The sequence below is a fragment of the Panthera leo genome, chromosome B3 (genome assembly GCF_018350215.1).
Source record: "Panthera leo isolate Ple1 chromosome B3, P.leo_Ple1_pat1.1, whole genome shotgun sequence".
In the NCBI taxonomy this organism is placed as follows: domain Eukaryota; kingdom Metazoa; phylum Chordata; class Mammalia; order Carnivora; family Felidae; genus Panthera; species Panthera leo.
The window spans coordinates 114,082,774-114,638,033 of record NC_056684.1 but is presented as its reverse complement, the minus strand read 5'-3'; the positions used below and the strand labels follow the sequence as shown (position 1 = coordinate 114,638,033).

Here is a 555,260-nt window from a genome sequence, read left to right as displayed (position 1 = left end):
CCACGTTCTCTGTCGTGTGCCACCAGGCCTTTGCCACGAAGGTCCTCCTGCCCCGAGAACCGTTCCCAACGCTTCACGGCTCATTCTGCTCCACCTGTGAGTTCAGCGCAGGCCTCGTCTCCCCCTGGCTGTTGTCCCAAAGCCTCCCTCTGGGTTCCTCGCCCCCCGTTCTCTCAGCCTCCCAGTACCCACCTCGTTCTTGGCAACCGTGTTCCCTTGTCTGAATCCCTCTCTGAATCACACGCTCTTTAAGGACCGGGAGCCATCCCTCCTCCCTTTTGAACACTCGGCACTCGTGAGGGCCCCCGTCTGTAGGAAGGGTTCACTTGACGCTGCTGAATGAAGAGGTAAGGCTCAGCTTACATCCCGTTCCACCTTCTGGAGAATATAGGATCTATGCCCTCCTACACATGACAGCCCTTGAAGTCTGACAGTGGCTATCAAGTTCTGCCCCCGAGAACGTTCCAGACGAAGGCAAACATCCAGTTCCTTCGACACCTCCTCACATGCCCTGGCTTTCCATCCTGTCTCCACTGGGCTCCCTCCTCTCATGGCTCTTGTATTTGTCAGGATCCCTCTATAAATAAGGCAGTCAGAACGGGACACACGTTGTCCCTCATGTTCTGACCCAAATTTACAAACTGGGGAAGCAATGGCTAACATCGTAACAGAAATCAGTAGCTGAGCCAGAAGTGGGATCCAGATGTTCTGGTCCCCCATCCGTCACACAGTACCTTACTAACATTAGCTGGTCGTGGATTAGGAACCCAAACCCAGTTAACTTCCCACCTGTACACTCAGCCCCATGCACTGACTCCTCACCTCTTTGCTGACTCCCAAACCCTCACCTCGGTGTGAGCAAGGGCAGAGCTGCAAGTAAGGCCAGCAGCTGGTCCTGCCACCGATTAGGGAGACAGCTGGTGCCAGGGAAATGGGGGGCGGGGGGGGACCACAGATTAGAAAGAAAGTGCCTCCTTGGCACACCGATTCATTTAACAACACGTTATCTACTGAGAACCTAGCTTCCTGGAGCTTGTATTTTGGCAGGGAAGGACACAGTAAGGATATATATTATAAAGCAGATTAAGAGATGACCAGTGCTACAGGAAAGGAAATAATAGAATAGGGTAAAAAGTACTGGGACACGGTGGGCAGATTAGTTTTAAGCAGGGTGGTCACAAGAGGCCTAACTGAAGGAGGCTTTAGACCCAGACTGGAAGGACGCGAGAGAGCTGGGGAAAGGGCATTTTAGACATAGGGACGGGACACAAGGTTGCTTATTTCTGACATTATAAAAACTACACTGTAGGATGCTGCCCTAGCTTGTGAAGAACTAGAAATGAATTTACAAATTGCACTTCCATTAAAATCTCTATTTCCAGGGCCAGTTGGTCTCAGCCTCTGTATTCTCATAGAGCAGCTCTGCCCTTTGAAATGAACCCACTGCGATTGAGATCTGTTGCCTGCTTCTCTTTTCTGGGAGCAGGCAGCTACCTTCCTAAGTAATATTTACTAACAACCATGGCAAAGCAAAAATAAAAGTCAATGAATTAGTATGTCTGGGGGCACCTGGTGTATTGAGTCCTTCATCTCCCTTCCCCCTTTCCTTAAGGATATCATATAGTGGGCACATCTTTCTCTGGCCTTCAAAGATTTTCATTACCTTTTCTGATGTTCAGATGTGGGTCAAGTCTAGCCATCAAACAGAGAAGCAAACTGCCAAGAGAGGAAGTAATGAGCCACTCACATAAGGTATGCACTAATAAAAATTTAATATCATAAAACAAATCAGAAAACAGCAAAAAAAAAAAATTTTTTTTTTTAACCATTCACAATTAACGTGGAAAGAGACAAAATTATAAGGCAGCCATCCATGGAATGATTTCATGTTTACAAAGGATCCAGAAAAGGGGACATTTAAAATCACTCTTCAGGCTACTGAACCAGGGGAACTGCAGTTTTATCCCATGAGACTTCCAACTTGCTAGAAGATGCTATCAGAAAAAAGACCAAAGCCAAGTTCCTTGTGTTTAGGCTGAGCATATCTAGAGAATTCCCAATGGTTGTCTCCTTTCCTACAAGTCACAAATTTCCCTCAAGTCTCCTGAGGCGATCGATCTAGATGTCTCAGCTACAAAGGGGGCTACATCGTTGGCTTTAAGTTCATGGCATCTCCCAACAGTGCTCTCGGGATCATTCTGTTTTGACCAGAAATCTTCGACGGTTCCCCTGTAGATCACCTTGCGCTGCAGTGGTTTTAGAAGAATCTGGTCATTATTCTCAATCTCCCAAGGGGCCCAGGAGCCATGTAGGCAAGAACATTCTCTGGGGGCTTGTGCTGTTGGCAGACAGCTCCCGTGTTTAGTACCTGGCTACCATGTGTCTGAAGGGCATAATATACTCCGATGTGGGGGTGTCCTCCTAGCTCTAATCCTCCAACAAGAGAAACACCAGGAAGTGACCCTTAGAAGTAGGCTGGTAAGAAACACACTTCCATGGTCTCCTCTTTACAAAGAACTGACCCCTCCAAATGACCACCTCTCTCCGTTTTCTAATAATTCATTATACAGGAACACGGCTGACTCGGCTGTTTTGAATAAGGAAGTAAAAAGGTAATGGGGGGAAGAGAGAACACAGAGCCTCTGCAGGTGGTACCGTTTCCAACTCACTACACTCCGGTGCAGGAAAGCCACCAGACCTGGAACATCACCGCTTCGGGGAAATGGGGACTGATATGCAATTCACTGGGAAACAAGTGAGGGGAATGGATCAGTAGTGTTTTTCAATTTAATTTGCCATTTAAGAGTGCATCTGGAATCTGAATAAATTGATCCCTACCAAGGAAATGGAGTCAAATTGCAATTAAGATTAGCTTTGGTTATGAGGAAGGAAGGACCATGCTTTTCATCAACTGCATCTCTCTGGTAGCCAATAATTCCATCTGTAATCATGGCAGCAGCTTAAGTATTGCCAACGTTTTCAAATGTGTGAGAGCGTTAAGGTATCTACATCTAAAGCAGGAGGCAGTTTTAAACAAGAGGAAAACAGAACTGAAGTGTGCCAGTAAGCGACCACTGCTGTGGCCTCTTCTGGGACACTGCCCACCACGAGCAAGTTCTTCCCCCGGTGAAGAAGGCCTCTGCCATGCTGCTTGGTCCCCTGCTGCCTGAAGATGCATTTGAGCCCTGTAAGGTTAGTATGGCTATTTCTGCCTGCTGACCAGGAGACACAGGAGTAGTTCCTGAGGCAGCAGCTTTAAAATCTGGGGAAGCCCATAGCTTCTGAGAGCTGATAGGCCTTGAAAGGTTTGCTTGTTACTGTGAGGTCCAGAGGGGAAGGCAAATTTGGAAGTCTGATGGTTCGATCCTTGCCAGAGTTCAAGGCCCCACCTACCCAGCAAGCTATTCTAGCCACATTTTTAGTGATGGCAGGGCACTGCTGCAAGAGGCTTTGGCCAGCAGAACGAATTTCTCATCATTTCTCATACAACAGTATGGCAGAGAGTGCTGCCATCCAAACCAGGCCAGACACTAAAATGTACTATTTATTTAACAAAGTAAATGTCCAGGGAGAATCAAGGCAACCATGACATCTTGAAGGACCACATGAAGCCCCAAGACTCTTCATAAGTCAGAGTTGCTATCAGGAAAAGTCACTCAGACTTTCCATGCTGTACCTTCTGCTGGTTTTAAGCGCATATGCAATGGCTGCAGCCACTATACGAAACCGCCTCCTATTTATGCTACTTTGGTCTACAGCCAGCAGGGGGCTCTCGAGGTCTATTTCCATAGCTGCTGACCCATTGACAAATCTAGGAAGGAAATAAAGAAATTACAGGCATGCTGGCATATACGTCATATAAAACATTTTACGGACTCCTAAACCCACTGCCCTGAAGAACACGGTCTTGGTTCCCTCTTTCTATAATGTGTTTTTGAAATGGTACAGAAAATCAAAATAAATTAATGACACAGTATTATACACTGAGTTGATAACACAAAGTTTTACAGGGACTTTGGCAAACACGGAAAAATCATCCTAGTTTGTTAAACGCTTTTACTATCTCAATTGTTTAAATTACCAGAATATTAGTGACCGCATCATCTCACGTATGAGGAAGTGACATTTTAGGGGCTTAGCAGAGTTGCATTTGACACAAAAGTGACTTCATTGAAGGGAATAAAGTAAAGAGACAATGTCATCTTCATCATCACCGTTCAAGAAGTGGTTGTCCTGATGAGAGTTCAATTCACACAAATCCTAACGTCGCTGTCAGCAGTGAGCAGCACATTAGAGGGAGGGGGTGCTGGAGGGGAAAGTCAGGAGGAAAGCACGGAAAAGATGAAGAGACAAGAGACAAGAGACATGATTTCAATAAGCTTTAAATCAAGAGGCAAACAGTTCCCACTTGTGATACATCGTGACCGTCTTCATTGCTGCAGGTGCTTATGTGACGCTGACCTAGCACTTCCCACGGGACACCGAGTATTCTGCCGGAGGGACTGCCGGTCTGCTAAGATAAATACTTAAAAAGAAAAAAAAAAAAAGGGACAACATAGGTTTTGGTAATCTCAATTTTAAAAAGATTACTACAAAGATGTCAGTCACTATCCAAATTCACTTAAAATGAATACCCCTCAATTTCAAAAGGTACTTTGGGATCTGACTGCTCTTGAAGGAATGGCTGGGGGGCGGGGGCCCTGAACCTACCAGAACTTGGCTCCTCTGTATGAATGCATTATAGGCAGGTATGCTGCAAAAGAGAACTTAAGAAGAAATACTAGTCACCTCCTCCGATGCTAGTCCATCTCTGTGGCTCCATTTGATGGAAGGGCGGGCCCTCTTTAAAGAGGCAGATGTGAAAGGAGGTGTTAAGTCTCTCCAGACACCCCCTTTTCAATGGACAGCTCTCGAGTAAAAAGTCAGCTTTTAAGGTGTCTTGCCGTCATTTTCCTGACTCTTGCCCCAGGTAGATGACAATTCTCTTTAGCATCTAAGACAGTGGACATTATGACCTTGATCAAGGCATGTGGCAGAGATGCTAAAGCACCAGTCTTACACGGTGAGAACCATGTTAAAAATCAATGGATAAAGTAAGCGGCGGAGCCTCTAAACTAACAAAGAGATTTAGCTTAATTACAGAACACTGTACTTTCGTAATTACTATTTCATCGTGAGTATGAAGTTCTTCACTTTTCCTTAAAATGAAATTCCATCTTCCCTGAGAATAGGGGTTAAGAGAAACATCAAAACTCAAAACGCCAAGGGCCCTTTAAAAAACAACACAACGGAATGTCCACATCCAGCCGCGGTGTGTCGTTTCTCGTCTAAAAGCTTTCCGTTACTCCAGGTTTTAATCTCACCTCCCTCCGGACTCTAGGAACACAGGTGGAGATGGGCAAGGTGAGACAAGACACCAAGGAAGTGAGCAGCTGTCACGCGCTGGCTGTTCTCACCGGATGCTGGACAGCCACGGACTGAGGCTGGAACCTGACGTTTAATGCTGGTGTCCTACTGACAGGATGAGTGGGATGAGGCAACCAAGAACCAGGGCTGCCACCTCCAGGCGGCTGAGGCCCCTCCCGCCAGTGGGGTCGGGTTTGTGACTGTGCCCCATTCCGCCCACCTCCGGGAGGACATGTACTGTGGCAACATAAAGAAATGTCCCGGCAGAGAAAAGCATGGCCACTCCAGTGGCATTGACCTCTGAAAGGGCTTCTTTACTGCTCTGTGAATTGAGAGAAACAGAAAGAGACAGAGAGACAGAGAGAGAAAGAGAGAGAGAGAGAGAGAGAGAGGAGAAGAAGGAGAAGAACAATTAAAATTCAGAGTCAGGAAGAAGTTCCAATTAAAAAAACACTCTATTCACAACTGGTGCACTATGGGACACTGGGGACATCTTGAGATCAGAGCAATTTTGTGATTGATGAGAAGCTTCCAAATAAGGGTTTAAGACTATTGATACTGTACACAATTGCTTCTTCAAGCAAACATCAAGTCTGGATGAACAGGTCTGGCACGTATTATTCTTACAATGGAATCAACGGCATTATTAATGCAGATATTAAATTTCGTACATTCACTCATTTATTCTACTAATAGTTAACAAACATCCCCTATACACCAGGCTCCAGGCCAGCTGTTGAGATACAGTGGTAATCAACATCGAGCACCTGCCCTCAGAGGCTAGAAACATCTTATAAGCTAATCTTGACACAATTAATTTCAACTTTTTCTATTAAAAAAGTGGACCCATGGACTACAACAATTAAAAATTTAAGAAAGGAGCACGCCATAATGTAACATGTAACCCCATGCCTCCAGAATTACACCTTTCTGTCTAAAGTTCTAAAGTCTTTGATCGATGATCAATGAAGTCATATATAGGGTAATACTTAAAAGGAACTATATACTGACTGAAAGAAGAAAAGCCTCTTCAAACGATCAGAGAGGGTTTTTATGACACCTCATTTGTTAGCAATCCAGACCAACAAACTTGATTAACATGAACTTAACCATGTTTTGACCACCTCGTTTCTCATATGTTCCTTTTAATATAGTTTTCTTGGGGGGTGCCTGGGTGGCTCAGTCGGTTGAGCGTCCGGCTTTGGCTCAGGTCATGATCTCGTGGTCGGTGAGTTCGAGCCCATGTCAGGCTCTGTGTCTCCCTCTCTGTCTGCCCCTCCCCCACTCCTGCTCTCGCTCTCTGTCAACAATAAATAAACATTAAAAAAGAATTTAATATAAGTTTTGCGGTATCAGCTATGAACTGAGTGACACTCAGAAGAATCAGTGACCTTCAGAGAGAGTATGGGAAAGCAGTTCCATGAACGAGCCCTAAGTCAGTCTGGTGCTAAGATTCTCCTCCTGTCACCTGCCAGCTGACACTGAAATACAACAGGTCAATGAGACCCGCAGCCCCAGTGGACGGAACTGGAAGACAGGGAAAGGTCCAACTTGAACAGCAGGGGAAGAATACCCAGGCTCAGAACTGACAAGCGACAGACACATTACTTCAAGTCTGACGTTATGTTCAGCGCAATGATAACTGGATATTTAGTATGCGGTGATATGAGAATATAGACATCTCTGCTCATCCCCTATTCTCCTCAAAGCTGCCATTTGCTTGTCCCTCACTCTTCACGTGCCTGCTTAAACATTAAATATGTACCGTGGCTTATTATACATCTGTCAAATAAAATTAGTGGGTCTGGTTAGGCTTAAGTTACGTTATTTGAAAGATCATGTATATGTGCAAATGTTTTCGGAATTGAAGGGGAAGACATTTTCAAATTAAATGAACAGGAAGATGTAAATTTATGAAGGGAATGCCTTGGAATTGAGATGTTTACCTTGTACTGGTTTTTACTCGTAATTTCATTTTTATTTATCATTTTATTTTTGAGACAGAGAGCGAGCAGGGGAGGGGCAGAGAGAGGGGGAGAGAGAGAGAATCCCAAGCAGGCTCCGCATGGTTAGCGAGGAGCCTGACCTGGGGCTTGAACTCACTAACCGTGAGATCGTGACCTGAGCCGAAGTTGGATGCTCAACCAACTGAGGCACCCAGGAGCCCCAATTTCATTTTTAGTTTGAGAGAGTAACTTAACTGAGAAACTCAACATAAAAGACCATAGATTCTGGTAGATCACAAAAAAATTGGATATGTCTAGATAAACTAGAAATGAATAAGACGTACCTTACTTAGTCCTAAGTATGTCACCATGGCCATGACTGGTGCTGCAAGCGCAAACACCAGTAAATGTTTTCTGATTCGATTCCGTTCTAGGCCAGCGTGCATTAAGAAGGAAACCAGCCCAAAAGCAGCTGGTGCCTGGAAAAAAAAAATTAGTCCTAAATACTCTTAAAGTATGGATTGCTTCTATATTATGAAGTATATGTCATTGGACTGAATTCTCACCGAAAAAAAGAGGCATGGTACCAAGACTGAACTCTGCCTTTTAGGAACTAATGTTCTAAGCTAAGAAAATATCCTATGCGTGTGTGTGTGTGTGTGTGTGTGTGTGTGTGTGTGTGTGTGTGTGTTTTAGATAGTAGGAAGAGAGAAATAGTCAAGAAAAGAGTATAAAAAAACAAGAATATTTACCAACAAAAATTATTATAAAATACAGAAATCTGTAGAGAATTTAATAATTTGTGTATAGGACCATAAAAAAAAATCCCTTCCATCTAGTCAACTGTCTCAAACGAAGGGCAATTATGAAAATAGCTAAAAATATTTCCCCATTCCAGGAAAATGTTAATGACCAAAGAGAAATTTTAATTGTGAATATATTCAATATCAAATCTTTCACTAGGATTCCCCTTACCTTATGTAGCATTATTGCCACAAACACAATCAATTGGACGCTAGTCTGGGAAGTAGAGGCTGCCGCTCCTAAGGCAACACCGTCGGCTAAATTTGGAAAAAACGAAACATAAAACATTATAAATACAACAACAACAGCATCTATACTAGTGTCCTAGTCTTATATGAGTTTTAGAGTCAGGTAGACCTGCATTTGATTCTGGGAAGGTTCTCTGACCTTTCTCAACCTTAGTCTTCTCATCTCTAAAATGGGTTCACTGAAGTATGTGTTCTTTGGGTTTTCATGAGGGTTAAATGAGATAACATTTGTAAGCTGCTTAGCACCTGGCCCCAAATATTCAATGTATCAGCTGTTATTAGAAAAGTATGTTGCCAGAAAGTATATAAAGTATGTAAGTATATAAAGTATATATAAAGTATCATAAGGTATAATCCACTGATTAATCAAACTGTAATAGCAGAAATAGCAAAGATTATAAAGAAAGCAACTCTGCATCTTGTAGATGAAAAAACACAACATAAGAACACTACAACTTTACAGAGATGATTTATACGTCAAAAGTAAACACTGGCTGGCTGGCTGGCTAAAGTTTTGTCACATAGGCATGTTCTGTTAGAAAGGTCCAAGTAATAGCATGCCACATTTCACATGCCTTTGTCCTTCCCAGAATCCCACTACTGGGACTGGTCTTTGGTGATCATTCTAAGGCATGCCCAATTAGCAATGCTGAGCCTTCTGCATTCTACGGCCCACCTCTGCCTCAACTGGCACTTTAGGTATACACTGAGCAAGAGGGCTATTCAGTATAAAAGTGTCAAAACTCTTTTCCAGATGAGGTTCTAGGGCAGAGGTCAGCAAATTTTTTTCTTAAAGGGCCAACGAGGAAATATTTCAGGTTTTGCAAGCCATTTGCTCTCTTGCAGCACTCTGCCATTACTGTGCAAAGAGCCACAGGTAAGATGTAAACAAGTGGGCATGGTTGTGTTCCCAAAAAGACTATTTACAGGCACTAAACTTTATTTTTTTTAATTTTTTTATTTTTTTGGATTTTATTTTTTTTTTCAATACAGGCACTAAACTTTAAACTTCATGTAATTTTCAGGTGCCACAAAATATTTTCAACCATTAAACAATATAAAAACCATTCTTAGCTCGCAAAACCCTGACACTGAGTACGCCAGGGTTTATACTTGGGTTGGAGAACTTCATCACGAGACCCTCTCCCTGAAGGCCAGCCCAAGAGCTTTCATGGGGGTGGTCCCTGGGATGTAAACACTAAACTCCCCATGGTGCACCAGAAGAGAAAGGGCTCTCTTTGCAGTCCCGCCCTACCTGCAGCATGGACGACCAGACCCAGCGTGGTGGTGATTTTGGAATTGCTGGGCCTTGCTGTTTCTGGATCTGAAGTAAAAATAAGCGAGTCAGTCATTAAGCAATGTGAAATAGAAACTGTTAGAACACTGTCCTGGAGGTGGAAGAATTCTTTGAAAGCTCTTAAAGTAGATTGTTTTCCTCCTGTCTTTCCTCACGACTGGCTTCAAACACTTAGAAGTTTCTCCTGTCCTGAAAGAAGTGGGCAGGAGGGAACTCTTCATCTGCCCCAGCCTTCCCTGAACAGACAATATGTAACCCCTAACTGCCTCAGCTGCCTTGCACCCCTGAGCGCTCCGGCTCTCCCTGGAAAGTACTCTGTGGCCTCTCCTCACTTCTCTCCAGACCAACTGAATTGTCACTGCCTACCTGCTCCTCTCCCCGGCCTCCTGAAACTTTAGCTTTATTCCAAGACCAAAATGTCTATCATGCTTGCCCTTCTCCACTTAATCGCCATCATCCTAACCTAAACTTTCATCAACTTGAACCTGACTTAGCAACAGGCTCCCAGCTGGTCTCCCCTAGCTCTCATTTCTCCCTCATCTGATTCATCTTACACATCCTTGTCGGAATGCTCATCTCTGAATCACCACCCTTCTGGCGTGCCAGTTAACTAGCTAAGAATCTGCTGCTTATCAAACTCAGTCCAAACTGCTCCATTCATAGGTTCTTAAGCTCTTTATTAACTGGTGTCATCTTATTTCTCACTATTCAGTCCAGTTAAACCAGCTTCCTTAACACCTTCTAACAAAACATTCTCATTCTCCCTTCCTCAAATCTCTCGTCTTTAATTCTTGGCATGTGCATAACTTCTCAGCTCCTCAGTCCAAAACATAGCCATTGTTCAAAGTCAATTCTAGGACTACTTCCCTTAAGAAAGAATTAAAGATCAATTCCAGCTCAAAAGGCTCCCCTTGCCTAGAAACCAAGAGCTCTAAGTGCACATACTACTTCAGTTTCTTCTATATCACCACCTGAGATACGCAAAACTGTTTTCACTCAGATAGGTCTGATGTCCCCAGACTGACTGTAAACTGCACAGAAGTGAATTTTCCACTTCTCTCCATTCCCTTTTCACATGTCTTACAGAATGTCGCACAGCAATGGAAACCCAATAGCTGCTTAATAAATCCTTACTAGAGAGGGAAGAAAAACATTTCTCTGTATGAATGTTACTGCTATAATAGGAAATATACCAGCAAGTCAATAATGTCCAAACAATGTAAAGTTAAAGATGAGGACATCAAAATGCCAGATGAAATGACAGATGGACATTGGCCAAATAAATTCCAAGGGATTTAATCTTCTGGGGGAACCCAGCACATAGGAAGAATGGTTTACAGTGGGAAAAAACACATACAAGTAAAGTAACATGTTATCTTTTTACTAAAAATAAAATTATCTTCTAATTAAAATACCACAAGGAAGGGAAGCTAAAGCCCCAGTTGGTCTGAGACAACAAATATTTCAATATCGCCCCAAAATGTGAAGAATATCATATTATACTGTGTGACAAGTTTGCTTTGACTTTTCTAGTTATAAACAGCATCTTAAATAAAAATTAGAGGCTTTACAATTAAAACGCAGTTTTTATAAATCTATAGGAAAAGACTGCTTTAGCATAAATTTAATAAATGAATTTTTACTGAGATTTAACAATACATAAAACCCTGCAGATAATTGGTAAAACCAGATTACTAGATACATGAAAGCCAGCAAAAACAGTGACTTCAAAGATAAAACAGGAAGAAGAATAAAGGAACACATGCTATTTTTAATTCTTTGTATAGTATCATAGGGCACTAGTGGGCCTTTAAGTGCATTTAAAATCGAAACTGACAAGAATCGCAAAAATGTCACCGAGGCCACTGTGGGCAACTATGTAACGTAGATGGAATCAGATCCCATCCAACCAGAGGGTGTTTCTCATTTGCTATTTGGTAAAAAAGCACACAAATAAAAGCATTTACTTCTAAATCAACTTCCCAATACATATAAGACCATTAAAAAAAAGTGCATGGAAAAATACTGAAAAGAAACAGTAAATGCAAGATTAACAAATGAAACAAAAAATATCCTTGGACTAAAAAGGCTAAATTCAATTCCATGAATTTTGAAAAAAAACCTTTTATTTGGAAATAATTTCAAATCTTCAGAAAGTTTTGACATGTTAAAAAAAAACACTCACACACTCCTTTCTCAGAACGACCTACTGTCTAACATTTTGCCCCATTTGCTTCATTATTTGTGTTCATGTTCTTTTTCTATCCATACTACACACACACACACACACACACACACACACACACACACACACACAACTTGTTTTCTGTACCATTTCAAAGTAAGTTGCATACATCGTAACTCTTTATCCCTAGATATTTCAAAGTATATTTCCTTAAGAGAAAGGACATTTTCTCATATAATCACAGCACAGTTATCAACTTCAGTAAATCTAATATTGATACTTTTTTCTAATCTCTCTTGCATATTCTAATTTGTTAGCTGTCCAGGAAGGTCTTTCAGAGCATTTTTCCCTCCCAGGAAGGATCCAGTCTGGGATCATATATGCACTTACTTGTTTCTCTGTAGTTCCCTTTAATCTGAACCATTTTCTCTGCCTTTGACTTTTGCGACATTGGTATCTTTGAAGAATACACGTCCCTTCCCTCAGCCTTTCTTGTTTTTTAACAGACTGATCCTTCCTTTTTGGGTTTGTCTGATGTGTCCTTAGAGTATGTATTCTGAATACAGGCTGAATATGCACGCTGAATACTCTACAGATGCTGCCTCTCAGGATGTCACATCTAGACGCACAGAATGTACATCTGCTGCTTACTAGTGGAGTGAATTTTGGATTATATCCTGGACACTGTGAACGTTATCTTGTGGACACTCTGAATTCTATTATATTCTTCCAAAGAGTGTTGCTTTTGTGTTGTGCTTTAAGTAACTTGGTTTAGCTCAAACTGCAAAGTCTGTCTTCTGGGCAGCTGCTCAAATCCTGGTTTAGTTCTCTCATCTTTAGCTGAGTCTGCCCACAAAAGAATGGTTCAGGGCCTTGCCAGACTTGGGTAGAATTTATACATAAAATGTGGGGTTGTACCTTCCAGTGGCTGTAGTTACCCTGAACTCTGTCCTCTGGTTCCTTAGGCCTGAGAGACTGAGTTTTCTATCAGTTTTAGCTACCTCACTGGGCACTGACTGCTTAAAAGCAGTAAAAATAGGAACTCACCCTGTTCCACGGGTTGACTCCCCTCCAGAATTTTCCTGCTTTGGGTCACTCTCCAGTGTCTTTAGGTAGTTTTTAAAAAATATATGCCCAGAGTTTATAATTATCTGTAAGGAGGATGGTCTGATGGGAACTTATTTGCCCACATTGAAAACAGATGCCAGTGACATTAGTGTTAACCATCTGGTCAAGGTATTATTGGATTTCTTCGTTTAGTTACTTCTTTTTCCTTTGCAACTAATAAGCAAATCAAAATTCATCTCCTAGATGCAATATTCTTTGGTGATTCTGGCCTGAGCCAGTTTTTACTATGAGGATTGCAAAAATGATTTTCTAATGCCAGCACCCTTTCCACATTTACAAGTTGGCCTTTAGCAACCTACTGTAAACAAGCATCTTCCCTTCTCCTTCTCTCTCTCTCATGTGGATGTGCTCACTGATCCTCATGTTTTCAATGGTTTATACTTCGTTACTATTCTTAATTATATTGGAGCTCAAATTGTCCTATATCTGGCCAGTGGGAGCCCCTTCAAGCTGGCTCTATATTCCGTGACAAATTTCCATTTTCTTCCTTCCTATTTTTTTTTATTTTTATTTTTTTATGAGCACTAGATGTTCCAAGCTCATTTTGTACTTACCCTGCCCCTGTCCTGGAATCAGCCATTTCTCTGAAGAGCCCTGGTATGCTCATTGCTAGTGAGGTGTCTTTACTTCTAGGCCCTCTCTGCAGACAGAGCTAAGACATACATACATGTATACATAAACACACACGTATATATGTACACATATACACACATATACACATATACATTTTAGAAATCATGAGTCCAATAGCTCCAATTCCAGTCCATCCCTACAGAGGTTCTTTCTGGCCTTCCCCCATTTCATATTTGTATGTCCCCTCTTCCACAGTGAGAACTCTGGTTCCACCAACATCAACACACTTACTCATTTGCTCAATCCTAGAATACACCTAAAATAGTTTCAGAATTGTTTTCACCTATGCCATTACAAAAAGCAAAGCCTAATAAAGAGTTCAGTAATTGTTTAATGCTTCTTCCCCCAACTCCATCCCAAACTAAAAATAGTCAAACATTACATTCATAAGTCACTTAAATTCGTTTGTTTTAAACCCCTTCAGTGTGATTGTTATTCATCCGAATTACAGTTCATCTGCTTTAGTTAGCTTCCCCTATCCTTGTTAATTTCATTTTATTTTTTGAATATAGGAAATATCAACATGTTTCCAAAAGTCAAAGCTATATTAAACAGGCCTGCCCAGGGAAGTGTCATGCCCTCCTGAAACTCTTCTACCCTATCCTACCCTGCACCCACTTCTTACACGTAACTAACCGTTGTCTAACTGGTCTTGTTTTATTCCCCCTTCTTTCTTACACAAAATGTAGTATATGATGGAAACTAATTTACATTTCAGCTTTTTTCCCCCCACTTAACAGTATCTCCTAGAAACCTCTCCCTATCAATTCACAGAGATCGGATTCCTCACTCTCTTTCACAGTTACCTAGAACTCCATTATATGCACACATCACACTTCATTCAACCAATTTCCGTGACTGGACATTTAAGTGGTATTACAGTGGTAAATAATGTTGTACTAAATAATCTTGTGCATGTGTATTTTCATAGTGGAGCTATATTATCAGGAGCAATTCCTACAAATAGGACTTTGGGGTTGAAGGGTAAATACAAGTGCAGTTTTGTTACATATTGCCAAGCTCTCCTCTGCAGGGGCTGTACAATTTTGCATTCCCACAGCAATAGACGAGAGTGTGTTTCACCGGAACTCTGATAACAGAGTGTATTGTCAAGCTGTTGAAGTTTTGCCTGACAGGTAAGAAATGACATCTTGGCAGAGTTTTGATTTGCATTCTTAAGTGAAATTGAACATCTTTTCATATGTTTAAGGACCATTTTAATAACTTTTTATGAACTATCTGTTCATGTCTTTTGCCTGCTTTTCCACTGATTTTTTTGTAGGCCAAGGATTCTTAACCTGGGGCCCACATAGAAGAACACAGGTAGAATGTAGGGGATGCCTGTGACCTTAACGTGGAAACAACCCCGCATTTTAATTTTTACTAACCTCTAACTGAAATCTATTATTTCCTTTAATTGTGAACATAGACAATATGCTACAAGATCAGCACTACCTATATACTCTATTGCCAATAGTAATCAGATAATTTCATGTTATTTTACAGTTGTAAATATCTTCATATTCTTGCTTTCACTCATCACTATTTTAAATTTAAGGGCTTATAATGCCTCCACATTGCATGATTACAGTCTTCTTGTCTGTAGATGCTCATGTGGCAAAGCTGGGCAACTCTCCGGTGACTCTTCACCTACAGTCATTCAGGCAACTAAACAGCAAAAGTCATGGGATCTCTCACTGGGGACCAAGATATCTATGCTGCTCTCAAACGTTCCTATCTGCAAAGTTCTCTGTCAGTGTATTTGAAAAGAGATATTTATAAATTCCTATATCACCAAACCCCAAGAGTTTGATGCAACTCTTCCAAATTTATTTTTGTCATGGATCAGAATTTTTTTTTATTTAATACAAACCATATCAAAGATGCTGACCTAGCCAAAGATGAATTCATTGATCTTAAGACAAAAAAGTTACTTGGCTGGCTTGTTGGTGGAGCATGTGATTCTTGATCTTGGGGACGTGAGTTCAAGCTCCATGCTAGGGGTAGAGTTTACTTTAAAAAATAAATTAAAAAATTATTTTAAAAATTTATTTAAAAAGTTACTGTATCTGGAGTTAAATTTAAAGTCTTAGAGAACTGTAGTTGAGAGAAGTTTAGCTTTCTTTGGAAAGCAAGCTATGAATGTGTTTAAGTATATCTGTAAGAAAATATCTTTGTGAATCAGGGTTCTCTATACTAGTAACCATTAAAACAGAAAACCAAATCAACTGAATGTTCAACATGACACTCTGTTGCCGTGTTAAAGCCCATCTCACAATTTAAGATTTTTAGCGAGCTAAGCAACAAAAGCTGTCATGCTGATGTCCTAAAAAATAAAATTTAACTCCACCTTGCATATGATTTAAATATATTATATCTTGTTAATTAATGCATCAATAAAGAAGATACACATTACTATATCATACATTTGTTTTTAACGTTTTAGAACTATATTTCAATATAACTGGGCTTTCTCTGCAATTCTATGCATTATGCTTTACACATTTAAAAGGTCCACAGGCTTCAGAATGCCTAAGGGCTCCACGGCACAAAAAAAGTTAAGAATTTCTGTGCTAGACTCTCAATGAGACAGTTTTAAGATTAATAACCCACTGAGCACTCCCTTGTGCCATGTCACAACTCACTAGCTCCCCCAACTGAATAAAAATGTTCACCAGAACCCAAGAAAGACAAGAGTTTTCAGCACTAAATAAGCCCATTGGTACATACTGAATTGTTTAATCATCTGTGACTTTCTAAACTGCAAATTTATTGCACTGCCCATAAAGCGTTGGGGCCACTTACCATCAGTAGAATGCACATGGGAGCTGCCAATCTGGTCTACGAGCAACATGAAAACGAAGCCCAGAACGAGGGAAACGCCAATGTAGGCATGCAGCTGTGTATGGTCATGGCTGTGCTCATGTTCATGGACAACTGGTATTTCTGCTTTGTCTGATGCAATAACATTCTGTGTCTCACTCGCTTGGTGGTGCTTACCTAGAGTAGAATGAACCATAAAGAGAAAAGGTTGTCCCCCTTGAAACATTTTCACATAGAAGCTTCCATTCCTCTGCATTTCAAGCCCTACTTACTTTACTGCAAACACATCTACTTCCTGTATCGTAATCCAGCCAATCATAAACTCCTTTTGGCATGTAGACCTTTTAACTGCCCATTATTCTCGAAACCTAGGAAGTGGAAGCAAATCACCAAGCAAGAAAGCAGTCATATTCCCAAGTGATATTGTCCTCTTTCCTGGGTGAGAAATTCCTGCCAATATCATCAGAAACTACAGTGAGTTTTACTCTGATGAAAACAGGTGAATGAAGAGCAGTAATAACGAAAATAATTTTAACCAAGTGGATCTGGTTTCACACCTAGGTTGATCTAGAAATTGCAAATGAAGAGTAAACTGAGTATAAAAATTGTGTAAGTTTTATGAAAATATATTTATAAGATATAAATATAATATTTTCTAAAATATAAAATAATATATTCATAAAAAAATATCAGGAGGCAATCACTAACTAGAAACCAAAAGGGCGGAGCAATTTACGAGGCACATCCTTCAGTCTAAATTCAGTTCTAGAAATACAACTGCTGAGATACTCCATATTACAGGAAGTGGCACTTGGACAGGTAATACTTCCTAGTTTATATTCAAATATGACACTCAAAGTGTAAATGCTTCAAGGCCAGAATCCTGATCTTTGCTGTGTTTCATGTTAACACATTAGACATTCTTCATTCATACTTGGATTAAGCATTTTTACCTTTGATCAAAGAAATTACTCGTTGTAATTTTTAGATCCTTGTAATATTTTAGATTCTGCCTTCTTTTTTAAAGTTTATCTATTTGAAAGACAGCGAGTGCGTGAGTGCGCACATGAGTGGCGGAGGGGCAGAGAGACAGGGAGAGAGAGAGAATCCCAAGCAGGCTCGGCACTGTAAACGCAGAGCCTGATGTGGGGCTTGAACTCACAAACCATGAGATCATGATTTGAGTCAAAGTTGGATGCTTAACCGACTGAGCCACCCCTGTGTCCCTGCCTTAATTCTTTATTTAGAAAAAAAAATTTTTTTTTAATGTTTTTATTTATTTTTGAGACAGAGAGAGACACAACATGAACACGGGAGGGGCAGAGAGACAGGGAGACACAGAATCTGAAGCAGGCTCCAGGCTCTGAGCTGTCAGCACAGAGCCCGACGCGGGGCTCGAACTCACAGACTGTGAGATCACGACCCGAGCTGAAGTTGGACGCCCAACTGACTGAGCCACCCATGCATATCCCTGCCTTAATTCTTTAAAAGATATTTTTGAGGGGCACAAAAAAACCCACCTATATATCCATCTAATTCCTGAAGGATTTTTTTTTTTTTTTGGTTTTCATAGCTGTTTTCTTTGTTTAACCTTTTAAAAAATGTGATAAAATATACGTAATGTAAAATTTACTTACCATTTTAACCGTTTTTTAACGTTTATTTTGAGAGAGCGTGAGTGTGGGGGAGGGGCAGAGAGACACAGAGGGAGAGAGAGAATCTCAAGCAGGCTCCTTGCTGTCTGCACAGTGCCCAAGGCAGGGCTCGACCCCTTGAACCATGAGATCATGACTTGAGCCAAAATCCAGGGTAGGACACTTAACCGCTTGAGCCACCCAGGTGCCCCTTAACCATTTTTAAGCCATTTGCAGCATTAAGTACATTCACACTGCTCTGCAACCATCACGATCATCTATCTCCAGAAATTTTCATCATCCCACGGTAATTTTTTAAGCTGGAGATTTTTTTCTAACACTGATTTTGCCCACTTGTTTTAAATTAAACGTCTAAATCTCTCTAAAAAAAAAAATAAAATAAAATCTCTCTAAAAAGCAACAACAACAACAACTTTACTGAGATATAATTTACATACAATAAGACACATGGGTTTTCGCAAGTGCCAAAACTCTAGTAACTACCACCAGGACAAGATACCAAATATTTAAAAATCCCAGGAAAGTTCTCTTATGCTACTCTGAAGTCAGTATATCACTCCTGATCCCAAGCAAGCACTGATACGCTTTTGTCCCGAGAGGTTTTTTGTTTTTTTTTTCCACCTATTCCAGGATTTCGTATACATGCAACCATACAAGATGTACTCTTTTGGGTAAGGATTCTTTTGCTTAGCATGATGTTTTGAGATTTACCTATGCTTTGCATGTATCACATGCGATTTGTTTACCCATATACCTATTGACGGACATTTGGGTTATTTCCAATTTTGGTCTACTATAAATGAAGCTGCTATAAGCATTCAGGTACCAGTCTTTCTGTGGATACACGTTTTTTTTTCCCTTGGGTACATACACAGGCTTGGAATTGATGGGTTGTGTGTAGGTTTAACTATGAAAAACTGTCCGTTTTCCAGTTTCTAGTGGCTGTACCATCTTCCATGCCCAACAGCAGTGTAGGAGTGTTAGGTGCTCTGTGCCACTGGCAACATTTGCTATTGTGAGGCTTTAAAACTTCAACCGTTTTTACGTACATGATCATGTCATCGTCACAAAGTTTTGCTTCTTTCCAATCTTTATGCCTTTTCTTTCTTTCCCTGGCCTTACTGTGGGCTAGGATCTGGCTAGAAGCCCCAAATACGATGTTAAATAATGGCTGGGAGGACACGGCCTTGCTTTGTTCTAAACTTTAGGTGTCTTAGCTGTAGGATTTTCAAATATGCCCTTTCTCACTAAGGAAATCCTTTCCTAGTCTGCTGTGATTTTTTTTTTTTTTCACGAAGGAGAGTTTAATTTTGACGGGGCGCCTGGGTGGCTCAGTCGGTTAGGCGTCCGACTTCAGCTCAGGTCATGATCTCGCGGTCCGTGAGTTCGAGCCCCGCATCGGGCTCTGTGCTGACCACTCAGAGCCTGGAGCCTGCTTCCAATTCTGTGTCTCCCTCTCTCTCTGACCCTCTCCCATTCACGCTCTGTCTCTGTCTCAAAAATAAATAAACGTTAATTTTGTCAAAGGCTTTTCTGTACCTGTTAAGGATGATCAAATGGTTTTTCTACTTTATTTTGTTAATATAATAATTGAAACCGGTTTCTGGATATTACTCTAAACCCTGCTTTGCATTCTTGGGATAAACTCCACCTGGTTAAGACATGTTATCCTTTTTGTATATTGCTGGATTCAGTTTACTACCATTTGGTAAAAGACTATTGCGTGTACATGCATGAGGGATACATTCATGAGTGATTGTTGTCCTGTAACATCTCTGAATCTCACTGGTTGTGTCATCTTCAAAAATGAGATGGAATGTTCTTCCAAGACACGGAAAAGTTCTACTTCGGCCAATACATTTCCATTTTATTGATTTAAACAAGGTCTTTGACTATCAATTGTTATTCTGATATTAATGTTAAGTCGTATTTTTAAATGACTAAGTTGAGGTTTATGATGGTTTTTAGACTTTTAAGACCATGACCCATAGTAAAAAATAAATTTTTTTTTATTTAAAAAAAAATTTTTTTTTTAACGTTTATTTATTTTTGAGACAGAGAGAGACACAGCATGAACGGGGGAGGGGCAGAGAGAGAGGGAGACACAGAATCTGCAACAGGCTCCAGGCTCTGAGCCGTCAGCCCAGAGCCCGACGCGGGGCTCGAACTCACGGACCGTGAGATCGTGACCTGAGCTGAAGTCGGACGCTTAACCAACTGAGCCACCCAGGCGCCCCAAAAATAAATTTTATTTACATGAAAAACTAACTACAAAGTTTCACAAAACAGCGAAGCTTCAACTGGTTAACAACGCACTCTTCCATTTCTTTGTCTTTCCCTCCCTCTTTCTTTGTCCCTCCACCAGGTTTTTATTTTATTTTTAAATTTATTTCTTTTGAGAGAGAGAGAATGAGCAGGGGAGGGGCAGAAAGAGATGTGGGCAGAGGATCCAAAGTGGGCTCTGTGCTGACAGCAGTGAGCCTGATGCGGGTCTCAAACTCACGAACCGAACCGTGAGATCATGACCCGAGCAGAAGTCAGATGTTTAACCCACTGAGTTACCCAGGTGCCCCCAGGCTCTTTTTAAATCCTGGTTACAAGTCCAACTCGCTGAATGTATTTGAAGACTCACTTAGTTGCTACTTTTAGTTTGAAAGCACTACTGGAGGTGGAGAGACTCAGGGGAGAAATGGATGATTTTGGAATAAGGAGCATTTTCTAGAAATCAGAAGCCTGAGCTGCAGTGGTCAACTAAAGAGAGCTGAACGTCAAACAGGCCTAGGAGAAAAAGGTGGGCAGGCTGTGTAAGAACCACTCAGTTCCTTACACAAACAAACTTGTTAGCAGTAAGGGTTTTAAGCTAAAGAAGTGACTGAAAATTCAGAGAGGAAAAATAATTAAGTTTGAGAAGCAGTCTAAGACTCTTGAATTAGTAATGGTGGACAATTAAAATGTAGCCTCATGGTACCATGACTGTATTAAGTTTGTGAAAATCACTGAGCCATACACTGCCCATATGTGTATAACATACTTTTTTGTAAGCGATACTTCAATAAAAACGAAAAAATTCAAAATGCAGTACTCTGAGGCCAATACTGAGATGGTTGCCCTCATCATTTTTCAAGTAGGTCTTCTTTGCAAGCTGAGAGACTAGTTTTGCATGGCCTCGAGAATATGAACTAAATCATCTTAAAAAAAAAAAAAAGCTACGTAGCGACTATTTACAATACTATCTAGAAAGATGCTATTGGCGAGGATCTGAATGATTACACTTTCATAAGGTGCCCACTTAACACCTAACTGGGCTCTCCTCTCTGCCTCTGCCTGTACTCTGCACACATTAGTGAATCCAGGGGCTCTCCATTCTGCCTCTCTTGGATAATCCCTTGTCTTTGGAGACTCAGCTCATCATCTCCTCCTCCTTGAGATTTTATGTCCTCTTCTCTTCATTCATACATAGCACACTAGGCATCTCTCTACCACAGGTCCTACCTCACGATACCAGAATTCAGACATCAGCAAACTATAGTACAGGGCTGGTGCCTATTTTTGTAAATACAAATCGCACTGGAACATAGCCAGGCTCATCTGTTCATAGATTATCTATGGCTGTTTTCATGCTATGACACCAGGGTTAAGTAACTGCAACAGAAATCATGTGGCCCACAAAGCCTGAAATATTTATTAGTTGGCCCTTTACAGAAAAAGTAAGCTAACCCTTGCTGTCATTGATTGTTATTCATTTTCTATTGGCTGTGAATTCTTGAAGGCTGGGGCTATATCTTAGATCTCTGAACTGCTAAAAATCAATAGAAGGCCAAAAATCTAGCAAATACTCAACAAACAAGTGCTGAAGGCAAAAAATGGCCTTCAATTCTATATTTTTTTAATGTGGCATTTCATTTCAAAAGTTATGGCAATTAGGGGAGCCTGGGTGGCTTAGTCGGTTGAGCATCCGGCTTCAGCTCAGGTCATGATCTCACAGTCTGTGAGTTCGAGCCCCGTGTCAGGCTCTGTGCTCACAGCTCAGAGCCAGGAGTCTACTTCGGATTCTGTGTCTCCCTCTCGCTGACCCTCCCCCACTCATGCTCTGTCTCTCTCTGTCTCAGAAATAAATAAACATTAAACAAAAAATTAAAAAAAAACAAAAGTTATGGCAATTAATAACTTCTTAGATAAAAAGATTGAAAATTTTTTTTTAAGATCTATTCATTTTTTTTGAGAGACAAAGAAAGAGCACAAGCAGGGGAGGGGCAGAGAGGAAAACACAGAATCCGAAGCAGGCTCCAGGCTCTGAGCTGTCAACACAGAGCCCGACCCAGGGTTCGAATTCATGGATCACAAGATCATGACCTGAGCCAAAGTCAGCCACTTAACCGACTAAACCACCCAGGCGCTCCTAGATAAAAATATTTTTTAATGGAAATAAAATATAATCTTCTAGTCTGAAGATAATTATGCACGTGTCTTTATAAATCCAGCTGTAATAGGTTAAGAGATAAATACACTAAATTAGGTTACAGGTTGTGCCAAGAGTTTGGGTATAGTCATACTATTATTTGTGAACAGTTGCATAATAATTTTTAAAGGCAATTACTTTTGGGGTGTCCATAGCCCTGAAATGTCAAGCCTAATTACAATGTTCAAAGGATAGCCAACATCATTTTATTTTATGAGGTATAACTATATCAGAATTTTAAAACTTAGGTGAGTATAAGACCCTTCATTATCTTATTCCAACAATGTTTTTAAAAAAATGAAATATAATTAACATACAATGTTATATTAACTTAGTGCTCACCATGGTAAGACAGTTACCATCTGTCAATGTTATTACAATATTATTGACTAAATTCCCTATGCCATACTTTTCATCCCTGTGACTTATTTTATGACTGGAAACTTGTACCTCTAAATCCCCTTTACCTATTTCACCCATCACCCCAGTCACTTTCCGGCTGGCAACTACTAGTTTGTTCTTTGCATTTAAGAGTCTGTTTGGGTTCTTTCGGGGGTTGGGCGGGGGGGAGGGGGCAGCACCTGGGTGGCTTAGTTGGTTGAGCATTTGACTCAAGTTCAGCTTAGGTCACGATCCCAGAGTCATGGGATTGAGTCCCACCATCAGGCTCTGTGCTGAGTGTGGAGTGTGCTTAAGATTCTCTCTCCCTCTTTCCCTCTTCTCTGCTTGCACTCTCTAAAAATAAGAAGTTTTTTTTTGGTTTGTTTTTTAGATTCTACATATAAATGAAATCATGTTGTATTGTCTTTCTGTCTGATATAGTTCACTTAGTAGAATACCCTCCAGATCCATCCACATTGTTGCAAATGGCAAAATCTTATTCTTTTGTATGGCTGAGTAATATTCCATCACACACACACACACACACACACAAACACACACACACACACACACAATCTTTTTTATCCATTCATCTATCAATAGACACTTGGGTTGTTTCCATATCTTGGCTATTGTAAATAATGCTGCAAAAACCATAACGGTGCATGTATCTTTTTGATTTAGTTTTCTTTAGGTCAATAACCAGTAGTGGAATTACTAGATCATATAGTATTCCTATTTTTAATTTTTCAAGTAACCTCCATACTGTTTTCCACAGTGGCTGCACCAATTTACATTCCTACCAACAGTATACGAGGGCTCCTTTTTCTCCACATCCTCACCAACATTGTCTTTTGATTATCTTTTTGATTCTAGCCATTTTGACAAGTGTAAGGTGCCAACAATGCTTTCTTAAAATAATTTTGGAACTTTTCTTTTGTTACTGCTTAAGAGTCAAGTTTATGAATCCTAATAAAACTGTCTTTATAGTTATCACCTGTTTTTGATATAAAATAGTAGTGAATAAATTGATCAGCTATCTTATTGTGCAGATTGGCATTGAATACATTTTGTATTTCCCCAAACCAAAACAACTTTCAAGGAAAATCTTGCTGCCACTGATGATACTCATCTAAACGTGCCACACACTCTGGAAGTAAATTAGAGAAAGATTTCCAACATTTTTTGAGCAATCACTTTTATAAGCACCTAATTTCATGGTTATAATTTTGAAGGGGTTAATACTTATTTTGATGTAAAAATTTAGCAAATAAGTAAAATATCAGCAACATATAGTAAATATTGCTTGAAATAAATGTGCTATTGATTGAGCTTCTCATAAAAGATCTGAATGCTTATCATTCACGTGGAATTTAGCTTTATATAAAAACATGAAATACTTATTGGAATATATACAATGGTAGGCATTATTGGTTTTATTTGCAAACATTAACCAAAAAACAACCTTTTTCATAAACCCTTTTCAAAGTGAATGATAATCACCTTATTGGTACATACACAAATTAGTAATGGAATCCAGATACTGAATATCAATACACTCATTCTTCCTTCTACTCTGGACATGAAACTGAACCTAACAAAAACTGGGATCTCAAAATAGTTTAATTTTAACTTAATTAAAATATATTAAGTTGTATCTATATGTTATTCATGAATGAGCTTTCAGGTTAGTATGTCTGATTACTCAGGACACCGGCTGGTAATTGATTAGCCTGAGACTTGTTCCACATCATACTCCTTGCTGCAAAGTACGCAAACCAATGGTGTTATCCCTGCATGTTGCACATCAGACACATATTTCTCATGCCACTAAGAAAGTGTTCTGCAAATCATTATGGGCTTCTTCCTCTAGATATTTATATAGGAATCTTTCCAGTAAGTTCCATCTGTATGATTTGTAGCCTGTAGCCGTCCTTTGTCACAGACATTCATTGCATTAAAGGTAACAGAATCAATTCACCCTTTAAGGAGATTCGTTGAAGCTCCTTCTTCAGATTAATATGTACTTCTACAAAAGAAACAAATTTTCAGGTAATCTGGCTTTTTTTTTTTTTTTTTGAAGTGATCTCCAGTTTTCATTTTGGCCTTTGTTGTTTTTAATTTCCTAACATTTACTCATGCCTTGCAATATTTATAGATCTCTATTATATAGTTTTTTATTTCTGGCAAAGACAAATAGTTATTACACCTGATGTGTTTTCAGTAATAAGGGCAGAATAGCTTCTGCTTATTGGTGACATGTTCTGTTTCTCATGTAAAAGAGAAAACTCGATCACAATCAAATGTATAAAGCTGACGCTTTAAAGGGATGTTAGTTAACGTATCTTTGGTCAAAATATTACTGTGCTTTTAAAAGGAAAAAAATCTCTTTTTATAAGAACTCTTCAGCAGATAAACGCTGCAATGGTGATTTTAAATTCCTCGCGACGTACCCCATGTAGCACAGCATCATCATTAAGAGGGTAGGCCTAATTTTTTCCCGTGCTGATAGTGCTCTTGCAAACATGGTGAACATTCCCAAAACACGCTGGACTTGCTGCAAGAGGTGCGGCAGGCACTAACCCCACAAAGTGACACAGTACAAGAAAGGCAAAGGTTCTCTTTACGCCCAGGGCAAGTGGCATGATGACAGGAAGCAGAGCGGCTATGGTGGGCAGACTAAGCCGATTTTCTGGAAAAAGGGTAAAAGTACAAAGAAGCTTGTGCAGAGGCTTGGATGTGTTGAGTCCAACTGCAGATCTAAGAAAATGCTGGCTGTTAAGAGGGGCAAGCATTCCGAACTGGGAGGCGATTCCAAGAGAAAGGGCCACGTGGTCCAGTTCTAAGCTTCATATTTTGTTATATTATGAAGAGAATCAAATCATGAGGTTACATTCGCTTCATTTGGTTGCAATTAGCCTTTTAAGAGGAAAGTAAACTAGTGCCATCAGTTAAATTCTCCCTGTGGGGAAATTTATGCTAAAAAAAAAAGTGTAGGGTTCAGAGTAAAGACTGTGTTCAAATCCTGATCCTGACACTTACTGGCTGAGTACCTTGGACAAGTCGTTCAATTCCCTTGTGGCTTAATGTCCTCGTTTGCAAAACAGTATCTGTCTCAGAGGGTTGTTGTGATAATTAGACAATATATCTGAAGAGCTTCACATTAACACCTGGCATATGCTAAGTGCTCAGTAAATATCCAGGAACATAGGTATATATCAAATGGAATTTGGGAGATTCATTTTTAAACATCTTATGTTACATAGTTGACCTGAATATTGGTCAGAAACAATAGGAGTAATAAAACAATGTGGGGGGCAGGGAGGGAGAAAAAGTAGAGATCAGATACTTTAGCAGAAAGACTAAGAAGTAGAAGAGACAGATACCAGTCCACAATCATCCATGTTTCAGAATCCTGAGGATAAAGTTTAAGAGTTTTAAAGAGACAGAACAAGAGTTAATTAAATATAACAGATTTACCTTCCTTTTATTTAAACTTAGAGCAAAATGACAAAACCATAAGATGATTGTATTTCTCTAAAAAATCTGATATGTGGCATTCACTGACAAATTAGTAAAATAATCTACATTGAGCCATTTCTGGTAACAGTTCCGATGACTATCCTAACAGTTATGAATAATGTATCAGGTTTATATTTAGGTTTTTGACCCCATAGCCTGCCTTCCTCAATGTACCAATTCTCATGTTCCAAAAAATTACGGTGGCTTCAAATCTAGCCCCACAGTAAGCAAGCACTGAAGTCCTCCATAAACCATCTTCTTAAAACTTGTTTCTGTAGAAAGACAGTCTTCTCATACGAATGCTGATCTAATTCCAGTGATTTTAGAGCTATAATTATAGAAAAATATGTGAGAGATTCCTTTTTACATTAATTAGTTTTAATAATGCTTATTAAAGTACCCTGGCACTTGGTTAACACAGTACACTGAGCTCTGAAAAAATATCTGTTAATTATCATAATTATAAGGTCCACAGAAGAACTAAACTATAGGCTGTGGTAAACATGTACACAAACTCCTTTCTTGAAGTTGGGAGAAAAGTTGATTTGATCTACAAAAAGAAAAAGAGGAAAAGGGTGGGGGAAGAAAATGATAAAGTAGCAGAAAATAAAGCAATGTGAGCAAGCTCACCAGAGTGCAGAGACATGTGGGAAATTTGGAGATTAAAAGTTTGAAGTTAGTATGATGGTTAAGCTACTTCAAGAAATGTTCACAGAATCGGGTATTAATATTTTACTTTTTAAAAAGAATGATGGGGGTGGCACCTGGGTGATTCAGTCGGTTAAGCGTCTGACTTCGGCTCAGGTCATGATCTCACACTTCGTGAGTTCGAGTCCCGCATTGGGCTCTGGGCTGACACCTCGGAGCCTGGGGCCTGCCTGCTTGGGGATTCTGTGCCTCCTTCTCTCTCTGCCCCTCCCCCACTCATGCTCTGTCTCTGTCTCATAAATACACTAAAATAAAAATTTTTAAAAAATGACAGGGACTTCTGGAGCTGGCTAAGACAGAGTAAACCTATTATAGCCTCAGTTACACAATGATTACTACAAAAATGGAACAAAACACACAAAGAACAACTACCTAAGGACTAACAAATGTAAACAATAGCAAGAGGAGAGAGGGCAGCAAAAACTTCAAAAGAAACCTTGTCTTTCTGGCCAGAGGACCAGGGAAAGGGGCTGCTGAGAGGTGTTGGTACGGAGGGAAACCACCCCTCGTTTTTCTTTCCCAGCCCTACCTTGAAGGTGGTCCCAGTTGCAGAACGGCATGGCAGCAAGCCAGGTAGTTACAAGCCCCAGAAAAACCACATCTTTCTGGCAGGAGTGGTCTGAAGAGCATGGGGGGGGCGGGAGATTTGGCTATTCTGTTCTCTCTTTTCTCCTGCCACTTTGGCCTGAAGGTGTCCCAAGTTACACAGAAGTGTGCAGTGACAGCAGAGGCAGCTAAAACTCCTAGAAAAACTCCATCTTTCTGGCCAGAGAATGAAGTAAATGGGCCCCTGGAAGCCAGGGAGTGTGAGAGGAATCTGGGAGAGGAAAGAGCTAAGAAGGGTTCCCTTCACAGTGTGTATAAAGGCACAAGTCCCAGACTCACCCCTGAGCTCTGCAGGGATGGGACATACCCAAAGCAGCATTACAAAGGCTTTGAAAACTGAACTAAAATTAAAACCATCACCCGAAAAGGCACCACTGGTTTCACAGTCTGAAACCAACCAGGCTAAGTGACTGCTAAAACAAAAGAATTACATATTCTCTAGAGGATTTTGAAAGGACTCAAAGTCCCAAAATATATTATTAAAAATGTCTAGAATACAACCCAAACTTGTTTGACATACAAAGAAACAGAAAAATTTCACCAATTATGAAGGGAAAAAACAATCAACCCAACTCCAAGACAACTCAGATACTGGAATACTCAAGACTTTAAAGCAGCTATTATAACTACACTTTCATCGGTAAAGGTAAAAAAACACTTCAAATGAATGAATGTCATTTGAAGAAATAGAAACTATAAAAAGAAACCAAGTAGAAATCTTAAAACTGACAAATATAATATTTGAAACAGTACGTTCACTGGATGGCTCAACAGAAGAGTGGTGATCACAAAGGAAAGAATCAGTACCCTTGATTACAATGGCAGAATTCAATAGTATCAATAGAGACCACATGACTCACAAAGTCTGAAATATTTACTGTCTGACCCATTACAGAAAAAGTTTGCTGACCCCTGGTCTAAATACACCAATTAGAAGACAGACAAATTGTCAAATCAGATTTTAAAAAATATAATTCAAATATATGCTCTTTACAATAAATCCAATTTAAAAATAGTGAATGATATACGTTAAAAGTAAAAGGATGGGCGCCTGGGTGGCTCAGTCGGTTGAGCGTCCGACTTCAGCTCAGGTCACGATCTCACGGTCCGTGAGTTCGAGCCCCGCGTCGGGCTCTGGGCTGACGGCTCAGAGCCTGGAGCCTGCTTCCGATTCTGTGTCTCCCTCTAACTCTGCCCCTCCCCCGTTCATGCTCTGTCTCTCTCTGTCCCAAAAATAAATAAACGTTAAAAAAATTAAAAGTAAAAGGATGAAAAAAGATATACCATGTAAACACTACTCAAAAGGAACCTGGCTGGAGTGGCTTTGTTAATATCAAATAAAGCAGACTTGAGAACAAGAAACATTTATCAGGAATAAATAGGGACATAATAATGAAAAAAGGTCAACTCACCAATAAGACCTAGAAATCCTAAATGTGTAGTAGGTACCTGACCAAAAAGCTTTAATATGTATAAGGCAAAACAGAAATCAACAAAATATAAAGCAGAAAAAAAATGAAATCAAACATGGTTCTTTGGGGCAAAAAAATTTAATGAAGACATTAGAAAAAAAGGTTACTATGAACAACTATGAGTAATTTTTAAAAAATTCTTTAATGTTTATTTATTTTTGACAGAGAGAGAGAGAGAGAGAGAGACAGAGCATGAGTGGGGAGGAGGGGCAGAGAGAGGGAGACACAGAATCCGAAGCAGGCTCAGGCTCCAAGCTGTCAGCACAGAGCCCGATGAGGGGCTCGAACCCACGGACCGCGAGATCATGACCTGAGCCGAAGTCGGACGCTCAACCGACACAGCCACCCAGACGCCCCTGACTAATTCTTTAACTTAGAAAAAATGGGTAATTTGAATGGTCTTATGTCTATTAAATAAACTGAATTCATAGCTAAAAACCTTCCAAAGTAGAAAACTCTAGGCCTAGATAGTATCACTGGTAAATTCTAGCAAACATTTAAGAAAGAAATATTTTTTGCTTTTTTACAGACTTCCAAAATGCAGAAGAGGCAACACTTTCCAACCCTAAGAGACCAGCGTTACTCTGACAACAAAACCATACAAAGACATTTTAAGAAAGAAAAACCACAGGCCAATCGTCCTCCTGAACAAAGATACAGATACCCTCAACAAGATATCAGCAGATTGAATCCAGTGATGATAATCTACTAACAATCAAGGGGGGTGGTATACACAAGTCTAGTTCAACATTTGAATATCACTGTAATTCACAACATTAAGAGACTAGATAAACACTTGCAACAAACTAGGAATAAAAGGAGAAACTTCCTTCCTTTTTTTTTTTTTTTAACATTTATTCATTTTTTGAGAGACAGCACAAACGGGAGAGGGGCAGAGAGAGAGGGAGACACAGAATCTGGAGCAGGCTCCAGGCTCTGAGCTGTTGCACAGAGACCGACATGGGGCTCTAACTCACGAACTGTGAGATCATGACCTGACCCAAAGTGGGGCGCTCAACCGAGCCACCCAGGTGCCCCAAAAGGAGAAACTTTCTTAACTTGAAAAGGAAGTCTTTAAAAAAACCTATAGCTAACACTATACTTTTTAAAAAAAATTTTTTTAGTATTTTTTTTTTTATTTTTGAGACAGAGAGAGACAGAGCATAAGCAGGGGAGGGGCAGAGAGAGGGGGAGGCACAGAATCTGAAGTGGGCTCCAGGATCTGAGCAGTCAGCACAGAGCCTGACGCAGGGCTCAAACTCACGGAGTGTGAGATCATGGCCTGAGCTGAAGTCGGACGCTCAACTGACGGAGCCACCCAGGTGCCCCAAGCTATCACTATACTTAATGGTGAAAGACTGAATGAGAATAAGGCAAGGCTGACTACTTTCATTCCTAGTAAACCTCATACTAGATAGTCTAGCCAGTGCAATAAGAAAAGGAAAAAAAAAATTTAAAAGACTATTGGAAAGATAAACATTAAAGTGTTTCTGGAAAGGAAAACAATAAACTGTCTCTATTCATAGACGATGCGATTGTTTAGCAAATCCCAAAGAATCTACAAAAAAACTCCTATAACAAGTTAGGTTTAGCAAATTTCTATATACTAGAATACTGGAAATCAAAATATTTTTATGGTACCATTTACAATCATACTAAAAACATGAATTATTGAGGTATAAATCTAACAAAATACCTGCAGATCTGTATGCTAAAAACCACAATACTGGGGGTACCTGGCTGGCTCGTTGGCGGAGCATGCAACTCTTGATCTCAGGGCTTTGAGTTCGAGCTCCATGCTGGGTGTAGAGATTACTTATAAAACAAACAACCAACCCCCCCCCCCCCCAAAAAAAAACCCCAAAACAAAAACAAAAAACAAAAAAAACATACAAAACAGGGGCACCTGCGTGGCTCTGTTGGCTAAGTGTCCGACTTCAGCTCGGGTCGTGATCTCAGTTCAAGCCCCGCATCGGGCTCTGTGCTGACAACCTGGAGCCTGCTTCGAGTTCTGTGTCTCCCTCTCTCTCTGAACCTCCCCCACTCACACTCTGCTTCTCTCTCTCTCTCTCTCATTCTCTCAAAAATAAATAAACATTAAAAAAAAATAAAATAAATAAAACAAAAACGGGCACCTGGGTGGCTCAGTTGGTTAAGCGGCCGACTTCAGCTCAGGTCATGATCTTGCGGTTTGGGAATATGAGCCCCGCATCAGGCTCTGTGCTGACAGCTCGGAGCCTGGAGTCTGTTTTGGATTCTGTGTCTCCCTCTCTCTCTGCCCCTACCCTGCTCACACTATCTCTCTCTCTCTCTCTCTCTCTCAAAAATGAATAAAATGTTTAAAAAAATAAAAAAAAAACAAAAACAAAAAACTGTAACACTGATGAAAGAAATCAAAGGCCTAAAAAAATATGGAGATCTATACTGCATTCACGAATTGGAAAATACAGTATTTTTAAGATGTCAACTCTCCCCAAATTAAGCTTAGATTCAACTCAGAGTCTCACCATATTTTGTAGATACTGACAAGCTGATTCTAAAATTATTTAGAAAGGCAAAGGAACTAGTTTAACCAAAACAATTCTGAAAAATAAGAACAAAGTTAGAAGGACTCCACTATCTGATGTCAAGATTTGCTATAAAGTTATAGTCATCAAGACAATGCTGTATTGGCAAAGGAAAGACATGTAGATCAACTGAACAGAATAGAGAGTACAAAAATAGACCAACACAAGTGCGGTCAATTGATTTTTGACAAAGCTGCAAAGACAATTCAATAGAGAAGGAATAATCTTTTCAACAAATGGTGTTGGAACTACTGGACATCCATCCATATCCAAAAAAATAAACCTTCACACCATATTCAGAATTAACTCAAAATGGATCATGGATCTAAGTGTAAAACCTAAAATTATAAAACTTCTAGAAGAAAACCAAAGAGAAAATCTTTGTGAACTTGGGTTTAGCAAAGGGATTTTAGATATGACTCCAAAGCATAATTCATGAAAGAAGGAATTGATAAATTGGGCTTCATCAAAATTAGAAACTACTCTGTGAATGATACTGTTAACAGAATGAAAAAATAAGCCAATGAGTAGGAGAAAATATTTGCAGATCACCTATCTGATAAAAGACTTGTATCCAGAGAATGCCTGGTAGCTCAGTCAGTAGAACATGTGACTCTTTCATCTTGGGGTCGTGAGTTTGAGCCCCACATTGGGCCTAGGGCTTACTTAAAAAAGCAAAAAACAAAAAAATAACAACTTGTGTTTAGAATATATAAAGAACTCTCAAAAATCAATAATAAGAAAATTAATTAATTAATTTGAGACACACAGAAAGAGAGAGAGAGAAAGAGACAGTATGAGCAGGTAGAGGGGCAGAGAGAGAGAGAAAAGAATCTTAAGCAGGCTCCAAGCTCAGTGCAGGGCCCAAAGCATGGCTCGATCCCATGATCCTGGGATCATGACCTGAGCCAAAATCAAGAGTCTTAGACACTCAACTGACTGAGCTACCCAGGCACCCCAGAAAACACAATTTAAAAAATAGGCAAAAATTTGAATCATAAAGAACACATAATAAAGATAAGCAGATGAAAAAGTGTTTAACATCATTAGCCATTGGGGCATCCAATTCACAAACTACTAAGGGTGTGTTCAATGTCAAAGATGTCAGAAGAGAAGTTTTAAGAATTCTTCTCAGGGTAGAATTGTATGGCAAATATGAACTATGTTCAGGAAAAAAAACCCCACTAGGCTTCTCCTTTCAACTCTCCACGTCAACAACATCTCTCAAAGAAGGCCCTCTTCTCTCTCTCTCACCCTCAAGAATATCTTCATAAAGTGCATGTACTCCTTCAGGCACGATGACCGCCAGCGCAGTTCCACAGAGAAGACCAGCACCCAGAACAGTCACCAGCTTTAGTCGCTCCTGGAAAGAAAACATAAGAAACTGTTGAAAAGAGGGGTGCCTGGCTGGCTCAGTCAGTTAAGCGTCCGACTTTGGGTCAGGTCATGATCTCGTGGCTCATGGGTTTGAGCCCCCATCGGGCTCTGTGCTGACAGCTCAGAGCCTGGAGCCTGCTTTGGATTCTGTGTCTCTCCCTCTCTCTGCTCTTCTCCCACTTATGCTCTGTCTCTCTCTGTCTCTCAAAAATTAAATAAAAAAAAACAAAATAAAAACCCCCACTATGATTCTATTCATGGATATAGAAACTCATGATGTACTGCCATGAGGAAAAAGCTGATGGCAGACAATATGCAACGATAATCTCCTATTTGTAATGCAAGTATACATAAGTAGAGTTAAGTATAAATTAAACATTAACAAATTTTTGACTTTATACTTTATAAACATAATATGTAACATACAATTTGTAAAACGTATTCATAATTGAGCTGCAACGAACACGTAGTACGATGAAAAAAATGTGCTTAATTAATTCAGTACTAAAATGTTCTATGGATATGACTCAAATACCAAAAGCTGTAGATATTTAATGTATACAACTTGATGTGTATGGAGATACGCATATACCTGTGAAACCATCATCACAATCAATGCCATAAATGATCTACGGTTTTAATCCAACCTAATCTCGATTTTTTTCTTTCCACCCAGTTTTCTTTGAGAGATTGCCTCCCAACATACAAGATATGTAAGATTACATTTCAAAGTGTCTTGAAGCAGTGGTGTGCCCTATATGGCTTCCTGGAGTCTTAGCAGTATGAAAAATGATTTAAAAAACTAAAAGGGGGTAGTATGTATGTTGTTCATGAAAATGTTTTAATAATTAGTGGTGTGTCATGTACATGCTTCACTTTTCTGTTTTAGTTTCCTTTATGAGGTGAAGAAAAATAACCATCTGTATTATCTCTGTTCTCCTACTAAACCTGTGACTCTGAGGTTAGGGGGACAAACATATGCACGTACAGACGTATACATACTGTGTCTGTGGGAAAATGGGTTCTTAGTTGAAAGGCTGGTTGAAGCATTAAGGCTCCTTCCTTGTTTGGGAGGAAGGAAGGAATCTACATCTCGTTGTGTCTCCAGTGAAAACGGGGAAACTACAGTTGCAATGTCAGCACCAGCTAATACCTGCTATGTAGCAAGAGGGGAAACCCCCTGCTTCCCAGCACACAGGCCAGGTGGGTCCTTCATACATTCAGGATGGCCGTTATTAGCTACTTATAGATACAGCATTCTGAATGCATCCAGTAGTAGGGGGCACTGGCTTGGGAGGCAGAAAATGGCCCCATGTCCAAACTGGTTCATAATTCAGTACCTCAGCTTTTCTTCTGTAAAATAAGAACAGTTGTACATGTCTTATATAGGAGGCAACAGGAGAAAGTGACTGAAGCATTTTGGAAAAATGACACCAAACAACTGGTGTTACTATTTTAATATTTAATACTGAGCTATTCTAAGAGTTTTTGTCTTTTACAAGTTACTAAGCTCATCAAAGCACTGTTAATCACAGCATTCATTTGAGACAAACTGTCAGAGCACAGAGAACACAAGACAGAAAAACAGCTCTATTCTGTGTAGAAGGGGACATGGTATGTGAGTCAGTCTTCTCATTTTCTCCAACAAATTCTTAAAAGTCACCTTTGTTTTTTAAAAAAGGTTCATGAATGTAAAGTTTTACTTCTAAGGAAGGACAAGAATAATGGTAAACTGAACTGCACTGAGCACACCATTTCATTTTAGGGACTTGCTTTCAGAACTCCACGAATCAAACTAGCGAATACATTGCTTGGGGAAGAAAACTGTCCTGTCAGCATCTTGACGTTGACCATGGTTGACTCTGGGAAATGGAAATGAAAGACGCCCCTGTAGTGCAAATTAAGGGAAGATGAGAAGAAATGAAACTGATGTACTTAAAAGAGCTGATCGCCCTCAAGAATTACTTGGGTGGCAGCTCACATCATACATAAAAATTGATTCCTGATGGATTATACCTTAATATAAAATCTAGCACTCAGAAACTTTTAGAAGGAAGAATATCTGTGCAGTTTTGGTGTTGGCAAAATTTTCTTATCAAGGACACAAAAAAATTCCACATCAGAACTTAAAACATTTGCTGACCCACTAAGAAAATGAACAGACAAGCTATATACAGGAAGAAAATAGCTACAATACATACACCTGTAACAGACGCTGTGGGAACACTGTCCACATCAACCTCCTTCAGGTTGGAGACACCTGTTCCCCTAGCCACGGGGAGTGTTGCAGTCTGATGAGACAGCTGAGTCCCTGTGAGGACCTGACCTTGGGCCAAAGAGTACTGACGAACCCCTCCCAGGGCAGTCCATATCCCATGACGAGTCCACTGGGTTGTATGGAGGGAGGTACAGAGCCAGGTCTCCTTGTCTCCATTCAGGAAGTCTCTGAAGGGCCATCCAGCTTCAGAGCCTGCTGCAAGGTGAGCTGAGGCCTCTAATATAACCGAATAACAGTTCAACTTCTCCATCTGCTTAATCCTGCTCGTTCTTCCCCAGGTGTTATTCCCCACAGTATTCCCCAATAAACTTCCTGTGTGCAAATCTCCTCCTCAGAGTCTGTTTTCTGGGGAACCCAACCTAAGATACTGATAAAGAACTTCCACAACTCAGTAACAGGCAAAAGCAAACAAAAAAACCCACACAACAAAAAATGGGTAAAACACTGAACAGCCACTTCACCAAAGATATAGGGATGTCCAATAAGCCCATGAAAGAGTACTCAACATCTTTAGTCACCAGGAAAATGCAAATCTAAATTACAAGATACCTCTTTCCAGCCACTAAAATGGCTCAAATTAAAGGCTGACAAACCTAAGTAATGGCAAAGACACAGAGCAACTGGAAGACTCACGTGTTGCTGGTGGGTCCATAAAATGGTACAACCACTTTGGAAAACCATTAGTCTCATATCAAGTTAAACCAACAATTTCACTTTGGGTATTTTCCAGGAGACATAACAATGTTCACAAAAAAACCTGTGCAAGAATGTTCATAGACGCTTTCTCAATACTAGGCACAATCTGGATCAGATGTCCATCGATAGGGGAATGTATAAACTAACTGTGATATATTCATACGATGGAACTCAGTAACAAAAAGGAATAAACTACCGCTACATACAGCAACCTGAATGAATTTCAAAAACATGTCCTGATGTTTGAATGAAAGAAGCCTTACACAAGAGTTACTTACTGAGCCTATTTATATGAAATTCAAAAGCAGGCCAAACTAAGCCTTGGCAAAAGAAATCACAACAGTGGTTGCCCCTAGCAGATGGGGGTTACTGGGAAAATACAGTGGCAGGAGGGATTAACTAGAAAATGGCACCAGGTTATTTCTTTTTTAGGATGATGGAAAGGTTCTAAATCTTGACTGGAATGTTAGGTACATTTGTTCACATTTGCCAAAATTCATCGAACTATTAAGATTGGTACCTTTTACTCTACAAAATTACAGATCTATAAAAATTACCTAGGTAGTAATTTACTCAGCCAGGATCCTTGAAAGGATTCATTTTAGAACCATTCAATTTTAACAAAGCTTCTTCATGGCAACTCTCTGAAACCAAACTCAGAGTCTATGTGGGATACTAAAAGGCATTTCCAAATTTTTTTCTTTTTCTTTTTTTTGAAATTTATTTATTTTGAGACAGAGACAGCAGGGAGGGGCAGAGAGAGAGGGAGGGAGGGAGGGAGGGAGGGAGAGAGAGAGGGGGAGAGAGAGAGAGAGAGAGAGAGAGAGAGAGAAGGAATCCCAAGCAGGCTCCTCACTGCCAGTGCAGAGCCAGACATGGGGCTGGGACTCACAAAACTGTGAGATCATGACCTAGGCGAAAACCAAGAGTTGGACACTCAACTGACTAAGCCACCCAGGCACGTCCCCAAAATTTTTTCTTAAACAATTCATCTGTCATTCAAACATTTCTTAAAAATCATTCATCACAATTTTATGTCAATGACTGCATGGAAAACCCAGTAGTATTCACAATTCTGGACCAATCCACAAATTTACTAGGCATTTACCAAGTGCTTTAAAATATTCTACATTGGCTCATATGAAGTACTACATTGAGACAAGTTATAAAAAGCAGGAGCAGAGGTGAGTTCTTGAGGCTCGCATACTACAAAATTAAGACGCAGGTGAAATTTAAGATAACTGAGGGATACATGCCATCCAGAAGAACTTAGATATCTATGGGCATGAAGAAAAAGACCTTCAAATCAATAAAGTAAACAAAGAATTCTCCTAAAATGTTGCCTTTTAAATTTTAACCTATTTAAAATAATCTAATGCGGGCCGCCTGGGTGGCTCAGTTGGTTAAGCCTCTGACTCTTGATTTTAGCTCTGGTCATGATCTCACATTTTCTTGAGTTTGAGCCCATGTCTGGCTGTTTGCTGGCAGTTCAGAGCTTGCCTAAGATTCTCTCTCTTCCCTACTCTCTCTGCCCCTCCCCAACCTGTGCTTTCTCTGTCTCTCAAAATAAACAAACTTTAAAAAAATAAAATAATCTTGGGAATGCAAGCTGGTGCAGCCATTCTGGAAAACAGTATGGAGGTTCCTCAAAAAACTAAAAATAGAACTACCCTATGACCCAGCAATTGCACCACTAGGCATTTATCCATGGGATACAGGTGTGCTGTTTCATAGGGACACATGCACCCCCACGTTTATAGCAGCACTATCAACAATAGCCAAAGTATGGAAAGAGCCCAAATGTCCAATGATGGATGAATGGATAAAGAAGATGTGGTATGTGTGTACACACACACACACACACACACACACACACACAGTGGAGTATTACTCAGCAATCAAAAAGAATGAAATCTTGCCATTTGCAACTACGTAGATGGAACTGGAGGGTATTATGCTAAGTGAAATTTGTCAGAGAAAGATAAAAATCATATGACTTCACTCATGAGGATTTTAAGAGACAAAACAGATGAACATAAGGGAAGGGAAACAAAAATAATATAAAAACATGGAGGGGGACAACACAGAAGAGACTCATAAATATGGAGAACAAACTGAGGGTTACTGGAGGGGTTGTGGGAGGGGGGATGAGCTAAATGGGTAAGGGGCACTAAGGAATCTACTCCTGAAAACACTGTTGCACTATATGCTAACCCTAATTTGGATGTAAATTTTACATTTTTTTTTTTAACGTTTATTTATTTTTGAGACAGAGAGAGACAGAGCATGAATGGGGGAGGGTCAGAGAGAGAGAGACACAGAATCTGAAACAGGCTCCAGGCTCTGAGCTGTCAGCACAGAGCCCGACGCGAGGCTCGAACTCACGGACCGCGAGATCATGACCTGAGCCGAAGTCGGACGCCTAACCGACTGAGCCACCCAGGCGTCCCTGGATGTAAATTTAAAAAAATAAAACATAAAAGTAAAAAATAAATAAATAAAATAATCTAATATTTTTAGATATTCTTCTCTCCAAGGTGAAATTACCCATAATTCCATTCACTTATTTCTATGGACAATATATATATATATTTTTAATGTTTATTTATTTTGAGAGAGAGAAGAAATGAGAAGGGGGGGGAGGGAGGGAGGGAAAGAGAGAGAGATAGAGAGAGAATCCCAAGCAGGCTCCACACTCCGTGAGATCATGACCTGAGCCAATATCAAGAGTCACTTAACCAATTGAGCCATCCAGGCACCCCTATATGGACCATATTTCTAAATATATTGCAATAGATTTTGTAAGAATGTCCCAAAGGCCCTAGTAAGCTTGAAAACACTTGCATTTCCATGTGCAGCAAAATGTCATTACAAGAAATCATGGTAAGTCTTTAAAGCACATAGTCATGAAATTACATCTCTTTTTTAATCACGTATGAACAATTAAACGCTCAGCTGGAAGAATATGAAAAGGAACTTGGTCCAAATCTTTAGAAAGACACAACAAAAATTGTTTATTTTTATTTTATTAATCTTTAGGTGCATACTTTAAAAAGAGGGATACTAGCTACCAAAGTTATTGACATAGAATCCAAGTTTAAGAACTCAAAGAAAATGTAAAAAATGATCCTCTCTTGATACACAGATGAAGAACCAAAGGCCAAAGGTGAGAAATAATTTGCTCAAGATCACACGGCTAGGGCTAGTTAGTGGCAGGAGCATGATTAGATTTGACAATGCACACTGTTGCCCTGTACATTCGAAGACAATGTCCACCACATGGCACAACACATACAGTCTGGGAGAGCCTGTGTGGCTCAGTCTGTTGAGCATCAGACTCTTGATTTGGGCTCAGGTCATGATCTCACGGTTCATGAGATTGAGTCCCGAGTTGAGCTCTGCGTTGACAACATGGAGGCTCCCTGGGATTCTTTCTCTCCCTCTCTCTCTCTGCCCCTCCCATGTGTGTGCGTATGTGTGTGTGTTCTCTCTCTCCTTCAAAATAAATATGTAAAAAAAAAACCCATACAACCCATTATCTGAAAAAAGATAACATGCAATTGTACAACCTCTTTAAACAGTATGAGCTGGAAGAATCCCTCAGCAACATCAAGAGGAAAACCAAAATTATAGTTATATTTGTTCTCTATTGACAGTTTCTAAAGGTCCAGGGCAAAGTAAGAGGAGGACAACGTAGCAAGCTTTTCCTAAGGTTTTATTTCTTCAATGTAGAGGACTATTCTTTCTTCTGAGATTATGCCCTACCTACTTTTTGGTCTTAAAATGTCCTTTCTTTTAAAAAACCATCTGGTGACAATAGTTTTTGTTTTTTAGTGTCTCCGCTTGGCAAAATTAAAAACAAGCAATCTTGTGTCAATCTTCCCTAAATTCAAAAGTATTACCAGCCTGGGGCTCAATTAGTTAAGTGTCCAACTCTCGATTTTGGCTCAGGTCATGATCTCACAGTTTCATGAGATCAAGCCCTGCATCAGGCTCTGTGCCAAAATGGCGGAGCCTGATTGGGATTCTCCCTTTCTCTCTTTCCCTCAAAATAAATAAATAAAAACTTAAAAAATATATATATTACTGGACCATGAAACCCAAAAGCCTGGAAAACCCTGACTTGCGGTGTAAACATGAGGTCTGTATTATAATACATAAGCAAATTTAGAAACAAAGAATTTGAGAAATTGTGAGAAGAGATCAAGGTAAACATGAGTAAAGTCAACTAGTTTTATAGTACTTTCTTAGAGGAAAGACCAAGCAAGCTAAAATAACTGCATTATGTTTTAGTTCCTTTTGAAATTAAGTAAAGCACATTTACCAAATGAAGTTAAACATCCACTGAGTACTATGTTTGTCCTTCCCTCCCAAAATTGTAAGTTCTATGAGAGAAGGGATTTTTGTTTTTAATTTACTGCTCAACGTTCAGCAGTTTAGAGGACAGAATCTGGCATATACCAGATTCTCTCTAAAAAGTTATTGGAAGAATGAATTAAATGCCTGGCACCATGCAAAGCACTAGGGACTGGTACCCCCCATGTCACTGGCTCTAATATCAACATATACACAAATGCAGTGGAGCTTCATCAGGCCTGGGAAATAGGCCTAACATATTCCTTACAAGTATAACCATGTCAAGAATTTTCAGTGGTTAGCTGCTTTAGAATTTATGCTTCGGCTCAAAGGGTATTCAAGTACATATAATAAAGAACCATAACAGGATTCCATTAAAGCGAACGTGAGGTAATGTTGTCATTTGTCTCATTAATACAACTACCGAAATGACACTTATTTTTTTTTCCCCAAGGAGCTCAAAACCTTGTTTAGTCACCATTTCAATCTTCAACCAGGCAATACAGAGATTATTTACCCTCCACAACTTTTATGAGCTTGATAAATGTCTGCTAACCTTCTCAGGGTGACTAATACTACAGAGGTAACACTTCTGATGAAAAAAAGAACCAGTAGTCAATCACTGCCACTGGTTATAGTTTCCAGTTTTATTTTTTACTAATTTCTTAACTACCTAAACTATTTTAGATGCAATCTGATTTATTTCAAGCACTAGAGATGTGGCTCCATGTTATCTGTATAGCTGTTATTTTTTCACAGAGCTTCACAACTTGAGATTCAATCTCAAAATTGTATATATGTCAAAGTTAAAATGCCAACAGGTTCTCTCCTTTGCTTTTGGTAAATCACTGTTAGGATGTACTTAAATGAAGAACTACAAATTCCAAGTGTGGTTCAAGATAAAAAGAGAGTGCCCAAAGTAATAATTTCTGTCAGAGAAATGACGTATTTGCTCGAGAGGCAGGAACCATGCAATGCCATTGGCTTTACGTTATTTCATTTTACAGTTTCACAGCTGCAGCCTGACTGAGCCAAAGGACTGACCAGATGTATTAATTAAAACAGCTTGTATTGAATGCCATTAACTATCAGTGTAAAGCTTGGAAGTCAGTTTAATTTTCTCGGCAGACACCAACATAGTTAAATGGTTTTTCTTCACTGCTCATAGAAACAGTCAAATTATTTGGTTTGATGAAATATAAGCCACTAATTTAAAGCTTTTAGCATTTAAAAGTTCATTTCAATGCCCCTTGTACCATGCTCATTTTAGTACTGACAGCATCAACTATAGTCTCCGAAAAAATTCAAGATGTGTCACTTATTATAAGACTACTCCCTTCAAAGCTCTAGGCACTGCAGCAATGAAATATCCCAAGTGCAAAGTACTACTGTTCAAGCAACAAAGGCCATCTTTATATTCTTACACACAAACCTACTTCAAGGAGGGACTTCCTTTAACTTTACGATATTCACTTTAACTGCTATATTACCTGCTTTTAATTGTCAGTAACAGATGACGAAGAAAACTTAAATATGAACTTTGTCCTTCAAGTCCTTACAGCCGAGACTAGACGCCCAAAGGTTTCCTGCTTCTAAGTTGCCGCAGCGTGACCCTGAGCAAGTTCAGTGTCCTCCTCTGTTAGAAGCGCACATGGCACTGCCAGTATCACCACGTAGGTGCATGACATCAGCTCACTCAGCACAGAGGACCGTGGGCACTTATCTCCAACATCATTAGCAGCATGCATAAAGGGCTCCTAGGCCCCTCCTTCGCAAGAATAAGAACTCAAAACCCGGATACTTGGGTAAAAATTCAAGCAAACGAGGCTCCAAATCTGCCATTTTCCCAGTGGCATACAGGCTTCCCCTGTCCTAATTCATTTGACATAGAGGTAAGAACAAGCAATACTTTATTAATGCCGCTTCCTCCAACCTTGGAAGACAGGACTAATTTGTTTTTCTTTTTGAGCAGTCTTTTCAAACATAAAATAACTAAACATAAACGGAAATCCCGTAAGACTGTTCAGTGTGACTACAAAAACAAACACAAACCAAAACCTGTTGGGAAAGAACCTGGGAAAACACCAGAACCTGGCGATATATGTATTATTAATAGATAAGAAGTTCAGTTGACCTGAGAAAAAGTAAATAAAGATACATTTTTCTCTATTAAATTAGCAAAGTTTTAAAACTTAACAATAAAAATATTCAATGTTTGTGAGAATACAGTGTCATTTGCATTTGTTGGAAAAAAATGCATTAAAAAACCTGGTAATACAGATTGAGAACCTTAAGAACATTTATGCCCTTTGATCCTGTCATTCTACTTCTGAGGAAATACTCTGAACTATGTTCATAGCATTAGACACAAAAATGTTTATTCCACACTATTACCATGGCAAAATTTTGAGAACAAATTAAATATATAAGAATTTCTATGCAGGGGCGCCTGGGTGGCTTAGTCGGTTAAGCGTCCAACTTCGGCTTGGCTCATGATTTCATGGTTCGTGGATTTGAGCTCGGCATCGGGCTCTGTGCTGACAGCTCAGAGCCTGAAGCCTGTTTCAGATTCTGTGTCTCCCTCTCTCTCTGCCCCTCCACCACCTGTGCTCTGTCTCTCTCTGCCTCTCAAAAATGAATAAACGTTGAAAAAAATTAAAAAAAAAATCTATGCATAAAATAACTGAACGTAATGAAAACATTAAAAAATGCCTAGAACACAATTTTAGTAATAGAATGCTTATGTTATACTACCAGGTAAAAGAAGGGAGAATGCAAAATTATACATAAACCACATAATTAACCACGTTAAAAATGTAGACAAGTAGAAAAAAAAGAATGGAAAGAAATAAAAAATGTTACTAGTGATTCTCATTGGACAACGTGATAATAGATGATTTTATTTTCCTTTTACAGATTATCATATTTTCTAAATTTTCACAGACAGCCTACATTATATAGCCATTCTTTTCAAGGAAAGAATTTTTGTTCATTTATTTAGCGGCTATATAAATAGCCCCTTTGAACTTTGTAAAATCAGTATGAGCTTAGTTTCCTCACCTATAAAGAGGACAAAAATTCTTCCCTTTCAAGGTTACTATTAAAATCAACACAGAACTTAACACATAAACTTACACTGTAGCTATTATTACTATTATTGCACTGTGGTCAGATTAGAAAGCACAATGCCCTCAATGTGAACAGGGAGATGTTTTCTCCTTTATTAAATGGTTCCAAAGGACTGCACTTTGATGTTTTGTAATAGTTCAAAGTGTTTTCCAGTCTCCCCCTCTGGTTATTGTGTTACAATGTGTCTCCTCTCCTTGCTTCCCCCACACCTCCTAGTCTGCTACTTCTAGTTTTCCAAGAGCTTAGAAATCAGTCCAGCCCAGAAGTTCTAGACTGGCAACTCACAAACATGGGCTGTTTGGCCCACACAGTGATGTAACAATATTTGATTCGGTAGCCAAAATGTAAAATTCAGAAAATTTCATGAAAAATCCTGACTTCCAGCTTCTCAAGAGGAGGAAGATTTGGTGACACCAAGGCAGGGGTCGTCAAATGGCCCAAGTTCTTCAGATGACCACAGTTTCCACTACTCCCTAATGACTTCCAGACACTGACACTGAAGGTCAGCTACCTCACATCATGGCACTTGAACTGCCTTATCTTCCTCCAGGCCTGATTCACTGTTCAGTCTTAGTAGTTATTCGATTTTTATGACCCATTACACAGTTGTATTAGTCAGGGTCCAATCAAGAAAGAAAAATCATAATTTGAACAGAGAAAGCTTAAAACTGGGGATGGAATAATGAGAAATGAGCTAATAAACGAGACCTCTAAAGAATGTAAGAATAGCAGATAAAAGGAGGAGTGTCTACTGTAAGACTGAGGTAAGGGTGGTCAAAGAGGTCCCATGTGGACTGAAATCCAAACCCTGCTGGAAGGGGCATGGCTGGGGCTCAGTGAAGAGAGGTTAAAGATTCTGGGACCAATTTTGGGGTGTGTGTGTGTGTGTGTTGGGGGGTGAGGGGTTCCCCACATCAAGCAATGCTGGGGCACAGCTGGGTGTCCCACAATCCAACTTAGTTCTAACATTATCTGCTGGAGACATCAGCTCCCACAGGTTAAGGGTTCAGTCCTACAAGACTGCCCCTCACCTTCATGAAAGAGGACTTCAATTACCTCCATTCTAACTTTCTAACTGATCAAGTTCTTCTTTCCAGGTTATCTCTTAACTCAGACAAAAGACCCTGAGGGCCAAACATCCCCTGAAGGGAACTGAAACCACCCCCTTTGAAACTACCCCCTTGAGAGCAATAAAGGGCTGCCTAGAGCCAGCAAGACCCTGTATAACTGACCCCAAGGCAATGACTGACCTGATTATCCTGCATCTACCCATCAGGCCTTGCCCGACATTTTCCTATAGAAACCTGAAAGTATTTTTGGCCCTTTGGAGACAGTTTTGAGATGCCAGTGCACTGTCTTCCCAGCGCTGGCCTCGCTGAAATAAATTCTTGTTTTACCACCTCTCATCTCTCTGCCTTTGGGTTTGGTCAGTGGCCAGTGGCCAAACGGGGTGCTCTTGCACCCCTGCGCCCTGGCTACATTCAGACACTGGTGCAAGTCCAGGTTTGTCAGCTGTGTCTGACTGGCTATAAACTGGAGGTCCCAATGATCCCCTCTCCTTGGATTTGGTTAACCTGAGACAGCAGCTCACAGAACTCAAAGAAACATTTTACTTACTAGATTAACCAGTTACTTGTAAAAAGACAGAACTCAGACATAGCCAGATGGAAGAGATACACAGGGCAAGGTATGGGGAAAGGGCGATGAGCTTCCATGCCCTCCCCAGGCGTAAAACTCTTCCAGCACCTCCATGTGTCAATAGACCTAGAAGCTCTCTGAACCCTGTCTTTTTGGGGTTTTATGGAGGCTTCATTACCTAGGCAAGATTGATCAAATCATTGGCCACTGGCAGTTGATCTTACCTCCAGCCCCTCTCTCTTCCCAGCTGGGAATGAAGGTTCCAACCTTCCAATCCCTCAGTTGGTTGGTTCCCCTGGCAACCAGCCTCCAACCCTACGTTAACCATGGGCGTTCTAAAAATCATCTCATTCACAGCCAGAAGATACCTTTATGGCTCTCATCACTTGGGAAATTCCAAGGGTTTTAAGAGCTTTGTGCCAGAAACAGGAAGACCAAATATATACTGATTATAAGTCACAATATTACAGGCAGAGAAGTTTCTGTGGTGCTACACTGGTGGAACTTGCTGGAAATCTGCACTCTTGGCTGTTGGGGAAAGCTGTTTATGGGAAAGTGTCTTACTGGAGAGGCTCTCCTGCAACACTGCCAAGGGGAAGTGCTGCCAGTGAGAACTGCTGGGTGCTGGGTGCCGGAGAAGTATGTGCTCAGCGGGAGTCTGGGTCTTGAAAACCTGCCTGCAGGAGCTGGGCCCTGGAGAAGCCTTCCAGAGGCCTGAGAAGTCAAACATATGCACTGCGAGGAGCCTGCAGGGGAAGCTGGGCAGCCTGGCCTATAAGAATTGTTGCCAGAATAGTTGCCTAGGAGCCTGCTGGGCAAGCATGGACCAAGAAGGAAAAGCCATTCCTCTTAAATTTCTCTCCAGTATCCCCTATTGACAAAGTACGATGTTGTGCCAGCTGGCAAAGGAAAGATATTTAAAGGGCCCAGATCCATTTCTGCAGAGTGGTCAACGGAGAGTGAATTTGGAGCTGAGAGGCAGTAAATTGATAACTGGCATACTAACCCACTAGAATTACAAAAAATGATACACAGAAGTGACAGCCAGGGACAGTCAGTCTACCTATTTAGCTAATCAGAGACTTTTCTGATCCTTTAGACTAATGAGGTTTCCGGATGGACAATTTCTATATAACAGAGGTGCTACCAATATTCTCCTTCATCTCTATCATAATAGCCAATATTTTTTAAGTACTATGTTAAGCATGTTCTACTATAATTGCTTTACATATACTAATTCATTTAGTCCTCACAACAATCCTATGAGATAGATACTCATCTTACAAAAGAGTCATAAAATGTCCAAGTAATTTGCCCAGGCTCACAACAGCCAGCAAATGGCAGAGTCACTATCTGAATCTAGTAATTTAGCTCCAGAATCTGTACTCTTAAACATTATGCTCAACTGCTTCAACACAAAACCTATTTCATTGTTTCTTTCTTTCTTTTTTTTTTTTTTTGCTTTTAGCATCCATCTTGATTCCCCAATTTGCCTTTGTCAAATGCATGAAGAATTAATGAAAGGAATATGTAAGGTGTAGAAGCTAGGGTATATTTTTTGGTTACTAGAAAACTGACCCCCAGTGACATACAGGGCTTGCAACAGATACTTAGATGTAATTATCCAGTAGTTAACCCCAAGGCCTCATCACTTAAAAATCCATATAACTGGGGCAGAAGAATTTCCAGACCAACTGCTACCTAGTTCTATTTTATTTCAATAAAATTAGACATTCAATACTAGTATTTGAGGCAGACTGAGACTTCCACAATTCCATCAGGTTTTAAGAAATACCTGTACTACATTTAGCATTACTACTTATTACCTGGGATTTCAAACTGAACTACAGAGGATCTTAAATCTTGTTATCATTCAACAAAGTTGCACATCTAAATTCTTCAATAACAGGAAGGGTTAAGATTATCACATACAGAGGCATTCTGAATTCATTTTAGGTCTTCTTCCCTCAAAAACGATGCAAATTCTTTTTTTTTTTTTTTTTAACGTTTATTTCTTTTTGAGACAGAGAGAGACAGAGCATGAACGGGGGAGGGGCAGAGAGAGAGGGAGACACAGAATAGGAAGCAGGCTCCAGGCTCTGAGCCATCAGCCCAGAGCCCGACGCGGGGCTCAAACTCACGGACCGCGAGATCGTGACCTGAGCTGAAGTCGGACGCTTAACCGACTGAGCCACCCAGGCGCCTCCGATGCGAATTCTTGAATATCACAATTTACAATTGACTTGATTACGAAGTATGAAATTAATTTTGGACAGTTCAAAATGGGAACTGCTTCAGATTCTAAGTTGGCAGGTGTCAATTTAAGGGCATTTAGGATATATTCCGCTCTTTCTTAAAGGTTTCAATGCTATTTGAAGGTGGTTTACCTCTGTAGTTTCAATTCTGCTACACTGACAAAGCACAAGGCAGGAGATGTACTGTGGAAGGTAGAATGTCCGTGATGTGAAAGATATTCCTAACTTGGGGATATCTCCTAATGGAGGTAAAGTTAGTGGTGTTATGATGTTCCTAATTTGGGGAGCTAAGGTGCCAATCTAGACCCATGGTCTTTCATTCCTTCTTTACAGTGTTCTTCAGAAAAGGAAATATCTAACGGTCAAGTGCTTTGGACTGGCAGTCAAACTGACTTAGTTTCAAATCCCACCTCTACCAGTGTCTACCACACTCTCCAAGCCTTGAGTATGCACATTTGTAAAGTGAGGTATACCAGTACCTATCTGTCTCCTCTTGGAGATTAAATAAGATACCGCGTATCGGTGCCTGGCACTTCACAGAAGGAGCTCAATAAGCATTAACTATTATTAATATTATTAAACAGATAAGTTTCAATAGCACTTATCCACATAATATCCTAGGGAAAAGAAAGCTTTTCAGGAAAATATTGGACCAGATTTTATCTAGTTTTTATTTGATCCAAACATTTTTATCAAGCAAAGACACTTATGAAACAATAATCTTCTAAGACATAATTGTTTTCCAGGTATGGGTAGAGAGAAAGCAAAGTGTAAACTGTTTGAATTTAGAAATGAAATTCCAAACAGGCATCACATTTATTGTATTACCTGAAGAGAATAAAACGTTAATATACTAGACAATGCAAAAGCCTCTAAAAATACCACTTTGTCACATCTATTTCAAAAAGAACCAATTGTCAGAAAAGCATGCTGAACAAATTTATTCCTTAGACACAAATGTCTGTTTTGTTGGTGACTCAAAGTCCCAAAGATACTTATCATGAATGAGTTATGATAATTAGACATAAAACTTTTAAACACACGAAAAATAAAACAAAGCTTAAAATGAGAACTAATGAAGAAAAAAAAGGCAAATACTAAGAAAAATACTATAAGGCAGGCAGACTAGAGAAGGCTTGGTCTCTCCAAATGGAACATTCATGGTGAATAGGAATGCCAATCCCCAAACAAGACCTTTCAGATTCCAAACAAAAACGCTGAGAAGTTTCTGTAACTGGAGAATGGGATGGAGGAATTCTATTAGGAGTCTGTTTCAAAATAAAGTCTTAAAAATTATAACTTAAGGGGCTCCTGGGTGGCTCAGTTGGTTAAGCATCCGACTCTTGGTTTCGGCTCAGGTCATGATCTCACAGTTCAGGAGTTCGAATCCTGTGCTGGGCCCTGCGCTGACAGTGTGGAGCCTGCCTGGGATTCTCTCTCTCCCTCTCTCCTTGCCCCTCCCCTCCTCTCTCTTTCTCTCTCAAAATAAATAAACTTTAGAAAAAATTATAATTTAGAACAAATTTCTAAAAATGAAAACCTTGAAGAAGTTTTCATAATCTAAGGAGTATAATCCTCAACATTTTCTAAAGTTCTTATTATGGCCTAGAATACAGCCTCGCCCTTATATTAATGCATTACATCCTCACAACAGTCCTATAAGGTCATTTAAAAGGAAAGATCTGGCTGTTAAAAGAGCTTGTTCAAAAAGCGACACTGATTTTGAACTACACTACCTGTCCCAGACAGTTCCCGGGGCTTGAGCGCATTACTGGTCATCTTGAATCCCTTACTGAAGTGAGAGCAGCACTACTTTCAGCTGCATACCTATGGGTTTATACGATTTTAACACAGGAAGAAGATGGCATTATAACCCAAACCGGTCTGCAAAAGAGAAGTGTGAAACTGAGACAAAGCCTTCAGCACACTGTATATGATAGAAACATTACAATTATATAAGTAATCGTATGCCTCTTCAATATGATTACACTGCATTTGGGCTTGTAGTTCATATGCCTTTTTTTCCATTTCATTTTTTTAGTGTTTAATTTTTATAAATATATTGGTCTGCAATAGAATGGAAATTAAACAAGACCAAAAACTAGTCATCTACCAGATAGCTGGAGGAGCACTGCCTTAGAGCTCTGGTGCGAACAGCTTGCTCTCTGTTACCAGCTCTGTGGCAAAGAGGAGACGTGCTCAGGTAAGTAACAATCCTCAGATAACCCATCTAACATCTCACTTCGGTCATGGCTGTTAACTTCATTCATCAGTCAGAGCACTTGCTAAGCTGGGTTAATTCCAGGTAACGTTAAGTTGTAGGCTCTTCACCTACTTACGTAGCGTTTTCCTTTAGAGCCAAAGAAAACTGCTCGTTACCAACTGAATCTAACATCGTAAGATAGTACTAACCTAGTGGTTCCAACTCCTTTACCAGACGGGATTTCATTTGTGTAAGGCATGCTCTGGCGTTCTTTACAACTTTAGTTTTTCTCCTTCCCATATGCTGAAGAACAGAGCATCTTCAGCATCAGTTGCTCATAAGTATTTTCAAGAATCAGAGATTTTGGGGCACCTGGCTGGCTCAGTGAGTTGAGCATCCAACTTCCGCTCAGGTCATGAGAATGTGACTTGTGGGTTCGAGCCCCACATCGGGCTCTGCGCTGACAGCTCAGAGTCTGGAGCCTGCTTCAGATTCTGTGTCTCCCTCTCTCTCTGCCCCTCCCCCGCTCGTGCTCTGTCTCTCTTTCTCTCTCTCAAAAATAAGTAAACATTAAAAAAAAAAAGGAATCAGAGATTTTCCTTTCCTTCATTTTAGAAATCACTTAGACATAAAGGAAGCAAGAAAGAAGTTAGAAAAGCATCAAGAAAGTTGGTCTGGGGGCAAGGAATGCCGAAGACAGTGATGGATCACTGTCACATAAAGCCGGATGGTCAGATACAGCAGGTAGGCACCACTGCTGCAGCAATTTTCAGGTTACTTAATTTTAACTCATTTCTAAACACTAATTTTGCCATAATTAATGGGTTTTTGAACTTTTATTCCTGTCTGAGAAATTCTAAGGGGAAAATACTGTATTGAATAAAAGCAGCAGCTAGATTAAGAACATGAATAAAAAGCATATGTTTCCATATAGATGAAAGTGAACTGTAAAATAAATTAGATTGGTCTTTTTATTTATAATAATGCTAGTCTCTAAAAAAAGCCAGATTTCCTTAAAAAGTAAAGTTGTTCAGGGGCTCCTGGGTGGCTTAGTTTGTTAAGTGTCTGACTCTTGATTTCGGCTCAGGTCATGATCTCACAGTTCGTGGGTTTGAGCCCCCACGTCCGACTCTGCGCTGGCATCACGGAACCAGGTTGGGATTCTCTCTCTCTCTCTCCCTCTCTCTCTGCCCCTCCCCTGCTCATGCTGTCTGTCTCTCTCAAAATAAATAAATTAACTTAAAAAAATTTTTTAAAGGAAAGTTGTTTAGCCAGTATAGAAGCTTAGGAACTATTTTCTAAAGGTAGAAACTGCTTCCCAGCCTCCATGAATGAAGTTTGGTTTTTACACATTTATCATCTCACTAGTTTCATGATACATCAATACATAATAGTATAATCTGTCTAGAAAAAATGCTTAATTTCTAGAAGATAAAAAACATCAGTTGAATTCTAACATGTCTAAGTTATATATAATTTTCATTTTTATTCTACGAGCTCAAAATGGACTGTGCCTGCTGTAATAATAAAAGAATATCATGAATGTGATTTATAGCATTTTAAGGCCTACAGCTGGAAAAGACCACTTGACCATCAATTCAGATAGCCATAAATGACATGTCATACTAATTATCTTTATTAATGGCTTGGTTAATTACACCACTCATGTACACATTTCCTTTCAGTGAAAAAGAAGATAGCAGATCGCATATTGCAAAAACCACTCAAAATGGTTCAAGAAGATACTGAAACTGGAAAAGTTCTCAGCACTTTATACAAATAAAGTTTCATTAATCTCTTATTTGAAGACATTATAATTTTTGATAAATGCTACCTCAGTTAAGTTTTTAAATACATACGCCAACTTAAATCTCACAAATATTAGCCCTCATAAGGCCAGTTCAACTCTAATGCAGTTAATAGAAAATATGGTTCAAGGCAGAATAAAGCAGGCTTACAAAGTACTGGACAGCAGGTGGCCCAAATGAGTGAAGCAGGCTTCACAGCCAAAGACCTTAACAATCTACCACTGCTCAGCTCTAGCCAACTACTGCCTTGAGGGAATACAGACAAAAAAAAAAAAAAAAAAAAAAAAGCAATAACAACCTTAAATACTGTGCTAACCTAACAAATTAAGTCTGTGGGTTAGGTTTGGTCTATCAGTTTGCTCTCTCACGAAGCTCTTTCAGGACTGGCGGTGAAACTGGGCCTATTTTACTGCTGAACCCCCAAATACTCATGAAATCCTGTTCCTTCCAAGTGTAATGGGTTTTCTCCCCTAGATGTCTGAGCACTGTGCATGCTGTGAGCTCTTTATGAGGAACTTATCTGCATTTTTAACTGAACAATGCTTCCACCTTTCTTCCCCACTCATTAATGTTTGTGCAAATAAGGACAAATGTACAAATTAACCAAAATGTCAAAACATATTAACAAAAATTTCATTTCTAAGTAAAGATCTGAAACAACTTCAAATATGCATTCCAATGCTCTCTTTCTTTAAAAGGAAATGTGAGTTAAGAACAATCTAGTTTTCTTATCTTCATTCGTTAGCATGAATTCATTTTTGTATTAACAAAAAACTAATTCAAAAAACCAGAAAATTTTGGATTCTAATCCAAAAAAATTACCTCTCCCCCCAAAAAACTATGCTTCATTTCCTCAAAAAGATAAAGTATATTGATTTCAATGCATACAGACAAATAATATTCCCCATTTATGTTCCTTGATAGCAATCTGGAAACTTGATTCCTTGGAACCTCTGGGAATCCAAAGAATGTTATGGTACCTCTTTCCAGGAAAGTGTGCAGAGAGTCCTAAATTTTTGTATGCAATTTCACAAGGTTCAGAGTACCCCAGGATCTTCAGTGGATCCACCCACCCCAAGTTAAGGGCTCTAGTGCCTAAAATGAGGTTTGTTTCTATTATGAAATGTTATGCATCTTTTTTTTTTTTTTTTTAATGTTTAGTTTTGAGAGAGAGAGTGATAATGAGGAGGGGCAGAGAGGGAGACAGAATCTGAAGCAGGCTCCAGGCTCTGAGCTGTCAGCACAGAGCCCAACGCGGGGCTCCAACCCACCAACAGTGAGACGATGACCTGAGTCGAAGTCAGACGCTTAAGCGACTGAGCCACCCAGGGGCCCCATGAAATGTTATGCATCTTTTAAAAAGATAGTCTTTCCTACGAAGATCTTTAGCTCTGAGCTTAATTGAGGAAACCGCTTCCCTTTACAACTGTCAGTACTTCCTAGCAGCCATCCTGACAACTGACAGAAAATTGAGAATTTCTTACCTCGGAGAAATTAACAGCCAAGGGCACGATTCCAGCCACGTAACATCCCACCAACATAGCCAGAGACAGCAGACTAATGGAGATGAAATCATCCATTCTGTCCTCCTTTATTTACCCACCGCCACCAGACTACAAATTTTCAGAGGCTTCAAAGGGTGCTTAGGTTCTTAAACGCGTGTGGTGATTCCAAGACAAGTGGACTTTCCAGTTTTTTCGTCCTCCTCACCAACAGATGTGTTCACGAAACCCTTCTCTGGAACGCACCTGAAAACAGTCCCTTTTTGCTGATATTAGCACCAGAGAGAACTTTCAGCAATCTCAGGTCCCGATCCCTGTTTTCAGACGCCAGTCACTGGATTCCCTAGCGTTAACAGTTAAAGGTATGCAAAGGGCGATTTCTTCAATCGTCGGAATGGTGGCACAATGGACCCACTCCCTCCACAACGTCCCAGGTGGCAGCAGGAAAAGGAGGAAAACCCAAGCAAACTTGTTCGTCCTCCCGGCTCCCCTACCTCCTTGGGGCGGTTCTCGCCAGCCTGGGACCAGCCCACCAGTCCCGGCAAACTCTCCTCCGAGTCTAGAATGGGGAAAGAGTCCTGCAGGTCTCTACCGATGGGCTTAGGGGTTCAGCAGCGAAGGTGATACAAAGCTGTCTCTGCCCTATTCCCGATACTGCCCATATTACTCCACTCCGCTGGGCCTTGACCCAGAGCCACCGATACTACAGCTGCCATGGCCGCCAAGTGGCACATCTTCATTACATCCACTTCCGGATTGCTTCACCGCCCCCTCCTTTAGAAGAGTACTTCCGGGTTACAACCGACCTATGGCCCAGGAGTCTTACGCTACCGCCATTTTTGAATAGGGCCATTGAAAGATATCTGGAGTCACAGTCTATATCGGTGATCACTCTAGGCGCCTGTCCAATAACAAGAGTACGGAAGACAGCGTCTTGAAAAGAAATGATTATTTTTCAAGTTCTGCAGCAATTCCCTGCGCACCCCATCGCCCTTATCCAAGATGGCTGTGACAGAGTCAGTATCCACTCTAGCTGCCGGAAATGTGTGCGCCTCTATGGCCCAAAATGCTCTTTCGCGGTGCGTTTCTGACGACTTCCGGCGGCTCCTCTCGCGGGGATTGGCTGTTGGCGGCTTTGCAGCTAAGCTCGTGTGCGGCGGCAGTGTCGGCAGCGGCTGCAGCGAGAGAGTTTGGCGCGATGGTGAGAAAGGCCCCCGCGGCTCCCCGATCCCCCGGCCTCTGGGGCGATCCCAGCCCTGTACATCTTCTCCTCGTCTCATCCAGAGCGAGCGTGCAGCTCCACGGCCCTCCTGGTCGTGGTTCGACCTTTCCCCTTCCCGCCGCGGAGAGGCAGGGCCTGGCACTAGGCCCCGGAGCCCGGGTCCGCCCTGCGTTTGCGCGCCCGCCTGTAGGCTCCGGCGAGGCGTGCGGTGTGGAGGATGCACTTTCTCCCAATTGCTGCTTGATAGAGGCAGGCGTGGACATGCTGCTCTGTCCCACCGGACTCTCTGGCCGAGTGCAGGAACAATGGCCGAGGGATGTATGACAAACCAGTTCCCAAAGCTGACAGATGCAGCGTTCTGCACCCAGCGTGTGGGCCGGGAGGGGTCGTCTTTGCTTTGTAATGTGCTTCTCGGCTATTTCCTTTTGTTTTTCTGTGCTCTGTCTTTAAGTACACATAGAACGTTTTTTCTCTTTTCCAAGATTCCAGATGCCCGATTTGGCGTTTCTCGCAGCCCTCAATCCTGTACTTACTCGTAATTTACTACTCATAATCTCTTGGGACTGAAGGCTGAAAAAGATAGGCTCAGCTGGGGGTCTAATCAGGGTGGTAGTGGAGTAAGTGGGTATTTTGATTGTGTTTTATATTTTATTCCACCAAAAAGGAGATGCTCCTAGGGATTATGAGGAATCATGGTTACTTCCACACTTCAGCTTTCGTTTTCTGATTGCTGCAGTTACTGTTAACAAGTTATGGAGCTGTGGTTAACAGCTTTTTAAGGTTGTACTTTTTTAAATTGAGATGTTTTAGTGTTTGATTCCACATAGTTTCCCAGAGAGGACTAGGAATTAGAAGACCGGGTTTCCAGTTCTTGTTTTGTCATACTATCAATGTGACCTTAGATCTTTTACTCTGAGTTTTCATTCTTTGCTTTTTAAGTCACTACTTGGTATTGTGTTCAAATACTTAGATTAAAATCCGAGAAAGTAACAGCAGTTAATATCAACAACCCATTCTCTGTTGGGCAGATATCAGTGATAATTCCTTATCAGTCCAAGTAGCATTAAAAATTAGAATTTGTATATGAATCAAACAATTATTGGTTCAACAATCTTAAATACTTTTGCTTTATCAAGGATACAAGTTTCAGCTTTGGATTTTTTGGGGGGTTCGTTTGGGAGGAGCATTTGAAGCTAATGAGCAAATCGTACATAATATTTCTGTAGCAGGAGAATGATTCTTAAGAGTTCATGTGTGTGAGACTTTTAAAAAGTTAGTAAGGCCGGGGGCGCCTGGGTGACTCAGTCCGTTAAGCATCCAATTTTGGCTCAGGTCATGATCTCACAGTTCATTAGTTCGAGACCCCACATTGGGCTCTCTGCTGTCAGCATAAATCCTGTTTTGGACCCTCTGTCCCCCCTTTCTCTCTGCCCTTCCCCTGCACACATTCTCTCTTTAAAATGAATAAACATTTAAAAAGTTAATAAGGCCAGATTATTCATTAAAGTGATTCACCTGTGCTTGGTAATTAGAATAAGGATTTTATTAAGGTAATTCTGCATAATTTTTACTGATTTAGGTTTTATAATCTTATTTTTCTATTGTGGCAAGTTTGAATATATATATGTATATATATTTGTTTTTATGTGCTTATATTTTGCATATATATTTATCTTTGTTTTTTAATAACACAAAAGGGCTTCGAAAATAGCTCCAGTAAAAAGAATGTGACTAAAACTGATTTGGGAAGTTTTATGATCTTGAACTGTTGACAGGAAGGCACTACCGCTTAAAAATAATACCCATTTTGCCTGTTTTATTAAGAGGGCATGAGCAGGGGAGAGGGGCAGAGGGAGAGAGAGAGAATCTTAAGCAGGCCCCACGCCCAACGCAGAGCCATACAGGGGTCTCAATCCCACAACCCTGGGATCATGACCTGAGCTAAAATCAGGAGTTGGACACTCAACCAACTAAGCCACTCAGGGGCCCCAAATAATACCTGTTTTGACTACAGCTTTGTAAATGTAGTTTTTTGTTCTTAGTAGTTTTTAATCCTTGTCTTTGGGTAGTAAGTATTGAAAATAGTGAGATTTGTCAGAGGTTCATTTTAAGATGTAAGAGGTAACATACTGAGTAGCCGTTTCCATATTTTTATTCTCTTAAGTAAATTAGTCATTTAATTTGCATTAGAGTAAGAACAAAATTAATGTAGTAGCCATTAGTATGGCTAATGTACCGAGCAGGTGCTACTGCAGGAATGCTAATGTGGTTTCTATAAAATTATTTTCTTCTCAACATGTGGCCCATTGAAACTACTTTTTTTGAGTAGGTGGCTTACAAAAACTTCTGTGTAACAAATAATCTAATAAACTGCTTTCTCTGGTTTATAATCCCTATTTAACAAAGGCCTTGACTGTTATGGTCATTATAGGTCAGAATTACCCTTCATTTCTTGTCACCAAGTTCTATTTTTATCTGAAATCCTCAAACTTTTCATAAGAATGAGTTCTTTTTTTTTTTTTTTTTTTTAATTTTTTTTAACGTTTATTTATTTTTGAGACAGAGAGAGACAGAGCATGAATGGGGGAGGGTCAGAGAGAGAGAGGGAGACACAGAATCTGAAACAGGCTCCGGGCTCTGAGCTGTCAGCACAGAGCCCGACGTGCGGCTCGAACCCACGGACCGCGAGATCATGACCTGAGCCGAAGTCGGCCGCCTAACCGACTGAGCCACCCAGGCGCCCCAAGAATGAGTTCTTGATGGAGAGGGAGGATTATGAGCAATTCCTTTACCTTTTTTTTTTTTTTAAGTTATTTCTTTTAAGAGAGAGAACCAGCAAGGGAGGGGCAGAGAGAGAGAGGGGTACAGAGGATCCAAAGCAGGCTTTGCGCTATCAGCACAGAGCCGGATGTGGGGCTTAAACTCACGAATCATGAGATCATGACCTGAGTTGAAGTCGGATGCTTAACCGACTGAGCCACCCAGGCACCCCCCTTTGCTTTTTTTATTTTTAATGATGTTTTTCTTTTCCTTTTTTTCAAATGTTTATTTATTTATTTTGAGAGAGCTCACGTGTATGCAAGTGCAAGGGGAGGGGCAGAGAGAATCCCCAGCAGGCTCTGCACTGTCAGCCCTAAGCTCCACTCGACTTGGGACTTGATCTCACCAACTATGAGATCTTGACCCAAGCCAAAATCAGAAGTCCAGTGTTAACTGACTGAGCCACCCAGGCACCCCCCTCCTTTGCTGTGTATGTAGTGTTCAGAGTACTGGTTTTTGGGTTTGTTTTGTTTTGTTTTCTTTTGTTTTTTTGGTTTTTTTTGGGGGGGGGGGTGCCTATCCAGAAACTCTAGGCCTTGTCTATTTCGGTGTTGATTGTTAAAAATTATCATTTCAAAACATTTTGGGGGGCCTGTCATAAAGTATTTTTGCGACCCAAAAATAATAGTACAGCAGAGGAGAAGGTTGTCATTATTTTGCCCAGGAGGAGACAGGGGGTTCCAGTACTACTGGTATTTAGTGGGAATAGGCCAGGAATGCTGCTGAACATCCTGTGGTACACAGGACTACTTCCACAAGAAGGACCCTTCCAGCCCAAGCTGTAATAGCACAGAAACTGAAATAGACCCACTAACGAAAACATGTCCCCTCAGTGAGCATGCGGTGGAAGATGTTAAGTCTATTTGCTATTCTTCAGGCATATTCACATTTGTCACAGTGTGATCATCTATTTTGTGTGATCCTAGTGGTTAAAAATACAGGATTTTGAGATAGCATAGGCTTTTAAGGTGAGTCACCTACTGGGTGAATAGTTCAGTGGTTTCTCTAGGGTAACGTTAACTATATATATTAATTTTGTGCTGCCAGTTTGTCTTCTGCCTTCACGTTGGAGTCTAAGCCACAGATAAGATGTAACTCCACTGTTGTGCTGAGATTGGAAAAAGAACATAGATCGATACAGTGCTTGCAATCACTAATAGTGTTTCACTTTTTCTCTCCTTTTATCAGCCCACATCTGATATTTTATTAAGGAACTTAATAGGGCTAAAGATAGAAAGTGACCAGTGGAGATAGAAAACCTAAGTGATCTAGTTGGGAAGAAAGATAGGAAAGAAAAAACTACTGTTTTTTCCCACTATTCACCCAGTAGGTGTACAGGGTAGCTTATGCTGAATGCTTACAGGCAGTAAGTACAACAGGAGTTCAAGAAAGCAGCTATTAAGGACTGAGAGACTGAAGAGACCTTACAGAGAAGCCGTCCATCTTCTTTTTTTTTTTTTTTTTTTTTTTTAATGTTTATTTCTGAGACAGACATAGCATGAGTGGGGGAGGGGCAGAGAGAGAGGGAGACACAGAATCAGAAGCAGGCTCCAGGCTCTGAGCTGTCAGCACAGAGCCTGATATGGGGTGCAACCCATGAATTGTGAGATCATGACCTGAGCCGAGGTCGGTCGCTCCACCGACTGAGCCACCCAGGCGCCCCAAAGCTGTCCATCTTCTGACGCTGCACTTGTATAAAGGCAGAAATGTAGGAAGAGCACCCTAATTAATAGTGGGTTTCTTTAAAAATTTTATTAATAGTGTTTTAATAACCATTTGTGTCATGACTGAGGGTTTTATATCATACTATGAATTTCTCAAATATGAGTTAGAAACTTATGTTGATATCACTTTTTCCCCTGTAGTCTCACACCATTTTGCTGGTACAGCCTACCAAGAGGCCAGAAGGCAGAACTTACGCTGACTATGAATCTGTGAATGAGTGCATGGAAGGTGAGTTTAAACACTAGTCAAGAGTTTGCTTGTTTTTTCCTGACATTCACTGTAGACCGTGTCTCATTTAGGAACTGGGCTTATTTTTCCTCCACATTTCTTGAGTTACTAATTTGAACGGGGAAGGAAGATATTAAGGACCATATTTGTTGAAAGTTGAAACACTGATTATACGTATTGTCTTTCTGCTGCAAATATTATTTTACCTTTTTTTTATCCAGCTCATCATTACAATGAATGACTTTCTGAAGCCTCCCATTTTTATGTTGATGTTCTTTGTTATGTTAGGTAAATATCTTACAGGTATTCTTTAAGTATTCTGGTTAAACTCCAGCACTATAGCGGTAAGGCAGGCTCTAGGGATGCCTTCAGAACCTATTAGTCCGCTCATTGAACAGATAAACATTAAAAGCTGTTGAGGTTTGGTTACAGTCCATCATTGTGTTAGAAAATAAAAATTATCTCAGAGAATAAAGGCAAATGGAACCAAATAAGTATAATTTATTGTGCATTTGATAAATTGGCACCACCCTGAAGGGAATAGTGAGTGTGTCTTTACTCCATAAACCTTTAGGTGAGAGCCCATAGATCGGATCGTCACAAATTGGATTCATCCTTACATTTAATCATTACATCAAGTAAGCCAGGTGTGGACATTCCGAGCCCTTTTGCAAATTGTCCATTCTTCACTTCTTCCTGTAACACACTGTTTTTGCTGCTGGGCATGTCCCCGAATTTGTTGATTATCCAGAGCTAACTGGATTAGACTTAAAATCTGTCCATTTAAAGCCAACAGTGGGTAGATCTGGGGGGGAAAGCTACTGGTAATAATTAGAGACAGCTTCTAGATAGTTGGCACCAGGCCTTCCTGATTGCAGGTTCTCTTAATTTTAAAAGAAGAGGAGGCTCTTGTTCTTCCCCCTCTTTAGGACCCTTCCTCTTCTGACCATGGTAAACTTTGTGCACATGCTGCCTTAGCACATTATTGCTTTACCTTATATTATCATGTTTGGTCTTTGATTCTGCGGTACTCTGCCAATCTTTGCTGATATTAGTGAAGCCTATTTTTTTAATTTAATACATTTTACTTATTTTTTTAATTTAAATTTTTTTATGTATTTTTTAATGTTTATTTTTGAGAGAGACAGAGACAGAGTGCAAGCAGGGGAAGGGCAGAGAGAGAGGGAGACACGGAATCTGAAGCAGGCTCCAGGTTCCGAGCTGTCAGCACAGAGCCCAACATGGGGCTAGAACTCATGAACCAGAAGATTATAACCTGAGCTGAGGTCGGACACTTAACCAACTGAGCCACTCAGTCGCCCCAATACACTTTATTTTTAGGAGCACTTTAAGGTTTACAGAAAAATTCAGTGGAAAATACAGAGTTCCTATGTACTGCTATAGGAGTTCCATATACTCCTGTGTTCCTATGTACCCCTCACCTCCACAGTTTCCCCCATTAATAACACCTTGCATTTGGAGTTGTATGTTTGGTAAGGTTGGTGAACCCGTTATTGATACACTGGTACATTATTGTTACTAACTAAAGTCGGCTATGAACTAAAGTCCATTATTAAAATTATTAACTGAAGCTTATATTAGGTTTGTTCTTGATGTTGTACAGTTCTGTGGCTTTTACTAAATGCATAGCATCATGTACCCATCGTTACAATATCCTACAGAATCATTTTCGCTTAACCCCAAAACCCCTGTGCTCCACCTGTTCATCCCTCCCCACTTCACCCTTTGCACTCTGGCAGCTGTTGGTCTTCCTGCTGCATCCATAGTTTTGTCTTTTCCAGAATGTCATAGAGTTGGAATCATTACCGTACGTAGCCCTTTCAGACTGGTTTGTTTCACTTAGTATGCATTTAAGGTTCTTCCATTTCTTTTTAAATTAATAGATTTAATTTTTTTTAAGAGTAGTTGTAGGTTTACAGGCAAACGGACTTGAAAGTACAGGAATTCTAGCACACCCCTTCTTCCCTTACCCCCTCCTCCCTGTTTCCTCTGTTACTTACATATCCTGTATTAATGTGATACGTTTGTTAAAATTGTAGAACCAATGCTGATACATTATTATTATTATTGAATAAAGGCCATATTTTCCATTCGTGTTGAGTCTTTGCTTTGGACATTTTTTGGGGTTTTGGCTTACGTACAATGACATGTATCCACCATTTACTGTCCTAAAAATCTCTGGTGCTTTATCTTTTTCTCCCCCCAAAACCTCTGGCAACCACTCATCTTTTTAATGTTTCTGTAGTTTCACCTTTTCTAAGATGTCAGCTAGTTGGAATTAAACAGTATATAGCTTTTTCAGACTGGCTCTTTCAAAAAAAACAATGTGCTTTTAAGGTTCTTCCATGTCTTTTCATGGCCTGATAGCTCAGTTCTTTTTATTGCTGAATAATCCATTGTTTGGATATACCACAGTTTGGTTATCCATTTGGCTAGGGAAGGGCATCAAATTGCTTCCAGGTATTGGCAGTTATGATAAAGCTGCTGCAAACACTCGTGCAGGTTTCTGTGTGGACTCGAGTTTTCAAGCCCTTTGGGTAAACAGTGAGGAATGTGATTATTGGATCATATGGTAAGACTGTTTCGCTTTGTGAGAAGCTGACAAACGGTCTTCAGATGTGGCTTTACCATTTCACATTCTCACCAGCAATGAATGAGGATTCCTGTTCCACGTCCTTCACAGCATTTGGTGTTGTCAGTGTTTTGGATTTTTGTCATTCTCATAGGTATATACCAACACGTCTTGTTTTAATTTGTAGTTTTCTAATGACATGATGTTGAGTATCTTGATAATGCTTATTTGCCATTTGTATATCTTCCTTGGTAAGGTATCTGTTCAGATCTCTTGCCCACGTTTTAATTGAGGTGTTTGGGTGTGTTTTTTGTTTCATTGTTGAGTTTTAGTATTGACTTCTTTGCGTATTTTTTGGATGACGGTATTTTATCAGATCTGTGTTTTGCAAAGATTTTCTCCCTGTCTGTGGCTTGTCTTTTCACTTTCTTGATAGTGCCCTTTGAAGCACAAAAGATTTAAATTTTGATAAACTCTAATTTATATATGTTTTTCTTCTGTTGTTCTTGGTCTTGTCATATCCGAGAACTGATCGCTTTATTCAAAGTCATGAAGATTTGTGCCTATAATTTCTTCCAAGCGTGTTATAGTTTGGGCTCTTACATTTAGGTCTCTGGGCCATTTTGAATATTTGTATAGGGTGTGAAGTCTAAGCCCCACTTTATTCTTTTGCATGTGACTATCCAGTTGTGCTAGCACCATTTGTTGAAAAGACTATTCTTTCTTCATCAAGTTGTCTTTGTGGACCCTCTTTTCTATTCCATTGATCTGTATGCCTATACATAAGCAATACCACACTGTCTTTGTTACTGTAGTTTCATAGTGAGTTTTGGAATTGGTAAGTGTGAGTCTTCCAACTTTGTTATTTTGCAAGATTCTTTGGGTTATTCTGGGTCTCTTGCATTTCTGTATCAAACGTTAGGATCAGCTTGCCAATTTCTGCAACAATAGGTTGGATTTTGATAGGGATTGCACTGAATTTATAGATTATTGTGGGAAGCATTACCATCTTAATGTTAAGTCTCCTGATCCATGAACACGAGATCTTCCATTTATTTAAGTCTTTACTTTCAGTGACATTGTAGTTTTCAGTGTATGTCGTATGCTTTTTTAATTACATTTATTCCTAAGAATTTTACTTTTTGTTGCTGTTTTCGTAAGTTCGTGGAGCTGTTTTCTTAATTTCATTTTCAGCTCATTTATTGTTAGGGTATAGAAATACAGTTGAATTTTATATATTAATCTTCTATCCTGCAATTTTGCTGCACTCATTTATTATTAGTTCTAATGGTTTTGTGTGTGTGTGGTTTCCTTAGGATATTCTGTATATAAGATCATGTCATCTGTGAAGAGACATAGTTGCACTTTTTTTTTTTCCAGTCTGAGTTCCTGCTATTTCTGTTTCTTGTCAGATCACTTTGGCTAGAATCTCCAATATGATGTTGAATACAAATGACAAGAGTAGGTACTCTAGTGTTCCTAATCTGAGTGGGAAAGCATCCAGTCTTTCACCATTAAGTATGATGGTGGAAGTGGGTCAGTGCCTTTTTAAGATAAATGGTGAATTTCTTTCCCTGGTTATTTCCTTTGCACTTTTCATCTTTCTGTTCAGTAACTCGTGAGTGATATTCTTTGATCACAGTGTGTGTACCAGAACCAATCAAAAGCCCTAATTCGGATATAATTTAGCTTTTTAATAGATACCGTATATGCACTTTGAAATACATATAGAAAGGGGCACCCAGGTGTCTCGTTGGTTAGTGTCTGACTTCGGCTCAGGTCATGATCTCGCGGTCTGTGGGTTCGAGCCCCGCATCGGGCTCTGTGCTGACAGTTCGGAGCCTACAGCCTACTTCCGATTCTGTCTCCCTCTCTCTCTGTCCCTCCCTGGTCTCTCTCTCTCTCTCTCTCTCTCTCTCTCTAAAATAAATGGACATTAAAAAAATTTTTTTCTTTAATTTTTTTTTTAATGTTTATTTATTTTTGAGACAGAGCATGAATGGGGGAGGGTCAAACTCACTGACCGTGAGATCATGACCTGAGCCGAAGTCGGACGCTTAACCGACTGAGCCACCCAGGCGCCCAAGAAAAAATTTTTTTAAAGGTGCTCTTACAATAATCTCTTCCTTGGTGCCAGTTTTGTTTTTGTTCTTGCATTGTATCAAAATTGGAAAGCAGACCCACAGTGTCATCACTTGTTTGAACTTTTCTGTGACAGGTCTTTAAAGTTCTTTTAGATCTAGTGGCTTGAAGTAATCATTTTATTGTTAAGGCATAATATACTTAACATTCTGGCAAATGTATGAAATTTAAAGAAATCCACTAGTGACAAAAATTAAAAGTGGTCAACTTACTGTCCTTTTCCCAGCCCAACTTTGTAAAAATAAAATATTACGGTATTGCTATATATTTGCTACTCATGCCTAAAGTTTATACAACTGTAAGATCTTGGTTTTCCTCTCTCTTAGGCGTTTGTAAAATGTATGAAGAACATCTGAAGAGAATGAATCCCAACAGCCCCTCTATCACATATGATATCAGTCAGTTGTTTGATTTTATCGATGATCTGGCAGACCTCAGCTGTCTTGTGTAAGTATCGGCCACCATATCTCTTAAGTTGTATCTTTCTGTTGTTTATCCATTTGTTTGATTTTGGTATTGGGAGCTCACTGTGTGCCTGACTTTGATCTTTGCATTTTGACTACTGTGTAGTAATATTTCATCTACGTATGGCTTGTAAGTTAAGTTGGTAACATAGAGCTAATGGCACAGGAAAAGTTAATAGTTTTGCTAATTGGTGGCCATCAATATGCAGAGAGAATGCTGAAGAAGAAGTTCAAAGTCCTTCAAAGTGCTTCTTTGTTTCTTGAACCAAATAGTCTTTTTTTAGTTTGTTTGTTTTTTCCCTTAAAGTCTTTGTCCTAAAGCAGTTGGCTTTGGCTAAGATGATGCTGTTTTCATGACAAAGGAAAATGAGAGTACCTTATAATAAGATCATCTTCAGTCATCAGGTGCTTGAATATTAATTACATGCCAGATACTGTGCTAGAAGTAAATACGCTCTTGAAAAATATATAGGTCTTATTCACAGGGACTTCCTGGGATTCCTGGATTACCACTGGGGCCAGGCCAGGACTTGCTGTCTCACCAAAGATTCCTGTGGAAAATTCGCATTTCCTTGGAACATTTGAGTTTTATTTTGCTTCCTGAAAACAGTCCAGTGATTCAGGTCTGGTCTTTAGTGAAATGTATTAATAAGAAAGTTTTATTGTAACTATTTCAATATAAAAAGCTCATATAAGAGGCCAACAGGGCTGTAGGTATTCTTCTGTGTTGGCTTGTATTATCTATAGTTAATTTGCTTATAGTAGGACATACAGAAAAAGCAACACATAATCATTTAACAAACGTTGGTTGAGTGCTGACTGTATACCGTGCTTGTTCTAGGCATTGGGAATTGAGCAGTAAATAGAGATGGAAAGGATGCCTGTGAAGCTACAGAGGCGTGAGGGGGAGAGCACAGGACATGAAATTGCAGGGGCAGGAGGGTGGTGATGTCCTAGGAGCCAACTTGAAAGTATTTCATATCACTAATAGGCCAAATTCATGAGGACTGAGAATTGACCCCTGGTTCAGCAGTGGGAGTCTTTGATGACTTCCAAAGCAGTTCTGGAAGAGAGACAGGAGTGAAATCTTCACAGGTTTCAGGGAGTTGAAGGTAATGGGAAGCATAAAAGGCAGCCAACACAAATAACTTTTTTGGAGAATTTAGCTTGATAGGAAAGCAGAGAAATGGGATTATAGCTGGAAGAAGAAGTTTTTTTTTTTTAATTTTGTTTTTTTAAAGGGGGGAGAAATAATGGTAAGTTTGCAGGCTGTTGGGATGATCTAGTAGAGGGGGAGAAATTGATGGCTTTAGATAGGATATCAGACATTTCATTAAATAGAGTAGGGAGGGCAGGCAGATGTGGAGAGCTTGGGGAAATTACTATGGTTGTTTTAGTTATCTCAGGAAAACAGGAAGGAATCATTTGAAATTAAGGATGAGGGGGAAGATGTTGGAGGTTTGTGAAAAGAGGTGCAAAATAATCTAGGAGGGTGAAGGGATTAGGGCAAGTTGTGATTTCTGAGGTACCTGATAATGAATTTAAGATGGAATTATTAGTCATTATGGTGTTGGGTTTTTTCCTAGTCAATCTTAGCCTGGGTGGATTACAGGTGAGGCTCTACAGGTAGAGAATCAGCAAAGATTTTGCTATAAGTTTAGGGTGTATGTAAGGAAGTATCCTGCAAGAGACTGAATGACTGTGAAACATAAGTGGGGGTTGGGGTGGGGTGGAGACAGAGGTAGGATCTGTTATAGGTCCCAGTGGGGTCACGGAGTTGTTGAAGTTGGGGTATTGGGAAGTAGTGCAAGAATGAGATGCTTGAATTTGGGAGACTGAAGGTGCTGGAAAGCTATCTGGCCAAGGGAGGGTGGGAGATGAGCTCCGGGAAGAGAGGAGTTCAAGGAACTGAGAGACCCCGATGTTGGCAGAATCATTTACTGGATGAAATCACCAATAATGTATACATTTACTTTGTAGACTTTGAGAGCAGGGAGGTTTGTTTTTGTTCACTGCTGTAGCCCCAGTGCCTTGAATAGTATTTGGCACATAGTTGGTACTGAGTAAATATCGGTTGTACAAATGCACATCACCCTTATAATATGATTTGAGGTGTAGCTTTTTTAAATTATTGGTAATCTTCCTTTTTTCCCATTTACATTTACAGAGCTTCCCATTTACAGAGCTATCTCTGGAATTGATAGGATGGTCTCAATAAAAGTGAAAGAATCTAATGTGACTTCTCTCATGCTGAAGTTGTCTTACGTTTTGAGAAATCGTAAGGTTTTTATCTGATGAAAATATGGTGTTTTTAATACAGTTTTGTTCCAGGTGTGTTTGTTTTGGGACATTTTCACACTTGAGCTTGAACACTAGATGTTTCAGTTGGAACTTAAAGATTTTAATAGAGTTCACATGCGTGCCCTCACCTTGTTCTTCAAATGAACTACTGATTTTATTTTAAAAATGAATAGCTGTCTTATTTTATAACAACTACTTGTTGAGACATCAGGTACCTAATGCTGATGCTTTGGGATGTGGCACACATTCTCAGCAGATGGGGAGTTACTTAAAGCCAAGGATCATGTTTTACTCCCCTCAGGGGATTGTGGGTTAAGAGCTAGCTGGAGTTTTAGAACTAGACACAGCTGAGTTTGAACCCTGGCTCTGTCATTAGCTAGCCCCCCGCCGCACCTCACCCAGGCAGATGAGCTTAATATTGCTAATCCTCAGTTTGCTTGTTTGTAAAATTTAGAGAAATCTACCCACAGGACTACTTGAGGGGATCTAATACTTGCTTAGCACGGTGGTATTGAGTATATAGCAGAAACTCCATTTTTAACTAGCTTGACCAAGTCAGGGCAGGGTTTTATTTTATGTTTCAATGAGTAGATGAATTCTTTAAAATTAGCTAAGAGTAAAATGATATGAGCTTCAAATTCCACATGGGAGTTAAACTATACTGTTAACTTAAAGAGGTGTTATGTTGGGTTTTTTGACTGTAAACTGTAGCTATTTAGGATTCGATCTCTAATGAAACTTTTTTGGTCTCTGAAAACTTACAAAAAAAATTTTGTTTAATGTGTATTTATTTTTGAGAGACAAAGAGACAGAGTGTGAGCAGGGGAGGGGCAGAGAGAGGGAGATACAGAATCTGAAGCAGGCTCCAGGCTCTAGCCTGTCACCACAGAGCCCGACTTGGGCTCTCGAGCTCATGACCTGAGCGGAAGTCGCATGCTTAACAGACTGAACCACCCAGGCGCCCCTCTGAAAACTCTGAGTCAACTTTAGGTTTTAAAACCATTTTGCCCATATGACTTTGTTATTTGAATATTCAGGAGAAATAAGGTGTTTTTCCAAAGAGGTCACCTATTGCCATGGTGCTTCCAATGGTAGCACATCCTGCTCCTTTCCTTAATCAGGGTTGTGACTTGGGCTGTTACTCCTCAGACCAGGAATTGAGTCCATTTTTGTAAATTGTCATGAGCTTATTGCTTCTATCAAATTTACATGGCAGCGACATAGGACTTTTTCTGATTTTTCTTGTTTAAACCATATAGGAGGAAATGAGCAATAAATAAGTTGATACTTTGTGACATAATTAAACCCTGGACAAACTGACTGCATTAATAGTAAAATTTAGGCCTGGAGGCTTGGTACTTCATATATTTGAAATCAGAATACAAATTTCTTCACAGTTCGGAGAGTGGTTAGGATTTTTTAAATAAGCTTTTTAAGTTTAAAATAATGGCCTTTTCAATATACAGGCTTTCCTTGTTTGCCTAAAGACAAAGGGACATCTTTTCATCCTCAGTTTTGGAATGCAGACTTACTACTCCTAATTAAGGAGACAACCTGGTATCAGTGAGGACGCTGGCTAATTTCACTGCTCAGACCCACAGCTTCTGTTCTTGGATAAACCTGCATTCATAGAACATAACACAGAAGATTCATCTGTACCAAGAGCTAGGGATTTTGTTAATGAATTTAACAGCTAATTGTCTGATTTCAAGTGCCAGTAAACAGCTGTCAACTCACAACTTGCCACAAAAAAAGGCATTATTATTTCTTCAGTTGAAAAATGGCGTGCAAGTTGATGGATTCCTAAATGTTCACAAACCAAAGTCATCTTGCTGGGGGAGATGGTTTAAATAAGTCCCACCTGGGTATAGTTCTGAAAAATTCGATTCCTTTTTTAGTTCTTTCCCAGTGTTGATGTAAATATTGTAGTCTGTTGTACCATACCCGAATTAGACTAGATTAACCCTTATTTAATTAGGAAGCATGAATAAAGAATAATCAAAGAAAATTGTTTAATTTTTTTTTAATATTTCTCGTAACAAAAGGACATTAATAAAAATGAAAAATGTCCTTTTTTTTTTTAAACGTTTTATTAAGGTAGAAGGTTTATACATTTTTAATAAACCAGATTCTGACCTTACTATCCAGGGGAAGAATATACTGGTATAAAACATTCTGACTTTGGAGTTTGTCTCTCTTGCTAAAAGTTGGAGCATAGGTTTCTAACTTAGTGTTTTCGTAGTGAGGAGGACTCCTGTCCAAGAGTGTTTTAAGCTTCTACTACTTGCCCAAGTCACTTAACTAATAAGTTGCTTGTTCTTTGCTTTTTCCTTATTAAAAAAAGGGGGGGAGGTGATAGTATCTACTCAGGGGTTGTAATTAAGATTGAGTGAGTTGATTCAAATAAGTACTTAAAGTAATACCCAGCAGTTGGTAACTTCTTAATCGTTATTATCACTTGTATTTGTATATAATTTTTTGCTGAGAAGTTAAAAAATGAAACTTCTGGCTCAAATAAAACAATAATTGGTAAATTAGATAGTTTGTTTTTCTAAAGTATCCCTAAGGTTTGTTTTGTTGTTGTTGTTGGGTTTTTGTTGTTTTTTAGGCAAACTCCATCTTTGCCTCTCTGGAATTCCTTATAGTGTTTCTACCACGTGACGCACATGGCTTTGAAATGCTGAAGTGCTTTGTTTTTGTCCAATCTGTGGTTCCTTATTGTCTGCTTTTTTTATGCCCAGGCCTTAGTTTTTTAGCCCCAAAAATGATTGTATTGCTTACCCAGCTAGATTTCAGTGGTAGGTCACCTGGAATGTTTGTACTATTGGAGTCTTCTAAGGATACACCTCTAGTGATTGTCTATTAAGCGATACCTTGGCCTCAGAAACCCTGGCGTCCCACTGGAGTTTCTTCGCTAATGCCGATCCTTGCACTCCTGGCTGATAAGAAGCTCATTCACCTTCTAATAATTCTCCACCAGCCTCTAGTGTGATTTATTTTAAGAAGCAAATCCTGAAATATAGGTTAAAAGATTTTCCTCTCTTAATCCTTTACAAAGATTTTCAAAGTTTTTTTAGTTAATTGTAACGTATATAGCAAATCTCAAGTTTGTACCAGTGTTTGGTTTTTGTCTTATTTAATCACTAAAGAAACAATAAACCTTGTAACTCTATAGGAGAAAGAACACAGTTTCTGGTCATACTGTGTCAAGAAGTAGATGTGTAACACAGCAAGCATTTAACTTAAGATTTCTAGACCTTGGTTTCTTTTTTCTGCTAGAAGATTGCACTAGGTGGTCTAACGTTCCTATCGCTTAAAATTCAGCATAATGTAAGCAGCTCTTTTATGTTTTCATTAAGTTCATGTATAAACATATACATGAGCTTAAACATATACATGGCACACCTGTGCCATCATTGGGCAATTATAATTTGGGGTTTTAAAAACACGACGATAATTGACCATTGTAACTTTGCTTATTACTTTTCTGTTCCTCAGTTACCGAGCTGATACCCAGACATACCAGCCATATAACAAAGACTGGATTAAAGAGAAGATCTATGTGCTCCTTCGTCGGCAGGCCCAGCAGGCCGGGAAATAGTTGAATTGGAAGCAGTAGGGGGATAGGGGTGGGCTTGGAACACAGGTGTGTACAGCGTGCTGTAGTGGAAGTTTTGTATTATAGGAACCCTGTTTCCATTTTGGTATACTCTAGCCAGGATTGAATGTATTAGATGAAATGTGAGGATCTTGTTCAATCTGAAACCCCCATTGCCCCCTTTCCCCCCCCTTTTTTTTTTACTTAAACATTTTTATGATAATTTAGATGGAAGTTGTTTGTCAGTTAATGTTGGTTCCAATCCTTCAAAGTGTTCATATCTTCTTTATAACATTCACTATACTAACCCTTCTTCAGGTTGGGGTGGGGGGGGTGGTGACAGTTTAGTTAAATGTCCTACAGATAAAGTCTTAGTGAAAAATGAATAAATGTTCTTTAGCTATATTTTCCCCTTGAGTGATTGTTTTTTTGGCGGGGGGGTGGGGGGTGGTGGAGGGTCTCTGAACAATTGCATTTTCTTGCAAAGCATTATCGGTCTCAGAGCCGGTAGGCTGCCACGCAGAGAATTTGAAGAAAGCTTATGTGTGTGTTGAATACATTTCACTGTGGTTTATATGAAGCTAACAAGCTTTTACCTCATTTTTCCATTCTTGTAAGTTGAACCTCAATTGCAACTCCAAGGTTTGTACTTGACATTGCTGCAAACATGATGAAAGATTTCCTGGTGACATAGCTTGTCTGCAGCAGCTGCCAGGTTAATTCCTTAGTTTTGGTCACGTACTCTCTGGGAGGATCTTGGAGAGACCACAGTAAAGGACAAGATAATTTTGTTTTTAATGAACTATGATCACATTGTGACTCAAACATATGCTGTTCTGTACCTCCAGTCATCAAGTCCGTGTACATTCCCCGATTCTGCTATCTTCATACTTCACCGATAGCCAATATCTTGACACATTCTAAGATTGGCAGTCTTTTGGGAGGCTTTGTGACTGGCCTTCCCCATGTCCCCACTCCTACTTCTACATTAGAGCCTTAAATATTTTTCTTACTTTATGCAGAACCAGATTCTGAATTAGTAGTTCTGTGTGCTCACTTTTTCTGTAGAATAATGATTCTATTAGTGAAGTATCATCACTGTATCAAAGGATTATTAAAATTAGGGTGCCTTACCAACTTATGTATAGCTATGGTTAATGTTTTACTGTGAATCAGCCAGATATTAAAATGAAAATGTTCTCACTGAAAAAGGAACAGATCCAAAAGTGAGTCCAATTGTCCTGTTTTTCATTTGGGCCTATCCTGCTGCTAGTATAGTTTTATTTTTGTAACAGGTGTGATCTTGGCTTCCTTTTTTGAAAAAATTCTCTAGAGCACATTTGGGAGGAATGGGACCCCTTGCTACTCAAAGACAATACAGTTTCTGGTATTGGGCTTAAAGAGGAAAATACGATTTTCCTAAGGAATGTGGAAGACATCCGGGTCCTAGATGTTGGATAATGAGAGCAAAGAGGAAGAGATCAGTATTTTGGATGATACTTTATAAGGCTTAAGGAAGAGTAGGACTGGAATAAATGTGGAGAAATACACATTTAACTATGTCCAGCATTACACAGAAAAGGAGCAGAGGGAGACTTTCATTGTTGAGGTGAAGTCTTCGATAAAACCTTCAGCGGTTTGGCCAAGCTACAGCCACTGTTCCCCTGTTGTTCAAGGGTTGGAGTATTGATTGTGTGGCCTTTCCCCAACCACAAGTAAAACAGGTTTGATTTCTGTTCATACAGGGATCGTTTATACTGCTACCTAAAAGTGAAACCTGCACCGGACCAATTACAAAGTTCCCGATTCTCTAATGTACCTTATTTTATATACCTGAGCATTTCTAAAATATTTCTTGACAATGCTACTTCTCTCAGCATTCGATCTAAGAAGTTGTAGGAGCGTAAAGGAAGATTTTAACTGTTTGACTTCACTTGTGCTTCTCTGGTTTAAAATATTTATAGCAACTCATTAAATGCCTTGGGCATTATTTGGACAAGATACATATCTTACTCCTATTGTTTGGGGTGGGAAAATATTATTACCTTTGTTCAGATACATTTAGAAGAAAGGCCATTAATTTATGTGTTAGTGTAAAGCTCCTAGCAATAGCACTTAGGCATAGCATTTACGGCTAAGGAAACATTTTTACATAGATCTTATTTAATCATCATGGCAGCCCTTTGAGGTTGGAGATAATTGTTCCTCTATTAATGGCAAAAAAATAGGTTCAGATTGTTCAAATCCTTCACCCAGGTCACACGGCATAACCACAAAGATTTTGCTAGGTGTAAAAGACATGGTCTTAACCTCAGATCTTGAGGGAAGTAGGAAGCCCCCACAAAATGAATAGCTGTGAGCTAAATAATGGATCTCTGACACTTTTCAAAGGGAGCTTTTGCGATTCGAGTATTTAGATTCACAAGACCTGAATAAGGTCCCATTTGTCACCAGTTGAATCAAAAGCATACAGGACAGGGCGCCTGCGTGGCTCAGTTGGTTGCATGTCCGAGACTCTTGATTTTGGCTCAGGTCGTGATCCCAGCTTTGTGGGTTCGAGCCCTGCGCCTGGCTCCACACTGAGTGTGGGGCCTGCTTAAGAATGTGTCCACCATATTTTTCCTAACCCAAGGTCAAATTTGTCCATGGAGCAGAAGTTTTGCTAATTCTTTATCCATAGGTATTTAAGAAGTGTGAGATGGCACACCTAGCTGGCTTTCATGCAGAAGCTAACACTTGAGCTGGGCCTCGAGAAACGGCTGAGCTTGGAAAATAGGACAACAGGACAGAAGTGATAACAAGGTAGTAAAGCACTGTAACGTTTGAAGAACAGCAAGGAAGCCATGGCCGGGGTAGGTAAAGTGCGTATTTAGGTGAGCAGTGGTATAAAGGCCGGGAAAGCTAGTAGTCGAACCCCTTGAACATAAAGCTGCAGACTTGAACTTCGTAGGCTTTTGTGAATAATCTTTAAAGATTTTTAAGGCAAACCTGTCAAAGCTGCATTAGGAGGATTAAATCCACTGCTCTGTGTAGACTAGATTGGAGAACTGGAGACTATAATGTCCCAGAAGCCAAGTCAAGAGAATTTTTCAGTGAGACAGGTAAGATGAGGAATTATAAAAAGGCTTGGGTTTGGAATTCAGGAAATTTTTTCAGGAGTGTAACGCGAAGACAAAAACCACTTGCAGATAAAAAGTACAGGAAATGACGAAGCATAGGCAAGAAAGGCAAAGTCCACTGGAAACTCGAAAGAAGAAAGTGGTAATACGGAATGAGGAGTTGGAAGGACACATGTTTTTTTTTTTTTTAAATACAGGTAATTTGTTCATGTATATAAGTAGAGGAAGGATCTAAGATTTAAAAAATTTATCATAATACATCCATAATCGTAGGTCACAAGCACAATATCAAAAGGCTAACCATGAAAATAATGTAACATTGTATGGCGATTATACTTGGAAAAAAAAAAACAGCCAAGCTCTAGGCTACACAGAAAGGCAAGTGAGGGATGGGCCAAGAGATGAGGGGCTGAGAGACTGAAATCATGAAGACATTTGGGAGAGAAGTTACAAGAGGCTAGATGATAGTCCGAGGGGAATTTCAATGATAGAAACTTGGAAGGGACTAATTTCTCGGTGATTCATTTTCCTGTCTCCTCCACTACTTAATTCTACCTGGAAGCCTGATCTAAGAAAGATATTTGCCCTTGGAAGACAATAGTAGTCCTTTCAGCTACATTTAGAGATCCCGTGTCAACTTACCTGGCACACTCTTTTTTTACAATCACATGCTTTAACTAGGTATTCGATTTGAGGCATACTGTGCAGAGCTTGGTTTAAAAGTCTCTTCTGTGCCAAAGGTAATTTTCTTTATGCTTTCCAAGAGAGTGGGGAGAAGGCTAATGAGGACTGATTAGATCACTTAACTGAGACAGGCCCTCTGTCCTTGTCAACAGATGTTTGAATTTAAAGTCTCTAGACTGGAAGAGAAATGGGATAGAGCATGATTTTTCCCTTGGAAGCCTGAGGGAGGAGGGGTTGCCATGGTAACGCTAACTCACTCACTTACTGGCGTTAGTTGTGGACTATCTACTCAGTTCCAGGACCCCCCCAGGCCTGGCCAATTACAGTGGCTCTCTAGTCTGAGAAAAAGAGTATGTTTGAGTCTTGCTCCAGGGTGAACAATTTGAAGAGCATCTAACAATGCTGGGGCCCTTCTTCCCAGTGGCCCTGGCCCTTCCAGAGACTGCTTTGTCCTTGACACTGACAGCGGGCCCAGATGTGTGTTGGAAGCATGGTTACCCACTTTCTTCCACCCACCATGCAACTCCAGGAAGGATTACTGTAATGCCCTTCCAGTTATTAAGCAAGTCCCAGTAGGAGGTTGCAGTTGTAGTGAGGGAGGGGGGTTAGCCTCATACTCCCTTCAGAGGAGTGTTAAAAAGGATTCAAAAGTACGGGTACCGAAAGGCCATTTGAGTGCATGTGCTCATTCATATGAAGTCCCGACGCAGCTCTTCGGGATCTCCAAAGGTGGGAAGTCTTCATACTCCAGTGATTGGGTGGCATCTCCGAGCCAGGTCCTCTCTGCCTCTGTTCAAGTACTTGGATGGAGAAATTACACTTTCCCTTCATGCAAAAGGCTAATGGTAACTACTTGCTAGAGTATTTGAATCCCGTGTGACCTGTTACGTGAACAGTGACCATCTCTAACATATCCCAGCAATCCCTGCAACTGAACAACCTAGATACTGGGATTGTACGGTTTGTATGAAGGATTCTGTATCACCCTTTCAGTGGACCACCCAACAGTAAGTCGGTGTCGGTGCTCAACATGGAGCACGCTGTCCTGAGAGTCCGTGGATAGGGAAGGATCACTCATTCCCCCCAAGGACAGCCTCCTCACCCCGCCCCGGGCTCTGACAGCACCCCCCATCTGGCCACCTTCTGTATGGGCATCTCTCCCCACTTAGCCCAACTTCCCGCTCCATGCCACCCCTCACGGGCCCTTCTCCTGCTTCTCCATAAAGATGGTTTCACGTGGTAAACATTTACGTGGCCATATGATAGAAATGCTACCCCAATAGCAGTTGTGCTGTTCATCGCATTTCCAGTGTTTATCTTACTCCTTAGGACAAATGTAAAGCTTTGTAACTGTTACTACAAAACCATTAAACTCCTAAGAATATTGTGCATGTATATATGTGTGTATATGTGTATATGTGTGTGTGTATATGTATATATGTATACGTATATGTTACACTTTAATAAAGTTTATTCTAAAGAAATATTTAATACTGTTATTAGAACAACCAAAAAACAAACAAACAAACAAACAACCAGAAAGACGTCTAAGAAAAGTCATGTTACCATAATCATCCCTGTACCTCTCTAGAGGCCTGGGACTCCGTGACAGTCCAGCCCCCAGCTGATCAGACAAAGATTCTTCCAACACCTGCTGGCTTTCTAACGGGCTGTCCTGTAACACTGGGAAATATCAGAAGACCTGATAAGAATGCGAGGGGTTGCTGTTTTCTTTCCCTTCTCTATTAAGCCTTTTCAAGAAATGTTTTAAAATTACTAACGTTGCAGGGCGCCTTGACTGGCTCAGGCGGTGGAGCATGGGACTCTTGATCTCGGGTCATGAGTTCGAGCCCCCGTGTTGGATGTAGAGATCACTTTAAAAAAAAATAAAATCTTTACAAACAAAAAATGAAATTACTAAAGTTGCCAAGCACATCAGTGGTGATCCAAGTGTGGGCATAACCGTGTCTCACCTTGATCCCATGCCTTTTTCATTGTCTTGCATTTGACGTGTTGTTCCTGTTAGAAATCAGGGTTGAAAACGAAGGGCGTGCGGGAACCTCCCATCACCGGTGTAGATTCCATCAGCATTAAGGAATTATTATGAGGTTTTTTGGTTATCTTTTAGAGCCTGTACTGAACTATTGTCAGATAAAATGACATCATATCTGTGATTTGTTTCAGAATAATCCAGTACGAGTAATGGAGATGAAACAAACGAGGTCGGTCATACATTGATAATTGTTGAAGCTGGGTGGTGGGTATTCATCTCCTGGCTTTTTTACATGCTTGAAATTTTCCACAATGAAAAGTTTAAAAAAAAAAAAAAAGATTGAGAGTGTAATGACAATCCTGTCTTGACGACTGCATAGCTATGGTGTTGCAGCCAGTCTGGTCGTCTCTGGGGCTGGCGACGAGCACCTGTCCCTTGCGCCTGTACCGCACCGTGCCTCGTGTTCTCTGCCCCATCCAGCCCGGAACCCTGCCCGGCTCCCACACATCACGAGCCCGGAAGAGGAAACGCCACATTCTCAAGGCAGGACATATTTGGGTCACAAATGAAGCCTCGCTCTACAACCTGGCCACTCGGGCGGGAGGAACTTGCACGGAAACCGAGCTAGTGTGCTGTGTCAGGCTGGTATTCTGGGAGCCCGAGAGCAGCAGCGGATGTTTGGAGCCACTGAAGCTGCCTTTCTGACACATGCTAATGAGCTGCGTTCCGGGATGTAAACAGAGTCAGCACTTCAAACTGAATTCTGGTAGAATTTAACAACCTTTGCTTAACCATCTCCCTAGTTTGCTTCTGACCGGACACAGCGCGCCAGTCTGAAAGGAGGCATTCCCACCTCTGACAGCTTTACAACGACAGTTTTTAAAAAGCTGCCAACTCACGCCCAGCCTCAGTGTGGGTAATTGCACTTGGCACGTCGTTCCTGTTAGAGGAAAGCAAATGTGTTTTCTGAATACCCAATTTCAAGCTTCTCGGCCCCTCTCCGTAATCTTCCTCAGTCTGGTTGGGAGGTGAGCTGTCATACAGGGGGACCATGTGCTAGGAGTCAGAAGGACTCGTTAGGCTGACACTTGAGAGCTGATTTTGTCATGCTAACTTCAGTCCCTTCCTAAGTGAGGACCACCAGTCTCCGAGGAGACTGTGATCATTGCCTGTTTGCAAAATTAGGTCTTTCTCTACAGAGTAAATATGCTTCGAGTGTGGGTAATTGTATCAGTTGGTTACGTGGTCAGAGCGAAGGAGGCCCACACATGAATGTCCCTCCTGTAGATGGGTTAACTTTTCTGTTCCATAAGAGCAGACACTCATCTTGAAAACACAGGCCAGTTCCAGAGGGAACTCGTCACCCCTCCCCACTGACCCCATCCAAAACAGCCCTTCCCATCTTAAACAGGGCTGCCAACCAGCCATTGCACGGGCAGCAATAGAGGGGGTGTGGCTTATTGGGTCATATGTCAAACTGCAGGAGAAGCCAGAACACAGATGAATCTCCGGGTCAAACAAAACCAGAAACATGGGCAGTCAGGAATGCCTACCAGTTCTGGTCTCTGTCCCCCTTTATGTGTCAGCTCCGTTTGTCCCAAAGATCAGCTTCTTCCACTTAGTGGGCAACACGGCTGTCTGCAGAGTCTTTAAACCAGTTTAGACTCATCTCTCTGGCTCTTTTTTTAAAAAAATTTTTAAAGCTTATTTATTTGAGAGAGAGAAAAGAGTGAGTATAGCATACACAAGCGAAAGAAGGGCAGAGAGAGGGAAAGAGAATCCCAAGCAGGCTCCACACTGCCAACACAGAGCCCTATGTGGGGCTCGAACTTACAAACTGCGAGATCAAGAGTCAACGCCTAACCGACTGAGCCACCCACGCACCCCATAACCAGTAGTTTTTTAATGGTTATCGCGTGCCAGACCTAATGGCAAGTTCCGGGACAAAGCAGACATGTTTCTACCCAGAACCCTGACTCAGAGCCAGCTTCATAGGCATACAACCTATGCACTTAAAAGTTGTACAGGGCCCAGGGCTTTGAGGGACCCACTCTGCCGTTGTCATTTTTGAAATTCTTAATAATTTATGAATTAGGTGACCCATATTTTCATTTTACACTGAACCCTGCAAATTACATAGCCAGCCCTACCCTGGCGATAACTCCAGAAAGCTCCCCAGCTCTCTCAGAGCTGAAAACAGTTCAAGGACAAGCCAGTAACCCCTGCACACTGTCAATAATTTTAACAGGACTGTCTAATATATTTAAAGAGATGTAAAGAGTAAGTGATTTACAGAGATAGTTAGTTTAAGAATATAATTCTAGGAGGGGTGCTTCGGTGCCTCAGTGGGTTGAGCGTCCGACTTTGGCTCAGGTCATGATCTCACAGCTGGTGAGTTCGAGCCCCGGGTCGGGCTCTGTGCTGATGGCTCGGAGCCTGGAGCCTGCTTCGGATTCTGTGTCTCCCTCTCTCTCTGCCCCATCCCTGCTTGTGCTCGCTCTCGCTCTCTCTCTCAAAAATAAATAAACATAAAAAAAAAAAAAGAACATAATTCTAGGAGCCAGACATCTTGTGAGTCCAGGCCCTGCCATTTCCTGGCTATGGGATCTTGAGCAACTCATAACATTTCCTGACCTCGATTCCCTTGTTATAAATGGAGATAATAGTGACCAACCCCCAGAGTTGGCTTGAGGATTAAAATACTTAAAACCCGGGGCACCTGGGTGGCTCAGTCGGTTGAGCGTCCGACTTCGGTTCAGGTCATGGTCTCGCGGTCTGTGAGTTCGAGCCCCGCATCAGGCTCTGTGCTGGCAGCTCAGAGCCTGGAGCCTGCTTTCGATTCTGTGTCTCCCTCTCTCTCTGCCCCTCCCCTGCTCATGCTCTGTCTCTCTCTCTGTCAAAAATAAATAAACATCAAAAAAAATTTTTTTTAAATACTTAAAACCCTTAGGTCAAGTTTTGAGCATCCTGAAAGCGGGTCCAATTGCTCAACCACCTGTTCCCTTCTTCGTGCTCCCTTCCTTTGGCTTCCTCCACTCTCCCTCCACGCTCCTGGGGTGGAAGATCTGGGTCAATGTGAGTGGCTCTAAGTGAGGAGAATATTGAGGAGAAAAACCAAGGAATTATGGCCTTCAGGGAAGCAATAACGTCTTACCTAAAAATTGTTTGAGCAAAGACTTTGTTGATGTTAGCAATTTGTATGCAAATAAAGACTCCTGCATCCTGAGCCAAGACCTGACCCTGGACAAACGCTGCAAGGCCACAGCTTAGTACACAGAGAAGCCTTCGTCCTTTCTGCTGCCAGTTTAAACTAAAACTTCAGATCATCCCAAAGCTGTAGTTGTCGCTGCCTTAGCCTTGGACACATTCATTAGTATGTAAGGCAGTTTTCTCACCAGGCAGGTGCCTCTCCCTCTGTATTTGCTGCATCATCTCTGCTGTCTCCCCTTGTTCTCACATGCATTGTTTAATCAGGCACTGATTTGGCATTAACTTGCAAATGCTGGGTCTCCTGGGCCTGATGAAAAGGAATTTTCCCTGGTCAGACCTCATCTGATTGCTTAAAAACCCAAATCAACAGCCAGGTTAGAAGAGAAAGCTGAGAGGCACCTGGGTGGTTCAGTCAGTTAAGCGCCCAACTCTTGATTTCTGCTCAGGTCGTGATCTCATGGTTTGTGGGTTCAAGCCTCGAGTGGGGTGCTGTGCTGACAGTGTGGAGCCTGCTTGGGTTTCTCTCTCTCCCTCTGCCCTGCTCCCCGGCTCATGTTCTCTCTCTCTCTCAAAATAAATAAACATTTGGGGCGCCTGGGTGGCTTGGTCGGTTAAGCGTCCGACTTCGGCTCAGGTCATGATCTCACGGTCCGTGGGTTCGAGCCCAGCGTCGGGCTCTGTGCTGACAGCTCAGAGCCTGGAGCCTGTTTCGGATTCTGTGTCTCCCTCTCTCTCTGCCCCTCCCCTGTTCATGCTCTGTCTTAAAAAATAAACAAACGTTTAAAAAATTAAAAAAAAAATAAACATTAAAAAAGTCTGTGTTCCAAGACCAGACATTCTCAGAACTGAGGGAGAATAGCAGTTTTTTTACACTCCTTTATTCCCTTGACACACATCTTTGTGCCAGGCATTGTCCGAGGTGCTGTGGACATGTCTTTTTCTTCATGCAGTTTGCAATCTACTGGGAGCATAGAAAAGTACAGGCAACTCCAATACAACCCTGATACACAGTAGAAGGGGAAAGAATGGGCACTCGGGGAACCCCTAGGACTAGGGATGGAGGTGGAGAATCTCAGGGATGCTCTCGGGCATTCTTGCCCATAAATTACATCCATTGGTCCATCTCTCAGCTCCATGCCTGCCAGTCTCCTCTGTCCACAAAGTTAATGAGCCTAACATGTATCTATCTTGAACACATGCCCCCCTTGGGAGTCCTGGGGACCTTGAGCTAGGGCTGGGACTAAGGTTGGAGTCAAGGGCTTCCCAGGGAGACTCAGTTGCCCCACACAGAGCTCCATTCATTCATTCATTCATTCACTCACTCATTCATTCACTCACAAACACTCTTGATCCCATTCTCTGTGTGAAGGTCTGATGGTCCAGCTGCGACAAGACAAACAGCCCCTCAAAGAGTCTGGGCCCTCCTCTGGCCAACCCCTCCACAAATGTCAGCCCGTTCAGATTTTACAGCATCCCTAAGAAGTAGGCGGTATTATCCCCGCTTTGCCAGTGAGAGGACTGAGGTTTAGAGGGGTCAAGTAACTTGCCACATGCCGCCCAGGTACTAAGAGAAACAGCCAGGCTTCAGCTCTAGGCTTGGCTCCACAGCCCGTGCTCTTTGTGCCCTGCCAGGCAGAGTGAAGCCTGGGCCGAGAAGGGGCCGCCCAACCATGCCTTCCTCTGTGTCACTGATAAGTATCTCTGGGGCCTTCTCAACGGTGTGGCTTGGGCATCGCCCCTCAGGCCTTCTGAGAGAGGCAAGGCCGCATCCTGTGTGTCCTCCCGCAGACAGAGGCTCCTGGCCTAGGACAGTCATCTCCTCTGCTCCCTGGGGCAGGCCCAGTGAACCCTACTCCATATCAGGGGCGGGGTGGAGGGATGCAGATGAGAGAGGGACCCCAGACGGAGCTACGCTTCCTGCCTCAGCCTCCCTCCCGGCTCCCGTCCTGGCTTACCCCAGGAGTCTGAAGGTTTTCAAAGCCTTCTTGTAACATCAAGTCCCCTGCTGGATATACTACTCTTGGTTCTCAAAAGGAAAAGCAAGTGCCACCAAAAAAGTTTTCATAGGCTTTTTTCATCAGCAGGAACAAGGCGGGACCCTGGACGCCGTACCTCTTCTTTCCTAGGCAGCTTCCCACCCCCTTGGGTCCCCCTGACTGAGCTCTGATGGCTGGAGCATGTCCTTAGCATCTGGAAAACCCTCAGCCTGGGGGTCTAGTAGCTCTGGCCTGTCCCAGGGGCAGAGACACTCCCCGTTTCCAGGCTGCTGCACATGCTTTCCCATCTACAAGGCACATTTTCTCATCTGATCTTTCCCTATGTCACTCCCATTTCTCAGAGGAGGACACTGAGGCTCAGGAAGCCTAAGTGGCTTGCCAGAGGTCACCCAGTACAGAATCGTTGGGCCAGGGCTGGAGCAAGGCTCTTACTGCAAGGCTAGAGCTCTCCTCCTCCACCCCTGCCGGCACACAGTAAACCAGCCCGCAAATAACTGGCATGGACACATTTGGTTATGATACATTTAAAATAAGCCCAGCAGCTTGATGAACATGCAAAGACCCAGGCTTCTGGTTCACACTGAGAGTGAACCCCTGGGCTCCACGAAGCATCCTCAAATCCCCGCCGTAGGTGGACAAAGCCAGAGCGGCAGGTCTGCAGAAGATTCCACCCGAACAAGCACAAGGCGAGCTGTTGAGGAAAAATAATGCCTTTGGAAAACACTAGCCCTGGCCGGCATTCAGGGAGAAAGCAGACCACACAGCAAAGCAGCCCTCTGCCTGTGAGGCCAGATCATTCAGAGGGTCTCACCCTCCGGAGCTCCAGAGAAGACAGCTGGCACCGGGCAGAGCCATCGGCAAGTGCTTCTGTCACCGTGATGTGGACCGTCTTGTTCTCCGGTCTACTGAGTCCCGGTGCTCCCCATTTCCTGCCCCGTGGCTTGGGGCTCGTGGCCTCTCAGCCTTTTCTACATCTGTAGATGATGAGTCAACCCCGGCCACCCCTCCCTCTCAGGCTTCTATGAATCAGCTATGAAGCAATGTTGGCTGGCGGGGGACAAGTTTGGGGCCTTGGACTGAGACTGAGAGCTTTGCATGGGGCCTCAGTTTCCTTATGTGCAAGATGGGGAAAGAACAATGCAAAAGTGTTGGCGTCGGGGGCGCCTGGGTGGCTGAGACTCTTGATTTGCGCTCAGGTCACGACCTCACAGTTTGTGAGATCGAGCCCCGTGTCAGGCTCTGCGCTGACAGCACAGAGCCTGCTTGGGATTCCCTGTCTCCCTCTCTCTCTGCCCCTCCCCCCATGTTCTCCTTCTCTCTCTCTCAACATAAATCAACATTATTTATTTGTCGTGTTGGTAGGAGGATATGAAGTCATATGTGAAGGGTGATAAAGGGCAGTGTAGAATATGGACCCTGGTTCAAACTTCATGATTTTCTCTTCTTTAAAAAAATTGTGTTTTAGTGTTTATTTTTGAGAGAGAGAGAGAGAGACAGACAGACAGAGCATGAGCAGGGGAGGGGCAGAGACAGAGAGAGACAGGGAATCCCAAACAGGCTCTGTGCTCTCAGCGCAGAGCCTGACACGGGGCGCGATCTCACAAACTGTGAGGTCGTGACCCGAGCTGAAGTCGGCCGCCTAACCGGCTGAGCCGCCCAGGCCCTGCAGACTTTGTGATTTTACATCCTGGCTCTACCCCTAATGGCTGGGTGATCTTGGGCAAGCGTGTTAACCTCTCTGGGTCCCAGTTTCCTAGTTTGTAAATGGAGCGATAATGAAAACACCTACCTGACAGAGTTCCTGCGAGGATTCAAGAAGCTAAAATGTGCGAAGCTCGGTGACTGGCGACTAAGTGGTAGGATTGGCTATGAATGTCATCAGTCAGATGATCCGTAGGAAGGACTTGGCCGCATAACTCACGGCGAAATGCAGGACTGTCCCGCAGGCTGCGGGGTACAGTACTGATTCCTTGATTAATGAGACTTCTAGGCTGAGAGCTCTTCTATAACCATGTCAGCCATCTGTGGCTGGTGTTGGGGAAGAAACTCATCAATCACATAGAGCGAGGTTGGCATGTGGCATCTGGCTCAGCAGCAAACCTTGGCTCAGTCTCATACCCACCCAGCCTCTGCCCCAGAGAGACCCGTCACAGCCCAGGGCTCTGCGGGAGGCAGCCTGCCTAGCAGAGAGAACACGGCCCGCAGCCCAAGCATCGGCTCTCCGAGCCAACTGTGCCAGGCGGTGACTCATGCCCTCCGGTCAGGGGACCAGGACCCATCCCAGTCACCGAACCAGTGACTCTCAAACTTGAGTGAGCATCAGAACCCTCTGGGGGCCGGTTACACTCCGGGCAAGTGCGTGAGGGCAAGCGCTGAGCCCCGCCGCAGAAGGTCTGAGTGGGGCCCGAGAGTTTGCATTTCTAGTAGGTTCCCAGACGCGTCTGGTCCGTGGGACCACTCAACTTACACTTCTCTGGGACTGAGTTTAAACCTTGCTATGTGTCCTTGGGCAAGTTTCTTCTCCTGACTGAGCCACCCCTATCCCTCATCCATGAAGTGGGCAAACCAGAACCTACCTCACGAGAGGTGTTGGGGAGCCATGAAAGAATGCACATTTGGCATCTCAAGCTCAGGGCACCCGGGAAATGATCCATGTCAGCCCTCGGCATTACCAACGCATTGCTATTGAGGGCTTAGAGACAACGAAACATAAAAATGACAATTTGAAAATACAAGTAGGAAGGGTGGAGTTGTGAAGATATTGAGCTTTTAGGGACAAGTGAGAGGAAAAATGAACAAATATGGACTGAGTGCTTTCCGTATGCAATGTCCTATTTCCTAAAGGTAGAAATGCCTTGTCACTAAAACAAAACAAAACAGAACAAAACAAAGCAAAGCAAAACAAAATAAAAAACAGCCCCGCTGGAATCTGTGAGCTCATTCATTGGGCAAGCCAGACTTTACTGGATTCGGAGAGCCAGGCTCTGTGCTGCGGCTATGGGGAGCAGACACGGGTCCTGTTATCCAAGAGCCACAGCCCACGGCAAAGAGGGGACAAAGAAGGACGAGAGAAGACAAGTCCTTGTCGCAGCACATGGAGGAAGGTGGCCAGCATGGCTGGAGAGGAACATTCAAGACATTGAAGAGACAGGTGGGAAAGGTGCCCTCAGACACATCGGTGACCCAGGGACGTTTGCTCGTGGAAGTGGCATCTGTCTGGAAAAATGGGTAGCAGTGACCCATGGAGACAACAAGGTAGAGAGTGGAAGGAACAGCAAGCACAGTCAAGAGAGGGCAGAAAGAAACTTCAAGAAATGACATAGGTGAGTGTGGCTGGATCCCAGGGTGAAGGACACGGGGTGGGAGCTGAGGTTGGCCTGGTGGTCTGGTGCCTGGCAATGGACAGCCTTGACCATTGGTGGTTTGCAGGACTCTCTGAGCCCATTGTCTGTTCTCTGGGGGAGGTGCTCAGCACATCATCGTGGGCTCGGTCATGTTCACGGTGAATACACCGCAGGTGTGAGAAACTGCATGATCCATGAGAGGCATCCCCGAAGAGCTCAGGCTCGTCCTGAGTCTCCCCTGCATGGCCTCTCCTCCCCAGGCCTCCAGTTCTCCTTTCTGCTTCAGAGGGCTGCAGACTTCAGGTGCATTTGTATCACCTAGGCCACTGGGCACACACAGAAATTCGGAGTCCGCAGGTCTGGGTCAGAGCCCGGGAACCGACATGCTTACGAGGCACCTCGAGTGATTCCAGCAGGTGATCTGGGCCAAACTTTGAGAGACACTTATTTGAAAGGCAATCTGTTGAAAGACAGGCTTGGGTTTCAGGGGGTTTGGGTGGATCAGAGATAACCTGAACCGAGGAGGAAGGAGAAAACAAGTCTTTCTGGAACACCTCCTGGTCATTTGTGTTCATTCTTGCCAGATGAGAGTCATTAAAATTTTCAGGCCATCTATTTCCCCATCCTTTCTTCTGCCCTCACCAAATAAAGGAAAGTGAGCCCTGGAGGAATGGCCAGTAGCTTAAGAAGCAAAGGGTTTGTCTGTTGGGGTTAAACCGCTGCCATAGCTCCCTTCTAAAATCCTTCTATGATTATGGGCTGGCCTGCATCACTACGATGCTGTGCGCACTGGGGTAACAAGTCTGGGCCACTCACCACTTCCTGCCGAGCTACGAGCTGGGCTGGCGTGGCTAGGGTCTGCCAGGCCTCATCCAGCCCGTTGCCCAGCCGAGGCAGGAATGGTCCAGAGTGCATCGGGACTCCCTGGCCCGAAGGCCACAGCGAGAGGCCCCTCCTTGCTGCTCCCATAGTTCCCTGGGGCTTTTATGATGGCCTGTGTGGCCATGTCCCCTGCTAGAATATTTCTGTTTTTTTTTACGTTTGTGTCCCCACCCCTGGCAAAGTGCCTGGCATGTAGCAGGCACCCCGAAAGGCACTGCTTATTAGTAGTAGCACTCACACACGTTTACTAAGCTTTTAGAAAGATGCTTTGCACTCGTGAGGTAGATCAGTCCTTGCAAAACCCCTCCAGTGCTAGGAGTACCCCCAACTTCCACGTGAGGAAACTGAGGCTGAGAGATGAAGTAAGGGACTCAGGACCACATGACCAGTAAGTGGCAGAGCAGGGACAGACTGGCTGACAGGAGCCTGAGGCCCACACTCCTATTTTCTTTGTAATATAGAGGGATCGAGTCCCACAACAGAGGGCTGTCTTCAGATGGCTTTGGAGGCTCCATCCTGCTTGGTGACCTCATAGCCCAGCTGCGGGCCCAGGAGAGGGCGGCCCCGGCCTGCCACACCTGAGGTCTTTGCTAAGTGCCCACCAGTGAAGACCTTTTAAGATGAGAAGCTGCCTGTCCTGCCCCTCACCTTCTGGAGGAAATGGACTCAACCACTATAGGGGACATATAGCAATACCAGGGACACTGGGGACATTGTCGGGAATGAAGTTGTGGGTATCATGACCTGTAGCTTTTCCTTACCTGTTCCCTCGAACCCCATTTGGTGCTGGAAGATTCTCCACAGGCGTGGGGCTGCCAGACCCCTTGGAAGACAGGTATTGCCCACGTTATTTCTCCCAACTGCGGATGGAGAGACACCTCCTGAGGGACGCAGGACAGAGCCTCTGTGAAAACTGAAGCCAAGGGGCGCCTGGGTGGCTCAGGCGGTTAAGCTTCTGACTTCAGCTCAGCTCATGATCTCACAGTTTGGGAGTTCAAGCCCCGCATTGGGCTCTGTGCTGACAGCTCAGAGCCTGGAGTCTGCTTCAGATTCTGTGTCTCCCTCTCTCTGCCCCTCCCCTGCTTATGCTTTCTCTCTCAAAAATAAACATTAAAAAAAAGAAAGAAAAGAAAAGAAGAGAAAACTGAAGCCAAGTCACAGAGGCTCAGGGATGGAGGAACCCCTCCTTGCTGAACAAATGGGAGGCTGGCCTCACAGCCATGTCCCTCCTGCCCTCCCCACTTGTGTGCTCTTCGAGACTCTTCTGCTGGGTTCTGTAAGGTCCGTTGTTGCTAAGGGCCAACCTGAGAGCTTTTGCTCACCCCTCCAAGAGCTGGCTAAAGGCTACCAGTCTTACTTTCCAGAAAAAAAAAGAAAAAAAAAAATGGTCAGAGAAACTGGGCCTCCAGAGAGGTAGGTTTGGAGGAGGGCAAGAAAGCACGACTCAGGAGAAGCAGCACCAGAGCCCTTTGAGGCTGGGAAGGAGAACAGACGGAAGGTGGAATGCTGGCCCAGCCTGGCCAGGAGAGAGGCCGGAGAAGGCAGTGGGCAGTGGGATGCGCTCCTTGAGAGGATGGACAGATAGACAGACTTCTGCTGTGAATTGTGCCCTGTGCCCAGTTAGCCCAGGCTGGACTCTGCAGCCACACTCACCAGCCAGGGCTTTGCTCCGGGCCCGTCAGGCATGGCGGTCCGCAGTTCTGGGGGGCCCCGGATGAGCAGCCCCGAGGTGAAGTGGGTGTGGGAGCAGAAATGGCTGTGTGCCAGACAGGTTTAGTTGCACACTGGCCTGACCACCACAGCTCATCTATGCAATGAAGCGGCGTTTCTTTTTACCTGGGTAGGTTCGGCTTCTGTGATCAGAAGCGGTGGGGGCTTTCTATTGGTTTCCATGGAAACATTAGGCCAAGCATCTGCCATCAGATCAACAAGGCTAGGCTGGTAGGGCTCTTTCTGGAATTCTTTTGCTGTGCCTACCTCGGGAGATGACCTGCCTGCACTTTACCGCTGCCTTCTTATGTCGTAGGGGTGGGGAAGAGCAGTTCTGAGGGGCTGGGGCTATCACCCAGGGAAGGAGAGAGGGTTGGTAAAAGGCAAGAATTTGGAAAAAACCCCTTGGTTTCCACTCCAAAGCCCCACATAGGGCCCCAAGGAGGGCCCACGAGGTCACAGGAACCTGGCCTCTGGTGCCAGCCTGCTCCAGAAGCAGGGCCACCTGCCAGCTCCCCTGGAACAGCCAGTCTGTCATCCAGGACTCCTTGGGGTACCAGGGGGCACGTAGTCTGAGAAGCAAGCTGTCAGGCACAGGAGGGGGTTAGACCCCAGTGTGTTTCATCTTGGCAGAATGGACGCCTCAACTTCCCCTCCATGAGGCAGGGGAGGGCAGCTCTGGCATCAGAAAGGAAGGCACCGGTGCACGTGTACGTGTGAGAAGTGGTTTTATTCCAGATGTGTGGTTCATAAAGACAAGGCCCTCGGGGACAGCTAGTGGCACATGCTTTGGTCAAGAGGAGGAAAAGCAAAACCAGAACAGGGCTGAGTCCCACAAAGGACGGCTGACAAGTGCAGCCTGACCACAGGGAAGGAACGGCTTCTCAGGGGCTTCCCTGAGCGGCAGTCCTCTTACATTCAACAAGGGAAGCCGTGCCCCCCTCCCCAAAGGTTCTCGCTGCCTGTGGGGCGGACTCACACGACAGAGATGGGGGTGGATGAAACATAGTGGCAGAGGACGGAAGATAGTGGCCCTGGGGGCCAAGGGCCCCTTGCTGGGGCACAGAAGCACTGCTTAAGAGGGCCCGGTAAGAGCCAGGAGGTGAGAGGAAGCCACTGAGAACCCCCCACCGTGGGGCTGCTGGCCGGAGGACAGCAAGGAAGAGGACACTAGCAGTTTAGGCACGCCAGGGAGGGAGAAGGGACACGGCAGCTCAGCTGGATGGTCGTGCCAATCCAGAGCAGAAGTTCAGATCCTTTGGGGATCGGGTACCTCTGTAAGAAGCTGGGGAAATCCACGGACCCTCTCCCCAGGAAAATGCATATATGCACGCACATGCACTATTTGGGGGACAATTTCAGAGGATTCCTAGGCCCTCTGGAATCCATGAATTCTCTAGGGGGCCGAGGCTGATTTGCTTTGGGAGGAGGGATTCCCAGGGGTCCTTGTACCACTGGTCTTTTGCTGAAGATCACGCTGCCTGAGCCAGTGGGGTTGGGCAAGAAGAGATGGGGAATAGCAGAAGCCCTTCTGAGACTAGGCCGTGGCCCAGTGGCTGTGAGAAGGGGGCTCTCTACACAAACAGGAGCTGCCAGCCGGCCTCCCAGCCCACTGCGGGGACTGACCCTCTCAGGCCTCCCTCTTGCAGTGGGGAGGGGCGGGGATGAGGCTTAGGCTGTACGACTTCCTCCCTAATGTCTTAGGGAATGTTTAGCTCCAGAAGGGAGGTCCTGCTCATCCCAGCCACCTCAATGCCATGATACAGTATTTACAGAGGCAAAGGCTTTTGAGAAGGCAGGGGTCAAAAGGTCTGAATAAAGATGGGGCTGCTCAGCGGTGCGGGGCGGCCGCCTGTCCCTACAGGGTCATCACCATGGACCCAGGCAGAGGGGACAGGGCATCAGCTGGTCTTAAGGTCCAAGAAAGAGGTCTTGGCCTGGCGCACGGCCAACCAGAAGTGGGATCTGTTTAATAAACTGTGTCCCAAGGCTGCCCCTGAACAGCCCCCTGCAGCCTCTTGTGCAGAGCGTGAAGACCAGAGTGCAGGGCACGGTGCCCGGGGACTGGTACAGCATGGGAGGAAGGATGGGCTGTCGGGAGGAGAGTCACTCTTTTGGTGCTTCGCTGCTTTTCCATCCATGTCCTTCTGCAAATGACCCATCATCCTCTGCTCCAGATCCCATCCCTCCCGCACTCAACCCAGCACCTGCCTGGGACAGGCCACTGAGCTTCTCACCTCCTCCCTGTTCTCTCCCTGCCTTCAGGCTGCCCCCTCCCCGCCCTCCCCATCCACACCGCCCACATTCGCCTCTCACGCTGACCCCACAGGCGGGCCCTGTGACCCAGCAGGGGCCCTGCGTGGGCTTCTGTCCTTGTTCTCCCCAGCCAACAGGCAAGGGCCCCCAAAACACGGTCCGGAACCCCAGGAGGGCGAAGGGAGGGAACAGAGGGCCAGGGGGCCTGCCCAGTCTCTGCCCAGCAGCAGTCCTGCATCCTGACCGTCTCCTCTTCCGGGGCGAGGCCGGGACAGCAGCCAGGGCGTCGGGGCCTGCTCCCCCGTGGCCCCCCCGGAACAAGCTTTGGAGAAACGTGTGTTGTGGCAGGGGGTGTTTGCTGATGATTCCGGCAGAAATGCGAGGAGATGGGAACGGCCTGCTTTACACTCCCCCACCCTAACCCGCTTCCAGTCCCAAAGTCTCATGCAAAAGGTACAGGAGGCCCCAGGCTACCGTCATGTGTGGGGCAACAGCTGCCACTGCTGGGCCGGGGCGTCGGCCTGGCACTTGCTGGTCACAAGCTGGGCGGGCTTGGCCTCCAGGCAGAGGCCGCTGACCGAGTGCTGGATGAAAGAGGCTTTTCTCCTCCATCTCTGGGGGGGGAAGGAGGATGACGAAAACACAATGATTAAAAATAGTAACAATGCTCAGAACTCCATTTCACATGTATGTAAGTGGCCTGAATATACCTAGGACACACCCTCCTCATTTGAAGCGGACTGTCCCCTACCCAAGAGCTCCCTGACCCCGCATGCCTCCTTAACCCCCTCCCCTTCTGATGCACTCTTGCCTCATTCAGCAGTCTAGATCAGAGGCCCACGGGCTGAATGAATCAAACCCAGGGATGTATTTTGTTTGGCCTGCATAGTGTTTAAGCTTTGGCTTGGTCGTCACATGAAACTCTGTGTTTCCAGCTTCCCTTTAGATGTGGGCCCAGTTTCTCATGTGGCATCAGGCGGTTGGGGCTGAGCGGCTGCCCCCTGCTGCAGCTGGGACTCTTGCTGTCCACTGACCAAGGTCCTGCCCGGTCCCTATGTTCTCCTCCAGCACAGCCTGCCCCTCCCTGTTGGCGTTTGAGTCTGTGGGGCCTGGCCTGGTGCATCTTTTGCTTCTTCAAACAAGATTTCTTCTCCCTGTGGCTCTAAGGGTCTGACCTGGCCTGTAACTGTGCGGTGGGTGACCGACACCCTTGAGTGGGAACCGGCCACCATCTCTGCAGTGATGACTCAGTGAGCCCAGCAGGATGGTAGGAGGCCTGGGGTCCCCATCCCAGTGCCCACCCTGTGCCTCCCTTTCCCCAGGCTTCACAAAGGGGAAAAGAGGTGTTCCTGTGGAACATCTGGAGGTGCCTGGGAGGAGGATGGTGTGTCCTTTGGAACAATCAGGAGAAGGGGAGAGAGGCTGGCCCAGGCTTCAAGGGGGTAGGGAATGCTCGCCCACACATGGAGCCCCCAGGGCTCTGAAGGGTGAGGTCACACACTCAGCTGGAGTGCCAGCAGAAGGCCTGAGCCGTACCCAGCTACAGGGCCGGGTCTAGGGCTGCAGGGGCTGAGGTGGGCAGAGAAGGGAACTGACTTGGGAGGTGGACCGGGGGCGGGGGGGCAGGGGGAGTTGCGGGCTGCAGACTCCCCTTCGGAATGTATGCCTGTGGGGTGCCCACGCGGCCCCAGCAGTGAGGGGTCCCTGGCCTGAAAGTTGGGGCAGTGGGTAGGACAAGGCCTTGGTCCCTCTGGAACTCCCAGCATCGGTTGCTTTGTACCCCTCTAGTCCCTGACCTCCTGGAAGGGGCTGGCCACACTCGCCCCTACTGGGCAAAGGATATCCTTTGGCACAGGTAGGCACCTAGCACAGTGTTTACAAAGGATGAATGTGCGCATGAAGGAATGAATCACCCATCACTGGAGGTGGTCCTCAAACTGCAGGATTCTCACTTCTTACCCATGCTGTCATCGGGCAGTTACAGGGTCTTTCCAACTCTCTTGGCCACTCAGCCCTGGGCACTCTCCCATCTCTTCAGCCTCTGTTCTTACAGGTGCCTTGCAAGGCAGGCAGGGAGGAGACAGAGGCTCAGAGAGGTAAGGGGTGGTCGGGCTGGGGTCTGCCAATGCCATCATACTGGCTCCAATATATAGGGCCTCTTAGATACATGATACCCAAGTGGCCTTGGAGGCCAAAAGGGGAGCAAGGAGGGAGGCCTAGTTTTGAGAAGGCACCAGCAGTGGGAGACCTGCTCATCCTGTCCTCTTGGAGGAGAGGCCCCAGTGGCCCAGGGCACTGCTGGGGGCCTGGCAGGACTTGTAGGAGCAGAGTGAATGGGGCCAAGAGAAATTCCCACAAGCCCCTGGGGCTGGGTCAGCATGGAGGGGAAAGGATGCTTCAGCTCCAGAGAAATATTCAGCTGCCCCGGGAGCTACTTCCTAGCTCGGCCTCAGCAAGGAGGAATGGGAGTGGGCTCAAAGCCTGATCCTCAGAAAGGTCTGAGACTCCCAGTGAAGGAGAGCCTGAGGGCCTCTCTCCCTGCGGGGCAGGGGCAGAGGGCGGGCAGCCTGAGGGGGCAGGACAAACTACATCTGCCAATCAGAAACTCCTCAGAAGTATCCCTCGGGCTCAGCAAGCAGATCATGGCACACAATTCACACGCGTGTGCATGCACACACACACACGCACTCACATACACCCAGAGGCTGGAGGAGAGGATCTGGCTGCTTTTCCAGAATGGAATAGCAAACTGCCAGTCATCCCTAAAGAAAGAGCTGACCCAGGCAAACAGGAAAAAGGTGGGAGGAAGCCCTGCAGGCCAAGTCAGAGAGCTAGGCGCTCTCCTCGTCCCTGAACTGTGCCGCTGGCTGGCCAGGGTCAGGCACAGAGAGGGAGAGGGGAGGCGGTTGGTGGGCAGAGAAAGGGCCGGAGCAGGCCACCAGCCTTTGTGTCCCATTCCTCGGGCAGAGGGGCACCCTCTCAGCCAGGAAGGGAGCCGGCTGTCACTGGCTGCTGTGTATTCTGAGCAAGTGATGTCATCTCTCTGAACATCGGTTTCTTCCTCAACAGGTGGGCCTGGCCTGTCTCCCAGGATTAATGGAAACAGGGTGGGTGAGTGTTTGACAAATGGAAAAAGCAGTGCTCCTGTGAGCCTGTCATGCCTGGAAATCAGTGTATCTGGATCTCAGTTTCCCAACAGCCACAATCAAGAAATATTTATTGAAGGGCACCTGGGTGACTCAGTCGGTTGAGTGTCTGACTCTTGATTTCGGCTCAGGTCATGATCTCGCTGTCATGAGATAGAGCCCAGCATGGGGCTCCATGCCAACAGCACAGAGCCTGCTTGGGATCCTCACTCCCTCTCTCTCTGCCCCTCCCCTGCTTGCACTCTCTTTTTCTCTGAAGGAGAAGGAGAAGGAGAAGGAGAAGGAGAAGGAGAAGGAGAAGGAGAAGGAGAAGAAAAAGAAAGAAAGAAAGAAAGAGAAGAAAAGAAAAGAAAGGAAAAGAAAAGACAGGAAAGGAAGTAGTTATCGAGCATCTACTGTGTTTTGGGTTAAGATTGTGGGCTTAGGGGTCACACTGACTGGGTTTGAATCCTGGCTCCACCCCTTCCCAGCTGTGTTTCATCTGACACATGTCCCTTAAATTCAGTGAGCCTCAGTGTAACTCACCTGTAAGATGTGGATAGTACTAGGGCCCAAGTCCCTGGGCTGCATGAGGATTAGATGAGATAATCTATAAAACTCCTAGCATGGGCTCTTGGTAAAAGCCAACACGAGTTTGACTGTGGTGCTTGTCAGGGGCTAGGGATAGTGTTGTAGGGACACAAGACAGACAGTCCCTGCCCTCATGGAGCTCACAGGCTGGCAGGATTGGCATTTAACAGACATTTACTTGAAGAAGTGTTTCCCGGTGAGTAAAACAAGAGATTTGACCTAGATATTGACTTACAGTGACTCTTACTTTGGAGGGCTTACTTGAGTCTATCTGTTTCAACCCAAGGCTCCCCTGCTAGGAGCTGCCACCCCCTTGCGTGTCCCCTGGGGGTGAGGAGGCTTACCTGCCTGCCTTCTCTTGGGTTGCACACCTGCAGAACGACGAGGGACCCCGGGGTGATGGAGGTGGAGGTGGCAGTCAGGCACTTCCCCTGCTGCTGGATGAGATGGTCACTGAACAGCCACGCCTACAAGGCAGGGACATCAAAGGCCAAGTCAAAATGCTCAGTGATGGATGGATAGATGGGTAGATTGGTAATAAAACAAATATACTGTGTATTTTGGTAGAATTTTCTACAAATAATAGGAGTGCACGGTATTCACCGTATAATTCTTTCAACTTTTCTGTATGTTTAAAAAATTTCATAATAAAGTATTAGGGGGAGCTTAGCTGGAATGGCCAGAATAGCAATCAAGGATGTACCAAGGGATGCTGGGGGGATAGGGAGAAAGACAGGACATGGGGCCAGGGCAGCCGGGGGGTTTCCATGACCTGCACTAGTCTTGACATAGGTGCACCCGCACTTGTAGGTGGCACATGCATGCACACACAGGAGTCCGGGATGCCCTGCTGCCCATCATACATGCTGGCCATGGCTGCATCCCGGGGGAGAACTGGGTGCTGCTGGGTAGCATTTCTCCCTCAGCAAGGAAAAAGCGGGTGGTTCACAGAGGGCAACTGTGCGAAGTGTAGGAAAGGGGACGGGAATGTGGCAGAAGCAGAGCCAAGGAGCCGTGTGAGGGGATAACGTGCATGGTCCCCTGTGGAGGGAGCAAGCAGAGAGAAAATGAGCAGGAGCAGAGGGAAGCCCCACACCCCACTCCTGGATGATGACCATGGCTCTTTTCCCTGTCCTGGTCTGGACCTCAAGGCCCTAAGCAGCTTACCTGCGGTGCTGGGGGGTTCTTGGCGGACCCTCTGCAGATCCCCATTCCAAGCAGGAAGTTCCCGGCTGAGTCTTGGCCCTGGGATTCTAAGCAATTAACCCCTTGCTTAATGATGCCAGGGAGCACTTCCTTCACTGGGACTCTGAGAGAAAAGCGAATGGTCAGGCTTGTCCTCTGCCCCCTCCAGGCTCGCTCATCCTTCAACCAGAGGGCAGCGCTTGGTCAGCTCCCCAGGCACCAAGGTCTGGCCTCAGTCTCACGGGAAGGGGCCCTGGGGAGCAGCCCTCGTCAGCAGGGGCAGGAGGGCAGGGGACAGGGAAAGAGCAGGGATGCCGCTGGGAAGATTGAGCCTCGCCCACTGGGTCTGAGCAGCTCTGGGAGCCCCAGAGGCCACGCCTTGGGAGGACCCTCGGGAGAGAGCTCAGATCAGAAACCCAGGGCTCCCCAGTCCAGAAAGAAGAAAGTGTGGGGAGAAGCTAGGGTCTAAATGTAGACTCAAAAGGCCATCTCAAAATGACAGGGAAGAAGTCACTTTGGAGAGGCAAATTTAACACCCACAAATATAAAAATGCATTCGATCTCACTAACGATCAAGGAAATACGTATTCGAGAGTTACCAGTATTTGTTTACCATATATATGTGCATAAAATATAATGTGTGATAAATATGTATTATTTCAACATATCGATTTATATAAAACGTATTATATACCCACAATTATATCAACACCAATCAATATCAATCCCCAGTGTTGGCAATTGCTGCGGGATTGGATCTCCTCACACCCTGTGGGCGAGAGCATAAATTAGCCCAATGGTTCTGCAGGGCAATGCGGCATGATGTACCTAAAGCCTTAAAAATGTGCAAACACAGATAAAGGGGGTGAAGAGGTATGAACTACCAGTTGTAAAGTAAGTCAGAGAGAAGAAAAGTACAGCATATAGAGAATAGAGTCAATAATACAATAATACTGTAATAACGTTGTATGGTGGCCGGTGTGGTGACCACACTTATGGGGAGCACAGCATAATGTACACAGAATTATCGACTCACTGTGTTGTACACCTGAAATGAATACAACATTGTATGCCAACTGTACTCCAATAATAAAAAACACCCCCAAAATAATGTGCATACCTTTGACCTAACGATCCCAATCCTCATCCTGGGAATTTATTACACTGCCGCAATAATTACGGATGTTTGCAGAGATTAAATTTAAAAGACATCCATCTCTGAGTGATTGCTTATACTGAAAACATAGATATCCCCCAGTAGGGACGGGCTAAATAAATTCTGATTCATCTGTAGTAATGAAAACCCGGTAGCCATTAAAAATGACTGAATGAGTATCTGATAACATGGAAAAATGTTTATAACATACTGTTAAGTAAAACAGGCATAGTTCAAAATATTGTATTATTGAAATATTGCTATGCCCAGGAAAATATGCTTATACACACATTATACACACACACACACACACACACACACACACACACACACACAAATGACACATCGTCTAACTCTGTGGATTATAAACCTAAGGAGACTGCTGGCCCCAGCTGATGCAGGCTTATATTCCTGGGTTCGGAATGTCATACCCTCTTGGATTGTGGCCCCAGAGGGTTAGGGGAACCAGGAGGGCTTAGAGTCTGGCCTAATCTTAACCACCTCTTGTTACTTCTGTCCGAAGAGAACCCGGGTGGGCAGCGGAGGGGGGCATCATAACACTTCCGGCATTCTTTGTTGTGGACACTTGCAGGATCTTGACCAAACCAAGTCTCCCTTCCTCAGGGCTGGCTGGAAGCTCCCAGAACCCCCAAACTGTGACTTACTCCCTCGGTGCGTCAGGAAGACACCTTCGCTTTCTCTCGCACGCCCCTGGCAGGAGCATCCACCTCCTCGAGGCCCCTCTTGAGAGTCTGCATAATTCTAGACCACAGGTTGAAAACCACTGAACCCCAAGCTGAATCTGGCCCCAAACATGTTCTGTCTGACCTGTATAGTATGGTTATTGTTGCTGTTAATTAGTTGGCAATATTAAAACCCTGAGGGTTACACAAAGAAATCTGAATCCAGCTTCTCTTGAGAAAATAGGAAGATCAGGCCACACTGAGCTCGCCTTCCAGAAAGGTGCCACTTCACGGTGCTAGGTAGGAGCTGCCGCATGGCAGGGGGTGGGGTTGCATCCCAGTTTGCCACAGTCCCTACAACTCCCTAGTGTCTCATTGCTGCCCACCTGATTGAATCACCCATAGAATCAGTGTAGGATTTGAACTTGCAACCCCTGCCAGGTGCAAGGGCGTTGAGATGCAAAGACCCCACTGGAGCTGTGCTAAGGAATGGGACATGTGCAGGGCGATCCGCTTTCAGAGCTGAGGTGGGCACCGCCGTGCATGGCAATGGCCCCGGCACAAAGGAGAAAACCAGGAGCACGGGCAACACTCTCCAAAGCTGATGCGGCTCCTGTGTGTGTGTGTGTGTGTGTGTGTGTGTGTGGTAACAGCCCTGGAGCAGCTGGGATGGCCACCTTCACCATTCAGCACCCTTCCTCGGCTCCCTGGCCGAGCCAGGCTCAGCTACGTCAGCATCCGCTTCCCTTTCTGTAGGTCTCCTCCCAGCTGGGCTGCCATTAGCCCTTAAGATGCCCTTGCAGAAATAGCAAAAGGCGTCCCTTCCTCAAGACATTTTCTTTCCATCTGTTAGAAAACTGTCATAATATACTGGTTTTGTTGGAAGACTTTTGCCACCATCTGCCAGGAAGTGTTGTGATAAATGTACAATCTCTACTGTGTGACTGGCACCCTTGCAAACGCGGTGTGCACAGTTGTACAACTCCTCCTGACCATCCTAATAAGAGTCATAAATTAGCAATTGCTGAGGCCCGCTGCAGAGCTCGGATCCGAGAGGGGCCAGGCAGGGCTGTGCTGGGATTACAGGCGGGCCTAGGAAAGCACAGGCCGCTGCCCTCGGCCTCCTCAGTCTCCTTGGTCTCCCCACTGACCATCTGCAAGTGTGGCAACCATGAGGGTCCCCTGCTTGGAGGAACGTTGGTATCCCTGGGCGTACACATGGCCTTCCAAACCAACCCGAGGCGCTCCTGGCCCCTCAGCCTGAGAACCGAGGCAGGACGCGAACAGCGGACCGAGGGTGAGTAACCTGGACAGGAAGGAGGCGCGCAGTTTCTATCTGACCAATGAAACTACTTTTTAAAACGTCCCCGCAGTGCCAGAACAAACAGATGACTCATGCTCCTCATTTAACATGGCTGGTTTCAGCCTCTCTCCTGTCTTGTGATGGATCCAGCTTTCTGAGTGTTAGAAAATCCTTCTTCCTCCTGCTCCTCCGGGGATGACATGGGAGAATGTGTGTGGGGACGGGGCGTGGGGAGGAAAGGCACGTTCCGGCTCCTCCCCGATGCATCCCATGGGCTTCCCAGCTCCTGCGCGAGGCCTAGAGCCCGTGGCTCCAGCCCAGTGTGGTCTGAACCCTGACAGGAGGTAAAGGGACGACTGTGCTTTTTCCCTCAGAAATGATACGTCTGGGTGAAACTTTCCCCTTAAGAGTGGCCACTGGAAAAAGCGGTTCATTTATTATACTTTTAGAAATTAATGTTCTTCCCTTCACAGCCATCGTCGGGCGAGCTGGGTTTTCTAGGCCACCGACCCTTTGCAAGGATGCTGCTGTTGCTCAAATTGTTTTGAAATTCTTTTAAATCTGCTCCCAGAATCAGTTCATCCTTTTTTTTTAAATTTTTAATGTTTATTTTTGAGAGAGAGAGACAGAGTGTGAGCTGGGGGGGGGGGGGGGGGTGGGCAGAGAGAGAGACGGAGACACAGAATCTGAAGCAGGGTCCAGGCTCTGAGCTGTCAGCACAGAGCCCGACACGGGGCTCGAACTCATAAACCGCGAGATCATGACTGGAGCCAAAGTCGGACCTTAACCAACTGAGCCACCCAGGCGCCCCAGAATCAGTTCGTTCTTGACACTTGATTCAGTCCTTGTCATGCTCTGTGTGGGACCCAGGATCCATTATCTGGGGTAATTGCCTTATTCACTGCACTTGGCGACACCTAATATAGCTGTTTTCCAAAAATCAAATCTGCACTCAAGGAACAACAACTTGCCTTTTTCAAGGACATGCAGGCTCTGAGGGGTGGAGTGTTCTGGAAAGCAAAGCAGCATCCTTGGGAGAAAGCTGGCAGTAATGGAATAACCTGTTCCCTAAGGTGACAGTTATATAGAAGGGAGAATGCTAATTTCCAAGTTATTACTATTGAGGCTTATTAACCATGCAATTTATTCAGTTAAAAATATTTATCGAGCTGAGTGTCAGTTTTGTGACAGACACTGTCCTAGTGGCTGGAGCTAAAGCAGTGAACAAGCAGATGCACACCTCTACCCTCATGGAGCTTACTGTCACATGTGGGGAGGTGATGACAAAATTAACCAGCCACACAGGCGCTGGATGGTGATGAGGGTGAACTAGGCAGGGGATGCTGGGGGGAGGGGGCGGTCTGCAAACAGAGACTGTTTCGGGGAGGTGTCCCTCAGAAGGGGACATTGGAGTCAAGACCTGAAGGAGGTGAGGACATGAGCCATGTGGATGCAGTTAAGCTGCTGAAAAGGATTTTGCAAAGAGAAAAAAGGAATCCTCACTGCCCCACCCCTGCCTTACAGCTTCACCCACAGTCCGGGAGCTCAGCTCGTGCACACACACACACACACACACACACACTCAGATGCCCTAGGGCTCCAGCGGGGACGCCATTTGCATTCTCCCTTGAGTCTATCAGAGCAAACATTTGCCAGTGTTTTGTCAGTCTTTACGGTTGTAGTCTTAATGGATGCATAGTATTTGTTTAGACCCAGGAATTGGGACTCAGTAAACCAATCCCCTATTATTAGCTGTCTCTCGATTTTTCACAGCAGCAGAGAAGCCTACAACCGAACATCTGCTTGTCAATAGTTTTTTTTTTTTTTTTTTTTTTTGCTTTGGTTGTTCTTATTTCCTTAGGATAAACTCCCAGAAGGGAGGGAACAGAGTCGAAGGGGATGAATCTTTATTTCTGTGGCTTTTGCTACGTAATGCAGAGTTGTTTTCCTATGGGGACAAAGCCCATCTCTGGCGCTATGACCCAGTCTCTTAAAAGTTTGGCTCCTACCACATCTCACTTTTAACTCCTAGTGGTGTCCTTCCTATTCACCCAGAGCCTTCGTGTGAAGATACACACTGACAACTAGAAAGAGCCAGACTGCCCGCGATGAGGAGATCTCAGGGTGCGGGTCCCCCAAGCTAGCTGCTGGCCCCACCCAGGCTGGGTGTACCAGCTGAGGGCTATACTCACGTGAGCTCTGGGTAGACGTTATCCAGGTACCAGCGGAAGGACTTACAGTTCATCTTCTTCCTCTGCTCGATCCGTGTAGCTACACTGAAACAGTAAGAAAGGCTCAGGCTTTGGCAAGGGGGCCCAGGGAGGAAGCCCCAGGAGGCCAGCCCCCTCTGTCCGCCTACCCCCAGGCTGGGTAGGACCAGCGGCTGTCCAAGCCTGCCCTCCAGCCATAAATCATTCTGCAACCTGCAAGGTCACTCCAAGTATCCTGGCGATTCCTCATTTCTTTCCTCAAATTCCCACTCACTTTGCAGGATCAGGGCAGCCCACGGAGGGTCCTGCTTTACCCTGGCTTCTCACTCCTCGACACCTCAGCACTCCCTAGTCCTTTGGGTTTTTTTTTTAAGTTTATTAATGTATTTACTTTGAGAGAGTGCATGAGCAGGGAAGGGGCAGAGAGAGAGAGAGAAGGAGAGAGAATCCCGGCTCAGAGAGAGAATCTAACAGCTCTGAGCCTGATGCAGGACTCGATCTCATGAACTGTGAGATCATGACCCAAGGCGAGATCAAGAATCAGATGCCTAAGTGACTGAGCCACCCAGGTGCCCCCTCCCTAGTCCTTATTTTCACAGAGAGCAGAGCCTCAGTGAACTCCAAGCTTTCCTTTCCTGCATTCCAGTTTTAGCAGAAAGGGTCAAATAAGACAAGTACGCTTTAAACATCTTTGGGGAATTTTGGCAAATAAGAACCCTCCGATGTGCCCATGGATCCACAGTTTGATCTCCCCAGCTTCCTCAGCTTCACTGACCAGAATGGCCACTGATAGATGACCTTCACTGCCTCTCCGAGCCTCGGTTTCTTCTCTGGTAAACTGGGGACATGACTACCTATCTCGGAAGGTTTTCGGAGAATCAAATGAATTAAGAGGGCATAAGAGCCTACCACAGGGTAGTTAGTCAGTAAACGTCAGTTTGCCACTAACAGAAATAGTGACATAGCTTTTCTTTTTTAAAGGGCTAGGTATGCGTAAACAGAGGCGAGAAGATTCAGTGATGATTGCTAATGTTTTCAGTCTTCTGACCACAACCTTAAGTAAGAAATAAATACATCTTATACTGTGATCGAGTATTCCCATGTGCAAATACGGCTAAACACACACACACACACATATAACTGAAATAAATTTCACCGAACAATACTTAGCCTTAACTGCAATCAAGTGCTATTTTCTAGTCTGCTCTGCACTAATCTATAGTGTTCTAGGTCTATCATTTTTTTTTAAATGACTGTCACGACCCACGAAATCAATTTTATAACCAATCTACATTTTGAAAATGCTTAACTAGACCGGTAGTCACACGAGTCCAGGACAGGAAAACAGGCTAACGGCAGGGGGTGGCGGCAAAACCCCAAGTGTTTTCCGCAGACAGCCGGGCAGGGCACTAAGTACTCCCACAGATGTCCTTTTTCCTGCAGGCAGCTTGTGAACGGGCAGCTCTTCGTAAGCGAGCCCTCTCTGCTTATTTCTCCCCAAGAGGCTGCATGCCCCTCAAGAACCCAGTCCTATCTCACATCGCATATCCTACCATATCCCCCGACTCCCAAGAGCCCAGTGGGGAGGGGCTCAGTTGCCGAGGAGACAGTGAGTTCTTCCCTGGCGTCCACGGTTTGTGTTTTGCTATGGCTGTGCTAACGTGGGCGGAGGGAGGCAAACGGGGCTGGTCAAGGGGGCCCACCTGCCAAAGGCCTTTCCGATGGCCGAGGGCCGGGCCTCATAGTAATACTGCTTGTATTCATCCATCCACACCTCTGCAGTGCGCTTGGTATTCCTAAAAGGGGAGGAAGGAACAAAACGAAGTCACCAGGGGTGGTCACAGAGTTAGGATCAAGAGCAGCTCTGCGCAGCACAGGGTGTTGAGGACCTCAGGAGTGTGCGTGAAATAATACTGATGGTATAAATGACTATGTAATCTGTCAACGTCAATCAGCTCATGTCTGTATGCTCCCTGACACTCCACTTGAGGCATCTGTTCTGCCAAAATACCTACATGGGGGCAAAAGGACATGTACCAAATATTTGTTTAGTAAGACATGGGTGGCAACCTAAACGCCCACCAATAGGAGCATAATGACCCCTACTTCTCCAGGATGGAGTATGTTCCATGGAAGGATGTCTAGAATTTAGTGTGAGCAGCAGGAAAGCACGTTGCAGAAAGAACACACAGCTTGACCCTATTTACGTAAAACACAAAGCTGTGGTATGTGTGCTTCCCTCCACCTAAAGTACGTGCATGAAAATGAGTCAAAGGGCCGAAATGAGAGACCAGAAATCTATACACAGTAGTTACTTCGAGAGAGCCAAGGGGGATAGGAGTCAGACTGGGTAAAAGGGACTTTTGCTTTTTTCTCCACATGTGACGTAAAGAGTAAAAGCACGTGTGTGGACAGATATGTATATATAATATCTTGCGTTTTACGGTGAACACGTGTTACTTTTATCATTATAGAGACAACGCAAAAAGGGGTGGGGGAGAAGCACACCGAAATATTAAGCCATTCGGTTAGCTAGACTGGGGAGCCACTGCTACAAACAAGGGAGCACGGGCCTGACAAGCCAAAAAACTGTCCTCAAAGGGGGTGCTCATGACACTCGTCCTCACCTCCCCTTCCACCCCCTCCAGGAGAGCGGGCGATGGCTGGTCTCTAGGACCTTGCCCACTCCCCCTCAAGACCAAGCACATCCTGGGGCTGGGGACATGGGTGGGCAGATGCTGACCAAGTCAGGGTCAGGACATGGCATCCATGACCAGAACTTGGGGCCCAGTGAGTGGGGGGCAGCTCCCAGGTAGGCATTGGGTCAGTTTTCCAATATACTCCAGGGCAAAGAGAGTCAAGACAAGGGAGGTCTGGCGTCCACACTCGGTTTCTTCCTTCCACCCTTGAAAGTACCTGGAATCCCAGAATTGGAGGGAACAGATGGGGAAACTGAGGCCCAGAGAGGTGGGGTGGCTGCCCAGAGTCACACGAGTAACTGACTGGGCTGGGGTCTAGAAGCCAGGTGTCTTAGCTCCTAGCCTGGTGCCCTTTGCACTGTGACCTACCTGATGTAGGTGAGGGCATTGCCCTCAGGGAAGTTGTAGGGGTGCCGTTTCCTGAAGACGTGGCCCACCCGGCTGCAGGGCACGATCTCCAAGCTGCCACCGCACATCCACACCCTGAAGGAGAGCTCTGCAGGAAATGGCAGCCGTCAGGAGGGAACAGCCCCTGGCAGGTCCCCACTGAGTGAAGGCCGGGAGGAGCTAGCCTCCCTTGCCTTTGGTGTCTCTTTGAAGGCCTGTGCTGGGCTCAGGGTTCCTGGGGCCATTTACATGGGGTATGCCCAATCTTGAACATGTTCCTGACCGCTCGCTCCGTGCATGTACATACCCCCGCCCCCCAGCACACACACGCCCCCTCCACACACACCCCCACTACCCACACCACACACACACATACCCTCCATATACACCCCTTTGACCCACATTCCCCCCTCCACACACACCGCAAACACACACCCTCCACACACGTCCCCTCCATACCTACCACACATACACACCCTCCCTACATGCTCCCCATACACACTGCCCGTATCTGAGCCCTAGGAGAGGAAAGGTTTTTTGTTTTGTTTTATTTTTTTGAGACAGAGAGAGAGAGAGAGAGAGAGACAGAATCCTAAGCAGGCTCCACATTCAGGGCAAAGCCCAACGCAGGGCTCAATCCCATGACCCCGGGATCATGACCCAAGCTGAAATCAAGACTTGGAGGCTCAACGGACTGAGCCACCCAGGTGCCCAGGTGGGAAAGCTTTGAAGGAACACCAAGACCATGAGCAGAAGGAAAACCGAATCAAATGCGGCATCATTTCCAGCCTCTGACTACAAAGCCCCATCCAGACATTGCTAAGGAAGAATGCATTTGCTCGTCAGTCAGTCCTAAACACCCATGAGGCTGGGAAACCCACCACCAATCAGGCCACGGGCCACTCTTTCTGGCCCCGGACCTCCCTCTTGGCGCAGGTGGTCTCCATGCACAGGCTACCACTGGCCCTCTTGAGACACACTTCTGTTTGACAGTGGTTGGGATGCTGAATGAGCTTCTGCAGGTGACTGTGGTCCCTCTTAGTGCTGGGAGATGCAAGAAGGTGGCCATTCTGCTTCCCGGAAGGGAACAGCACAAGCTGCCTGCTCTATTCTCAAATTTTTTTTTTTTTAACATTTATTTTAGTTTCAAGAGACACAGAGAGACAGAGTGTGAATGGGGGAGGGGCAGAGAGAGAGGGAGATACAGAATCGGAAGCAGGCTCCAGGCTCTGAGCTGTCAGCACAGTGAGATCATGACCTGAGCTGAAGTCGGACGCTTAACCGACTGAGCCACTCAGGAGCCCCTGCCTACTCTACTCTACACTCAACAGTCGTCACTTCTGGCAAGGACCCATCCTGGCAGCTTGCTGGACCTCACATCATCTCTTCTGATTACTCTTTCATATTAACCCTGCAGATGGGCACCCAGTGACATTAAAACACCTCTTTCCTGTCCCAGAAAATGCATAATCCCTTTTTGTTTGTTTGTTTTTAATTGAAAAAAAGGAAGACCGTTTTCTCATGAGCTCTAGCCTTGGTCCATCTCCCACTCCCCAGTTGGCCATACAGACACTGGTCCTGGCCAGGTCTGGGGCTTCTCACCTGGCACAGATGGTCAGGGCCCAAACCCCCTCACTGCGACTAACACCCACCTCTGGCTAGACTGTGTGCAGCAGGCAGCTTCCAGACACAGGCCAAGGGCGAGGACTGGACATGTGGCATATCCGGACCCATGCTCATGGTCGGGTATGCTAATGGGCTTCCCAGGTAGGCTTGCAGACTGCCGGGCTTGTGTCCCTTCCCGGGATGAGCTTTGCAACTGGTTCAACGACTGAGATTTAGAACTAGGGGCAGACCTGGGGGACAGAACAGTTACTTTCTAGTTCCATTTCTGCCAGACTAGCTTGGTTAGGCTAGTTAAGTCACTTCATCCCACCAGGCCATACTGTCCATGCTGTTATTGTCATTATCCACAAGGCGGTAACGAACAGTAAGCATCACCCATTTACTGAGCACTTGCTATGTGCCATGCCAGGTCTAATTCTCACAGCAAGCAGATGAAGCTAGTATTATTATCCCCATGGGCTTTTTGTTTGTTTTACTTTTGTAAATTTATTTATTCTTTTTAAGTAGGCTCCATACCCAACGTGGGGCTTGAACTCATGACCCTGAGATCCAGAGTCACACGCTCTACCAACTGAGCCATCTAGGCACCCCTATCCCCATGTTCCTAATCAGGACTGGGAAGCTCAAACATCTTAACCTCTCCAAGATCACCCAAACACTCTGCTGCAGAATTACAATGTCAAGTTCACATTTTGTCCAGCAAGCTGCACTGTTTGAACCAGATTCTTTCGTTCATTCAGTAAAATTTTATTGGGAACCTGTTTATTATGTGTTGTATGCTGTTCTAGAATCCTTACACTGATGGGTAGGAGACAGGGACTCACTAAAATAAGAAAGAAAACGACAAGTAGACCAGAAAATGAATAAAATACGTAGTCTATCTGGCGGTAGTAAGTACAATGGAGACAAAGGAAGCAGGTGGGGCTGAAGAAGGGGGAGCTGTTGGGGGGGGGGGCTACAGTATTAATTAGACTGACTGGGAAGTTATCACTCAGAAGGGGACATTTGAGCTAAGTCCTGAAGGAGGTGAGGAAGCCAGTCGTGTGGCTTTTAGGGGACAAGCATTCCAGGCAGAGGGACCAGCAAGGGAAAAGAAGTAGAGGCTAGGGTAGGCGGCAAGTCCCAGGCGTGGCAAGTTGCAGGTGGTGGGAAAGAGGCCTAGCGGGGCTAGCTGCTGGAGTGGAGTGAGGCCGGGTGAGAGAGGCAGGAGATGTGGGCAGAGCTGGTAGTGTGCTGTGGGGGAAGGACCCAAGGCACGAGGACTTTGGGTTTTGCTGTCAGTGTTGAGGGAGTCCTTGCAGGGTCGCGAGCAGAGGAGCAGGGGACTGGCTTGATGGGACTGTCTTTTAAAAGGATCTCTAACTGAGAATACACTGAGGGTTGATGGGGGGGTGGGAGGGAGGGAGAGTGGGTGATGGGCACTGAGGAGGACACCTGTTGGGATGAGCACTGGGTGTTATATGGAAACCAATTTGACAATAAATTTCATATTAAAAAAAAAAGAAAAAAATAATGAAAGGCTCTCTAATGGGAATCCCAAGGTTTTCATGTTTGTCGCCTGCCCTTACGGTGGCCTCTGGGCTCTGAGTTTGGCTCTCTGAGGGGACGCGGGAATGAGTCTCAGTTTGGACATTTCCCTTCCTTCAACAAAGGAATAAAACGAAAGGCCCAAACCCACCAGCGGCAGGCCTCTCCTGGCTCAAAACTGCTCCCAGCAGCTGAACATCTGAGCACCATGGCTAGCCTAGAAATTTCTTTGAATTTCTTCTAAGAAACAAAACCCTTCCCAGAAACACTCTGTGGTTCACATTTCAAGTTCCCCAACCACTGAGCCCTTGCCTCAGGCAGAGTTTGAAGTTAGCTATTTGATCAGTCACTTGTTTCTCTGTCAATCACCAGCCTTAAAAAAAAGAAAAGAAAAAAAAGACAAAAGAAAAAGGCTCCTGGATGCAGGAAAGACCATTAGTTTCCTAGTCCTCAGAATCTTTGCAGGAAACTGGCTTTGCCAAAGCTCCCAGGAACACACAGGAGGCCACCTGAGCCAAAAACATGTGCAAAGGAGGTCAGAACGGAAGGGTCAACACACCCTAGTTCCCAGAATTTACTCCTCTAAAGGCCTGTCTGGAAACGGTTTCCAAGAGTAAGTTACAAAGGGGAGAACATTCCACGCCTGTTTCCACTCTAGTTGGTTTTGAGTTGGGATCAGGCCTGTTGTAAGCCCCGCTGCTCATCCGTGTCCTGACCAGGGAGAGCGAAGGAAGACCCCCTCCTCACCTCTCAGAAACCCAGCATTTGCTTTGATCACACCTCACAACATTTCAAGGGCTCTGGTAGAGGCACTCCATACCCCCGTCAGACGTGGAGCATCCTGACTGAAATCTGGAAGGCGGCGTCCACCTCAGTTTTCCCACCTGGCAAATGGGTGCAATACCACCAGCCATATTTACTTTGCAAGAAACCCGGTCAGGATGAAGAAGGAAACAGAGGGCTCTGCAAAGGACTGGGTCACCACAGGAGCAAGAACCGGAAACCCCTGAGCACTCACTCCCCATCCTTTGCCCCACTCCCTGCCGCGTGGGCCGCACCACCAGGCTCCCATCTTGTGGGCTGGCAGGGTCGGTCAGAGCGAGGAGAGGGGAGAGTGAGGGTGGGTGTTCATCCCCCCACACCCTCTACCTCGGTGCTGTGGGCTGGCTACAGGTGCCCCGAGACCACAGCTCCTGTCAGAGGGCACTCCCTCCCCGACTTTCAGACCTAGGGTGGCTACACTTCACAGCAGCCACCAGCCCAGCCCAGGACTGTCCCTGTGGCTGTCTGTATCTTGCCTGCGCTGTGTGAACTGGCTCTTTAGTAACCCCCCTTGAATTACCCATGTTGGGTGTTCCATCTGTACCGGGCCTTTATCTAACTGAACCTCATGGGTGACCTGGGGGTTTGCTGGGCTCCTGCCTTTCCTGCTGGAGCGAGAGGGCTCCCATGGCCCCGAAAGTAATGATAATGGCTGCCAGCACCGCGCCATATATTTTTTTAATCTTTTTTTTACATTTCTTTATTTTTGAGAGAGAGACAGAGTACGAGTGTGGGAGGGGCAGAGAGAGAAAGAGACACAGAATCCGAAGCAGGCTCCAGCCTCTGAGCTGCCAGCACCGAGCCCGATGCAGGGCTCGAACCCACGGACCGCGAGATCATGACCTGAGCCAAAGTCCGTTGCTCAACCGACTGAGCCACCCAGGCGCCCCCACGCCAAACATTTTTAACTCATCTCTCATTTAGTATTCATACCGGCCTCTTGAGGAAACAGACTTAGGGAGGCTTTAACTTGTCCAGGGCCAAACAGCTCGCAGGAAGTAGGGCCAGTATTTGTACCCAGGCCATCTGACCCCATTACTTACATTTGACCACCAAAGTCCACTCTGCCCCCGCCCGGCTCTTCTGGAAGAGAAGCTGCTGTATGTTTAAGCTGCAGTCCAGGCTACAAGTCTGTATGTTCTTTCACACACGTCTAGCCATGCGGCCACAGTCTCCCCCTGACCACCTAAATCTCTCTGGCTGCTAGCTGTGTGGCTCTGGACAAATTACTTAACCTCTCTCTCAGTTTCTTTATCAGTAAAATGGAGATAAAATAGTACTTACCTCAGATTGTTGTGAGGTGGTGAGGATGAAACACATTAATACATGTTTAGAACAAGGCCTTGGGCATAGAAAGTGCTCGAGCGGGTTATCTATTGTTATTATTGCTATTGTTATTTTCCAACTTACCGAAATTCTCTCCCCCCAGATGTCCATCTGGGCATCATACTTTCCCAAATGGTTAAACCAGGACTTGTCGATCACGAAGATTCCCCCAGCTATGACGGGCGTCCTAGGAGCAAGGAGAGGAGAGAGGCAATGCATGAGCTGGAGAAGCTGGGAGCCCTTCTAGATGGTTCCAGAACCCCGGGCCATTTGCCCCGCAATCACCTGCTTGCAGAGTCACAGGGGCAGGATATCTGGCCAGCTCCCTGGCCTCTGTCCTCTCTGTCCCTGGGACCCAGAACCGAGTCAGCACTTAGGTCGTGCACCCGCAGGAGCACCAGCAACTAAACGGCCCCCCAGCAGCCTCCCAGGCCCTCAACCCAGGGAAGGATGGGGTCTCTGCAGAGCCCAAAGCTGCACTGACCTTATGGGCTTGGTGGGGTCGGTCCTGGCAATCTTCTGCTCAAGAGGGATCTGCTCCCACTTGAAATGCAGGCTCCAGTCAAATCCTAAGGGACAGAGCAGGGTGAGGACAGAGCTCTGGGCAGAGCCCGCTGGCGGTGGCTGCTCCCTCGCTTTGCCAGCCCTTGGTGTCTCCCTTGATCAGAGCCCAGCTCATAGAGGGCCTTGGGCAATTCATGCAGTCGTTCCTTCACTCAGAATGAGACAGGCCCCTGTCCTCATTGAGTTTCAATCTACTAGGAAAGACAGAGACTACAAAGATAAATTAATAAAAGCATAATCTGCTAGTCGAAGGGGAAAGTGCTAAAAAGAAAAGTAAAAAAAAAAAAAAAAAAAAAAAGAAAGAAAGGTATCCATGCTATTCTAGTAAGGGTAGTCAGGAAAGACTCCCTAATGTCACATTTGACCTGAACGAAGGACTGATTCATGGAGATATCTGGGGAAAGGGAATTCTAGCTGGGGGAACAGCAAATGCAAAGGCCCCACGGTGGTTTTCCTAAAGGAGAAATGCCTGGCTCCCTTCAGACTTCCACTCAACTCCCAAGATCTAAGGAACTGCTGTATCCATTTTTTGGAACTCTGGGCCCCAAATAGGAAAACCACTCTGCCCACTAGCTCCTAGCAACAGATTGTCTAGTGCAGCTTGTCCGATAGAACTGTCTGCAATGATGGTCATGTTCTGTATCTGCACTGTTTAATATGGTAAGCAGTCGCCACACGTGGTTACCGAGCTCTGGAAATGTGGCTAGTGCAACTTAGGAAGTAAATTTGAATTTTACCTAATTTTAATTAATTTAAGTTTAGGTAGCCAAATATGGCTATTCTATTGAACAGCACCGCTCTGAAGTCTAGACCAGAGCTGTCCAAAGGAAATAAGATGCAAGCCAGAAATGCAAGCCACATACGTAATTGAAATTTTTCTAGTAGCCGTATTCAAAAGTAAGAACATATGAAATTGATTTGCATAATATATTTAGTGCGATATATCCAATGTTTTCATTTCAAGATGTAATCAATACACAAAATCACTGAGGAGATACTAAAACAATTTTTTTCATGTTTATTTATTTTTGAGAGAGAGAGACAGACAGACAGACAGACGGCAAGCAGAGGAGGGGCAGAGATGGAGGGAGACAGAATCCGAAGCAGGCTCCAGGCTCCAAGCTGTCAGCACAGAGCCCGATGTGGGGCTCGAACCCATGAACCGCGAGATAATGACCTGGGCCGGCGTTGGATCAGTCATTTAATGGGCTGAGCCACCCAGGCGCCCCGTGAGGAGATGTTTTACATTCTTTCGTACTAAGACTTTGAAACTTGGTGTGTATTTTACACTTACAGCACATCTCAATTCAAACTGGCCACATTTGAAGAGCTCAATAGCCAAATGGAGCTAATAGCTACCGTATTAGACAGCCCGTGTCCACACCACCTCCAACTATACGTATTAGAAGTCATGCAAGGTTGGGGCGCCTGGGTGGCTCAGTCGGTTAAGCGTCCGACTTCGGCTCAGGTCGTGATCTCTCAGTCTGTGAGTTCGAGCCCCGCATCGGGCTCTGTGCTGGCAGCTCAGAGCGTGGAGCCTGTTTCAGATTCTGTGTCTCCCTCTCTCTGACCCTCCCCCATTCATGCTCTGTCTCTCTCTGTCTCAAAAATAAATAAAGGTTAAAAAAAAAATTAAAAAAAAAAAAGAATTCATGCAAGGTTGAGGACTCCCCTCCTCCCCCCAAGACACTGTCATAATCATGCCTTCTGCCAGGACCTGTGGCCATGGTCCCGGGGCTGGCAGCATTGGGGAAGGATGTGTCAGTGTTTGCAGGGAGAGAAAGACAAAAGACTAGCTTGGAGCTATCACTGACTGTGCCAGAGGGCTTTGTCCCCAACCTCGGGGCTCTACACTATCCCTTTCCATGTTCTGGAGGTAAGGGGGTGGAGTGAGACGCTCCTGCACACCAGGAGGAAGAGCACCAAACCCAGGGCTTTAGGTTGCCCTCACCTGCCTCTTTCAAGCCTGCGGCCCCTCCCCCCAGGGGGCCAGACCCACCTCCGCGAAGATCCGCAGATGCAGCGAGGTAGGCAAAATTGTCCAGACTGATGACATCAATGATGGGGCTCACCACACGCGTGTGGTCCTAGGCAAGGAACGAGAGATGGCGTGAGGCCAGGGACTCCGCGAAGAAAGGCCCAGCCGCCTGCTCTTCAAGGCGTGGGGCACCCAGCCCTTCCTGCAGGACATGTCAGGGTCCTGGAAGCCTGTCCTGCAGCACCACATCCAGGCTCCCGGAAGGTCCACCTGGGTTCCCTGGGCACAGTGCTCTCCCAGCCTCTTCTCACACCAGGTTGAGCCCTGCTGGGATCTCACCTCCTCAATGAAGCCCTGCCTGATTGCTGCAGGCTGGGGATTTCTTCCTCTGTTGAGCTGTTCTCACAATTACAGTCCAGACAATTCCTGGGGCACTGAGCCACTGACGTGGCTCTTCTGTTGCTGGTTTGAACTGTGGTTCTATTAACTGTCATCCACCTTTGTACATGTTTGCGTTGAGTCTTCCCAATCGGACCACCAGCAGCTTGAGGGCAGGGACTCTGCGGTCCTTGTGCAACGGGGTGTCACTCTCTTATGACACATCCACTTCAAGGAACCCTTCATCCCCCAAGACACAAATCCACCTCCATTGGTGGGTAATGTTAATTTTATCCAAGTTTTTTTTTTGGGGGGGGGATAATGGTGTTGGTGGATCATGTCATATACCCTGTGCAAAATTATCAACTGCCATCAGCCTTCTCTTCTCTCTCTCTCCGTGGAGGGACACAGAACAGAGTCTCTTCTCTCCACGCATTCTGCGTGGACCCTCAAAATCCTCTTGTCCGCAACTTGGAACCCAGCTCTGCCCCTCAGTTCACATCCCATCTCAGGACCACAAGAGCCTGGGAGACGGCGGAGCATGGGAGACCACTCATGGTTTCTCACAGAGCCCTGCGGGGGCCTCGCCATCTCCTTTTTAAAGACCTTTTTGTCCTGAGATCTAATTCCCATTTTTATAACAATTTTATTAGCCATAATTGACATGTGATAAAATTCACCATTTTAAAGTATACAATTTGGTGGCTTATAATATATTCACAACATTGTGCACCCATCGCCCCTATCTAATTCCAGAACATTTTCATCACCCCGACAAGAGCCCCTGTACCTGTTAACGGTCACTTCCCAACCACCTCTCCCCTCCCTGACAACCGCTAATCTCCTTTCTATTTCTGTGGCTTTGTTTCATTCTAGACACTTCGTATCAGTGGAATCGTATAATACGTGGCCTTTTGTGACCTGCTTCGCTCACTTAGGGAAATGTTTTTATCCTTATTGTGGCATGTATCAGGACTTCATTCTTTTTTATGGCTAATATCCTATTGTATGGCTGCCTCACATTTGTTTGCCCATTCATCAGTTGGCAGACTTTGGGCTGTTTCCACAGTTTGGCTACTCTGAATAATACTGCTCTGAACACTCCTGTACAAGTTTTTGTGTGGAGTATGTTTTCATTTCTCTTGGGTATACACCCAGCAGCTGCAAGGGTCACGTGGTAACTCCATGTTTAAACTTTTGAGGAACTGCCAGACTGTTTTCCAAAGTGGCTGCACCATTCTACGTCCTCACCAGCAATGAGTGAAAAGGCTCCTACTTCTCCACATCCTCGTCAGCACTTGTTACTGTCCATCCTTTGGTTACAGCCATCCTGTACGTATCAAGTGGTATCTGACTGGGGTTTTGACTTGCATTTCCCTCAAGGCTTAATGTTAAGCATCTTTTCTTTTCTTTTTTCTTTTCTTTTCTTTTTAGCATCTTTTCATGTGCTTGTTGGCCATTTGTATCTGCCTTGAAGAAATGTCCATTCAAATCTTTTGCCCATTTTTAAGTTGGGTGGTCTTTTTATGGTTGATCTGTAATCACCTCATCCTATCCTCCATTTCTCCTACCCTTGCCCTTCTAGCATAAAACTGGCATGTAGTAAGGGCCCCCTGCCCTCATCTCTCCTTGAGGACACCATCCCCCTCTCCTTCCTTCTCAGGCTTCCCAGCCTTGACCTGAAAATACCCCCTGCCCCAGCACAGGACCTGCCTCCCCCAGGAGGAAAACAACACCATTAGGAATAAGAGCTTTATAGCTCACCCAAGCTCTCATCCAAATGAATTCTCACAACAACCTCGTGAGACAAATATTACAATTACCCCCATTTTCAGAGGAGAAAGCTCCATAACATGGAGTCACTCCGGAGGGGGCAGACTCTTTAGGCCCCTACTCTGCCTGTCCAACTTCAAAGACTATTCACACGCCCTCATGCCAAGAACATGGTGGGCACATGCCAAGGGACAGAGATCCTGTAGGGACAGACAGACTCACCTCCTTTACCCGTTGCAGCATAGGCTGTAGCCACTCGGTATTCACTTCACAGTGGCTGTCCAGAAAGGTGAGGACAGCAGCTGTGGCCACATCTGCCCCACGGACTCGGGACCGGATCAGCCCTGCAATGGGAATGGACAGGGATTGGTAACTGGGACTGGGCCGATTTGCTTTCCCCCCGTCCCTCAAAAGTCTCAGGGCTCTGCACCCTTCAGGGGTCAAGGCTTCCTCTGAGTTACTGTGATTGAGGTTTACTTTGTATTTGTTTATTTCCTTCCTCACTCTCCTTTCTCTCATCTACCTGTCAACCATCATTACTCAAGGTCATTCTCTGAGCACCCTCGATGTCTCAGACACTGTTCGGGACTCTGGGAACACACTGATACAGTCAGTTCAGTAAATGCCAAGTGCAATAAAGTGCGTTTGAGTATCCAAAGAAAAACCAGAAACCAAAACCCTTTCCCCACCTAACCCCGGGGACCTCAGGGCAGTCCCCTTCAGTTGCACCATCATGTGTGACATGGCTAGAATCTTCTAGACTAAGACAGGCTGGAGTTGGTATGGCAGCCCCTTCATTCACCTTAAGCATGTTATTTAACCTCCCTGAGCCTTGGTTGTCTTATCTAGAAGTTTCAGAGAGATTGATCCCTGCCCGTCTGGAAGAGTGCTTGGTGCCTGGGATGCCTACACATGCTAGATTCTGCTCTGCTTCTATCCCGCCCCCGACAGTCTTGCCAATGGTTCACCAACTGTCAGAGAGTGGCCTTGCTTCTGGCAGCTCCCTGGCCAGGGCTGGGGACTGACCTGGTCAGGAGAGAAAGGGCCCGGCTGGTCCTGCCGACAGAGCAGCCACTGGTGCCCTGTGAGCTGTGAAGACGGAAGGGCCTTGCTCTAAGAGCTCCGATTGGAGGGGTTTCCCTGGCCACACCTCTGCCCTGTACTCTGCCCCTGTCCATCTGATTATCCATAATATGTGCAAATATCCATCTGTCCCTTCCTTCCATCCCACAGGAAGCTAGAAAGCGCTTCATCAAAAGTTGACACCTGTGTTGGGCAAATCCCTCAGGAAACAATATATTCCTAGGCCTAAAGGTACCTACAACCCTGTGCTTGCTAGAAGTCTCTCTCTGGCCTCTTCCACGCCAGTTAGAAGGTCTCCTTCTAGTCTGACAGTTCTTTCTTAATCACACCTCTCACCTCTCTCTCTCTCTAACCTTTAGTGGCTCCCTCCTACCTGCCTTATCAAGTCCAAATGCCTTTCTCTGGCTTCCAAGGTCCTCTACCATCTATCCTCACCCCACCACTTCCCCTGCTGACCAGGCCCAGATTCTCCCTGGCAGGGAGGAGGTAAGGGAGGTTAAGGGTGGGGTCCCTCCTCCAGGTTGGAATTCTGGCTCCTCTACCCATTACCCTGGGTGCATTCCTAAACCTCCTTAAGCCCCATTTTCTTATGTGCAAAACAATGGGCTGTTATGTGGAGTGAATGCGAGAACGTGAACGCAGGCAGGCAACGTGGTTGTCTGCTGCGGGGAGGACTCAGGAAAAGGGCTGTTAGTATCCCATGTGTACCTGTGCCAGACCAATGTCGGTGCCTGCAGTGTCCTCGAGCCCGGACTCCCCCGCCCGTTCCCGCTCTCCTGTCTCACAACGTCCTCACCCAGTCAAGGCCCACTCCCCGGTCCCTCCCCTGTCCTGCGGTCTCCATTCTACCCCCACATAATCATGGCCAGCCTGTCCCTGCGGTAGATTCGGACTCCTTGGCCTTACAATAAGCTCTCCAAGGGCAGGGACCACATTTTATACTTCAGAAGAAGTATAAAGTGCCTCCTAGAGTGCCATGTACAATCCTGTGCTGTGGATGATGCTCCAAAACTCTTCTTGATTGGAAATGAGGTTACATCTGCTTGATAGTGCCCTTTGATTTTCTCAAAGCATTTCCACATGGCCTATCCCATTTAATCCTTACAGTAGCCATGCAAGGCAGAAAGGGTACTATTATTGACTCCATTTCTCAGAAGAGACAACCGAGGCAGCCAGAAGTAGAGCAACTCGCCTACAGTCATGCCGTGGCTGTGGAAAGAAGCATCTTTCCACAGACCTTGCTCCTGGCCACCCGGAATGCGGCAGGCGCGTGCTGGCTTACCGTGACATGGCTCCAAAAGGGAGTGGGGAGGGGCGGAGGTCTAGGCCAAAACAGGTCTGCGGTGACACCTCGGGTTCAAGAACTTACCTTCCCGCCGATCGTTGCGTAGGCACTTGACCTTGGGGATCCTGGTCAGGAGCAGACAGTCTTCAGCTGAAGGTGAGGAGAAGGAAGCAAGCTCATTCAGACAGGGGCATCAGGCCCTAAGGGGTTCGGTCGCCCCTGAAACTGCCCAGAAGGTGTCCCATGGCGAGCCCAGGGAAGGGGCTGGGGCTGGGGAGGCACGCAGGAGCACGGTCATCTCTAATGGCCAAAGGATTGCCCTGTGCCCCCCTCCCAGGCCAGACGAAGGAATGCCTGTACTAATGGGATTGCCCCCAGGGGGCGCCAGAGAGCACTAGTAGGGCGCGAGGCCAACACCAGCATAGCCACATTGAAGGGACAATCCTCAGCATATGGATGTTGTAATAACAAAGGAGGCTACTGGTGTTGTTTCAGTTGTTAAAAAGGTCATCTCTGGGGTGTCCCATCCAAAAACACCACCACTCTGGGATGCCTGGCTGGCTCAGTTGGAAGAGCGTGGAGTCTTCCTCTCGGGGTGGTGAGTTTGAGCCCCACTTTGGGTGTAGAGATGACTTAAATAAATAAATAAATAAATGAATACAGAACAAAACAAAACACCACTCTTTCCCCTCCTTTGGCACCTGGGAGCAGAGTCAGGGAGGGCACCCAGAAAAGACTGAAGATCTGCCTGTGAGGTCCAGGATGACCTCCGGAGAGTTGGCCTCCACATTCTGGGGGAAGGAGGGTTTGGAGGGATGCGAAAAACAGAAAGTGGAAACTTACGATCTGAACTGAAGTCATCCACTAAAATGATCTCCTGGATCAGGCCGGCTGGAGTTCGGTTCAGGACACTAGAAGGATGGGGACAGAGGATCCTGGATTCAGGGCCACCTTCCATTTACCTCTCTTTGCCACAGAGCTCCCCCACCACCCAGCTCAAGGGCCAGCACACTGGCCACCAGCAGCTGCTTGCAAACCTCCTGGGCCCTGAGCAGCGGCTGAGGAACAATGTGTTCTCCGGGCTTTTCCGGAGACCCAGCCTCCCCTGCACCTGCGGGGACCTGTGCCGGACAGGTGATGGTAACTGCTCCAGTGTAGACAAGACCTGTAGCTGCCCTGGCTGCTTAGGCTTAACAAGCCCTTCCCCGGGGGCAATACACAGCTGGACCCCGAACCGCCTGCCTAGAAGGCTAGCGAGTCTCCTGGCCCGATGGGTTAGCAGGGGTGTTCCCAGGGAAGCCCTTTCCCGCTTTCCTTCCCACGGTCCTTCTTCCTCCACTCCCTGGTAAAAGAAACCCATGCTTCCTTAATCCCTGGAATACCACTGGGCATTCCTTTCCACATCCTGTTCTCATTAAAGAAATGGGGTAAGTAGGAGTTGTACTGGACCACAGGACCAAGTTTAGGAGGACAGAGGGGCACCTCCCTCTGAATCGTTGACACCACCTACTGGCCTGCCACCCATCCACCTGAGGCTTCATGTCCATCCCTGCCTCCCTCGGCCCCTGACCCTAGAATTTTTGCCCTTGTCCTGGGGACCTGACATTGTGTTTGTGTATCCCAATATCAGTTGGATTTCTGGGGTCTCCCAGCCCCAGCCTCTCAGAAGGAGTGGACTCCCCCTCCCAGTGGCCGCAGTCTTCATGCTGCCTGGCCCAGCACCTTGTCCCAGTGTGCCCCCCTGCCCCCGTGCCCCCCTGCCAGGGGCTTGGCAGCGCTCCCTGAGGCCTCGGGGAGCAGCACTACTGAGATGAGGGTCCCAAGGGGTGGCTTACCTCTTCACCGTGCGCAGGAGGGTGGAGCGGGCCTCATTGTGGAAGGTGATGATGACGCTGGTGGCTGGCAGGTCGGCGGAGTAGGCCACAGAGGGACAACTGAGAATGGAGCACAGAGGTCAGAGGGCACTGTGAGAGCCTCCTCAGGGCAGGCTTGAGGCTTCTCTCTGTCCAGCCTGCTGCCCCCTGGAATACCACTGCGGGATCGGGAAGGCCAGCCAAAACCAGGGTGCGAGCCTGCCCCTCCACGGTGTGCCCCTCTGTGCCCACACAGCCCACCCTGGAGCCACAGGTTGGGGCACCTTCCCAGGCCCAGTCACCTTTGCCAAAGACCTAGGAGTGAAGCGTTTAGGAGGGCTCTGGCCCACCATGTGCAGGTACCGTTCCAGGCCCCAGCCTGGGGCCAGCAGACAGAACTCCCCGCCCGATAGAGACAGAGACATGGGGGACAGGAGGCAACAGCCTCTGTTTTGTGCCTGGAACCTGTCGCTTCTTTCTCCTGGCTCATGACATTTGTAGGATCTGGAGAGGAATCACCCCCATTCTGCCCGCATGTGACTCCCGCTACTTACTGCCCAATACTGACAGCAGGCCGGTGACACCCGGCAGGGGAGCAGCCTCCCTCCTCCCAAGCCCTGGACCTCTGGAGCAAACAGAAGCCTCTGAGAAGACACCACAAGCAGCTCCTGCCACCCCGCTCCCTCCCCGCACAGCTCTGGGCTCGCCTTCTCCCACATTTTTAGGCATTGGCTTCCCCCTCCTCAGGAAAAGGAATTAAAACAATCCATTCCTGCCAGCCTTCATCCCTGTTGCTACTGCGAATGCTTTTCTTCGTGTTCCTGGGGCCGGTGGGAAGGCAGTTGGTTTTCATGGCAATCTTCTTCTTTATTACAATTGCTCTCTGACTATTTCGGCAGTGACTGTTTTTTTATTCCAGCATTCATTCCACTGACAGCAGCTTATAGTCGAATTCCCAGGCCCATTTCCTGCCCTGCCGGAGCGGACTGGGTCAGGCAGGCAGGAGTTCCACCAGCCTGGGACCCCCCTGGGAGGAATCCTGTGAGGCTTTAAAATAATTCTCCTTGAGAAGCAATGCAGGGAGTAGGAGGGGTGGAGGGGTAGGGAGACTCACCCTTGCCCCCCTGAGAAGCCAGACTTTCCAAGTGCATCCTCCCAGAGGCATGTGGATTTGGGGTTGGGGGTGGGCTTGGCCTGCTGAGCTGGGGAGTGTTGGAAGAAGTAGCCACCTCCTGGGTGCCCAGCTCAGCCCCCCCCCCCCCCCCCCCCCGGCACTGACCTCTAGGGGGCCAGGTCTCTCACTGTGAACCCTAACTATCCTGTGCCCAGGAAGCAGAGACCCTGGATAGTGATGCCCATTCTTCACCTGAAAGTGGCGAACCTCCCCATACCCCATATGGGGGGGTGAACTTGACCCCCTCCCCACCCGCCCCCTCCAACCCTCTCCACTCTGCATTTCTCTGGGATTTATAACTATGAGGATGGGGATTAATCTGGCTCCCAGGAACCAAGAGCCTCTGAAGAGGTTTGTTCCATGCCTACGTTTTGAGCTTGGGGCTGGTGGGGTTTTCTTTGTGATGCTAGTAGGTCTGCCCTGCCTGGTCTCTCTGCTCCCCTTGAGGAAGATGGAGGCTGGGCTAGGAACTAGCCTGACAGTTTGGAGTCCAGCAGAAGCTGCAGTCTGGAGGGCTAGGAGAAGAGCGTGGCTCACCAGTGTGCAAAAGCCAGCACCTTGGCTGCTCCCCTTACACACATGTGCGCTCATATGCACACACACCCAATCCACCTCGGGCTTCTGGGAGGGCGGGCAGCAGCCCTGGGGCAGGAGGGGAGGCTGACCTCACCAACCCACCCCTGCCTTGGATTTGAAGAGTCTCATTTTAAAACACGCGTCGTCCCAAGAGGAACTCCTCCTTTAAGTTCTTCAGTGAACACCTGAGAAGGTGGGGGTTGGGGGCTTGGTGGGAGGGAGGACAGAGGTGATCCAGGCTAACCCTGGGTCAGTTCAGAGATTCGGGTCTGCAGAACCTCTAGGCCTTGGGGTCTAGGTTGGCCATGGTCAGGGCTGCCAAGGAAGGTCTCCAAGTGGAGCCGTGTGGACATGGCCTCGTAGACCCCACAGTGCACCAGGACCAAGAAAGAGCTTCTGAGACCTGAGCTGGCCCCTGGACCTGGGTGGGGGTCTCCCCAAGTAGCAGGATTATTGTCCTATTTGGCAGCGTGAGTTTCTGGAGGCTGGCAGCGCTGGGATTCCAGGACAGCGAGGACAGTTTGGGCCCCGCCCCCCAACTCAACATCCATCTCACTCTGACAGGCTGCAAGCCCACTGGATTTCAGGCGCATCTCCATGACCGACAAGGAAGGTGCTAGAAGCCTGTCCCCTTCTGCACCCTTACTTCATACACCTTTTGTGCTGTGGAGCAGCCGCTTCAGAAGGAAAAGCAACGTTGGCCCGCGTCATCCTCACCTACCCTCAAATCAGGACCAGCCTGGCCCTAGGTACACAGCTAGGTCCAGCCCAGCCCATGATGGTCACTCAAAACAGCAGGCCCGTGAGTGGTCAGCTCCAACAGGCCCTTGCTGACCTGTCTGCACGGAGTACAGAGGAAGCCCCCAAACCAGCCTGGGTCGGCAAGGAGCCTTGCCCAGAGGAGAGGACACTGAGGGGTGTCGTGAAGGTGCGGGTGGTGGGGGCAGGGGTTCCGGTGGAGGAAACAGCCCGTGTGCATAGACAGGGAGGGGGGCAGGAGGGTATCAGACTGCAGGAGCATTAAGTGCTAGGGGGAAAGGAGAAGAGGCTGGGGGTCAGCAGGGGTGGCTTGCACTTCGGGCGGAGGGGCTCAGACTGTTCCCATAGGTGAGGGCGGGAAGAGGGCGCTGGAGGTGGTGACTATAATCTAGACAGGACACGTCAAGGACCTGAACCAAGGAGGGGGGCTTGATGACTTCCCCAAGGTCGGTCACTCACACCGGGTGGAATCAGAGCGAGAATCATCATGGAAGGCATCCTTGGTCTGCTCTGGGGCCTCTCCCACCTACCATACTGACAGAACCAAGAGCAAGGCTGGGAAGCTTTTCTGGGAAATGCTTCCACTGCTGTGGAAGCCGGGGCAGCAGAGCGGGCAGAGGAGAAGGGAAGGGATGTCGATGGGGCAGCGCACAGAACTGCACTGTTTGCACAGTGTGGGCACGGTTGGTGGCACCTCTCCACCTCAGGCACCACCAGCAGGCTCGGCCACCCCCTCAGTCCTCCCTGCGGCCCCCAGGCAGGTCCCTCTCACTGGGACGCTGGACTGAGGTCCTGAAGGGCTTCCCCGGCCCCGGCTGAGTTTTCTTGGCCTTCTCAGGCCCTCAGGAGGTCAGTGAAACAGAAGAGTCAGGGAAACAACTGAGGGTGAGGGTTTGAGAGTCTCAGTAACTAGACTGGGTTTCTGAGTCTCCTGAGTGTCTGAGGGAATCTTTCACATTCCTTTTTTTTTTTTAATTTTTTTAAATGTGTATTTATTTTTGCGAGAGAGAGACACAGAGTGCGAGCGGGGGAGGGGGAGAGAGAGAGGGAGACACAGAATCTGAAGCAGGCTCCAGGCTCTGAGCTGTCAGCACAGAGCCTGATGTGGGGCTTGAACTCATGAGCCATGAGATCATGACCTGAGCTGAAGTGGGGCACTTAACCGACTGAGCCACCCAGGTGCCCAAAATCTTTCTCATTTCTTAAATCCACGTGACCAAAAGGAAGCAAGCTAAGTGGCATTGGCCCTTCCCTCCACGTTTCTTTCTCCATTGGCACAATGGAGGCCATACCTGTAATGGCGGGTGTCCCGGATGGGCCGGTCGGGGCTCAGTTTGTCACTTTCTAGCTGGTTGAAGGCATGCTGCCTGTAAGGGTCCTCTCCAGCCTTCAGCTGTTTGGCTGCCAGGTACACCTTCTCATCAAAGCCTCTGGAGGGTGTTCCTGTCACCTGAGACAAAGGTCAGCATCAGAGAGGTCCCGGGCAGGAGTAAAAAGCAGCCACTGTGTGCAAAGTACTTACTAGTAGGCAGGAGCTAACTGCCTTATTTGTGCCTTATCCCAACTCTGTGAGCAGGAGATCGTTATTTCCCCCACTGTACAGATAAGGAAACTGAGGCTCAAGAAGTTAAAAAATAGTACCCTCATGTGTACAGGGAGCATACGGGAACTCTCTGTACTTTTTCTCAATTTTGTGTACCTACAACTGCTCTAGGAAGAAAAAGAAATCTATTTTTTTTTTTCCTAAACCCAAGGTCAGTGTTAGTAAGTCACAGGTTCTGGATTCAAACTGGTTGTTCTGACCCTGAAGGTCATTCTCTTCACCAGTGCTCTTTGCAGGATTTGGAGAAGGCGACTCCCAAGATGAGGGGTCCTGAGGGGACCACCAAACAAGCTGGAGGTTGTCAAGCAGCCTGCGGCCTCCTATGGATGAACTTGGGCCTGACACCGGCTCGGCATGTAGGAAGTGCCTAATCGGTGAAACGCCCAGAGCTCGGACAAGCTGCTGCACAGAGAACTACCTGTGAGGACCATCAGGCCCCTCCAGGCTCGTGCCAGAGCTGCTAGAAGGCAAACGCAGACAATGATGCATATTCTCGGGGACTTGTGCGGTGCTGCTGGAGTAGCCCTGTGTCAGAGCTGCTGGCTCACAGGTGCTAAGAGCTGGGGAGTGATGGATGACAGATGCCATGGCCCAGCCTCTCTCCTCTTAGCCACACCCCACTCTGTGGTCCCAAAGTCCCCCCACGAAAGACCTGGGGGAAGGACACATCTGAGATGAATGGATAGATAGATGGATCCTGACATCTCATTATTTGAACCAAGCTGCTGGCCGGATGTTTCCCAGCGTGCTTTGAAATATCACCAACCGTGAGGCATCCCAACTACAACCCTTCTGCCTGACCGGCAGCCTGGGCGGGAGCTGTGGGCCCCCAGAGGCAGCAGGAAGGTGGGTAAGGATCGCCCATACATAGACCCTCTGCATGAGGACCCCGTCACAGGTCTAGCTCTAGAGGGATGGTCCCTGGAAGGCGGCCGGACCTGGGGAAGAGGAGAGCGAGGTGTTGGGTGATTCTGGAGCACATCCACAGTGGCCCGGGGCCTCCGTGTCCCCCTGGGAGCCTAGCCCCCAGCCTCATGACACAGGAGTGCAGAAGGCTCCAGGAGTATCTCCATCAAAGCTGCCGCCCTGTAGGGTTCCAGCCTCCAGCTGCATCCTGTCCTGGGAGCCAGTCCCTGAGCCCCCTAAGGGCAGAGCCAGTGAGGGAGGTTTCCTCGTGTCCATTGGGCCCAGCCCCACGCTACGCACACATGCTCAGGATGGTGACCACAGCTGTGCCACTGCGGTATTCGGAGTTGGCGCCATGCCAGGGACTGGACAGATGTGGCCCAGCCCCCCTGGACTGGAAATCCATTTCAGGAAAGACGGAAGGAGGGAGGGAGAGGGCAGGGGAGACTGTTCTGACTTGAGTCTTGGATTGCTAGAAGGATGTCCAACTTTGAGAGTGAACACAAGAGCTCCTCTGGGTCCTTCCCACCTGGGAGAAGGTGGGGTGCTAACTCTGCCTCCCCCCACCCTCCTCCCGCATCCCTCCCAGCACAGGTCAGAGAAATGGAAAGCAGCCTCCAGTTGATGGCTGAGGCAAAATAAAAGAAGAAGTGCAGAAAGCTCCCGAAGGGAGAGGATGATGCTTTATTATCCTGCAAGTCAACTGTGGGAAATAACCGTGTTTATTTATTTAGGACTTCTGGCCACTCTGCGGGCTCAGGAAACCTCTGAGCCCTCATCCCACACTCACCCATCGCCCAATAAACATTGATTAAGAGTGGCCCATCTACCAGGCACTGGGACACCCCTCTGCAAGTTCCAAGGCCCATCTGATCATTCATTCATTTAAGAACGCTTGACTTCACTCACTCCTTCATCCAGCCACCCATTCATTCAGCAGAGCGCCACTGAGCACTCCCGTGTGCCAGAAGGAAGAGGTGCTTCCCCCATCCCCAGCCAGCTGCCTTCCTGCCTTAAAGGGCTTAGTCCCTTCAGGGCCTCAAAACTAAGCTAGACACCCTCAAAGATGTCCAGAAATGCCTGCTGCTGCCTCAGCAGATCCATAGCCTCTGCTCCTCCAACTGTCCTCCATGGTTAGACCCTTCACTTGTGAGCCACCTTGTGAAGAGGGGTGCCGTGGAAACACAGTTCCTGCTCCCTCCCAGAGGTCTTAGCTCTGCTTTCACGTTGACCCAGCATCACTGGGGCTGGGAGCTGAAACATTAGTTGGCCCTGAGTCAGCCGAAGTGGAGGAGACACTGAGGAAGGGTAGGATGTGACCTCTGCGGGGCTTTAATTTCCTCTATCCAGCGCCTCCCTGGCCTTACCCGGCAGGCACCACCCAGAACTCTTCTACCTGGTATCTAACCCCCCGTTTACACGCCCACACCCACAGCTCATTTCCTGTGGCCTTGTTCTTTGATCTTGAGACTTGCAGACCTTTGAATGTCCCATGGGTATCTCTAACCCAACACCTCAAAACAAATTCCTCACTGATCACCAAAGCTGCTGCTTCTCCTGCGTTGCTTTTTGCAGAGGGGGGCAGGGCGAACCCCCTGGTCCTCCAGGCAACACATCCAGGGGTCATCCCCGATGTGCCCCTCCCCTTGATGCTCCACAGCCTGACTGAGACCCCTGCCCTGCGCATCCACAGTGGTGTCCTATGGGCGTACCGCTAGTGCTAAATCAACAAATATTTCCTGAAAGTCTAGTACGTGCAGACACTGTGGAAGAGGCTGGGAAGATAGAAATCAACAAAAAGCAGTATGGACCCCAGAAAAGAAATCTAGGAGTCCAGATCACCCCTCCTTGCTCCCCACCCCATGCCAGACATGGCCATGGAAGATCATGAAGAGATATCCCCACCCTCAATCAGATCACGGGTAGCTGGAGAATGGGCCAAGGAACTTCATCCCATCCCAAGCCTAGCTGGAACAGTCCAGAGATGGCGCATGCATCACGGATTGGTGACCAGTGAATGCTATTCCCCTTCTCCCCTCTTCTAAAGGGGAAGTGTGTAGCTGTTCTCCTGTTTTCCCACCCACACTGCTTACTAAGCACGTTGGCGAGGGGTAAATGCATCCTTTGGCTCTAGGCTTCAGGACTATGAGGAGCTATATCTGGATCAGCCCGAGAGACCCAAGATCCTGGGCTTGGAGCCAGTTGGAGCCTCTGGATGGGAGGCGTACTGCTGCCCTTTCTGGAGGGGACGAAGGCACTTGGAGCTCTTTGTGCAATTCCTGCATCACGTGACACTGATGTCCGTGCTTTCCTTCTCTTTCCTTTCCACTAGATGGTGAGCTCCCCACCTTTGGGCTCCCAGCACCTCGCACGTGGTAGGCACTGAGCGGATGTCTGCTGAATAAAGGAACGAATGAATGAGCAAAGGAATGAATACCTAAATATTGTCCCTGTCTCAAGTATAATCAACAGGGGAGAAAAACACAGAGAACAAATGGGATTCCTTGACGCATCCTGTGACCTCCAGTGGCTTTCGCTCTCCCCCCAGGCACAGTGGCCCAGGACGCTGTGTGAGTGGGGGCCCAGTTAACACCGGACTCGGGTTCTGCCGTTGCTGCCTCCCGGGCTCTGTTCTGGTCACACTAGCCTCATGTTCTTTGAGCCTTCCCCTCAGCCCCTCCGTTCCTTCTGGAAGGCTCTTCCAGGTCTCTGCATGGCTCCCTCCTTGACCCTTCTGCAGGGCTCTGCTCAAACTTTGCTTCTCCGGTGAGCCTTCCCCAACCACTACCGGTAACACTATGACCTCAGTGCCACGCTCACACCCCCTAACCTCCCTCCTTGTTCTATATTTCCTTATGGCACTTAGTGTCATCTGGTGTTCTACGTGTGTATTCTGTTTATTTTATCTTCTTGACGGCTTCTTCCCACGAGAATAGAAGCTTCACAAGGGCAGGGGCCATCTGTTTTGTTTAGTGCTGGACCCCAAAGCCCAGAACAGTGCCTGTGTGAAGGTAGGCTTCAAGATCAATGGCTAATGAACGCATGAGCAATGAGCTGTCATGACCTCACTCGTCCCCTTCCCCCTCCCACACACATGTACTTGGCTAACACATTACTTGGAGCTGAGATGGACCAAAGTGGGTGGCAGGGTAGTTTCTGCTTGCCTTGGGGATCTCCTTCCCACTCCTATCTCCTGGCTGAGCTGTTAATCACTGTCCTCCTGCCCCACCAACACCTCAATCTCCACCACGGGGATGGGCACAAGGCCCAGGCGAGTGCACTCCCGGACACAGGGATGGACGAAGGAATCGTCACTCGACTCAATCTGGGCCAATCAGAATCCATCCTGGAACTTTTTTTTTTTTCAGTTTATTTATTTATTTAGAGAGAAAAAAATGTACACACACACACACATGCAAGTGCAGGGGAGGGGCAGAGAGAGAGAGAGAGAGTGAGAGAATCCCCAGCAGGTTCCGCATTGTCAGCACAGAGATGCACGCAGGAAGGACTTCTCACCGACCATGAGATCGTGACCTAAGCTGAAATCAAGAGTCAGAGTCTTAACTGACTGGCCACCCAGGTGCCCCCATTCTGAGAACTTTCTGTAAGATGAGCTCTTATGGTGCCTGGGTGGGTGGTCCAGTTGATTGGGTGTCCGACTTTTGATTTTGGCTCAGGTCATGGTCTTTCATGGGATCGAGCCCCATGCTGGGCTCTGCACTGGCAGCATGGAGCCTGCTTGGGATTCTTTTTCTCCCTCTTTCTCTGCCCCTCCCTTGCTTGCACGTGTGCATGTGTGCTCTCTTTCTCTCAAATAAATAAACATTAAAATACATACATACATACATACATGCATTCATACAATAGGCAGGTTTAAAATAAAAAGATGAGCTCTTTTCGTCATCACTGCTAAGCTTGGGAGGCAAAGTCTTCTTGCCTACCACATGAAGAAATTTTGTCTGGAGAAGGAAGCCAAGAAGAAACAATCAGAGCCAAGAGACAGAAAGAAAGCTCTATAGTGATGTTGTTTGGGGTTCCTGGGACTAGTCATATCTGATTCAAATTCATCTTGGGTTTGGGGTTTTTTTTTTGGTATCTGTCTATATCTATCTGCCTATCTACCTTCTTACCTACCTACCTACCTGTCTATCTACTACCTATCTGTCCCTTTGTGTGTGTGTGTGTGTGTGTGTGTGTGTGTGTGTGTGCTTAAACTAGTTTGAGTTGACTGTCCTTCTCTAATAACCAAAAATCCAGAGATGTCAGTCCCTCAGTCATTTTGATGGATAGAAAACCATTCTCCAAAAGTAAGAAACAAATCAAAAACCAAAACCAAAAAACGAGCCACCAATGGCAATGACACAGTTTGGTGGCAGCCATCCATTCCAAGACATCAGGCTGGTCCCTGGAATCTGGCCGAGTGACTTGAGCCCAGAGTCAGGAGGGGTAAGCCCAGCCTTCCCCAGCAGGCAGGGCTGTGGTCAGGCTTTGGGGTAGGGGGTAGGGGTTCCATCTGGACAATAACTTAAGAGCCCCCTGGAGTTGCCCGGGTGAGGAAGGAGGGTTGGGAGATGGTGAGTGACGGCCTCCTGGGCCTCCCACAGCCCTCCAGCCTCCTCCAACAGCTCTTGGCTGACGTTTAGACGGTGGCCTCCTCCCCAGTCTGTCCTTTTGGGAAGTGCCCAACCCAGCACTTCCACGTCCAACAAGGTCAACCACATCTGAAATTGTTTAAGCTGAAATAATGAGTCTGCTCTATAAAATGGGAAGAATGATTTCTCATTTTGGAGAGTTTTATTTTCAGTCCATCACTTCAATTAAACTTTGAATCCTGCCTGACCTGCTTCAGGTTTTTTTCCAGCTAGATTTGCTTACTTCTTCTTGACTGCTAAATTTAGGAAACAAACAGCAAAGGGGGAGGTTGAAAATAAGAAAGGAAAATATTTTCCACATCATTTTTAGCAAAAAACAGTTCAACCCCAAATCCCCAGGCCTTGTAAACTTTCTTTTAAAGCACACATGTACCCCTAGATTGAAGATTTGAACAACTCAAACTCCTTTTAAATAACTGCTGTCTAATTTCCTTTTACTGCCAGTAAAACAGGTACCTGCTGGGCTTGCCTTTCACTAAATTTCAGTGAAACTGCAAATAAAAAGCCTCTGGTTCTATATTATGGATGGCTCCTGACTTTTTGTCTGAGTCTGCTCTAAACCCAAAACACCTGGCGAACAAACTGTGCTCCCAACCACTCCCCACTCCCCTGGGAACAAAATCTCATCTGATGCTGTGTCCTAAGTTGAAAGACTGCCATTCATCAGGAGGGCTGGGAAACCAAACACATGATTCACCAGCTCTGAGTGCAAGGTGTCAGGCTCCCAAATGAAAAGGCGGGTCCCACAGGGCCTCCCTCCCGGCAAACCCAAGCCGCTAGGTTCTGGGGAAGCAGCCAACCCCCACTTGGCCCTATCCAACCAGACAAGATGCTGGGGTGGCACAGGGCCGGGGACCTCAGCCTGGGCACAGGGAAACTCGCCTAGGGTGTTCAGGGTCCCTCAGGGGCCTGCTCCAGACACGTCCCCATTTCAGTTTTCACATGACCTCGAAGGCAGTTACATAAGGGTTACCAGCCTGGCCTTGGAAATCTGAGGGCTCTGGGCTAGGATGCCAGTGTTGACTGCTGTCTGGCCTTGGGAAGTCACTTCCTGAGCCTGCTTCTTCACCTGGAAAATGGGGATTATGGTGAGAATTAAAGGAGATGATGTAGATAATGTGCTTAGCACAGTCTCTGGCACATACATTGTAATTATTCATTATTATTAGCTCACCTGCCTTTTTACCAGTCGTTGTCAATCTTGGCTGCACATTAGAATCAGAAGAATCAGAAGATTTAAAAAGTCCCGATGCCCAGGCCCTACCCGAGACCAATTAAATCAGACACTCTGGAGGTGGGAGCCTGGCATCAGGAGTTCTTAAAGCTCTCCAGGTGTTCCAAGGTGCTAGCAAGGCTCAGACGCCGCTTTATATCGAGGCAGGATGGAACCAGCGCTAGTCATGGGCTGGTGAAATCACAGGACGGAGGACTAGGAGGGACTTGGAGGTCATCCCCCCTGACCCTCTTTCCAAGGAGCCTCATCATGGGTCTGGGTTTTGGCCTCCGTTTGTACTGTTTCACCATCAGCAGAGCCAACTGGATCTCAGCTGGAACCTTCACTGTTACTATAGAAACTACCACCTTGAAACACATGCCCACATGCCCTGGAGGCTCTAGTTCAATTACATGCCAAGGACCACAGGGTAAGGGCCGCCTGGGAAGCCCACCTTGGGCTTCCACTTAGATTTCCCGTCACAACCTGACTTTTCCAAGGGCGCTGATGACCGCGCAGTTTGACGGCACCCGCGGTCTCACCAAGAAAGAAGGGGAGTGCATTCCCCAGATGGTCTCTGTTCAGGTTCAGGGAGATTCCAGGTCCAACCAAGCTCCCTGGGTCCCCTTTCCCACTCTCTGCTTGGCCCAGAGGTCATCTAGGGATGGAGGGACTCTGAGGGTGGGCAATGCTAGGGACGCCTGGTGGGATAGCTCCGTTCCCAGCTGCTTACCCGTTTACTCGGCTTGAGTAGAGCATTCCTGGGTCTGTGAAGGGTCCCAGAACCCTGCCTTACTGTCCCCAGCCACCGCCCCCCCCCAAGTCTGTTGCAGCTGCTGCAGAGTAAGAACGATTAGGTCTCCGCTGCAGTAATGAGCTGATGCCAACAGCTCCCTGAGGGCCTACTATGAGCTGGATGCTATACTAGGTGCTTATTTCCAGCTTCAAGTCGTCCTGCCGAGTGGGTGCTCCTCTGATCCTGATTTTACAGAAATGGAAACCGAGGCCCAGAGAGATAAAATAACACGCCAGCGTCACACAGCTGCTGAGCGGCTGGGCTGGGACTGGAACTGAGGCTGTCTGGCTGCGGAGCCTAAGCACAAAGCTTTCTCTATGCGTCTTCAGACTACTCCCGGGTGCAGATGTGCTTGGCGGCCCCTTCCAGTACTGAGTCCCTCAACTCCCAAACAAGCTGGCCTCTGGTGCCCGGAACACAACCAGGCCCTGACAAGTGCAGGCTGGAGGCTGCCTCCCCGCTGGGCTCAGGGTTCAGAGCCTCAGCTCACGGCTCAGATGGGGACTTGCCCAGTGCTGTCATCTGTTGGCCTGACACAGGCATGGAAACACTTCTCTGCTTTGGCTAGAAAGGACATGGAAAAAATGAAAAGTGTAAGAGTTTGTGTTACTCAGACCAAAACAGCACATAACTAAATTTCCTTGGGTCAGTCCTGGCCCTCCTCAGTCTTTCCGGCCAGGCATGTCCTCAAGGCCCCAGTGAACTTCAGCAGCTGTCACAGCAAAGGGGGACAAAGCCGATTCCTGTTCAGGTTCTTGTCTGCTTGACCATACCAAGCCCCCAAACGACACAGCTCTGCGACTGAGGAAGGAAGGGAGCAGAACGAATGGCCAAGACAGGGCCACCTCAGGGCTCCCGGGCCCCCACAAACACACTCCTGGCCAACATATGGTGCAGATCACACAAGTGTAATGTGTCAGTGTTTGTGAGTTACCATTGCACTTCTGGTGTTTCATATTCAGAAACCATTGAACTTGAACCTGTCAGATATTAACTAGAAAAATAAAAGCAATAATGGGCCATATAATACACGGAACACATCCAGTATGACTATTTCAAGAGGGTCAACGGCCTCCTGCCTCACCCACTGAGGCTCAAAGCGAGGCCAGGTTCAAGTCCAACCCATTAGAACTCAGCAAGGCCCTGATCATGGGCCGGTGCCTCAGTTTACAACACTTTTTGGAACAAAAAACCGAATTAGAGTAGTGAACTGGCACAGTACATTATTGACACTGTAGATCAAGTTTAGAGGTACATTACCTGTGCTTCATATATACTCTAATTAATAGAATTAAATAACTAGGTTATACCCACCAGTAGGAGAGAGCATTATAAAGGCAGACTTTTATTTATTTTTTTATATTTTAGTTAGTTGACCTACAGTGCATAATTGGTTTCAGAAGTAGAATTCGGTGACTCATCATTTGCACACAACACCCAGTGCTCAGCACAACAAGTGTCGTCTTTCATACCCATCCTCCATCTAGCCCATCCCCCACCCACCTCCCTCCATCAACCCTCAGTTTATTCTCTATCATTAAGAGTCTCTTGTGGTTTGTTTCCCTGTCTTCTCTCCACCCCCCTCTTCCTATATGTTCATCTGTTTTGTTTCTTAAATTCCACCTATGATGAAATCGTATGATATTCGTCTTTCTCTGACTGACTTATTTTGCTTAGCATAGTACACTCTAGCTCTGTCCAAGTGGTTGCAAATGGCAAGATTTCATTCTTTCTGATGGCTGAGTAATAGTCCATGTATTCTACATCTTCTTTACACATTTCGTCAGTCAGTGAGTATTTGGGCCGTCTCCGTAGCTTGGCTATTGTTGGTAGTGCTGCTATAAACATGGGGGTGCATGCGTCCTTTCCAATCTGCATTTTTGTATCCTTTGGGTAAATACCTAATAGTGTAATTGCTGGATGGTACGGTAGTTCTACACAAAGGCGGACTTTAAAAATCAAATTAAGCAAAAAGAAAAAGGAGGGAAAGGGGAACTGGGACAAAAAGCACGTGTGACTTTCTTTAAGGGCACTCCATTGCTGGGGCAAGTACATGTCTCCACAGCAGCACCGTGCGCCTAGATGGGCACCTCCCCCACAGCCCAGCATTCTACCCAGGTGCAATATACAACGTGGCCAAAAAATCTGGAAACGGGGATAATCCTAAAAATTTTTAATGGATAGAGTTCTTTTTTTTTTTTTTTTTTTTTAATTTTTTTTTTCAACGTTTTTTATTTATTTTTGGGACAGAGAGAGACAGAGCATGAACGGGGGAGGGGCAGAGAGAGTGGGAGACACAGAATCGGAAACAGGCTCCAGGCTCCGAGCCACCAGCCCAGAGCCTGACGCGGGGCTCGAACTCACGGACGGCGAGATCGTGACCTGGCTGAAGTCGGACGCTTAACCGACTGCGCCACCCAGGCGCCCCTGGATAGAGTTCTTTTGATTAGTTCTGCTAGGATATGCTAAAGCTGCAGCTCTGATTTCAAGCAGAAATCAGAGACACAAATAATCTGATCGTGGCTGAGATCAATAGAAATGTAGTGTTATGCACCTCATTCATTGCAGTTTCGCACAGTGCACCAAACCATACGTTGTTAATGAGCTACAACACAATGACCATGTCATGCATTGTAATGTAATCTAAATAAACCACTTAGTATATATGTCCGTCCATGTTTTTCCTTGACGGCCACCCTGTGGTTAAACAGAACCTTAAAGGGAAGATGTGGCTCATTCTTGAAAAAGGCTCAGTGATACAGAGGTATAACTCCTCCCTGACTTAATCTATAAATTCAGTGAAATCCTGTGTGTTGGCAGCGGGGGGGGGGGGGGGGGGGGGGGGAAGGGGAGGAAGATTCAACCAGAAGAATTTAAACATGAGTGATCAGGAAAAATCTGAAGAAAAGAAAAATGAAGATAGGGAAATAAGCCTACCAGATATTAAGACATATGAAAGACTGCAGACTTTATATAGCAAGATACTATTGGTATAAAGCCAAACAAATCAATAAAAGAAAACAGAGAGGTTAAAAATAGAACCAAGTACATATGGAAGGTTGGCACAAGATACAGTTGCATTTCCAATGGGAGGGAGAAGGGAGAGATATGCTATTCTGTGAATGATGTTAGGAAAAGTGACCAGACGATATGGAAACAAATAAAACTGAGTTCATTTCTTAAATCAAAATAAATTCTAGGCGGCTCAAAATTTAAATTTAAATCTTTTTTTTTTAAGTTTATTTATCTATTTTGAGAGAGACAGAGACAGTGTGAGTGGGGGAGGGGCAGAGAATCCCAAGCAGGCTCTGCACTGTCAGCTCAGAGACAGACACACAGACACGGGGCTCGAAATCACAAAATGGTGAGATCACGACCTGAGCTGAAACCAAGAGTCGGACGCTTAACCAACTGACCCACCCAGGAGTCCTAAAATTTAAATTTAAAAAGGAAATTAAAAAGTATGCAGAAAAAGTTAGTTACTTTTTGTTCCCATTGTTCTTGTTTTTTGCAATCTTGGATATAAAATCCAAATGTCACCAAAAAAGACCAAAAACTACATAAAGACTTAGGATTCTTATAAGTCTAAAAATACCCCAAAGTCAAGATACAAACATCGTGCTGGGGAAAAAATATTAGCCAAATATAGGCAAAACAAGTAACTAATTCCTTCAAAATGCTGGGCGCCTGGGCGGCTCAGTTGGTTAAGTGTCTGACTCTTGATTTCGGCTCAGGTCATGATCTCATGGCTTTGTGCGTTCGAGCCGCACGTCGGGCTCTGTGCTGGCAGTGCAGAGCCTGCTTGGGAGTCTCTCTCCCTCTCTAGCTGCCCTTCCCCCACTTGTGCTGTCTCTGTCTCTCTCAAAATACATAAATAAACTTAAAAAAATTTTTTAAAAACCCAAAATGCAAGGAGCTCTTACAAATCAAGAAGAAAGAACCAATAATTCAACAGAAATGTAGACACAAAGGATACGAACAAGTAGTTCATAGAAATGTGAAACAAAATGACCAATAAGAAATGAAAGATGTTCAGCTTCATTGATTATTAAATAAATGCAGATTAAAGTAAGATACAATTTCTTACTGATTTGGCAAACTCAGGAATAATATGTATAATGCTCAGTATTTTGAAAGTTTGAAGAAATAGGAGGCCTTATATGTCAGTAGATTATAAATTAGTATGACCAAGACTGTTCAACAACATCATTTTAATTTTTTTTAACACTTACTTATTTTTGAGAGAGAAAAAGAGACAGAGTGTGAGCAAGGAAGGGGCAGAGAGAGAGGGAGACACAGAATCCCAAGCAGGCTCCAGGCTTCGAGCTGTCAGCACAGAGCTCGACACGGGGCTCAAACCCACAAACTGTGAGGTCATGACCTGAGCTAAAGTTGGACACTTAACCGACTGAGGCACCCAGGCGCCCCACAATTTTAAATTCTACCGCATTTTAAATACTACCTCTCAACTCAATAGAAGTTCCATTTGTAGGTTAACATAAACCTGGCTTTCCTGAGACAGTCGCAGTATATACCTGTGTTCTCAGGAGCCCCTGTGAATTAGAATTTGTCTTTGTTTAGGTAAGAGATTATATGATCCCTAAATTATAGCTTATCATTACAGTAGAGTTCTAAATAAATGTTAGAAGGAATAAGTTATGTATGTCTATTATGATTCATTTTGTACAAACAGTTCATAATACATGCATATGTAAATACACAGATATACCCGGAAAAATACACGGCAAGCTGGTAAACAGTGGTCACCTCCAGAAAGTGGCACAGGTGGGGCGCCTGGGTGGCTCAGTCGGTTAAGTGTCTGACTTCGGCTTAGGTCATGATCTCACGGTCCGTGGGTTCGAGCCCCGTGTCAGGCTCTGTGCTGACAGCTCAGAGCCTGGAGCCTGCTTCGGATTCTGTGTCTCCCTGTCTCTCTGCCCTCTCCCGCTCGTGCTCTGTCTCTGTCTCTCTCTCTCAAAATTAAATAAACATTAAAAAAAAAAAGTGGCACAGGGGTAGGCTGGAAGACAGAAGAGTTTTACCTTTTCTTTTATACAAGCCTGTTTTCTTTTTTATAAATAAGTATTATTTTACAATAATATTCTTTAAAAGTTTTTTTCTTTAACATTTATTTTTGAGAGATAGAGAGACACAGAGTGTGAGCAGGGGAGGGGTAGAGAGAGGGGGGAGACACAGAATCTGAAGTAGGTTCCAGGCTCTGAGCTGTCAGCACAGGGCCCGACGCGGGGCTCGAACTCACAAACTGCGAGATCATGACCTGAGCAGAAGTCGGTCGTTTCATCAACTGAGCCACCCAGGCGCCCCAACAATAAATTTCTTTTTAAAAACATGTGCCTTAATACTTTTCTATCTAAGATAAAAGAATTGAGCTAAATGATTGTCATCCTCAACATCATCATCTCCCAGATGAATCTCAGATATGAATAAATAGATGAAAAGTAAGCCCTTCCTCATCTGTAACATTTAGGGGCAGAAGTACCAGCCAGGAACGGGTTACTCCTGTTGGAGAGGAGGGGAAGAGAAGTTATGGGAAAGAAAAATAATTTTCCCTCTACCTTTCTGAGTTCTTAGCTGAGACTCCTACACTAAAAGACAGATAAAGGGTCTGGGACCCAATTCCAATATGGCAGGGTTTCCCCCACACCACTAACAAGTGATTCTCAGACACCTACTGGGTGTCTTACAGTTCAACACAATTCTGACATTGTCTACCTAGAGAGAGGCTCAGATCCCACAGGTCGGGGGCTCAGTCCCCCAGACTGTCCACCACTTCAGATGCCAGCCACAAGCCCAGGCTTGTCACTTGTGCTTCTGACAAACTGGCTAAAAACCCATGACCCCCTCCTAGGGTTCAATTAATATGCAAGAGCCACTCAGAGCTTACTCCATGATGGGGTTATTACAGAGGCTACTGAAGGATATGAATCAACAATCAGATGAAGAGATTCAGTAGGCAAAATCCGGAACAAAGGAGCTTCTGTTCTAGTGGAACTTGGGTGGCACATGAAGGCATTCGGTTCCCTAACCGGGCAGCTCTCCAGACCCCCTCCTTTTGGCTTTTCTGGAGGCCTCATATTACATAGGTATGATTGATTAAATCACTGGTCATTGGCAATTGATTCAAATTTCAGCCCTTTCTCCCCTCCCTGGAAATCAGGGGATGGGACTGAAAGGTCCACCCCTCTATTCACAGGTCAAAATATTCACTCCCCTGGCAACCAGCGCCGCCCCGCCCCCCCCCCCCCCCCCCCCCCCCCCCCCCCCCCCCCCCCCCCCCCCCCCCCCCCCCGTCCCAAAGTCACCTCATTAACATAACAGAGGACACGAGACCCAATATTATAATAAAAAATGCTCCAATTGCTCTTATCACTCAGGAAATTCCAAGGGTTTGAGGGCTATGAGCCAGGCACCATGGATTAAGACCAAAGCTGCATTTTTTATAAATAGCAACAGGTCAACAAGAGAAAAACAGTTTATTAACATGCATACATGGAAGATGCCCAAGGAAAAATGAGTAACTCCCCAAGGCGCTTAGAATTCAGGATTATACACCATCTTAATAGGGAAAGGGGGTGGGGACGTGGATCTCTTAGGGGAAAGTAAAGGGCTTTTAGGAAGATGAATGGTCCCTTAGAAGAACAGATGGGAGGTATGATGGTTTGTGACAGTTTGTCTGGATGTGGTATTGACTTCTAGTCTCCTCTCCCATGATAACAGTCCATCTTCCTTGGTTGTTGAAACTCACGGGAAGGGGATTTATGACCAGTGAGTTCCTGAAACCATTACTATACTGTACGTTAACTGACTTGGATTCAAATACAAGTTAAATAAATAAATAATAAATAAGACCAACAAGTTCCTTTGTTATGCCCAGAATTCGAGATCCCCAAAGACCACTAGGGAGCCGAGTCCGATGCAAAAGCAAAAGAGCCTTTATTCGAGCTAGCTCGAGCTCAATCCCCTACCTGCACCGACGCAGCGGTGAGATACCGGGGAGAGAGAGCGAGTTTCAAAAGGACAAAGGTTTTATTGGGGCCTAGGGGCAGTTGGTGAGGTAATGGCTATGGCCTCAGCGGATTGACTGGGGAAGGGTCCTGGGGAAGGGTCCGAGTCCTGTTAGGCAGGTGAGGGGGGCGTTACTCAAGGGGAGGAGGTGTGGTCAAGGTGAAGGACACAGAACAAGATGGAGTCGGCCGCGTAGGCCTGTCCTTTCACCTTTTTGGAGGATCTGTGTTTAGGCAGATGATGGAGGTTCAGAGAAAGCCTCTCCCTGCATTTGCTGGTTTTCAAATGCCCACAGCTCAAAATAATCAATATACCAAAGTGGCATATTTTGAGGTGGCGCTTTGTGCTACCCTTCAAAGTGGAGGCGGAGGGGAGCAGTATAGGGCCGCTGAGTCCTGGAGTGTGTGGGTGGGTGTTGTGGCAGGTGAATTCAACATTCAGGGAATGCTGGGAGGCCCAGCTTGATGGCTCCCGATTCTTCCCCAAAGCACAAGCCTCGCAGTTGAAAATGGGGTGTGGGGGGAGGGGGAGTAAGAAGCCAGGAAGCCAAGCGCTGGTCCAGGGCCATTCACCTCACCTGTACTCTAGGCACCGCCCACAGAATACTCTGAAGGGGTTGGTACTCAGGTATTTCCTCTGCCATTTTATCCACTTTTCACTTTTTTAAAAAAACGTTTTTGTAAAGTGCTTTGGATGGAGTGCTTAACTTAGTAACTTGGTTGAAAAGGGGCGGGCAGGCCAAGGGGAGCCGAAAAGTGCTGTCAGTCAAGTCCCTCAGGCTAGCCCACAAGCCATTCTTGAGGCCTGAGGTAACCTCTGCAAACAGCAGTTTCCAAGGCTGCAGAAAGGAGGTAATGATGCTTACCGCCCAGGGGTTGTGAGTGCATTTAAATAATCATGGCACCACATCCACCGGGGATGACTGCGTAAAAGGAGGGGGGTTGAAACAGGTGAGCGAAAGAGGGAGGAAAAAAAAGAGGCAAACCAAGAAATAGACTCTTAGCTACAGAAAACGAACTGATGGTCGCCAGAGGGGAGGAGTGGGTATGGGTGAAATAGGTGACGGGGATGAAGGAGGGCACTTGTTGTGATGAGCAGCGGGTGTCGTGTGGAGGTGTTGAATCACTATGTTGTACACCAGAAACTAATATCACACTGTATGTTAGCTGGAATTTAAATAAAAACTTAAAAAGAAAAGGTTCAACGATTTTTTTAAGAAGGAGGGGGTTTTGAGCAAAAGGCTCTCTGAGGCCCCTTCCCTCTTGAACATTAAATGATCTGTAACATCCATCTACTCACCCCATCATTCTTCCCTATGTCTATTGCAGATCCTGGGCACCCCTAAAGAGCCAAGAGCTTCTTTGTACGTGACCTATAGCTGTTCTCAACACACAGTAGGTGCTCAGGAGATGTCTGTCACATCAAGAAGGGGTGTACATGGTGCCCCAGAGCTGCAGGAGTGCTCAGCAGCTCTGAGTGGCATAAAAGTGTTTCTTCCTTGAGCTCTGCACAGGAGGTAAGAAGGCACAGGCTCCCCAGGATGGGGAAGCTGCAGGAAGAGGGTTAACCTGGAGCCCCACCAGTGGCTCCTGCCAAGTGCATGAGCTAGGCAGATGGGCACGCTAGCTCTGGGGCCAGGAGGGACAGAAATGTGTGTTTTATTGCAGTTGAAGAGTCCTCTGTGGGGAATGACATTGTTGTGGGTTAATGGTAGATAGTGCTTTTCTTCTTGACTAATATCTTTGAATATTACATTAAATTGTTTTTAAGCCACCAGAATGGTTATTAAATCGGTACCCTTTTGGAAAACAGTCTGGCGGTACATTTCTAGTGCTATATCCTTTGGCGCACAGCCTTTTCTGGTTTATTCTATCCATTATCTTCCCCGAGCCATGGCAGGGTGCCAGTTGGGCCCCAAATCTCCCATATATCCAGAAGGTTTAAATTTAACCTTTGGAAAGAGGGAATAACTTGTGTAAATATGTCTTCTCATCCAGGATTCCTATTTTAATCACTTAATTAGTCATAGACAAATTTTAGGCACAAAGATGTTCACAACAGGCTTATTTATAAGAATGAAAACTAGAAACAATCTAAATGTCAGCATCAGCGAAAAGAGTAAGTAAATTATGTCCCATCAATTGAAAAGAATATTTAGCAGCCATTTAGAATAATTGTTCGAGTCTGTGGGGAAATGAGTGTAACTCTCATGCTTTATTAGAGGGAATATAAACTGGTATAAATCTTCTAGGGGTAAACTTACCAGTATGTATCAAGGGGCTGAAAATGATGTATACATATGATTCAATTTTAGGAATCTGTCCTAAGGAAATTATTAAAATAGGCTCCATTTATAATAGCAAAAGATTGTGGAGAAAAAAAAAAAAACACCCTAGACTTCCGGGAACAGAGAATTGGTTCAATAACTCCTTGTATAGTCCTTCCATAGAGCACATTGCGATTATTTAAAACGATGGTAGAAATGTATTTTCTCTAACCATACAAAGCTAAGTGAAAAAAAAGCAAGCTACAAATTAATATGTGCATTGTGACTCCATTTTTGTTTTTCTGGATGTTCTAATCTGTCTTGATGAATAATTATTACCTGTGAGATCAAGAAAAAATAGCGTCAACAGTCCTCGCTCTGAAAGCTCTGTAGCGGCACAGAAAAATGCTCGCATGGTAATGGGGAGGAAGGGGCAGGATATAAATCGTATACGCTGGGTGGCTGCAGCTTTGTGAAAATTATGGAGCTTGACCAGAAAGGCATACCTAAGAATGGACACAGTGATCTATTAGGATGGGGAGATTATGGATGATTTTTCTATCCTTTCGATCATTACTATGTTTATGAAATTTTTATTTGTTAAGCGGAAAAAACCCTCCTTTGAGAAGTTTTCCTCTGTAGCCTTTCCCCTCCTTGGAATGGCTGTCTTTATGGAATGCAAGCCTGCTAACTAAAAATAATGCCTTAAAACAGGCCTCGTTCATTACAGCTTACTTTTACTTCTCCTGGGTCAAGTCTGTCACGGTGACCCCTTCTCCTTTTATGGCCTGCACATCGCTACCCTATTTCTTACTGCACTTTTTTAAAAAGTTTATTTATTTTTTCTGAGAGAGCGCCTGCACGCATGCAAGTGGGGGAGGGGCAGAGAAGAGAGAAAGGCAGAGAGAGAGGGAGAAGAGAGCATCCCAAGCAAGCTCCCCACTGTCGACATGGAGCCCGATGTGGGGCTCAAACTTAGGAACCACGAGATCACGACCTGAGCCAAAACCAAGAGCCGGATGCTTAATCGACTGAGCTACCCAGGCACCCCTACCCCATTTCTTATCAGCCCCGACTCCTGACCCCAAGCACCTAGATGCCGTTGGACTAACCAGGCCCTTCTGGCTATCCTGGACCCCAAGGATCAAACTTGCCCCCCTTGAAGCTTACTGCCTCAGGGTCTGGACAGGGCAGAACAACACCTAACACTAATCATCAATAATGGGTTGATGCATATTTAACTCCTCCAGAAACAGGTGCTTGCATGCAGGGCTCTTGAGAATATATTCCTTGGTGGAAAACAACAGGGCAAATGTGTCAAAAGCCTTTAGGGGCGCCTGCGTGGCTCAGTTGGCTGAGCATCTAACTCTTGACTTCGGCTCAAGTCATAATCCCAGGTCGTGGGATCGAGCCCAGTGTTGAGATTCTGTCTGTCTGTCTGTCTGTCTCTCTGCCCCTCTCCCCCACTTGCACTCTCTATAAAAAGATAAAAAATAAAATAAATAAAAAGCCTTTAGACTGTTTACCACTTTTGGTCTAGCAATTCTGATTCTAGGATGTTATAAAATAAGTCTATGAAGATGTGGGTACAAAGATATACTGCTCAGTAATTTTTAGCTAGCAAAACATTGGAAATGATCTAAATGTCCAACAATGGGAGCTTGGTCAGATAAACTAGGGCACATAAAGTTGCCATGTAAAATACAGGTGCTTAGTGAAATTAGAATTCCAGATAAACAATGAATAAGCTGTTTAGTGTAAGTATGTCCCAAATATTACATGGGATATACTTATTCTAAAAAAGTATTCATTGTTTCTCTGATAATCAAATTGGAATATAATTACATTAAAAGTGTTATTCCATGTTTAGGGGCGCTTCGTGGCTTTGTTGGTTAAGTGTCTGACTTTGGCTCAGGTCATGATCTTGTGGTTGGTGATTTCGAGCCCCACACCGGGCTCTGTGCTGAGAGCTCAGAGCCTGAAGCCTGCTTCAGAGTCTGTGTCTCCCTCTCTCTCTCTCTCTCCCTCACTTTCTCTCTGTCTCTCTCTCTCTCAAAACATAAAATAAATATCAAAAAAATTTTTTAATTATTCAATGTTTATCTGCAATTCTAGTTTACCTGGATGTCTTGTATTTTTATTTGCTAAATCCAGCCATGGCCACACTGCACATACATATGATACAATACTAGGTAGCCATTAAAACTCATTTTAAAAGCAGTGGCTTTCAAATGGTTTCTTCTCTCCCTGTGTTTTAGCTAGAACTTCTCATCTTTTATTTCATATTTTGGACCTCTGCATAAGATTTGGTTTGAAAGTAAGTGTTCTATTATGAAGAGAAGTTTGAAAAACACTTTTAGAAAACTAACAACAGGTGACAGTGCTCATAAAATAAGTAGAAAGAATCATGTTAAAAATTGTTGTGATTCTAAGTTTGCATACACACACACACACATACGTGGAGAGAGAGAATGAAAGACAGATAGAGAGCAGACATTCTGGAAGAATCTTAAAAAAAAAAAAAGTGGCATTGGGATTATAAATGAATTTTAGAAGACTCCCTGAAGAGTTTCTCAGATGTTCTACGATGAATTAAATGCATTTACATTTTGAAAAAAATTTCTATTAGAAGTATCTATCTTCTCAGATAACATTAATGCTTTAAATGTCATTGAGCCTCTGTATCTGTGATTCTTAAATATGGGACTTATGAACCCTTTGGGGATGTAATGAAAGCTCTGTATCCTAGTCTCGGAAGGTATATTCACACAAAGCTTTGCATACAGTTCCCCCTCCCATCCCTTCTTGTTAAGACCCTTCCCTCGATTTCTAGAATGCCATTCCTTTACCCTGCTTGCCTATAAAGCTACTTAACCCTGTCTTCCTGGTGGTGGTTCTTTTTGGGGAGGAGGGGAGTGGTCACACATCTGTCCTGAGACCCTGTTAAGAGCTAAGGACTCTCCTCAGAAAATAAAGCACACATAGACCCACGTGCTGCTGTGGGCAGCTTCAGACTTGCACAAACTCCCTGAGGTCCATTCTTGGACTCCAGGTTCAGAACTCCTAGTGCAATCCCAAGCCTTTGGCACTCACTGAAGGCCTGACTTGGCTAATTCCCTTTAGGGACAAACTGGTTAAATATAGATTTTTTTTAAAAAAGAGACAAAGCCAGGGATCGAATCTAGCTCAGCACTCCCAGGGCACTGCCACACAGCAAGCACTTCTAAAGCAATGGGGCAGGAGGGGGGTGGGGTGGGAGGGAGGAGGGTGGGGTGGGGTGGGGAGGGGGATGGAGGGGGATGTGATGCAGAGAAAGAATCGCTGAAATGTCTCATCTCATGTGACGCAGAGAAAGAAAGCATTAGAGCTGGCGGGGGTCCCGCGGACAGGGAGAAGAACTAGAAGGGAATCCAGAGTCGGTGCCTCTTACCTGTGTGATCTGGGCCTTCGGGATGGCTGAAGGGGCAGGGAGGAGGCAGCGGAGAAAGGAGTATTGTGTCGGCTCTGGGTCTGCTGCCCACTCCCTTTAGTAGCTCTCCTAAGCAGCTGCACAGTGAACCAGCCCCAACTACGCGCTCCCCCAAGAACCAAGCAGGGGCCAACGACAAGGTGGGGAGACAAGGTGGGGAGACAGCTGGGAGCCCAGGAGGACAGCCCCAAGGGGGGGTGCCACGGGCAATCCGGATGGAGCTAGTGCCGCGTTAAATGCGCACGCCCTCCTTCCTAGCAACTCTGCCTCTTGGCATCTCTTAACAACGAACGAACAAAACTTACCTACATACCCCAAAACACTGGTCTTGGGTATTTTTGCAGCATGTCAGGCAGCACAAAGTTATCTCCGAGCCACTATTGGTGTTAAACCAAGACGGAATCACCAAACCCGATGAACATAATATGAATTTGCATCTCTTTTCCGAGGGAAAGCACAACAATATTCTGCAGAGGGGAAGTTCCAAGCTCAGGCTGAAGCTGCCTTTACCTTTTTCACTGCTCTCCTATGTGATCGAGGGATCACAAGGCCGGGAGGTGCCAACGACAGCCCCATACGGCGACAGGACCATGGGCTTCCAAACACATGTAGGGCCGACACAGATGCCGTTCCCAGTGGGGATACCAGTCACCTTTGCTTTCATCTTGACAACAAAATTGGAAAGTTCCTCTGGAAGAACAAACATCTGAAGAGGGCGCTGACCTCTCTCTCCCAGCCCCTCCCCCCAAAAAGAAAGCAAACAACAACAAAGACAACAACAGAAGAGACTTGCCTCACCAGTTATTAAACCTAACCTAAAGCCTCTGTAATCACAACGATATGGTGCTGGCTGAAGAAAAAACAAAAAGATCAGAGGAACAGGATATAATCCAGAAATAATATATACAAGAACTCAGTATATGACAAATCGGCATTCTAATTCAGTGACGAAAAGATAGTTTGGCATAATTAGTGTTGGCATAACTGGCTAATCATATGGAAGAAAACAAAATTAGTCCCTAGTTCACAACAGATACTGAAACAAATTCCAGATGAATTTAAAATATACATATGAAAAAAATATTGTAAGAAAATTCAGTAGAATAACCGAACATGAAGAGAGATCCTTTTTAAAAAAAAAAAAAAAAATGTTTATTTTTGAGAGACAGAGTGTGTACATGCGTGCACTAGTGGGGGGAAAGCAGAGAAAAGGAGACAGAGGATCCAAACCGGGCTCAGGGCTGACAGCAGAGAGCCCGACGTGGGGCTCAAACCCATGACCCGTGAGATCATTACCTGAGCCGAAGTCGGACGTTCAACCGACTGAGTCACCCAGGCGCTCCAAGTGTGTTTAAATGTAAAACATACAGGGCACCTGGGTGGCTCAGTCAGTTGAGCGTCTGACTTCGGCTCAGGTCATGATCTCACAGTTTGTGGGTTCGAGCCCCATGTCGGGCTCCGGGCTGACAGCTCAGACCCTGGAGCCTGTTTGGATTCTGTGTCTCCCTCTCTCTCTGCTCCTCCCCCACTTGCACTCTGTCTCTCTCTCAAAAATAAATAAATATTTTACAAATTTAAAAAAAGAAATAAAACATATAGAGCTTTGAGCAGTAATCCCAGTGTGGGAGCTTTACACAACACAAAGAAAGCTTGAGTATATAAAGTCGTACGTATGACTGTCTCTTCTAGCATGCGTATTATGTTGGCAAAGCCTTGAAACGCCCTGAGTGTCCATTAGTGGGGGCCCATTAAACAAACTGTGGTAAGGCCGTCCTCTAGAATGAGGTAGACCTAAGCACCCTGTCTTGGAGAGATGTCTCCAGTATTTTAAGGGGAAAGGGACACTGGATGGATCATTTATAAGGGTGAGAGTCCATTTTCTGTGTGTAAGGAGAGAGCCAGGGAGAGAGAGCTAGCTGTGTGTATGTGTGTGTGTGTGTGTGTGTGTGTGTGTGTGTGCATTTCTGTGATCACAGGGAAAAGAAAATTGCACGGCAGGCTGTTAATGTTTAGCTCGGGTAGATGGTATTGGAGTGGGGTGGGGAGAAGGGGCAGAAGGACAGTGTTCACTTTTCCTTTAGATAGCTCTGTATTATTGCATTTGCTAAAACAGGCATGTGTAGCTTTTGTGATTTTTAAAAATCGAATAATCTTTTTTAAAGAAAGAACATGGGCTTTCCTTCTTGGTTCTGCCATTCATGAGCTGTCTGGCCTGATGTCTTCACTGTAAAATGGGGACAATGCCTGCCACGCGGCCCTTGTTCCCCTTCAGGGATCTGCCAAGCTCCAGTCCTTCCTGAGTTGTCTGGCTGGGCCAAGGCTAGGGGCACGGCCACAGCCCTAACACTGAGCACTGAGCACTGAGCACTGCTAGCTGGCCTTCTCAGGTACTGACCAACCAATGTCCTTGGCCTCTGCCATTGGCCAGTCATTCCTTCCTTCTCCTGTCTGGGCAGGACCCTACCCCAGGGACTCCACCTTAGACCAGTGCCCCTCCTCCGCCTCCAACTCCCATCACCCATTAAAAGCCCCGTCTTCAGCCCTCCTCCTGTGGGCCCCAAACTGATGCCCAGCACTTCAAAAGTCTGGAGAAACCCAGGAGGTCACGTCTAAAGCCAGCCTATTCTACTCTCCCTCCAGCCTTAGGGTGGATGCTGTGAAAATTCTGCAGATGCTTCAATGGCTGTCCCCCAAACCTACACTCGAAGCGTCTCCTGCACGCTTTAAACATCACCCTGGGCTCTGACTAGCAAAGGCAAGAATGGCTTTCCAAGAGACCACAGACTGCCACCCGGCCCCTGGGGAACAGCAACTCTGGAGGTGGCCCTGGCAGCCATGGCAGCAGCCAACAGCTGTGGTTCCAGCAACATCAAGGGTGAGAACGGTTTCATCCCAGTCCTGACCTCGTCAGGGTTTCCAGTTCTGGGTGTGGCTGCTTGCAGGAGTGTGTGGGTGCACTTGTGTGTGTGTGCACGGGCCCGCGTGTGGGTAGTGCCGATGTGCTTACATCTGCACACGGGTACAAGCTTTTGTGTGGACAGGGCCATGCTCGTGAGTATGGAGCATATATGCGTGTGTGTGACACACACACGTACACTTTACATATAAAAGTTCTTCAGAAAGGCAGAGGGGTTCATGCCCGAAGGTTAGAGATCTGCCTATTTGGTCACTGATTTTTTTTTTCTTCAAATTCCAGGACCATCTGTGCCGCGTGGCTCCCTCAGGTGCGCACGCTGTATGCTGAGAGGGGGCACTAGGGGACTTGGGAAAAGAGAGGTCTGGCTCTCTGGATCCTCATCCCTTCATCTTGTCTCTGGGGCTGCTTGAATTCTTTCACCAACAGAGAACAGCTCTGTCAGATCCTGAAACGCAGCAGCTTTGGTGTATTAGGAGCAGATAGGGACAGAATCCGAGGGGGGCCTCCCTAGCAGCACCTTCCACCACCCCCACCCCGAGCCTGACGGCCGCCAGCCCAGGGGGCTGTGAGTCATAGCACCTGGAGAAAATGCAGGAAAGGAAAGAAAGATGGAGGGGGTGTGCTCCGGGCCTAGGTGGTGGGAAAGCAGAATCTGTTCCTCTGTCCTCATTTTCAGTGCCCACATCTACTGGAGAAAGGGGTCAAGGATATGAGGTAATCCATCCAGGGAAACACAAAGACATGAGGTAACCACAGTGCTTCTTGCTTTTGTTCAAATATTTGGGAGATCAGACATTATTTTTCTTGTTTTGGTTTTTAAGTTTATTTATTTATTTTTGAGAGAGAGAGAAAGAGAGAACACAAGTGGGGAAGGGGCAGAGAGAGAGAGGGAGACACAGAATCCGAAGCAGGCTCCAGGCTCTGAGCCATCAGCATGGAAGCCGACGCGGGGCTCGGACTCAAGAACCATGAGATCATGACCTGAGCCAAAGTCAGAGGCTTAACTGACGGAGCCACCCAGGTGCACCTGGATATTACTTTTCTAATGATCAAGAAGCAGGTACAAATTTCTCATGCATCTTTGAGTGAAACAAGAGACTGCCACAGCTTTGTATGGCCTCCAGCCCTGGCCCAGACCTCCGGAGGGACACGTTTCCTCTCAGCAGGGTGAGGACAGGCCCAGGGAGCCCTGCAGTGGGCATTCCAGGGGGCCTCTGAGGGACCTGGCCCTGGAGTTTACCCAGCATGCTCTGCTGGAGCTCTATAGAGCAGCAGGAGGGTAGGGTGCTGGGAGGCAACCAGACTGAGTCGGATCCCAGCTCCTCATGGTGGGCAAGCTGGATAACTTCATCCAGCCTCCACCTCTGCACCTGCAGAATGGAGACGATGACACAACCTCCTCCGCGAGGGCTTTAGTGAGCTAATTCCTGCACAGCACTGTGTCTGGCACTCCCCAGATCCCAGCACTGTGGGCTGAAGCCTTTCGTGCAACAGCATCACAGGTCACCTGGTGCCTCTGTGTTCTTACAGGTGTTCATCCCGAGGCAAATCTCCGGCTTAGAGCCTGTTTCCTGGGATCCTAGTCTAGGTGAGATCCCTCAGGGAGCAAGTGAAGACTGAACAAACCAGAGGACCAAGCCTTAAGCTCTTGGGCCCTCCAAGGTTCCAGGGTCAGGGAAGAGGAAGCCCCAGCACAGACAAGGAGAAGGAACAGCTGGTGAGTCTGGTCTCCCTGAAGCCAAGAGTGACAGGAGACTGGAGAGTGACTCACAGTGTCAAAAGTGGCTGATAGAAAAGAAAGACGAGGACCAGGAATTAAGGATGGCATCTAGTCACTTGGAGGTCACTGGTGACCTTGACAAGAGCATTTTAGAGGAACGGTAGGGCCAAAACCCTGGCTGGAGTGCATCAAGGAGGAATGGAAGGAGAGAAGGCATGCAGCAAGCCTGGACAGCTTTTGGCAGGAGTTTTGCTATTTTAACAGCAGCACAGGGCCACTGTGCCCAAGCCAAAATGGGTCCCTGGGGGGGTGGGGGGGACATCTGCCCTATCCACCTCATTCGCAACCTCGTGCAGACTTTTCAATGCTTTGTCCAGATTTTCCGGCTGTTCTCAGCGGGAGGGCTGCTCTCATACATCATAGCTGGGAGCAGAAGTGCAAGGCCTTGGCCTTGGGTGATGTCTAGAGCTGGGTGTCGGGACACAGGATGCACCTCTGGGCTGGCACCTCCTCAGTCACAGCCCCTGCGTGCAGCCCAGTACCACAGAAGGCACCCAATAAAGCCTCTAGCAGATGCCCACGGGGGCCCCAAATTTGGTTTATTACATCGTCTTCTGCCACAAGGACCACTTACTCACAACAGCTGTTGCCATGGCAACCAAGCAACTAGCCTGCTGTTCCGGTTAACAGCCATGGGCCTCCCGCTGGCTATTTGGCTTAGCAAACTCAGGGCAAGATACCCCCAAAGTGCTGGAGAGGGTGGAACATGGTGGGGGGACGTGGGAAGTGAGAGAGGGGAACCGGAGGGTGTTCATGAAGGGCAGAGGTCAGTGCTTTTACCATTGTCCCGTGATTCTCCACCAACAGGTTGGGGCTGGGACAGTTATAAACTGACTGGTGCCGGAGGGGTCGCCACATCTTTTTGTGATGTAGGCCACTCTTCTAGCAACAGTGCCCCACTCCCTCTACTCCCTTTCTGCAGGCTAAAGGAGCAGAGAGGGACAGAGAGGGTCCACACGCAGCCAGAAAATCCTGCAAATGCAGAAGGGCGCTGACCCTGAGGCAGCCCTGCCCCCAAACACAGTGGGCCTTCTGGAGGTGGTGTTGGTGGGCCCCAAGCTTGCTCTCGAGGGGCGGTAACCCCTGGGCCCTCCTGAGAGAGCAGTGTCAAAAGCAGCTGATAGAAGAGGAAGATGAGGACCAGGAATTAAGGATCGCATCTGGTCACTTGGAGGCCTCTCTCTTCCTGAGAGAGGGGCTAGTTTCTTTGAACCAGGCCTGAGTGTCTTTCGTATGACGTATAGTTTAGTGGCCAGGACTTCTGAAGTCACACGGATGAGAATTCAAGCCTTAGCTCCTTTCGCTTGCTACCTGTTTAACATCAGGCAGCTTACTTAACCTCTCTGAGCCTCCGTTTCTTCAGCGGTAAAATGGGGTGAGCGCAGTACCAAGGTTGCTAAATTATTTCATGGGCTGGTTGAGATCGAGCGCATAAAGTGTGCAGCACACAGCCACTGGCCCCCAGCAAGCTCACCGTGAGCGGGGCGTATTCTCAGCAGTGTTGCAATTGTTATCATCACGATGGTAATTATGCTGATTTGCAGCCCTAGAGGTTGAGGACCAGAGTGAGAGACATAAAGGAACTGAGAAAGACAAAAGCAAACCTCAGCATAGTGTACACGTTAGGTCCCATTTTTGTTTAAAGTTTTAAAAATTTATTTATTTCGGGAGAGAGTGCGCGAGTGGGGGAGGGGCAGAGAGAGAGGGAGAGAGAGAGAATCCCAAGCAGGTTCCGCACCGTCAGGGCAGAGCCGTCACGAGCCCCACACCCACAAACCGTGAGATCCTGGGTCGCTTAACTGACTGAGCCACCCAGGCTCCCCATACCATTTTTGTTTAAAAAGAAATGTTAACAATGGATACCTCTGGGTGATGGCACTACGTTATTTTTCTTGGGGCTTTCTGTTTTTTCCAAGTTTTCTGAACTAAACAGGTATGGCTTCTGTATTAGAAAAAACACTGTTTTAAAAGGTTAGAGATGAGCATTAAAAATGAGCTACAGACTAAACCATGGAAGGGTGTACTTTAAGCGGGTAAATTGGATAGTATGTGAATTATGTCGCCAAAGAGCTGTTCACAAAAATGCTTTAAAAAATGACCCAAGGTGGGCAGGGAATAACCCATTCAAAGACTCTGAACATAAAAATGCATAAACTAAAGCGAAATAAGAAGAGAAAGAAAGAAAGAGGGAGAGAAAATGAGGCGAGATCTGGACTATTCTGCAAAAGTTAAAAAGTCCTAACTGTTGGCGAGAAAATGGAGACTCAAGTGCCTGCACATATTGCTGGTGTGGGTGTAACTTGGTACCGTTGCCAATGAGGGCAAATCAATGAAAATTACAAATGCTATGAATGCATATGTTCTGACCCGGCAACTCCTTCTTAGGAAATTTATCTTACAGACATGCTGGTATAAGTGAGAAATGATGTAGGTACAAGTTTAAGAACCATGGCATTGGCTGTAGACGACCAGAAACAGCCCAAATGTCCAGAGTGGGTGGCAGGCTGAATAAGGTACCTCTACACCATGGAATAACAGAAGCTCTAAAAAAAAAAAAAAAAAAAAAAGGTAAGGAAATTATCTTCTGATATGAAAAGACTTCTAAACTATATTATTAAGTGAACAAAATCAAGGTGCAAAACAGTATAATAATATATGCTACCTTTTGTGTGAAAAGTGGGCAAAGACTATATATTCATATCTTCTTATATACGCCTTCTGGTAAAATATATGAAAATAACAGTAGTTGGAAGGCGCTGAGTGAAAACTGAGCAGATGGGGGATAGAAGTTTCCAGAGTGAAACTTTTCACTGTATATCTTTTATACTCTTCAAATCTTATGAATACATTACCTATTCAAAATTAAATAAAAACTCATTTGCCTAAAGGAAGAAATTAAAGACTGACTGAGATGATAGGGTGTCTGAGAAGGGTCTAGATGAAAGAATAATGGCGGATGTTAATGCTCCTGCTGAAGCTGGTTGATGGGTCTGTCGTGGCTCACTGCATGGTTGACATTTTTCACAATAAGTTATTAAACTTTAAAAGGTTTTCGTAATAGTTAAAAGGTAGAATTAATCTAAATGTCCATCAACCAGAGAACGAATAAACAAAATATGGTCTATCCATACTATGAAATACTACTCATCAATAAAAAGAAACAACCTACTAATATCAACTGCTATGTGAAAGCACCTCAAAAGCATCCTGGGAAGCGAAAGAAGCCAGACACATGACCACCTGTTGGAGGATTCCATTTATATGCGATGCCCAAATGAGGCAAACCCATAGAGACAAAGAGTAGATTAGTGGTTGCCCCAGTCTGGGGTGGGGCTGGGACTGCAAATAGGCAGGAGGGATCTTTTGGGGGATCATACAAATGTACTAAACTTGTGTATAGTGATGGCTGCACAACTCTATAAATTTAGTAAAAGTCATTGAAATATACTTTAAGTGAGTCAATTTTATGGTATGCAAATTATACCTCAGTAAAGTGGGTTTTGGAATTAAAAAGAATTTTTTTTGAATATTTTATTTTTAAGCAATCTCTACATCCAACATGGGACTCAAACTCTCAACCCCAAGATCAAGAGTTGCACACTCTAGGGGTGACTGGGTGGCTCAGTCGGTTAAGCGTCCGACTTTGGCTCAGGTCTGATCTCACCGTTCATGAGTTCAACGCCCGCTGATAGCTCAGAGCCTGGAGCTCATTTCGGATTCTGTGTCTCCCTCTCTCTGCCCCTCCCCTACTCACAGTCTGTCTCTCTCTCTCTCTCTCAAAAATAAATAAAGCATTAAAAAACAAAAAACAGTTGCATGCTCTACTTAGCTAACAAGGTGCCCCAGTAAAGTGTGTGTGTGTGTGTGTGTGTGTGTGTGTGTGTTTAAAGGAAAGGAATTGGGGCCACTAAGAGGTGGTAGTGGTTAAGTGTATGGGTCCTGGCATCAGACTCATTGGATTAAAATGTCAGCTCTCCCAGTTTAGCTAGGCAAACTACTTGCCTTCCAACGTCCTCATCTGTAAAATGGTCTGCAGTAACCGAGGCTTACTAGAATGTCAGGCACTCTTCCAAGTGCTTTACATTGTTAACCCATTTAAGCCTCACAACTCTCCTGTGGTGACCATTTTACAAATGAGGAAACTGGGGGCACCTGGGTGGCTCAGTCGGTTAAGCATCAGACTTCAGCTCATGATCTCACGGTCTGTGAGTTCGAGTCCCATGTCAGGCTCTGTGCTGACAGCTCAGAGCCTGGAGCCTGCTTCAGATTCTGTGTCTCCCTCTCTCTCTGCCCCTCCCTCACTCACACTCTGTCTCTATCTCGAAAGTAAATAAACGATAAAAAAAAAAAAAGATTTAAAAAAAAACAAACGAGGAAACTGGGCACAGAGAGGTTAAGTGACTTGCCCATGGTCACACAGGTCATATGATTAGCAAGAAGCGGGGCAGGTAGCCTGATTTTAAGGGCAAGGTGCTTAACCACGTACTGAACTCACAACAACACCACCTAACTCAGGTTAGTATGAGAACTAAATAAAAATAATTAACACAGAATGCTTGATCTAAAGTAAGTACTCAATAAATGCTGGCCAAGGAAGAAACCACTGTCTAATTGATTCAAATGGCTTGGGGTTGTCCAGTTGTATTTTGAAATGTTTATGCAGTAAACAGCCAAACCTGTTTAAGAAATTGTCTGAAAGGAAAGTGCTATACCCTACAGAGTAGCCATAAAGAAATCCTTTTTCTATCTGGTTTAAATTTTTTTTTTTAACGTTTATTTATTTTTGAGATAGAGAGAGACAGAGCATGAACAGGGGAGGGGCAGAGAGAGAGGGAGACACAGAATCTGAAACGGGCTCCAGGCTCTGAGCTGTCAGCACAGAGCCCGCCGTGGGGCTCGAACTCACGGACTGTGAGATCATGACCTGAGCCAAAGTCGGACGCTTAACCGACTGAGCCACCCAGGCGCCCCTTTTTTCTATCTGGTTTAGACATTAAGGGGTGGAGGCAGCAGAAAGGAGTCAGTGCAATCCCTCTTGTGTACCTCAGTGTCTGTTTCTCTGCAAGGCAGTGGAACAGTGTGCTGGCGAGTTTAGAGCAAAGACTTTGGGGCAAGACAGAATGGGGTTTGATCCTGGCTCCTCTACTGATTAGCCATCTGACCCGTGACAAGACACTTAATTTCTGTTGTCTCAGCTTCCTCATCTGCAGAACGGGTTAGGGAAAAAAAGTACCAGCTTGGGGGTTGTGAGGACTACAATACGTGTACAGGGATCAACATAGGTTCGTAGCGTGTACTTAGTGCTTAACGAATGGAGGGGATGTCTTCTAAATTTCTTGTCACCTGCAGGTACATTTCTCTTGCAGATTGTTAGGAAAGCATTGCTCTTCGTAAAGGAAGATTACCCACTTATGCCTCCCAGCGCTGGGATCCGACTCTCCACATTGGGTCAAGGCCGCCCAGTGGGCCAACCCTGTCCTCAGGCTGGAGGGGCCTAGGAACTGCAGCCGTTGTTGTCCCCAGGAGGCATCTGTCAGCCTCCCCACAGGGTGCCTGCCAACCAAACAGGTGAGGGGAAGCTGGCGTCTAGACAGTAAGGACAAAGGATGAGAGGGATTGAAGTAGATCTGTGAGTTTGGAAAAAGAAATCTTGTTATGGGTGGGATGGAGTAATTCTCCACCTCCCCAGAGAGCAGAGAGAGCGTGGCTGGGTCCAGGCAGGGGCAGGAGCCTGGGAGGGTTAGGCATAAAGGACATCATGTGGGCCACAAGACCAGCGAAGGTGTGGAGGAGGCCCCACCTTCGTGTCTTCAGGGGATGAATGAGGAGGAGTCAGATATGCTCCCCCGGGCTCGGGGATGGTGCTCCCACTCCCCACCCCGCATGCCTTGGCTTTCGTCTCTTCTCCCAGGAGGAGCAGGGCCCAGCACCCGCAACACCATCAAGCAGCTGACCCACCTTTTCCCCTCCGTCCCAGGACAGAGGTCATCGTGGGAAATACAGAGGTAACCTGGCACACAGGCTAAGAGCACTAACTTAAGAAGGAGACAACCCGGTAGGGAGTCCCAGCTCTGTCCCTGACTAGCTGTGTAGCCTTGGGCAAGTTACTTAACCGCTCGGTGCCCCGCTACCTACCGCACAGGGATGTTGGGAGAAGAAAATGACACTGTGTGTGTAAAATGCTTAGCACGGTGCTGGGCACAGAGTGAATGCTCCACAAAACGCAGCTGTTATGAAGCTAGTGTGGAGGCTGAGACAAAGCCACCAACAGGTCCCCTTCCACCACCACCCCCCCCACCCCGGGGTTCCTGCCTAAAAGAGGAACCCATCGGGACACCACCTGCTCTGTGCCTAGGAGGGACATCCAAACTGAACCTTCCCTAGGTAGCAGTGCCTGTGGCATTACACCCACTGCCGGCCTTGGGGAACCCACTACAGTAACGACTGTGGTTCCTTATGCTTTTATGGCACCGGCCAGTTTGTAAAGTAACTTCATGTGACTGTCTCATTTGATAAGCCTTTGTGTATTATCATAATAGTGATTTTACGGATTTAAAAATAGAGAGATTCAAGAGGAGCTCCACAGCTAGTGAAGAGAGCCCAAAACCCAGAGCATCAAGCTCCTGTCCCACACCATTCTGGGCCTTCTTGGCAGAGGCCAGGGTTTGGCCCCAGCAGTCAGCAAACACAGGCCTGGCAGGCTGGGGTCAAGGTCCGGGCTTGGTATATGCCTGTGGAAAGAGCGGTCCCTTCCACTGCCCTGGCCATAAAGAACAGGACAGGTGTGGGGTGCCTGGGTGGCTCAGTCAGTTAAGCATCTGACTTCCGCTCAGGTCATGATCTCACGGTTCATGAGTTCGAGCCCCGCTTCAGGCTCTGTGCTGACAGCTCAGAGCCTGGAGCCTGTTTCAGATTCTGTGTCTCTGTCTTTCTCTGCCCTTCTCCCACTCACGCTCTGTCTCTCTCTGTCTCTCTGTCTCTGTCTCTCTCTCAAAAATAAATAAATAAACATTAAAAAACTAAAAATAAATAAATAAAAAGAACAGGACAGGTAGATCAGGCCCTGGTCCCACCAAGCTATATCTGCGCCAACCCAGCTGTCTGTGCTGCTGATCTACCTGGAGTCACCCGGTGTAGAAACGTGGGACAGTTAGAGTTGAGTCCCCCGTGAGTCTTTGGAGACAAACTTCAAACATTTCTATGTAAAATTAGAAAATATTAAGTATAACGAAAAACCAAAAGCCCGTCCTTCCAAAAAGAATCTCCCTTATCCCTTAACCGTAAGGGAAAGAGCATTGAAGTTGAGAATTTAAACATGAGAAGAGGGTCACCGAGCCCCAGTGGGTCTGGAAGACCTCCAACCCCGCCTCTCCTGCCCTGTGGGTTGTAGTTCCCACCTCCTCTGAGAATCATAGGTGGCCAGGGAGCTCCCTGTGTCCTGGGAAGGCTTTGGGAAGCCTTCCCACGTGACGCTTGCTTCCTCTGACCCCATTTAACTGTCATCAATAATGGAACTGAGATGGGGGGTTTTGGCATTTAATTCTTTCCAGACAGGGCTGAAATAGCATTTCCATTCGCCACCCTCATTTCCAAGGGCTGGTAATTTTCTGAGACCATTACCATTTGGGCTGCTGTTTCGTTCCCCAGCCCAGAGGTGCAGTGCACAGGGAATTTTCCTCAGCAGGTCTGAGTGCTGGAAAGTGCTCTTGGGAATCACATTCTTAATGTGACTCTTTCAGTCACTTTCCACCATAGCATCTTGGGGTCAATGAGAACCTTAGTCTTTTTGTAACCTTTTTATTTGCTTCTGTCAGTTTCAAATCATCCACAGTGAAACCAAAAGGAAAAAAATCCACGCTCATGTTTTGTCTTAGCTCCTCTGGGGAGACACCAAAGACAGATGATTGTGGAGTCCACCCCTGCCGAGCTGATCCCAGCACAGGCCGCCTGGGTTCCTTGCTGATGTCCTGGGACAGTTTCCTCTTCCCCCACCTTCCTGTTTGCCTCCAAGGCCATCCGAAATGTTGGTTTCCTGAGGCAAAGCGTCCTTCTCCTGGGAGGACTGGGTGCAATAAAACAGCTGCCTCCCAAGAACCTTGCAAAGATCGAGCGAGATGGGGTGGGTCAAAGTATGAACTTGAGAGCACCTGCAGCTGTGAGTTCTGACAATAAAGATGCACATATGTGCATGCAACAGTAATTAGCACTGTGGCACGTCTCTCACTTTTAAGAATGTGACATATTACATCATTGACACTGACCAACAAAGCATATGGTCAATTGAGTTAATTCACAAAAATAGCTCAGAACAATTTCCACACTGGGCATGGAAGACAGTCTCTGTTTGGGGAGGCCAGTATCCACTTCCCCTTTTGAAGAGGTCTCTGGTTTCCTTGTAAGGAATTGCTTCTTGTCTCTGAGCGCAACCTCACTGGGAGGGTAAATCCAAGGGTCTTTTCCCCTCCCCTCTCCAATATCACCACGGAAACCCAAGGGGTCCTTGCAGGCTCTTTTGGAGACATCCCACTTCTTCCTGCCAAAGGGTAACCACAGGACCTAAGCCCCACAACGATATAATTGTAGTGTGAGTCTTCTAGCAGGGTGAAGCCTTCAGAGGTTTTGACCACCTGCTATGGCTGGTTCCCAGCCTTCCAGGTATCTTAGCAATACATCCCCCATGACTTAAGTCTGTCACGCTTACCACCAGAGACTCCAAAACGGCGCTCTCATCAAAGCAATGACTTCCACACGGGCTCAGACACTCTCAGCCTCTCCCAGGCCTCCAGCACCTCAGCATCCCTCAGAGGCCCCAAAGGAAAAGTAATTAAAGACCCCTGTCCACTGGCCAAGAAGAAAGCCCATGTCAACATCAGACCCAGCCACGAGCCTGAGTCACCCATGCATTCTTTCACTCTCTAGGTGTTGACTTTTCCAGACCCTGGGATGAGTTTTTAAGTTTCTGATGCTGTAGAGACTGACTGTCTTCCAATCCATAAGTTCTGTGTTGGTGGAAACCCACTGGAAACTTCTGGTCCTGGAGGATGTAGCCTGTGAAAGGCCTACGAATCTCATCATGTCTGGGTAATTCCTGGGGCCACACTCACTGGGCCAGGCTAGGAGTTCATTAAATGCAGAAGTAATGGAGGCAGTGCCGCTGGCCCTGCTGGGCCTTGGGGACACTCTGGTGCCAGGGTTACTGGCAGGATGCCGTGGTCTCAAGGGCCTGACATGTTAGTGTGGGTTGGGTTTGGTAGAATCTCTGCTGAATCCATTCACCAGCAATTGCCTCAGAGGTTTCTCTGCAGCTGGCTGTCAACCCGTTCCAACTGCCTTCTGGTTTGGCCTAATGCAGAACAACTGTCCTGTGGCTTTCTAAAGAGGCAGCCTGGTGTAGTGGGAAGAGTTGTGGCCACAGGCTGGGAGGCCTGGGTCCCAGCCCTCGTCTACCCAAACAAGCTGTGTGACTTTAAACAGGGGACCCTCTTCGTTTCCTCCCCTGTAAATCACATCACTAGGTGGCCTTCCAGGTCATTCCCTCAGATCCTCCTACTGACCCTTCTTCCAGTCCCTGCTGGAAAACAGGGTGCCAGGACTTGGGAGGGGCAGTGGCAGATACTTCGGCTAGTTTGCTTTGGACTCGCAGGGTCACTAATTCCAAGGAACATGTTGGTTTCTTAGCACCAGAGTCTTTCAGGACTCAGGAAGCTTCAGGGACAATTCAGAGCTCCGCGTACTATGGAAGGCTTTGTCTGAGTCCTCAGAATTATTTACTCAATACCCAGGCAAGGATTAAGTGGAGACTTTTCTACTGGATTTGGGCCCTGCAGTTAGGAGATTTGGTTAGCACCTCTCACTCAGAGGCAGTCGCATCATTTCCAAGCTGTGGCTTCGCCTCAGACCCGAGCACAAGAGGCAGGGTGGTCCAGGAGAAAGAACTGTGGAGGCAGGAGAAGGGGGTCTGTGTTGGCTCTGCTGCGCGGCAGATTGCTGTTTGCCTTCGGGCAAGTCACTTAACCTCTCTGCATCATTTTCCTCAACAGCAAAATGAAAGAACTGAACTTGATTTTATTCATTTATTACGTATTCCCTGCAGCATTTGACATAGGAACGCAAAAAATCCAGAGTCGCTGAGAGAGGGAGTGGGTAGCCCTCCCACTCCCAGTGAGGGACCCCAGGCCACCAGAACAGCTGTCATTGTATTGAATTTCTAGCCACACCAAAAGGGAAGCACTAGGAGCTGCTTAGTCGTCACTGTTTGCTAAAAGAAAGCTTACCCATCAGTCAGCAGAGAGACGCCTCTTTCCTGCGCTGAATTCTACTACTCACCCATCCTTGCATGTAACCAGTAAACATTTACTGAGCAGCTGGGAGAGCTCACTGTGCTGGGCCTCCAAAAGTAACCAGACCGGAGGCCCTGGAGACAGGGAGGATTTTATCTCGGGGACTCTCACACAATGGAAATACGGCAATGATGTCAACAGTGATGGCACAAAAGATGCTCACCGTAAAACTGAGGGTGTGGCACAGAGCTGTAATGCCAACAGGGAGCAAGATCCCCAATCACCTCCAGGGATGTCCCTTTTCAGGGACTTGGCTTGATGTGGGCCTGGTCTGGAAAACCGGGAGTGGTGGGTGACTCACACATGTCCTAGGGACTCTCTCAATTAGCAACTCCTCTCAGCTTCTGACAGGAGTGAGGTGCTGGTTAAGTGATGCTGAGCCTTCTGTAGCAGGCCTGGGGCACGAGTGCCCTGGAAGAAGAGCAAATTGTGTTGAGATGCCAGGCAGGGCCTGGTTGCTCATGCTCCTTTCCTTTCTCTATTAAAGCTTTTACATCTGGGGCGCCTGGGTGGCTCAGTCGGTTCAGTGTCTGACTCTTGATTTCAGGACACGATCCCAGCATCCCGGGATCGAGCCAGGCTCCGCGTTGCTGAGTGTGGAGCCTGCTTAAAGATTCTCTCTTTCTCCCCCTCCCCCACTCATGCTCTCTTTCTCTTTCTGTCTCTAAAATAAATAAATAATGGGGCGCCTGGGTTACTCAGTCGGTTAAGCGTCCGACTTCAGCTCAGGTCACGATCTCACGGTCCGTGAGTTCGAGCCCCTCATCAGGCTCTGGGCTGATGGCTCAGAGCCTGGAGCCTGTTTCAGATTCTGTGTCTCCCTCTCTCTCTGCCCCTCCCCCGTTCATGTTCTGTCTCTCTCTGTCTCAAAAATAAATAAGCGTTTAATAAATAAATAAATAAAATAAATAAGACTCTACAGTTCATCATAAAAATTTTTAGACGTGGGGCACCTGGGTGGTTCATTCAGTTAAGCGTCCAACTCTTGACTTCATTTCAGGCCATGATCTCATGGTTCGTGAGCTCCTGCCCTGGTTCAGTGAGTTCCTACACTGTCTGTGCTGACAGTGTAGAACCTGCTTGAGATTCTCTCTCTCTCTCTCTCTCTCTTTCTCTCTCTCTCTCTCTTCCCCTTCCCTGCTTGTGCTTTCTCTCTCTCTCAAAATAAATAAACATTAAAAAAAATTTTTAAACGTCCCAAAAAGCTGAAAAAATTGTATAGTGAACACTCACACACCCACCAACTGGTTTCCACCATCAGCATTTTGCTAGATTAGCTTCATCATATATCTGTCCTTCCATCCAGCCTTTCATCTGTCAATCAGTCCATCTTCATGGTTTGGTGAATTCAAAGGAAGCTGTACACTTCAGTATATTTCAGCCCTAAATACTTCCAGCATGCATATCATTCGCTAGAGTTCACATTTGTGTAAGGTTGTGTGTGTGTGTGGATGTAAAATCTTAAGAATAGCTTTAAGTGAATTTTGATAAATGCATACACCTGTGTAATCCACATCTCTACCAAGAAACAGAACATCAGTATCACTCCAGAGAGTTCCTTTGTCCACCCCCTTAAAAAAATTTTTTTTTAACATTTATTCATTTTTCGAGAGACAGAGCGTGAGTGGGGAAGGGGCAGAGAGAGAGCGAGACACAGAATCCAAAGCAGGCTCCAGGCTCTGAACTGAGAGCACAGAGCCCAACGCAGGTCTCGAACTCACGAACCATGACCTCATGACCTGAGCCGAAGCTGGATGCTTAACCAACTGAGCCACCCAGGCACCCCTGTCCACCCCTTTCTAAAGGACTCTGCCTTCTCTCCACTCCATCCCCGTATCCCCTACTGCCTTAATCTGTGTGTTCTGTGCCCTGGGAATCTGAGCTCTTTGATGACGCCATTTGCCCAGGGTGGGCACCTGACCCAAATGCAGTCCACCTGGGTGTTAACTAGTGACCTTTAACCTCTGTGGCCAGGTTTGGCAGGACGACCTGGGCCAATCAGAGTCTCTCTCAGGAGGTGGGAAACTGAGGCTACCTTGGCTGGGCAAAGACATGGAGCTTAAGGTAGATCTGGGGCTGGAGTCACAATGGTCATGAGCCACATGCCAGCAGAAGTACAGAGAAGGCAGGGCTAGTGAGGAACACGGGGTTGTACCCAGGAGACACAGACCCTCCGTGTAAAGGACAACATAGTCCCTAAGGGAGGGACCAGAGGGAAGGCCTCAGTTTTCCTTCTGGGTCTCTCTGTGCAACTACAACAGAACCCCTGAAAGAGGAATGCAAATGATGATACATTAAAATGGTTTGTTTTGAAAATGAGGGATCTTGGGGTGCCCGGGCGGCTCAATCCGTTGAGCATCCAACTTCGGCTCAGGTCACGATCTTGTGGTTCGTGAGTTCGAGGCTCGTGTCGGGCTCTGTGCTGACAGCTCAGAGCCTGGAGCCCGCTTCAGATTCTGTGTCTCCCTCTCTCTCTGCCCCTCCCCTGCTCCCACTCTGTCTCTGTCTCTCAAAAAATGAATAAACGTTAAAAAAAAATTAAAAAAAAAAAAAGAAATGAGGGATCTTTCTTACATGACAGCCATTCTATTTCTGTGTGGCATGGGCTGTAGGTATGACCTAAATGTCCCTAAAAATGATAACAACAATAGTAAATGATGGCAGGATAATAAGTGATAATAAAGCCAAATCCAACAGGACAGGTTTTAATGTGTAATCCCATCTGATCGTCACATCAATCTTTTTTTTTTTTTTTTTTGAGAGAGAGGGAGATAGCACAAGTGAGAGAGGGGCAGAGGGAGACAGAGAGAGAGAGAATCCCAAGCAGGCTCCCTGCTGTCAGCACAGAGCCTGATGCAGGGCTCCAACTCCCGAACCACGAGATCATGACCTGAGCCAAAGTCAGATGCTTAACCGACTGAGCCATCCAGGCGCCCCTCAAAGCAGTATTCTTCAAGTAGAGGCACTCTGCTTTCACTGTCCCCATTTTGTGGTTGAGGAAACAGATACAGGACGAACACATAATTTGCCCAAGTTCGCTGTAAGCTGTGAAAGCAGAGCTCCCCACCGCCTAGGAGCCGACCCAGGGCTGGGCCTCCCTCGGTTATGCCCATCGTGTGTCACTGTGCCTGCCAGAACAGCACTGCCACTCCACCCCAACCCCAAGACACCTGTGTTTATCTGTCCGTGCTGATGGTTACAGGCCCGGGGACCCCTTGACGCTGGATGGTGACAGGACAGCAACACTGCTAGCATCAAAGAGGCCACTCTGCCCCCTGTTCCCTGTGGCTGAACAGCAGGCACCCCTTCCTGGAGGAACCACAGCAGGTGTTTGGGGTGGAAGATAAGAAAGAGGTGCGGGGTCTCCAGGGCCCCTGCCAGCTCTGAGAAGTCAGGATGATTCTAGTCCCAGGAAAAGGCCACAGAGATTGTTCAGCAGGGCAAGAGTGAGCACCCCAAGGCAGGAACCCATTTTTCCAAAGCAGGAGCGGCAACACGGCTGAGCTGAATCCTTCTTAGGTATGTCCTTCTCTGGCATTTATCCAGGCCCCTGTGATCACCCATTCCCACACCTGGAGGACACAGGCCAGGATGTCTTGTTCACCTTTGATTCCTTGGCACCCTGCACAATTGGTGACACATAGTAGGTGCTTAATGAATATATCTTAAATGAATGAAGACATGACATGGGGAAGCCGAGAAAGCAAAGGGATAATAATAACAAAAGTAAGGTGGCATTCTAAGAGAACACTCACAGTGAGTAATCAAATCCTCATAACCACCCTGTGAGGCAGGTACTGAGGCTCAGACAGGTTAAGTAACTTGCCCAAGATCACACAGCTTGTAAGCAGTGGAGCTAGATTTGAACCCTGGCAGAGTCCGTGGTCTTAGCTCCTGTGATTCCCATCACCCTATCTTTCCTCCCCTGGAAAAGCTTCCTGGCATATTACGCCGAGTTCCTCACCTGCCTGAGGCCAAGTGTGAACCTAGCAAACTCGCTGACGTCCTGGCAACCCAGACACGTGTGGTGCAGCCCACAAGGGCCATGTCGTGAGCAAAGAAACAGCAGCCATCCCCAAAATGGTCAGCCTCCCTCCAAGTCCGTCAACATTTGCTGCCTATCTGTTAGGTGCCAGTCACCGGCACAACAAGGTAGACATGTTCTTGGCTCTCCAGGAGCCCCGGAGGAATGACATTAGTGATCCGTCATTGGTGATGTGACTACTCTGTGCCACAAGCCATGTGTATGGTAGGGCTCTTTTAATGTGGCTTTCAGGACTAGTGATGCCCACTGCACAGACGAAGACACAGAGGCTCGAGAGGTCGGGTCACTTGTCCCGTGGTAACTATACATACTGACAGCCATCTAGTGTAGGGAGGTGCACCCCACATCGTCCCTCCTCTCATGGGCTGCACGGGCCAGGGGAGGAGGTGAGATGGAGAACAGCAAAGAGCAAGGTCATCTCCAGGACTGGCAACTGTGTGGAAGGCAATGACACAAGGTAAAGGGCTGGAGAGGGCTGGAGAGAGGAGCCGGCCATGGTCAGCTTGGGAGCGGGGGGGCCCCGGACAGAGGGACAGCCTGCGGGCCTGGGGCAGGACAGCTTGATGCGCCCACGGAAAGACAGGAGGGCAGTGTGGCTGGGGCACAGCAAACAGAGGGAACCAAAGAGACCAGTAAAGTGGGGGTGTCAAACCTGGCCCGATTGTGTGCTCCGATGCACAGCAGGCAGGGTGCAAGGGAACCTCGTAGAATTCATCTCTAGAGGACAAGGGCGGTCGGGGGTTCCAAGGCCCTCTAGAGGGTATAAAACCTCACCCTGCAGCTTGAGCTGTCCACATGTGAAGAAAAAACAAATCGGCTAGGGCAGACATCATCTTTGTCAATTCTGACACCTCTCAGAGGTCCTTTGGGGCAAACCCCAACACCTAACTTATGAAAAGGTATAGTCCAAATACTTGGTCTTTGAAGTGCTCGTTGTATGCGAGCAGTCACCGGCGGGAAGTAATTTCAGAATGAATATCGTTTTTCCAATGACCATCGTAGTGGTGTGGGGTTTGGACAGGCTCAGCTCCTACCCAGGACCCCCACGCCTGGGCAGAGGACTGTATCTGGAGTGAAGGGAGACTATGTCGGTCCTCAGGCATGAAAAACACCAGGTGTCGCAAACGCCACAGGCCAGTGTCCTGGGAGAAGAGACAGCGATGTCAGTGTTCCTAAGCAAGCCACGTCTCTGCCGAGTCCCATGAGCACGTGCAGCCCAGGGGGATGGAGGGCTGGGTTGGTGTCATGACCACACAGCCCCGTTGGCTGGCAACAAAGGAGAGGGATTTCCACCGCCAGAGCTCACAAAAGGTTGAAAAACTGGGAGGGCAGACAAGCCGGGCGCTGGGGTCCACTGGCTTTGGAACTGCCCCGTTTCCTCTCATACTTCTCCTCCCGCCCACTCCAGGGAGCCAAGCAGGTGCCCTCAGGGCAGCCTCAAAAACCTGACCAGGTCTGTACCTGAAACGGATTTCTGGATTTCCCTCTCCTTAGATGAGCCCAGCGCCTGCTTCTTATCCCAGCACTGTGACTGTTTGGCTGAAAACATCAATAAGTCACTCACTCTCAGAGCCTCAGTTTCTTCATCTGTCAAATGGAGATGTCAACAGTCCGTGGCTCACAGAGTTAAATCCAAGGTCTTCCAGGCCCTGTAGGCTCAATCATCACAGAGTCCCTGAGTGCTCACCGTGGAGCAGACACTGCAGAGGTCAGGTACAAATGATGACCCTGTCCCCTGGCGTGCAAGGAACAGCTAAAGAAAAGCAATCTAGAGCGCAGCTGGGCTGAGACATAGCAGCAGCTGTCCCTGCACTCAGGGAGTAGGGTCGGCCTGTGGCGAACACTCCCAGTTTTGTTTTTTTTTAATGTCTATTTATTTACTTTTGATTTTTTTATTTTTTGAGAGACAGAGAGAGAGATGCACAGGGGAGGGGCAGAGGGACACGGAGAGAGAGAATCCAAAGCAGGCTCTGCACTGTCATAAGATCATGACCTGAGCGAGCTGAGATCAAGAGTTGGACGCTTAACTGATGGAGCCACCCAGGCGCCCCTAACACTCCCAGTTTTTTATTTGTCATGAGCTGCCCAAGCTGGTATTTCCTCCTGAACTTGGGTGACCGAAATTGGATCTGTCTGCCCCTTTCTTTTCTTAAGAGTCATGACTGTCACTTGCAACTTTCGCAACCGATTGTTGTGAAGCTGGGGGGTGGGGTGGGGCTCCCGAAGGCTGTATCCTCAGCTTCTACCCCAAGAGGAGGGAAGGGAAGGGTAGGGATGGTGAGGCTTCTCCCAGGACTGATGGGAGCCAGGCCATCTCGGAGAGCCTGTACAGCCCAGAGATAAAGTCTTTGGCCCCTGGGATCGGCGCCTGGGTTCGAATGTGTTCTACCTCCCCTCACCTCCCCTCCAGCTGTGGGATGTTGGGCAAGTTACTCAACCTCCAGGAGCCTCATCCAGGCAACCAGGGTTCACTAGGGGCAGGCACTGGGCCAGGTGCCTCGGTTAAGCCTCCGACTTGGGCTCAGGTCATGACCTCACGGGTCACGGGTTCCAGCCCCATAGCGGGCTCCGTGCTGACAGCTTGGAGCCCGGAGCCTGTTTGGGATTCTGTGTCTCTCTGTCTCTCTGCCCCTCCCCCACTCACGCTCTCTCAAAAATAAGTAAATAAACATTTAAAAAAAATAAAAAATAAATTAAAAAAAATAATAAGACTAGGAAAACAGTATGGTCGTTCCTCAAAATATTAAAAATGGAATGACCCTATGGCCCAGCAATTCTATTTCAGGGAATATACCCAAAAGAATTGAAAGCAGGGTCTCAAACAGATATTTGTACACCCGTGTTCATAGCTGCATTGTTCACAATAGCTAAATGTTGGAAGCAACCCAAGCGTCCGTCCATGAATGAACTGATAAACACAATGTGGTCTAGGCATACAATGGACTATTATCTAGCCTCAAAAGGGGAGGGAATTCTGACACCTGCTACCACACGGATGAACCTTGAGGCCATCAGGCTAAGCGAAGCAAGCCAGTCACAAAAAGACAAGTACTGTATGATCCCACTTCTGTGAGGCACCTAGAATAGATACATTCAGAGAGACAGGAAGTAGAATGGCGGGGACGAAAAAGTTCTGGAGATGGATGGTGGGGGTAAGCTGCACAACAGTGTGAGGGTTAATGCTACTTAATGGCACTGTGTACCATTAAAATAGTTAATAAAGGGGTGCCTCGGTAGCTCAGTTGGTTGAGCATCCCACTCTTGATTTCGGCTCAGGTCATGATCTCAGGGTTCGTGGGATCGAGCCCCGTGTCAGGCTCTGAGTTGACAGTGCAGAGCCTGCTTGGGATTCTCTCTCTCCCTCTCTTTCTGCCCCTCCCAATGCTCGTGCACTCTCACACCCTCTCAAAATACATAAACTTTTAAAAAAAAAGCATTAGTAAAAAAATAGTTAATGCGGTAAAATTCGTGTTATGTATATTTTGCCATGATTAAAAATAAGACAACAAGAAGAAATCAACATTAGGCATCAATGTCACGATTGACGTTACACAGGAAGGTAGCACCCCTGGAAGTGTGAACGGACCGTCGCAGGCTGGCCTTCCTGCAGTCAGCGTGGCTTGGGAACAAGCGGACATGGGGCTCAGGGCAGGATCCCCGTGTCTTCCCCGTTGCCACCCGTTCTTGGCCCAGCAGGATCCCCAGCTGCCACCCGTTCTTGGCCCAGTCCTCCTCCCATACTAACAGAATGACTTGGAGCTGGGCCTCCCACACTGCATCTTGGCTCAGGCCACACCTCCTGCCTGATGTCCCTTTTGCTTCCTGTGCCACCAGCATGTGCTCGTATTAACGACTTCAGGCCACATTATCATCCCTCCAGTGCACAAGGCAAAGACTTCACTGTACCCAGGAAGGACGTGCCCTGCGACGGCACCCTCCACCTTCCCCAACGCTGGCGGGCTCCCTGACACGCCCAAGCAGCTCGAGCACAGGGACCGGGTCTTACTCACCCTGGCATCCCAGCTGTTAGCTTAGCACCTGTCACGTGCTGGACGACAAATGTTTTCTGAGAGGAGATAAACATAATACTTATTGAGCACACTTATTCTGGACGCCGTTCTGAGTGGTTCACAGGCCTCACTCACCATGACAATTCCTTGAGGGAAACACTAGTGCTATCCTGGGCCAGGAGCAGGGGGAACGACTGAGGCACTCATGTTGGGTGCAAAATGTAAGGGGGCACCAAACAAACTCAGGAATCGAGACAGATTTTTTTTTTTTAAAGTAATGTCTACACCCAATGTGGGGCATGAACTCACAATCCCAAGATCGAGAGTTGCAGGCTGTACTGACTGAGCCAGTCAGGTGCCCCAAAATAGATATTTTAAAGACATATTCTGAAAAATCAAAATTAATGCAAAGTATCCAGAATGAACAGAAACTAACATCTGAGATACAGACAGATCTGGCCCTGACTTACACCATTCATTCCACTCACCTCTCCCTAATCCCAGCCCTATCCGATTCTGTCTTTATTGGAATTTTTGATACTGTGTTCAACAATTCCATTGCCAGGATTTATCTAAGTAATTAAGACTATGTGTAAAGATGCACCTACAAAGGGTTCATTGTTGTGTTGTTTATGAAAATGAAAAACTGGGGGCGCCTGGGTGGCTCAGTTGGTTGAGCATCCGACTTCAGCTCAGGTCACGATCTCGCGGTTCATGAGTTTGAGCCCCGCGTCAGGCTCTGGGCTGATGGCTCAGAGCCTGGAGCCTGCTTCTGATTCTGTGTCTCCCTCTCTCTCTGCCCCTCCCCCGTTCATGCTGTGTCTCTCTCTGTCTCAAAAATAAATAAACGTTAAAAAAAAAGAAAAGAAAAGAAAAACTGGAAAACATATTTAGTTGAACACTATGAAACTTCCAATAGTGACCATTTTTGACCCAAAAACAACCCGATTTCATATTATCCTATGCAATCTAATCTTCAGAGTCCATGAACTGTGATGGTATATATAATCTATGGAATATTCACCCATCGAAAATCTAGGCAGCCATTAAAAAATATTTGGAAGACGATGACATAGAAAGGTGTTCATGATACAGTGTTAAAAGAACCAGTTACAGGGCGCCTGGGTGGCTCAGTCGGTGGGGCGTCCGACTTCGGCTCAGGTCATGATGTCACAGCTCATGAGTTCGAGCCCCAAGTCGGGCTCTGTGCCGACAGCTCAGAGCCTGGAGCCTGCTTCGGATTCTGTGTCTCCCTCTCTCTCTCTGCCCCTAACCCACTCACATTCTGTCTCTGTCTCTCTCAAAAATAAATAAACATTAAAAAAAAAAAAAGAACCAGTTACAAAACAGCATAAAATGCATGATTTTATTTTCAAAAATCCACCAAAAAAGATCTGAATTGATTATTCACCAAGATGTTAATAATGGTACGATTTGGGGTGATTTTCATCTCCTTTTCAATTTCCTGTCTTTTGTATATTAACCACGTACTATGTCTAAAGGGAAAAAAAAGAATAATGAAGAAAAACCTCATACCTTTGGTCTCATACCTTTCTATCAAAAGACTTTTCCAATCCCTTCAGCCCTGACAGAGGGTGAGAAACACCCATTTTACTAGTCATGTCCTTTCACAGATGGAACTTCCAGGCTCTGGCTCTCAGTCCTCCTGGCCTGGGCTCCTGGCACCTGACCCTTCTTTTCCTCCGGCCCTTGCACCCTCAACACTCGGGCTTTGTTGGAGAACGTGCTGTCTCCACCACCGCCGCCTTCACTGCCAGCCCCTCCTCGGCTGATCTTCAGGTACAGAAGACACGCCTGAGCACAGAGGATTGAGAATCACTTTGCTGTCCTCCAGGCAAGTGAAAACAGCACTGCATGGGTGACAGGCTTTCTGGGGGCCTGGAGAGGGGCAGAAATCTTGCCTTCAGTCTTCCACTACCCTCCTCCATCTTTTTAAAAAAATGTTTATTGGGGTGCCTGGGTGGCTCAGTCGGTTAAGCGTCTGACTTCGGCTCAGGTCATGATCTCATGGTCCGTGAGTTCGAGCCCCGCGTCGGGCTCTGTGCTGACAGCTCAGAGCCTGGAGCTTGCTTCAGATTCTGTGTCTCCCTCTCTCTCTGACCCTCCCCTGTTCATGCTCTGTCTCTCTCTGTCTCAAAAATAAATAAACATTTAAAAAAATTAAATAAATAAATAAATGTTTATTTATTTATTTTGAGAGAGAGAGAGAGAGAGAGAGAGCACGTGTGGGAGGGCTGAGCCACCCAGGCAGCCCTCTTCTCCTTCTTCATGCAGCTGAGACTCATCGACTTTGGGGGACCAGCTGTTTCTTTCCTTTCCTTTTAAAATGTTTTTAGATTCAAGGTTTGTTTGGTGTTTTTTTTTTTCAATTCCAGAAAGTACAAAGACTAGGAATCACCTGCCCTGCTACCAGAATTAACAACTTGTTAACATTTTGTCAGATTGGCTGCAAGCCTCTCTTTTCAAAAAACAACCGAAATAAAATGTTGCCAATAAAGTCAAACTCCCTGTTGGTCCCCTCCTCCGTCTCTCTCCAGGAACACTCAACTGCTCTAAGTGTGCTGTGTATCCTCTTTGGTCGGTTGTTACACTTTGAGATACACACGCACACATACACACATACATCCAGGAACAATAGGCACAACTATATTCTTCGAATTTGCACAACTGCATCCTACAGAATCGTCTGCAATCCCCCTCTAACATCATGGTTTTAAACACCATTTGTGCAGATACACATTGATCTAGTTCATTTATTTTACTACTCCCAGGTACTCCATTCCAGGTGGGTGGGCCTGATCCCTCCGCATGGAACTCTCTAGGGCGCAGGTAACACGAAGGCTTCCCTTGACCTCAGAAGTTCCGTTAATTTGGAGATCCTGAGCCAAGTGCAGGGAATCTCCCCAGCCCATACCTTTTGGTCCAGCCAACCCTCCAAACCTTGCCCCAGCCCTTTGATCTTCCCCCCAGCGCTGGCAGGTGCTGAGAGGGCCCTGCTCCTCTCCCTTGTCTGACCTGTGAATGTTTCTTGGCTTTCTCGGGTTCCCCATCCTGACTTCGAGAAATACGGGAATTAAGATCCCTCACAAAGTCTGTTTTCCCTCGTAAGCCGTCCCATCGTGAGGTGGGCGTCCTGAGAGGTTGTGCGTCTCCCCAGGCTTTGGTGCCAGGCAACCCTGGGTGAATCCTGGCTCTGTTGGCAGATAACCTGCCCTCTCTGAGTCAGGTTCCCTACCTGTAAAAGGGGGGTTGTAACACTCGGGCCACCAGCCTGCTGTGACGGATGAAGGGAAAAGTATATGAAACCCAACTGGCAGGTTTCTGGCACACGCCAGGCGGTCAAAAGTGCTTCCGCCCTTGCCGAAGCCTCCCGTTCAGACCTCCTGTCTCTTCTCAAACCAGCAGCCACAGCGGTCTCTCAAAATGTAAGTCAGACCACATCACTTCTTTGCTTGTGTGACTTCCCAGGTGAGGTCAGGAAGTCTCTGCCATATCCACCTTGGTCTCCTGGATTGCTTGCCACAGGGGGAGCCAGCCACCATACCGTGAAAACACTCAAGCAGACATGGGGAGACCCCCATACGGAGAAGAACCAAGGCCTCCTGCCTACGGCCAGCACCAGCCGGCCAGCCACGGGAGAGAGCCACCCTCGCTCCCCTGGATGACAGTGGCTGACATCTGGTTACAACCTCACCGAGAAACCCCGAGCCAGGCCACTTCCAAATACCTGACCCACAGAAACAACGGGAGAGAACAAACGATTATTGTTGTTTTCGGCCAATAGGTCTTAGGGTGATTTGATATGCAGCATTAATTAGTAACATACAAATGAACAAATGATGAGAACTTACAGTGTCATTACTAACTCGTGTACTAACACTCGTATAGCACGTACTATGTGCAAGGCATGATTCTACACACTTTATGGGGATTAACTCATTTAACCTTCAGAGCAAGCAGTCATATGAATGGCTCCATTTTACATATGAGAAAACTGAGGCACGGCATGTTTCAATAACTTGCTAGTAAGGGGCAGAGCTGGAACATGAACGCTGACACTCTGGCTCCAGTGGCTATGCCCCTGGCCTCTCTCCAGCTGCGTCCTGAGCAAAGCCACAACCAGGAATGTGGCACCAAGAAGCAGGAAAGGTTCCAAAGTTCACAGAGCCCACTGTGAAGGGAGGGAAGATGGAGAGGAAAAGGAAAAGAGCCAACCCTCTTCTCTTCCCTCAGACCCTCCAGGTTTCTACCCTGCTCCTTGGGTTTACAGCCCTGTCTCTTTGCTGCCAGTAGACTGGTCCCAGACCAGAGCCAACCCAGCTCTACCGAGTAAGTGAAAAAGTGCCACTGAACGTTTGCACAGTGGTTTAAAGCTCTTGTCCCATCCCCTTGGTTAGGCTTCTGCTCCACCGAGATGACCAGCTTCCCCTCCGTACATCTCCTGACACAGTGCAAGCCTCCTCCCTGCTTCTTCAAAGTGGCCAACTTGTTAAAACATATCAGGTCTTGAAAGTGGGGGGGGAGGGGGGGGGTGGAATTCTCAAAGAAGACAACTTCATCAGGGCAGGATCACTCTATACAAAGCCCGTGTTCTACAGTCCCAGCCCGTGCCCTTTACAGACGTGGCTAATCGATCACCTCTTTCCCGCTCAGTCTGCACACAGCTTGGGAATCCTTCTCACCACAGTGCTGCAGGCTGCCACTTCCACAGGTTCTGGGCTGCCAGTAGAGCTGAGACCTATTTATCATTCTGGCTCTAACAGGATAAAGACGAAACACCAAAAGCAACAGACCGGAACTAATCCCTCTACTTTCCAAGGGAGTAAAAGGCTCCCTGCATCTACAGCTCCTGCCCCTCCTACCCCTCCTACCCCAAAACCCATTTTCATCACAGCGAGAGCTTAGAAGGGATTTTGAAAAGAGAAGAGGCTGCAAGAAAATATTGACCTTGGTTTTAATGATGGTGTGAGGACAAAGGCCCACGCTGGGAGGTGTCCCATGCCCGTAGACGATGGTGTGTTAGGAACCAACGCCTCAGCAGCAGCTGGACTGGAGAGGACTTACCCCAAAGTCAAGGTAAACTGGGAATGTAGCCATATTCTTTACTTTATATAAAACCTTCTGCCTACAACCTTGTAGCCCTTTGGAGAGGGGTCACGAACACACATAAGGACCAGCACAGCCCAAAGAAATGGAATGCAAGCCACATAAGGAATTTCCAAATTTCTAGTAGCCACATTCAAAAAGTAAAAAGAAACAGGCAAAATTAATTTCAGTAATGTATTTTATTTAGCCCAATACGTCCAAGTATTACCATTTCAAAACACAGTCAATATTTTCAAATATTTGTGAGATATTTTCATCGTTTTTCTCTTGTACTAAGTCTTTGAAACGCAGTGTGCATTTTACATTTACAGCACGCTTCAATTTAGACACGAAATTTTCACCAGAAATACCTGATTTGTATTGAGACTTCATAAAGCTTACAGCTGAAAACGCAGATTCCACACACAGAGTGTTCTTTTAAACACTCCCAACAGTTTAGCAAGAGTTGCAATGAGTGTCTGCTTTTAAATTTCAATCAGTTAAATTGAAACTAAACAAAAAGCCCAGCTCCTCCTGTTGCACTGGCCACACTTCAAGCGCTCGTGGCACGTGTGGCTGGTGGCCACGTATCGGTCACTGCCCGTCTGGACCTTGCAGGGCTCTCCCTGGGCCGTGGGCCGGTGCCATCCTCCACCAGAGCCCCTGTGATGACGCTCAGGGTACCTGTTGGCCCGGCTCTTCAGAACTGTCACCTCACAACCGGTTTCTCTCTCTGACCAGGCCCAGGCCCTTTCTAACCCTCTCTGCGTGGTTTGCCCCCTGACTTGGTCAAGTCAGCCTTCAGCTCACCTGGGCTCCGTGCTTTGCAGTTCTCGGGCCAGCCCACCCAGGCATGGTTCAGGGACCCTGCTGGACTGGAAGGGCTGAGTGAGTGATGCTTCATACTCTGCTATGCAGACAAACCCCCCAAAAAAACCAAAAAACAAAAAAACAAGGGTTGGCAACATTGGGGAGCACCCAGGGGCAAGACATTTTCTCTCCATGTTTTGGGAGAAGGCCCCTGCCATTTTCGTGCCCCCACAAGGTGGCACCAAGGCTATAATAACACATTACCATGGGCAGCTTCTGCTCTCTACCTGGCAAATGCCTTTTGGCTGATGCCTCCAAAAAGCCCTCCATCACCTTCCCTGATCCATGCAGTGTGTGTTCTCTGTCCCTTGATTCCCTTTCTCCCTCTCGCCTCGGGTTGGTGAACTATCTGGGGGCTGTGGCTCATTCCTATTAATTCACTCCTCCAAGGCACCCACACCACCACAGACATCACTAACCGATCACTCTGTTCTGTCTCCGGAGCCTCAGGCAGGGTTCTTCTACCTCAAGCCCTGGGATAATGCCCCCCACCTCCCCCACTCCCCTCAGCCTCTTCCAGTCCCACCCCCCAGTGAGGAATTTCACATGGAGGGGGAAAGATTTGGCTTCTAAGCCAAGAATCTGGTCACAGACTTGTGAGACGCCAGAAGCTACCCCCCCACCCCCGCCCCCAAACTGACTGCATTCTTGGCAACACGGGTCCCCTCTGGCTGTGGCCTCCCGGGGCCAGACCCCCGTGAAATGAAAGGCCTTGAAATGTCAGAAGTACTCCCCAACAGTTGGTTGAAAGAAGCTAAAAGCCAGGGCTGCTGTGAGAAGATAAAGGGATGAAAATGTGAACTCTGAAAAGCAGCATCTAAAAGGGCATGACTGACAGCGGTCTGGAATTGAGCGCGTGTGACCTGAACCACAAAGAGAAAGCAGCGGCAGCTTTCCGGGGACACACGAAGCCATGTGGTCCCCGTCACCGGGGCACGGGCGAGCCACCTGAACAGCAGTGGGCACGGTCTCAGGCAGGCCCCGGCACAGCCATCTTGCTCCTGAAGGCAGCCCCTTTCAATCCACTGCCTGCCTGAAAAAAAGCTGTGCAGGGTCCTCCATCCTGCCAGGCCTCCGGTGCCCACCTCCCACCTCCGTGCCCGGGGGGAAGGGCCTGGATGCTTCTGCCTTCGGGGCTCTGTTGTACAGAAGGGGAACCTGCCGACTGAGGGCGGAAAGGGAACCGCTTGCACAGAAGGACAAGACTTCCAAGTTCCTGCATTGCCAGAAGACTTCCTTTCCAGAGTCCCAAATGCACCTGAGGAGGACGCGATGAACCCAGCAACAACAAAGGGGGACTTGATCAGGGACCACCGTATAGAGGAATTCTCCTTCCCACACAGAACTCTCTCTCTGGAGGCAGAGCCCTCCCCCACTCTGCTTCCCTCCAGTATTTCAACAAGGGCCCCATTATCTTTTGTCTTTTAAATCTCTTCAGGCACCAGCACCCTCCATTCCCCCTCACATAAGACACACACACACACAAACACACACACACACACACACAAGTACCTCACTGATCTCACATTATAAAGAAATGAAGCGTTCCAGCCGAAGAGTATCTTAGGTTTACCTCTTTAAGAATCAACACTTCCTATTACATTTGATCATATTTCTGGAAAACGTTCTGAACTGACTGACGGTCCGCTGACGTACCAAGCCCGTACACTGAATGTAATTTATCACTTCCTGATGACTCAGGGACATGTTTCTGAGCCCTCTTCACCACGGCCCACAGGCCTAACGATCTGGACTTTCACCTCGGGTCACTCTTACCCTTGCTGAGTCTGCCCCAGCCAAGCGCACCGGGCACACGCCCTGTGGACATTGTGCCCTGGGCCTTGGCTGTCTGGAACAGTCTCCCCCAGATGCCTGTCTGGTTCACCCTTTCCATTCACAGGCAGCTCAAACGCCATTTAATCGGAGAGGCCTTTCCTGGCCCCCCTTCTCTCATCTTTCTGTCCCCTCTTGTGGCTTTATTTGATTTTCATGGGACTCGCCCCCACCTAATGCACTGTGTATTTATCTGTTTGTGGTCTGTCTCTCCCACTAGGATGCATGGTCCTCAAGAGCAGGGCTTTTAACCTGTTCTGTGATCTCCGGGGCCTGGAACAGTCCGGGCACATAGTAAGCGCTCAGGAAATAACTGTCAAGCGAAGGAACAAATGATGCCGTCAGCACTGAGGACCAGTGTGTGCTTGTTGGGGGAGGGGGTTGCTCCAATCTCCCACGCCCCTTCCTGGTTGGTCCTTTGCTGCCAACTGTCACCTCTCAGTGCAGTGGCAGACTCCTAGCAATTCTCTCATCCTGCTGCTTCTAATCTGCTGTATTTGTAACCCAGGAAAAGCGGAAGGTTGTGGGAGAAGGCCAACCTCCCGAACTCCTTAAACTGATTTTTATCGCCAACAATGATCATTTCCAGGCTGCGGCCTCAGGGCAATTCCACGTCCGTCTTCGGAGTCACGTCCAAGGGCGCTTGACTATTAATTCTCTGCTCAGGGCTCTCTGTGGCTTCCTTCTGATCTTCCCAGATTGTTGAGATGTCTGAAGTCCACCCACTGGACACTCCTACATAGGTGTCTGTGAGCATCCCCAGACACGCTCACAAATACCTCAGACTTCCGATTTAGCAGAAGGAGAGCCGTGTAGCTCCGTCCGACAGTGTTTTAAGAGAAGAGAACGGGGGGGGGGGGGGGGGGGGGGGGAGGTCTGGTTTATTCGTTGTGAGAAGTTAAAGGTTTCACACTCTTTTGCACACAAGTGGTCTGGGTTTTTGTACACCTCAGCCCCCAGCCTTACTCTCCTTCATCTAAGCACCATCAGACCTTGAGCCCTGGCTTGGGGCCACCTCGCTGGTGCAGAAGTGGGTCAACAAAGTCAAAGATGGTTTCAGTTGGGAGGCACCTCGGAGATGCCATAGTTCAACCCTCATCCGACAGATGAGGAACTAAGGCTCGGAGAGCGCAAGTGACTCGCCTGAGAAAACACAGCCCCTCGGGAGCAGGGCTAGATGCGGGTCGCTTGGTTGTCATTCTACATCCTCTCCCCATCGCCTCACACCTTGATCCCTGGCAGCCAACATCTGTCTCCATCCTGGGCCACTCTGTCCTGCTCAGTCCTGGCCCTGCTAAGGCCCATAATGGCAAGTCTCACACTCAGCATGTTAAGAGATGCCACCCACCTTTGAGCTCGGCGACAATGTTGTGCCTGATGTACCCTGAGCCACACCTCGCTTCATGGAATGGCAGGAAAGAGGCACCCGTGCCCTTGAGCTACACTTGAAGCTCTTCCTGATGGGTCCAGGAAAGTAGAAAGGCTACATCTGAGGCACTCTTGCCCTAATGTCTCCCCAAAGGTGGCCTGAGCCTTATCCTGCCTAAGAAGTATAACCGAAAAGTTTCTTCCATTTGCTCCTCTGTTTCAAAATACCCCAGCCTGCCATGCCTACGTGTTCTGATATGTTCACAGAAGTCCTCCGGGGTGGCCTCACTGTCTCTAGGCAGATACTGTTACAGGGTGTAGCTGAAATTCAGGGTGTGGGGGACACAGGCAGGCCTGGGCTTCAGGCAGGCAGGAAACCTTGGTGGGGGCCTCTTTCTGAGGAGCAGAAAAGACACTACAGAGGAGCGTTTCCTACTTGACAGCTTTGCCTCTGACCAACCTCTCCCTCCCGGCTTGGCGGCTTCAAAGGAACAGGGAGGGGACAACACAGCGGCAGTTATGGGTCCTTTAGTCATCCTCCTCCTTGGCCTCCGTGTGCTCAGCCAGCCCTGCTTCCCAGGGCGCCAGGTCTCTTGTGGCGCACTAATTGGAGCCTATTTCGAACCCGGTTACGGTTGCGGAACTGCCTGACATCTTAGGAGATAGGCTAGACAACAAGACTTTTCTCACCCCTTCACAACTGCCGCGGGAAGGAAGCGCTGACCAGTTGAAGAGGGGTGTGGTCAGCCTTTGGACTATTCCAATGATGGCGGTTCAGTGACAAAGTCTTCCTTCTTCTCTCCCCCTGCAACTTCTACCCACTGGCCCCAGTTCCATTCCTCGATACGCTTGTGTCTCGTGCCTTTTCTGTTGGCTCAACACTAAGCACTGATGGGAGATTCAGAAGTGCGAGACATGCTTAAGATGTTTACTTTCATTGAGGGGTCCACAGTGATTTTATTCAGCCCCTGAATACTTTTTAAAATAATTATCCTGATGGGCTTTGTCATTATAATGTTAATAGATGTTTATTATAAAAAATGTAGAAAAAGCCAAAAGACAGATGGGGGGATTACTCATACTCCTACTTGCCTACCGCTAACATTTTGTTCTATATGGTTTTTGCATTCTTCCTCCAACAAATATTTAAGGAGTAAACACAATGCATAGTGCTGACCTAGGTGCTCCTGGGAAGACACACTGATGGATGCATCAGACTTGAATCTTGCCCTAAGGGGAAAGAAGATACAGCATGAGCCTCAGAAGCAGACACACCTAGGGTTTGGTGGTTTTTTTTTTTTTTTTAGGTTTATGTTTATTTATTTATTTTTGAGAGAGCATGAGGGAGGGGCAGAGAGAGAGGGAGAGAGAGAGAATCCCAAGGAGGCTCCCCGCTGTCAGCACAGAGCCCGATGCGGGGCTTGAACTCACGAACTGTGAGATCATGACCTGAGCCGAAATCAAGACTCAGAAGCTTAACTGAATGAGCCACACAGGCACCCCTAGAAACACCTAGGTTTTTTTTTTTTAATTTTTAAACATTTTTTATTTATTTTTGAGAGAGAGAGAGACAGCATGAGCAGGGGAAGGGCACAGAGAGAGAGAGAGAGAGAGAGAGAGAGAGGAAGACACAGAATCTGAAGCAAGCTCCGGGCCCTGAAGTGTCAGTACAGGGCCCAACACAGGGCTCGAACCCACGAACCATGAGATCATGACCTGAGCCGAAGTCAGATGCTTAATTAACCAACTGAGCCGCCCAGGTGCCCCTAGAAACACCTAATTTTAAAGGCACTTCATAGTTGCCTGATCATCGGTAAGTAAGCCTCAGTTTACTCATATGTTAAGTGGACCTGATAACAGCACCCACTTATTAGGTTGTTGAGGGGAGTCAGAAAAGTTAAAGTTTGGGAGACATCTAACACAGTGTCAAAGTGTCCAATGAATGGAGCGTCTAGAAATATCATACGGAGGTAAGGGGCATTACAGAGGCCAGTCGGGTACAGATCGAAGACCACAAGTGTCCGTTTAGAGGAGAGAGATCAAGCCCCTGGAAACTGTTTCCAGAGCTAGTCGCACACCATCTGCGAGTGTACCAAATTGTCTGATTCAGTGAACGGAACCGCTGCCCAAGTGTGATCATCATTGACATCATCTGCTCTCCGCTCCTTTCAGAAGCCCTCAGTTTCCTGTCTACTTAGCCTCCTTGTGTCTTTGCCCTCCGGTCACAGGGAAGGTTTCAGGTCTCCTCCAGAAGCCGGCAGGGGATAAATCTTCAATCTTCTAACTGTAATGAACTGCTCGGATACAGGCTCACCTCTGACCCCAGGGCGGTTTCCTCCATTACTGCAAGACAGTTCCCTGGGCAATTCAGCCCTGCCTTGCCTATCAGTGCCCCTCCATGTCTACTTAAATGGCATTTCCAGACCTCAGGGCTTCGTCTGCTCACAGAGCTGATAAACCACCAGAGAAGGAAGCCAGGCCCGATGCCTGGAGCAGCCAGTGGGGGCACTACTGATACCACACAGAAACATAGGGCCCACGAGGAGAGTGAGCAGCTCCCTACTACAAATCCTGGGACCTCAGGCCTCCCAGGGAGGTGACCCTTGGGCTGTCAGGCCCTTACCAGTCTTGGTGCCTCTATGCTGTCCCCAAGTCCTATGAGCAGGTCTCAACATGACCCAGGATGGGACCCCCGGGGCAGGAAACCAGGCCCTTCCAATCTGAACATTTTGGCAAAGGGAATTGTGGGTATTTGTGCATCTCCCTCCTCAACCTCTTCCTTGTGTGTGGCACCTAGATGAATGAAATATAAAATCCTTTTCTGTGATTTAGGCAAACCGTATTCCCAAAGTTCCAAAATGCACACATTATAAATAAAATATAAACTCCTCCAGATCTGACTGAAGCCTCTGCTCTCAGAGAACGGCACCAGAACGGCCATCATATGTGTCCCCTCCCGCTAGGTAAGCAGGGATCCCTGCGAGGCCTCAGGGTTACCGCGGGACCTCCTCCGGACAGGGGCATGTCCGTCCACAAGCAAGAAACCTCACAACACGCATCAGGAAAATTCCCTTAAAGCCATTCATCTGCTTCTAGAAATGAGGCTCTCATCAGCTTATCCAAGGATCAACAAACCTTACGAATCATTTAACCCCAATTTAACAGAAAATAATCAAGGTCCAGAGGTAGAAGGACTTTGTCCACGGTCATCAGCAGTATTCCAAGCGTAGGATGAGAAACTCCAGTTTAAGAAAACTCTTGCCTAAAACTTCCAGGGTTCCAAACAGGACATGTCGCAAATGAGTACCCCTACCCTGAAAATATTCATAACGGACAGCCTTTAAAAAGTATGTCTGTAAAGTGACATTCCGTGAAACACCTTAGCATCCTACCCAGGCTTCTTGGAGAACTGGCATATGGAACACCTAGGTGCCAAGTCAATCACAAACGTTCTTCCTGACCGTGAGGTCTGAAGACTGAAGGCCAGCCGTGTCTGCTCCACCGCCTGCTTTTCAGCTGCCGCCCAATGCCAGCCTGCATCAATGCAGATTCGAGTGGATTTCCTCAAATCCACTGCCTTGCCCATAAAACACAGCATGAAGAAATCACAAACCCAGCCACATCGCAAGCAGCCACTGAGGGATGGAGTCGGTATCTCCCTATAGTTTTACACATTCCATTACCAATTTTTCACATCACAATTTGTGACACATGGGCTGACAGCAGGACAGAATATTAAAAATCAGGACCTCCTGGAGAAATCCGGGCCATACGGTTGCCATGCCGACACCCCACAATGCCAAACAGCGCCTCCAAGGTCCAGAAACAACTTGGCTGGCTTCGAATAGCCCAGGCGTTGTAAAGGCAGAACTACCCCCTGGCCCAGGCTGTTATGCAGACCCTCCCTTTCCCAGCTCTGCTCTCTGTTCCCCAGGGGAGTGATGATGACGTTTGTCTGAATTTTCTCAGCCTCTGTCGGCAGGGCTGGCCACATCATCCGCTAAGAATTTGAAAATCCACATGCAGCATCCTGGCCCAAGTACACAGAGACATGTTTTGGAATGGCAGAAAGACCTGTGAGAGGTTCACCACAGTGTTTGGGGGGGGTGGTGGAGAGTAATCCTCAGCTGCACCTGCCCCTTTCAGGCTGGACATAGGGTTCATAGACGAACACGCATTCCCCCATCTCCTTAGGTATAGTCAGATTGGAGCTCGGGACAAAATATTGGCGGGGGGGGGGGGGGGTGTGAGGCTTGGCTGCTCCCAGAGATGGGCAGAAATCCTGCTTGATTTGCCTAACAAGTACTTAAATCTTGCTGTGTGCATCGATGCCGGGATGTAAGAAGCTTCCAGCATAGTCCCTGCATGATGGCATATATGACTAAGAACCCCCCTGGAGTGAAACAGCTTGGAAGGTAGGAAGAAAATGCAAGGCTGTGTCCAGGGAGGTGTGTGACTGGGGACCAAGGCCTACGAAACGGACACCCAGGGCTAAAATGTAAGAGCAGAGAGGTAGCTGGCCATGCCTGTAGGTGGCCAGAGAACTGTCTGTGGCTCACTCCCGGGAAACCCCCATTCTCCCTCTCTTCTTGCACCCCTACTCCCTGGATCCCTGGGATCTACCTGATAACCCTTCACACTTGAAACTTAGCTTCCAGTTCACTGCCCTTTCCTAATCTGCAGCAAAACAAACCCCAAGAGAACAAGGAGAGGGCCAGCGGGGATATTCACTGGAGCCCCCCATGACCTCCAATTTCCACCCCTCAAAACAAGTGCCATGTGCCCCCAGCAGAGCCCGGCACACCATTCCAGGGCTCTCAGTCTGAGCGGCCTTCCCGGCTGATCTCAGAAGGCAAGGAGGAGTGGGGAGAGGTCCAAGAGCAAGGTCAGGATTCTGAAGTGGAGACAAAGGTGAGAAGACCCAGCCTCAGGCTCTATTCCAGCAGCAGGTTCTTCCCTTCGGTTCCCCCTCCTCTCCCTTCTTCCCTCCTCCTCCCCCTGCCAAGTCAGACCCTCCCCCTCCAGCTCAGACCCTCCTCCCAACACACCACCATAGGGAAGGACAGAACATCCGGCCAGCCTGCTTCTCCCCTGGTGCTCCAAGCCCACCTACCCTGAGACCAGGGCTGGCCCTCCCCGGGTGTGAGAACGGGGCAGCTTATGTGGGTCAGTGCTGTGCAAACTCCCTGCAGGTCTGGGGCCACTACGATTTGTTCACTTCCCACTCCAGCCTGTCAGTCTGCCCAGATCCCAACACTCTGGGGTCTTTACACTGGAGGCTTTATCCTCATCAGCCTTTCGGCCCAAACATCCTCAAGTCCTTCGGAAACAGTTCTCAGTGACAGGGACCCTCAGCCTAGAAGGGAACCCTCCACCTAATCAGACTCACCCCCAGAGAGTTCAACCCGACAGGGATCTGGGAATTGAGGGCGGGGGCTGGAAAACCCATAAACCCCAAGGTCTCCTCAGGCAACGCTGGGAATATGGTTCCTTTGCAGGAGATTTTTACTTCTTCCCGGGTGGGTAACAAGACACGGCATCTGGGGCAGGATGGGAATATGAGAACACTTCCACACTAACACCCGCCTCCACCATATTCCTGGGGCTCAGCTGCCTTTGCACAAATATCCCAGATTCTAGTCCACGCAAGCCTTCGCCCTCCTGAACCTGCACCTCCCGGAGGAGTTCCACACCCCTCCCTCCCCAGGCCCAGATATTTCTCATCAGAAAGTCCACCCACCCTCAGCCCCGCACTTTGCTCTCCCTCCCCCGGCTCCTCTTCTGGCCAAGCTGCCCCAGCCCAGCCGCTCGTCCCGGGGGTCGTCCAAGTCTCTCGCCCACCACCGGCCCGGTCGGAAGAACGCGGCCCGCCCGACGGAGCCTCTCCGCGGGTCCCAGAGCCTCCCGCCTCAACAGGTGCCCCTGCCACACCGAGCTGTCACCCGGGGCCCGGGCGGAGGCGGCGACAGGCACGCCCCCTGCAGGGCGGCGGGGGCTCCGCACGCCTTAGCCTAAGTCCCCCGAGCGCCTAGGGCCCCGGCAGCGCCGCGGAGGCCCCCGCCGCGCTCCGCCACCTTTGTTTCCCTGCTCGCTCTGATGTCGCGGGGCTGACCTAGAGAGAGGGGCTCTTCCAGCCCTAGAGCACACGCTGCCAGCAAACGCATCGTGATGGACCCTCGTGTTGGGGTGAGGGGCGCGTACAGAGACCTTTCCCGGACCCTGAGAACGCCGCGGGTGTTAGTGGGGAGTCCTCCGTGCCAAAGAAGCAAGTTTCAAGTTGATCCGTTGTTGAAAAGAGGGCGCAAAGCCCCCTGCGCCCCTAGACACCCTGCCTTACCCAGCGCCCCCACCCCACGTCCTTTGCCCCCAGGAGACTGGAGAGGGGGTGCGCACGGCCACCTACGCGCTCAGCCACACGAGGTTCCCGCTGCCGGCTCTCTGCGAGCACGGTCCAGTCGCCTTTCTGGGGCGGGCGAGGTGCGGACAGCCCCCGACCCCTGGCCCCCGGCTCCGGCGGCGCAGTGCCGAGAGAGCCACGTTCCCAGTCGCGCGCGCACACCGGGCCCACCAAACTTGCAGCACTTTCTCCCAGCCCCCACCCGCTGTCACCCTCCCTCCATCCGTGCGCCCCGGCCCCGCTGGCCCGACAGAGGTTGCCATAACAACGGGCAGGAATGCTCCAACAGATACAAAGCCGGCAGGGCGCGGCGGGCACGCCGCCCCCGGCCCCGCGCCCTCTGCAGCCGCGCGGGGCTAAGGACGCGCGCCGCGGCTCCCCGGCCGGTCGCCCGGCGCGCAGGGCGTACTCACAATGAGCGGGATGGTGCGGTCCTCGCGGAGCTGCTCTGGCCTCCCTCCGGCCCTCTGAGCGCCCCGGCCGCCGGAGGATGCTGCGTGGGCTCGGTTGTCCTGCCATAAGTAGTAGAAAGTGCCCAGGATCCAGGCTACGGTCAGGATGGCGATGGCATTGGCGCGGATCTTCCTCATGGTGGGCGGGCGGGCGCCCCGAGTGGGGGGCCCGGCCGGCTTGCTCTCGGGGCCGGGGTGAGGGCGCTCGCAGCCCCAGCTGTTTGTTTTCGCTCGCGCCTGGCTGCTCAGTCCTGCAGAGCAGAAAAGGGAGAGAGGTGGGGGGTGGGGGGTGATAGGGAGAGACAGGAGCGCGGAGCGATCCTCACGGTCCTAATGCCCTTCAGCCCCGAGCGCGCGCGTCCCCCGGGCGCCCATTCATTGGCGCGCAGAGCCCGCCCCGCGCTCCAGTCCCCGCCGGCTGCCCCGGCCGCGGCGCACCGGCAGGGGAGCGCGGCGGGTGCGAAGCGGCGCAAGAGCGAGGCCCGGCGAGCCAGACGCCCGCGGTGGAATGGCGACGGGCCAGAGACAGACTCCGCTCCCACCGCTCAGCGCCCGAGCGCCCGGCGGCTGCCCCCGCGCGGCCTTGGTCGGTCCCGCCTACCTCCACCCACCCCCCGCCCGAGCGGCCCTGAGTCACCGGCTGGAGATGCGCGACCCCGGCCCGGGCCCGCGCCGCGAAGCTGCGGTTCTGGGCTGCGCTCCGAACTGCGCTCTGGCGCGGGGCTTAAGGTGTGTTCGGCGAGGCCTTGGGAAGGGATGGCTGGGCGGGAGGAGAGTGGAGTTTGCACGGGAATCCTCCGCAGCCTGGGATTCCGAGCCGCGCGAGGGCCGACCCCGAGGAGGGATTGGAAGCTGGTGCGCTTGACATTCGAGGAGAGCGAAGGGGACTCGACTCTGCTTCACAGCCAGCGAAAGAGGAATGGGGGTACAACCCCTCCACATCTTCCATTGGCCTGGGGCTCCTAGCTTTCATAAGGCTTCCCTCCAGACCTTCCCCTGTCCCCTGGGCAACCGTGAGATATCATTTACCACTATTTCACCAGGAAGAAAGGAGGCCAGAGAGGCTGGAAGATTGGCCAGAGGCCACGCGACTAATTAGTGGTCAGAGCCCAGTCTAGAAGCTGTCTCTCCGTTTGCACTTTCCACGAAGTGCAAACACCGTGGTGAGACACGGACACAGACATCACTGAGATTTTGCCCCAGGCCTGGAGGCATGGAGAATCCCGGGTGGAATGCTCTTGTCCTCCAGAACAGAAGGAAAGGTGGGCTAGCAGATCAGCACAGTGTCGGGCACAGAGCAGACTCGCAGTGAATAGATGTTGCCTAAACCAAGCAGGGATCACGGAGGAAGAAATATTGTATTCCAAGGGGGGTCTTAGAGAAGGCTTTTCATAGAAGTTGGATAAACTTTTGAATAAATTCTGAAGAGGGAGGGCAGGGGGAGGGCAGGGCGAGGTATTAGATTCATGAACAGCCAGAGCAAAGGTCCAAAGGATGGCAGTCCTTGATGCATTCAAGGACAAGAGCTGCTTGGTATTGCTGGGGCCAGGATGCTGGAAAGGGCCTGGTGGGAGTCAACTTTGGGCAGGCTGGGCGCTTGAATGCCACGGTCAGAGTTAGCAGGGGGTTTAGTTCTTGCCGATGCTACTGGACACTGGCTCCCACATAGGGTCCTGACCCACTTAAGGTCCTGGCCTCTAAATGAAGCTGCCTTAGGAAAGGGGAGGTCAGACAGCTCATGCCTTCCCCCAACCACCCCCCATCAGCACCACTCATTTTCCCCTGTTTCTCCAGTGTGCGGGACTGAACCCTGCATGTAATAGATGCTTAGTGCATTTCTGTTGGAATGAAGTAAAATGAAGAAAGAAAACCCTAATTAGTTTTTTGCTGCAGAAAGATCATCGTTGCGACTGCAGTGCCCGCCTCCTGACTCAGAAAACTAACCACGAGGACACATACACAAGTCCAAAAATGGCCCTACCAAGAATATGACCCTGGAAAGAGAATGTACAAAGAGAGTCCCACAAAGAGTAGCAGGGAGTCTGAGGCCCAAGCCATGCAGCAGTCAGGGACAACAGGAGGTGGGTGTGAAGGGGCCACTGGCCCTGGAGCAGTGGGCCAGCCTTGCTGTCAGGTGTCTCTCACCTGGGGAGTTTAATTAGGTTGCAGTAGGGGCCAGGATCCATTTCCACAGATAATGCCATAGCATTATCCACTGCCAAGCCCTAGCCTGGTTTCCACGGGAGCCATGGGGTTGACCCGGTAGTCATGTCCTCTGTGGGAAGCCAGGAAAAGTTTGTTGCTTAAGGGTCAGGCCCACGGGCATCTCCAAACAACAAGAAAACATAAGGAAACTGCCCTTCTGGTGTCTCCACTTCCACACAGGCTCTCAGGTCAACCAGGTGGAAAGACTTGGGCAATGGCCCTCTGCTGCCATAGGCTGCCTCCCTCAGCCCAGCCTGGCCTATGCATGTCTAGTTGCCTTTGGTCTTGAGAAAACCAGGTGAGAGGATGTGGGATCCAAAGACCTCGCACCAACCCCTAGTGAGAAGCTCCAAACTCACGCCTAGGCCTGGGGAATGAAGCTAGAACCCAGAATCAGGCAGACGAGGTTTCTGATGGCTCTAGAAGGAGGGCTGTATGAGGAGAGGGAGCCAAGGAGGATGCAGAATTTGGCAGGATTTCTACATGTCTCACCTCTTCCTCTCCAGGGGTCAGTGGTGAGGATGCTACACCTCTGAAGCAATTGTCACTTGTAGCTCTGTCCCAAAAAGAAGGCTGTTTCCCTGCCCCCCGCCCCCGCTCCACCCACCACCAGGAAAACCCCATAGAGACATCGCCTCTCTGGATGATGTTAGACTTCAGAGCCAGCCCTTCCTTAGATGGACATAATAAACTTCCCACGGTGGTGGGGCGGGTGGGGTGGGGGATAGGGAGGCGGGTCACGACCATGCTCATTTGGCCAACAGAAATTTGACATAGGCGGAGGCTAAGTGATGGGCCGGAAGCCACAGCACAGTGGGAAGAGCCGGGAGCTAGCACCTGTCACCTCAGCTACAGCCCGTGGTCTTTCTTCCAGATCTGGATCCTAAATAGGTGCGGGCCGAGGCTTAGCCCTCCACGAGATGGATTTCAGTGTTCAGAGATAAGAGTAAGCATTGTTTCCTCTCTGGTCCTAGGAGTGGATTCCAGCAGAACCCTAGGATCAAAGCAACACCTAGGAGACTTGGTGTTGCCCAACATGCACTGAACTTGGAAAACAAGAGTGATAATGATAGCTGCAGTTCACTGGGTACCCACCAGGTGCCTGCCCCTCACACACGTGATCTCTGGAGCACTCACAACCAGCATGCCGGGACTTGGTGACACTCTCGATTGCCAAAGGGCCATACAGCAGGTAAGAGGTGGGGCTGGGTTTGAGTCCATTCTCCATGCTACTGCCTGGGTCCCAGTACAGGGCTTCTGAGCACACTGGGCAGTCTGTAGGGTGGTCAGAAGCTCTGGACGCAGGGACCTTACTTCCCCGCTGGGGCCTCCATTTTCTCCTCCGGAAAAGGAGGCGTGCGGGGAGATGACCTCTGAGGTCCCTCTAACTGTGCCCTTTTTGGACTTCTGGTTCCTTGGACAGTTTCTCCCTTGTGGCATTACTCTCCGGCATGGTCCCCGTCTCTTTGAAAGCGGGCAAAGCCAGCACTCAGGTAAGCTGGGAGAGCCGTGTGCCCCTGGCGCTCCCAGAGGCCCCAGGGAACTCTGCCCGTGTACATTTGATGTCGGGGTGGATAACAGAGGGGGGGAAAGGGAGTAGAGTTCAGGTGAGAGCCTAGCTCTGGAGTCGGACAACCTGCATTCAAATGCTGGTTCTGTCACATATTAGGAGAGTGGCTTGGGCAAACTCTTAACCCAGCCCACCGCCCCCCCCCCCCACCTTAGGCACTGCTGCTGGCTGCTGGGGCGAGGGGCTCGTGCAGGAGATTGCTCAGCAGGGCTACGAAGAACAGACCCCAGAGAGGCCGAACAACGATGACCGTCCTGCCCCACCAGTGCGTGCCTGCCCACCCCTTCCGAGCCTGTGCTGAGCGGCCTGGAGAGGCCGAGTGCAGGGCCCCAGCTGCATCCATTCTCGCCAGCATACCCAGTATCCTTGAGAGTCAGTGGGCTTAGAAGCCTCTTGCCCTGTCTGCAGCTGCAGCGGGGACTCAGACAGTGGGTGAGGGAGACTGGTTAGACCCCGTGTCTGCTCTAAGCAGGAAAGGAGGCAGAGACAGGGGACAGAACGTGTGTGACCACGCAACAGGCACAGTGCCGAAGCCCGATCGCAGAAAACTCACAATGACCCCACGAGGAAGGCGGGACCCTCTTCAGGCCGGTGCCTTCGGAGGTCACCCAGCAATCAGTGGCACATGTGCTCCCCACTGCCAGCTGGCCACACTCAAGGCACCGCTGTACCTGAGGGAATGTTATTTCTAAGTCTCCATAAACCATCAAGGAGAGGACCTGGCTGTTTGAGAGGAACTCCATCATCATTCTCCTGTTTGGCTTTTCACTGTGTTTTCTGCCACTGGACTGTAAGCTGCATGAGAGCAGGAGTCCTCGTCCTGTTCACCATGGTCTCCCCAGCCCTTGGAACAGCGCTTGGCACATAGCCGCACGTACACGCTCATTAAGTACGGGTTGATGGGAGGGAAGGACGTAGTAGCTGGATGCAGCCTGCAGTTCTCTCTTGAGTCCGGCACCTGAGAGACGATGCAGGACTAGAGCCCAGAGAAAGGAAGCGACTTGGCTGGGGTCAGTGCGGGCCAGCGGAGTGAGTAACCTGGGCTGCCCAACAGGGCTTCCTCAGGAGTGCTGCCCCACCCTGCAATCATGGTGACGGGGGCCGAACGCTGCTGCGCTGGGATGGAGGGGTGAGAGGTCCTCTGTGGTTCCATCAGAAGCTGGGAGGAGTGACCCTGGTTCTGGGGGTTAACTGCAGGAACTCCAAATATTATTACTGATCATGGAATGAGCCAGCTGTTGCATTTGGGAATAATAAGATTGCAGAGGCTGAGCGCTAATTAGAAATGTGTCAGATGCTTTTTCTTAACAGCAAGGAATTTCTACAAAGGAGAGATGCATAAGTAAAGCCAGTTGGTCAGCAGAATTGGTCCCGGAGGCAGAGCCCTTTCCAAGGCTTCCCTGACCTTCCCCATCTCTTATCACGTTCTCCTTCAGTCCTTCTCTCTCTGCACGGCTTCCGGGGAGATGAGTGGCAAAGGTCCTCAGAGCAGAACAGATGGCCCCAAATGCCAGGGCAGTCTTTGTCACATGCCCGTCTCTCACCCTTGAATGGGAATTCCTCTGAGCAGAGCCTGGCAGCCTTCTTTTGTGTCACCAGTTTCTAGCACAGTATTTGGGCATCACGGCAGCACTCCCTGAATATTTGTGCAGTGAGCGAAGGAGTGAATAAATACCTAGGGTGGCCGGCTGCTGCTACTCCCCCTTCTGTCGCACGAAAATGCAATAAGCCTGTTTACCCACTGCGGGGGGCGCGGGGGTGTTCCCAGGCCCTTCCTTTCCTGCTTGAGGGCTCACCATGCCAGGCAATTCTACGTTCCAGGGATACAAAAATGAACAAAAGCTGATCACAGCTTCCAAGGAGCCCAGTAACTGACCATGGGGAGATACACATAGATTGTCACAAGACTATATAATGGAACTCTATAGAAGCACAAAGGGGGTTTCTTCAAGTAAGAAGTCATCTGAGAGCTGTGTTCAAGGACAGGCAGGTAGGCAAGAGGTGGAAGAGCATTCTGGGAAGAGGAAGAGGCAAACAAAGGGCGCTAAGATGTGCAAGTGAATGGCAGCACAGGAAACGGTGAGGGGGTTGGGTGTACGGGGGAGGGGGTGGTGATGGCAGTGAGGTTAGAGGGGTAGGCGTTGACCAGTTAACAGATGTCTTCCAGGTCTTTATAGGAAATTTGAACTTACTCTGGTAAGCTGTGGGGAACCATCCAAGATTCTAAAACAGGGAGTGACATGATCAGGTATACATTTTAGTGAGGAGGCTGGAGCCTAGTGGCACGGGGTCACAATGATACTGCAATAGTCCAGGCAAGCAGTGCTGTGGGCCTGGACTAGGGCAGAAACCCTGGAGGAGAGACTCAAAGGATTTGGAGATCAGCTAGAAGTGGGGATAGAGAAAGAAATTAAGAACAGCATGTACATTTCTAGCGTAGGAGCCAAGTGCTTTGGTGTAAGGTAACCAACCATTAACTGAAATGGGCAGTGTGGGAGGAGCAGATTTGGGAGGTATGTTCAACTGAACTTGATTTCTCTGTGGTCTGTCCAGAAAGGCAGCCGTAAATCCAGGTCTGGTGCTTAGAAAGAAGAGTGAAAGAAGCTGGTCACGTAGAGAGGAGAAAACCAGAAACACAACTGGGGCATTGCTGGGTGGCTGCCCATGTGCCCGGCACCTAGGCATAGGAGAGGACCATGTGCGTGAGATTAGGACTTCTGGATCCCTCGGGTGAAAATGATGCCACGGAGAACTGGCAGTTTTTTCTGCTTCCGTTGGATGCCCTGTTTCAAGACCCTGGGCCCAAGCTCTTGGGAATGCTCATTTCTTTTTCAAGAACCCCATCACCTGGTGGATATTAGGATGGACCCCTAGACTTAGGGCTGGAGCAAAATTTGGCTCAGAGATTACGCAGTAAGACCAGAGAGAATTTGAAGTGAAAAAAGCCCTGCTCCTGGAGCTTCTTTAGTCTAATTGTGCCTGTAGTTGATATCTCCATTTTCCCTGGGAAACTGGGGGTGGGGGGGAGTGGGGGGTGGAAATTAAGGGAATGTTCCTGGGATTGGTACATATTTTGAAGCTCTCAGCAAGGCTGAAAATATCCATCGATATATTTTGAAGTGTAATTTCCACTCCCTTACCAGCCAAAATAATTGAACAGGAAGAAAAAGCTGTTAATGCAGGAGGCGTGTAACATCAGATCCACATTGCCTGGAAATTTACCATTTCAAAGCAATTGAGGGTTTTTACTGCCAGTGTTTACAGTCATACATGTCCCCTCTCTCTGAAGCCATCAAAAGGCCCATTAATCTGGCTTGGACACTGAAATCGTTCACGATGTCTGGAGCGAATGTCAAAGCAGAGAGTATTTTTAAAAATTATGCTGCCCTTTTGTCAGCATATACATCTTGGGGCGTCTCTTCCTGGGAGGCGGGGGTAAACAGTAGGACTATCCGTGCTCACGGATCCAGTGGTGCCAGAGCGCCATAGTGGCATGGCCAGGCACACTTCCACACGCTCCTTGGCGTTTCTGACCTGGGGTCCATGCACGGGCTGTCCTCTTATTCGACTCTGGGTGGGTAGGCCTCCCTCTTGCCCAACAAAAAGTGCCTGCCTCTGCCTCTGCCTCCAGCCACGAGGCTGGAGGTCCTCCCATGAGGTCCGAGGGATGCAGGTTCCTCAGTAGAGGAGCCAGATCACGCTGCCCCTCACAGCCTCTGCCCAGCTCAGCGGGACAGACAACAGACAGTAGACTTTGCAGACTTTTGTTTTCTGTCTGCTGCCAATGCCTGTGTGTGTGTGTGTGTGTGTGTGTGTACACGTGCACGCACATATGCGTGCTATTTTTCAGTGTGAAATTTGACTTCGGGGTTTTCCCGGAAATGACTGATTTCTTTCCCTGTATTTGTGTCCAATAGAGGAAGTTTCTAAATCCGTGCCCCACCATTTGTCTTTCATTTCGGAATCCGTATCTTTCCAGAGGCCACTACCTAAAAAGTGCCATTAGCTCACTTGGTGACCCTGGAGAAGTCACTTTCTGGGCCTCTTCTCATGTTTGAAGTGAGGCTTTGGTACAAAGGGTCTTGGAAGGTCCTTTCTAGTGCTAGCATTTTAAGACTCTATTATTATTTTTTAATGTGTATGTACTTTTGAGAGAGACAGAGCATGAGTGGGGGAGGGGTAGAGAGAAAGGGAGACAGAGAATCTGAAGCAGGCTCCAGGCTCTGAGCGAGACCATGACCTGAGCCGAAGTCAGATGCTTACCCGACTGAGCCACCCAGGCGCCCCAGTTATTTGAATATTTTAAACCATTCCTGCCCCAGCAAGAATTATTGGCAATAAACCGAGATACAATTTTCTTTATTATCGTTTAGTCCCTCCACACACATTACATACATATACATCCAGTTTCAAATGTTCCATTGGATCAAAAATCTAAAAACTACTAGATTAACAGCAGACCTAAAAAGAAGTTAGAAGAATGTGCAAGAAATTGGTACATCCAGGATGCCCGAAGAGGGAACTTCAGAACAGAAGTGGGAGACTTTTCATCACACGTTCTTTTGTATCTTTTGAATTTTTTGCCACATGCATTTATTACCTCTTCAGTTTTAACATTTTTTTTTAAAGCAAGAGTCTTCCTTTCTCTTTCTTCTACCACAGGCCTCTTTGCAGCTTAGTTCCTGGGCGTAGAGGAGACCATGACGGACCGGCGTCATGCCCTGGAAGAGCCACCCCTCAGCCCAGGCCCTGCCCAACACCAAGTCCCAGCCCTCCAGCTGGGTTGGCCGACAGCCCTGCCCCCCCCTGGCTGCCCCATGCTCATAGAAGGGTTCTGTGGGTGCGCACCACAGCTGGCTGCCCTTGCTGCCGCCACTCTGGCTGGGCTGTCGGGCTGGTATAGGGACTCCATTCAAGGGGTTCCAGTAAGGGGCTGGCTCTCATGGCTCCAGCAGCCTGATGCGCAAAGGGGCCCAAGAGTCCAGTAAATGGGGAAGTACAAGAATCCAGCTTTAAATTCTCCAGCTCTTGCCATTCCCTTTCAAAGACAGACTGCTTTTTGTTTTGTTTTCTGCCGATATAACATGAGGGCAGGAACATGAAAGGAAAAAGAACAAAAGGACCAGAGATGCACAGGGAGAAGGGTCTTTAAGGCTCCCCTTTCTCCTGGCCCCACCCTCATGCTGCTGGCCTCTGTTTGGCAGAGCTGGCCTCTCTCACTGGTCTCGCTCCCCTGGTTTTCTCCCCTAGTGTAGCTCCTGCTCAGCTTTCCCTTGTGACGTCTAGCTACCACCCGGCCTTCTTCTTCTATCTCCTGTTCTTATCACCTTCGATGGGTGCAGGCCGTCACTCCTGTGTCCCCTACCTCCCCTCTTCTGACTTACCTATTTCACTGCCACGCTGCCCAGCAACGGCCACCATCTTTGAGGTCCACTACCCAGACTGGCGGTGTCACCTGCCCCGTAACTGGGATTGCTCAAGGTAGGCTCCTCCACCGTCCATTCAAAATCCCTGCACCCGACTTCTCTCTGGGGTCAACGAAGCCCTGGTGAGGGCAGACTGTCAGCCAGCAGGCCACGGGAAGGTGCAGGCAAGGGGACAATGGAGAAGCCATGGCAGAGTCAGACAAGAGCAGCAGATGGAGACGTGCACTTGACAGAGTGGACACAAGAGATGAAAAGATACAGAGTATGAGGAAAAACAGCTTCAGGGAAGGAAAAAGCAGAGAGCGAAAACCAATAAAAGTGTAATGAATACCAAAACCAGACAGGCCTGAAAAGAAACCACCAGGAGAACTGTGAGAAGAATCAGGTCAGAGAGGAGGAGCAGGAGGGCTGGGAGGGGGCAGTATGTGAGGGGCAGGAGGCAGGAGGAATGGTGCAACAGAAATCTCTCGGGAAGGCTCGTTCACCTCCCAAGCTGTTGGGCTTATTGGCTGCAGCGAGCAGAATCTATTTAAGACACAGCAGGCATTTTGCCTCGGTCTGTTTCCCTGTCCAGGAAAGGCTGGAGCCAAAGGCTCCGGGAACCATTCCGGCATTAGGACCCTGCATGACGACAGAGCTGAGACCATGGGATCCTTGCCCCCTCTGGGAATCAGCCCCCTCTCCCCTGACACGAGCTGCCAGGCCCCCTAAACGCACAGCATATTGATCCATGTCCCAAAGGCTGCTTGTGTGCTCCGCTTCCACTGGGAAAGTCTCAATGACTTCCTTCATTCTGTCTTCAAGCTTGTCAGAAAGCAGATGCGGCTCAACTGTGACAGCTGCTCTAAAGGGCTGCTCCCAGGGAGCTCCCTGACCAGTGGGAACAGTTGCAATGGGGACTGAAGAGGCCTTGGGTGATCGGATAGCAGCAAGACAAAGAAGAGAGCACCAAAGGATGTCAAAGATAAAATGGCCCCAGGGAAACCATATGGGACTTGAATTGGAAAACACCAACAGCCTCGCTCCTTTCCCTGGACTGTGTATCTTTGGGAAGCTCTAATCCGGGGAAGACCTGACTTCTCATCCACTTGCCACAGAGGAATACAAAATAAGGCTGGGAGCTAAAACTGGCTAAGGAAAGCCATCCATCCATCAAGCTTTAGTTTCTCTCCAATTGAGAGGGTTGGGAACGAGAAGTCTTCCCTCCCTGGCTCTTGCGCCCGTAAATTGTGTAAAATACTGTTCCAGGCTGAATATAAGTTCTCTGCTCTGCATGACATTTATATTCTTGAAAAATTTAGTGTACAAATCAAGTCAAATTTTGCCTGCCAGAGAAGCTGGCTTTTCAAAATGAATCTGAGTCAATCCTATGTTTAAAGAGAAGAATGGCTTGTGAAGGTGAATAATTACCCCAGTTCATGTTTGTAACCTTAGAATTATCAATGTCTGATTTGGGTGGCTGTGGGGTGGGGGTGACTGTCTAGAGATCCACCTATAGTCTGCTTGTAGGTTGCGATTAAACATTACTTTCAAACAAACAAAAAACACGTAGATAAACGTGTTTCAGGAGCCACTGCTAAAGAAATACAAATTTAAAAAAAATTGATTATGGAGAATTTCAAATATGTATTTTAAAAGAAGCAAGCCTAATATTAAAAAACCCAGCTCCAACAATCATCAACTCATGGGCAATCCGGTGAGAAACTTGGACTTCTGAGCCAGATGGCAGATACAGAGAATGAACTTAACAGGACAGGACAAACAGGATTAGTCATCCTGAAGCTGTAGGTCCAAGTTTCTGTATAAATGCCCTACATCAGAGCCTAGAGTATAAAGAGAAGGCAGAGAAACATATTCTTGGTTAACAACCAAAGGAGAGAGCTGGGACTTAAAACACACCCCCCCCCCCCCGCACCCCGCTCCAGCCTCCACCCTCAGGCTGAACAGGTACAGTGGTTACCTTCACGGAGGGAAAGGATGATGGAGAGATTCCCTTTTCATTACACATTAAAAAAAAAATGTTTTTTGTACTATGTGCACATATCACCTATTTTCAAAAGTAACTTGTACAAAACAAGTATCGTGAAGCTTTACAGTAACCACATCAAGTAGATGTGACAACAAACTGCCCAGACTCAGATGCCAAGTCTTTATCCCATTTTGACCTGGATTTGCTGTCTTATGGTAATTTGCTCAGGTAGATGAATGCACAACCTTCCAATCCCAGGCTGTACATCGTCAGAATAGATGTTCCATGTGATACAAGAAACCCCAGTCCTGAGAGCTGGAGTAACTGGACTTGGGGGAGGGGTTGGGGGGGGGCGGGCGACAGGAGTCGCAGTCCGGGAACCTCAGGGGCTGGCACCGGCGCTGAGCCCAAAGCCCTGGGTGGGACCCTGGCCCAGACTCGCACCCCATGCCCCACCTGCTCATCAGCACCCCGATCCACATGGAGGTGGGCCCCACTATGGTGGGCAACGAGCACTGTGATCCAGAGTTGATCTGGGGGCCTCAAAGAAAAGCATCTTGGGAAACAACTTTTGTGAGTACTTCATCAATGACCCTCCTCACACAGCCCTGGACAAGCTGGAATGCAAAGGCTCCCATGTGCTGAGCATAACAGAGGTGGGCCAGACACTGATGTGGTGTCTGCACACCAAGTGACTCACACTGAGGAGGAGATGGGGCTCTCCTTTTTTGAGTGGTTTCCAATCCCGAGTCCCCCGTTCACTCGTTGCCTGGCTCCTCTCTTCCCAACTCATCCCTTTCCTTAGCCCAGCACCACTGAGCAGTGAACGGCCTTTTCTGAAACTTGCCTCAGCCAGCGGGAGAAGGCAGGGCCCTTGCCCTGGTGCTTCCAGCTGCCCCTCCAGCTTCAGGCCTGGCCGAGGGCCCTAGAGGAGATCATGTTCTGTGGGCAGGCTGAGGGGCCCACAAGAGCCAGGCTGTCCCTGGCCAGGAACAGGGAGTCCCCAAGCAACATGGCCCCAAGTCTGGGCAGGATGGTCCTGCTTAGCTAATTCAAGCCAGTAAAGGGCTGTGATGAGTGGTTGCTCAACAAAAGAAAAGGAGAAAGAAAGGAAGTTGGAAGGGAGGGGAAGAGAAAGAAGGGAATGGAAGGGATGGGACAGGGAGGGGAGGGAATAGAGGGGAGGCGAAGGGAAGGGAGGGGAGGGTTACAAGGGTGCATACAATTTGTCATAATTCACGAGCTCTACTCCTAAGATTTGTATTTTATTGTATGTTCATTATGCTGCACTTCAATAAAGTATTATTAACAACAACAAAACCCCGTAGCCCTTGTGAACAAATGAGTCAAAGAATCACCATTTGGGGGTTTATTGAGTTGGTGGTTCAGAGAAAACTGTTGTTTTGAGAAGACAACATGATGTAGACCTTTTGTAAAAACTCGTTCTTTGGAAACCATCACTACAGCATGTGCTTTTGGTTAAGCATTCCAGGGCTGAAACGCAACTCTATGCTAAAATGCCGAGAGGATGAGGCACAATCTTGGCCAAGGTCAAGCTCTGCTGATGGTTTGAGAGGGGGACGGCAGCCAACTGCTCTGCACTTGTATAACATTTAAAAAAGAAAAACGAACCCCAAGCCATCTCCTGCTCCTTTTCCAAGCCAACATTAGTCCTGCTCATTGTATCCAAGCACTCAGAGGAAGCTGTATGTGGCTACAGCTCAGGCCAACCAAACCCTAGGGCCAGACATACATACTTTGGTTAAAAAAAAAGACTAAGAACTCTTAAATACAGAGAACAAACCGAGGGTTGCTGGAGGGGTGTTGGGTGGGGGTGGGCTGGGCAAGGGGCATTGAGGAGGGCACTTGTTGGGATGAGCACTGGGTGTTATATGTAGGTGATGAGACACTAGATTCTACTCCCGAAATCATTATTGCACTATATGCTAACTAACTTGGATGTAAATTTAAAAAATAAGTAAATAAAATATTGAAAGAAATAAAATAAAATAAGATAAAATAAAATAAAATAAAATAAAATAAAATAAAATAAAATAACATAAAAGCAAACAAATGAAGCTGGCAGACTGGGACTCTAGTTGGCTCTGTGGGATATAACAAAAGATGTCAGAATTTTAGATAAAGTTAGGGCTCGTCAGGGCAGAGAAATATACTTTTGCCTCCCATCTGGTTGCTTTTTCCAGAACTACAACAGCAAAATAACCCTAATTTGGTAGAAACATGGGGGTTCATGTCTATATCTGGGTGATTATTGTAAAAAGAGCAAGTCTAGCATATTTGGTCCAAATCTGTGCTACACAAAGAAAAGCCAATATATCAACACCCTCTTTGGGACTGAAACTAAGCACTAAGGATGAACTGGGAAATATATTTTCTGCCAGGTCATAGGGAACGAATATATATAGAGAGAAATGTCTTCCAGAAGCTTATTAAATATAAACTTCATATTTTGCAGATGTCTGTCTTGCTGATGGCCAGGCAGAGGTAAGAGGGACAAAGTCCAAGGCAAGTCAGGGTTATACAAGATTCAGGCCCCAGAAACTTTGCAGTCTCCCCGTGAGTTGATCATGTCTTAGGACGTACAGAAGGATAACAATGTGTTAACATTTTGGATCCCTCAAATTTTCTTAGGCAGTCATGACAACATAAAAAAAGAGAGAATATTTTTAACTTATTGGTTTAATGTTTGCCTTTTAAAGTACTTAATTCTATTCAATCCTCTACAGTATAGCCTTAATTTCTCCTATCCTTAAAATGAGAAGCACTAGCTCCTTTTTTCTCACTATCTTTCCATCTACGATACCTGACAAAGTTGCCTCGTTTCCATTCTGTGCTTATCTCTTATTAAACTTTACAGCACTAGCAATGCGACTGAAGATAAAGCTTTCTCTTCTTTCTTTATTGTTAAATAGTGAACTAAGTAGAAATGTGAGTTCCCTAAGGCTGCACACAGCACATCTCTGGTGAGAAACGTATTTCAGCTCCAGGGGGGAGCACCAGATGGAGGAAGCGGGCTTCTCTTTAGTCAGTGAGGCCAGGAGGACACGGCATAGCATCCTGCTTTCCTCATCCCACCCCCCCACCCCCTTTCCATGCACAGTCTCCATTTCCAGAGCTAGGGGCAAGATGAGGGTGTGCAACGAAGGAGAAGGTACACAGCTCCCAAGGGAAAGTACCACATAAGAAACGGGGGATGTGTTACAGGATGCTACAGTGAGGAGGGTCCTTACAGCACATACAATTTCAATTTCTAACTTTATTGGCAAAGAAAGGAGTCCAGAAAAGTCCAGCGATTAGTCCAAAGATACATGGCTAATGGCCAGAACCCAACCCCAGGTCACCAGCCCACTCTTCTGATCCTGCCAACGCACGACAGAACTGAGTATGGGGAAAAGCAAAAGAGAAAGTTAAGTCCATGGGATACACCCCCATCAACCCACTAACCAAATAAACATACTTCTTTTAAATCTGGCCATGTCTTAATCTCCCATTTCTTTTCAGCTGTTAGCTTACTAAGCTCAAATGTCTGGTTCTTATCCAGGACTTAATGGATACTCTGGTGGCCTGAATAGTCAGAATCACAACTCTGCCCCAGCATGTTGAAGCCTGAAAAGGAAGATCTTTGGGAAGCTAGAATAGAATATAACTAGCCTCTCTAACTCAGGAATATTCTGGACCACACATCATGCTTATAATAATGCTGACTTCAAACTCAGCAACTTTTGGAGCTTATGCAGGCAGAAAGGCAACAGACTTCCCATTTCGCAAGAGGAAAATGGAAGAACGAGTAATGAATAAGGAAGTCAGAAGGAAGGCAAATGCTCTGAGTTCAGTCTGGAGGGTAGGAGATTAACTACTTCCATTCAGAGCAGAGAATGACCTTTTAAGGCAGCGTGCACTACATTAGAAGAGGATACAACCCAGGATAGGTGAACTAGGTCCTCTGACATTCCCTATTCCGATGCAAAGGAAGTCAGTTCTTGACTATCCCCCAAATGATTACCCACTTGGTCCAGTAACCCACCGTATCTAGGGTCCTCCAACAACAGTGGGCCACAGACAGAGCCAGTTAGATGGAAATAACAGTCTAATGTGCTTCTCACCCTCCCAAATAACATCCTGGCATTAAAGCAAGGGCCTTGGTGCCTCAAGCAAAGGGGGTGACTAACACATCTCCTAGCAGGCTGGCAGGATAGGTAATTTGAACAAGTAAGCTATCCGGCTGTATATAAGCCCTGCTCCATCACCTGACGTGAAACCGCTGCAGGACTGGGGACAAGCAGAAGGTATGAGGCTCCAGCACGAGGAGACAATGTGGTGAATACATACAGTGTATCACAGAATTCCAAAGCAAAAGTATTCAGGGGACTATGCATTATGTGTATGTTATTTGGACCAAGAGTTCAATCATAACAAGGTCATTCTTACATCCTCTTTCAGCTTATTTCATCCAAGAAAGACTGATTCTCACTGTATTCCCAAAGGATTAGGTACTCTAAAAATGGCCACTACTCAACAGAAAAGACAAAAGATCAGAAAGAAGGATCCTTTTAAAATATGTAATAATCAGTAAACTAGCGTACCGAGAAACTATCTTCTTTAAAAGTAAAAAATGATACCTCTCATGAGGATGAGACATAATGAAGGAAAAAAAAAGAGGAAAGGATAAATGAATGAATGAAAAACTCAGAGAGGTAAAGTAAACCAAGAACTTGAATTACAGTCAGATGTTAGGGCTCCAAACGAACAGGTAGTAAAGGATGCTGAACAAAAGCTCTTTCTGCCTGCTGGGTTCCTAAGAGTCTAAAATGAGGGATTAAAACGGCTTTATTTCAACAGAACACATTTTGTCATCGGATCTCCATCCGTGATGTGGATAGAATAAGTAACTTACGGCTACACGCTTAAAAAGCAACAAATCCCTAAGTATTGGACCTTGTTCACTTTAGGAGAGCAAATCTCCGATTGCTTGTGTTTCACACACACAAAAAAAGAACTGTAAATTTTATTTTACCTTTTTTATTTTAAAATAAATAGCGTTTCCAAAAAATATTGACTGTAAGGGGAAATGAGTCAGTAAAGGATGGGAGACAAAGGGGAAGCAGAGAAAAGGCTCTGAGCCTAGAAATACAACCATCACGGCACACTCACAGAGGCCCTGCCCCTGCCATGACCCTGTCCTCTCACTACTGCTCTCATGGAAGCACAGCAAGTGCCCTGGGACATGAGCTAGAGGGTCAGAGAGAAGCAGTCCCTTGATATATACTCCTAAAAGGTGGTATCTATTGATCCTCAGTCCAGCAATGTGAGCCCTTGCCTCCCCATCCAATTTCTAGGATTCTATCCTAAGGAAAGTATCAAAGGTATGGTCAAAGGTTTATACAAAAGACAGCTCATCCCAGTATCTCTGCCATTAACAAAGGATCTCAAACAACCATAATTTTCAACAGTGAGGGAATGGACAAATAAAGTAAGGTAGAGCCACCAGGAATCTTTCACAGGAAATTAATTTCTTGTGATGCCATGTTAAGTGAGAGGGAAAAAACACGATGCCAAGCTGTATATACATATAACTCTGAATTTTGTTTTATCGTTTGCATTTTTAACTAGTGAAAGGAAAGTCATGGACATACCAGCAAAGGTCAGCTCTATTCTAGACGGAGGGAAGATGCGTGATTTTTACTCCTTCTTTAGACTCAGCTCTAACGAACATACACTACTTTTCTATCAGCAAAAACCAATAAATATTTGTTCTATAATATGTCTACCATAAGATATCTCATTTGAGATCACAACCATCTTAGGCAAAGTCTGCTGCAGTCCAAGGCTGACTCAGAGAACAAAGAGTCAGATCTACACTGTAACCTGTGAGAAGGAGCAGAAATCCCGTGTGCCGGGCTAGCTGCTCCCTCTAGGCTGGCTGCCCACGCAGGAAGGTCTGCTGGCAAGATCGATTCCTTCTTCCCACAGCAACCGCTGCACCTAAATGACCTCGTATGTGTTTCTCTCCTCTTGGCATGAGGATCCCAGGAAAAGAGAATGAAAGCGCCCTCCTCCCTGTTTCAGAAGAAGAAGTTTTTCTGGTAAACCTATCAAAATGACCCCAAATCAGCTACACAAATTTGGAAACCTAAGTCATCAGTTATGTTCAGGAACTGTGTATAAAAGCCCTATTTCTCAAGAACGAATATAAAACAAAATCTATGAGTGCCACCTTGTGGCAAGACTGCCTGCTCTGCCGACCACCCCTCAGTCTCTGTGGTTCTCCACCCCCTGGGACTACCGAGCATGGGGTGCAGCCACTGCCACGCATGCCCCATAATAACCCATCATAACCGCACCGAACATCCCGTCCCCAAGGTACTGTTCATTTTCAAGGATTTCCAGTTGAGATCCCAGGAATGCCTGTCTGAGGACAAGGGGAATGCAGGGGCAGAGGAGCAAAATGCAAGATGTGTTCACTCGTTTGCAGACCGTTCGGGGATGGGCTGCGGCCGCACTGTATGTGGTGCGTCTGGGCACACACTGGGCACACCCTGCCCCCACACGGCAGGGACCTGAAGGGCAAATATCCCCTCCCCCAAGAATAGTTACCAATTCTATAAAGCTGTGAAGAAAAAAGGTTTACATTTACCATCAGTGAGCTTTGTGCTTAGAAGAGGTTTTATTTATCAGTGTTAGAACAACCATCACCAACTCGGGCACGATTTCAAAACAGCTCCTGTTGGATTCTGGCCATAAAATTCTTTTTCAAATTTCTAAGATCTTGTAAGGTAAAAAAGTTTTCCTAAAACTTTAGAAAAAATACTAATCACTACTAAAACTTTATTTCATGCTCAAAGTGGTGGCCTCACATAAAAAGATGAAACGCCACCGTTTTGAACATCTGAACGTATTAACTGAGTCCCAGGCATGAGGGGAGGTGGACAAATCCTCACAAGGCAACCTGACCAAAGGACTCCAGGAGAGAATTAAGTGCTTAAAAGAGGTCAGTGTTACAAATCTGATGGAACACAGAACACGGAAGGGGCCTGACACTGATTCTGACAGAAGATAATCTTCCTCTCAGAAAGGGATTAAGCTAAAAACCTTGCACTTCTGGACAAGAGGACTACAACAAACAGACAACAAACAGCATGAAAGGGAAAGCTGAGCAGGTATCAAAGTTCTCTTGAGAGGTGGTTGCTTATGCTTCTCTCTGCCCCAGCCAGCTTCAAGGCCTACTTCCAGAAAAGGATTTCCTCCAGTGTTCGGGTGGAAGCATATGGCAGGAAGTCGCTGCTGTGGTCCTGGACGTGGAAACGGGAGCATTCTCAAGTATGGAAATAAACCAAAGTGACCTAGATGGGATGGATCTCAACCAGGTGAGTCGTGGGAGAGCATAAAGCCAAGGAATTTATCACGAAGATGTGCTTGAACTGGGAAAAACAAATCTGACCCTCCAACCTCTGGAAGAACGTTTTCTCCCCTCCTAACCCGATGAGATTAAAATCCTTGACTGCCCCTGTTTGAGAAAAACCAACATACTGCACAGGGAAGAGATGTATTAAAAACCTGAGCAACTTGACAAGTCGCTTCAGGGAAGAATCCTTCATTTGCTGTCCATACAAGGAAAGCAAAAGAAAGAAAGTAAAATAAAGGCCAAGGCCCTTTGGTCCACAAAAATAAAATAAGAGGGAGGGAAAAAGAATTCTCACCCTGCCCGACTAAAATTCAAACCCGTAAGCTCCCCTGGAAGCAACAGCCTTGCTCCACCAGAAGCATCCTGGGATCAGCGTGGGTTAGCATTCTGACTTGCGACACTAGGCTCTGACAATGAATGACATGGGAAGAGGTGACTTTCCCACCTTGGCTCAGCTTCCCAGCTGTCCTAACCTGGGAGGAAAGCGGCTATCACGACAGCTTGATGGGAAGGTCTTCCCCATATTTCCGGAGCAGCTTCTGATGGTTATGGTCCACGGACCACTGCTGGGGCAGGTGCTTGGGCTGCATGGAGTCCAGGAAATGCTGACGCCAGCGGCTCTCCAGCTGCATGAGGGAGCGCAGCCCGCCCTGGCTGTGGCACTGCACCACCTTCAGCCCGTGAGGAATGTAGTTTTCATTGGAAATCCTGGCAAGACACAAAGTACAAGGGTCTGAGGAAAACAAGCACAGGATGGTCTCACAGACGGCTCCAAATGCTGCGGGCCAAGGGGCTTCAGCAAGGGCACGTGAGGAGGTGGCTGGGCTTCTAAAGCATTGGTTACTTTAATGTTTTTAAAAACATCTTCCCTATACCTGCCTTTTTAAAGAAGTGGTTTGGACATATTGCACACAATCCAACAGAAGGTATTATAGGGGCTGAGCTACATTTGTGGGGAGGCCCCTCCCTGCACGAGGCTCAGCCCCCACTACAGGGCCCTAGTGTCTGACTGACGACGAGTAAAGAATGTTGGTCTTTTATTAACTCCACGGTTACTCGCCTTTCTTTTAAATGATTCATTCTGGGGGCGCCTGGGCAGCTCAGTCGGTTAAGCGTCCAACTTCAGCTCAGGTCACGAACTCTTGGTCCGTGAGCTGGAGCCCCGCGTCGGGCCCTGTGCTGACAGCTCAGAGCCTGGAGCCTGCTTCACATTCTGTATCTCCCTCTCTCTCTCTGCCCTTCCCCTGCTCGTGCTCTGTCTCTTTCTCTCTCTCTCTCTCTCTCAAAAAATAAACATCAAAAAAAAAAAATCTTAATTATTCATTCTGAACCATACATCACCCCACATGCTCCAAGTTTTCATAACACTGTAATACCTGAATGTTAAATGCAAGGTGGTACATTTCTCTAGTGTTTTCTTTCTCACAGAAAGAACACCAAACCATACGGCATAGGCAATACAGTCACTGGTGTTGTGATAGCGTTCTATGGTCACAGATGGTAGCTACCCTTGTGATGAGAACAGCATAACGTATAAACTTGTTGAATCACTGTGGTACACCTGAAACGAATGTAATGTTGTGTGGCCCTGTGTCAACTACACTTCAATTAAAAAAAAAAAAAAAAAAAAAGATGGAGGTGTTTGGCTGGCTGAGTGGGTGGAACACGCAGCCCTTCATCTTGGAGTTATAAGTTTGAGCCCCACGTTGGATGTACAGATTACTTCAAAATAAAATCCTGGGGCACCTGGCTGGCTTAGTCGGTTGAGCATCCAACTTCGGCTCAGGTCGTGATCTCACGGTTTGTGAGTTCGAGCCCCACGTCAGGCTTTCTGGTTTCAGTGCAGGGCCTGATTCGGATCCTCTGTCCCCCTCTCTCCGCACCTCCCCACTCACGCTCTCTCTCAAAAATAAATAAGCATGCATTCATGCATAAATAAATAAATAAATAAATAAATAAATAAAATCTTAGGGGCATCTGGGTGGCTCAGTTGGTTAAACATTTTACTCTTGATTTCGGCTCAAATCATGATCTCACAGTTTATGGGACTGAGCCCCACGCCGGGCTCTGTGTGCAAATAGCATGGAGCGAGCCTGCCTGGGATTCCTTCTTCCTCTCCCTGGCTCATGCTGTTTTCTCTCTCAGAATAAATAAACACATTTTAAAAAAATAAAATAAAATCTTAAAAAAAAAAAAAAAAGAATGCCAAACCACATCCATGAGAGACCTGTTTCAGTCCCATGAAATATTCAGTTGTGCAGCTGGTGCTGTTTAATGGGAAAATGAATCCCTGCCTCCTTCCTAAGCACGGAGGCCTTAAAAACTGTTCTGTTGCCATGCGAACAGTGTGTTCACCTCCTGTGAGGAAAGGCTAATTTTCTCAAGGAAGCTGGTACCCCATGGACTCAGTTCCCCTCCACGCATGCACGCCCCACTCTCAAGACCCCCTCCCCATCCTAGCAGTGCTGGTGCCCTCCGGGGGTCTGCAGACACTATTGCTTAGCTCACCAGAGTGCCACTAACTAGCCTATCTTTCCCCAAACAGCTCTTCTTCCCAGTCCCAGACATCCAAGTCCAGCATCCTTCTATCCAAGTCAGCAGGTGATTTGTTAGAAAGGTCTGTGGTGAAAGGGGAAGTTCGCCTGTTTTAGCAAATGCATCTGGGAACCGGTTAAAGGAACCCGTCCCCTTAATTTCTCATAGGACCCTGGCAAGTTATTTGACTTTACCTCAGGGCAGCTAACATAAAGCTGGGAAAATAACATCTGCTTTACAGACTCACAAGGTAGCTATAAGAATACAACTCAGTAATGTTTTATTAACTTTGAAAGATTTAAAAAATGCAAGATACAAGGTGAGCAGTTACCAGTAAGAAATCTAAATCCTATTTCATAGCTTTGTTATAAGAACTAATTAAGGCAATTTATAGAAAGTTTATTAGCTGGGTTAAACAGATTAAGATATCTAGAAATATTTGTTTGATACTTGCTGCTATATTTAAGATTTTTTGGTAACAAAACTCTATAGGCAAACATCATCGCCTTCTGTTTGGTGAACTTATCAGCTCGATTATTTCAATCCCTGACTGGAAAGGAGACAGTTGGTAAGCAAAACTACAGCAGGTGATGCAGAATTTTTTTCACCTCAGGAACGCACCCGTTCATTTCTTAGGACCATAAGCTTCTCATTTGGGAACACCGAGTTAAGTCCTGTAAGTTCAACCATGTATTTGTGGGGAAGGAGGGAGCAAAGAAGGAAGGGAAAAGGAGAAAAGTAACTTAAATGGTTAGAGCCAATATTCCATTCAATGGGCCAGTACCCTGAGTCCAGGTGAGACAGCAAACATGAAGCCCCTGGTCTCAGTTCCCACCTATCTGGATACGGTGAGAGACAAAAAAAACCCACACACACCGTACTCGTGGGCAACTTCAGAGACTTGAGGGTATTTTTTGAGTATGGTTTTCATCTTCTGTGCTGACTTTAGGATTTCCTTCTGCATAGAATCTCTAAGGCACAACTCCACCGCACTTGAACTCACCTGCTAATCATGAAAATGACCGGACATATATGACCTTAAAAGGAAGGGTTAATGACAGAAGACAAGTCTCCTATGGAAAGGCAATTCTCAAACAGATTGTACTATCCCAGTTCTGTGGTATTTTAAGCCATTACACACGTAACGGGATGACACAGGCTATGCACGCCCCCCACCTGGCAAGCAACCTCACCGAGTGGTCAGGGTCAGTGCTCTGGGTCACTCCTCCACCCTTTCTGTACCTGGTCTCCAGGCTGGCAGCCTCTTGAAGCATCTCATCCGTGATTGTGTCTGTGTCGTAAAACTCTCTGAGGGCTCGCAGCAGCTCCTCCTTCCGACGAGCAGGCAGGCTCTCCGCGTTGAGCAGGGCCCTGGCCCCAGAACGTACCTGCCGGCGCTCAGGGTCTTCTAGCAGCCGCAGACCCTCCTCAGAGCCAATGGGGGCCTGGAACTCCCTGGCCAGCTGCTGCTTCAGGTGGTTGTCGTAGTAGTTAGAGACGGCGTGGCAGGAGGTACAGAGCAGCAGCACATCGTGGGAGTTGTGGTCTTTCATCTCAATGGGGAAGTGCTTCCGGTACTCGTGTGGAATCACGTTCTTCCTGCCAAGCCCACCCAGAAGGCAGCGCTCATTAGCAGATGACACGGAACACATGTGGAGCTAGCAGGCGGGCTACTGGAGTCTCATCTGGGCCTAAACATGACTGAGAAGCCTTGGGCACCACAATCCAACAGAGATTACATACAGGCAGTACGACCTATTCCACTCTCGGCCTGCCTAGCTACCCGTGCCTTAGTTTCCTCTCTCCTAGAAGTAGGTTCATACCACCTGCCCTCAAGAGCCAGCAGAGGGCCAATGGCAGAGGGAGGCTAATAACCACCTTTGCCATGATTGTATTCCCAGAAGGAAGAGTATCAGAGAAATGAAAAAAAAAAATACTAATGGCCTTTAATATCTAGAAAATAACTCTCAAAGCATGTAGCAGGCAACCTCTACTTCTGAAATTCTGGAAGCCTGGTGACCGAAAAAAACCAATTTCCTCTATCTGAGAAATCCCTCACTCAGACTATTTCCATGGTTCATCAAGGCCCAGCAGTGTTTTCTAAGGAGAACTAAGCTCTCAGGAAAAACTCTTAAGAGCAACAATTATTTGTCTTACTTTGTAAGAAGAGAACGTAGGAAAGTGAATTATTCCACAGAAGCCAGGGAGAAAACCCAAAGTGTGCCTTCAGGTCATCCAAATACAGGCACACCTCATGTCATTGTGTTCTGCAGATTTTACATTTTTTACACATTGAAAGTTTGTGGCAACCCTGCATCAAGCAAGTCTACTGGCCCCATTTTTCCAATAGCATTTTTTCACTTCCTGTCTCTGTGTCATATTTTAGTAATTCTTGCAACATTTCGAACTGTTTCATTATTATTATATTCGTTATGCTAATCTGTGATAAGTGAGCACAGGTGTCACTACAGTAATTGTTTTGGGGACACCATGAACCATGCCCATATAAGACCGTGAAAACAATAAATAAATGTTATGTGTGTTCTGACTGCTCCACCAGCTGGCCATTGCACTGTCTCTCTCTCCCTTTCCTGGGGCCTCCCTGTTTCTTGGGATGCAATGATATTGATATCAGGCCAGTTAATAACCCTACAATGGCCTATTAGTGTTCAAGTGAAAGAAAGACTTGCACGTCTCCCACTTTAAATCAAAAGCTAGAAGTGATTACATTGAGTGAGGAAGGCATGTGGAAAGCCGACACAGGCCAAAAGCTATGCCTCTGGAACCAGTTAACCGACTTGTGAATGCCTAGGAAAAGTTCTCGAAGGAAATTAAAAGTGCTGCTCCAGTGAACACATAAATGGGATGCAAGTGAAACAGCCTTACTGCTGACATAGAGAGAGGTTAGTGGTCTGGACAGAAGATCAAACTAACCTCAATGTTATCTTAAACCAAAGCCTAATCCAGAGCAAGGTCCTAATCCTCTCCAATTCTGTGAAGGCTGAGAGGTGAGGAAGCTGCAGAAGAAAAGTCTGAAGCCAGCAGAGGTCGGTTCATGAAGTTTAAGGAAAGAAGCCATCTCCACAACATGAAAGTGCAAGGTGAGACAGCAAGTGCATATGTAGAAGCTGCAGCAAGTTCTCCAGAAGATCCAGCTAAGATGATTCATGAAGGTGGCTCCACTAACCAACAGATTTTCAATGTGGATGAAACAGCCTTTTATTGGAAGAAGATGCCATCCAGGGCTTTCATAGCTAGAGAGAAGTCAGCACCTGGTTACAAAGCCTCAAAAGAGGGGTGCCTGCGTGGCTCAGATGGTTAAGCATCCAACTTCGGATCGGGTCACGATCTCACAGTTCGTGGGTTCGAGCCCCGTGTCGGGCTCTGTGCTGACAGCTAGATCAGAGCCTGGAGCCTGTCTTTGGATTCTGTCTCCTTCTCTCTCTCTGTCCCTCCCGTGCTTTCTCTCTCTTCTCTCTCTCTCAAAAATAAATAAAAAACGTTAAAAAAAATTTTTTTTAAAGCTTCAAAAGACAGGCTGACTCTCTTGTTAAGGGCTAATGCAGCTGGTGACTTTCACTCGAAGCCAATGCTCATGGACCATTCTAAAAACCCTAGGGCCCTTCAGAATGATGCTAAATCTACTCTGCCTGTGCTCTCTAAATGGAAAAACAAAGTGTGGATGACAGCCTATCTGTTTACAACATGGTTTACTGAATATTTTAAGCCCACTGTTGAGACTACTGCTCAGAAAAAAAAAATTTCCTTTCAACATTTTACTCTTCATTGACAGTATATCTGGCCACCCAAGAACTCTGATGGAGATACACAAGATTAATATTGTTTTCATGTCTGCTAGCACATCTATTCTGCAGCCCATGGGCAAAAGAAGTCACTGCAGATGTGGTAGAAATAGCAACAGAACTAGAATCAGAAGTGGAGCCTGAAGATGGGACTGAATTGCTGTGATCTCAGGATAAAACTTTAACTGATGAGTTGCTTCTTATCGATGAGCAAGGAAAGTGGTTTCTTGAGATGGAATCTATTCCTGGTGAGGATGCTGTGAAGATTGTTGAAATGACAGCAAAGGATTTAGAATATTATGTCAACTTAGTTGATGAAACAGTGCAGGATTTGAAAGGACTGACTCCAATTTGGAAAGAAGTTCTACTGTGAGTAAAATGCTATCAAACACCATCACATGCTACAGAGAAAATATTTGTGAAAGAAGAACCCATCAGTGCAGCAAACTTCATTGTCATTTTATTTTAAGAAACTGTCAGGGCGCCTGGGTGGCTCAGTCAGTTAAGCAACCAACTTCAGCTCAGGTCATGATCTTGTGGTCCATGGGTTTGAGCCCCGTGTCGGGCTCTTGCTAACTGCTCAGAGCCTGGAGCCTACTTCATATTCTGTGTCTCCCTCTCTCTCTCTCTGCCCCCTCCCCCCACCACTCAAGCTCCGTCTCTCTCTCTCTCTCAAAATAATAAACATTAAAAAATTTTTAAATTTAACAAAAAAAAGAAATGGCCACAGCCACCCTAACCTTCAGCAGCCACCACCCTGATTAGTTAGCAGCCATCAACATCGAGGCAAGACCCTCCTCCAGCAAAGAATTACAACTCACTGAGAGCTCAGAAGATGGTTAGCATTTTTTAGCAATAAAGTATTCTATGTATGTATGTATATAACCTCTATACCCAATGTGGGGCTCGAACTCATGACTCCAAGATCAAGAGTCACATGCTCTACTTACTGAGCCAGTAAGGCACCCCAGCAATAAAGTATTTTTTAACATATTTTTTAATGTTTATTTCTTTATTTTGAGAGAGAGAGAGACAGAGAGAGAAAGCATGCAAGTGGAGGAGGGACAGAGAGAGAGAGAGAGAGAGAGAGAGAGAGAGAATCCCAAGCAGGCTCCATACTGTCAGTGCAGAGCCCAACGTGGGGCTCGAACTCACAAACCGTGAGATTATGGCCTGAGCTGAAATCAAGAGTCAGATACTTAACCAACTGAGTCACCCAAGTGCCTGTGAAGTATTTTTAAATTAAAATATATACACTGTTGTTTTAGACATAATGTTACTGCACTATAGTGCAGTGTAAATGTAATTTTTACATGCACTGGAAATCAAAAATTCATTTGACTCATTCACTTTAAGATTTTTTTAAAATTTTTTTAATGTTTATTTTTTTTAGAGAGAGACAGAGACAGAGCGTGAGTGGGGGAGAGGCAGAGAGAGAGGGAGACATAGAATCCGAAGCAGGCTCCAGGCTCTGAGCTGTCATGTCAGCACAGAGGCTCAATGTGGGGCTCAAACTCATGGACTGCGAGATCATGACCTGAGCTAGTCAGACACTTAACTGACTGAGCCACTCAGACACCCCTAAGATTTTATTTTAAAGTAATCTGTACACCCAGCGTGGGGCTTGAGCTCACAACCCCGAGATCAAGAGTGGCATACTCCACTGACTGAGACAGCCAGGCGCTCCTGCCTCACTTTATTGTGGTGTTCGCTTTATTATGATGGTCTGGAGCCAGAGTTGCAATATATCTGAGGTATGCCTGTATTCCACGAATAGTACCAAGGTGCAGCTTGTGAGCCACTCAAGGAAGGATTATAAGAACACACAGAGAAAGGCAGCTTCAGAAGGAAATGGTCTCTGATCTTTCTATTAGCAAAAGGGAATCACTCTCTTCATGGCAAACTGTCACTGAGAAAGAGGGTTACGTTCCGGAAACCAAGAACTGGTCTCAGGATAGGTGGGGGACACTATAGCAAGGCCACACAGAGTTCAGAAGCTCTCAGGAAAACTGGGATGACCGCCATGGACAAGTCTTTCAGCCAAAGTGGACAGATTCAACCAAGGCCCCCGAGGGTTCCATATGTGGCTACAAAGGCAAATTCCATCAGAGGCAGAGAATCTGGGTGGCCAGACCCCACACTCACCGAATGTACGAGTCCTTCTTGCCACATACTACACACAGGTTCTCTTTAACCATCAAGTAATAGTCTCCTGGAGATTCGGGTCTTCCCGCAGGTTCAAACTGTAGCTTGACCACAAAAGGCTCTTCGCTCACCAGCTCTTAGGAAAAAGAAAAAGGGTGAGTGTTTGCCTACCTCTCCCTCAGGAAGGAAGCCCCACCTGAATTGTTCTCTGCTGTATCCACCAGAGATCACGATTATAACTGAAGACGTATAGGTCTAAGGTCATATTAGGATCAGTGACAAAGCTAGATTAACTTCTCCTTATGTTAGTTCTTCAACTGTCTAAAAATTATAAAGTGAAAGAAGGGAGACAGGAGAAAAAGACACACAAATAGATAAAAAGATGGCTCCAAACGTCCTTGAAGGAAAGGAAAAATAAAATTACCCCTAGAGCACCTCTACTATCCTACCATACAACCTTCTCTCCAGACCCAAGATGAGACCTCATGCCTTTTGCTGGAGGCTGGGCCTGAGTCTCTAAGCAGACAGAAATCACAACTGAACAGCCACGTCTCACTTGTCTCAAGTTCTTTCTGCCTTCTTCTATCCCCCCCTGCCCCGTGTCCCTCTCCCCACTCCTGCCAGGACACACATGCACCTAAATGTAGATGAAATAGGACAGGTGAGTCTCAAACCTCCAATGCCTTTGTCCAGGTACCACTGAGCTTTCCTTCGGTCACAAGTGCAGAGGGGCTGTCCATCAGGAGCATGCAGGAAGCAGTTATCATAGAGGGGTGATTTTCTGCAGGGAAGGCAGAGATTAATCTAAGACTGAAAGCTAACCATGGGTCAAGGTATCAGTTGCCTTCCCATGCTGTCTTCTGAGTGACCCCAGCTACTCTCGATACTGGGGTCAAACATTACGTTTATGGGAAAAAACAAGTAGGGCAAAAAATCATGTCTGTTCCTCCATCTGCATGGGGCTAGGAACTAAAAATGAGTTCATTTAGCTAGTCTTTATATTTATGGACAGGAAGTAAGTTGGGTAGTATTTACACAGCTCTGTTGTGAAAGTGAACGGGAGCAAGCACCAAGAAACTGCTCTACAGAGTAATCACTGGGTTAAACAAAGTAAATTAAAATTAAAGAATTTCAGGCTGAAGTAATGAGGGCCACAGGAGTTTATTTCTGGCTCAAACGCAATACTTGCTTCAATTTAATCATCCAGTTCCTAAAGGCACTCTGCTACAGGGACCAAGCTTCCACTCCAAAGTACTTATTAGTCATCTTTCTGCAATAGAGGCATAAGTCGTACAGAGAAACTCTTACTGGTTAGAGAATAATATTGGCTTAGAGCTGGATGCCATTCTAAATAATCAAATACCAAATGAACAGGAAATCAGATGATGCATTTCTTCTGCAATGTAGAAGGCAATTCATGTTATTCATTTTCGCAGCTATCCCGAGCAAGGAAGGAGTAATAATTATACCCTCATTTATAACTGGAGAAGTTACAAGTCTAAGGTCATATGAGGATCAGTGACAAAGCTCGGTTAAGTTCTCCCTATTTCTACTCCAACTGTCTAAAACTTAAAAAGCAAAAGAAGGGGGAAAGGAGGAAAATACACAAATAGATCAAAAAACAGCTCCAAATGTCCTTGAAGGAAAGGAAAAATAAAATTAACCCCTACAGCACCTCTGCTGTCCTAGCATACAACCTTGTCCCCAGACCCAAGATGAGGCATCGTGCCTTTTGCTGCAGGCTGGGCCTCTGAGTCTCAGCAGACAGGGTACAGCTCAGTTACCTGGCCGAGTAGCCCACCCCCAGGGGCTTTCTTTTGTGCTTCCTGGGGTCTCTCCCCTGGTGGTTGCCTGGCATCACTCCATCCATCTTAGACTTCTTATTTTTGGGCTTCTGCTGGGCTTCTGCTGCTTCCCCATTAACTTCTTCCCCCAATCGGCTCACTCCTTTGCTTCGGAACGGGATGTCTACCACATCCCGGCATTTCTCCAAGACTTCCCTCCAGCTCATGTGGTCATCGTTCTCATCTAGAGTTGAATTCCTAGAGAAACGGTATCCAAGAAGATGGAGAAAGAGAGCCACTGAAATCTGGGCATCCCTGGCAGCATATATTACCTGAAGAGAAAAGTCAGAGATCAGTGGAATCTGGAAGGCAAAGCAAAGAAAGCAATTTCCAACTCAATCACAAAGATGCAGACAACTTTTAGGATTCTAATTCAAGATGTATGATGTACTTCTCAACAACCTTTTATTATGAGACATTTCATACTATACAACAGTAAATCGAATAGTATAATGAATCTTCATGTTTCTTTCCTGTCTCTGTTTTTAACTAAAATAGCTAAAATAGTGCCTTACTCTAAAGGCTCAACAATCCTATTCAATATATAAATTAGTGAAGTTTCTTTCTATCTGCTACCAAACCTGATGGACAGATTTTTGTCAAGTTTAGGTGAGGCCAGTTACCACAAGTTTGACAACCAGAACACGAAATTCACTTTGGAGGTGGTCATCCTCTAGAACACCTGAAAGCAAGATTCATTAAGAGGCCTATGTGACTGTCAATCAGAAACAACCTGCCATTATTAATAAGATGTGGGAAACAAATTGGTTTCAAGCATGGGCCTCAAATCAAAAGTCAAAAGGGCCCATTTCTGGAATTTATTTATTTAAAAATGGTAAGTCATTCTCCCAAGCCACTGGTGACAGGAAGGCTGATCATAAATAAAAGTAGTCAAATCTATAATCAATAGCTTTTCCCAACAAAGGGTGTGAAGACTTTAAAATTCCTTTAATTTACCTTTAATAACCAAGCCTGGTAAATAATACTACTAGGAAGGATTTGTTATGCTTTTAGAATAAAACAATTTGGGTAAAATTTTCCACCTAGACTCAACAATCTACACATCTATCAGCAGGATCAGCAGGCTGTTTCTCAAAGGAAAGGAGTGTGCTTCAATGTGAAGAGCTTAAAGTGCTTTTTAACACTGTTTTCAAATGATAAGAAAACCCAAGCACTTTCATCAAATGGTGTTAAGACAATTGGATGGCCACATGTAAAAGAATAAAGTTGGATCCAAACAAAAATTATAAGCCTAAATGTAAGAGCTAAAACCTAAGACTTTTAGAAGAAAACGTAGGGGTAAATGTTCATGACCTTGGGTTAGGCAATGATTTCTTGGCTATGACACCAGAAGTATATGTGATAAAAGAAAAAATAGATACCTAGACCTCATCAGTATTAAAACCTTTTGTGCTTCAAACAACTCCACCAAGTAAGTGAAAAGATGACCTGAAGAACGGAGGCAAATATTTACACATTACGTCTCTAATAAGGGACTAGTCTCCAAAATATATAAAGAACTCTTAAAAGCCAACAATATAAAGACAAACAACTCGATCAAAATACGAGCAAAGGATTTAAATAGATATTTCTGTAATATATATTCTACAATATATAATTTCCATAACATATTTTTAAATAGCCAATAAGCACATGGAAAGATGCTCAGCCTCATTAGTCACTAGGGAAATGTAAATCAAAACCACAACGAAATACCATTTCATTCCTACTAGGATGGCTCTAACCAAAAAGATAGGCAATAACAAGCGTTGGTGAGGATGCAGAAAATTAGAACCTTCATACATTGCTAATTGGAATATAAAATGATGTAGTTACTTTGTAAAACAGTCTGGCAGTTCCTCAGTGACACATAAAGTTCATGACCCAGCAATTACACTTCTAGGTATATACCCAAGAGAAGTAAAAACATACATGTGTCCACACAAAATTTTATGCCCAAATATTCATAGTGGCATTTTTCATAATAGCCAAAAAATGAAAGCAATGCACCAACTGATGAATGTATAAACCAAATGTACTATATATCCATACAATATTGTTTAGAATAAAAAGAAATGAAGTACCAATAAACGTTACAATGTGAATGACCCACGACAACATGGTAAGTTAAGCCCACAAAAGATCATATATTATATGATTCCATTGATATGAAATGTCCAAAACAGACAAATCTATAGAGACAAGAGGTAGATCAATGGCTGCCTAGTGCTAGGGTGGGAGTGAGCATAGGGTGGGAAGTGACTTGCTAATGGATATGGAGTTTCTCTTTGGGGTGATAAAAATGTTCTTTTTTTTTTTTAAGTATTTTTTTTTAATGTTTTTTGTTTATTTGGAGAGAGAGGGTGCAAGATGGGGAGGGGCAGAGAGAGTGGGAGAGAAAGAGAATCCCAAGCAGGCTCCAGGCTGTCAGCACAGAACCCGACAAGGGTCTCAATCTCACAAACCGTGAGATCATGACCTGAGCCTAAATCAAGAGACAGACACTCAACCGGCTGAGCCACTCAGGCACCCCAAAAATCTTCTAAAATTAGATTGTGGTGATGGTTGTACCACTCTGTAAAAATACTAAAGTCCATTGATTTGTATACTTTTTTTTTAAGTCGGCTCCATGCCCAATGTGGGGCTTGAACTCACATCTCTGAGATCAAGAGTAACATGCTCTACGGACTAAGCCAGCCAGGCACCTCATTTTGTGTACTTTAAATGGCTGAATTTTGCTGTATGTTAGTTATACCTTAAAATTGTTAAGGAAGGAAGGAAGGAAGGAAGGAAGGAAGGAAGGAAGGAAGGAACCAAGGCACAAAGAAGTGACTTACTCAGGGTCACAGAAAGTCAGAAACAGCTGCAAAAAACAAATTCAGATAGTATGACTCCCAAAACTCTCTCTCAGGAAGGATGTTAACCTTAAGGTATCAGCTGTGCTAAAGCTTTTCTATAACAACATTTTGGAAGGGTGAACAAGCAGTGACTGACTCAGCAAACAAGAGAAGGCTAAAACCTAGGCCTAAAGGAAGCCAAAAATCCAAGAATTAAGTTAATTTGAGCCACAGAACATAAGCATAAGGAATGGGAAGCACCAGGAATCTGGGAAAGCAAGGGTACAAGCAGGGGTGAGAACAATAGGATAAGGTGAAAGTCTCCAAAAAGAACACTTAGAACCAGAGGCACCGGGGTGGCTCAGTCAGTTAGGCGTCCAACTCTTGATTTCATCTCAGGTCATGATCTCACAGTTGGTGAGTTCAAGCCCTGAACTGGGCTCTGCACTGATGGCACGGAACCCACTTGGGATTCTGTCTCCCTCTCTCTCTCTGCCCCTCCCCTGCTTGCTCTCTATCTCTTTCTCAAAATAAACAAAAATAAACTTGAAAAAAAAAAACAACAAACCCTAGATCTTCTCCTTTACACCACAGGGCTGGCAACTACTCCTTCTCTAACCCCCCAAAGAGTAAAAGTTTAAGTCATATAATGGGCTAACTCCCAGAGGATCTGGATCCAGTAACAACAGGTCTGGTGAAGGGTGGGGGCAAAGTGTCATCTGAAAAAGGGATTATGGGAAAGTTTACATAATGACTGGTAAAACTACCAGCACCTTTTCCCACTCAGCTACCAGAATATAAGCAGAGGGGCTTACACCCCTTTGGCAGAAGACTAGATGGTTCATTTCTGGAGACACTGAGTAGCCTGAGAAAGAAGAGTTCCAGTTACTGACATGTGACTATAATCTGTAGGTACTGATAATAAAGCCCACTGGCCCAAAAGCGCTGGCCATATTTGCTGTGTTCTCAATCCATTTTTTTTTAATTCAAATTTAAGGGGCACCTGGGTGGCTCAGTCGGTTAAGAATCTGACTTTGGCTCAGGTCATGATCTCACAGTTTGTGGGCTCAAGCACCACATCGGGCTCTGTGCTGACCGCTTGGAGCCTGGAGCCTGCTTCAGATTCTCTGTTCCCCTCTCTCTCTGCCCCTCCACCCCACTTGTGCTCTGTTTCTCTGTCAAAAATAAACAAACATTAAACATTTTTTAAATTAAAATTTAAATATCATTTTCTGTATTTTCTAAAATCTCATTAAGCATTATGTTCATAATTAGAACAAAAAATAAACACTGTTTAAATAAAGCATGAATAAGAAACTTTGGAAATTCTGAATTCTCACAATAAGGATCACAAATCTGGTTTCAAATTTGATAGCAATTAACTTTTTCTCCCCAACTTTTTATTTTTAAGATTTTCAAGCTCACAGAGAAGTTAAATAATAATGCCACCTGACATTCATAATTGTCAAGATTTGCTTTATCTCTTTATGATATGGACACCACACACTTTTTTTTTTTCTTTTTGGCTGAACACATTGCAACACTAAGTTGCAGCTATTATAGTCCTTCATCTCTAAATACATTAGTGTGTACTTCTTAAGAAGAAGAACATTCTTCTACATAATCATACTATTAGCACACCCAAGAACTTTAACAGTGGCAAAATACAATAATATACAGTTCTAACGTCTCCAATTGTTCCGAAAATGTCTTTTACAGATGGTCCAAGATTCAGGATTTTTAACAGACTTGCAGAATGGTACAACCATTCACCATAATCAACGTTGGAACACTTTCATCACCTCAAAAAGAAATCTTTGACCCACTGGCAGTCATCCTCCACTTCTCCCAGCCCTAGGCAACCTATTAATTTATTTTCTGTCTCTATAGATTTGTATATTCTGAAATATTTCACAAAAATGGAGTCATGCAAAATGTGTTTGCAATTAGCTTCTTTCAGTAGCATAATGTTTTCGAGACTCATCCCTGTCATAGTATGTATCATTTTTAGTACTGAGTAATACTCCATTGTAAGGGTATGCCATATTTTATTTATGCATTCATCAGCTGATGTGCCCAATCAGCTTTTTAATGTGTCCTTAACTATGAATGGACAGACAAGGATCTAAACATTTAAGAAAAATCTTTAATGCGAAGTTCAAAGACCAAATCAAACATTTCAAATAAGGAACTCAGAGGAGAACAAAGCAATACAGGAAGCAGAAGAAAACCTCAGAAATCTTTAATACTCTAAGATAACAGAAGATACTACATCCATTAAACAAAAACAAAGTTATTTTAAACGTGAATATTCAGAGGAGGCCAAGAATCTCTTGTCACTTAACATTATGATAGGAATTATTAAAAATTCAATAGAAATGTTAGAAGACAAATTTGAGAAAATTTCCTAGAAGATAAAACAAAAAATACAGATAGAAAAATCAGAGAGAAAATATTTTTCTTAGGATGTAGGCTGATCAATTCAAGGATCCAATATCCAAATAATATGAGTTCTAGAAACAGAAGGGAGGGATGTTTTCAAAGAAATATTATGAAAATAATTCCCTGAACTAAAAGACACGAACTTCCAGATTGAAAGGATCCACTGAATTCTAATGCTATAATGAGAAATAGCCCACACTAATTAGTATCATCATGAATTTTAATAACTAAGAATAAAGTAAAGATTTTCCAGAAAGAAAAACAAGTGACGTACTCAGCATCAATACTGGAAGCTATAAGACAGGGAAGAGTACCTTCAAATTTTTGAAGGAAAATGATTTTCACCCTAAATGCTGTACTCTGCCAAACCATCAGTTAATAGAGGGAAGCCAGTATCTTTTCAGACACACAAGGCATCATAAATTAACTTCCCATGCTCCCTTTCTTAAAGTACCCCAGATAAGAAAGGGAAAAGACATGGAGTTCGGAAGACAGAAGATCTACTACAGAAGAAAGCTGAAGGGAATCCCCAGGATGATGGTAAATGCAGATTCCAGGGTCAGAGCTAGGCAGCAGGGCTCCTGAAAGGAGCAGGGTGACAAAGGGCTCTAGAAGGGATGGCTCCAAGGGAAAGCGAGAGGAATAAGTCACCTCCTGTGTCTGAACCACTGGAGAAAAGATGGACGGTCCCGTTAAAAGTCTGGGGCTGAAAGAGTTAACAGGTATATAGAAAACAAAGCAAACAGAAGTACAATTATTAGTCCTAGGAAAGCAAAAAGTTGTGTAAGGAAAAACTTAATTGCAGCTTACTATGTGGCTCAGCTATAAATAATACCAATATAAGTAGATATGAATCTGATAAAAATGATGATTTACCTACATTGGGACGATGGAAAAGGAACTCAGTATTTGTCTGGGGACAGAGGAAACACATGAGTACTAAATCATGTCTTCCACAGTAAGAAGTCAAAGACAATATAAAAATAAGAAAGAATAATATATGTACATAATTTAAAAATATAATAGTAATTACCAGAAATAAATGAAATCGGTTGCCACTGAGGGGAGGAAGACGGGGAACTACTAATTCTTATATAATAAGTCTTATAACACTTTGTTTTTCTAATTACATTTGTATTCATCATTTTAAAAATTACATTTTCTAAAAGGCCTGCCATATAGTAAATGCTCAAAAAAATAAAACAGAATAGGCACTCTTATTCTGCTACTTAAGTACTATTTATATACTATAGAACAGTTACCTTCAATGAGTCTATTTTAAAGTATTTCCACCCAATACTTACATTTGAAGATTACAATTTTAAAAACAACTATACGTCATAAGCAATGGCTCTTCCATTCTTCAACTACTCTGATAAGAAGTACCTGGTTGTCAGGGGACCTGGGTGGCTCAGTCACTTAAGCGTCCAGCTCTTGATCTTGGCTCAGGTCATGTTGTCACCATTCATGAGATCAAGCCCCACGTCAGGCTCTGTGCTGACAGCATGGAGCTGCTTGGGATTCTCTCTCCCTCTCTCTGCCCCTCCCCTGCTCACTCACTTGTGCTCTCTCTCTCAAAATAAATAAACTAAAAAACTTAAAACAAACAAACAAACAAAAGAAGTACCTGGTCCTCAGTAAGATTCTCGGCATCCCAGTTGCTGCAGCGAAGCAGGAGGGACTTGTCAAGTGGAAAGTTCAAAACTGTCTCGGCAAGTGATTTCAGGCTAAGCCCATTACAGAGCAAATTGTTTCTACAAGGAAATAAGTAAAGTCATGCATCAAAAATGGGCAAAAGAAGAACAGGCAAGTCAAAAAAGACATATAAATGGCCAAAAACAGATGGTAGATACTCAATCTTACTAGACATCAAACAAAATAAAAATTATATACAATTTGTTTATCATATTGCAAAGATTAAAAAAAATATATATAACTACTATTGATGGAGTAGTCTGATCTAAAATTCATGAACTGTCCATTTTTACAATCTTTATGGAAAATAGTTTGGCAATAAATAACTATCAAAGTTTTGACCATAAAAACCCTCTGATTCCGGAATTCCACTTCTAGGAATTTATCCTAAGAATAAATGTACATAAAATGATCTTCACTGCAGCACTATTTATAGTAGTAAATAATTGGAAAAAACCTAAATGCCCATCAACCAAAGATTAGTTAAATATCTATATGGAATTAAATTCCATATAGCTATTTAAAAAAAGATTGTAGTGGGAGGCGCCTGGGTGGCTCAGTCGATTAAACGTCCAACTCTTGATTTCAGCTCAGGTCATGATCTCACTGTTCGGGAGTCTGAGCCCCACATTGGGCCTGCGCTGGCACTACAGAGCCTGCTTGGGATTCTCTCTCTTCTCTCTCTCTCTCTGCCCCTCCCCTGCTCATTTTCTCTCTCTCAAAATAAATAGACCTAAAAAAAAAAAAAGGATGTGTATCTATATTGATGTGAAAAGATGTCCATGACAGGGGCACCTGGGTGGCTTATTCGGTTGAGCCCTCATCAGGCTCACTGCTGTCAGCATGGAGCTTGCTTTGGATCCTCTGTTCCCTCTCTTTCTGTCTTTCCTCTGCTCACGCTCCCTCTCTCTCTCAAAAATAAATAAACTAAATCATTAAAAAAAAAAAAAAAAAAAAAAAAGAATGGGGCCCCTGGGTGGCTCAGGAGGTTAAGCGTCCGACTTCAGCTCAGGTCATGATCTCACACTTCTTGAGTTCGAGCCCCACATTGGGCTCTATGCTGACAGCTCAGAGCCTGGAGCCTACTTTGGTTTCTGTGTCTCCCTCGCTCCCTGCCCTTCCCCCACTCATGCTCTGTCTCTCTTTCTGTCTCTCAAAAATGAATAAACATTAAAAAAAAAAAAAGATGTCAATGACATATTAAGTAAAAAGAGACTGTGGGAGAAAATATGTTGTGGTTCATGTTAATATACATACCACATAACAGGTGTGTGTGTGATTCTAGGTAAGAGACAGGGCACAAAGGGGTAACTAGAAAGATATCAATCATATGTTAGTGATATTTTCTCTGGGTATGGGATTTATGGTGATTATATACCTTCTTTCTATTTTTCTGTATTTGAATTGGCTAGTGTTCACGTAATTACTTTTCAAAGTTGAAAAAATGATAATGCTATTTTCACTGAGCAGATGAAAGTACAAAAAAAACCAAATAACCTTTCAGTCCTTCAAACACTTTCTGATTAAAATAGCTGCAGGATGGTGGAAAAAATCAATTTGTTCAAGGATTGGAGATTCTAAACAAGAAATAAATGTGAAGTTAAGAACACACTGGTCTACACAAGCGGAGCTGACATCCTGGCTACCAAGTGAGAGACTAGAAGTTTTAGAGCAGGAAGCTTGGCGGTGGGGGTTCACGCTACGGTTACAGTTACGGTTACGACACATGCAGGACTCCCTCAGGTACTGGAGGAAATGAAACCATTACGATGATGAAGAAAAGAAAGCCTTTCCCTACAAAAACAAGCAGTAATTGACAGATTTCATTACTCCCCAAAAGCAGCACTGATTAAAAAGCAAAAACAGGTCCAGACATACCGAGGGAAAATACATAATGTCTTCATTCAATTAGTGAAAATTAAGGATTTGGGGGTGACATGAACCTCTCTTTTGTTTTACTAGAAATTATAAAAGTAATGAATACTTATTATTAAAAGTTCAGACAATAGAGAAGCCTAATGGGTGAAAAGTGAAAGCCTACACCCCACACTTCCTCTCCTTAGGAATAATGACCCTTCACAGTGTGCTGTGGCCCCTCCAGACTGTTTCTGTGCACCAATAGATAAACAGATTGTCAGGCGGAGGAGGAGATACAGTTTTTTGGTATTTGTTTTGGTTTTTGCTGTGAAACTTGCTCTATTAATGTATCAGAGACTTCCATCCACGATAATAAGTACAAATGTACTTATTTCATTCGTTTTGATAGCCGTGTAATTTTTCAAGCACGGATATTCCACAATTCCTGAGATCATTACCCTCACTGATGGACAGTACTTAATTTTTAAGCTACTTAATTCCACTTAGGTCATTAGTCTTTTTTAAATGTCCTGTTTGGAAAGGTTTCACATTTCTTGAAGATGAATTAGAAACAAGATGCTACCTTGCCAATTCAAAATTTCACTACGAAAGATTCCCAAGTCTTTACATACAACAATTTATCTTTATAATAAATTATCTTTGGTTAACATAAAATACAAAATATAAAGAAGAGTAAGAAGAAAAGAAGACAGCATTACCAAAAAAAAAAAAAAAGAAATGTGCTCCTCCCAAAGTCAACTGAAAATAACAACTACTTATGGCAAACATCAGGAGCAAACTAATGGTGCAAAGTAGAATCCTTGCACTACAATGTGAAATTTCTTAAACTATGATGTCAAAAACTTTTAATTTTACTACTAACATGTTTAATAATAAAATAATAATTTTTAAATTTTAATAAAATTCCATTAAAAACTGCAAGGCCTGATAAATACTTCATTCTTATCTCCAGAGGAGTTCATGGTAATACTCAGTTTGGGCCAAGTTCGCATCTTGACGTGGCCATTCTGCGCTGAGTCAAACAGAGAATTTGGTGCCCCTCTAATTTCTAAGTATCAGAGAGGACTGTAATCACACAGAAAAGATCTGGAAGGACAAGCCAATCGGACGATAGCACTGAAGACGGCAGCGATGACGATGGACAGTAATGGCTGAAATTTCCACAGCACTGTCTCTGTGTGAAACACTATTTCTAGATTCTTCACATAGTTTCACTCATGTAACCGTCACACCAATCCTGGGAGGAGGGAACATAGGTCATCATTGCTGCAAAAGAGGGAAGTGAAGAACAGCAAGGCTCGGTAACTTGCCCGAGGCCACGCAGCTGCTAAGCTGCTAGCACACAGCCCGCTCCAGGGTCAACTCTTCGCTACTAGGGGCACCTGGGTGGTTCAGTTAAGTGTCAGACTTCCACTCAAGCCATGATCTCTTGGTTCGTGGGTTTGAGATCTGAGTCGGCCTCTGCATTGTCAGCATGGAGTCTGCTTCAGATCCTGACTCCCTGCCTCCCTCTCTCCCTCCCCACTTCCCCTGCTTGTGTGCTCTTTCTCTCTCTCTCTCTCTCAAAAATAAACATTAAAAAAAAATTTTAATAAAAATTTATTTTTAAAAATTTATTTAAAAAACAACAACAACAACAAAAAACTCTTAGCTACTATACCCACCGCGTCTCACAGCAGAGAGTAACAGTGGGCACCTCTGGGGAGGCAGTGCCCAGGGAGGAAGGCCCGGTGAATGGTGGCTTTTGCTGTTACACTCCAAATACTTCTACAGATTTACAATTTTTTACAGTAAATACTTTAATGTATTTCTTGAAAAAAATCACAAGTCTTATTTACATAAGCCAAAATACTAAACTAAAATTTCATTTTATGCTGAAAAATTATGATAAAAAGAGATTTTAATCAGTCCTTCTCTTAGTTTATCAAATCCTCCAAACTTTAATGTCAGTGTCATCTGAGGCAAGGAGAGAGGCTGCTTCACTCCACATTACTGAAATGAGGACCTGTAATTATACATGAGAAGGTAATTCCGACTCCCTGAGAAAAACGTTAGGATAGAATTTCTGTAAGAACTGTAAGAATTTCTTACAAGAATTACTGTAAGAAATTCTGTAAGTATTTCTTACAAGAATTACTGTAAGAAATTCTGTAAGTATTTCTTACAAGAATTACTGTAAGAAATTCTGTAAGTATTTCTTACGAGAATTACTGTAAGAAATTCTGTAAGTATTTCTTACGAGAATTACTGTAAGAAATTCTGTAAGAATTTCTGTAAGAATTCCAAGGAAAAGGGAAATCTCTCCTCCTCCCAGTAAAGGATTAGGTCTACCAAATTTTTTGGCCTAAAGCAGGGTTTGCAAACTCAAATGCTTATTAGGATGAGTTGGGGTTACAAAGGGAGAGGTGGGACTCCTGCAAATTGAACAGAACATGCGCCTCTGAAGAGGCCAACTGCTCCCCAGCAATTGTCACCATGTAGAACCATTTGACCTCCCATAGTCAAACCATCTGATCTTTCAAAAGCAGTCCAAAATACAGACTTTTACATTAAATCTTCTGGATTTACACAAAAAATCCCCAAATATATCATACGGGAAAAAAACAAAAACAAAACCTGCGGTCCTAGTTTAGCTGGTGGGGCCATCAGTTTACAACCTGTAGCTTATGGTGGGCACCTCATCGATGTTTCATCTGAAAAAACCAACCGTGACAACTGCAGTCTTCTCAGAAGTTGGAATTCTTCCTCACAAATTTATATGCAACTCAGAAGCCTCTAGGCTTCTAAAAAATGTTAGATGCTTCATTAGCGTTTTCAGTAATCTACAAATCTTGCTAAAGTATTTGCCCCGCAGATACAGGAATCGAAGCACTCATACAAACCATACCTCTGCCTCATGGCTAGGTACCGGAGGTCCAGGCACCCCTTAACAACGAGGCCATAGTCCTGCAGCAGCTTGCTGGCATCTTCTGAAGATCCTACTCCAACTTTTAAAATACTGCCATCTGCCAAAATATCCAATAATGTTTTTGGTAGTGTTTTTCCGCCACGGATCAACTTTGGCAAGCGAACTAAGACACAGAAGCCACTCGAGGAGGCCATTTGAAGGAGTGACAGGGGACTGGCTTTGCCTTCCGAATTCACCTGCAAGAGGAAAACAGGGCCACAGTTCATACCCTACCACCGCACCAAGTACAACATGAAACTGGCAAGAAAAAGTCTAAGAAGTAATTCCTTAACGTCCCAAGGGAAGTGGCTGGCCAAATTTTGGTTCAAATCGAAGGATGAGCTGATGCCAGCAAGCACAATGGACTTTGTGAAGCAGCAGCCTAAACGAAGGTTACTGAGGGCCCCAAATGTGAGCCTGAAATGTGAGCAGTCCATAAATGGTGACACAGAGGAGTGGTGGCTAAGTCACGTGAAACATACTGGCTTTAAAAGTCTAAGTGAAAAAAGTCTAAGAGGTAGAGCGCCAAATGATAAACACCCTTTTCGTTACCCAGACTCTCCAACACGCACGCTAGCAACTCTGCTCATTTACCTTATCGTTACTGCCTCAAGATCCAGTTTTTGAAAAGAGGTAGGAAATACAGTACCAGAAGTAAGCGGTACCTGCCAGTATAACAAATCCTGGTAGCCCAAGGTGCTTTCTCAGCATTTTATGATCACAAATGATGTTCACTAAGAAAAAAAAAAAATGCATACTGAGCCTGAGCTAGGATCCTTATATCTTAAGAGATGGAAATAACTTTTTATATTAAATGATCTAGTTTTAATCTTTTTGAGGTAACAGATAGTTACTTCAAAGTTGGAGAAAAGAGCTGACAGCTAAGAAGTCATTCCTAGAAAAATTTACATGCAAAATTCACATTAATGAAAAGTCCTCTAAAGCTATCCACTGAACCCAGGTTAAACATCCAATAAATTCCAATCCTTCTCATTTTTCGGGACAGGGAATTTAGGACCTACAGGTGTAGCAGTTTGCCTGAACGAGGAGGGATAATGACAAAGTTAGGACTAGAACCCAAATTCCCAAATCCGGAAGGGCAGTTCTCAACCAAGATTCATTTGCACCCCCCCCCTCCCACATCCCAGGGGCATCTGACGATGTCTGGAGAAATTTTGGGTTGTCACAACTTGGAGAGCCGGTGCACAAGTATCTAACAGGTAGGGGCCAGAATGCTACCAAATATCCTACAAGGTACCAGATAGCCTCTCACGACAACCAGTCATCCGCCCAAAATATTCACAGCGGGGAACGCTTCTCTGGGCAATGCAGTTCTCTCACTGCTATGTATCAGAGGGCTAGGCATTGTACCAGGTGCCCCCGTGGATATGAAGTTATGTAACAGATGGAACCTGCCTTAGGGATCAGAGCCTTATTAGTAGGGTACAATCCACACAAATTGCATGGTAAATACCAAAGGAGTGACTCAAAGTGTTACAAGTAATCAGAGGTAGGACATTTCAGAGTTGAGGTTACCAAAACCACAGAAAGGAAATAGTTAAGATCACAGAGCTTCTGTTAAAAACAAAATCCAGAGAGCCCTTGTCTTTGACTTCCACTTCACTAAGTAAAATCATGGCCCAACTCACAAAATCTTAGGATCTCCTTCCTCAGGCAGTGCTTTATCAATGAGGGTTATTTCCATATCCTCAAACAAAGCACGCCAGTTTGATTTCTAAGGTGTCTATTTCTTAGGGCTTAGCCAAGGTCAAAAAAGACCTACAAGAAACTTGACTACTGGTTCCTGTTCTATAACAATTCATCCAGATGTGGCTTTTTATCAGTGAAGAATTCCCTTCCTCCATATACCAACTCTCCAAGAAAAAGCTATACATCTCTTCTTCTAATATTTAGCACTGTTAATGTGACATAACACTCACTGCAAATTCCTAAGGCTGGATCTCTGTACATCTTTTGAGTAGTGTTCCATTGTCTAAAATACTTTAAATAAATAACTAGATAGTAAGTTGTCTTTTTAATACTGTTTCGGGATTGTGCTTAAAATCCAATGGATCACATACAGTTTTTCCACTAGGAATTCAAATGCTTATGATTCAAATAGGTACCCAATTTATGTGGAATGTGTCACTGGACGAATAATGCTTTTAGCAGAGTCAATTTGGCTTAAAGAATAAGACATCTAATCTAGTCTTTATTTCTCATATTCCCCCCTTTTGCTTCCTAGTAACTTTTTGCCTTGACATCACTGACTACTTATGGAAAACAATGGAATCCTTGGCTTACCAACATTATATTTAATAAAACAACAAAAAAAGACACATTTAAATTTCATTAGCATTATTTAATCCAGTGTTCTTTAGATTAGTCAACTCATAAAAATGTCTGTGACATACATAACATATATATACATATGCATTTATACATTATAAACATGTAGTACTATACTAATATGTCACAGATAATATTAAACATACACAAAAGTAAAAACTTTTAATGAATGATGCCATGAAGCATCAAAGTTTGGACAAAATTTTTGTATGGAAACTTTTTCTGTATTCCAGTGATTCACTTAGAGAGCACTGGTTTAAAGAGTCTCTTTCCTGAGGGCCAGTGGATAATCTATTTGGGCTTCAGGATTCTTAAAAGTCCAGAGCTGTACAACTTTCTGGAAAAGCCCACAATTCTTCAAATGACCCCATGGTGGCAGCAGAGAGTAAAGAATGATCTGGGACCATCTTCTGGGCTTGAACAGATTAATAAGCATTCTTAGTCTGTGGAGTTTATGTTTCAGTTAAATTTAGACCATGGCTTTGAGATAAGAATGAGCTTATCCTGTTTAAGTGACATAATAAAGGCTTAATGAGGCTAGAAAGTAACAATAGGAGGATAAAAAAAAAAAAAAAATAGGGTGGGAAGAGAATAGGAGACAAATCAGAGATGCTGAGAGAGGCCAGAGCATGTAAGTCCCTAAGTAAACGTAAGTAATTAAGATATCTCGGTTTTACTGAAAGCAATGAAATGGTTTTAAGCAGAGGACTGACATGATCTGATTTTCATTTTTAGAAGTTCACTTTGGTTACCATACGGGGTGCGGGGACCGTAGGTGCACAAGAGTCCAAGCTGGGAGGCAACTCAGGAGGGTACCACAAAGGTCTACAGAAGAGACCCTTGAAGCTTAGGCTAGGGAGGAAGCAGAGGAGAGGCAGAGAAGTACATGGATGCAACATCTATTCTGGAGACAGCACTAGGAAGTATTACCAGAAAAGGGTTAATAGTAAAGAAAAGGATGTAGACCTCCAGCAGGCTTGAAGCCTGGGCCTGTAGAACAAAGCTCTTTGGAAAACGACCTTCACTTCATTCAATCTTTAGTGCGCCATCGCACTACTTGTATCCATCGAGCGACGACATCTGTAGCTAGAGACTCTAGAAAACATCAGGCAGGAGCCAGGGGCCAGAAAGATATTTAACATGTCCATCCCCACCTTCCCAAGAGAAAGGCATCTTTTGGCTTCTCAAACATGGCAGAAACCTCATTTTGTAGATGTGATTTACATATAATTATATATTACCATGAGTAATTCAGGGGGATCTGGAAACCCATACCTCTATCTGGTAGAATGCTATGTTATTTCCACAACCATTTCTATGAATTTCTACATATGTTGCCACTGAAGAAACTGAGCATACCATAATTGCCTGTTTGTGTCTGATTTTCAAGCTTATCATTTCTGTTGGTCGGCCCTTAGTGGGGAGAATGTCTCCCTGACTTTCATCTTAAAGGTAGAGAAGACTAAGGATAATACTGGTTTGGGAAGAAAACTCAAAAGTTCTGTTGGGAACATGGTAAGTTTGAGATGACTATTAGCCTTTGAAGGGAAGATGCCAAGTAGACAGGTGGACATAAAAGGCTAGAGTTCTAATTTTAAGAGTCATCAGCATGTCAATGGTATTTAAAGCTATAAGGCAGACGAGATCACTTAAGAAAAGAATGTTGATTAGAGGACATAAATTTGTGGTCCATGGACACATCTGTTGATCCCCAGACATGTTTAATATTACCATTATTTTGGTTTCCACACATTTAAAAACTTGTACCAAATTTTAAAAATTAGTAAAATTCACACTATTAAAAAGTCTGTTTTAAAAAAATCTCTTTAGGGGCGCCTGGCTGGTTCGGTGGGTTAAGCGTCTGACTTCAGCTCAGGTCATGATCTCATGGTTCATGGGTTCAAGCCCCACATTGGGCTCTGTGCTGACAGCTCAGAGCCTGGATGGAGCCTGCTTCGGATTCTGTGTCTCCCTCTTTCTCTGCCCCTCCCCTGCTTGCACTCTCTCTCTCAAAAATAAATATACATTTGGCACAAAAACAGACACTCAGATCAATGAAACAGAATAGAGAACCCAGAAATGGACCCACAAGCAGATGGCCAACTCATCTTTGACAAAGCAGGAAAGAATATCCAGTGGAATAAAGACAGTCTCTTCAGCAAGTGGTGCTGGGAAAACTGGACGGCGACCTGCAGGAAAATGAACCTGCACCACTTTCTTACACCATACACAAAAATAAACTCAAAATGGATCAAAGACCTAAACGTAAGACAGGAAGCCATCAAAATCCTCGAGGAGAAAGCAGGCAAAAACTTCTTTGACCTCAGCCGCAGCAACTTCTTACTCAACACGTCTCTGGAGGCAAGGGAAACAAAAGCAAAAATGAACTATTGGGATCTCATCAAAATAAAAAGCTTCTGCACAGCGAGGGAAACAATCAGCAAAACTAAAAGGCAACCGATGGAATGGGAGAAGATATCTGCAAACAACATATCGGATAAAGGGTTAGTATCCAACATCTATAAAGAACTTACCAAACTCAACACCCAAAAAACAAATAATCCAGTAAAGAAATGGGCAAAAGACATGAATAGGCACTTCTCCAAAGACATCCAGATGGCCAGCCAACATATGAAAAAATGCTCAACATCACTCATCATCAGGGAACTACAAATCAAAACCACAATGAGATACCACCTCACACCTGTCAGAATGACTAACATTAACAACTCAGGCAACAACAGATGTTGGCAAGGATGCGGAGAAAGAGAATCTCTTTTGCACTGCTGGTGGGAATGCAAGCTGGTACAGCCACTCTGGAAAACAGTATGGAGGTTCCTCAAAAAATTAAAAATAGAATTACCCTACGACCCAGCAACTGCACTACTAGGTATTTATCCAAAGGATATAGGTGTGCTGTTTCGAAGGGGCACATGCACCCCCATGTTTATAGCGGCACTATCAACAATAGCCAAAACATGGAAAGAGCCCAAATGTCCATCAATGGATGAATGGATAAAGAAGATGTGGTACATATATATAAGGGAGTATTACTCGGCAATCAAAAAGAATGAAATCTTGCCATTTGCAACTACGTAGATGGAACTAGAGGGTATTATGCTAAGCGAAATTAGTCAGAGAAAGATAAATATTATATGACTTCACTCATATGAGGACTTTAAGACACAGAACAGATGAACATAAGAGAAGGGAAGCAAAAATAATATAAAAACAGGGAGGGGGACAAAACATAAGAGACTCTTAAATACGGAGAACAGAGGGTTACTGGAGGGGTTGTGGGAGGGGGGATGAGCTAAATGGGTAAGGGGGAATCAAGGAATCTACCCCTGAAATCACTGTTGCACTATATGCTAACTAACTTGGATGTAAATTTTTAAAAATAATAATAAATAAAAATAAATAAAATAAAATTTTAAAAAAAAAAGAAGGAAAAGAGGAAAGAACGATATTGATAGGAGACAGAAAAGTATGAAGACACAAAAGCCAAGAAGAATGTCTTATGCAAGAACTGTGCAGGTGCTTTTGACAGCTGGAATAACACTGGATTATTAAATAAGTGTCCACTGGATTCGAAAACAAGAAAGCCATCAACTTGATCAGTTTCAGTGGAGTAGTATAGTAGGAAGTCAGATTAAAGTAGTTTGAGGAGGGGCGCCTGGGTGGCGCAGTCGGTTAAGCGTCCGACTTCAGCCAGGTCACGATCTCGCGGTCCATGAGTTCGAGCCCCGCGTCAGGCTCTGGGCTGATGGCTCGGAGCCTGGAGCCTGTTTCCGATTCTGTGTCTCCCTCTCTCTCTGCCCCTCCCCCATTCATGCTCTGTCTCTCTCTGTCCCAAAAATAAATAAAAAACGTTGAAAAAAAAAATTAAAAAAAAAAATAATAAAGTAGTTTGAGGAATAAATGGAGAACAAATTATACCCAAGCGAGTAGAAGAAAAAAATGAGAGAAAGAGCAGAAATCAATGAAATAAAACACAAACATACAATAAAGAAGATCAACAAAGTGAGAAGTTGATTCTTTGAAAAGACTAATAAAATTGATAAGCTCACAGAAGGAGTAATCAAGAAAAAAGAGAGAAGCATAAATAAGTGATGTCAAGAAGGAAAAAGAAGCCAACTCTACATATCCTTCTTATTGGGGAAAAAAAACCTGAAGATATTATAAACATGTTTATGCTCATAATTTTAAAATTTGAAAGCAGATTCTGATGAAAAATATAATTTATCAAAACAGACATGAAGACGGGGCACGTGGCTAGCTCAGTTGGAAAGCATGCCACTCTGGATCTCAGGGTTGTGAGTTCAAGTCCCGTGTTGGATGTGGAGATTACTTACTTAATAAATAAATAAACAATTTTTTTTTAAAGACACGAAGAAATAGAAAATTTGAAGAGCCCCAAAACTATTAAAAATGATATCCATAATTCAAACACTTCCCTTAAAAAAAAATAACTGCAGATGGCTTTACCAGTAGATCCTAATCAAATATTTAAGGAAAAAAGAATGACAATCTTTTTTTTTTTTTTTTTTTTTTGAGAGAAAGAGAGAGAGCATGCATGCAAGCAGGGGATGGGGAGAAGCAGAGAGAATTTTTATTTATTTATTTTATTTTATTTTATTTAAAATTTTTTTTAATGTTTATTTATTTTTGAGACAGAGAGAGACAGAGCATGAATGGGGGGAGGGTCAGAGAGAGAGGGAGACACAGAATCGAAAGCAGGCTCCAGGCTCTGGGCTGTCAGCACAGAGCCCGACGCGGGGCTCAAACTCATGAACCATGAGATCATGACCTGAGCCGAAGTCGGACACTTAACCGACTGAGCCACTCAGGCGCCCCGCAGAGAGAATTTTTAGCAGGTTCCATGCTCATCATGGAACCCAACAAAGGGCTTGGTCTCACCACTGTGAGATCACAACCTGAGCTGAAATCAAGTCAGACGCTTAACTGACTGAGCCACTTAGGTGCCCAAAAAAGAATGAAATCATATAGAAACTCTTCCAGAGAACACAACATTAACTTGTTGTGTGAGGCCAATATAACTTTTACTCAAAATCAGACAGGGTCATTTCTAGAAAAGAAAATTACAAGCCAATATCACTCTCATGAACATAGTTTTAAAAAAATCCTCTAAAATGCATTAGCAAAATGAATTCAGCAATGTATAAAAAGAATAAAGACATCAGGACCAACCTGGATTTACTCCAGAAATTAAAACACCAATGTATTTCACCACAAAAACAGAATAAAGGAGAAAAACTACATAGTCATCTCAAGAAATACAGAAAAGTACTTGATAAAATTCAACAACTGTTCATAATGAAGAGAAAAAAACAACTCTTAACAAACCAAGAATAGAATTCAATGTATTTAATCTGGTAAAGGGATCTACAGACAAACATCGGCATTGCCGAACATGGCACATATCGTATTCAACGTGAAAATGTTGAAAGCTGTCATTTTTAAAAATTTATTTATTTAGTCTTTTAATTTTTTTTAATGTTTACTTATTTTTGAAAGAGAAAGAGCAAGTGTGGGGGACCGCCAGAGAGAGAGGGGGACAAAGGATTCAAAGCAGGTTCTGTGCAGACAACAGGGAGCCTGATGCAGGGCTCGAACTCACAAACCGTGAGATCATGACCTGAGCCGAAGTCGGATGCTTAACTGACTGAGCCACTTAGGCACCTCTGAAAGCTGTCATTTTGGGATAGGGAATGAGTCAGGGATGCCTACTGTCACCACTTCTACTGGGCACTTACACTGTGATCCTAGTCAGTACAGTAAGGTAAGAAAAGAAACAAAAGGTGTAAGGACTGGAAAGAAAGAAAATGGTCACTTCTCAAATGGTATAAGAGTGTACACAAAAATCCAAAAGAATCTACAAGTAATTTGAATTAATGAGTTTAGTAAGGGTCCTTAATAGAAGAGAAATATATAAAAATCAACTGCATTTCCATATACTAGAAACACAAAAAAATTTTAAAGATTTCATTTATAACAGAATTTTTAAAATCACAGAAAACTACCGATTTTTAAGAGAAATTAGAGATCTAAATAAATATTCCTAGGTTATAAAACTCAATATTCTAAGAAGTTAATTCCCCACAGATTGATCTACTGAGGCCAATACAATCTCAATCAAAATATCAAGAATTTTTTTTGTAGAACCTGAAAAGCAGGTTTTAAAATGTATAAGGAAATGCAAAGGACTAAGATGAAGACATTCTGGAAAAAGAACAAGATAGCAAGTATCACTGTCCTAGGTATCGGGAGTCATGATAAAACAACAGTAACTAAGATAGTTTGTGATCACTGGTGCAAGAATAGGAAAACAGACTATTAGAGAGCCCATAAACAGATCTATTCATACAGATAATATGTTCTGAGGTAAAGAGGCATTGCTGAGCAGTGAGGAAAGGTTTATCTTTTCAATTTATGGTACTAGGTAGGACAAGTGGATATCCATATGAGGGAAAAATAAAACTTGACCCTACCTCGCAGCCCCACCCCCACACACAATGAATTTCAGGTGAATCATAAATCTAAATGTGCGAGATTAATGCCATAAAACTCCAAGAAAATAATACAGGAAATATCTTTATGCATAGGAATAGGATAAGACTTCTTAAACTGTACCATACAGATCTTCTGATCATCAAAAGATAGTATTAAAAAGAATGTAAAGGCGGGGTGCTTGGCTGGCTCGGTTGGTAGAGCATGCAACTCTTGATCATGGGGTGATGAGTTCGAGCCCCATGCTGGGTGTGGAGACTACTTAAAAATACATTCTTAAGGGGTGCCTAGGTGGCTCAGTTGGTTGAGCTCCCGGCTTCAGCTCAGGTCACGATCTCACGGTTTGTGAGTTCGAGCCCCGCAGTAGGCTTCCTGCAGTCAGCGCAGAGTCCACTTCAGATCCTCTGTCCCCCTCTCTCTCTACCCCTCCCCCGCTCACACTCTCTCACAAATAAAAATTAAAAAAAAAAAAAATTTTTAAATACAATCTTTTTTTTTTTTTTTTTTTTTTTTTTCAACATTTATTTTTGGGACAGAGAGAGACAGAGCATGAACGGGGGAGGGGCAGAGAGAGAGGGAGACACAGAATTGGAAACAGGCTCCAGGCTCTGAGCCATCAGCCCAGAGCCCGACGCGGGGCTCGAACTCACGGACCGAGAGATCGTGACCTGGCTGAAGTCGGACGCCCAACCGACTGCGCCACCCAGGCGCCCCATTTTTAAATACAATCTTAAAAAAATAATAATGTGAAGGCAATTTACAGAATGGGAGAAAACATTCGAGGTATAAATTTAACTCACAAAGGATTCATACCCAGAATATAAAAAGAACTCCTATAATAGATCAGTAAGAAAAAGACAAATCAAAGAAAAAGGGGCAAGAGACTTGCCACTTAGAGATATCTAAATGATCAATAAAATGTAAAAAGATGCTCAATCAAAAAATAAAATAAATTAAATAAATTAAAACTTTATAGTACAGCAAAGGAAATTATCAACAAAACTAAACGGCAACCTACTGAATGGGAAAAGATATTTGCAAATGACATATCTGATAAAGGGTTAGATTCTAAGATACATCAAGAACTTACAAACTCAGCACCCAAAACACAAATAATCCAATTTAAAAATGGGCAGAAGATACGAATAGACATTTTTTACACATAGCCAACAGACACATGAAAAGATGATCAATGTCACTCATCATTAGGGGAATGCAAACCAAAACTACAATGAGATACCATCTCACACCCATCAGAATGCTAAAATCAACAACACAAGAGACAACAGACACGGTGGCTTGTGGAGAAAGGGGATGTGGAGAAAGGGGAACCCTCTTGCACTGTGGATGAGAATGCAAACCAATGCAGCCACTCTGGAAAACAGTATGGAGGTCCTCAAAAAAGTTAAAAATAGAACTACCCTATAATCCAGCAACTGCAGTACACAAAGAATACAAAAATACTAATTCAAAGGGATATATGCACCCCAATGTTTATAGCAGCATTATCTACAATAACCAAATTATGGAATCAGCCCAAGTGCCCATCAACTGATGAATGGAAAAAGAAGACGTGGGGGTGCCTGGGTGGCACAGTCAGGTAAGTGTCAGACTCTTGATTTTGGCTCAGGTCATGATCTTACAGTTCGTGGGATGGAGCCCCATGTCAGGCTCTGGGCTAACAGCACAGAGCCTGCTTGCCATTCTCTCTCTCCATCTCTCTCCTGCTCCTCCCTGACTTGTGCATGCATGCACTCTCTCTAAAAATAAAGAGACATTAAAAAATGGCGTAGTAAAAAAGTAAATAATCTGACAGTCCCAAATAAATAAAAATAAAAATATGGCAGTACCAAAAAATAAACAAAAATTAAAAATAAAAATCTGACAGTACCAACTGTTGACAAGATACAGACAAAGACAGGCTTGGTGGGAGGTTAAATCAGTATAACCACTTCTGAAAACAGCCAAACAATGGCTACACTCATACAATACTGACCGGAGGGTATATTAGTTAAAACCTCCTTGGCAAACAGTTTGGTATTATCCATGTAAGTTAAACATACACACAATTCTATGATGTAGGACTCCACTCCTAGATACATATGCCCAATAATATTGTGTCCATAAATTTACTGCAACATTATTTGTAAGAGCTCCAAACCACAAACTCAAATGCCCATCAATATTAGAATGGATGAAGTGAATCATGATATATTTATACAAGGGATTACTATATGGCAAAGAGTCACAGTCACACACACCATAGATAAATCTCACAATGTTGAGCAAAAGAAGTCAGACACAAAAGAATACATATTCTACAGTTTCACATATATTAAATTTAAAAAGCAGGCAAATCTAAATTACAGTGCCTAGGGATGCATGCATAAGTAGTAAAAGTACAAAGAAAAACAAGAACGTAAATACTATAAAATCAGGATAATGATAAACTGTTGGGGGACAATGATTATAAGCGGAGCTTCTGGGGTACTAGCAATCTTCTATTTCCTGACCTAGTTTCTAGTTACACAGCTGTTCTCTTTAGATAAATCATTTAGCTATTTTCGGTTCAGGCACTTTTCTTGATGTGTTTTATTTCACAATAAAAAGGTTAAAAAAAAAAAGACTTCAGGGGCAAGTAAAACAGATTAGACAAAACTAAATAAAGAAAAAGGGGACTGTAAAAGGGATCTAAAGAAACCGCGCAGAATGAATCCATAGAGACTACAATATGTTAAATATAAAAGAGATTACCAGATATGTAGGATAACATAAAAAGGTGAGAATAGAGCTGATCAAATTACAGCAAGAAAGAAGCAAGAGGAGGGAGAAGATGAGAAAGAAAAGAGGGGGGGTGGAGGTGGAAGGAAGAACAAACAGGGTAAAGACAATCTGCAAAGAGAATTCAAAAATTGATAAAAGAGGGGCGCCTGGGTGGCTCAGGCGGTTGAGTGTCTGACTCTCAATTTCAGAGGTGAATCTCACTGTTCGTGGGTTCGAACCTCGTGTCGGGCTACACACTGATGGCATGGAGCCTGCTTGGGATCCTCTCTCCCTCTCCTTCTGTCCCTCCCCTACTCACACACATATTCTCTGTCTTTCTCAAAAATAAATAAATAAGCTTTAAAAAAAAGAAAGAAAATGCAATGACTTCTTTAAAAAATACTACTAATAAAATAAAAATTGATAGAAGATATCAATCCTCATTTCTACCTATCTCTCAGAATCCCATGTTGGTAATACAGAAAGAACACTTAGCCTCATCATACTGAATCTTCAGGACCACAAACTCAAAGTGTAGATCTTAAAAGGAGCTACAGAAAGTTAGATTACCTACAGAGAATCAACACTTAGACTGATAGTCATTTTAAACAGCAACAACAGAAGCCAGAAGACAATGGAATACTGTCTTGAAAATGATGATAAATTGCCATGCTAGAATTTTGTATCCAGTAAAATACCTTTCTTTCAAGCTTAAGAGCAAACTAAAGACACTTTCAAAACAAGAACAATGACAACTAGTTTAATGAGCTTTGAAGACATAAACTTCTAAGAATGACCTTAAAGAAAATGATCCTAAGGAAAAAATGAGCAAAGAAAAAGGTAAACATTTTGGTAAATCCAAACAAATACTCACTGTATTAGACAAGAACAAAAATGTCAACTATACAAGCACACAAAAGTGAATAAAAGAGAAAGGGAGGGGCACCTGAGTGGCTCAGTCGGTTAAGCATCCGACTTCGGCTCACATCATGATCTCACAGTTGGTGAGTTTGAGTCCCGCATCGGGCTCTGTGCTGATGGCTCAGAGCCTGGAGCCTGCTTCAGATTCTGTGTCTCCCTCTCTCTCTGCCCCTCCCCCACTCATGCTCTGTTTCCCTCTCTGTCAAAAATAAACAAACATTTAAAACAAAAATTTTTTTAAAAAGAGAAAGGGAAATGGAAGAATGGCGACACCAAGGAAGAATCATTTTCTTCATAAAGCTTTTCTGTGGCAGCAAACAGGGAAATGCAATCACACCTGAAGATGTGGCATCCAGCATGAATTCAATACTTATCCAAAGCCAAAATGAAGTGGGTTTTGGGTTATCTGCCACTTTAACTTATCCACATCTCTGCTACAGTAATTAAACATTATTAAATCAACCGCTGTTACTAACCACTCACTTCAGACTACCCTGCGGCTGCAGTTATACTTCATTTAGTTAGAAAATCAAGGCGCTTGGCAAAAGTGAATGTTCCTAATCTACTACAGCTCACTGTTTAGTGATGTTTTCTTCTATTATTGTTGGACTATTTCTAAAATGATAGAATTTCGTACACAGAATCGACCAGAGGTGTCCAATGCTGTCCTGATGACCCATGCTCACTGGCAGAAACAACTATTGTTGCTCATACGATGAAATCCCTTGAGCAGGCGTAAGGTCTTGGGTGACTACTACACCCTTCTGGACGCTGTCAAGTGTTCTCGTTCGTGGTCATCCCTGGCATCTGGCTGACCTCTTACCAAATCTGGGACCCAATTTAGTGGCAGCTATTCTGCTTAGGGCCTCTTCTGATTACACTTCCTGGCCGTAGGCCATATTCTACACATCCAAAAGACATATGTCGGATAAGACATACATCAACAAGGAATGATAACTATGATTTATTTATAGTTATGTAATATCTTCTGTTTCAAGGAGATTAAAGTTCACTCCGTGAATCAGAATGACAGAGGAACAGACGCACCCTGTGATCCTCATCACAACTATGTAACGACTCTCCCCAAAGAAGACCTATTAGAAAAACGAACCAGATGGTTAGGAAAGCCCTGGGCTCAAACGGCGATTACCTTTTTATGCCTCCCATCTCCTATCTGTAAAGTGAAGGTAACAACAGAATCTTCCCACACGGGATTTACTGTGGAAATTAAATGAGATGCTGCAAACAAACAGCAAAGTACCTGGCTGAGAGCAAACAGTATTTCAGATTTTAATGTTATCTCTTTAAATGCTACTTTGTGTAATAATTCCCATTTAAATAGACTTCCTTAACTAACTTCTCCATGGCATCCTTATGAAAATACTATTTAAAATATTAATAGTAGCTAATATTTAATGAGTACTTACTATATGTGAAAATCATGCTGAACCCTTTATAGGGCTTATCTATTTGACTCCTTTGAAAAGCCCTGGGAGGGAGCTACCATTACAGCCCTACGACAAACAAGTTCATGAGCCTCTGAGAAGGTAAGTAGCTTGTCTGAGTTCACAGAATAAGCGGTCAAAATGGGACTCGGACAGATCTGTCTCACTCCAGAACCCATGATTTTAAGCACTCTCCTCTCCTGACGAGAGAAGCAGCTTCTCCGTCTGCTAAATTCTATTTATGAGCTAGTTGAGAACAAGCTAATTCTCCTTTAGTCTTATCCTCTACTTGACTATTCAAGGTCCCTAGTTAGAAAAGCAGAAAAGATTTACATGGTTTATTTTTGCTTTTTAACTTACCCACTCACAGTCAATTCCAAGTACTGGGAGATCTTCTAACTCACTCCTAAGCAATGGCTCGATGTGGTCCCACTCTGCCTCGTGAGACACAGTCACCACCTTTGCTTCGAGAATCTTCTCCTCCCATGAGGCTCTGGGGGCACCGCAGTGCAGCTGGTCGTCTGCTGGAGGGGGCTGCTCCCTCCTGCCTGGGGCTTGCTGCTGCCTCCGCCGTTGCCAGGGGTCAAGGCTCGCTTTGCTCCTCCGGCACCGGATGCCCTTCCACAGGACAAACCCCCCGACAGCCACACCGACAAGGGTGGTCACTGTCAAAGCCGTTAAGTATTTAGACATCTTCAACTTTTTTGCGGCTTAGGAAAGCATATCAGTAATCCCACAATCTGCAAAACAAATGGCAACAATATATTTATATACAGAATTTGAACCTATATGGAAACATGTTTTCCCCTAAAAAGTGCTCCACTTATAATCCATGTGTCCACAAACTAAACAACAACAACAAAAAAAAAAAAAAAAGAAAGAAAGAAAGAAAGAAAAAGCTACAAATTTCCACATGGAAAAAGTGATATTTAACTTTTTCACTTTTGTACTTTCTCGGTCTTCATTCTCAGCCAAGAAAACGCCCCTGCATTCTACCAGCTGCCCAGGACTCCCTCAATCAGGCATTAACAGGGTGTCTGAACATATATATACATGTATGGAATTTGAAAAATTAAAATTAATTATAATCCTCCTACCCTTAGGTAACCAGTTATCAGTGTGATGTTCAATTATTTCACGCAATTAAATAAATAATAAGAACGGCAGATCATTTCAGTCAGGGAAACTCCACATAACAGTCTCTCTTCCATTTCTCCTATAGCACACGGTTTTCTCCATCTACCTTTTGTTTTCCTATTTTTGACAGAGAAATGGACATACAGCGCTGTTTCTGTACTACTTACATAACAACAGTAAATGTGTAACAATAAATGGTAAGTGGCTGTTAGCCTCAGTCACACAGAGCGATCATGAGGCAGACACCGTTCGGCACAAAGTAATTGATCCCATTTGGGAAGCAGGCCCGGTGTAGTCATATAATGCCATTATGCAAGGGAAGTCAGGTATCTAAATTTTATGTGAAATGTCACTATTTTTAAGTGTCAGCAACAAATTCACTGTGCCACCCAAACAAAAACACTCTGGGCTCCGTGCCACCCACCTGTGGATTCTGGCCTACAATCTATATTGCCCAAAGACACAGTGACCTGCTAGACGCTGCCTACACTTTTCTATGGCCGAGAGTTTCCCACTGAAGGTGTACTATTTTTATCATTTTTCAAAGCTTCAATAATTTTTTTAAGTTTATTTATTCATTTTGGCAGGGGAGGGGCAGAGAGAGAGGGACAGGGAGAGAATCCCAAGCAGGTTCTGTGCTGTCAGCACAGAACCCAACATGGGGCTCGAACACACGAACCACAAGATCATGCCAAGATCAAGAGTTGGATGCCTAACTGACTGAACCACCCAGGCACTCCAATAACAATTATTTTTTAAATAATTTAATAGTTACAACAACCCTGGGCTATAATCATGTAGGGCATGGATTAACCGGGGGGGGGGGGGGGGGATAAAAAATGAAATCACACAATTATTACACTGCTAATGAAAACAAGAAAATAGCTGTGTAATTTTTAAAATATTTACTTTATTGCAGAAGTACTAAGTGCTAAGTACTCATGTACTTTCTCCAGTACTTTTACTGAAGGCTTAATGAGATTCAAGAATTTGCACAAATTTCTAGTTAAAATAATCTGAAAAGACGTTTTAAAAAAAAAAACTCTTCCCTTCCCGACTTTAAACAATACAAAATGCTGGAGAAAACATCAAAAATATAAATGTTTAATACAGAGTTAAACTCAAAAGAAAGAGAAATCATCAGCTGCCAGAAATGGAAACAGGGAACCCACAGTGGGTGGGAGATATGTGGGGGTGGGGGGAGGGCACAGACCAGAACTCATAGCAGCCTCAGTGCTGGGCTTTATTGCCAGTCCATGGCCAGAAGTCTAGGCCACAGGCCCAGGGCACAGCTGGGACCCGGGAAGTGCTGCCTTGTCCATGAACAGGAAACTGAAAGGGTTCAACTACCATGGTCCAGGCAAGCACCTGCCCAAGGCTGAGAGTATGAACAGAACTCCTCATGAGGAGGCAGACTCTCAGGCCTGCACTGTGAGGCAGTAGAGGGCCCAAATTCACATTATCCTCACAAAAGGAAACTCTAAGTTTTAAAGAAACTAGTTTTAAAGAAACTAAAACTAAGGGGCGCCTAGGTGGCTCAGTCGGTTAAGCGTCCAACTTTGGCTGAGGTCATGATCTCACGGTTCGTGAGTTCAAGCCCCATGTCAGGCTCTGTGCTGACAGCTCAGGGCCTGGAGCCTGCTTCGGATTCCGTGTCTCCCTCTCGGCCCCTCTTCCACTCGCCCCGTGTCTCTCTCTCTGTCTCTCAAGAATAAACAAATGTTAAAAAAATTGAAAACCAAAGAAACTAAAGCGAAAATGGTTAGAAATTGTGAATTCGGTTGGAATGTGTGTGTGTGTGTGTGTGTGTGTGTGTGTGTTTCTACCACCCAGGAAACATGCAGTACTTCCAACAACAGCAGTCCCTAGAAGAGTACTCACAAATGAATCAAAACAAAACAAAAATTTTAAAACACCCTACAGCCAATAAAAATATTTCACATAAGAATCAAACAAAAACATCCATATCTGAAATCTGAAAGGAACTTAAATAACACTCAGTGAAATTAAGGAAAATAAAATCTAAAACATGAACAGGAGACAACATAAAGTAGAAATTCTACATACAAAAAAATACTTGCTAAAATTGTTTAAAAGTTCAATACTCAATAGACAGGTTAAATAGTAGATCAGACAGAGAGAGTTAGTGAATTGAAGATAAATCTGAGGAACTCACCCAGAATGTAGCACAGAGAGAAAGATGTAGAAAACATAGCAGAGACATGGGGGACAGATTGAGAATCTCGACATCCATGTAATGAAGAGTTGAGATGGAGGTCATCAGATTTAGTACAGTCCTCTGAGTCCCAAGCTGCATAAATTAAATCTATCCACAGAAAGACTTGTATAAGTATGTTCATAACAGCTTCATTCATAACAGCCAAACCCTAGAAAAAGTCCAGTTGGTACACCCATACAATGGAATACTACTTGGCAATAACAAAAAGAAATGAATTACTGATACATGCATGAATCTCAACATTAGGCTGAGTGAAAGAAGCCAGATACAAAAGAGTTACTGTATGGTTCTATTTATACAAAGTTCCAGAACAACTAAAATTAATCTATGGTAGAAAAAGATCTGAACACTAGCTGCCTCTGGGGGGTAGGGTGAGTTACAGGGAAGAGACAGAGACATTTAAGCTGAACACTGAGTATCAAAAAAAAAAAAAAAAAAAAAAAGCCAGTCAGGAAAAATTCTAGGGAAGAGCATTTCAGGCAAGAGAGAACTTTCCAGAATTGTGTAACATTCCATGTCTTGATGGGGGCTTGGGTTACCCAGGTGTACATATTTGTCAAATTTTTTTTTTTCCTGTTGGCCTGCCTGATAATTGTTGATTTATTCATTGTCTATCTTTCCCACCAGACTGTAAACCCCATGAAAACAGGGACCTTACCTGGCTTCTTCAATATTACATATATATGCACACCCACACCCATATATATATATACTTACTATATAGTATATACTATATATTTACTATATATAGTATATATATTATACTATATATAATACTACATGTATATGTATATCCAACAATTGCCACAGAGATGATAACAATAAATATTCATCGAATGAATACAACTCAATTCCAGGTATTGTATTTTATGATAAATGTCTCTATTTCAATCATCATATTACAAAAATCTGTTTATTCCAGTGAAAAAAAGTATTTTTCCCCTTACTGAGTGAGCCTTGGTGCCACAGAGAAGCATTATGGTTCAATACTGGGCTAGAAGTGAGAAAAATCAAATCTTGTGTTATAAGCGGAATGTTTGCGCCCCTCTAAAATCCCTATGTTGAAACTCACCCCCCCCGCCCCCCCAGTGTGGCGGTACTAGGAGATGGAGCCTCTGGAAGCTGATGAGAATGCGGTGAGGTCATGAGGCTGAAGCCCCCGTGGATGGTGTTAGTACCCTATGAAAGCTTGCTTCTCTCTGATCTCTGCCAGTGTGAGAAGTGGAGAGTCTGCCTATTGGAGGAGGGCTCTTACCAGGACTGACCAGGCCGGCATCCTGATCCTGGACTTCCAGGCTCCAGAACTGTGAGAAATAAATTTCTGTTTTTTATAATTCACCCGGACTGTGGTATTCTAGTTTTGCAGCCCAAACAGACTAAGATACCTCTCTAAGGGCACGCTCTGGTATCCAAAGCTTTCAGTGCCTCAACATTTCCCCTGACTGAAACAATCTGCTGCTTTTATTTTTTTAAAACTGGACACAGTAATTGAACATCAAATTAATGACAGTAGTTACCGAAGGGTAGTAGGCTTATGAATAACTTTGGTTTTTCAAATTCTATGCAAGTATGTATATTTATTCATAATGAGAAAAATACTTTTTTTAATTCATGATTTTCAGAGATAGGCTGTGTAAATATCCCACTCAACACTTAAGACGTGATTATATTCCTGAAATAAATCACATTTTAATGAATGAAACAAATATGTTAACATATTCAGGGAGCAGCTTCAGGTAGGGGGTAAGGAGATGGGCCCTAGAGTCAAATACCTTGGGTTCGAACACAGCCCCTGCCACTTGCTAGCTATAGAACTTGGGCAATTCCCCAAACTTCCTCTCTAAGTGTCAGCTGAACTTCTCTAAGTCTCAATTTCCTCATTGGCAAAATGGGAAAGATAGTCTCTACAACACAGGATTGGCTAGGACATTAGGGTTCAATAAATGTCAGTTCTTACTAGATACCACAGAACTCCTATTAAAGGAAATCAACGAATTATAGAGTTAAAATTTAGAAGGCAAATTAAGCTCTTGCACAAGTCAAGAATCCTTTCCGTGCTAGTCTTAACAGATCTTGACCTGGTCTCTACCTGAATACTTCTAGGAACAGAGTTCAATACCTTAAGGGGAGTTTTTGTTGAAAGTCCTTGTATTTTGCAAAAATTCCCTACTTAGAAATTGCTCTCTTTGATGTTCAGTCCAGCCTCTTCAGTGACGACAGTGTTTACTCCCTCCTCAGAGCTTGTGAAATACGTGAAGACAGCTCTTAGGACTCCCCTTAGAACATTCTTCTTAATCTAAGCAGCCTTCCAGTGACCTGGGAAGGTCATCGTTGTGGGCAGATACCTCTGAACACCTCCAAGTTTGTCAATGGATCTCTTAAAATGTGGCACCCAGGTCAGTACTCAGTACTTGAGATAGGGTCCAATTGGTGTGAATGACACTGGTACTATTACTTCCTAGTGTCTGGGCCCTATATTTTATGGATGCTGTACCAAATGATTTGTTTTTGAGTACAAGAAACCCAATGGCGGGTCACATAAAGCTTGTGGTTAATTAAAATTCACGGATACCAAAACGAGTTCCCCACTTCATATATTTATGATTTATATTTTGCACTGAAATCCAAAACTTTACATTTCTTTCAAATTTCATCATTTGTTTCAGCCAAATTTCCAAATGTTTCATCTTCTGAGACCAATCTGCATCCTGATTGTGCATTCCCTCTCGACTTAAACATCATTTTGCATAGATAAGTGAATTTTTGTTTTCAAAGAAAATAACATCTTCTCACGTGTTTATACTCATTTTTTTCATTTTCTTTTGCATTTCACACTATCTCCGTATTTCATGACATTAAAATAAGGTGACATTAAAGTAGAAAAAGCTTTACAAAATATTACTGATTTGCTTCCATTGAGAAGGACCCCCTCAGATATGAAGTTCCCAGGCATATGGTAAGATTCCCGACTTATTCTTTGTCATGTGTGGCCCACGTAAAAGAAAGGCCTCACAGGGAAATTGGAAGGAGCAAGCAGGAGGGAACTCTTGACAGCATTCAAAAAACGTATAAAACCATTTTTACACGGAGAGGTTTTGTGCAGGTTTTTTCCCGGCCAAAGGATTCGTTCAGCAAACGTGTATGTAGCACTTTCAGGAAGCCACACATTGCGCCAGACTCTAGGTAAAAAGAGTTAAAAGGCACCGTCTGCTTCCAGAAATGCAGGATTCAGAAAAGGAGACATTCACGTGGTAAGCAAGTTGCCATGCAGTGAGAGAGCACCAACAACAGAAGCACACACAGCACGGGGATGGCCAAAAGGAAGGAGTGCGGGTATTACCAACAGAAACACTCGCTGGGAGAGAGGGCATCTGAGATTGGTGCTGGTGTTAAAAATGAGCACACACTGCCCAGGTGCACACACAGCAGACAGGCACTCCGGGCAGGGGGCCCAGCGTGTGCAAGGACACGGAAGGCACAGGGCAGCACAGTATAGGTGAAAAGGTTCAAGCAAATTTAACACGTACTGTTAGTGTAAAATACAGAATTGTGAAGGCTCAGTACAAAAAAAGTAAAAGTATGTTATTGACAATTTTCACACCGAGTTTTTAAGGTGGACCTTTTTTATTTTAGTAAAATATACTTAACACAAAATTTACTATTTTAACCATTTTTGAAGCGTATGACTCAGGGGCATTAACTACATTTCACAGGGTTGAGCAGCATCACTACTATTCATTTCTAGAACTTCTTCATCGTCCCAAACACAATCTCTGTACACATTAAACAACAACTTCCCATTCCATCTCTCCCACCCCTAGGAACTTCTATTATAATTTCTATTTATATGACTTCTACATTGCTTTTTCATATGTATGCTGAAATAACAGTTGGACGTACTAGGTTAAATAAAACATGTTATTAAATTAAGTTTGCTTTATTTCTTTTTACATTTTGAATGTGGCTACTAGAAAACTTTATTTATGGGGCTCATATTATATTTGGGCAGTGCTGTGCCAGAGCATAATGTACATATAAGGAAACAGAGACAGATGATGCTGGAATGAGTAGATACAGGTTGAGTCATGAGGGCCCTAAAATTACCTTACAAGATAAAACCTCATGGGTAATGGAGAGCCAGTAACAGACTTATAAGGGGAGTGTCAGCATCAGACTCATATTTCAAAGAACACCATGGTGGCTGTCAGTACTAGACTGGAAAAGAGTAAGGCAAGAGACAGGAAGACCTCTGGGAGACTCAACAGTGATCTGGGAAGGGAAGAAGATCCAAATCAGTGCAGAAGAAGGCAGAACGAAAAAGGGCCATGGTGGGGGTGGGGGGTGGCACCTGGCTGGCTCAGTCACGTGAAGAGCATACGACTCTTGATCTCGGGGCCATGAGTTCAAGCCTCACACTAGAGGTAGAGCTTACATTAAAAAGAAAAAGAAAAAGAGAAAGAAAGAAAGAAAAAAAAAAGAAAAGGAACCATGTATCCTAACAGAATGGCCGCATTAGTATCACCTACATAAGGAGAAAAGTCATAAATTTTACAACTTATCATTTTGAAAGTTTGATGAATGTAAAATCAATAGCTTTCCAAACCCACTATAAGAATATAAAGAAAAATTCACTCATAATAACAACATACACCTTTTAAAAACAACACACAAAACAACCATACACACACACACACACACACACACACACACACACACAAAACCCTAGGCATAAACTCAAAAGAAATGTGCAAGATTGATATGAAGAAAAATAGAAAACTTTACTGAAGATATAGAAGACTGGAGGAGCAGAGATATATTATAGTAGCTATCATATGCAGAGCATGTATCGTGTGCTAAGTACCACATATTATACACAATCAAGTATACATTGCTCATGTAATCCTTTCATCAACTTTCTGCAAAAAGTACTATAACTACTTTTTTTCATAAGGAGAAGATTGTTTCACAGAAATATTCAAAATAACATATAAATGCAATGCCAACCTAATTTTTAAAAACTCTTTAAAAAATGAATTGACCATCAAGAGAATGAAAAGACAACCCTAGGATGGGAGAAAATATTTGCAAAGCATATATCTGGCAAAAGCATGTATCTCAAATATATAAAGAACTCTTACAATTCAATAATAAAAAAGACAAATCGGTTAAAAACAGGCAAGGATCTGAACAGACATTTCTTCAAAGAAGACATACATATGGACAATAAGCACTTGAAAAGCTATTGTGGAAATACAAATCAAAACTACAATGAGATACCACTTCACACCCACTAGAATGGCTCTAATCAAAAAGACAGATAATAAGTGCTAGCAATAATATGGGAGAAATTAGAATGCTCGCACATTGCTGGTAGGAATATAAAATGGTGCAGCTGCTTTGAAAAACAGTCTGGCAGTTCCTCAAATGGTTAAACATAGGTAGGGATGCTTGGGGCACCTGGGTGGCTCAGTCAATTAAGCATCCGACTTCAGCTCAGGTCATGATCTCACGGTTCGTGGGTTTGAGCCCCGTGTCAGGCTCTGTGCTGACAGCTCAGAGCCTGGAGCCTGCTTTGGATTCTGTGTCTCCCTCTCTCTGCTCCTCCCCCACTCATGCTCTCTCTGTCTCTCTCTCTCTCTCTCTCTCCTTCAAAAATAAATAACAATATTAAAAAAAAATAGGGATGCCATATGATCCAGCAATTCCACTGCTAGGTATATACCCAAGAAGAATGAAAACATACTTAAGGGCATTATTCATAATAGCCAAAAAGTGGTAACAGTGTATATGTCCTTCAGCTGATGTGGATAAATAAAATATACCATATCCATAATGTTATGGGTTGAATTGTGCCCCTGAAAAAGATATGTTGACGTCCCAGGGGTACCCGTGAATGTGACTTTATTGAAAATTAGGTCTTTGCATACATAATCAAGTTAAAACGAGGTCATACTGGAGTAGTGCGGGCCTTTAATCCAATAGGACTGGTGTCCTTAAATGGAGAAGAGACACAGAAACAGGCTCCCACAGAGAGATTTAGCATGTAAAGACAGACGCTCAGGGAAGAAGACCATGTGAAGACAGAAGCAGGCCAAGGAATGCCAAGGATTGCCAGCAACTACCAGAAGCTAAGAAGAGGCAAGAAAGGATTCTCCCCCTGAGCCTCAGAGACAGTAGCCTTCCTTACACCTTGGTTTTGGACTTTCTAGCCTCCAGAACTGTGAGAGAATACATTTGTGTTAGTTTAAGCTACCCAGTTTGTGTTACTTTGTTACTGTAGCCCTAGGAAACAAGCACACCATAGGATGGAATTCTATTCAGGGGTAAAAAAAAAATGATGAGTACTGATACATTCCACAACATGGATGAGACTTGAAAACATTATGCTGAGTGAAAGAAGCCTGTCACAAGATACCACAAATTGTATGATTCCATTTATACAAAATATTCAGATCTATAAAGGCAGAAAGATTAGTGGTTGCCTAGGGCTCGGGTACTGGGGAATGAAATGGGGAATGACTGCTAACTGGCACAGGTTTCTTTTTGGGGTGACGAAAATGTTCCAAAATCAGATTGTGGTGATGGCTGCACAACTGTGAACACAGACACACACAAAAAAACCAAAACCCACTGAAGTGTATACTTTAAACAATGAGTTATATAAATTACATCTCAATAAAGCCATTTAAAAAAAACTTGACAAGCTAATTCTTTTTTTTTCAACGTTTTTTTTTTTTTTTTTTTTTTTATTTGTGGGACAGAGAGAGACAGAGCATGAACGGGGGAGGGACAGAGAGAGAGGGAGACACAGAATCGGAAACAGGCTCCAGGCTCTGAGCCATCAGCCCAGAGCCTGACGCGGGGCTCGAACTCACGGACCGTGAGATCGTGACCTGGCTGAAGTCGGACGCTTAACCGACTGCGCCACCCAGGCGCCCCGTTGACAAGCTAATTCTAAAAGTCAGGAAAAGAAATTCTAAGATTAGCCCCACAAATGTTTTTTAAATGAGTATGTGAGCTGAAAAAGTATATGAGTTTCAATAAAATGACAGTAATAATAGAAGGGAGTGTTTATCCCACTAGATATCAAAATATGTATTGAACATAGGATACTGTGGAATTGGTCCTGCAAAACAGAAAACCAGGTCACAGAGCAGAAGGGAGTCCAGAAACAGACTGTGGGTGTGAGAAAGTAGTAAATGATAAACGTGACATTTTAGATTAATGGGTCAAGGACAGATTTAATATTCAGAGTGATACTGTTGGGAAAATGATAATTATGCACTCACCATTCACACACACACACATACACACTGGATGTGTGTGAGGAATTAAAGAAAAACTCAAACATACAAGAATTTATAGGAGATATACTCATAAGAGGAAAACCTAGGGGCACCTGGGTGGCCCAGTCAGTTGAGCATCTGACTTCAGCTTAGGTCATGATCTCATGGTTCACGAGTTGAAGCTCCGCATTGGGTTCTGAGCTGACAGCTCAGAGCCTGGAACCTGCTTCGGATTCTGTGTCTCCCTCTCTCTCTGCCTCTCCCCCGCTTGCACTCTGTCTCTCACAAAAATAAACATTAAAAAAAAAAGAGAGAGAGAAAGAGAGAGAGAAAACCCTGTTGTGCCTTAGGGTAAAACAGGGCTCTTCAACCTCAATACCATTGACATTTTAGTCCAGGTTATGGAGGGCTTTCCTGTGTATTGTAAGATGTTTAGCAGCATCTGTAGTTTCCGCTCAGTAGATGACCCTCGTTAGACAACCAAAAAATGTCTCCTCGCATTGCCAAATGGTCCCTGGAAGGCAAAATATCTCCCACTGGAGAACCACTCAGGTAGGGAATGAGAGCCACAAAATACAAAATACACATAGTGAAAGACAGATACGTTCAAATGTCTATGGTTCGACAAAGGTGCCATATAGTTAAAAGGCAAGAATCAACATTAAAAAAGCACTAAGTTAGGAATAAATACTTAAAACAGATACAAATGACAAAAGATTGATATCCAGAATACATAAAACTCTACCATATATTTAAAAAAAAACAAAACAATAAAAACGAGGCATTTCTCAAAAGAGGAAATGCAAATAGCCAACAATCATGAAAAGGTTCCCAGTCTCACTGGTAACTAGGTAAGTACAAATTAAAACACCAATTAGAATCATTTTTCACCCACTAGATGGGCAAAAATGAAAAAGATTGATAGCATCACATGTTTAAAAGAGCCAGGGAAACAGACATCATTATACACTGGTGGTGGGCAGTTTAGCCTTAGATGTCCACACCCTCCCACCCAGCAACTCAATCTGCAGGTTTGAAATGTTCACATGGGCACACAGACACATTTGGAAGGATGTTCTCTGCCTCACTGCGTCTAACTGTAAACAATCTATGGAAACTCTCATACTGTGAAATCTTAATATACCATGGAATTTACAGAGCAAGTAGAATAAGGTAGGTCTCTCTACAAATGGACAAATAAAAAGTTCCAAGGCCCATTTTTAAGTATAAAAAATCAAGTTGCTGAATAGGTACAATATGCTGTATTTGTAAAGTATGTCAGTAAAAATTTAACATGAAATCTTACATGCATGTAACTTATATGAACAAACACTTGTCAATAAATGTAAAGAAAGAGAAAAACACACACACATCCCAAACTGGTAACAGTTCTTACTTTAGGGCTAAGAAATTAAAGAAGATGGAGATGGAAAGAGATCAAATACCCATTTTAAATTTCTTACATGATTTTTTTTTTTTAGGACCGTATGCATGGACTGCAACTAAAATAAATATAAAAGAATAAATACATTTTTTAAAACTAACTGAACTTGACCAAAACCAATCATTACTTCCCCCAATAAACTGCTTGTCTCCCGCACTTCCTAATTCTGATAATTAACAAAATCTTCCCGGGAGGTTCCTTCTAACCATGTAATACAATTTTTAAAATACGGTAAAAGTAATGTAATGTTTTCAAGGCATGGGCACCTAAGAGAGTTTGCGTCCAATCAGTATATCAAAAGCTTAGAAAGGGCTGGGTTTGCTTTTCTTTTAACGAGCAAGGATCAACTGTGCACTAACCACTAGGGTTCTAGTTTTGATCCCAGCGATGCGAGAAAAGAGGTGGCTCCCAGCAAGGCCCAGAGCAGCGGGTGTGGTCTGGGAGGAAAGGGGTGGTAACAGCAGAGGCGGGGGCAGGTCCCCACGAACCTCGGGGAGAAACTGTCACTGTGGCCGCGTGGAACACGCAGCGGCGCCCAAGGAGTTGCCAGGTGCTGTGGGCGGTGCCTCCTTTTGAGCTGACTGGGTCTAGAAACCATGAAGGTTTGGTACGTGCTCCTAAAGAGAGAAGAAGGGAGTTCGAGAGGGCGCGTGGGTGGCCGCGGCCCGGGACGAGAGCCCTCGTCGCACACCTGGGTGCTGAACCGCCGCGGGGCAGGGGAGCGAGGAGGCCGCGCCGGGTAGGGGAAGAAGGAAGGGCTGGGCCAAGTCGCTTGGGGACGGCGGGGTCCGCGCAATAAGTCGCCCCCGCAGACAGTGACATCGCCGGCTCCACAACCCTTCCCCTCAATCGGCACTGGAAACCCCCTCCTTCCCTCGCAGAGGCGGGTGAAAGGCCTCGCGGGTCCCTGATTCTCACTCACCTGCGACCGGGACCCAAACCGAACACCTGCGGCACCTCACGCTGAAGAGCTGGAACCCTCCACCGCCACCTGCGCGCACCCACCCGGATCCACTAGGGCCGAAGCCACTTCCGGTCCTGAGACGGGCTGGGAGGATGTAATCCCAGCCGGTGTGTACAAACGGGCGACGCCATATTGTACGGAAGCTGCCAGGGCAGCTGTGCCCGCCCCAGTTTCTCCAGTGCTGAACAAAGGATCTGTTAAAATTGGAAAGGCTTATCGTCTCTTCAGAAAAGGGTATTTGTGTTTTTGTTTCTGGGGTGGTATTTTTGTTTGTTTTGATTTGGGTTTTGAAAGGAGTGGCCTCTGGAACCCTCTCAAATGCAATATGGAACATCTAATTGTTATTACTAATTAGCTCCAGTAATGCTACTCTACTGCTCTAATTTTCTTAACTGTTAAATGATAAAGGTAAATAAGACAGACACTTGTTTAAATAATGTATTCCTGAGTAGCAGTGCATTTTATACCATTGCCATTACAATAATTATGCCATCTTGTATAACAATAACCACAATACCTTATGTTTATATTTAAAATCATTCATTCAACCGGTCTTTATCAGCAACTATTATATGTGAAGAAGCTAACGTGTGCTCTGTGTTGTTATTTTGTCATAGAATGTGTAACGGAAGGAGAAATGCGATGTGCATAAACAATGTAAAGTACAATAATAGATGCCATTGTTGACTGTGTACATGCACTGTGCTAGAAACTTTGCAAATTGTTTCATGTATTTTATCTCATTTAATCCTCACAACAACCTCCTGAAACAGTACTATTATCAGTGACATTTTACATAAAATGGAGAAAGGTTAAATAAATTTCTCAAGGTAGCAGCAAGTAAGCATTGGAGCTGTGAATCAAACCTCGGTATATCTTCTTACAAAGCATGTTGCCCTCATTCTCTAGATTATATTGCCTCCTGTAAAGGAAAAGAAGTTCTAAGTTCCTTTAGGTAAGTACCCATAAGGGGGAAATCTATGGCAGATGTAGAGGATTAACTCCCTGCATTTTAATCTGCTCCATCCAGAAACATCTAAAATAACAAACAGAAAAGTTAAAAGGAAATGCAAATTAAAACCACAATGAGAGACCATACCCACCAGAAAGACTAAAATGAAAAAGACACAAAATGCCAAGGATTGACAAGGTTGTGGAGCAACCAGAGCTCTCATATGCTTCTGAGGGTAAATAAATGGGTACCATCACTTTGTTAAACTGTTTGGCAGGATCAACTAAAGCTGAATATATGCATAGCCTCTGTCCCAACAGTTTCACTCCTAGGTATAAGCCCAACAAAAATGTGTACATATGTTCACTGAACGGACATATACAAAAAAACCCATACTCATGTTGGCAACAGCCCTACACTGGAAACTACCCAAATATCCATGCTGTTAGAAGTCAACGTAGAGTAATGACTCTGGAAGAGAGCATGAGGAGGCTCATGAAGTGCTGATAACATTCTGTTTCTTAATCTGAGTGCTGGTTTACGTGTGTGTTTAGGTTACATATTTGTGGACACTTTCCTGGATGCATATACACTTCAATAAAAAGGTTTTGTTTTTTTTTTTAAATGAAAGTAAAGGAGTGAAAAGTTTATAAACCGAAAGAAGAAAAAGAATAGGAATGGAGAGGGGCGCCTGGGTGGCTCAGTTGGTTAAGCATCCGACTTTGGCTCAGGTCATGATCTCGTAGCTCATGAGTTCGAGCCCCACATCAGGCTCTGTGCTGACAGCTCAGAGCCTGGAGCCTCCTTCAGATTCTGTGTCTCCCTCTCCCTCTGCTCCAACCCACTTGCATTCTGTCTCTGTCTCTCTCAAAAATAAATAAACATTAAAAAAATTTTTTTTAAATAAGAATAGGAATGGAGATAATAGCAGACAAACAAATCTCAGTGTAATTTTATAAGACATAAATTTGATTGAAATGACAGAATATTGACATGTGAGGGATCCCATTGAGGAGGAGCAGAATACATGACACCAACATATGCCATTTTGACATGTGGATTATTTTGAACTAAAGGCAATTAAGACCCAACAGATTTAAGGAAAAGTTTTACCTGTCTTTTAACTACATAAAGAATTTAGAATGGGGGTCTGGCTCAGAAAGAGACTTATTACCAGAGATAACTTTTAATAACTTTTAATGTACAGCAGGGCAAATATCTAATTACCAAATACCTGCTCTTCTTATTGTCCTGGGAGTTCCCCTCCTCCCATTTGAATCCCTAGGCCTATTTTATTCTATTCTATTCTATTCTATTCTATTCTATTCTTTAACTTAAGATGGCATTTAAGCCTCAATTGCCTGACTTGTCCTTGGGTCTCATTCTTTTTTTTTTTTTTTTCAACGTTTTTTATTTTATTTTTGGGACAGAGAGAGACAGAGCATGAACGGGGGAGGGGCAGAGAGAGAGGGAGACACAGAATCGGAAACAGGCTCCAGGCTCCGAGCCATCAGCCCAGAGCCTGACACGGGGCTCGAACTCACGGACCGCGAGATGGTGACCTGGCTGAAGTCGGACGCTTAACCGACTGCGCCACCCAGGCGCCCCTATAGGACTCTCAATTTGTTTTCTTCTGTTAATCTGTCTTATGTCAATTTAATTAATAGACCAGCTAGAAGAATCTAGAAGGGTAGAGGAAAAAATTTTCCTCCCCTACACCATAATAAATTGTCTGGGTCCTACATTGAAGTTCCAACCCAACAAGCCCCATCTGTGCATAAAGGATTCCCAGTCAGCTTTTTAGTACCTCATTCTTTGTCTTAGTCTGTGTGGACTATTGTAACACAATGCCATTGACTAGGTGGCTTATAAACAATAGGAATTTAGGGGTGCCTGGGTGGCTTAGTCTGTTAAGCGTCCAACTTCAGCTCAGGTCATGATCTCACCATTCAGGAGTTTGAGCCCTGTGTCAGGTTCTATGCTGACAGCTCAGAGCCTGAAGCCTGCTTCGGATTCTCTGTCTTCCTTTCTCTCTGCCCCTCCCCTGCTCATGCTTTGTCTCTCAAAAATAAATAAACATTGAAAAAAAAAACAAATTTATTTCTCATAGTTTTGGGGCAGGGAAGTCCATGATCAAGGTGCTGACAGATTTTTTTTTTGTCTGGTGAGTGCCTGCCACCTAGTTTATAGACTGCTGTCTTTTCATTGTGCCCTCACTTGGCCAAGAGATAAGGAGCTCTTGTGGGCCTCTTTTATAAGTCGCTAATCTCATTCATGAGGTTCCACTCTCATGACCTAATCACCTCCCAAAGTCCCCACCTCCTGATATCATTATACTGGAAGTTAGTTTTCAACATATGGATCTTGAGAAGACACAAAACATTCAGTCAATAACATCTACATAGGTAAATGTATCCAAGAATCACCAGTCATTGCTGGAGTATCTCCAACACCATTAATTAACAGTTTATAAGGAACACGTATAGAACTCTGCATCCAGCATTTTGAGAACACAAATACTTTTAAAACTTATCAGGAAGGGGATGGGCTAAATGGGTGATGCCATTAAGGAGGGCACTTGTTGGGATGAGCACTGGGTGTCATATGTAAGTGACAAATCACTGGGTTCTACTCCTGAAACTAATAGGACATTGTTAACTAACTTGAATTTAAATAAAGTAATTAAAAAAAAATAAAGGACAATGAAGCAGCAACAAAAAAGCAAATAAACAAACAAAACAAAACTTACAAAGAATACTTAAGAAAATTAACTTTTATTTAGGCCATTGAGCAATTTACTACAAATTGCATAAAATTGCTATCATACAGATCTCATTCTCTGATCTTAGTACAATTAAGCTAGAAGTCAATAACAAAATTATTTTTAAAACTCTATATATTTGAAGATTTAAAAAAATCTTAATAACTGAAAGATCAAAGAAAAAATCCCAGTGGAAATAAAGTTATAATAATAGATTTGAGAGGTAATAAAAATACTATATATGAAAATTTATAGGATGCAGGCAAATTAATAACCTTATATGCTTTTACACTCTAAAATAAGAAAAACTAAAAATTAAAGATATAAGTGATCATCCTAATACAGTAGAAGAAACAAAAAACATAAATCCAAAATAGTAGGAAGGAAGAAGATAAAGATCAGAGAATAAATTAATAAAATAGAAAAAGATGTGATAGATGAACAAAAGAACTAAAGTTAGATATTTGAAAAGACTAATAAAACAAGTTCCTGTGAGATTGATCTAGATAAAAGAGAAGTAGCAACAAATAAATAATGTTTATTTAAGGGGGGGATATAAAATAAGCAGAGATTTAAGAAACTGCAAAATATGATGAACAACTTTATGCCAAAAAAATGATTAGACAAGAGAATGAAAAGATAGGCCACAGATTGAGAGGATACATCTGCAAACACTTATCTAATAAAAGACTATTATCCAGAATATACAAGGAAATTTTGAAACTCAACAACCCAATTAAAAAGTAACCAAAAGTGGGGCTCCTGGATGGCTCAGTTGGTTAAGTGTCCCACTTCAGCTCAGGTCATGGTCTCATAGTTTGTGAGTTTGAGCCCCATATCAGGTGAGCTCGACCCCTTCAGGATTCTCTCTCTCCCTCTCTCTCTGCCCCTCACTCACCCTTGTGCGTGCTCTCTCTCTCTCAAAAATAAAAAATAAAAAAATTAAGTGATCAAAAGATTTGAATAGATACCTCACTGAATAAGATATAGGCTATCCAAATAAGCAGATGAAAAGATGTTCAACATTATATGTTACTAGGAAATTGTAAATTAAAACAACAATTAGAGGGGCGCCTGGGTAGATCAATCAGTTGAGCATCAGACTCATGATTTCCGCTCAGGTCATCATCCCAAGGTCATGGGATCAAGTCCCACATCAGGCTCTGTGTTGAGATTAATATTCTCTCTCTCTCTCCCTCTGCCCCTCTTCCTCTCTCTCCCTCTCCCTCTGCCCCTCTTCCTCTCTGTCTCTCTCTGTCTCTCTCAACAATGACAATTAGATAACATCATCTCATTGAATGGCTAAATCATTTTAGAATGGCTAAAATTCAAACACTGATAACACCAAATGGTGATGAGGATATGGAGCAACAGGAACTTTCATTCATTACTGGTGGGAATGCAAAATGGTGCAGCCACTTCTAAAGATATTTTGTCAGTTTTTTACAAAGCTAAATATAGTTTTACTATATGATCCAGAAATCATGCTCCTAGGTTTTTGCTCAAATGAGTGAAAACTTAAGTCCACACAGAAACCTACACACAAATGTTTATAGCAGCTTTAGTCATAAATTGAAGGCAACCAAGACGTTCTTCGATAGGTGAACGTATAACCAAACTGTGGCACATCCATACAGTGGGATGTTATTCAGCAATAAAAAGAAATGAGCCATCAAGCCACAAAAAGACATAGAGGAATCTTAAGTGCATATTGCTAAGTGAATGAGGCCAGTCTGAGAAGGGTACATACTGTATGTTTCCAACTATATGACATTATAAAAAAGGCAAAACTGTGGCAACAGTAAAAAGATCAGTGGTTGCTAGGCGTTCCTGGGGAGGAAAGGAGGGGTACATAGGTGGAGCACAGAGGATTTTTTAGTGCAGTGAAACTATTCTGTATGATACTGTAATGGGGGATACATGACATTATGGATGTATCAAAACCCATATAGAATTGTGCAACACAAAGGGAAAACACTAAAATAAACTATATTCTTTAGTTGGTAATAATTTATCAATATTGGTTAGTCAGTTGAAACAAATGTACCACACCAGTGCAAAATTTAATAGTAGGGGGAACTGTATGTGTATGTGTGTATTGGGGTGAGGGGAGTAGTGTATGGGAACACTCTAGTTTCTGTTCAAATTTTCTGTAAACCTAAAACTGTCCTAGAAATAAAGTCAATTCATTTTAGAATATTGTTCCATGAGCTGCTTGATTTAGAATATTGTGCCATGAGCTGCATTTCTAAAAATGCTTTATTCATTTATTCATTGATTTTGAGGACAACTTAATTCCAAACCCTGGGATGTCATAGACAGAAAATTCAAGAGGAACGATGGCAGGAAATGCCAGTGGCCTCCCCAATATCTCCATTCTCCCCTCTGCCTAGTAGCAAAAGTCAGGGGGCATTTAAAAAATACATTTAAGCTTTCTGCCTGTGGACACTGCTGAGGAAGCATCATTAAAGTCTCCCCTCCCACCACTATCATGTCTTAAGTCAGAGTCTCTCAAAGAGCCTGAACATCTACCGAAGCTTTTCATCGGAGGTTTGAGCTTTGAAACAACCGGTTAGAGTCTGAGGAGCCATTTTGAGCAATGGGGAATGCTTACGGACTGTGTGGTTATGAGAGATCCAAACACCAAGCACTCCAGAGGTGTTTGGGTTCGTCATGTATGCCACTGTGGAAGAGGTGGATGCAGCCATGAGTGCAAGGCCACACAAGGTAGATGGAAGAGTTGTGGAACCAAAGAGGGCTGTCTCCAGAGAAGATTCTCAAAGACCTGGTGCCCACTTAACTGTGAAAAAGATTTTTGTTGGTGGCATTGAAGAAGACAGTGAAGAACATCATCCAAGAGGGGCGCCTGGGTGGCTCAGTTGGTTGGGCGTCCGACTGCAGCTCAGGGCATGATCTCACAGTTTGTGAGTTCGAGCCTTGTGTTGGGCTCTGTACTCACAGCTCAGAGCCTGAAGCCTGCTTCAGATTCTGTGTCTCCCTCTCTCTGTCCCTCCCCAACTCATGCTCTGTCTCTCTCTGTCTCTCAAAAATAAGTAAATGTTAAAAAAAAAATTTAAGAACATCATCCAAGAGATTAGTTTGAACAGTATGGGAAAATTGGAGTGACTGAAATCATGACTAACTGAGGCAGTGGCAAAAAGAGAGGTTTGCTTTTATAACATTTGATGACCATGACTCTATAGACAAGATTGTCATTCAAAAATACCATACTGTGAATGGTCACAATTGTGAAGTCAGGAGAACTCTGTCTAAGAAAGAGATGGCTAGTGCTTCATCCAGCCAAAGAGGTCAAAGTGGCTCTGGAAACTTTGGTGGTGGTCGTGGAGGTGGTTTTGGTGGGAATAACTTTGGTCATGGAGGAAGCTTCAGTGGGTGAGGTAGCTTTGGTGGCAATCAAAGGGGTAGTGGATATGGTGGCAGTGGGGATGGCTATAACAGATTTGGTAACGATGGAAGCAACTTCGGAGGTGGTGAAAGCTATAATGATTTTGGCAATTACAACAATCAATCTTCAAATTTTGGACCCATGAAAGAAGGAAATTTTGGAGGCAGAAGCCCTGGCCCCTATGGTGGTGGAGGCCAGTACTTTGTCAAACCATGAAACCAAGGTGGCTACGGTGGTTCCAGCAGCAGTAGCTATGGCAGTGGCAGAAGGTTTTAATTAAGGCCAGGAAACAAAGCTTAGCAGGAGAGCCAGAGAAGTGACAGGGAAGCTACAGGTTATAACAGATTTGTGAACCCAGCCAAGCATAGTGGTGGCAAGGCCTAACTGCTACAAAGAAGACATGTTTTAGACAATACTCATGTGTATGGGCAAAAAACTCAAGACTGTATTTGTGACTAATTGTATAACAGGTTATTTTAGTTTCTGTTCTATGGAAAGTGTAAAGCATTCCAACAAACGGTTTTAACGTAGATTGTTTTTTTGTGCCCATGCTATTGATTGCTAAATGTAATAGTCTCATCATGATGTTGAATAAATGTGTCTTAAAAAATTTTTTTTAAATTGCATTTAAAAATGCACTTAAATTGCATTTCCCCAAAATTTCTTTTCTGTCTTCATTGGTAATGGATATGGCCATGTGATTAAGTTCTGGCCAGTAAGGTCTAAACAAAAGTTTTTGCACTAGACTCTCAGTAGTTTTTTGTTTTTTGTTTTTTTTTAGTGTTTATTTATTTTTGAGAGAGAGCGTGAGCAGGGTAGGTGGAGAGAAAGGGGGACAGAGGACTTGTAGCAGGCTCCCCGTTGACAACCTATGTGGTGTGGTGCTCAAACCCACGAGCCACAAGATCATGACCTGAGCTGAGATCAGACACTCAATCGACTGAGCCACCCAGGTGCCCCTAGACTTTTAGTAGTTCTTAAAAAGGGGACAGACAACTGTCACAGGCCTTTTTGTTGTTAGCCTTCCACTTATTTCTTGCTAAGACTAGGACTTGATAGCTGGGGCTCCAACAGCTCTCTGCCACCACAGTGGCACTTTGAAGATGGAAGCCAGGTGCCCAGGAGGGTGGAGTGGAGAGAGAGAAGAAACCTGGATCCCTGATGCCTTCTGTGGTTTCCATATTAACCCTGAACTACCTACCTCTAGACTTCTTTTACATTAGAAAATAAACTAATTTTTACCAAAAAAATTTTAATGTTTATTTTTTGAGAGAGAGCGAGAGCGAGCATGAGTGAGGGAGGGGCAGAGAGAGAGAGGGAGACACAGAATCCGAAGCAGGCTCCAGCCTCCGAGTTGTCAGCACAGAGCCCCACACAGGGCTGGAACTCATCAACTGTGAGATCATGACCTGAGCCCAAGTCAGACATTTAACCCACTGAGCCACCCAGGTGCCCCAAAAAATAAACTAATTTTTTAAGCCACTACAGTGAAGTCTTTGTTACCAGCAATGAAACCCAATCCCTAACTGATACATGAAATGAAAGGTATTAATACTGAATGCATACCACACAAGTTGACTAAAACTGAGTCGGTAGAACATGCAGCTCTTGATCTTGGGGTTGTGAGTTTGAGCCCCACATTGGATGTAGAGATTACTTAAAAATAACATCTTAAAAACAAACAAACAAACAAACAAACAAACAAACAAAAACCCTGTTGAATACAGGGCCCAGGCTTGAAGATACACAATAAAGGTGAAAACAAAACACCTTTATTGGATTTGTTTAGTGTGTTGGAGATAAAGGTCAAAGCTTAGAGGAACCACTAAAGAGGCTCTTTCTGAAAATCCTATTTCCTTCCATCAAAATTCTATCTATCCTTTCTGTCCACTGATCCCTTCTATAAACTTTTGTAATATTATTAGGTACTATACAGATTATAAAAATATGTAGCTATGCATTCAAGAAGCTTACAAGCTAGTTGGAAAGACAAAAAGACAATTTGTTATCAAATGAGAAAAGGTATCCTTTTTTTGGTGGTTTAGAGATATATGGAACTTTTTTCTCTCTTCTAAAGAGCTAGACTGAAACTACTTCTTGGAAAAGAAGAAATTCATGAAGGCCCTTTAAAATAAGGGTAAGACTGGGGCACCTGGTGTATCAGTCAGTTAAGCATCCAACTCTTTTTTTATTATTATTATTTTAATGCTCATTTATTTTTGAGAGAGAGAGAACAGAGCGCAAGTGGGAGAGGGGCAGAGAGAGAGGGAGACACAGAATCTGAAGCAGGCTCCAGACTCTGAGCCTGTCAGCACAGAGCCCGAAGCAGGGCTCAAACTCACGAACCATGAGATCGAACCATGAGATTGTGACCTGAGCTGAAGTCAGATGCTTAACTGACTGAGCCACCAAGGCATCCCTAAGTGTCCAACTCTTGATTTTGGCTCAGGTGATGATCTCACAATTTGTGAGATACCACCCCAAGCTGTCACCACAGAGCCTGCTTGGGATTCTCTTTTCTCCCTCTCTCTGTCTGCACCCCTCCTTGTGCTCGGGCTCTCTCTCTCTCAAAATAAATAAATATATTTTTTAAATGAAATAAAATGAAATGAGGGTGAGACTCTCACTGCCATGGGAAAAGTTCACCTAACAATAGGGGTTCAAAGGCTGGTGAATCAGCATTCCTTTTGTTTTATAGTGAGTGGTGCTCATGGAGGTTGAGCTGAACTGCTTCCTAGGGTAAAAGGGTGAGGAATTAGAAAATTCAGGGAGCAATCAGAGATAACGGGAGGAATCAGCAAGGCTCCCAGCTTCCTGGGAGAAAGAGAAAGACATCTCAGAGGAGAGACTTTGAGGGAGAAAGAAACGTTTAGAGCATTTGGGGAGTTGAGTTTAAGTTCTTTGGTGTGGGATGTGTACACATAATGTAACCTCATCCTCTATCTCTCATAGGTAAGGCTCAGGAAAGCCAATTGTGTATCATCCTCTAATGTTTTAGTTCCAGTAGATTCTTTGGAGGACTTTGAATGGGTGTTGAATTTTGTATCCATGTTTGCAAGAAGAAAAGCAAATGTTATGTGTGGGCCTTCTGAAGCTGGAGGGTAAAAGTGGATTCCTGACATCTAAGTCAGAAACACAGACACAGACACACACACAGACACACACACACACACATACACACACACACACACACACACACAAACACACACACAAAGAGAATGCCAGTTTAAGATGATGGAGTAAGCCACATGTAACTCTACTTCCTACTGAAATCTCTCTTTGAAAACAAGGGGCGCCCAGGTGGCTCAGTCGGTTAAGTGTCCAACTTCAGCTCAAGTCATGATCTCATGGTTCATGGGTTCAAGCCCCGCATCGGGCTCTGTGCTGACAGCTCAGAGCCTGGAGCCTGCTTCGGATTCTGTGTCTCCCTCTCTCTCTCTCTGCCCCTCCCCAGCTCGTGCTCTCTCTTTCTCTCAAAAATAAATAAATATTAAAAATTTTTAAAAAATAAAAAAATAAGTAAAAACAGGGAAAAAACGTAACTTCAAGGTAAAAAAGATATAGAAAAAGCAGACGACCAAAATGAGAGTAAACCTAGCAGAGAGTCAGCCACCATCACTCGCAATTGGCAAAGACTCAAAAACAGACAGACAAGTGGGAAACTTTTATAATGAAAACAGGGGCAGCTTCAGATATGGTTGGTGGCCATTGTAATGGGGAAACTGGAGATGGGCTGACTAGAAGCCAGGCTTCTTATGTGATTGGTTTGGCTTTCTCTGGTTGGTCCTGTGTTGGAAGTAGGAGCAAAATATAAAGAAGCAGACCCATCAACAAGCTCTAACCATTCTGGGCTGTTTGACTCAGAAGCTGTGGTTTGGCTTCCCAGGCTGGTGGTTGCTGTAGAAGTCATGGGTCAGAGTTCTACTGTCATATGAGACCTGGCTATTTTCTGTTTGTATAGTCAGTCTCTTAGAGAACAGGAGATAAAATCACTAACATTTTGGAAGCTGGAAAGCAGACGGATAGTGGGAACTGACTTAGCAGACTCTTCTTCATCTATCAAAGGACAGGCCAAAAGCAAGCCTGGTTTGCCCTACAAAACCACCAAAAGCCTCAAGAATTGGAAGCACCAGGTACCTCAAGACGCAGGGGTAAAGTTGGGACGAAAAGCAGAATAACTGGTTAAAAGTCTATTTCAGAAGCAGTTGGACCACCTGATTTCCTTCCTAGCTGCCAACCCTGCAGAAGGTTTAGGATTGATTCCCTGGAGACAATAAAGTAGAAGATACCTTGTCTAGTTAAGAATAAGGGTGCCATACTAGGGAACCTGGGAACTAGGGAACCTGGGTGGCACAGTCAGTTGAGCATCCGGCTCGTGATTTGAGCTCAGGTCATGACCTCCTGGTTCATGAGATCAAGCCCCACATCAGGCTCTGCACTGACAGTGTGGAACCTGCTTGGGATTCTCTGTCTCCCTCTCTCTCTCTCTCTGCCCCTACCCTGCTTGCTCTTTTCCTCAAAATAAAAAGATAAACTTAAAAAAAATTAACAACAACAAAAAGAATGGGGTGTCATACTAAAAACATGAGGATTCAGTGAAAATTACTTACTTTCATACTTTCAAGATTCCTGCCTCACTTTCCCACATCAGCAACCAACGTTAGAAGCCAAGTGTATATGAAAAATTTTCAGATAATTTTGTTATGAGCATACATTAAACTTTCTTTAGTATCTTACAACAACGAAGAAGGCCAATAGTAGGATACTTCTAAATGGGCGAAAAGATTATCGGGAAATAGAAAACTGCATTGTTCTAAGCATACCCTTCCCACTTACCAGATTCTATGGGGTTTCTGCCTTCTTTAGTTTTTGAGCTGTTTTACACTGCTGAAGAGATATATGTTAATTTGTAGAAAGCTGATAATAATGCAAATAATTATTGTCTTTAGATGTGCAAATAAATGCTGTTAGGTGAAGCTTCTATTGACAACCCCACTCCCCCACACCTCTTAATAAGCCAGCTTTGTGTATATTGAGAAAATGTATGTCAACGTTTTTGATAGGCTTAGATATTTGGTCTTTGGGTTTTCCTTTGAACTGATTGTAACATCTTTTCCAGATCCTTCATTAAATAATGAGTTAAGTCAAATCTTTGACATGTATTTATTTCATATCTGCATCTGATTCATAATTTTCTTTTCTTTTCTTTTCTTTTCTTTTTTTTTTTTTTTACTATTATCCTTTAAGAAGTCCAATTCAGTGGGAATGCAAACTGATGCAGCCACTCTGGAAAACCATATGGAGGTTCCTCAAAAAATTAAAAATAGAACTACCCTATGACCCAGATATTGCACTACTAGGTATTTATCCAAAGGATACAGGTATGCTGTTTCGAAGGTGCACACACACCCCAATGTTTATAGAAATGCTATCGACAATAGCCAAAGTATGAAAAGAGCCCAAATGTCCATTGGTGGATGAATGGATAAAGAAGATGTGGTGTATATATATAATGGAATATTATTCGGCATTTAGAAAGAATGAAATCTTGCCATTTGCAACAACATGGATGGAACTAGAGTGTATTATGGAAATTAGTCACAGAATGACTTCACTCATATGTGGAATTTAAGATACAAAACAGATGAACAAAAGGGAAGAAAAGCAAAAATAATATAAAAACAGGGAGGGGACAAAACATAAGAGAACAAACTGAGGGTTGCTGGAGGGTTGTGGGTGGGGGATGGGCTAAATGGGCAAGGGGCATTGAGGAGGACACTTGTTGGGATAAGCACTGGGTGTTATATGTAGGGGATGAGTCACTGGATTCTACTTCTGAAATCATTATTGCACTATATGCTAACTAACTTGGATGTAAATTTAAAAAAATAATAAAAATATAAATAAATATAGAAAAGAAAGAAAGAAAGAAAAAGAAAGAAAGAAAGAAAGAAAGAGAAAGAAAGAAAGAAAGAAAGAAAGAAAGAAAGAAAGAAAGAAAGAAAGAAAGAAAAAAAGAATCCAGTTCAGGGATGCCTGGGTAGCTCAGTCAGTTAAGCGTCCAACTTCAGCTCAGGTCATGATCGCACGGTTTGTGAGTTCGAGCTCTGCGTTGGGCTCTGTACTGACAGCTCAGAACCTGGAGCCTGTTTCAGATTCTGAGTCTCCCGCTCTCTCTGCCCCTCCCCTGCTCACACTCTGTCTCTGTCAAAAAATAAATAAACATTAAAAAAAAAGAGAAGTCCAATTCAAAGATTTATTTTTGGTAGGGATATTTGGGAGGAAAAGAGATTGGTTAGAAAAATCATTTTAGGGATGGTTGGCTGTTTCCAGTCCATGGAGCATGCAACTCTTGATCTCTGGGTTGTGAGTTCAAGCCCCACACTGGGTGTAGAGATTACTTAAAAATAAAATCTTTCGAAAGAAAGAAAGAAAGAAAGAAAGAAAGAAGGAAGAGAGAAAGAGAGAAGGAAGGAAAGAAAGAAAAAGAAAAATAGAAAAAATCACTTTAGATTAGTTACAAGAAAAAAAAGAATATTTGGTGAAATTCACTACACTCTGAACTGAAAGGTGACTGGGTGCATAACTGGCTTCTTGGAAGTTTTAATCCCTTTAGTTTTTTTAGGATTTTGTGTAGGCATTTTATCAGAAATTCTCATTTCTCCCTCGAAGGCAGATGTAAATTATAACCTGAAAAAAATGCATTCTGGTTCTAGTTTGAATTTTTTTTTCTTTTACACAATAATGATTTCTGAATCTCCAGTCAAAAGCTGTCTCTAAATACCTACTCCCAGTGCTACTCAAAGCAATGAAAAAGGGACCTTGCTCCAAAATGTAAATCACCATACTGTTTCCTTCACTGAAAAATTCTTCCTACAAAACTGTGCTTGCTGACATAGATACTTCACATTCTGGAACAAACTTTTATCTTATTGAGGACTGATAAAAGCCAATTGCGGAGTACCTAGCTGGCTCAGTCATAGAGCATGTGACTCTTGATCTCAGAGTCATGAGTTCCAGCTCCACATTGGGAGTAGAGTCTACTTTAAAAATAAATAAAAATGCATTTAAAAAACCCCCCAAATTGCAGAAAGTGAAATGTTTTCCAGCTTTAAAAAGGAATTAAATTATAATACGTGCTACAACAGGAGTGAACCTTGAAGGTATTTATGCTGAGTGAAATAAGCCAGGCACAAAAGGACAAATAATGCATGATACCACTTACATGAGGTTGCTAGAAGAGTCAAATTCATAGAGACTAGAGTGGAATAGTGGTGACCAGGAGCTGGGGGGAGAGAGGAATGGGAAGTTACTGTTTATTGGGCACGGAGTTTCAGTTTGGGATGATGGAAAAAATCTGGAGATGGATGGTGGTAATAGTTACAAAACAATGTAAATATACTTAATGCCATGGAATTGTACATTAAAAAATGGTTAAAATGGTAAATTTTAAATTATATATGTATATGTATATATATATATATATATATATTTTTTTTTTTACCACAGTTGTAAAATGATTAAAGTGATAGATTTTAAGTTATACATACTTTACTGCAATTTTTTTTGTTTACATTACAGACCAGCTAGTCCAAAGACCACACTTTGAATTGTACTATATTAGACTCCAGGCTTCTCAAACTAAATTTATCAACCCCAGCAGATCTTTTCACATGCCGCAAACTAGTTCCTTTCTAACTCTCAACTCCACATTTATTCTACCTTTCTCCACTATTCATTCAGTTACGAACACTAGAAATCGGTGAAATGTCCTAGACTCCTGCCTCCCCTTCATCTTTTTGTATATAATTTGAGCAATGATTGTCTAACTGTACTGATAATAAAGAAGCTGTTCCTCAGCTTCAAGCCGTTTATGCGTAGTTTTGTGGTGCTGAGGCTGGGTCTTTGCGTTTCACACTTTTCCTTCACCAGCCTGGCTCTCTGTTATCTCCTGCCAATAGTCAATAGTGGGAGATGAGAGGCAGGAAGAAGGAAGAAGGGACTGCTGCTCCTTCCTGTTCGCTTTTTGTTTCTATCCAGTCACATGCCAGCACCAGTCCTGGACTCCTTTCCATACTCCCAGAACTAGCCTTATCACATTCCTCAGAGGGACCAGTACCAGCTAGGCAGCAACCCCCTCAGAGGTCTGAGTCACGAAGAGGCCCACCGCTAAGCTACTGAGCTACCAGTATAAGTCAGGTAGCGTGTTTTTAAGGTCTGGGTTCCAGCTCCCGAGGGCCCCTCCTTCAAGTGTTTAATCCCAACGATCCCAACCTTGACTCTTTATTTCCCCATCTACTTCTTGCAGTTACTACTTCTTAGTCCCACTTTCTCTTTTCAATTCTCCAATGCCTAGGATATCTCCAATAACTGTTTATATGAATTTTCTTAGTTAAGGTAACTGCTGTAGTTTGTTGAACACTGACTAATACAGGAAATGGTCCCAAGAATAGTTCTAGGAGGCTGACTTTCAGCTATAGGATTTGGGGTTGATTTGTTTATATCCTCAAATTCAAATGCAATGTTGAGCAAGTTGTCAGTGGGAAATGGGATGTAGTGGCATCATAAATGATCAACTTATCACCTTTAGTCATTTGTGTTGGAGTGCCCACTAAAGCAAACGCTTTGAAGCCACGTATGACTGTTTGATGGTAATGTAGACAGTAACAACTCTATGTTGGGAGTGGCTTCATTTGCTCCCCACAAAGAACTCATATAAGAAATGGAAAAGGTCAAGTCATTAAACATTCAGTTCAAGAGACAGAGAAAGCTTCTTTGGCAGTCCTAAAGAATCCCTTATTTTTTATATTTACAATCTAATATTGCTGAAAATCATAGAATTTAATTGTGCAGATTTCAGAATTACAACATAAGTTGATTTCATAGCCATGCCAGAACTCTCTAGTGAAAGACAAGGCAATGATGGGGAAGGGGATGACACTGAAACTGGAATGATGACATCTGGGTTGGTGCCCAAAAAGTGACTTTACACTGAAGAAACCTGACAAAACTACCTCAGCCACATTATCAAGGCTATAAGTCATATGTATGGACTGCCTAAAAAAACTAGGACTGCCATAACAAAATGCCATAGACTGGGTGGCTTCAAGAACAGAAATTTATTTCTCATAGTTCTAGAGGCTGAGAAATCCCAGACCAAGGTGATGGCTAATTCTGTTTCTGTTGAAAACTCTTTTCCTAGCTTGTAGATGGCCCATTTCTCACTATGTCCTCAGGTGATGGACAGAGGGAGACCTCTGGTGTCTCTTGTATAAGGACACTAATCCTATTGGGTCAAGGCCCCACCCTTACTACTTCATTTAATCTTAATTACAGCCTAAAGGCCCTATCTCCAAATAGGGTCAAATTGGGGCCTAGGGCTCAACATATGAATTTGTGGAGCTAAGGAAGGACACAATCCAGTTCATAGCAATATCCTTGATATAATTTGATTAAAATGGCACTCTGTGGCCTTCCTCCCAAAACACATAGCCCCAGGCTTTTTTGCTTCTGTCCCTCATCTCTCTCTCTCTTTTTTAAGAATCTCTACACCTAACTGTGGGTCTTGAACTCATGACCTTGAGATCAAGAGTCAGATGTCCTACCAACTAAGCCAGCCAGGCAACCCCAGTCTAATCATGAGATAAACATCAGACAAATCCCTATTGAGTGACATTCTACAAAATACTTGATTAGTACTCTTCAAAACTGTCAAGGTCATCAAAGACAAGGAAAAGTCCCAGCCAAGAGGAACCTAAGGAGACATGTCAACTAAATGTAAAGTGGTATCCCTGATAAGATCCTAGAACACAAAAAGGATTATCAGGTAAAAGTTAAAGTAATCTAAATGAAGTATGGACTTCAATTAATAACAATGTAATGATATAGGTTCATTAAGTATACAAAGGTACCATACTAAGATAAGATGTTAATAATAGGGGAAGTTGAGTGGGGGATATATGGGAACTCTTTATTCTTCTTCACAAGTTTTTTATAAATCTAAAATATTCTAAAATAAAAAGCTTATTTAACAGGTAAAAATAAAAAAAAATGTAGGCACAATTATCATAAGGAGTAGCAGAAATGAAATGGTGTTCAGAAAATTTTGATATGTAAGAATCTTTGGCAGTGGGTGATTGATCCTGGTGTCCTAAGTTAAATGGATAGCTTAATAAAATGTTATTGGAATTACCCACTTATGGTATTTCTAGTAAGACCCTGTGCTGGACCAGACATAAACTCTGGACAAAACACACCATAAAAACACCTCCCTGAAGGCACTGGAGAGTGAACAAAAGCAGGTAGATTCTGACAGGGAGTCAACACTTACAAGTAATGACATGAAGTGAATTTTCTTTTATAGTCTTTAACCTGACAATCCAACCAGGTAGAAAACCATCAAAGACATATAAGAACTGAACAACACAATTAACTACTTTGTCCTAATTGACATTAATAGAACCCAATGCCCAACAACTATACACATTCTTTTCAAGGGCAAATGACATATTCACCAGGATAGACTATATGTGAAGCCAAAGAACAAGTACTGATAAATTTTTAAACATTGACAATTTAAAAGACAGTTTCTCTGACACTGGGATTAGTTATAAATAACAAGATTCTAAGAAAACTAAAAATATTTGGAAATCAGTATACATACTTCTAAATAATCCACAAGTCAAAAAATCAAGAGAAATTAGAAGATATTTTTAGGGGTGCCTGGGTGGCTTAGTCGGTTAAGCGTCTGACTTAGACTCAGGTCATGATCTCACAGTTGGTGAATTTGAGCCCCATGTGGGGCTCTGTGCTGACAGCTCAGAGCCTGGAGCCTGCTTCAGATTCTGTGTCTCCCTCTCTCTCTGCCCCTCCCCCATGCATACTCTGTCTTTTTCTCTCTCTCAAAAATGAATTAGCATTAAAAAAATAAAAAAAAAATTTTAAAGATGATATTTTTAAATGGATGTTAATGAAAACATTTTGATATTTGTGGGATACAGATAAAGCAGTGCTTCCAGGGAAATTTATAGCTTTAAATGTTTATATATTAAAAAAAGATCTAAAATCGACAATCTACATTTTCACCTTAAGGAATTAGAAAATAAGAGCAAATTAAGCCCAATGGAAATAGAAGGAAATAATCAAGATAAAAGCAGAAATCAACAAAATAGAAAACAGACAAAAATAGCAATAAACAATGCAAACAAAAGCTTGCTTTTTTGAATTAATAAAACCCACAAGCCTCCAGTCAGAATGATCAAGAAAAGATAAAAACTATTTGAGGAACTGAAAGTTGATTTAACATTTGAAAATCAACCAATGTAAGTTACCTGCGTCATGCCTGGTTTTCAGATACTTCTGCACCCAATAGGAGATACTGCTGTAGCATTACAACCCTCAACTGGAAAATCCTCGAAAGATAGTGGTGAAGCAAAATCCTCTCAGTGGGTAGATCTCCAAAAAATACATTTGGTTGTCCACTCTATCTGGATGGTGAACTGGCCAGAAGAACAGATATATACTGATTAATTAACTGGTAGTTGCTAATGATTTCATTGCATGCTTAGGAGACTTGGAGAGAATAGAGGCCTTTGAAGATAATTAGAAAGAAGGTGTGGGGAAGAGGTATGTGAATGGACCTTTCCAATGGGCAAGCTGTAACGATATTTGAGTTCAATAAAAATGCTCACAAAAGGTCATCTATTGCAGGGGAGGCTCTCAATCAGATGGACAAGAGGACACATAGTATAGATGTCACTCTACCTTTTTTCAGACACAGCAGTGTTTGTTCAAGGAGCTCAAGTACAACCTGGCCATGTTACAGGGATAAAGACTATGCATGGATTCAACAACATCAGCTTCCCCTCAATAAGTCTGACCTAGCTAAGCCCCCAGGAAGCCTCACATACTTGCAATAAAGACTTAGGCTAGACCCTCAGTATGACATTCCCTGGGGCAGCAGTCAGCCAATTAGTAACAAATTGATTACACTGGACTCCTTATATCACAGAGGTAACAGCAATCTGTCCTTACTGAAATAAATGTATATTATGGGTATGGATTGTGTCTTCCCTGCTCATATGGTACTTCGGCCAGCACCACCATCATCCATGGATTTAAACAGAATGCCGTATTTACTATAATGGTGTTTTATACGGCATTGCTTCTAATCAGGAAACACATTTCACCAAAAAAGAAGCATGGTAATGGGCTCTTGTCTATGGAATTCATTGATCTTTCCCACATACCCCATTATCCAGAAGCAGCTAGTCTGATGTAATGTTCGAACAACCTAGTGATGGCTTGGTTTCAACGCCAATGCCAGTGCGGAGAGGACATCTTGAAAGATTGGGATTATCTTCCAAAATTAACACATCTTTCAGTGTATAATGCTGTCTCTTCTATAGCCAGAATGAACAGATCCACAAATCAAAGGTGGGAAATAGAAGTGGCTTTTCCCATTCTTACACCTAATAATCTACTTCCAGAATTTTTACTTCCCATTTCTTCAACTTTGAGTTCTGTTGGTTTGGAAGCCTTAGTTCCAACAGGGAAATGCTTCTACCACAAACACAATAATAGTTCCATTGAATGGGAAGTTGAGGTGTCATTTAGCCATTTTGGGCTCTCCATGCCATGGGACCAACAGCCAAAAATGGATTACTCACTGAGTGAGATGACTGATCCTAAATACCAAGGGGGAACTGGGTCTCTGCTACATAATAGGGACAGTTTCCCAAGAGTTTCTCTGAAATCCAGGGGATTTTCTTTTTTTTTTTTAATTTTTTTTAACGTTTATTTATTTTTTGACACAGAGAGAGACAGAGCATGAACGGGAGAGGGTCAGAGAGAGGGAGACACAGAATCTGAAACAGGCTCCAGGCTCTGAGCTGTCAGCACAGAGCCCGACGCAGGGCTTGAACTCACGGACCACAAGATCATGACCTGAGCCGAAGTCGGCTGCTTAACCGACTGAGCCACCCAGGTGTCCCTCCAGGGGATTTTCTGAGCACTTCCACATCTAATAGGAAAGACTGATGGGAAATTAAAGCAGTCAGAAAAAAGTAGGACCCTGAGAGAGATTCAGGAATGAAAGTTTGGTTCACCCCACCAGATAAAAATCCAAAGGTTCTAGTGGAGGGCAAAGGAAATAATCAATGGATAGTGGAAGACAACAGTTACAAATGTCAACTAGGACCTGTGACCACTTACATAAATGAGCACAATAACAGCAATGCCTATTTTCTTGTAACTTTTTCTGTGTGTACATAAAAAGAATCTCTCTCCTGATTCCTCTTGTTTTATATAAGGATTGCTGGTTGCTGTTAACTTTACAATTTAGTCTTTTGGTTTAATATATTCAGATAGGACCTTGACTGAATGTGAGTAGTACTTAACATCACTTATATATGTATACTGTTAACTATAACTGAATGGCAAACATTCTCCTGACCAGGACATTTGTAGATGCTTTTTCCTCTTCTTTGAATGTTCTTCTCCTATATATCTATAAAGGCTTCTCTTTCACCTTCTTTTAATCTTTTAATCTTTTTTAATCTCTTTCACCTTCTTTTAATCAATGTCACTTTTCCCAGATATGCTTTCTCTGACCACTCTATTTAAAACTCAAAGTACTTGGGATGCCTGAGTGGCTCAGTTGGTTCAGTGTCCAACTTTGGCTCAGGTCATGATCTCACAGTTCGTGAGTTTGAGCCCTAAGTCAGGCTCTGTGGTGACACCTTGGAGCCTGGAGCCTGGAGCCTGCTTCAGATTCTGTGTGTGTGTCTCTCTCTGCCATTCCCCCACTTGCGCTCTGTTTCTCTCTCTGTCTCAAAAATAAACAACAAAAAAAAATTTAAACTCAAAGTACTTAGCACCATCTAAAATATTATATATTTTACTTGTTTACCTCACTGACTTTCTGTTTCCCACTCCAGCTTGTTAACTGCTATATCTTTAGTGCATAGAACAGTGTAGACACTCAAGAAATATTTGTTGACTATGGAACATTGTTATGTAGTTTAAAATAGTGAAGTAGATCTAGAAATACTAAATAAGCTATTATTTATAGTGTCCTTTCAGAAATAAAGGAAGAGCATAAATGTGGATTTTAGCTTATTACCTAAGTTAAATTTTTTTTTTTTCCATTTTTTCAGTGTTGGGAGACACTTGGACATGGTTTCCAACTTAGGGGAAAAGGCCAGTAGCATTGGAATAGATTAATACATAGGAAAAAGCAGATAATTGATGGAACAAGGTCCATGAGGAGATAACATGAGATGATTGCAGAGCACAGTGAAAGCACTGTGCTTGGATAAGAGGAGTTTTGTGATAAGGAGCCTTAAAATTAAAGGAGTTCTCAACTGACGGCCTCCATGATCCTCATAAATGGAGGATAGAGGTCAAGGCTAAGGGCAAGGGTTTGGGGAATGTGATTAATTTGTGAGGGTTTAAGAAAGGTATTATGGTTATATTAACAAAATTATTTTATTTAATCCTCACATCAACCCCCATGAGGTATTATCTCCACTTTACAATATTATTCTATTTTATAAATGTAAAAACAGAAGGCCTGTGATTATGTATTACGCACAGGACTGCATAGCTGATGAATGATGGAGCCATTTCAGTAAACTCTAACCCAGGCTTCTCTTGACTTCAGTTTACTGCAGCCTGTCTAGGCCTCATGTTCCTCAGCAATAATGTGGAAATGGTCCCAAGCTACCCCATCCTCTAAAGTAATTGTCCCCAGAGTGGAGTAGGATGGGCACATCCAGGGTGTACATGATGGTCCATCAGAATGTTAAAAGAAAATGTTAGATTTCTATTCACATTTTAAATCTAAAAAAAAAATTTAAGAAATTCAGGTTTGCTACTATTCAATATACAGATGGACACTGGTATCCTTATTTGGATGCCAGCTGGTTGTGAGTCATTTTGGAATCTTGAGGGAGAGATAGGAGTTCCACAGTGCAGATGGACTGATAGTGGTGCTCGCTCATCTTACATTTTTTGTGCTTATGAGATGACATCAGTGTGTTCATTTTTGTAGAAACAAGACTTAAATAGCAGAATCTTTATAATACAGTGGTCTATGATGGAACGGGGACTGATGACAAAGGTATTTGGCTTCACTCAGAGATTTGCTAGGCATTTCTGGTCAAAGTATTAAAATAGTTGTCAGAACCTATAAATAACTGACTTTTCTTTTACAAAAAGAAACATTCTGGGGCGCCTGGGTGGCTCAGTTGGTTGAGCGTCCGACTCTTGATTTTGGCTCAGGTTGTGATCCCAGGGTTGTGGGACTGAGCTCCGAGTGAGTCTCTGTGCTGAGCACGGAGCCTGCTTGGGATTCCCTCTCTCCATCTGTCCCCGTCCCCTGCTCCTGCTCTCTCTTTCTCTCTCTAGCTGAAAAAACCAACCAACCAACCAACCAACCAACCAACCAACCAAACAAACAAACAAACAGACATTCAAATTTTGCTGACTTTTTCAACAAGGTGGCTGTGAGTAGTATGCTATTTTATAAATACAAAAAAAAACCCATGTTTTGAAACTGTTCCTTCAAGCTAAAGTCCATAGTGTAATGAATGAGAAAACAATTGCTTTTTGAAAGCTACTATAAATATTTTGAAAAGTGATATTAAGAAGCGTTTTGGTGGGTTTTTTTGCCAAAAAATATAGAAAAAAATTATTATTATTTTTAAGTAAGCTCTATGCCCAATATAGGGTGTAAACTCAGGACCCCAAGATCAAGAGTCACATGTTCTATGGACTGAGCCACCCAGGTGTCTTGTTGGAAGTATGTCACTTATAAAAATGCTCATATTTGCACACATAAATCTTTGGAAATACTTTTTTACTGTGTTTAAGAATCTTCCAAATAAAATAGAGATCCAGTGGATTTTAAATATATTTAGTAAAAATATAACATCTTCTGATCAATTTGCAAATGCAGCTGATTGATATCCTGGAAAATAAAAACTAACTAGCTGGACTTGAATAAAATTGAATGGGACTTAAAAATTAGTTTCATGTTTCAGGTACTTGGGTGGCTCAGTTGGTTAGGTGTCTGACTCTAGGTTTTGGTTCAGGTCACGATTTCAAGGTTCGTGGGTTCCAGCCCTGCATCAGGCTCTGTGTTGACTGTGCAGAGCCTGCTTGGGATTCTCTCTCTCTCTCTGTCTCTCCCTGCCCCTCCCCTACTCACCCTCTCCCTCTCTCAAAATAAATAAACATTAAAAAAATTTTTTTACTTTCATGTTTAAGTCCAGCTAAATATTTTTCCCATGTTTGAGTAAGTCCAGCTAAATATTTTTCCATTTGGATCCTTTATATCTTTGTGAGTTTCATTTCCATTAAAATCAAGTAATAGATAATAGGTACAAACTTTGAAAATATTATTATAGTATATTAAACCATCATTTCAAAAATGAATTAAAATAAAATTGTGTTTACTTTAAAAACAAGGTCGTGGAAGCAAAAAGGTAATAAACAGTTTTATATTTTAAAATATTATGTTTCTTTCATCTTCATCTTATCCTTTAATTTTTAAATTTTAAAACATTTTTATGATTTAAAAATGTCCACGACAAATTAGGGCATTATTACACTCATACAATGTATTGATAATGTGGGTTCATGTTATAACATGTTGAGAGTTTGTGATAATAAAAAATTTGGAGATCATTTATTCACGTACCAGGTTTTTCAAGCTGAGCACTACTGACAATTTGGGCTGGAAAATTCTTTTTGTGGGGACTTTCCTGTACATTGTAAGTTATTTAACAGCATCCCTGGCTTCAACCTACTAAATACCAAATACCAATAGTACTCCCCGCACAATCGGTTGTGACAATCTAAAACTCCCCCAGACAGTGACAAGAGTCCCCTTAGGGTAGGGTTGTCAGATTTAGCAAAACAAAACAAAACAAAACAAAAGCAAAAACCAAAACAAAAGGAGGTACTTATTTTTTTATCCTATTCTCTATTTTTTGGAAATCCAAATTTAACTGGGTTCCTGTGTTTTATGCAACAACCCTAAGGGAAGAGGGCAAACCCACTCTTGCATTGGGAACCACAGGTGGCAAGTCTTATTATGTCTATGTTACTCTACATCCTTGCCTCTTTCCCAACCTCATCCTACCTTCCAAACCCTTCCACTATGCTCTCCAGAACTCATTATCCATAACCTGCAAAAGTCCCTGTGTTGTCAAGCTTTCTCTTCCATTTATCTTTATTAAAATCCGACTGACTCTCAGTCAGTCAGATATTCCTGTTGCCCCACCCAAATGGTGCTGTTTATAGACAGAATTTGATATAAGCAAAAACTATAACCGGTGTTTCCAATGGAAAACTATGCATTCTTCAGGTTATCTGATTCTAGCCTTTTATTGCTTAAAATATGTTTATTTATTTCTGAGAGAGAGAGAGAGAGACAACACAAATTTGGGAGGGGCAGAGAGAGAGGGAGACAACAGAATCTAAAGCAGACTCCAGGGTCTGAGCTGTCAGCATAGAGTCCAACTTGGGGGTCGAACCCACTAACCACAAGATCATGACCTGAGCTGAAGTCAGACACTTAACTGACTGAGCCATCCAGGTGCCCCTAGCTTTTTGTTGCTTTTGAGGTATTTTACAACTCTGTAAACTGTAGAGAACTAATAGTAATGCATAATAATTCTTGTCTATAGACATGAAATAAATTCTGTCCAGTGGAAATTCAATGGACTAGCCTCCTCCAATATGGGTAGAAGTCAATTTTGCTTTCTTTTCAAGTTCATTTCAATTTTCCTGACCTATAAATGTGGATTCACCTTTGGACATCTCACTGGTTAACTTGTTAATAGTGGTTAAAACCTTTAACACATTTCATTTTATATCTGTATAAGTCATGATTTTAATTTTTTTTAAAGATTTCTTTTCTTTTGAGAGGGAGAGAGAGAGAGAGAGAGAGAGAGAGAGAGAGAGAACACACTTGAGCAGAGGAGAGGGGCAGAGGGAGAAAGAGAGAATCCCAAGAAGGCTCTATCCTCAGGGCAGAACCCAACTTGGGGCTTGATCCTATGACTCTGGGTCATGACCTGAGCTGAAATCCAGAATCAGACACTCAACTGACTGAGCCACCTAGGTATCCCATGATTTTAATTTTTTTACAGTTTTTAAAAGTTTTCCTTTAACAGAGGTGGGATTGTTGTTGTTTTGCTTCTTATTGCTATATTCTGGCTATTATTCTTACACTTTGCTTAAAAAGAAAAAGAACAGCCAGCTTCTCTGAGGCCCATGCCACTCACCTGCTTAATTCTTTTTCTCTTCTCCTTATCTGCTGTATTCATGTAACTCCCCCTTCAGTCAAGCAAAGACTTTGGCCAATTATTTCCCTCTACCATAAGCCCTGCCATTATCCTGGGTGACTTCAACAATCAACAAGATGATCTGTCCACTAGGGTCCTGGCCACTCATTTCTTTGATCTCAATATCCTTTTCCTTGACTTCATAGGAGTCACCTACTCCTTCCATCACCCTTTGGACCCTGTCACCATAACTGTGTCAGTTTCAGAATCACTAATTCAAACATCTTCTTTACAATCTCTTCTCCTTCCAAATTGTGTGTTAACTACTCCTACAGCTTTTTTCAACCTCATTGACACCTTCATTCATTGACCCTCATCAGCTTTCTTTCAATTCCTTTCTTGTTCTCCCTCCTTCACTTTTTTTATTAAAAAAAATTTTTTAACATTTATTTATTATTGAGAGACAGAGTGTGAACAGGGGAGGGGCAGAGAGAGAGGGAGACACAGAATCCGAAGCAGGCTCCAGGCTCTGAGTTGTCAGCACAGAGCCTGACATGGGGCTTGAACTCACAAACCTCAAGATCATGACCTGAGCCGAAGTCAGATGCTTAACCGACTGAGCCACCCAGGTGCCCCTCCCTCCTTCACTTTTAAAGTTTATTTATTTGAGAGAGAGAGAGAGAGAGAGAGAGAGAGAGAGACCTGTGGGGGCTGGGCTGGAACCCATGAACCGTGAGATCATGACCTGAACAGAAATCAAGAGTCAGATGCTCAATTGATTGAGCCACTCAGACGTCCCTCTTATTCTCCCACCTGATCTAGGTTAGATTCCATGATCTATAATTTCACTGTTTTGTCAACCTAAACAACCCTAAACTCCATTGTTCCTCTTTTTTTTTTTTCTTTTTTCACTTCATCTACCTGGAAAATCCCAAACCTAAATGAACTGTTTTCTTTATGGCCCTGGTTATGGGCAGTTTGTATACTGCTTATTGGTTCCAGAGAATGTCCAAATGAGCCCTAAACATCATTCAGGTTGGGTCATCTTGCTCTCCTGTTTTCTGTTAATTCAATCATTTCCTCTCTCATCAAACTTTGGTTCCCCCCTTCTTGCCCTATATTCTCAGATGACCATCTTCCTTGACAGAAAAAAGTAGAAACTATCACATGGGCACTACCCATCTTCTTCCTATAATCTTATAAACCTACCTTCACCTGTACCCATCCTGTCTTCTCTCTCTCCTACATCAGTGAAGGAGCAGTCCTTCCTTCTAACTAGGGCCAAATTCTTTTCCTGTGCTTTGTATCTCTTCTGCTCTGCTTCCTCAGAACTCCTCCCTGTAGACTGCACAGTCTGGTTTCATCTGTGTATCTTTTTCAATTTTTCCCTCTGAACAGGGTCCTTCTCAATGTTTTTTAAACATTCTCAACCTTTTTTTTTCTTTTTTTCATTAAAAAACAAAGGGGGCGCCTGGGTGGCTCAGTTGGTTGGGCGTCGGACTTCAGCTCAGGTCATGATCTCACTGCTTCTGGGTAGAAGCCCTGCATTGAGCTCTGTGCTGACAGCTCAGAGCCTGGAGTCTGCTTGAGATTCTGTCTCTCCCTCTCTCTCTGCCTCTCCCCAACTTGCACTCTGTCTGTCTCAAAAATAAATAAACACTTAAAACAACAACGACGACAACAACAACAACAACAACAACAAAACCTTCCTGGATCCTAATTTCCTTCCTAATTACTCATCTAACTGCCTCCATTTTCCTTCCTTCCACTCACTGTTCAGCCATTTGGTTCCCACATTATCATACCCCTGAAGGAGCTCTGATTGAGATCCTGTGTGTCTCACTAGTGAAGCATTGGTGTCAACAAATCCAACATTTTTCAGTCATCTTGTTGACTTTTCACCAACAATTGACACAACCGATCATTCTCTCCTTGAAATGCTGTTTTGTCCCAGGTTCCATAACAATACTCCTCCACTTTTTTTTTTTTTTTATACTTCTGGCTAGTATATCCTCCTTGCAAGTATATCCTCCTCTACCCAGGCATTAAACCCAAACGTCTCAATACTAAGCCTTCTCTCTTCTTCCCACTTGGTATCACTCCTGAATATTCTTGTCCATGCCTAAGACTTTACCACCACCTCCACGTCAACAACTCCAGCCTTGATCGTGCATTTGAGCTCAGGCTACTATCAATTTTTATTGGAAGTCTCAGAGGTACCTCAAATTCAATATGTATGTAACTGAACTCATGGTTTCCCCCTCAAAACAGCTTTTTCCAGGGGTTCTAAATACCTAGGCATTTCCCTAATGTCTTGCCTCTCATCCCCCACTCTCTCGAATCCATCACCAGATTCTTTTTATATTAAATCCGTCTACTTCTCTCCAACTCCACTTTTAGTAGTCTTGTCTAAGCTACCATATTTTCTCCCCTGTATTACTGTAAAACTTCTTAATCATCTACTTCAATCCACTCCCAATCCTTTCTTCTTACAGCAGTCAAAGTAATCTTATAAAATGCATGTTTGATCATATAAGCCCCCTGTTAAAGAGCCTTCAGTGACTTTTAAAGACTGAAGTCTTTAATAGGGCCAGGTCCTTGCAGAATCTAGCAGCTATCTAACTTCACCCTCACCTGATACCATGTCCCCATCCCACCTTCAGTCACACGGGCCTTCTAGGTTTCTCCACACACACAGCCTTTGCATGTGCTGTAACCTTTGCTTGGAGCACCTCCCTCCCCCAACCATCCACTTGGTCTCATTCACACCTACCTGTCCTTTAGATTACATCTCTCTTTAATGTCTCTGATAGGATTCCCTCTTTTAATCTCTCACTGCCATCATGATCATAGCTAATACTCAGTCATGTTTAATACAAATTGGACACTGATCTAAGGGCTCTACCAATAAGAATTTATTTATCATAACAACTCCATTGAATGCACGTGGAAACTGAGGCATCACATACTTTCATGTACCACAACTGTTATTTTCCTTACATGCAAAATAGAACAATAGTACTTTCTTCCCAGGGTGGTTGAGAAAATTAAATGAGTCTGTAAAAGACTCAGAACAGTGCCAGCCACATAATAAATGTCCAGTAGATGTTAGCAATTGTTATTGTTGTAATCTTACATTTACTGCCTGATTATCCGATTAGACTGTTTCTGTCCTGTAAGTACTTTGAACATTGGTTCTTCTTTTTTGATATTATATTCTTTATGCCTACCCAGGGCAGTGGCACACAGTGAATGTTCAATGAACATTTCTCGAATGAATGAATAATTAATTCATGTCCAACTGCACAGGATTGTTAGAAGGCTAAAAGAAATGTGCGTTAGGTACTTTTAAAAACTACATAGGGACATAGAGATGTTAAACATTTAAAGGGTAAACTGTGATGCTAATGTAAGCATGACCAGAATCTTAGGAGGGAAAAAAAAAAAAACCAAACTAATATGGGTTATATTTATCAGAGAAGGGATTCATAGATGTATAGAATTTGGATGGATGAAGTGGACCTCAAGATATGTAAAGGATTGTCGAGAGTACGTGGAGGTATATAGGGAAGTAGTTGGTATGTGATGAACAGTAACAGGAAATCTAGTTACAGATTTGGTTGAGACATATCACAGAGGGACTTCACAGGCAGATAAAGGAGTCTGGACCTGGCATGAAAGAGAAAAGGGAGAGTCTTGAGCAGGAGCATTTCAGGAAGATTCCTTCATCCAACTACTAGTAAGCCAGGAACTCTTCTTCATGCTGTAGATTCAATGGTGACCCAAACAAACTTTGGATGGTGAAGGGATTTGACCAGGTGATTTCTGAGATCCCATAAGTTTTATCATTTTGTGATTTGAATAATAATTATCTCCCAGCAAACTCATCACCAGCTCCAACTTAAATGGGATCTGTAGTTAAGAACGTTAATTATGTTCATGTAGTTTATTCAGAAGGAAGGGGGAAACATTTCATAAACACACGCTGTGGTCAGTTCATTTTCCAGCAGCCTGTCTTTGATTACCACTGAATCCATAAAGGCAATTTAAATTTGACTTCTGTACCAGAGAATCTCCTTTTTTCTCCTTGGGCATACTTTACTTTGGGGAAGGGGAATTGCCCAATTTTATTTTCCAAATGGTATTTGAACACTAAAAATGCTCAGTAAACATTATAAATCCATGGGACCATCTCTGGAAAAGAAATCTTGGCTATATGACCACATACCTATTGCAATACACAATAACTATTTTCAACAGTTTCTCATACCACTCACTAGGGGCTATTCATATGGAAGCCTAAAATTAAAAATAATTAAAAATAAAAGTAAAAGCAGCTGGCTCATGATGATTTTGTCAAGGAAACTTCAAATATACAAAACGCAGATGGTTAGTATAGAATATCACAGAAAATGTCACTGAATAATCCTGGCCATTGAGAATTTCTGTGCACTTTCACTCCATAAAGTTTATTTCAAACTAGACTTCATTCACCATAAAGAATTATGCACGGCAAACTTGAACCAAACATCTGGAAAGTAAGTTGGAATATGATTTGAAAATTCTAATAACAAGTAATATTCTAACTTTACTGAATTCAATTACTACACAGCCTGGGAATTCATTTCAAGACCTGTGAAAAATCCCCCCTTTAAAAAAAGAATTAGAAATCAATGAACAGAAGGAAATTTGGGAAATTTGCAAATATGTGGAAAATAAACACTCTCAAATAACCAGTGTGTCATGGAGGAAATTATAAGGGAAATTAGCAAACACCTTAAGATGAATGAAAATAGACAACATACAAAAATGTACAGGATGCAGTTAAAATAGTGCTTAAAGAGAAATGAAAGAAATAGGGGTGCCTGGGTGGCTCAGTCGGTTGAGCATCCGACTTCGGCTCAGGTCATGATCTCTGCATCAGACTCTGTGCTGACAGCTCAGAGCATGGAGCCTGCTTTGGATTCTGTGTCTCCCTCTCTCTCTGCCCCTCCCCTGCTCGCACCCTGTCTGTCTCTCTGTCCCTCAAAAATAAATATTAAAAAAAAAGAGAAATGAAAAGCTGTAAACATCTATATCAAAAAGATCTCAAATATGTAACAGGCTTCCAACTTAAAAAATTAGAAAAAGACTAAACCCAAAGCAAGCAGAAGGAAGTAAATTATAAAGACCACAGAAAAAATAAATGAAAAAGAGAAGAAAAACAATAAACAAAACCAAATGTTGGTTCTTTGAAAATATCAACAAAATTGACAAGTCTTTATCTAGAGCAAGAAAAAAAAAAGAGATGGAAAATCCAAATTACTAGAATTAAGAATGAAAGAGCTGATATTACTACCAACAGAAAGAAAAAAATTATAAGGGAGTATTATCAAAATGCCAACAACTTGAATAACCTAGGTGAATTCCTTGAAGCACACAAACTACCAAAACTGAATCAAAAAGAAACAGAACATCTGAATAAAACTGTAACACGTGAAGACATTAAAGCAGTAATCAAAACCTTCCCACAAAGAAAAGCCTAGGTGAGGTGATGTCCCTAGTAAATTCTACCAAAAGTTTATTTAAAAAAAAAAAAAAGCTTTATCTTCTTTTTTTTTTTTTAAGTAAACTCTACCCCCCAACGTGGGCTTAAACTCATGACCCTGAGAGCAAGAGTCCCATGCTCTACTGACTAAGCTGGCCAGGTGCACCACTACCAAATGTTTCAAAAAGGTTAATGCTAATCCTTCACAGACTCTTCCCACAAATAGAGAATGGACTTCCTGGCTCCTTTTATGAGGCCCTGATCCCAAACCAGACAAAGATATCCTAAGAAAACCAAAGACCAGGGCCACCTGGGTGGTTTTGTAGGTTAAGTGTCCGACTTTTGATTTTGGCTCAGGTCATGATGTCACAGTTGTGAGATCAAGCCCGCTGCTATCACTGTGGCCACTAAGGGCTCTGAGCTGGGCCTGGAACCAGCTTAATATTCTCTTGGGGTGCCTGGGTGGCTCAGCTGACTCCGGCTCAGGTCATGATCTCATGGCTTGTGAGTTCAAGCCCCACGTCAGGCTCTGTGCTGACAGCTCAGAGCCTGGAGCCTACTTCAGATTCTATGTCTCCCTCTCTCTCTGCCCCTCCCCTGCTCCTGCACTCTCTCTCTCTCTCTCAAAAATAAATAAAAACATTAAAAACGTTTAAAAAAAAAGATTCTCTCTCTCCTACTCCCTCTGCCCTTCCCCCAGCTTGCTAGCACACACACCCTTTATCTTAAAAAAAAAAAAAAAATACTAGCAAGGTGAATCCAGCAATGAATATAAAGGATTAAATATGATGACCAAATAGGGAATGGAAGATTGGTTTAACAAAATCAATCAACATAATGTAGCAAAGGACAAAACCATATGATCATCTCAATGAACAAAGAAAAAGCATTTGACAAAATCTAACACCCTTTCATGACAAAAAAACATTCTACAATTTGGAATAAAAAGGAACTCCTGCAACCTGATAAGGGAATCACGTGATACCTACAGCTAACATAGTATTATTTGGGGGTGACTAAAAGATGAAATCTTTCGCCCTAATATCAGGAGTAAGACAAGATGTCCATTATTACTACTTCTATTCAACATTGTATAGAGGTTCTGGCCAAGTCAGTTGGGTAAGAAAAAGAAATAAAAGGCATCTGGATTTCTAGGAGTCTATAAGATGATCTTGTATACAAAAAATTTGAGAAACATACACAAAACTTTAGAGCTAATAAATTGGTTAAGCAGGTTTGAATGATACAAGGTCAATATATAAAAACCTATTGCATTTCTAATTTTTTTTTACATTTTTATTTATTTTTGAGAGAGAGAGAGAGAGAGAGAGAGAGAGAGAGACAGCACACATGTGGGGGAGGGGCAAAGAGAGAATGAGACACAGAATTCAAAACAGGCTCTAGTCTCTGAGCTGTCAGCACAGAGCCCCACCTGGGGCTCAGGCTCAGAAACCATGAAATCATGACCTGAACTGAAGTCAGACGCTTAACCGACTGAGCCACCCAGGCATCCCTTGCATTTCTGTACACTAGCAATTTGATGAGGCAAGAACAGTCTTTTTAGAAAAATGGTGGTAGGACAACTGGATGTTCGCATGCCAAAGAACAAACGTAGACCCTGACCTCACACTGTATGAACAAAAATGAACTTAAAATGGATCATAGACTTAAATGTAAGAACAAAAACTATAAAACAATATCCTCTGATTCTATACATCTTGTTGGAGGAATTTGTATTTAAATAGATTTTTTTTTCAAAATGAAAATTGACTGCTGTCTATTTGAAATGACCAATAAATAACATCCTTTAAAATTTGAAAGTCAAATTATATGTATAGTTAAGACGTTGATCTTTGTCTGAGTTAATATCTCTTATCTATGAGTAGCAGTTTATCTTACTTTAGAGTTGAGAATGTTTTTTAAATGGTTACTTATTTAGAGAGAGCATGCATGTACGTGCGTGTGAATGGCCGGGGGGGGGGGGGGGGGGGGGGGGCGGAGCTGAAGGAGAGAGAGAGAGCAAGAGAGAGTGAGAGGGAATACCAAGCAGGCTCCACTCTCAGTGCAGAGCCCGGCCCTGGGCTTGATCTCAGGAACCATGAGATCATGACCTGAGCCAAAATTAAGAGTTGGACGCTTAACCAACTGAGCCACCCTGATGCCCCTAGAATTAAAAATGTTTTAAGTGAAACATTTCTGAGGATGGTAGATTCCATATGTAGCTCTTTTTTTTTTTTAATTTTTTTTTCAACGTTTTTATTTATTTTTGGGACAGAGAGAGACAGAGCATGAACAGGGGAGGGGCAGAGAGAGAGGGAGACACAGAATCGGAAACAGGCTCCAGGCTCCGAGCCATCAGCCCAGAGCCTGACGCGGGGCTCGAACTCACGGACCGCGAGATCGTGACCTGGCTGAAGTCGGACGCTTAACCGACTGCGCCACCCAGGCGCCCCATATGTAGCTCTTAATATGCTAAAATTTAGTAAATGTGTGAGAAGGGTCTTAGTATTTTCTTAGTTGTTTTTTTTTAACAATTTCTTTTTTAAAATTTTTTTACATAATCTCTACACCCAATGTGGGGCTTGAACTTAACCCCAAGATCAAGAGTTGTATGCTCCACTCATTGAGCCATCCAGATTACCCCTAAACAATTTCTGATGTTTGAGCATTTCCTTAGCATCTAGTCAGTTTTTAAAGATTCTTTACTCCTTCTTCAGTGATAATCAGGACCAAACAAAATAGAAATCAAAGAACAAATGAATTTCTGGGAACTCCATGTTTGATCAATATTCAACCCATGGTGGATGGAGCAAAGGGTAAGGGTTCCCATGTTAAGTAATTCCCATATCTAGATTTTTTCAGAATGAATTTTCAAAACAGCATTTTTCTAGAATGAAATTCAAAACAGTGTCAATATACAGGCGGTTCTGAGCCTAAGTAAGAAAAATAAGAATTTTTCACTATTCTTCCTTTTTCACTGCATATTCTATGCAGTGGTTAGATTATTCAAAAGTCCAATTTCATTTGCTATTTTTGAGCTAAGTACACTGGACTTTTCACAATGAATGCCTATATCAGAAAGGCCAAGCTCCTATGGTCACTGAAGTTGATTAAATGTTATATAGTTACGTACGATATTATTAGTTTGCAATAAATGACAAAAGAGACTATGTTAAATTCTTAATAAAAGCAAATAGATATCGTGGGGCTTGATCTTTTGAAGCTGGGCTGTATTATAGGTAGAGCTGCCACATTTAACAAAAGATACAGGATGCTCCAATTCTATTTGAATTTCAGATAAACAATGAATAATTTAGTATAAGTGTATCCTAAAAATTGCATAGGAAAAACATATGCTAAGAAAATATTCATTGTTTATCTGAATTCATATTGAACTGGGCATCCTGCATTTTATCCGGCAACCCCAATTATGGGAAAAGAGGGAGAGAGATTTTATGCATTCTCCTTACAAAAGGCTGCCCAGACTAGCAGTAGGAAATAAACAGACTGAGTGGTCCTACATTTCTGTCCTGGTTGGTCACTGAACAGTTAAGGAAGTTTCTAGCAAAGTCCTAGAATTGGGCTGGCTTGTGATCAGATTCTGGTCTATTTTTAGGCTGTGGTAAATGGGACAGTTATTCCAGGGATTGGGGAAAAGCAAGTCACATTTAAAGTTGTGGAGAGGAGATATATGCCTAAGAGGGGAGAGGAGAGTGTGTCATATATCGCCACAGTAAAGGCCACTTCAACCACATCATTACTGTGTCCATCTTCTCCATCCCAAGCAAATAAGGTAGGTATAAGTGATGTCTCATTAATCTGGAAGGTGCCAGATGACTCCTGCTTTTGAAACTGTGGATTGAGTATGCCAGGCAAAGGAACAGTGAGATGGGAAACTGGCCTTGAAATCATCTCCACTGCAATGAAGCATAGATATCTTAAACTCAATCCTTCCAAAACTGAAGTCATTACCTTCCCCTCCAGATTCTTCCTCACTCCCTAAGTTCATTCAAATATTCAATAAATATTCAAGTGGCCACTAAGTGCCAGCACGTGCTGGCTCTGGACACACACGGGTAAGCAGACAGACATGGTTCCTGCTCTCAGCTTACAGCAGAGTTGGGGATGCTCTGCTAAAATCACACAAATACGTGTTTAATTACGTTATGATATTGCTATGAAGAAAAGGTATTGGGTGCTAAAAAATCATTAATCAAGCTGGTATACATACTGTTACTGATCTTTATGGGGCTACTATAATGCATAAACACTATGAAGCATCCGGAGAACAAAACTTTTTAAAACAGAAAGCACTACACATTGTCCTGTTTAGGAAAATCATATTCCATTAGAACCATGATTTCTGAGATCTGGTGAATTTCTAAGTTCAGCAACATTTGTTAAAACGTTGACCTTTAACTTACTCGCATATTTGTTATTGGTATAATTACTTATTGCAAAAAATAGAAGTAGGTGATTTTGCTTGATGGGGTGTCGGTCCACCTTTCATGGCTGCGTGCGCTCAACTGCCCATGCGCTATCTCTGATACAGAGGATGGAATTCCTGCTAAATTGGAAGGGCGAAAAGGACACCTGCCTATTTTAGTAGCTCACCATGGTTTATTTTAACGACAGGGGATAGGTTCTAGGAAAAGTACAATACACTGACAGGGGGATTTTACTGTATCTGGTAGAATTCCAAAGCACTTAACACTCAGTCTCCTCACTGGGGTCAACGCGCGGAGGGAGGCTCCCCACCTGCTGAAGTGCAGCTACTTCTGGCCTGGAACGTAGCTGCTGGTTAACAGCTGTACAGCCTCAGAGCTCTACGCTCAAGACCTCGAAGAGGAGCTCACTGCACCCAATTAAATAACGGATGTTGCTATTTTCGAATAATGCTTCTTGCATCTTGCGAATGTACCTGGAACTCATGGACAGTACTTTGTGTCTCAGAGCTTCTCAACTCAGTTTGGGCAATTTTCGCCCCATGTATTAGGACCCGCCCCCTTTTCCCATATACCGCTCTATTATTATCTATTATTATATCTACCAGACCGATAGCCTTTTTACTGAATGGCTGAGGGAAGGGAGAACTGCACTGGGGTGGAGGTGGGGGTGGGCAGTGTTAAAAATTTACTTGGTGGGGGAGGGACGGGTGCGCTCACAAAACCCCCAAGCGGCCTTACCCCAAGTGTCCAGTCCTAACTCCTGGTTCCCTTCCCTTGGACAGGGTTCGGGCGGCCCCAGGATGAGACGAACCGAGGGAGGGCGACCAGAGCCTATCCTCCACCCGTCTGCCACTCCGGGCTGCATTTTCCCCACCGGAAAAAAAGAGCGGGCAGCCGACCTCGTCCCGGAGCCGGGCCCGCCGGCGGCGAAGGAGTGCGGGCCACCGGGGGAGGAAGGCGAGCCCGCAGCCCCGCGGCCGCTCCGTTTGTTACGCGCCCTCAACTTCACAGAGTGCGGCCGCTCAGGGGGCGCAGCGCGGGGAGGAGCTGGGGCGGGAAAGCCGCGCCGCCGCCCGCGGTCTCCAGGCCAGCCGCCCGCGTTCTTCCGGCCAGCAGCCCGCGGCGGGGGAGGGGCAGCCGCCACCCGCGTTCTCCCGGCACCGGCCGCCGGCGGAAGGGCCGCGCGGCGCGGAAGCGCGGCCGCAGCTGAGGATCAGCTGCTGGAGGAGGCGGAGAAGGAGAGGGAGGAGCCTAGGGGGGGAAAGGGAGGGAGGGGACCCTCTGGAAGCCGCGAACGCCACCGAGTGTCTGCACACCTCGCTCCGTCTGCCATGGCTGGTTAAAGAACCATCCGGATCGCAGCGCGGGGGGAGGGCTGGGTGGGGGGAGAGCGGCGGCCGCGCGTGAGGCCGAGGGAGGGGCGGCGGCGCGAGCGGCGGCGGCGGCGGTTCCAGCATGAAGAGGAGAGCTGGCCTGGGGGGCAGCATGAGGTCAGTGGTGGGCTTCTTGTCCCAGCGGGGCTTGCATGGGGACCCCCTGCTCACTCAGGACTTTCAGAGGAGACGCCTGCGGGGCTGCAGAAACCTCTACAAGAAGGACCTCCTCGGCCACTTCGGCTGTGTCAATGCCATTGAATTCTCCAACAATGGAGGCCAGTGGCTGGTCTCAGGTAAATCAACCCCCTTCCCCGCCCCGCGCCTCCCGGCCCCTCTCCACCCTCCCCTTTCGCTCTCCCTCGCTACCCTCCTTCTGCCCTCCGTCCCCACCCCCTCCCTCCTCAACCCCCCTTCTGCGGTGGGAAGGTTTGGTGTCAAATTCAAACCCTTGCAGGGGGAGGGTGGGGAGGGAGAGGATGTCTTCTGTAAAAAAGACCTAAAATGGTTGACAGGTCCTTAATTCGCTTTATCCCAAGTGTAAAGTGGTCTCTCCTGATGACTGCCCTGGAAGCGTGGGTCGGGGAGGGGGCGAGACTACCGCCTGACAAAGTTTGATGGGAAACTCTTCCTCGGTGTACTTTAAAAGGTGCGGGGGGCATTTTGGGGATTCGGAGGGGGAGGAGGCCGAGGCGCGCCGGAGGCCAGGGGGAGCTCGAGTCCCCAGCGCCGGCGTCCGGGAGAAGGGGCCTGGGGGCCAGGGGGCCGGGCGGTGACAGGGCTGGCCGCCCAGGGGTCGCGGGCCGCGACCCGGGGGCTGGCTGGGTGAGCGAGGAGAGGAGCCGGGCGGGCGGGTGGCTGTTGGCCGCCCCCTCGACGCCCTGAGGGGCCCGGCCCCGTCTCCCTCCGCTGTGGTGGCCTCTTCCGCGTCGTGTTTTTCTTATGGTGTGGGCAGTGCCAAGGACTCTGGAGGCTGAGGGGCACCCGTCTGAACTTGAATGCGCAACTTGGGAGGCTGGGGGTGGTGGGTGGGCGACCCTGGGAGACTTGTTGGCTGCAGCCCCGCGCCCGCACCCCCTTTGCCCGCGGCTACCGTTGCAGGTGGTCTCCGCACCTCCTCCCTCCCGCCCAGCTGGGCTGGGCTGCGCTGCCCCCGGGCTCCCCCTCCGGTGTGGGGAAAGTGGCGAAATCGAGGCCGGGGCTCCGGCCGGGCGGTGTAGGCCTCGCTCTCCCGGGGCTCCTAGCGACAGGCAGCTGAATCGATAGCCTATTGCTCCCGGGGAGGCCCGGGCCGGGCGGGCCGCGGCGACAGCTGCCCCGGGGGAGGCGCGCCTGCTGCCCGCGGGGGAGTTCGCCGCCGCCGCCCTCCTCCGGGGGGTCTCGGGGCCTAGGCGGGCGAGTGGGGATGGGTCCGCTGCGGGGGGCGGGGGGGGGGGCCTCCCCGAAAACGGGCGAAGACGGCGGATCTGGCGTTCCGCTCGCCTTCTCCCCTACTCCGTCCCTTTTCCTGCATTGAGAGGGAGGAAGCGGGAGCCCCGCGCTGGACGTGGCGCTTCGCTTCACCCAGGCCGGTCCCCGAATGGTTTTCTAATTTACGTCAGTGGGCAGCTGGCCAGAAACTTCTGGGATCATAGCAAAGCATCCGTCGTCTAAGCGAGTAACAGTCGGAAGTGACACAGGCGTGCAGTCCAATTTAGGGGTAGCAGAGAGAAGACTCGTGTGATCATTTTCGCGATAAACCTTCCGGGGTTTCTCCAGAACTGACTTGACTTTTCCACCCCAGATCGTTTTCTCTTTGACTAGGTAGAGTTTAACCTTAGATCATCCCTTGAAGAAACCTGATATTCCACTTCAAGGCATACCCCAAACAAAAGCTTCCTTCCCCGATACTGCCAAAAATTCCAAGGGCAAAAGTGGGGAAGATCTCTAAAGAGCTCACAGGGTTGTTTTTTTTTTTCCTCCTGTATTCGTTATATTCTAGTCCCCTTTCCAGACTGATGTTTTCCAACAGAGATGTTCCCAGACACAAGTAAACTCTCCCTCCTGGGTGAGGGAATTTTGGGGGTACTCTTTTATAGGCCCAACTAATCATGGTAATTAAGTCGTGAGTACAGTCCTACGTTGCCCAGCTTAACACTGTTAAAAAATAAGATTTATTAAGATATAATTCACATGCTATCAATTCACACATTTTAACACTTTTTTAAAAACACCAAAATGTTGCCTCCATTCTCAAGGAGTTATCCTTGTGCAGGACCTTCCCCTATGTCTTAAATGAACCCTATTTTCTCTAGTCTTGGCCAGTTTGTTTCCCTTATCTTAATTTTAGTATGTAGAAGAGGAGAGTCCTTCCCACAGAGCAGGCTATGGCAAACCTCCTGATTTAGGCATTTATTTCCTTATTTTTCTAGGCCTGAGTTGCCCATCTCCATCAGTGCTTTCTGGGTTTCAGTCTTCTTTGCCCCTTACTCCTCCTCCTTCCCCTCACACTTCCTCTAGCTCAGTCCTTCCTGTTTCCTTTTTATCTGCTCTTGTCCTCCTTCCTAGTCCTTGCAGCAGGCTCCCCACTACCCACCCCCCTCCAAGTTTAGCTCTGATACACTTAGTTTTCCTTATTTATTTCCTAAACATAGAGTTTTGGTTAAAAGCCTTTTTAGCTATTCACCTTCCATTATCAGTACAATTTATGCTAACAGAAAATTCCTCCTGTTTGCTTCAGATTAGGAAGCCCCCCTCTGGGAGTCATAAATACACCTTAACTTGTTAAAGCTAATTAAATATTGTTCTGGGAAGTCCTTCAATAATCTTCGATTTAAAACTATTTAAAGTGTCATGTTTACATTTTCTCTTATCTATCATGTCCTTCAGTTAACACCTGAGGGGAGGGGCTCTTAGTGTTTTTGAGGCTAATGCTATCTATCCCTAATGTTTCACAATAATGTGGTAGGTAGGAGGCCAGACTTTGGGATGGTAATGAGATTACCTTTATGCATTTTGTCCTTGTTCTTGTATCTTGGATTGGTTAAAGCTTTTAGAAAGTGGTGATTAAAATGATAGTGTATTCATAGTTTGTTCACTGTTTTCATTTCCTAATTGTTTGGGCAGGCTCACGTTTCTTGTAACTGACACATACTGTTTGGTAGAATTAACTTAGATCTAGGGTAAACATATTTGTATGATTCCTATGGCCTTATAAAATGCTATTTGTTAAGGATACATTCATTGCTATTTTGTTCCTACAGCTAGCCCTTTTTCCAGGGCACAATGATGCCAGCAGATATTAAGAGTAAACCAGAGAGGGGCGCCTGGGTGGCGCAGTCGGTTGGGCGTCCGACTTCAGCCAGGTCACGATCTCGCGGTCCGTGAGTTCGAGCCCCGCGTCAGGCTCTGGGCTGATGGCTCGGAGCCTGGAGCCTGTTTCCGATTCTGTGTCTCCCTCTCTCTCTGCCCCTCCCCCGTTCATGCTCTGTCTCTCTCTGTCCCAAAAATAAATAAAAAATGTTGAAAAAAAAATTTAAAAAAGAGTAAACCAGAGAATATCAGGAAGGAGAAAAGATGGTCTGTTGGGAAGTGTGACTGTGACAGCAACAAGTGGGAGGATGGTTTTTTGCTGTTTTAGAACATTAAAGTACTTTTCACCTAAAAAGTAGTTTTCTTTGTTGTTGATCAGAGAAAGGCGTGAACTGTGATATCATGTAAGGCAGTGTAGTGTAGCATACACATGGTTGAAATCACTGCTGTGTCACTTAATGTGTGACCTAAGCCTCTCTGAGTCTGTTTCCTGGTGTATGCAGTGGGAATACCAGCATTTACCTGAAGGGCTTTTGTGAGAACTATATTAGGTAAAGTTTAGTTGGGTGCTAAACAGAGTGCCAGGCCTCTCAGAGAAAATGTGAGTTTGTTTTCTTTCTGTTTTGGATTTAGGAACTTTTGGTATCGTTATTAGCTGACACTTGTTCTTAGACTATTGTTAATGGACATGTGCAAATGGGGCAGACGGGATAGTGTTGTGACTTTGGTATGGAATGAGAAGGCACAGTGTATGTTGAAGTACTACTTCTAAGAGATCCTACCAACATCAAGGAAGTTACACTGAAACACATATTTAGGGGGTATCCTGCCTGGGTTTACCCTTTAAGTCTTTGGTTGCATCTAATAATACTATTTTCCCTGAATTGATATTTAAGGCATTGGAAGCTTTAGAACTAGCAGATTAATAGCCCATTAGTATGAAGTTTTGAGTTTCAGTGAGAGATTATGATCTCTTTCTTAACGCTTATGACTAAATACATGTAGGAAAAGCGCCTTCAGAAGCTTTTCAAATAGCATCAGCAACTGTACTGTTTTGAAGTGTTCAGTAGGAATTGTGAATGGAAAGGCATTTAATTATATTTACTTGGTCATAATATTTATAACTGAGATAACTGTTTAGTCCTATTTCATTTCACATAGGTCTCTGATTTTATTATCATAGGTTAGGTAGAGATGAATAGCATGAATTCTGGAATCAGGCTGCCTGGGGATGAATATCAATTCAACTACTTGCTAACCTTTGATAAGTCACTTAGTCTGTTTCCTCAGCTATACAGTAAGGGCAGTAATACCCCACAGGGTTGTGGTGAGGATTAAATGAAATAACACTTGTAAAGTTCTTAGCACAGAGGCCTAGCCCATGCTTTTGGTCTGGTTGCCACTGCTGCAACTCACAAAAAGCTTGAACCTCACAAAAAGCTTTTGGGAGATTGACACTTTCAGTATCTAACATTTATTGCACAAAGCACTGTACAATGTGAAAAATTGAGAAAGATCTCAATGAGATGCACTGTTAAAAATGCTATGTAAAGAAGCTTAACCCCAGTATTGTCATCAAAGCGTGTTTTTAAGCATCAAATAATAGCTGTGATAATAACCATATGCTTAATTTGAACCTATTACTTCGATCATTTCCTTATTCCCAGTCCCAGTTCCCTGTTATGTCAATTTTCTGGAATCAGTTTTTTGTAAATAAATTCATCTAAGAGCATGTTATCTACAGGTAAGGTGTTTGGCTTTAACCAGTGGAATAAAGTCTAACTTTATTAGAACTTCTCAGGTGTTTAATTAGAATTAATTTGTTGGTCCAGTGGTTAGTTTATCAGGGGAAATATGACCAGTGATAGGCCTGAAAAAGCTTTCAGAGTACGTACACATTTTGATAAGATGAATAGGGAATCAATTCTTGGATGTTCTTCCAGGCTTTTCTGTTTACTGATAATCCATTGCTGTGAAGGAGTTATATTTTATTCTTTGGTCTATTAATTAGTTCAACAAATAGTTTTTGAGTGCATAGTTTATAACGCAGAAGCAATGAAAACAGAGATGATGAATTGGGTATAAACCATGCTCTCAAGCTTGCACTTTAGGAACATTTGCTTATTGTTTGTAACAGTGCATGGCTCTTTTAAAAAATCTTCTCTGCTTTATGATACTTTAATTGATACTTGACTTTTCTATGTTTTACAGTACTTACTATAGCAAATAATTCTCTTGCTTATGAACTTTAGTGGGAAAGAGAGAAGGATCATAGAGATGGCCTTGGAGGACATTGCAATGATAAATTATAGAGATTGTGTCATAAGTATAAAGTAACATGGATATTTATAGATGCACGTTATTTTTCCCACTTGTTCTTTAGTCTGCTAATTGATATCTATCAAAGATTGGCAGATTTAGAATTATGCCCAGGTTTGTCACTTCTGCTTGAAAATAACCTATTGGCGGGGGGGCGGGGGTCGGGCCTGGGTGGCTCAGTTGGTTAAGCATCCAACTTTGGCTCGGGTCATGATCTCGTGGTTTGTGAGTTCAAGCCCTGCATCAGGCTCGGTGCTGACAGCTCAGAGCCTGGAGCCTGCTTCAGATTGTGTCTCCTTCTCTCTCTGCCCCTCCCCTACTTGTGCTCTGTCTCTCTCCCTCTCTCTCAAAAATAAATAAATATTAAAAAAATAAAGTAACCTAGTGAGGTCTAACTAATGACCACCAGTCTTATGAGACATTATCACAGCAGAAAGTTGTCTTCGTCTTCTGTATTGTTTGAAGGATCATCATTAACTTGACTTATGCCAACGTGTTTTTGATGACTAAGAGTTCCTAAAAAGAGCAGTAGCCCTCAGTGATGTGTCCTGGCGACCACACGTTATGTACTCATTCACTGATTATTGATAGCTTTCATTGTACAGTTGGAATCATTTAGATCAGGGAAACTTTATTGACCAGTAAAGCTTGAAACATGGATGGATGCTGCTTTCTGAATTACAAGTTAAAAAGTGCATTTATCTTCTTATGCATTGAGACAGATGAAGAGCGCTTCCATTGTTAATAAACAGCACTTAATTTTAATCTTTTTTTTCTCATGGTTTCTCATGGTTCTCATGCTTTTCTTACTGTTTTAGTCTGAATTTAGATACCCAGGAGTAGAATTAAAGCCTTTTAAGGTTAAAGGAACTAAAATCCTAATTCAAATGAAGATTATGTAGGTTAAGAAGGAATTGATTCTGTTTTCAATTTTTGGTACCCCACATAAGTATTGTCTCTTAGAGATAAAGAACTGAATGTTAATCTGTTAGGATTAACCCTTAGATTATTGTGAGAATGTGAAATTACATTTCTTTTTTATTGGATTTTTTTCTTTAAAATTTTGATTTTAATTTACAAGGGTTAGGTTACTATTTACCCCTGTGGGTATATAGGCTGATTTTAGGCGATCTTTGAATAAATATTTACATTTTAATGGTGCATTTATTTTTATATATGGAAAAGTTAACCAGCATGTATAAAACATTTTTAACGAATTTATTGCTTAAAGTGAGGTTAAATTTTAAAAAGTCAATTTAAAGAAAAATAATGGTGAATGTGTTACATGGATATGGCAAAAATCAAAAGGTGATCAAGAGGGACCGAAGCTTGAGAAATATTACATTAGGTAGTCTTTTTTGTATCTTCTTTCTTCCTCATTGAATCAGAGAGAAGGAAAGATCTTCATTTTATGGAAAAGGAAGTGGGGAAGTAGAAAGAGGACTTGCCCAGAACTGCCTTGTTAGTCTTGGGCAGTCAGCATGCCAAGTAGGGCTCATTGCTCCCAGGCATGTGCTATTTCTAAGTTGCCTTTTTATATTTTTCTTTCCATTTTCTTCTTATAGGGTAGTTCACCTTTTCTGGATCTCTTCTAAAAATTGAAAACTGAAAAATTAGTAATTTCTGAGCACATGTGCAACCCTTGTTGCTCCTCTTAGGTGATAAATTTTATTTCTGTGTTTTGCTGTGAATAAAGTTAACTTGTTCCATACAGGCATCTTATGTTTATTCATTAAAAATATTTAATGTGAACGTACTATATATGCCTCGTTAATCTTAATAACTACAGAATAATTTTTTTTTAACCTTCATTTAGCTTATAATGTGTGCCAGGCCCTTTGTTAAGCACTTTATATGTCTTATTTTAAGCCACTTGGAAAATAGCCAGTGTTACCTATAGCCTAGAAAAGACACAGGCATTTGAAGGTTTTGTATTAATCATCATAACTAAGTGTTAAAGAATCAAAAAGGGACATTGATAAATGACTGCAGAGTGTTCTGTAATGCAGAGAACAGGTAGGGCATTAGTGGAAAAATAGATACTAGAATTCATTATTTCTGGTTAAAATGAAGTGAAATAGAATTCTAAGGATGAAAAAGATTTTTATTACGTTGGCCTATTACCTTGGTCTTTGTAGAAAATTTGGTTCCAATAGCTGCTTCCCAAGTTTTTGTTCTTTTCATTGTTAATACTTATTAGTCACCACGTAAGCTTCCTAAAACTTAACCCTCATTATCCCACATCTGCTGCTGATCCCTCAAAAATCTGCAGTGCTCCCCAGTGTCCACCAAATTAAATAGGATATCTCACCTGACATTCAACCGAGACTGCTGTTCATAAAGATAAATGTTTAACAATAAGTAGCTAATTTTTGAGCATGTCATTCATTTATCAAATATTATTTGGGGGTGTTTCATATGTCAGGCACATTTATATACATGACCACATCTAATACTTAAAAGAATCTTTCCTAAGGTAGGGTTAGTGCTGTTATCCTTATTTTACATATGAAGAAACGGCCTTAGAGAAGTTAAGTAACCATGAAGGTTCCTACAGTTTGTGGTGGAGCTGGATTTCTAGCCTGAGTCTGCTGGAACGCTGGGACGTACTAACTGCCCTGAAATTTTTAGAATGTTTTGTACATTTTAAAAGGATCTGACTTCCCCAACATTTTCTTCTCTTGGTGCTATCATTCCGATACTTTGCTAACTGCTTTTTTCCCCCTTTCTGTGTAAATGAAGGGAGGGGAGTATAGCTGTGGGGATGGATCAGTGGGCTTTGAGCCAATAAGCACAGTTCTGGTCACAGCTACAGTACTCGCCCCTTAAGCAGATCTCTCTTGGTGCTGGAAATCACTTCACCTGGATTTTGGTCTTGGCAGTCATCTAAAATCTTCTTCCTCACACTTTGCGTGTTCTATGCTTGCTTACATAAACCATGTAACTTCACACTGGGTTAAACTCCCCTGCTTTAGTGAGGTAGAATTAGGAGTGGGTATACTCAGGTTACCAGTTTGGTTCCTCTTCTGCATAAGACCAACTAAAGGTACAGACAACATACATGTCTTTACTGAGCCTGTAATTTGAGTTTGATGTCTGCAGAAAGCATGTGGATTGGGTACATTTGCCTGATTTCAGCCAAAAGAAATAGGTGTCTCCTCACTAGGGAATAGATGAATAATGATAAAGTGCTTTTTGGAAGAAGGTTTAAACAATGTAACATGGGCTTAATTGCCCAGAGAGCACTGGTAAGTCATTTGGAAGTGCTTTTCCACAGACACATAATATCATAAAGGGAGATATGACTCCTAGACCAGATAATAAGCCTGTTTTATCCTAAATGAACTTGAATTATAGTGTTCATGCAAGTAAAGTTAAATCTGTCACCAGCAACTTCATTCTGCTTCTGTGAAAAAGAAGGCATTTCATTTCCAAGGTTATTCATGGATTAGGTGAACAAGGAGGGTTAGATTCCACTTGCTTGCCACATCAGTTATCCTAAGTCAGGGATTTAGGGAAAGACTTGACAACAGCAGTTTGTCACTTTAGTTATCTGCTCTTCCCATGCCTTCAGGGTCACATTTTCATTGCCACCTTATTCATTGTACTTTGCAGTATTGATATCCAAGATTCTATCACCTACCTCTCAGGATGCAGAGTTGATATGCATTGGAGGTCAAGTCCATGTACTCTGAGTATTACTTTCTTATGGCCAATTTTTAAAATAAAGGTTATATTCCGGAGGACTGGGGCATGTAGGAATCAATGAGAAAATGGCATCTGAGGAAATTGACAGGGTTGTAACAAATCCTAGTAGCAGAGATGTTGGTGGAAAGACTGATTCCCATCTTCCCTGTTGCTTCTACTTGGTTCCTACCCCTTGATACAGTGAGGTAAGATTACCTTATATGGTCGATAAGGTAACTCTGTAGGTGCCCTGCCTACCTGGCTGCCTGCTGGGGTCCTTTATAACTAAGGTGACCACATATCCTGGTTTACTTGGGACCATCCCAATGTCCCCATTGTCCCAGTACAATTATGAGCCCTCCTTTCATTCCTAAAAATGTCCTAGTTTGAATGATAAGTTATATGTCCACCTACTCATAATCATAAATTGTTGTGTACTCAAGTAAAACCAAAGCCCTACTCTCTTAGCTTTTCTCATTTACCATTGAATGCCTCTGGTGAGAACACCTCCAAGCCTCTATTCTGTCAGGTCTTTCAGGTGCCACTTTTAGGGTACTGGATTGAGCCTGAGAGGCAGAGTGGTTGATAGTCATTTGTCCCCTCCTTGTCTTCTTATTAGAAGTGGGTGGGGGCAAGCTAACATTAAGAACATGCTATGTCCAGAGGCTAGTAAGTTATCCCTTCCTTACTATATACCTCCTCTTAGAGTTCTTTTTCTGCTGTTCACTTGTATATTCTTCAAAGCCCCCTTTTAAAAAAGTCTTCCTATGGGTTGTTTTTTGCAGTTGATTTTGAGCAAAGATGTTCTGAGGAATGATTCCCTGCTGAGTTGAGATTTTTTTTTTCCACTTTATCCAAAAGTGGGTGTGATACTGATATTAAACAATTAAACAGGCTTAGTTTTATGGAGTATCTGTCTAGCACCAGAATACATCTGGAGTAAAAGTTGGCCCCTCAAGTGTATAGATTGGCCCTGAGAAAAGTTTTCAGGAATTGTAGTTTCTCAGGTATATGGCCAGTTGGCTCTAGAATGTCTTTCATGTTGTGAAATGACCTCAATAGGGAAGTTTAAAAGATCTGGGTTAGAGTCCAGATTTCACCATTGTCACTGTGATCTTATGCTACTAATATATTATCTCTGTAGAATCATAGAATTTTATTGCTGGAAAAGACTAATGGTCATCTAAATGAAGCCGTTAATTTTACATATAGGGACACAGAGGAGCAAAGAGGTAAAGTGATTTGCCCAGTAGTTTACAACTAGTAAGTAGTACAGTCAGGATTAAAATCTGAATCTGGGTCTTCTGATCTGGTCTCTCAGTAGGGAAAGTCATGAGGTTCTGCATTTATGAAGGACTTTACTCAAGTAAAGTGTTAAACTCTTTAAGTGGCTTCTTCTGCCACTACATTCCATCTGCAGTTTCATTGTCCCTGAACATGGTTGGTCTGATTAAGTTGGAGTGCTCATTATTTTCAAGATGAGTCAGTAGAAATTTTCCAGGTTGGAGGCAGACCGTCACTCTGGCTGAATCTCCAGTTTTAATTCCTTTTTTTTTTTTTTTTTTTTAATGTTTTATTTATTTATTTTTGAGAGAACGCAAGCAGAGAAGGGGCGGGGGTGGGGGGTGGGGAACATGATCCCAAGGGGGCTCTGTGCTGACAGCCTCCAGCCCAAGGCAGTGCTGAAACTCATGAACCATGATATCATGACTTGAGCCGAAGTCCAACCCTCAACCAACTGAGCCACCCAAGCGCCCCTCTCCAGTTTTAATTCTTAGCCTGCCCATACTTTCTTACTTTGGAAAGTCTATTTCCTTCCAAGAACATTACTCAGGAGGAGGAATTTTCTGCAAATTCAGGTGCCTGTCAAAATCTTGTTACACAACTTCTCTCATTCTGAATTTCCATTCAAGTCTTATATCTAAATTTCAGTTGTATCTTTTGTGTTATTTCATAAAGCAAGTACTAATTGGAGCCTCTGAGGATTGTTGTTTTTCTTTCTTTTTTTTTTTTAATAGGTGTCTGACCCATGTTTGATGGTTTATTGCAGATAACACTAGCTGCCATAGATGGCTGAAGCATGTGTTTTTGCCTTAGACATACTGGCAAGAAGTAACTGAAATTTGCATATTTGGCAACCAGTTTCAAGCAGCCCTTGAGTCTCAGGGTTGATATCTGTTTATACCTGCTTGTGGGTGGGTATTGTGTGCCTTCCTAAAAGGACTAAAAAGCATTGCACCTGCATTGGTTCAACCTTTTTAGAATTGCCCAAAGAAGAGAAAAGACAGCTTTATTATGTTGATAATGTTGCTTGTGCAGGGAGTTTTGCAAAAGCCAAGCAGGCAGTGTTATAATTTAAAAAAACTAAAAAATCATAAACTACTCAGAATAAACGAGTGTGACACCATCCGGAGAGCATATTGTCCAGGTTAGTTCTGTATGGCAGAAGTGAGATTGGACATGATCTGTGGTCTGCGAGTACTTCACAGTGCATCATACTCATTTAATAGCTTCCTTGTAAAACCTTACTGTTGTTGAGACCCAGGAATCTGTTCTTAGTGTTCTCCTAGCTATTTGAGGAGCTTTTTATTCTTTGACATTTCACTAATTCCATACTTTACTATTGAGAACTTCCTGTTGAATCATGCAAGTCAACAGAATAGGGCACTTAGAAGACAGGCTGCCCGCTTATTCACAGGTTTGTAAAATATCATATATTAATTATAGGAAATTCAGAAAATAAAGAGATACTTAAAGGAAGTATACCACCTACTGAGGATGACCATTTTTGACACATGGGACATATTTTAGTCTTTTTTGTATGAATACATACATATTTATTTTAATTTTTTTATTTTAATGTTTTTTATTTTTGAGAGAGAGACAGAGAGCAAGCAGGGGAGGGGCAGAGAAAGAGGGAGACACAGAATCAGAAGCGGAAGCAGGCTCCGGGCTCTTAGCTGCCAGCACAGAGCCCGATGCGGGGCTTGAACTCACAGAACACGAGATCATGACCTGAGCTGAAATCGGCTACTTAACCCACTGAGCCACCCAGGCGCTCCTGCATACGTACATATTTAAAAAATAAAATTGGGGGGCGCCTGGGTGGCTTAGTGGGTTAAGCGGCCGACTTCGGCTCAGGTCATGATCTCGTGGTCCGTGAGTTCGAGCCCTGCGTCAGGCTCTGTGCTGACAGCTCAGAGCCTGGAGCCTGTTTCAGATTCTGTGTCTCCCTCTCTCTGACCCTCCCCCGTTCATGCTCTGTCTCTCCCTGTCTCAAAAATAAATAAAACGTTAAAAAAAATTTTTTTTTTAAACAAAAAAATAAAATTGGAATTAGGTCATCTCTGTTGTTTTGTAACTTTTTTCTTAATATTAACATGTTTGTGTATGTCATTGAATATTCAAAAGCAGGGTTTTTCAATCTCAGCAGTATTGACATTTTGGGCTGGGTAATTCTTTGTGATGGGGGCTGTCCTGTGCATCGTAGCTGTTTAGCAGCATCCATAGCCTCTAGCCAGTACATGCTCGTAGCAGCTCCCCAGTTATGATGACCAAAAATTTCTCCAGGCATTGCCAAATGCCCCAGGTGGAGGATCACCCTGGTTGAGAACTACTGTCTAAATGAAAACTTCTTGGACCCTTTGATCTCAGGACCTGTTTACGTTCTTAAAAATCATCGAAGACCTCAAAGAACTTCAGTTTATGTAGGCCATTTTTACCAATTTTTATTACATTAGAATTTAAAGCTGGTGAAGTTTAAAAACTCATTTCTTTGAGAATGGAAATAATAAACCTTATATTAACAATAATATTTCAATGAAAGATAATTATTTTCCAAAATAAATAGAAGAGTAGCATTATTACCTCTTTCTGACTCTTAAAAATGTTTCCAACTCTTTAATGTGATAATAGACATTATGAGGGCATTCATAGTTAATCTGCTATGAAATGTTGGTTTAGCTGACATATATGAAGAAAATTCAGCCTTACACAGATATGTAATTAGAAAAGGGGAAAGTATTTTAATGCCTTATCAGATAACAATATATTCTTCTTTGAGACTGTATCAAAACTTGACAAGTGGAAGTTTTTTTGTTTTTTTTTTTTTAATGTTTATTCATTTTTGAGAGAGAGAGAGAGAGAGTGAGAGTGAGAGTGCATGTATGCTAGGAGAGGGGTAGGGGGAGACAGAATCCCAAGCAGGCTCTGCACTGACAGCAGAGAGCCCAACATGGGGCTCGAACTCTAAAACCAGGAAATCATGACCTGAGCCCAAATTGGATACTTAACTGACTGAGCCACCCAGGCGCCCTGACATGTGGAAGTTTCTTAAAGATTAGTTGCAGTGTAGAATCTGAAATCATGTCAGAGAGCTTTTCATAGTCTGTACATTAAAATCCATTAGTCTGTCTTTAAGGCCTTCCTGTGGCTTTTCTTGAAAAATTGGAAGATTGGGCAACCTTGAGCCTCCATTTCTCTATGGCAGTAACTGGGTGGAGCTGAGTAGTGTCTTGTTCTTTAAAAAGGGTTGTAGGTCTCCAGTCTGCCTTTTATTCTGGCAGTTTCATTCATGTGCTTTGCTGCTTGGCCCCTGTTATATTTGAGAAGCTGAATTGTATCATGGTAAGGAGCTCCATCTCTGGAGCCAGATTACCTGGATTCAGCTCCCAACTCCTACTCTTGATTGCTGTGTAACTTCAGGTTATGTAGCTTTTCTGCAGTGTTATCTGGATAACAAGGACAACAATACACCTACTTCATAAGATTGTTAAAAGGATTAGGAGAGCCCTACACATTGGTTTTTAACATCATGCATCAATCATTTGGGAAAATATTGGTTCACTGAGTTATGCAGATTTTCCAAATCTTGACGCATTTTATTATACATTTTAAGAAATCGTATTTGTTAATATTACCACCAACCTCATCAGAAAAGTCCTTTAAGTATTGAGAAGTAGTCAAGCTCACCGTGGTGAATACAAGTTTTGTTTTTTAAATATGGAATGGTTCACGAATTTGCCTGTCATCCTTGCACAGGGGCCATGCTAATCTTCTCTGTATTGTTCCAGTTTTAGTGTATGTGCTGCTGAAGCGAGCACTGATTACAAGTTTTCCAAAAATCTTGTTTTCACTTGAAAGCTTGAACTTTATCATTGGCTACAAATACTGCCAGTTGTTTTCCTTGAAATGACAAACTCATCGTGTTCATTTTTGAGCAAATATGTGCCACATACCCAACTCTGAATAGCTAGAGTTTGTCAGTTGTTTCTTAAGTATATGGTGTTTGATGAAAAAAGCAGCCCGTTCAGCTCACAATGCAAACTGTCACATATGTGCTTTTCCACAAAATAATCATTGTTCTTTGGTGTGGAGTGGAAGTGTTTTATGTGTGCTTTCCATTTCATCATACATAGTATTAAGATGTATACTCTGGTTGAAATTTGGTAAAATTATTTTCACAGCTTTGGGCCACCTGGGTGGCTCAATCGGTTAAGTGTCTGACTCTTGAGCTCGGCTCAGGTCATGATCTCACAGTTCGTGGGGTCAAGCCTCACATTAGGCTTTGCTCTGACAGTGCAGAACCTGCTTGGGATTCTGTCTCTTCTCTCTCTCTGCTTCTCCGCCGGCTCGTGCACTGTCTCTTTCAAAATAAATAAACTTAAAAAATTATTTTCAGAGCTTTATCAAGGACATTCCTAAATGAAATTGACATTGGTCTTTTTTACTGCAAGTCTGTGGCAGTTAAGGATACACTGATGACTAGTAGTTTGCTGTACTGCCTTGATTGTCACTAAGGCACCAGTAATTTTACAAAACACCATGCTTTTGCACATCACCATCAAGTACAATGTCAATACAGTGAAAAAGGCAAATAACATTTGACTGTTATTGTGAAAATAGTTTTGACTTTGTAGACTTCCTGGAATTCATGGAACACATTCATTCTATTTTTTTGCTTTTATTGCAATTCTTATAGTGCAACCTTTGAGATATTTTGTTTTTTTAAATTTTTTTTCCTAGAATAAAATCTTAGAAATGAGATTCTAGGTTAAAGGGTATGAACTTTTTTATACTTATAAAATACATTTAATATATATTTGCCCTCCAAGATGGTTAAACTAACTTATTCATACTTGTACCAGTTTATTATGAGACTGCATCATGGCTGTTGCTGGGCATCATTTAATTTTTGCCAATTAAGTCAGTATGTGAAAAATACTATCATTTTAAAAACTTATTACTACTTCAGTTCACATATAACTGGCCTTGATTATTAGTGAGGCTGAATATTTTTATCTTAAGTTTGGGCCATTTTGTAGTCTTTCTGTAGGCTGATTACAGCACAACTGATTAGGTTGCAACTTTCTTTGCTAATATAGTCACATTCTCCTAATACCTTTTGAGATTAATCTCTAGTTACCCTGTTTGCATTTGGGTTTGTTTCAAATCTCAGCCTCAGATTTAGTGCCCCTCTCATGGAGGCAGATAGTAAAGGTATCTGATAATTATTTTCTGAATTTCAGAAGTTTGAACCCTTTTTGACTTTTGTCATAATTTAAGGGGTATCACCTGTGCTATTACTTAACTTTTTTTTAGTTGACTCTTAATACTTGAAACTATATTACTATAATGTCTATCAAATCATAGGATTTATGTGCTATTTTTTCCTAGTAAACATTAATATACATACTTGTTAAAATCATTTTCTACTGTCTGAAGTTATTCAGTGGCCTCTGCTTGCCACACTTTAGGAAGAGCAGGAACTTTGGAATCAGACATCCTCAATTTGAATCCCACTATACCTCTAACTGGTGGTGTGTTCAGTGATAGGTGAGTTTGCCTCTTTGTGCCTCAGTTTCTTTCCTGGCAAATTGGAGATGTTGGAGAATATGATCTCTTAGGTGTCATCCAACTCAATTCTGTGATTCTGGTGTAAAATATTTGTAGATTCCTCTCTCTCTTTCAGCTCAGGCATTAGAGGCATTGTCTAGGGATTAGTGTGCTAATTTAGGATTTTAAAACCTTAGCTCTATTAAACTCTACTGCTGCTGGTCACTTAATTTTACAGAAACCATTTAATGGGATCCTAGCTGTCTAGTTAGGGTGTTACTGCTACTGTAATTCCTGCTCCCTGTTCAATGTGAAGTGCTTCATTCAAAGCTTCCATCATTGAGGCAAGTCAGTGCCTCACTTTTCGCATCTTTAAAATGGGGATAATGTTTCTGCCCTACTTACCTAATTGGAGATGTAGAAAAATGAGGTAATATGCAGATCAGTGGGCTCAGCTTTCAGGACAAGAGTACTAGGTAAGGGCAGGGTATCAGCAGAAGTTATTACCAACAGATGTTATCCCCCGCTGTGGCTACTTCTATAGTGAAGAGCGACACTCCTTATCTCTCCATACTCACCTGCACCTGCCATTTGATTTTTTTATCCCTGATTTTGGAAGTGCCACTGGACCCCAGTTTTGTGACCTTGGGCAAATCACCCAATCTTAACTTATCCCTGGGCTAAATGAAGCCTGCACTGAGGCCTGCATTCAGCCTACAAAATCAGGTTGCTTGCTTTTGTTGAAAAATTGGAAGATCAGGCAACCTTGAGCTTACTTACATTTCTGTATGGCAATAGCTGGCTGGAGCTGAGTAGTGTCTTGTTTTTTATTTTATTTTATTAAAAAAATGTTTTTAATGTTTATTTTTATTTTTTATTTATTTATTTTTTAATGTTTTATTTATTTTTGAGACAGGGAGAGACAGAGCATGAACAGGGGAGGGTCAGAGAGAGGGAGACACAGAATCTGAAACAGGCTCCAGGCTCTGAGCTGTCAGCACAGAGCCCGATGCGGGGCTCGAACTCACCAACCGCGAGATCATGACCTGAGCCAAAGCCAGCCACTTAACTGACTGAGCCACCCAGGCGCCCCAATGTTTATTTATTTTTAACAGAGAGAGACAGACAGACAGATTCAGAGACAGAGCATGAGTGGGGGAAGGGGGAGAGAGAGGGAGACACAGAATCTGAAGCAGGCTCCAGGCTCCGAGCTGTCAGCACAGAGCTGGACGCAGGGCTCGAACTCACAGACTGCGAGATCATGACCTGAGCCAAAGTCGGACGCTCAACCAACTGAGCCACCCAGGTGCCCCGTGTCTTGTTTCTTTTAAAAGGATTGTATATTCTCCAGTCTGCCCTTTATTCTGGCAGGTTTTATTCATGTGCTTTGCTGCCTGGCCCCTGTTGTATTTGAGAGGCTGAATTGTATCATGATTAGGGGCTCCATCTCTGGAGCCAGATTACCTGGATTCAGCTCCCAGCTCCTACTTTTGATTGCTGTATATCTTCAGGTTATTTAGCTTTTCTGTAGTTTTATCTGAATAATAAGGACAACAATACCTATTTTATAGGGCTGTTAAGAGCATTAGAAGAGATACTACAAACATGTAAAACTCTTAGGGTAGTCCCTGGCCTGGAGCAAATTTAGCTGAAGTTAGCTATTGTTGGAGTTTAAGTAGTATATAATGGGCTAACATTTCTGTAGCTCATACTGTGTATCAGGCAATCATCCAAGCCTTCCACATAACTCTATCTCATTAATCCTACCATAATACTATAAAACAGGTGGAGTTGTTTTCTCAGTTTTGCAGACGAGAGGATACAGTTGAGAGAGGTTAAGTACCCTGCCTGGAGGCACACAGCTAGTATGTGGTAGCAACATTGGGAGTTGAACCTATGCACTTGTATTCTAAGGCTGTGGTCTTGAATGTTGTGCTGCCTCATGCTACATCTACCTTTAAAATAGGTCTAATTATACAAGTGGCAAGCGCGGGTAAATGGTGATTATTGCTTTTAATGTTTTTGTAAGTGATTTGAGGAGGGTATGCATATCAGTATCCCGAATTTGTATATGACATTCATATATAAATGCCCTTCAGGTAAGTGAAATGCCAAACCAATAAGGATAAACTGCAGGCAACTCTTTTTGTCTGGGTGGAGTGAGTGAGCAGAAGAGTGATAACTGACTTTCCTCAAAGTAGGTAAATATAAACTAGTACATGAAGGAAAATAACAGACTGCTTGATGTGCTTCAAGATATTCAGTAAGGACCTGAGAGTCACCTTAGTGTCTTATTTGAAGGTCAAAAAGGCCAGCAAACATTTCAAACTCATTAGCATAGCTCTTACTTAAAAACAAAATAAAACAAAATAACAGGTGTTGGTGAGGATGTAGAAAAGTTGGAAGTCTTGCACATTGCTAGTGGGAATGTAAAATAGTACAGCCACTGTGGAAAACAGTATGGTAGCTTCTCAGAAAAGTAAACATGGAATTGACATATGATCCAGGAATTTCATTTGTGGGTGTAGACCCCAAAGAATTGAAAGCAGGAAATTGAACAGATACTTGTACACTCATGTTCATAATAGCATTATTCACTAGAGCCAAAGGGTGGGAGCAAGCTATCACCCATATGTGGTGTATACATAAAATAGAACATTATTCAGCCTGAAAAAGGAAATTCTGACACATGCCACAGCATGGTGAACCTTGAAGACATTATGATGAAATAAGCCAGTCATAAACGGACAACTTTTGTATGAGTCCATTTATATGAGGTACCTAGAATAGTTGAATTCATAGAGACAGAAGTCATGTCTCTAGAGTTAGAATCGTGGTTGCCAGCAGGGAGGAGGAAGGCAGGAATGGAGAATTATTATTTACTGGGTACAGAGTTTCAGTTTGGGAAGATGAAAAATTTCTGGAGATGGGTGGTGGTGATGGTTGCCCAATAATGTAAAAATGTGAATGTATTTAATGGCACAAAACTCTACACTTAAAAATGGCTTAAAAAAAATAAAAGCCAGCAAAATGCTAGGCACCTCTAGGCAAAAAAAAAAAATGGGAGACAAAATGGAAAATGCTTTTCTCCTGTGTAATGAATGCTGTAGGGCAGATTCACTTGAAATTCTAAGTAGTGGTCTGGCCTCTGCACTTTGGTAGGAGGGATACAACTTGGTTTTAGGCTCCAGGCCTAGCCATGTCTCTCTGATTCTCATCTGGAAAAAAGGGTTGTGTAATCTTTACCTCACAAGCAAAGATGTGTGTGAATGAACGTCTATACAAATGCTAATTATTTTCAACTTTGGAAAAATAGCAAAGCAGACTTTATTTCCCACTCACTGATGTGGCTGGGCTGTGTGGCACACAGGCTCTGCCTCTGTGTCTTCACGCTGCCTCTTAGAGCTCAGGAGAGGGATGGTCCATACAAAAAGAGGTTTGGCGTCACAAAGCAGCGGTTACATTATGCGCACTGAAAAGGAGTAAATAGGCTGAAAAGAAAGCCAGGCGGAATAATTTTCCTCTAGTCCTTGCAAGTTAAAAAGGAAAAAAAACCCAAAAACAAAAACAAAAAAACAACTGCAGCAACATAAAAGAGTATTAAGTAAAATTGCTTTTTCCAAGAAGTAACCTCTGTTAGCCATTTTGCATCTGTCCTTCCATGTACAAATTTGTGTATGTTTTTCTTTCATTAAAATGTATCGGGGTGCCTGGTTCAGTCAGTAGAGCATCCGACTCTTGATTTCGGGGTTGTGAGTTTGAGCCCCATGTTGGGTGTAGAGATTACTTAAAAATAAAATCTTAAAAAAAATGTATCATGCTATTCATACCCTTATGCTACCTAGAACAAGAGTTGGAAAGATAAGGACAAATTCATGAATGATATGTGTAAGAAACTAGAACATTTTGAGGGGTATATATACCTAACATATGGCACACTGGCTAAGTGGTTTTATATGTATTTTCTCAATACACACAACAGCCCTGTGAGATAGTTGGTATTTTTTTCATTTTACAATCATAAAACTGAGGTTAGAGAAGTAGAATAACTTACTCAAGGACACGTGGATGGTGTGCTCAGACACTTTTATTCCAGAGCTTGTACTTCATGTACCCTTCTGTAGCACCACCTTTGCTGCCTATCAGAGATGGGACCCTGGATCTAATCCCATTCTGTTTGGTTTTTTAAAGAAAATAGTGTTTTGAATAGTTAATACAGTCACACTTTAAAAAAATTTTTTTTCATGTTTATTTATTTTTGAGAGAGAGAGAGAGAGAGAGAGAGAGACAGAGCGTGAGTGGTGGAGGGGGCGAGACAGGGAGACACAGAATCTGAAGGACGTTCCAGGCTCTGAGCTGACAGCACAGAGTCCAACACAAGGCTCGAACCCACAAACCGTGAGATCGTGACCTGGGGAGAAGCCAGATGCTTAACCAACTGAGCCGCCCAGGTGCCCCTTACACTTTTTTAATCCATGATTATTCCATGTCAGTACAGACAGAACTGCCTCATGTTTTTTGTCTTTTTTTTTTTTTTGGCATCATAATACATGGTACATACATGAACAATAAGCTGGTTTTTGCATTTTTATTGTGGTAAAATATACATAACACAAAATTTACCATTTTAACCATTTTTTTAATTTAAAAAAATTTTTTTAACGTTTATTTATTTTTGAGACAGAGAGAGACAGAGCATGAACAGGGGAGAGGCAGAGAGAGAGGGAGACACAGAATCTGAAACAGGCTCCAGGCTCTGCACTGTCAGCACAGAGCCCGACGCGGGGCTCGAGCTCACGGACTGTGAGATCATGACCGGAGCCGAAGTCGGATGCTTAACCGACTGAGCCACCCAGGTGCCCCTCATTTTAACCATTTTTAACTGTAATGTACAGTTCACTTGCATAAAGTACTTCACACTGTTATACAATCATCATTACTATCCATCTCCAGAACTTTTTCATTTTGCAAAATTGAAACTGTTCTTATTATATAACAACTCCGCATTGTCCCGCTACCCCCCACCCCAACCTCAGCCGCTGGCCCCTACCATCTACTTTATGTCACATTAAAACAATAATTTTAACCAGACTTCTATTGATGGATTTTTAAATGGTTTAGTCTCTTGCTCTTCAACAATGTGCTGCAGGAGTAATTGATCCTGAGTTTCAGAATGCTCTCTCAGTTCCTTCCTATGCTTGGCTGACTTTCTGAGGAAGCCCAAAGCAAATCCTTTTTCCTTGTGGGCCTTAGCTTTTCTGAGCTATAAAATAAGAAGAATGTTAAATAATTACTTTTGTTACAGTATGGTGTGAGGGCTTATATAGTTTCTGCTTATAGCTCAGGATCCGTTGAGAAAGAGTACTTTTTAAGTATAGTTTTTCTGTAACTACAAAACTGCTGCCACAATGTGATTATAGTACATTTAGGGATGAGTTAGTGAGTTTAATGCAGAATTAAATCAACCCAATAAGACCAGCATCAGAGTAGCTATGTTCTTTTGGGGTTCTCAGATGGATTGAAGCTAGGCAAGTGTCTGTGAGGAAACCAGGCCTGGAAGCCCTGTCCTCTGCTTGTCCCTTGCCTGGTACTAGTGCCAAGCAGAAAGTCCTTGCCTTCCTAAGAGGTCCCTGTGCTCCTTCCACAGAAGCCCTAGAGAGACTGGGGCCAACCTCACAGAAGCACTTGACTGCCAGGCTCACAGAGCCAGCTTAAAGGATCGGACTCTTCACTTCGATTCTTTGCAGGTCCAACAGTCTCTGTGCATGGAACCATGTAATTAATCTCTGCTTTCCGCGCCCCCCCCCCCCGCAGTGTTTGTTTATTTTTGACAGAGTGCAAGTGGGGGAAGGGGCAGAGAGACCGGGTAGAGGATCCAAAGCAGGCTGTGAGCCCACGTAGGGCTTAAACTCACAAACTGCGAGACTGTAACCTGAAGTCGGATGCTCAACCGACTGAGCCATCCAGGTGCCTCATCTCTGCTCTTTTGAATTGATTAGATGATTCACAGAGAGAGAACTATAGAGTTTTTTCAGGTTCTGAACTGATTTATCCTTATTTTAACAGCCATCCTTTGCTTTGTGGGGGGTGGGCGGGGGCAGAGAATTGGCCACAGCTGTTGCTGTTATTCTTTCTCTACTGGCTTCAAAGCAGCCCAGCAATTTCAGGTGATGCCTCAGTTTGCACCACTGTGGTTTTGCCAACACATGGTTGAAAAGTATTGTGTTGGCACAGAGCTCTTAATACCTTGCCTAAGGAAATATGTGTGTGCGTGTGCGTGTATGTGTGTGTTGGCCGGGAAGAGGTGCACCTTACATCTTCTGACATTAACCTTGAGGGCAAAGTAGAAGCAGGCCTTGCCATAGCCATAATTTCTGCCTCAGTGATTCCAATCTCTTATGGACTTGGGCTGTCATCATCATGGCGAGTAGTAAGGACACATCGTTTTAAATGGTCCCAAGGCATTCTACAAATAACCATGCATTTTAAATTACTAAATTTGGCAAAAGTAAATCATTCTTTAAATGTCTAGAACGAACACTGAAGATAATGCTGTTTGGATGATGGGGGATGACCCTTAGCTGAGAATGGTTATGTCTTTGAGTGCATAGATGTAGATATTATTTTCTTGTTTATTAAACTTTTTTTTTTAGAGCTACTCTAACTCAGGAGAGGCTGTGCTGCCTTGCATAGGGTCTGAGTAAATAAATAGAAGTGCTACCAGTTTTTCCTTTGCCATGAGTATCCCAGCCCATCCTAGAGAGTTTTGTTTTCTTTTTCTATCATGAAAATTTTAAAAATCCAAAATGTTTTGGGGCACCTGGGTGGCTCAGGCAGTTAAGTGTCTGACTCTTGATTTCGGCTCAGGGCATGATCTCACGGTACGAGTTCAAGTCCCACATCAGGCTCTGCTCTGGCAGTGTGAAGCCTCCTTGGGATTCTCTTTTTCTCTGCCTTTGTACTGTGCATGCTCTCCCTCTCTCTCAAAAATAAACATTAAAACCAAAACAAAATAAAAACTTAAAAAATCCAAAATGTTTTATTTTATGGAAATGTTCAAGCACTCACAAAAGTATAGTATACCCATCCATAATAAGTACCAACATTGGGTGCCTGGGTGCCTCAGTTGGTAAGCGTCTGACTTTGGCTCAGGTCAGGATGTCCTGTTTCATGAGTTTGAGTCCCACATCGGGTGAGCTCAAGCCCCACTTCCAATGAGCACAAGCCCTGCTTCAGGTGAGTCCCTCTTCTCTCCCTCTTTCTCTCTCTCTCTCTTTCTGCACCTCACTCACTTGTGCTCTCTCTCTCTCTCTCTCTCAAAAAAGAAAAAAGAAAAAAATTACCAACATTTTATTAATCACCTATCCTGCGGTGCTTGGCTGGCTCGGTGAGTAGAGCATGTGACTCTTGATCTCAGGGTTGTAAGTTTGAGTCTCATGTTGGGTGTAGAGATTACTTAAAAATAAAATCTTAAAAATCACCTATCTCCCCCACTTTTTTTTTTTTTAATGTATATTTATTTTGAGAGGGAGAGAGAGAATCCCAAGCAGACTCTGTACTGTCAGTGTAGAGCCCAACCTGGGGTTTGATCCTGAACTGTGAGATCATGACCTGAGCCGCAAACTCAACCTACTGAGCCACCAGGCGTCCTCCCCCACCTTTTTTCTGTAATATTTTAAAGGAAATTCCAGACATACTATTTCACCTACCTTAGTATGTATGCATCCCTAACTGATAGCCACTTTTTTGTTTTTTAACAGCACCACAGTATCATTGTTATACTTAAATTTTTTTTTTTTAACATTTATTTTTGAGAGACAGACACAGCACGTGAGCAGGGGAGGGGCAGAGAGAGGAGACACAGAATCTGAAGCAGACTCCAGGCTCTGAGCAAGCTGTCGGCACAGAGCCCGACTCAGGGCTCGAACCCACAAACTGTGAGATCATGACCTGAGCCAAAGTCTGATGCTCAACTGACTGAGCCACCCAGGTTCCCCGATATGCTTTAGAGATGTAACAATATTGGGGCACCCAGCTGGCTCAGCTGATAGTGTGACTCTTGATCTCAGGATTATGAGTTCAAGCCCCACGTTGGGCATGGACCCCACTTAAAATTAAAAAAGAGATGTAACAATATTTCCTTGATACCATAAAGCATAAAGAAAAGTATAGAAATGAACAGAGTAATGTATAGAATTGTTAAATAGCTATATTGTACACCTGAAACTAATATAATACTGTATGTTAATTATACTGGAACTTAAAAGAATTTTTTAAATAGATACCAATTGGATTTGACAAAATGTTGACAATTTGTTAAATTTGCTTGTAGTCTGTTTTTATTTTTTTTAAAGAAACAAAACTTTACAGGTACAATTGAAGTCCTCTTTAGTATATGTGTGTTTATCAACAAACTATATGGTATTATTTTGTATAGTTAAAAATATGTACTTAATGTTATCTTTTACATATCCTTCTGAAACTTGCTTTATTACTTGCCATTAGGTTTTCGAGATTTATGTTGGTACACATATATCTAGTTCATTTTAACTGCTGTATGTTGTTCTGCTTGGTTTAGATTTAATTTGTATTTGTATTCCAATGGAATTTATTAGTTTATATATTGATGGATATTTGTATTATTTAGAATTTCGTTGTTTGCTATTGTAAACAGTGATGCAGTGTACATCCTTGTACATTTCCTTGTGTCACTTTGTAAGAACTTATTTAAATTATAATTTGCATTTTCCTGATGACTATAGAGGTTGAGATCCTCTGTAATATCTTTTGGCTATTTTGGTTGTCCTCTTCTGTGAGTTATCATATTTGCCTCTTTTCCTAATGGTTTTAAAAATTGATTTGTAGGAATTCTTTGTATAAGCCACTGTCCATTTTGTGTATTGCTAGAATCTTTCAATTCAGGGAGTCTTTTCCTGGTCCCTGTTTCTGGTCTCTCAGTTTACTATAGTTTGGTTGGCCTCTGTTTTTATTCCTATGCTCCCCTGTTTTATTCTAACTTGTACATTTTTCAGTTATGTTACCAAGGTAGAGAATCCCTTCAGTTGTCCATTAGGTGAACTGCTTTGTCATTTATGGTTAATTTTTTGTTCTATAAGGCAGGCAACCTAGAGTAGTGATTAAGAATGGAGGCTATAGAGTCTTAACTGCTTGCTTTTGAATCTCAGCTCAACCACTTTACTTACTGTGCGACCTTGGTAAGTTACTTAACCCTCTTGTATTTGACTTTATAATCTATAAAACCCACGAGGGCAGAGCTGTTATGATCCCAGTTTTTTTTTTTTTTTTTTTTTTTTGATGAAACTCAGGCTTAGGGAGATTAGATTAGAAACGTGAGTAAGTAGAAGAAACATGTGGGCTTCTTTATCTTTTGAGTTTCCACTTTTGATAGAGACATGGGCACAGAGAAATATTTCTGTAACACAGGATACACAGGAGCAAGAGCTATGATAGGTACCTGACCTGTGACTTCAGTGTTGGGAAAAAACAGAGTAGGAACTATGGAGAAGTAAAGTGCCCACTGCCTGTATGAATCTATTATTAGGGTAAAAAACTCCTTTGTGTCACTATTCATTAAAACAAAACAACAAAAACCCAAACCTTTATTTTTTTTGACTTTAACTTATAAGAGATTTGAATTTTTTAAAAATATTTTAAATCATCTCTACACCCAAAGTGGGGCTTGAATTCACAATCCTAAGATCAAGAGTCCCATGCTCCAGTGACTGAGCCATCCATCCATCCTAAGATATAGAATTTAGATAACCATCCCAGGCCAGAGAATTCATAGTTGAAATAGGCAAATCATAAACACAGAACACAAGGCCACACTTAAGGGATCAGTTTGGTAGACAATGAAACACTTTGGAGGATGACACAGAACTTGATTTGGACCAACAATGAAAGAAAGAAGGAACCCAAGCAGCAGAGGCAACTTCTTTCTAGGGGAGGGAGAATAAATTTGACTTGGCTACTGTATCTTCTATTGATTTTTAAAATTACATTATAAAAGGAAACATGTTTCTGGCAAAAGGTCAAGTACTACAGGAAGGTGTAAAGTAAGAATTAAAATATAAGATATAAAATTTCTCGAGTCAACAAAACTAAAAGACAGTCTGTGTGGGAGAAGATATTTGCAAATGACATATTTAACAAGAGGTTAGTATCCTAAATCTATAAAGAACTTATCACACTCAACACCCAACAACTAAATAATCCAGTTAAGAAATGGGCAGAAAACATGAACAGATATTTTTCCAAAGAAGACATCTAGATGGCTAACAGACACATGAAAAGATGCTTAACATCACTTTCAGCAGGGAAATACAAATCAAAACCATGATTAGATACCACCTCACACAGGTCAGAATGGGCAAAATTAACAACACAGGAAGCAACAGGTGTTGGCGATGGTGTGGAGAAAAAGGAACTCCCATGCACTGTTGGTAGAAATGCAAACTTGTGCAGCCACTCTGGAAAACAGTATAGAAGGTCCTCAAAAAGTTAGAACTATCCTACGTTCCAGCAAGTGCACTACTAGGTATTTACCCAAAGGATACAGAAATACTGATTGAAATGGTCACGTGCACCCCAATGTTTAGAGCAGAATTATCAACAATAGCCATATTATGGAAACAGCCCAAATTCATTGACTGATGAATGGATAAAGGTGTGTATATATTTATGTACAGTGGGATATTTACTCAGCCGTCAAAAAGAATGAAATATTACATTTGCAACAAGATGTATGGAGCTAGAGTGTATTATGCTAAGCGAAATAAGTCAGTCAGAGAAAGACAAATACCATATGATTTCACTCATGTGGAATTTAAGAAACGAAACAGATGAACATAGGGGAAGGGGGGAAAAAGAGAGGGAAGAAAACTATCAGAGACTCTTAACTATAGAGAACAAACTGAGGGTTGGTTGATGGAGGGAGAAGGGTGAGGGATGGGCTAAATGGGTGATCCATATTAAGGAGTGCCCTTATTGTGATGAGCACTGAGTGTTGTATGTAAGTGATTAATCACAAAATTCTACACTTGAAACCAATTTTACCACACATGTTAACTAAAATTTAAATAAAAAGCTTGAAATAAAAAATAAAATATAAAAGTTTCCCAATAATATAAACCCAAAAGAATTAAAAACAGAGACTTGAACAGATATTTGCACATCCATGTTCTTAGCTACATTATTCACAATAGCCAACAGGTGAAAACAACCCAAATGTCCATCAGTGGATGAATGGATAAACACAATATGGTGTGTGTGTATGTGTATAACAGAATATTAGCCTTAAAAAAGAATGGAATTCTGGTACATGCTATAGTATGGATGAACTTTGAAGATATTATGCAAAGTGAGTAAGATAGACACAGAAAGACAACTGTTGTATGGTTCCACTTGTATGAGTTAGCTAGAACAGTTAAATTCACAGAGGCAGAAAGTAGAATGGTAGTTACTGAGGGCGGGGAAAGTTATTGTTTATTAGGTACAGAGTTTCAGTTTGGGATGATGTAAAGATTCTGGGGATGGATAGTGGTGATGGTTGCACAACAGTGCAAATACAAAGAATGTGCAAGTATACGGTGTAAGTATATAGAATTGTATACTTAAAATGGTTAGAATGGTAGATTTCATGTTTTATGAATTTTACCACAGTAAAAACGTCTCCCAACTCTAGTCTGGAGATGGTGTCCAGTATAAACAGTTTCTTTTATAGATATATAGATAGGCAAATACAAACATAGATATGCAAGTATGAGCATATTAGTTCTGCTCTTTGGGGGCACTCATTTAGGTGCTTGGAGACTCCACAGTAAATAAATTGACAAGGATCCTGCAGTCCTGGGGTTTTTAAAATTTTTGTTTTACACAGAATGCATTTTGGTACACATACTGTTTTACACCTTATCTTCCCCCTGCACAAAGGCCTTTGGACATCTTTCCAAGTTCTAGATTTACTGATTTCATGGCTGCATGGTATGCCCTTGTATGGGTGTGCTATAATTTGTGGCTGTTGTATTGAATGGAGAAGGGGAAGAAGAGGAATAGAGATTGCTGTGGTTTGCTGCTCATGTTTGCCCCTGTTGTAACTTAATTTTTATTAGGAGACTAATATAGGCTTGTTATAAAAAGTGAGGGGGTGCCAAATAAATAAAAGTAAGAACCCTCCAATCTGTTCTTTTTATTTTAATCCTGTTTCCTGGAAATAATAACCACTCTTAACCATTGTTAACACGTAACAGTTATTCATCCTTCCAGACATTTTTAATGCATCTGCAAAAATAAAAAATACATAGAACATACATAATTATCATCCTCTAGGAGCTGGCTCATGCAGTACAATACTGCTCATTTAATTCAGACTGTTGTAAGTTTTGCAAAGGAAAAGAGCTGGACCTGGGCTTCATGAGAGCTAGGCTCTGTCTAGATCCTGCTGTGACAGTCAATTCCTTAGTTATCATTTGTATGCTGTCCCATATTCAATGAAATCACATCAAGGAGAGTGCTTTGAAAACTAGTATGCTAGAAATATTACCATGGAGTTCCTTGGTTGCAAGCATTAGAAACCAGCTCACCTTCTGTTAGGTAAGAAAAGGTTGCCGGGAACATAAGTAGAAGGATTTTAGGTAGCAAGCAAAGATATATTTAAACAACTGAGTCTCTGGAAAGTCAGGAATAGAGTGGCTTTGAGGGTTTCAATATCAGTGTTTATCCCTTTCCATATGTCTGTTCAAGATTTAATTCCTGGGGAAAAGTGAGTGGCTTAGAGACCATGTATCTCCCGATGGTTAAGGCGGTAGAGTCCTGGGTTTATGTGCCCCATCAGTATCTCACAGAGTTGGGGAGTTGCAGTTTTGGAAGGGATAGAGTTCAAGGCTGGCAAAACTGAGTGTCAGCCTTGAAGTGTCAGCCATTTTAACCCTAGATTCTTATTCCCCTCTCAAGGAGGAGATGACCGTCGGGTTCTGCTATGGCACATGGAACAAGCTATCCACTCGAGAGTCAAGCCCATACAGCTGAAAGGAGAGCACCATTCCAACATTTTTTGCCTGGCTTTCAACAGTGGGAACACCAAAGTATTCTCTGGAGGTGAGAAGAAGGGAGACTTCCACCCTAGGAAATTCACTGTGGCTGAGATTTTAGATGGAAGAGTCCAAAAAGTAGCCTTGTTTTTCTTCCTTTATTTCACTGAGCTATAGAAATGGTTTCCCATAGCTTGTCTTCTCTGCATTACAGCAGTTTAGACATGTATGTGAGAGTAATTCCTCCTTCCTTCCCTCCTTTCTTCTGTTCTTTTGATCCTTTACTCTCATTCTTTCTGTTTTTTTTGATAGAAAATTTTTTACATTGCAATGTGGCATACAGAAACATGCACACAATTAAAATAGTACTTAACCATATTATGTGTGGTACATTCTGATTTTTTAAAAATTCTATTTCATTTTTAAAGATATTTTTTAAATGTTTATTTTGAAGAGAGAGAGAGAGAGAGAGAGAGAGAGAGGATCCCAAGCAGGCTCCTCACTGTAAGCCTGGAGCCTGACAGGGGCTCGAACCCACAGCTGTGAGATCATAATCTGAACAGAAATCTAGAGCCAAAAGCTTACCTGACTGGGACACCCAGGCACCCCTCGTTTTTAAAGATCTTAAAGGTTGTAACTCAAACTGATGTTGTGATCCATGCGTGGCTCCTGTTTGAAAAACATTGTGTTAGGGTACAATTGGAATGGCCTGTGCTCAAGCCAGCCTCTTGGTGATGGCTTTCATCAACCACACTCCTTTCTGAGCACCGCATTTCTAACCCTGACCTCCCTTTTGCACTGCAGATTTTCACATGGAATATCTACCTATGTGTTCTAAAAGCAATTTAAGTACAGCAAATCTAAAACCAAGATTATTAGTCTTCTTCTCCTGCACAAATACTTCCTCTTGTTCCCTGGATTCCCTTTCTCAGTTATTATCAGTGTTCACCTAATGATTCAAGCTATTAGGTTTAAACTTTAAGAAACTGCTTATATTGAAGCACTTTCTTAAAAGGTTTTTTATTTTTATTTATTCGTGGGGAGGAGGGGCAGACAGAGGGGGAGAGAATTTCAAGCAGGCTCCATACTGTCAGCGCAGAGCCAGATGCAGGGCTCAAACTCACAAACCATTGAGATTACGGCTTGAGCTGAAATCAAGAGTCAGGTATTTCACCAGCTGAGCCACCCAAGTGCCCCTGATATCAAGCACTTTTAACTTACAAAAAAATGACAGTTTCACCTGGTTCAGTCTAATAGAAATCTTGAAGTCATCCTCAAACCTTCCTTTCTTTCATTCACGTATCTTGTGACTCACCAACTAGACTTAGAAGCTTCTCATATTCATCCTTTTAGTTTCTGCTCTCTTTCCTTACCCACTGCACTGGTTCAGGCCCTCATCTTTGACCCGGACTATTGCAGTGGCCTTTGTGATTTCTGCAACGTCTCTAGCCCTCCTTATTTGTCACTTATACAAGTTTTCTTTTAAAAATAAAGTTTAACCATGTGAACCTCTGACCCTACAGTGTCCACAGGATAAAGTCTAAACTTCAGTCTACCTCTCTAGCCTCACTTCCCTCCCCCGCATCATGTACTCTAGCCCACTACACCACTTGCCACCTTTGGTGCCCTTGTATTGTTTGCTCTTGCTGTTCTGTCACGGGTCATGATTAATTGTCCGGTCCCCCCAATTCCCCTGAGTCTTCCATTGGTAAGAGTTTTGAGTTATTAGAGTTTCTGTTCAAATGTCTCCTTCCCTGTAAAAACATTGACGTCTTCTGCCATGTACTGTCAACCTGCTCCTGAAGGAAATAATTGCTCCTTTGTCTGTGTCCCCATTGTAGAGCATATCACTATAACAAGATAACCCATTTTGTCACTGTTTGTGTAGCTGGACTGGGAGTTCCTCAAGGGTCAGGCAGAATCTGCTCTTCCCGTATCCCTAGCCCCTCAGCTGTTCCTGTTGCCTAAAAGGCATTAGTATGGTTTTGATTTACTCGGTGTGCACCCACGACAGAGTTTGTAGCCAGGGCTTTAAGATGACCTGGGCCACATCTACCACTACTTTTACTTTCTGTTTAAGTGCCTGTTGGCTGTGCTTTCAGCGTGGAGTGGGAATTTTTTTACTTTTGTCTTTTCATAAGGTTTTTATGTTTGGCTATATAAACTACAGGACTACACATAATCGTGAATGTAGTATTTGTAGATTCCTTAATGGAATAAAAGAAAAATGCAAGAGAAAAAAGATGTGGATAAAAACTTTCCTACCATTTATAACCCTACAATCATCACATTTTAATGGCTATAAAAATGATAAGGATATGAATAGTAGCAAACACTTATTGGGAGATTACTAAGTGCTCAGCCCTACTCTGAATGGTTTTACAAATCTACTCTTATCATTGCAATAATCCTATGAAGTATGTACAGTTATTATCCCTATCTTATAGGTGAAAACTGAGGCATAGAATATCTGTATTCCAAGTCTCACAGTTGAGTGTTTTGCTTAATTAAAAAAAAAAAGCTAGATTGGATGAATGAATTAATTTACCCATGATCATTTATTCATTTTCTTAATGGCCATAGTTTTGTTGTTGTTGCGATGGCTGTTTTATATATATATATATATTTATATTTATATATATATATATATATATATATAAAATATATAAAAATATATTTTTTCAATTGAATAATTCATTTTGGAAACTCATTATGTTATACCTAGTTGCTACAAGGCTTTCAAAAATTCTTTATAAGAATATCCTAGCCGTGGGGCACCTGGGTGGCTCAGTTGGTTAAGCGTCTGACTCTTGATTTTGGCTCAGGTCATGATTTCTTGGTCATGAGATTGAGCCCTGTGTTCAGCGTGGAGTCTACTTAAGATTCTCTCGCTCTCTCTCTCTCCCCCTCTCTCCCCCCACCCCTCTTGCTTGCATGCATGCTCTCTCTCTTCTCTCTCTCAAAGAAAAAAAAGAATATCCTATCCTTCTGAAATTAGTCTTACAAAGCTTTTTTTTTCGTAATTAATATTCCTGCTTTGTATTAACATTGACTTTGTTCATATGTTTTCTGAAAACTTTAAAATTTTATGTTGTAATATGGACAGGGAGCACTTTGCAGGAATTTTCAAATGTCTGCTTTTCTCCCTTACAGGAAATGATGAACAAGTTATCCTCCATGATGTTGAAAGGTAAATAGATTGTTGGTATGTGAAGGTGACTGGCTCTGTTTCTCATATGAAGAGAGGCAAATTCTCTTTACACCAATGTTGTTTTGAAAAACAATTTGGATTTTAAAAAAAGAAAAGGGTTTATAAATTTGGAATGAACTTATACTTTTTAGGTGAAAATTTAAAGGGAGAGATTGGAAGAGAAGGAAACAACAACATAATAATGACTAATCTTTATGTGCTGGGTACTATTCTAGGTGCTTTGTATGTATTAATCAGTTTAACCCTCAAAATAATTTTGTGAAGCAATACTATTATGGTCTCACTGCAGATGAGGAAACTGAGGTGTAGGGATGTTAGATAACATAAGGTCAGGTGGTGGTGCTAGGATCTGAACTTAGACAGCTTGGCCTCAGAGCCATGCTCATGCTTACCATACCAGACTGCCAGATCAACCCTCTTCTACCCCTGCTGACATCAGACCTGGCTGCTTTAAAGTTTTCCCTTGTTTTTGGAAATCAGCCACCACCTCCAAATCTGTACAGAAGCAGATGCATTCTGCAATAAGTGAAAACACTAAATTCATCTCTTGAGTTACTTTCAAATATGCGTATGTAGTGCAAAAAGCAAACTTACCATGAAATCTATAGAAAGTTTTTCTAATAGAACTTTTATTTAAAAAAACTTTTTTTGGTATTCATTTATTTTTGAGAGAGAGACCGAGCATGAGTGGGGGAGGGAGTCAGAGAAAGAGGGAGACACAGAATCGGAAGCAGGCTCTAGGCTCTGAGCTGTCAGCACATAGCCCGACGCGGGGCTCGAACTCACGAACTGTGAGATCATGACTTGAGTTGAAGTTGGACTCTTAACTGACTGAGCCATCCAGGGGCCCCAGAAGAGTTTTTGTTTTTTACCTGAAATTCAGTACCTACTTTCTAAGGAAATACAATCTCCTTTGGGTTTCACTAGATTGACTTTCTACTGGAAATGAGAGAGAACCCTACCTGAGGAACTCTGGGGCTGGGACTCTGCACTCTGCGTGTGCATGTGTGTGCCTGTGTGCCTCTCTCTGCTCTCTGTCTCTCAGCAGCGAGACCTTGGATGTGTTTGCTCACGAAGATGCAGTATATGGCTTGTCGGTGAGCCCCGTGAATGACAACATTTTTGCCAGCTCCTCAGATGATGGCCGGGTTCTTATCTGGGACATCCGGGAGTCCCCCCATGGAGGTAGGGTCAAAGGGCTGTTGGACTGTGTTGAAGAATTTGATGTCGAGTTCATTCAGATCCAGTTGACGACCTGAGTAACCTGAGTGGGAGAGATGGGAAGGGAGAGGAAACTCTTGGGCTGGGGCATAGATGTGTGTCTCTGGAGGTCCCATCCTACCCCTTAGCAGTCAGAAGTGAGGCACCTTTCTCAGTCCTCCTTGAGCCACTTGTGAGTCTCCACAAACCCTTGGACAGTAAGCACCACAGCACCTTGGAACTTAATGGCCCCAGGGGATAGAGATGCAATTCTTCATTGTAGAGAGTAGCTACCAAAGGCCAGCTCTGTGTGTGGTGCTGACATGCACAGAGTCTTGGTTATTTACAGAGAACAGGTGTGTTATACACTTGCATCCTAATTTCAGATGTGTGTATAGAAACTGAAAGTGATGGCAAATACTCTCTGTGTAAGGGGGATTGTCCAGGTGAGCTCCTCCTCCAAATGTGCTCTTTGAGCTTCTGAAGTATAAGAATGAAGAATTGTTTTGTTGAATTTCTCTGATGTTTTTCAGGAAATGCATCATTTCTGCTCATTTCCTGAATAGAAAGTTCACTCTGTAACTCTGCCTGTCTTCAAAGACTCTTTCCTCCAGCTGTACCCTCAGTCACCCCTGTGCCCACATTTAGTGCAGTTTTGTCAAGATCATAACCTGTGTACACAGAATTGCTTTCCTGCCTGTCTTGTCTGACAGGATCTGGATCTTTTTCTTATTCTATATTCAGAGCATTTTAACATGCTGGGCTGTGCCCCATTATTGAGATTCGGGCTATAAGAGAAGCTTGTTCTTAGGGTCAGGAAGATAAGGTAGCTCCAAGGAGCAACTGTGGCTGGGTCCCCATGTCCTAGGTAGGTGAAATTCTCCTTTCTCTGCACTGCCCGCTGGCTGAGATGACTGAGCGCCCCAGTCCAGAGGCTTGTGCAGTGTCCCATGTGATATCCGACACTGTGGAGTGCGGTCTGTTGCTTCTAAACAACTTCCACAGGAATATATCCTTCTGGGTAGCAGGGCGATTCATTCCTTCCTCACCTGGAGCCAGCTAGTCTGTGCAGAGGGCTGCAGGGTTTCTAAGTGAAGTTGATTAGAAGCTGGCTGGACGCAAGAGTTCAAGTATTAGGTGCTTTTTAAAAATATTACAATCCTGGGAATGAAATCATAAAATTCTAGACTGAGGCTATTTTCCTCTCAATTTAGAGAGCAATTTAGAGAGAAGGGAAGACTGCTATTATGTTTCATCATCTTCATTTTTCTCATTGTTTTGCTTTGTCTTCATTAAATTTTTGCGTAGTTGAAAACTTTTAATTTCTAAAACTAATAAATTTGGACTAAGGTACAATAATCCTACCAGTAATTGGTTGTAAATTTTTTCAGCTCATGTGGAATTCAATTTTACTTACTGTTAAATAGCTTACCTTCCCAGTTCCTGTAACCATTTCTGTTTTGTCACAGGATCTGAAGAGGTATAATGCTCAGTGTTTCTGAGTATTATAGCTTTAAGTTTGTATGTGCTAGAGTTGCTGTTTTCAGACTTTGCATGCAGAAAGTATGTTCTAGTCCTTGTTGGAGCCTTGTGAGTAGGGGTGACTGCTGGGGTGATGGACTACTTTGGGGCTCTGGCTACTAGGACAGTTACTATAGGGTGTGATTCTCCTCAATCACATTCCTGCTTTGCCTGCCTCTGGCCCAGAGGTGCTGAATGAGCTATGGGGCTGATTGTCATTTCTCTATTCACAGAGCCCTTCTGCCTCGCAAACTATCCATCAGCCTTTCACAGTGTCATGTTTAACCCTGTGGAGCCCAGGTTGTTGGCCACAGCCAATTCAAAGGAAGGAGTGGGACTCTGGGATATTCGAAAACCTCAGAGGTGAGCCCCATTTATTCATATGGTGTTAAAACTTCCCCCACCTCAGCTCTCAGGTAATGTGATCAACCAGCAAGGGTTGTGAGAACCTGTTTGGCTGTTGATCTCAGTTGGACATCTCTTAACATATACTGGTGCCTGTGAAGCCAGGGGAGCCCTGTCCCCAAGAGACAGGCAGTGTGAGAAATCCACACTCCTTGCTAAGGGAGTCGTAAATTGTAATTTGACTCTAGACAAGTCAATTAAAGGCAAATAGGTGAACTAGTGAGAACCTCCCTTCAGTACTGCCTTATATCTTTAGGCCCAGTGTTCCCCAGATGCCTGGGAGCTCTTGTGGCGGGGGGGGGGGGGGGGGGGGGGGGGGGGGGGGGGGGCGGACGGAACGGAGGAGATGGAGGGGAAGAATGTGTCAAACTCATGGCCACCGAACCATGGACTCTTAATTCCAGGCTGCAGGGTTTTCCAAATGAGCTTCAGGAGAACAGTGAATCCCCCAAATTGTGTGGAAATTGTATTATGTACCCACCTAAGTGCATTTTTCTGTGACGGGAGTTTGCTTTTTTTCAGTTTCTCAACCAGACTAGTGGTTTAAAACAATAAAGGTTAAGAGCTGCCGTAGTGTTGGGAACCTAATGTGTTTCGCCTTCTCTTTGCTTTATTAAAAGAGTACACTTAGGACGATCTTCAACTGATGGCACAAATCATTAATAGAAGCATTTCAGGCATCATTAAGGGAAATGTGTGGATGGGTTCAAATAGGAGGCTCTTTAATGTTCTTTAAATCCCATGTGTGAGGGACAACCTTTTATGGCACCTATACTTAAAGCTAGCCTTGCTCCTCTGGATATTCTGCATGGAGGTAACTTCCTACTTTGTAAAGCAATATTGCAGAAGAATATCATGGAAAGTAAGAGAGGTTATGATTTATTTCATAGGCCTCAAATGAAGGGAGCAATTAAGTACAGAGGATTATCTCCCTTGGTGATTTTTAGTTCTAGCTCATTCTCTCCATGGGGCAGTCAGAGGGAGCTAGAACTATTGCAGCAGATCTGTATAGCTCAGAGGGGTGCTCCTGGTGTTGAGCAGGGCTCCCTGAGTTTCCTTAGAGTAGCAGACATTTCTCCTGCCCTCTCTGGTGCATACACACCCAGCCCTTGCTTTCTCACCCTACTGAAATGCATATAGTGGCAGGACCCCTAGTGTGCCTTTGCACTGTGTGCGCTGTGTGCTCTCTGCCTTTGTTTCCCTGTGTTCAGCTGTAACAATCTCTGCTACTTAAGACTCTTTAGAATAATTGTTCTGGGGAAAAAAAGAATAATTATTCTGCCTTAACCATATTAATAAGGGGCAGAATTTGGGCTAACTATGTCAGCCTTCTCCCAACCTACTACCCTCCATACTTACCATTGTAATGAATAGCTAGTAACTGGAATGAGGCCCTCAGCTATTCATCCCCAGTGGAAAGCTTGAATAGTGCATGCTGTCCTGCAGTATCTTGAAAGAAGAGGAAGGGTTAAGTGTTTTAATCCTCCTCCTGATTTTCTCCCAGCAGTTTCCTACTGTGTGTTGTAGTTGGGTTCTCTTCCCCTTTCTACTTGTCTTCTCACTAAACATGGCTTCTTTAAAAAAAAAAAAAAAACCAAATGTCTGGGGCACCCGGGTGGCTCAGTTGGTTAAGTGACCAACTCTCGATTTTGGCTCAAGTCACGGTCTTATAGTTCATAAGTTTGAGCACTGCATTGGGCTCCACACTGACAGCGCGAGCCTGCTTGGGATTCTCTCTCCTCCTCCCCCCACCCCCAAATAAATAAACTTTAAAATAGATAAAATCTAAGTGAAATTATTGTTTTATTTTAAAGTAACACTTATTAGATTTAAGGTTTATATCAAGAGAAGTGTAATGAAACAAAAAAAGAAAAAAAAAATCCTATCTCCAGATTATCTCTGTTACTTATAATTTCTACATGTTTGTACATCAGTACAGTTCTCCTTCTTGGTCTCTAGTCCTCTCCAGAGGTAACTGTAGCAGTTCCTTATATCTTTCCAGAACGTAATTTCTTTTTTAAGTGTATTTATTTAGAGAGAAAGTGAGAGTGTGTGTGCACGTGCATGCTTGAGTGGGGGAGGGGCAAAGAGAGTGAGAGAGACAATCCCAAGCAGGCTCTGAGCTGTCAGGGCAGAGCCCAATGTCAGGCTCGATCCCACGAACTGTGAGATCATGACCTGAGCCTAAACCAAGAATTGGATGCTTAACCAACTGAGCCACCCAGGCACCCCTGTTTTTATATTTTTAATAAAAATTGTTACATTGTCCTGCCACCACCAAAGCTGCACTGATTTACAAACCTACCAACTATGCATGCGACTACACATTTGTCCAGACCCTTACCAACACTTACACTGTCTTATGAGGGGAAAGATTATCTTCTTGTTTTGATTACTTCTTTAGTTATGAATTAGGTTATATGGTTTCTTGGGGAACCTGTAGTTTTCAAAGCCCATATGGGAGAAAAGTCATCTAATAAGGCTAATTGGTGATCTTGACTGATTCCTTTCTTGGAATAAAAAGAGGAGCACAGTGGGCTAGGATGTTTTTATTTGTTATTTTTCTATACTTCTAAGATTCTGTGTGGTTCTATGGGTGTGAGGTAGACAAAGGACATGAAATAATCTTGGGTTCCTGTTCTTCATCCACTGGTTTTTTGGGATTGAATTACAGATCTTTTCTGTTTGAATTCTCTTAGTACGAATTGGTGTGGGAGAGGAAGAGAAGGGTCTTTGTCTTTTCCATGCAGGATTAGTTATGCTGGGTTGCAATACATGATTTGTCTCCTCAACACAGCTGCCTAGAAACCCCAACCTAGATCCTGGGGCAAATCTGAATCCCCTGGGAGGACAACCCTAGACCTAAGTAGATCTATTCCAAGGGATACTTAAAGTCTACAGAGAGATTTTAGGGAATTTGAAACTCTCAAAATTGCAGGTAAAGTTGTGTGTGCTTGTGTATCTGACTGAGCACATATGGCAATTTTTCGAGGGGTTGGAAGAGAGCTTTTACTAGGTTCTCATAGAGACATTTGACCCCCAAGAGGATAAATGTTGCTCAGTGTTCTAACGATTCTAGATTTAGAACCTACTGTGGTTCCTTAGCATGCTTGTAAGTAATTTTCAGCCTATTAAAGCTTGGGCTTGTGAGTGAATTCTGGGCCTCCTAGAAACAAATATAATCTTCATAGCTCAATAAGGGGGCCTCACACTGAACATTTTTTCTTCCTGGCTTAACCTATGGATTATTCAGTGCTGGAATGGTTTCTCAGACCTACCCCAAGCCTAAGCTGTACCTCTTTACTTTAGTCTGTAGGCATGTGAGTGGGATCACATGTGTCCTGCTTCTGCCTTGAAATAAGCTGATTAAAGGGCTGGCTGGTCGAATAAAATGTTAGCTTTAGAGGGGACTTCAGTTATCATCTGATCTGACTTCTTCACATACATTGCAGCAAGGTAAGGTGAGGCAGAAGCTCTTTTGATGGTTTAGAGTGTACAATCTGAAGCCATCATACCGGTTACACATCCAGGCAGTGTACCTTAGTAGCTATATAATCTTGAAAGTTACTTCACCTCTCAGTGCCTCATAATAATAAATAATAGCTAACATTTATTAAGCATTTCTTACAAGGGATAATGACAGACATATGAATAGTTCTTTGTTTAGTCCTTATGACAGCCCTATGAGGTAGGTTCTATTCCTGTTTTAATGATAAGGAAACCAAGGCACAGAGTTGAAGTAGCCTGTGTGTGTATATTGGTGTATCATGTCCACCCCCTCCCTTTTGAAGCAAATAAGGTCCTTGTATATTCTAGTTTTCTTTCATCTATGCCCCCTTGCAATGGACCTTTGTCAGGATTCCTCCCCCGATTTTTCCAGTACAGACATGTCTAACTCTAAAGTCTGAGTCTTTTAGATGTTCTGTCTCTAAAAGTTAAATCCTTTTTCACTGTCTCCTGGCCTAGCCTCTGTCTACATGCTAGCTTTCTAAGTTTCTTGTTATTTCTAATCCTGGAGACCTGTGCACGTTATTTATTTTGCTGCAGAGCTTGTCCATAGGTCAAATTCAACCCAGAGAGATATTTTGTTTGGCCTACATCATTAATAGTGTTTGGGAAATTACACCGAAAAATCATAATTTCTAACACCTCTTGAAAAAGTCAGAAGATTTGGTATCATTGGATCTTTATTCTCATATGGCAATAGTCAGCCAAAGCTGCAGTGAGTTCTTCAGACCTTCCAGATGTGTTCCACCACTCCTTGATGTCTCAATCCAGGGATGCTCCCCTCATTTACATTACTTGCCTGGCCCTATAGACATGGGAGTTTGAAAGGTCTGCTTTAGGGATAATAGTGGTAATGAGTGGGCCATCCGGTAGACTGGGTGAGGGAGAAAACATCACACGCACACATATACATTGCACATTAGGACCAGGCTTCATTCCTTTCATGTGGATTAGTTCTGCCGATGTCCTTTTACAGCCATCCTCTCCTTCGTCACTGCCAACATCCCAGTTATTTCTTGCTTGGACTGGTGCAGTGGCCTCTGAATAGGTTTCGGATCTGTGAGCTTCTAAATTTGAGAGAGTTCAGGAAAAGTGACGATTCCCTTCCTGTTACTCTGCTTGTTCACCCTTTTAATTCCCTCTTTCAGCTGACTGCTCACTTACCACCTCTCTCCCTTCTCATATCTTTAATTTCTGTCACTTTCTGTCAGAAACTGTTAGTTCTGTGACAGGTAATCGTATCTTGCTTTGACAAGGATAATAAAGAGAGTGATTCTTTCCCACTCAATGATAAAACTAGGGCAAGCCAGGAATTCCTGGTAAAGACTTACCTTGTAAGATAGTGCTTTCGCGTGGTGTGTAAATGACACATCTGAAAATGGGCAATGAGTGCAAATTCGTACCATCAAAAAAATTTCTTATAGGACCTCAGCTGGCTTTGGGAGCCTCTAGGTTAAATGTCTGTTTTGTGGGGCCTGTGTCAGTCCTGCTTCTGGAGAGACCAAATTAAGTGTAACTCCTTGCCTTCTGAACAAACCAGACAGTCTCTGCCACGTTGCATTTTGAGGGTTGCTTGTACTATTATGGGAAAATAGAGCTCAGGGAACAACTTCAAAGGCTGGAAAAGGCGCTCATGGTCTGCTCTTTGTTGAAACTTTAAAGAACAAGGCTATCCAGACCAGAGTGCAAGGCCATTAGGGTAGACAAAGATTTCTTAAACACGACCCAAAAAGCGCTATACATGAAAGATAAATTGGATTTCATTCAAATTAAAAACTTTTGTTCATCAAAGACAGTGTTAAGTGAAAAGGTGAGCCAAAAGACAAGCCATGATCTAGGAAAAAATTATTCATAATACATGTATTGAACAAGAATTCCTATCTAGAATATAATAGAACTAAAAATCAGTAAATAAAAGAAAACTCAGTTTTTAAAATGAGCAGAAATGTTGAATAGGTGCTTCACAAAAGAAGATACCAAAAAGCCAATAAGCATTTGAAAGGTATTCAACTTCATTACTCCTGAGGGCAGTGCAAATTAAAACCACAGTAAGGTATCACTATATATCCTGAATGGTTAAAATTAAAGAGACTAATAAATAGTACCAGGTGTTGACAAGGGCATGGAGCAACTGAAACTCTCAGACATTTTAGGTGAGGGTAACTTGGTACAACCACCTGGGAAAACTCTTTGTCAATGTCTACTAAGCTAAACATGTGGCTCCATGACCTAGCAACCTCACTCTTAGGTATAGCCTAAGAGAAATGAGTATGAACTTCCACCAAAGACATGTACAAAAATATTCACAGGTGCTTTATTCATAAGAGCCAAAAGCTGGAAACAACCCAAATGTCCATGGAAGAAGAATGGGTAAGCAAACTGCAGAATAGCCATGCGATAGAGTATCACACAGATATGAAAAGAGTGAATTATAGACACACACATTGACGTGGATGACTCAAACAGCCATAATATTGAATGAGAGAAGCCAGATAGATAGAAAAGAGTGTATGGTGTTCAAGAATAAGCAGGTTATAGAAGTCAGAATAGTGGTTACTATGGGGTATTATGAGGAAAGCTTCTAGGATTTTTTATCTGGGAGGTAGTTTCACAGGTATATACTTTAGTAAAAAAAAATTTTGAGCTATATAATTAGTGCTCTTTACTGTACAATTTAAAGTATGTTTAGGGGCACCTGGGTGGCTCAGTCAGTTAAGTGTCCGACTCTTGATTCGGCTCGGGTCATGATCTTGTAGTTCATGAGACTGAGCCCCATGTTGGACTCTGCACTGACAGCAGCACAGAGCCTGCTGGGGATTCTCTCTCTGTCTCTCTGCCCCTCCCTCATGTGTTCGCTTGCTCTCTCAAAATAAATAAATAAACTTTTTAAAAAAAAACGTATTTAAGGTGTTTAAAGTACATTTTATTTTATTACTTTTCAAAATTCAGTCTTTTTCTTTTTTTAATGTTTATTCATTTATTTTGAGAGAGAGAGAGAGCGTGCGCACCAGCGGGGGAAGGGACAGAGAGAAGGAGAGAGAGAAATAAGCAGACTCCACACCATCAATGCAGAGCCCGATGCGGGGCTCAATCTCGTGAGACACCCAGGTGCCCCTAAAGTACATTTTTAAAAATCCAAGATCACTATTGTCTCCCTGTAGGTATTTGCTTTCTCTGTGATTCCAGTGGTTGTAGCAATATCACCAGATCTCAGGGAATGGCTTGAAGGGACAGAAGAGAGAGGGAGGAGAGTCAGGAGGACCTAGCAGTTTGGATTATGTAGAGAACCACCAGAGAAGAGCTAGGGATTGTTGGAGTTTAATTGTCAGAATGATTAGGTCTAATCGGGGGACATGCTTTCAGGTTAGCCACTCCTTTCTTCCCCACTCTCCCATCTTTCTGTATGTACCTATGCAATACTCAGGCAAGTGGTCCATCCACCAAGACCTACACTGAAAGCTTGTTTTCTCTCTAGAACTGATTCCTTTCTTGTTTGTTTTTTATCATCGTCACCATTACTCCCACAGTCATCCCAGCTGAAACCCCAGAGTCCCATTTTCCTCTTCTGTCTCTCTCACCCTCTGTCATAACTAGCTTTGTTCTGCATTAGTGCCTGGCCACTGTTTTCAGTTCTGAAAGCCCCAGCTCCATCTCAAGCCCATAGCACTATTTCTGGAAGGGACCAGCTGCCCTGCCTTCTTAACTTGCCTCCCGCTTCTGCCATATAGCACACATCCTTCAATATCACTCTTGCCGTTCCCCTACCCAGGAGCTTTAGTGAGTTCTTGTTATCTTTGTTCATGGGCACATCCTCAGAACCTATATGTGGGATGCTCTAAGAAAATGTCTTTTGGAATGAATGTATGACCTACTTTACTGGCTAAAACAACTCCTTCAGCAAGCAATCTGCTCCTTCTCTGGTGCCAGTGTCCCTCCTCTCCCCCCTTGTACTCTCTTCCACATACAAACACAAATGGAGGAGATAGTTTTTTCTTGTTTCTTTGGATCTTTTCAAGTTTTAGTACTTCTCAGGTCCCCAATAAGTTAGTGCCCCTCAGGAAAAGCATCCTTGCTCCCTGTTACATACTCAAAGCTTCCTTTTACTCATTGTGTCCCCAGCACCTGGCAGAGTTTTGGCACAGACTGTGTGCTGCATGAATGAAGCTTTGTCTTCTATGGGAAGAGATCTCTTTATTCAGAGTCTCTGTAAAGTACTTACGGTTTGTGGCATGCATGTTGCTTGGCTTGGTTGCTGCTTTCGCCATCATTAGTTTTCTTTTAATATGAGTGTTTATCTCCAGCTAGACCATTACTATATTTTTTATTTCCTTCCCAGTGTCCAGGAATTGCTTCTCAACAAAAAAGAAGTGCTTATCCTGATCTGTACTATCACCTGTCATGTTTTCCTATAGATTTTCTTTTTTGAGAGAGAAAGAGAGCGAACAGGGGAGAGGGGCACAGGGAGAGAAAGAGAGAATGAATCAGTCCCAAGCAAGCTAGCTCCACACTCAGCATGGAGACTGATACGGGGCTCAATCCCAAGACTCTGGGATCATGACCTGAGCTGAAATTAAGAATTGGACATTCAACCAACTGAACTACCCAGGTGCCCCTCCTGTGGATTTTTAAGGAAAGGGCCATGTTTTATTTATCTCTAGAGCCTAACACATCACTTAGAATATTGGTACCTTCAGTAAATATTGAATGAGTGCATAGTTTTATACTCATCCCCAAATAGTCTGTATTTTCAAAGCAGGGTTTTTGTTATGTTTTCTGGACCTATTAATTCCTTGAGTGTAATGGATCAAAATGTTGTCTCTAAGGAATAAACCCTTAAAGGAGGTCGTAAGGGTTCTTGCTGGGTTTTGACCATCTGTCAGAGTTATGTTGGGGAGTCAGATTCTGGTGAAGTTGCTGTTTGGTTTTTAGGCCACAAGGTGGAGCTCTAGAATCAGCTTTGTCCAATGGAAGACACCAGGCCCCTGGTATCCTAACTCAGTGGTTCTCAAACTTCAGAGGGCATTAGAATTACCAGGGGATCTTGTTGAAGTACAGCTTCCTGGAGCTCAGATCCAGAGATTGAATTGTGAGACCTGAGGCAGCACCTGTGAATCTGCCATTTTAAACAGATATCCCAGGTGATTTGGTAACTTGGTTTATCCTATAAGATGGAAGTTGTGGTTATTCAGAGGTCCATGTTGAATTTGTTTCTGTGTTCATTCTAACCCAGCGTCTTTGGGCTTTAGGCCAGAGCTTCCCCGTGTCCATACCAAGCACAAATGTGCCTTTTATAACAAGAGACTTAACTTCAGACCCAAACATCTAGGGAATACCCTTCCTTTAATATTCCTCAAGTATTGTTTATTCAGAAGGAGGTGATATTAAATCCCTAAACCAAGGGGACTTTCTTATTGTAAAATCAAATCTTGACTTTTTGCTTTTTAAAAATATTTTTATGTTAAAACAATTTTAGGGGCACCTGGGTGGCTCAGTCATTTAAACATCTGACTCTTGATTTCGGCTCAGGCCTCATGATCCCATGAGGGTCTTGGGATCGAGCCCTGCATCAGGTTCTGCGTTGAGCATGGAACCTGCTTGGGATTGATTCTCTCTCTCCCTTTCTCTCCCTTTGCTCTTCTCCCCCTCTCACATGTTCTCTGTCTCTGTCTCTGTCTCTCTCTCTCTCTCTCTCTGGCTCTCAAATAAAACATACACACACACAAAAACAAACAAAAAAACAATTTTAGATATATATAAAAGTAGAACAGTAGAATGAATTCCAATATAACTATCACCCAGCTTCAGTATTTAATCCATGAACAATCTTTCATTTATTCCTCATCTGTGACCTCCCTTCCCAATTATTTTGAATCAATTTCCACATAACGTTATATCATTTCTCTGTAAATGCTTTAATATATATCTCTCTGAAAGATTATTTTTCAGTTGAGGTAAAATTCACATAACATAAAATTAACCATTTTAAAGTGAAAAATTCATAGCATGTAGTACACTCACAGTGTTTTACAACCACCACCTCTATCTAGTTCCAAAATATTTCCATCATCCTAAAATAAAACTCCTACCCTTTACACAGTGACTTTCCAGGATATTTTTCTCTCGCTCCTAGCTACCATCGATCTACTTTCTGTCTCGGTGGATTTACCTGTTCCAGATGTTTCATCATCATGTGACCTTTGATCTGGCTTCTTTTGCTTATCATCCTGTTTTTTGAGGTTCATCCACATTGTAGCATGTATCAGTACTTCATTCCTTTTTTTGACAGGATAATATTCTGTTGTATGGATGCGCCACGTTTTATCTGTTCACCCATTGATGTACATTTGAATTGTTTCCACTTTTTGGTATGATGAATAGTACTACTATTAACATTTATGCATAAGTAAATTTGAGTACCTGTTTTCAGTTCTTTCGCATATACACCTAGGAGTGGAATTGCTGGGTCTTAGGGTAAATCCTGTGTTAAACTTTTTGAGGAACTGCCAAAATACTTTCCATAAAAAGATAATTCTTTTTAAAAATATAACCACAATATTGTCACACCTAAATACAATAACAATAACTCCTTAATATCACTGCATATATTTAATAAGTGTTTAAATTTCCTTAATTGTCTCATGAATGTTACAATTGTTTGTTTTTTGTTTTTTTTGAATCAGGATTAAAATAAGGTTTATACATAAAAATTAGTTAATATGGCTTCTGAGTCTCTTAATCTATAGGTATTCCTGCCTCTCACTTTTCCCCCTTGCAATCTATTTGTTAAAGACACTGGATTATTTGTCATATGGAATTTCTCACATTTTAGATTATGCTGATTGCATTTTTATACTGTCATTTAGCATGTTCCTTCTTACCCCAGTTTTTTCTATAAATTGGTTTTAGATCTTGGGGCTTAAATGTATTCAGGGTTTTGTGGGTGGTTTTGTTTTTTGTTTCCTGGGCTTTTTTTGGGTTACAGAGATATTTCATAGATGGTGTTAGGTATGTCCATAGAAAGCTAAGAATGTCTAGTTTTGTCTCTTCCTTTGTTTTAAAATACATTGACCGACTTCTTAGTTTAGCTTTTTAAAATATAAGTAATGTGGGGCGCCTGGGTGACTCAGTCGGTTAAGCATCCAATTCTTGATTTTGGCTCAGGTCATGATCTCATGGTTGGTAAGATCAAGCCCTGTGTCAGGCTCTGTGCTGACAGTGTGGAGCCTGCTTGGGGTTCTGTCTCTCTCTGTCCCTCTCTTACTTGTGCTGGCTCTCTCTCAAAATAAGTAAATACATTAAAAAAAAAAAAAAAATACACCAGTAAAGCTGGTGAAGATGTGGAGAAACTGGATCACTCCTAAGTTGCTGGTGGGAATGTATAATAGTACAGCTACTCTGAAATATAGTTTTGTAGTTCCTTTATAAATTAAAAACGAACCATATGCTATGTGAAAAAGTCAGTCCCTAAGGACACATACTGCATGATTCCATGTATGTAACATACATGAACTAATATATGTGAAAAATGGAGAACAGTGTTTGCCAGGTGTTAGCAATAGGGATAGAGAGGGTGAACGTGGCTATAAACGGGTAGTAGTAAGGAGGCTTGTGATGATGGTACACATTAAGTATCTTAATTGTGGTGGTTACACGGAGCTGTACATGTGGTACAATTGCGTAGAGCTACAAATACACACACACACACACACACACACACACACACACACACACACACACAAATGAGTGCGTATATAACTGACACAATCTGAATAAGCTCTGTAGATTGTACCAATGTAAATTTCCTGGTTTAGATATTATACTATAGTGAGGCAAGATGGTAACATTGGGGGAGGCTAGACAAAGGGTACAAAGGACTTTCTTGTATGTTTCTTTGCAGTTTCCTCTGATTCTATAATTACTTCCAAATTAAAAGTTAAAAAATACAAATACTAGGGGGACTGAGTGGCTTAGTGGGTCAGCGTCCAGCTCTTGATTTTGGCTCACTCAGGTCATGATCTCATGGTTCGTGAATTTGAGTCCTGTGTTGGGCTCCACACTGACAGTGCAGAACCTGCTTGGGATTCTCTTGTCTCTCCCTCTCTTTCTGCCCCTCCCCCCACTCACACACACATTCTCTCTCTCTCTCAAGATAAATAAACACTTTAAAAAAAAATATGAATACTTGTTAATAGCATTCTCCTTTTAAAACTTTCAGTGAATCTGAAGTCCCTTCTGACTATCTGGTCCCCTGCCCCCTCCCCTGGATAAGGAGTGTTAGGAGTTTGTAGTATATGCTTTTGTCTCTATATGCATGTGTGTTTTTACTGCTATACAATTATTCTACAACTTGACTTTTTCACTCATCAGTATGTGTTGGGAATTTACCCATATATTAGCATATCCAGATTTATCTCATTTCTTTTGCCAGTTAAGAATTTGAGTCAACTCTGTGACTCTTTCTGTTGAGTCAGCTTGGGTTTTTCTTCTAAGAAACCTTTTGTGACCACACTCATTCTTGTCTCCTCAGTGGAGGGTAGGTTCGTCCTGTGTCTCACAGCACATGTTCTCCTTTGTATAACACTATTCATGTTATAAAAGGAAACTGTTGGTTTTCTTGTCCCTCATGAGTTTTTGAGGGTTCCCCCTTTAGCTTCATCTTTGAATCCATGGGCCTAGCACAATACCTAAAATAGTTAGCAGGTATTCAATAAATGTTTATTTAGTAAATGCATGCATGAATAGATGAGTGTGATGTGAAAGGAAAGAGTGTGAAGTGAATGACTTAGATGAATCCTTCTGGCCCCGATGCCGATACTGTTCACTTTGCTGGGTAGAATAATGCATCTCTACCATGTATTCTGTGAAATCTTGGTGAGCCAAGAAGCAGAAAAAACTTCTGGCCATATGTCTGCTGCTTACCTATTGTGTACTCAGAACCAAATCATCTCGCTACTCAGGACCTTAGTTTCCTCCAGTGTGAAATGAGAATAATGTTATCCCCACTGTAAAGATTAGATGATACAGTGTGTACATAAACATTTTGTAAATTAAATTAACTAGTTGCTTTTTTAAGGGTATCTGTTGTGGTATATAATTCCATCGGTGAGTTCTTTGTAGCTTGAACTTTTTATTTTGTAGTAATAGGTTTGACCACTTACATTTTATCTGTTGCAAGTCACATATTTTAGATAGGGACTTCTTGGTACACTCTCAATCATTTTGGCTTTATTTATTCATGAATTTACCCACGTATAGAAGACTTTCCAAGAACAATGTTTCTCGATTCTGCATAAAATACTTTGTATTTTGAATCTGTTTTTTATTCCAGTAATATGACTTTGCCATTTATTTATGGGTGCTTTTGGAAGTGGGATTGGGGGATCTGCAGAAAGAAATCAAACTGAGTGTAATTTCAGACCTAACCTGTTGACTGTGTTCAGTGCTAACCAAGATAGGCCTGTTTAGTACTCAGAAACCTATCAAAGGAAGGATATCATTTGCCCTCATTGAGAAAGATAGTAAGGGACACTGAAATTTTCAGAGGACTCTGAAAATTTTTCTTTGACTATCATTATGTGAATTTAAAGTATGATTTAATTTCAAACTTAGCATCTGCACCAGAATCCTATGGGGCAGCATATTATTTGAAGTTTCCATTAAGAAGGTCTTTAAATTTACTATTCTCATACTTTTCTCAGAGCTGTCTTCTGTGGTCCCCTAGTTAAAAAGGATCTGTGATTAAGATGATATATTTTTTTTAGTTTATTTATTTTTGAGAGAAAGAGAGAGAGGGAGACACAGAATCCGAAACAGGCACCAGGCTCTGAGCTGTCAGCACAGAGTCTGATGTGGGACTCGAACCCACAGACCGTGAGATCATGACCTGAGTTGAAGTCGGCCGCTTAACTGACTGAGCCACCCAGTCGCCCCGAGATGATATTTTAAAATAACATATTTTCTTCTGATTACAGAAGAAATTCATGTTCATTGTAGAAAAACTTGGAAAAATAAAATGAAAGGCATAAAAAAAGAAATTACCTAAATCCTGTAGTCTAATTAATATATTAATTAATATATCTTCATACACCCATCAGTCTGAATGTTTATCACTATCTATTCGTGAACATAAATTGGATGGGGCATATATTCAAAACCTGTGGGATTCACCATTCACTTTCTAAACCCTGATGTGAATTTTCTTTCTTGAATTTGACTTCCCCAAATGTAATTATTAATTTTCCTTTTGAACTTTTATTCTGCAAATATCAGAAACTCACTGTAAAGTACAAGATATAATTAAGATACCTGCTTGCTTGCTAAACTCTTCCTTCTTATTGGCCACTTATTAGCAGGTAGATGAATTTAACTTACTTGAAAGGTGTGTGTGGTGATACCCTATGAAGAGGGGGCGACCTGGATGGTCATTGGCAAATTGTGCCGGTTCTTTGTCAAAGAGGACTTTGATTCAGATGATCTCCAAGCCTCTTGCTATTTCTCCCAATTGTATGCTGCCTTGCTGCTTGCCTCTCAGATTAGGTTTCATGTGCAGACAAATGTCAGGACACATGTGAACTTTGGTGGAGTCTGTTTTTCTTTTTAATGTTCCCAAAGTCAGGGTTTTTCAGACTGCTGCTCGTGATCCATTAGATCATTCATTCAACAGCTATTTATTGAATGACTACTACGTGTTTGGCACTGTTTAAGCACTTGGGGTATGTGGGGGAAAGATATAAAAGCTAATAGTCTAATTTGGGAAAGGACAAATAAGAAAATAAAGACGTAAAAATATATGGTATGTAAGATGGTGATTCATGTAGTAGAGAAACGTAAAGCAGGCGAGGGAGCCAGGGAGTATGAGGGAGCTTGCGTTTTTGCACAGGGTATCAGAAAGGGCCTGATTGAGGAGGATATTTGCATAAAGAAGTAAGTGACTGAACTGAGGACGAATCTTGAGAGGAACATTGTGGGCTGCCGGATCTGCAAGTGCAAAGACCCTGAAGTAGAAGCATAGTTGACTTGTTTTAGGATCGGTAAGGAGGCATCATGTGGTTGAAGTAGAGGAAAGTAAGAAAAATGCTGGGAGGCGGAGTCAAAGATTCAGAGATGGGAAAGCAGTTGTCTAGGGCTTTATTGGCATTGAAAGGAATTTGGTTTTTACTTTGGTGTAAATGGGGAGCCACTGGAGGATCTTTAGCAAAGAAATGATGTGTTCTGGTGCATGGTTCAGCATCCCTCTGGCTGTGCTATTCAGGATAAATGAAGCATGGGCCAAGAGTGGAAGCAAGGAGGTTAAGGTAGAAAGCTCTTTCAACGTTTCTATGGGCCATGAAATCAATTTAGATGGTCATAGCATTTATTAAATAAAAAAATATAGAAATCAGAGTATTGTAGGTGGTAAGTATGGTTTAATGAATTTATGCTAAATGTGGGCGTGCTGGGATGCAGTATAAGATGTACTTTACAGGGGCACCTGGATGGCTCAGTCGGTTAAGCGTGCAACTTCGGCTCAGGTCATGGTCTCGCAGTTTGTGAGTTCCAGCCCCATGTCGGGCTCTGTGCTGACAGCTTGGAGACTGGAGCCTGCTTCAGATTCTGTGTCTCCCTCTTTCTCTGCCCCTTGCATGTTCATGTTCTGTCTCTCTCTGTCTCTCAATAATAAATAAAGTTAAAAAAAATTTTTTTAATGTGCCTTACAAAGAGTTTCTATAAAAATAGTTTCAAAGCCATTATTCTAAATATTTCCTTTTTTTTTTTTAGATGTTTATTTATTTTTGAGAGAGAGACAGTGTGAGCGAGGGAGGGGCAGAGAGAGAGGGAGACACAGAATCCAAAGCAGGCTCCAGGCTCTGAGCTGACAGCACAGAGCCCAATGCGGGGCTCGAACTCATGAGCTGTGAGATCATAACCTGAGCTGAAGTCAGACACTTAACCAACTGAGCCACCAAGTCGCCCCTGAGATATTTTTTTTTTTTAAGTGTATTTATCTTGAGAGAGAAAGAACGTGCGTGAGCAGGGAAGGGGCACAGAGAAAGAGGGAGAGAAGAGAATCCCAACCAGACTCTGCGCTAACAGTGCAGATGCGGGGCTGCATCTCATGAACTATGAGATCATGACCTAAGCCAAAATCAAGAATCAGACGTTTAACTGACTGAGCCACCACGTGCCCTGAGACATGTCTATTACTTACAACTAGAGGTGATCTTGGTTTTTGGATACATTCTCAGTGAATGGCTTCTGTAAGAAACAGACTGTCTTCCTATAGCTGTGTCTCATCGGTCAGCAGTTTGGCCTTCTACCTTTCCTTTATATTCCTCTCTCCTCTTGTTTTCAACTGTTTTCATAGGAGTTCTTAAAAAAAGGAAACAAATTGTGATTTTTGTTTTCAGACCCTCTTCTGCTTAGGATTTTTTCCAGACTTTGCCTCTTTGCTCTTTAACATTCCTCCAACTTTATGGCTTTGCACCCCGACAGTCAGTGGACCCACACCAGGTTCCTGTCCTGCCATCAAGCACTGCCTATTTACCTGCATATATTCCAACCCACTCCTTCAGCACTGTTACTGTTGCCATCCTAGTCACCCTCTTCCCTTGTTTTTTCTTGCCTCTTGCCAACCACTGTTCATTAAACTCTCCCTCCCCAGTTTAATATACTGTGAGGTCAGGGCTGATGCTAATGTCATGTCTGTCAGAAGCTAGGACCAAGAATTGTTTTAAGGTGAAGTTTTAAATGGCTGCTTATGAAACGCCTCTGTATTTTCTGCAGCTTGGAGTGAAGGGGGATTTTGAATCAGCCAGGCCATCTGATGAACTGAGATGACTAAAAGTGGAGTCCTTATCGATGGGAAATTCACAAGTGTCCAAGAACAGATCTGTTATGGTGGTGCCTCTTAGTTTATTTTGAGATCTCGTTTGGTTCTGTGTGGTTTTTGGGATCTCTGGGCCATACGCAAAAACTTAGGCTCAGGTCCCTTCAACTTTGGGTATGTCCCTGTTCTGGAAGATGATGATTGGAAACACTGCAATGCCTGCCATCCTTGTTTGCTTCATGGAGGACTGGATAGGCCATTTGATCATCTAAAGATCTCTCTCTTTTGGGGCACTTGGGTGGCTCAGTGGGTTGAATGTCCAACTTTGGCTCAGTCATGATCTCATGGTTCATGAGTTCCAGCCCGCATCAGGCTCTGTGCTGACAGTTCAGAGCCTGGAGCCTGCTTCGGATTCTGTGTCTCCCTCTCTCTCTGCCCCTCCCCCACTCTCTCTCTCTCTCTCTCTCTCTCTCTCTCAAAAATAACCATTAAAAAATATATTTAAAGAAAAAATCTCTCCCTCTTTTTTTGTCTTTAAAGATTTTATTTTTAAGTAATCTTTACTCCCAATGTGGGGCACGAACCCACAGTGCCAAGAGCAAGAGTCACAAGCTGTACCGACTGAGCCAGCCAGGCGCCCTTATCTGAAGATCTCTTTATCAGAAATTTATCAGGCCCTTGTGCTAACTTCACTCAAACTTAAATTTCAGGACCTTCAAAAAGAAGGAAATTTTAGCAGGTACACTGAACCTATATCTATATTTCAGGCCAGAAAGGCTTGGCAGTGAGGAAAGTGAGTTTGTTTAGTCACATATCACAGTATCTCTTTCTCATACTGGTTATCCAGCAGTTCTGGTTCCCTCTAGAGAAGTCTCAATCTTGGAACTGAGGATTATGGTAGAAAAAACAAAAAAGAAAGCCCAAGTTCTCTTCCTACTAACTCACATAAAAGATAGGTTTAAGGGATTATTAGGACCCTGAACGCACTTGAATAGGATTGGTGTGGGCTAATAGGATTGGTGACTCCCTGAACTTGTTCACTTTCTACATAATTCTACTGTCCTCTGGGATTTGTCATATTCTACAGGTTGTGTTATAGCAGGTGCAACATCTTCCTTATTCCTTATAGGTCATCCTGCCCTAAAGCAGAACTGGAGGGGAGGGAGAGATTTCCCCCCACCAAAGGACCTTGATTTAGCCACTCTGGTTGTCCAGTACCAGCTCTGATGTCTGTGATTTGGAATAATAGTGCATTTCATGGGTGTTAATTGAAACTTTCACTTAGAAACTCATGCCAGTTGGCTTTGGAAAATAATGTTGGTACCGTGAGATGAATTTACTTTGTTGTGGATTTATGGAAACCTAGGTTCATGAAGTATAATCTTGGAAACTTTATCAGTGCCCTGTCTTGTGTTGAACATGACACTCCTAGTCACTTTCCTTGGAGACAGCCTTAGCTTGTTTCTCTTCTATTCCAAGACCTTAGCCTTAGCCAAGTACTTTTTAAAAATGTTCTTTTTACCCTGCCAGAGCAATAAAGAAGTCCATTTCAATATGGGGGGGGGGGCAGGGGGCAGGGTGGGGAATCCAGGAGACCACACTAGTGAGAAATATTTTCCTGTTGTTCAAAGTTCTCTTGCTTTTTGTCCTGGATCTTTTACATGCTGACCCTTGGATTACCTCCTACCCCATTCTTGTTGTATTTTATGACAAATCCTTGGTTGAAGATAGGTTGGGAATAGATTTATTGCTTTTATTTTTCTAAATAGGGATATTATAGTTGAGCTCATTTTAACTTGTTGCTAGTCCTTGCAAGATACTGCTCATCTTGGGGTGCCTGGGTGGCTTAGTCGGTTAAGTGTTTGACTTTGGCTCAGGTTATGATCTCACGGTTTGTGAGTTTGAGCCCTGCAGTGGGCTCTGTGCTGACAGCTCAGAGCCTGGAGCCTGCTTCAGATTCTGTGTCTCCCTCTCTCTCTCTGCTCCTCTACTATTCACACTTTGTCTCCCTCTCTCTCAAAAATAAGTAAACATTAAAAAAAAAAAAAAAAAAAAAAGATACTGCTCATCTTGTTTGGTACGAAATGGTGGCCATTTCTCTGAGGAGTGGAGACAGTTGGCATCTCCGTTACCAAGATCAGAGTTCAGAAAGCAAGTCAAGATTGAGGCATTCCTCCCTCAGTTCTCCAAGAGGAAATGAGACACTTCTCCTTTGGGGAATGTATTGATGACAGGAAAAAGGCATTTTAGGCATTGCTGGTAGAGGGGAACTCTGAGTTTTAAAAGGAAATAGAGTCCTTTCTGCTAATAGACCAGGGGCTATAAAAAGTGCCATATTGTATGGTTCCCTTTTTGTTGAACCTCTGATAATCCACTTTCTTTCCACATTGTTTTCCCACTGACCCCACTCTCCCTCACTCTCCCTTCTCTTCCTGATTCCTCTCCCCGCAAATTCCAAAATGGAGCCATGTTTTTCAAAAGGGTGGTTTTAAAGTCACACACATCAGAATTAATTGGGGTTGTTAAATTCAGATTCCTGGGCCCACTTCCCAGATTGAATTAGAATATCTGGGGGTGGATCCTGAGAATCCACATTTTTTAAAAAGTCCCAGATGATTTCTCATGCATATTACACTTGAAACTGTAAACTAGAGCATCTTTGACATTATCTTTTTATCTTGACTGTGCGGGCAAACTGCTTCTAAGGTTTTTCTTCCTAATGAACTAGATCATGCATACTATTCAGGAGGAACCAGCTGTAGTACCCCTGCTGAGAAAGTATAGTGAACATAGCTCACTTTCTAGATTTCAGGTATCATTCCATCCTCTGGAAGGAATTTAATTTTATGCCCAAACATGAAGTATTCAGTTTCAGCAGCTGCTCTTTAGCACCCCCAAACACTCTAGGAGCAAGATTCCTACTTACCTGCCCTCTGTGTGAGAGATAGGAGTTCCTTGCCCAGAAGCATAGGCAGGAGAAATTAGTGACCCTCCTGGAACCCACAAACAGAACCCCTAGAGTGGCTAGATTGCACATGTAGGTCAAGGAGCTTGGGTGGGGCTGGGATGGGCCCGATGCCTGTCCTGGGCAGACTTCTGCAGGTCTGACTAGAATCGGCAAGTTCCTGTTAACTGATGGAAAGGGCGTTTGCTTGGCCCCAGCTTTCCTGTCAGGGATGCCTGAGCTGATGCAAACCCCTGCTGCTGTTGCTGGTGGGGCTGGCCAAGTTTCTTTTTGTTGAGTTTTGTTTCCACGCCCCGCTCCTCTTCAGTTCTACAGACGGTGGTTTATTTGTACACTCCATGCTGATCTTGGATTGAAAGCCTCTCATTGTTTTTGAGCTCAGTGTTTAGATAACACCACATGCCTGTGGCAGCTAGGGCACCCTGTAAAGGAAATGCCTGGACTCTAACAGCCCCGTCATTCATTCTGTATATGTGAGTGAGTGTGGCCTCTGTTTAGGACCGTTATAAGAACGTTTGTCTACAGAGATTATTACTTGGGGCCCGTAGGGGTGCCAGGCTCCTCCTTGATGTTTGGAGTTCTAGGGACTGTTTCCTAAGTCTTTTCTCTCTTTTCTTTCATTCCAGTGATAAGAGGATTAAAGCCTGTTTTGCCCCAGGCCTTGTTTCTGTACCTAGAGCACGCCTCCCTCTAGTGAGAACACTGCTTTTGGGAGACATAAGACTTACTGGCGCTAGTTGGTGTAGACGGTTTTTGTGATCAGGCCAGGTCTTTGTGATCAGGCCAGGTCGGCAGCTATCTTTGCATGTGGTTTCAGGGGCTCCTTTTCCCATGGGGTATCTCTTTTCCTGTCCCCCTAATCTTCCCCATCACTGTCATACCAAAGAAAAAACAAAATGTGTTTTCTTCATTCAATATTAAATCTATTCTGGTAGCATATATAGCTCTTCAAGTTTTCACTTGGTAAACTGCCATTTTTTTTTTTTCCCTAAAAATGTTTCAGATAAATCTGCCAGGCTCTAATTTAGGCCTCTTGAGGCCCTTTCCAGCTCTGTGATTCCCTAGAATTTATAAATTTTTCCCCCTAAAACTACTAGGATTATTTTCTTTCCAGGACAACAAAGTCTGTGTGAGGCAAAACAAGTTAGTAGGTTTGATGTTACATGAATTTCTGCACCTCCCCCAATGTATATACTTAACTTCACTTTCCTACCAGTAATTCAATACTCTAAGAATTGAACCCAAAATACAAAAGAGATGTTGGTTATGATGTGGTCAGTGAACAGTCCATCCCTTCATAATAAAATAGCCTAGCCAGTCAAGGATACTAACTACTGAAAAGATAAAAGCACACACACATATACACACCCTTTTTTATTTAGTACTGTATAATTGTTAATGTTCATGGGCATCCTAGTTCACTGTAAAATTGAAAGTATCTTCTGAATCATCAAAAGAAATTAATTGGAACCATACCGTGTGACTTTTTTTTAATGTTAGGAATATTATGAGACTACAGAACGATAGTAGGTGAACCAGAACATATCACTCTCCGTTGTGAAGCTATATAAATGTATTAAAGTAAATATACACTCGTTGGGAACTGCAATGGAAAACAAGTCATCTTGGTTTTCTAATTGTTATATTACTTACTCTGCATTTAAATTAAAATTTTTTGTTTAAGGGCAACTGGGTGGCTCAGTCGGTTGAGTGTCCAACTTGATTTTGGCTCAGGTCATGATCCCAGGGTTGTGGGATCCAGCCCCACATTGGGCTCCACCCTGAACATGGAGCCTGCTTAGGATTCTCTCTCTCTCCCTCTGCCCACCTCCCCTGCTCATGCTTCCTCTCTCTCTCTAAAATAAAAAATGAAATAAAATAAAAAAATAAATAATTTGTCTAGGGGCACCTAGGTGGGTCAGTTGGTTAAGCGTCTGACTCTTGATTTCCACTCAGGTCGTGAACTCGCAGGTTGTGAAATCAAGCCCCGCTTTGGGCTCTGTGCTGACAGCTCAGAGCCTGGAGCCTTCTTCAGATTCTATGTCTCCCTCTCTCTCTGCCAGTAACCCACTTGCGTTCTGTCTCTGTCTCTCTCAAAAGTAAATAAACACTAAAAAAAATTAAAAATTGGTTTAGTATTAAACAGATGAACATAAGGGAAGGGAAGCAAAAAGAACATAAAAACAGGGAGGGGGACAAAACATTAGAGACTCTTAAATATAAAGAACAAACAGAAGGTTGCTGGAGGGGTTGTAGGAGGGGGGATGGGCTAAATGGGTATGGGGCATTAAGGAATCTACTCCTGAAACTTTGTTGCATTATATGCTAACTAACTTGGATGTAAATTAAATAATAAATAAATTTTTAAAAACTTGTTTAGTATTTAGTCTCTAGTTATGCCATATAGAATATAAAAATTTTCTGTGAACAGGGGCGCCTGGGTGGCTCAGTCGGTTAAGCGTCCGACTTCGGCTCAGGTCATGATCTCACGGTCCGTGAGTTCAAGCCCCGCATCAGGCTCTGTGCTGACTGCTCAGAGCCTGGAGCCTGTTTCAGATTCTGTGTCTTCCTCTCTCTCTGACCCTCCCCCATTCATGCTCTGTCTCTCTCTGTCTCAAAAATAAATAAACGTTAAAAAAAATAAATTTTTTTTCTGTGAACAGATTAAAAATTCAAAAATAACTGTTTAACTAATAAAATGATTATTATTTATTGAAAAAATATCCAGCATAAATAGTAAAGTATCTGTTTTTCTGCTGATGTGCTCTGTATTTCTAATACAAGGATAAATATGTCCCTTAAATGCCATCCATGATTAGCCAGTTAGAGTGGACACGACTCACCTCGCAGGGACTTGGTGAGTATCATCTATCTGATTACGTAGTTAGCTCAGGCAAATGAAATAACTAATCATTTTAATATTTCTGTTCTCTCATGATGCTTTGTTACTTATTTCCTGTAAATTTATTGGTAATTCACCTTTTGGAGATTGAAAAGAGGAAATGACAGGTTAAATAACTTGGTTTGATGAAATCAAGGAGCCATTCTTATCCCATCGTTACCTTCTAGCCCACCGCATAGAAATAACCTTTCTTATACATCTGCCAAAATTCAGATGTATAAGCCTGACAGGAGATTCTGGACATATTTTGGGAAGAAGTAAATGTGGTACATTTTGCAGAGTCTTGTCCCACCTACTTCATGGCCAATCCCTATGCTTTCTGCCTTTCAGTTCTCTCCTGCGCTATGGTGGCAACCTGTCCCTCCAGAGTGCGATGAGTGTGCGGTTCAACAGCAACGGGACCCAGCTCCTGGCCCTGAGGCGTCGCCTGCCCCCAGTGCTCTATGACATCCATTCCCGCCTGCCTGTGTTCCAGTTTGACAATCAGGGTTACTTCAACTCTTGCACCATGAAAAGTTGCTGCTTTGCAGGGGATCGTGACCAGGTAGGTGCCCTCTGTCTCCTGTGTCCCACGTTCATGCTTTCTTCTCAGACTGCTTTTTCTGTTCTTGTCTTTATTTCTCTTTAGCATCATGTCAGGTAGAGACAATTGAGGCAAAACAGTGTCTGGGGACATTCTAGCACAATAGTGAGTTTCTCCATCGGAGCTGCTGCCAGTGGGTAATATGAGGTACACACCATGAACCAAGACTGGCCACAATATAGTTCTGAGCAACCTAGCTTTGCCAGGTTTGTGAACAGATTTTAAGATTCTGAGAATGTGTCATTTCAAAAAAAAAGGAGGGAGTCCATGGAAAATTAGCCAAAAAAAGAGAGACTGCCAAAAAAAGAGACTTTTTGTGTATGTGTCAATAAAACACAATGATGAATGAAACACCCTAAGTACCATCCAAGAGACATATATCCTGAATGGCCCCTTGGGATGGCATCTTTTTCTTGGATAAGATGGGCTGAGCAGGTTTGTTTGAGAGGAAGCCAGATGCTGACTCTTTTTCTTTTTATTGCCAGCATCACAACTGGGAAGGAGAACCCAAGCTGTGTTTCCAGCCTTTTCACAGTCTCACTGGGAATTGAGACACTGATGTTGACTTAGAGCTGGCAGTCTAAAAACATGCTTGACATTCTTGCACCTGTCTGTCTTGGCCATAGAAGTTCTGAAGTGAGTGTCAGTGAGAGCACCAGTTGGACTGGTCTCAGTAATCAAGCCGAGGAAAAACAAATATGGAGGCATTGGTCAAATAAACAAATAGATTTTTTTTTTTCTTCTAAAACACAACAGATCTTATGCTATTTCCCATCTAGATTGGAAAAATAGAGTTCTTAGTCTCTTGCTAATGCTTAGTGTTCTCTTTGGGTTCATCAACCATGTAAAATTTTGACATATAGTTCTCACGTGCTGTACTCACCTCTTTAGAGTTGACATAAAAGAAACCGTTCTTGGGGAACTTGTGAATACTCTGCCTTTTTTTTTTTTTTTTTTTTTTTTTTTTTCTTTTTTTTGAGAGGGAGAGGGAGTGTGGGGCACAGAGGATCCAAGGTGAACTCTGTGCTGACAGCACTGAGCCCAGTGGCAGGGCTCAAACACATGAACTGTGAGATCATGACCTGAGCCATAGTCAGACAGTTAACTAATTGAGCCATTCAGGTGCCCCCGAGTACCTTGCTTTTAGAAGGCAGAAGCTAAGATTTTTCTTCCTAGACTGAAGTTGCTACATGCTCCCCAACATCATAGCTTAAAGACTAGTATAGGTAGTAGGAACACAATAAATGCTTGTTGAATTGAATTGAATATTAAAGAAACTGAAAGTATCTTTTAAGTTGTCTAGACTAGGGATGTCCCTTTTATAAATAAGGAATATATATCTAAATTCAGAATTTATATTGAAGGCAATCTTAGGGCCTACTTAGCTGTGACACACTGGAAACCACTAGGTGTCCTCAGTTATATAAACGAATGACTTACTTTCTACGTGCTATTTGTTTCTTAGGTGGGAAGAAGCAGTTTCCAGACATGATCAGACTCACAACAGAACAGATCATTGTCTGCTCTTTAGATTGGTTGATTTAGTTTCATTTAGCTGTGGAAATGACAACCAAACCCCTCCCTCTCTTTCTTCCTTCCTTTCTTCCTCCTTGCCTTTCTTCCTTGCTTTTAAGTTGATTTTCCATCTTTGTCCATCTCTTATGTGTGTGACCCTTATTTCAATGATCAATAAAAAGCAGGCACTAAATGTAATGGTTTATTAGGCTTTATTACCAGAAACACAGAGGCTGAGGGAAAGGTGAAGAGGTAAAGGAGAATAGATGTTTTTCTTTTAGCTCCTATATTAGCAGCCAGAACCTGTCTGCATGGAGCCCTTAAAAGACCCAGAACATAGGCCTCGAGCCAATATATAGAACACCCAGACCATGGTTTCTTGACCTCTGCACTGTCGACATTTTGGTTGAGTAATTCTTTGTTTCGTGGGGCTCTACTGTGCATTATAGGATACTTAGTAGCATCCCTGGTCTGTCCCCACTAGATGCTGGTAATATCTCCCCCAGCCATCCCCCAGACAACCAAAAATGTCTCCAGACGTTGCCAAATGTCCTCTGGGAAAAAAATTGCCCCAACTGAGAACCTCTGACCTAGATTATAATTACCCATTTTGCCCAGACACACTGGGACAGGTATTGCTGTAGGCAGAACCAGAGAAGGTATTTTGTGATTTTCTTGGTTATGTACGTTAACAAGATGTAGTTGTTGTTTTTTTAATTTTTTATTAGATTTATTTATTTTTGAGAGACAGAGTGAGACAGAATGTGAGCATGGGAGGGGCAGAGACAGAAGGAGACACAGAATCTTAAAGCAGACTCCAGGCTCTGAGCAGGCATTCAGTACAGAGCCTGATGCCGAGCTCGGACCCACGAACCATGAGATCATGACCTGAACCAAAGTTGGACATTTAACTGACTGAACCACCCAGGCACCCCAAAATGTAGTTGTTTTTACCTTTAAGGTTATATATAATGATAGAAACATTGAATGGCTTTGATTTTTTTCTGTTCAGATTTGACTAATTTATTATGTGTAATTTAAAAAAAATACTCATTTAAGTAATCTCTGCACCCAACATTGGACTCAGACTCACGACCCCAAGATCAAGAGTCGCATGCTCTTGTGACTGAGCTAGCTAGCCAGGCACCCCTTATGTATGAATTTTTATCCTGTGGGGAAAAGATTATGTGTACTATATCCTCTCTGACAATCTAGATGCTTTTTGATTGGGATATATGGTTTTCTGTGAAGGAGGATGTGAAGTCATTGACTCTAACTTTGGATCCGTTTCAGAGGTAAAGTCTTTCAAGTCTGCTCATAGTCCCCATATAGATTATCAGAAGTATGTAACCTAGGGAATAGGAAGTATAGAGATTTATGTTAGGCTATTTTGTTCACTCCTTGGAGACAAAGAAATGAAATGTGGCTAATTCATCATTGTCTTGTCTCCAGTACACGAAAGCAGTGAGAGCACAATAAATATTTGTTGAAGCAAATCTTGAATACTTTGGTCAATGTGTGGTTTTAGCTTTTGGTGGGCCTAAGGCTTCCCTAATTGTAAAGCAGAATTGATAAGTACCATTTTTCCTGCTTAACTTCCAGGGGCTTTATGAGGATGAATTAAATAATAGATTTTCAGTGAGGCTAATCTACTAAGCTTATACTTTCTAAGTGCTACACAGGAGGCCAAACTTACGGTCTCATTGCTGGAACATGTCTCTCAGAGGTGATTTATAAGCTCTGACTTTCCACACTCAGAACTAAAGCAGCAGCTGCTACAGTTATGGTATGATCCACAGGATTGACATGTATATTCTTTGACTAGTCCGGACAGGATCTTTTTTTGCTGCTTTCAAATTCCAAAGCCTATCCTTTCCTTATATTGGTCATTATATTTGGTCTGTTCTTGTATACTTCGAGAACGCCCACAGCTGGAAGCTCTGTGCTCTGGAACTCTTCATTTAGTCATAGACTGGGTAACCATCCCAGAGAGGAATCTGAGAATTTCCATAATAGGAATGAACACGGTCAAGAAAGTGATCTATCCATCTGAGACAGTCTTCTGGCTTTTAATTACGGTGAGATTAGTCTTTCCACACAGATACTGTGCCAAAGAGCCTATACTTTTTTTTAAGACCATCATAGGTTCACTAGGTAATTCTTTAGCCTCAAAATGAGATTAACATCTCAAGAAATTAGACTCAGGGAACAGCGTGTGAAATAGGCTGAGACTACTTTGTGTCTCCCCTATGCATATTGCCACCATTGTAGATGAATTCTAATTACAGAGCTTTAGAGATCATTTTGTATAGACCCTCTTCTTACAGATGAGAGAACTGAGGCTCAGAGAGGTTGGGTACATAAGTCAAGACATATATATGTGTGTAGCTGAGCCAGGACTAGAACCTAGATTTTTGAGTTCTCTTTTTAATATTTTATTTTTAATATTTTTATTATTTATTTAATATTTTAATATTTTATTTTAAAATAATCTCTAGACCCAATGTTGGGCTCGAACTCACAACTCCAAGGTCAGGAGTTGCATTACAGCCCTCTTCATTATACAAAAAAGTTACAACTTGATGCCAGCAGAAGCAAGGCAAGCAGCAAAAATGATTGAATTGGGTTAGAAGTAATCAGTAGGGGGTGGTGGCAAGTGTGGCCAACTAGAGAGCCCACCCCTTCTAAATATAAATGAATATAAATGAATCCCATCCAGGGGTGCCTGGGTGGCTCAGTCGGTTAAGCGTCCAACTTTGGCTCAGGTCATGATCTCATAGTTCGTGAGTTCGAGCCCCACATTGGGCTCTGTGCTGACAGATCAGAGCCTGGAGCCTGCTTCTGATTCTGTTTCCCTCTCTTTCTGCTCTTCCCCCACTTGTGCTCTGTTTCTCTCTCTCTCAAAAAATGAATAAATGTTAAAAAAATTTTTTAAAAAAATGAATCCCATCTAAATGAAGCTTTGACTTAGCTTCAGCCTTTTGTTTCCATGAGGGCCTCTGGGTTTTTTTCAAAGGAAGCCAGAAATTAAGATTTTTAATGTGAAATCTCCTGATTTTTAGATGTTGTAACAAACTGCTACCTTATTGTATGGATAAAATAAATCTGTATACCATGCCTATTCTGCCTTAGAGCCACCAGTTTAAAACCTTTGTGCTTCAGCAGGATGTTTTTCCCTCAAGTTTAGTTTCTTGGTCTGTCACTAATTCATAGGTGAGTGGAGGCAATTCCTTTTTGCTATCTCCTACTGTGCCCTTCCTAACTTCATACCCCCTCCCCCCTCTTTAAAATGAAATAAAATAAAACCCAGGTATTTATTGAGCATCTACTGTGTGCCAGATGCTGTAGTAGACACGTGACTGACTGCCCATAATAACCTCTTTGATGTTTTCATTTTAGGGCCCTACATACAATCTCTCTTCTCTATTTTTGGCCAACAATACATAGTTTATTTCTAGTATAATTTTTAATTATTCAAGTTTTATGACTTCTGTCATCAGATAAGGTGACATCAGATTGGCTGGGCATCAATAAAAGCAATTAGGCTGGATATGGCCTTGAACTTTTTTTTTTTTAAGACCAGCCCACCTTCTAGTCTTAAGGTATAGTGAAGAATCTTGCAGTAAAACAGCACTCCTTCCTCTGGAGGCTGCCTGAACCCAAGGGCTCTCCTCCTTGCTATCACCATCATACTTGGATTTTTTTTTTTTTTTCCTTTTCTCCCTAAAGCCTGACTGGGTGCATTCTGTTTCCCAAGCTTCACACTCCCCTCTGCATACTCAGTGAGCCAATCTCTTAACAGTGTTAAAAAAGAAGACCAATTTTCCACCTGCTAGCTCTTCTGGCACACGCTCATAAGACAGCACCAGGCTTTTGTTTCCCTTTCTTTCACAATTCCTTAAATGGTTCTTGCCCTACATTGTGAAAGTCCAGCAGAGCTCAGACTTCTGGGAAGTAAGTCTTTCAGCCTAACAGGTATATGTGGCCTGGAAATGGACAGTGTGGCAATTTATTTTTATTTATTTTTATTTTTTGAGAGAGAGAGTACAAGCGAGGGAGGGGCAGTGGGAGAGGGAAGGAGAGAATCTTAAACAGGCTCCACTCAGCATAGAGCCCGACATGGGGCTTGATCCCATGACCCTGGAATCATGACCTGAGCTGAAATCTAGAGTCGGACGTTCAGCGGACTGAGCCACCTAGGTGCCCCCAGGGTGGTAATTTTTTAAGTCTTCTTTTGCTTTGGGTCTTATCTAATGCCTCACCTAATAGTTCCTACCTCTTGCTGAAAATGGGAGAGGGAAGGAAAGGGAAAGTATGATAAAGTTTTCTTAAAAGGGTTGAGCTTGGATTATCTGAGCACTGGCATCACTTACACAGGTCTTTCTTTTTAAGTTGCTAGATGGCAAAGCCCCCAAAATCATGAGAATGATATCCTAACTCATCCCCTGGAGAAAAGAGCTGACTTGTGCCTTGGGAGTCCAACAAAATGGCCTTGAATGCATTGCTTGGCCTCAGACATTACATCATCACTAAACCTTTCTGTGCTGACATTATATGGGTACGGTATAGGTGTGGGAGTTCACCAGTAAGTGTGCTCCAGGCCAGTGAAGCACTCTATAGAGTTATAACTTTGCTCTTTTTATAACTCTGTGCAGCCCTGATTAAGCTTACTGGAGGCATGGCATGCCATATATTCTCCTTTATCTGAAATAAAGGCATAGTCTCGGTTTCCATCCTTTGGCTTGCTTTGTGACTTGAGGCTCATATTTTCTTTTCCTTGTCTTTCTTTTACATCTTAAGTGTTTTTAGCCCTTTAGCTTCTGAGGCACTTTCATTTCATGTTGAATCCTCCCAGTGACAGGCTTCTCACCCCCATGAGAAGCTGAGGCCTAGAGTGTTTGAAACAGCAGATGTAATCGGTCACAGAACCAGGACTAGACTGGTTCTTTTTTTGTTCTTTTTTTTAAGTTTATTGATTTATTTTTGAGAGAAAGAGAGCAGGGGAGGGGCAGAGAGAGAGAGGGAGAGAGAGAGAGAATCCCAAGCAGGCTCTGCACTGTCAGGGTGGAGCCCAATGCAAGGCTTGAACCACAAACTGTGAGATCATGACCTGAGCTGAAACTAAGTGTCAGATGCTTAACTGCCTGAGCCACTCAGGGGCCCCAGGACTAGACTGGCTCTTGCTGTGATTGCACTCTCTTCCTCGTAGACATGCAGCCCCCTGGGCTCTACAAAGCAGGTGTTGGTAGTGTCTTCCATGGGCTAATGAGAAAGTGGAATTCTTTGTATATATTATTTAGAAGACTTTATTTTATAAAAAAAGATAGCATGAAAATAACTTGTTTATTAAATCAGCCATTTATAGCTCTTTTGGAATCCTAAACCTCTTTAAATATCTAAAAGCTATGAATACTTATTTCAGGAAAATGTACATATGCACATCATTTTGCATAGAAAATTAGACTTTGTGGAATTCCTGAAACCTGGAGGTTCTAAGGTGTTAGCAATCCTGGATTAAGATTTTAGCTGTGGATTAGGTCATCTTTTAGTCCATTTACTGATGCAGTTTTAGAGCTTAGAAAGCTTAAAAGATTTTGGAGTACACGCAGGCCTGTTAATATGGTCTGGTTTATAATTGTTCATCTAAGAAGGAATACTAGGTGTGCTGATTTCTTAAGAACAGTTCTTAAGTATATGGAGAACAACAGAGGGTTACTGGAAGGGTTGTGGGAGGGGGATGGGCTAAATGGGTAAGGGGCATTAAGGAATCTACTCCTGAAATCATTGTTGCACTGTATGCTAACTAACTTGGATGTAAATTAAAAACATAAATTAAATTAAAAAAAAAAAAAACATTTCTTAAGAGATTGATGTGATCTGGTGACACAACATGACAGTTCTCCTTTATTATTTTTTTTTTAATGTTTATCTTTGAGAGAGAGAGGGAGTGAGCATGAGCAGGGGAGGGGCACAGAGAGGCGGAGACAGAGGATCCGAAGCACAGCTCTGTGCTGTGCTCAAATTCACTAACTGCGAGATCATGACCTGAGCTGACACTTAACTGATTGAGCCACCCTAGTGCCCCTAAAGAAATTCTTTAAAAATGTACTTTATTTTTTATTTTAGAGAGGGAGCACAAGAGGGGGAGGGGGGCAGAGGGAGAGAGAGAATCCCAAGCAGCCTCCACACTCAGCATGGAGCCCGAAGTGGGGCTCAATCCCACAACCCTGGGATCATGACCTGAGCCAAATTCAGACACTCAACTGACTAAGCCACTTAGGTACCCCAAAGTTCTCCTTTAATGTAGTTCCTGGCTCAGAGACTGGACTCTATTAAGAAATTCCTGGTTGGGGTGCCTGGGTGGCTCAGTCGGTTAGGCGGCCAACTTCAGCTCAGGTCATGATCTTGTGGTCCGTGAGTTCTAGCCCCGCGTCAGGCTCTGTGCTGACAGCTCAGAGCCTGGAGCCTGCTTCATATTCTGTGTCTCCCTCTCTCTGACCCTTCCCTGTTCATGCTCTGTCTCTCCCTGTCTCAAAAATAAATAAACGTTAAAAAAAAAAATTTTTAAATTAAAAAAAAAAAAAAAAAAGAAATTCCTGGTAGGGAACAGTATAACTTTTCCTGTTCTACCTGCCCCATCCTCCTTCGAGATTTTACTTCCAGTACTTTTGCCTCTTTTTTGGGTGTCTTCAACCTTTGGAGAAAAAAGTGACATTTCTTCCTCTGAATGGTTGGAGACCCTTGCTTGAATGGAATATAAATACTCATATGCAGACTGAAATGAATGATGCCATCTCTCCACTTTTCAGACCCCACAGACAAAAACTGAGGCCCACAGAAGAGAGATTAGTTGCTGAAGGCCATTGGGTTGATTGCCCAGGTTTCCAAAAGACTTTTGCCAAATAAAAATTCTAAATAATGCAGGCTACTTTGTTACAAGCAGCTGTTGGAGATTTAGAGCATTTTTAAATTTCTTCCCTACTGATTATTTGACTATTATTGGCTGTCTTTATGGAATGTTTCTTTACTAATAGAATTTTTCCTACTTAGAACCCATAAAGGTTAGTTATTTTAATAAAGCAAAGAATTCCAGGAGCCTAATGGAGCCAAAATGGCAAATGGTCCAAAGAAGCAAGAATCATGTAACTTTACATGCACAAAATAGTGGTAATATGGGGCGCCTGGGTGGCCCAGTCGGTTAAGCATCCGATTTCTACTCAGGTCATAATCTCACGGTTTGTGGGTTCGAGCCCAAGTCAGGCTCTGTATTGACGGCTTGCAGTCAGGAGCCTGCTTCTGATTCTTTGTCTCCCTCTTTCTCTGTCCCTCCCCAGCTCACGCTCTGTCTCTCTCTCTCTCAAAAATAATCAAACATTAAAAAAAGATGTATTCCAATTCAACAATGAAATTTTTAAAAAATAGTGGTAATCTTACGAGTATGTATATTTGTATTTTTTTTTTTTTTAATTTTTGTTTTTAATGTTTATTTATTTTTGAGAGAGATAGAGACAGAATGCGAGTGGGTTAGGGGCAGAGAGAGAGGGAGGCACAGAATCCGAAGCAGGCTCCAGGCTCCAGGCTCCGAGCTGTCAGCACAGAGCCCAACGCAGGGCTCGAACCCATGAGCTGTGAGATCATAACCTGAGCTGAAGTTGGGTGCTCAACCGACTGAGCCACCCAGGTGCCCTGGTATATTTGTATTCTTTTGTGGGAGCCAATGGAATTCTATTTCTTCTACCATAAATCAGATAAACCTATGACTTTGACCATTTCCAAAGCAAAATTTCCCTGATTGCTTTTTTAAAGGGAACTTTATTTTTTTAATTTTTTTAAATGTTTTTTTATTTTTGAGAGAGTGAGAGACCGTGTGAGTGGGGGAGGGGGAGAGGGAGAGGGAGACAGGGGATCCCAAGCTGGTTCTGTGCTGAAAGCAGAGAGAGTCCCACTGGGGGGGCTTGAACGCATGAGCTGTGAGATCATGACCTGAGCTGAAGTTGGATGCTTAACCACTGAGCCACCCAGGTGCCCCTCCCTGATTGCTTTGGATGACATTTGTGGCAGGTACTGAGTATAAATGATATGAGTATTATATACCAATGGCAAACCTTTTTCTGGAAATAGTCTTCTAGAGAGCACATCACAAAATTGGTCAATCACATTTTTGTCCCTTTCTGACAAAAGGGCAGGAAGAAGTAAGAGTTTGTTTGATTTAAAGAGTAGTCTCTCCGCTGTTACTAATCGAGGCTAGAAAGCCATCTGGTTTTTCTATCCTAGTCAATACAGTTAATTAGACAGACATGCCATTTGTTGGAGTCTAATTAATCAATTACTATGGAAGGAGCCTTGGAGAACTATGTAAGTTGATCAGTACTCAATGAATAGTAATTGATCGATGTTCCCTTCTTTATCAACAGATGTTGAGGAATATCAAATGTTGTGCAAATATACAGGCACACACTTAGATATATATACACTTAGAGAGAAATTGAGCAGAAAGATTTCTTTTAGCAAAAGGCCTGTTAAGACATTTATTGGGTTATTCTTGGAGCATATCAGGTGATGGCCTATCCGTCCTGCCATCTAGAATTTCTTTTTAATGTGGATTTTGGGTGAGAAGAAGGGGGCAGTTTTTATTTATATCTATGTTTCTAAACCCAACGAGACCTTAGACTATTGATAGTAGGGAGTTATCTATGATGTGTTTAAATACAGGTGTTAGGGAGAGAAAAATAGTTGCTTTGCTTGAAGATGGCTAATAAATTTGCAGTTTTGTTTTTTTCCAAGAAGCTTCTATTTAATAAGCAGTTTTGCTGTGGCAGGCCAAGCCACGTTTAGATCCCTCTTTGAATCTTCGGGTTATTAAAAATTTCTTACAACTTGGGTGACTCTACAAAGGTGGTCTCTATATTTAGAGGCATGGGTTTCTCTTGGTATTGAGCTAGCAAAATGCCTTTGCAAATAGAAAAAGGTCTTTCTCAGAGCTTGTGTAACTTGAGAATACTAGGATGAAAGGGGCAGGAATTCCTGGAGGGGATGCTGGGCATTGCAGCAGCCTACCAGGGTAGGGTGCTGGTGAATGGCTGTTTTCTGGGTTCATAGATTGACAAGGATATGTAGGCAAATGAGACAGTGACAGAGTTCCGAATGCAGTAATCTTTTTTTCTTGTTGATGGTGGTGGCTCCTTCTTGAAATCTATTGAGAAGAACAGTTGTTGTATCCCTCTGCTTGAACAGGTTAATAGCTCCATACTGATAGTGGATTAGAGAAAATGCACTGGCCTCAGGTTAACTCTATTTAGAACTAGGCTACTTCAAGATCAGTAAACAGGCTGTCCTCTTGGACTACACAACAAATGAACAGTGAGATGAGTCAGAGTGTGGCTAGCCCTTAAACTTTGTGGCCAGCTGGGAAGGATTATGGAGGATGTGGATCCGTAATTTGTGTAATTTATGCTCGTTTTTGTATTGGTATCACCCATCTTACAAATTAAAATTAAGTACTTCTCCCATTCTCTGATCTGAAGAAACCTGTGGGTCTCCCACCTCCCCCTGCCTGCCAACCCCAATCTAGAGCATTTTGGGAAATGGGGCTTTAATTGCCAAGACTATCTAAAATATTTTTTCTCCTTCTTTGAAGCCCTGCCCTATTCATCTCAGTTAGGATATAGAGCGAAAGACCCATATGAAGTGAGTTTTTAATTTGTCATTTACCCCTCACTGTTTGGAGTAAAGTCAAAGAAAAGACCTAAGAGGAGGTAATGAATTCTTCATATTCATATCCTCCCTTGGCCACACACTTAATAGCACCTTATTTAGTTTTTGCTTTTCTAAAACTGAATAGTAATCTTTATGTTTTCTCATGGTGGTGTTTTAAATGTGAATTTTGCTTGTGAAGTCCTCCATTACAAAAGGGAATAAAAATGTTAAACGTAGGAATTTGGGCAACCATTTTTTCCCCATGATGTTTCTTACCTATTTTATTTACTTTTTAATTTTTATTTCTTTCTTTATTTTTTTTTAAAGTTTATTTCTGACAGAGAGAGAGAGAGAGAGAGAGAGACAGAGCATGAATGGGGGAGGGGCAGAGGGAGAGGGAGACACAGAATTGGAAGCAGGCTCCAGGCTCTGAGCTGTCAGCACAGAGCCGGACGCGGGGCTCGAACTCACAGACCACGAGATCATGACCTGAGCTGAAGTCAGACGCTCAACCGACTGAGCCACCCAGGCGCCCCAATTTCTTTAAATGTTTATTTATTTTTGAGAGAGAAAGAGACAGAGCGTGAGCAGGGGAGGGCAGAGAGAGAGGGAGACACAGAATCTGAAGCAGGTTCCAGGCTCCAGGCTGTTAGCACAAAGCCCGACGTGGGGTCAAACTCACAAACCATGAGATCATGACCCAAGCTGAAGTCAGATGCTTAACCGACTGAGCCACCCAGGTGCCCCTATAGCTTATCTTTTTTTAATGGGTTATGTGCTGCTGAACCTTTCTGTTATCTAGGCCAGAAGCCTTTATTGCAGGTCAGCTTCAGATTCAACACCAGAATCCCTGGGTAAGAATAGCAGATACTATTTGAAATTAGATATCAAGGTAAAAAGGAAAAGAGAGAGAGAAACCTGTACCTTCAGTTTCACCACTTGAGGCGATGTTCAATTTTCTGGTTAATTCAAATAATTATTATGTTTCTACGTTTGGGTATAAATTGTAAACTTTGGGTTTTTTGGTACTGATTGGTGTTGATACTATTTGGTCTTTGCTTTCTTGCTCGTTTTTCCTTGCACCCCACAACAAATATTTAAATATTTGTGGGAGAAAGCCAATCAAGACCTACAGTGCCCATTTGTCCTCTTAAGGATTGTCTATTAACAGGGCCTTCGTTGGAGGCTCCAGTCCGACTCCAGGAGGAGGTGGGCCCTTCCAACACAGCCTTAGAAGAGGGGAACGTTTCCAACTTCCCTGATGATGTTAAACGTATCTCTGCACTCAGCCCACTTGAAATAATCTTGTATTCCTGCAAGGCTTTAAAAAAAAAAAGAAGAAGAAGAGCTCTTTTGGCTACCATATGTTTTAAATTAGTTCAGAACTCCATCCCCTCTCCTGGAGTACTCTTCTCCCGATACTCCTATAACTTGCTCTCTCACTTCCTTCAGAGCTCTGCTTAAAATGCCATGTTATCAGAGAGGCCTTCTGTGACCACTGTATATAAAACAGAAATAACAAACTCCCAGTACTCCCTCCCTATATGTCCTAACCTCCTGTTTAATCTTTCTTTTTTTTTAATAAGTTCATTTTTATTTATTAAAAAAAATTTTTTTTAACTTTTTACTTACTTTTGACAGACAGAGCATGAGCAGGGGAGGGGAAGAGAGAGAGGGAGACACAGAATCTGAAGCAGGCTCCAGCCTCTGAGTTGTCAGCACAGAGCCCAACATGGGGCTTGAACCCACAAACTGTGAGATGACCTGAGCTGGAGTCGGTGCCACCCAGGCACCCCTAATTTTTCTTTATAACACTTACCACCATCAGATACATACATACATATGTGAATATATATGTATATATTTTTTTAATATATTCTTATCTTTTTTTTCCTCTACCCATTGTCCTCTCACATGTATATAATTTTTTCTGTCCCCATCCAATAAAATGTAAGCTTCATGAGGGCAGGGACAGCATCTTTTTTGACCAATTCTGTATTTCTTTCCTTGGAACAGTGCCCAACACATAGTAGACATTGGGTAAATATTTGTTTAATGAATAAAGGATGAACTCATTTTTATTTCAGTCTCCCACAGTCAGCAGTATCCCAGGCAGCCAATTTTTAATGCTGGAAGGGGCCCAGCAGACAACCATGAAATGCCATAAATGAATTCCAGGGCAGTTTTGTGATTCCAGTGTGTGAACACTTAAACGGTCTGACTAGACGGCAGTGGGTCAAGACCCCCGCCTTGGAAATCATCCCAAGCTGTTCCCTTGTGATGGTTCCAAGAGGAAGAGAGGGTCAGGAGTTGCTCGTATCCCTGAGGGGAAGCCTGTACATTGTATGCATTTTCTACATATTTTAGGAGCTGTCATATTAAATCCAAGAGGCCTTAACTCTGTGGGAGTTTTCTTCCTTCTAAGGCAGTCTTCTGAGTCAGCATTCTGTCTGGGAGTCCCTTTTACCTGGTCATGACTTTCCCTGCTGAATAGCTGAACAAATAGGCAAGCACTGATCCTTCACTATGAAATAGTAAACCTCGGATAAGCCCGGCCTTGTCTCACTTTTTTTTCACCTTTTCTTAATATTTGTTGTTTGTTTAGTTTGAGAAAGGTTGGGAGGGGGGGCAAGGGAGCAGGAAGTCTATAAAGTCTTATAGCCTCTTTTAAATATAGAGCATGAAATGAGATGTTGAGTAATAAATAAGTTTCATGCCATATATATATATGTACATGCACACACACAAATAATTAGTGGACAGTTCTTTTATGTTCTGTCTCCGCATGTGTCTTATTTTGTGTTCCAGTTTTAGGTGCACATAATTTATTTGGAAATGTAGGAAATAGTAGAGGAATGGAGAAGGAAGATAGGGAAAGGATGAGTGGTTTAGCAAGCCAGCTACAACTGTGGGCAATTGGAGTTCGATCCTGAGGGGAGAGTGTATTGAACATATATTTCAGAGTTATTTCACCTGGGAACAAGGAAGCTGGAATATTGATACACCAACTCCCATCCGTCATTGGTTGAGTGCTGCTTCTAAGTGTTCGTTCACCAGAACAGCCTGCAGCCTCCTAGGCTTTGGCTTAGATAACCGGTTGGAGATCAGGTACAGTACATGCAGCAATAAGGCCTGAGGGATATGAGCCAGGCATCAAGGATCGAGCTATGCCATACTTCCTGTTACTGCTGAAACAGCACCCATTTCTTTACCTTTGCTCCTTCCTTTCACCTTTTCACATCTTTACCCAAGGCCAGCTCAGTGCTCAAATCGATCTTGCTTTGCCTCTTGTGAATCACCATCTTATTTCTCATAATGGCACCTAGTGATTTCTACTTCATGGAATGGTAGTCATGTACCTACATGTATGTTTTCTACCTCATTTAAGCTCCTTGGGAACCCAGGTGTTACCTTACATATCTTTGTAAGCCCCAGAGTATCTGGCACAGAAATGCTTCGTTAGTATGTAATCAATGAATCTTTACCTCTAACTAGTAGGTGGTTTTGCAAACAGGCTTGAGAGGAAAGCCCTTGGGCTACTGAATTCCTGCTTCCTAATTTTAACAAGGAAAATGTTATAAACTACAGGGAGTTAGTTACTGGATGAATCCTAAAGTCAGGGCAACAAGGATTCATTTTTTTCTTGTTTTAAGGAAACTTTTTAAAAGTGTATACTTTAGTAGCATTAAGTATATTCACATCATTGTGTAACCATCTCCACCATCCATCTCCAGAAGTTTTTTATCTTCCCAAACTGAAATTCCATACCCATTTAACAGCAGCTCCCCACTCCTCCTTCCCTCCAGTCCTTGGAAACTACCATTCTACTTTCTGTCTCAATGAATCCGACTACCCTGGGCACCTCATAAGTGGAATCATACAGTATTTATGTTTTTGTGATTGGCTTATTTCACTTAGCAAGTTCAAGATTCATCCATGTTACAGCACAAGTCAGAATTTCCTTCCTTTTTGAGATTGAATAATGTTCCATTGTATGTATTAACCACATTTTTTATACATTGATGGACACTTGGGTTGCTTCCACCTCTTGGCTAATGTGATAATGCTGCTGTGAACACAGGTGTACAAATATCTCTTAGAGATCCTTTTTTGAATTCTTTGGATATTTTCCCAGAAGTGGAATTGCTGGATCGTGTAGTAATTTTAATCGTGTTTGAATTTTTTGAGGAACTACTTGCTGTTTTTATTTTATTTTATTTTTTTAATTTACATCCAAATTAGTTAGCATATAGTGCAACAATGATTTCAGGAGTAGATTCCCTATAATGCCCCCTACCCGTTTAGCCCATTCCCCCTCCCACAACCACTCCAGTAACCCTCAGTTTGTTCTCCATATTTAAGAGTCTCTTATGTTTTGTCCTCCTCCCTGTTTTTATATTATTTTTGCTTCCCTTCCCTTATGCTCATCTGTTCTGTGTCTTAAAGTCCTCATATGAGTGAAGTCATATGATATTTGTCTTTCTCTGACTAATTTTGCTTAGCTATTTTTTTTTTTTTTATATTAGCTATCCTAATGAGTGTAAGGCAGTATCTTATTTGGTTTCAATATGCATTTTCCCTAATGATTAGTGATGTTGAGTATCTTTTCATGTGTTTATTGGCCATTTGTATATGACCATTATATATATTTTTTCTTTTGGAGAAATGTCTATTCAAGTCCTTTGCCCATTTTTAAAAATCAAGTTGTTTTTTGATGATGTTAAGGAAACTTTTTAATTGAAGTCTTATAAGATTAGTCTTTGAGTGTCCTTGTCTTGAGCATATTTCCGTAATGACTTGTCAAGTAACCATGAGCCAGCAGCTTAGGGACTTTTAGCTCTGATCTGATTTCTACCATTCCTTCCAGAGTAATAATAGAATCTTAGAATTAAATGAGCTTCAGAGAGTGTCTTAGTCTGTTATGGCTGCTATAAGAAAACAGCACAGACTGGGTGGCTTATAAAAGACAGGAATTTCTTTCTCACAGTTCTGGAAGCTCAAAGTCCAAGATCAGGGTCCAAGACCAGCAAGGGTTCTGGTGAAGGCCCTCTTCTGGGTTGCAGACTGTGGACTTCTCTGTGTGTCCTCACATAGTGGAAGGCAGCTTGGGACATATGTTGGGTCTCTATTAAGAGTGCTAATTCTGTTCATGAAGGGTCTACCCTCATGATCTAATCACTTCCCAAAGGCCCCACCTCCTGATACCATTACATTGGGCATTAGGATTTCAACATGTGAATTTGGTGGGGGAACACTAACATTCAGACAATAACAGAGAGCAACCAGATGAGGAAACTGGACCCATTTCTTTTTCCACTGTGCCCTGGGCTACATGACCTAGCCCCTGTGGGTAGCATTTGCTTTATCTTTAAACATGCCTTTCTTTGCCTCCTTTCTCCTATTCCTACAAGTATTTTGAAGACTGCTGAATTGATTTTTAATTATTGTAAAGTATTTACATTAGGCATGAGGTTGTGTGTATGTTGAACTTAACAGTTTTTGGAATTGTTCACACTGTCATTTTTAAGTAAGAAGTTTTCTTTAGAAAACTATAGGCCTTTCTTTTTCTGGGGAGATAAGGAGATGAGACCAAAAGGCAAGAAGTAATGCTGACTTCAACTTAAAGTAATATACTTTTGTTCATCTTTGCAAGTAAATGAGCAGTCAGATTTGCTGACTTGTTGCTGTTAGGCAATGTTAGACAATGCTTTTATAAGTCCTAATTAGAATCAATCTGGTTCAGTGTCCTATCTGAGATGAAGTAATTTGGAGCTGCCACATAAAAGGGGATTGCTTATGCCCCTGGCACTAATTCATGGCTGGGTTGGCAATGGCTTCCTGTTCAAAGATGTCAGTTGACAGCAGGGAAGTTTAGGATGCTTACCATTGCAAAAAAAAGATCTCTGGGAAGCTCCTAATTTTTTTTCTGTATTAAAAGGTTTTTTTTTTTTTTTAATTCTGATAAAAATACATATAACATAGCAATCACTATGGAAATTATATGGAGGCTCTTTGAAAAATTAAAAATAGAATTACCATATGATACAGTAATTCCACTACTTAGTGTTTGCTCAAGGAAAATGAAAAGATATATGCACCCCTATGTTTATTGCAGCAATATTTACAATAGCCAAGCTACGGAAGCAACCCAAGTATACATTGATAGATGAATAGATTAAGAAAGTGTGTGTGTGTGTGTGTGTGTGTGTGTGTGTGTGTGTGTGTGTGTAATGGAATATTAGTCATAAAAAAGAATGAGATCTTGCCACTTGCAACAATGTGGATAGTCTTAAAGGGTATTATGTTAAGTGAAATAAGTCAGAGGCAAATACCATATGATTTCACTTATATGTGTAATATAAAAACAAAAATAAAAACCAGAAACAGACCCATAAATACAGAAAACAAACTGGTGGTTTCCAGGGAGAGGCACAAACTTCCAGTTTTAAAATAAGTTAAAGGGTGCCTGGGTGGCTCAGGCATCAGGTTAGGCATCCGACTTCAGCTCAGGTCATGATCTCGCAGTTTGTGGGTTCAAGCCCCATGTCAGGCTCTGTGCTGACAGCTTGCTCAGAGCCTGTCTGCTCCAGATTCTCTCTCCCTTTCTCTCTGTCCTTCCCCCACCCCCCACACACACTCTGTCTCTGTATCTCTCAAAAATAAATAAACATGAAAAAAATAATTAAAAAAAATAAGTTCAGTCATGGAGATGAAAAGTATGGCATGGGGAATGTAGTCAATAATATTTTGATGGCATATGCTGACAGATGGTAACTACACTTATCATGGTGAGCACTGAGTAATGTGTAGAATTGTCAAGTCACTATGTTGTACACCTGAAACTAATATAACATTGTATGTCAACTATGCTTCATAATAAAAATTTTAAATATATGTATATATATATATACACATATACATACATACACACACACACACATACATATGCACATAACATAAAACTTTCCATTGTAATCATTTTTAAGTGTGCAATTCTGTGGCATTAACTACATTCACATTGGTGTGTAGCCATCACCACTGTCCATTTCTAGAACTTGTTCATTCCAAACTGAAACTCCATACCCGTTTAACAGTAGCTCCCCATTCCTCCCTTCCCCCCCAATTCCTTGGCAACTACCATTCTACATTCTGTCTCTATGACTTTGACTACTCTAGGTACCTCATAAGTTGAACTATACAATATTTGTCTTTTTGTATCTGGCTTATTTCACTTAGCATAATGCCTTCAAGATTCATCCGTGTTGTAGCATGTATCAGGATTTTCTTTTCAAGGCTGAATAATAGTCCGTTGAATGTATATACCACATTTTATTCATCCATTCATCCATTGATGGACATTTAGATCTTTTCCACATTTTGACTATCATAAACATTCTTCTGTGAACATTGGTGTACAGATAGCTCAAGTTCCTGCTTTCAGTTCTTTGATATATACCTAGGAGTGGAACTGCTAAGTCATATGGCAGTTCTATGATTAACTTTTTGAGGAACCTCCATATGGTGTTCCATAGTGGCTGCACCATTTATTCCCACTAGCAGTGCATAGGTTTTCAATTTCACCACAGCCTTGCCCAACATTTGTTTTCTGGGGGGTTTTGGTAATAGCCATCCCAATGACTGTGAAGTGGTATCTCACTGTGGTTTTGCTTTTCATTTCCCTAATGATTAGTGATGCTGAGCATCTTTTCATGTGCTTCTTAGGCATTTATATGTTTTCTTTGAAGAAATGTCTGTTCCAGTCCTTTGCCCATTTTTCAGTTAGGTTGTTTGGTTGTGGCTGAATTTTATCCAATGAGTCTTTTAATTGGCAAATACTTTTTTTTAAATCTTTATTTATCTTTGAGAAAGAGAGCTAACGAGCAGGGGAGGAACAGAGAGGGAGACACAGAATCTGAAGCAGGCTCCAGGCTCTGAGCTGTCAGCACAGCTGACCTGACGCAGGGCACGAACCTATGAACAGCAAGTTCATGACCTGAGCCGAAGTTGGATGCTTAACTGGCTGAGCCACCCAGGTGCCCCTTATTGGCAAACACTTTAAAGAAGGTATTTGTTGCATGATGCCTTATGAATATATGCCCATTTGTCTTATTTATTTAAAAAAATCTCACTTGGGCACCTGGGTGGCTCAGTCGGTTGAGCATCCAACTCTTGATCTCAGTTCAGGTCATAATCTCATGGTTTGTGATACCGAGCCCCACATTATCACGGAGCCTGCTTGGGATTCTCTCTCTTCCTCTCTCTCTCTGCATCTCCCCAGCTCCTACCCTCTCTCTCTCAAAATAAATAAATAAACTTAAAAAATAAAGTAAAAAGTAAAAAGAATCTTTGTACACATAGGTAGATAGATGTATATCAATATATAAATAATATATATATATATTTTTTATCCCAACAGTATATCCTTTCAGGCTCTGATGACTTTAACCTGTATATGTGGAGAATTCCTGCAGATCCAGAAGCAGGTGAGTATATCCTTAGTATGAACCTACTTAATGTTGGCTCTACTGACCTTTGGCATGCTGTACCCTGAAAGGACTGATCTGTAGCAATAGAGGATGATATTTCTCTCTTAAGGAATAAGCTTATCAGAAAAGCAACCAAAGGAAACGAGCATAAAACTTAGAAGCCAGATTTCACTCTAACCTTCATACAGATCCTTACTGACATAGTGATGCTCAGATTTTTTTCCTCCTAAGAACTTTTCTTTAGACTTCATAGATTTCCATTATGTCCATTTTCACACCTGTAATATTTTTATCTTGCTTTTACATGCTTTTTCTTTATTATCCATCTGCACATTCCTGTTTGTTATGTACAAAGAGTTGTTAGGGCCTCTTCCTTTCCTTTGGCCTCCCTGGTGATGTCAAGTAAAGGGAAACTTTCTTTGTTGATGGATAGGCTCACTCCCTGGATTTGGCTGACCCCAGATATCGAAGAAATTAGGAAGAAATATTTCTGCATTTTCTCTAGATGTATTCTGAAAAACACCTGCAGCTTTCCATAAATTTGGATCTAAGCCATCTATGCTTTCAAACAGCATGGATTGTTCTTCATTCTTGATAATAGTGTCCTCGGCTCAGTTGAGTCTTACACTGGTTGCTTCCTACTGGTAGGAAAATGTCTATTTTTTATTCTCAAGGACAGCTCAATATAGCCATCTGCTCCAGTGATACATGGCATCAAACTGGAAAATGGCCATTAGGAAAGTAATAGGAGACTAAGCCAAGTGTAGTACATAAAATTTGTCTAGTGCTCAGAGTTTAGGGAAGTTGTTGGCTTGCCCATTACTAAATTAACAATATTGTTACCAAATATCTGCCTTTCAAAACTTGCTGAAGCCTACTTTTGATGTAACTATCCTATTACTGTGGTCTCGTTACTAAACAAGTTGCAAAAGGCCTTTTTTCCCTTCTGGAATTTGGAAAGCATGAGGGAGGCAGCTTACCTGTGAAGCACGACCAGATGGGACAGCAGCAGTCTATCTGAACCAAAGCGGTATTCTAGCTCTAGAGGTAGTTCTGTAGTAGGTCTCCTACCCCCCTAATCTTCTAGATTGATTAGCTGGAAGTAATCTTTGGGCTTAATTTTATCTTTTACCTGATCTAAAAAAGCTCTTAATTATTAAGTCAATGTGACTTTTAAAATAGAAAGTGGACAACCCCCTTCCTGTGGTACTGTTCTCTGGAATCTTTTTCATGTTTGTATAAAGAGAGAACAGAGAAGATTTAGCAATGGTAGTCTAGGTTTTTTTCCTCTCCTAGCTAATTTTTGTACTGATTTAGGGTATGGGCCACAATTAGACTGACTTTTGTTTTTTTAGAGGGAGAGAGAGAGAGAGAGTGTGTGTGAGCACACACGAGTAGGGGAGAGGCAGAAGGAGCAAGAGAGAATCCTAAGCAGGCTTTCACTTGGCGTGGAGTCTGACATAGGGCTCAATCCCACGGCTCTGGGATCATGACTTGATCCAAAATCAAGAGTCGGACACTCAACTGACCAAGCCACCCAGGCACCCCAGGCTGACTTTTTAAGTATAGATACCTATGCAGTCTTGGAGTTGGCAGGGACCTGATAGCTGATTTAGGATTCCAATATTAAAACCAGGATATGGATACCTAGACTTTCCAAGTATTTTTATAGGCACAGCTGCTTTAAAGGAATTCAGTTCTAAATTCTCAAATTCCATGTGTATTCTTTCATAAAATCAGTATTCCTAAGAAAGTACCCATTCTCCTTCCCCACTTCCCCCTTTCCCTTCTACTTTAGAAAACAAAACAAAACACCCAGAAAACCTTTCAGAAATTTACTCCATAAATTTCTGACCATTTGAACCCTAGAACATTGTGCATTGCTGTGAGGTATATAAACCTCCAAGTTGCAAAAATATATTAGGCTGAAATTGGGGGGGGGGTGTAGGTAATGTGGCAATATTATTTCAAGGAGGAAAAAGAATAATGTAAATTTTCTATTAAAAATGGACTAATGGGGCACCTGGGTGGCTCAGTCGGGTAAGCGTCCAACTTCGGCTCAGGTCATGATCTCTCATTTCGTGAGTTGGAGCCCTGCATCAGGCAGCCCACTTCAGATCATCTGTACCCCCAACCTCCCTGCCCCTCCCCTGCTCGCACATGCATGCACACTCTCTTTCTCTCTCTTAAAAATGAACAAACATTTGTTTTTAAAAAAGGATTCGTAGGACTAGATCCAGCAGAGGAAGCAGCAGGTAGCTCCTGCCATAAAGGTGTCAGAGAGCTGCGGCAACAAAGCGTGCTAGAAGAACTCAAATTCTGGAGAAGGAAGAGCCCTTCCTAGCCGAGCAGAAAGTGCTGACCTTTGTCTTTCCTAGGCGCATCTGGGCGGAGGCTGCAGATTGGGCTGCCTCAGGCAGGCTGCTGGGGGTCAGAAGAAATCAGAATTTGCAATGACCACATGGGTTGATATGACAGAGTACAATCTAGGAGTGCCTCAAACCCATGGCCATTCTTCCCCGTAGGACTTTTGCTGAGTGCTGGGGTTGTCCTGGGAGCTAGGGGGCTGGGCTGGAGAGGCAAAATTCAGTTCCCACCTTAACACAGTGTTTTGGAGGCAAAGGCTCCCTAGTGGGAGGGGCCTGCTCCACTGGGCATTTGCCAGATTGTGAACCTGCACAGGAAAGGAGGATAAAGAGCTAAGCTTAAAATTTCCAAAGGACAGAACATTCAGAACAGCGGACAACAGAGACTTGTCAGACTCCCCATTAAAAGCCCAGGAGGCTTACACTTGAGAATGAGGCTGGACCAGAAAGGCTGAATGAGATCGTGCAATCTTCTGGTGCTTAGGACACAGACTCCAGTTAGAGGAAGGCACCTGCCACATATACCCTCCAGGTCTTGCCTTTGAGACCTCTGAAACCAGAAGTAGACTTATTCCTACTAAAAAAGCAACCAAGCCCTGACCTAGTTCCTCTTGATTAGATTGAGGATGATCAGCTCCTTACCTTATTTTCTATAGAGTGGAATGGGTATGGAGGAAATCAGCTTTAGTCTGTTAGTCTTCTTGGACTGCTATAACAAAATCCCACAAAATGGGTGACTTTAAGAGCAGAAATGTATTTTCTCTCACAGTTCTGGAGGTTAGAAGTCCAAGGTCAAGATGCTGGCAAGTTTGATTTCTCCTGAGGCTTCTCTTCTTGGCTTGCAAATGACCACCTTCTCACTGTGTTCTCACATGGCCTTTTCTCTGTGCACACACATTACTGGTGTCCCTCCTTTTTATGAGGACACCAGTCCTATTGGAGTAGAGTCCTACTCTTATGACTCCATGTAACTTTAATTACTTCCTTCAAAGCCTTATATCCAAATACAGTCACATTGGGAATTAGGGCTTCAACATTTGTATCTGGGGGAGGCATTTCAGTCCATAGCAGTCTCTATGGTTGTCTCTCCCTCCCCCCACCATACACACACACACACACACACACACACACACACACACACACACACACACACAAACACTCAGTGTCCAGCATACAATAAAAAATTATGAGGCATAAAAATGTGGCCACTAATAAAGAGGGAAAAAATAATCAGTAGGAGCCAACCCACAAAATTATCCATATATTGAAGCTAACAGATAAAGACCTTAAATATTATAAATGTGATAAAGAAAATAGAAGAAACATGGAGAATCTCAATGGAGAATTGGAATCTATTTAGAAAACAATTATGTAGACATTCTAAAACTGAAAACTGTATCTAAAACTAAGAATGCATTGGGTGGATTTAACCTACAGTGGACAGGCTTGTGAATAGAAGGCAGGTCAATAAAAAATATCAAAGGTCAATGAGAACAGAGAATGGAAAGAGCAGAACAGTGTAAGAGAGAAGTGGAACACAGATGATCTAGCATATATGAAATTGAAGTCCCAGAAGTATAAGAGAGAAAATGAAGCAGAAACAATATATGAAGAGGTAATAGCTAAAATAATTTCCCCAAACAAATGAAATATACTAATTTTCAGATTCAAGAAACTCAGTAATCACAAACAGGATAAATACAGCACACTTAGGCACATCATAAGTCAAACTCTGGAAAACAAAAGATAATGAGAAACCAAAAGCAGCCTAAGAAAATGTACAAATCACTTATAAATGAGCAACAATAAGAGTGATGGCCAAATTTTGGAAGTCATAATATAATAGAATGACATCTCTAAAGTGCTTAGAGAATTAAAATCTGCCAACCCAGAATTCTATATCCAGGGAAAATATCTACCAAAAATGTAGGTTTAATAAAGACATGTTTGCAAAGAAATTATAGAATTTTAATGTAATCACTTACAGGCTTCAATGAATTAATGCATCTATATACTGAGCATTGACAGGTGCCAACATCATAAAAAGAAAAGCAATTAGACATTGTGTGCCTCCTGATAAAAGAGTACAATACTACTAATAGGCTTGCCAAATAAAACAACCCTGAATAAAACTTCAGGATCCAGCTTTCAGTTTGCAGGAAGCACAGAGGACAGAGGAGCAGATTGTGCTATGGTGTGAGGATACCATCCACAAAACCCAGACTGTCAGAAATGATAGGTCAAATGGCCTGTTTTCTCCAATAAATACATTCTAATGAGAAAAAGAGCGGATGGACAGGAGGAAACCTATTGTTTAAGAAATGTAAAAGACATATTAAATAAAACAAAAACCAGGCAAAACTAAAGTTTTAGAAATGCACACTTGGATGAATAAAATTATTAACAATGCAGAGAGGTGATTAATATAGCAATCAGGATAATAGTTGATTAAGGGGGTGGGAAAGGGTTGTAATTGGAATGAGGCACATGGGGCATGAAAATGGCCAGAAAATATTCCAAGTTTTGACCTGGATGTTGGTTATAAAGGGTGTTCAACTTTATGAATCTCCACTTTTTGAGCTATTTTCTAGATATTTTTTTAATTCCTCAAGAAAAAAAGAAAAATTAATAAATACTTATGAATCAAAGAATAAATCACAATAGAAATATAATTTTCTCAACTAAATAAAGATGAAAACATGAGATCCCAGCATTCATCCCATGAACACTGCATGGATATTTGGCCAGATCAGTGGTCTATAAAATTTTCTGTTCACATACCCAACCCCACAATCATTTTTTCTTGAGTTATAACTTACATATATTTAAGTACACTTTTATTGAGGAATAACTTAAAACCTCTGCCAGGATATCCATCATGATAAAGTGCTTGTTCCCCCAGGGTAATGCCAGTGACTAGAAAGTTCTTCCATAAGTCTTACTCTGTTTCCTGGTACTTTCTTGAGTGCTGGCTTAATGAGAATGGCCCTTCTTCCTCTTCATAGCTTTTTACTCATTTGAAGGTAGCACTCATGTGCTCTTCTAGATCTTCTCCAGAGATAGCACCCCCCATGTTTAGTTTAGCAGTTCTTCAAAGAGATGATGTTTGTTTTCTTTGCTATACTGATTTCTCTCCTCTGGATTTGTTCTACCTCTGTTTAAGGGTTCACTGAATAAGCTCAACAGATGAAGTCTGACCAGGGAAAATCTTGGCTCCTTGATATTTAGTGTGCTACCGGGTGTTTCAGGAAATACACTCGGCATCACTCAAGCTGTTTTTGGAGGCCCCAGAACCCGTGATCTGCTCATACTTAGAGTTGGCTAGGAACTCTGTGGTTTCCACATGGGCTGTGGTTGGCTCTGGATTCCCATCCTTTACTTGATGCTTGGGTTTCTTTGTACACAAGTGAAGAATAGGACGTTATGATTACCTTTCTTGTTGGATTCGCTAACTGGTAACGGAGGGGTTTGTTTTCTCTGTATTGCCCTTCAACATCAGTCTATCACAATAAGTCTGCCCCTTTGATCATTGTCTTGCTTTGTGTGTAAGCACCTTTTTGCATTATTTTTTGGGAACCTTGGCTCATTTAGTGAATGCAGCCTTCCTGCCACTCTTCTGACAACCCACCCACATTCTTTTCTTTTCCCTTGTTCATATATCTTTCCTTTTCCTTTCTATTCTTTTTATTCTTTCTTCATAACTTTCACTATTTTTATAAGTAAGTACTTCTTTTTAATCAAAATAATACAGGTATATATTTTTAAGTCAAATAATATTACAAAACTTTTTTCTTTTTTTTTTAAACACAACAGTTCCTTTCTTTTCCTGTAACTCCTGATATCTTTGAATTTTCAATATTGGACATTCTCTATTGACTTTCTGCTCTTGAAATCAGCTACTTTCCCCGAATGGGAATCTTTGAGCTAGTGGTATTTGCTTGGTAGTTAAGCCATGATTCTAAGAGCCAAATAGGAGAATAGAGCTATGGCTCTCACAGATCTATACACAGGTTTGTATTTAATCCCACCCCGAGGTCTCTGAGGTCTCTGCCTGTGTGGGGAATGGGCAGTTTCCTGGCCATGTGTGCTCAGAGGGGAGCATAATGGTATAACTGCCTCTTTATACAGGCTCTCAACTCCTCCTGTTTTGAGCCCTACTCTTAAACCTGGCTTCAGGGATATTTAGAACCCCTCATTTTTATATGTAACCTCTCTATTTAAATGTTAGCAATGAATTTGTAACTTTAAAAACATTCAGCAGTGTTCGGCAAGCCAAGCATAGTATATGAGGTAGATGCAGCCTTTGGGTTCTAGCTTTGAATGCTCAGATGACAAAAAGTCTGAGGGGAAATTCCTACTTTAATCTATGGCCTCTTTGATTTAAACAAAATATGGATGAGGCCGAGCTCACTCACTCTATGCATGCCTGCCTGCCACTTGAACAGAAGATACTAAGGCAGGCTAATATGGGGAAACTGCCTTGCTTATATGCCTTAATAAGACAAGCCATCAGCACTTAACGCATGCCTACTGTATGCTTTGCAGGGCATGCCAAATGCTGAGAGAACTAGTGGAGAGCAGTCCTGAGTGTGAGCCAAAAGCAAGGGCATCCTTTTCTTCTCCACTCTCCTGTTCACAAAGACTGAAAATCACTGGGGGAACTCCAGTTCCAAACTCCAAAGAGCTGAAATGTATTTATTATATAAATGGTACTGATTTAACAAACTGGCTAAGTAATCTGCTTAGGGCTTCCCAGTAGGCTGAGGAAATCATTTTGAGATATAAGACCTAATACCACCATAAAACTAGCTACCTGGCAAGAGTAGGCTGTTTTTTACTTGATATCAAATAACTCATTTTCACTGAGAACAAACTGAGGGTTGATGGGGGGTGGGAGGGAGGGTAGGGTGGGTGATGGGCATTGAGGAGGGCACCTTTTGGGATGAGCACTGGGTATTGTATGGAAACCAATTTGACAATTTCATATTAAAAAAATAACTCATTTTCTAGAAATCTCTCTAAAAATTAGAGGAATGAGTAGAACTGGGAATTTTGCTGTGGCAAAGAACAGCCCCATCAGAATGTTTTGCTCTTCTGAAGTACATAGGAAGAGCATCTTTTTTACGTGGTCATTCTGAAGCTAAAATAAACAGACCAACAGTTATGTATAGAGCCAGTGTGGTGTATTGGAAAAAGCATTAGGCTTAAAATCATACCTGGATTCAAGTCCAGTGCTGCCACTAACTGGCTGATTGAGTTACCTTACAGCAATTGTCTGAGCGTTAGTTTCTTCTGTAAAAATGCTTCTCCTCCCATGAAATGATTTAACAGTTTTGGGAGCTTTCTGAAAACTATGCGTTTCAAATGTAAGACATTGTTACTGCTATGTATATTAAGATACTAGCTCCCTAGTAACTTAGGTATGGAAGTAATGAAGTTTGGCAACATGTGGTGGAGGTGGGTGTCTCTGGAAAATCTTCATATTACTTTCTCCTTCCCTTTCCCCTAATTCTTGTTGTAAAGATCTTTAGGGTTTTCACAGATAGAGTTGCTTCCCTTGAGATATGCCTCTATGCTAAGACCTTACTATTTATGGAAAGAAGCATAATGTAATAGAGTTGGTAGGCCTGTGTTTGAACACCTGATCCATTTGTCTTCTGGATTAGCCTTCGGAAAAATTGTTTAACCGTGCCAAACTTACTTCTTCATCTGTAAAGGAAGAATATTAGCAATATAAACAGTACAACCGTAGTAATAATATCTACCTTCTTAGGGATATTGTTGAGGGTTATTCAATAGCTACTCTATAATGATATTTCTCGTGAAGAAAGCTTTCTCCCTTTTAACTTTTCTCTGAGAAACTCCTTAGAATCCAAGACATTGCCTTCCTCTGGTGCCCTTGTGAATGGCCATTTGAGTTGTTCTTGCATGAGGGTTGCTCTTGATTCATCAGTAGTTAAAGAGGGGGAAAGTTCTATGACAGATTTTTCCCTGAATAGAGGGGAAAAACATGCAGTTTCACTGCCCAGTTGCTGCAGCCACCCCCACGGCCAGCAGGCCAAGGATGTAGGCTGGAAACAGCTGTACGTGCATTTTCACAGGCCCTGCATATGTGTGCGTGCTCTGTCTCTCCTCCTTTTTCTAGACATGCGTTCACTCTCAGTGGGTTAGGCCTGGGCATCTGCTTCTTCCTCCCTTGTAGCTGGAAGACAACTGTTTTAATTGGTCACGAGTAGTTGGTTGCAAATGCATGGGAAGTACAGACAATGAAAGAGGAACTAGTATAAACTGACTTTTTGAGCAGTTAAGCGCTGCAGTCTGTGGGGTTCTTGGAGCTTTTCTGACAGCACTGGCTGTCCTCGTCTGGCTGTTTTTAAACTCCTAGGTGGTTAGGTGCCTCCCCACGAGGCAGCCACTGCTCTCTGTATTGTCAGGACCCTGATTGTACTTCTTATGGTTTGTTTGAAACTTAGGGACTCAGGGAGTGTTCACTCAGGCCTTTTGGAATTACTGAGGTTATTTGAACAACCCTTTTAGCTATAGCATGGAAAGAAGTAGTCCCTTGCCCCTCAGAGCAGTAACATCTTAATTCTACTAGTGGTGTCAGGAATGAAATAGATTAATTGCCTCAACAGATACTCCCCAAAATTATTATTTTGGTAATAATAGCTTTGGCTTCCCCCTCCAAGGCTTGTTCCAGAGAAGATGATGAGGGGATTTACTTCAATTTGTTCACTTCCTAATTATCCGAACATAAGACATTATGCAAAGCACTACAGGTGATTGAAAGAATAAATGCTTTCTTGGCTGCAAAGAACTTCCAGTCTGAGAAAGATGAGAAAAGGGTGTGTGTGTGAACACACTTAATTTAAAAGTGGGTTCCAAAGCCCATAGAAAAGATCATTAAGGGAGTCTTGAAGAGATGTGGAGGATCAGTAAAGTTTTCATGGAATTAGCATTTCAGAGGATTGTGAAGCATAAGGAGGAGTTAGCCCCTTTATTTCCCCATTCTTACTATCGTACAACTGCTGTAAAAGAAACCTCCAACACCGACAAAGGGAAGATGGAGAAACACTTGACAATCCACACATTGGGTGATGGAGCCCACTAACAAAGATTAGGTCTTGTCCAGTATACTTATATTCCACAGGCACATCTTTTCATTCATTTGACAAATGTTTATTGACAACCTACTCTACACGGGCAGTGTTCTAAAGTGTTGGGATATACAGCAAAGGAACAAAAGATCCCTGCCATCATGGAGCTTATACTCTACCAAGAGAAGCAAACCATAAACAGTAGACACAGTAGGGGCACCTGGCTCAGTCGGAGGAACGTGCAACTCTTGATCTGGCGATCGTGGGTTTAAGCCCCACACTGAGTGTAGAGATTACTTAAATAAATAAACTTAAAAAAAAAACAGTAGACACAGTAAATTATGTCTAAAAAGTTAGAAGTGCTATGGAAAATAAATAGAGTGGAACAAGGAGGATAGGAAGTGGTATGGAGGGGGCAGGGAAATGTAATTTTTTTTAGATAGGATGTTCAGTATAGACCTCTTTGAGGAGATCCCGTTTGAGCAAAACTTCCAAGTGGTAAGGCAGTTAGCCATGCAGAAATCTGGGGGAAGAGTATTTTAGGTAGAACTAGTGCAAAGTTCTGAAGCGAAACTGTGCCTCGTGTGTTTGAGAAACAACAAGGAAATCAATGTGTTGAAGCGGAGTGAGGGAGGGGGGAATAGTAGGGGTTGAAGTCACAGAGGTAAGTGGGGCGCAGGGAGTGTCCCTATAGGCTGTTACTGTGGGTGAAACGGGGGAGCCATTAGAGAATTCTGAGCAGAGGAGTGACACAATCCAGCTTATTTTAACGGCATCGCTCTAGCTGCTGAGTTGAGGATAGATGGTGGGAGTGGGGCTGCCAAAGATAAGAGTGAGGACTAGTAGGAGTCTCACATAACACAGGTGACTGGTGATGGTGGCTCGAGCCAAGGTAATAGAGGTTTTGAAGGGAAATGCATCAGGATTTCCTGATAGATTTGCCAGGGGAAGAGGGGAAGCAGGTAGCATTTGAGATGTCTCTTAAACATCCAGGTAGAGATAGATATTGAACAGTTTGGATATAGAGGTATGAAATTCTAGAGTTTGAGAGAACGTTCTGGACTAGAGATAAAAATTTGAGTTATGGTCATATGTAGGTTGTATTTAAAGCCATAAGACTGGAAGAAATCACCAAACAGGTGGGCATACCTAGTCAAAAGAAGGAGAGCAAAGGCCGAGCCCTAAGGCATTCAAGTGTTAAGAAGTCAGGGAGAGGATGGGGCGCCTGGGTGGCTCAGTCAGCTAAGCATCCGACTTCAGCTCAGGTCTTGATATCATGGTTCGTGGGTTCAAGCCCTGCGCTGACAGCTCAGAGCCTGGAGCCTGCTTCAGATTCTGTGTCTCCCCCCCCCCCCCCCCCCGCCCCTTCCCCGTTCACGCTCTGTCTCCCTGTCTCTCTTTTTCAAAAATAAATAATGAACATTAAAAAAATAAACAGTGAAAAAAATAAACATTAAAAAAAAAAAAAGTCAGCGAGAGAAGCCAAAAAGGAAACCAACAAGGAGTGACCAATGAAGTAGCAGGAAAACCAAGAGACGGTGATCCTAGGAAGGCAGTGAAGAAAGGAGAGGTAACTACGCTGGATCTTGCTGATAGGTCGAATACGTAGGATGAGGACTGAATGAAACCTTTGGATTCTCTGGTGACTATCACCAAGCCCAAGTCTTCTTGCTTAGGAAAGGACTAGGTAATTCCAGAGATTTGATTTCCATTATATCATTTGAATGATCACTTACCTGATTTTTCAACTTCTCTCCTCCCCTGCCCCCCCAAAATAGTACCACTCCTTTAAGTATTTGCTCATCGTCTTGCCCTATCAGTACATTCTGCGGGATTTTGTTTAATATTCCAACCTAGAGCCTACCAGATAAAGTTATCACATGAAATGCTACAAGCTTTTCATTTACTGTAATCTGTCATTTTTACCTGAATATTGAGGGTTTTTTTTATACCACTCTTAACAGTATTCTCAGGGCACCTGTGTGGCTCAGTTGGTTGAGGGTCCCACTCTTGATTTCGGCTCAGGTCATGATCTCACAGTTTGTGAGTTCAAGCCTCACTGTCAGTGCAGAGCCTGCTTGGGATTTTCTCCCCCTCTCTTTGCCCCTCCCCACTTGTGCTGTCTCTGCCTCTCAAAATAAATAAAGACTTTAAGAAAAAACTAAAAACAGACAAAAAACCGACAATATTTTCCTGGGGAACCTGGCTGGTTCAGTCAGAAGAGCATGCAACTCTTGATCTCTGGATCATGAGTTGAAGCCCCATGATGGGTATAGAGATTACTGGGAAAAAAAAAAAAAAAAAAAATAATTAAAACCTAAAAAAAATTTTTAAGCATTTATTTTTGAGAGGATAGAGACAGCGTGAACAGGGGAGGGGCGGAGAGATGGGGAGACACCAGATTCAAAGCAGGATCCAGGTTCTGAGCTGTCAGCACAGAGCCCCATGCAGGGTTCAAACTCACGAACCGTGAGATCATGACCTGAGCTGAAGTCAGATGCTTAACCGATTCTCTCTCTCTGCCCCTCCTCTGCCTGTGTTTTTTTGCTCTCTCTCAAAATAAATAAATAAACCTAAAAAAAATTTTTAAGCAAACAATATTCTCCACTAGTTTCAATTTAACCATTTGTTAAGTCCTTTTTTTTAACGTTTTATTTATTTTTGAGAGACAGAGTGCAAGTGGGGGAGGGGCAGAGAAAGAAGGAAACACAGAATCTGAAGCAGGCTCCAGGCTCTGAGCTGTCAGCACAGAGCCTGACACAGGGCTCAAACCCAGGAACCGTGAGATTATGACCTGAGCTGAAGTCGGAAGCTTAACCAACTGAGCCACCCAGGAGCCCCTGTTGAGTCCTTATCTGTCCAATCCTCTTATTACTATGTTGGATATGTCAGCATAAATCTTGGAAGATCAAAGATATTTACTGTGTTCATGGGGGTCAATACTCTATTGTTTGGAAATGCAAATTTATCTCCTGCCATCTTAATTTCTTATCTTCCATCAGCCCCTTACAGTCATCTGGTCTTTGTTCCTGGTTCCTCACTACCACTTTCACACTTCACCTTCCCTAATCTCAGTGTTACCCATTGTTTCTCCTTCCCATCCTCACAAAAGTGTTTGTCCTACCCATTAATTAATAGAAGGGGGAAAAAATCCAAAAACTCTGACAAGAAAATTAATACTGGTATTTTATCCAGGTTGATTTGGGATTTATTTCATTACAAAATACTTAAGTGTCCTGTTCTATAGCCCCAAGTGCCACTGAAGACCTCTTCCCAATGTGATTGATAAATTGCTGTTAGACTAAAGCATCAAGAAATCTTGACCAGGTTGCTTTTACCTTTTGAGTTGAAAGCATAGTCATTCTTAGAGGATTTTGTTGAAACAAATAAAATTGACAAACAGAAGTAACTGAAGTTGGCAAGAAATGGGAGTGTTGTCCTGACCCTTGAAAGTCCTAAGGGGACAAATCTCTGGCTGAATGTTGTAGGAAGAGGAGCATAGGTAAGGAAGGGGGAATGAGGGCCTATACACTTAGCGCCTTGTCTTCTCTGGAGGGACGCTTGGCCTTGGCATTTTAGAAAGGTCTTTATCAGGGTTCTAAGTAAGGTATTTTCTCTGAGTCCCTTGTGTTTCTTGGAATCTTGCTAAGATAGTCAGTTACTGATACTGGAATCTTATGAGAGGCCCACTCCTTTTCTTTTCTAAACTCTTGCAGTAAAATAGGTAAAGCCTATTTATAGCCTTCTTCACCTCCCTGGCATCCCTTCTGAACCAAAGGAAAGATGGAGATATAGCAACTTTGGCCTTGACTTAAAAAAAAAAAAAAAAAAAAAAAAAACCTACAAAATGATGCCAACATGTTTGGTTGGGCCAGACAGAGCAGATGGCCCAGCACAATGATCATTGGTTTGTACAGAAGTGTATAAACAAATGACAGCTCAAAAATGAGTAAGGTGGCTCTTCCCGGGTATGTGCTTTTTCATTGGTATCCATTATTAGTGATTAGGTCTTGACTCAGCTCATGGGGTGAGGTTGACCCTCACCAGTCCCATCACCACAGTCTTAGAAATGATCCTGAAGGGAGAGTGTGTAGATTATGTAGTTCTTAGAAAAAAATATTCCCTGCCTGACTCCTGCCAACTTGATCCTGCTATCGATGGGCATGGTCTGGCTAGGTAATGGAGAGGGGAGACCCCAAGTTTTTACTGATAGTAGCATCTTGACCGTAGCCATTTCAGAATGAAGAAATCTTATTTATACAAATCTCCAGGAATGATAAAAATTTATTCTCTAAAAATCATTGTATCTAACTATATACTATCAGCTATATTCAATCATTCAAACCTGGAAACCAGGAGGACTATCGAGAACCTCCCTGAAACCCATTCATTTTTCTGATTTTGAGTACACAGCCTTGGATACCTTAAACACATGGCAGCCGTAATTCTTCCTGTACCTGTTTTTACCATCAGTCTCTTGGTTCTATGGATTTCCTCTTTTTCAGATTTCCTAGGTATCAGTTTGGGTGGGAAGAAGGAGAGAAGATCTGTATTAAAATTGCTGGCGTGCCTGGGTGGCTCAGTCGGTTAAGCATCTGACTCTTGGTTTCAGCTCAGGTCAGGATCTTACAGTTTTGTGAGTTTGAGCCCCCATGTCAGGAGTGTGGAGCCTGCTTGGGATTCTGTCTGCCTCTCTCTCTACCCTTCCCCTACTTGCGATATATGTGTTTCTCTCAAAATAAATAAATAAACTTAAAAAAAATTGCTGCCAAGAAGAGAAATCAGATGAGGTCACATAGCATGGAAGAGCAATAGAAAGTTTTCCCATGGTCTCAATTTACAGATGTGGGTACCCTTTCACTTATTCTGCAAGTCCAAAAGTTACTGTAATTGTATTCCAAATAACCTTTAACAGATTAAGATCAGTTTGGTTGATAAAATTTAGTTCTGTGGTAGTTGATTCTTTAAGACATGAGATCCTCTATCTGTCCTCCTTTGGTGGTATTTATTCTAGAATTGCCGTCTCCTGAAACACTGTCCATTCAACAAGTGCTTACTAAGCAGGTACTTTTTGGTTCAGGCATTGCGCCCCCAGTTCTAGGTACACAAGAGAGCCAGTTCTACTTTCATGAACTATTCAGTGTTGGCAATGTCTTGTGGTGATACTATGGAGCTTGTACTCAGGATGCCATTGGATAGAGTCTACCCCTTCCCCTTTCTTAAGTTGATGACTTATAAAAAAAAAAAACCAACCCATATGATAACTGCCAGAAAGATTTAGAAAGATTTTATGAGCTTCAGACTCCATCCCTATTCAAATCCTTTCATCTCTTAAAGGCCACTGTTACAGTGGAAAGGATATTGGGTGTTACAGCCAAACAGGCTCTGGTTCATATCCTGACTCTGCCATTTACTAGCTGTATGGTTAGGAAGAAATCACTCACATTCTCTGAGTCATTTAAATTACTTTTTTTGGAGGCAGTAGGATTAAATAAGAGATCAGTACTAGGTTTAGCCCAAAGATTCTTTGCTAAGTGACTACCCCAGCACAGGTATGAGTAGAATTCAGAAGAAAACCATGAATGGGAATGCTACTTTTTGAATCAACCTTATATTAAGAAAAAAAAAAAAAATCCAAGGGAAATCTTTGGGGGGTGGTAAGATCCCTATGTTGAGACGACTGGTTTAGATTCCCATGGATCTCTTGTCCTTAATTTTCTCAAGTTTATTTTTATTTTGATTAGGCTCAAGTTACCTTCCCCTCCTCCCACCCCAGTCTAGGAACCCAGTACACTCAGGCTGCCTAGGGATTCCCATCATGGCAGCCTACTTTAGTGCTTAACCTTTCCTGATCCATGAAAACACATTTATTCTATGGTCTAGTCACTCTCCAAGGTTTATTAGCAAACTTGATGATGTTGGGTTGAGATATGGATAACTTTAAGTATATTATACATCCTGGATAATTCAAACATTAATAATGTCAACTATGGTGGGAAAATTAGGCAAAGGACGTTTTTGTCACTTACCAAGTAGAATAAGCACCTAGTGCTAGTTAAGTGGGCACTACCAAGGAACAGATCAATGCAGTCTGAAAACTCTCACTGTCATAAAAAAGATATATATGTACATGGCAATAAAGAGGGATATCTTCCATGAGTCACAAGAGGAATTGTGTCAGGAGGCCAAAAGCAGAAGAAGACACCTTCTCCAGAACCAGATTATGTCTGGAGAAGGGATATTGTTCCTAGTCATTGTCCCTCTAGGACACTGAGATGAGAAATGTCTGGAATGAATGTTTAAACAAGGTGGAGTTGGGAGTGGGGTGGAGGTATGTGAAGCCAAGACTGCCTACTGATTGATACTTTGTGCCCTAGTGGTGCCAAGCTCCTGGTAGGGGCTAAGATGGTATTCATTGCTTAGATAAACAGATACTTATTTGTTTGTGTCTGAACGCATCACATTTTGCCAGTTGGCTGGGGACACAGGTTGGCTTATGTGTACTAAGCTGTTGATGGTTGCTCAGAAGCGACCTTGTTCAGAACATGGATGTGTATGTTGTGTGTGATGCCCTTACCAGTGAAGTTGAACCTTTGAGATTATTTCAAGTGTATAAATGATGACATCTTCATCTGTGTTATATGTTCCAGGCCTCTGGTGCTTTTCTCAGTCACTGAAGAAGAAAGCCTACAGGACGGTCCTTAAAATACAGCTTTCTATTAGTGGCCTCTTGATTTTAATACATATGTGACGGTTTTAAGGCCCTTACTCTAATTCACATTCTTAGTACTTGGGCCCTTCCTATTAGGGAAGTGGCCCAGATCTCCTTTCTTTATCCCTAACTCTCCCCATTATCAGGGTAATAAAAGGATTTTTTCCATTATTTTCCCCGTGGTTTTCATATGTTTGTTTTGTTTGCTACCTTCATCATAGAAATTGAGGGCAAGTAGATGAGAGATTTTTCTGTGCATTTAAGTAATTATATGCTTCTGGTTCTGCATGTCCCTGGCTCAGCTGCCTAACTGTTGTTCCCAAGTAGTTCAGTCTCATTTTGCTCATGACTGGCCTTTTCTAAGGTAACACTTGGGTTCTATCTTGGGGATCAAAAACTTGAGAAATGTTTTAAGTGCCTGTGGCTTCATTGACAATGGAATTGCAGGGGGTGGGCGTGGGCAATGCTTACAGGCTAAATAAAGGCTCTTGGTAAGAGCACATATGCTGAGAGAATGTTTCATCTTCCCTCTTTCCATAGCAACTTTATCTGTAAGATTAAGCATTCTGCTGGTGGCATAGTTAATAAAAAATCTTGGCTCCAGTTCAGAACTGTTTGTCTGCCATTACTGGAACCTCTTTACTTTGCTCCATTTCATCATTTGATTTTTGTTTCCTTCTGTCTTCCCAGGTGGCATTGGTAGGGTGGTCAACGGAGCCTTCATGGTGCTGAAAGGGCATCGGTCTATTGTTAACCAGGTCCGATTTAACCCTCACACCTACATGATCTGCTCTTCTGGCGTAGAAAAGATTATCAAGGTGAGGCATCTTTCCCTTCTAACTGTTTTAAACAAATTATTACAATTCATAATGGGAAGAAACTAGAACAATATATATAGGACCTCATATCTAAACATACTAAAGGTCTATCAAAATTCTCAATTATTTTGGGGCACTTGGCTGGCTCAGTCAGTAGAGCATACGACTTTTGATCTTGGGTTTGTGAGTTCAAGCCCCACGTTGGGCACAGATTACTTTTAAAAACCTCTCGATTATTTTCACATGCTACAGAATACTGAAAAATTGATATTAAAAAGAGTGGTTTAAAACCCTCCTTTCAGGACCTCTTTTAAAAATAGTCACCAGGCTTTGAAACTAGATGCCATTTGTATGCCACTACGTTGCCAATAGCTTTTGATCTGGAGTCTGATGAGTTCTGTTTTCCAAGCCTCATCTGGAAGCCACTGTCCCCTCAGTTACTCGGGTGCACTTTGCATTAATTGCTATGCTAATATGGCACAGACATAACTAAGTGACTGCCAGAACCATAGCTAAATTGTCTCAGAACATATCAAAAACCACTGCATGTGGTTGTGATTGAAGCTAAACACTTGCATTAGTTGCACATCGACTCAATGAACTGAACCCAGCCAAGGAATGTATTTGGAACCTGCAACCAAGAGACCAAGCCTGGCCTGTGTCCACAGAAGGACATCACTCACATTCCAGTAGTTAGTAACCCTTTTCCACATTGGAGAAAATGAAGGTTTGAGGCAAATGATAAATTCTTCAGGACTCATTGATAACTTGATTTTTAAGTAAGGATGGATGATAATCCCCCCAAAAGATAAAACTCCTCATATTTTATCCTAAAATGACATTGAAAACCAGTTTTCATTTTCTTCTCTTCTTTCCTCCTTCCTTCCTTTTTTCCTCCCTCCCTCCCTCTCTTTTTCCCTTTCCTTTTCTTTTTCTTTAACTATTCAAGTTATATCTGAGCAAGGGAAGTTGTCAGAAATGTAATGTTGGAGTATGGGTCGTATTTTTATTTATCCTTAATCCAACTTCCTTTATTTAAGTTTTGTTGGTCCTATGGATCAGGACTGACTTTCATGATTGCACATATTTTTCCACAGACCTGGAGCAGGACTTCTGGATCATTTTTATGGACTTTTTCTTTTTATAGATGATGAGATTTAAATGATAAACTACCCATCTGGGGTTAATTACACAGCTGATTAGCGGTAGTTAGGATAGAGCCCTGTTTCTTGTTCTTCCCAATGTCCTGTCACACTCCCATGCTGGTGGAAGGCAGCAGGCAGCCAGAGGCCCCTGCTAGAGGTGGTCATCTTAAGAGTCCTTCACTGAGCAGTTGTGGAGTTGGCTCTGTCCCTTGAATTGCTTTCTCTTCTCCTTTGGCCGATGACTAATGGGTTGGCACAGTAGCATGTCCTCTCTCGGCCTGGTGACGTCATTCTCTTTCTCAGAGCCCAGCTTGGACATCTCCTTTAGAAGAGAGATTCCTGTTTGGCTATGTACTCTGGGATGCTTCTGTACTTAGTCTCCCCATTTATTGTTTAGTCAACTGGAGGCCTTACCCTAAAGGTCATGTTTGGAAACTAGCCAAGTTCTCAGAGGAGAAAGAGAAGAAAATGTTTTCTCTGGGAGGTTATCCAGACTTAACTATGGAACTCACTGCTTCCAGGTTCCCATGGGGTCTGAATGCTGCCCTACCAAGAGGCCTGATTAGCCATTTGAAACCTTAAGTCAACACAACTGGTGCCCTTGAATAGTTATTTGAGTCTGTTTCCCATCTGTCAAGTAAGGATGCTAACAGTGACTTGCCATCCAGGAGTGCCTTGTGAATTACCTGTGCCTGACAATTTCTGACTATTTTAATAAGTGTCACTTTCCTGCTTGCTATTTCTGAGAGGACCAATGGCCCCAAGAGCATAATGTTTTAGCCCAGTCTGAGCTCTTTTTTCTCTCCACTTCACCTTCTCCCTTGTCCTTTACTGCTGCCTTTTTAACTCAGAGTAGAATCCCTGCTGTCAGGGCCAACCTCTTCTCACCCATAACAGTTTTCTAACTCCCTGAATGTCCACACTGAGCAAACAAGGGGGTTTGTTTTGTATTTAAACACAGAGGGGCAAGATAGGACAAATGCTGACATTTTTTTCCCTCAAAGACCAGTATTCATTTATTCAGTTATGATACTTGTGACATTTATGATATACCTGTGTATGCCATTTGTGCTAGGGCCTATGGGGAACATAAAGGAAAAAAAAAGGTAACGCAGGTCCCCCAGGAATTGATGACCCAGTAGGAGAGACAAGAAATAAAGATAATGAAAAAATGCAATACCTACATAAGAGATATAAACAAAATGCTCTGGGGGAAAGAGAGTTTTCCCGTCTGTGGTAACCTCAGGCAGGAAATATTTGAACTAGATTTTGAAGAATAAAGACTGTAAAAGGAAGAAGAATAAGATACCAGGAACATTCTAAGTAGAGGGAATGGGTAGTTAATTATTTCATTGAATCAGTAAATATTTATTGATCACCTACAGTGTTCCAGGCATTATACTAAGAAATAATACTCAGAAACAGTGAAGTGTAGGACCTGTTCAGAAAATGATCCTGTTTGGCCAAAATGAAGTGCACAAGAAGAGAGATCTAAGATATAAGGCAGGAAGGTTAGCAAGAGATGGGCCCAGAAGGTCTTGGAAGCCAGATTAGAGAGTGTGGAGAACCCTTGAGTAGCAATTTTAGGTCTCTGTCTGTATAGATTTTCTTGGTAGATGGACAAATTTTTTTTTTTTTTAATTTTTTTAATGTTTATTATTTGTTTTTGAGAGAGAGAGAGACCAAGCATGAGCAGGAGAGAGGCAAAAAGAGAGGGAGACACAGAATCCGAAGCAAGCTCCAGGCTCTGAGCTATCAGCACAGAGCCTAACATGGGGCTCAAACCAAGGAACCATGAGATCCTGATCTGAGCCGAAGTCGGACGCTTAACTGACTGAGCCACCCGGGCACCCCTGACAAATTTCTTAATTTAGTACAATATCACAAAGAGAAGAAGGCTTAGAGCTGCTACATCAGGCTTGTCATGGTCACCTATGTAGATCAGAACACTTGCTACTTAATTGTTTTCCATTTTGATGATGTTTAAATAAGAATTGAACTGCATCTTTTTCCTCAGCAGCCTTTTTTTTTTTAATGTTTATTTATTTTGAGGGAGAGAGAATGAGGAGGGGAAGGGCAGAGAGAGAGAGGGGGAGAAAGAATCCCAAGCAGGCTCCACACTTTCAGCACAGAATCTGACGTGGGGCTTGAATTCATGAACTGTGTGATCATGACCTGAGCCGAAATCAAGACTCAGATGCTTAATGGACTGAGCCACCGCAGGGCCCTACCCTCAGCAGTCTCTTGAACTAAACTTTTCACTGGGCTTGGAGAAGAACCTGCTCATCCCTCCTTTTCTCATGAACCTTGCCCCTAGAGGAGTCATATCTAGCCACATTTAACATGTTAGCAACAGGAAGTTGTGTTTTGGGGGCACCTGGGTGGCTCAGTCGGTTAAGCATCCGACCTCAGCTCAGGTCATGATCTCGTGGTCCTTGAGTTCGAGCCCCACATCGAGCTCTGTGTTGACAGCTCAGAGCCTGGAGCCGGCTTCAGATTCTGTGTCTCCCCCTCTGTCTCTGCCCCTCCCCTGCTCATGCTCTGTCTCTCTCTCACTCTCAAAAATAAAGATTAAAAAAAATTTTTTAAAAGAAGTTGTGTTTTCGTTGCTTTACTTCTGAGTTGTTTCAGTGGAAAGAAATAACCACTTTCACAAATATTTGAAACTGACATTTTAAGGATGAGGACTAAGATAATAGCGACGGTCAGTCCTTCTGATGTTCAAAAGTCTCTTTGAGGATGGGTCTGAGACTTTCTAGTTAAGGTGTTCAGCTGCCAAGTGAAAGAGAAAGCACCATGTTTTGTTGTGCTGTGGTATAGGTTATGTCATTTTGTCATTTTCATTTCTACAGATGAGAAAAGAGACTTTCGAGAGTGAAGTCATTTGCCCAGGGCTATGTGAGGCCACAGAGCTGGGGTTCCTACCCCTTCTGTCAGCCCCAGCAGCTCTGTGCTACAAGTCCCTTGAGGACTGAAAACTGCCTGTCTGGCATGATGGTTTTGTTTTGCTCTGAATCCTAGGATTGGATAAGACCCATCTAATTCACTGTTTAGATCAGGGGGTTGAGCTTTATCCAAGGTCAACCAGCTAACTAGGAATTGAGTGGGAACCCACACTCAAGTCTCCTGTCTCCTGATCCAGTGGTTTGTTCCATTACTCTAAGCTTCAGGAATGAAAGTCTACCTCAGCTTAATACATTCCAGAGCCCAAATAAAAGCTGACTTTCAGTGTTAATGATTTTCATTCCTGAAGGAAGAAATAGGAGGCTGGGTAATAGATCAGAAAGAACCTAGAAACTGGTTTGTTGGATAGTTGGACCAGCATCCCACCTTCAATATTTTGTACTTCTGTTAACAAATTCTGTGTTTCTGTGATGCACATATAGATTCATCTTTATATTAGATAACATGGTTAGTAACATTTCACCATTTTTAAACTGAGAAAGTAAGAGATCTGGCCTAGAATATAGAATGAGGCCCCAAAAAGTCCTAAGGACTTTGCCTTTGGAATCCCTCCAGTTTCCTTCCTAAGCCACCAAACTTTTCCCTTGGACATTTGTTTGCAGAGATAGTCATTCGTAGCTTGAGCCTGTTGTTGAAGGCCATATCTGAATGTTTCCCAAACTTTGGGTCTCACAAAGAATTTGAGAATCTCCTCAGAAAAATCCTTTATTTTCTGCTACTTAAACTTTTTTTTTTTTTTTTAAGTTTTTTTTGGGGGGTGCCTGCATGGCTCAGCCAGTTGAGCGTCTGACTTCAGCTCAAGTCATGATCTCACGGTTTGGGAGTTTGAGCCCCACATCAGGCTCGCTGCTGTCAGCATGGAGCCTGCTTTGCATCCTCTGTCCCCCTCTCTCTGCTCCCCCCACTTGTGCTCTCTCAAAAATAAATTTTTTTTCTATATTTGTTTTTGAGAGAGAGAGAGTGGGGGTGGCTCAGAGAGAGAGGGGGAGAGAGAATCCCAAGTAGGCTCTGCCCTGTCAGCAACAGAGCCCGATGTAGAGCTCAAACTCATGAACCATGAGATCATGACCTGAGCCGAAATCAAGAGTCAGATGCTTAACAGACTGAGCCACACATGTGCCCCTCCACTATTTTCTAACCGTATACTAGTGTTTCTTAAATGTTGGTCTCCCCTTGTTAAAAATGCAGAGCCCTGGTACCCAGTGGTGATGTAGTGAATCAGAATCTCTACGGGTGGGACTCAGGAGTCAACACTGTTATGACTCTTCAGGTGATTCTTGCGCACTTTGGGGTGTGAGAACCACTACTTAAACCTCCCCTGGGTCACATAATGAAGATGGAGACGGGAGAACGCCTGAGGAGTTGTGGGCAGGGAACAAAGTCAAAAGAAGAATAAATCTAAAGTAAGAATTGGTGAAAAGAGCTAATTTAGGTTTTTCTAGCCCCTTTTGAACTGGGGATCCTCCAAAGAGATTCTGCCTCCCAGAAGTTGCAAGTTAAGCATGGGAAGGGTTGGGCCTCAGGAAAGTGCTCATAAGGAGGTGAATTTGTCCTTGGATAGCTTTGGGGAAGCAAAGGCATTGTCTTGATCCAGGTTAGAGAATGAAGAGCCCTGTTTTCTGGGTTGGGTGCCTAAAGATAGACACCAGCCTGTCAGGCAAGAAAATCGCCTGGAATTTCATCTGAGTTGCCATGGCTACCGGCTGATGTAACTGAGCTTCTGTGAGCTGCTCCATGGACCAGTCTGGCAGTCAGGTGAAGCTAAGCATTCTCATTTGCAGTGACAGCTTAATTACCTTGAACTGGATTTTTGCATAACTTATTCCACTTGTAAAGTTGGGCCTTTGCAGTCAGGCACACCTGAGTTTGAGTCCTACCTAGCTCTGCCTAGATCCTCTGGTTGTCAGCCTGTATCTCTGGTGATAGAGTGGAGGCTGTTAAAGGGTGGGTCTCCGGTCTTGGGGTGTGTGTCCTACCCATTCCTGTAGCTAACAGAAGAGTTGGGGAGCAGGCCAGCAGCAACCTGGTTAAGAGAACCCAGTTTCCCGGGTAACTGATGCCTGCATGTCCAAGAGGGAACTGCAGTGTAGGCAGTTGGCTATTCTTATCAAGCTCCACAAGCAATTCCCATTAGTTAAAAATAGAAATGTTGCAGTTGGGGAGAAGTGGAGTTATAGGCTGAAATACTAACTACCACGGAGGACTGACTGCTGGGTCTGTTTCCACTTTGGAAAAGTGGCACCTCCCTGTGCACAGCTTCAGTCTTCTGAGAGTTTTGAGCACGTTGGCCAATCTTCAAGTCTTCCCCTGCCCTTCAAGATTATGGAGGGGGTTGTTGTAATTTCCATGCTACTAACACAGGAAGCTAAAGGAGAGGGGGCGCTGTAGGGGAGATGGCGTGTCACTGTGCTGCGCCTAGAGATGGGACTTCGCTTTCCCGACACTAGGCTGATGCCGTGTCCTAGACGATGCTTTTTCCAACATCGGACTCTAGAAGCCTGGGTTTTCATGTGTGGCCCACATAATCCGGTCTGGTAAAGAATACATTTTTAAAACTGGTTAGCAAATCCTGGCTAAATGACAGGGGAGGGTCCGGAGAAACTCTGCCTTAGTGTTCCTTATCACTACCAGCTTTAGAGTACCTCCCAATCAGGCCTCCTTGGTTTTGTTTTTGCCTTCTGTGCAGATCTGGAGCCCATACAAGCAGCCAGGATGTACAGGAGACCTAGACGGACGGATTGAGGATGATTCCCGCTGCCTCTATACCCACGAAGAATACATCAGCCTTGTGCTGAACAGCGGGAGTGGCCTGTCACACGACTATGCCAACCAGTCCGTGCAGGAAGACCCCCGGATGATGGCCTTCTTTGACTCATTGGTGCGCCGAGAGATCGAGGGCTGGAGCTCTGACTCGGACAGCGACCTCAGTGAGAGCACTATACTCCAGCTGCACGCTGGGGTCAGCGAACGCTCAGGCTACACTGACTCAGAGTCCTCAGCCTCGCTGCCCCGTTCCCCTCCACCCACGGTGGACGAGAATGCCGACAGCGCCTTCCATCTGGGGCCCCTGCGGGTCACCACCACCAACGCGGTGGCGTCGCCTCCACCGCCGCCCACGTGCGAGGACGCAGCCTCTCGCCAGCAGCGCCTGTCTGCCCTGCGGCGCTACCAGGACAAACGCCTCCTGGCCCTCTCCAACGAGTCCGACTCCGAGGAGAACGCCTGCGAGGTTGAGCTGGACACAGATCTCTTCCCCCGGCCGCGGTCTCCCAGCCCTGAAGACGAGTCCAGCAGCTCCAGCAGCTCCAGCAGCTCTGAGGACCAGGAGGAGCTGAACGAGCGCCGAACCTCCACGCGGCAGCGGAACGCCATGCGGCGCCGACAGAAGACACCCCGGGAAGAGAGGCCCACCCCTGCGAGCAAGCCCGCCAACACCTACATTGGAGAAGACAACTACGATTACCCCCAGATCAAAGTGGATGACCTCTCCTCCTCCCCGACGTCCTCCCCTGAGCGGGGCACTTCCACCCTGGAGATTCAGCCGAGCCGAGCATCGCCAACCTCCGACATAGAGTCGGTTGAACGAAAAATTTATAAGGCTTACAAGTGGCTCCGCTACTCCTATATCTCCTACTCAAATAACAAAGATGGAGAGAGCTCCCTCGTGGCTGGGGAGGCCGACGAAGGGAGGGCCGGAACCAGCCACAAGGATAACCCAGCCCCTTCTTCCAGTAAGGAAGCCTGTCTAAGCATGACCATAGCCCAGAGGAACCAGGACCTGCCCCCTGAAGGTCGCAGCAAGGATGCTTTTAAAGAAGGGACTTCTGCTAGAAATCCCAGCAATGGCTCAGGCCATGAGCACAGCAGCCACCCTTGGGCAGAGGCGCCAGAAGATACCTCACAGGACACTAACAATGGTAGCTCTGTAGAACATTCTTTCGAAACCAAGAAGCTCAATGGAAAGGCCCTGAGCAAGGCCCTAAGCAGCCGGGCTGAGGAGCCGCCCTCTCCTCCTGTCCCCAAGGCATCTGGCTCCACTCTCAGCAGTGGGTCTGGCAGCTGTCCCAGGACCCAGTCTGATGACAGTGAGGAGCGGAGCCCCGAAACCATCTGTGCCAACCACAACAATGGACGCTTACACCCCCGCCCCCCTCATCCCCACAACAATGGGCAGAACTTCGGGGAGCTGGAGGCAGTGGCCTGCTCTTCCCCAGGACATTCGGACACTGACCATGATAACTTGTCCCTGACAGGGACGCTCCTACACAAAGATTGTTGTGGGTCTGAAATGGCCTGTGAGACCCCCAGTGCTGGAACGAGAGAGGACCCCACTGACCCCCCAGACACAGACAGCAGTAGGGCTGTTCATGGCCACAGTGGCCTCAAAAGGCACCGAATCGAATTGGAAGATACAGATTCAGAGAATTCCTCCTCAGAGAAGAAATTAAAAACATGATAAATACAAAGGGAAAACAAAAAGCTATGAAAAGTAGCTTTACAAAGAAAATTTTTAATCCTGTTTAGTGAACGCAGAGAAAAGGAAAAAAAGTATTAAAGGCACATAAAACCAGGGCCTGAGATTTTGTGTCTGATGCTGCTCCCTTCTATTCAATAATGGGTCTGAATGTTTAGCTGGTCACTGGCTTGTGCTGTGTAAGGAGAGGTGGGGGGGAAATCCAAGTGACTCCTTTCTAGTAAGACTTGAGCATCGCGTACCTGTGCGTTTTGTTAAAGTAAATCCTTGTTGAGACATTTGACTTGTTCTTGTGTGTGTTCACCGGCACGTGTGAGCTCATTGTCTCCGAGGCTTTTCTTTTGGTTCTCCATCGGGAAGGATCAATGGATCTGTATCTTTTGCCATCTCACCTTGTTTACATGCTGTCAGTGTTCTGGTCTTAATGGTGAGTGCCTGCTGAATCTGACTGCCCTGCCAATGAGTTGTGGATTTATGCTGAAAAAATGAAGGGGAGAATGGAAACAAGCCTTCCATGCTGGAAGGAACACATGGTTCCTTTCTGAAGGAAACTTTCCTTCCATGTTTTCTCTCAGTAGCACTTCTTCATTGAGCATTTAATGTGGACACACTAAAAGTGAACTGTATTTAATGCTAATGGGAGGTTAGCACTTGAGATCAGATTCCAGAGAACGTAGATTCCTGGTCAACTTCACCCATGGCAAATTGAGCAGTGCTGGGCCACACTCTGTATGGAGGCCATGAACTAGAACTAGTTATGGGGGACTGCTTTAACCAGTTAGGTACTACTTCCTAAGAGGAGCTCTTGAGGCCAGCGGGCACTTCCTTGGCCCTCTGTGATGAAGGGAGGGGGAAAAGGCAGCTCTGAAGAGCTTGGTGCTCAGACGATTTAAGCAGATGTCATAGGTATGTTCATGAAGAAGTGTAGTGAAGAGCAGAGTGTGGTGCCATGTTCTTTTAATTCAACCCAAAATGCTTGGTCAGAATTGAAGGAAACTGGCATCTTCCCCGGGCTTGCAACTAGCAGAGGCTGTGGTGTTCTGACTAGATCTTGCAGAGCAGTAGGCATCTCTTAAATAACCGATTCCTGTTGAGTTGGTGTGTTAGGAGGCAGAGAAGAGTCTCTGGTTTAAGGCTCCTGGCTCCTGGCAGAGACTGCATTTCACCGAGAGGGGGAAAGACCAAGAGATTTTCAGCATCACAGTGGTCCATCCTTACAGTCACTTGGTCATAGTTACACAAAGCAGGAAGACCTAGGGATGACCAGATATCTCATCAGCACAGATGTCATGAAAAAGCAGAATCGTGGCAAGAAATGAGGAAGAGAGGGAAAGAGGCACACTGTAACTTTTCTTGGGTGCAAATGTGCTAGACCACTTGGGGCGCGGCCAGCATTGGCGTAGAGAGGACCGAATGTGTGACTGATCCAGTGTTCCTTTTAGAGAAGGGCCCGTCCTACTGGGACTGGGACCATGTGGAGGATGAAGACTTGGATGAATTTAGGCGCTGGGGGAAGAAGGATTATTTATAAAAGGAAGGTTGTTGATCTCAGCCAAAAGGAGATATCATCTGGCTAAGCTTTGTGAAAGGAAAGACGTGCCTGGTATGTGTGATGTGACTTGGGTATGAAAACACTGTCTTAGGAGAAGGAGATGAGGGACTATGAGTAGCAGTGGAGATGCTTACAATTTAACAACTGTAATCTCACGGGGGCGGTGGGGGGGGGGAGTGGGAAAGTGATTCTGTAACTATTAGAATTACTTTGGATTTGTAATGAAAATGGTTCTATGATTTGTCTTTGACTATTCACAGATAATTGTAAATTCTGGTTTTATAAGCCCAAGTCATTTTACATTTGCTTTTCCAAAATTTATTAAATTGGAATTTTTTAATCCTTTATATACAAAAAAAAGATATCATCACTCAGTGTGTGTTTCTCTTCCCCTTCCTAGTCAGCCTCCCTAATCTTTTTGTTTTACCTAATCAAGTAGGTAGCCTCTTCTGATTTCTCTTAGGACAATCCACTGTTCCTAGAGGAAAAGAAGTTAAGTTCCCTTGGGAAACAGCCACTTGGTGGTTATTGTTTCCAAATGCAGAACTTGGTCTTTCATGTAAAAAGCCTTAATTTCATTTGAGTTCTCCAAAGAGAAGTCAAAGTTCATTCTGGTTCAATTTTAGTGTTCAAGAAAGATCATTTTTAGCAAGGATGTCTCCTATCCTTGGGAGAGACTCTTCCCAGCACCCCAGATTCCACTTGCTAGGAGATAAGCCCACAAGACACTCACTGGAACAGGCTGAGAAATGCTTATCTCCATAGCCACTCCACTCTCACTTCCAGAAATCTCCTGTCTTGTGATCGTAGGCCTGGAAACCTGGCAGGAACCACTTCCAGAATCCTTGTGAACTGAGGCCCCAACTTTGGAGGCACATTTGATCCCCAAAGTCTTTCATGATGGTATTTTTACTAGCAGGACAGACGGCACTGATTAGATTAAGAACTATTTGAAAGTGCCTCTTATGTTTTGTTTTGTTTTTTTTCCTGTATCCTGTATATAAATTTTTTAAGTGGCTGGTCCAGAGAGGTAAAACCGTTTCTTTCCACTTTATTTTCTGCCTGGTTTTGTAAGTAATTCCTGTGTCTCTAGGACAGCAGTAAATGAGTAGTTGGCTTGGGGCAAAAGAAGGTTGCAACTGTGCTTGATTTACTAAGCCAGGAATCCCTTGTTTGTCAAGGTGCCTTCCTCTGCTGAAGCCTTACCTCCTCACAAGCCCCTCCTCTTGTGACTCCCAGCAACGCTAGCTCTTCTCTTGTGTATATGCAAATAAACCTATTATTCACTTCTCACGGCTTCCTCTTCTCTTCCAGGGAAGACTTGGTTGCTTAGACACCCCCGATCCTTCATTTCTTTCCTGTTTTAATTCTCGCCTAGTTGAAACTCAATTCAAAGCCACTCTGAAGACTAGAAGAAAAACTGTGGTACTCTACATCCATGCCAATGGTCATTGCCACTTCTAGGTATGGGACAAAGGTCACATCTGGACAATAAAATGTAGGGTAGGAGGAGGTATCTACTTGGTCTCCTTTAGCAGGCTTGCGTGGACTCAAGAATAGTGAGATCCTGGAATTAACCCTTTTATTGGCTGGAACGGAGGGAGTGATGCAGTGAAGTAACATTACGAACGACCCCAAAAGAAAGTTTTTGATGTTTCCAAATAACAAGTTGCTTTTCCTGCCCTGTTTCAGGCATGCTTTGCAAGCGTTTTCCTTTAAAAAAAAAGAAGAAGAAGAAGAAGAAAAGACCTTCCATATCTTGCCTGTAAAGCTGCCGTTTTTAGTTAACTGAAAAATTCTTGCCAACCAAGACTCTTGTGAGGAAGATAGACACTTCTAAAGGAAGGCCATCCACCTCTTACGACCTAAGCAAGGCAGTGGGCCAGGGTTGAAACACTAAGGTGAAGTGAGGCTCCATGAGTCCAGACTTGCCTACAGCAGCAAGATAATGGCTTTGGACAACCTGTGCAGTTCTCTCAGGTGGGATATTTCAGTCTAAGTGCTCATTTGTGCTTGAGCACTCATACCAGAATGAAAGAACATGAATTCAGGTGGCTTGGAAGTAATTTTGAATTATTTCACATGTAACAGAAGAAAACTGTAAAAAGAAATCTGAACCATGTGCACACTAATTGCAATTCACTCTCAGTGCAAAGGTGGTAAGATGGCTCTCAGAACTGGAGGCTGAGAGGGACGCCTGGGTGGCTCAGTCTGTTAAGAGTCTGACTTCGGCTCAGGTCATGATGTGGCAGTTCAAGAGTTAGAGCCCCTCGTCGGGCTCTATCTTAACAGCTCAGAGCCTGGAGCCTGCTTTGGATTCTGTGTCTCCCTCTCTCTACCCCTCCCCCACGCACACTCTGTCGGTCTCTCTCAAAAATAAGTAAGCATTTAAAAAAAAAAAAAGAACGGAGGCTCAGAGGCAAAGATGAACTTCCCTGGGGCCAGCAATGACATGGCAAGAGACCAGCTGCAGGGTTGCTCCACTCCACCCCCTCAATGGGGTTACCTTGAGCTGTGCAGAAGGGTCCTTTGGGGCTTGTTGACAAGACAGTCCCATTGTAAGGAAATGGGATATCTAGTATTTAAAATTACTGAAGTTGGGAAACGAGCTCCTTTCTGGAACCCAAAGCCATGAGCTAATGGAATGTTCCAGTTGAAGTATAGAATGCTAGCTTCCAAGTCTCTTTCTAGCTGGCTTTGTTAGTACCCCCACCAAGGCTGGAGAAAGGCAATAAACCACCAAGATATCTGGGTGCCAACCCAGGATCCTTAGGCATGAGAGACATTTTTGTGGTCGAGGGAAGACTGCAAGGGAAGAAATGAATGCTAGGTGAGTTCAGCAGCTTTCCAGATCCACAGAACTAGCACTGAACATGTCATGGACTGGCCTCTAAAACACTTGGTTATCAAGATTCCCCAGAATTCCCAAGTAAATTGCTTCATTTCAAATGAAAGTCAAGGGGAGCCCTGCTGGCTCAGTTGGTGGAGCGTGTGACTCCATATTAGGGTCATCAGTTTGGGCTCCACATAGGGCGTAAAAGATTACTTAAAAATGTTAAAAAATAAATAAGAATATAATGGAAGTCCATAAACATGCAGGATTGGTTTGGGAGAAATTCTCTTTGCAAGAATGCATTCATTCCATGAAATACTGATCGTATAATGACCTGAACACCAACACACTTAAGCATGCCCAAAAACCAGATGAGTGTGTGGCTACTGGAGATTGCATAGGTTTTTATAGGGTAACAAACATCCCCTTGACCAGTTCTAGACTGGTTAATGATGATATTTGAGGCCTACCCCCACCACCTTTCTTACTTTCTTTTCATGTCAATGTTTTCTAACATTTCTAGTCTCTCTAAGACCCTACCTTAAATTGTTAAACCTTACTTCTTTTCTTTTCCTCCTAAGAGAGACCTGTGACTAGCAAAATAAGTGGATTCTATACTAGTTCTTTTTTTTTTTTTTAACGTTTATTTATTTTTGAGACAGAGACAGAGCATGAACAGGGGAGGGGCAGAGAGAGAGGGAGACACAGAATCTGAAGCAGGCTCCAGGCTCTGACCTGTCAGCACAGAGCCCGACGCGGGGCTCGAACTCACGGACCGCGAGATCATGACCTGAGCCACAGTCGGCTGCTTAACCAACTGAGCCACCCAGGTGCCCCCTATACTAGTTCTTAAGTGGAGTAGCTGCATGAGGCTTAGGCAAGTCACACAAACTCTTGGAAACTGTGAAATATAGATCCCTCTCAGCTCTAAAATTGGGTTCCTTCAATTCCACGGGCCCTCTAGATCCCGTTCTGTGGAGTTCTCCTTCCTGAGGCATCCCTATAGTGTCTACCAGAACCAATTGGTGAGCAGGATCTTTGGCAAGTGTACAACTGCTCAGAGCCTGAAGCTCCTTATCTGTAAAAGGGGAGAGAGTGGCTATTTCAGCACATTGTTAGAGGGTTAAGTGAGCATAGATATAAATATAGCTTAGGGGGTGCCTGGGTGGTTCAGTCGGTTAACCGGCCGACTTCGGCTCAGGTCATGATCTCGCGGTTTGCAAGTTTGAGCCCCATGTTGAGCTCTGTGCTGACAGCTCAGAGCCTGGAGCCTGCTCTGGATTTTCTGTCTCCCTCTCTCTCTGCCCCTCGCCTGCTCACACTGTCTCTCTCTCTCACAAAAATAAACACCAAAAAAAAAAAAAAAAAAAATTATATATATATATATAGCTTAGGACAGTGCCAGATATATACAAAGCACTAAAATGGTTGCTATCATTAACACATCCTCTTTCATTGCTTATTGTTAATAACGTGTATGCCACCTAGAAGGCTTTTTTGAATGAGGTATGCCAAGGAATATGGAAAGTAAGTTCTCCCTCAGAGAAAGAATTTACTGTTTATTAGCAAACCTTAATCTGAAGCCATAGGAAAAGAATACATTATCCCCGTTATAGTGGACCTGCCTAAAGCAGAGTCTAGGGCCTTGGACATCACCTGCAATTTAGGAAGCCAGCTATCTAAAGGCTGTGAGCTGAGAGCTTAAGAAAAAGGGCAGGCCTGGCTGGGGCCTTACATTTCCTTGCTTAGGACAGAAAGTCTGCAGGAGGCAGGGAAGGAGTGGCAGATTTCATTAAACTGTAGTCTTAGTTTGGTGGTGCTGGAGATGACCCAGACCTCAGGAGCTGGGACAGCAAACTTCTCTCTGGCCTTCAGAGCTGAAATTCCCCAATCTGGCTTTAGACCAGCCCCAGAAGATCAGGAAAGTGGCAAGCCATGGAAATGCTCTGTGTTCGTGCCAAGGAAAAGTTTTGATCAGAGTTTTCCACGCAAGATTGTTTCGTGCGTGCGAGCGCGCGCGTGTGTGTGTGTGTGTGTGTGTGTGTGTGTGTGTGTGTGTGTGTAATATTCTATAACATCTGATTCAAGAAGAAGCTAAGCCATAGCAAAACCAACAGTGGTCTGATTAGGCCAGGGGGCAAAAGGGTCAGAGTTCAGTCCCAGCCCACCCACCCCTCAGGGCAGATCTGGAATAGAGATCTAAGAGCACGTGCATGGCACTTGGAAAGGACAGGCAGAGAAACATGAGACAGGAGGGTTTTGAATTGCTGGTGGAAAGAGGCAGTGGAATTATACTTGGGGGAAAAAGCTTTTCAAATGGAACACGTTTGCTGGAAGAGAAGCCAGAGCAAGGGTTGGGGAGACTGGGAGTGTTTGGGCCCAAATTAGCATTTTTGACCTGATCCTGAAAGAGGTGGGGGGTGGTCAGCTACATCATCCGTTTCAATCCCCTCATGTTAGGGGTAAAATGGCTTGGCCTGGTCTCTGAGGCTAGTACTCTCCTCACATCTTGCTGCTCCCAATGTGGGTTTGTGTTTGGGCGGAGGAGCTCACCTTGATCTCCTCACCCTCACCCAGCGTGACTCCAGGCTCCGATTATAGTATGCAGCAGCAGCAGGGATTGAAAATGGCTGGCAAGGAAGCAGGGCGAAGAGAGAAGAGCCTTGTGCAAAGGAAAAACCAGGTCAGCCTAGCTTGGACCACACTCACCACCCAGAAAATCGACACACGGTCCCTTAGACTAACGTGACCTGTCCCTGCACTGTTCAGCAACTCTGACCCCTCCTGTATTATGAATGCCTTCCTGATGTTTCAGCCCCTGGAGATGTCGATAAATCCCTTGGAAGACTTTCAGAGACGAGCAGCAAACAGGCTGGGTGACCAGAAAAAAAGATAAAAGGGACCAGAAGGTAGCAGCTGAGGTTTGAGGTATGCAGGGACTGAAGAATGGAAGCAGACCATTTCGAGTTGTTAGCATGCCAGGACCGAAGAGGATGGAACAAATTTTAAATGGTATCTGCCCAGCTGCAGGCCCAGGAAGACGGGTTCAAATCACTGTGTTCTTCTTAGCTGTTGGGTTCTGGTGAGATTTTTTTTCTTTGAAAACAAGCTGGGAGAAGCAGCTTACAGCTCTGATCCCTTTCTCTTTATTCCAGTTTTAAACTCTCCTGCCCAAAGGGAACTCCTGCATTTTGTTCCTCAAGCAGCTGCCTGGACTGGAATTTCCTGGGCAGGAGCTGTCAGGCTTGGCCTTCCTGGGGAAGGCCAGAACAGCTGCTGGAGACTCGGCCTCATCCCAAGTCTGTCCGACTGTGGGGCAAGGGGTGGCACGAGGGCAAGTGTGTCCTTCTGCTCAGGCCAGTGTCCAAATCCTGCAGCTCCCCCAGCTTGTGCTTCCGTGGGGAGACCCATGAGGATGTCCCAGGCATGGGCTCCTGTTGAACCAGGGTATTCCTTGTGAGGCCAGTTGAGTCCAGTCAGCAGCTCCATGTGACCCACTGACTTCTCTCTCCTCCCGATTTGAGGTCCAGTCAGCAACCTTCCTTCCTCCTCAGACCAGCAGGTATGCTTGAGATGTCCCTGAGGCGTGGGGTTTGGACCCCCTGCCTGAACATCTTCACTGCTTTTACCTCTTTTGGTAAAAAGCAAGTTCTTGGATTCCAGTCGGTAGAAAGGGAAGAGGAGGGTTGGCTGGGCTGATCCTGATGTTGGTGCACTGGACAACAGGGGCAAGGGGGAGCCAGGAGGAGGGACAGGAACATGAAAAGGCAGAGGACCAAGGTGAGGCCTGGGGGTTTCCTTTGGAAAGAAGTCACACTTCTGATACAGACTTGAGTGATTGGAGTAGCAGGCCTGTAAGGCCAAGCTCTGGCATCATTCAAGGTGATCAGCTTATTTGTGTACAGTGAGATCATTTAGATTTTGTTTTTAATTGAATTGAAATTGGCTCCTGTGATTGCTGATGCAGTGATAGATCAAAGTCTGCCATATCAGCCTTTGGTGCCTGTGGGGCGAGGGACAAGGCCTTGGCAGTCAGGAAGGGGATCTTTGGGGCACCTGCCTGGCTCCGTCTGTAGAAAAGGCAACTCTTGATCTCGGGATTGTGAGTTTCTTTTTTTTTTTTTAATTTTTTTTTTAACGTTTATTTATTTTTGAGACAGAGACAGAGCATGAATGGGGGAGGGTCAGAGAGAGGGAGACACAGAATCTGAAACAGGCTCCAGGCTCTGAGCTGTCAGCACAGAGCCCGACGCGGGGCTCGAACTCACAGAGCACGAGATCATGACTTGAGCCAAAGTCGGCTGCTTAACCGACAGAGCCACCCAGGCGCCCCGGAGTTGTGAGTTTCAAGCCCCATGCTGGGTGTAGAGATTACTTAAAATCTTCAAAAAAAAAAAAAAAAAAAAAAAAGGAAGGCTGGCCAGGCCCTAGCCAGGATCACCTGACCTCACAATAGGTGATGGCCTCTTCAATTCCTGGACGGTGCTCAAGCTCCAAGGTTCCCACCTTTAAGATTTGGAATGATAGGAAGCCTCAAGATTATCTCCAGGCACCCGAGGGCAAGACTATCCCTAGGCTTCTGCAACCTGTGGCGTGCCTATCCCTGAGGGCTGCCATTCACCGTGGTCTGCATGGCTGGCACCTCCTGGAACTGTGGGACGCACAGCCGTGTACCTGCTCAGCCATACACCACAGCCCCACAAGCTCCAACAGGTGGAATGCCCAGTCCAGAAAGGGAGGCATTTGAGCTCCACGGCTCTCCTCCTCTATTCTCTCCCTGCCCGCATGCTGAGTATACCATGGGTTCTGTCCCCAGAGCTCTGCACATTTCCCTACCCAGTCTTCCTTCCTTTCCCCTTTTCTGACAGGGCTGCCAGCCCCATGACCAGCCAGGCTTGGGAGCCTGCATAGTGGGTGGGGGGAAGTAGGGGATGTGGAGGGAAAACCTGAGGCCAGCACAAATCTGTGACACCTGCTGAGCCCCACAGTCACAGGGACTTTCTTCCTCTCAGTCCCTAGTGTGACTTTAAGCCCTCGGAGTGGCTTAGCTGCCCAGTTTCCCAGGCTGCTTCTGCTGTTCAATCTACCTCCCTCAAGGGCACACTGTGGGGCCCTCTTTGAGGGGCCGTGGGGTCAGAGAGCTGGACTGAGAAGCAGCTTCTGCGTCGACCCTGCTTTCTCGTGACCAGACCCTCCTTTGCTCTTTCCTGCCCACTTCTGGGCATTTCTCTCCAGCTGCTGCTTCCCCTCAGTTCCAGCAGAGAGGGAACTAACAAGCTTATTCCATCTGTAAACTGTCTCCTGAGCCCTGTGTCCCCTCTCCTGGTGCCAAGAAACCTCCTTCCCTAATGCTCTGAGTCAAAGCCCAGTCACCTTAGAATAGCAGAAGTAGTGAGTCAGGGAGAAATGAGGGCCCGGGTGGGGTGGAAAGTGGGGGTCCAAACTAGCCTGGGGAAGTACAAAGCAGGGCTAGAGAGACTTAGGTAAACTTTCCCTTGTGACATGGGCCAGGTCACTTAACGCTTTTGAACCTCAATTTCTTCATACACAAAGTTGAGCAGAGTCTTCCCTTGTGGTGCTATTTGTTGTGTGGGTTAGTAAAAGTACATGGAAAGCACCTCACACAATGCCCAGCATGCAGGAGGCTTTGGATAAGGAAGGAGGCCTGTCCTCCTAATCATGTCTTTTTTCAGGCCCGGTGACCTGCCGACCTTTTGGCCCCGTGTCCACGATGCTGGTGTTAAACAGAATGTTCAGGCTGAGTGGAAGTAGGGAGTCCTGGTGACTTCTCCAAAGATGTCCTCTCCTCCTGTCTATTCCCTCTCAGCGTTTGTGAGACGCGACACTGGAAATGAAGCTCGGCGTCGTGAAATGCTGGGTTCTCTTTTTGTCCTAAATACTTCCAAGTAAGGCCAGCCACAGAAGCTGCTCCACAGAGGTTGAATTTGAAAACCACCAGCTGGTGAGGCAAAAGAAGTAGCAGAGTGCCAGGCTGAGGAAGCAGGAAGTGCAGCCATTGGGTCCCCTCCCAGCTCCCTGCAGGGCCCTCCCAGGGGCTCGTGGGGACTGGCCAGAGACCTTCGGTCTGTCCAGCAGGAGTATGGCCTTCACTTTCAGAAAAGCCTGTTCACAAGAAATCCAAATGTAGGAAACCAAAATGAGGACAAAGGGGTTCACATTACATACAAATGGATTTTTTGCAAAAGGCTTCTGATGACGCCCTTCTGCTGTGTAGAAAGAGGCACCCTTGGGTGTAGGCGTGTAAAGTAGGCTCTGAGTGAATACTTTACCCAGAAACCACTCCTCTTCAGTAGACTGTCCGTGATCTGTTCATCCCGAGCTTTGCAGGGATGGCTGATCATCCTCAAATGTAGGCACTTGCCCGTGGAAGAAATTTCTCATGTTCCGCTATCCATAAGGGTTTTAATCTCTCTCTCTCAGAAGTCACTGAAATCAGAACTAGAAATTCCCAGTGGGTCATCTGAACCCTCCCTTTCCTTGCCATTCCTTGGCACTCCTGAGTGCTGGCCAGGGTTTCAGGAGTCAGATACCTTCCCAGTTACAAAATGAGAAAACCATCTTTATACAGTAAAAGATCTTTGTACCCCAAGAACAATGCAAAGTTTTTAGAACAGTAGGTTTCCTTCGGAATTTTACTCCACAAGGGATAAAGAACAACCCTACTTTATGAGACCAGAATATTTAAGTGAAGTCGGTGTTAAGTTAGAAACTTAGCAAAGTATGAGACAAGAAATAAAAAATACGAGAAATAAAATTCTATCTCTATCCTTCAGCAGGCACGGTGCATCTCAGTACTGGTGTCCTGTGGCTTTGCGAGGCTGGATGGCAAATGTATGTCTTGGTTCTTATTTCTCTGTGGGAAAAGTGGATGAAAACAATTCCGTCTCCTCCTCGTGTCCCCAATCTTGTTGCCCGCCGGCACTACTCAAAGTAAGTATGTACATATTCTGTGTCCCAACAATCCGTTCCTGGACATATATTCTAGACATTCTCACCAAGCTCCTGAAGGGGACGTGTACCAGGATGTCCATTGTGGGTTTGTGTGTGGTGCCACGGAAGTATTTGTCCCTGTGGGAAGAGGTGTGCGAAATGTAGCAGCCCACCCCTGAGGGCCACACAGAGTTGGCAGTAATGGATCAAATGTACTACTCGTGGCAACATAGATGGATCCTCAAAACACAATGCTGAGTGAGGAAAGGAAAACAGAAGAACCATAACACTATACCATGTAGGCAAATGAAAAATGCACACACCCAAGAGGCACCTTTATCATAAACACATAAAACAAAAGACACATATCACATACACTGGAACTATAACCTGTGGAGGAAGGAGAATGACATGAGCGCATAAATAAACCAAGAGAAGAGAGGGCCGCACAAAAACATGTTGGTGAATGTTCATAGAAGAATTATGCACAGCCCTCAGAAAGTGGAAACAACCCAAATGTCCACCAACTGGTGAATGGATGAATAAAATGTGGTATATCTGTACGATGCGGTATTATTTGGCCATAAACAGGAATGAAGTGCTGACACAGGCTACAACCTGGATGACTTTTGAGGACCGTCATGCTAAGGGGAAGAAGCCAGTCACAAAAGACCACACATCCTGTGTATTCCATTTCTATGAGATATCAGGAATAGACAAATCTAAAGAAACAAAGTAGATAAAGGTTACCTGGGGCCAGCGGTGATGAAAATGTTCTTTTTTTTTTTTTTTTTTTTTTTTTAACATTTTTTAAGTTTATTTACTTATTTTGAGAGAGACAGAGCACAAGTGGGGAGGGCACAGAGAGAAGGAAAGAGAGAGAATCTCAAGCAGGCTCCGCACCATCAACACAGAGCCCAGTGTGGGGCTGGAACTCACATAGTGTGAGATCATGACCTGAGCCACGATCAAGAGTTGGACCCTTCACTGACTGCTCCACACAGGGGTCCCCATAATGAAATGTTCTAAACTTAGATTGTAGTGGTACAACTCAGTAATATACTAAAAACCATTGTACACTTTAAATGGGTGTTTCATGGTATGTGAATTGTACCTCAATAAAGATATTTAAGAAGAGAGACAGAAGGGGGAGAGTATGCTCACATGGTTGCCCTTGGGCTCTTCCTCTTTGTGCTTCTGGTTTCATACTGGAATTGGGTGAGGTTCACCTACCTTAACCCTGCCCATGGGCCACTGACCTCAAATGGTGTCTCTGGCCTTCCAGCTTGAAAACCCAGCACTGGCCAAGGGCTCCCTGGAACTGACTCAAAGCTGGTTCCAGGGAAGGATGGACTAGCTATACATAGATCCCTTCCTCCACTGCCTAACGTGGTTTGCAGCCAGACTGCAATGGAGGGTTTTCTCAGAATGGAAGTTGGAAGGGACGTATTCAGGACCTTATGTGTTCTGTTAACCAACCATAAGTTTATCATTAGTCAACAGTGTGACTCTAAGAAGACATGTGTTTCCTTTCTGGCTTTGCCAGCATTAGTTGTGTGACTTTATTATTTTTTTTTAAGATTTTATTTTTTTAAAGTAATCTCTACATCCAATGTGGGGCCTGAAACTACAACCCCGAGATCAAGAGTCACACGTTCCACTGACTGAACCAGTCAGGCGCCCCAGTTGTGTAACCTTAAATACTACCTCTGTAAGCCTCAGTTTCTCTCTTTGGACCACCATTTCTAGGGGGCAGTGCCTATGACAACTCCTAAGGCTGTCATGACAAGATGTGCTGGGCTGACGTGCTTTGATAAGTCAAAGTCCACCTAGAAAATCACAACTTGCCTCACAATGGGAGAGGGTAGAAGGACATGGAGAACATGAACGCAGTGCTTACCACAGGGCCACATATTTCATTTATAGATGGGGAAATTGGGGCCAAAGTTTCTATATCTAGTTTGTGGCAAACCTAAGACCAGATATCAGTGGTCTTGCCTATAGTAGGCCGCTTAAAAATTTTTTTTTGTTTTTTGTTTTAATATTTATCCATCTTTCAGAGACAGAGAAAGACAGAGCACAAATGGGGGAGGGGCAGAGAGAGAGAGGGAGACACAGAATCTAAAGCAGGCTCCAGGCTCTAGGCTGTCAGCACAGAGCCTGACACGGGACTCAAACCCACAAACCGTGAGATCATGACCTGAGCCAAAGTCGGACGCTTAACCGGCTGAGCCACCCAGGTGCCCCAATAGTAGGCTGCTTATGAATCAATAATGGAACAGGAGGGCTTGATGGGTAACAAACGCCCCATCACGAGGGAGATTCAAGCCAAGGCTAGATGGCATTACAGCTATAAAAGGAATTACTGCACTGATCTCCAGGGGAAGACAGAGGCTTCTGTTATTGGCATTGCATGGGAACAGCATGGAGATGACACAACTAATCCCAGGACAGGATGGTGAAGACGGGGGCCCTGCAGCAGAAACAGGCTCATCCTGTCTACTTTCTTGAATTTGCAACTTCCTGAGAGAGGCTCTGCCTCTCCTCTGCTTTCCCCTCCTCCCTGCCCTATTCCCAGGCTGAAGTGGACAAGCCAGGGCTGGTAATTGTGTTAGTTCGGTTTCCTCCCTGGCCCTGCCCTCCTTATAATCTGATTTCCAAGGGACAAGGGATAGCAGGACCCAGCCTCAGGAAGAAATCTGCTCCCTCGTGTCTGTTGGGCCTGCTAATTTGATAGAACTACTTGCTGAGCTTCCACAGAACCCCCCCATTAGGAACAAATTTCATCTGGCTTCCATAGCCCGCTCTGGAGAGCACTCTGGGTCTCAGCTCAGAAGGAAATTCAACTTCCAATTCAATTTCTGCACAAGGAAATTAAGTCTTTATTAAAATAAGAACAACCACAGATTGAGCACCTACTATGAGTCAGCCACAGCACCCAGTGCTTTATATTTATATTAAACAGCTCACTAAGTGTGCTGTTCTTCCTGTGAGTTCATGTGCTCCAAGGGAGGCCCTTGGCTAATGATTCCCTTTGTCACAGGATTCACCCTCCATTTGAATGGATCTGCCCTTGGGTCTGGGGCCTTTGGCCAGCTCTTGAATGATCCTCAGAGAAGCAGTGTTTCTAGTGCAAGATGGCTGCCCACACATGTAACAGGCTCTAACCCAAGTCCCCTCTCCTACCCCAGGGTTCCTGGTGTTTAACAGGAACCAACAGCCCCTCAGGACACCTATTGGAGCTCACTTTACCATCCCACCCCATTGCTATGACTAACACCAATGGCGGTGAAGCCCATTCTAAAGCTCAGCCTGCCAAGCATCCTGGTGGGCGAGCACGAGCATGGAGAGAAAGACGCTGGGGCCTGGAGAGAAGCAACTTTGCAACCTATTCGCTGTGTGACCTTGGGGAAGTTATCTAAGCTCTGAGCTGGGCCTTTCTTATGTGGGAAACGGGAATAGTATAGTCTCCCATACAGGGCAGTTGTGAGAATTAAATGAAAAAAGAATAGACCGTCTAGTCTCCAGTTTCACTGTGTGGGATGAGAGTTATGAATCACCTTCTACTCAAGTATTTTCCCAGAGCCTGAACCACCTGTGTGCCCAGGCATCTGGCCCTCCACTTTGATTTCCTCCCCAGGAATACCCAGGTACTCACAGGGTTGGGGGGGCGGGGAAAGGGAAAGGGCTTGCCAGATTGTTCATAACATGGAAACTGGGGTCACCTGCTTGCTTTTTGAGGGTTTCTGTCCCCATGGAGCTCATGACACAGACAGAAGGCAAATAAATGAATGAATATATCAAGTATCACAGTGTGAAACAAGCTCTGTTCCAGTAGACATCAGGGAGGCTCCTGGGCCCCCAGCTAGGGTGCTGGTGTCATTGGCCACCCCAGGGAAGTGACAAGTGACTTTCTATGCACCACTCTACCCAGACAGTAAGCACTCGCTCCCCCAGGCAATCAGCCTGCTACCAGAATCAGTCTAGTGGCCAGTCTAGAGGGTACAGCTTGCATTACCCTCCACCCTAAAGAAGGCCCTTCCCTGCAGACCTGAGTTCAGCCAACAACTTGTACTGCCACCACTGTTGTGAGTGCAGATTCTAGGCAGCCTTGGGAGACACCAAGTCCCCTCTCAGAGAGCTCCATGCCTGGCTCCCTCCAGCTTGCTTCCCTGCCCTTTTCAAATCTATTCAAATGTCACCTCTCCTGGGAGGGCTTCTCTGACCACGTGATCTAAATTAGGCAGCCCCACACGTGACCCCCATCCCACTTTCTCCCCCGTGCTGCCTGCCCATCTCCTGAACCAAAACTAACAAGTGACTTTAGCAAGGTCATATGATACAAAGTCAATATACAAAAGAAATTGTATTTCTATGATTCATTTTGAGTTAACTATTGCATATGGTGTGAGGTAATAGTTGAAGTTAGTTGTTTTCATATGAGTATCAAGTTGTTCAAGCACATTTGTTGAAAACATTATTGTTTCTCCATTAAATAGCCTTGGTACTTTTGTAAAAACATTGACTGACTATATATGTATTGGCCTATTTCTGAACTCTATAATAGTCCATTCATCTATATGACCATCATTACATTAATTCCACATTGTCTTGATTATGTAGCTTTCTAATAAGTCTTGAAATCAGATAATATAAGTCCTCCAAATTTGTTCTTCTTTCATAAAATTGTTTTGAATATTCTACATAGTTTCTGTTTCCACATACATTTTAAATTTTTTTTTTATTTATTTTTGGGACAGAGAGAGACAGAGCATGAACGGGGGAGGGACAGAGAAAGAGGGAGACACAGAATCGGAAACAGGCTCCAGGCTCTGAGCCATCAGCCCAGAGCCCGACGCGGGGCTCGAACTCACGGACCGTGAGATCGTGACCTGGCTGAAGTCGGCCGCTCAACCGACTGCGCCACCCAGGCGCCCCTCCACATACATTTTAGAGTCAGCTTGTCAACTTCTCCAAACAACCAAGCAAAGCCAACTGGCATTTTTATTGGGATTCCTTTGAACAAATAGCTTAATTTTTAAAAAATATTTTATATGTTTTTTTCAATGTTTATTTATTTTTGAGGGGGTGGGGAGGAGGGCCAGAGAGAGAGAGAGAGAGAGAGAGAGAGAGAGAGAGAATTACAAGCAGGCTATGCTGTCAGTGCAGAGCCCAATGCAGGGCTCATGCCCGTGAACCATGAGATCATGACCTGAGTCCAACTTGGACACTTAACCAACTGAGCCACCCAGGTGACCCCAAATAGCTTAATTTGAGGAGAATTGATATCTTTTTTTAAATTAAAAAGAATTTTTTAATGTGTATTTATTTTTGAGAGAGAGAGACAGAGCATGAGTGGGGGAGGGACAGAGAGGGAGACACAGAATCCGAAGCAGGCTCCAGTCTCTGAGCTGTCAGCACAGAGCCCAGTTCGGGGCTCAGACCCACAAACAGTGAGATCATGACCTAAGCCGAAGTCAGATGCCCAACCGACTGAGCTACCCAGGCACCCCTTTAAAATTTTTTTTAAATGTTTATTTATTTTTGAGAGAGAGCGTGAGTAGAAGAGGGGCAGAGAAAGAGGGAGACACAGAATCCAAAGCAGGCTCCAGGCTCTGAGCTGTCAGCACAGAGCCCAACATGGGGCTCAAACTCACAAACCATGAGATTGTGACCTGAGCTGAAGTCAGACACTTAAGCAACTAAGCCACACAGGCACCCCAGAGGAGAAGTGATATCTTAACAATATTGAGTTTTTCAATCCATAAACATGGTGTACCTGTCCATTTAATTGTGTTTGCAAATTGTACATAGTAATATTTTATAGTTTCCTGTATAGAGTTCCTTACATATATTTTGTAAAATTATCTGAAGAACCCATTAGTTTTGTGTTGTTTTCATATTTTTACTTCTAATTATTTATTGCTAGTATATAGAAGTACAATGGATTTATATTGACTTTGTATCATGTGACCTTGCTGAACTCATTTATTAATTTTCAAAGCTTTTTGCAGGTACCTTAGGGTCTCCAAAATAGGCAATCATGTCTTTGAATAAAGATCGTTTCTTTTCCAATCTTATATATATACATATTTCCAATCTGTATATTATTAAAAAATTTTTATTGTTTTGTTTTGTTTTATTTTATTTTATTGAGAGAGAGTGGTGGGGGGGGGCAGAGGGAGAGGGAGAGAGAGAATTTTAAACACATTCCACGCACGGTATGGAGCCCGATGTATGACCTGAGCCAAAATCAAGAACCAGATGCTTGGGGCACCTGGGTGACTCAGTCAGTTAGGCGTCCAACTTCGGCTCAGGTCATGATCTTGCGGTTTGTGGGTTCAAGCCCCACATCGGGCTCTGTGCTGATGGCTCTGTGCTGACAGCCTGGAGCCTGCTTCTGATTCTGTGTCTCCCTCTCTCTCTGCCCCTCCCCCACTTGTGCTCTGTGTCTCTATCAAAAATAAATAAATGTAAAAAAAAAAAAACAATTTAAAAAAATAAAAAATAAAAATAATCGGATGCTTAACCCACTGAGCCACCCAGGTGCTCCTCCAATCTGTATATTTTTATTTGTTTTACTTTCCTTTTGTATTGTCTAGGACCTCCAGTATAATGTTGAAAAGAAGTGGTGAAGCAGACATTTTTGCCCTTTACCCAATTTTTGGAGAAAAGCATTCAGTCTTTCACCATTAATTATTCTGTCAGCTGAAGATTTTTTAAAGGTGTCTTTATCAAGTTAAGAAAATTCCCTTCTATTTCTTGTTTACTGAACGTCTTTTGAATTTTGTCAAATTTTTTATGACTCTAGTAAGATGATCATGTAGGTTTTTTTTTTTTTTTAATTGTGCTGGTGTGGGGAATTACATTGATTAATTTTCTAATGGTAAACAAACCTTTTATTTCTGGGATAAACCTTATTTGGTCATGCCTCATTTCCCTTTCTATCTATTGTTAGATTTGATTTGCTAAAATTTTGTTAAGGATCTATGTTCATTAGGGATTCATTTCTTTTCTTACAATCTTCTAATCAAATCATTTATTTGATTTGGATATCAGGGTAGTACTGACCTTAACATATGAACTGGGAAGTGTCCCTTTTTTCTTCCATTTTCTGAATGATTTTGTGTAGAATTTATCTTATTTTTTCCTTGTTAGGTAGAACTTACTACTGAAGCCATCTGGACCTGGAGTTTTCTTTGTGGGAAGATTTTTTTTTTTTTCAATTTACTTTAAAAAAAAGTTTTAGGGGAAACTGGGTTGCTCAGTAGGCTGAGGTCATGATCTCAGCTTACTGTGGATTCAAGCCCTGTGTTGGGCTATGCGCTGGCAGCATGGAGCCTGCTTGGGATTCTTTTTCTCTCTCCCCCTTTTCTGTCCCTCCCCTGCTTGTGCTCTCTCTCTCTCTCTCAACATAAATGAATAAACATTAAAAAACAAATTTAAAAAATTCTTATATTAAGATAAATTCCATGTAACATAAAATTCACCATTTTAATCATTTTAAAGCATATAATTCAGTGGTTTTTACTGTATTCACATTGTGCAATCATTACCATTATCTAGTTCCAGAACATTTTTATTACCCTAAAAAGAAACTCCACACTTCCCAATTCCCTCTTTCCCCCATCCTCTGTTAATCACTTCTACTTTCTATTTGTATGTATTAGCCTATTTTGGATATTTTATAGAAATGAAATAATACAATACATGACCTTTTGTGTCTGGTTTCTTTCACTTAGCATAATATTTTCAAGGTTCATTCATGTGTATCATATAATAGTACCTCATTTTTATTGCTGGATGATATTCCATTGTATGTATATGCCACATTTGTTTATCCATTCATTAGTTGATGGAAATTTGGATTACTTCTATTTTTTGGCTATTACAAATAATGCCACTATGAACGTTCATATACAAGTTTTATGTGAACATATATTTTCAGTTCTCTTGGGTATATACCTAGGAGTGGAATTGGTAATTCACATGTTTATGAACTGTTTCACTTTTTAAAAATTTTTTTTAATGTTTATTTATTTCTGAGAGATGGAGACAGAGTACAAGAGAGGGAGGGGCAGAGAGAGAGAGGGAGACACAGAATCAGAAGGAGGATCCAGGCTCCAAGCTGTCAGCCCAGAGTCTGATGCAGGGCTTGAACTCACAAACCACAAGATCATGACCTGAGCCGAAGTAGGATGCTTAACTGACTGAGCCACCTGGGTGTCCCTCTGTTTAACTTCTTGAGGAGCTGCCATATTCTTTTTCAAAATGGCTGCAGCATTTTATACTCCCGACAGCAATGTATGAGGCTTCTGAATTCTCCATATCCTTGCCAACACTTGTCATTTTCCATTTTCTTATGATAGTCATACTAGTGCGTGTGAAGTGGTATCTCATTGTGGTTTTGAGTTGTGTTTCCTTAATGATTAATGACATTAGCCATATTTATATATGTTCTTTATTTTTTTAATTTTTTAAAAAAATGTTTATTTTGTGTGAAAGAGCGAACTCAAGCAGGGGAGGGGCAGAGAGAGAAGGAAACAGAGAATCCCAAGCAGGCCCTGTGCTGGCAGTGCAGAGCCCGATGTGGGGCTCAAACCCACAAAATGTGAGATCATGATCCTAGCCGATACCAAGAGTCCAGTGCTTAACCAACTGAGCTACTCAGGAGCTCCAATATATATTCTTTAGAGAAATGTCTATTCAAATCCTTTTCGCATTAAAAAAAATGTGTATTTATTCTGAGAGAGAGAAAAATGTGCAAGAGCAAGGGAGGGGGAGAGAGGAAGAGAGAAAATCTCAAGCAGGCTCTGCACTGTGAATGCAGAGCCCAACACAGGGCTCAATCTCACGAACCATGAGATCATGACATGAGCCAAAATCAAGAGATGCTTAACCAACTGAGCCACCCAGGTACCCCTCCTTTGCCCATTTTTAAATTGGGTTGTTTGCCTTTTTATTGTTGAATTGTGTTTCTTATGTATTCTGGATACTAGAGCTTTATCAGATACATGACTTGGAAAGATTTTATCCCATTCTGTGGGTTGTGATTTCACTTTTTTGATAGTGTCCTTTGATGATAATAATCTAATTTAATTTTTTCCCTTTGGTTGCTTGTGCTTTTAGTATCAAAATTCAGAAACTACTACAGGATCGCCTGGGTGGCTCAGTCAGTTGGGTCAGTGTCCAACTCTTGATTTCAGTTCAGGTCATGGTTCCAGGGTTGTGGGATCAAGCCCTTAAGATTCTCTCTCTTTGGTAACCATCGGCTAAGAATCTGTTTTTTGGTTTGTCTCTTTTTTTTTTCTTTGTTTGTTTTGTTTCTTAAATTCCACATATGAGTGAAATCACATGATATTTGTCCTTCTCTGACTGACTTATTTTGCTTAGTATTACACTGCCTAGATCCATCCACATCATTGCAAATGGCCAGATTTCATTCTTTTTCATGGCTGAGTAATAATTCCATTGTCTGTGTGTGAGTATCACATGTCACATGTTCTTTATCCATTCATCTGTCAGTGGACACTTGGGCTGCTTCCATAGTTTGGATATTGTAAATAATGCTGCCATAAACATAGGGGTGCATATATCTTTTTGAATTAGTGTTATCATATGCTTTGGGTAAGTACCCAGTAGTGGAATTACTGGATTAAATGGTAGTTCTGTTTTTATTTTTTTAAGGAACTTGTATACTGTTTTCCACAGTGGCTGTACCAGTTTGCATTCTCACCAACAGCACACTAAGGTTTTTTTTTCTCCACATCATCACCAACACATGTTGTTTCTTGTGGGTTTTTTTTTTTTATGTTTTATTTATTTTTGAGAGAGGGGGTGGGGGGGGGGGAGAGAGAGAGAGAGAGCACACACGCGCGTGCGTGAGTGGGGGAGGGGCAGAGAGAAAGGGGGACAGAGGAGCTGAAGCAGGCTCTGTGCTGACTGCAGTGAGCCTGATGTGGGGCTCAGACTCACAAACATGAGATCATGACCTGAGCTGAAGTCAACTGACTGAGCCACCCAGGTGCCCCTTTTGTTGTTTATTCTAGCCATTCTGATAAGTATGAAGTGGTATTGTGATTTTGATTTACATCTTTCTGATGGTGAGTGATATTGAGCATCTTTTCATGTCTGTTGGCCATCTATATGTCTTTTTTGGAGAAATGTCTGTTCATGTCTTTTGCCCATTTTAGACTGGATTATTTGATTTTTTTGGTGTTGAGTTGTATCAGTTCTCTATATATTTTGGATACTAACCCTTTATTGGATATGTTATTTTCAGCAAGAATATTTTAAACCACAAATTCAATTTCTTTAGTAATATTGAGCTGTTGAAATTCTCTATTGTTTCCTAAATAAGCTTTGGTATTTTGTATCTTTCAAGGAGTTTATACAATGCATCTGACTTGTCAAACCTATTGACATAAAGTTGTTTGTAATAATTGCTTATTCTCTTTTTAATGTTTAGGATCTGCACTGATGTCTTTATTCTAATAGAAATAATTTGTGTCTCCTTTCTTTTTTCATGCTCAATCTAGATGTTTATGAATTTATTCATTTTTTCAAAGATTCTGGGGGTGCCTGGGTCACTCAGTTGGTTGGGCATTGGACTCTTGTTTTTGGCTCAGGTCATGATCTCAGGGTTCCTGAGTTTGAGCCCCACATCAGCCTCCACACTAACCAAGTGGAGCCTGCTTGGGATTCTCTTGCTCTCCTTCTCTCTGTGTCCCTCCTCTGCTCTTGCACATGTGAGTGCTCTCTCTCTTTCTCTCTCTCTCAAAATAAATTAAAAAAATAAACTTAGAACAAAACAAAACAAAAAAAACATTTTTAAAAAATCCAGCGCAGAGCCTGACTCAGGGGCTCTAACTCATGAACTGTGAGATCATGACCTGAGCTGAAATCAAGAGTTGGATGCTTAACCAACTGAGCCACCCTGGTACCACTCGAAGATCCAGCTTTCAGTTTGTCCATTTTCGGATTCATTAATCTCAACCGTATTATTTTTCCTTCCTTTTACTTGGGCTAATTCAATTTGCTCTTCTTTTTCTAGCTTCTTAAGGTAACAAACTTTATTGATTTGAGACCTTTACAAAAATTTTTTAATATAAACATTTGATGCTATAAGTTTTGTGGGTTTTTAAATCTTTGTTTTCAGGGTTTTTTTGAAATGTAATTGACATATCCAAATCTTTTTTTTTTTTTTTTTTTTTTTTTTCAAGTAAACTCTATGCCCAGTGTGGGGCTGGAACTCATGACTCTGAGATCAAGAGTCATGTGTTCTATCAACTGAGTCAGCCAGGCACCCTACTATGAGTTTTGTTTTAAGCATTTCATTAGCTATATGCCACAAATTCTGATATGTTACATTTCCACTCAGTTCACAATATTTCCTAATGTCCCTTGGATTTTTCGTGGGGTATTTTTTTGTTTTGACTTGTGGGTTATTTAAAAGTGTTTTTAAAATTTCCAAATATTTGAAAAATTTCCCAGAAATCTTTCTCATTGGTTTTTAGTTGAAATCTCTTGTGGTCAGAGAATATATTCTGAATGACTTCAGTCACTTTACCTTTATTCAAATATGCTCTATTTTGTTGACTGTTTCATGTGCACTGTAAAGGAACTTATATAATGCTGCTCTCAAGTGGAGTGTATTATAAATATCAATTAGATCAAGTTATTCTATATTCTAATTTTTTTGTTTATTCTATTACTGATAAAAATATTGAAATTTTTAACTATAATTATGGATTTTCTGATTTCTCCTTTAATTTCTTTTATCTTTTGATATGTTTTAAAGCTCTAGTTTTAGGTATATATGTTTAGGATTGTTATATCTTCTTGATGAACTGATACTTTATCATTTTGAAATGTCCTGCTTTATCCCTGGTAATGTTATTCTAAAGTCTACTTTGTCTGATATTAAAATAATTGCTTCAGGGTGCCTGGCTGGCTCAGTCAGTCAGCGACTCTTGATCTTGAAGGTTCATGAGTTCAAGCCCCATGCTGGGCATAGAGCTTACTTTTTAAAAAATGCTGCAGTATTCATTCTTTTTGAAGTCTTACTTTAATTTAATGCTTTGTTGAGGTATAATTGACATATAGTAAATTGCAAATATTTAGAATATGCAATTTGGTTCTAAGTTTTGACATATGTTTATACCCATAAAACCGTCTTCAAAATCCAGCTGTATTTTGATTGGTGTTTGCATGGTATGTCTTTTCCCACTTTTCACTTTTTCTTAAAATTTTTTTTAATGTTTATTTATTTTTGAGAAAGAGAGACAGAGCACAAGCAGGGAAGGGCTGAAAAGGGAGGGAGACACAGAATCTGAAGCAGACTCCAGGCTCTGAGCTGTCAGCACAGAGCTCAACACGGGGCTTGAACCCACGAACCGTGAGATCATGACCTGAGCAAAGTTGGATGCTTAACCGACTGAGCCTCTCAAGTGCCCCCACTTTTTCATTTTTAATGTATGTATATCTTTATCTTTAAAGTAGATTTCTAGGGGTGCCTGGCTGGTTTAGCATCCAACTCTTGATCTTAGGGTTATATGTTGAAGCCCCACATTGGGTATAGAGATTACTAAAAAAAAAAAATAAGCTTAAAAAAAATAAAGTTGAGGGCTACCAGGGTGGCTCAGTTGGTTAAGTGTCCAACTCTTGGTTTTAGCTCAGGTCATGATCTTGTGGTTTGTAAGTTCAAGCTTCATGTTAGGCTCTGCACTAGTGGTGTGGAGCCTGCTTGGGATTCTCTCTCCCTTTCTCTCTCTCTCTCTGCCTTTCCCCTGCTCTCTCTCTCTCTCTCTCTAAAAATAAATAAACTAAAAATATAAACATAAAAATAAAAAAATAATAAAGTTGATTTCTTCCTCTTTTTCAGTAAAATGATAATCTCTGCATTTTAAGTGGAATATTTAGACTACTTACACTTAATGTAAATATCAATATGTTTAGGGTTAAGTGTACCATCTTATTACATGTTTTCTACTTTTCCTTTCTCTTTTTTTTTTCTTTTAAAGATTTTATTTTTATGTAATCTCTACACTGAATATGGGGCTCAAACTTACAACTCTAAGATCAAGAGTTACATGCTCTACTGACTGAACCAGTCAGGCACCCTTGTTTTCTACCTTGTTTTGTTCATTTTCCTGCTTTATTTCTGACTGAATATTATTATGATTCAATACTATCTCCTCTATTGCCTCATTAGCTATATGTTTTTGCTTCATTTTGGGAGTCCCCACAGCTCTTAGCTTATCCATATGGTAGAAGTACAAAAAAAATTCAATAAGTTGAATTACAGTTTATAAGCGAATCTTTGCCAAGGCGTCAATGACTGAAGATAGGTTGATGATGAGCTATCCAGGTGACACATAGTTACCTCTTCCTGAAGGAATCAGTAGGGAAAAGTTTCGGATCTGACAAACCAAGTTCTTTGGGAATATTCAGCAAGTACATAGCCACTTAACCATGGGTTATGAGAGGTGACAGGATCTCCCTCTCCTGGTTGTTGTGAACAGTAAATGAGATGATTCATTAATTTAACATACATTATTGAGCACACACACACTATATAGCAGTCACTGTTTTAGATAATTAAGGTACATCAAAGACAAGAACAGATAAAAAGCTCCATTTTCATAGATCTTATGTGATAGTAAAGGAAGACTTAGAATGAATATACAACAGAAGTCAAATATATGGTATGTTTCATGATTCTCTGTGCTTCATTAAGAAAATAAAGCAAGTAAGGAGATTTAGAATGTTGGGAGGTTCAATTTTCAAACAGGGTAGTTCTAGAAAGCCTCACTGAAAAGATGATGCTTTAGTAAAGATTAAGGAGATGAGAGAGTGAGTTACACAGATCTCTAAGAGGTGTCCAGCCAGAGGGACCAGCAAGTGTAAAGACCCTGAGGCAGGACTACGGCCAGTGTTCAAAGAGTAAGGAGGCCCATGTGGCCGTTGTTGAGTGTTGGAGGGGTGGTAGGAGATGAAGTCAGAGGAGTCAAACTAATTGTTCGGGGTCTTACAGGCTATAAGAAGGGTTTTGGCCTTTGCTCTGAGTGAGATGGAACCACTAGAGCATTTTGTGCAAAGGGATGACATGATCTGACTGACATTTTAGCAACATCCCCTGTGGGTGCTGCTGCATGGAGAATGAACGAAGGGGCAAGGCCTGTAATAGGAAGACCAGCTGGGAGCCTGTGGCAATAATCCCAGCCAGAGAAGCATATCAAGTGTGAGAGCCAAGTGAATGACCCAGCAGGTGCCTAATGCAGGGACTCAGTCAGGACTGGGGTAGTTTCCAGGAGCAGAAACCCATTCACTCTGTCACAAGTTAAAATAGTAGGGTCCGGCGGGGGGGGGTGGGGGGGGTCTGGCTGGCTCAGTTGATGCAGCATACAGCTCTTGATCTGGGGTTGTGAGTTTAGGCCCCACGCTGGGTGTAGACATTACTTAAGCAAATAAATCTTAGAAAAAAAAAAAAAAAGTCAGGTCCAGAGGGTGGTTAATTTAAGGACAGAAGGGAATCTGGATTCAGAGACCAGCTAGTCAGTTGGTGAACTGCACCCTCGCCATAGATCTCAGTGGTCAGTTGTCTCTCACCCTCTCTTTCTGTGAGCTGGCTTTGTTTGGTCAGGACTGGGCTGAAGAGGAGCTGTCCTTTCCTGGTGTTCAAGGATGGTGTCCCCTCCCCTTTTAACTGGCCTGACTTCCTATCATTGATTAGACAACAGAAGCTCCTGATAGGCCCGAGTCTCAGCCTCTAACAAAGCCCTCTAACCAGTGCTAGTATTAATAATAATTAAAATGTTTTCCATTTATGTCTGTGTTTCATAGTTTTTAGATCTGGAAAAATAGCATATTCCAGGAGGGCAGAAAGCATTATGGTTAAGATGTGGTTCTGGAACCCAACATTTGGAGCTGGAATCCTGGTTCTACCACTTATTAACCCTGTAACCTTGGAAAAAATATTTGACCTCATTTAACAAAGCCAGTTAATGTGTTTGCCATGCACAGTATAAAACTGAAAAGGCACAAAAGGATATACAGTAAAAATAATTTTTCTCCCACCCCCTGCGCCCCCTGTCTCATTAGTCACCAGTCTCCACGCTGGAGTTTACAGACCACAATGATCGATTTCTTACTTAAACTTTTGAAGCCTCCATTTCCTCTTCTGTAAAATGGGAACAGTGACACTGGCCCAGTCTCCCCCCCCAAAAGCTTTTATAGAGATCAGATGAAATAATACGTGCAGAAGTACTTCATCAGGAAGCTGCAGAGACTATACAAATGGAAGGACCCAATTCATGTCAGCCCGGTGCATGACTCTTGAACTCAGACTGGCTGGAACATGTCACACCTTTAAGGAGCCAGAGTCCATCAGGTTGTCCTCATTGATCCCAAGTCTGGGTTTTGTTGAGATGAAGCAAACTGATTCATGGAGTCTCTCATAATTTTTGAATTGTCAAAATCCCATTAATAGGTGTCACCTGTTCTGAGTGGCTTTCCCTGGTTCCTTGTGTGGACCCCTCACCCCAATTCAGATGTGCTTGCTGTCTCTTTGGGCCCAAGAATCTCCCTCCAGATCTTTCTCTGCTGTGGGAGCCTTTCCCTTTTTTTGCTGACATATCACGAAGCCTCCCTCTGTGGTGGGTGAGCAAAGCTTAAATTCTGGTGTCACTTTCCATGAGCTGTGTGTCCTCTAAATCTCAGTTCCCTCATCTGTAGATTTTGGTTAATAACTACCTCTAAGGCAGCAGTTAGATGTTTTGGTCTCAGGGCCCACAAAGAACTTTTATTTATTCAGGTTATAGCTGAGTGTTTATTTATCTGAAAATGTACTGTATTATTTATAGCTATATTTTTATTTATCTATCTATCTATCTATCTATCTATCTATATATATATATACATATATATACCATATTAAAATTAAAACTGAGAAGATAAAACATATTTATTAATTCCTTTAAAAATAACAATAGCCAACCTATTGCATGTTAATATGCTTATTTTTAATTTTAAAAGTTCTGTATACTTTCCAAAACAAAAATATTTATGAGAAGAATAATATTCTTTTACATTTTTGCAAATCTTTTTAATAGAAGATAGCTAGATTCTCATTATTTATTCTATATTCAATCTGCTGAGATATGTGCTTTTGGTTGAAGTATGTAAAGACAATCCAACCTCATGCAAATAAGCAGTTGGAAAAAGCAGGAGTATTTTAGTGGCCTTTTTAAGTTATTGTGGATATTCTTCTTTGACATTATACCAGAAATCAGTAAGCAAGAATTTCTTAACATCAACTGCAACGTGAAACCTGAAACTATTCAAAAATCTTTTCATATTCTGTCATATTGAAATCCATGGGTCTACCTTATACTTTAAGTGGAACATTTACCCATGCATGATTTTGTAACTTTGTGCATTAGTCATTTAGAAAGTATAGTTTTATTGAATATGCAAATCTCCTAAAAGTTGACACATTTGTTATCAATACACAAAAAATCGTTTGGCTAGTATCACCACCAATTTCATCAGAGAAGTCTTTAAACATCAGGAAGCTGTCAAGTTCACAGTGGCAGATACAAGTTTTCCAAAATTCTTTCATACTGGTGTTTTCTTTGAAGTGGCAGGCTCATTTTGTTTATTTTTGAGAAAATGTCTGCCAAATATCCAAACATGAATACCGTGATTGTCTGTCAGGCTTTCTTTCAAGTAAAAATGATGTTCCATGAAAAAGGTGGCTAATTTAGCTTGTAACTCAAAAATACAAGTATTTTTCCTTGAGACAGCCATTGCACTTTGGAAGGCAATTGAAGTGCTTTCTGTGTACTTCCCATTTTGTCACACAGAATAGTCAAAAGACAGTACTTAGGGGAAGATTTAATAAGATAATAATTCTTGCTGCTTCATCAAGTGAAACTTCATCCTTCAGTGAAACTGGAATCTGCAAATGTATGGTGGTGAGGAAAACAATGAGCATTAGTATAGTTTGGTGCCGCTGTCTTGATTCATGTTAACACATCAACATCTTGGCCCACCATTGCTTTTGTGCATTGATGCAAATGTCAACATAGTGAAGAGGGCAAATAACATCTTAGTATTATGAAAATAGTTCTAACCTTGAGGGATCCATTGCAAGGGTCTTGGGGATCCCCAGGGGCCAGCAAACTACACTCAAGAACCACTGCTATAGGGTTGTTGTAAGGATTAGACAAAATAATATACGTCAAGCAGTTGGCATGGTGCCTGGCACATTCTAAGTGCTTAATAAATGCAAGCAATTCTATTTATTATTCAAAATGATTTCACATATTTTATCTCACAATGACCTCTCTGTCCCCCAACCCGTATCTAGCCCAGACTGCTTCATAGTATGAGTTCACGGGATTATACTTATCTATGAGCTTCCCAAGGGCATGTATCTGTAAGCCAGAGGTTTGCCTAGTGTCCAGCTTCTTTAAATGAATAAATTGGTTTGTTAAGGTCTATATGCCAGTTTGCATTTTATAGATGAAAAGTGCTGAGTGTCTGAGATAGAGTGAGTTTTCAGCTAGTCACTGTACCGGTAAGGTGAATGCTGAGGAGCAGGGGAGAGTGTCAGGCAGCAAACGCACTGGAATCCACTGGGAGTCAGCAGTGGAGAAAGGGCAAGGAAAACCCTGCCTAGCATAAAGATTATAAACAGACTGCCCAAAGGCCAAGTTTGCCCACTGATCCCTGCATGGTGCTTTACATCTTAAATAGATCTCCAGGAAAATGATGAAAGAGTATAAATGAGGAATTTGCAAAAGAGGAAGTCCAAAGGCTAAAAAGCATCTGAAGAGATGTTCAAACTCATGAGTAATCAGAGAAATGCAAATGAGAACAATGATATCTCCCTTCACACCTAATAAACTGGCAATACTAAAAAGCTAGGTGGTGCCCAGCTTTGGTGTGGATGTGGGTAAACATCCCAGGAATTCCCATAAACATCTGGTGAACAGGTCAGCTGCTATTCTGAAGCATATTCAGACAGTGCCTAGGCAAATGAGGCATAGCCTTTATAGGACATAGTTCTGGGCAAGTATCCTAAATAAATTCTCAAACTAGTGCATAAGTTTATATAAAGCTGCATGAAACTGCTGAGTGTAGTAGTGTTTAAGGGTGGTGGAGAACCAGAGGCATCTGAGGGTCCATCTCAATGGAGTGAATAGGTAAAATGTGGTGGATGTACACCATGAATTATTGTACCAGTTGGGTCCCCGAAGGAAACAGATGCAGGCTCAAAAGGAGTGAATGAGGATAGTTTAAAGAAAAGACTGTTTACAAGGTATGGGCATGGTTCAGAGAAACCAATAAGGAATGGTAAAGCACCAAGATCTAACAAGAGGGACAAGTGGAGAAAGCCACCTGAACCAACCAGACCTGTAGCTTTTTTGTCACCTGACAAAAGCTGTGACCTTAGGTAGAAGAACGCAGTTACTGACAAACTACTAGCAAGGTGGAAGTCAAGAGACTAATCCAACATCTCTCTTCCCACCCTCTGACCTCTTGATCGTGCCCCCTGTTGGCCAATCCAATGGGAAGTCAGAGGGCAAGGGAGCCCAAGGCGTGGAGCAGGAAGGAGGAAGGTGGAGAGTAACTCTGAAGAGGCAAACGCAGAATTTCGGTCAGAAATGTAATGCAGTGGTTGCAAATAATGAGCTACCTGTAGACAGAGCAACATGGCTGGATCTTAAAATATAGGACTGAGAGTAAAATTAAGAAGCAGAATGAAATCCACAACACGATGCCATTTAATGTCATTTTAAAAATGCATACAGTCTGGGGCACCTAGCTGGTTCAGTCCGTAGAGCATGTGACTCAAGATTTCAGGGTTGTGAATTCGAGCCCCACGTTGGGCACAGAGATTACTTAAAAAATGCATCCATGTAATATATAGAATTATATATATTGTATGTTAATACAATTGTATATAATAGCATAGAATACCTGGGAATAATTTAAATGAAAGACGTGCATGACCCGTACACTAGAAATGACAGCACATTTGCTGAGAGAAATTAAAGAACAAAATAAATAGAGTGATATGCCCTGTTCATGGGTTGAAAGAATCAATATTGTAAAGACATCAGTGTTCCTCAAATTCAACGCCATAGATACAATGCAATCCTAAGCAAAGTCCCCTCAGGACAAGCTGATTCTAAAATTTTTCTAGAAATGCAACGGACCTATGATAGCCAAAATAATCTTGAAAAAGAAGAAAATAATTGTAGAACTCCACACTACCTGATGTGAAGACTTGGGATGAGAACGATGATGATCAAGACAGTGTGGTACTGGCAAAAGCGAAACAAATACGTCAGTGGAACGGAAGGGTCCAGAAACAGATCCATACAAAATACAGTTCATTGAGTTTGAAAAAGACATCAAGGCAATTCGGTGGGTGAAATGAAGTTATATCAGCAAACTGCTCTGGAACAACAAGTTATTCATATAGAGAAAAATGAACCTTGACCCCTATCTCATACCAAACACAAAAGTTAGTGCCATATGTATCACAGACCTAAACTTAAAAGCCAAAACTCTAAAGCTTCTGGATGAAAACATAGGAGACTGTCTTCACAAGCTTGGAGTAGGCAACTATTTTTTTTTTAGAATGGGCACAGAAAGCAGTAACCATAAAAGAGAAAAACTGATAAGTTTCCTTTTCTTTCTAGAAGAATCCCTGAGTCTCCCTCCATACCTGCCGTGCCTCTTCTGCCCCTTGAGGAGCTAACACTCCCCACATGCTCTGTGCAGCGCCCCCGGCCCTCCACGGCCACTGCTACCGTGTTTTTCTAACTTTGCCCCAGTTTACTCAACATTTTCCTTTAAAGCAACTCATTCCCTTTTACTGAAATCTTGCCCTACCTTCTTCAGCTTTGTCATAAAGTCATTGCTGTGAAATCCCTAGGTTGATAGTCTTGTCATTTTTTTCTATTACATATTAAAATAAATCTCTATTAAAATTTTTTGAAAATGTGTGAACAACCTCAAGTTATTTCATGTGCTGCATTTTTTACATGTTCTTGGGAGTACATGAGTGAGTATGTATGTGTGCATCCAAAGGTGTGGGGGGGGGGTGTACGTGTGAGTGCGTGTGAACATGCAAGTGTGTGTCTGAGTGTGTTGATGGGTTCCCGAGTGTGCCTGAAGGTGTGGTGTCTGTGAGTGTTAGATGGGATGGGCTGGAGAAGGACTAGACAGTCTACGTGATGATGAGTCTTTGTGGGGGTGACCACCCCCCCCCCCCAGCAATGAGCCCCCTCACCAGGAACCATGCAGGGCAGAGAAAAGGCATGTGGCCAGTGCCCCTCCAGTCACTTCCCTGCTTATAATCCACAGGCCCTCTGAGGAGGAGGGAAGTCCCTCCTCGGCCAAGGGAGCACCTGGTTACACCCAGCATCCTGGTAACCATCACCAGGGACTGAGAGTACTTCTGGGAACAGCAGGAGCCAGCAGGCGGGGGCAGATCCTCTGTTGCTATATTTATAGGTCTGGATTTAGCACAGGACCTTGAGACAAGGGACTGAGTTCCCAAGTTTTTCAATGTGCTCAGCCCCCTGGCAACCTTGTGCAAGGGATTATTTTTTGGGAGTTCAGAGAGGTGAGGTAAATTGCCTACGATCGCACAGCGAGGATATTCAGAACCAGAGCAGGACCCAAGTCTTCTGGCTCGAAGGTCAAGGATTTTTCCACAACAGCACAGGCAGCGTGACATACCCAAAAGCCCCGTGCAGCCACTCCCCGGATGGGAGAACCCCGGGCCAGAATGCCAAATGTCACCTGATGTCACTCTGCCTGTGAAATCATATAGGTCAGCCCCTGTGGTCTTAGCTAAATGGTCCCATTCAGGTACAGAAGTGTCACGAGTGAGGGGGGGATACTCCACATAGCAGCTGGCACACAAGGGCAGTGACCAAACAGAACTAACTTCAGCTTGAGGGGCTGAGGCAGGGTCGAGGGTGAAGGTCTCCAGGGAAGGGCAGTGGCAGCCGGAGCGTTGGGGACACTGAAGGCGGGGGGAGACTCGAGGCTGTGACTAATAACCAACCAGAATGGAAGCGTGTCAGTGTTTAAATAGTTCTGGCACATTCTGGCTGCATGTCAGCCTTGTGCAAAAGGATTTCTGTATTTTCACTGTTCTCGGAGGTAGAAGATGAGGACGTTCCTCTCTTTCCCTTCCTCCGTGCTCCAGTCCCCTGCATCGTGGACTGAGCCCTTTAGTGCTAGGCGCTGTGCTAGAAACTAAAGATATTAAAATTTGCATCTCTGCTTGCACTCCAGGAGCTCCACTTTTCTAAGAGACACTCTCTCAGAAATCCAGCCCCAATCCTAGACTGTAGAGGTGCCAGGTTGGTATTGGGTGTCATGTGTCACCACCACATGGGTTCCAGGACAGATGTGTTATATACACAGGGCAGTCTGGCTGGCTCTAGAACTCAGTCCCCCATGGTCTACTTTAGACCTCATAGCAGCAAACATACCCATGAACTCTTCGGGCTAGGGTGGAGAGGCTTCATATTAAAAGGAGTGGAATGGGGAGCCTGGGTGGCTCAGATGGTTAAGCAACCGACTCTAGATTTCAGCTCAGGTCATGATCTCACAGTTCATGAGATTGAGCCCCATGTTGGGCTCTGTGCTGACAGTGTCGAACCTGCTTGGATTCTCTCTCTCTCCCTCTCTCTGTCCCTCCCCCTGAGGGCAGGTGCACTCCCTCTCTCTCTCTCTCTCTCAAAATAAATAAACATTTTTTTTAAAAGGGAGAGAGTGGAATAAATGCTGCAGCAAACAAGATCATGGCCAACTCAGGGTGGATGGCCCAGACTCCTGCATGGGCACCTGCCATACTCTCGCTTCGTGGTTCTCAGACTTGAGCGACCACAGAATCGCTCTAGGGGGTTAATAGTTAGGGATTTATGTTAATATGAAATGGAGAGAAATGACACATTTATCGATCCAGAGATCTTTACAGTGGAAATTCAGGTAGGAGTTATGTTGCAGTCCTGAGTCCAAAATCCACGGGTAGCAGGTTGGGTTTCTGTGTTGTAGATTTGAGGCAGAATTCCTTCTTCTGAGACCTCAGCCTTTGCTCCTAAGGCCTTTGACTGACTGGATGAGACCCACCCACCTTATGGAAGGTTGTCTGCTCTACTTAAAATCCGCTGATTGTAAATGTTAATCACATCTAAAATAAATACCTTCAGGAGCGCCTGTCAGCTCAGTCAGTTAAGCGTCTGACTTCGGCTCGGGTCATGATGTCATGGCTCGTGAGTTCGAGCACCGTGTGGGGCTCTGTGCTGACAGCTCAGAGCCTGGAGCCTGCTCTGGATTTTGTGTCTCCATCTCTCTCTGCCCCTCCCCCACTTGCACTCTGTCTCTCTCTCTCTCAAAAATAAATAACATTAAAAATAACTTAAAACATAAAATAAAATAAATAAATAAATACCTGCAGAGGCGGCTGCCTGGGTGGCTCAGTCGAGTAAGCGTCCGACTTTGGCTTAGATGATGATCTCACGATTCATGGGTTCGAGCCCCAAGTCAGGCTCTGTGCTGACAGCTCAGAGTCTGGAGCCTGCTTCGGATTCTGTGTCTCCGTCTCTCTCTCTGCCCCTCTCTCACTTGTGTGCTATCTCAAAAATAAATAAACAAAACAAAATTTTTTAATAATAAATTAAAAATTAAAAATGACCTTCACAGCAATATAACTGGGTACCACAGCCTAGCCAAGGTGACATGTAAAATTAATCATCACATTTTCCTTGACCTCTAGAGAAGATGAGCACCCCCTTTCTCCCCCACTCTGTACTTACATGTTATTCTCAAACTGTGTACTTCTCCTTCATAGAACTACAACACTTTTGGATACTACCTGCTTGGCTTTGCTGTTCTCCAGATTTTCCACCCTGTGCCTAAGGTATGAATATGTGTTGTTTATTTTCTCCGGACTCTTGGGTGGTTTTCAATCTGAAGATTGAGATTTTTCTTCAATTTTGATCAATTTCTAGCCATTTTCTCCATTCTTCTGTCTATGTTCACTAAGGTATGCTAGATCTTGTCATTTCTTTCTCTGTATCTCTTAGCCACGGTTGCTCCCATATTTTTCTTCTCTTCATTTTCTCGCTGTGTACCAGCAGAGTGATTTGTTTTCTAGAGGTACTTACTAACTTGCTAAATGTCCTATTCTGTTGTTCAAACTATCAGTTTTAATCAATAATTTATTAAAACTATTTTTTCATTTCTACAACTTCTATTTGGCTTGTTTCCCATCAAGTTTTTCATATTATTCTATTCTTTATTACTGTGTCTTCTCTTTCTTTCTTTTTTAAGATTTTATTTTTAAGCAATCTCTATACCCAACGTGGGGCTTGAACCCACAGCCCCAAGATCAAGAGTTGCACACTCCACCAACTGAGCTAGCCAGGCATCCTTTCTTTTAAAATGGCTGATGCCTGAGTGGCTCATTCAGTTAAGCATCCAACTTTGGCTCAGGTCATGATCTCCCAGTTCCTGAGTTCGAGCCCTGCATTGGGCTCTGTGCTGACAGCTTGGAGCCTGGAGCCTGCTTCAGATTCTGTGTCTCCCTCTCTCTCTGCCCCTCCCCCACTCGTGCTCCGTCTCTGTCTCTCAAAAAATGAATAAACATTAATTTTTTTTAAAAATTCTTTATAATGGGGGCGCCTAGGTGGCTCAGTTGGTTAAGCATCCAGCTGTTGATTTTGGCTCACATCATGATCTCATGGTCTGTGAGTTTGAGCCCTGCATCTGGCTCTATGCTGACAGTACAGAACCTGCTTGGGATTCACTCTCTCTCCCTCTCTCTCTCTCTGCCCTTCCCGCTCTCTCTCTCTCTCTCCCAAAATAAATAAATTAAAAAAAAATTCTTTATAAGCACATAAAATGTTTATTTTATTTTCAGATTTTTCTATAATTTCTACTTCTGTGAGGGTGAATTCTCCTGTATTTTGTCTTGTTGTGTTTTGTGTTTACTGATTATCTCTTATGATAGTTTTTTTTTCCCTGTGTGGTTTGTAATTTTGATTGGGAACTCATCTTCATCAGGAGTTGTTTTCTCTGTGGGATGTTTGTGAGCCCTATGTTGCAAAATGTTCTTACATAGGACTTTGGGGTTTGCTTCTGTCGGGGCCCTAAGTTCTGAACTAATTTTTATGTTAACTTTTTGGCACAAGAGTCCTGGGACCAGTGGCACAACAAGAGATAAGCATACAGCAGTCCACCTCTTTCTTCCATATGGTTCAGGCCTGGACCTTCCATTTTTCACGGAAACTTTTCTCCCATCCTGGCTCAGGATGGTGAGAAAGTTTTGCTGCGCCTTCTGCAGGCCTGGTTGGTAGAGTTTGCCCAGCCTTCTTTTTCCCTGACTAGGGCTCCTTTTAAGGCTTCAAGCCTTAAAAGGATAGGTTTGGAGGAATTCATTCCAGCTCTCCTGCCTCAGACAGCCTGGGGCTATCTCCTGTCTTTGAAAGGGCCTTAGACTCCAGGCTCCAGGTCTTAGGGCCTTTGTCTAGTCAAAACTCCATGAATCATCGGCTGAGCTCCCCTTCCTTATCCTGGCTTTGAGTTCTTGCACTATCTCTGGAATCTGAGGATTTCTTTTCTTTCTTTTGAGCTCAACTGTGTATTTTCAAGCGTTTTCTTATGCCTTATGCAACATTTCTATATGGTAGCAAGAGAAAGGCTACCTGAAATAGCTCAATCTGACACGTTGCCAAAAGTATTCTGATACATCGATCTGTGTGTTAGTTATATAAGTAGTGTTCATCTCCCTCACTAGACTGTGAACGCCATGGGGCAGGGACTGCCATGGTGTTTGCTCCCCAAAAAGGCTGAGCATATGGTGAGAGCCCCATAAATATTTTTGAATGAATGAAGGAAGGAAGAAACTCCCTCTGGGGCCATTAGTATCTAATTCATGGGGTTGTTGGTAGAACTTAGCAAGAGAAGGTCAGATGTTTGATATGTAGTGGGAGCACAGAGATGTCATCTATTACACGAATCATGTCTATTAAGGCAAAGCCTCTACCATGATGGGTGCCCTGTAATTCAGCTCCCACCGCTCATCTCAGACATTAGATCTGGCCTACGATGGCAGTTCTGTGGGTGTGGCCTCCTCACTCTTACTCAGAATTCAAAGATGAGCCCTTCCTGCCAGAACAGCATCTTGTTTTAACCTGAGCCCCAAGGCAGGACTATGAAATGGCTAGAGTTGTCCCACGACTACATCCTGATTGCTCCTGTCCTGTCCAAGGGTCCCTGACCATGCCATTACCAATGATCCCTCCTTTGGCCAGGATTTTTTTCTAGAAATCTTCATATTTGAGAAGTTTGTGGAGGAAATATGCATTTAATGGGTAATCATTGATCTATTTTTATATTTTCCTTATTTTTTTTTAAGTTTATTTATTTATTTTGAAAGAGAGGACATGGGGCAGAGAGAGAGAGAGAGGGAGAGAGAGAGAATCCCAAGCAGGCTCCACACCATCAGTACAGAGCCCAACACAGGACTCCAACCCATGAACAGGTGATGTCCTGATCCAAAACCCAGAGTCAGAAGCTCAATGAACTGAGCCACTAGGTGCCCCTATTTATTGCATTTTAATTAATCAAGGGCATCTAACTGCCAGGACTTCCAATCGGTATGAGGTAAGATACTTTTAGCCCAAAGCAAGGAAACAACATTTCAGTCAGGCTCTGCAGCTTTTCCTGGGTGAATGACTGCATGGGGGACCCTCTCCCCATTCCTAACTCAGGTATTTGAAGACTCCAAATGATTAAGTCCTGTCCCATGGAGACCCACTAGTAACAGCAGTGCCTTGCAAATCAGACCCAAGGAAGACACAAAGAAGCTTCTAAGATGGGACCCAGGAGCAACCTTGTAAGCATTACAATAATCCCAAGAAATTAGTTGGCAATGGTGTGAGGCAAGAGTGGAACAGACAAGGCTTACAAGTGGATTCATGCGGCCTCAGGAGAAAGAATTTAAAATTTTTGGCGGGGGGGGGGCAGGCTGCGGTTGGTGTGAGAAGTGAAATGATTCATTTTCAGAAATACCAAATAAAAGCTGTGCTGTCTAGTTAACAATAGGTTTACAACCTATTGGAAATATGTGCAACCCTTCCCCCCCACACACCCAACAGTGGAATCCCAAATCCTTAGATACTTCACTTCCTGGTTCTTCTTCTCCTTTCCATTTCATGGGCTTAGTTTTTTGCAGGCTTATTTTTCTCACAGGATTTGCAATGAGCATGCACCAAAGAACTCAAGTCTCTGCATCACCTCAAGGAATGGACATTTGTTCCAGTCAGACTACTTTTTGCCTCACGTGGGCATAGGCACTTCCGGGTAAGGCTGTGACCTCTGTAGTACTCAGCCAATGAGGAACCGGGGGAGGGGCTTGAATGCTAGGAGATAAATTGTCTGCTGTAACTGCCGGGAGTGTGCCTGTCCATCATACGCCCACTCGTGCAAGAACATTGATTAAAGCCTCACTTCACTGTGCTCAGGGTCTCCACGACCCTCCTTTGATTGGGTCGCTGGGCTTATTCCTCACAAGTGGATAATATCTTCTTGAGCATGTTAGAAGGTATACCCAACCATTGAGGGGAGCTTTGAGTTATGGACTATAAATAATAACACATATTAAATTCCTGGGACACATGGGTGGTTCAGTTGGGTAAGCGTCAGACTCTTGATTTGGGCTCAGGTCATGATCTCACAGTTTGTGAATCTGAGCCCCACACTGGGCTCTGCGTTGACAGCGCGGAGCCTGCTTGGGGATTTTCTGTCTCCCTCTCTCTTTGCCCTTTCCCTGCTTGCTCTCTAACTCTCTCTGAAAATAAATAAAAATAAACTTTAAAAAATACATGTTAAATTCCTATTATGTATCAGGCACCTTTTTAACTTCAGGCTATGCCTCAAAACCCAACCTTGAGGTTGATACGGCCTCCATTTTATCAATGAGGAAATTGAGTCAGAGGATTCTTAAGTAACTTTCCCAAGGTCATGTGGCTAGTAGGTCAAGAGCCACTTGTCTGACTCTCCAGCCAGTCTCTGGCCAGCAGAGTACTGCCTCTCCCGTGCATGAGAAATGAGCATTAAGCACTAGACCTCAATGTTGGCTGCTGGTTGGAGTCTCCTGGAGAGCTTTAAAAAAATATTGATGCCTGGGTCTTACCACGAGAGATTTTTATTTTAATGGGGCATCAGGATTTTTAAAAGTTCCCCAGGTGATTCTAACATGCAGCCACAGCTGAGTGCCACTGGTCTTGTCGATACCAAGTCCACCAAGGTCATTGGCTCTAAATGTGACCTGGTCTGACCAGCCCCAGGATTAAAAAAAAGGCCAGAGAAGCCCATGGCAGTGGCCCAAGCTCAGAGTCCAAAATCTGTAACTGGGGCTGGCCCAGAGCCAAACCGGGAAATAGGCATCAACAATAATAATATGGTATCAATAATAGCGACAGTTGGAACAATAATTTATTGTGCTGTACAGGTGCTCTCCATGCTTTTTCTCATACCAGCATTCCTCACAGCAATGCTGTGAATGTCTTCATTTTATAACTGAGGACACTGAGGTTAAGTCCACCGTCACTCAGCTGGGATGGTTTGGTTCTTGACCCCTGGCTTCTCTATGCCACCTCTCCAATCCAAGGCCCGCTGGGCCCACTCAGAACTCTTGTGCCCCTGATAGCCGCCTGGTACCTGATTTGCTGGGTGTCTGCTCTGCACCGGAGAGGTGGGGTGGGCAATACGGGTGGGTAATGGGGAATCCTGTCCTCCACCCCTGGTGGGTCCCACAGTCCGGTAGGGGAGGTAAGACCAGAGTACCCAGGCTCTTAGAGCAAGCAGAGTGAGCCAGGGCCTTGGGTGGATGGGGTCATGTGGACACAGAGGACCTGAGGGGGTTGGGGCTCTTCTTGACCCCCCAGCTGATGCAGGGATCCTAACCTCCGGGTGGCAAGCATCTAAGTACCCCTCCAACCCTCAGGGGCAAATGTCAGAGGCTGTCTCTCTGGGCTGTCTTTGTGCCCGCACATAGCATCTGGACAGAGACAGCAGCTGGGTTCTGGGCCAGTCCTTCAACTCTGTGGCCCTTGCTTCCTCTCCCATAACACGCCCTCCCTGCAGGTTTGCAGGGGAGGAATGAGCCAGCTGGCAGATAGCCGGCACCAGAGCCAGCCTGGCACTGGTCACTGCCCCCTCCCCGGCAGCCATTTCCTCCCCTTACCCTGCACTTCATCGCCAGAGCCCAGCGTGGCTGTGGAGCCACTTCCTGAGCTCTGACTTTCCATGCTGAATGGAAACTCTGAGAGGGACCACATCTCTTAGCATTTCCCCAGCAACAGGCAGGGCCTGGCACCAGGCTTCTTCAGAAATGCTCGCCAGGCTGAATTGTTCACGGCTGGCGGTGCGGCTGAGTGACTCAGCCCATCCAGAGAGATGCCCACGTATCCAGGGCCTTCATTCCAGTCAACGCCTATTAGCCAGCCCGGAAAGTCAGCAGCCCTCGGCCCTGACTGCACAGGAGAGTCCGTGGTGGGTGGCAGGGGGCGGGGGGCAGAGAGCATTCAAGTCCTGAGACCCAGGATGCCCCAAACGAGGCAGATCAGGGTCCCTCTGGTCAGAGGCCCAGGCAGCAGCCTCTCTTACAGTGTCACCTGAGGGTCTCTGTGTAAGGAGACCAGAGTGTTTGCTTAGACTACAGCCTCCAAGCATAGGCTCCAAACCAGATGAATCTACACCTTTAATCCATTCCTGAGGGATTGCTTTTTCTAATGATTGTATTTGCATGGTAAGGTATGGAAACTTCTGGAAGACGTGTGAGGAATAAGCAGCCTGGGTCCCTGGGCCTACCTGGCCACCATGAAGAGGCCCAGGTGGTGAGGCCTGGGAGAGAGAGGAGGCACTTTTGCTGAGGGAGGGCTGGGGGGCGGGGCAGGGGGACAGCAGGGGGGTGGGCTGGGAGACTTCTTGCTGCATTCCTCTCATTTCTTAAGAATTTCTTTCTTGGGGCACCTGGGTGGCTCAGTTGGTTGAGCGTCTGACTCTGGCTCAGGTCATGATCTCGCAGTTTGTGAGTTCGAGCCTTGTGTTGGGCTCTGTACTGACAGCTCAGAGCCTGAAGCCTGCTTCAGATTCTGTGTCTCCCTCTCTCTGCCCCTTCCCCGCTCATGCTCTGTCTCTCTCTGTCTCTCAAAAATGAATAAACGTTAAAAAAAAAAAAAAAGAATTTCTTTCTTTCTTTCTTTCTTTCTTTCTTTCTTTCTTTCTTCCTTCTTTTTTGGAACTAAAAGAGGAAGTTGTTTACTGAGGGAAGGAGGGTGCAGGCAGTATAAAAATCAAAAGTTCGTTTGGCTTTCACTGACTTTTCTTCGTCTGCTTCTCAAATGGGGGTTGGATTTTATTGTACATTTTCCGAGGGCCCTGATCTGCTCACAGAATCCTTTATCCAGCGGGAAGCAGTGGGGCGGATTCCTTAGGCGACCCTCCGAGAGAGCTCTCACTGCGCACAGGGTTGCTCGGTGTTGCCTCCTGTTCCCCTTCTGCTTCGTGGGTACTACAAAGTAGTCATTCACTGCAGGAGATGGTGAGCCCAGTAGTTAGTGAACAGAAGTTCTGGAAGCCCGCTTTGCCATCTTGGCACGGGTCCACGTCCTTCACTATTTTGTCCACAGTCAGAGGGTCTTTTTCTTTCCTTTCCTTTTCTTTCTCTTTCTTTCTTTCTTTCTTTCTCTTTTTCTCTTTCTTTCTTTCTTTCTTTCTTTCTTTTTCTTTCTTTCTTTCTTTCTTTCTTTCTTTCTTTCTTTCTTTCTTTCATGTTTAGTTATTTATTTGAGAGAGAGAGAGAGAAAGCATACTTGTGTATGCATGCAAGCCAGGGAAGGGCAAAAAGAGAGAGGGAGGGAAAATCCAAAGCAGGTTCTGTGCTGACAGCACAGAGCCTGATTTGGGACTCGAACTCATGAGCTGTGAGATCATGACCTGAGCCAAAGTCAGATGCTTAACTGACTGAGCCACCCTAAGAATGAGTTTCTAAGGGTAGAATTTCAAGGATAGTAAATAGAGAGGCAAGAGGAGCTGTTATTTACCCATCCATCCATCCATCCATCCATCCATCCATTTATCTGTTTATTTCCTCTGAAGCACTTCTGGGACAGGGGCACCTGGTGGCTCAGTGGGTTGAGCGTCCGACGTCAGCTCAGGTCATGATCTCGAGGTTTGTGAGTTCGAGCCCCACATTGGGCTCTGTGCTGACAGCTCAAAGCCTGGAGCCTGCTTCACATGCTATGTCTCTCTTTCTCTCTCTCTGCACCTTCCCCACTTGTGCTCTCTCTCTCTCTCAAAAATAAATGAAATATATATATATATATATATATATATATATATATATAAATAAATATATAATTCCTGGGGCTAATCAGTTCACCCTAGGGCAGCCTCCAAGGTAGTCTTCTCTAACCTGTCCGCCTGAGCTGAAAGGACTCACACCATCCTCCAGGGAAGCTAGATGCAGGACAGAGAGGGTGTGGGGGTGGCTTTCAGTTCCAGAAGAGCTCCTGCTCCTAGTCCACAGCTCTGATCTAGGCCTGTGGAGACCCAGGACTGGCAATGAAAGAAACCAGGGTCCAAATGGCCCCCAGGGCTGGCTGAGCGACCCCTGGGAGGCAGACACAGGGGTGGCGGCCATGGCTCTGGGGACCACAGGACATGGGAACAGTCCCGACATCTTCTCTAGAAGCAGCTCTGAGGCAGACATGTGGTCTCTTAGGTGGATTAGCCTGAGCCAAGGCACCTTCCTCACAGCATGTGTCAAGTGCCCGAGGCAACACAGGCCCATTCATTCATTCATTCATTCCACAGTTGCTACGTGCCAGGCACGGAGCTTGGCTCTGCAAGTTAGCTGTGAAGGAAGCAAACAACGCCCTGCTCTCATGGAGTTTACATACCAGAAGGGGAACAGACAACAGAACAATAAACAAACCAATATGGAACCTAGTCCAGTCGAATGGTGTCAGGAAGAAAGATGAATCGGGATAACGGGAGAGAGAGTGAGTGGAGTGGAAACGTGAGCTATTTCTACTTGTGGGCTGGGGAGGCCTCTGAAGAGAAGACCCTGACCTGAGCAGAGGCCTGAGGGAAGGGAGTGGGACAAGGAGATTTGGGGGAAGGAACAGAGGTCCTGCTGTGAGAAGGAACTTGAGGCATGATGAGGAGGTCAACGCGGCTGCAGCTTTGGAAAGGAGAGCGTGGTGGCACCTGGGGGTGCAGAGGTAGGCAGGGCCGCAGCTCTGGGCCCGTGGAACCCAGCTTTCTCTATGTGACCGACAGGAGGCCAGGGAGTGGCTTCGGAGGCGCCCAGAGCAAGGGATTCGAAAGCTGCTGACATACTATGGAAGTCGAGCTGACGGGATTTGATGATGGAATGGAGGCAGGTGTGAGGAATGAGGAGGCAAGGCGGATTCCTAGGTTGGCCTCATGAGCTTCCAGGTCAACGGTGCCGGTGAGGGGACGTTGAGAATTCCGCTCGGGACACGTGACGTTTGAGGTGCCCGTGGGCCACCCCCGTGGAGATATTAGTATGCAGCTGAAGCCGTGAGGCTCGTGTCTGGGGTTGGGCATGGCTTGCGGGTGGGGCTGACAGTTACGGGAGAGATGGGATCCCTGGAGAAACTTAGAAGGGAAGGGGAGGGAAGTGAGCACTGAACCCTGGGCCTCTACCAGGGAGAGGAGGTGGAACCAGCCCGGGAGACCGAAAGAGAGGAGGCAGAGAGGAAAGATGAGCTGTACTGACCAAAGGAAGGCACACCGGCAGGACAGGGGAGGCTCGACTGTGCCAAAAACCGCTGGCAGTCTGGACTGGCACATTGGAGGTCATGGGTGAGCTGGACAAGAGAGCTTCAGCGGGGCGGTGGGGACCGAGGCCTCAGAAGAGTGAGCACAGGTTGAATAGGACGGCAGGGGACCGAGATGCTAGGGCAGACGAATCTCCTCGAGGGACGTTGCTACACAAGGGAACAGGGAAATGGAACCGTAGACCAGCCGTTTGGACCTGCGAGCAGAAGACGGAGAAGCCGGGTGGTCACTGATGACCTTGCCGAGGGACTTCAGAGCCGCAGAGGTGGACAGGGGACCACGGTGTTAGTTGGGAGGCTGGCACGTCCTCCCTGAGACTGGAAGGAAAGAGGGAAGGAAGGATAAATACTCAGGCAACCCTGAAGGGGTCGGAGGGCCTCGGCCGGTGCTCTTCCTCTCTGGCCTGAAATTTCACCTTGACTGTTTCTGGAAGCCTGACTGTTAGCAACCAAAGAGAAAGATGCTACCTTAAGCACCACCCACTTACTATCAGCCAAGAGCAGAGCCGAGATGGAGGCTGGTGGAGGAAGGCCCCAAAATGAAGGGTGAGCTCCAGTTAGAGCCCTTTTGGCCAAGACTGCTTATGCCTGGGTGGGTCTGGTCGGAAAAGCTGGCTTGGCAGGGGATGGGACATCAGCAGTCTACAGCCTTGCAGCCCAGGAGTTCGCTTGCTACTGGATGAGCATTCACTTAGGAGCCCATCAGCTCCAGCTGGGGGCCTGGTGACACAGAGGGGCTAACAGGCCTCTGGCAGGGTGAAGGCCCTCCTGCTGTCTCCCCCTTCCCAAAGGGCCGCCTCCTCCCACACCAGTGAAATGAGGATGACTTCGACATCTAGAAAAAGGATGTACCAGTTAGGATGCCTTAGGCCAATGGGACAGTGATGCTTGCTACTCAAAAGTATGGTCCCTGAACCAGCAACATCAACATCAACTAGGATCTTGCTAAGGCTATAGAAGCTAAGACCTACCAAATCAGTCTTAGTTTAGTGAAATTCCCGGATGATTCATAAGCACATTAAAGTCTGAGAAGCACTGGCTTATGCTACAGGTTCTCAAATTTGCTACACCTTGGAATCAGCAGATTTTTAAAAGTTCTGATGCCTGAGTACCACCTACCTTCCCCACTCCTCCGAGGGATGCTGACTTTACTGGTATGAGCTATGGCTTGGGTATCAGGAATTGTAAACCTTCCCAGGTGATCCTAACATGCTAACTTAGCCACAAACTTTGAGAACCCTAACTTAAACCGTAAAGATATTCATTTTGGGAGTTAGATTCCAGGGTAGGCTCAGCAACCCCCTGATGTAATTGAAGACAAATGATTATTAGAGTTTTTTGTTTTTTGTTTTTATCCTTAGGCTTGTCACCTCATGGTTATAAGATGGCTGCCACAGCTCCTGGAATCATTCACCCACATGACAGCGTTCAGAGGTTGGGAATGAGGTGCAGGGCCAATGCACTAAGAGTTTGCTTTTTGACTTCTTTTGTCAAGCGGGGAAAAACCTTTCTTAGATCCTTGTAACGGATGTCCCCTTGGTTCTCACGGGGCAAAGATGGGTCACCCTTAGCTGCTGGGGAGACTCGGAAAGTGAGTTTTGGGGTTTTTCATTGTCCATGGGGGGAAGCAGAAAGTGGAGAAGAGGACTGAAAAGGATTACTGAGCAGGTAGTCAGCGGTGTCTGCCCTAAAAGACACATCTGAAGTACAAATGCACATGTGGAAACTTAACACATAAAATAAGTAATTAGTTAACTAATTATTTAACACAAGCAAACAGGAAAGGTCTGGGTCTTCTATTAGCTTTCTGTTTTTAATGTACTTGACCAATTAGGTAATCATTCTTTCTGTTTAATTGATTTGCTTTAGGTTTGCCCGGATCAGAAATCAAAAAGGTTTTCTTTAAAACACAAGCTCCTTGGAAGGCAGAAATTCCCAACTGAATGTAAACTGTGCGTTGTTCCTCACTCGGTGTCACTACACTCGGTAAGAGTGTAGGTGGAGAAAACAAGTATTACGGTAGCAGACCACACCAATCAATGCTCCTCAAACTAACAAATGTGCTGTCCACAGCAGGTGCATAGAAAAACCCTTAGAATTTTATGTACACAGAAATTCCACTTCTGGGAATTAGTCCTAGGGAAATAATCATGTATGCGTTTCAGAAATAGTCATTGATAAATTGTTTATCAAAGGAACAACTGGGGTGCCTGGGTGGCTCAGTTGATTAAGCATCTGGCTTCGGCTCAGGGCATGATCTCCTGGTTTGTGGGTTCAAGCCCCACATCAGGCTCTCTGCTGTCAGCGCGGAGCCCGCTTCGGGTCCTCTGTCTCCCTCTCTCTCTCTGCCTCTCCCGCACTCTCTGTCTCTCAAAAATAAGTAAACATTAAAAAAAAATCAGGAACTTACATTTTCAATGAGAGGGCATTGCTTATATGACACAGCCATACAATGTGATACTATACAGCCATTAAAAAAAAATGACAATGTTAGGTGGTATTTAATGGCATGGGAAAATGTTCACAATATGTTATTAAGTAAAAAAAAGCACTTTATAGAGCAGTGTATAGTATAATCACATTAAAAAATTTAAAGGGAGTGCCTGGCTGACTTAGAGTGTGTGACACTTGATCTCAGGCTCTTGAGTTCAAGCCCTACATTGGGCCAAGAGCTTACTTAACAAAACAAAATTAAAATAAAATAAATAAATAAAATTATTTTTTTTTAATTTAAAGTATATGTGTGCTAAGAAAATAACCACTGTAAGAAGACATTACATAAATATTGCCTTTCTGAGTGGTAGGATTATGTGAGGTTTTGATTTTTCTTTTGACTCCTCTGTAGTAAACATATTTTATTTTGCTATAAGGAGAAAAGTTAGAGTTCTTCAGCCCAAACAATTTAGCATGTGTTTGTGGAACTCTGATCCAGGCTTCCCTTTCTCCCATCTTCTCCCTAACCCCCACACCCCATCCCCCTCCACCCCAAACCCCCCACCGTCCCCCCCCCCATCCCTAAGCAAGAAACCTCTCCCCCACTCCCCCAACTGGGAATTTTCATGGAAACTTCTGGAGACCCCGCCCACTTGGCCCAGTTTATGTTTTGGTGGAAACTCTTAATGTTTCCATTGTCTGCCTTGAGAGTGTTGAAATTACTCATCTTAATTAAGTGTTGCCTAGGTGTTATTTTGACAGACTCTCACCCATTGAATTTTCTTTACCTCTTCTTTGTTTTAGAAGCCAAGAAGGAAAATGCTTTAGTGGGAGGGTAACTCTCCCATTTGCAGTCACTGCATCTGAAAGATTGCTGGAAGAAACGACAGTCAGGTTGGCTCCAGGCTGGCCTGACTTCCCACTCAGCCGGTTTTTTGGAGTCTTGAAAGCCAGCAAGAACTCTTTCTTTGCAGAAGTACCTGCCAGGGTTCCAAGGTGAGTCAAATAACATCCCTTACCTAAGTAACTCAGGTGCTGTTTTCACGAGTGGATGTTTATCCTCTGAACTAAAATGTGCATTCCTACAGCGTGCCACAAGGTTCCATGGGGAGAGGGAGCAGGTCTAGACAGGTGACCATGGGCAGCCTCTCAGAGGTGGTGGCATTTGAGCTGAGACTTAAGTGGACATCCAACCATAAGCAAATCTGGGGAAACAGAGTTCCAGAGGTAAACAACAAGGGCAAAGACTCGTTTGGGAATGAGCTTGGCCATTTCTAGGAAAAGACAGAAGCCTGCGGGGTCTTTTCCTGGGATAAATTCCCACACTAGGGTGACAGGACCAAAAGTTAGAGACATTGTTATGACTTTTGATTACCACCCCCCACATATATGACTGGCTTGTTTTCCAAAATGAACATATACAGGATCATGTGTCCAATTGTCAATGGCTGTTATTCCAGGGGCGTGGGATTCAGAGGTGGACACGATGAGAAAAGGGACTTTAAAGTTCCCATCGTCTGCATGATTTAACTTTTGGCTATATATATATTGGTATACATAATTTTATTTTAGATTTAAATTGGTTTTAATGTTTATTTTTGAGAGGGAGAGAGAGCGTGCAAGGGGGAGAGGGGCAGAAGAAGAGGGAGACACAGAATCTGAAGCAGGCTCCAGGGTGCGAGCTGTCAGCACAGAGTCCCACGCGTGAATTGAACTCACCAGCCACGAGACCGTGACCTGAGCCGAAGTCAGACGCTCAACTGACTGAACCACCCAGGTTCCCCAGTATATATCATTTCTTTTTTAAGTTTATTCATTTGTTCTGAGAGAGAGAGAAAGTGCAAGTCGGGGAAGGGCAGAGAGAGAGAGGGAAAGAGAGAGAATCCCAAGCAGGCTCTGGGCTGACAGCACGGAGCTTGATGAGTGGCTGGAACCCAGGAACCATGAGAGATCATGACTTGAGCTGAAGTCAAACACTTAACCATCTGAGCCACCCAAGTGCCCCTGGTGTATATTATTTTTAAAATTTAAAGTGACCTAATGTTTTAGAACACTAGTAATAAGAGGGTGGTAGATAACAGTGTTTTATTATTCTAAATATCATACATGCATTATATGAATTCCATTGTATCTCTGAAATATTTCATATCAAGCACTTGATTTTTGTAACATGTATTAATCGAGGGGTCCCTGGGTGGCTCAGTTGGTTAGGTGGCTGACTCTGATTTTGGGTCAGGTTAGGATCTCATTTGTGAGTTCAAGCCCCATGTTGGGCTCTGCTCTGACAATGCAGAGCCTGCTTGGGATTGTGTCTCCCTCTCTCTGCCCCTCCTCTGCTCTCTGTCTCTCAAAATAAATAAATAAACTTTAAAAAGTATTAATTTATACGCACAAGGATTGCTGATTATTTCTTTTTAACATTTTTGCTTCTTTATTTGGTTTGCTTTGCTCTGATGTTAGATAAACCACTTTATACTATGTCAGTTTCAGTTTTTTGTCAAATCGGAAGAAATATCTGACTAACCTCTCAATTCCCTAACAGAATTGTTCAGAAAGTTAAATAGTAAATGGAAGGCACTCTACAAATGTTTAAATGCAGTAAAAATAGAACAGAGGAAAGAAAATTAGGAATGAATTTTCATCTGGAATGGATTTCTCCTTTTTCCACATCTCACCAAGGCCAGTGCCTTCTCAGTGCACCTTTCCTGGACTCTCCCATTCACCCTGATCTCTCCATCCTCTCAAGTGTTCTTTTTTCTTTCTTCTTTTTTTTAAAAAATTTTAATGTTTTTATTTTATTTTTGAGAGAGAGAGAGTCAGAGTCTGAGTTGGGGAGGGGCAGAGAGAGAGGGAGACACAGAATCCGAAGCAGCCTCCAGGCTCTAAGCTGTCAGCACAGAGCCTGATGTGGGGCTAAACTCATGAACCACGAGATCGTGACCTGAGCCAAATTCGGACGCTCAACCTACTGAGCCACCCAGGTCCCCCTCCATTCTCTCAAGTGTTCTTAAACCTAAGGCTACACGATGTGGCACTTTAATGGTTTTGTATGCATTGATGACGACACAATATCCTGCTGGTGGGATTTGAGGCATTGGTGAGTAGGTAGAGGAGAGGAGATAATTTGGGGAAAAGGGTGTTCTTTCACGGAGAGTTGTGTGTGTCAGGAAGGGCTTTGAGTTTGGAAGAACCAAGTCCTGGTGTGAGTATTTCAGTGACTAGCTCTGAGCAAGCCAAGTCTTTTCACCTTCCTGGTTTCAGTTTCTTGAGTTGCGGAACACCTTCACTCTGCCATTTACTACTTGGAGGTCGTTAAATGTCCTGCGGTCACCGTCCTCTACGCTCACCACTATCCAGTCCTCGTCGCCCTCCCGGAACATGGGAGGCTCGGCGCTCTTGTGCTTGGGCGGGGTCATGGGACTAGTTGCTGGCACATGAAATGACAGAGGGAGCACACTTCCAGGCGGTGAGAAAGGCACACCTGCGTCTCTAGGCTCCCTCTTGCCCCGCCATGCTGTGGAGGAGGTCCGGTGGCGACATGCTGTGCCAGAAACTTGTGCTGACTCGGTGTGCCAAAAGGTCAAAGCAGCCGGGGTCCCCGAGTCACTGCACGGAAGGCTGCTGGTGAGTGGGAAATATTCTGTAACCGCATAAAACTGCTGACATTCTTGACAGTGTTACCACAGCACAGCCTAACCTATCCTAGCTAACACACACACTGAGTCTGAGTTTCCCCTCCTCTGGGAGAAAGACGCCTAGTTCACATGGTTGTGGTGCAGATGTGACGAGAAGACGTAAGGCAGGTTCTGAGCCCAATGTGGTTCACAGAAAGAGCTCACTAAACGTTTGCTTCTTGTCCTCCCCTAACAAGATGGTCATTCTTGGCAAAGGCAGACAAGGCCACCGGACCAGACCTTCCCGTGGATCTCTGGGGCATAACAATGAGGTCAATAGCTCCCTATGGAAGTAGGCAGCAAGTATTATGAGTTCTGTCTCTCCACACTCCCCGGCTCCTTCCATGTAGATCCTGGGGCAGTAATTTGGGGTTGTTGAGAGATGTGGTACTGACGGCTTCTGGCATCCACCTTCCATTTGCCATAAGCTGTGGCAGCCACACTTTCTCCTCACCACTGCCACCAGCTGCCTCCATCTTGTGGTGGGGGGTGGGGGTGGGGAGGGTGCCTTCCTCATTTACCACGAATTGTCCCCCTTGGTGCCATGCGACAGGAAAGAAACATTTGGGAATATCGGCATCTGGTAGGGCCCCTCCCTTAGTCTACGCCTTGACTCTAATACAAAATAATAAAAGTAAATAAGTAACGTGAAAACAAACCTCTGGGCTGTAAGTGCCTTTTTTTTGGAAAGAGGCAAGTTTAGTGAGGTGGTGGTGGTACAAGGAGGAGGACGCGAATATGGGAGTTTAATGGGGAGAAACAACCCCCCCAGGGAAAGCACCTGGCCCTTGTTAAAGATGGCTGCCTCCACTCTGGAAAACAGTGTGGAGGTTCCTCAGAAAATTAAAAATAGACCTACCCTATGACCCAGCAGTAGCACTGCTAGGAATTTACCCAAGGGATACAGGAGTACTGATGCATAGGGGCACTTGTACCCCAATGTTTATAGCAGCACTCTCAACAATAGCCAAATTATGGAAAGAGCCTAAATGTCCATCAACTGATGAATGGATAAAGAAACTGTGGTTTATATACACAATGGAGTACTACGTGGCAATGAGAAAGAATGAAATATGGCCCTTTGTAGCAACATGGATGGAACTGGAGAGTGTGATGCTAAGTGAAATAAGCCATACAGAGAAAGACAGATACCATATGTTTTCACTCTTATGTGGATCCTGAGAAACTTAACAGAAACCCATGGGGGAGGGGAAGGGAAAAAAAAAAAAAAAGGAGGTTAGAGTGGGAGAGAGCCAAAGCATGAGACTCTTAAAAACTGAGAACTAACCGAGGGTTGATGGGGGGGTGGGAGGGAGGGAAGGGTAGGTGATGGGCATTGAAGAGGGCATCTTTTGGGATGAGCACTGGGTGTTGTATGGAAACCAATTTGACAATAAATTTCATATATTAAAAAAAAGAAAAAAAGATGGCTGCCTCTGTCTGAGGCATGGCTCTACACAGCACTTTCTGCAGCCAGGCTGATGCTTTCCGCGGCCCCAGGAGAGCAATTTCTTGAATCCCACAGTGAGGGACCGGAGAGGTTAAAGCCTTCTTAGGAATTTAAATCAGTGCTATGGCAGGATCTTCCAGGACCAGTGACTCAGGACTGCTCACCTGGATACCTTCCCCACCGACACCCCCCCCACCCCCAATCTAGCTACGGAGGAGAGGATGCGAGCCATTTGCAACTGCTTTTAGCAAAAACTTTAAAGACTCAAAAGAAATTCAAGTCCATTTGCAAAGTATAGGCCTGGCTGTGGTGGGGCCTGGTCTTACTTCAGCCACTCTCCTGGCCCACAGGAGCTGTGGCCAGACTAGTAATGAGCTATCCTAGAGAGTTCAGAAAAATGGATTCTGCTGCCTGCACTCCATCTTATGAGAAACAGATGACTCCTTGCTCTGAAATGGCGAACGCCTCCAGAAATCCATCCTTGTCCCTTCTTTGTTCCAAAGCAAACACTTGCCTTGGCTTCTGTTCTCACGCCCAGGCGCGCTCTACGGGAGCGGAGCTCCTGAGCCAAGGACCTGAGACTTGATTTTGAATGGAAGTCAACAAACGTATCCATGAGCTGTAACCACAGAGTACTGGGATGGCTTTCATAATGAACATTCCAGACTTACACATCCAAGTAAGCGTTGTCCCCTTCAACACGGTCACCTGGGCGGGCTTCAGATCGACATCCAAGGTGATAATAATAGTAAGGTGTCAGCATTTATGGAGCATTTACAAATGTTAGGCTCTGTGCTAAGAGCCTTATAGGTATTTCTCATTTGACCCTCACAGTCCCATTAACAGATGAGAAAACTGAGGTTTAGAGAGATGAAGTCATGTGACTACTAGGTGATAAAGCTGGGATTCAAACCCTGGCCCAAAGCTCCCCACTCCAGAGTTCGAATGATGTTCAGAAGTTGGAATAAATGCTGTCCTTTCAGGTCCTCACTGATGGTATGAGGAGTCGCTGTCATTCAGGTTCAGCCACAGGAATCAGAAACTTTCACATGCCTTCGTGATGCTCTTGAAATCTCCCCACAGCGAGGTGTGTGGACAACCATCCCAACCGTCCTTGGGAGGAAGGCAGGGACACTCAAAGAGAGGTTAAGGAACTTGTAGTAAGTGGCCCTGCAATAACTCTTGGGAATGAACTTGATTTCTTGAAACAGCCAAAAGCTATTTGGAGCAAAGTCTACTAATCTGGGTAATTCATCCAACTTGGCAAAATTAGGCATGTTCAGCATAAATCTGCACAAGACTGATCATCTTGTGGGGTTCATAGTCTGGTCATGAAGGCAATTTCAGAAGAGGTTAGAAATTTCTTTCTTGTCTGGACTAAAATTTGCCTCCTTGTAATTTGCTTCTGTGGCTCCAGTGTGAATGCTGGAACCACAAAGACTCAGCCTCATCACCACCACTCTCCACACCCCACTACATCCTAACATACTTGGTTATCTGGTTGTAACCCAGGCAGATTAGAAAAGATGGACACACACTTTAGAATCATCGGGGACATCTCTAACCTACAATGCCCAGAGAGTCTGGTTTTATCCATCAGTCCGATGGATAAAAGAATAGTTGGTTTTTTTTGAAGTTTCTCAAGTGACTTGTACACAGGGTTGAGAACCACTGTGAGAGGAGGAGGATTTAAACCCAGAGAAGCTCAGTAACTAGCCCAAGGTGTCACATGTCCCAGAGCTGGACTTCAAGCCACTGCCCAACTGCTTCTTGCTTCCTCTGGACACGGCCACTCTCCTTGACTCACAAGGGTTCCTTGAGCTTGGGGTCCCAGCAGGGACAACAAGGGAGCAGCAGTCTTTGCAGTATGCCCCGTTTGGAAGGTGTTATCTGTCGCCCCCAACAATGCTGAATTCGTTGTGTCAAAGGTATCTGTGTGGGATGTGCTGTCTGCAATGCTGGAAAGCTGGGTGTGGAAAATACTCAGGTACTCCCGGGTTCTGACTCTGCTTAGCCCCCATGTGAGGATATGGCCCTGGTGACACAGATTGGTTCAGAACCAGGAGAGGCCCATATATGTAAATATTCTCTCTTGATTGCCTTGGATTGTTAGAAGTGCATTCTTCTAGAACTGTGATGTAAGCTCTCTTGTAACACGGTAAGAAATCCAACTTTCCAGTGAGATCTTACCTCCCAGGGGTTAAGGCAGGCATCCTCCTCACCTCTTCCAGAATTCTGCGGTGCCAAAGGAAGCTGGTGGAGCGATGCTGCCTCTGTTGCTACCTTTCTTCTTGTAAGATTTTGAATTCTTGTCTAATTTAATTTAACCTAGCCTTACAGGGATTGCGTGTAGCCTCAGCGCCCATAGCCTTTAGCTGGGGACATGAGGAAGGGCTGGACTCCTGGCCCTGGCCCTGAGCCGGAGAGGAATAACAGCCTGAAAGGAACCAAAAGCAGGAATAAGCTGGGATTGCCTCGACCACAGCTCCTCAGGGAGAGTCTGCCCTCTAGGCAGGCCTTACCTACTTGATCCCTCTCTGTTGGCTTTCTGCTGCTAACAAAGACCTTTTTCTGGCTTCTACTCCCCTTCCATTTCTCTTCCATGGCTGTCCCCACACCCTTCCCTCAAGTCAAGGGCATACTTGGAAACAACAGGAGGGAATGTCAGGCCAAGAACAAGGCACAGTTGTAGTGATGAACTGAACCGAGGACCATCTATTTACGTGAATGCAAATGGTACTGCTTCCACAGTTGGTCTGCCATCAAAATAGCCTTGTGCGATATTTAATTTTATGGGTCTACTTGACTGAGCCACAGGTGCCCAGATATTTGGTCACATTTTATGCTGGGTGTTTCTATGAGACGTTTCTGGATGAGATTAACACTTAAATGAGTAGACTGAGTGAAGCAGATTGCTTTCCTTAATGTGGATGGGCCTCATCCAATCAGTTGAAGGTCTGAATAGAACAAAACGGCTGACCCTACCCTGAGTAAGGAAATATTCTTCCTGTCTGATGGCCTTTGAACTGGGATGTTGGCTTTTTCCCTGACTTTGACTTGAACTGAACCGAAACACTGGTTCTTCCTGGGTCTTGAGCCTGTTGGCCTTAGCACTGGAACTATAGTTATCAGCTCTCCTGATTCTCACATATTCAGATTTAGACTAGAACTAACCATCAGGCTCTCCTGAGTCTCCAGCTTACCAACTTGCCCTGAGGATCTTGGGACTTGCCTGCCTCTACAATCAGGTGAGACAGTTCCTTATAATAAATCTCTTTCTCTCTGTATACATCCTATTGGTTCTCTTTCTCTGGAGACCCTGGCCAATGTCCTTGCCTTCCAGATACTACTAATATCCCCATTTCACAGACGGAGAAAAGTTTCAGAGTCACGACCACCAGCACCCAGTCAGGTGCCCTGCCCTCTCTAGCAGCACGGTCTGGACCCCACTCACTCCAGCTCTGTCCGCCTCCTTCCCTCCTCTCTCTACGTCTGTGCAGGCTTCAGCTCACCCCGCCTCCGTGGAAGCCCCGCCTCCATTTCCCTGCTCCATTTGGGCCAGCAAGTATCTGGAACTGGATCCAGGATCTGCGTGGTATCTGCTTCTTTCACAGGCGAGTCGATATTCCTGGGGGAGTTAAAACACACTTGCTGGCCTTCGCTGTCACTTCCTTTTTAAACAGTTGGAAATATTTCAGAACCCACATGATCCCATTTGGTTGTCAAGCCACATCATTGTTTTGGAGAGAAGGCTGTATTTCCCGGAGACTGTGTCTTTCTAATCTCCATTTCTTTCCCCGCCTCTTTACACATTCCTTTCTCACTCCAGATAATCTCCTCGGGCCTGCAGGTTTATTTCCAAAACAACTGAGGGAAAGGTGTTTGATGGGGGCCCATCCATTTTGACCTGCTGTGTTTTCCCAAAGTCTAGGGGGTAGATTAACTTCTTCTTGGCCACAGGCTGGGTAATTTTGGTGCTACAGCAAATGCATTCTGACTTTTAGATGGTGGAAAGAAAGGAAGAACAAAGGAGAGGAAAGAAACCAATAGCAACACCCAACAGCCAAATTTATATGCACATTATGGTAATAATTCTGCAAGAACAGTTTGTACTTGCAGATAACTTAGCCTCTGGCCAACCAGGAACAGGGGGTTACCAACAACCACAGCAAAGCCGCATACCAACTACAAGATTGTATTTTTGGTTTTTTGGGTTTTTTCCCATCCCTATCCGAAAACACTTCAACACATCGATTTTTCTTCCTTCTGAGCAGACAGAGGAACAGGTCAGTGAAGGGGAATATGTCCAGGATGGTGCCCCGAGGTGGGTGACAAGAAGATCTTTGAGGCCTGGACTGTGTTCTCCACGAGGCTTCTCCTCAAGCCCGGAACCCGGGAGCAGGGGCATAAGCTGTACCGCAATGAAGTTAGGGAATGTGGAGGAAGGCTTTCCAGAGGTGGGAGCATGAAAGAGAGATTGAAGAAAAGGCTTGTGGGAGGCATGCCAAGAGGGCCATGAAGTAATGTTCCCAGAGCCCTCCAGCCCTCTGGTTAAAGGACCATTAACCACGAATTATTATCCTGGCTATTATTTCTGTCTACAATAACAGCCACGACAATGGATGCTGCAAAGGTCAACCCTGGGGCTCCTGTTGCCTAATCCATTTAGTAAGGGTTGGAGGCGGAAACGAGCTGATGAAGTTTGTTGTGGATCCAGACACGTTTCAGCTGGCTGGGCGGGCGGCGGGGGGCCTGTGAGAAACTCCAGATGGAGTTAATCTCCTCTGTGCGCCAGGCAAGGATGGCAGCTAAAATTTAACCTGAGCACATTCGAGGTAAGGCACACGGAGTGAAAGCTCATCTCTGCTTCTTTGGTGAGGACTCGGGGTAGAGTCCTGGCAGGGAGTGGGGTGCTTGCCCGGTTCAGGGCAGAGGCCCCCACCGTGGTCACTAGAACTAGGGCCACCCCCACCCCAGGGTTCCAGCCTCCTGAGTTGCTCCTGGATCCACAGGGGCCTGGGCTGCCCCTTTTATCTGGAGTCATCTCAAATGCTACCTGGCATTGCAGACCCGCCCAAGGTCACCCAGTTAGATGGAGGCTGAGCCAGGACCAGAAGCTGGGGCCCTTGGCTTCTGGTTGGAGTATTTCCACTCTACCTGCCTGCAGCTCCTTCCCCTGCTCCCAACCTGCAAGTAAACAGCAGCCTTGAAGCCAGCCGGACACGGACACGGTGGGGGATGGGGAGGCTGGGGCCACCCAGTTCTCATTCACTCCACTCAGGCCTTCCAACATGCATACTGAGCACCTACCTAGTACATCTCAAGTACTGTCGCATGTAGGGGATGAGGGCATGGAGTCCGGCCTCAGACCTTGGTCCTTTAATCCTTCTGAGCCTTGATTTCCTCATCTGGAAAATGGGCAGCATTAATCACGCAACATTAATGCAGTGAGTGCTCCATGAAAGGTGGCTATACAAGATGAGGGCCAGGCCCCCAGGAAGTTCTTGATCTGTCAGGGGAGCCAGATTCATGGATAACTATACACAGTATACACGACCACAGTGTTTAGGAGCGAAAGAGGAAGGAATAACTAACTAACAGGGTGTGCCAACATGTGCTGTGTTGCTCACCTGCCCGATGCCTGCAAGGAAGCTCCTCACCCTTTTTAGAGGACCCCGGGTCTGTATACTGGGCCCTCATTTGTATATGGGGATAATATAAATAGCACATAAATTCAGGGTTATGGATTTGGACACAATAAATATGAAGGGCCTGAAGCTCAGTAGTATCATGTTTTGGGGTGAAGTCAGAGAAGTCTTCACAGAAGAGGTGACATATGAATCGGGTTTTGAGCAGAGCTTTACATGGAGAAGCTAGAACAGCATGGACAAGGGCACGGAGATGTGGAAATATGGCATATTCAGAGAAGAGCAAGCAGCTAGGAGGGTCTGAAGCAGGGAGGTTTTAGGAGGGTGGTAGGGAGGGCGCGGGAGCAAGCTGTGGTGGCTATGTGCCCGATGTAAAGAAATTTGAACTTTATTTTTAAGATTTTTTTTTTAAGTAATCTCTACACCCAACATGGGGCTCGAACCCACAACCCTGAGATTAAGAGTCTCATGCTCTACCGACTGAGCCAGTTGGACCCCCTCAAGAAATTTGAACTTTTGGACCACGACGGCCATTGGAGGTTTTTGAGCTTACCTAGGACAGGATCGAATTGGCATTTATAAGATGTACGTTGTTAGCACATTATAGGCGGCTGGGTTTTTTTTGTTGTTGTTGCTTTTGCCGAGAGCCATGTTGTAACAGCCATAATACAATTGTGATAAACTCCTGAATAACTGTCAGAACTCTAGTGGTTGCAAGTGACAGAACATCAAGGTTAAGCCAGGTGTGGTGGTTTTCAGATATGTCCACAAATTCTTTGATCTTCCTCCCTTCAAGAGGAGGGGCCTGCTTCCCTCCCCTTGAGCGTGGGCTTGAGGTAGTAACACTTCAGAGTTACTTCAGGGACGAGCTTCTAAAGGGCACGCCTCACTTGCTCTCTTGGATGTCTCTCCCTCAGGGGACATCAGCAGCCATGTTGTGAGGACACTCACCCAGCCTCTGCAGAACCCGCGTGACAGGGAACTGAGGGCTCCTGCCAACAGCCATGGGGTGAACCACTGTGAAAGCACATCCTTCAGGCCCAGCCAGGCCTTCAGAGTCCTTGCTACCACCCCACCTGAAAGCCTGCGAGAGACCCTGAACCAGAATCACGCAGCTTCGAGCACTCCCAAATCCCTGACCTAGAGAAACTGTGAGGTAATAGATGTTCTTTTCAGTGACCGCGTCTTGCAGCAATTTACTGTGCAGCAATAGATAACTAACACACCAGCTTATGCAGCAAAACAGGGAATTAATTGGTGCACATAAACTGGGAAGTTCAGAAGTAGATACAGCTTGATACAGGGGATCAAAATATGTCTCCAGGATTCATCCCTGTGATCTTCCTCTGCACTGGCTTTTTTCTCAGGTTCCAAGTGGGTGGCTCCGGAAAGCTCCAGGCTCCTATCATCTTTACTGCTTGGATCTCCAGGGGGAAAAGACTGTGGCTCTCTCCCAAGGGTGCCCGCAATGCCATTGTGTGTTATTCATTCTGATTGGGTCCCACGCCGAGGCCTAAACCAATTGTTTTGTTCTGATTGGTCGGGCCCATCATTTGCCCAGCCCTGGTGGGTAGGGGTGGGGTCATCCTACCAGCAGGGGAGACCAGGGACAGGGGAGGTGCCTCCCCAGAGGAATATCACCGCAGAGTTGCCAGGAGGGGAAATGGTTGCTGGGCAGTGAAACAATGGTATCTACTATATATCCAGGTTTGCATTGTGCTTTTCCGTGTGTGTGTGTGCGCGCGCGCACACACACACACACACACACACACACACACACACACACACTCGCGCTCGTTGTGTGTTATTCCAAAATAGACACCTGACCTCCTGGCTGTTCCTCAAATGCTTTAGCTTCCTCCAACTCGCTTAGGTCTTAAATGTTACCTACTCTATGAAGCTTCCCCAGAACATGCCATTTTAAAAATGTAACCTCCCTCTACTTCTCCCCTGAGATATTGTGATTTATAAGAACAAATATATATTTGGTCTTTGTCCCCATTTCTGGCACAAAGCTCTTCATACCCTTGGAATTTCCTATGTGATAAGAGCAAGGAAGGTGTCTTGATATTCACAACGAACCCTTTTCAATAACACCAGAGTTTGTGTTAATGGGGTGCCTTTTATTTATTTATTTTTTATTTTTATTTTTTAACGTTTATTTATTTTTGAGACAGAGAGAGACAGAGCATGAACGCGGGAGGGTCAGAGAGAGAAGGAGACACAGAATCTGAAACAGGCTACAGGCTCTGAGCTGTCAGCACAGAGCCCGACGCAGGGCTCAAACTCAGGGACCGTGAGATCATGACCTGAGCCGAAGTCGGCTGCTTAACCGACTGAGCCACCCAGGCGCCCCATGGGGTGCCTTTTAGAAAGCCCCTAGGAGTGGGGGCTGGTTGCCAGGAGAGCCAACCATGTGGTGGAAGGCTTAGAACCTTCAGTCCCACCTCCCTGACCTTCTGAGAGAGGAGAAGGGTTGGGGATTGGATCAATTGCCAGCAGGCAATGATTTAATCAGTCATATAATGAATCCTCCATAAAAGACCCCAAAAAAGATGGTGTTTGGAAAGCTTCTGGGTTGGTGAACATGTGGAGAACCTAGGAGAGTGGCACCCTGTCCCCATACCTTGCCCTAGGCATCTCTTCCATCTGGCTCTTCCTGGATTATATCCTTTTATAATAAGCCAGTCATCTAATAAGTAAAACATTTCTCTGAACTTTGTGAGCCACTCTGGCAAATCAGTCAAACCCATGGAGGGAGCTGTGGGAACCTGGGATCTATAGCCAGTCAGCCTGAAGCAGAGGTGCGATTGGCACCTGAAATCTTGCAGGCCTGGGCACTTAACTGGGGGGACCTGATGCTGTCACCAGGTAGACAGTGTCAGAATGGAGTTGAATTGTTGGGCACCCAGTTGGTATCAGAGAATTGCTTGGTGATGTCAGAAAACCCATATATTGGATCCCCATACTCTGTTCCCATCCCTGCTTAATTTTTTCCTTAATATTATCCTATTATTTTCCTCATTTCTCCTATTATCAGTCTCTCCTATTGGAATGGCAGCTCCACAGGGAAGGAAAGTTCTGTGCCTAGAACATTGTCTGGTACATAGTATGTACTAGATAAATGATGATAGGATGAATGAATGAATGTTCACAGTCATCCTGTAAAGTAGGGAGAATCAAGGTGATTCTCCTTCTCTTGAAGGTAAGGACAGTGAGATTTTGTTTTAAAGATATTTTAATTTTTTTTAATGTTTACTTATTTTTGAGAGAGAGAGAGAGAGAGAGCGCGCGCACTAGAGCAGGGGAGGGGCAGAGAGAAGAGAGGGAGACACAGAATCTGAAGCAGGGTCCAGATTCCACATTGTCAGCCCAGAGCCCGATGTGGGGCTCAAACTCACGAACCTTGAGATCATGACTTGGGCAGAAGTTGGATGCCTAACTGACTGAGCCACCCAGGCACCCTGAAACTTTTTAAATAAAAAAAAAAATTTTTAAGTAAATTCTACCCCCAATGTGGGGCTCAAACTCATGACCCTGAGATCAAGAGTCACATGCTCGGGGTGGGGAAAAAAAAACAAAAACAAAAACAAGAAAACAAGAGTCACATGCCCTACTGACTGAGCCAGCCAGGTGCCCCAAAATTAAAAAAAAAATTAATTGAAGTATAGTTTACATATAATATTATGCTCATTTCAGGTATACAACATAGCATTTCAACAATTATATATATTACTATATACTTAACCATAAGTGTAGTTACTGTCACCACACAAAGTTATTATAGTATTATTGACTATATTCCCTATGCTGTACTTTTCGTCCCTGTGATTTGTTTATTTTATAACTAGAAGCGTGTACTTCTTAATTCCTATTTTGCCCACCCCCCACCCCAGGACATTGAAACTTGAGAGAAGGATCCTGTTGGCAAAAAGATTAAAAAGAACTTAAAAAAAAAAAAAAAAAGGAAACACCTTTAATTGTGGAATGCTAATGAGAACACAGGAGAAGGGAACTTAACGCATAACGGTGTGTTCCCTTCAAGGGTTAAGTGATGCCCTGATGCAGCAGTTCAGAGACAGTAGAACAGAGTCACGGGAAGGCACGCGGGAAGACAGGCGTCCTGAAGGCAAACGGGCCACCTACTCTGTCACCGCCAGAACTTCAGTCATGCTGGGAGGAGCAGTTTCATTTGGGCAAATAGCAACAGTCAAATTTAAATTAAAGCGGCTAAGGTGAGTCTTACTGCTTTTATAGTTTCTTTTAGATGGGAATTTGTAAGCTTGTTTTTATTCTATGTTAATTGTAAACCTAAAACCTTAACAAGTGTGTACCTAGTTTTCCGTTTGTATATATTTAAGGAACATTAAAACAAAAATTAAGTAACTTTGTGAGACTCTGTATCTTTTATAGAGGAACTTGCTTATTTTTTTGTCAATGTTTATTTATGTATTTTGAAAGAAAGAGAGAGAGGGAGAGTGAGCAGGAGAGGGGCAGAGGGAGAGGGAGAAGGAGAATCCCAAGCAGGCTCCACACTCAGTGCGCAGACCAATGCGGGGGCTCAGTCGATGGATCCCCCAACCGTGAGACCATGACCTGAGCCAAAATCAAGAGTCAGACGCTTAACCAATTGAGCCACCAGGCGCCCCTAGAGGAATTTGTTTATATTCAAGATTGGACTCAAACCCACTTGTCATTGCAATATAGAGAAGGAGCCTGAGAAAGATGTTCTTAGGGTAGGGCTCAGGGCTTAACCACCATCTGGTGAGTCCAGCCCTCTTACTTTGCAGGTGAATAAACCAAAGCCCGGGGGGCACAGGTCTCCTGGCCCCGAGTCTTCTTCTGAGGTTACCTTGCTGCCAGAAGATTTTTCTCTCATTTCTAGGAAGCGCCCTGGGCAGCCCTCTGGGGCTTAGCTTCTGTGGGAGACCAGTGGGACCCAGTTGCTAAGAGAGGGAAGCTGAGGTTAATCAGACTTCCCTGCAACGCATTCCCCCGGCCTGGATTCTGCCTGCCAGCTCCTAAAACGGGGCAGGGGAGTGTGTTACTCAACAGGGATTTCCTAGCTGTGATTTGCTGGGAACTAGAGGTAGCTGGGGGAGCTCGCAGCCCTCCTTGGAGGACTCAGGTTTGGCCGCTATCAGGCGTGACTATCTCTTGCTCACAGAACCCATCTCAGGGTAACTATCGGAAGTGAAGACTTCTGAGGGTCCTGCCTGGACTTCCTCTGGAATTTGGGGTAAAGATATATGCCAACAGATGAAAAAGAGGGCACCAGAGAGGCCAGATGTTCCATCACTTGGCACCTAAGACCTGAGAACGAGGCAGAGCATGGAAACAAACTTCTGCGTGCTCTAGGCCTGTCCTTTACTAGAGATTCTGCTAGAGGGAAACTGTGTTCTCTCCTCCCCTGAGCCGCGTGTAGTGGGAGGGGCAGGAGCTGGCCTAGAGGCAAACAACCTTTCCCTGGTGGTGAGGAGGTAGGCCTGGTGAGGGCTGGGAGCTGCTGGCTGAGGCATGTGAGCTAGATGGCCACGTCCGTGTCTCCAGCACTGGCTCCTTGGGTGGTCAGAAGACTTAGGAAAGGCTTACATAGGCTATGGCAAAGGACTGGACTTCCAGGGCCTCCTACAGGTTGATGAGGGAAACTGAGGCACCGAGATGGAATTTGCCTAACGCATTCTTTCATTCAGCAAAGATTGAACTGGAGCACCTATGGTGTTCTAGGCCCTGTGTGGGGGAAGGAAGAGGGATGAAACCACAGAGTGAGAATAGGAAATAACATGGGGACAAAGAAGCACAATAGAGAACGCTATAATATATGATATATATTAGAGAGACAACCACAAATGGTGTCTATGGGAATTCAGTGACAAAGGCGTGCATAAATTAGACTGCTGTTGGGACCGGCAATGCAACTGAGATCTCTGACCTATGGAGCCAGAAACCCAAGAAACCATGGTGAGTTCCCTCCCTCCTTTTAGCCTTCTGCAAATACTACTGTCCTTAGTTCTCTTAGGAAGAGCCAGTAAGGAACCCGTGACCATTAGGGTGTAAGGTTAGAGATTTGGGACACGCTGAAGGAAATCCCCAGAACTCTGGGCTGGGAGGTCCACAGAGCTTTTACTTTCCAGAATCTTGCAGATGCTGCTTTTTTTGTGTTTCCTCATGGGGACTTGCACGGCCAATGAATGACACATAGTAGGGTAAGAAAAAGAAACTGCTGAGCATCTAGGTGGCCTGGTGCATGTCAGGCACTGGGCTGGTACTCTACATTGTTTATGTCACCCCACGTGGCAGTCCAACTCATTTCTATTCTCTCAGCCTGTCAGTAAGTATCTGATGGATTCTTGGATGATGAATTCTAGAGGCGGAAGCCCATTGTTTGGTCACAGCTAGTCCAGAAGTTTTGGGAGGAATAGGGCTCTCCTGTGGGTCTCCTAGAATTCTGCCTGGCACAGAGTAGGTGCCCAATAAGTACTCCCAGAACTCATAGACATGATTTCTTCTTTCCAAGGAAATTGGGTCATCTACTCCAGACCTAGGTCCTTTCAATAGCAAAGCACTTATGGCTTTCTGGGTGACTCATTACCGACTAGATTGGGGCAGAAACAGTTGTCTGCAGTGCTGGTGGTGGATTCGGCTAGTCTCAGAGCCTGTTGCTGCTGAGTCAGGAGATCTCCCATCCAGGGAAAGGCCTGACTGGTGCCTGAAGGGACATCAATGTTGTCTGCCCTGCCATGACTTGAGCAAACTTCTTGAGCCTCAGTTCGTGGCCACTGGCCATGGCAGTGAATGGCAAGAATGGCAAGAATTCTGCCCTCGATCTCCGTTCCTTTGTCATCGCACCTAGAGAAATGCAGAGAATGAATGGAAAAGGGGCAAAAGAGGCCGAGCCTCTGGAAAGAGAGGAGTCAGGACTGCTTCCCAGATAAATCTTCCAATTTTCCTTCATGATCTTACCTCACTCCATTTTGGCTGCCCACATGACCCCAGGGGTTTTGTTTTGTTTTTAAAGAGCTGTTTGGAGGGCACCTGGGTGACTTAGTCGGTTAAGCGTCCAACTTTTGATTTTGGCTCAGGTCATGATCTCACGGTTGGTGAGTTTGAGCCCCGAGTTGGGCTCAGCTGACAGCACGGAGCCTGCTTGGGATTCTCTCTCTCCCTTTGCCCCTCCCCTGCTCCCTCTCTCTCTCTCTCCCATTCTCTCTCTCTCTCTCTCTCAAAAAAAAAAAAAAAAATCTGTTTTTTTTCTTAAACTTTGAATTGAAAAGTCACATGAAATGGCCATGGCTTCCCACCAAAACAAGTCCAAAACAAAACAGCTCCCACTAGGGGCTGAATAGCCTCCGGAAAAAATTATTCATGGAATATTTATTAAGCATCTACTGTCTATTCTAAGAGGGACATGACCACTCTTGCATCTTTATTCTCCAGCACGGTGCAGGGCATAGAGCAATTGCTTGCTAAATATTTGTTGAATGAATTAAATTTGGTGAAATCGATACAATACACATGCCATTGTCTCCTTATCTCAAGGAGCTAATACATTAAGAATCAACTGCTATTAATGACAGCAAGAATGGAAGTTTTTTATTCAAAAGGTTGACAAGCCTATGGCAAGATTAAACCCATAAAAAGAGACCACTCTTCACCCACCATAATGGCTAAAATGAAAACAAAAATTGACAATAGCTTGTAGTCAGAGGATGTGGAATGACTGAATTCCTCGGACCTTGCTGCTGGAAATTCAACTGTTACCGTCAATTTGAAAAAGTGTTTTGGCAATAGCTACTAAAATGAAATATAGACCCACCCTATGACCCAATCCCTTCGTAGGTGTATACCCAAGAGAATGAATGCATATGGTCACCAAAAACACACATAGAAATGTTCATGGCAGCTTACGTATGGTAGCTCCAAACTATAAACGAGGCAAGTGCCCGTCAACAAGAGAGTGGATACATTACTTGGGATATACTTATGCAGTGAAATACTACACAGCAAAACCAGAACAAAACAAAAACAAATGAGCTATGGATACAATACACAACACACACACAAATCTCATAGACATGAAATCGTGTGAAAAATCCAGAAACCGAAGCATACACGCTGTATGATTCCATGTATATGAAGTGCAAAAACGAGTGAGGACAATCACTGGCAGTAGGAAGTCAGAATAATGGCTTCCTACGTGGATCAGGGGTATAGATTGGGAAGGGGCATGAGAAAACCTGAGGTGCTGAGAATGTTTTATCTCGAGCTGGGTAGTAGTTTCATGGGTGTAGACCCAGGAGACATTTCACTGAGCTGTGTGCTGAAGATGAGCACCCTTGGGGAATGCATTTTACTGTACATTATACCCTGACTGAAGGAAAAGAATGGATGTTAGAAACACGCATATACCTTAGTATCTGTAAAAAAAATCAGCATGTTTAGTAATTCTGTTTTCTCTGTGGGAGATGGCGTTATATGGAACTAGTATCACAGTGTGATGGCCACCAGTGAGTCCTGGATGGAAAGATCGGTCAATTCCACACCTTCAGTCCATCCTGCGGGGCCTCTTCCCTATTGAGAAGACCAAGATCATCAGTTATTGCTTCAACCCACTCCCGTACCCTCTTGAGATTCACTTCTGGACACCCTCGCCCATCCTCGTCCCCCATCCCCCTACTCAGAGCACCAGGGCCTTTTCCTCTTTTTTTTTTTTTTTTAAAGATTTTATTTAAAAAAATTGTAATGTGTATTCATTTTTGAGAGAGAGAGAGAGAGGGAGGGAGAGAGAGAGAGAGAATGAGCAGGGGAGGGGCAGAGAGAGAGGGAGACACAGAATCTGAAGCAGGCTCCAGGCTCTGAGCCATCAGCACAGAGCCCAACGCGGGGCTCAAACTCACAAACTGCGAGATCATGACCTGAGCTGAAGTCGGGCGCTTAACCAACTGAGCCACCCAGGTGCCCCAAGATTTTAGTTTTAAGTAATCTCTCCTCCCAATGTGGGGCTTGAGCTCATAACCCCAAGATCAAGAGTCATATGGTCTACTGACTGAGCCAGACAGGCACACCCCCTTTGCCCTTTTTATGGGCCCATCTTTTCAGCCTGCACCCTTGAACCCACACGGTCTTGTCTCCTCAAAACTGTGCCACCTCTCACCTTTCACTTGCTTGCCTTTTCAGTTCTTTCCTCTCAACGGAATCCTTCCTCAAGTTTCTCCTATTCAAAGAAAAAAATTCCTCCTTTGGACCCCCGTCTGGGACTTCTATATTCACTGTTGTCCTTTATTCCTGGCTAGTGTCTCTTTAAAGTCACAGCTTTGGCCACATTATTGAAATTCCACAGGCAAAGGACACCAGTGAATTTTCAATGATCACATGCAAAGAATACTTCATTAAGCCTTATTTTCCTGATATATCTGATGTTGCTGACTCCCCTCACTTTGAAACTTCACACCTTTGACTTTTATGACACAGAGTGGGCCAGGCTCTCTGTGTTCCTGCTGACCCCTTCCTCTGTCTCCATCAGGGGACCTTGTTCTTTATACTTCCTTCTAAGTGCTGCTTCTCCTGGTTCAGCTGTGGTCCCTTCCCAGTCCCGCTTAGGCATTCGTTATTCTTCATGGGTGGTCACATGGGATCAATACCACCTGTACACAGATGACTCTCAGATCTGTTTCCTCTGAGGTCAGGGCCATGCGGTCACCTGCTTGCCGGACCACCGAATCTGAACATTCTCCGACCCCTTCAAGCTCTGTGCGTTCAATCCGGGATTCCATTCCCAAATCTGAAATTCTTTGTCAGTTGGTCGTACTGCCACCATTCACCAGATCATCCAAACTAGAAACCAATAATTAAGGCAGGGGTTCTCAACCCTAGCACTGTTGATATTTTGGGCTGGATCATTCTTTGTTGTGGGGAGACTGTCCTGTCCTGCTTGTTAACAGATGTTTAGCTTCTGTCCACTGCATGCCAGTAGGGACCCGCCAGGTGTGACAACTAGACAGTGTCTCCAGATATTGCCAAATATCCCCTGGGAAGGAGGGTGTCAAACTATCCTAGGGCTGAGAAACACTGGGGCCAAAGCATGGGTTTAGGTGTCACATGTATGTGTGTTACGTGTATATGGGGCTAGTTAGCTACCTCACTGAGCTTTGGTTGGTTTTCTCTGTAAGGCAGAGACAGCCCTCATCTCATAGTAGAACTTACCTAAGATAATATAGATAAATTGCATGGTCTATTCCATATGGGACATTGGTCGAGAGCAGCAAAGACTCCTCTGTTCTCACACTGAAACTCTGAGGCTGCTCAGTTTTATTTTCTAGGTATTTCTCGTCTATCCACTCTTCTCCATTTGCAAGAGACTGAAGTTCATGTCCCGTCCAAATTCACATGTTGAAATCCTGCCCCCCCGCCCCCCCAGAGCGACGGTATTAGGAGGATGAGTGGGTGTCATGAGGGCAGAGCTCCTACCACCACATGAGGACACAGAAGATGGCTGTCTAGGAGCCGGGATGTGGGCTCTCACCACACCGAATCTGACCTTGGACTTCCCAGCCTCCAGAACCCTGAGAAATAAACGTTCCTGTCGAAGCCACCCAGTCTACGGGATTCTGTTACAGCGGCCCAAATGGACTAAGGGGCCATGCCTACCCGGATTATTGCAATTGCTTTGCACTTGGTTCTCAAAGCTTCTGTACAGCCTCATTCCCCTCAGATCCACACTTCACACAGTGTACCAGGCCTACGTGGTCTGGCCGCTGCCCATCTCCACAGCCCCATCTCTTGCCCCTCCTGGCCTTGGATTTCTAGTCTAGCCGCAGTGAAATGTTAGGCATTCCTTTTATACCCTGCAGTTTCCTGCCCCCATGTACTAACTCACACCGCTCCTTCTGCCTGGAATAACCTCCCACACTCTTCATCTGGCTGACTCTTGTTTTCAAGGCTCACTTGAATTTCACCTACTCCAAAAAGTTCCACCTGGAGCCTCCCTTCCCCTGCTGGACTCAGTGGTCAGAGCTGTCTCCTTGCAGTATATTTTTGTTTCTGTATCTGTCTCGGCTGGGCTGCATGGGGAAGGAATTGTGTCTTTTTCATCTGTATATACATAACATCTAGCACATCCCCTGACACACAGACGGTGCTCAGCAAATATTTATTGAGTGAATGGATGGCTACAGCACGATATTACCCTCTATGTTAGGTTTAGAGCCATAGTTCAGAAATGGTTATAAAATAGTCTATAAATCTACCCTCTCTGGCTCCGAGGCAGTGCTTCCTCAGCCAGGGGCTGGTGGCAGGCACGGTGCTGACCGCTGACCGGTAACACTTGCAGAAACGTGAGGCTGACTAATGATACAGGGAGTGACAGCGCAACAGACAACGGCTTACAGCAGCATCAGCTAGCTGTTCTGAGAGTCGGAGGCACTTCACCTTTTCCATCTGTGGCCTTTCACGTATCCTAATTCACGGCCCTACCTGGCAATGCACTCTTCTAAGTCCTTCACTCCCCTCTGGGGTGACACGCTGGAGTCCCTGAGTTGGCTCAGCTAATCCTCAGGGCACCAATATAAAAGCCCCACCATGCCCATGACCTGTCGGAGGTCGGCTTGCTCCTACTGTTCTTCGGTCTGGGATCCCTCAGAGGAACCCACCAGGAGGTCAGGGCTGCCTCTTCCCAGTATCTGTCACAGCAGGGGCAGTGTGTTTAGGCCCTCCTTACTAGGCCTGGGGAAGGAAGCCCAGGCAGGCACCAAGAAGTGAGAGGTGTTTAGCCAATCCCGCCCTCTTTCCTTCACCAATAACAATAAGGTTTTGTTTATCAGGCCTAAGGTTACAGGTCAGTGTGTGGAGTCCTGAAAACCTGCTAAATCCCTTTTCGAACCCAACTCTTTGAGCCTCGGTCTCCCCATTTGTCAGGTGTGTGTGTTGGGGGCGGGGCGTGGAGTGGGTAAACCACTCAGGGCCCTCCGTCCCAGTTTTCAGGGTGCTGCCCAGGTGTATACGAGGGTAGATCCGGCCCGTCCGTCCGCGGGGACCGACAGCGGATCCCAGAAAGTTGGGGGACGTAGGCGCTGCCCGGGAAGCCCCTAGGCAGAGCGGTCCCCTGAGACCGAGGTCGGGCCAGAAAGGAGCCGGTGGCGAGGCGGGAAAGCTCTGAGGCTCCCGAGTGCCATTCAGTGGCAAGATACGGGCTCTCTCTCGTAGGGCAGGGGTCTGCCCGGTCGCGACGGGCGGGGCCGGGCGGAGGCGGGAGGGATGGTCAAGAAATTCCCGGGAAATTCCTTTCCATTCCAGCATTCCCTGCCCCCTTTCCTTGGGTGCTGACCTCTCCGGACCCCGGGAAGGAGAAATGAAACGCTTTCCGGGTTTCCTCGCGTCCCTTCTCCAGCCGCGGGCCGCCTGGGGTTTGGAGCGCGTCGGGGGAGCAGTAAGGCCGGCGCGCCGGAGTTCGCCGCCTTCCCGCGGGCGGGGAGCGTGTCCAGTCCCAGGCGGCGACTGGGGCTCCGGGGCGCGCTGCCGCTCGGTCCCACAGCTCGGGGAGGCGTCCCCCGGCTTCGGTCCCGTTCGGCTTAAGCCGGTGTCACATGAGCGGCGGGGGAGTGGGAACCCGGGGAGTGGGCGGGGGCGTGCGCGCCGGGAGGGGGCCGCCCAGTCCACCTATATGCGCCGCGGCCCGGCTGACGGATGCCAGGAATTCCCAATGAAAGGCGATGGGGGGAAGTTTGGGCAACTCGGCCTGGCCAATGGAGAACCTCGGGAGGGCTCTGCCCCTTCCCCCCGCCCCCGCCCGCCTCTGCTCCCGCAGCGCGAGTGTGTCCGCCTCGCTCACTGTGCGTGGAGATTAGGTCCCAGGCAGGCAGTCCGCGAGCTCCAGCAGCCGGCCGCCGCCACCGCCGCCAGCAGCAGCTACCGCGAGCAGCGCCGCGGCGGAACCGGGCGCAGGGGAGCGAGCCCGGCCCCGCCAGCCCAGCCCAGTCCGGCCCGACTCCCTCCCCACGCCGGGGCAGGAGCAGCAGCCGCCACCGCCGCCCCGAGAGAAGGTGGAGGAAGAAATCCAGCTTGTAGCACGCGCGCACCATCATGGACCATTATGATTCCCAGCAAACCAACGACTACATGCAGCCCGAAGAGGACTGGGATCGAGACCTGCTCCTGGACCCGGCCTGGGAGAAGCAGCAGAGAAAGGTCAGCAGCAGCCCCAGCACGCCGTGGCACCCCGGCCCGGCCCGCTCCGCTAGCCGCGCTCCCGGCTCGGAACGGATTCCAGGCTCGCACGAGCGGGGGCGGGGGATGCGCGGCCGCCGCGAGGTGGGGTGTTGGGTTACAGGCGCGGGCGGAAGCGGGAGAGCCCCTTTCCCAGAGCCCGCGAACGCCGGAGCCCGAGCGCGGGGAGGTGGGGCCGCCGGCGGGCAGGTCGCCTTGGGGTCCGCGATTCAGGCCACCCGGCTGCAGCCGCACCGTCCCCGCGTGGGCAGGGGGTGGAGGGCGGTGCTTGGGAGGCTGGGGCTGAGCCGTGGCGCGGTGGCTGCTTGCTCCGGATCGATTTTCCCTTCCCTTCCCCGCCCCCTGGCCGCCTCTCCATCTGGCGTGCGGTGGCAGCGCGCTTCCTGGGCCACCCTGGGCTCCGTACCTGCAGGAGGCGAGCTGCACGCGACTCTGCACCTCCCAACCCCAGCCCGCAGGCCGAGGGGAAAGCGGGCGCCGCAGGGGTTGGCAGCCGCCTCCGGGTCTGCCTGGAGGTGGACCTGCTGGAGTGGGTTGGGGCTGAGGAAACTGGGGGGGCATAAGCGGGTTCTCCAGCTGGCCCTGTGGGGGCGGGGTCAGGACGACCAACCGTTTTATTGCTTAACTCAGCTGCCGGCGGAGATGGGGGTTTTGCGTCTGCGTCCTGCCAGTCCGACCCCCGCTTATTCTCGGGAGAAGGCGAATTTGGGCAACTTGATCTGAGTTGAAGGGCTCCAGGGCAAGAGGTTGTTTACTGAGATATTTGGGGTCAGTCAATGGGGAACCCCTGCTCAGCCACCTTCCCCAAGAGTCCCAGACGAGGTGTGCCGGGTGCGCACCCTCCACGGGGGCTGGGCTCAGAGCTGGCGATGGGACCTGGGCACAGTGGCCGGCGGCAGGAAGAGGTCAGAAACCACTCTTGTGGGGAGGGGGAGGAGGGTGCCCCAACCCTGCCTCTGCTTCCTGCCCGCGCTGTGAGCTCTTGCCCCAGGCGGCCACGTACCCTGAACACCCTCCTCTCCCCCCCTCCCCCGCTGTCCGCTCCCATCCGGTCCCTCCTCATTTCATACCCCCCCCCCCCCCCCGGAGATCTGGGAATGGGGGGACAGGATGGCGCGTCCCTTTGGATAGTGCGGTTAGGGCTGGGCTTGAGGGAGAACGCTCATGTCCAAAAATGGTAACATTCATTCCCTTTTTTAAACTTAAAAGGGGGGGAGTTTAGGGAGCCGACTGAAGTTTTTTTTTTTTCAGCCAAAGGCATCCTGTATTAGCTCACTCAGGAATCCTAAGCCCTGAATCGGCGCCCTTTTTACTCACTTCATCAGACAAGCAGAGGTAATTTAAAACACACGCACAAAGGGCTTCCTCAAAGCCCTGCGACCTGAGACCCAGGCCGAGGCTTCTGCTGGGCCCAACCCTATAGGGCAACGGTAGAAGGTCCCTGGCTTCCAGCTGACTTATTTACAGTATGGCAGTTGCTTAAACACCCCTCCCCCTCTTCCTGTTGTCCCCCCAGGGGGAGCTGCGGAGAGGCTGTGACAGCCCCCCACTCTGGGGGCTTATTTCCTGGGGCATTCGGGCTGTTGGTGGAGGCTGAGAAATGGAGTGGTAATTTGGAGATTATCAAGAGGCCAAGGCAGGGGGCCCTTTTTAAATTTCAGGGTGAGGCCTTCATGAGACTAGATTTTAAATTGGACAGGAGGGGGAGGGATTAGGGGGTGGATGTCTTGGGATCTTCCATGGGAATAGAAGAGACATTCCTGTTTACTGAGCACCTACTGTATGCCTAGATGGGGCAGGAGTGACAGGACTGTGGGATGAAGTTCCTGGGGGGCAGAAATTCCTGTCTCCTCAGCGTTGCCACTGGACCTGCTCACAGTATTCCGTGGTATCAAATGAATGAATACATTAGATATAGTTGGGGAGGAAAATTGTATTGTTTCTATTTGTGTGTATGTATACACATATAGACTCACAAACCCCTGATCAGGGTGGTGGGGGTGTGCACCAGGCCTCTGGGTAGCCAGGTGGGATCAGGGTCATCTGGGAAATGTGGTTATCTGGAGGGCAGACTCAACAGTTGTAAGAGCTGGCTCTGGCTGATGTGAGCCTGGCACACCTAAGGTTGAGGAAATGAGGGGCAGAGGGAGAAGCGACCAGCCCCGAGGCCCAAATGGTGCATGATGGGACTGGAATGCAGCCATGTCAGGGGCAGGAAGCTTCCCCTCACTTGTCCCTTGGTGGCGAGGAAGGCAGGAAAGCTGGGCTTGGCATCCAGAGCCTACAAGGATCTCTGGACCAAGGGGAGTCAACCCGTGCTTCGGTGGGTTGATGGGGTGGGGGCCGGGGGGGCGTGGCACAAGCTCCAGGCCTCACTTTGAAAATCCAAGGTTTTTTTTTTTTTTGGCCTGCCATTAATTCTGTTACCTTGCATGGGCCTCGGTGAACTTGTCTGAAAATTTCACCTCGTTTTCAGCGGGGTGGTAGGTATATAAGGAAGTGGTATTAGGTGTGGGGGATCGGATCTGAAGTAACTGGCTGCTTTTCACAGCCTCCCTGCTGATCGTGGGAGGTCAGAGTTGAGTGGGATCAGAGCAGACGGGTAGACAGAGGAGGCTGACCATTGCAGATGGAGGCAGCAGAGTGAGTGTATGTGGGTGGGTGGGTGGGAGGACCCAGTGCGGTAGGATAGGAAGGCCTCTGGGTGGGAGGCAGAAGGCCCTGTTTTTAGCCCTGGTGTGTTCACAACAAGAGAGACTTTGGTCCAGTCGTTTCACTTCTCTGAGCTTTTATTAGACTATTCAACACATAACTTTTGAGCAGCTATTCTGTCAGGCCTAGTTCCAAGGGCTGAGGATAGAGCGCTGAATGGTACAGACAGGTGCTTCCGATCTGTTTCCTCCTCGGTAAACGGGCCACATTCCCGTCCTGCCCTGCCCTGCCCTGCCCTGCCGATCCCCAGGGCTCTTACGGGCATCAGATTAAGTGATGTGGTAGGAAGCACTTCCTTGGTGAATGGTTAGGCCTGATGCAGATGCAGGTAGAAGTCTGTGCAGGCAGGAGGCATGACTCAAAGACCTGCATTGGTTGGCCGTGGCTTGTCCCTTCTTCAAAGAATGCTTTCTTGCAGCGTTCCTTGGGCTTGACTCCCTGCCTCCAGACATAAAATGCAGTGGATTAGGGAGTTTGCTGGCTTTCACAATCTTCCTGACCTTTGAGGCTGAGCTCTAAAGCCACCTTTTAGAAGGTAGCAGGTCTGAACGCCCGTCTTTTCGAGATGACCGTAGCCCCCAGTTTTTTCCCTCACCCACAACCTCATGTGAGGCCTGCTGGATGCCAGGCAAGCTGGAAAGAGCATGGACTTTGAGTAGCATCCTGGCTCTACACTTTCAGGCTTGTGACCTTGGGCAAGTTACTGTAACCTCTCAGCCTCCGATTCCTTATTCATAAAAAGGAGCTAATACCCCCACCTGCTGGGTTGACGAAGATTTGTAAAATGGCAGCTTTTGGTTGTTAAATTTTATTTTCTCTCTTAAATCTTGGAGGCTCTGGTTTAATGTGGATTTCCACAGGTGCCAGTCCTATTTTTTTTTTTTTTTTTTTTTTTTAACATACGTAACTTAATCAATATTTGTTGAGCTAATGGTGTTGAAACAGAGAGGCATTCACCTGGCAGGTAAATGAAGGTGGTTGTAAATAGTTCCAGCTCTGGAGTCTGTACCCACATCATTCCAGGTCACAGGAATATGTACCACGTTGTTTTTTGTTTTTTTTTTTTAAATGTTTTTTCAATGTTTATTATGTTTGAGAGCGAGAGAATAAGCAGGGGCAGAATGAGAGGGAGACACAGAATTGGAAGCAGGCTCCAGGCTCTGAGCTGTAAGCACAGAGCGCAACGCAGGGCTCGAACTCACAGACCGCGAAATCGTGACCTGAGCTGAAGTCGGCCGCCAAACCGACTGAGCCACCCAGGTGGCCCTGTACCACCTTGTTTGTACTCACTGCTGGTCTGCAGGACCATCACAGGAGCTAGCTGATGAAGGTGGAGGCCTGCAGAGAGGGGAGGCCTGTTTTGGAGGGGTTTACATGGGGAGGAACAGGACATCCACCTGCCTTGGAGGTTAGGACTGCAAAAACCAAACTGATGCCTGGTGGAAGTAAAATGTCCAGGAGGAGAGAATTGGCTCTTGTTCCCATCCTCCTACCCCTCACTCTTGTGCTCTCCTGCCTGCTTCACTCCGTGCCTGTGGCCATGGGCCCAGCGCTCAGCCTGTCCTGTTTTCTGCTGAATCCCTAGTGCCTCCTGCGGGGTTAGGCCTGTAGGGGGTCAAGAAATAACACTGAATAAATAATTGGCATCAACCTGGGGCTGTATCTAGACATGCTCTGGGCACACTGGGTTCAAATCTCAGCCCCTCCACTGACTACCTATGTGATCCTCGGGGGATCACTTACCTGCTCTGTGCCTGATGATGCCAATGGGGAAATGAGTCTAATAATCGCTCCTGCCTGATTTAGTTGAGTGGAGGTTTAAACCAAGTAATGTGTGTAGGGAATTTAATACAGCACCTGACAGCGCGTGCTCAATAAAAATGCATGTTAACTATTTTGAGGAGCCAGAGTTTCTGTGGCCTTTACCCTGTATTCTTTGAGATAAGGTGTAGTATATAAACCCATCTTAGAAGGAGCCCACTCCTAGTTGGCTAGGAGTGTATGGAGTTGTGTTCTCCTTGACCTCGGACCCTGACGTCATCTCTGGCTCATTCGGTGTCACTTGACCTTTCTGATTGCTCAGTCCCTTCACTATAGAATGGTGTAGAATCCCTTGCTTACCCTTTGCCTACATTTTGGGTATCCAGGAGAAACAAATGAATGTGACGTGCTCAAAAGCTTTGTAAGTTGGTCACAGTACAGGTAAAATGACCTCAAAGTATGAGTGTCTTCTAAAGGAGACAGCCTGAGGGCCCCTGGGTGGCTCAGTCGGTTAAGCGACTGACTCTTGATTTCAGCTCAGGTGATGATCTCACGTTTCATGAGTTTGAGCCCGGAGTTGGGCTCTGTGCTGACAGCGTGGGGCCTGCTTGGGGTTCTCTCTCTCCCTCTCTCTGCCCCTCCCCGGCTCACGCTTGCTGTCTCTCTCAAAATAAATAGGTAAACTTAAAAAATACACTAAACTAAAATAAAGGAAATACACTAAACTAAACTAAAATAAAGCCTAGAGTGTCTTCAGGCCCTACAGTCAAATAGCCGAGGGCATTCTTTAGGCCCTGCCCAAACCTCCCGGTAGCCTACCAGCCCTGCTTTGCCCCAGGGAGCTGTCTCTGGCTGCCACCCAGCCTACCCTGGGACAGATGTGAGAAGGCCTGGAGCTTCCTGAGAACCAGCTTGTCCAGTTTTGAGGAATGATGAGATCTCCAGGAGCCGTTGGTCACTGAAGATGGGCTTGTAGGAGTGACAGGCTAGCAGGCTCCTGCAAGGTCCCTGGTCACCAGCCTTTTCAAACGAAAAAGGAGCAAACTTGTTTCCTGAAGCTCATTTCTTGAGAAGGGGCTGCTAAGGCTGTGCTCTGTGGAGTGGGGGTGGGGTGGGAGGAGGCCTGGGCCCCTGGGCCCTTCCTTGTGGGGCGGTTTTAAGTGTGAAGAGGTCAAACCAAAGGGGTGTCTTGTAGTTTGTGGTTGGGATTTGGGTCTCCCCTTTCCTTCTCCAGGAAGGCCTGGGGCTGGGCGCCTGGCCAGTGGCCACAAACCGTAAGCCTGGCTTGAGGACTTGTCACACAAGACCTGGGGCCTCTTGTGGGTCTGGAACCAGGGCGGGGCGGCCCAAGTCTGAGACTTGAGATCTGCTGCTGGGTGTCTCTGGAGAAGAGCCGATGTCTCTGCTCGTCTACCTTCTAGTCCCTTCTTTGTGTGAGAACATCAGTAATTTCTCTTGGTAGACTCAGTCAGTGAGCATTGGTTGAATCCCTGTTGGGTATCCGATGCTCCACCCACCTGGGGTCGTGGAAAACCCATGGTTTAGATGGAGAGGGAACTGGAAAGGTAGAAATCACACCGGGCAGTGCCACAAATGGCCAGAGATGTGGTGTTGGTCTCTGTGGGGCAGGATTCGAAGGTGCTGCTGGGAAGCCTCCCCTTTCCCTGACATCTGGGCTGTGTGCGCGTGCGTGTGCATGCGTGCATTCGTGTGTGCGTGTGTGTGTGTGTGTGTGTGTGTGTGTGTGTGTAAAGGAGGGTAGGGCAGTAGGAGAAAGGAGAAGGCTGGAAGGGCAGACCAGAGGGCAATGATGTGTAAGCTGCTGCAGGCTAGGGAACACCCCCTCCCATTGTTCTCATCCTTTGTCCTTCTTTCCCGGTCAGCTTTGTCCCTCCCAGAGCTGAACTCTCACCTTTCTGAGAGGCCAGTCTGTTTGTACAGCTTGAGAGCCCCACACCTGTGCAGGTGTTGTTGGGACTGTCCCAGCCAGTTAACCCCACCTGAGCTGCCCCAACGTGTAACCTACCCAAGCTTTTTCTAGGATGGGGTGTGCAGCCAAGGGGCTGTGGTCTCAGGGCACCTTCCCCACCGCCCTACTTTTCTCCCCTTTGTGTTTGCTCCTTGGGCACACAGCTCTGCAAGGGCCCAGGGAGCTGGGCTCAGTTACTCACCAATGACCCTGGAGAGGTCCTGGAGCCCACCAGCTGGTTTAGACAGTTTAGTCTGTAGCTCCCCAAAGGGGTCATGGCTGGGTTCCTTAGTCCTGGCCACTCTGGGTCAGCCCGATTGGACTCCTTTTTTTTTTTCTTAAAGATTTTATTTTCAAATAATCTCTGTACCCAATGTGGGGCTTGAACTCACAACCCTGAGATTAAGAGTCATATGCTCCACTGACTGAGCCAGCCAGGCGTCCCCTGATTGGACTCCTGATTCAGCCCAGGGTTTTGTCTCACTGCTGAGGCACCGGTGTCCTGCTAAGCACCACTACCTGCCCAAACCTGGCCCTGATGGAGGCTCAGGGGACCTTGGGAGTGGTGGGGGCAGGAGACCCAGCAAACCAGGGCTCAGAGTCACCCTGGAAGCCCACCTTCCTTCCTTTTTTTTTTTTAAATAGATTTTTTAAAAGTAATCTCTATACCCAGCATGGGGTTCGAACTCACAACCCTGAGATCAAGAGTTGCATGTTCCACCAGCTGAGCCAGCCACCTTCCTCTGAACCATCAAGTTTTCTCACTGGGTCCCAGGTTAGGCATCAAGCCCCAGCTCCCAGAAGCCTTCCTTCTCAGTGGGTAGGGGGTACATTTACAGAGAGGGCTAGTTAGATGCTGTCTTTCTTCTCTGCCTTGCCTAGCCCCTGCTCCCGTGTCCTGGCTGGGGATTGTCTGGCAGATTCTCAACACAGTGGGCCCCTTAGGTCTGGTGTAGTGATGCCCAGAGCCACCTAGGCGATAGTCACGACTCCAGCCTGCCCACTCTGGGTGCCCCATTCAGCCCTCCCAGACAAATAAGCAAAACTGATGGCAGTCCCCAATAGCCTGGGTATGGTCATCTTCCCGGGGACCGGAGCTGGGAGCAGAGCTGTACTTAAAAAAAAAAAAAAATTCTTTTTCTCATGATCTCCATAGTGGCTCACCTTTTCTGAGCACAGGCTAAGTATCGGGCACTGCGTCAGGGACTCTGTGTTGTGTTAGCACGTCTAGTCCTGTGAGGTGGGCACTTTATCCACATTTTACGGATGAGGGAGCTGGCTCAGAGCAGCTGCGTAACTTCCAAGATCACAGAGCCCATGAGAGGTGGGCAGTGTGGCTCCGGCATTTCCCTCCTCACCGCTTTGCTGCTTATAAAAGAGAGAGATGCTTGCGTGTCTGGAACACTGACCGGAGAAGACATATACAAAAAACAAAACCCAGTGATGAAAACATTCTGGAATTAGATAGTGGTGATGGTGGCACAGCCTTGTGAATACACTAAAAACTATATACTAAGTAAACTAAAACTTCCTCTAAATATGTATACACTAAAATATATGTAAATATAATCTAAATGTATCTAAATATACTAAAACCCACTCAAACGGATGACTTTTATGGTATAATTCAATCTTAATTTAAAAAGCCTCAGAAAATGCTAAGTAATACAGAGAAGAAAATGACAATTACCCATCCTCCCACCTCTGAAGCTAAGGGACCTCACGGGAGCTTCTGGTGCTCTCTGCCTCCTTGTCCCTCTTCCTCATTCGTGTCTGTCCACCTGTTCTCTCCTGCTGACCGTTTACTCTAAGGTCGGGGATCCAGGTTCATGGTGTGTGAGTGGGAGAGCCGCCGAAGAGGTAACTAATCAAGAGGGCAGCTTTCATAAAAAGCTTGATGTGACCCTGTGCTTGGAGACTGCTTAAGAATGGATCACAGATAAGCCCAGGCAAGTAGAAGGCTGGGGTGGGGAAGGAGGGGGTGGCTTTCCTCATTTCCCCCAGGTAGAGTCCCCACTGCACCTGCACCTATAGACCCTTTTGGTCTGGGAGTGTTTCTCACCTTCTGCCATTCCCAGGGTTAATGGGGTCCACGTGGGGCAGCTTTCCCCAGTCCCGAAAAGTGGGGGGGGGGGGGGGCGCGGTCCTCCCCCAGGAGGCAGCTGCACTGTGCTCAGGGTTGCCTAGCAATAGTGGGAAGAGGTGACTTAGCCCACTACAGAGGCGGGAAGAGAATTAAAAGCAGCTGGGGATGGAAATCTGGAGTAGGTGCAGAGGATGCTGTTACCCTGGAAACTGCCTGCTTGGTCCTTGGCTGTAGCGGGCTACTTTTGGGCTGGTGTCTGCTCTTTATTGAGAGGTTTTGGGGTCCTGTCCAGGCCTGTCATCTCTCACAATGGGGGGGGGGGCATAGAGAAGCCCTTGCTGCACATGGCTTGTATGGTAGATGTGTTCTGTCGATGGGCCCCATTTAACATTCACAACAGCCTTGTAAGGGATGTGGGATGCTCATACCTGATAGACGAAAATCCTGAGCTTGGAGACATAACATGCTCAATGACTGCAGAGCAAGAAGGGCCTGGGAATGAAGGTACCCTCGGTCCTTAAGGGAGCCTTACGTTTTGGTTTAAAGCATTGCTTGGGGCGCCTGGGTGGCTCAGTCGGTTGAGCAGCCGACTTCAGCTCAGGTCATGATCTCGTGGTCATGTGTGTGAGTTCGAGCCCCGCGGCAGGCTCTGTGCTGACAGCTCAGAGCCTGGAGCCTGCTTCGGATTCTATGTCTCCCTCTCTCTCTACCCCTCCCCCACTCATGCTCTGTCTCTCTCTGTCTCAAAAATAATAAAAACATTAAAAAAAATTAAAGCATTTCCCAAACCCATGATAGGAGATAATGTAAACACTGTCCACCTCCCAGAAAGGAAAGAGAAGGTGAGAGAAGGACGACTAGAAAGGAGAGTTAACTGTTTTGTACCAACCAACCAGTATTTGGTAAGAATGTTCCCCAAATAATAATAGTTCATACTGTTTGAGGGTTGCATGGTTTGGATTACCTCCATTCGTCAACCCTTTGAGGAAGGTACTGTTACTTTCCTTTTTGCAGACAGGGAAACTGAGACTCAGTGAGGTCAAGTGTCTTGCCCAAGATCAAACAGCTAGTAAGCCAGGTTATGCATGAACCCAGGCACACTGACCTTGGAACTCGACCCTTCACTAGAAACGGACAAACCTTTTGCTATTCCCTAGTTTATGTTTTGAGGGACAAGGCTTATATAAATGAAATCGTAAGGAACGATTAAAGGTGCTATATAATCAAGTACTCATTACATGATTCATGATGTTTTAAAAATAAACTCCACCCCCAATGTGGGGCTCAAACTCACGACCCTAAGAACAAGAGTCATGCGCTGTACCCACTGAGCCAGGCAGGCGCCCCATGATTCATGATTTTTAATATTTATGCTTTCACACGTGGTTTTCTCTTCGTTAATCACGATGAGCAAACTTGTCAGGCCTTCTCCCCATTTTGTAGACAGGGCAAATAAGGCTCAGAAAGGTTCAGTGACTTTACCAGGGTCTCCCCTGCAACCTGAAAGGAGGGGTAGAGCTGGTTTTGAATCCAGGTCTTTGACTGGAGGGTCTGTAGTCTAAGCCAGGTGAGCAGGACCTTTCTGAAGTTACTTTTCTCGGTTGAAAAGGTAGGGGAGCGTTCTAGTTGTATTTCTACCCATCTAAAGAATAACTGACGGGAATACACTCAGGTCCCCTGAACCTGGAGGGCCCTAGGTGTCCCTGGTGGCCCCTGTAAGAGCTGACTCCAGCTTTTGGGGACTGGCTTCCCTGCTTTCAGATTCAACCATGTCCCTCCTCTGTTCCTTCAGCCTCACCTGTTCATCTTCCCTTTGTTTGGTCACCAGGGGAACAACAGGCTTTGAACCAGGTAGCTGAGGTGTTTGTTTTGCTTTTGAAAGCTTGTGCACATGGAACGTGAAGTTGGAGGTTCTTGTTTAAGCCTTGAGGCTGGTAAAAAGTTGGTGAGGGAGAGTTGGTGAGGCTTAGGTTGTTGGGAGTGAGCCGTTCTGGCTTTTCCGCGCTGTGGACCAGGCCACAGGACGGCACGGAGGGTAGGGCAGTGTCCTTCCTGGCCCCCCCCCCCCCCCCCCCCCCCCCCCCCCCCCCCCCCCGTGTTGAACCTTTCGTCTCAGGGTCTAAATCAGAGGCCCCGGGGGGTTCAGCTGATGGTGGAAAATCGATCCTTGGGGGAAGGGAGCTTTTGACAAGCTGCCTCCTCTCTACCTTGTTTTTCCTGTTTCTTCATGGTTGATACTGTGGGGTTGTTCAGAGCCCAGTCACAGGCCTGTGATTTGAGGCCAGGCCGGGGCTTGCAGGGGAGCATTTTTATGGGCCCAAAGATTTATTTTTTAAAAGCCATCTGTAAAGCTGATTATAAACGGATGGGAACAGAATGGAGTGATGCTGAGCTCTATTTTCAGATCCTCTGTAGGTGAACCGACAGGAGGTGGGGGGGGCACGTCAGGGTGGGTGGCCTGCTTCAGGCAGGTCTCCTCATGGAACTTGGCTTTGCATCTTGGAGGACAGGCCGCAAGCCTTGTGCTCGGGTGGGTGGGGGCTTGTTCCAGCCAGACTCTCTTTTCTCCTTATGTCCAGCGTGGGAATGGCCACACAGCCTGTGGCTTGGGAACGGACAGAAGTGGGGCTTTTACTTCTAAGTGCCAACACCAGGAAGTAGGGTCCCCGCCTGCCCCCCAGTGCAGCGTCTGCAGGGGGGTGCAACTTTATGGAGGTTCTGTGGTCCCGACAGCAGTGTCTGTCCGGCTGTGTGAGCACGGCTGTGCGTGTCGGTGTGAGTGCAGGCACACGTGTGTGCCTCTTTGGCTCTGAGAAGCCCCCCTGTTGATTTTGGCCACTGATTTGACTTTGGCAGAGGAGTGGCTCCCTTTCAAACGCCGCAGACATCCTCCAGATAATACATAATGGCACTTTCCAGTAGAGCTCCCCATTTTTCGGAAGGGCCTTTCTTTCCAGGAACCCGAAGTGCTTTTCCAGGCTTGGCTCTGGGAACCAGGAGGAGGCGGCTCATGAATCCTGCATTCCCGGAGCAGGGGAAGCGGGGCCAGACCCCCGGTTTCCTGCCCTTTATCCTGGATCCTGGCTGGGACTGTTGGGAGGTAGCTTTGCCTGCATGAAGCCCGGAGGCCTCTTTTTAATTTAGATGTTTCCCCAAACTTTCGTCTCAGGTGAAAGCCACTTTGTTGTTGTGGTTGTTGTTTGTCTTAAGCTATAGTTAATTGAGAGGTTCATTCTATAATTAACTTTCAAAAAATTAAGGAGTGCCACTCTGGGGTTTCAGTTCAGTGGGCCTGTCTGGAGCTCCTCTACTAGGGGTGGTTGGCACAAGCATTAAGGCCACAGCGGGCGCAGGGGGGTCAGGCTCGGGACCGGCCCCTGATTACCTTTTCATGGAAGCCCCTGGCTCGGAAGGCCCCAGCTTAGGCCCAGGCCCAGGCCCAGGCCCAGGGAATGCGGAGCTGAGCACCCACCCCCAGCACGTGCCAGCCCAGTTCTGTGCCGTGGGCCACGCACACTCTAAGTGTTTCCCAGATATTAATTCATTTAGTCTTTGCAACACCTTATGTGATGGCTTAGCTGGAGGTAACGAAATTTAGAAAGGTTTGCAAAGGCTCAGTTGGTTACAGCTGTTTTTCTAGGTTTTCTGCTTTGGAGGCCAGTTCACAAAGGCCTTATAGGCAGAGGTAGGGTTCTGGTGTTCCTGTCCCCAATGCTGTTCCCTTCCTCACTGGAATTAACCACTGTCCTGCATTTGGTGTTTTCTTTCCTCAGCGTTGGTTTATACAGCTCCTGCCTGTGTAGTTGTCTGTATCTTTGTGCCTGTTGAAAACTACATAAATGGGGGCGCCTGGGTGGCTCAGTCGGTTGAGCGTCCGACTTCGGCTTAGGTCATGATCTCGCGGTCTCTGAGTTCGAGCCCTGCGTCGGGCTCTGTGCTGACAGCTTGGAGCCTGCTTCGGATTCTGTGTCTCCTTCTCTTTCTGCCCCTCCCCAGCTCATTCTCTCTCTCTCTCTCTCTCTCTCCCCCTCCCCCTCTCCCCCTCAAAAATAAATAAACATTAAAAATTAAAAAAAAAACCCAACTACATAAATGGTGTCATACCCAACGTAGCAGCGTGCTCACATGCTGTTCTTTCTGCTCACACCGTTCCTGTGGCCTGGAGCTGTGGAGGTTGGCCTGGCTCCGCCCTGTTTTGTGGATGAGACAACGGTTGAGGCCCAGAGGGGCTGGGGGACTTGAGGGACTTGTCCGAGTTGCACAGTGGCTTACAGATGGCAGGTGGGACCGGAGGCTGCAGGCGGCTCTCTGTGTTATACCTGCTGCCATGAGCCCCCTCGGGGTTCGGAGACTCCCTGGTATTTGAGGAGGGAGGGCAGAAGCAGCCAGCCTCAGTTTCTTCTTTTCTTTCTTCCCACATGTGTTTTTGGCACCTGGCTCCCATTTCCTGGGTGGGGGGTGGGGGGGACCTACACCCTTGCCCGCTGCCCTCTTCCTGGGGCTCCAACAGTCAGCTTCTTAGGGGCTCACTGCTTTGCCAGTTTTTCTCCTCCCAGGATAGCAGTTGTGCTTTTATTGCTTCTTGATGAAGCAAATCTGTAATGACAGAAAGCTACTGTGAATTTGGGAATGCTTCTAAATGAGTTTGCATTTTATGTCTCACAGTGGTATCTTGCAACATTTGGAAGTCAGTCGTTCTCTGCACATAGAGTTTTGGAAGAGGCAGAGGTGGGGAGCCACAGCTGAGCCCTTCTTGGCCGGGGCCGGGGGGCAGCCAGTGGGATTCCAGTTATGTCTCCCTGTCCATGCCTGGTTTCCTGGCTTTGGCCTTTTCTTCCTTCTCTCCTGGCTCTTGGCCACTCAGCCCTTGCCTCGCTCACTTAGCGCCTGGGTAGAGGATGGGCAGGAGGGAGCTGGAAAGGACAGGCGAGTTGGCAGCCTCTTGGCAGTCCTCATCAGAGTCGCTTTGGGCATTGTTGTGAAACTCTTGGCCCTGAGGACATTTGGAGGGTTCTCAGGGGATATCACCGATCTATGAATGACTTGGGGCTCCTTGGATGATTGGAGGTGGGTCTGGGGGTCTCGTGGGAGCCCCCCTAGTAGGGGGCTTCTGGAAGTCTATGCCACCGGGATCCAGACACATTCAGGCCACCTCATCTCAGAGCCTTGAAGCCTAGAAGGGTGGTTCTCAAACTTGACCGTGCATCAGAATCACCCAGAAGACTGCTTAAAATACAGATGCTGGACCCCATCCTCAGGGTTTATATAGGTCTGGGGTGGGGCCTGAGAATTTGTATTTTTAACAAGTGTGAGGGCACTGCAAAGCTACTCGCAAAGAAGATAGATACAGGCAAGGGAAAGCATTGGGGCTACTTTTGCAATCTGCCCTAGAGGTCTTTATGTAGATGGTGACTTTGCTGGTATTTAGTACCTCGTGCCTCCTCCCTCTTCCCCCCCTCCCAAATAAGGGGAAGTTGCATTCTTTCTCTGTGGGGGGCGGGGGGGCCTGGACCTGGGGTGGGAGATGTGCTCCTGTACCCTGCGAGGGCGACTCCTCAGGAGCCTCCTGCTGGCACACAGTAGGTGCTCACCAAATATTAGATATGCTGAGCGGTGACCGTGGGTGCCTTAGAGGGGGTGGGGCAGCCACAGTCCAGCCGGAAATGTCTGGCGGATGCTGAGGTGTTGGGTGGCGATAGTCCAAGGCACCAAGGGCCGCTTTGGTGATGGGGCTGAATCGAGGTCCCAGAGGGAGCCCATGCTGGCTTCGCGGGCTCAGAAGTGTGCCCCGGAGTCCAGAGGAGGCCGGGGAAGCTGGTCTTATGCTTGAGCTGGGGTCCGAGCTCAGGATGACCTCAGCCCTGCCATGCTGCTCGACACCCCCTCCCAGGTGTCTGACCGAAGCAGGGTGGCCGGGAGCCAGCGCACCCACCCCCCTCCCCGGCTCCCTGGCAGGCAGTCCAGCTGTGTGTTTTCTTCTTTTGGCCAGCGGCCCACTTCAGATTCCTCTCCTGAGGTACTGGCCATGCTGACACGTCCTTCTGTTCCCTGCCCTTGTTGGATTTGGCTACGGCCCCTACTTCAGAAAATCTTAGGGAGTTTCTGGTCCTCTTATGTGGGCTTGGGGGCCTCAAAGGAAATAAAACCTTCCAGCCCCAGCACTGAGGGTTCTCTTTTTGGCGGTGGACGTCAGCAGCCTGCTGTCTTTAGCCACAGCAGCCGGGGGGGCATGGAACCAGACAGAACCTTCAGACCCCCCCAGCTCCCCAGCATGTGGGGCCCAGCAGGACCCTGGTCCACCTGCCTCCTGCTCCCTTCCTGTTGGGACCCTGGTGGGTGGCATTTAGGAAAGGACTAGATATGGAAAAACTGTCCTCTTTGAACTGTCAGTCCAGAGAGCTGCCTGGGAGGACCCTGTTCTGTCCCTTCGGAACAAGGACAGCAGTTGTGCCTCAGGTACCAGGGCCACAGGAGACCCGAGGTCTGGTTTTAGAGCTGCTTATGGCTGCTGTGTGATGCTGGATAAGCCACACCTGATCCTTACCTATAAAATGAGAGGACTGGGTTGAGGGGAGTGCGGTGTTGGAAATGCCTTGCCTGGATTAGCACATGGAGATGATCTCTAAGATCTGGGTCCAACGCCAGCTTTCTCTGTTTCTGTCCCCTTGATGGGGGTTGCTCAGTAGAGCCAAGGGCTTCTGGAGGTGATCTTGAGGTTGATTCCTGGGCTTCCCAGCCTGGCCCTGAAACTAACTATTCTGCTCATACACAGACTCTTATCTTTAGGAGTCTTCTGTGTCCTCAGCTGTCAGGAATTTGTTCCTACCCTCTAGGGAGGGCGTGGGTGGGGCCCGGTGAATGAGCTTCCCTTACGGGATCCGGTGGTGCTCTGTGTCTTGGGATCTGCATGCACTCTCTTATTCTGGAAATGCCTGCTTAGGGTGTGGCCATGTGGGAAGCCAGGTGCCTGTGGAGGGTAGGCAGCCTTATTTGGGATTGGTGAAGGGTCTCTTAGCTCTGCCTTCTAGCCTGGGTGCTCCAGGTGTGGTCCTGGGGTGGGGAGAGTATCTGGGCCCACTGCAAGGTGGGCTGCTCATCATCGATCCGTCTTTGGTGTAGGCTTATCTGGGTCACAGGATCGGTGTGAGGTAGGAGAGACTGCAGGCTGAGCGGAGCCAGGGAGCAAGGATTTCAGCCTGGAATCTGCCCAAGGGACTGGTGTCAATAGGCAGCCTTGTCTTCTACTTTGTTTACTCCTAGGACCCAGCTCTAGCCCTTCTTTCTTCTGGAGCAGTTTGAAGAAATCAAGTCACAGAATGCCAGAGCCCGAAGGGAACTCTACCGTCACCTGGTCCTCCCCACTTAGATGAGGAGACTGAGGTCCACGATGGTGATCTGACTTGTCCAAGGATGCTCTGCCATGAGTTCATTCCTTGCGGGGCTGGTTTTGTAAGGACTGTTTATTCCAGGCACATATAAACCCTCTTCTGAGGTCATACTTGTGGGTGGGCTCCAAACACCTGCTGATAGACAGGCAGCGTGAGCCTCTGTGCTCTGAAGGCAGATGATGGAGCCGCTGGGGTTCTGGCTAGTGTGTGGGTGGTCGAGTTCAGGTGAGTTTCACACATGATGGCAGCTGTCCTCTGCCAGGTTGGAGGTGGTGAATGACAGGTGGGTCCTTTGCATGGCTGCCCTTGTACCCAGATGTTCCCGGGACTGGCTCCTGAGATTACAGCTGAGGAGGGGAGCGAGAAACGAGCCAAAGGGACAGGTGCCGGTCCTCACATTAGCAGCTAACGCTTACTATATGCCCAGCCCTGTGCTAATTCCGTAACATGCATTATATCAGTCATCCTAACCGCACTGTCAAGTGCGAGTACTATTTCATTTTCATCTCCACTTTGCAGAAGAGATGGAGCTTTGGTGAGATTAAACCGTTTGCCCCAAGCCACACAGCTCTTGAGTGGTGTTCCAGACTTTGAACTCAGGGCTGCCTGGCCAGAGCGCACGGTCCTCGCCAACTGCCCTGGCTGTCCCCTCCCTGCCAGGTTCCCTCTGCTCGGCAGCGAGCACCAGCTGTCTGCCCTGACTGCAGACCGGAAGCCCCTCACTAGAGATAGAACTGGGTCTCCACCCTCCTTGGGCCCCAAATACCTCTCTTCTGACACACACATTCCTGCACTTGCCTGTGGAATCCGGAAGTGGTCTGTTCATAAGAGCTGTGCCTGTGGCTGCTGTGCGATGCTGCACAAGCCACACCTGATCCTCACCTGTAAGATGAGGGGACTGCGTTCCAGGATGGTGGGCACGCTCTGTTGTAAACGCTGCGGGTTCTGGTCCCTGACACTGCAAGCCCCGGTGCCATGCCAAGCCGTGGAGGTGGGGCAGCTCAGGGCTAGATGGGGGCTGCTCCTTCGCCTCTTCCTTTCTTCCCCGTGTCTCTTCTCTTTCCTTCTTGCCTTGCGTGGCACCCCAGGCACTGGCCACCCCCAAGGAGGGTCTTGGGAATGAAGCTGTACTGGGGAGGGGCAGATTTCCTCGCCCTCCTGGGAGCACGGGGGTGCTGGTCATGCCTTTGCTGGCTGCCCCCGAGTATGGCACCTTCTTGGCCATGACAGGGTTGGGCCGGTTCTGTGGCTGTGGGGGTGTTCCAGGCTCCACCCTCTGACATAGTCACGGTGGTTGTAGGCCCTGTGCCAGCTGTTTGTTTGTTTCACATCACACTATTATTTCATCCTCAGAGCAAGGTAGGAGGCATTAGCTCTGTTTACAGGCGAGGGGCTGAAAACCCTGAGAAGTCAAATAACACGCTGAGGCTGGCATACTGCAGGCTGAGATCCGCACCCAGGTCTGTGGGGGCTCAAGTGCTCCTACCACCTAATGCCCAGGGTGAGCAGAAATTGACAGCTGGCTGAAAAAGACAAAAGCCCTGAACAGCAAGGACACAGTGCTCAGCCGGGCTACAGCACCCTGGGTGTGGGCAGGCTGGGGGTGATGAAGGGGCATTGCTGGCTTCCTCTGAGAGAAGAGGCCAGATGGAAAGCATTTGCAGGCTCGTGGGCACCATTCACCCATTAGGCTGTGGCTGCGGCTGCGGCATTGCTCGGAAAAGCTCAGGCAGACGAACATAATGGTGCAAAGACAATTGGAGCCAGTCTGTGCCTGTCTCTTGAATCTGGCCTTGCCTCTATGATTCCTTCTTTGCATTTCAAGCTCCACTGTCACCTCTGCCTGTTAATAGGCCGTGGGGGCCTGGTGAATAATACTAATACAGGAGTCATAACAAAGTAGCTCTTCTAATGCTGCGTGCCTGGCACTGTGCTTAGCTTTTTGCATCTTAAGCACCAGGATGAGAATTTCCCATGCGCTGACCCTTAAGATTCTCACAACAACCCCGTGAGGCGGGCAGTATGTCCCCATTTTACAGATGGGGAAACTGAGGCCCAGAGAGGTTTAGTAATTTACCCAGCGTCCTGCAGCTGGTAAGTGGCAGGGCTAGGATCTGAATCCTGGGATTTCCAGTCACTAGAACCATGATTCCCATAAGTTAGGGATGTTTGTGTGGCCTTTATTTCTATCTCCGAAGCCGGTCTCGCACCTGATACTGAGAGGGCTTTAGGAGAAGTTGTAATGACAGAATGAAGGGTGTTTGGATCCTGCCCTTTGAGGGGAAAGCTGTCTTTTGCAGGCCTCCTGGGGGCTTGTGAGATCTGCAGCAGCTCTGAGGCCCAACCTTGGTGCCCTGTGGCCACTTTCTGAATGGGGGGCTGCCCCAGTACAGGGGGAGACCCTGTAGGTGGAGGAGGCAGGGCTGGGGAGACAAGCCCAGGGGACACAGTTCCCAAAGCCCCTTATCGGTCTTCTTCCCTCCGGGGAGATCAGCATCGTCTTGTCACAAGTGTGGTTAGATGTTAATTTTCAGGGAAGGTTAAGATAGTAAGTAATATAGAATTAAAAAAAAAAAAAGTTTATTGATTTTCGAGAGAAAGAGAGCCAGTGCAAGCAAGTGGGGGAGGGGCAGAGAGAGAGAGAGAGGGAGACAGAGGATCCCAAGTGGGCTCCACGCTGAGTGCCGAGAGCCCAATGTGGGGCTGGAACTCACGAACCATGAGATCATGACCCGAGCCGAAGTCAGACGCTTAACCAATTGAGCCACCCAGGCGTCCCAGTAATTTAGAATTTAATAAAGTTTCAATTCATGGCAGGGACGGGGGAGGGTTGTTTCTTATTTCTCTCTTTAGCCATGATGTCTGAAATGTGGGAGGCACTTAGGGGATATTAGTTGTGTGAATAAGTTAAAAAAACAAAACGAAACCTAATTATCATGGAGAATTCAAGTGCAGGAGTAGAGGATAGTATAACGAATCCCGATTTCCCCTTTCCCCAGCTTCAGCGCTTAGCCACAAAACCTCCCTGTCCTGTTTAGCCATCTGGGCTAGCATGCAGTGAGATTAGCTGGGGTGAACTGTGTTCTCGAGAATGAAAAGGACAAGCGGAGGTGAAACGATACGCCAGGACCAACGCAACCTCGCCCGTGGGGCCACCACTGTGCCGAGCACGATGCAGACGTTCCAGAAGGTTTGAACGGACTACTTGGCAACTGGCCAAGTGGCATCCCTCCAGCCCCAGGGTGGGGGGAAAAGTTTCTGAAGGATGAGTTCAGCCAGATATTTGAGGTGGGCAGACATAACCCGCACCAAAGGCACGGCTGCCGACGATGGTCTACCCTCTCAATTCACATTTACTGTGGATCATTTTATTTTTTTAAATGACATTTGAAATATAAGAAAAAGTGTAGAGAACACCACAGCAAAGACCTATGTGCTCACCACCCAGGTTTAATAAATACGAAGCACTTGCTCTTTCCAGGTCAGGGCAAGGTGCTCCAGAGGCCAGTGGGTGACAGACCTATGAACCGCATTTCCTTGTCACAAAGATGTGACGTGCAGTATAGTGAAGCGAGCCCAAGGAAGGCCCCATCCCACCTTGGAGGAGATAGGGAAGGCTTCCTGGAGGAGGTGATAAAAGTGAGCTAAAAATCAAATCTGGAGTATGTCTGGGTGAGTCAGGCAAGGGGGGTGGTGGCAAAGGGCGGGGGAGGTGGGCCAGGCAGAATGTGACCAAAGGCATGAACAGTGAGTATGAAGCTCTGGGAAGGGCGGGGCAGGGGATGAGTGAGAAGGAGTGGGCTGGGAGCAGCTGGAGAGAAAGAGGCCTGGGGGTGGGTGACAGCGGACCTGGTGAATCATCGGACGAGCTCGGCCGTCATCGGGGCAGCGGCGGGCTCTAGACTTGTCCTGAGTCCTGCTCAGTGCTCGGCTGTCTGAACTGGACCCTGGACACTGGACACTGCCCGGTGGGGTGGGTGGGAGCCGTGTCAGGAGTAGTGGAAGGAGCCTGGCTGTGTAGACAAGGCTGCAGACCACGTTGGGAGGCCGAAGGGGGCAAAATAGTACTTGTGGGGGTTGTGTGGGAGATGGGAGTCTAGCTCAGAGCTTCTAACTGTCAAACTTTCCAAAGAAGGAATGAACTGTGGGGTCATGAGTTTCCTGGTCTCGGGTGTGTTGGGTGGACTTGTCGAAGCCGGTGGGGGCGGTGGAGGGGGGAGGGCTCTGCCGTGCCTGGCCCCCAGGGCCCCGGCTCGCTCTGTGCTCTCGGGATTCGGGCGGCGGAGGGTGGGCTAAGTGACCCTTGGCACAGGGCGCAGGCGCTCCAGGGAAGGCGGCTGTGGAGGAGGCGCTGGCCGGTTGCCATGGGAACCACCTCTGCTGTGGGCTTCTGGTTCGAGGATGCCCTGGAAGGGAATGAGCTCACTCCACCTGCAAGGTGGTGAGTCAGCCTCCGAAGACCTACTTGCTCTCCAGGGCTAGGCTCCCCTGCCCCACGTGGGCTGCTGTCACTGGAAAAGAGATGGGTGCAATAGAGACAGCGGCCAGCCCCTCTGGCAGCCCCGGGGATCCTGAGTCCAGTGGAGGGAGGAGGAAGCCTCTAGTCCAGTCGCCCAAACCTTGGTCCTCAGCAGAGGCTGAGCCATCCTGTCTGCCGGCCATTTGGCTCATGTGGCCCAGGTGCCATCTGCAACTGCGCCGGCCTTGGGCTCGCAGTCCCCTGGGCTGGACGCACCGAGGACGGGGTTTCAGGTGTGTCAAGGGTTCCGAAGGAGACGTGCAGGCTGTGTGTGAATGCCCATCAGTCAGGTGCGAGGGTCTGAGGATGGGGGATGGAGGAGGGATGGAGGGGACGGAGGAGGAAACCTTCCCGGAGGGAGCAGCGTTTGATCTGACACGGGAAGGCTGAGGGGTCGCTAGTTTGCCCATCGAGTCCTAGGCATGTAGAGGTCAGAGGTCGTGGCTTATGGCTCCTGCCCCTCCCCCCAACCATGTGTGCAGGTGTCTAGTTTGTTGTTCTTATGAGGGTGTGTTCGGAACATGCCCGCTGATGGGTAGTGAGGACAAGAATTTCAAACCGCTGTGATTTCAGGGCACCGGGCATCTTCTTCAAGACCCTAAGAAGTCCAGCCCACCACCTACTGGGTTCCAGTCTCTTAAGGAGCCACCTATTGGGGCGCCTGGGTGGCTCAGTCGGTTAAGCGTCCGACTTCGGTTCAGGTCACGATCTCACGGTTCGTGAGTTCGAGCCCCGAGTCAGGCTCTGGGCTGATGGCTCAGAGCCTGGAGCCTGCTTCTGATTCTGTGTCTCCCTCTCTCTCTGCCCCTCCCCCATTCATGCTCTGTCTCTCTCTGTCTCAAAAGTAAATTAAAAAAAAAAAAAAAAAAAAGGAGCCACCTGTGGGCTTGTAGCCTGTCTCCACCCCCCAATGTGGCAGCCTTGGGGACGACATGGGAAAGGCCAGGGAACACTGGCTTTTGCGTGCCTACTTGATGCACCTACCTGGGCCTCTGTTGCCATTGGAGAAGAGAAAGCACTTCAGAGGGGGCAAAAAAGATGACATTTTAACCCTCTCACCTACACACCACGATTTATCGTTTCAGAAACCTATTTTTGTGTTTGTCCTCATACGTGCGTTACTTTCATAGTGGCAACCGTAGCGCGTACGCAGTTCAGTTCCGTTTTTTTATTTCTCCACGTGGCTTTTTATTAAAGATTTGTTTTTTCATATATAGCAACACAGCCTTTGCGTTCCTCCCCTGATGAAAGTGAGATCCAGGGATAGAGTTTATTTCATGAATATTTTTTTATTTGTGCTTTTCTGCCTCTTTCCAAAAAGCATTTGAGGAGAGCACATCCAAAGGCTCATGTATAGCTAAGGTTTAAAGTTGGAAGATCTGAGCTTTGTCAGGGTGAGGATGAGGTAACTGTTAAAAGAGGTTAGTTTTTCTTAGTTTGCCCTGACCCTCATTCCAAGCTTCCTGGTAGCCACAGCAAAAGGGGAAATTGGAATTATCATAACATTTATTTCCTAGTGAAAAAGGAAGCATATCAGTTCATGGGAAAGAGACACTTCTAGTAATGACTGACCACCAGGGACTTTTCCATTTTATTTTTTTTTTTAACGTTTTTTTAAATTTTATTTTTGAGACAGAGAGAGCATGAACGGGGCAGGGGCAGAGAGAGAGGGAGACACAGAATCGGAAGCAGGCTCCAGGCTCTGAGCCATCAGCCCAGAGCCCGACACGGGGCTCGAACTCACGGACCGCGAGATCGTGACCTGAGCTGAAGTCGGACGCTTAACCGACTGAGCCACCCAGGCGCCCCAATCCATTTTAGAGTCGTGTTGTGCTTAATGCTGTCGGTCGTAGTTTCACGGAACACACAGAGACCTTTTTTGCATATCGGTTCTTTCTTTCTTTTTTTTTTTTTTAAGGTTTTTATTTTTAGGGACACCTGGGTGGCTCAGTCAGTTAAGCATCCGACCTCGGCTCAGGTCATGATCTCACGGTTTGTGGGTTCGAGCCAGGTGTCGGGCTCTGTGCTGACAGCTCAGAACGTGGAGCTTGCTTTGGATTCTCTGTCTCCCCCCCCCCCCCGCCCCTCCCCTGCTTGTGCTCTGTCTCTTTCTCTCTCTCTCTCCGTCAAAAATGAATAAACACTAAAAAATAAAAATTAAAAAAAAGATTTTTAGTTTTAAGTATCTTTACACCCAGCATGGGGCTCAAACTTACGACCCCGAGATCAAGAGTCGCATACTCCGCTGACTGAGCCAGCCAGGCGCCCCTGCATATTGGTTCTTAAATCAACCCTCAGTAGAGCCAAAGGCATGGTGTTAAATCACACTTGTGTGAAGGCATTTCTGTGAGAAGCCGAATAATGAAATCTCGTCCTCCTGCTTCGAGAGGTCCAGCTGAGGCGAGGCCTCACCCCTTGCTTGTCACTGGAGACCCTCCCTCCCGGTTGCTTGCCCAGGGCTGGGCTCCTGGGCCCTGCGTCTGTCAGAGGTTTTCCGAGGCCTGCACAGAGAAGGGAACTGTTTGAGGTACCAGGCATGTGAGGACCAGAGCTGCTATTTTGTTAGGAAAATGAGAGGTCGGGGCTGGGCCTGGCATCTACCTTTTCAGAACGAAGGTGGTGGAGGCCAAGGCTGTCTTCTGGAGGCACATTTGGATTTGCTCCGAGTCTTAGCAAGGTGCTTCTGGCCTCAGGCTCTTGGCCACAGAGCAGGGATGAGGTCCCCCCCCGGGGAAGGAAATGGCTTACCTGTCGGGGCTGGGCCTGGCATGTCACCTTTACTGGCTGCCTCTCTCCTCAGTGAGGTGCTACTCCTCTCCTCTTCATTCTCCCGGCATTGGACATCTCCATGGTTTCCGGTTTTTGGCTATCCTAGGTAATGCCTCTATAAGTAGTCCTTTCCTGTGGACGTTTTCTTGCCTTTCAGGTTCGTATCTGGGATCTGAGTTAATTGGTCAAGAGAGATGACCATTTTACGTATTCATCAGTTGCCTTTCTAAGACGGACTGACTTAATATGCCACCGGCAATACACAAACCTGTTTCTTTAATTAAGAAGGAACGTAATGTTTATTGTGAAAAAGCACAGTACGAGGAAGAAGATAGAGATTGCCTGGAATTCTCCCACGCTGAGAGCATGGAGGCGTCGGTTTGGGGTGCTGCTGTAGTGACCTCCTGCCTCTTGTCAGACAGGAGTGGGAGCTGTGGCGTTCCCGTTAGTCCTACGTGCCCTCCTGCTTGGCAGGGAGGGCACCCGATTTTCCTCTGACCCAGAATATCTTAGCCACTGGCCTGCCTGGCTGTGGGCTTAACATTTCTAACCTGAAGTCCCTGTTAATATTTCAGCCTAGTGCTAGATATGTAGAAGGTGGTTCAGAAAACTGTCAGGACTTAAATATTTGGGAGGAAAATGTGAAATATGATCCTCCGCTGGCAACTTAGTAGATTCTTCAGTAGCTACCACCTGCCAGGCGCTACCTCAGGGGCAGGGCACAAGGCTCATGAGCCTCCGTGTCTGGGAAAGTTCCCCCTCCCCCCGGACCTGGCTGTTGACCACATTGTTGCAAGTTCCTGTCTGTGAGGCTTGTCAGAAGAGCCAGGGTTCTTGGTAAAGTTGAAGGGAAGTGGGAGAAGTCCTAGAACAGAACCTAAACCTGCCGGCTCTGCGCCCGGCTCTCACTTCCCCCCTTCACTTGTCTGAACCAAACATTCCATGGCCCAGGCGACCCTCTCCCATACTTCCATCTGTAGGAGGAAGCCTCAGGGTGGAAGAGACCACTTCCTGCTCTGGCTGGGCCCTTGATGAACTCTCGACTGGGGTTGCCGGCACTCCTCAACCCGGCAGGGTTACTTCTGTCCCCGGGCAGCTCCACCGTCCCCTGAGCAGTGACGTATCTGATGGAATGCCCCTGATGCTGGGCTGGGAAGAGGAAGCTGGACTGTTCATGAAATGGCTTGACCTGAAGTAGGGAACGAGGCCTCAGTCCCTGGGAACTCTTAAGAGCCAGCTGAAGATTTCTCAGGTGGCTTCAAATGCCAACATGGATGAATGCATGGGGGGGTCCCCTTGTTTCATTTTAACCTAGTGCTAGACGTATGGAGTCAGGTGGAGTCAGGTGCGCTTTGGTTGGGGATCATAACTGGAGGTCCACAGATGGAGCTGCAATGGTGGCTTCTTCGAGCCACCCTAGCCCCCATACCCACGTGTGGGACTCTCAGGCTGTCTTGGAGGTGCACCTAGAGCATGCTTGATGTCCCTGATGCCGAGTGTCCTACGGCCGGCCCCTCCGACACAGTGGCAGACTGTTTTCCAATGTCCAGGGGCTGTGGATGATCAGAACTTTGGAGCCGTTTCTGGATTCACCAGAGGGATTCTCGGTGTTGGGGGCACCGAAGGGGGAAGCCACTGGAATGTCTCAGCTGCTGTTTGAGTTGGTTAGGTCAAGAGCTCCCTGTCAGGACCTCATGGTACTCCAGCTTGTGGCCATGTGGACGGGCTGGGATTGATTTGTTCTGTCTGGTTTGTTAGACACTCTACCCTCTCTGTCTCTCCCTACCCAGAAACCACAATGAACTGTAAAGGCTGGTCCAATTAAGACTCATGGTCATTGGGAGGGCGAGAGGGACTCCTGAGGAGACGACAACATGTACTTAACTTTGCTCTGTGAAGGAGAGGTTCCTTTGCTCTGAGGAGGGGAGGTGGGCAACAGCAAAGGACGTCCTGCCCACACTGTATTAATTGAGCACCCGCTTCAGGTGACCACATCTTCCAGTTCTGGTTCCAGTGGGCATGTCCACTCTCTACCACCCAAGTGGAGAATTTCACTCCGATGCCATATTTACTAAAGGGTGGTCCACGGCCCACTGAGGCTTCATGTATGAACTGTAGCCTCCTGAGCCTTGCCCAGGCCTGCCGAACCAAATGCTCTGGGCTCAGAGCCCAGGAATCTGCATTTCTAGCAAACCCCCTACTTAATTTTTAGAGAACATCTAGGAAGGCTTATGTGGAGAGTATCGTTGCTCTAGTCTGAGTGGTAGGAGTATCCCCAAAATGTGAACCAAGTGTCTCTTCTGGACCCTGAACCCATATTATTACTTAGAGGGAGAGTAAATAAGGAAAGGAAAGAAAATCTATTCTTGCTTCCCTGACCGTAAATTGTTTTTGGTTTTGGAGCAAGAGGGCCAATAAGGCTGCTTTAAAGCAATATTGCGGTGCTAATGGTGGAGGCCATGCTTTTCTCACCCTGGGCATTCTGAGGGGCCACTTCTATCAGACAGGTGGCCCTCCCTGCTCACCCAGCACAAACATCTGTGTCCTTTAGTGACTGTCCAGCTCTGTTTGGTTTCCTGTGGAGAGAGGGCTTTTCAGCGCCCCATATGCTGCCTCGCCCTGTCCCACCTTAGTGACCTCTGACCCTGTAGTCTCAGTTGAGCCAAATTCTGACTGTGCACTGTTGTGTGGGTTCTAGCTTTCATCCAGACAGCGTGACAACAGGGGTTTGGGTTGGCTCTAGACTGTGGACGCCTCCTCATTGCCATGCTCCTGGGTCTTTTCAGCCTGGGGGTCTGCCAGCTGCAGTGTGTTTTGTTGGCATAGACTCCAACTGGCCCAGGGAGACAGGCCCAGGCAACAGGGAGCTGAGAAAGCACATGATACTCAGTTTGACAGGGCAGTTCCACATCCCTGGGTGTCATTTTGGGGGCTGTAGGTCAAGAACCACCCCCTCTGCCTCTCTGACTATCCGCAGTTTCTCAGGGGGGATGTGGTACCGTGGGAGGAGGGGCACAGTGTAGAAGGGAACCACGACTCTCAGAAGTTGAGGGGGAGATTGAGTTTGGTAGAGCAGGCCTCAGGGGGCCACAGCATGCCTCTGACATCAGAAAGGACTAGGGTTACAAGGGTTGGTATAGAGAAGGTGGGCCTGAGAGCTAAGGTATAAGAAAAAGGACCCTCAGAGCACTTATTCTGGAGTCCTAGAGGTGATGAACTCTTCCAGGCAATACATGTAACTGAGACACAGTTTTGCAAAGAGAAAAAAATCCAATCAAGGCAAGGTTTTAGATGAACAGGTGGATGGACTCCTTTCTGAAGGCTCTAGGGATTGTTGCAACTTGTGGGTTAGCATCGTGGCTCATTTATGTAGCAAAAGCTGTGAAAATGTTCATATCCTTTGGCCTGGTAATTCCACCCCCCCCCACCCCCTCCCCCGCTCCACTGGCCTCCAGGATTTTGTCTGAAGAAAACTGTCCAACTAAGACAGAAATGCCTAAGAATATGCTCTGTGCCATCTGGGGAAAAAAAAAAAGCTTCCGTGTCTAAGCAACATTAGGGGAGGAGTTTAACAAACCTTCCTGATACATGGTAGTGGTGGGACATTTTTTTTCAGCCTTTAGAATGACATTTATACAGATTATACAGGAATAGAATACCCAATAGACTGTTGAATGTTAGAGTAACACTATATGCTATATGCATTATAATCAGTTGCAACCATAAAAACCAGTGTAAACAGGTAATACGCAGAAACGAAAAAGACTATGTTGAGGTTGTAGGATGAACTACTTTTTTTTTTTTTTTTTAATTTTTTTTTTTTTTTTTTAACGTTTATTTATTTTTGGGACAGAGAGAGACAGAGAATGAACGGGGGAGGGGCAGAGAGAGAGGGAGACACAGAATCGGAAGCAGGCTCCAGGCTCCGAGCCATCAGCCCAGAGCCTGACGTGGGGCTCGAACTCACGGACCGTGAGATCGTGACCTGAGCTGAAGTCGGATGCTTAACCGACTGAGCCACCCAGGCGCCCCGGATGAACTACTTTTTAAGAAAAAATAGTATTCAATTTAATAGCAAGTCAGGGAATTTCTCTCTGAAGTACCATCTCTCCAAATATATATATATATATAATTTATTTATTTATTTGTTTATTTATTTATTGCTGTAACCTGTCCTTTGCTTGAGTAATGGCAGCTGCATGAGATTTAACCATCTGTTCTGAGCACGCTCAGTGTGTGTTGTGTGCTGCTAGGTGCTGTGGAGTGCATAGAAGGTGTAAGATGTGGTCCCCTGAGCTTAAGGGCAGGGGATGGATGTGTCCCCTTGCTGTGGAGACAGGATGTGCCTCTGTAGGGCCAACTGATTAGTGCTGGGTGCTGAGGCCTGACCCTAGCATAGGGGGCATGGGCAGGTGGGGGGGCGGTTAGGTGGATGGGTGGATGGGATGGTCTGGGACTTCGGCTGGGGTTGGAAGGATCTGTAGGACCCAGGTGAGCTTTTAGGACAGGGGAGCGACCAGCCTGGCAGCCCAGCAGAGTCCAGGTCTCTTGAGGTGGGCTCTGTCTGGACCGTCACAGCCTTGCATGAGATCAGAGATAAATCAGATACCTGTTATTCATCCCATTTCTAGAGACTGCAAACTCGAGTCCCGGAAATGGACTCTTCCAGGAATCTCCAGAGTCCCCTAGGGACAGGAGTGATGCTCCCTGTGAGCTGACTGCCCCTGCATGTGCAAACCCTCTCTGTGCCGTCCCCAGGGGCAAATCCCCAGGTGCGGGAACCACTCCTGGAAGGTACCTTTGGTACCTTCTGGGCCAGTGATAGAGGATCAGCATTTCTTCTCCAGTGACCTTTCCTTTTAAATCTGTCCCTGGCCTGCATGGGTGCCAGGCACTCCTGGGGGGCCGCCCCATCCACACTTGCCATTTGGGTACTTTGACATTTTGTTTAAGCGGGGATGTGATTGAGAATGTGTGAGGGTGAGAACCGGAGGTGCTGGCTCTTTAAGGCTCGGCCTTCAAGTGAATTTTGGCAGAGGAGACACTGAATGTTTAATTTTAGGGCCAGGAGGGGGTGGGGGAAAGTCCCTACCACATCTGGTTTGTGTTAAGCCCTTCCCTTCAGAAAAGGGCTGTGTTTATGGTTCAAATCCGGCAGAGATGGGGCGGGAGGGGCGCCACTTTCCCCTACTAGGCAGTGCGGCACCGAGAATGCAAGAAGCTTCCTTCTGGTCTTCTGACCCCGTCCCGAGCTAAACAGTTCCAACTCTGAGAAAGCCGAGACACCCATTTGATCCTAAAGTTACAGCAGACGTTTGCCTTCAGACGGCCTCTGGCAGCTGGGCTTTGCAGGGCTGAGCCTCTGTCCCTGGTGCCGCATGACTCTCCGGAGCTGGCCGACCATCAGCTCTGCTTGTCTGGAGTCCACGGGGCCCAGATGGTCGGGGTCAGTGGTGCTGCTGGGATCCCGGGATCCCAGAGACGCCCAGGCTGTCTGAGCTGGAAGGTCGTGCAGAGACCAGTCCCAGGCCTCTCTTGACAGATCAGGAAACTGAGTCCCAGCGGGCTGAAGAAGCTAGTCCAAGGTCACACAGCAAATTGGCGGCCGGTGCGGGATTCAAACCACACTTTCCCTGGCTCTCAGTTTGGTTTGGTGCACTTCTCAGGGCCCCGTATGGCTTCCCCTTCTGCCTACTGTTCGGATGACTGTTCCAGGCTCTGCTTCCTCAGAGGGCTGGCCTTGGGGACAGGGGGTGGGGTGGACACAGTCACGAGGCTGTGAGTGCCTCGAAGGCTGGGCTGCTCGCCACTGTTTCCCACTGCTGGCTCGGCCCCTGGCCCAGGGTGAGAGCTTAGAAAATATGAAATGAATGGCTGGGCGGTGTGGTCTGAGGGTGGGGGTGCTGGTGCTCTAGTTAGAAGCACTGCGTCCAGGAGGGAGACCAGGCATGGGTCCCTGGAGGAGGCTCTCCTTGCTCCAAGGCCATGTCTTGTCTTCCCCAGCCCTTTCCTGGTTCGGGGACATCACCAAGCTCAGATGGAAGCCTTCAGTTTCAGAGCTGAAAGGCAGGAGCCACTGAAAAGAAGCATTCCATCCGTTTCAAGTTACAGATGAGGAAACTGAGGCAAGGCCACATGGCCAGTCAGTGGGAACATCAGGACTGGAGCCTGAGTCTGCATCCCTCCTGGTGTCTTCATGGCAGGATTGAGGGTAGAAATTGGAAAGGCCCCTCTTGTCCTTTGTGCCTCCCCCATCCTGTGCCTTCCTCCATCAGGTGGACGTTTTCTCCGTCTCCCTCTTCGCTGCAGCTTCCTGTCCCCCTGCGGTGGAGGATGGGAGGTGATTTCACCAGAGTCCCGTGGAGGAGAAGGCCGGGCATGTAGGGACTGGGCTCAGTCATTCCCTTGTGCCTTCCTCGAAGGGGAAATAGGGCAGGGTGGCTCATTTCCTTCCAAAGCCAGAGTCACCTTGGAGTCAGAGCCTAGGGAGGGGCACACCAGTTACCCATCGTCTCTGGCCCTGGGGGCATTTCCCTACTCCTGTTTTCATGAAGTGGGGAGGGCTGGGGAGGCCCTGTGCGTCATTGCTGGCCCCCACCCCAAGTCTGCCTTCACTGCTTTCAAGGGGGGTGATGCTCATCCCTGTTCCGCCCGGCAGGCTGTCGCTGGTGGCAGAGAGGAGTCAGGTGACGGCATTGCCTGCAACATTGTGTAGAGTGGGCAGTTCTCAGACACCGAAATGGGTCACGATTCGAAACGGTTTTGTTGAGAAGTCTCCAGGGTCTCTTTTGGTTTTATTAGGAAAGTGTAACATGTTCACGGTAAAAACAAACAACCCAAAAAATGCTTCCCCACAGGTAATAGGGTTATTTTCCGATGCCCACATGCAAGTTTATGTTTAACCTGCATCTCTCTCTACATACACACATATATATATATATATGTGTGTATGTAGAGAGAGAGAGAGAGAGAGAGAGAGAGAGAGAGAGGGAGAGGGAGAGAGAGAGAGGTAGTTTGTGGTAAAATATATATAACATGAAATTTATCATTTTTGCCATTTTTAAGTGTGCAGGTCAGTGACATTAAGCGCATTCCCACTGTTGTGCAGCCATCACCACCATCCGTCTCCAGAACTCTTGACATCTGGCCAAACCGAAACTCTGTACTCATTAAACACTCACTCCCCATCCCTTCCTCCCCCAGCCCCGACAACCAGCATCTACCGTCTTTGAGAATTTGACGGCTTTAGGTACTTCATCAAAGGGGAGTCAGACAGTATTTGTCCTTTTGTGTCTGGCTCATTCTCTTAGCATAATGTCCTCAAGGTTCATCCATGTGATAGCATGTGTCAGAATTCCCTTCCTTTTTATGGCCGACTAATATTCCATTGTGTGTATACACCACATTTTGTTTATCCCCTCTTATTTATTTATTTATTTATTTACAAGGTGTGAGTGGGGGAGGGGCAGGAAGCAAGGAAGACAGGGAATCCCAAGCAGGCTCCGTATGGTCAGCGCACAGAGCCAGATGTGGGGCTCAAACTCATGACACCATAAAATCATATAACCTGAGCCAAAAATCGAGTCGGACGCTTAACTGACTGAGCCATCGAGGCGCCCAGCTGTTTGCTTATTTTTGAGAGAGAGTGAGCGAGCAAGGGAGGGGCAGAGAGAAGGGGGACAGAAGATCTGAAGTGGGCTCTGCCCGATGGCAGCGAACCTGCCAGACCCTTGGGGAGCCCGAGCCCCTCACTTCTGTGCCAGGCATTCTGGCTCAGAACTCTTCCCCCAGTTAAGTTGCTGTGTGATTGTGCCTTAGGTGGGTCCCCCTACCTTCCTAGTTTGCAGACTCCAGGATCCCCGTCTCCCTCCTATTTGGGGACAGGAAATAGCAGCCTCCACGTCCAGGCAGTGGAGCGCCCCTTTCTCCTGCAGGATAGAGTGGTGGGGACCAGCCACGCATGGGTCACGTCCAGGCTCAGAGGAGGGGAGGGGGGCAGTCCTGCCTGCAGCTGTCTCCTTTCTAACCCCTCCTCCCCTGCCCCCCTTCTCCGCAGAAGAGTCCATCTTGTGGGGGCCACAGGGTGTTGAGCAGAGTCAGCTTCGGTGTTGGCACTTCTGGGGGCGAAGAGAAGCCCTCTGCCATCTTACTCTTGTGACCTTGAGCAGGTCCTTACTCTGAGCCTTGGTTTCTTTTTCAATCTATCCTGTAGGGTCGTTGCCAGGACTAAATGGGATGAGGGATGTAAACCATCCAGGTTAGTGTCCTGTGCCTGGTGGGCTCCCCAAGTGTGGGCAGGGTGGTGATTTTATGTATGCACAAAGCCAAGATAGGCTTTCCGCAAACTCCTCTTGTCCTTCTCTACACAGGAGGGGAGGTGATAGAGACTTCCTCCATGTTTCTCCAGCCCAGAGTTGCCCAAACTTGCTCGATTATAGGATTCGCTTGGAGTGCTTGTTACTTGTTAAAATTCTGATTCATGGGTCCCACCCAGAACTCCTGAACCAGAGTGCCCGTTGTTGGGGTGGAATCTGCATTTTCAGCATGTTTTATAATTAGGTCAATTTGGGAAACTCACATTCGCTGCTCTCAGAGTCCTCTCCCAGTGGTGGTATCATCTGATTTAACAAGAGCCCATTAGGGCAGCTGGGAGGCAGGTATGGCCCCACATAAAGTGGGAGACTTTGAAGTGAGAGTGTGAGGCTTAAGGGGCAGACCCGAGGCCCTGCGCTCCCTTGTGGTGGAACAGAATTAGAACTCAGATCTTCTAGTGCCTGTGTCCATTGTGTCTGCAAACATTCTACTAAGGCATGGAAAAGGTGGGGGATGAAGAGAGGTGGGGTGACAGGAAGGAGGTGAGTAACATGCCCCAGTGGTGGCAGAGGGGGAACAGGGGCATCCTTCTGCCCCTCGAGGGAGGCCTGCAGAGACCAGCCATGGTGCACAGGTGGTGGGGTGGGGGGGCACCCACCAGGACGCTTCCCCAGATGTGCCTTCTGAAAGCCAGGGCCCACGTGAGCAGGGTGAGCCGTGGGCTTTGTCCCAGGGCCACTGGGATCCACAGATAGAAGGAGGGTGGGGAGGCAGCATGGGCCAGGTGGACTGGGCTCAAACACCTTCTCAGGGACATTGGGGGAATCCTGGAACTCCTGAGGGTAGGTAGTGACCACTTCTCCTGCCCTTCTCCCATTACGGTTCTGTCCAGAAAGACTTCTAGAAGCACAGGCAGGGCCGGCCCCCGGCTCAGATGGTGGAAGCAAAGTGTGCAGGAAGTGAGGAGTGGTATTGCCGGGGTCAGCCAGCCACTCGAGGTGCAAGGGCTATACTGCCTCTCCTGCTTCCTTATTCCCCAGGCTGGCTTGGTCCGTTAAAGGAAGACCAGTTTAGGTCCTTGGCGTTCCCCCCAGTTTCCAGTTTCCCCTTTAGAGGCTCTTAATGATTTCAGCCTGATTTTCTCTGGGTTTTGATGGAGAGGCTTCCAGGGGAGAGGGAGGCCCTGTACTTGTTCCCTTCAGGCTGTTCTAAGGCCAAGGTTGTCCGTCCTGACCACACAGTAAGATCACCTCTAGCTGGGAGCTTCAGGCACTGCCTGTGCTGGGCCCACTCCAGGAGGGTGATCTGCCTGGGTTGGGGTGAGGTGGGCTGGGGGTGGGGGGCAGTGAGAGGGGAGGAGCCTCACTCTGGGCTTGTGCATGTGGCCTGCTGCTGGGCCTGGGCTGGCAGGGGAGTCGAGGGAGCGGAGGTCCAGGCAGACTGAGCTTGTGGTTAGAAGCAGGGGCTCTGCAGCCTGAATTCTGGCTCCTCTGTGTACTGTTCGATGTGACCTTGAGTGACTTTGTGAGCTTACTCATTTGTAAAATGGGATTAATGATGCTACCTACCTCATAGGGAGGTTGGGAGGATTGAATTGTGCTGCTACTGACAGAGCCCTCGACAGTGGGCTTGGGAGGGCGTTCTGCTCTCTCAGATCCTTCCATTCTGACCTTCAACTTAGACTGTCCGGCTGAGGGCTGTGGACCCTCTTTTGTAGCCGTGGTGAGCGGCTTGCAGTGTCTGGGTGGGCAGGGGAGTGTGGTGGAGAGCTGGGCTTTAGTGGATGACATCTTCGCCCATCCATCCATCCTTCCATCCATCCATGCATCTTTTGGCTCAGGTGCCAAATCTGGGGGTGAGGTCCCTAACCCCCAAGTGTACTTGTCCGCCTGCTTCTCTGTCTTCACCCTCCCCACGCCCCACCCCAAGTCACCTTTATCTCTTGCCTGGACATTCGTATGGTCTCCTGATTGGTGTCTGCTGACATTCTTGTCCGCCTCTGATCTGTTGTTCACGCCAAAACTAGGAGTCTCTTTCCAAGGTGCGGGCGTAGTATTTGTAAACCAACACCTGATTCCTGGACCCGCCTCATTCTCACCCCCGACCCTTGGCTGAAATCAAACAGGGCTCTCCAGTGGCTTCCATTGTTCTCAGGAGAAACCGTCCTAACATCATGCACGAGCGTCAGGCCCCTGCGGCCTGCTGACCTCCAGCCTCTGGCCTCCCTCTCCCCTCCTCCTGCACCAGCCCCATGGCCATTTTCTAGTGGTTTGAGCCGGTGTCGTCCCTGAGGACTTTGCCCTTTGATTTCCTCTGCTTGGGCGGCATCACCCTCCCGACCATGCCCAACCCCACACATGTGCGTAGGGCCACCATATGTCTTGGTTTGCACCTGTTACCCTGATGTAATTATTAATAGCCCCTCCTTTTGTTTTTAAGTGCCCTGGTTTGGATGATAAATTATATGATCTCTCTTCACATTTACAGTCTTTTCATCTAATTAAAATTCCTCGGCTTTAAAAATTCACTGACTTCCTCAGGGCAGCAGTTGGGTGTGGGTACACACACCTGCTCACACACACATACGCACGACGGGGTTAGGGCCCTGTTTTAGCCTTACACCTTCTGAAACTTTTCCCGTATGCCTTTAAACTCAGTTTGCAAATATACAGTCATTGATATGAGGTTGTTTTTTTTTAATGTTTATTTTTGAGAGAGAGTGCACGAGCTGGGGAGGGGCAGAGAAAGAGGGAGTTAGAATCTGAAGCAGGTTCCAGGCTCTGAGCTGTCAGCACAGAGCCCGACCCAGGGCTTGAACTTGTGAACTGTGAGATCATGACCTGAGCCAAAGTCAGATGCTTAACCAACTGAGCCACCCAGGCGCCCCCATTGATACAACTTTTTGATTAACATTTGGCATCCCCGGCAGACTAAAGGCTCCTTGAATTAGGAGCTCATCGTGTGACCCCCATGCGAATCTGGCTCCTGGCTCACAGGCCGGGGGATCCTGGAGCCTGCGCGAGTCAGGAGCACCCACAGTGGACCGCTGTAGGGGAGGCTGCTGACATCAGGCCAGTCCAAGCCCCAACAAGCCAGTTGCCCACACTCTGGCATACACACCCCCGCCTTGGCTGTCATTTTAATTATATTCCTGGTCTCTCTCAATGGGCTTTGTGTTCAGAAAGCCAAAAGAGACAGGAGTTCAAACCTCTTTCCCCCTCCCTAAAACTGAGACTTAGAAGAAAAACTTGCCCAGCCCATTCTGCATCCCTTGGGAGCCACCAGGTCCAGGTCCAGGACCTTCTCTCGTGGCTGGATGAGCACGGGGGGGGGGGGGGGGGGGGGGGGGGGAGGGGGGGGGTGATTCTTAGCCTGGTGTCCTGGGCTGCCCTTTAGCTACCTCCCTGATCCAGGCCCAGGGACTGCCTGAGGACAGCTGCACAGGTCCCCGCGTGGCTCTGAGCAGACCCGGGACTGGTGCAGGATGGTGGGCAAAGCTGGGTGGTGGGGGCAGGTGGTGCTGTCAGATCCCTCATTACTTGCCACTCTGAAGGTACAAGGCCTGCCTGGAAGCCTCAGCACCAGCATAGTGGACAGGGCTCAGGCTTGGGTGTCCTATAGACCCCTGTTCAAATGTCAGTTCTGCCTCTGCCTAGCTGTGTGACAGGGAAGGTTGTGTAACCCCTCTGACCGTCAGTCTCCTCCTCTAGCATAGGATTGTTGAGCAGATTTGCTGAGGTGGTAAATGCCTCTCTGAGTGATAATAATAGCCAACATCTTTGATCTCCTTCCCTCTCTCCTCCCCTCTGGACCAGAGGTCCACTTTGCTTCAGTGCCCCCATCGTGAGGGCTGGACACTGTTTTTCTCTGGACCGAGGTTTGGGGGCGGCTGTGGTGCCCACTGGCTGTCCCTGCTCCCTGCAGCTTTTTTCTCCCACTGCACAGTTTCTGAGGGTAAGTCCTGTGCTGGGGGACAGAGGGGTGTGGATCTAACAGCTTCAAGGAAGGCTCTGAATACATTCACTCAGTAGCCCCCCCGTGTCCTGCGCTGTCCCAGCAGAGTTGGAGGGTCCTGGTCAGATCTACCTGCAGCGGCCCTTTCTCACCCTTCTGGAAATGTGGACTTCTCTGCAGACACATTCCTGTTCCCCAGCCTCCTGCTTCCTGCTTCCTGCTGCTGAACCCCTGGCTGCCCTGTCCCTCGAGCCGGGCTGGCCACGCTGACTTGTTGGCTGGCTACCTGGCCAACAGGCCTGCTGTGCTGGCTGCCGGTTCCCACACTTCTGACGGGTCTAGTGGACAGGCTGCAGGGACAGTAGGCCACATCGGTCTGGGCCTGGGTGGGGTTTTCCTTGGCTCACGTGTTGTCTTTGGCCCCTTAATAAAGGGGTTTTGGGATTTCTGTGTTGCTTTATGATGTGCTGATCTGTGTTTGGGTTTGGGGAGAAGAAACTATTTTCTTGGACTTCAAGTAAAGAGAACGGACTTAATTAGGCCCTCGGCTCGTGGCCCACTGTCATTGCAGGTCTGTGCAAGGTCACATGAGTCACATTTTTACCCCACGGTCTTCCTACAGTGAACACGGAAATCGTCCCCGAGCCCTCCCCTGCCAGCACAGCTAATGGAATGATGAACATTCTCCTACATACCCAGCGTTCCCCACGGGAGGATTTCTTGGAGGGGGACGGATTTCCTGGCAGGAATTGTGGGTAGTGGGGTAGGTGCACATCCTATTTCACAATATAGTGCTGGACTGAGCTCTAGAATGGCTGCAATGTGTCCTCCAGCAGGGCGTGAGGGCTCCTGGGTCCCTCCACCCCAGTGACATCCTAACTGCTTACCAGTCTGTTCCGTGTAGAGAGATAAATTATTGTTTTATATGCAACTCAGGAGGAACTCAAAGCGCCACGCCTCTTGTTCCCTTCCTCCATTCAGTGCTTCAGGAACCAGAAACTTCCTCTTAGGCAGAGGGTAATTGCTGTCATAGATGAGAATTATGGAGGTTTCTGTCACAGGGAGTGGCAGGGTATAGACACGGTCTGTTGATGCCTCTTAGGAAGTCTGTGCTCCACCCCACCTGCCAGGCCGCCAGTCACTGGGGTGATTCCTTGTGGCTTGTCACACTTCCATACTTGTGGGGCTCTGAGCTTGTGCCCCAAACCCTTCTTTCTTCGCGGGGTGTCTCTGCCTTCCTGAGGGCTCTGGATTCCCCCGGAGCTTTGAGCTTTCCCTTGGGAGGCCATGTTTCTACCTGTGTTTGGCGTGAGGTCCTGTGGCTGCTGGGTGGCAGGTCCTGAGGAGGGAGGTGGTAACACTGTGGCATTGGCTTAAGTCTGGGGTCCTATTGGTCATGTGCCCTTGACTGGGTCAAGGAGTCTGGGGCCGGGAGGAGCTGGGGCACAGTGCCTGCTAGATCCTGCTGGCCCAGACTCAGGAACACTCCAGGCACCGAGGTGACCTTTTGGCCAGCTGACCATTTCGAATACAGTTTGCTTCCTTCCTCTTGCAGGACCATTTCTGCTGAGCGTGCTTTCACAGATCGAGGCTCTGAGATACGAAGTCAAGGGGTCACCCCTCAGCTACGCAGAGGAGTCCAGTTAGGGTCCACTCAGTCAGACCACAGATCCCCATATTTTCTGAATGCCAGGCTGGGCCAAATCCTTTGTCATCTGGGAAGTTTTCTGTGGAACCGAGTGGCCCATAGCTGTCAACATCTGAGCCAGAAAAACCAAATGACCTCACTTTTGGGTGGCTTTTCCTTCTTTGGGAAAGGAATGCGTGGGCTACTTCTGTGAGCTATGGCCTGCCGAGGCCTGTGCGTTATCAGACCTGCAAGGGCTCCAGACGTTGGACTCCAGACATGGGGGAGGTGTTACAGGCGGGACCAAGCCCAGGGGCAGCGGTGGGGGCAGGTTAGGTTGTTCTCACGGTGGCCTCCAGAGCACGGTGTCACCCTGCTGTGGACTGGTGTGAAGTGTGGCCCGAAGGAGGAGATGCCCCGGGCTGTGACCTGCCCTTCAGAGTAGTTCCTCCTTGGGGAGGCTTGGTCAAGGCCAGTGGTACCTCAGGCTCCCAGTTCAGGCCTGGCTCAAGTGCTCCATGTGGCCAAAGATGAGAGCAGCCCCTCTCACCTTGGAATCTTCATCCTCGCTTGCTTTTGGGCCACTGTCAGTAGCTGGGTAGTCCCATCAGTGACCTCAGTGCCTGGAGAGGGGGATGGTCCAGGGCCTGCCTTTTTGGCTGGTTTCTTGCCAGTGGGACTAATGGGTAAAGAACAACAACAACATCTTGGTAAAAGGCTTAGTGGGGTCTGGATATTTTATTTTATTTTATTTTTTATTATTTTATTTTATTTTATTTTATTTATAATAACTTTTTTGAGATATAATTTACATACGGTTCACCCATTTGGAGGGTATGGTTGAATGGTTGTTAGCATATTCATAGCTGTGCAACCAGCACCACTGTTCATTTGAGAACATTTTCGTCACCTCACAAAGAGACCCCGTGCCCCTTAGCTGCACCCCCTTTCTCCCCTGCTTCCAGCCCTAAGCAACCAGTACTCTGCTTTCTGTGGATTTCAGCATTTAGTGAGCACTTCATGTGTGTCCAGCACTGGGCTAAGACCATTGTAGTAGCTCACACAACACTCCCTCACAACAACTAAGTAGGAGAGACACTCAGATGTGTCTTTGTCTTACCGATGTGGAAACAAATCAGTGAATCCGGTTTACAAAGGCCATAGTTGACAGAGCCTGCTGATGGCTAGATTGTCGTCATTTGGTCTCTGGAAGAAGCCAGGCCAGGCTGTGGAGGTGGTAGATTGGCGGGGGCAGCCGACTCTTACTGGCTATGAGCTAAGAGGACGGTCCTTGCTGCTTCACTGAGATCATGTGCCACCTGACTTTTTTTTTTTTGAAATGTTTATTCATTTTTGAGAGAGAGAGAGAGAGAGACAGAACACAAGTGGGGGAGGGGCAGAGAGAGACGGAGACACAGAATTTGAAGCAGGCTTCAGGCTCTGGGCTGTCAGCACAGAGCCCAATGCGGGGCTCAAACCCACGAACCGCAAGATCATGACCTGAGCTGAAGTCGGACACTTAACCTACCGAGCCACCCAGGTGCCCCACCACCTGACTTTTAAAATGGCTCCAGATTATCTCAGGAGCCTGCAGGTTCCATCCACACTGGCGGAAAGGTGCTGAGCTATCCAGGCCACGATCTACTTTCTGGGGTCCTTGTCAGGAAGGGGGTGCCTGGGCTCTCTAACCGGGGCGTGTTCGTTAGGTCAAACCACTTTGCAGGATGAGCCATGTGGCCCCCTTACTCCGTGGTGACCCTTTTGTCTCCAGACATGGGCTACAGGTGGACATAAACCAGGAAACAAGTTCCTGTTCCCCTCTCTAGTCTCCCCACTCCGGCTGGGAGGCTGGTCTCGAGGTTTCCCCATCAGTGGTGAAATAACAGGACCTCTTTCCTTCGGCCTGTGGAGCTCTGTGAATGATTAACCTTGATTGAACAGAAAGGGATGGGAAGTGAGAGCCGTGTGACCGCGGACATTTCTGGGCTCTGGCTCTGTTCTGTTTTGCTTCCATTGCCCTCATTTCGACAACAATCTGCAAAGTAGGGATATTATGTGTCCCCATTTGTCAGGTGAAGCGACTGAGACCTCGACAGGTTAATTAAAGTCACGTTGCCAGCGAGTGACAGAGGCCAGCTGGGTGAAGATTTTTTTTTTTAATTGTATTTAAATCCAAGTTAGTTAACGTATAGGGTAATAATGGTTTCCGGAGTAGAATTTAGTGATTCATCACTTGCATTTAACACCCAGTGCCCTAATCCTAACAAGTGCCCTCGTTAATGCCCATCCCCCATCTAGCCCATTCCCCACCCCCCACGCCCCAGCAATCCTCAGTTTGTTCTCTGTATTTAAGAGTTTCTTATGGTTTGCCTCTAGATTAAAAAAATTTTTAAGTGCCTGCTGTGAACACAGCACCAGGATGTCTTTAATTGAGCTTGTGAGATATAATTTGGTCCTTTCTGATGCTGGGCTGTGTAGGTCTTGTTATTCCCATTTTACAGGTGGGCATCTTGAGCCTGAGACTGAGAATCCTGTCCAAAGAAAGCTAGTGAGAGGTGAACCAGCTCCGCCCAGTTCGAAAGTCTAGCTAGCTCCCTTGGATGTCCCCGCCGCCCTGAGTTTCCAGGACCCCAACACTTAGATGACCTGGGGCGGGGTGTGGGGGGGCCAAGCTGTTAGAGGTACCCTTTCCAAACAGAGGAAACTGCCTGGTGGTTCTCAACTTCGTCAGCAACCACTCCCAGGTGGGGAGAAAGTAAATAGATCTGGGTGGAGATGTTCTTGAAGACTCTGCTTTTCATCTTTGAGCGAGCCAGCTGACAGCTTGCTTTGAAAGGCTGGCAGCGTGCCCTTGATCAGTTAACCAGATACTCCTGTTTATGTTACCAGAACAGCGGGCATCTGAGATCACTTCCGGGCAGCTCTTCGCCTAGAAACACCAACCAGTGCCCACGCCCTGGCGGCACTGGCAGCGTGTGGGTACCAGAGGGTCTCTAGGGTGGCCCGAGGGAGAGAAGGTACCCTGGCTGTGCCGGCAGCTGCTGCAGAGAACTGAGCCCTGTGCACGTGTGCTGGCCTGGCCCTTTCAGGGGGGCCCTGGCCTGACGCTCTCCCACTGCAGCCAGCGGCGGCAGAGGAGGGGTGGACCCAGGCTGGCATCTGAGCACCCGCGGGGCAGGGGGGTGGGGGTCTCGGGGTTGAAGACCTGACGTTTTACTTAGAGCCTAGATCAGGTTCCTGGTTGTTCTACTGCAGGGAGGGGGATTGAGAAGGAGAAGCCATATTTCATCTTTAAGACGCTTAGATCCTAGATGGGGGGTTTTCTGGGGCCACTTGGCCAGGGGCGTTTTGCCCTTCATCTTCCTCCGCAGTTAATGGGTACTGACTATCAGGGGGGTGGATGGTTTATCCTCGTTTTCGCCCCTAACGATGACTTTCTTGGTAATAGTTGACCCTGATGAAGCACTTGAAAGTTTTTCACATCCATGGGATACTTTTTTCCTTTTTTTATCTTTTTTATTTTGGAAATTCCTGTGTTTCGCTCCCCCCCACCCCCCGATAATACATGAGCACTGATCCCTCTCCCCCACAAAAAAAAAATTCCCAGAGAAATGGGAAGTTCCCTATATCCTACCCCAGAGGTCTGACTTAGATAAGTGTACATGTTTTCAGGCAGACTTTAAAAAAAAATTTTTTTTTTAAATTTTTTTAGCATTTATTTATTTTTGAGAGACAGAGAGAGATAGAACATGAGCAGGGGAGGGGCAGAGAGAGAGGGAGACACAGAATCCGAAGCAGGCTCCAGGCTCCAAGCTGTCAGCACAGAGCCGGACGTGGGGCCTGAACCCACGAACTGTTAAGATCATGACCTGGATTGAAGTCGGATGCTCAACCGGCTGAGCCACCCAGGCTCCACCTCCCCTAGGCACACTTTTCTAATATTTGCGGAGCTCTTTTTTTTTTTTTTTTTAAACTAGGTAATGACTGTGTATGGTATAAAATTCAAAAGAAACAAAAGGGTATTCTGTGAAAAGCAAATGTCCTTCCCTCCTCAGCCAGGAGGCCCCAGATCCCTTCCCTGGAGGGAGCCACTGTTGCAGGTCCTTGTGTGTCCTTCCAGGGATACTCTGGCATAAAGCCTTCGTGGATGATCCTGTAAACTACTGACAGTGTCCGCTTGTGAGGGTAGGAACTCGCGGTCTTGAGACTGAAACACTGATCATACTTTGAGTCCTTTGAGATGAGACTATCCCTATGGAATTTATTGGCCTCTTTTGATAAGCAGTGGAGCCCGCCCATCAGAATCAGCCCTACACAGGAACAAAAGATTGTCCCTGGTGCTCTATTTGGCTGTGCTGTCTTTTATTGTTTAATTGAAGTCTAGTTGACACACAGCATTCCATTAGTTTCAGGTGCACAATAGCGATTCTTGATAATTCTATACATTATGCTGTCTATACATCACAGTGTAGCTCCCATTTGTGCTGCTTTTATTTTTTTTATGTTTATTTTTAAATTTAAAAAAAAATTTTTTTAACGTTTATTTATTTTTGAGACAGAGAGAGACAGAGCATGAATGGGGGAGGGTCAGAGAGAGAGGGAGACACAGAATCTGAAACAGGCTCCAGGCTCTGAGCTGTCAGCACAGAGCCCGACGCGGGGCTCGAACTCACGGACCGCGAGATCATGACCTGAGCTGAAGTCGGATGCTTAACCAATTGAGCCACCCAGGTGCCCCTATTTTTATTTTTAATTTTTAAAAATGTCTATATATATATAGAGAGAGAGAGAACGAGAGACAGAGCACAAGCTGGGGAGGGACAGAGACAGAATCTGAAACAGGCTCCAGGCTCTGAGCTGTCAGCACAGAGCCTGACGCAGGGCTCGAACTCACAAGCCGTGAGATCATGACCCGAGCTGAAGTCGGACGCTTAACTGACCGAGCCATCCAGGTGCCCCTGTGCTTCTGTCTTTTAATCAGGCATGTTATGCTGGGGAAAGTTGCTGGATTCCAGCCTGCAAGGTGTGAGGGACTTATTTGGGGTCCCGTAGCTGGGAGGGGTGGAGGTGACTTATCCGGGATCGCACGCACACCTGGCTGACCAGGTTTCCTGACCCCTGTCCTCTGAACAATAGCTCCCCCAGAATGATCCCAGGAGAGCAGGAGGATGTGCCTGGGAGAGGCGTGGTCAGCACGTGAACCTGGGCCCTGGCGGCTCAGTGAGGCGGCGCTGCTCTCCCCCCACCGCCGCCACGCCGGCCTTATTTGGCTGCAGGTGGGTTATCTTGTTTACTCTGTTGCGCCACCAGTAGAAAAGGCACCTTTGTCAACGGAGGCTTCTCTGGTGAGGTCAGCCAAGAGCTGACGGCCTGGATTGTGCGCAGAGGTGAGTAAACATCAGAAAGGAAAGTGCTAGCAGGGGGAAGCAGATCGTTAACAACCAGCGACGTTTGCGGACGCCTGGACAAGGGAAGCAGACAAAGTCACGGACATTAGTTACTGGAGTGCCAGCACTGTGCACGTTCGGATGTGTTTTGTTTCAGGTGCTTTTCCTGCTTGTGTGATCACTCACGTAGTTTCAAACCCGCAGCACACACAGTTCTGTATCCCGCTTTTTGTTAATTATATCTAAGGGTTTTTTTTTTTTTTTTTCCCATAATAGTCTATGATTTCAGAACCCCTCATTTTGGCTGTATAGTGTTCCACTGAGTGGATGAATCATAATTTACTGATACTTTATTAATATAATTTGGGGCCATTTCTAATCTCTTCCTCTCCAGTAATGCTGGCAAAAACATTTTCACACGCGTGGTCTTTTCTGTCTTCAGCGTCATTTGCCCAGAATAGTGCCCCCGCCCTGGGCATGAGCCCATTGTAGTTCTTTCCCCGGGGGTTGTACCCAGTCGGCCCACTGTGACGTGTTGAGGCCTCGTCACTGTACCCGCCCTGCGGTGGGAATTAGCAGAAACTGATTTTTGCAAATGTAGTAAATGAACATTGGTTCCTTTGTTTCAGTTCACAAAGTGTGGTGGTGTGCGTGGCACATCTAATTGTCATCGCTGGTGACAGGGATCAGTCCTTGATCAGGCCCAAATGAGCGGAGCCCCTGCTACCTCTGACAGGAAGTCCTGTCAGCCCCTACTGCCAGATCCCTAGATGGCTGGTGTCAGCTATGGTGTGAGAAGGGGACTGTGCTAAGCACTGCTGTGTTCTTGTGGTCAACACACTGGATGTTCCTGCGTGTGCTGCTGCTTTTGTTAGGAGACTTACAGAGATTTCATGTTTTCCCACTGTGGAGCCAGAGACCCTGAGTCTTTTCTTTTTCTTTTTTTTATCAAAAAAAATTTTTTTAATGTTTATTTTTGAGAAAGAGAGACAGAGCACCAGCAGGGGAGGAGCAGAGAGAGAGGGAGACACAGAATCCGAAGCAGACTCAAGGCTCTGAGCTGTCAGTACAGAGCCCGATGCGGGGCTCAAACCCACGGACCGCAAGATCATGACCTGAGCTGACGTCGGACGTTTCACTGACTGAGCCACCCAGGTGCCCCTCCTGCCTTTTAAAAAAACATTTTATTTTTAAGTAATCTCTACATCCAACATGGGTCTTGAACTCACAACCCCAAGGTCAAGAGTTGCATGCTCTATCGACTAAGCCAGCCAGATGCCGTGGGACCCTATGATTCTGAATTTAGAGTTATCCTGGTGACAGCTTTTTGGGGGCTTGTGGGATGTCTTATTTTTAAATGGTATGAGCATTTAAAAACTAGGGGATTCATATAAAAGGGCCGGATTTCTAGCTCCCCTTCATTGGAGAGCTGGCAACCGAGGGCCCATGTTCCCATGTGAAATGGGGCAGAGGCTGCTCCTGTCCCCTCGTCACCCCCACTCTCATACTGAAGCTGGGTTCCAGTTGTCACCTGCCGTCTTGTACCCTGGCAACCTCTTCTCTGTGCCCATGTTGCTGTCCCCAAGAGGGCCAATGTTTTAAGAAAGATGCGTGAGCGTACGTGGCGGTGAGGACTAGCCAGTCCTACTTTTCTTACATTTGCCCCTTTTGCTCATGCATTCAACCTCCTTGAGCCTTGGTTTCCTCATCTGTAAAATGGCAAAGAATAATAGCACCTGCTTCGCAGTGTTGCCGTGAAGATACAGGATTTAAAGGGGGTACAATACCCAGAAGTAAGTGCTTAGGCGACGTTAGCTGCTAATCTTATTATTTAGGGCGTATGTTTGTCTCCTGTAGGTTCTCAGCTAAGGGTGAGTTTTGGTTGTCACAACTTGAGATGGGGAGTTGTTGCTGGAGTCTCACAGGAGGGGCTAGGGATGTTGCTGAACATCCTGTGATGCATAGAACAGGTCCCCCACCCCTAACAAAGAAGTCACCAGCCCCAAATGTCAATAGTACGGAGGCTGAGAAGCCCTGTTTAGACATTTAAGTGTGACTCTTGGTAACTGAGCTCCTTAAACATATCTCTAAGGGAACAAGGACTGCCTTGGTCTCTCAAAGAATCAGAGTTATAAGGGACCTTACTTAGTACGGCCCCCAGGGGTGCTTGGATCCTTTCCTAGCACCCTCACCAAACACATACCTTTGGCAGATAGCACACTGTACATCCAACATTAGGTCTGTTTATTACATTGAACTCCAGCCTTCCCGGAAGCTTCCTGTCCTCCACCTAGTGACCATTCATTGAACCTGATGTGTGCGTGGTTGTACTTAGCAGTTGCCACGTGTTGCTGTATTGATCCTCACCATCCTTCAAGGTGGGTTCTCTTCTTATACCCATTTTACAGATGTGGAGATTGAGGGTGGGAGAAGTGACGTCCCTTGTTCAGGATCACTCAGGGGCAGAGCTGGGACTAGATGCAGGTCAGGCTTGCTCTTTGCTTCTGCCTTGTCCCGCCTGGGGCTGCACCCAGCAAGCTGATTTGCTCATCCACAGGAAGATCTTTCAGCTATATGGGGTGGCCTCTGAGCCCTCTCTTCTGTCCTCCTGGTCAAAGAGCCCCAGTTCCCAGAGTTCCCTGCAAAGACGTGTTTCTGATCCGCTCACCATCCAGAACGCTTTCCCATGTCTTGGTGGTCACCTGCCTGTGTTGTGGCTCTGCTTCCCTCACCCCTCTCCACCACGCTGCCCCCGGCCCCCGGAGAGGCTGCCCACCCCACGCCAGCTCTGTTGACATTTCATCAGCTCAGACTCTGTGCCAGTGCTGACCGGAGTCATCCAGATCCTGTCTGGTTGGTATTTTCACTTCATAGTGACCCATTTTCAATGATACTCCACAAGATTCAGCCCACCTGTACCTGAATCTGAAATCTACGATGTCCTGGTGGAACAGAAAGTGTGTGGGGTTGGGAGTCAGGAGGCTGGCTGGTTTGTGAACACACCCAACTTTGTGGCCTGGGAAAAGCCACTTGCCTTCTCTGGTCGTGTGTCCTCCATTGTGAAGTGAGGCTTTGACTTGGGTGATGTTAGCGTCTTTCCCAGCTCTAACATTCTTTGGTGAAATATGTTGGGCAACAGGAGCTTGCAATAACTCTAATTAGTGTGGTAGCAGTAATGATAGGTAATTATTAAGCAGTCACTCTCTTCCAGGCTCTTTTCAATGTTTTGAACAGATCGTCTTACTGGCCCCTCCAACCCCATGCTCTTATTACCCCCATCATATTACCCCACATTCTACAGATGAGTGCCTTGAGGCAGAGCCCTGTTGTGTCACTGGCCCAAGGTGCCCACCTGACCAGAAGTGGTTGCATTGTCTTCTTTAGAATGAACCCTTCCAGGCTCTTAGATGCTCACTCTGTAGAGTGACCTTCCTGTGCTTCAGCATCTCGTGTTTTGCACTCCCTTCTTCCACCAAGATCAAGGCTGTGAACGCCGCTGGACTTTAAAGGTTCAGCCTCCGAGTCATGCCTATGGGGTAATCCAGATGGGATACGGGTAGATAATTCAAGGTCAGTGAGAGGTTGAACGGGGTCCAGGTTCTCCGCTAGCCCCCCTCTCTCTGTCCAGCGCCCTCAGAACTTGCCGCAGGGCTGGAGGAGGGTGAAATGGGAAAGGGAACCTGCGAGCACTTCCAGCATGGCGCCCCAAGCATGTTTCCCGAGCCCGTTTCTGCAACTGCGTGCATCCACAGAAAGCCCACTGGTTCCCTCTATCTCTTTAGTCTGTGAGCCAAAGAGGGACCCAGTGATGATGCAGTTGGAGCAAGGGGAAGGTCCAATGGGGCCTGGCCTGGTGGGGACTAAGGCAATAAATGGCCCTCTGCCCTTCATTTGAATGAGACTGGACCATAGCCCTGCTGGGATAGCACTGCTCCCCGTGCTTGGGGTCAAGGGGCCCTGGGTCTCTAGCCATGGACGTCCATTGTGGCTGCTGGTTTTTCCTCCTTGCTGGACCCCTGGGGCACTGCTAAGGGGCAAGTGTCCTCCTCGGTCATAATGTTGGAGCTTGAGCGTCAAGATCAAGGTCTGTTCGTGCGTCTTCACCAGCAATTGAGACACCTCCACCCTTTGTGTTTCTTGTGGAAATTACTTGAGCTCTGGGCTTTGAAACCACAGTTTAATAAATCCTTTACTAAGGAGCTCCTGAAGCGCTGCCCTGGCCAGGGAAGCGTGAATCTTCAGTGTCTCAGACACAACAGGTGGGGCCATACGCTGGAGGAAAGAATATCACTGCGTGGTGTGCCTGGATGCCCACGTTGCTGGTGCTGTACTTCCCCCACCCCGTGCTCCCCCCCACACACTCTTTGCCCTATTAGTCTCTCCTCTGTTGAGGAGTCACAAGGCCGCTGTCAAAGTCACATGCTTTCTGCACCCCACACAATTGTAGTCCTTTCCCGTAACACATCCGCGTTCTCAGACACACCAAGTGTCTTCTTGGGAACCCAGGGCCGCACTTTTGGGGTGGGCCCCAGGCAGAGTTTGGTGGGAAGGCTGCAGGCTGGGGACACAGAGTGGTGGGTCCACCGGGAGGTTCAGGGGAGCTACTCTTTCTCCTCCTTTACCATTGATTGTGCACTTTTCTAAGTGACCGGCACTTTCTAAGTGTTTTCTAGTGAATCCTCCTGACTTAAAGCATGCCGTCACTGTCTCTCTTTTACTGTTCAGGAAACTAAAGTTTAGGGAGGGTAGTCTGAAGGTCACGCAGCTTGAAGAGAGTAGATCTAAGCACTGAATCCAGATCTGGTATATCTCGAAGGCATGTTCTCGGTCACCAAGTTACCTCCGCCATTTCCTATGTAAGCCTGAGTTGCGTGATGGGTGCTGCTTGTTGGTGGAACTGTCTTATTTGGGAGGTGCTCAGACGCCCCTTCAAGGCATCATCAGTGGGGCCCGGGATGCAAGACTGAGGGTTTTAGCGAAGCGCAGTCCCGGAGGCCTCAGAAGCAGGGTTTTGTGTGGGAGACGTGAGCAAACACAGGTGCATTTCTGTCTCCCAGGGCTCTGAGCCTGGCTTCCCCAGGAAATGGGGCTGGCTGCTTTCAACAGCATTTTCCTCTTGCAAAAGCAGTGTCTTTTTTCAAAACCAGCCTCTTCCTCTCATCCCCAACCCCTCTCCACAACTGGGTGATAAACAGTGAGATTTCACAGGCCCCAGCTGTGCTGGTGATTCCCGCCAGGACTCTGGCCGCATTAGGACTGAAACTGTCCCCTGCTTGGGGGGGTGGGAGGGGTGTGGATCCACTTACCCTCCGGTCTGTAGAAATCTCCAGGCACTGGCAGAGTGTGGGCCTGGAAGGCAGATGAGAGCAAGGCGCTGTGGAAATCCAAGATGGTGGTAAATGAAGAAAGACTCCCACCCCACCCCCACCCCCCCGCTAACTACACAGTGTGGTGACATCCGGGCAGTAGTATATGGACAGGTGCAGCTGGGGGAGAATATGGAACCACAAAATAAATTATCTTCAAGATAAAAAATTTCTCTAACACTCTAATTTTACAACAACCAAAATAGTCTTAACAAAATGAAGATAAAGGCTAAGTGCCCTCTCATTTCCTGCCAGGTTGTAGCACCAACACAAAGGAAGGGCACCCAGTAAATATTCCTTCTTGCCCTTTCCTCTGAGCTGTCGTCTCACACTTCCGGAGGGTCCCTGAGGGCACTGTGTGGCCCCCTGCTCTGATACAATCCGGCATCACCCACAGGCGCAGTGGGATCATCTAGGCCCCCTCACTTCACATCAGCTTCTCACTGGCTCCTTCCCCAGTTGCCCAATTTTCCACTAGAATGTCTGTTGCACAGGGCAGGGGTTTTTGCTCTTTTGGTCACTGCTGTGTCCCTGACTCTGTGCCTGGGACTCTGGGGAGAGCATTGAGTCCACACCTTCAGGAGCTCCCATTCTGGCAGGTGGCCAGTCAAGGAACATGCAGTGGGATATGGGCAATGATGGAGTGGGTGTAGGGTGCTTTGGGCTCTGTGCCCCAACCCAGATGTGGCAGTTGGCTGTCAGGAAGGCTTCCCGGAGGAGGTGATATCTTAGCCTGATCTTGGGAGATGAGCATGAGCTAGCCAAGCGCGACCTAGAAGATATTCCAGGCTGAGGATTCGTCTACGCCCCCTGCCCACCCTTAGCCTCTGTGCCAACCTTCGCAAAGCTTTTGGAGAGCACGTACGCGCCTCTTCTCTCTCACGGGAGCAGACTGGCCTACAGAGTGGAGGTGTGTTTGCAGAGACAGAGAAGTAGCCCATGTTGGTAAATTCCTAGTGAGGCATGGTTTAAAGGTAAGGTCAGAACTGGGGGTGTCATAATACTGCCTCTTCTCCCCACCTACGTGAACGGTTATCCCTTCTTCCTGCTCACAGGCTCTGTAATTCTTCCTTATAAACCTAAGCAACCATTTCTTTTCCCCTGATGGTCACCAGTGTGGCGATCTTCCCTTCTGCCAGTTCATTGCCACTTAACTGTTCCTCCGGGGCAAGAGGAAGTGGTGGGGGGGGAGGGGTCATGAGTCTGGTGACCTTGCTGAGGAGGGTAGTTCTGGGGCGGCTGCTGTTGCTGAGTAACACACTGCTCACTGTTGCAACTTCGCAGGGCAGGTGGGAAGAATGCTGACTGGCCCTGCTGTGGGGGGCTGGACGTTGGCTCTTGAGCCCCCATGTAGTTGAGTGCCGTTTGGTTGATGCATAGAAGTGTGGAGTTGCCAAGAAGTGGATTGGATCTGAAGCAAGAGAGTTCGTCTCTCTGTTTCCCGTGGAATGTGGCAGCTGGGGAGAGACCCCTGCCCAGATTTTAGGTGGGCGTGGGAAATTGAAGCACGCGCTTTTTTTTTTTCTCTGCTTGTTGAGTCACCCTGTTCCTTGTTTGAGCCACAAGGTGGTGCTGTTGGCACAGGACTGCTTGGTTGCTACAGAAGAGGCTTCAGTGTTGCTGCTCTGTCCCCACCGGCTAGAAAATTACAATATAGACGGTCTTTCATTTTCTCTCCTTAGATAACCTTCCTGGAATTCTTCCTCATGCTCTTGCAGCTTGAGGTGGCTCTACATCCCTACCCCAAACATACACACACGCGGGCATCAGGATGCTCACCGTTTTCTCCTTTATCCTGATCCCGGGCCTCTGAACTCTGATCCCGACAAGACTTACTAAGTCTTTCCCTTGTCCCTGCCAAGTGGACAAGGATTTAATGAACTGTTTTGCCCTAATTAATTAGTGAGGCTTAATGTGTTACCTCTGGGGTGATCTGCCTTGTAACTGTGAAGATCGAAACTAAGCCTTATACCCCAAGAGGTAAGTTGCTGGCCCTTCTGCTGTGGACGGGGTGGTGTTTTTGGAAGAAGGTTGGTTGGGGAGGCGTTAAAGGACGTGTTGCTTTGTCCATCCCACTGGTGCCAACACAGCAGCTGGAAAGGGCATGAGGCAGGTGGGTCCTGGGGACCCCCGGAGGCCCCTGTGAGGGCTTCAGAGACCGTGGGGCCTGTGGGGAGCCTGACGGCCTGCTCGTCTTTCCTTTGCCCAGACGTTCACGGCATGGTGCAACTCCCACCTTCGCAAGGCGGGGACGCAGATCGAGAACATCGAGGAGGACTTCCGGGACGGACTAAAGCTCATGCTGCTGCTGGAGGTCATCTCAGGTGAGGTGGGCCGCCCTGGCCGAGACGGGGTGCTGCCTGCTGGGCTCGGCCGCTTTGGGAGCATTGTCTGCCACCTGCTTCTGCTCTGCCTTTGGTCGTGGTGAGCTGTGGGTCTCTTGCAAGAACTCAGGGGCGACCTGTGTGAATTAAGACGAGGAGACCGGGTTTGCTTCCGGCTCTGCTGCATCCAGCCGTCCATGTGTCCTTGGACATGTCACTGCCTTTCTGCCTTAGCACCCTCATTTGCAAAACGAGGGCGTATGGAGGGTGGTCTCGGAGGTCCCTTCCCCCCCAGAGTGCTTGGACTTTGGGGTCATTATGTAACCATCTCCAAACCTCAGCTCCACTAGAACCCATCTGCCTATATCCAGATGATCCCACTCGCTTATCTGGCCCCCCGTGTAGAATTTGGATGTCCAGAAATCTGGAGGGGCAGCTCCCTTTGAATGCACATTTCCACTTTCTTATGAATACCTTTCCTCCACCATGCCTTAGGGGTCGGTGGTTCCAACATTCTCACCTTGGTTCATACACTGGGTAATCATAGCTACTCTCTTCACTTTACCTTCTACCTTGACCCTAGTGAGTCCCAGACCTGGTCTCAGTCCAGCCTTTTCTCTCAAACCCTATCTCCACCCACATGCCCCCCAGGATCCCCTCAGCATGTCCCAAACTGCGCTGACCAGCCCTGGCCCCGGCAGACCTCTTTCCTCTCATCATCTCCATCTTGTCCTTCTTCTTCTTTTTTTTTTTTTTTTTTAATGTTTATTTATTTCTGAGACAGAGAGAGACAGAGCATGAGAGGGGGAGGGGCAGAGAGAGAGGGAGACCCAGAATCGGAAGCAGGCTCCAGGTTCCAAGCTGTCAGCACAGAGCCTGACGCAGGGCTCGAACTCACAAACTGTGAGATCATGACCTGAGCCGAAGTCGGTCACTCAGCCGACTGAGCCACCCAGGCGCCCCTCCATCTTGTCCTTCTGAACCTAATGTAGGAATCAAAGACCGCTCTTCCTCTGTCTCCAACTGGGCATTCGAGTTCTGTCCGTTCTGTTATCCTTTCTTTTTTTTTTTTTTTTAATGTTTATTCATTTTTGAGAGAGAAAGAGCGGGGCAGGGGCAGAGAGTGAGGAGAACAGAGGATCCAAAGCGGGCTCCGTGCTGACAGGAGCAAGCCCAGTGTGGGGCTCGAACTCACGAATCGTGAGATCATGACCTGAGCTGAAGTCGGACGGTCAGTGAGCCACCCAGGCGCCCCTTGCTGTTATCCTTTTAACCTCTGCTACCGTGGTATCAGTGTGGCCCTGGGTCAGCTCTCACCTAGGTGGTCCACAGAGGCCTGCAACCCCCACCTGGCTCTTTCCCCGCCGCTGCAGTCCATCACCCACAGTGCAGCCAGAGGGACCATCTGACGGCCCAAATATGGTCTCCCTGTTCCCTGCTCAGAGCCCTTCAGTGCCTCCCCAGGGCTCGAAGCCTGCGGCCTGCATTCCTTAGCATAGCTTGAAGGATCCTTTGTGAGCTGGCACCTGTTTTGTTTTCAACTAACTTCCCAAAAAGGTATCAGACCTCAGACCCTCTGCCACCCCAAGAGACATGCAGTCCTCACCAATGACATGCTTTCTGGAAACCCTCTGGGCTTTTGCATAAGCTCCAACTGGCTTTTTCCCCCCAATACTTCTAAATAACCCCTTGCAGGTAAAATCTGTGCATTGGGGGGTGGGGTGGGGAATTTGTGTGTGTGTGTGTGTGTGTGTGTGTGTGTGTGTGTGTGTGTGGTAAAATCTGCATAACATAAAATTTACCATTTTGAACATTTTTAAAGTATTTATTTTGAGAGAGACAGAGACAGCATGAATGGGGGAGGGGTAGAGAGAACGGGAGAGAGAGAGAATCCCAAGCAGGCTCTGCACCATCAGCATGGAGCCTGACGCGGGTCTCAAACTCACGAAACTGTGAGATCATGACCTGAGCTGAAAGCTTAACCAACTGAGCCACCCATGCCCCCAACATTTTGAACATTTTTAATTGTACCCGGAAGTAGTCAGTACGTTCCCAGTGTTGTGCTGCCATCACCACCATCCATCTCTAGACTTTTCCATCATCCCATGCAGAGACTCCAAGCCCATTAAACACTAACTTCCCCATCCCTTCTCCCTCGAGCCCCTGGAAGCCACCATTCTTGCAGTCTCGGTGTGTTTGCCTGTTCTCAGCACCTCATGACAGTGGAATCATACAGGACACGTGTCCTTTTGTGGCTGTCTTATTTCATCGTGACGTCTTCTGCGCTCATCCGTGTTGTACCATGTGTCGGAATCTCCTTCCTTTGGCAGGCTAATATCCCACTGTATGTACGTGCCACGTTTTGTTTATCCACTCATCTGATGGGACATTTGGACGGACGGCTTCCACCTTGTGGCTATCGTGAAAGATGCTGCTGTGAACATGAGTGGATGATGTCTGTTCGAGTCCCTGCTTTCAATTCTTTGGGGGTATAAACCTAGAAGTAGAAATGCTGGATCATATGGTAATTCTATGTTTAACTTTTTGTAGGAACTGCCATACTGTTTTCCTTTAACTGCCTTTTAGAGCATCCTTCCCTGCCTCCTCTTCCAGCATTTCTTCGTTTAAACAAACCTGGTGTTGTTCTTTTTCATTCTTTAAAACTCGGCTCGGGATTTCCCTCCAGGAAGGCTTTCACCACGTGAGTGGCTGCCCTCCTCTGGGCTCCTGTCACACCCCATTAATTCCTCTATTGTGTTAGTTTCCCCGTGGCATGATCATTTTTGGCTCACTTGGTTTTTTTCCCCCCCTTCTACCCTGAGCTGTTTGGGGACAGGGATGGTTTCATCTCTGTGTCTCAAGCGCTTCAGATTGTACTCGGCATGTAGGTGATGCTTGGCAAATAGTAGAGTGACCGGATGCCCTGAACTGGGCTTTTCTGCATAGCCGCCAGTGTGTCCCCACTGAACGGGACCGGTGTGCGTCCGTGAAGCGGGCTTGTCTCTTCCCATGGAGTGGGAGGAATGGAGTCACTGAGACGTTGCCTCTTCTTCCTTGAGTGTCTTGAGGTGGATAGAGTGACGGAAGGAAGGGGCTGCTGCCTGCAGAGGTTCTCTGAGAAGTGTCCCTGGGCCACCCACACCAGAGTCCACAGGACTGCTTGTCAGCCTGCAGATTCCCGGAACACGCCCCAAACTTCCTAAATCAGAAACATAGGAGGCAGGTGAAGGCTGGGTGTCTGAAGTTCGAGAACTGCTGGCCTGACCGCCTCCGCCGTCCTGTTCCAGCCGGTGTGCACAGCCGTCAGCTGGCTGGGGAGCCCGGGCTTGGTGGGACCTAACGGCTGGGTCTTTAGCAGGAGGGCCTTCGGGGCGGGGGGCGGGATGGGGTGCCGCTTCCATCCATCCTGTGGGAAGATATGGCGTGTCATCTGCCCGGGAGGACGGCGGGGTACCTTGCTGGAGAGGCTGAGCAGCGGCCGCGAGTGGAAAGTCCTGATTTAATCACAAAAGCCCAGCTGTGCTTCCCTGGGAACTGCCTCATCCCATCTGTAGCAGGAAGTCTGTTCCCTAGAAGCTGGGGGGCCGGGAGGCCCCCTGCAGAAGCGCTGCTCTGACCTTGTGGCCGCCCAGCCCCTTGAGCTCTCTCAGCCAGGCGGCTCACGTGCTTGGTGTGGCACAGAGGGGTGTGCAGCTGGCTGTGCTGGAGACCGTGGCAGGTGCAGGCGTACTGAGTCTGGGGCTCTAGGATTGTACTTCTCAGCCCTTTGGTGCCCCTGGCCTCTTAGAGACTTTACTGCTCTGTGCCCTTCCCCCAGTATGGGCGCGCGTGTTAGGCATATGAATTTTTCAAATAGTTTCGAGAAGGCCCCAAGTGCCTCTGTTCTGAGCCGAAAGTGCTCTTAGTGGGCTGTTGGGGGCACCATCCTCTCCCCACAGCTTCTGAGCCTGACACCTGAGTTGGAGGAGGGGGTGGAGTGAGGGTGGGGGGGTTGACTTGGAGCCAAGCCAACGATGTCCCTGCGGGAGGCAGCGGTTTCAAGTGAGAGAGGGAGGCTGTGGGCAGCTCCATTCAAACGCCAGGAACTTTTCCAGAATATTCGAGAGTGCCGACACACCTTCCCAGGCCAAACGTTCCAGACTAGAAGGGATTCAGGGCCTTTGTATGTGCTGTTCCTTTTCTGCCTTGAACATCACTCCCTGCTGTCCTGGCCTGGCTGCCCTCCCACTCACAGGCCTTCCCTGACTTCCCTAAGCCCTTTGTCCTCCTCCTGTGCTCCTCTGCATCCTTTTGTTAAGTATTTATCCTTCTTGGTGTTTGCTCATTTGCATATACTTGTGTGTTTCTCTGTTGAATCTCCTCCTGGTCCGTAAGTGCACAAAGGCAGGAAACGGTTTCATTCACCCCTCTATTCCTAGCACCCAGCCAAGTCCCTGATTGGTGGGGGGGGGGGGGGGGGGCTTACTACAGATCTGCTGGGTGGAGGCAAGCAGTTCAGGTCTGAGAAGTGGCAGAAAAGAGGCAGGGTCAGCTCTCTCTGTTGTTTCCTGCCAGCGTGGCCCTCGCTCGCAGCCAGGCGAGGGGGTCGTGAGAGCAGCAGCCTGGGTCCCCGGAAACAGCATCTCACCCTTCCTGCCCTCCCTCTCGGTCTGTATTCAGGGGAGCGCTTGGCCAAGCCGGAGAGAGGCAAAATGAGAGTGCACAAGATCTCCAACGTCAACAAGGCCCTGGATTTCATCGCCAGCAAGGGAGTCAAGCTCGTGTCCATTGGAGCCGAAGGTGAGTGAGGCCTGCTGGTGGGCTGGCTCCTCTGAGGAGCCTGAGTTTCTGCTCTCTGCTCTCCTGGCCTTTTCTGCCCTGACTCCCGGGGTCCCGCATCGCTGGGGGCATTTGGAAGTGAGGCTGCCGGCACCTCCATCTGGTCGACCTGTGGATTCTGCATGTAACAAGTACGCTTTCCATCCAGTCTCTGTGCCCCCCACCCCCGGGTCTGCCTCCTGGAAAGCCAAGGGCCAGCTCCCTGGTCCTCACCCCAGTGCCAGCCCCTCCTCCACACTCCCAGCCTAATCCTGGTGCCATGGGGTCCCGTGTGAGCGGAATGCTACTTCCCTCACCCAAAGGCCTGCCTGCACTTTGCTGCCCGGGGTGGGGAATCCTATTGCCTGGAGAGTGTCAGACACGGACTGGGTTGGACAGCGAGGGCTGCCCCGAGGCCCCACAGAGTCCTGGGAAGACTGATGTCCAGAAGCCTTCCGGGACATTCAGGGACATTCCGAATAGCATTCTTCTGCCTATTAGCTTCTTGACTCTTTTTTTCTTCACTTGAGAAAAACAAAAAAAAAAACTTTAAAGCTCAGTATAAATTGTTATTAGCTTGTTCTTAATGGTTTAGAAGAGGCAGTACAGTTTCTTGTGTGCACTGGGGCGGCTCTGAAGGATTTGGGGAGGGTGGAGGTGATTAGAATAGGACACCCTAACCAGGTCGTGTCAGGACTGTGTCCCAAGGACTCAGCCGGGACTCAGCGGGCACCTGCCGTGCAGCACCAGAAATCTAGAGATGGAAAGAGTCTCCGTCCATTCATTCACGATTGAAGGTGTGTGCACGGCTGCGATCGCTGAGCACATACGCTGGGGAGGGGGTGTGCCAAAGCCCCGTGTACCAGTGATCTCATTTAACCCTCACAGCGGCCCTCTCTGGTGGCCCCAGTTATCCTCACTTGATGAGAAGGAAATGGATGCCCTGACGAGATGAAATAACTTGCTTAAGGTCCCAAGGGCAGTAAATGGCAAAACCAGAACTCAGACCCGGTCTGCATGACCCCAGAGAGATGCCCCTTTTCTTAAAGAGGGTGGGGGACTTGCTCCAGTAAATCACAGGAGCAGATCTCTCTTCTGGTTGATGAACTTAAAGCCCCTGGCGCCCTTCTTTTCTAGAAATTGAGGGATTGAATATTGCTACATCAAACACAAATGTTAGCATGGTGTTGGCAAAGTGTAGTCCATGATGTCAAATGCGGCTGACACGGGTTTTTGTAAATACTGGAACGCAGCCACACCTGTCTGTTTGCATATTATCTGTGTCTGCTTTCCCGCTACAATTGGCAGAATAGTTGCGACAGAGACCATATGGCCTGCAAAGCTGAAACTATTTCCTGTCAGGCCTTTTACAGAAAAATGTTGCCATCCCCTGCCTTACTGGGGACTCAAGCTAATGCTTGAGCGGTCATGGGTAGGGCCTCGTGTGGCCCGGCACACCTTCAGCTGTGGAGCAAAGACTGCATCTTCCACATCCGTGTGGCGCCGGCTCCTCACAGCGTGATGCACATAGTAGGTACTCAGTAAATGTTCGAAGGACTTGCACACGGCAGGGTACTTGGTTTTCTGAGTGGGGACGTATTCTCTGCTTTTTAACAAGAAGAAAAGAAAAGAGTAGGTTGGTCTGTTAGGGAGGAATAAAGACGTGGCAGAAAAAGTTTCAACCAAGCAGGGCTGGGAAACCAAAGAAAATGGCACTCAGCTGGTCTGGAACAAGCACACATGTCCCCTGGGGCCGGGAAGTGAAGGATGGAGAAGGTGGGTCAGGGATGACCGTAGGGATGGGTGGGGATTGTGGAGAACTGGGAGAGCATGTCCTTCTAAGCGGGGCACCTGCCATGCATCTCTAATTGTTTGTTGCTCTCCGGGAATGTGGGTTCCAGCATCGCCACATCTTTCAGTGTTTTAAAAGAAGCCAGAAATCCAGATTTTTAGAAAGAAAAATTTAACAGCTATCTAACAACAACAAAAAAAATGTTTGGTTTTTTTTTTTTTTAACTCTGAAGTCCAAAGGGGAGGAGGGAAAGGGCAGATGGGAGGGAATAGCGCTTGGTTCTGGCTCTTTGCCTGGTTGGACAGGATGCTTTGCATGGGATATCCCCTTTGACCTGAGGGCAGGCCTGTAGGGTGGGTATCACTGGCCACATTTTACAGTCAAGGCAACAGAAGCTTACAAACGTTGCTAGGGTTTTGAACCCAGGGGTTCGGGCTCCAGAGCTGAGGTCTGAACTTCTTCCTGTCACTCCGGACACCCTTGGAGTCCCAAGCGGGGGCCAAGGATAGGACTGTCCCATCGGCGACCAAATGGCGGGTCAGGTTGGCTGTGCTCCCCCCAGCAGGGGGTGGAGAGCAAAGACAGACACTGGCTCAAACTCCACCCAGCACCTCTGGCCTTCCCAGAAGTCTGTTAACCAAGCTGGCCACAGTTACCAATTTTTTTCACATGGGCTCACTCCTCTAAAGATTTTTATTATTATTTTTTAAAGTTTATTTATTTGAGAGAGAGCACACCCGAGCAGGGGAGGGGCAGAGAGAGGGAGAGAGAGAATTTCAAGTAGGCTCCATGCCATCAGCCATCTGGAACAAGATGCTGGGCTCGAACCTGTGAACCATGAGATCATGACGCAGGCTGGAAGCTGGACACTTAACTGACTGAGCCACCCAGGCGCCCCTCCTCTAAAGATTTTTTAAAGGGTCCTTTAAAATGAGATCATCCTTACCTTCTCTCTGCCTGCAGGAGTCAGGGCTTCAGGCTGAGCCTTCCGCTTTGAAATCCTCTCTCCCGTTTCATGGTGAGCACTGAGATCATGCTGTGATGGCTGCCCTGTGGTGCCAGGACACTGGACGAGGCCACACGTGGGCTTTGTTTATTTTAATGAAATGAAGTTTACCGCTGTAGACTATATAACAAAACGCGGTGGAGGGGATCACCTGGAATGAGCTCTCCTGGGGGCTGGGCTGGGGTGGGGGGAGGTGTTGCTGGTTGCCCTGAGGAGCCATTCTGGGCCAAGGGGAGCAGGCCTGGCGTGGGCAAGACCTTTAAAGAACTATCATGTGGTGCAAGGACTAGACTCTGGCCGAGCCCTGAAGGGCAGAACCAGGCCCGGGAGCCTCCCTGGGCAGGCTGATTCTGCATAATGGGCAGAACCCACGGGAATGGAATGGGTGCTCTCCGGCGGGGGGGGGGCATATGGCCCCTGTCCCTGAAGGTGTTCAGATGGAGGCCGAAGGCAGGGAACTTCCGTACATCCCGGAGGGATTAGGATAGGTCCTCACGGTTTCCTTTACCAGACTTGGTTTAGTGTCCAGACTTCATAGAGTTGAGGCTTGTCCTAGGTGAGTGGTTGGGATTTTAAGCAGGTGAGAGGACCCGGAAGGATTTATGTTAAGATCTTTGGGCAGGGAAAGCTTGATGGCTTTGGGGGCCAAGAGCCTGGCGGTGCTCTTGATGATCTCTCACGTGTCCTCACGGTGGAGGGGGTAGTGGGTGCAGTAACTAAAGCATCGGTCTGGGAGGTGGTGACATCCAGGTCTAGTTTCTGTGAGGTGGAACGTCTTCATTCTGCCCTCTGAATCGTGTGCAGGCGACCGCATCCCTGGAGTGGGGGCAGGGGGTAAATGCAGGATGCGAGCAGCTCCTTGGCTGGCCGTAGACCAGAAATTCAGAAACATGCCGCTTCTTCCCACACCCGTGGCACACACTGTAGTCTGTCATTGTGGTTTTGTCCACAGGGCCCAGTGGTGGCCTTGGGACCCTCCTTTTGGACCCAGCATGCGTGGTAGCCCCCTGCTGGTGAGATGGGGTGTCCCTGCTCCAAACATACAGATGCCTGGGAAAAGGGTTTGTTCTGGCGGTCCTCTGGGGAGGGCTGTTCTCTGGGGGTGGGACAGGGAGCCAGTGGGCCCTGAGGCTGGGGTGGTGCATGGGGTGGTAACACCCCCCCCCCCCTTTTTGCCTGTACTTGGCTCTCCTCTTTCCCGGAGGATCTGGTATGAGAATTCAGGGAGCAAAACTCCCTGGGGGTTTCTAGGGGAAGGAGGGAGAGAGGAGTAAGCAGGCAAAACCCAAGAAAGAAGGCACTCTGTCTCCCTGAGCTTGTCTCCCTTAGTGCTGGGAGGGTGCTGAGCTCCGGGCCAGCAGGAGGCACGGGTGTTTGGCCTTCACGGTTGGGGCAGAGGCGGGAACCCATGTAGCGGCCTGTCTTCCGATGGGAAGGTCACGTGGCCCTGTTACCACCGGAGCCTCTTCTAGGCTTTAAAAAAATGCCCCCTGTATTTGAAACACCGTCCCTGAAATTTCATACTTGCTTTTTCCACTTTCCATATTACAAAGATTTCTCCAAGTCATTAAAAAGTCGTGAATGTAGTATTTAGTGGCTGTGTTAATTGTTGAGCCCAGCTGTGCTCTGTCCCAGACCTGCCTGGGTCCTGCCCTGGAAGAGCTTGAGTGTGGTTATGTTCTCCCAGCCCCAGGCCTGGGTGACCGCCACCCATTCACCCACATGTGTGTAGTGACTTCCAGTATTCATTCATTCATTCACTCATTCATTCATTCAGCAAATGTTGATGGAGGGCTTTCTCTGTGCCAGGCACCATGCTGGGCTCTAAGCAGCGATGCAAAACAGAAAGATTATTCCCCCCTTGGAGCTTATGTTCTGGAAGGGGAATAGAGAAAATACACACATACATGCGTCAGAAGGAGAAAAACCAAGCAGGGAGTAAGGTGGGAGGTTTCTAGGAGAAGATGCAGTGGAGATGGGAGGGAGGTGAGGGACAAGTCACATGGGGGCCATGTGACTGGAGGAGATGGGGGGACCATGAGGGCCTCACTGGCCACTGGCTTTGACTCCGAGTAAGGTGAGAAGCTATGGAGGTTCTGAGCATGGGGGTGCCAGGGGCTGGGGATTTACTCAGTCACACCTCGAACTTGGTATATTCTTGAAGTTTCCAACTTGGGGCCATGATAAATGACCCTATGACAAACTCCTTTATGCAGTAACCTTACTCTGCATTTCAGATCATTGGCTAGGGACAGATTCCTAAAGGTGGATTTCACCGTGAAAAAGTCGAACAACTTCAAGGTGCTTGATCCTGTTGCCAAATTATTTCCCAGAAAGTGTTTTTTCAACCAGTTTATACTTCTAGCCACAGTGTGGTAGCTTTGTTACCATCATGGTGTGTGTTCCTTGTTTTTTAACTTTGCTAATTTAGTAGCTGGGAAAACGTTATCTTCTTTTTTTTTTTTTAAATTTTTTTTTCAACGTTTTTTATTTATTTTTGGGACAGAGAGAGACAGAGCATGAACGGGGGAGGGGCAGAGAGAGAGGGAGACACAGAATCGGAAACAGGCTCCAGGCTCCGAGCCATCAGCCCAGAGCCTGATGCGGGGCTCGAACTCACGGACCGCGAGATCGTGACCTGGCTGAAGTCGGACGCTTAACCGACTGCGCCACCCAGGCGCCCCAAACGTTATCTTCTTTAATTACAGGGAGAAGGAACATGGTTATAAATTGGTTATATTTCATATTTTGTGAAGTATTTATTCATGTTTTTTGCCTATTGTGAATTTAGATTTTTTCCTTATCAATTTATATAAACTTTTATTTTTTAAATTAAAAAAATTTTTAAATTTATTTGTAATGTTTTATTTATTTTTGAGATAGCGCAAGCAGGGGATGGGCAGAGAGAGAGGGAGACAGAGGCTCCAAAGTGGGCTCCGTGCTGTCAGCACAGAGCCCGATGTGGGGCTCGAACTCACAAACCGGGAGATCATGACCTGAGCCAAAGTCGGACGTTCAACCGACTGAGCCACCCAGGTGCTCTCCCTGTATAAACTCTTTAAAGTTTACAGATACGAAACCATTGGAAGTCACTAGTGAAAAGGCATTTTTAAAAAACCAAATCTTTATGAACTGACTCCTGACTGATTAACTGCCTCTACTTCCCCCCCCCCCCCCCCCCCCCCCAGCATGCTCTGCAAAGAGCTGGCTGGTTCTCTTACCTGTTAAAGAAGATGGTGGTATGCTACTCAGTTGTCTGTCTCTAACCCAGGTTCTCCGACTCGGGTCTGTGTCCCGTGGGTATCTGGGGCTCTGGGAAGGGCATTTAAAGCCGTCGTTAGCAGGAAGGGTTACATCCTGTCCCCTGTCCGACGTGGACACTGTTCCTTCTAGACCCCACCCCCCATGCAGGCTCCACAGAGTTACCCCCCACCTCCCGCCCCCTGCCAGGGAGCAGCAACACTGCTCTGTACCTTCTTGGTCACATGGCAGCATGCAGTTTTGCCCTCACTTTGGAGGGGATAAGATGTTAGAATCTTAGAATGTCATCTCCTTAATGGAATCTACTCTTGTTTAAGGGGTTTGTGGGAAGCAGACCCTAGTGGACATGGGCTCAGGATATCGGGAGTTCCTGGAACTTACTCCTTCTCATGGTTCTGGTAGGTTTGTCCTACAGTTAGCTTTTCAGGTTGGAAAAAAAAAAAAAAATAGATATTCTTTGGATGCCAAACTCTTAGCTGAGAGTACCTTGCCATGGGGCCGGGTTACTGTCTCCTGGTCTGGAAGCAGGTGAGGGTTAGGGATCTATGTTTGTTGGGTTGATTACCTTCTGATGTGGACACTGGCTTTTTGGGTGTGGGTGGCTATTTTGAGAGCTGTGATCGCCCAGACTTCCCTGACTCACAGAATTGCCAGAACATTTGCGATGATTTAGGAACATCTCCCTTTTCTCTGTCAGGCTGGTGAAGACACCGTGTCCCTTCTTTCTTGCCTTCCCAAATGTACCCCATTGGAATTGATTACACCTGCCTTGTGCTCAGGGTCACCTCCAAATAGATTTCTCTCCTGTCACCTGTGGTACCTGGTTGTACTTTAAAAACCCATACCCACTTTTCCCTAGAAGTGGAGCTGTGTGGTCCTTGATTTACTACATGGTACACCCATGGATGTGGGCACTCCGGGAATTTTAACTCTGTCCCTGCCAAGAGCCATCCTAACATGTCCTGATGCCATTTCTGTAGAAATCGTGGATGGGAACGTGAAAATGACCCTGGGCATGATCTGGACCATCATCCTCCGCTTCGCCATCCAGGACATCTCTGTGGAAGGTGGGTCTTCTGCTCTGTTCCATTAGTCCCTGAGCCCCCTCCACTCCCCTGCCCTTGCCATCACATCTTCTTTCCTGGACTCAGCCTGGAGAACTCCCTGACCCCTGGCAATGGGGGCTTAATCATGGGCCACATCTTGGGCTTCTGACCCTTTGCTGTTATCTGCCCTCCCTCCTAGTCTGTAGAGAAATAAGAACTGATTGGGGTTCTGGTTTCCACTGGTATGTTGGCCCCTGGGGAATCCCCCTGACGCTAAGCCTGCCTGAGGTTGCTCTGGGGAACTGGAAACCCCACCTGGTTTGTGGGCTGTTAAATCCAAAAAGGTAGGGAGATAGCAGCGTGGAGGGAGTGTCTTGGGATTCTGAGTTGACCCCAGGTCCTCCACTTTGCTCCCACAGCACCCTCTGGTGGCCACTTCGCAGATCTTTAAGAGGCCACCATAGTTTGGGGCTGGGAACTCTGAACTTTTGGTTTTCCACACTCCAGCAGTTTCTGAGCTTTATATCTGATATGCGTGTATTCATTTTGTAATAAGTTATATTTGTGTATTGGAATTCATATTATGAAACCTATACCAAAACAAATCTCAAAAAGATGACACGGAGATAATATTTTTTAAATATTTTTTATTCATGGGGCGCCTGGCTGGCTCAGTCATTGGAACATGTGACTCTTATCCTGGGGTTGTGAGTTTGAGCCCCACATTGGGTGTAGAGATCACTAAAAAAATACACTTTAAAATTTATAATTTAAATTCATTTTATCAGCCAGGAATCTTTTTTTTTTTTTTAATCTTTATTTATTTTTGAGAGAGAGATCACAAGCAGGGGAAGAGGAGGGAGGGAGGGAGGGAGGGAGAGAGAGAGAGAGAGAGAGAGAGAGAGAGAGAGAGAGAGAGAATCCCAAGAAGGCTCCACACTCACAGCACAGAGCCCATTGTGGGGCTCAAACCCACGAACTGTGAGATCATGACCTGAGCCAAGACCACAAGTTGGATGCTTAACCAACTGAGCCACCCAGGTGCCTCTATGGCCCAGGAATCTTATAAAGATTTTTATTCAAAGTAATTTTTTTAATGAGAATAGTGTGGATTAAATTGTTTGCTTATAGAAATCTTGGTTTGACACATGATGATACAGCCATGTGCAGGTCTAAGTTTGATTTATAGATACTTGGTATTTAGGGCTGAAGTGGCTAAAAATGTGTCCACAATAGTCACTTCGAACATGGTTCTTTTTAGTAATGATGGATATAAATCCATTTTCAAGTTGCCTTCTTGATAAGTTTGATTTTTTTTAAGCATTTATTTATTTTTGAGAGAGATAGAGACATAGCACGAGTAGGGGAGGAGCAGAGAGAGAGGAAGACACAGCATCTGAAGCAGGCTCCAGGCTCTGAGCTGTCAACAAAGACCCTGACACGGGGCTCAAACTCATAAACCATGAGACCATGCATGACCTGAGCGGAAGTCGGATGCTTTACTGACTGAGCCATCCAGGCGCCCTGATTAGTTTAATTCTTTGGGGCTGACCTTGTCGGCTCTGGTTAAATTGTCATTGTTTTAATCTTGTAATATAGCTGATGAAAAGCTGGAGCTGAGTAGAAGCATTAGCTTTGCTGATTTTTTAATTGTTTGCTTGTGCTTGAAATATTATCTTTGCAGGAGTCATTTAATGTCATTTTAAAGTCCATTTTGTGAATTGAAAGGAAAGGAGATCATTCATGAACCCTCTTTGCTGGGTGCTGTATCTGCAATTCACAGATGTGAACACGTGGGGGCAGTGTCGTTTGCAGCCCTTCTGTGTTGGGAGCTCCTGCGGTCCCCTCAGATACCTGCCTGCTTTATCTTACAGGCACCTGTCTGCTTCACACGTGCAGCAGTGGTGTCAATCCGTGCATTAAATACAAGGCAACTTTATGTTTTAGATGATCCTAATGCTTTTGCCCCGTATAGCTGTGTGTACTCTGCATGGCCTATGTACTATGTACCCCTGTCTGGAGATTCTGGGACTTCAGATTTCATAGACCAATCAAACATAGACCTGATACAGCTTGCTGATTGATTTTGTAATGCTCCCATGTCTTTGAATAACAGGGAATGATGGGGGAGACCTGAAAGTTTGAAAGGTCATTGTCTCAGTGTTTGAATGTGGAACGTGGCCAGCCCTGAAAAGCTGCCTAGTTTGCTTCTTTGTTTCTCAAATAGCTACTCAGACTTTGTCAAGGAAATAGACTTGATGGCCTGGAAGCAGCAGGGTTGCCATCTAGGGGGTCTTTGTACGGACCCTGGGGTCATGGTGGGGCCTCCCCATGAACCAACACCCCTCCCTCCACCAAGCCAGCCCGATGACCTCTCTGTCCTTCATCTCCCTCCTCACAGAGACTTCCGCGAAGGAGGGGCTGCTCTTGTGGTGTCAGAGAAAGACCGCCCCTTACAAAAACGTCAACATCCAGAACTTCCACATAAGGTGAGTGGCCAGGGGCGGAGGGGCTCTTGCAGAGCATCAGCTGCTCCCCCAGGCCCCTTTGGCTGGGTTAGCCTCAGCTCCAGAACAGAGCAGGGGTCCTTGGGGAAGAAGCTGCTATCTCAGGGTGTGCCGCAAACCCTTTGATGTGGCTGCTTGTACGCACTTTGGGTCGACGCCCCAGCTGCTGGAGAGCTCCCCAAGGAGCGTGTCCTGTAGGTTCCAGCCTAGGGCACTGGAACAGAGCAGGAGGGACAAAGACCTTGGCGGAGAGGATAGTTGGATATGACAGGTGTGCGAACGTCCCGCGCCCCACAGAATCTTGACCCCAGAGCCTGGGATTGTGGCCAGAAGGAGTGTGCCTTCCCATCCTGTCTTCTCACTCCTGCTCCGAAGCACTGTGGGTTCACCTCTGGTAAAAGAGAGGGGACCCCCACGTCCTTGTTTAGAGATTTACCCTTAGAGCCCGGCCCTACTCACCAGCTTGCCCCCCACCCTTCTCTCTCCCTTGGGCAGCTGGAAGGATGGCCTCGGCTTCTGTGCCTTGATCCACCGACACCGGCCTGAGCTGATTGACTATGGGAAGCTGCGGAAGGTATGTGTGCTTCCCTGACTTCTCGGTGCCAGAGCCCTCTTGCTGGGTCCCTGCCAGGGGGTGGGGGTGAAGTGCAGGACTGGGCCCTTATTCTGAGGGTCCATGGCCATGGTAAGGGGGGCGGTTGGTCTCCTTAGACTAGTCCAGGAGATAGCCTACAAGAGAAAGAGAAAAACACCTTCCCTGTGAGGGCCGCCGGGGTACCCTCTGTGCACAGCACGCATGTACTTGCTGACCCGAACAGCTCACAGAATGTCTGAACCCCTGCAGCCTTTTGCTGGGGTATTGGAACACTAATCAGCATCTCCCCCTTCTATTTTCTGGGTTTTGCAAAGTGGATATAATATTTTAAATTTAAGCTGTTTGCATATTCTTAGAGGCCTTTACCCCCGTCCGTGTCCGAGAGTTGCTGTTGGACGGTCCCCGCAGGTTCCTGTCACTGTTGACATTTGGCTGGACGATTTTCTTTTTTTCTTTTTTTTAAACTCTATGTATTTTGAGAGAAAGAGAGAGAGCACGAGCAGGGGAAGGGCAGAGAAAGAGAGAGAGAGAGAGAGTTCCTCTGCACTGACAGTGCAGAGCCTGACTCGGGACTTGAACCCACGAACCATGAGATCATGACCTGAGCCGAAACCAAGAGTCGGACGCTCAACCGACTGAGCCACCCAGGTGCCCCATGGGTGGGGGATTTTCTTTAGCTGCTTCTTGATTTCACTTAGGGTCTTGACATGAAGCTGGTGGATTTTCCTGAGCACACGTATGTGTTGTGGAGCAGACCAGGGCGTGGGAGCTGTGTTTCTAACCTCGAGGTGGTTCTGGTGTCTGGGCTGGCCAAGACCTTGGAGAGGCCTGTCTGGGACCCCTCTGACCTCACTCACCAACTTCCCTCTCAGCCCATCCCAGCACCAAGAGGCCACCCCTGGAGCCCTCCCCACACCCCCAGTTGATGATCTAGACCTTGGGTTGGAATGTCACCTGTCCATGTGTGTGAATCTCTTGACAAGGCAGCTGCTAGGAATGGCTCTTCTTGTATTTCTCCACTTGACCTTGACACTTGGAGAGCACAGTGTTCCGTGAAGACCCCCATCTGGTCTGTGCCCCCAGAAGCAAGGCTGGATGTTGCCGGTACGGGAGCTGCTCTGGGAACTCCATGACGGTGTCAATCCCTCCGTTTCCAGGGTGTCGGGGAGGAAAGGAGCAGACTCCCACCCCCTCCAGTTTCTCTAAGTTGGTCCAAAGCCTGAGGCTGGGGTCTTGGCCCACCCGCTGAAGGAGAGAAAGCCTCCCCGCTCCTGCACGTGGCTTTGGACAGCTACCCTCTTAATGGGTAGGAGGGTCCCTGCACTCTAAGTCAGCTGCCTTGCAAGGAAGAAAATCAGGTTGAGAACCCCCTAACTTACCTGAACGCTGTGTGGCCACATCAAACAGAGCTGAGGCGAGAAACCCTAGAAGCAGTGATTTTTTGCTTTAAGTGGCACCCTCATGTACTGGGGCGCCTGGGTGGCTCAGTTGGTTAAGCGTCCAACTTTGGCTCAGGTCATCATCTCACAGTTGGTGAGCTCGAGCTCCACATTGGGCTCTGTGCCTCTCTCTCTCTGTCTCTCTCTCTGCCCCACCCTGACTCGTGCTCTATCTCTGTCTCTCAGTGAATGAATGTTAAAAGAAATATTTTTAAGAGGCATCATCGGGGCGCCTGGGTGGCTCAGTCGGTTAAGCGTCCGACTTCGGCTCAGGTCACGATCTCGCGGTCCGTGAGTTCAAGCCCCGCGTCGGGCTCTGTGCTGACTGCTCAGAGCCTGGAGCCTGCTTCCGGTTCTGTGTCTCCCTCTCTCTCTGACCCTCCCCCATTCATGCTCTGTCTCTCTCTGTCTCAAAAATAAATAAACGTTAAAAAAAAAAAATTAAAAAAAAAGAGGCATCATCACATACCTCCTTACTGTTTGCCAGATGTGCTTTGGTGACAAGCATGCATGGGGTGCTTTGGTGACAAGCGTGGGGTGACAGCCACTTAATCCAGAGCTGTTGGCCACCCCATACAAAGTGAGGTCCTGCTGGCTGTGACTCTATAGTCCCTTCCCCCATTCCACAGACTCCAGGAGCCTCAGCCATTCCAGAGGTGAGGGTCTAGGGGCCTTGGTCTGATACCTAACCAGCCACCCACCCCCGTGTGTCTTTTCTTTTCTCCCTGTTTCACTGTGTCTCCCCTCTCCTTAATTCAGCAACATCAGTAAAATCCAGCCCAAATCCTAGCACAGACCTGCTCCCACTGAAGTGTGGATGCTTTCCAGAAAGCACAGGTTGCCAGAGCCAGCTGGCATTGGGACACAGGGGAGAGCCATGGGCTCTTGACTGGGAAGCTCTTCCTGCTGTGGCCTTAGGTGGGCACGGGGGCCTGGCGGTCCCTGGGAATCGAGTGGGGCAGGCGGGTGTGCAGGACTGCTTGAGGCCCTGGACGGAAGTGACTTTCACTGCTTGGCAGTGGTTTTTAAATCATTCTGGAAGCTGTCAGAAGCTTTCCCAGAAGGACTCCACCTTCTCTATTTTAAGCAGTTTCTTCCTGAAAGTATCCGGAGGGAATGTATTGATTTCTTTGTAACTTTGTGATTCTCATCGTAGCAAATGGGGAAACGGGGTCCTGGGCTGACAAAACCAGGGGGCACTGAGACGTGGAGGGGGGAGGGTCAGCAAGGAGCTCCCATCACTGGGTTGTGTGTTTTCCCACGTCAAAAAAAATTCTTTTAACTGTGGTAAAATGTATATAACATAAAACGTAACATACGTAAAAACGCAGAACACATATAATCTAAAAGCTTTAACTGCGTCGAGGCATATGGGGTAGTGACAGTGCATTCACCTGACTGTGTCACCATCACTCTCCGCCTCCAGGGCTCTCTCCATCTTGCACAACTCCAACTCGGAACCCGCTAAACCATCACTCTCCCCTCCCCCTCCCCCAGCCTCTACCTTCTGACTCTATGAATCTGACTCTAGATGCCTCGTGTAAGTGGCATCGTACGATATTTGTGTCTGGCTCATTTCACTTAGCGCGATGTGTTCAAGGTTCATCCTGCTTGTGCCGTGTGTCAGAATTTCCTTCCTTCCTTTTTCAGGCGGAGTAAGAGTCCGTTGTATGGATCGCACAGTTGGTTTATCTCTTCATGTGCCAGTGGGCTTTTGTGTTATTTCCACCGTTTAGCTCTTGTGAATAATGCTGCTGTGAATCCGGGGGTACGCACATCTGCTTGAGTCCCCGCTTTCAATTCTTGGGGAGATATGCCCAGAAGTGGGCCTGCTGGGTTACAAGGAACCCTGTGCTTCACTTCTGGAGGACACTGTGTTCCACAGGGGCCGCACCATTATATATTCCCACCAGCAGTGCCCACGGGTTCTGATTTCGCCACGTCCTCGCCAGTCCCCAGTTGAGTTTTCTGGATGTGGCGGCAGAAGCCAGAATAGTCAAAGGTTGTGGCTGTGCGAAGGTGCCCTCAGATTTTGTGGAATGTGAGCACCAGAGGGGCTTGAGGGAGCCTAGTCCAGCTCTTGAAAAACAGCTGGGGAAGCTGAGGTCGGGTTACATACCAGTCCCGCCGGCTGGTGGCAGAACTGAAGCCAGGAGCCAAGAAGGACGATGCCCAGGCCAGTGCTCTGCTCGCAGCGTGTAGTTCCTAGCAGTTCTTTCTTGGGCTGTAGGCCAGTATTCTCCATCCCGTTTCTGACAAACTGAGGCTTGAGGGGGAAAGATGGCATTTTAACCGCCCACACAACAAGCCCCGGAGGTGAAGCGAGCCTTGTACACACAGAGCTACACCTTGAGGACCACACCTTGGGGGAGAGAGGACTGCAGAAGTCTCCTCTGCCCCCCAGTCTTTGGTCACCTGCATGGGGGTAACCAGTGACTTCTTGGGCCTCTCATATGCCTTCATCCTCTTCTCCCTCTAGGACGACCCACTCACAAATCTGAACACAGCCTTTGATGTGGCAGAGAAGTACCTGGACATCCCCAAGATGCTGGATGCTGAAGGTAAAGGCGTCTCTCTCTGTGCCTCTGGCCCTTTTCTCACCCGGGAAGGGTGGGGCCCGGCAGCCCGAGGTGGGAAGAGAAGAGGTCTGGTCTCTGGGACCTCATCTGGGGAGCCTGGGGGTCACCTGCCGCCGGGGATTCGTCGTTTCCCTGGGGTTTGGAGGGGAGGCTAGCTGGTGCTGAGAAGGGCTTTGAGGCCGTTTCTGCATCAGCTGCCTAAAGATGGTTCTCATCTCTGTCTTGGAGTTGAGGTAGAGGGTGCTGGGGTGGGGCACCGCGTTCCTCTGTTGTTGTAGCCAAGGGAAAAAATCTTTCCCCTTACCCTCTTAGGCTGTCCAGCTGGGATCCTGCACACGAGACTGGCAAAAGACGGATTAACAGGGGAAAAGCAAACAGAGATCTCTTAACAAGTGCATCGTATACACATGTATACACATGAGAGCTCTGGGTGATGAGTCCTTCATGGGGTGGTTAGGAGTTTGGGGTCTATATCCATACCCAACTGGTAGGGGAAATGGAGGGGACAACTGGCATTTATAGAAAAACAAGTGACTTTTTAGAAAGATGAATGAATGGGCCCTTAGGAGAATGGGAGGGAGAGGTGATAGTTTGTGACAATGTGTGTCTGGGGCCGTTTTCAAATATATGCAAAAGCAGGGGGATAGTGTAGGAACTTCCATTTACCCAGCATATAGATAAAACAATTAGATTTTGTCACTTTTTTTCCCTTTTGTTTTCTTCATTGGAAGATTACCAAATAAATCCCAGACATCACAGCATTTCACCCCCACATACCTTCAAAATATTCTTACGTAACCATAAAACAAATGTCATGCCTAGGAAGGCGACTGTAAATCCTTGATATATATTGACTGCCTAATTCAAAATCAAATTTCCCCGACTGTTTCTTTTTAGAGTTTTATTATTTTATTTTTTATTTTTTTTTAATTTTTGAGAGAGAGAGACACAGCACAAGCAGGGCAGCGAGAGAGGGAGACACAGAATCTGAAGCAGGCTCCAGGCTCTGAGCTGTCAGCACAGAGCCCGACGTGGGGCTTGAACTCCTGAACAGTGAGATCATGACCTGAGCTAAAGTCAGATGCTTAAGCTACTGAGCCACCCGGGCACCCCTTAGTTTTTTTTTAAGCAGCATTTTAAATAAAACATACTTTAGAATTCATTTTAAATAAAACATACTTTAGAATTCATTTTAAATAAAACATACTTTAGAATTCCCTTAAAAATCATATTTATGTAGGGCACCTGGGTGGCTCAGTTGGTTAAGTGTCCAACTCCTTTTTTTAATTTCAAGTTTTTATTTATTTTGAGAGAGAGAGAGTGCAAGAGGGACAGAGAGAGAGGGAGAGAGAGAGAATTCGAAGCAGGCTCCACACTGTCAGCACGGAGCCAGATGCAGGGCTCAAACTCATGGACCGTGAGATCATGACCTGAGCCGAAGTCGGACGCTTAACCGACTGAGCCACCCAGGCGCCCCTAGAGTTGGTTTGTTTTAACCAGGATCCAGTTAAGGTCTGCACATGGCGTTTAGTTCTATTTCTTATGTCTTTTCCAATCTGTAGTACTTCCCTCCTTCCTTCATCCCTTTTTTATTCCTGCCATGGAACTTGTTGCACAGACGGGGCCAGCTGCTCATGGAATGTTCCTCATTCTGGGTTTGTTGTTTGCTTCCTTGGGTCACTGTTTCTCTCCTCCCTCTACCTCTCATGTTCCTGTAAGCGGAAGGAAGCTGAGTCCAGAAGCTGGTGAGATTCAGGCTCAGCCTGTGGGCCAGAAGACTTGGTGGTTCTGCAAGCTTCTTTCCGCATCACATCAGGAAGTGCATCATGTGTTCGCCAGCTGGCTTTTAACTCCAGATTTTTCTTGACAGACATCGTCGGAACCGCCCGACCGGATGAGAAAGCCATCATGACTTACGTGTCCAGCTTCTACCATGCCTTCTCTGGAGCCCAGAAGGTACCCGCCCCCCCCTTCCCCTCCTTCCTTGCGCAGCACACCTCGGGCCGGGACCCAAACCATGCGCCCCCGCCCCCCCCGCCTCTCCCTGGCAGCAGGGTCTGGATGGCGCGTCTCTCTGGTAGAGTTAGCTCCCGGTGCCAACGCGGCGTGCTGCTCTCGCTCGGCTCCTCTCCCGCCCTGCCCCTCTGTTCCTCTTCTCTTCCCCTGCAGTCTCTGAGAGGACTGGGCTCGAGCTCGCCTTCTGGGGCCCAGAGGGCTGGCTTGAGCAGGAAGAGCTGCATGTGTGGAATCAGCCTGGGGGTTCTGGACTCCTGGAAGCTGCAGTAGGCAGCAGTCCCTCCGCGCCCACCTTTGTTGAAGCCACAGGCTTTTTAACACAGCAGCCGGGCTTCTATTAGGGAGGCGTCTCCTGTCCTCACTGACCTGTTTTGCAAAGGTGTCGTGAAGCCCCCACCTTTCTCCCACTCATGGGCATGATGTAGCAAATCTGTCCACAGCTTTGTTTTCGGGCCCTGATGCCTTCTGTATCCTGCCGGGGACCCACATGTGGGGTCACTCTGCATGCTGTATTTACAGACATAGGCACAGCCCCTTGGAGGGGGATGGGAGGAGGTGGGCCGCTGTGAGCCCCTTCAAATGTCCCGGCCCAGTTTTGCTCAGGGAGGCCTGAGTTTAAAGTCCAGTTGTGCGGGTTGCACACTGCACAAGGGTACCACAACTAAAGAGCGCTGAATATTTTTGTTACCAGGCTTAGCTCAGGCAGCAGAAGCCTCTCTCCCAGACCCCACTCACAGGCAGGACCCTGGAAACACAACATGCAGGTTGACAGGACCACAGGCTGGGCCTTCACGGTGTCGAGCCGTGGACCTGTCACATCAGGTTGGATGTGCTCAGGCCAATTTCCCACCCTCCGCATGGAGTCTGAGTGACCTGTCTCCAAATGCATGATGGGGGCGCTCCCCCCTCCCACCTCTGCCCAGCCTTCCCCTCTGCTCTCTCTCTCCCTTTCCTGTCTCAGCCTGTGCCCCCCACCTCCTCACCCTTCTCTCCTCCCACCATCTCATTTCGTCTCTCTCTGCCCGTTCCCTCATCTGCTGTCTGTGCGTCTGTCTTGCATTCTCCCTGTCCGCCACGGCTGTTTGGGTTTATTCTGTGCCGCTGCTCCCTTTCTCCTCTCAACCTCTTCTCCTTCTCTGTGCAGATGTGTAGGCACGCTAAGGATGGGAAGGCCATGTGACCTAATGTTTCATGTCACTGCCACGCCTTCTTGGGTGCGCAGAAGGTGAGCTCTCCCTCGGCCTCGACCGCTCTCCCTGCCGCCCTCCGCCCACCTCTTCCTTCCTCCCTGGATGCTCCGGCAGCAGTCCGTGGGGCTGCAGCCCCTCCTCCTCTTGTAGGAGGGCAGGGTGCTCTCTGAACCTTGGCCGGTTGAAGACGCCAGAGAGCCGCAGCCTCTGGATGGCCCCTTGTGTCTCTGACCATGCACACTGGGCTTAGTGGAGGTCACAGATGGGAAAGAAGCTCGTGGTCTCAGCTCCTTCCCTGGACCCTGAGTCAAGAGCCCTTATCCCAAGCGATATGGCTCTGGGCTATGCTTCCTAACTATTCCCTTAAACATTCAGGACCCCTTCATTTTCTCTCCTTCCCGCTCAGTCACAACCATTCTTTCAAATTACCCAGCAGACAGGGCAGGGAGAAGCCTTCCTGCCTTCTCCCTGGTGTCCAGGCCAGAGGCTCAGAGCCCTTCCCAACCAGGCCTGCCATGGACGTGGTGCAGGTTGCGCACTCCACAAGCCTGCCATGTGTGCACCATAGACCATGGAGATTTGGATATTTGTTACAGAAGGAATCCTGCAGATGGCAGTAAAAATATTCTCTAACAGATCAGTATGACAGTTTTCCAATAGGAATGCCTTGGGAAGAGGTGCCTTTAAAAAGTTACACAGAGGCACGTGGGCTTGTAGCAACCCCGTCCCCTGGCTGGACGGGCACCAGAACCCTCCTCGCCTTCCTTGCAGGCCTCACTGGCACTGAGACGGGAGAGCTGCCCCTCGTGGAGGCTTCCGTGACTCACAGGTGTCCTGGCCCTCCCAGGATCCCCAGCCCCCTCCAACCTCCTCTCCGGCCTGCCTCTTGCTTCCTCCTGTTTCCCTCTGTCCCACCTCTGCTGCTGCTCTCTCGTCAACTTCTTCTGGCCCCTCTGAGCCCCCACCTGTCAGCCAGGTTGTGAGCAGCATCTGTCCCCTTCCTTGGTGGGCCCCCCCAGCCCTGATAACCACAGAGGGCCTGCTTGCCCGCCTCTGTAGCTAGACTGCTCTCTGCTCTGGGGTTTTCCAGTTCCTCCTCTCTGTCCCCTGCCCCTCCAGGGGTCCTCTCCTGGGCTTCACGCCTGCCGACACTGGCCTTCCCTGTGTCCTGGCTGATGATAATGCTCGGACGGGAGTGTGTGCGTGCGTGTGCGAGAGTGTGTGCACGTGCGTGTGCGTATGTGCGTGTGCATTAGCAGCCTGCTTTTCTCCCTCCCAGATCTCATACCACCTCTCCCCACGCCCCTCTTCCCTCCCTCTCATCCTTGTTGCAACCATTTCACACTCCTTTTGTCCACATTCGAGGACAAGGTCACCAGTGTCGGGCTGGGGGCGGGGGGGCGGTGGCGTTCATCTCATGTCCTGGGTCGGCGGCCTCTCCTAGAGTTGCCCGTAACCACTTCTAAGGATTCAGGCAATTGCTTAGAGCCAAGCAGACCAGGGGGAGGGGAAGCTCCCTCCTCTCCTTGGAAGAAGGACGATTCATTCCGACTCACACACTCTTCGTGTCTTGGCTGTCTCCGTGTCTGATGCCAGTGGGGGGCCATATTCTGAAACCCATGCTCAGTACATACATGCATGCACCATATGATGGTACACACATGCATGCACACGTGTGCACGTGTGTGCACGCGTGTGCGCGCGCGTGTGGCCGTCCACACACCCAGACAGGGGCGCGTCGTTGGTTTTCCTCGTCAGGTGAGGACCGACTTCTGTTTGACATGTTGGTTTGGGTTCTGACTCTTTCTCAGTTTTCCTTTGCCCTCCTCGTCCCCCGTGTCGATTTAGAATCAACAGAAAGCAGCAGATTTTTGTTTATGTAGTTTGTGCCTTAAAGTTCACGGTCTATTGGGAATGTTGGAGAAACAGCCATGTAAAGCACAGGCTAGATCTGCTGCAGGTGTTTCTGGATGCTTTCAGGAGTAGATGGTGACGTTTGCATCTCTTCGTTTGGCCCCTTGCTTGCTTTTGTCACATCGTGAATCTCCTAAGGGAAGGAAACAGCCATTTGTGCCCTTGAAGGATTATGGTCCATCTGGGGAAACCCTGAAACCTGGAAGCCAACAATGGCTGCGGTCTAGTCAGTGCCTGCTGTGCTGTGGGCCTGAGCAGGGGACGGGCAGGGGGGGAGGGCTACGGGGCTGCACACACGGAGGCTTTCTTGAACAGGAGGCACCTGGTCTTGGGGGTCTTAAGGGTGGAGTAGGGGTCCTCAAGTGAAAGTGCGGCAAAGATCAGGAAGGCGGTCACAGCTTGTGTGACAGTTTCGAGATGTCACAGGTCAGCCTGTGAGGGGACAGCGAGTTAGCCCTGGTCCTCTGCCTGGGGTGAGGAGCACAGGGGGAACCAGAGACGGGGAGCAGGCTGCGTGCCTTTGCCTGCGGGCCTGGCTGGCAGGGGTACTGGGGCTGGGTGCTGACTTAGGCACAGGGAGAGGCTAGGCTGTGGGAGGAAGGAAATGGGCAATTCTAGATAGATTTGGGGAATTCTCGACTAAAAAGGTCACAGATGACATTTTTGTGGCATTCATGTGAATCTGTGGCTTGTGGGTGGCAGAGCCATTGTGCGTCATTTGGCCACATTTGGGTGTTAGATGTTACCTTAATTAACTACCTTGTACCAGCGAGTTCGATGCTGCGTGTTAGCACAGCAGTGTGGCTCTGGGATAGCAGAGTTTCAGTTGGGATAGCTAAGTTATTAGTACTCCAGGAATAAGAGTCCATAACTTAAAAAAAAAGTTACTAATATAAAGCCAAACAGATTGTTCTGTGTTAAGCTGTATAATAATATAACTTAAAGTAAGTCATGAAAATATAAACCAAGGGAAGGCAAATGCAGATTTCTAGAAGTCTCCCTTTTTTGTGTGTGTGTTTAGAAGTAATCCTTTTGCCTAGTGTTACAGAATATTTTCTCAGCCCATTTACGATATTTACGCTTCCACCCCTTGTGCAAATTCTGCCAACATCAGAAAGGCCGGGGCACTCTGGTTTTGCTTCTTGGGTTCTGGAACAGCCCATCTCCTCTTGCGGGAACTGCCCGAGGCCAGGACTCTCCTACGGTTGTTTTTCTGATGGTGTTTCAATTTCTGTTTTTCTCAGAGAATGAATTTTTCCTCCCCTAGAACAAATCTCTCCTTTGGGCAGTCTCTTTAGGAGCTGGTGGTGCTAAGTACCTCTCTCCTCAATCCCTCATGGTGATGGCGTTCTTGTGGCCACGGAAGAAACAGTTTCTAGAAAACTAGAAAGTGGGATGCTAGGGTAAGCCTGGGTCCCACGCTCAAGAGTCCCACTTGCCTTCCACCCCAGGGATTATGTCCTTCAGGCCTTACCACATTGGTCTTTCCTGCGTGGTCTCTGTGACCTCCTGGGCTGGTGGTGGTGGATGACTGAACCCTTCTTTGTAAAGGGACCTTGTAAAGGGTGAGACTGCCAGCCTGGGGGAGGGAGTTAAGCAGTGAGTGAAAGAGATGGGTCAAGGTCTTGAGGTTTCTACCTTTTTTTTTTTTTTTCTTTTTTCCCCTAACGTCAAATCTGGGTTCCAGGAGTCTGCTTCCTTCCTAAAGGTAACCGTGGAAGCTGGGGTGTCCCTCGAGGGCAGAGGCAATCCAGATGGAGTTTGCAGACAGCTCTCTTAAAGAAAGCTCTCTTGTTCCATGATGCCCGTGCTTTCTTTCCAAAGACAGTTTTCCTGGTTATAATGAGTGGTTTTCTCAGTCTCTGCTGGTGAAGCCACCTAGGAGTGGGGCAGGCTGAGCCGCAAGCTTGGGAAAGAGGTGGGTCTCTGCAAAAAGTCCCCAGGTGGCCCACTTGGGAACGTCCCCCAGACGGCATCCAAAAGGAGCCTCTGTTGATCCTAGAACAGTCCGTCAACAGGCTCTGCGGATGGGCGAGGCTCCTGAGGCTCAATGGATTATCTCCTAAAATCCCATGAACGCAGGCCTCACTCAGTCTGCCAGTTTGACCGACTGACACACAAGTCAAAGCTTATGACCACTGAGCCCAGGATTTCAAGATGCGTCGGGGGTAACGAGGCCAAGGAGGGCTTTATCCATGAGACATCACGGTGGCAGCCGCTTCTTGCCTATGATGCGTGGCCACCTCTGATTCTTACCCACTTGGTCAGCATGCTGGGCATAGCTTATGTCAGCACAGAGACCACTGGCCCCTGTGTCCCCTTCCCCGGCCTTCACGGGAAGTGGCCCTGGTCGCTTCAGGCAGATTGCTACCCCCAGCCCTCTTCATGGGGCACATTGGCATGTTTCCCATGACCTTGCTCTTTCCAAGGGCCCCACGTCTTCTGGCACAGTCTCCAGGAAAGAATTTCTCTCCTTGTCACCTTTTGGTATTCCCTGTGGTTACTTGTTGGTTCTTAAGAGGAAGGACAATCAATCAAGAGCTCCATGGAAGAAATGGTCATGGCATCTCCAGGGCAGAGTTAGGTCAGAGGGCAGGGGGGTGAAGGTCTAAGGATGTGACTCCTTGCCTCAGTTTCTTGAGACCCAAGACTCAAAGTGCCCATCTTGGAGGCCCTCTAGCCATTCCCAGTTGCCCGGTGGAGGCCTACCTGCTCTAACACCTTGCCTGGGGTGGGGGGGTGTGATCTCCTGACTTTGAGCTTGAAAAGACCTTTATGCTGACCTCATTCTGCAACCCCCCATCCCAGCAGCCACTCCCAATCACAGGATTTGGTGGCTGTGTATACTATTTGAAAAGTTTTGCAAAGAAAAAACATTTACATTTTAATTACTCCTTCTCAGTTCAAAGCACCCTCATTCTCAGGAAGTTCTTCTTCATGCCTAGCCTCAGTTTATCTTGCTGCAGTCAAAACCCATTTTGCCTTGTTTATCAACCAGTTGTGAGGTCCCATCTTTCTATCCCCTAAACCCTTGTCATCTGTAGGCTCACCCTTCTCTAATAGGCATTCTCTGCTCCTACTCCCAGGCTGTCTTTTCTATCCCAGGACCCCAAAAAGGCTTTGAGTTCCCCTCCCCTTGGAGTTGGGTTATGATGTACACAAGAAAACATGAATTTAAAGGTTACCTGAGCTCCTGGTGATTTAGGACCACCTGGCCCTTGCTGGTAGTAAGTCCACGGTGCCTTCCATGGCCCAAGAAGATGGTGTTCCTGGAGTTTCAGGGCCTTTGCATCTGATTTCCTTTCAGTCCTCTTGTTGCCAAAACCTGTGTCCTGTGTCTGTTTGCCCGGCACTCACTCAGCATGAGGCCTCCACTTTCCCAGAGGTGCCAGTGCCCAGCTTTCTGGACATTCTGTGCATGCTGGCTTGATCCTGATGTCTTGCCCTTCATGCAGTAGGGGTCCCTGAGTCTTCTCTAATGTTCTTTGGGCTTTGAGCCAGGAGCAGATTCTGTAGGCCCCTTTGTTTCTCAGTCAGCACCTTATTCTGGACTCCCAGGTTTGAATTCCTGCATCTCCTAAGATCCTGGCAAATCCAACCTGAGAGCCTGAGCCTTGGGGACCCCAGGGCCTCCACTTGGGATTGTAGGCTTGGCATGAATTTTTCTGCCCTCTTTACCTGAGCTGACCGTTTTGACTGTATCAGTCATCACATTAGTTACTTCCCAACGTGCATGGTTGGCCTCAAACTCTGGTCCTTCTCCAAGGGCCCCGGTTCAGCCACCAATATCTCTCTTCGGGCTCACTTGACCTGTGGGACCCGGCATGGGCTGGCAGAGGATGAGGAGGAGGATGTGGACTGAAAGCCTCAGGGGCTGACTTCCTGCCGGTAGAGCTGCAGGGCGGGAGCTCCTGCTGCCCAGGGCTGACCGTGACACCCACGCCCTTTCTTGTTGCCAGGCGGAGACAGCAGCCAATCGCATCTGCAAGGTGTTGGCCGTCAACCAGGAGAACGAGCAGCTTATGGAAGACTATGAGAAGCTGGCCAGCGATGTGGGTACCTCTTGAGTTCCCCCAGCTGGCTCCGGCAGGGCTCTGCTACCCCACCCCGGGAGAAGAGGGAGCCCCAGAGCCTGTACCTCCAGACCCATCCCTGGGGTACTGTCCCAGGCTGGGTGTAGTCCTTGGTCCCAGCACAGCTGACCCAGGGCAGAGGTGGGGCTCATCTCTAGGCTCCAGAAAGCCGAGTCGTAGGCTGTGTTTCTTGCCAACAAACAGTGAGCCCGGGAAACTTTTCACCTCTCTGGGTCTTGGGTTTTTTCCCCTTGCCGAGTGAGAGCTAAGCCAAGGGATCTCAAGGGCCTTTCTAGCCTGGTATACTGTTGTTCTGTGAGTCGCTTGGCCTAGAAAAACAGTATGCCTGGTTCTGAGAGGATGTGATCTGGAGATGGGATCAGTGCTGCCTCAGGCTCACTAAGCAGCTGGGCCCACCCAGGGGACAGGAGGAGACAGGGCTGGGTTTGCTGTTCTGCCGTTGACTATATTTGGGGTAGGGCTCCACTTGCGTAAAAGAATTCAGCCTTCTGAACAGCTCAGCCCAGCCTCTTGGTGGATCTGCCATCCAGCCTAGTAAGAATACAGGTGCCAGGTGTAAGCCCAGCTCTGCCATTCCAGCTTGGTCACCTTGGCAAGTCACATAACCTCACGGCGCCTCGGTTTACCTCTCTGTAACCTGGGGCAGGAGTCAAAGCACAGAACCCCATGGGATCCCAGTCCTCATTCCGATGAGTCCGTCTGGGGGACACGCTGGCACCTTGCAGGTGCTCGTTCTGTTTCCTGTCACCCATTCCACTCCTCCTCCACTTTCTCCACCGTCATCACCTCATCCAGGCTGTTCCCTGCCTGTGTCCCAGAAGCCAGCCTCTTCCTTTTTGAGTCAGAGGCCCACATTCTAGAATTCTAGATCCCGGGTGACAAGGGCCTCAGGAAGCGGCTGTTATGGTTGTTACCTCCCCGGGACAGAGGACACCGAGGCCCAGCCAGCTGGTGGGGCTGGACCCAGAGCTCGGGTCTCCTCCTGGTCTGGCTGACTTCCTACCAGGTCCACGGTTCTTCCTTGGGCAGAGCTTGAGTTAACCCCTTCCCCTGGCAGAGAAGAGGCTGGTGGCCAGGCTGCATGAAGCCTGTGGCTCTCCCGGAGCCTGGCCTCTACTGCCGGGGAGTGGTAGCTGGGACGGGACATGCTGTCAGGAGAGACATCCCCCGGCTCCCCCTGTCAGGGAAGGGGCCCAAAGGCCATAGGAGGGAAGGGAGGCAGCCCCTGGCCCCCCTCCCAGCATCCTCACGCCCTCCGCGTGCCCCTCCCCACCAGCTGCTGGAGTGGATCCGCCGCACCATCCCGTGGCTGGAGAACCGGGCGCCGGAGAACACCATGCATGCCATGCAGCAGAAGCTGGAGGACTTCCGGGACTACCGGCGTCTGCACAAGCCACCCAAGGTGCAGGAGAAGTGCCAGCTGGAGATCAACTTCAACACACTGCAGACCAAGCTGCGCCTCAGCAACCGGCCCGCCTTCATGCCCTCCGAGGGCAGGATGGTCTCGGTGAGCGCCGGGGAGCCGGAGCTGCTCCCGGCCGAATGCGGCACCGTGGGCGGGACAGGGCGGGACAGGGAGGGACGGGCTTCCTTCCACCTGCATACGCTGTTCCAGAAATCGTTTCTCCCTTCCAGATTGCCACCCAGACTCAAGCCCCCTGTCTCCTGACCATCCCAGGTCAGACCTGTCCCGCCAGACCCCTGAATATCCACCCGGGCCTCCTAGCACCCCCTCCCCCCACCTTAGAAAACCATCTCTGCAAACTAAGTGCCTCTGGACATATTGAACCAAAGAGGGCATAATTCAGTAGCAATTAGGGTGATTTTTACTTTTTTAAACATTTTATTACTTTATTTATTTTGAGAGAGAGAGGGAGGATGTGAGCATGAGCAGGGGAGGGGCAGAGAGAGAGACAAGGGGAGAAAGAATCATAAGCAGGCTCCACTCTTAGTGCCAAGCCGACCCGGGGCTCGAGCCCACGACCTTGGGATCGTGACCTGAGCCCAAACCAAGAGTCAGATTCTCAACCAACTGAGCCACCCAGGTGCCCCTCTGTAAAATATTTTTTAAGCACTTAAAAAAAATGTGTTACCTTAAACAAGTAATGAGTTGGTGGTTTTTTTGGGTTTTTTTTGGTAGGATATTTCAAAGATACAAATCTGCTAAATACAGAAAATAGAAATTACTCATAATCTTAACTATCCAATATCAGCTTAAAAATGTTTTTTGAAATAAAGTGTTTTTTGGAAAAGATTCCTTTAGTCTATGTAAATAGGATTTTTAAAAAAATGTATTTATTTTGAGAGAGAAAGAGTACAAGTGGAGGGAGGGGCAGAGAAAGAGAGGAGGGAGAATCCCAAGCAGGCTCTGAGTCATCAGCACGGAGCCAACGTGGGGCTTAATCCCACAAATCCCTTGAGATCATGACCTGAGCCGAAGTCAGAAGACACTTGGGGCGCCTGGGTGGCTCAGTCAGTTAAGTGTCCAGTTCTGGATTTCGGCTCAGGTCATGATCTCATGGTTTGTGCGCCCTGCATCTGGCTCCACGCTGACAGTGTGGAGTCTGCTTGGGATTCTCTCTCTGTCCCTCTCTCTCTGTCCTTCTTGCACTGTCTCTGTTTCAAAAAGAAATAAAATAAACTTGGAAAAAAAAAAGGAGTTGGACACTTAACGAACTGAGCCACCCAGGCGCCCTACGTAAATATGATTTTTAAGGGAATTCTAAAGCATGTTTTACTTAATAAGCTGCTTTAAAAAAAAAACAAAAAAACCAAAAAAAACTAAGGGGTGCCTGGGTGGCTCAGTAGCTTAAGCATCCAACTTTAGCTCAGGTCATGATCTCACTGTTCACGAGTTCAAGCCCCATGTCGGGCTCTGTGCTGACAGCTCAGAGCCTAGAGCCTGCTTCAGATTTTGTGTGTGTGTCTCTTTCTCTGCCCCTCCCCGCTTGTGTTCTCTCTCTCTCTCCCTCTCTCTCACAAAAGTAAATAAAACATTAAAAAATACTTTAAAAACCCAACTAAAATTATATTGCAAATGGCTTTCCAAGTTGTTAAATTATCTTCATTTATGTTACTTCTGTTATTTCCCCTTCCTTCTTGCCCTCTCTCAGACTCAGGGAGAAATGTTATGAGACAGACAAACATGCAAAAGAAAATTTAAAAACCCACCAAGATAGAGCTTTTGGCCTTCAAAATGAGAAATCATGAGAAGGCACGGACATAAAAGGGAAGGGCAGGGAACGGCCAAGCCAGCAAACAGTATTGGAAGCCGGCAGGATCCCAGGGAATCTGGAGGAAAGAAATAGGCCCTTTCCATTGTGTATGCACTTTGGAAAATTGCAGTCTTTTTATAGATTCCAGGCTGCATCTGCAGCTTTTAGGTGGCCAGAGCCTCAGCTGACCAGAGGGTGTTCTGTGCGAGTTAGAAGTGCCCCCTCTGGGTAGATGCAGCCTGTCCCCTGGGCCCCAGGTGGCGTGCAGGCTGGGTTCAGCCCACATGTGCCCAGTGGGCACCCTTGTGCTAATTGTAGAGACGACCCGGTGGGTGACTCCCTGCCTGAAGGGCTGTGGGTTGTACTCAGCAGCTGTCACTGTCCTCAGGTGCATGGCCAGCTCACCCAGGCCCTGCAGGCTCCAGGCTACTGCCCAGAGCCCATGAACAGATCCAGAAATGTGGGGAGGCTGGGAGGTTCCCATGCCTGCTTGCTTCATTCAGTTATTGTTCTTTTCCACTGGCTGGCCCTCCAGCCTCTTTGATTGGCCAGAATCCTGGGTCACAGAGGGCCTTGGACTCTTCACAGGGCTGCACACCCACAGCCCGATAGCTGGGTGGCCCACATGGACTTGGGCCTCACTCCCTGCCCAGGAGGCCTGGTGTCCAGAAGCCCAGGTTAACACCAGTAGAGGGCTGGGTGGGTACAACTGAGATGGGAAAGGGGCTTCTTCCAGAAGGCTCGGGGCAGCTGTGCGGGTCTTGGGGGCCAGGTGGGGCTGACCCCATGCCTCTCATCCCTACAGGACATCAACAATGCCTGGGGCTGCCTAGAGCAGGCAGAGAAGGGCTATGAGGAGTGGCTGCTGAACGAGATCCGGAGGCTGGAGCGGCTCGACCACCTGGCAGAGAAATTCCGGCAGAAAGCCTCCATCCACGAGGCCTGGACGGACGGTAAGGCCAACCTGACCTCCTGCCTCCTGGAGGGTTCTGACCCTCGTGCTCCGCTGACTGAACTGCCAGGCCACGACTCCTTTCTCTCCTGCTTTTTGGTTTGTTTTGCTTTGTGTCTTACTGGTTGCTCGATGTTAGACAAGTTCATCAGCCCTTTGGTTGCCTCAGTTTCCTCGTCTGTAAAGTGGGGATAATCAGAGTATCAACTTCATAGGTTTATGAGAATTTGATGGATTACTACATCTGAAGCATCGAGAAGAGTTCCTGGCATGGTACGATGCTGTGTATATGTAATTTGTTGATGGTTCTAGTCACCATGATGATTTCTTCTTCCCTGAGTCCGTTAGGTTGGGGTTCGAATCCCGACTCTACCACCTAGAAGCAGAGTACATTTGGACCAGCAACTTCTGTAACATGCAGATGATCGTGTGTCCTCTCCTGTGTTAGCTTCCTAGGGCCACCAGAACAAATGACCACACACTGGCTGGCTTAACAGAAGCGTGTTCTTTCACAGGTCAGGAGGGGTTCTAAGGGGAAGCATCGGCAGAATTGATGCCTTCTGGAGGCTCTGAGCCAGAGGCCATCCGTGCTGCTTCCTGGCGTCTGGGTTGCTGGCCATCCTTGGTGTCACTGACTTAGTTCAGTCCCTGCCTCCGTCCCCACATGGCTGCTTCTACATCTCAGTGACGGAATTTCTCTTTCCTTTGCTAGTAAAGACACCAGTCATTGGATTTAGTCGCCTCCCTAATCTCGTATGACCTCATCTTAACTAATTGCATCTACAAAGACCCTGTTTTCTTTTTCCTTTTTTTTTTTTTTTTTAATGCTTATTTGTTTATTTTTGAGGGGGGTGGGAAGGGACAGAGAGAGGAAGAGAGAGAATCCCAGGCAGGCTCTGCACTCTCAGCACAGAGCCCGATGTGGGGCTCAAACTCACAAACAGTGAGGTCATGACCTGAGCCGAAATCCAGAGTCAGACGCTTAACCCGACTGAGCCACCCAGGTGCCCTGAGACTTTATTTTCAAATAAGGCCAGATTCTGAGGTTCTGGGTTGACATGAGTTTTGGGGGACCCTGTTCAACTCAGCATACCACCTTGTAGGCATCAGTATCACAAGTACCTTTTATGCTTAGATTAGTGCATGGCACGTAGAATGTACTCAGTAAGTGGTAGCCCTGGATATTCTTCCTCCACTGCCTTCTGGCCCCCAATTATAGTGACCTAGAGCCTTTTCCCTGTTAGCACAAGTGTGTTTCCATTACTCCAACTCAGAGGCATTTGGGGCCATGTCTGCTGTCTGCTTGTTGACGGCCGAAGTTAACTCCAAAGAGAGAGAATCACACCTGGAATCGTCTTTTCCTCAGAACCTGGGCCAGGGCTGGAGAAGAATCCACGCCGCCCGCCTCCTAGGGTTCTGCAGCCACTTCGGCTGGAGCCCCTGTGGCAGACCCTATTGGCTGGTGGGGCACAATGTCCCCAGACTCCCCCATTGGGCTCCATTGGGCTCCTCCGATCTCAGGCTGGAGATGATTAGGGACAGCCGTACGCTGTGGCCACTCAGGGGCCGCCCGGCTTGGTAGGAGACGGGAGTGTGCTTGACTCAGCCTGAGGAGGTTGGGTTTCGCTCCGTGTTGTAAGAACGCTAGGATGCGAGGTCACTGCCCCCCCCACCCCCCAAACACACACACATGCGCGAAGTTCTTTATGTAGGTACGGATGGTGCAGAGTACTAGAAACTGTACCGGTTCACCCATGCGCTTCTATCGTGTCCTCTCCAGGGCCAAGGAACCGCTCACAGAAAGGTACAGAGCAGGGACCCCATCAGCTGGCCAGCCGCCGGCAAGGACATGAGAAGTGCCGGCCTGCTGGCGGCGGACGCGGGCGCAGCCCCTGGGCAAAGCAGTCCGGTGACACACATCCCCACCTAACCGTGTTCTTGCCTGCTGACCTAGGAATTCTTGAGACTGTCTAAAGAATCAACCCTAAATGTGGGGAAATCACACGTCTGCGGATGGTTGCCATGAGACCCTCTATAATAGCACAAGGCGAGGGGCCTGAATGCCACACGGTAGGGCGGCAGGTGGTTACACCACTGGTGGTTCGGCCACGTGATGGAACGCTGGCCACCGGAGGGGGCACGTGGGAAAGCTGGCGCCAAGGCAGAGACTCTGATGGTGTGCTGCTGAATGTTTGAAAAGCAGGAAACAGAATTTACATATACCCTATGGTCTTACCACAGCCTCCGTATAAGGAAAGACTGAAAAGGAGTAGATAGGTAGGCTCATCTGTAATTTTTTCCCCTAAACTTGTCATATTATTATTTGGACTTAAAGAAAAAGAAAGCGGAGGGGTGCCTGGCTAGCTCAGTCAGGGGAGCGTGCGACTCTTGATCTCACGATCTTGAATTCGAGCCCCACATTGGGTGCAGAGATGACTTAAAAAGAAAATCTTAAAAAAAACCCCAAAAAACAAAGGAAAGAGAAGTAGAGGGAAGGGAAGGAGGGCCACATGAGGCGCAGTCTCCGGCCTCACGGCCCAGCTTTCGTTTGCTGAGCAGGGCAGAACATCCCTGGTGGACACAGACGTGGAAGGTGGGCGTGTGGGCAAGGCCAGGGCAGCCCCAGTCTGGTACCAGGTGTTTCACGAGACAGCTGGTGGACGTCATGTAGTGAGAGCCCCAAGAGGTTCATTTCTCATCCCATTTCCTCCTGGAAAAGAGGGATCCAAGAAATGCAAGCCCTGCCCCACTCCTAAAGAGAGGGCAGTGTCCCTGACAGGGAATATTCTGGCCAGTGGTGGATTATTTGCAGAGGACACTAGACATGCTGAGAAACTGAGACTGATTCAGGGGAGGGGTCCCTGCAGGGCTGCTGGGGGCTAGCAACAATAGCTGGAGAAACTCTAAAGATGGGGTGCCCCTGAGGTGCCTGGCTCGTTTTTTCCTGGTTATACCATAGGGCATAGCCCTGCACAGCCTTTGTATGTAACTGCTCCTCATGGCCATGGAACATGTACCATGTTCCATGGAAGGTAGTAACTTCCCTTACCTGGCCCCGTAGGGAATGTTCAGTTGCACATCTGCTTTCTCGAACTGCAGATGATCGATAGCTATCTGGTGGACATCTTCTGGGGATGTACTCCCGGAAATGGGGCTCCTGGGGTCCCAAGGGGTGGATGGTTGGGGCCAAGAAGATGGGGGGCCCCGGCTTCCGCTTAGCCTTGTGTCCCTCTCTTTGAACCCAGGCAAAGAGGCTATGCTACGGCAGAAGGATTACGAGACCGCCACTCTCTCGGAGATCAAGGCCCTGCTCAAGAAGCATGAGGCCTTTGAGAGTGACCTCGCCGCCCACCAGGACCGCGTGGAGCAAATTGCCGCCATCGCACAGGAACTCAAGTATGTGAGGCCCAGTGAGGGCTGGGGCTGCCGGGGGAAGTGGGGCGTGGCCGTGAAAAGTGAGGCGGCTGGGTACAGCCGGTGCCCCGGTGGGAAGGGCGTCAATACAGAGGACTCTGAGTATCCCCCAGGTGGAGAAGGAGCCTGTGACCCTTCCCGTGGAGGGCCTCCGGTCCTTCCCTGTAAGTAGTGCAGGACCAGAGGATGACCATGTACACTCTGAGCTCTCACTGGGCCTCAGTGGCTCCCTGCCATTGGACATTGGGGTCAAGACTGCATTGCCTCCAGCTCAGGCACGGAGGGGGGGGGGCGCCTTAGAACGGGCCTTCATTCATCTCCCAATGGTCCTCTGAAAGCCATGGAGTTGGGGATGGGAGGGCACGTGGAAGGTCTTGGTGAAGGGAGCGCACCCCCAGCCCCAGGGAGAAGAGAGCAGGCCGTGGAGGTAACCTGGGTCACCTGACTCTTCCTGTCTCTTCCCTTCCAGTGAGCTGGACTATTACGACTCACCCAGTGTCAACGCCCGGTGCCAAAAGATCTGTGACCAGTGGGACAATCTGGGAGCCCTGACCCAGAAACGGAGGGAAGCTCTGGAGGTGAGGGGCCCTGAGGGAGATGGCAGCTCTGTGTGCCTCTTTGCTTTGGGCCAGAAGGTTCCACTGCGTTGCCTGGACCTGCCGTGGCCTGTTGAAGGTTCACCCTGGCGCTGGATTGGGCTTTGCCTTAATGGAGACGCCTCCTTTGTGGCCCTGACCATACCTCCCCCTCATCGTTCAGTGCACTTCACAGCCCAACCCCAGCCCTTGGAGAATTTTCCTATCTACAAACCAGACCGGGGGCCAGGCCGGGTGATTCCAATGTGGGATGGTCCGTAGACCCCACATTAAGAAGCAGTGTCCCAGAGAAAGTCTGTTCTTTCGGTCTGACTTAGTCTGGTGCTTCCAGACTTGGACCCCTTGTGGCTGGCCAGGAGGACCTTGGGGGTTCAGGGGTGGGGGGAGCAGGGAGTGGTGATTCTGGATCTGACTCTGCTGCAACCCTTCTATCCACCCCCTCCCCTCAACTGCCATTCCTAGCGGACAGAGAAACTGCTGGAGACCATTGACCAGCTGTACCTGGAGTATGCCAAGCGGGCTGCACCCTTCAACAACTGGATGGAGGGGGCCATGGAGGATCTGCAGGACACCTTCATCGTGCACACCATCGAGGAGATCCAGGTGCGCTGCGGACCCCTCACCCCTGGAAGCTGCACCCCCACCAGACACCCGTGGAAACCTCACTCTGCAAACCTTACTCCTGCATGACTGCTCTCTAAGGAGAGGGTGGGGGAATGGAGATAGCGTGCAAGGAGTTGATAGGTTTGGAAGAATTGCATTTTATTTATTTTGACTAGGTAATTTATGCAGATTGTGTAAAACCAAAAAGATAAAAAGAATATTACGATAAATTCTCCCTCCTACCTTTGTCCCCCAGCCCCGCAGTCTCTGCACATGCAGGCAAATAGATTTATTTATTAACACGTTCTTCCCCATACCCCTTTTTAACACAAAAAGTAGCTTTCGTTGGGTACTGTATTCTGAACCCTTTATCTTTAACTAAATATTTTGGAGCTCATTGCATTGTAATAAACCACTTCCCCATTCTTTTATACAGCTATGGAGTATTAGGTTTAAAAGATTTTGCAGAGGGAGAGCCTGGGTTGGGGGAGGTCACCCGGGGAGCAGACTTGTCCCCGACCTGACTGCGGGGTGGGGCGCACTCTAGGGTGGTCGCCCCTGACTTTACCAGCCACAGGCATGAAGCGGTTGCTTTAATGGCTCTGCCTTCACCTCCCCGTGGCCAGCCCTGCTCTCCTGGTTCTCAGCCATGAGCATCCTCGGTTGATACTCCAGGTCTCCCCGCTGGTGTGGGGCCATGCCTTCAGTGGCCTTCCCACCCACCTCTACCCTGGGACCTGTAGGGCTCCCGTAGTTCATCTTGCCCACACGAGGCACCAGTCACTATGTTTCTCTTGCATCCAGGGACTGACCACAGCCCACGAGCAGTTCAAGGCCACCCTCCCTGATGCCGACAAGGAACGCCTGGCCATCCTGGGTATCCACAACGAGGTGTCCAAGATTGTCCAGACCTACCACGTCAACATGGCGGGCACCAACCCCTACACAACCATCACTCCTCAGGAGATCAATAGCAAGTGGGACCACGTGAGTCCAAGGGCTGGTGGGACATTGTGGCCGAGCCATTACAAGTTTTATGAGGGCAGGGATTTTACCTTTTTTGTTGTTGATTTTCATTGATTTTATTGATTTATTTATTTCATCATTACATGGCAAGCGTTCATCTGCCAAGTTAATGAATGACTGAATTTCTGGAACAGGTCAACATGTTCACTCTTATTCTATTTACTGACTGGCCCCTTCCCTTCATGGCTCCTCCATTCCCTGATCTGAAGAATGGGGCAGGTGGCTGGTCCATTCCCAAGGTTCTGTGATTGTTCCCACCCCAGGTGCGGCAGTTGGTGCCACGGAGGGACCAGGCCCTGACGGAGGAGCATGCCCGCCAGCAGCACAATGAGAGGCTACGCAAGCAGTTCGCGGCCCAGGCCAATGTCATCGGGCCCTGGATTCAGACCAAGATGGAGGTGAGTCCCATCAAGGGAGGCAGGGATAGGGGTTTCCACCCCTTCCCAGCACCGTCCCAGCCAGTCAGGCTTGCCCTGTCTCCTCCTTGGCGAGACTCGTGGAGGAATGCAGTCCTAAGTAGGTTCAAGATTGGTCTGCTGCCCTACAGAGGGTGTGGAGCCTGTCAGGGAAGGCCAGTGGGTTGATCCCAATGTCTGGTTCGGGAGCGAAGACCTGCACAGGGATGCCACTGAAGAGCCACCTGAGAAAGTCCCACAGAGGGATGAGTGCCTGGGGAACTGACTAGCTTACTTCGGCTTATTTGGCTAACCAGGCCTCCCTTCCTCCTGAGCAAAGAGGAGGATCTTTCCAGAGAGAGAACCGAGACTCGGGTAGGCATAGAACTTTTTATTGAATCGTTGGGCCAGATATTGGGGTTCTGTAGATCAGGGAAGGGGGCACTGCTAGGGTTAGAGCATGGTGTCCCTCCGAGCTCCTTGAGGGCAAAGACCATCTCGAGGTCATGTTTGTGTCTCTCCTGTACCCCAGCCCTATCTGCTTAGCACATTGTGCATAGTAGGTGCTCAGGAAATATTTGCTGGGTCGAATTGAGTGCACAGAAAGGGCTTTTACAAATGTTTGTTTACATGGATGAAGGACAGACAGGAAGGGGGATTAGGCCTGGCCCATGGGGCAGGTGGGATTGAGGCAGGCCAAGGCAGGCATAGCCACTGAGGAGGTAAGTCTGGTGCTCTGAGGCTGTGAAGAATCTGGCTCCCTGGGCACAGAGAGAGTCCCTGAGATGGGTGACAGTTGGGAACAAGGCTTGGGCGGGGAGTTTGAATGGCAAGCAGAGGAATGAGCATTTAGGTTAGCAACTGACCTTGCAGCCCCTTTCTGAGGTTGAGAACTACTTGAGAGACAGGAATTATTTCATCTGATGATGACAGTGTTTGTCATACCCCTTTATGATGCTATTTCCATGCCAAAGTGCGTCCCTGCTGAATGTGTCTTGCTCTCGGCTTACTAATTACCACTGACGGGTTCCCTGGTGCTGGAGTAGGAACCGAGGAATCATCTGAGGGGCTGACTGATGACCTAGGCACCCCAGTCCTTACCCTAGGGGCGCAGAGTGGGGTAATCTGACCAGGGCTTCCTTCTGGGTGAGCAGGAGATTGGGCGGATCTCCATTGAGATGCACGGGACCCTGGAGGACCAGCTCAGCCACCTGCGGCAGTATGAGAAGAGCATCGTCAACTACAAGCCCAAGATCGACCAACTGGAGGGCGACCACCAGCTCATCCAGGAGGCTCTCATCTTTGACAACAAGCACACTAACTACACCATGGAGGTGGGTGGCGCCGGCTCTGCTCCTCCAGGAAGGGAGCCCCGGATCCCATTCTGCTCCCTGCCCCCTGGGCTGGGGCAGGGGACAGTTATTCATCTTCCAAGGAAGCTAGCTGGTCATACTAGGAGGACAGACTCTTTGGAGTGAGGGGATACACACTGCTTCTCACTCCTAGAGTTCGGGGCCTTCAGTCCTCAGGGCCTTCTGAATTTCCAGGAAGTTTGTTGAGTATGCAGACTTTCAGGCTCCATCTCCAGAATTTGATTCACGAGGTCTGGGGTGGGGCTGAGGAATCAAAATTTTTAACAAGTACCCTGGTGATTCAGGTGCGGGTGGTCTCCAAACACTGGCTTAGGCACCTGCTTTCCAGGCGATGAATTGTTCGGGCCATGAAGGCACGTACGTGAGGTCACAGAGCAGGATATACGGGGAATTACCCAGGCTTCGTTCTTTAATCCTTCCCTCTACCAAACCTGCCCTCCTTCCTGACCTGACCCATGCTGTCAGTTCTGGTCTCTGCTGTCCCAGGCAGAGGCCACCGCCCTGCCTGAACTTCCCTGCTCATCATCTGGGTTCTCTGTCCTAGAGAGTGTGTTGTCCTTGTCCTGGTGATGCTGTAAATCTGGACAGAAGGCTGGATTTGATTGCTTGGGCCATTTTGACAGTTGGGGGAAGGGAGTAGCCAGGAGCGGCCTGGGTCCGGGCCTGGGGGGGCCCTTTGATGACAGGCCCCTCATGCACCCCTAGCACATCCGTGTGGGCTGGGAGCAGCTCCTCACCACCATCGCCAGGACCATCAATGAGGTGGAGAATCAGATCCTGACCCGAGATGCCAAAGGCATCAGCCAGGAGCAGATGAACGAGTTCCGAGCTTCCTTCAACCACTTTGACCGGGTGAGAGCCCCTGCACTTAGAGCAGCCCCCAACCCTTGCCCCAGGGCCCTGGAGGGCACTGCCCAGGGGATGGGCGGCCATGCTGGGCCAGTTCCTGGGCAGGAAGTGCTGTCAACCTGTCCTGGTGTCCTGTGAATTTCCCTGCTTTTCTGAAGCAAGAGCTCATGTAGTGGGTAGAGACAGGCTGTTTGGCCCATGACGCTTGCTCTTCTGCCACGAGAGGTCAGCCCTTGGGAGCAAGGCTACCATGGCCTTAAGGGCAGGCCTGATGTCCCCTGGCTGTGGGGACTATCACTTGCCTCTGCCTCAGGACAGAGGAGCAGAGGCTTCCTCCCCACCGCACCCCCCACCCCCACCCCACAGCCTTCGGGAGATGCTATGGGGGTGTCAGTGATGTTAAGTCATGGGTTCTCATCCTAGCTCAGGGACAGGCTGGGCTCTGTGTGGGCTGCCCCTCCCAGTGCCCTGGGGCTCCGGGGCGGCCAGAGGGGTGGAAGCATGGGGCCAGGTGCTGCCCACCACCTCTGCCTGCTTCACTGTCCTCCAGCCTCTTGGGTGAGGTGGGTGAGGCCCTCTTAGAAAGCCGGGTCTGGGCATTGGGGCTGGTGTGGGCTGGGCACCCCCACGGCTCACCGTGCTCCCCTCTGGCCTGCTTCCCGGAGCAGGGCTGTGTGCGCCAGGGAGAGGGCACCCTCTGGACCTGGTCCGTGTGTCTAACCGTGTGCACTTTTATTTCCCCTCCTCCCCTGCCCCTTCCACCCTCCACCCTCTCCGTCCGCATGCCTTTGTCCCTGTGTCTCCCCACACACACCACCCTCCACCCGGGGCATGGCCCACCCCCCTCCCCTCACGGCCTCCACCTCCCTGGCACCGCATGGCTCGCTGCCTGGCGCACGGCGGCCCCAGGATCACTCCGGCACGCTGGGTCCCGAGGAGTTCAAAGCCTGCCTCATCAGCTTGGGTTATGATATTGGCAACGACCCCCAGGTACTTGCCTCCTGCATGGAGCACGCTCAGGGGTGGCATCCGGGGCGAGAAATAACGCGTTTCTCCTTTTTCTTTTCTCTCTCTGTCTGGATCTCCCTGTCTTCCCTTTCCTGTGGGCCTCGGGGCTCGTCTTCTCCTGCTGTCCCTGCCTGGCCTGCGTCGGGCTCCTACCTCTGACCTCTGCCCTTGGTTGTCTTTCATGGGAACCTGCTCGGGTCCCACCTTCCTCTCTCCTCGTTGCCCTCCATCCTGTGGACCAACTTTTGTACCTCCCTCTTCTTTCTCCTCCCTGTGGATGTGTCTCTTCCTGTGTTCCTTTTCCCCTCCAAACCTCCCAACCGTACACCTTGACCTCCCCTCTGGCCATCTGTTCCCTGTCTTCCTGGCCCCGGGCCGGCTCTTCCTCCTCCTGCCTCTGACCCTCGCTACTGCCCCACAGAAGAAGACAGGCATGATGGACACGGATGATTTCCGCGCCTGCCTTATCTCCATGGGTTACAACATGGTAATGTAAACCCCACCCTCTGTTCTGGCGAGGGCCAGCCAGCTGGCCAGAGAAGCCAAGTCCTGGCCAGGGCAGGCTGGAGGCCCCAGGCTAGGGGCTGCTCTCCCCGGAGGGCCCTCAAGATTCTGGTCGGTGGGGAAGATGGCGCCCTGAAGTCTGGGCCCGGCCTCGTGGCCTGTGCGTGTCTCAGAGGCCTGGCCTTCTCCCCTCCGTCTCAGTGCCGGCATTGTCTTTTGGTACTTACTGTGGAGATGGGCTTTTTCACTCCCATGGCAGATGGTGGGGCTGACCCCAAGGCCAGCAGGAAGGACTGGTAGTTCGGCCTTTCTGGCCCCGAGTTGGCTCTACTTCATCTTTTCGTGAAGCAAGAGATTTCTGTCTCTGCCCTGGTGGGGGCTCCAGCCACGCCTGCCGCCCCTTGGCCTTCACAACTTTCTCAGTGGTCTGCTCCCACGCAGGCCTTCTGAGCAGAGCAGGGGCCTACCTGGGCGGCCGGGCAGCTCCTGAGCCATGATGCAGAGCGCAGAGCTTGTGGGCTGCCCGGGGCAGAGCAAGGGTGCAGGCTGTCTATGTGGGGAGCCCAGGAGTAAATCCCAGCTCCACTATCTCCAGCTTGGGGACCAGGGGAACCCTGCAGGCCTGTCGTAAGGGTTAAATGAAGGAACTTCCCTGAATGCTGGGCACGTGTCTGGCACACAGAGTATGGGGTGGTGGGGAGAGCACAGGCTGTGGAGGCAGACCATCCAAGTTCAAGTCCCAACTCTACTACTTACTGGCCGTGTGACCTTGAGCAAGTCACCAAGCCCGTCCGGGCCTCGGGTTTCTCATGTGGAAGCCTGATGGAAATAATAAATGCCCGTGTCCTATGGTCATGGTGAGGGTTAAGTGAGATGAAATGTGTGTGGTGGTTAGAGTAGCGCCTGGCGTGCAGTGGTTGTGATTACAGCTGTGACCGGCATTATCAGCATTTGCTCCCCCTGGGAACCTGCAGGGGGCGGGAAGCCTGAACCGGGTCTCCACTCCTAGATGTTGTGTCCCTGTCATGCCCTCAGGACAGCCCAGGTTAGGTCAGAGGGCCGCTGTGCCCCGCCTCTGACAGCCTCAGGCTACTCTGAGCCCCCTGGGGCTTCAGGACCATAGGAGAGATTCCCAGCGGGCTGTGTCAGAGAGGCTGACAGGCCTGGGGTTGGCTCTTTTCTCCAGGGAGAGGCAGAATTTGCCCGCATCATGAGCATTGTGGACCCCAACCGCCTGGGGGTAGTGACGTTCCAGGCCTTCATCGATTTTATGTCTCGGGAGACGGCCGACACGGACACAGCAGACCAAGTCATGGCCTCCTTCAAGATCCTGGCTGGGGACAAGGTGGGTCTGCTATGGCGTGGGCACCGTGCAGGGGCCACTCTGATCTGGAGGGGAGGCCACTTGCACCCCATAGCCTCTTCCTCCCGCTGGGGCCTCCCAGTGCTGTCCACTTCTACCCATGTCTGTAATGCCTGGGCATCTGCTAAGGTGTTAGGACACATATTAGCTTAAAGGGGTCTCCTGCCAGGGCGTGGGACTCCTTCACACTTGGGATGGAGTGATGAGTGACAGAGGTGGGTAGAGTGGGGGTTGGGGGGGGGGGGTATGTGACTGAGTGATGTAAGGGTGATGTCACCCTTACGTCACTCTGGGCATAGGTGTGGAAGGTTGGAGGGGAGCAGGAGGGAAGCATGTCTCGCATTTGTCTACCCCAAGCAGCAATCCGTTTTGGTTTCCAAATTTCCCAAGTTCCCTGCCTGGCAGTGGAAAAGTGGGAGCACCAGGGGAAACTAGCAAAGCAGGGATTCTAGGGGCCAGATTTCCTTTAATCCTTAATGCCATCCTTTCCTTTCAGACGGGAGAGATTCAGTTATAAAAAACGAAAGCCAATAGGGATTTATGATTTTGGAAATGCCTCAATCCATAAGGGAAAAAAGACTGAACCTATAGAGGTTCCTAAAGGTCTGATTTAAGTTCAGGGACACCTTATCAGAGTCATACCTAGAGCTGGAATGACCCTCAGAAACCACCTTGTTGAAGTGACTCTGGGGCCTGGTCTCCTGACTTCTGGAGTGATCTGATCAACCCCACCCTCCTTGAAACTGGTTCCTAGGGGACTCTGGCAAAAAGTAGGGCATGGGGCTAGGGGCCCACCTTGTGGGTCAGATCCTGTGAGTGAGCCCTTCTGGAGCCTGAAGCTCCCAAGAGAAGCAGCTTCCAAGGAGGCCTGTCATGGGCAAGCAGATAACCTGGATCCGGAGCCAGGCCAGGCAGGGGTGGGGGCAGGGGCAGGCCCAAGACCTGCCAACGCAGTGGAGGAGATAGCAGCCGGGTGTCAAACTTGGATGCTCACTGTTTGCTGAAATGACACGACCTCCACAGAGCCCAGCTTGAGTGTGTGTGGGGTCCCCTGTCTTCCACCAGAGTACCTGCTGGTGTTGATCCTGCCCATGGTTCCTGCAGACTAGAGTGGTACATGAAATTACAGGTGTAGTTCTCACTTTGAATTAGCTTGGAAGCAGGCCAAAGTCGGTGTTGCAATGGCAAACAGGAGATTTTAAATGCCTGTGTATTTCGTGGTGTATGTGTATGCCTGTGTATGCATAATAAACACACGTGTATACTTGGTGTACACGTGGATATGTGTGCACACACATGCCTGCGTCTCCAGAAGCGGGAGGGCGGGGCACTTCCTGCCGCCCTGAGTGAGGGTCCCGGCCGCCCCGCCCGCTCTCTCTGCAGAATTACATCACGGTGGACGAGCTGCGCCGAGAGCTGCCGCCGGATCAGGCGGAGTACTGCATCGCCCGGATGGCCCCCTACACCGGCCCCGACGCCGTGCCCGGTGCTCTGGACTACATGTCCTTCTCCACGGCGCTGTACGGCGAGAGCGACCTCTAACCCGCCGGCCCCGGCCAGCGCCCTCGCCCTGCCCGCTGTGCGCCCCCGCCCTGCGCCCCCGCTGCTCCCCCCCGCCCGCCACCCCAGCCCGGGTTTGGTCTCCTCGCGCAGCCTCGAACCCTCGAACCGGGCGAGCTGGGACCCACGTGGCGTCGAGCCGCCCTGCCCGCAAAGTGACAGTTTACAAAATTATTTTCTGCAAAAAAAAGAAAAAGAAAAGTTACATTAAAAAAAGTAAAAACAAAAAACACAAAAAAAACACCAAAAAACCACATATTTTATTATAGAAAAAGTATTTTTTTCTCCACCAGACTTCAATGGAAAAGAGGAAAAATTAACTGTTTGCACCGAAATGTTTTGTTTTGTTGTGACATAGGAAAATAACCAAGCACAATGTTATATTCCATACTTTTTATCGATTTTTTTTTCCTCTCTGTATCATCTGCTGTATTCATTTCGCCAATCTCATGTCCACCTTGATGTGGGAGTGGGGGTGGGGGGTGGGGGTGGGGGGATCTTGTCAAAAGGCACATTGGTGCATGTGTGTTTGCTAGCTCACTTGTCCATGAAAATATTTTATGATATTAAAGAAAATCTTTTGAAATGGCTGTTTTCTAAGGAAGAGAATTTATGTGGCTTGTCTCCTCGTTTTTAAGTCCAGAAGTGTGGTTAGGTTCTTTATCAGCACACACTATTTTCCCTTTAATTTTAATATTGCCTATTAAAAATGGTCAGAACAAGATCAGAGAGTGTGGACAACTTTGGTATTGCTTGTCACACACCATATTAAAGCGACAGCGTTCCCATGACCGCTTTTTGCTTGCTCCTTGCTTACTGTTTTCCAGAAGTGTGTGTGTGGGGTCAAGGATGATGGGGGCCACCTGTACCCAACCTTAGTATGTTTATGACCTTGCCATAGTCAATCCAAGAGTTGGATACTTTACTGAAAGAGCCACCCAGGCGACCCCCTTTATTTTAAAAAAGAAAAGGTGGTTTCCTCAGAAGGCTCCTGTGAGTTGAGAATAAGGTCACAGATGTGACCCATTAAAGGAAGGGGCCGTTTAATGATAAGTCCTACCTTTGTTTTCTGTGGCATGAAACAGCTCTGTGACATCTCTGTGCCCCCCTTCCTTGTATCTTTGCTACAAGGGAACGCACTGAGGTCTCAATAACCCTTCCCACCCCTTGCTATTCAAAATGTTCCACAGACAACAGCTGTCCAGCATCACCTGGGAGCTTGCTGGAAATACAGAGTCCCAGGCCCCACCCCAGACTTTCAGACTCAGAATCTGCATTTTTTTTAATGTTTATTTATTTTTGAAAGAGTACAAACAGGGGAGGGGCAGAGAGAGAGGGAGACACAGAATCCGAAGCAGGCTCCCGGCTCTGAGCTGTCAGCACAGATCCCAATGTGGGGCTCGAACCCACGAACTGTGAGATCATGACCTGAGCCAAAGTCGGACGCTTAACTGACTGAGCCATGCAGGCACCCCATAGTCTGCATTTTAACAAGATCCCCAGGGGATCTGTGTGCACTGCTCTGGCTTCTGTAGTTTTTTCTCCTTACCTATCTCTCCTCCCTGAGGCTTTTACTTCAAGTACAGGGAGTAAAGACAATTAGTGATCATACCAGTAATAACAGTGCAGTAGACTGCCATTTCCCAAATGGGTAAACTGCACTACAGTTCCCTTATCTGTTAAGTGGGAATAATAGTGCTTTTGGAAAGCCATCGCGGTAACACATA

The 555,260-nt window shown here is 45.5% G+C and overlaps 6 protein-coding genes, 2 long non-coding RNA genes, 3 other non-coding genes and 3 pseudogenes across 31 annotated transcripts; 8 read left to right on the top strand and 6 right to left on the bottom strand.

Moving 5' to 3' along the window:
* Positions 1-1,762: 1,762 nt before the first annotated feature.
* Positions 1,763-54,104, bottom strand: SLC39A9 (solute carrier family 39 member 9). 7 transcript variants are annotated; one of them, XR_006203924.1, is made up of 9 exons: positions 53,065-54,104; positions 33,095-33,203; positions 16,453-16,647; positions 9,660-9,728; positions 8,328-8,413; positions 7,697-7,831; positions 5,627-5,728; positions 4,789-5,511; positions 1,763-4,525 (listed from the first exon to the last, which is right to left on the bottom strand). XR_006203924.1 is itself a non-coding variant. In XM_042943614.1 (9 exons), exons 1-8 carry the CDS (start codon positions 53,158-53,160, stop codon positions 5,377-5,379), a joined length of 927 nt encoding a protein of 308 aa, XP_042799548.1. In that variant the 5' UTR covers positions 53,161-54,104; the 3' UTR covers positions 1,763-4,525; positions 5,364-5,376. The 7 variants fall into 7 exon arrangements, 4 of the variants coding, with proteins under 4 accessions (XP_042799548.1, XP_042799552.1, XP_042799551.1 ...); XR_006203925.1 differs by having other exon boundaries at positions 1,763-4,306; XM_042943614.1 differs by having other exon boundaries at positions 5,364-5,511.
* On the top strand, positions 25,372-25,866 carry LOC122222872 (annotated as a pseudogene).
* Positions 54,105-54,133: 29 nt separating the features above from the next.
* ERH (ERH mRNA splicing and mitosis factor) lies at positions 54,134-70,580 on the top strand. Its single transcript, XM_042943619.1, has 4 exons — positions 54,134-54,283; positions 58,990-59,077; positions 64,139-64,259; positions 70,076-70,580. The coding sequence occupies exons 1-4, from the start codon at positions 54,149-54,151 to the stop codon at positions 70,176-70,178; spliced, it is 447 nt and encodes a 148-aa protein (XP_042799553.1). The 5' UTR covers positions 54,134-54,148; the 3' UTR covers positions 70,179-70,580.
* A 17,253-nt stretch (positions 70,581-87,833) lies between these two features.
* GALNT16 (polypeptide N-acetylgalactosaminyltransferase 16) lies at positions 87,834-181,205 on the bottom strand. The gene is made up of 16 exons (XM_042943613.1): positions 181,120-181,205; positions 180,444-180,733; positions 120,726-120,883; positions 116,907-117,005; positions 115,915-115,982; positions 115,156-115,221; positions 112,926-113,047; positions 110,574-110,661; positions 108,495-108,579; positions 108,095-108,197; positions 102,692-102,816; positions 101,327-101,419; positions 99,606-99,689; positions 94,254-94,395; positions 93,431-93,553; positions 87,834-89,984 (listed from the first exon to the last, which is right to left on the bottom strand). Exons 2-16 carry the CDS (start codon positions 180,618-180,620, stop codon positions 89,847-89,849), a joined length of 1,671 nt encoding a protein of 556 aa, XP_042799547.1. The 5' UTR covers positions 180,621-180,733; positions 181,120-181,205; the 3' UTR covers positions 87,834-89,846.
* On the bottom strand, positions 104,849-104,921 carry TRNAQ-CUG. Its single transcript has one exon. It is a non-coding gene; the product is annotated as a tRNA-Gln (tRNA).
* On the top strand, positions 180,350-181,398 carry LOC122222869. Its single transcript, XR_006203923.1, has 3 exons — positions 180,350-180,582; positions 180,827-181,211; positions 181,286-181,398. It is a non-coding gene; the product is annotated as an uncharacterized LOC122222869 (long non-coding RNA).
* A 31-nt stretch (positions 181,399-181,429) lies between these two features.
* Positions 181,430-184,979, top strand: LOC122222868. Of its 2 annotated transcripts, XR_006203921.1 has the most exons (7): positions 181,430-181,744; positions 182,376-182,563; positions 182,868-182,985; positions 183,452-183,578; positions 183,662-183,879; positions 184,111-184,180; positions 184,413-184,979. It is a non-coding gene; the product is annotated as an uncharacterized LOC122222868 (long non-coding RNA). The 2 variants fall into 2 exon arrangements; XR_006203922.1 differs by lacking the exon at positions 182,376-182,563.
* Positions 184,980-192,099: 7,120 nt separating this feature from the next.
* Positions 192,100-192,347, top strand: LOC122221373 (annotated as a pseudogene).
* Positions 192,348-198,318: 5,971 nt separating this feature from the next.
* EXD2 (exonuclease 3'-5' domain containing 2) lies at positions 198,319-284,598 on the bottom strand. Of its 8 annotated transcripts, XM_042943605.1 has the most exons (11): positions 284,406-284,598; positions 266,730-266,897; positions 262,625-262,684; positions 235,571-235,950; positions 221,142-221,398; positions 216,309-216,435; positions 209,343-209,674; positions 208,233-208,339; positions 207,559-207,694; positions 202,853-203,209; positions 198,319-199,783 (listed from the first exon to the last, which is right to left on the bottom strand). In XM_042943605.1, the coding sequence occupies exons 4-11, from the start codon at positions 235,901-235,903 to the stop codon at positions 199,567-199,569; spliced, it is 1,866 nt and encodes a 621-aa protein (XP_042799539.1). In that variant the 5' UTR covers positions 235,904-235,950; positions 262,625-262,684; positions 266,730-266,897; positions 284,406-284,598; the 3' UTR covers positions 198,319-199,566. The 8 variants fall into 8 exon arrangements, with proteins under 8 accessions (XP_042799539.1, XP_042799540.1, XP_042799543.1 ...); XM_042943606.1 differs by lacking the exon at positions 262,625-262,684; XM_042943609.1 differs by lacking the exons at positions 262,625-262,684; positions 266,730-266,897; positions 284,406-284,598 and adding an exon at positions 248,239-248,327 and having other exon boundaries at positions 198,319-198,962; positions 199,521-199,783.
* On the top strand, positions 254,621-255,787 carry LOC122222866 (annotated as a pseudogene).
* Positions 284,599-284,724: 126 nt separating the features above from the next.
* On the top strand, positions 284,725-388,872 carry DCAF5 (DDB1 and CUL4 associated factor 5). Of its 4 annotated transcripts, none has more exons than XM_042943600.1 (9): positions 284,949-285,336; positions 314,144-314,287; positions 317,374-317,410; positions 318,480-318,616; positions 320,386-320,515; positions 343,067-343,280; positions 362,947-363,013; positions 379,882-380,009; positions 386,805-388,872. In XM_042943600.1, the coding sequence occupies exons 1-9, from the start codon at positions 285,123-285,125 to the stop codon at positions 388,572-388,574; spliced, it is 2,841 nt and encodes a 946-aa protein (XP_042799534.1). In that variant the 5' UTR covers positions 284,949-285,122; the 3' UTR covers positions 388,575-388,872. The 4 variants fall into 4 exon arrangements, with proteins under 4 accessions (XP_042799537.1, XP_042799534.1, XP_042799533.1 ...); XM_042943599.1 differs by having other exon boundaries at positions 284,952-285,336; positions 318,477-318,616; XM_042943602.1 differs by having other exon boundaries at positions 285,065-285,157; positions 318,477-318,616.
* LOC122223277 lies at positions 299,333-299,439 on the bottom strand. The gene has a single exon (XR_006204162.1). It is a non-coding gene; the product is annotated as a U6 spliceosomal RNA (small nuclear RNA).
* Positions 388,873-445,465: 56,593 nt separating the features above from the next.
* Positions 445,466-445,538, bottom strand: TRNAK-CUU. The gene has a single exon. It is a non-coding gene; the product is annotated as a tRNA-Lys (tRNA).
* A 12,280-nt stretch (positions 445,539-457,818) lies between these two features.
* Positions 457,819-553,729, top strand: ACTN1 (actinin alpha 1). 4 transcript variants are annotated; one of them, XM_042943598.1, is made up of 22 exons: positions 457,820-458,225; positions 508,325-508,439; positions 513,099-513,218; positions 520,276-520,362; positions 522,743-522,830; positions 523,344-523,422; positions 527,362-527,443; positions 529,332-529,417; positions 536,541-536,633; positions 537,952-538,182; positions 540,696-540,843; positions 544,088-544,238; positions 544,726-544,834; positions 545,315-545,455; positions 546,260-546,442; positions 546,745-546,879; positions 548,031-548,210; positions 548,955-549,101; positions 550,008-550,088; positions 550,528-550,593; positions 551,797-551,955; positions 553,357-553,729. In XM_042943598.1, the coding sequence occupies exons 1-22, from the start codon at positions 458,121-458,123 to the stop codon at positions 553,513-553,515; spliced, it is 2,745 nt and encodes a 914-aa protein (XP_042799532.1). In that variant the 5' UTR covers positions 457,820-458,120; the 3' UTR covers positions 553,516-553,729. The 4 variants fall into 4 exon arrangements, with proteins under 4 accessions (XP_042799530.1, XP_042799532.1, XP_042799529.1 ...); XM_042943596.1 differs by lacking the exon at positions 550,008-550,088 and having other exon boundaries at positions 457,819-458,225; XM_042943595.1 differs by lacking the exon at positions 550,528-550,593 and having other exon boundaries at positions 457,826-458,225.
* The last annotated feature ends 1,531 nt before the right edge of the window (positions 553,730-555,260 follow it).

Excerpts from the sequence above, each read along its gene's own strand:
- SLC39A9 (XM_042943614.1), bottom strand. The coding sequence starts at position 53,160 with ATGGATGATTTCATCTCCATTAGTCTGCTGTCTCTGGCTATGTTGGTG. Across the intron at positions 5,729-7,696 it reads CATACTTAGGACTAAGTAAG|AGCAGTAAAGAAGCCCTTTC; the intron begins GTACGTCTTATT and ends CTCAATTCACAG. Across the intron at positions 5,512-5,626 it reads CAGTACATGTCCTCCCGGAG|GACACCAGCATTAAACGTCA; the intron begins GTGGGCGGAATG and ends TCCTGTCAGTAG.
- ERH (XM_042943619.1), top strand. The coding sequence starts at position 54,149 with ATGCTCTTTCGCGGTGCGTTTCTGACGACTTCCGGCGGCTCCTCTCGC. Across the intron at positions 59,078-64,138 it reads TGTGAATGAGTGCATGGAAG|GCGTTTGTAAAATGTATGAA; the intron begins GTGAGTTTAAAC and ends CCTCTCTCTTAG. Across the intron at positions 64,260-70,075 it reads GCAGACCTCAGCTGTCTTGT|TTACCGAGCTGATACCCAGA; the intron begins GTAAGTATCGGC and ends TCTGTTCCTCAG.
- GALNT16 (XM_042943613.1), bottom strand. The coding sequence starts at position 180,620 with ATGAGGAAGATCCGCGCCAATGCCATCGCCATCCTGACCGTAGCCTGG. Across the intron at positions 117,006-120,725 it reads CGGGACACCCGCCATTACAG|TTGTCCCTCTGTGGCCTACT; the intron begins GTATGGCCTCCA and ends CTCCATTCTCAG. Across the intron at positions 113,048-115,155 it reads ACGCAACGATCGGCGGGAAG|GGCTGATCCGGTCCCGAGTC; the intron begins GTAAGTTCTTGA and ends TTCCCATTGCAG.
- EXD2 (XM_042943605.1), bottom strand. The coding sequence starts at position 235,903 with ATGTCTAAATACTTAACGGCTTTGACAGTGACCACCCTTGTCGGTGTG. Across the intron at positions 221,399-235,570 it reads TTGGAATTGACTGTGAGTGG|GTGAATTCGGAAGGCAAAGC; the intron begins GTAAGTTAAAAA and ends TTCCTCTTGCAG. Across the intron at positions 208,340-209,342 it reads GGGGTGGGCTACTCGGCCAG|AAAATCACCCCTCTATGATA; the intron begins GTAACTGAGCTG and ends CCTTCCCTGCAG.
- DCAF5 (XM_042943599.1), top strand. The coding sequence starts at position 285,123 with ATGAAGAGGAGAGCTGGCCTGGGGGGCAGCATGAGGTCAGTGGTGGGC. Across the intron at positions 317,411-318,476 it reads ATCCTCCATGATGTTGAAAG|CAGCGAGACCTTGGATGTGT; the intron begins GTAAATAGATTG and ends TCTGTCTCTCAG. Across the intron at positions 320,516-343,066 it reads GATATTCGAAAACCTCAGAG|TTCTCTCCTGCGCTATGGTG; the intron begins GTGAGCCCCATT and ends TCTGCCTTTCAG.
- ACTN1 (XM_042943598.1), top strand. The coding sequence starts at position 458,121 with ATGGACCATTATGATTCCCAGCAAACCAACGACTACATGCAGCCCGAA. Across the intron at positions 536,634-537,951 it reads ATGAGAAGCTGGCCAGCGAT|CTGCTGGAGTGGATCCGCCG; the intron begins GTGGGTACCTCT and ends CCTCCCCACCAG. Across the intron at positions 538,183-540,695 it reads CCGAGGGCAGGATGGTCTCG|GACATCAACAATGCCTGGGG; the intron begins GTGAGCGCCGGG and ends TCATCCCTACAG.